General features: G+C 43.9%; 2 protein-coding genes across 5 annotated transcripts; one reads left to right on the top strand and one right to left on the bottom strand.

The window, feature by feature from the left end:
* Nucleotides 1–57,195: 57,195 nt before the first annotated feature.
* C6H1orf53 (chromosome 6 C1orf53 homolog) lies at nt 57,196–97,424 on the bottom strand. The gene is made up of 3 exons (XM_068242654.1): nt 97,099–97,424; nt 74,392–74,493; nt 57,196–57,434 (listed from the first exon to the last, which is right to left on the bottom strand). The coding sequence occupies exons 1-3, from the start codon at nt 97,360–97,362 to the stop codon at nt 57,363–57,365; spliced, it is 438 nt and encodes a 145-aa protein (XP_068098755.1). The 5' UTR covers nt 97,363–97,424; the 3' UTR covers nt 57,196–57,362.
* Nucleotides 97,425–176,741: 79,317 nt separating this feature from the next.
* On the top strand, nt 176,742–529,907 carry DENND1B (DENN domain containing 1B). 4 transcript variants are annotated; one of them, XM_068240067.1, is made up of 24 exons: nt 176,742–177,118; nt 237,308–237,372; nt 298,199–298,242; nt 346,509–346,558; nt 349,137–349,256; nt 356,056–356,125; nt 357,649–357,729; nt 360,759–360,818; nt 366,306–366,359; nt 370,247–370,357; nt 414,674–414,774; nt 435,327–435,372; nt 438,268–438,369; nt 478,478–478,603; nt 481,875–481,976; nt 483,309–483,384; nt 483,470–483,510; nt 486,534–486,602; nt 507,701–507,745; nt 510,361–510,468; nt 518,939–519,021; nt 522,385–522,610; nt 522,793–522,841; nt 528,249–528,357. In XM_068240067.1, the coding sequence occupies exons 1-24, from the start codon at nt 177,102–177,104 to the stop codon at nt 528,266–528,268; spliced, it is 1,866 nt and encodes a 621-aa protein (XP_068096168.1). In that variant the 5' UTR covers nt 176,742–177,101; the 3' UTR covers nt 528,269–528,357. The 4 variants fall into 4 exon arrangements, with proteins under 4 accessions (XP_068096168.1, XP_068096164.1, XP_068096165.1 ...); XM_068240063.1 differs by lacking the exon at nt 522,793–522,841 and having other exon boundaries at nt 528,249–529,907; XM_068240064.1 differs by lacking the exons at nt 360,759–360,818; nt 522,793–522,841 and having other exon boundaries at nt 528,249–529,907.
* Nucleotides 529,908–576,716: the final 46,809 nt, after the last annotated feature.

Here is a 576,716-nt window from a genome sequence, read left to right as displayed (position 1 = left end):
GCAGGGCAGGATTTAGGCCAAGGCCGCCTAGGCCATGGCCTAGGGCACCACAGGAGCAAGGGCACCAAAGCAGCAAGCTGAACTTACGCAGCATTTGCAAGCTTGCAAATGCTGCAATGCAGGGAGATCATGCGAGCACCTGACCACAGTTGCTCTCTGTGCACATTGGCATTGTGGCCGGCGGCTATGGACTTGGGCAGCATTGGAGACAGAGGGGAAGAGGAAGCTTCTGCACCAGAGACGAGTGGAGAAATTAGTGGCAGTGATGGCTGCTGCGGTGTGAAGGCGAGCTGGCTACCTATACTGAAAGGGGGGGGTGGGAAAAGGAGGGATTAAGGAGGTCATCTGGCTACTTATACTGGAAGGGAAGGGGGAGGGGTCATCTGGCTACCTATACTGGGGGGGGGGGGGAGGGGGGTCATCGGGCTACCTGTACTAAAGGGAAGCTATTAGAGGTCTTCTGGCTACATATACTGAAGGGGGGCGGCTGCTGACAGTGGCCTTGGGCAGTAAAGAGTACAAATCCGGCCCTGGTCACAGGGCAGGTGCTGCGGGTGCCCTGCATGCCAGTGAGGGTGGGCAGAGTAGTGTACACGCAGCAGGGGGAGGTGCAGAGTTGGACAGAGGTGCAAGTGCCATTGGTAGTATGGTGCTTGCTATACGACTTTCTATATGCAAGCCCCAAAGCATTTTTGAAATGCCCCGAAGTGCCCCTATTGGTGCTTTAACAGACCAATGGGAATTCAGTGTACATTTTGTGGTGCTTTACAAGGTCTGTGCTAGAAATAAAAAATACCCAGGCAAATGACCTGTGTAAATTTAGTACTGATTTAAAAACCCTCTTTTGGCTGTGAAACCTTTCCCACACACAGTGGTGTGCCCTCTGTGTTTTGGAAGCAGTTTTTATCAGTAAAGCGTTACCCACACTCTGAACAAGGAAAAGGCATCATTACCTGTGTGAGTACTCTGGTGTCTTAAAAGATGGATTTTTGGGGTAAAACCTTTCCCACACCCTGATCATGAATATGGATGCTCACATGTGTGAGTTCTCTGGTGTATAAAAAGTTGATTTTTCTTAATAAAAGATTTCACAGATTCTGTCACACAGTGCATGGACCACTCACCCATGTGAATTCACTGGTGCTTAACTATGTTCTTCTTATGAAATAAACTTTTCCCACACTCTGAACTTGTGTCTCACAAGGCTTTTTTTTCTTGAAAAACATTTCCTACATTCTGAGCATGAATAAGGCCCTTTGCTCATATGGGTCATCTAAGGCTTAACCTTTTGGAGACCGCCTCTATTAGATCCTATGCCGCACTTGTGACTGTTCTAGCCTGATGCGGCGTGGAGGAAGAGGATCCACTCACCTTCCTGCCGTTCCCCCGACGATCAATGCCCCCTCTGCTCTGGCCGGCATCTCTGCTCGCTCTGACGTCAGTGGCAGGTCCTGGCTTGACGACATCATCAAGCCGTGACCCGGAACTGAGGGGCAGTACGAGCAGGGATGCCGGCGAGAGCAGAGGGGGCTACTGTGGCTCATCGCTGGAGCCTGGGAGGTGAGTAAAGGCTTCTGGCGTAAGGGGGGTCATCTGGATAAAGGGGGGACATCTGGCCCACAATGCCACACTGGGGATCCGGCTGCCTGACCCCCCAAACGCGCCTCTCCCCTGCACAGAAATTTGCCTGGTCCTTAAGGGGGGTTAGGCAGCCGGTCCCAAATAGGTTATTAAGCACTCATTTTGAAAGGACACCTTTCCCACACTCTTAACAGGAAAAACGCCACTCACCAATGTGAATTTTGTGTTGCTTAACAAGGCATGTGTTGAAAATAAAGCCTTTCCTGCACTTTGAACAAAAGAGGCCAATGACCTTAGTGCATTTTCTAGTGTTCAAAAACCCACATTTGGCTGAGAAATCTTTTCCACAATCAGAGAATGCAATTGGATGCTCACCGGTGTGCACTCCGTGGGCCATATGCAATTCATTTTTTCTCCTTGGAGAGAATTTTTCATCTTCAATTTACATTAACTTTGCAATGTAAAAAGTACCAAGAAGTAGGTGAAAACGTACTAGCAAAATTAATTTGATTATTTGTTCTCTTGCTGGGGGTGTAAAAGACATTTTATTTACAAGTTATGAAAATATCACCTAGGAGAAAACTTGTGAATTGCATATGGACCCGTGTCTGTGAAGGCAGTCTTTATCAGTTAACCATTTCCCATACTATGAACAAGCAAAAGGCTAACCATCTGTGTGAGTGCTCAGGACCCATATGCAATTCACTTATTCTCTTGAGGTTTCTCCTAGGTGATATTTTTAAACCTGTCAATAAAATGTCTTTTAAACCATCAACAAGCAAAACAATATCAAAACTAATTTTGATAGTACTTTTTCACCTTCTTTTTGGTATTTTTTCCATTGCAAAGTGATAAGTTAATTTAAATTAAAGATGAAAAATGATCTCCTAGTAGAAAACTCAAGAGAAAACATTAATTGCATATGGCCCCATGGCCCATATGCAATTAGCTTTTTCTCCTGACTTTTTTCCTAGGTGATGTTTTCACTAGTTGTCGATAAAATGCCTTTTTAAAACTCAAGCAAGCAAGAAAATACTTTACGTAATACTTCATCACTACTTTTTGGTGCTTTTTCCATTCCAAAGTGCTGAAAATGTATTTAAGAGGACTAATTATCTCCTAGGGACCTAGGAGAAGAAGATTTTTCTCCTGAGTTTTCTCCTAGTAGCTAATGTTTCATCTTCTATTTAGAACAACTTTTCAGCACTGTGCAATTGAAAAACTACCAAAAAGTAGGTGAAAAGGTACTAACAAAACAATTTAAGTATTTTCTTGCTTGCAGGTAATTTAAAGGACATTTTATTGGAAGGTTCGGAAATACCACTTAGGAGAAAACTCAGGAGAAAAAGATAATTGCATATGGGCCCTGGGGTTTTCTCTTGAGTTTTTTCCTAGGAGATAATTTTTCAACTTCAATTTAAATTAACTTTTCCTCACTGTGTGATGGAAAAAGTACCAAAAAGTTGGTGAAAAAAGTACTATCAAAACAATTTTGAGCATTTTCTTGCTTGCTGGTGGCTTGAAAGCCATTTTATTAATAAGTTTAAAAATATCACCTAGGAGAAAACTAAGGAGAAAAAATGAATATGCAAATAACCTTTTTCCTGAGTTTTCTTCTAGGAGATAATTTTCATCTTCACCTACTTTTTCATTATAACAAAAAGTAGGTGAAAAGTACTGTCAAAATTATTCTGAGTATTTTCTTGCTTGCTGGTGGCTTTAAACCATTTCATTGATAAGATGTGAACATATCACCTAGGAGAAAACTCAGGAGAAAAAGTTAGTTGCATATGGGCCTTGGACCCATATGCAATTCACTTTTTCACCTGAGTTTTCTCCTAGAAGATATTTTTTCATCTTCTATTTAAAATAATTTTTTAGCAATTTGCAATGGAAAAAGTACCAAAAAGTAGGTGAAAATGTACCGTCAAAATATTTTCAGTATTTGTTTGCTTGCTGGTAGTTTAAAAGGCATTTTATTTACAAGTTGTGAAAAGATCTCCTAGGAGAAAACTCAGGTGATAAGGTGAATTGCATATGGCCCTTTGGTGATAATTTTTCATCTTCGATTTATACTAACTTTTTAGCACTTTGCAATGGAAAAAGTATCAAAAAGCGCTTGAAAAGGCACCATTAAAATTATTTTGAGAATTTGTTTGCTTGCTGGTGGTTTAAAAAGCATTTAATTGAATTGCATATGGGCCTTGGGGCCATATGCAATTCACTTTTTCTCCTGAGTTTTCTCCTAGGAGATCATTTTTCCTCTTCGATTTAAAATAACTTTTTAGCACTTTGTGATGGAAAAAGTACCAAAAATAAGGTCAAAAAGTACTGCCAAAATTATTTTGAGCATCTGTTTGCTTGCTGGCGGTGTTAAAGACATTTTATTTACAAGTTGTAAAAATTTGACAAAGGAGAAAACACAGGAGAAAAAGTTAATTGCGTATGGGCCTTGGCATCTTAAAAGATGAATTGTCTGATTGAAGCATTTCCCACACTCTGAGCAGGAATATGGACACTCTCCTGTGTGAGTTCTCTGTGTATTAAAAGCTGACTTTTCTCAATAAATGATTTCCCACATTCTGAAGAAACTTTTCATATACTCTGAACATAGAAATGGTCATTCCCCTGTGCAACGACTCTAGTGTCTTTACAGGGCTGTTTTGTCTTGAAAAATCCCCCATGAAAGGATTCCCATGAGCATCCCTAGTGTGGGGCCTGCTATACTAAATATAGCAAATGCCACTGCCAGGGAGGGATCGTATCTGCAGTGCTCTTTGTCTTCATTTGTGGTTATCGAGAGATGAAGGGATAGAGGTGTGTGGCATTCTCCGTCGTTTGAATGCATCAAGAGGATATTGGGGTGGGATATTTCTGAGGATACTGTCATGGCAATAACCAAAGGTACAAGTATTTATGGTTAATTCAGAATAATATGTGGTTGTTTTTATTTCACTTTTAACTCTTTGTGGAAATGGGAAAGGGGTACATTAGTACCCCTATACTCATTTCACTTCAGGAGGGGGTGGGCATCTGGGGGTCCCCTTTTTATAGGGGACCCCAGATGCCACTATGAACCCCTGCCAGGGCCAACACCCACAGGTGTTGGGGTAGTTACCCCCACTCTCCTACTGGGCATTAAAGGTGGGGGATGAACCCCATTGTCCATGGATTGAACAAGGGCTCTGGGGGAGGGGGAGGCTTTGCCGCCTCTCTCCCCCAGAGTTCCCCCATACTATGGACCATGCAGACGGGTATAGCTCAGACTGTGGAGCCCCATGTGGTCTTAGATCTGTTTTCTGGCTATACCAGTCTGCATGGGTGACAAGGGGTTAAAGAGGCTTAGGAGGGGAAAGCGTTCATCCTTTTTATACTTATTGGTGCAAACAATAGATAGATTTACCAGGGATCCTTATACAGCAATATTGCAGCTATACAGAGATTCCTGGCCAAAGAATTGCCAGCTCCACCAGATTACATACTGACCACCTGGAAACCCCAGCATGAAATTCACTGCTCATTCTTTTTTCACTACCAATAGCTAGATACATTATCTGTCATTTAACCACATTTCTACAAAAAACAAAACAAAACATTTTTCCTATCCTAGCTTTAAAATCGAAAGTCTTTTTGAAAGATTTTCTTCCCCCTTGTTTCCATTGCTCTCCTTAACAGAACTATTAAATTTGGAGATTCTAGCATGTATGGGGGCTTTGCTATCAACCGCTAAATAGAGTTGGGCCGAACGGTTCGCCTGCGAACGGTTCCAGGCGAACTTTGGGGGTTCGCGTTCGCCTGCATCAGGCGAACTTTTGCGGAAGTTAGATTCGCCCCATAATGCTCTATTGAGCAAAATTTTGACCCTCCATATCACTGTCAGCAGACATGTTTTTGTCAAACACACTGCTCTCAGTGCTAGAGAACCCGCCCACCCTCCCTTCAAGCTAGGTCCTTTATACCATTTGACTCAGTTGTCTGCCTACACTAATTAGTTATGGGACAGCTGCTACACACTCTGCTAGGGAGATTTTAATTGACCTCCCTCCTCCCCTTCTACCCAGTCCCTCCTCCCTCTTCTGCCAGGGAATTATACTATTTTAAAAACCAGTATACATCATACCATAGCTGGGAATCGAACCCAGATCTCACTGTGTGGTGGGCACGTCACCCTAAGCACTGTACCACTACAGTAGTAAGTGAAGCTAGCCTAAAATGTACCATTTATGCTCAATGCAATAGAACCATTAGGTTGCTTAAAGGAGAACTGTAGTGAGAGGTATATGGAGGCTGCCATATTGATTTCCTTTTAAGCTATACCAGTTGCCTGGCAGCCCTGCTGATCTATTTGGCTGCAGTAGTGTGAATCACACCAGAAACAAGCATGCAGCTAATCTTGTCAGATCTTACAAAAATGTCAAACACCAGATCTGCTGCGTGCTTGTTCAGGGTCTAGGGCCAAAAGTATTGGAGGCAGAGGATCTGCAGGATAGCCAGGTAACTGGTATTGCTTAAAAGGAAATCAATATGGTAGCCGCCATATACCTTTCACTACAGTTCTCCTTTAAAGGGAACCTTAAGGGCCCATTCACATTTGAGCGGGAATCGCACGATTCCCGCTCACGGCAAACCGCTAGCGGTTCTGCAAGAACCGCTACACAATGTAGCGAATGGCAGTGTTCTCACTGCCGCGGTTGCGGTTAGCGATAACCGCAACCGCGCTGCATGCAGCGGTTTGCCGGCGACGAGCGTTCCGCGATTTGCGATCGGGATTAGCGTGCAAAGCACGCTAATCGCGATCGCTCCAAAACCGCTGCAGTGTCCAGTGATTTTTCCGCGATAATCGCAGGAAAATCACTCCCGGTTCTGCGGTTCTAAGTGTGAATGGGCCCTAACTGAGAGTGATATGGCTGTTTCCTGTAAACAATACCAGTTTCCTGGCAACTGTGTCCAAAGAGAACCCCAGATAGCCGGGTAGATTCATATCTCTCTCTTTTCCTAACACTGCTACTGCCTATAGAGCATGCCCTAGTGGCTGCAGCTCTGGTGCTTTGAGTCCGCCAGGAGAAAAGTGTGATATAAATGTTATTTGTCTTGTCTACTTTTTCTCTTGTATTGAGCATAAATGGTAAATTTTAGGCCAGCTTCATATGGTACAGTGGTTAGTGTGCTTGTCCACCACACAGTGAGACCCAGGTTCAAATCCCAGCCAATGTGAGTTGGCTTTTATGCTACAAATCCTTAAAGGGAACCTAAACGGAGAAGGATATGGATTTTTTCTTTTAAAATAATACCAGTTGCCTGAATCGCCTGCTGATCCTGTGTCTCTAATACTTTTAGCCACAGCCCCTGAACAAGCATGCAGATCAGGTGCTCTGACTGAAGTCAGACTGGATTAGCTGCATGCTTGTTTCAGGGTGTGATTCAGCCACTATTGCAGTCACAAAGATCAGCTGGACTGCCAGGCAACTGGTATTGTTTACAGGAAACAGCCATATCACTCTCAGTTAAGGTTCCCTTTAAAGGAGAACTGTAGTGAAAGGTATATGGAGGCTACCATATTGATTTCCTTTTAAGCAATACCAGTTACCTGGCTATCCTGCAGATCCTCTGCCTCCAATACTTTTAGCCCTAGACCCTGAACAAGCATGCAGCAGATCTGGTGTTTGACATTTTTGTAAGATCTGACAAGATTAGCTGCATGCTTGTTTCTGGTGTGATTCACACTACTGCAGCCAAATAGATCAGCAGGGCTGCCAGGCAACTGGTATAGCTTAAAAGGAAATCAATATGGCAGCCTCCATATACCTCTCACTACAGTTCTCCTTTAAGCAACCTAATGGTTCTATTGCATTGAGCATAAATGGTACATTTTAGGCTAGCTTCACTTACTACTGTAGTGGTACAGTGCTTAGGGTGACGTGCCCACCACACAGTGAGATCTGGGTTCGATTCCCAGCTATGGTATGATGTATACTGGTTTTTAAAATAGTATAATTCCCTGGCAGAAGAGACCCTCCTCCCTCCGGTAGGAGGGAATAGGTAGAAGGGGAGGAGGGAGATTAAAATCTTCCTAGCAGAGTGTGCAGCAGCTGTCCCATAACTAATTAGTGTAGGCAGACAACTGAGTCAAATGGTATAAAGGACCTTGCTTGGAGGAGGGAGGGTGGACGGGTCCTCCAGCAGTGATGTGTATTTCACTCAATTAGGTGTGGCTCCAGGTATTAGACCCTTTGAAACATGTTTTCTATCATTTTTCCAGCTGATAGAATTTTTTAAAACTTTCAAAGTTCGCCTCCCCATTGAAGTCTATTGCGGTTCGCGAACTTTTTCGCGAACCGAACCTTTCGCGGAAGTTCGCGAACAGGGTTCGCGAACCTAAAATCGGAGGTTTGGTCCAACTCTACTGCTAAATTTGGCGGGATTGAAGTCAAAATGGTACGCCGCAAAAGAACAGTGCACTGCTCACAAACATTCAGAAAAAAAAATTTGCGAACGCTCTATGAATGTTTGTTTGTGATGTTTGTCCATCTCTAATCCCTCACTGTCTTTCCACTTTTTGCCTTAAAGAGACTCTGTAACAACAAAAACCTCCCCTGGGGGGTACTCACCTCGGGTGGGGGAAGCCTCCGGATCCTAATGAGGCTTCCCACGCCGTCCTCTGTCCCACGGGGGTCTCGCTGCAGCCCTCCGAACAGCCGGCGACAGAGCCGACTGTAGCTTCAATATTTACCTTTGCTGGCTCCAGCGGGGGCGCTGTGTCGGCTTTCGGCACGGAAATAGACCGAAATACCCGATCTCCGTCGGGTCCGCTCTACTGCGCAGGCGCCGGAAACTTGCGCCTGCGCAGTAGAGCAGACCCGACGGCGATCGGGTATTTCCGCCTACTTTGGAGCCAGGAAGGTAAATATTACGTCACCGCTGCACGGAGGGCTGCAGCGAGACCCCTGACGGATGGAGGACGGCGTGGGAAGCCTCATTAGGATCCGGAGGCTTCCCCCACCCGAGGTGAGTACCCCCCAGGGGAAGTTTTGTCGTTACAGTTCCTCTTTAAGCTGCTGTGCCCATCTGAAAGCTGCAGGCACAGCTCCACCTCAATCATGCTCTTGTAGCCAAGAGCATTCGGTGCTTGCGCAGTTCAAAAAAATTGCTGCATGCTCATTAGCCCACAACTGGCTAAGTCGGACAGATTTCAAAGGGGTACAGCCGCTGAAGGGGGAAGAGCAGAATGACGGCGAGTGACCAGGATGACTACAGGGGGCTGAAAGAAGCCCCAGGTAAGTTAAACTGGGGACTGTAGTATAAATTCAGGTTCCCTTTAAAGTGTACCACAGCAAAATGTCATTTTACTGAGTGAAAAAAAAAACATTTTTCCCTTTTTGAATTTTTAAAATCGTTTTTCTCAGAAACTACAAGGTCTTACATGTTCCCTAGGAGATACTTAATTTTGGCTTCAGGGATACTTATGTATATATATATATACATATACACTAACCTAAACAGGTATTTTTACTTAGTTAGCGCCCCCGTGTCCCCCGGTAGCCCAGGGATCAGTGAACGGGAACATGGTTGCCGATCACCGATCCGTGTCCCCCGCAGAAAAACCGGAGCGCTCTTACAAGAGGCTTCAGTTTTTCTGCCCGGAAAAATTTCCACATCCTCCTTGTACTTCCGTTTAGCGAGAAGCACAAGGTGGGGAAAAAAAATTCAAGGTGGCCATCTTGTGGCCAAATAGTAAAACTACATCTACATGTTTTTTACATAACAATTTACACATATAATAACATTATTATTATTATTTAGTATTTATATAGCGCCAACATATTACGCAGCGCTGTACAGTGTATATATATATATATATATATATATATATATATATATATATCTTGTCACTAACTGTCCCTCAAAGGAGCTCACAATCTAATCCCTACCATTGCCATGTCTATATTATGAAGTGTAAGTACTGTAGTCTATGGCCAATTTTAGAGGGAGCCAATTAACTTATCTGTATGTTTTTGGAATGTGGGAGGAAACCGGAGTGCCCGGAGGAAACCCACACAGACACAGAGAAAACATACAAACTCTTTGCAGATAGTGCCCTGGCTGGGATTCGAACCAGGGACCCAGCGCTGCAAGGCGAGAGAGCTAACCACTACACCACCGTGCTGCCCAAAAAAATTAAAAATTAACTGTTTATTTCCCACACCAAAATATTACCCAAATAAAATTTTTAAGGGAAAAAAAAAATCACAATTAACCTCCCTGGCGGTTTATTTATTTTGCCAGGGAGGCTGCGGGAGGGTTTTTTTTAAATTAAAAAAAAAATATTTCATGCAGCCAACTGAAAGTTGGCTGCATGAAAGCCCACTAGAGGGCGCTCCGGAAGCGTACTTTCGATCGCCTCCGGCAATCGAAAGTAACAAGATAGGCCGCAATGAGCGGCCTATCTTGTTTCGCTTTCCTCGTCGCCATGGCGACGAGCGGAGTGACGTCATGGACGTCAGTCGTCGTCCTGACGTCAGAGCCGCCCGATCCAGCCCCTAGCGCCGGCCGGAACTGTTTGGAGCGGCGGAGCGGCGGCGATCGGGCAGCACACGCGGCTGGCAAAGTGCCGGCTGCGTGTGCTGCTTTTTTCAGAGTGAAAATCGGCCCAGCAGGGCCTGAGCGGCGACCTCCGGCGGCATACCCCGAGCTCAGCTCGGGATTACCGCCAAGGAGGTTAAAAAAAAAAAAGACATAAATAGTTACCTAAGGGTCTGAACTTTTTAAATATGCATTTGAAGGGGGTATACTATGAACATTTTTTAACCACTTGAGGACCCACCCTTTACCCCCCCTTAAGGACCAGCGTTATTTTTTGTGATCTGTGCTGGGTGGGCTCTGCAGCCCCCAGCACAGATCAGGTTTCATGCAGAGCGATCAGATCGCCCCCTCTTTTTCCCCCCTATGGGGATGGTGTGCAGGGGGGGTCTGATCGCTCTGGTGGGCAGGCTAGTTGCGGGGGGGGGGGGCACCTCAAAGCCCCCCTCCGCCGCGAAATTCCCCCCTCCCTCTCCTACCTGCTCATCCCCGGTGATCGGGGCTGCACAGGACGCTATCCGTCCTGTGCAGCCAGTGACAGGACGTCCCCTGTCACATGGCGGCGATCGCCGATCTGCCTTACGGCGCTGCTGCGCAGCAGCGCCGTACAATGTAAACAAAGCGGATTATTTCCGCTTGTGTTTACATTTAGCCTGCGAGCCGCCATCGGCGGCCCGCAGGCTATTCACGGAGCCCCCCGCCGTGAATTGACAGGAAGCAGCCGCTCGCGCGAGCGGCTGCTTCCTGATTAATCAGCCTGCAGCTGGCGACGCAGTACTGCGTCGCTGGTCCTGCAGCTGCCACTTTGCCGACGCACAGTATAAGCGTGCGGTCGGCAAGTGGTTAAATTATAAGCTTGTAAATAGTGATGGCCGCAAAACTGAACGAATGCACCTTTATTTCCGAATAAAATATTGGTGCCATACATTGGGATAGGGACAAAATTGAAATGGTGTCATAAACGAGACAAACGGGCAAATAAAATACATAGGTTTTCATTATGGTAGCGTGGATTATTTTAAATCTATAATGGCCGAAAACTGAGAAATCATGATTTTTTTCCATTTTTTTCCATTTTTTTCTTATTAATCCTGTTAAAATGCATTTATAAAAAATAATTCTTAGCAAAATGTGCTACCCAACGAAAGCCTAATTATTGGCAGAAACAACAAGATATAGATCAATAAATTGTAATAAGTAGTGATAAAGTTATTAGCGAATGAATGGGAGGTGAAAATTGCTCTGATGCATAAGGTGAAAAATCCCCACGGGCTGAAATGGTTAAAAGGAAATAAAAATGGCAGTCTCCATATCCCTCTCACCTCGGGTTCCCTTTAAGAGATGGAACCAGGAACACCCCTTCCTATACTGACTGTATTATGTCTATAAGTACCTGACTAATATTAAGTGGATATATGAGGGTAAAAAGAGCAAGAAGGCATTTAAAAATGTGTAAAACCCTTGGTTCTCTCATTACCAACTTGTGACCAAATTGACCACATGTAGACCTTTATGTGTGGGATGGAGGGAGGTGGCATGGTAGGTACAGGAACACTGATAGATAACAAATAAAACCCCCCAGTAAATATGGCATTTGGCAGTTATGTTTTCTGGGAATGAGGAAAGTGCTGTTTTCCTCCTACCACCAGACGCAGCATTTTCACTCGCATTGATTTTGCTCCGTTTAATGGCTGGACCTTTGAGAAGAGATTATTTGCCTCTGAAGCTCCACTTCTAAAGGTACTGATGAGTCCTAATGACTGCAGACCAAATACAAGAACAGGCAGGACTGTTGTTATCCTACTGATCATAGAGGTCAATTAAATGGATACAATTAAACACCACTAAGGGGTTTCTGGATCCCTCTAGTGACTTATATTTAATGGCATATATACTTTTTTTATTTTATTTTAATGTTCTGCTGGATTTGGGGTGATGGAGAGATGTGACTACTACAGCCTTCCCATCCTTTCCATGCCTTTAATGCTTAAAAACATTCAAATGTACACACATAAACATATACACACATGTACAGTCTATATCTCACAACAGGAGTCCATGAACACTTTGGTTAAGTATTCCTGTGGTTTTGTTCATTGCCTGAGGGCTTCCTTCTTCAGGCATATATAGGTGCTGATTAGCACAAAATGGTGCTGCCCTTGTTATAGCAACAGCACTGCGCCACTGCATTCCTTTTAAGATAATCAAAATACATCACTAAGGGATCTGGATCCATTTATTAAAGTATATGAAAAGCTAATCTTTTTTATCTTTATTTTATTTGCAGATTTCAAATGCACCAAAACTGCCCAAAACCCAGAAAAACTACAGAAAATGGCACAGTACAGAGAGCGGTTGCTATGACGCGTTTCTTAACTGCCAAGTGTTCTCTCCTAGCTAATCACTCCCATTGACAAGTGAATATTTTAATGTGTTTATCAAAGAAATATGCTTATTGCTAGTGACTATGGCTGGGTGTGAACTGGGCTCTGGTATCACTATGACAGAAAATTCTGAACTAGGATGATACCATTGACTAGCTAGCTCAAAAGATTAAAAGAATAAGCATTGACTCTAAGATATTCAGAGTCCCATGCCTCCATTATTTTTTTAAAGAACGCCTCTCTGCCCTTAAGCATTTTAATTAATAGGATTATTCATGGACTAAGCTGCCTTAAATATTTAGCAAAATTGCAAAATGTTGTATATGTGTCTGGTCCCAAGGACCTTAGAAAAAGTAATGTGTAATTACAATGAGAACTTCCTCTGTACTTATTGGAGTATTTAATAGAATTCTGTTGCTACATGGTAATTTGAGGGGTAGGATTTTTTTTTAAGCTTCAGTAATCAGTATTCCTCTAGACATGACTGCAACAACACAAAACACTTTTTATAGGAGTACATATTGAATTTCCATCGTACCCTTTGCTTGGGTGCTGGGTGTAGCCGTTAGTTAAAATATCAATAAACTCCATTACTGATGTTTTACTATAAACTTACCCATTCCCTATTCTAATGCCAACCCCCTCTTTTAATGCTGAACCCTTCCCCTACCCCTCTCCCCACCCACCTAACTCTATCCACCAGCACCCAAATGACTGAAAGTACATTAGCTGACCAGCTAATAATAGTTAATTAGCTATACAGACTAAGAGGTGATCGGATACTAGTCGCTAATTGAGTACTGAATCTAACCCCTATTTTACACGATGTAAACTACTACTTATAGCTGATTGGCTGTCTACTATTGGGTGCGCCAAAATCACCAGCTGGGCACCCATTACCCGCTATTTGCATTGGCATCTATGAGAAGGCCTGCCACAATGGGTGCCCAATCCACCTGTTTTTATAGTACTCTTTGTATCCACAGACTGTTTGAGTAGGGTTGTGAGTTTACTCGACTGAATCATTGAAGACAGAGTGTAATCTGTAATAAATGCTTTCACTCGACTGTCTCTGGCATACACACCTTGCAGTTATAGTGGGGTTAGCCACCTTCACCTTTTTTCATAGCATAAGAAGTGTATCTACATTTATTCACTTATACTTTTTGCTGTGTAGGCCTTTCCAATATACTTGGGATGGAACCATCTGGCATGCTTATGGGCTTGATTTCATGCTCTTTCTTTTTTCTTGACCTTTGTCCATGCATTCTTGGTTGTCACTCTTGATTTCACACGGCCCTCTGGTGACACTTGTGCTTGTTTTCACTATATGTAAAAACAAAACAGAGGACACCAAGATCCCAATAGTGCAATATTGTCTGGTAAGCTCAATATATAATGTAATGTCAAAGGTTCTTATACTCACAAAGGTGGGTTACCATCAGGTAACCACTTGACAGGCAGGTGGGGAGTATTAGTACCTGACCCCACTCAGGTATAAAAGTCGCTCTCTGTAGATAGGAAAATGGGGAAAGAACCTCTCCACCAGGGGTGGACTTAATCGTGCTGTAATATGTACGAACAGAGGCGCCAAGCAGAGTAAAACAATGTTCTAAAAATGATAAAAAGAGGGAAGTCGAAGTGGACTTACCTCCCTCTGGTAGTGAACATATACTCACATGCAGAGTAAAAAATATACAATTTATTCACAGCTCCATAAAATCGCAACGCGTTTCGCGGTCAACAGTCCCGCTTCATCAGGCAGTACAGGAGCATATAAAACTGGTTCAGGTCCATAAAGCGTGTGAGCTGAACCAGTTCTATATATGCTCCTGTACTGCCTGATGAAGCGGGACTGTTGACCGCGAAACGCGTTGCGATTTTATGGAGCTGTGAATAAATTGTATATTTTTTACTCTGCATTTGAGTATATGTCCACTACCAGAGGGATGTAAGTCCACCTCGACTTCCCTCTTTTTATCATTTTTAGAACATTGTTTTACTCTGCTTGACGCCTCTGTTCGTACATATTACAGGCACATTGTTTTCACTATAGCCTCACTTTTCCTTCTATGGTCTTTCTACCAAGTTCAAAACATTTGCCCTGCAGGCATGCCTATTCTGTACAGGGATGGGTGGTTGGTACATACATTTAGCCTTCCTGGTTACATAAGAACTCACATTTTTGTAGCAGGTAGGTGGAGCATTGGTTTAACAATGGTTTAATAAGGGTTACCAATGTATATACAGACTTGCCGCATATGAATATGTCTCACCAGTCACATATCAACTAGAGGCATGACCAACAGAGTGGTGAAGAGTAGACCACAATTTAGGTTTCTAAGGCAATGGAGGCTGGAATGGTAGTGGATCCTAACGTATTTAGACTGCCCAACCCCAGACCCCACATGACCAAGTATTATAGATGCAAAACAGCTGTCATGAGCGGTCCACCTGTACCCTCACATCTATCTCTCTTACTCACCCACTGACATTACACTTAGCAGACAACCCTTGCAACCGCTTTGGACGGAATAAACCTGTGGATTATTCTTGAATGGCACATGTCTCCTATGTTCTTTCCTACTTTTAGAATGTAATCTATTCTGTATACGTTTTTGATTTGGTTTCTTGCTAGGAAACTGTGCGGTTTATTCACATGGCCATAAAAATTTTGATTGGCCAACGCAAGAGCTTTTTCTGTTTAAGTAAAACTAGACTTACATCAACTACAAAAAAAGAAAAAAAAACATCCAATCAGTAATCATCTTTTATGTGGGAAAAAAAAAACAAATAAAATGTGAAATATGATTGGCGACTACCCATGATCACAGTACTTGGGGCTGTTTTAAATGAACCAATTTGTTGCAGTTCTTCTCGCTCTGATGTATAGTTTTAGTAGAAGAAAGGAACAAGCAAGGAACATAAAGATATCCTTGGCCTGCACATTTTTTCAGATGTATAAATTACTGCCTTCTATCGAAAAAACTGCTTGTCTGCTTTTGGAAAACAACAGCATGTTTGGTTTGCAATCTCTAAATGACAGCAAGCTGAATCAGATTTGCTCAGTAGAATAATGTTACCTGTGAGACCAGCACTTATTTTACGACTCCATTTAAAAGAAAATGCAGAGTCTGGTCTTGGAGTGATATAAATGAATATATTAGCCAGCACATTATACTTACTGCACAATATATTCAAGATGCAGCGCAGAATATGACATCCAGTCTATTAATGGGCACCGTTTGTAGAATTTTATCTGGAATATTTACTGCACTGAAATAGCAAATGTTTTTTTTGCTGGTTTAAAGTGAATTATAAATTAAGTACAAACAAGAGTCTGTGTGAGAGACGGAGAAAAATGCGAACAGTTAGCAAAGTCGGGATAATTAGAGTGATTACATTGCAGATAATTCATGTGGAACATTATATGGATAACCTCTTCTGTCCATGTATAATGGATCATTGCAATTTGTATGTTCTAATTTCATTATTCAACAGTGAACATACACAGTGTTCATCTTTTTACAAGACTACACGCAGGGATTATATTAAGTATGTGTGTTGCTGTCTGCTTAAACATATAATTATGATCAATTTCAGATGCTGACTCTAGATGAGCGGAGCATGTAATACACCAGGAAAACCCAAACTATAACCAGTCCAAATAAAGCCAACTACAAGTAGGATAAAAATCATTGTGAGCTAAAGTTAGAAATACTAAACTGTGGTGCTGTTTAGCTTTGGGGTAGCCAACACATTTCTCATGAATATCAGTCAATTGAATTGAACCAAAAAGTGTTAATATGGATGAAAATTCAGTGGACTTGACAAGCTTTTGCATAATGCCGATTGATGAATTAGCAACTGAGGATGAGCAGGAGACTCGGATAACTATGTTGGTTCTATCCTACTGGATGCTTCAGAGCCCTTTCACACTGGGGCGGTGGTGCATTTTTACCGCACCCCACCGCAGGGCCTTTCATACCAATCTGGTACAGTGCGATGCAACAGAATTGATGTTTTCACCGTATCCCTGACTCTAGGGCAAACCTACGTTACGTGGCTATTCGCTGACATGCGCGGACCGGAAGTCATGTAAGTCTATGGCGCGTATTTTAAAACAACCACTGCAAGTTTTACACTTCGCTCATGCGAGGAAGCGTATTTTAGCAATGTTTCCCCACACATGATCGCTTTGGCAACAGGAAGTGAGAGCCACTTCCTGCTTGGCTGGCTGCCAGACAGGGATTGCCATGTACTAACGTGGTAATCCCCGGGCTGCACCGCACCGCTACTGCCAATCCGCAGTCCAAAACCGTCCTCAATCATTTGGTATTTACACTCAAGGCATGTAAAAAAGGGCTGACAAGTGGCCTTCAACCACAGATTAGTGTTGCTGAGAAGATACATAACTAGCTAAAGGTGGCCACACACAATACAATAAAATGATCCAATTTTACGGTAATTCAATAAAAACGATCGGATCTCCTGAAAAAATTTAAAGGTTTTCTTTTCATTCGACTGAAAAATCCGATCGGATTTCACATTTTCTTCGATTTTTATCGTTTCGGAAATCCAGATATTTTTCTTCAATCTTTCTAAAGATTGTATGGTGTGTGTTAGATTGCCAATGTATTAATATACACACCCTAGCAATTTTGTCAGAGTATCCAATCATTTTTATCATAATTGGGTAAAAAATTGAACATAGGTGTGTGGTACATTGGTCATATTTTTGAAATGTTACAATCAGTCAGAAAAATTGATTGCAATTCTTAAATTGAACAGATATTTAAAAAATTGTGTGGTGTGTGGCCACCTTAAGATGTTCTCGGGGAGTGGAAGAACACACTTCAACTGCTGTAGAAGGCTCATTATTGTACTTGCAGGATATCACAAAGCATATTACATCAAGCATTGAGCTGCACTGTTGTTATTCTGCACACTATAGCCCTAACTACAGTACTTTTAAGTGTTCATCGCCATTGCTTTGTGCTCTTAGTAGGGCTCATTGTAAAAAAAATATATATCTTATAATTTTAGTAACACAGTCCATCCAGGTATACAGGGGAAGGGGGTCTTTCAGTTGCTTAGTGACTTACTTTCAAGCTTGAGCTACCATTCAAAAAACAATACTTAAAATCACTTTAAATTACTCCTCTAAGGGCCCTTTTCCACCAGCGCTGGCTGAATCGCAAAGTCGCAAACCGCTAGCGATTTTACAATCGCTACGGTTTGCTTTTTAACATAGGAATCGCGGTAGGTCATTTCCACTACCGCGATTCGTTTTTTACCCGAACGCGAACGCGCGGCGGAGCGATATTTGCCGCAATAGCATAGCAAAATCGCGCCCACAAAACGTCGGGGAATCGCCGGTTTTGCGATTCAGCAATCGCTAGCGTTCAGCGTGAACGCTAGCGACTGCAGGTGGAAAAGGGCCCTTAGGGCCCGTTTCCACTTGTGCTGTGGGAATCGACGCGGAAAAAATTTGCATGCGGATGCGAATTTCGCATGCGATTTCGCACGGATGACTATGTATGCAAATTTAACCATGGCAGTGCCTGTGTGCTTTTCCATTGTTTCTATGCGAAATCGTATGCAAATTCGCATGAAAATTTGCATACCAAAACTGCATGCGAATTTCCTATTAAATACATTGTATGCGAATCGCATAGCGGTATGTGAATTCTGATGGCTCTGCCGTGCAGATTTTTTCTGCACAGAAAAAAACGCTCAGAAATCCTGACAAGTGGAAACAGTCCCATCCACTTGTATTGTCTATGCGAATCTGCAATCTGCATGCAGGAAATGCATGCAGATTCGCTCTAGTGGAAACGGGCCCTTAGTGATTACATACAGTGGGATGCAAAAGTTTGGGCAACCTTGTTAATCGTCATGATTTTCCTGTATAAATCGTTTGTTGCTAAGATAAAAAATGTCAGTTAAATATATCATATAGGAGACACACACAGTTAAATTTGAGAAGGGAAATTAAGTTTATTGGATTTACAGAAAGTGTGCAATAATTGTTTAACCCATTCAGGTTCTGTCGTTTTCACGTGAGAAATGTTCACCTCCCATTCATTAGCCTATAACTTTATCACTACTTATCACAATGCACTGATCTATATCTTGTTTTTTCCGCCACCAATTAGGCTTTCTTTGGGGGGTACATTTTGCTAAGAGCCACTTTACTGTAAATGCATTTTAACAGGAAGAATAAGAAAAAACGGAAAAAATTCATTATTTCTCAGTTTTCAGCCATTATAGTTTTAAGATAACACATGCCTCCATAATTAAAACTCACGTATTGTATTTGCCCATATGTCCCGGTTATTACACCGTTAAAATTATGTCCCTATCACAATGTATGGCGACAATATTTTATTTGGAAATAAAGGTGCATTTTTTCCGTTTTGCATCTATCACTATTTACAAGTTTAAAATAAAAAAAAATATAGAAATATTTCATCTTTATATTGATATTTAAAAAGTTTAGACCCTTAGGTAAATATTTACATGTTTTTTGTTTTTTTTATTGTAATGTTTTTTTTTTTAATAGTAAACATTTTATTTGGGTAGTTTTGGGAGGGTGGGAGGTAAACAATAGATTTATAATGTAAATGTGTGTTAATTTTAATTTTTATTTTTTTTTACAGGTGTAGTATTACTTTTTGCCCACAAGATGGCGGCCATGAGTTTGTTTACATTACATCACTCTAAGCATAACATACGCTTACAGTGACGCATCGGGAAGGGAACGGCCAGAAAAGGCGCAGCTTCCGAGAGAAGCTGTCGCTTTTTCAGCAGGGGAGAGGAATCAATGATTGGGCACCATAGCCCGATACATTGATTCCCTGGCTACCGAATCCGCAGCCGGGAGTGCGCGTGCACACGCACGATCGGCCGCGGTAGCGCGCATGGTTCCTGGACGTAAGAAACTACGTCCAGGAACCAAAATAGGTTAAACAAAATTAGGCATGTACATAAATTTGGGCACCACAAAAAAAGAAATGAAATCAATATTTATTAGATCCTCCTTTTGCAGAAATTACAGCCTCTAAATGTTTCCTGTAGGTTCCAATGAGAGTCTGGATTCTGGATGAAGGTATTTTGGACCATTCCTCTTTACAAAACATCTCTAGTTCATTCAGGTTTGATTGCTTCTGAGCATGGACAGCTCTCTTTAACTCACACCACAGATTTTCAATTATATTCAGGTCTGGGGACTGAGATGGCCATTCCAGAACATTGTACTTGTTCCTCTGCATGAATGTCTTAGTGGATTTTGAGCAGTATTTAGGGTCGTTGTCTTGTTGAAAGATCCAGCCCTGGCGCAGCTTCAGCTTTGCATAATTATGGAAATAAAGGTTATAAGGCCACCATAATTCATACCAATATACAAAATACATTTATTACAACATGATATAGAACAAGGCACAATCCCCTAAATAAGACCCTCAATTAGATAAAGAAACCCTCCCCACATTAAAAACCAAGGAACAATGCGGAGCATAAATCATGCATGAGTGGTATAGTGCTTGCAGGCTGAGTGGTAATCAGTCATGGATCCAATCCTATATGACTATATATACACACACTTTCGCCCGCGCATACATACACCTTCCAATCTGCCACAGTGTCTCAATTATCGGGGGCCCCCCTTCCTTTTTCTTCCCTTTTGCTTGTTTCTAAGGATAGAAAGATCCATGTATAGTTGACAAGTCCCAATTGAAACTATCAAAGGATTTTCCGGATTACTTGTCGCATCATAACATCACGCATAATGCATTTAGACAGATATGGATGGATCTCACCCGTGAAGAGGTCCCTTCAATGTATCGCCAGTCACCGCTTACTCCTCAAGAGTGTCACCACAGATTTGGGGCCATGCGCATGGTGGTCCCGGTGTCCCTTTGGGTTGCACAGCACGCCACGCCAACCACGGCAGGCGCGCTGGTACTGCGGATGAATGGCGGGTAGACTTAGTGCGGCCTCCGGAGATGACGTCTCTGAGCACGTAGCCACTCTGCCGGGTCGAGCTCCGCCCACCGACGCGTTTCACGCCCACATTGGGCGTTTCATCAGGGTGTGGCCTATACGGCCATTGCCTTCTCTTAAAAGCAGTCCCGTGGCTCCTCCTAGTGTGTAACCACAGCAACCAGCGATACTTTTCCTGCTGGCTTCCACGGAGGCTGCAATGGGTCATATATATGTATATGCAGAGCACAGTTCCAATCGTTCCATATGCAAATTTCAGGCAAGTCCCCACAATATTCCTTGTTGACATCACTCATCACTATATCAATTTTTGGAAAGACATTTCACATAGAGCAGGAAATCAATGATTCTTCCAAAAACAACCACAGAGTGTACAGACAACTCAATCCAATGTATATGAATGGCTCCACTGATCAATGTCACTCGGGATCTAATATACATTGCTGCATATTTGTTTAGGCAGATAATTCTCACAGGGAAATAAAGATAGTCCACGTCTTCTTGTGGCAATACATATAGCACATCTCATACACTGCGGTGCCACTCACACTACGTGCATTACCCCACAGTATGAATGAAATACAAACCACAGTGGGCCCATCATAGTTGCATAGGAGCTATCTATATCTGTTGTATCTCAGAAATGGGGAGAGGTCTAATTCAGCATTAAGACCGAGGGGGGCCACTGTGCCCAACTTAAAGATCCACATAGCCTCCTTGCAATAGAGGACCTCATCAAAGTCCCCTCTTCTCCCAGAAATTTTTAAACCATATAGCCCTTTCACTAGAGTCCCTTTAAGAGAATTATTATGATACTCCTTATAGTGTTCATATATAGTTCCTGTGGCTTTACCTCCTGTTATTTTGCCAAAATGCTCCAATACTCGCTCTTTTAGACTTCTTTTTGTTTTGCCCACATATGTCAATTTACATGGACATTGAATTGAGTATATTACTTTGGTGGTCTCACAATTAATAAAAGATCTAATTGTAAATTCATTTTCCCCATCACTACTATAAAAGACATTAGTACGTTCAACATAAGGACACAATTTGCATCTGGAGCATTTATACATTCCAACTGGCCTCCTACGGTCCAACCAGGTTGAGGGATTTCTCTGAATCTCACTATGTACTAAATAATCTCTCAGATTGGGTGCCCTTCTAGCAGTAACAAGAGGGCGCGGCCCTACAATCTTGGCAACCTCCTGGTCCACGGTCAAAATGGGCCAAAATTTGGTAAGTAGTTCCCTCAAATTATCCCAATGGGATCCAAAACCGGTTATGAGCCGTATATGTCCCTCCCCCTCCGCACTTCGCGGTACCCCCCTGGGGGCCAGTAATTCCTGCCTATCCCTACCCCAAGCCCTTTTGAGTGCCTTACGTAATGTCGAATGTGAGTATCCTCTGTCCCGAAAACGTTGGTACATCAGACGAGACTCGTTTCTAAAGTCCTCGTCTCGACCACAGTTCCTGCGCAATCGGAGGAACTGACCGTAAGGGATACTTCTTTTAAGGGACTCTGGATGATGGCTTGTGGCATGCAAAAGCGTGTTGCCCGCAGTGGGCTTGCGATAGGAGGTGGTCATAATCATTTCACCCTCCACTTTCAATTTGAGATCCAGGAAGGGGATTTCACCACCAAACGCGTATGTCAATTTAATATTTCTATTGTTCTGATTTAGTTTAGCCACGAACTCACCGAGTTGTGTGGCTGTTCCTGTCCATGCCACCAAGACATCATCCAGGTATCTGATCCAGAGGGCGACGTGTGCACCATATTCGGGGCTCGGAAAAACCTCCTCCCGTTCCCAGAGCCCCAAATGGAGACATGCATAGGCTGGTGCACACGACGCCCCCATGGACGTACCCCTCAATTGATGGTAGTATTGGCCCTCAAAAACAAAACAATTCCGGGTCAGGATCAACTCCATGGATTCAACAATAAAGGCATTATGGGCTGGTGCAGAGGGATACCGCTCACGGAGGAAGAGGGACATTGCCCGGAGCCCCTCCTCATGCGGGATCGAAGTGTACAAAGACTCAACATCGATCCCCACAAGGAGGGACCCCGGGGGCAGCACAAAACCGTCCAGGACTCCCAAAACATCCCGTGTATCCTGTACATATGATGGTAGCGCCTGTACCAACGAACTGATCTTTTTGTCAATGAACTGGCCCAGTCTTGAGACGATTGGTCGTCCCGGTGGGTCTGTCATTGATTTGTGTACCTTGGGAAGGACATATATAGTGGGAATATTATATGTAGTCACAACTAAATACTCCCATTCCTGTTTTGTCAAAATGCCCCCCGCTAATCCATCATCTAATATATCATTAACTCTGTCTTTTATCGATGGAAAAGGATTATCCCTGAGTTTGCGATAAGTATGAACATCACTCAATTGCCGCTTTATTTCTTGAATATATTTCTCCTCATCCATGAGGACAACGTTGCCCCCCTTGTCACTAGGTTTTATAATCAATTTGGGAGCCTGCTGCAGCTTCAGCTTTGTCACTGATTCCTGGACATTGGTCTCCAGAATCTGCTGATACTGAGTGGAAGCCATGAGTCTGTCAACTTTGGCAAGATTCCCAGTCCCTGCACTGGCCACAGAGCCCCACAGCATGATGGAACCACCACCATATTTTACTGTAGGTAGCAGGTGTTTTTCTTGAAATGCTGTATTTTTCCTCCATGCATAACCCCCATTGTTATGCCCAAATTACTCAATTTTAGTTTCAGCAGTCCACAGCACCTTATTCCAAAATGAAGCTGGCTTGTCCAAATGTGCTTTAACATACCTCAAGCGGCTCTGTTTGTGCTGTGGGTGGAGAAAAGGCTTCCTCTGCATACAGAATCTTCTTGTGTAAAGTGCGCCAAATGGTTGAACGATGCACAGTGACTCCATCTGCAGCTGTATGATGGTGTTGTAGGTCTTTGGTACTAGTGTGTGGGTTGACCCTGTTCTCACCATTCGTCACTTCTATTTATCCGAGATTTTTCTTGTTCTGCCACTTCGAGCCTGTTCTTGAACTGAGCCTGTGGTCTTCGATTTCCTCAATATGTTCCTAACTGTGGAAACAGACAGCTGAAATCTCTGAGACAGCTTTTTGTATCCTTCCCCTAAACCATGATGGTGAACAATCTTTATCTTCAGGTCATTTGAGAGTTGTTTTGAGAACCCCATGTTGCTACTCTACAGAGAAATTTAAAAGAGGAGGGAAACTTACAACTGACCCAGTGGCGGACACAGCCAGCAGCGGGCCCCTGTGCAAAATTCCAATTGCGGCCCCCCCCCCCCCGACATGCAGCTAAAAGTGGGTGTGGCCATAACTAAATTGGGTGTGGTAACACATTGCATCTATGTACCAATAAAGTCTATGGCAACCTTCCCTGAGGCCCAGAAATTTTTCGTAATGCATACATGTAACATTAATCACTTCACAACTGAAGGTTTTACCCCTTGAGCACCAGAGCAATTTTCACCTTTCAGCGCTCCTTGCATTCATTCGTCTATAACTTTATCATTACTTATCACAATGAAATGAACCATATCTTGTTTTTTTCGCCACCAATTAGGCTTTCTTTAGGTGGGACATTATGCCAAGAATTATTTTATTCTAAATGTGTTTTAATGGGAAAATAGGAAAAAAATGTGGGAAAAAAAATATTTTTCAGTTTTCGGCCATTATAGTTTTTAAATAATGCTTGCTACTGTAATTAAAACCCATGAAATTTATTTGCCCATTTGTCCCGGTTATAAAACCGTTTAAATTATGTCCCTATCACAATGTTTGGCGCCAATAATTTATTTAGAAAAAAAGGTGCATTTTTTTCAGTTTTGCGTCCATCCCTAATTACAAGCCCATAGTTTATAAAGTAAAGTTATACCCTCTTGACATACCGTATATACTCGCAAGCAAGCCGAATTTTTCACCCCCCAAAAGTGGCCCAAAAGTTGGGGGGTCGGCTTGCTTGCGAGTCATGGGTAGGTGGGTGGGTAGGTGGTGCCCCTCTCCGCTCCCCCCGCGGCCGCCGCTTCTATTACCTTAGGCGCCGCCGCTTCCTCTATCCCCGTCCTGCTCCGGTAACTAACTAATTCACAGCAGCGCGCCCCCCGCTGCTGTGATGACGGAGGAAACCATAGAGAGCGGTTCCCATAGTAACGGCATCGCCGCTACAGGAAGCCACTCTCTATGGTTTCCTCCGTCATCACAGCAGCGAGGGGCGCGCTGCTGTGAATTAGTTAGTTACCGGAGCAGGACGGGGATAGAGGAAGCGGCACCGCCTAAGGTAATAGCAGCGGCGGCCGCGGGGGGAGCGGGGAGGGGCACTAGCTACCTACCCACCCACCTACCCATACTGGGGCACTATGCTAGCTATACTGGGGCACTATACTAGGGCACTATACTAGCTATACTGAGCACTATACTAGCTAAACTGGGGCACTTCACTAGCTATACTGAGCACTATACTGAGCACTATACTAGCTACTAGCTATACTGGGGCACTATGCTAGCTATACTGGGGCACTATGCTAGCTATACTAAGCACTATACTAGCTAAACTGAGCACTATACTAGCTAAACTGGGGCACTTCACTAGCTATACTGAGCACTATACTGAGCACTATACTAGCTACTAGCTATACTGGGGCACTATGCTAGCTATACTGGGGCACTATGCTAGCTATACTGGGGCACTATGCTAGCTATACTGGGGCACTATACTAGCTATACTGGGGCACTATACTAGCTATACTGAGCACTATACTAGCTATACTGAGCACTATACTGAGCACTATACTAGCTATACTGAGCACTATACTAGCTAAACTGAGCACTATACTAGCTAAACCGGGGCACTTTACTAGCTATACTGAGCACTATACTAGCTAAACTGAGCACTATACTAGCTATACTGGGCACTATACTAGCGATACTGGGCACTATACTAGCTATACTGGGACACACTAGGGGAATAAGGCGGTGAGCATTTCCTACCCCCGGCTTATATGGGGGTCAATCATTTTTCCCTGTTTTTTCAGGTGAAAGTTGGGGAGTCGGCTTACATGCGGGTCGGCTTGCTTGCGAGTATATACAGTAAATATTTAAAAAGTTGAGTCCCTAAGGTAACTATTTATATTTATTTTTTTTATTGTAATTTTTTCTTTTCTTGTTTTTTTTTAATCACAAAAAAAAAAATTGGGGGAGTGTGGGAGGTAATGAGTTAATTTTTAGTGTAAAACTAATGTATTTGTACATGAAAAATGCTTTAGGCCACAGTAACCTTTTGTTTATGTGACCTGTAAGCGTCCGGAAGTACGCTTACAGGAAGCACAATGAGGCTGGGAAAATCACAATGATCGCACTGCTTCTCATAGAAGCAGCCAATCATTGCGGGGGCTTAGATCAACGAACGGGAACGTTTTTCCCCGTTCATTGATCTCCGGGAGAGCAGGCGGCGGCGTGCACGAGCGCATGTGGACGAACGAGCCGGAGCGCGGACAGCAGCGGGAGGTGCGGATATCTCCGTCCCTGGTGTTTACAGGGTGGAAAAAGGGACGGAGATATCCGCACCGCTGGGGGTAAAGTGGTTATACTGGTTACTAACAAAAGCAAAACTTAACCCCAACCCTGCTTTAAGACAGGGCATGACATGACAGGCTCTGTCTTTTATACTTGAAAACACACCTGAGGTGAGAGGGATATGGAGGCTAACATATTTATTGCCTTTTAAACAATGCACTTTGCCTGGCTGTCCTGCTGATTCTCTGCCTCTAATGGCTGATACACACGGGGTACCGCTGTAGCTTGTCGCTAACACACCGAGGACGTGTGCGCGACAGCTCGTCGCCAGGTCCCTCTGTGCAGCAGCCGTACACATGGCGCACATAGATGCGGTGGAAGCGGTCGCCGAAGGTTCCTCCCCCCCGCCGGAAGCTCCGTCCATTGCCTATGGGTTGCTGTCGCTAGTCCGCATACAAACGCAGTACACGTGTCGGACTAGCGACAGTTGCAGCAACAGCTGTCGCCCGGCAACAGCTCTGACTAGCGACGGTTCGTGGCGTTATACACACGGGGACCTGTTCCCGCAACACGCGTGTGCCACGTGGTTGCGGCGACAATTGTATACGGCGACATGTGTATGAGCCATAATACATTTAGCCATAGACCCTAAACAAGCATGCAAATCAGATGTTTCTGACTGCAGTGTGGAGCTGACTGGAACAAATTCAAATCAATCTAGGACTGACTAGCTAAAGATGGTGAAGTATGCAGTGCGCAACCTAGACCACCTGGCTGGAACCTAGTATAGAGGGTGAGTAAGCCAAAAAGGCAGGAGGTGCAGTGAGAAGACAGGACAGTGGATTGTAAACAGGGGTGCTATGCAAGTGCTAGATCCACTGTAGGGGTAGCTGACCTGCGGTGCGCATAGCAATGGCTTGTCCGTGCACTGGAAAGTGGGCGGGGTTATGAGCAGGGCCAAATGTTCATGAACTTAGCAGCAGTTACTAATTCACTGACAGTGGACATCAACAGGAAACTTTATATGAAGCCCCCTCTCCTAATAAAAAAGGATATCCTACTTACTATACATATAGCAGAGATTAGATTGTAAGATCCTCTGAGGTCAGTCAGTGGCATTACTATGTACTCTGTAAAGTGCTGCAGAAGATGTCAGTGCTATATAAATACATAATAATATGGTAGGACATTAGACTATGACTATGGTAGTGTTAGGACTGACTAGAACTTCTCTTCAGTCCCTGTTGACCTTCCCACGAAGGAAGAGGTGTTACCCAGTAGTGGAGTCTAGGTGACCACGGGTCTTCACCCACACACCCTTGAGGGGAGTGCAGGACCACACCCCCAGGAGGGGGATGTGGAACTTAGCTGCCTAGTGCCCTACCAGGTCACTACTGGGATTACCTCAGGGAGTGGTCGGGAGAACAGAGACACTAATTGTGGAGAAAGCGTGGTCAGACGAAAGCCAGAGGTCCAGGGTAAACAGAGTTCAGCGTAGGTCGGGGTCACAAGCCAAAGGTCAGGTCAGGTGGCAGACAACGGAGGTTCGGGGTCACAAGCCAGGGGTCAGGGCAGGCAGCAGACAGCGGTAATCCAGAAAACAGAGCCAAAGGTCAGGGCAGGCAGAGATCAGCAGTAGTCGGGGTCACAGGCCAAGGTCACAACAGGAGATCAGATCGGATAAATAGCAAGCCAGGGACAACGGTTCACCAACAGGCTAGCCAAGCTGTCAAAACGAGCAGCACTGCAGTTAGGGGCAGTGCTGCTTTTATAGTGTGCATTGGCTCCAAAATTATCACCCTGCGCATGCGCAGAGCGCGCGCAACACCTTGCGCATGCGCGCGCGCAGCACTATGCGCGCGGACGCATGCGTGCGGACACGTGCGCGCAGGGCCATACGCCAGGCTGGGTGAGGGACTACAAGGCCCAGAGAGCCCCCCCACGTGCGCACTAAAGAGCACATCCCGAGAGCCCCGCGGAAGACCAGGACAGTGAGTGTGACATTGCCCCTCCCAGGGGCAACCTCCGGGTGCCCCTAGAACCAGGTTTGCCAGGGAACCTCTGATGAAATTGCTTGATCAGTCTAGGAGCATGTACATTACGGGCAGGCTCCCATGAGTTTTCCTCCAGACCATACCCCTTCCATTTGATTAAATATTGAAGAGATCCTCTAATCCTTCTGCTGTCCAGTGTCTTCTCCACCTCAAACTCTTCCAAGCCATCAATCAGAACTGGTTGAGGTGGACCCGAGGAACGGCCAGGGAAGTTATTGGGAACCACCTTCTTCAAATTAGAAACATGGAACACAGGATGTACCCGACAGCCATTTTCTCCTAAATTTGCCTCGGGCGGCAAAAAGTCTAGGGCCGGCCCTGATGGTAGTGAATCCTTCCGAGGGTGGCAAGTCCACTACAAAGTCCATTGAAATATTTCTCCATGGTTGTGTTGGTACAGGGAGAGGTTTCAGAAGGCCCCAAGGTCGGCCCCGAACGGTCTTAGAACGGGCACAAGTCTCACATGAGGCCACAAACGATTTGCAATCCTTGAACAATTCGGGCCACCAGAAGTTCCTCTGCACCAGTTCTTGAGTCTTGTTAGCCCCAAAGTGACCAGCCAATTTATGGTCATGGCAGGCTTGAAGTATCGCCAAGCGAGTCTCAGAGGGAGCAAAGATTTTACCCTGGAAGAAGTAGAGTCCTTATTTGGCTGGCAAGTTGGGGGGGGCGTACTAAGACCTGCGGACGCTTGTTTAATAGTTTCCAGCAGGCTTGAGTGCAAGAGCAGGAAATGCCGTGAAGACAGGATATTCTCTGGGGATGAATCAGAGACGGACTCGGACTGGAACATACGGGACAATGCATCCGGTTTTACAGTATGTTCTTTGATCCTGGACGGTAAGTTAGATGAAAGGTAAATCGGGAAAAGAAGAGTGACCACCGAGCCTGACGTGGCCTTAACCTCTTAGCAGTTCTGAGATACTCGAGGTTTTTATGATACGTAAGTATCAGTATGGGATGTTCAGCACCCTCGAGTAGATAGTGCCACTCTTCGAGAGCCGCCTTAATAGCCAGGAGTTCCCGATCTGCCACATCATAGTTTCTTTCTGAAGAATTCAACTTTCGAGAGAAGAAAGCAACCGGGTGGAGGATAGCTTTAGGGCCAAAGCGCTGAGAGAGGATCGCTGCAATAGCAACTTCGGAAGCATCTACCTCCAGGACGAATGCTTTGGATGGGTCAGGATGCTTTAGAATGGGTGCTGAGGTGAAACAGGACTTCAACTTTTCAAAGGCTGATTGGGCTTCTGGAGTCCAGCAAAAAGACTGACGAGTGCTAGTCAATTGCGTGATGGGTGCCACAATCTGGGAAAAGTTTTTGATGAGCCTCCTGTAGAAATTGGCGAACCCAATAAAACGTTGTATGGCCTTTCGATCACTGGGTACTGGCCAGTCCAGGATAGCCGAGACTTTTTGGGGATCCATTTCCACCCCTCCCGGGGAGATCTTCAGACCCAAAAACTGTATATTCGTCTTATGGAATTCACACTTCTCCGGCTTAGCGTATAGTCCATGGGTACAGAGACGGGCCAGGACCTTTTTTACGTGACTCTGGTGTGCCTCTTGAGAAGAAGAGAAGAGAAGTATGTCGTCCAGATAGACCACCATAATGTTGTCGATGTAGTCTCTAAAAATGTTGTTGACAAAATGCTGGAATGTAGCCGGGGCATTACATAAGCCGAACGGCATCATTAAGTACTCAAAGTGTCCGAAACGGGAACGGAAAGCAGTCTTCCACTCGTCCCCATTGCAGATCCTTATCAGATTGTAGGCTCCTCTCAAGTCAAGCTTGGAGAAAATGCAGGCTAATCCAAGCCTCTGAAATAAGTCAGGCATAAGTGGGAGAGGATATAGTTTTTTAACGGTAATCTTATTAAGATCCCGATAATCTATGCAGGGACGGAGAGAACCGTCCTTCTTTTCAACAAAGAAGATCCCAGCTCTAGCAGGGGACGTAGAAGGCCGAATGAAGCCCTTCTTGAGATTCTCTTCTATATATTCCTTAAGAATCTGAGTTTCCGGTTCTGATAGAGGATAGGTCCTTCCAAAAGGAATGGGAGCTCCTGGCTGGAGGTCGATAGGACAGTCATACGGGCGATGAGGTGGAAGAACATCCGCTGTCAAAGACATCTAAGAAATCGTGATAGACCATGGGAATAATGTCTTTCTTGGGTGAGTCCATACAGAACAAGGATCCCACTCGGGGAAAGCAAGAGCGAAGACAATAGCTGGAGTTAAAAGATACTTCACGAGAGACCCAGTTGATGACAGGATTGTGAGTCCTCAACCATGGCATTCTCAGAATGACAGGGAACAGAGGAGAAGGCAGAAGGTCGAAACTCAAATACTCTTGATGCTCCCCTTGAATGGTGACAAGGAGTGGTAATGTTTCGGAGGTAATGGGACCGGAGCAAATGACGGATCCATCTGCCAACTGGATGGACAAAGGCTGGTTCTTGCGACGGACAGGAAGCAGTAATTGTTGTGCAAGTTGAAGATCCAAGAAGCAGGAACAGGCTCCCGAATCCACTATGGCCTCAATAGTTGTGATCCCTCCGTGTGGGCCCTGTAATGAGAGAGTAAGTGGAACATGAGAAGAAGCAAGTGGAGGAACAGGAAAACCACTTCCGCACACCACCAACTCAGGCCCACCAGACGGTCTGACTGGGCAATTGTTGCGGAAGTGTCCAGAGGCCCCACAGTACATGCACAAGTTGGACGATCTCCGGCGCTGCCTTTCTTCTTGAGAAATAGCTGGCCGGGCGAAGGCAATCTGCATGGGTTCCGGCTCGTCCAATGCCACGGGAGCGGGAGATACAGGAGCAGACAAGGTCTTTGGGGGAGGTAAACTCCAAGCTGGTCTGACCGATCCGGATCGTTCTGCTTGTCTCTCTCTCAGCCTTCTGTCGATCTGTATGGAAAGGCGGATGAGTTCTTTTAAGGTGGCTGGTACCCCAACCCTGGCCAGTTCATCCTTAAGGGCTTCAGAGAGACCCTGGCGAAATTGAAAACTCAGGGCGGAGTCATTCCAGGTGACGTCTGCCTCCCAGCGACGGAACTCCATCACGTAGTCCTCAACAGGCCTTGTTCCTTGTCGCAGGGATTGGAGCGCATTCTCAGCTGATGCCGCTCTCCTAGGATCGTCAAAGATCTCAGCCATGGTTTCAAAGAATGTGTCGAGGTTCTGTAAAACCGGGTGCCGTTGTTCCACCAGACGAAGAGCCCATGCCTGAGGTTCCCCCTGCAGGAGAGAGATAACTGCCCCCACCTTAATCTCTTCATTGACAAAGGTACGAGGCAATAGAGAAAAGTGAAGACGGCAGGCACTTTGGAACCACCGAAACTTGGACCGATCCCCCGAAAATCGTTCTGGCAAAGGTAACTTGGGCTCCGGTGGAAGGGAAGCAGCTCCCTCTACTAATACTGGAGCTGGCTCGTTATTGGCCGGAGGAGCCGCTACAGGAGCAGAGACTGCAGCAGGAGCAGGCATGGGAGGAGAAGCACGGAGTTGATCCCGAATCTCTTGATATCCTCTCTGAACTTCATTGATGGAAACTCGCAGCTGAGTAACCAGATCATAAAGAATTTCCACCGGGGAACGAGCTCCACTAGTGTCCATATTGGCTGCTCGTTACTGTTAGGACTGACTAGAACTTCTCTTCAGTCCCTGTTGACCTTCCCACGAAGGAAGAGGTGTTACCCAGTAGTGGAGTCTAGGTGACCACGGGTCTTCACCCACACACCCTTGAGGGGAGTGCAGGACCACACCCCCAGGAGGGGGATGTGGAACTTAGCTGCCTAGTGCCCTACCAGGTCACTACTGGGATTACCTTAGCGAGTGGTCGGGAGAACAGAGACACTAATTGTGGAGAAAGTGTGCTCAGACGAAAGCCAGAGGTCCAGGGTAAACAGAGTTCAGCGTAGGTCGGGGTCACAAGCCAAAGGTCAGGTCAGGCGGCAGACAACAGAGGTTCGGGGTCACAAGCCAGGGGTCAGGGCAGGCAGCAGACAGCGGTAATCCAGAAAACAGAGCCAAAGGTCAGGGCAGGCGGAGATCAGCAGTAGTCGGGGTCACAGGCCAAGGTCACAACAGGAGATCAGATCGGATAAATAGCAAGGCAGGGACAACAGTTCACCAACAGGCTAGCCAAGCTGTCAGAACGAGCAGCACTGCAGTTAGGGGCAGTGCTGCTTTTATAGTGTGCATTGGAGCCGAAATTAGCGCCCTGCGCATGCGCAGAGTGCGCGCGACACTTTGCGCATGCGCGCAGCGCCATACGCCAGGCTGGGAGAGGGACTACGAGAGAGAACCCCCGCGCGTGCGCACTAGAGAGCGCACCCGAGAGCCCTGCGGAAGACCAGGACGGTGAGTGTGACAGGTAGGATTAGATTGTGACCTCTTCTGAGGACAGTCAGTGACATGACTGTACTCAGTAAAGTGCTGCAGAAGATTTCAGTGCTATATAAATACATAATAATAATATGGTAGGACATTAGACTATGACTATGGAGGATTAGATTGTGAACTCATCTGAAGACAGTCAGTGACATGACTATGTACTCTGTAACGTGCTGCAGAAGATGTCAGTGCTTACCGATATTGTCCGACCATGGTGCTTGCTTGATCATTCCGGATCAATGGCCTCCGGTCTGTCTGTGCCTGGACACTTAAGGTGGGTGGGCTAAACAATTGCCAGGGAGGGTTGGTTGGTATGGGCTAAATAAATACCAGGGAGGGTAGGTCCGTGGGCTAAACAAATGCCAGGGAGTGTGGGTGGTTGGCAAATGCCAGGGAGGGTGGTCTAATAGGTAGGTAGCCTGGTGGAAGGAAGGGTGGGTGGGCTAATAGGTAGGTAGCCTGGTAGGTGGGCTAATAGGTAGGTAGCCTGGTGGGTGGGGAGGGTGGGTGGGCTAATAGGTAGGTAGCCTGGTGGGTGGGGAGGGTGCGTCGGCTAATAGGTAGGTAGCCTGGTGGGAGGGAGGGTGGGCTAATAGGTAGGTAGCCTGGTGGGAGGGAGGGTGGGATAATAGGTAGGTAGCCTGGTGGGCTAATAGGTAGGTAGCCTGGTGGGAGGGAGGGTGAGTGGTCTAATAGGTAGGTAGCCTGGTGGGAGGGTTGGTGGGCTAATAGGTAGGTAGCCTTGTTCTAATAGGTAGGTAGCCTGGTAGGAGGGAGGGTGGGTGGGCTAATAGGTAGGTAGCCTGGTGGGAGGGAGGGTGGGCTAATAGGTAGATAGCCTGGTGTGTGGGCTAATAGGTTGATAGCCTGGTTGGAGCGTGGGCGGACTAATAGGTAGCCTGGTGGGTAGGTAGGTAGCCTGGTGGGTGGGTGAGTAAGTAGGTAGGTAGCCGGGTGGGTGGGTAGGTAGCCAGGTGGGTGAGTAGGTAGGTGGGTCGGTGGGTGAGTGGGTAGGTAGGTAGCCTGGTGGGTAGGTAACCGGGTAGGTAGCTTGGTGGGTAGGTAGGTAGGTAGCCTGGTGGGTGGGTAGGTAGGTAGGTAGCCTGGTGGGTGGGTAGGTAGGTAGCCTGGTGGGTAGGTAGGTAGGTAGGTAGGTAGCCTGGTGGGTGGGTAGGTAGGTAGCCTGGTGGGTGGGTGCATGGGTAGATAGGTAGCCGGGTGGGTAGGTAGGTAGCCTTGTGGGTAGGTAAATAGCCTGGTGGGTAGGTAGGTAGCCCCTAGGTAGGTAGCCGGGTGGGTAGGTAGGTAGCATGGTGGGTGAGTGGGTAGGTAGCCAGGTGGGTGGATAGGTGGGTAGCTGGTGGGGTAATAGGTAGCTAGCCTGGTGGGGGGCCCAACTCCAATCCTCCCTCCCTCCCTCACCTCGGGGGGCCCACTCCTGGTATGCACGGCGGAAGAGCGGCAATCGGCAGATATAGGGAGGCTCAGGCGGTTCCAACAGGTGCTAGAGGTTCAGCCGCCTGGTCCCCACGTTGTCTCCTCTCCTCTGTATGCTGCTTGCTACTTTCTGGTTTAGTGCGAGCGGCATACAGAGGAGAGGAGACAGTGTCGACCATGTGGCTGAGCCTCCCTATATCTGCTGCTCTACCACCGCATGAGGGGGGCCCCGAGGTGAGGGCAGAGGATAGGAGTCGGGCCTCCAAGGAAAATAAAAAATAATTTAAAAAAAAAACAGCCTGGTGGGAGGGAGGGTAGGCTAATAGGTAGGTAGCCTGGTGGGAGGGAGAGTGGGTGGGCTAATAGGTAGGTAGCCTGGTGGGAGGGAGGGTGGGCTAATAGGTAGGTAGCCTGGTGGGCTAATAGGTAGGTAGCCTGGTGGGAGGGAGGGTGGGTGGTCTAATAGGTAGGTAGCCTGGTGGGAGGGTTGGTGGGCTAATAGGTAGGTAGCCTGGTTCTAATAGGTAGGTAGCCTGGTAGGAGGGAGGGTGGGTGGGCTAATAGGTAGGTAGCCTGGTGGGAGGGAGGGTGGGCTAATAGGTAGATAGCCTGGTGGGTGGGCTAATAGGTTGATAGCCTGGTGGGAGCGTTGGCGGACTAATAAGTAGCCTGGTGGGTAGGTAGGTAGCCTGGTGGGTGGGTGAGTAAGTAGGTAGGTAGCCGGGTGGGTGGGTAGGTAGCCAGGTGGGTGAGTAGGTAGGTGGGTCGGTGGGTGAGTGGGTAGGTAGGTAGCCTGGTGGGTAGGTAACCGGGTGGGTGGGTAGCTAGGAAGCTTGGTGGGTAGGTAGGTAGGTAGGTAGGTAGCCTGGTGGGTAGGTAGGTAGCTTGGTGGGTAGGTAGGTAGGTAGCCTGGTGGGTAGGTAGGTAGGTAGCCTGGTGGGTGGGTAGGTAGGTAGCCTGGTGGGTGGGTGAGTGGGTAGGTAGGTAGCCTGGTGGGTAGGTAGGTAGCCTGGTGGGTAGGTAGGTAGCCTGGTGGGTGGGTGCATGGGTAGATAGGTAGCCGGGTGGGTAGGTAGGTAGCCTTGTGGGTAGGTAAATAGCCTGGTGGGTAGGTAGGTAGCCCCTAGGTAGGTAGCCGGGTGGGTAGGTAGGTAGCATGGTGGGTGAGTGGGTAGGTAGCCAGGTGGGTGGATAGGTGGGTAGCTGGTGGGGTAATAGGTAGCTAGCCTGGTGGGGGTGGGGGGCCCAACTCCAATCCTCCCTCCCTCACCTCGGGGGGCCCACTCCCGGTATGCACGGCGGAAGAGCGGCAATCGGCAGATATAGGGAGGCTCAGGCGGTTCCAACAGGTGCTAGAGGTTCAGCCGCCTGGTCCCCACGTTGTCTCCTCTCCTCTGTATGCTGCTTGCTACTTTCTGGTTTAGTGCGAGCGGCATACAGAGGAGAGGAGACAGTGTCGACCATGTGGCTGAGCCTCCCTATATCTGCTGCTCTACCACCGCATGAGGGGGGCCCCGAGGTGAGGGCAGAGGATAGGAGTCGGGCCTCCAAGGAAAATAAAAAATAATTAAAAAAAAAAACCACAGCAATACTTAATGGGCCCCTGAAGCAACGGAACTTCAGGGGCCCTTGTGCGGTGGCACGGCCTGCATGGCACTTTTTGCACAGAGATCCCATCGAATCTGATAAGAGAGAGATCTATCAGCTGCCCATACACTACAGGCCGATTCCCCATCAATTTAATGCTGAAATCCATCCAGAATCAGCTTTGTGACGCTGCATCCGACCACCTCTCCGCCCTGATGCTTTCCTCCTAATGTTCCTTACATACAGTTTATAGAGCATTCCTTAAGCCAAATACATTATTTTTTTTTGTTTTAAAACTCTAATTCCCTATAAACTAAACAAGCCTCGCCCACAGCTCCTCAAAAACGCCAAGGCACTCAGACCCATGTAGCAAGGGCTTATGGGAGCTCAGTCTGGGCAGGAGGAGGAGGAGGAGGTTACTAGCCAGTGATTTCAGAGACAGAGGGGAGTGAATTTTTCACAGGGTGGAGATGCAGTTGCAGATTACCTGTGTAATGATGACAAACAGAACATGGCTACCCTCATTGTATCACAGGAATAAATCATCATAAACTATTGAAGATATTGCAGCTAGATATGCTGTGTAAACCATCTAAACTTTAGATAAGATATATAGACAAGTTACTTGTTATAGTTAGTTTTTCTATCTCGGATCCGCTTTAACATTAGGGGGACAGCGCCGGGGGTTTTGCCGCGTTCGTCGATCTTTCCAAAACAGCACACCATTACTGATGCGCACCCGATCGAGTAAGTCGGCCCAACATCTTGCAGTATGTGTGATCAACTATGCAACCAATTTCAGGACCGAAATTGGTCGCATTGTCTGTCGGGCATGCACTTGGCAGCATGGATTTTCATCAGCTTCGATTATAATTATCGAATCAGATGGTTGATCGGCTGCCAAGTTGCCTGACATATGGCCACCTTTACTCTGAATTTGGTGACAAGGAGAAGGAGGTGTAGGCACAGACAGGCTGGGTGAGAAGGAAGAGAACATTGCAGACCTGCAGTGTCTTGGGAAATTAAGTAGACTGCCCAAAAATAACAAGACCTCTCGTTTGGTAATTATTTAAAATCTTGGCTTCTGACAAAACCATGGTCATCTTCAATATTGATCAGCAGAATTTGAAATCGAGAACCTCTCCAATTCTATTATTTAAGGACTCCGTCTCCGAGGGCTTTCTTATGATTTCTATGAAAAAAAACAATGTTTTTTCCCATTGCCAATGTCTAAATATGGATTTTTTAGGAACACAAGAGCAGTGTATTTTTTTTTTTGGGGGGGGGGGGGGGGTTCTGATGTTATTTACACACAACAATGGCCACAATTCACTAAGATCATGCTAGTGATAATAAGGCAAGTTAAAACATCACCACACATCAATCTGGATTTTAAAAGTGTTCATTCACTAAAGAAGCTTGCCTTATTAACATGTAGTGATAAGTTTTCACAGCAAGGCCCATATGCAATTCACTTTTTCACCAGTTTTATCTCCTAGGAGATAATTTTCATCTTCTCTTTAAACTAACTTTTCAGCATTTTACAATTTAAAAAGTACCCAGAAGTTGGGGAAAAAGTACTATCAAATTTATTCTGAGTATTTTCTTGCATGCAGGTGGCTTAAAAGACATTTATGACACGTTGTGAAAATATCACCTAGGAGAAAACTCCAGAGAAAAAGTGAATTGAATATGGGCCCAAGAGTGTTATCTTATCACTTCCTCCAGTCCCCTTCAGACCACTGGCTCCTTCACCATCCTCCCAGTCCACCTCAATACTCTGCTAGCTGTATGGATAAATCTTCCAGTAGCTGCCTGTTGCCACATACTGCGCATGCTCGGCAGTGCAGTTTCTAGGATAAATTTCACCCAGGGCGAGTGTCAAAAAATACGCCCCCCCCAACATTCACGGTACTTTGCATGAGAGTCGCAGGGGATCTTAAAGATCCAATCCTTTGTGGTTATTATCACCACACATTGCGAAATGTCATTTGTGTAAATAACACACCTGTACTCACATCCCGAGACTGCGGAAACGCTTGTCGATCAAAAAAAAAATGGACAGTTGTAGAAAATGCCATAAAAAAACTCGTATTGGGTATAGGCCTTTACAATTTGTAACTGGCTATACCACCTTTTTTTGAAGGCAGCCAAATCAGAGGTAGATTTCAGAAATAAAGAAAACGCCTACTAAGCCAACACAGGAGATCACATAGCAGATTGTCTTAGGAATTAAGCTAAAGCAGCGTACACACGCCGGACTTTAGGCAACGACGGGTCCGTTGTTGCCTCCCGCTGGGTGGGCGTGCCAGCGACAGTCCGGCGTGTGTACGCTCTGTCGTCAGACTGATACGGCTGGTAGATCCGCCGGGCGGATCGCTCAGAAACAGCCGTATCAGTCTGACGACAGAGCGTACACACGCCGGACTGTCGCTGGCACGCCCACCCAGCGGGAGGCAACGACGGACCCGTCGTTGCCTAAAGTCCGGCGTGTGTACGGACCTTAACTCACTACCAGCTTTAAAGTCATGGATCACACACACAAGATTATATACAGTAGCAGATAATGCCTGGTACACACCATGCAATTTCCCATCAGATTGACTGTTGAATCAATAATTTCCAAAAGGTCCAATCTGATTTCTGATCATTTTTCTGATCGATTTTGTATAGAAGTGATTGGAAAATCGATCAGAAAAATGATCAGAAATCAGATTGCTGTTGCTGGAAATTACTGATTCAACTGCCAATCTAACGGGAAATTGTATGGTGTGTACCAGGTATTAGAGTACTACTCAGACCAGGGCGGAGAGACGTATCCCCCCCTCTTCCCACTGAGAGTGGCCACAACAGGAGAAAAAAGCAACCGAGGTCAATGAAGCTAGTGAGGGAGGGAGAAAGTCACTAGAGCTAGTGGGGGAGGGAGGTCACTTGGGCTAGTGGGGGGAGGGAGGGAGAAGGTCACTTGGGATAGTGGGGGATGCAGAAAGTAACTAGAGCTAGTGGGGGGGGGGGCAGAAGTTTACTGGAGCTAGTGAGGGGATGGAGAAGGTCACTGGGGCTAGTGAGGGAGGGAGGAGGTTGATGGGGCTAGTGGGAGGTGGCAGAAGGTCAGTGGGGCTACTGGGGGGGGGGGGGGGCAGAAGGTCACTGGGGCTAGTGGGAGGAGGAATAAGGTCACTGGAGCTAGTGGGGAAGGCAGTTGGTCACTGGGGCTAGTGGGGGAGGAGAGAGGAGGCCACTGGAGCTACATGGGGGGAGGTCACTGGGGCTACTGGGGGGGATAGAAGGTCACTGGGGCTAGTGAGGGAGGGAGGAGGTTGATGGGGCTAGTGGGAGGTGGCAGAAGGTCAGTGGGGCTACTGGGGGGGGGGGGGCAGAAGGTCACTGGGGCTAGTGGGAGGAGGAATAAGGTCACTGGAGCTAGTGGGGAAGGCAGTTGGTCACTGGGGCTAGTGGGGGAGGAGAGAGGAGGCCACTGGAGCTACATGGGGGGAGGTCACTGGGGCTACTGGGGGGGGATAGAAGGTCACTGGGGCTAGTGGGAGGAGGAAGAAGGTCACTGGGGCTAGTGGGGGAAGGCAAAGGGTCACTGGGGCTAGTGGTGAAGGAGAGAGGAGGTCACTGGAGCTCGGGGAGGGGGGGGGGGAGGAGCTCACTGGGTCAACTGGGGTAGGCAAAAGGCCACTGGAGCTAGTGGGGGTGGGAGGAGGTCACTGGGGCTACTGGAGTGGAGGGGGCAGTATTCCACTGGAAGAGGGAGGAGGTCACTGGAGCTAGTGGGGGGAGGGAAGAGGTCACTGGGGCTAGCAGGGGCAGGACAAAGGTCACTGGGGATACTGGGGGGAGGAAGAAGGTCACTGGAGCTAGCGGGGAGAGGGGAAAGGTCACTGAAGACAATGGGGGCAGGTAGATTCATACTTACTAAATTCTGGTTGCAGGTGTCCATTCTTCTGCAATCCGCAGTCCTAAGGGGGCAAGGTTTCCTCCAGGCAAGTCTTCCTCCTGCTGGACAAGCACTCCTTAGTGCACAGGAGACTGGGGGTGACCTCTCCCCTGTGCAGGGGGGCTGGGCTTCCTCTGAACAGGAGATGGGGCTTCCTCTAGGCACACTTCGCTCCGACCTAAATGAACTTCCACGGGCTGCAGATGGCCTTTCCTGCATGTGGATGGCAGGACTCACCTTAGCCATCCATCCTACCATCCGAGTCTCATGCGGGGGGCGGGGCTTCAGCGATTGGGGGCGGGGCTTATGGCGGCCGGGAAACCTCTCCCAAGTGTCTCAGATGCGGGCAGCTGCTTGTAGTCCTGATTGACTGTGACCCCAGCAGCACAGTCAAATCAGCCTCCGCTGCCTGTCAGTTCCTCCTGCCCCAGTCTCCACCACACGCAGGAACACAGCAGCCAACTCCTTGTGTGGCCTGATGGCTGCTACAGTGCCGCTGCAGGATGTCAGTGTAACCACGTGGTGGTTACTTCAGTCTGCAGCCAAGGCAACAGGACGCCCAGGAGGAGTCAGCCAAGAGAGAGAGGTGATCACAGCGCTGCTTTTCTTTCCTCTTCAGTGCGCGTCACCCTCTCTCTGTCAGTCCCGTCCTTCTGCCTGCGCCCCCTTCTCCTCAGTGCTGCACTGCGCCCCGTGCGGTGGCACTATCCGCACGCCTGTAGAAACGGGCATGATGCTCGGCCTGGGCGTGCATGGCCCATCGCATTCCCATAGACAGGAGTATTCTGCAAATGCTCGCAGCTGTGAGAACGAGATGGAGTTGTGCGTGCTGTGGTCCGTGTATGTGCAGTATGTGGCTGACTCAGGGGTGGACTGACAACTCATGGGGCCCCGGGCAATAGGAGATTATGGGGCCCCATACCAGTGTCGCCCACATTTCATTTTATTTTTTACAGAGCAAGATCTAATAATTTACTGCCGACAGATATTTTATACTGATAAAAAAACACCCCTGCGCAATGCATAGCGCGGCGCGCTGAAAAATGGGTGTGGTCACGCAACAGAATGTGTGCGTGGTCATGGGTAGGGCAAAACATACATGACCTTGGCAGTGGTGTAAAAGGTCTGTCGGGGAAGTTTGAGCTCTGCCTTAGTGTTTCCCTCCAAAATACATGTAATCTGACCGAATTTCACCAAAAATCTACGCCATTTGGCAGAGGTTCCTCCAAAATACAGATAATATGGCAGTCTTTCCCCCAAAATAGACGTAATCTGGCAGCAGCAGTTTCCCTAACATACACATAATTTGGCAGCGGTTGCCCAAAATTATGCATAATCTGGCAGCAGGTCACCCAAAATACATGTAATCTTGCAGCAGTGGTTCCCCCAAAATACAAAGAATCTGGAAGCAGCGGTTACCCCAACATACACAATCTGGCATCGGTTCCTCAAAAAATACACATAATCTGGCAGCTGTTCCCCAAAATACACTTAATCTAGCAGCAGCGGTTCCCCAAAAATAGTTAATCTGGCAGCAGGTACCCCAAAATAGGTGCCCCCAGTATAGGTAACAGGTCTACAGGTATCCTCAGTGGAAGTAACCAGGTGTATTGGTGTTCCCAGTACCGGTATCCAGGTCTACAGGTGTCCCCAGTACAGATAGCCAGGTCTATAGGTGTCTCCAGTATAGATAGCCAGGTCTATAGGTGTTCCCAGCATATGTAGCCAGGTCTATAGGTGTTCCCAGCATATGTAGCCAGGTCTATAGGTATTCCCAGTATATGTACCAATGTGAATAGGTGTCCCCAGTATATGCAGCCAGTTGTATAGGTATCCCCAGTATATGTAGCCAGGTCTATAGGTGTCCCCAGTATATGTAGCCAGGTGTATAGGTGTCCCCAGTATATGTAGCCAGGTCTATAGATGTCCCCAGTAAAGCCAGGTGTATAGGTATTCCCAGTATTGGTCTTAGGTGTCCCCAGTATGTAGCTAGGTCTATAGGTGTCCCCAAGGAGGGGAGGAGCTAAGTGAAAGGGGGCGGCATGTATAGCGGCGGAGAAGGGGGGTCATTCCCCCCCTTTCCCTCACCTTGGGGCCCCCCTTCCTGGCTCTTCCCTCCGGTAACTCGGCGGCTAACAGCGGGCGGAGACTTACCGCTGTTCTTCCAGCCGCAAGGGACGCTCTGCTCTGTGCGCGGCTAGTCTGGTCTACTGAAGAGCGTCCTTTGCAGTTGGAGGCAGGAACGGCGGTAAGTCTCCGCCCGCTGTTAGCCGCCGAGTTACCGGAGGGGAAAGCCAGGAAGGGGGGCCCCAAGGTGAGGGAAGGGGACGACCCCCCTTCTCCGCCGCTGTACATACCGCCCCCTTTAACTGCGCTCCTCCCCTCCTGCTCAGGGTGCTCTGGCGCCCCCCCCCACGGGCCCTCAGTCCATGCCCGAGTGCCCGAATGGTCAGTCCACCCCTGGGCTGACTATTGGCGACTGGAAGATTTATCCTGACAGTTAGAGGATCAAGGACTTTGAAGGAGCCAATGGTTTCAAAGGGGGCGGAGGAAGCCCCAGATATGTATAAATGCTTTTTTGTCTCGGGCATACTTTATAGTGAACCTGAGCCAAAGCTCAGGTTCAAAACAAGCCCTTACCCTTTAATGAGGGAAGCCTGAGGATCCTATTGAGGCTTCCCTCACTTGTCCAAAGCCCGCAGTTGCTGAGCGTGGCCCCTTTCCACATCAGGGGCGCACAAATATTTAATGTTTGTACATACCTTAAGAGATGGACCATACCAGTTTAGTTAAAAAGAAAATTAACTTAGACCAGGGATGTCCAACTCTAGTCCCCACACACTTTTAGCACAGTTCAAATGAATTGAGGGGACTGAATCAGGAAAGGTATGGTTCATCAAGAAGAACATATTTCTCCATTTCTCAGTCCATCCTAAACACTGGCATGGATATGGCCCTCCAGGACTGGAGTTGGACATCCTTGATTTAGATCTACAGTAAGTGTAACACTAATCGTATTCTCTTGCTCTTCCTAAAATAATTATTATTATGTGTATCTGGTGTATATTATTTCATGTAATTTCATATCGGTCAAGTACTTGGTAATAAGACTACAATCACTGGGGTTGATTCACTTAAGAAAATAGCGTGAATAACCTCCTGGTACTCGCGCTATTTCCACAGTGTGCTTTAAATGTAATGTACTGCATGCTAGGCGAGCTATTGGCCGCGTAGCACACGTAATTAAAGGAGTGCACGCTATGCTGCGGTTAGTGCAGCATGGTGAATGCTATTAACTTAAGCCTCCTTCCTGCTAATAAAGGAGCACTCCTCTCCTCCCGCCCTGAGCCCTTTTGAGTCCAATCACTATAAAGGATGTGATCCCCGCACTCTGATTGGCTCAATAGGCTGCCTGTCACTTGACAACAGGTGGTTACTTGCGCCATTTTCTATAGTGAATCAACCCCACTGTCTCTTACGTCATTATCCTTCTTTTTTTAGTCTCATGAAAATTCTCAATAAAACAGTTAGTAAAGAAAAAAAATAAGTTGTAGCTTTATTTTTATTACTGACCCCTGGCAGCATGGCATGGGCATGAATGGCTGTAACAGAAGTCATTTGAAACAGAACAAGCCATCTGCAGCTATGGGTTATTTTCTATACATGGTAGTGAAAAAAAGCTTATATGGAGCCATAACAGCAGCATACTAGTTAGTGAATAGCACAGCCAAATCCTCATTATCACAGGGTTTAGCAGTTTTTATTTTGCTTATCAAAAAAAAATAAGAGCATCTTCTCAAGGCTCTTTCACACTAGAAGCTGATCCGTGCATTTTAACGGATCACTCCTAGGATGCATGTAGAAAGTATATTTGACTTTCATTTTAACTTAAACATTAGACAAAAAGTTCCAGAGCATTACGTTGTAATGCATCTGGGAGCTTTGTAACGTCAAGCCGCAGCAGTTTCCCGTCGGGTGAATTAGAACTACCGCCACTAATCAACGTCGTACCACCACTTCCCGACATCACGGCGCAGGTCATAACGCATGTATGAAATCTGTTTGTGCACGTTATGTAATGTAAAAGAGGCCTCAGTACAAGCATCAATCAAAGGCATCACAAAGTCATGCATGCACACACCCATTTTAATTAGAGTAGACGCAGACTCAATGCATGCATTCAAGAATGTATCACTCTTAGCGGTGTAGTATTCATAGAACAATTTCCAGTCATACTCTAATTCATAAATTAATGCTTCAATTTCCCATTTCTCAAATGGAGGATCCCATTCACTCTTGACAGGAGCTGAAAAATTACCCTAAGCATAAGCTTGAACTGTCTGCATGGAGACAGCAGGAACAGTAATAGACTTGGTCTGGTGTACTTCTGCAGGGGAATTTATGCAAGGAATAGAAACTGACAGGGAATCAGCTTGACTGGCTGGATAATTACTAGGGAATTTCCTAGTCTTATGCTGGGGATACACGGTACGACCCGGCGGCTCGATTAGCCGCTGGATCGACTCCTGCCGCCATCCGGATCGATTCCCGCTCGTCCCCGCGGGCGCTTCCTTATCTTCCGCTCGACTCCCCGCTATTGTGCGCCCGCGGGGATCGAGCGGGCGGGGTGGAATCCGAGCCATCAGCGGCTCGATTAATAAGGGGGAAAACGTACCATGTATCCCCAGCATTAAGTATTTGCAGGATCTGCAGCAAATCCTGCACTTCAGAATCTACAACATCTCCCTGCTGCACAAAAAACTTAATTTGCTCAATACTCTGTAATATTTCATCATAAGAATATTCCAACAATTCTTTAAAACAAAAATCTTTATCCTCCCCATGACTTACAAAAGAATTTCATTATCTCCTAATGACAGAGTCTGACTAAGGATCTGATGCACAGTTTCTTTGGGCAACGACACTGTGGGTTGGAAAAGCTAATTGGAATAATCTGCATACTGATTGCTTTTAGATGCAGATGACTGACTAGCCACCAGGAGTTAATTGAGAGGATATGGTAATGGAGATATTCTTATCCAGTTATGGATCACAATAGCTAAAAATTCTTAAGTTTTTTCTCTCAGAGTAGTGTGGTCTAAGACATCAAGTGCCCATTCAAAAGGTGGCCTTTAAGCAAGATGTAAATCATCTCATCAGCCCAGGTAGAGACTGGTGTAGCTTGAAATTCTGGATTTGACAAAAATCTAACATTCATCATAAGAATATTCAGACAATTCTTTAAAACAAAAATCTTTATCCTCCCTGGATAGCAAAGAAAGGTCATTGGTAGTTTCATACTTCCATTTAACTCCCATGACTGACAAATGAATTTCAGTATCTCCTGGTGACAGAGTATGACTAGAGCTCTGATGCGCTGTTGCCATGGGCTATGACAACACAAACTGAAATGGCTTACTCAAAACATTAGACATTGCTGTTCTAGGTGACTACTGCACAGATGAGGCAATATTTTTTGTGAAGTTACCTGCATACAGATTGCTTTTGGATGCTGCTAAAGAGACATCTGTTTGACTAGCAATCAGCCGTTCATTGAGCGGGTATGGTAGCGGAGATATCACCAACCAGTTATGGATCACAAAAGCTAAAAATTCTAGAGGTTTTTCTCTCAAAGCAGTGTTATCCAAAACATCAAGCTTTTCAAATCTTTCAAAAAACAAGGAACCATAACTCCCTGTGTCAGAGGCCTCCTCCATGTGGTTTAGTGTTAGACCCATCATACTGTAATGCCTGGCAGATCTCGCTTTCCTTCAGCCACTATACCCCAATCTAATGCCGTAGCTCTGAGCTCGGCCCATGGTTTTTACCTATAGACAAGCCCCCGCTTGAACAGGACAGATGTCTCCTGACTTCGTTTGCCCCCAGGTCTTAACGTGTAAGGTATAGCGGCTGAGGCTGGGAAAACCAAAGTACCACCAGAGCAAGCAAGACTATGCAGCTGGGTGATATTAGGTAATAGAGCGGAATGCTCTTCTGGAGAAGATTACACAGATCACACCAGGAGCTATGAACAAGGGAGCAAGATTGCTCAGAGTGACCGCAGCTCTGAGCTTCCAATAACTGCCACAATAAACAAGACACAATGGTTGCTCAGTGCGACCGCAGCACTGAGCATCTGATGTCCACCACACTGAGTAACAAGGACAGACAACAGACAGACAGACGGATGGCTTGCCAATCTAATCGCTGCCCCAGCGATAGCAAACATCCACATTGGCACAGACAAGACAAACAAGTAGGAGCGTAACTAATAGCAACCGCTGCTATAGTCACGTCCACAGGAACAGGACCAGCAGGGACAGACAGAAGGATTGTTTGCCAATCTAATTGCTGCCCCAGCAATAGCAAACATTCACACAAGACAAACAGGAAGGAACGTAACTAATAGCAACCACAGCTATAGTTATGTCCACAGGAACAGAACTAGCAGGAATACAGGGAGTGCAGAATTATTAGGCAAGTTGTATTTTTGAGGAATAATTTTATTATTGAACAACAACCATGTTCTCAATGAACCCAAAAAACTCATTAATATCAAAGCTGAATATTTTTGGAAGTAGTTTTAGTTTGTTTTTAGTTTTAGCTATTTTAGGGGGATATCTGTGTGTGCACGTGACTATTACTGTGCATAATTATTAGGCAACTTAACAAAAAACAAATATATACCCATTTTAATTATTTATTTTTACCAGTGAAACCAATATAACATCTCAACATTCACAAATATACATTTCTGACATTCAAAAACAAAACAAATACAAATCAGTGACCAATATAGCCACCTTTCTTTGCAAGGACACTCAAAAGCCTGCCATCCATGGATTCTGTCAGTGTTTTAATCTGTTCACCATCAACATTGCGTGCAGCAGCAACCACAGCCTCCCAGACACTGTTCAGAGAGGTGTACTGTTTTCCCTCCTTGTAAATCTCACATTTTATGATGGACCACAGGTTCTCAATGGGGTTCAGATCTGGTGAACAAGGAGGCCATGTCATTAGTTTTTCTTCTTTTATACCCTTTCTTGCCAGCTACGCTGTGGGGTACTTGGACGCGTGTGATGGAGCATTGTCCTGCATGAAAATCATGTTTTTCTTGAAGGATGCAGACTTCTTCCTGTACCACTGCTTGAAGAAGGTGTCTTCCAGAAACTGGCAGTAGGACTGGGAGTTGAGCTTGACTCCATCCTCAACCCGAAAAGGCCCCACAAGCTCATCTTTGATGATACCAGCCCAAACCAGTACTCCACCTCCACCTTGCTGGCGTCTGAGTCGGACTGGAGCTCTCTGCCCTTTACCAATCCAGCCATGGGCCCATCAAGACTCACTCTCATTTCATCAGTCCATAAAACCTTAGAAAAATCAGTCTTGAGATATTTCTTGGCCCAGTCTTGACGTTTCAGTTTGTGTGTCTTGTTCAGTGGTGGTCGTCTTTCAGCCTTTCTTACCTTGGCCATGTCTCTGAGTATTGCACACCTTGTGCTTTTGGGCACTCCAGTGATGTTGCAGCTCTGAAATATGGCCAAACTGGTGGCAAGTGGCATCTTGGCAGCTGCGCGCTTGACTTTTCTCAGTTCATGGGCAGTTATTTTGCAGCTTGGTTTTTCCACACGCTTCGAGCGACCCTGTTGACTATTTTGAATGAAACGCTTGATTGTTCGATGATCACGCTTCAAAAGCTTTGCAATTTTGAGGGTGCTGCATCCCTCTGCAAGATATCTCACTATTTTTGACTTTTCTGAGCCTGTCAAGTCCTTCTTTTGACCCATTTTGCCAAAGGAAAGGAAGTTGCCTAATAGTTATGCACACCTGATATAGGGTGTTGATGTCATTAGACCACACCCCTTCTCATTACAGAGATGTACATCACCTAATATGCTTAATTGGTAGTAGGCTTTCGAGCCTATACAGCTTGGAGTAAGACAACATGCATAAAGAGGATGATGTGGTCAAAATACTCATTTGCCTAATAATTCTGCACTCCCTGTACTACCAATCACCAATGTGGTGAAGGCAGTCTACAAGCTATTAGGATAGGAAAGACTTCACTGTACCCCAGGGGGGCAGTGAACATCCAAGCAGGCAAGGCAAGGTAACACAAGGAACCCAGCAGTCAACGGAGGCAAAGCTGAAAGCTATGACGGGCAAGGTGTGAGAGGAGGAGCAGGCTTTTCTATGGACATCAGCCAATGAGAGCAAACATGCAAATTCCCACACAGCTGAATGGTAATCACTAAATCCTGTGTAATGCTAGGCATACACGGAGTTTGTGTTCCTTATCAATCGAGCCACTGATGGCTCGATTGATAATATCCGACAGGTCCGATGACCTGCCAGATAGATTCCCCGCTCGATCCCCGCTGGTGGACAATAGCGGGGAATCGAGCAGGTGATAAGCAGCGCCGGCGGGGACAAGCGGGGATCGATCAGCGTGCACGCGCGGACGAGGGGGGATGCGCCGGCATCGAGCCAGCGGCTCGATCCGGCGCATAATTGGCTAGGTGTATGCCTAGCATTAGGCTTATTGAAGGCTGCAAGCAGGACTGTAAATGGAAAGGACTCTCATTACAAATGCATGCCAAATTATGCAACAACATGCATGTAAGAAATTTAGAGCTGTCTGGCTGCAGTTCAACTGCAGCCATCCATAGGTGGATTCATGACAACATCCTGAGCTGCTCTGAACTGCAGAGTGATTGCAGATGGCAAAGACTTATTGCGAATGCAATCAAAACTAAGCAACCAAATGCAAGCAGAGAAAGCAAAACTGCTCCACTGCAACCGACAGGACATGCTACAGGAGGGATCCTTACACTATTCAAATCTATTCTATTAATTTGTACCTGCAAATTAACCATTTAGACTGAGTAAACATTGAAAAATGTCTCATAAAGCATTTTTTCCTGCAAGACGGTACAATTCTTACAAAAGTAACATATCCTATATGTGCTGGACAAAGCGTATGATGTGTTGAAATTGATGAGCATAGCAAAGCCTATATGTGCTGGACAAAGCATATGATGTGTTGAAATTGATGAGCATAGCAAAATATGGTCAGGAATGTCTAAAATTCATTTTAAATTATTAAATTTATTAAGTAAAGAAAACAGTATCTAAAACTACAGTTTCCCCACCTGCCATGCTGGATGTTACCTCAGACCACATACTACTCTTTCAGCATTACATTTAGGCAGTTGAACGATGTAATGACATCAGTGTGCTGTGGGTCAGCTTTTTGACGTTCTCATAGTTCTAGGTGTCAAATATAGCTGTCAAGGATGCCCTTCAATGTGCCAGATCCAGACTACGAAAGATAAGACATAAAAGCTCAATAAATCAATGCATAGCAAAATAAATGCACTTGACATATCCCATCATTTTTGTAGGGTCTCCCTTCTGTACTGAAACCACAAGCTGTTCTGAGGCAGGAAAATCTCCCTCATCTCAAGTTTTGTGACATCACACAGCTTTGTGTTTCCTCAATGCTGGAATAATAATAGAAAAAGTTTCAGAGTTCTCTGCAGCAATCACATGATAATGTGCCATGATGCCATTATTTGAAATCATATAATACAGAGCCATTTAGGTTCCATGTTAGTGGGTGAAATAACAGTCTCCGTAATGGTGGCGCAGTGGTTTTGTGCTCTCGCCTTGCAGCACTGAGTCCCCGGTTAGAATCCCAGCCAAGTCAACATCTGCAAGGAGTTTGTATGTTCTCCCCGTGTCTTTGTGGGTTTCCTCCAGGCACACTGATTTCCTCCCACATCCCAAACACATACAGATAAGTTAATTGGCTTACCCCTAAATTGGCCCTAGACTATGACACATGCACTACAGGATATAAACACATGACTCTGGTAGGGATTAGAGAAGGCTTTCTCAACCAGGGTTCCCTGGAACCCCAGGGTTCCTTGAGGACTCTGCAGGGGTTCCTTGGCATTTTACCCCATCGTGGGGGAAGTATAATAGAGCACACTTTAATAGGTGGTACTGTAACAAGAAGCACTAAATTGGGGGGTCAGGAGACAGTATAATGAGTGGCAGTGTAATAGGAGATAGTGAAATTAGCAGCCTAACCTATTTAAAGACCATGCCTGCTGAAAAATAAATGTAGGGGTTCCTCGAGACCAAAAAATTGTTTGCAGGGGTTCCTTGAGATCCAAAAGTTATTTACAGGGTTCCTCCAAGGTAAAAAGGTTGAGAAAGGCTGGATTAGAGTGTTAGCTCCTCTGAGGGACAGTTACGGACAAGACAATATACTCTGTATAGCGCTGCGTAATATGTTGGGGCTATATGAATACTTAAATAAAAAATGCTTGGGAGTTCCACTGATAAACATTTTCAGTAGTATAAGTAAACATATCCATAAATGGAAATCAGGCCATCATCACAATCACACCCACAACCTCTCACATTCAGGCTCAATCACTTATTGAGATAGGTACAGAGCACCCAGCAAGCTCATGGTGAACCAGAACTCCAAGGGGTGTGTAAGGGGCTACAATGGACCAAAAATCCCTCTTACTAAAATGCTATGGAAAACAAAAGTTTGCTTTGTTAAAACAGAGTTTTTGCGATAATTCAAGTTGGAGTGAGCTCCGAGATGTCTGTGCATCACTGCTGAACATATGCATATTAACTATTGTCGTCCCTGTGAGCTAGCCCCACCTCCAGATCCGCTGGAATGCAATGACGTGTCAGCTTGTTATTACAGAGTCTGTAATATTGACAAGCTGACACATCATTGCATTGCAGTGGATCTGGAGGTGTGGCTAGCTCACAGGGACAACAACAAATAATTTGCATACATTCAGCAGTGATGCACTGGGAGACATCTCGGAGCGCACTCCAACCTGAATTATCGCAAATACTCTCTGTTTTAAGAAAGCAAACTTCTTTTTGAGGAAGCTATTTTATCTGTTAAAATGTAATTACAAAGGCTGTATTAAGAATAATTCAAATGGGACAAAGTAGTACAAACTAATAGATTTCTGAAGCCTCCTTTTAAATGATTACCAAAATTCTCCAGCAACACATGCAAAACATAGTCACTCCAAATCCAGGTCAATGGGTGTCTGCCCTGGTAACAACTCAAACTCCCTACAAGCATGCAAAAGGCAATTCAGCCCAAGTCACTGTAAATGGAGGCTGCCAAAATTACAGTGGTTTGCAAAAGTATTCGGCCCCTTGAAGTTTTCCACATTTTGTCATATTACTGCCACAAACATGAATCAACTTTATTGGAATTCCATGTGAAAGACCAATAGAAAGTGGTGTACACGTGAGAAGTGGAACGAAAATCATAGATGATTCCAAACATTTTTTTACAAATAATTAACTGCAAAGTGGGGTGTGCGTAATTATTCAGCCCCCTTTGGTCTGAGTGCAGTCAGTTGGCAGTACAAATACAGCTGCTCTGTGACGGCCTCAGAGGTTGTCTGTAACGATTGGTGTCAGCAACACAGATATTTCTAATTATTGGTGATCTGCAGTATCACCAATAATACAGATGCTATACCTGAGTATGTGGTGATCTGCAGAATCACCAATAATACTACTATAGCTAGACACAGGACACCCAATGTAGTATAGTGTTTGGTGCAACAGTACTCGGAGGAATTATCTCCCGAGAAGCGGGAGATACAGACACTACTGCAGCCAAGGATTTCCTGAGAGGCAGGGAATCAGACTGTACTGCAGCCAGTGGACCTAGAGAGGTAGGGATCCACTGACTATGCTGCCTGATGGCCTCCAGAGGAGCTAGTGACCATAAGACTGAAATAGCAGCAAGTAACCACCTGAAGAGCAGGTGTCACAGGTGTACAGTAAGGCTGTTCACCCAAGAGCTAGGTGACAGCCAGTAAGGTCAGACAAACCAGGTCGGCAACACACGGACAGACAAAGTACAGAAGCGGAAGACTGATTCGGTATCCAGGTACAGGCAGTGTTGGCAACAGATAATCAGATGGGCAGAAGTACCGAATCAGAGGACAGGAGGGTAGTCAGGAAAGCCAAAGGTCATAACAGGTAACAAATAATGTGTCACAGTCCTAGACTTAGGTGTGAGGTCCTTGGTCTCAACACCCGGGAACTAGTCTAACACATAAACAGTAGCAAGCAATAGTACTTTAAGCTATCAATGGAATCTGACTCAGTGTGAATTCCCAGCTCCGGCTGGTTCTAACACACTGTGGGATCTGACTCAGGTCTGAGCGCTCACACGTAACTGTTCACAATAGCAGACAGCTTGCAAGTGACAGGCAAGCCCTATATATACAAACAGCGCTCCACAGCGTCGCCCCAGTCACCCAGCCAATCCAGAGCATAGCTGGAGTCAGCTGATCAGCCCGATCAGCTGACTCCCCTTCTAGCAGCATAAAGGTCCTGTCGCCTGGCACGCACGCGTGTAGCTCTCCATCTGTGTGAACTAGAAGGACCAGGTGAACCAGCGGCAGAAGCCTCCGGCTGGAACGCGGAGATGGCCGCCCTGCCGCTTGCCCATGCGGCGGCATCTCCGCTATTCATTACATTGTCTAAGAGAATATTGGGAGCAACAACACCATGAAGTCCAAAGAACACACCAGACAGGTCAGGGATAAAGTTATTGAGAAATGTAATGCAGGCTTAGGCTACAAAAAGATTTCTAAAGTCTTAAACATCCCACAGAGCACTGTTCAAGCGATCATTCAGAAATGGAAGGAGTATGGCACAACTGTAAACCTACCAAGACAAGGCCGTCCACCTGAACTCACAGGCGGAACAAGGAGAGCGCTGATCAGAAATGCAGTCAAGAGGCCCCTGGTCAGGGCCGGATTTCTACTTTTCAACACCCTAGGCCAGCTATCATCAGCCCCCCCCCCCACCCCCCCTCCATCCTTCCCAACACACACATCTAAATAAAGCCTGTAAATGCATTTGATTGTAGAGCACGGCAGGCTGTGTCCATTGTATTTACCTCCTACATTCCCAGAAATGTTAATTGTTCCCCCAAAAAAACACGTCTAACTATGACTGTGGTAGGGGATATTTTGAGCTTCTCTATGCCTACATAATCTGTAAAGAGCTGCAGAAGATATCAGTGCTTTTCAGATACATAACAATAATATGGTAGGACATTAAACTATGGTATGATCAGATTGTGAGCGCCATTGAGGACAGACAGTGACATGACTATGTACTCTGTACAGCGCTGCAGAAGATGTCAGTGCTATATAAATACATAATAATAATATGGCAGCACATTACACTATGACTATGGTAGGATTAGAATGTGAGCTTCCCTGAGGACAGTCAGTGACATGACTATGTTCTCTGTAAAGTGCTGCAGAAGATGTCAGCACTATTAAATACTGTACACTGGCAAAAGTATATAGCTACTGAGGAAGGACAAAGCATGAAAGAGAGGAAAGATAGAGAAAGCCACATAGTGGAGGATGACAGGGAAAGTGAGACAGGATAAATGGGCATGGAGATAGTAAGAGGGATGGTTGGAGAGCTAGTCTAGGAGAGAAGAGAGAGGGTGGGCAGTGCAATAATACATCTATTATGTCAGCCATAGTTATATTACAAGTAATGCCATCTGTCAAGCTCCATTTGCACACCATAATTATTATGCCTTTACAACATCACACATAGTGCAAAGAAACAATGCCTGCACCCTTCTCCCCCACAAACATTACCTTTCCCCATGTAAAGAGTGCAGAAATGCAAAGCAGACAGAAGACCCATACTGCAAAGCAGCAGCCTGTTACACATGCCTGACATTTCTGACGCTGCCTGCAGAGTCCGTGCTGCACTCAGAAGGAAAGACTGATGGACTACACGTGTCTTGCACAGTGTGAAAATGCTAATTGTTATCAGCACGGAGCTGCAGACACAATGGAGGCTCAATTTACATCCCAGCCACTATTCTCCCTTCCCCATGCACAGCTGGCAGCGCAGAGGCTCTTTTATATTTACCTCTCTATGCTTACTCTATTTTCTTCCTCCTCTTGCAGGTCAGCTCGGCTACTAGGATGCCGAGGGAAGGAGCGGAGAGCCGAGCAGACCTGCTGGAGGAAGAAGAAAATAGAGCGTGCACGGCGAGGTAAATATGAAAGAGCCTCTGAGCTGCCAGCAAGAAGCAGAAGTAAGAAGAGCCTCCAGGACCACCGACCTGTGCAGAAATCCAGGCCAGACATGACCTCCCCGCTCGCTCTGACTGTAATTACCTGAAATCTCCCCCTGCTCTGGAGACATGATCACTGTCTGAGTGTACTGATGGGGTCTTTCATCCCCCGCCTTCACAAAAAGTTGTCTGTCTGCACACCCGGCCGTCCAACCTGCCACCTGCTAGGCTACTACTAGCCTATCTGCCGCTAACAATCCAGGGTGGTTACAGACAGTCCAGGTCTCGCTTCCTGCAGCAGAGTGTGTGTACTGTGTGTACTGGGACACGCTGGGCAGGAGGAAGTGGAGGAGCGTGCAGGGGAAGCCTGCGGGCGGCATGAATAATGCGGCCAAGCACTTTGAAGTTGTTTACTCTTCGCTGCAAACACTTTTCTGCCCCTAAGCCGCCCTAAACAATGCTGCAATTCTGGCGCCCTAGGCCAGTGCCTAGTTTGCCTTGCCAGAAATCCGGCCCTGCCCCTGGTGACTCTGGACGAGCTGCAGAGATCTACAGCTCAGGTGGGGGAATCTGTTCATAGGACAACTATTAGTCGTGCACTGCACAAAGTTGGCCTTTATGGAAGAGTGGCAAGAAGAAAGCCATTGTTAACAGAAAGGCATAAGAAGTGCCGTTTGCAGTTTGCCACAAGCCATGTGGGGGACACAGCAAACATGTGGAAGAAGGTGCTCTGGTCAGATGAGACCAAAATGGAACTTTCTGGCCAAATGCAAAACACTATGTGTGGCGGAAAACTAACACTGCACATCACTCTGAACACACCAGCCCCACTGTCAAATATGGTGGTGGCAGCATCATGCTCGGGGGTGCTTCTCTTCAGCAGGGACAGGGAAGCTGGTCAGAGTTGATGGGAAGATGGATGGAGCCAAATACAGGGCAATCTTGGAATAAAACCTCTTGGAGTCTGCAAAAGACTTGAGACTGGGGTGGAGGTTCACCTTCCAGCAGGACAACGACCCTAAACATAAAGCCAGGGCAACAATGGAATGGTTTAAAACAAAACATATCCATGTGTTAGAATGGCCCAGTCAAAGTCCAGATCTAAATTCAATCGAGAATCTGTGGCAAGATCTGAAAACTGCTGTTCACAAATGCTGTCCATCTAATCTAACTGAGCTGGATCGGTTTTGCAAAGAAGAATGGGCAAGGATTTCAGTCTCTAGATGTGCAAAGCTGGTAGAGACATACCCTAAAAGACTGGCAGCTGTAATTGCAGCAATAGGGGGTTCTACAAAGTATTGACTCAGGGGGCTGAATAATTATGCACACCCCACTTTGCAGTTATTTTTTTTTTTAAATGTTTGGAATCATGTATGATTTTCGTTCCATTTCTCACGTGTACACCACTTTGAATTGGTCTTTCACGTGGAATTCCAATAAAATTGATTCATGTTTGTGGCAGTAATGTGACAAAATGTGGAAAACTTCAAGGGGGCCGAATACTTTTGCAAACCACTGTATTTCCTTTTCAGTAAAGCACATTGCCTGCCTGCCCTGCTAATCCTCTGCCTCTAATACTTGAAGCCATAGCATGCAGATCAGATGTCTGACTCATTTTTGACTAGATTTGCTGCATGCTTGTTTCAGGAGTGTGATTCAGACGCTGCTGATGCTTGAAATAATAATAATAATCCTAACATTTTCTCCTGTTGGATTTAAAGCACTTTGGAGCTGCAGCCAGGAAGGGGCGCGCTCAACAGGCCAGCTTGCAGTGTTAGGTAGTCTTGCTCAAGGACTCCTAACTTAATAGGTGCTGACTTACTGAACAGGAAGAGGCAAGATCATAACCCCGGTCTCCTGCAGAGCCCTTAACCAGTACACCAGGGGTCCCCAAACTTTTTTGGTCAAGGGCTGGGTCAACAAACGTCAGACTACTGGGGGGGGCAGAACATACATAAAATGATGTTGAAAAACATTACATTGAACCTAGGTATTGATTCTCCCTCATCTTGCCTGGAGGAGAACTCCCAGCAGCAGCCATTCAGTCATGTGGCTCCTGAAGAACGTCTTTGTGCCCCAGACAGCGAAGCATACCCAGGTGACAACCTGCCATCCAATTGGATAGCAGTGTCACCTGATGCAGAATTGGATTGGAAGCCAGTGAATGACTGCTCGCTGGCTTCTACAGTATGTGGGTGGGTCAGAGGAGTAGCTATAGTTGGGCAAGGGGGGGCACAGCACTGTAAGGGGGCTCAGCATGGCCACTGCGGCTCCACATGCATGAGAGGTGGCTCGTGGCTGCCCAAAGTGCCCCTGCTTCTCTCCCTGCCTCTGCAGAGGAGTGCAGAAGTGTCTATCTGAAGGGGGGCACACCTCACTATCTAAAGGGGGAAGGGGGCACATCTAGCTATCTATAGGGGGGGGGGGGGCACCTGGCTATCTAAAGGGGGGACATTTGGCTATTTAACTTCTTGCCGACCACTCCATACCAATTGGCACGAATGCGACGGCAGCCCCAGGACCACTCGGAGACTGTTAGACGGCAAAACCGCCATCTAATAGGGCTGTACAGCACTGCGATCTGCAGCAGCGCTGTACTGGGGACAACCGTGCCACACTCTGTGTGCACGGCAGTGATCGGCTGTCATAGGCTGAAGTCTATGAGAGCTGATCACGGGGATTGGCTGGCAGAGGGAGGGAGGGTGGGGGAAATATGTAAATTGTAAAAAAAGAGAGAAATTTTAATAAAAAACACACAAATACAAAGAAACAAACATTAGGGGGGTGATCTGACCCCACCAACAAAGAGCTCTGTTGGTGGTGAGAAAAGGGGGGATCAATTGTGTTCTGTGTTGTGAGGCCCTGCAGCTTGGCCTTAAAGCTGCAGTGGCCTATTTAACAAAAAATGGCCTGGTCTTTAGGGAGGGTTAACACTGCGGTCCTCAAGTGGTTAAAGGAGGGCACATCTGGCTATCTGAACAGAGGAAGGGGGCACATTTGGCTATATAAATGGGGGAGAGGGGCACATATCGCTATTTTTAAGGGGGAGGGGGTACATCTAAACAGCATTTGTACATTTGACTCCACCCATGACCACGTCCAAATTCTGATGTGTGGCCACGTACATTTTGTTTAGGTGTGTGTGTGTGCTTGGGGGGGGGGGGGGGGGGGGACACTGTCTTTGTCCCTGGGCGCTGAAAACCTCAGCTACGCCTCTGGAGTGGGTGGTGCCAGCACTGCTATTCTATATGCAGGCTGCCAATATTTAAAGGTACAGTGGGCCACATCTATTCCTGTTGTCACAGGGAAATGTAACCCCCACTGTGAACCTTGCCTTACTCGTACATTGTAAAATTTGCTTTGCCACTTACATTTTCATATGTTTTTTCACATTGGGATATGTATGCATGCTTTGCTTTAGTGAAAACAGAGGGAATAAATTAACCTAAACAATTAAAAAGGACATACAGTAATAGCTACAGAAGAATTCAAAAGTCAGGAAAAGAGGACAACCATGATGTTCTGAGCATAGCGGAAACATTGTACTAACAAAGTAATCACTAGCAACATTTGTTTTCTATTTGATGTTTATTACAATGAACATTGAATTCATTACTTAAGCATATTAACTAGAAAGACGGCATCATTAGCAGAAGTAAATACAATTGCTTTGCAATACCATCTTTTAAAATCCCATCCATTAATGAAAATAGAGCTAAGAGATTGAACTCAGCTGTCATGTGTAAAAAAAGGAATTAAATTGCTTCTTTTTAGATGAATCCTTAACATTTTCCTGGCCATATGGACACTGCAACAACAACAAAAAAAAAAGAATATTGAACATTATTATTTATCAATTTATGGAGTTAAATGACAGCACAGAGCAACCAACACTGCAGTGAAACAAAAATAAAGCTAATGTTATGATTATACATACTGATTTTAGAGAACAAAAGGAAGTCATGCCTATAGATAAATGTGAAATGACAATATGCTGCAAGATGGGTAAGTAATTAGTACTCTAATCTTTCAGTTGTAGTGTCCCCAGATTCAAATCCCACCTAAGCACTATCAGTAAGGAATCTATCATTGTAACCTCTCTCAGCTTGCATGGGCTTCCCCAACCACCTAATAATGATAGGTTAATTGACTAGCCCCAAAACTGTGTAAAATAAAAATAAATACAATAAATATGTCAGGCTTAAACTGATGAGTAATTGTGGAAGGGTGTACAATCAATCATTTTACAAAATTGCATTAGCAAAAAACAGTGTTTAAACCAGACAACTGAAAGAACTTACTCATCTCATTATAATAATTGTGTTAAATAGGAATGAAACACTATTTAAAACAGTGTTACTTTAAAGAAAATGTCCGCGCTCCTAAAAAAATTGCATCCACTTACCTGGGACTTCCTCCAGCCCCTGGCAGGCTATCTGTCCCTCACCGCAGCTCCGCTTCCAGCTGGTGGCCGGGGGTCCCCTCCGTTTGCGATGGCGACTTCGCCAGGTCAGGATCTTCTGCATCTGCGTGAAAGCCGCTTCACATCTTGCCCATGTGCTCTGGACTGTACTGCGCAGGTGAAGAACTACTGCGCCTGCGCAATACATTCCAGACCACATGGACATGACGAGAAGCGGCTCTCGTGCAGATGTAGAAGACCCCGACCTGGTGAAGTCGCCATCGTGAACAGAGAGGACCCTGGGCCACTGAAGCGGAGCTGTGGTGAGGGACATATCGGCTGCCAAGGGCTGGAGGAAACCCTGGGTAAGCAGATGTCATTTTTTTAGGGGAGCTTGGGCATTTCCTGTAAAGAACATATAGAATCTTCACAGGACTATAGCACTGCCTTAAAGAGTACCTGAAGTGAAAATGAGTCTACAGCAGGGCTTCCCAACCCTGTCCTCAAATGTCACCAACAGTGCATGTTTTGCAGAAAACCACAAAGATTAATGGGTAAGGTAACTAGTGTCTCAGCAGAGCTGATGCTGTGGATTTCCACATAACATGCACTGTTGGAGGTATTTGAGCACAGGGTTGGGAAACCCTGGGCTAGAGGCTTCCCGTATTCTCTGACAGACGAGGTCCACCTTAACCCACTTCACAAAAGTGCCCTTCTATATGTAGAAGAGAAATTGCATGAGGTCAAGTGACTGAGCTATAAGCCCCCAAAAAGGTTTTTATCTCTGCTTCGGCAAATCCAATGGTACAGTGGTAATGCCAATGCCTTTCAAACAACAGCTTGTGAGTTTGAGTCTACTTTACAGCAAGTAATTTAGTACTTAATTATTTAAATAGATTCTTCTCAAGAACACTACAGCAGCTGCAAGGCACACTTTCTGAGCCCTGTGTGCAGGACGACATTCATTGATAAAATGCCTTGTGCTGGGGAGAAAGAAGGAGGGTAGGAGTTAGACTAATTCAAGTGGGGAGGAAATTGCCTGCCAGGAAACAGCCTTCCCAATGGGAAAAGAGCTTTAGGGCTTATTCACAGTGGGACGTTGCGTTGTAATGCGATGTTAAAGTCACAATGCAGCATTACAACGCAATTCAAAAAAAAGGTGGTAACACACATTAACGGTGCATTACCGTCACAGACAGTAGGTACAGTAAAGCATACAGGCAATTAAAAGTATGCTTTTCTGTACCTGGTAACGTGCGAGTTTACAGGTAACGTGCTGCAGCAGTGCGTTACCATAATGCTACGTTACAATGTGACGCTAACGTTGCACTGTGAATGTTCTATAGGATTATCATTGCAGTGTGGTAAGCTGCGCTGCCCCACTATGAATGTAGCCTTAAAAGGGCATTTCTAGCTAACTTTGTGGCATTTCAGTAATACATACTGGTAGCGTTATTGGCCTCCCCAAGAATGGAGCTAAAGTGAGGTTAGGAATTGAAAAAACTCCCCCATCACCATATGATGGCATGATTGGCGGTACATACAGGTATGAGGCTGATACCAATCTGCCTAAAGGCATACTTCAACATTTCTTTCATTGAAAATATTTGACATCAAGCATGTCCACATCACTCTACTCCACTCTTACAAATGCACCTAATGTCTTCCAAAGGAAGGACGGAAGGGAAGTGGCTGGAAAAGCAAGGCACAGTGACAGAGATCAGATTTTCAAAGAATAAGATATGGAGAAAGCATTTGGATAGGCGAGTACCAGTCTCATACCATTACATATCTCCATAAGCCAATCATATGGCAATGGGTTCTTACAGTGAGCTCTTTTGTGAGACAATGAGCAATGAGAATTGTTCAATGTATTTGCCTCATGTCAAGTCGGTGGCTCCACTCAAGTGTGACTCCATTCAATGGATGTTAAAAGACTGGAGAGGGGACCAGCAGATGATCACTGTTTGCAGCAGATACAGAGACTGAAACAAGTAACATTGTGCAATAGTGCTTATTGAAAATAATTCTATGGAAACATGCATACAAGGAAACCACAATACAATGCAAGAAGTTTTGAATAAGAATGATACCATTTATTGGCTAACTTAAAAGAATAAGAGTAAGTTTTCAGCTATTCTGCCTTCATCAGACTCGAATCTTGTATACTGACAAGCACACAGCTATATACATGCAACATCATATACTTTTTTTTAAAAGTTTCCCCTTTTGATGTTGCATGTATATAGCTGTGTGCTTTAACAACTTGTCAGTATACAGGATTCGAGTCTGATGAAAGCAGAATAGCTGAAAGCTTACTCTTAATCTTTTAATCTTAAACCTTAACCCCCCTGGCGGTAATCCCGGTCTGAGCTCGGGCAAGGACTCAGGAGCTGAAAGTGGTAAGCCCGAGCTGAGCTTGGGCTGGCTGATACCACCGCTCCTATTGGCTGCCTGGGTCCCACCTGCGATCAGGCTTCTCTCCCTGGCTGCCGGGATCCCCTTTACCTCATTCTTGTCCGGGATCCTGGCGGCCAATCAGGATGGCAGAGCGGTGGTGTGCGGTGTTATGTCATTGGGGTGGCGCCAAATTTTAAAGTGGACCAGATCTCTCGCACAGGGCAGTGGAAATGCCCTGTAGTATGCAAAAGTTTTGCCTGTCTAATCCCCCATCTGGACGCGAACTCTGGCATAGGACAGAAGGAAAGATAGAGAAATGCACACTGTATTGTATGTAGAGAGTTTAGCCTGTCTGATCCCCCCATCTGGACCCGATCTCTGGCACAGGGCAGAAGGTAAACAGAGAGAAATGATGCCTGTATGTATTTTGTGAGTTTAGCCTGTCTAATTCCTCTTCATTTTTTCTCTATTCACAAGTTGTAATTTATCTCTCCCGTGTCACCTGACTGCCATGGCAGATAAGCTAATTTGAAAGCACAGGATGTTAACAATATAGCCATTTGGTTTCCAACTTTCCAACTACTTCTGAGCTAAGTTCTTCTGCTGATCTGCCTTGCTGTTACCGATTTTTGCCAGGATTTTGACTACTCTCTGTCGGCCACCTGCACCGAACTCTGCCTGGGTTTTGACTACTCTCTGCCTGCAGCTTGCATGACCTCTGCCTGGATTTTGACTACTCTTTGTCTGCCGTCTGTACCGACCTTTGCCTGGATTTTGACTACTTCTGCCTGCCGTCTGCACCAACCTCTGCCTGGATTTTGACTACTCTCTGCTGGCCACCTGCACCGACCTTTGCCTGGGTTTTGACTACTCTCTGCCTGCCACCTGCACCAACCTCTGCCTGGATTTTGACTACTCTCTGCCTGCACGACCCCTGCCTGGATTTTGACTTCTCTCTGCCTGCCGCTTAACTAAATATACACAAAGGAAAGATAAACAAATGTACACATATATAACCAAATGCAGTACATAATGGTGCAGGTAAGAAACAAGGTCAGAACAGAACACAAAGTTTGGCAACAGATCAGTAGTTACAGGGCACATCCCAGTGACTCAGGGCTAACAGTACAGTACTGGAACTGAATAATTCTTGCAGGGCTCTTTAACCTTTTCGGGACCACGTGCATTAGATTGTACGCCGCACTTGTGGTTGTTCTAGCCTGATGCGGCGTAGAATCTACGCCAGCCCGCAATTTCCGCTCCCGACGCGATCGTGCGCACCCGGAGGGGGAGATTAAGCTGTCATATGACAGCCGACATCTCCCCCGAGTGATCAGCAGCCATCGCGTATGGCTGCTGATCACGTGATCACTACGATCGCCGTCGGATCGCAGTGATCAGTTTGACAGCTGCGGCGGCAGGGGGGAAAAGAAGAGGATCCACTCACCCCCCTCCGCTCTGGCCGGCATCTCCGCTCCGTCTGACGTCAGCGCCGGGTCCCGGCTTGATGACGTCATCAAGCCGCGACCCGGAACTGATTGTCAGACAGAACGGAGATGCCGGCCGGAGAAGAGGGTCCCGTGCGGCTCATCGCTGGAGCCTGGAAGGTAAGTGAAGGCTGCTGGCAGAAGGGGGGGCCCAGGCCACCATGGGGGGACACAAATCCAGGCAGCCACAGACGGGATCCGGCCGCCTGACCCCCCCAAACGCGCACACCCCCTTCCCGCGCAAAATTCCTGGTCCTTAAGGGGGGGGTAGGTGGCCGGTCCCGAAAAGGTTAATAGAGAGACAAAACCAGCTGCATGATGAAGCTAGGTATAGAGCCAGCACAATACACCACCCACAGGAAGGCAAGAGTAATACAAGAACTGTCTCCAGGACAGCATGGAGCTATCTGCTGGTGAACAGGAGAAATCCAGGGCAGCCAGAATCAGGATAGAGCCAATTTCTTGTGGACAGCAAAAGTCCTGGGCAATAAAAGTCAATACTGCCACCAGCAGGCAGAAAGTGACAGTGGTTCCTAACAGGATGCACTTCCACTGCCAATGCTGAGCTCTAACAAGCCAGTGCACAAGAGCAGCTGGAAGGCAGTGAATGTACTGCCTGCAGCTGCCCATCTGAAACAGGCCTTATGGTCATGAGCAATAGCTGTTCTGGTCTGTATAGCAAAAACAACCTCTACATGTTAAAGGGGAACGTTTCTGCATATATGATAATGGATAAAATTGATTATATTTTTACAATATTACTTTCAAAAATATTTCCAAAATATTTCATTAGTGTTTGCCCAAGTCTATTTATTTCAGCAATTGAACTGAAAGGTCAAACTAATATATAAAATAGGAACAGGTGTTTTAAATTAGCTGATTAGAATCTGACACTTTGAGCCTAGAATATTGACCATTTTCTCCATATTCTAATGGTCTGAGATTTAGATTTTGGTATTTTCATAAGCTGTAAGCCACAATTATCAAAATTATAACAAATAACGGCTTGAAATATCTCGCTTTGCATGTAATGAGTTTATTTCATATATTAGGGGAGAGGGAGGAGATGAAGCCAGCACTGCAATTCAGGTAATTTATTCAGCAGATAAAAGCAAAAGCACTTACAGTCAGCAAGGTCGGATGTGGAGCGGAGAGGTGGGCGCCAGGTCTATATCCCCCTGCGGACGACCGTTTCGCGCCGCTGGCGCTTGTTCACCGCAACGGGGAGAGTTGGGGGCGGACCGCTTAGACGTGGGTTACATACCCACGTAGCGGCGGCACTTCCGCCTGCGTCAGCTTGTCACGCCCCCAGTTTCTAAGGCAACCAATGGCGCCCACCTCCTCCGTAAAGAGGACGGAGAGCGTCCATGTAACTAGGCAATGGAGGACCTGTGCGGCGGCGCCGCCCACCGCACCAATCAGAGCCCAGCTGAGCGCTACAATGTAAACAAAGCATGGATGCGTGTGAACATGGCGTCCATGTATACAAAGATATGCATACTATATTAGAAGCAAAATAGCGTAATAGCACGGGCTATAACAGGGCGGCTAGAGGCACCGGCGCACAGAGACCCCCACTCCGATACGATTGCACATAAAAACTAACTGAAGTTCATTCTATGGAGGAAGAGAGAGGAAGGGAGGAATGATGATGACGGGGAGGAAAAGGACAGAGATGTATAGGAGAGGAGAGGAGGGGCGAGGAGAAAACATGACATGGGGAAGAACCAAAAAGAGAGAGGGAGGACCTAGCACGTGAAGAGGACGGAGTGCATTACAAGACCCAAAGTGGTCCCCCAGATAAAGTAGAGCAATAAGTGAAATAAGGCTGCGCATGCATGTGCGGCTGAAAATAAAGACACAAGGCCGCACAGGCATGCGCAGCAGGGAGACAGTTGAAACACGTGGAAACAGAGAGCCCGAGGAGCCCAGAGAACCAGAATCCTAGATAGCCCAAAGGTGCTGGTATAGAACCTATTTGGTTCGTGTTTTTATGAAAAAGATGGAAAGGTGGGCAAGAACATAGGGCGCAGGGATCATCAGAACATTATCATAATTATTTTTCCAGGAAGCAGGCTAGCTCATTCTTGTCATTGAACCCAAGTGGTCCAAGGGCATTAGGAACGGGTCACGTGGTTCGGCCCGAATGCGCTCTGATTGGCCGAACGGTCACGTGGTTCGGGTATATAAATATCCGAACCACGTCATATCTCCGCCATTTCTCTGTGGGTTTAGCTTTGGGTAGGCAGGCAGGGTAGTTCGCGCTCCAGCCACGCTAGCCAGGGTCCCCGCAGTCATTGTGTGTCGCTGCTGGGAACAGTAGTACACCGCTCGCTCAGCCACACTATATATAGCATTGTTTACTGCCACTGTGTACCTCGCTCAGCCACGCTATATATAGCATTGTTTACTGCCACTGTGTGTACACGGCTCAGCCAGACTATATAGCATTGTGTGTACTGCCACTCTGTGTACACCGCTCAGCCAGACTATATAGCATTGTTTACTGCCACTCTGTGTACACCGCTCAGCCAGACTATATAGCATTGTGTGTACTGCCACTGTGTGTACACCGCTCAGCCAGACTATATAGCATTGTGTGTACTGCCACTCTGTGTACACCGCTCAGCCAGACTATATAGCATTGTGTGTACTGCCACTCTGTGTACACCGCTCAGCCAGACTATATAGCATTGTGTACACCGCTCAGACAGACTATATAGCATTGTTTACTGCCACTCTGTGTACACCGCTCAGCCAGACTATATAGCATTGTGTGTACTGCCACTCTGTGTACACCGCTCAGCCAGACTATATAGCATTGTGTGTACTGCCACTCTGTGTACACCGCTCAGCCAGACTATATAGCATTGTGTGTACTGCCACTCTGTGTTCACCGCTCAGCCAGACTATATAGCATTGTGTGTACTGCCACTCTGTGTACACCGCTCAGCCAGACTATATAGCATTGTTTACTGCCACTCTGTATACACCGCTCAGCCAGACTATATAGCATTGTGTACACCGCTCAGCCAGACTATATAGCATTGTTTACTGCCACTCTGTGTACACCGCTCAGCCAGACTATATAGCATTGTGTGTACTGCCACTCTGTGTACACCGCTCAGCCAGACTATATAGCATTGTGTGTACTGCCACTCTGTGTACACCGCTCAGCCAGACTATATAGCATTGTGTACACCGCTCAGCCAGACTATATAGCATTGTTTACTGCCACTCTGTGTACACCGCTCAGCCAGACTATATAGCATTGTGTGTACTGCCACTCTGTGTACACCGCTCAGCCAGACTATATAGCATTGTGTGTACTGCCACTCTGTGTACACCGCTCAGCCAGACTATATAGCATTGTGTGTACTTCCACTCTGTGTACACCGCTCAGCCAGACTATATAGCATTGTGTGTACTGCCACTCTGTGTACACTGCTCAGCCAGACTATATAGCATTGTTTACTGCCACTCTGTATACACCGCTCAGCCAGACTATATAGCATTGTGTACACCGCTCAGCCAGACTATATAGCATTGTTTACTGCCACTCTGTGTACACCGCTCAGCCAGACTATATAGCATTGTGTGTACTGCCACTCTGTGTACACCGCTCAGCCAGACTATATAGCATTGTTTACTGCCACTGTGTGTACACGGCTCAGCCAGACTATATAGCATTGTGTGTACTGCCACTCTGTGTACACCGCTCAGCCAGACTATATAGCATTGTGTGTACTGCCACTCTGTGTACACCGCTCAGCCAGACTATATAGCATTGTGTGTACTGCCACTCTGTGTACACCGCTCAGCCAGACTATATAGCATTGTTTACTGCCACTCTGTATACACTGCTCAGCCAGACTATATAGCATTGTGTACACCGCTCAGCCAGACTATATAGCATTGTTTACTGCCACTCTGTGTACACCGCTCAGCCAGACTATATAGCATTGTGTGTACTGCCACTCTGTGTACACCTCTCAGCCAGACTATATAGCATTGTGTGTACTGCCACTCTGTGTACACGGCTCAGCCAGACTATATAGCATTGTGTGTACTGCCACTCTGTGTACACCGCTCAGCCAGACTATATAGCATTGTGTACACCGCTCAGCCAGACTATATAGCATTGTTTACTGCCACTCTGTATACACCGCTCAGCCAGACTATATAGCATTGTGTACACCGCTCAGCCAGACTATATAGCATTGTTTACTGCCACTCTGTGTACACCGCTCAGCCAGACTATATAGCATTGTGTGTACTGCCACTCTGTGTACACCGCTCAGCCAGACTATATAGCATTGTTTACTGCCACTGTGTGTACACGGCTCAGCCAGACTATATAGCATTGTGTGTACTGCCACTCTGTGTACACCGCTCAGCCAGACTATATAGCATTGTGTGTACTGCCACTCTGTGTACACCGCTCAGCCAGACTATATAGCATTGTGTGTACTGCCACTCTGTGTACACCGCTCAGCCAGACTATATAGCATTGTTTACTGCCACTCTGTATACACTACTCAGCCAGACTATATAGCATTGTGTACACCGCTCAGCCAGACTATATAGCATTGTTTACTGCCACTGTGTGTACACGGCTCAGCCAGACTATATAGCATTGTGTGTACTGCCACTCTGTGTACACCGCTCAGCCAGACTATATAGCATTGTGTGTACTGCCACTCTGTGTACACCGCTCAGCCAGACTATATAGCATTGTGTGTACTGCCACTGTGTACACCGCTCAGCCAGACTATATAGCATTGTGTGTACACCGCTCAGCCAGACTATATAGCATTGTGTGTACTGCCACTCTGTGTACACGGCTCAGCCAGACTATATAGCATTGTTTACTGCCACTGTGTGTACACGGCTCAGCCACACTATATAGCATTGTGTTTACTGCCACTCTGTGTCTGCTGGGAACAGTAGTACACCGCTCACCCGCCACTGTATAGCATTGTGCTCTGTGTCGCTGCTGGCAATAGTGGTACACCGCTCACCCACCACTGTATAGCATTTCTGTACTGCCACTGTACTGCTGCCAGTCAGCGTGTACTTTAAGGATAAGTGAAATGAGGAAGAAATCCGGTGAAAGAGGGAGGGGCAAGGGAAGAGGTGTTTCCCCTGACGGTTCACGTACAGGCCACAGGGGAGCACCCAAGAAAACCCACTCAATACCCCCCATGTTGTCCAGGACAACAACCCTCACAGATCCAAAAGAACAGGACCATATAATTACTTGGATGACCTCTCAAGCGTCCAGCAGTGGGTTAAGCAGCACCAGCACATCACGCACGAGGTCCGAGTCCTCAGCCAGTTACAAGGAGCTAGTGGGCACAAAGCTGACACAACCGGCGGCGACACCACGCACACAACTGCCAGATAACCAGTCCGATGAATTACCTCAGGACACAATGGGGTATTCGCAGGAGCTATTCCCAGGCCAACAAACTTCCACCTTTGAAAGGTCAATGGAGGAACAGCCAGAAATGTTGTGCCCGGATTCACAACCATTAACTGTGGGAAATGCACCGGGCGCTGAAATACAACAAGGCGAGTCCGAGGACTTTGAAACCCAAATCCCAGAGCAAGTTGGGCAGGAGGGGTTGCAATTGCAGGAGGTCGGCCGAGAAGATCTGGAAGACGACGTTGGAGTGAGCTGCGCAGAGGTTGTTCTGGGGAGCTCTACTCCACGGCGGCGGCCCCCCACAATGACATATGACGAGTTTGAGGAGATGGAAGAGGAGGGTATGGACAATGTGGACAGAGACCCAGATTTTGTTTGTGAACGAGAACATCGCCGTCGTAGCAGCAGCACAGATGAGTCTGTTGAAGAACCCACTGCTGCACGAGTTCGCCTTGTGCCACAAGGTAGGCGGCGCGCAATTTCAGGCACCACAAGCGTGGAAGTTCAAGTGAGAGGCAAAAGAGGCGCAAACAGAAATCGCCAGCAAGGCAGGTGCTCCAAAGTCTGGGCTTTCTTTGAAGACTGCACTGAGGATGTTACCATGGCGATTTGCAAGGTGTGCAAGACCCGCCTGAGCAGGGGGAAAAGTATTAACAACCTCTCCACCACCAGCATGAGCCGCCACATGCTATCCAAACATCCCACTCTGTGGGCAAACTCGACAGGACAGGGTACCAGCAACACTGCCTCCCTTGGGTTCACCAGACTCACCACCAGACCCGCCTCAGCAGCAGCAGTAGCCCAGCCATTGCGTATTTCACAACATTCACAAACATCGGACGACGCTGACACTGTCACTTTCCGGAGTAGTGCTCTTGAGGTCTCCCAGTCTTCATCAAACACAACAACCAACAGCCCTTCAGTGTGCAGCCCTACGGTTCAGTTGTCTGTCTCGGAGATGTTTGAGCGCAAGAGGAAATTGCCAGCAAATGACCCCCGGGCCGTGGCAGTAACAGCCAGCATAGCCAAGCTTCTGGCCTGCGAAATGCTGCCATATCGAGTGGTGGAGACAAACAGCTTCAAGGGCATGATGTCAGTGGCCATCCCACGTTACGTGGTTCCCAGCCGCTACCACTTTGCGCGCTCTGCAGTGCCTGAGTTGCATGAGCACGTGGTCAGCAAAATAACCCGAAGCTTGAAGAATGCCGTTGCCTGCAAGGTTCACCTCACCACTGACACCTGGACGAGTGCGTTCGGCCAGGGTGAACCTTGTGGAGCCTGGCAGCGATTCCTCACCTGCTACGGCGCGGGTGTTGCCCACGCCGCAAACAGCTGCACCGTCGTCCCTCCCACTGGATAACAACAGCAGCACCTACCTCTCTGACTCCTTCTCCTCCAACGCATCTCAAAAATGTACCTCATCCGGAAACGCTAACCCAGCAGCAGTAGGATCGTGGAAGCAGTGCAGAACAGCTGTTGGCATGCGTCAGCAAGCGTTGCTGAAGCTGATCTGCCTTGGGGATAAGCAGCACACAGGGGAGGAAATTTGGAGGGGAATAAAGGAACAGACGGATTTGTGGCTGGCACCGCTGGACCTGAAACCGGGCATGGTTGTGTGTGATAATGGGAGTAATCTCATTCGCGCTTTAAGGTTGGCTAAGCTGACACACATCCCTTGCCTGGCGCACGTGATGAACCTAGTAGTTCAGCGGTTCCTGAGGACATACCCAGGCGTGGCCGATCTTCTGTTGAAGGTGTGACGAGTGGCCAAACATTGCAGAAATTCCAGTACTGCTTCGGGGGCACTCGCCAAGATGCAGGAGCGCTTCAATCTCCCCCACCATCGCTTGCTGTGTGATGTCCCTACGCGCTGGAATTCTACGCTGCACATGCTAGCCCGCTTTTGCGAGCAGAAGAGTGCAGTGGTCCAGTACATGACGGCGCAGTACCGAGGCGCATCCGGCCAGCTGCCAAGCTTCTGTGGATCCGATTGGGCCAACATGTTGGACCTCTGCCAAGTCCTCCAAAATTTTGAGCAATCCACGTTGCTTGTGAGCAGTGACAACTCTTCAGTCAGCATTACCATACCACTGCTGTGTTTACTGAAGAGGTCAATGTTGAAAATCAAGGAAACAGCTGTCATGATGCAACTGGGGGAATCTGAAGGAGAAAACGATCAGCGTGATGGTACCAACATCAGGCCATCCGCCTCAGGAAACGCTGGCCCCAGCAGCTATGACGAAGAAGAGGAGGAGGAACAGCTGGAGTTGGAGCAGGAATTTCCTGCCACCACTGACGAGGGCCAGAGCGGTGCACGTTGGACTTCCACAATTCAGCGCGAATGGTCAGCAGAAGCAGACCAGGAAGAAGGTGACGACTATGATGCATCACAACAACTATCACAACGCTCACAAGAGGATGATGAGGATTCTGGTAGGACTCTGGCACACATGGCTCAATTCATGCTAGACTGCATTGAACGCGACCCACGCATTGTGCGCATTCTGGACAACACCAATTACTGGGTTTATACCCTTCTGGATCCACGGTACAAACACAATGTTCCAAAACTGCTTGAAGAAAGAGTCAGACAGGTCAAAATGGAAGAATACCAGCAGGCCCTTGTGGAGACTTTAGAGAGGAGATTGACATCATCCCCCTCCTCTAGCCAGTTGTACGCCGACAGACTGACTTCCGCAAACCCAGGACGACCAGGAGGGCAGCAAACAACACAAGCCGCAGCTAGTGCCCAAAAGGGAATGGTATCGGCAGTGTCCATGGAGTGGAAAAATTTTCTGACACCCATGCAGCAGCAGCCCACAGAACAGCAAGCGTGCAGATCCACCTCCAACACCGATTGCCTGGAGAAGATGGTCAAGGACTACATGTCAGATGGCGTAGCTGTGTCTAACAATCCATCTGCACCCTTCAACTATTGGGTATCGAAGCTAGACACCTGGCACGAACTGGCAATGTACGCAATAGAGGTGCTGGCTTGCCCGGCAGCCAGCGTTATGTCGGAACGCTGTTTCAGTGCTGCCGGAGGCATCGTCACAGATCGGCGTATCCGCCTCTCCACAAAAAAAATGCAGACCGTCTGACTCAAATTAAAATGAATCAATCCTGGATTGGAAACGACTACGCAATACTCCAGGACCCCAACCAAGTAACATGACCAATGAACGTCTGGGATGGTTTAGCGTTTCCGGTCCCTGTTTATTGAACCTCTCATCTGTATTACATTTATGACTGCATGGCGGCAAAAAGCATTGCTGCTATATCCGCATGCTTTTTGTCCTCATGCAAGGCCTGGGTTGTTGTGTCTCAAAGCGTGGCCTTCTCCTCCTGCGCCTCCTCCTGTTCCATCACGTGTGCTGCTGCTGCTGCTGCTGGGTTAGCGTTACCGGTCCCTGTTTATGGAACCTCTTCTCTTTATTACATTTATGACTGCATGGCGGTAAAAAGCATGCTATCCGCACGCTTCTTGTCCTCATGCAAGGCCTGGGTTGTTGTGTCTCAAAAAGCGTGGCCTTCTCCTCCTGCGCCTCCTCCTGTTCCATCACGTGTGCTGCTGCTGCTGCTGCTGGGTTAGCGTTACCGGTCCCTGTTTATGGAACCTCTTCTCTTTATTACATTTATGACTGCATGGCGGTAAAAAGCATGTTACCTGTGCAAAGAAACATGACATTTTCCGCATTAAAAAGACAGTTTTTCCTTTGAAACTTTACAATCAATTTTCTCAAAAACTATAAGCTCTTTTTCAAATATTTTTTTCCCTCTTGTACCCACTCCCAAGGTGCACATACCCTGCTAATTTGGGGTATGTAGCATGTAAGGAAGCTTTACAAAGCACGAAAGTTCGGGTCCCCATTGACTTCCATTATGTTCGGAGTTCGGCGCGAACACCTGAACATCGCGGCGATGTTCGGCGAACGTTCTCGAACCCGAACATCTAGGTGTTCGCCCAACACTACTTGTAACTATACAGCCTGTGCACGCTTTTTAAAGGAATTACTTTGCTACAGTCCTATGCTGAGGGTCGAGTCCAGTCCCCTGCTGTTATTATCGAGTGTGCTGGAGCCTCATCTTTTCTACCATTTACTCATTTCATATATTAGTTTTACCTTTTAAGTTGAATTACTGTAATAAATGGACTTTTGCACGATATTCTAATTTTTCGAGTTTCACCTGTACATTTTTAAATGTATCACAGGTGGCGACATCTTCACTGTTGGTAGGTGCACTACTGCAAAATGTTTGTTTGCTTCAAACTGAATGGAAGCAACACCTGGTGTCCCAGAGTGCACTGGGAGAAGTTCTACATAGTAAACAGCCTAGGCTAAATATCACTTGGAAGGTGGGGTTACATACCAATATTGAGCAATATAAAGATATAGGGAGTGTTTCTGATGCTGAAACTAGGATAAATAAAATAAACGTGGGTAGACTAAATAGTTACCGTGTTAACCCGGAAAAATAAGACACTCTCTTATATTAATTTTTCCATAAAATATGTGCTCGGTCTTATTTTCGGGGAGGTCTTACATTTCTTCACACATTTTACCAGTACCCGCAGTACCTCCTGCCGGCCCCCTCCTCAAGAAAGACTGATCCCCGTACTCGGGAACTCCTCTGCCTGGCGGCATAATCCAAACCGCAGATTAGTGGTAAACTGTAATAAAGGCAGCTAGAGTATCAGTATAACAGCGCCGTATCACTTTAACAGCGCCTCCGTATACAGGAAGTGACATAGGAGCATAACAGGAAGTATAAGAAGGCCCTGTTACAGTGATACGGCGCTGTTATACTGATACTCTAGCTGCCTTTATTACAGTTCACTGCTAATCTGCGGTTTGGATTATGCCGCCGGGCAGAGGAGCTGCCAAGTACGGGGATCAGACTTTCTGGAGTAGGGGGCCGCCAGGAGGGAATGCGGTGGAGGGGGGAGGGGGGAGACTGCCACAGCCACTAGGTCTTATTTTAGGGTAGGGCTTATATTCCGAGCAAGCTCTAAATATATGCTAGGCCTTACTTTCAGGGGATGCCATACTTTCGGGGTAACGCGTAACTACATTCTTCTATATGTCACTGGAGTTCCTCTTTAAGTGTTTAAAACAAGTTGACACTGCCAGCATCCATATTTGTATTTGTATGGTTAATACAGACTATGCTCATATTTATTTCAGTACTGCCTAACTTAACATTTATAAACTTCTGAGCTATGAGGTGGTCCTCATTATTTTCCCTTTCCTTATTAGAAAGCAGATACCCTTCATTACACATAATCTGTCTCTTTCTTCCACTGGTTCTCTTAGCTTGCCAGAGAACATTTGTTCCATATTGCTAATTGCATATCAGATTTTCCTTCTCACAAACCTTCTATAAACCCACACACAACATTCAATGCACATATTCTGTCAGCCCTCCACCTCCCGCATAGCAACAGAGCGCGTTGTCATCTACACAGCTGATTTTGCGTCTGTATAGCAGCAGCCCAGTGATGTTGCCCGATCCCCAGCATTCAACATCTGTCATAGTTGTGTACACACATTTACATGTAAGGGCTCGTACAACTTGACAACGGATGTCGCCAATAAGGTATCAGCACCTGATCACCTTGGGCAACATCGCTGAGCCCTGCTTTACACACGTCAGCAGTGTAGCCGACGATGCACTGTGTAGGTATGCAGGGGGCGGCGGAGGGATGATGAGCGGTGGGCAGGGAAATGTCGCAAACAATGGGATCATCGGTGGGGGGGGTTGAGAAGATCCGTGCGGCATACGGGGTTGTCAGGTGCCGTACACACACCTGATTGTGTGCTAAGGCAGTCGTTATCAGCCGACTTAAATCAGGCTTGGGTACGAAGCTTAAAGTGTGTGCTGGTCCAACAAGAGATCAAAATCAGCAGAGGTTTTATTTTTACTAGTTTAGTTTTCTGTATGAATGTTTTTTCTATTTCTCCTAAGGTCAGACGAGCGCTATATGTATAGCTCATAGGTTGATATCCTTTTTGTGAAGGTTTTATTTATTTTTATTATTATTTACATTTTCTCTGTATTTTTACCAAAATGACAAATCAAGAGGGCTTCTTCAATAGCTACCAAACAAAAGAGAAGAGAAGCACAAAACCTATAAACTGGCAACACAGAGTAGGTTACAAAATGAATGTTGATGGAAAAGAGACTGTATGTATAAAAACAAATATTCAAGTAGCAGTTAAAAATACAGGCTTATGTTTCTGTAGGGCAGGCTCTAAAGGCTTGCGATAATGTGTTATCTCCCATGCACCTGCCTAGCAGCTTCCTTTCATCATCAAAAGCATTTCCTTACTGGCCGTAAAGTAACTATTTCCAGTTGGCCTCCATGTGCAGCTGCTAGTTAGAGGTGTATTCAACTGGGGTCATGTGGCTACCTAAACATCTTTGGCCAATGAGGAAAGGTTATAGCCGGTCAAAATCAGCTATCGGCAACATAACAGGGCAGGTACTAATCAGCTATCGGCCACATAACAGGGCAGGTACTATGGAGCTCTGTCAGTACAGAGTGAACAAAGTAAGAAGCAGCAGAGGTACAGAGCAGTATGCTTTACTGCGGATAACAGAACAATCCTGCTAGTTTATATACTGTATAAAGAGCAGCCATTTTAAAGACATTGGGGAGTAGTCTTTCTGCTAGGAAAGGGGAGGGATAGATAAAGAAAGAGTGTATATCCCCCTAGGTGGAGCTTATTACATTATATGCAGTGGTAACAGTGGCGGGAAGATAAATTTAAGGGTCGGTGTGTTTTATATTTGAATACATTGGTGCCAAAAGAGGTGTTAGTCTTGACTGATAGTGAATAAAGCCCCTGTTTGCACTGCAGAAGGTCTCATAAACCCCTACAGCAGCACATTCTGGTTTACTTGCCCAAAATTTCACATATAATCAAAATAATTTTGTTATGGGGCAAAAAGGAGCCATCACTAGCTATAGCCTACAGTACAAAATGAAACAATAATGAAATAAATCATTTTACAGCATTATGAAAGTGAAGCTAGAAGTACTTACATGCCTGCATGCACTCCCACAGCATTTGCCTCTTCTTAGGTGAGCTAGTCTGGTGAATACAAAGTATCCAGTGTGTGGGTCTGAGTAACCTTCTTGACCTGCCTTTGAAAAACAAATACATTATGACGTCTATTGCTTGCTTTTTGTTGTGGTTAGAAAGCTTACGAGAATAAATGGTCAGGCCCTCCAAGCATAGGTGGGTGCAATTACACCTGGACCATAAAAACAGAAATACAACACTTGAAAGGACGAAAATATGAGAACTGACATTTTTTTTCAGGGCACATCAGGACATGGAAAAATGAGGGGACTGGCACTTTGTAATCAACCTGTTGTTTGTAATGGCAGAGGGAGCAAACATGGCAACAAGACAGCAGACTGAATGCATAGATGTCTATGCAGTGGAGAGAGTCCAAAACTCTCCCCACTTCTATTGGAGGAGATATCGTACAGTATAAAGACTCTGTATGAAACCTTGGGGTGATCCTGGATGGGAAGCTAACACTCAGACAGCACGTATCAGCTGTCGCCAAGTCCTACTTCTTCCATCTGAGAAATATAGTGAGAATCAAGCACCTTATCCCAGCTGAAGACTTAATTGCCCTGGTTCATGCATTTGTATCCTCCCACCTAGACTACTGCAATGCCCTGTTCATCGGATCCCCAGATAAGGATCTGCGCCCCTCTCAACTAGTACAGAATGCAGCAGCCAGACTCCTAACCAATGACCCCCCCCCCCCCCCAGCTCACACATCTCCCCAGTACTGCAAACTCTTCACTGGTTGCCAGTAAAATGGAGAATCCATTTTAAGATCTGCCTGCTGACATCCAAGGTTCTAAACCACATGGGATCCAAATACATAGCGGACCTATTGGAACAATATGCCCCCCCCCCCCCACGCACCCTCCGCTCTCCCTGTAAGATGTATCTGGTTATTCCCAAGATACACTTAACATTTTCCTATGCAGCCCCTACTCTATGGAACTCACTTCCACAGTCAGTGCGAGAGGCTCCTTCTCTGGACAGCTTTAAGAAAAGTCTAAAAACCCACCTCAGAGCCTTTGAAACTGTATAACCACTTAAGTCTAGCTGGATGAGTATACCCGTCCAGTGTAGTTGTGGAGAGTGCACCACCAGTTTGTTACTAAATGAGGCACATGTGTTATCATTTTATCTGGGAGGAGTTGTAAAATACATTTTGGTGTGCTTTAAAGTTTGGACACACATCACATGAGGAATGGGTAGGGACAAACTCAATCCAACATAAAAAATTTTTTTCAACATTATAATCAAACTTGGGAAAGTATTAGTATAGCTACACAAGACATATGGGGTAACATGTTAACCGTGTTAAGTAGTACAATAGATGTTAGAGTGTTTTAGGTTGAAGGGCTATGTCTTGTGTATTCAATTTAGTAACAAACTGAATAAAAAGCAATAAAAATGTTGTATATTCTGTACCAAAACTAAACCTGGCCATACACTGGCCTGATTTGCCGCCGTTTCGACAGCAGATTCGATCACTGGGATCGGATCTGCTGCCAATCGTTCACGCTACACGCCGAATTTCGATCCATACACTGGCCTGATTTGCCGCCGTTTCGACAGCAGATGCGATCACTGGGATCGGATCTGCTGCCAATCGTTCACGCTACACGCCGAATTTCGATCCATTTCGTCCGATCCCGTCGATCGCTCCGTGCGGAAAATTACAGTCGATCGCCCGCGGGTAGGGAGCGCGTCGCTAGCGGCGTTCGAGTGCCCGACGACCGACGCAATAGAGCCCGCATACATTACCTGCTCCGCCGGCGCGACTACCCCTGGTCACCGCTGCTCCGTGTCCGCGCTGGTCTCCGGCATGCTTCAGTTTAGAGGGCGCTCTACTGTTTAAACTTCCTGCCGGGCAGGAAGAAGTAAAGCATGCTGGACCTGGAGACCAGAGTGGAGACCTGGGGACTGGAGTCGCGCCGGCGGAGCAGGTAATGTATGCGGGCATGCGGGAGGGGGGAGAGGCGGCAGCACCACCACCACCACAACAGATTGTGAACGGTTTCAGGCTGAAATCGGTTCACAATCTGTTTGCAGTAAAGGTAGCCATACGATCCCTCTCTGATCAGATTCGATCAGAGAGGGATCTATCTGTTGGTCGAATCTGATGGCAAATCGATCAGTGTATGGCTACCTTAAGACTTGTAAAATAAAAACAAAGTGAAAGAATATAAAAGAAAATACCTATATTGTTACCTTAGGAACTTGACTTTTCAAATATGTATGCCATGAGGGTATATTACTGTTATTTTTGCAAATAAGGCTTTGTAATAATCGATAGTGTACAATGAGAAAGCAAAAAACAGACACCTTTATTTCCAAATACAATATTGTCCCCATACATTGTACTAGGAACATAATCTAAATGTTGTAATAACTAGGATGGATAAGCAAATAAAATGTATGGGTTTAACTTATAGTTAGGGCTGTTTATTGTAAAGCTATAATGGATGTAAATGGAGGAATAGTGTATTTTTTCCATTTTTTCACCCTAATTACCGGTACTCACTAAAAGCCTAATTTGTCATGAAAAAAACAATATATAGATCATTTAGGTGTGATAAGTAGTAATAAAGTTATTGGCAAATAAATGGGAACAGCGCTGATATGTGAAAATTGCTCTTGTCCTGAAGTGGATAATGCAGGTCACAGCGCTTTGAGTCCCCAGGGAGAAAAGCGCTATAAAAATATTATTGTTATTAGTCCATTTGTAAACACATTGTACCAACATGAAAAACAGTCTCTTTTCAAAGCACATATTTATCACCCTTCAGCAAACATTGAAATGATAAGTAAGACCCTCTCTACGACTTTAGAAAAGAAGGTGGGGTGACTAGGTAATAAGACACAGAGGCCCATATGCAATTCACTTTTTCTCTTACGTTTTCTCCTAGGTGATAATTTTTCATCTTCTTTTAAAAAATACTTTCCAGCATTTCACAATTAAAAAAACACCAAAAGTATTAGAAAAACTATTGAATTGATTTTGTGTATTATCTTGCTTGCTTGTCCTGAGTTTTCAACCTAGGAGATAATTCTTTATCTTCTGTGTAAAATAACTTTTCAGCACTCTGCAATCAAAAAAGTATCAAAAAGTAGGTGAAAAAGTACTATCAAAATTGCGGCTTAAAAGGCATTTTATTAAAAAGGTGTGCAAATATCACCTACGAGAATTGAATAAGTATGCGCATGATTTTACTTAGCTGCTGTGCACAGTTCTAACAGCACAAGCAAGGAGTCTATTTGGCTAAAATTGAGAAAAGTAGATTAGCTATCGAAAATAAGCAATACTGTAAACATACTGTAGTAAGCAAGTCTGTTACTTCAAGATTCAGGCATGGGCAAACTCGGCCCTCCAGCTGTTACGGAACTACAAGTCCCACAATGCATTTGCCTTTAGGAGTCATGACTGTGCCTGTCGGACTCCTGCAATGCATTGTGGGACTTGTAGTTCCTTAACAGCTGGAGGGACACGTTTGCCCATGCCTGATGTAGATGGTGGTCACATTTTTAAGGGCAGAATTTCTGACATTTGACTGTAAAATAAGCATAAAATAAGTGATCGCGGCAATGGTAATTGTCCAGTGTCAGTAGTGCAGCACAAAGTATAGCACAAATCACCAAATTAAAATATAATCAATTCATTAGAATTCAAACAAATTTCTCTGCAAACAGAATTACACGGTGCACATGCTACAATAATTAGAACATGCATGGTCAACTTAAACTCGCAACTGTGTTGGAGAACCGACACTTGGTGGATGTTATAAGATTGTTTCTGACAAGAAACATGAAAAACGCAAACAAAAATTCAATTACCATTCATTTTCCAGCATCCACAGAAAATAGCTTATATAAGGTCTGGAATAGTAAACACTGGTAATGTATACTAATAGCAAAGTAACAGACCTAGTCTGGTAGAAAATCTCAGATTTGTGGTCATTCTCTTTTTTTCAAATTGCTTAAATTACATTGACAGCAGATTAATCAATCAATTATATAAAAGTTCAGGAATGATCTAGGATTTCTGTACCATCAAACTTTGTCTGAGACATATTTTACATAGGTTTCAAATAACAGCTCCATGACACTGTGGATTGGGCATGACATAAGTATTCTTTTTTTTCCTTTATAACGTATTAATCTATGTATCCATGTGAAGATGGATCGGTGATCAGCAACGGCGAACAATTGTTCCATGATCCGTCTCCACAATCACGGCAAAAATAACACGCACAATCATTTTAACGATAGTGTAATCAATAGCAGTAAGATTTACATGGAGGTCAATGGGAATTTGAATGATTACTCGTGCAATAATCTGGTATGATGGTTGCAATAACCGCACTTCGTTTCACAAATTTCTGTTTAACAATGTTACACGATATCACGAAAAACAATCGTTAGTCCTGAAGAGAAGTCGACCGTCATGAAAAGTCGCCCCAACAGTTATGGGTACAGACTTTTGGTTACAGATGTTTTAAAGTGGACCTGAACTCTTGCATAGAACAGAAGGAAAACATAGAGAAATGCACCTTGTATGTATTTAGAGAGTTTAGTCTGTCTATTTTTCCCTCATCCGTGACTAATCACAATTGTGATTTGATCTCTCAGCTGTGTCAGCTGGCTGCCTCGGCAGAGCAGCTAATTTGTAAACACAGGATTTTAACCCTATGATTGCCTCCACGAAAGCAGTGAGTAGACACACTGCAGATTTATTACAGCATTTGTATCAGCTGTAACAAAACGTTTTTTCTTAAATCGTAAAACCCTGAGGACAGTCTCCAATAAGGATATGACCACAAGCGGGGCGGTAGCAGCGTGCCGCAGCAAAAATAGATGGGTGTCACCACGCACTGGAACATGGGCGTGGTCATGATGGGTCATGGGCAGACTTAAAAAAAGCAGCAGATACTCCCACAAAATGCAATCACATTGGCAGCAGATAGCCCCACAAAATGGAATCAGATTGGCGTCAGATTTCCCCTCAAAATGCAATCAAACTGGCTGCAGATATTCCCACAAAATGCAATCAGATTGGTGTCAGATTTCCCCTCAAAATGCAATCAGACTGGCTGCAGATATCCCCACAAAATGCAATCAGATTGGCGTCAGATTTCCCCTCAAAATGCAATCAGACTGGCTGCAGATATCCCCACAAAATGCAATCAGATTGGCGTCAGATTACCCCTCAAAATGCAATCAGATTGGCAGCAGATATCCCCACAAAATACAATTAGATTAGCAGCAGGTATCCCCACAAAATGCAATCAGATTGGTGGCAGCCGGTAGATTTCCCAGTTTAGGTAGGCGTAGGCAGGTATATAGGTGTCCCCAGTATAGATATACGGTCTATAGGTGTCCCCTAGGGGCAAAAAATGGCTTTTCACACCGGCGCTAACACTTAGCGCCGGTTAGTGAATCAAGCCCCATGAGTATATCAAAAGTGTCAAACACAAATTCTTGTCAAAAATAAAATAACATTTATTAATGACAAACAGAAATAGCTTGCATTTTTAATCGATGCAGTAATAAATAATACAGCAATACAAATAAATAAACGCAGTAATATACAGAAAGTAAAGGCAGAAATAAATGGAGGCAGAAACACAAATATATTATATACCTTCAAAATACCTCCTTCGTGTGGTATACCTTGAAACAAGGTATTGCACAAAGTGCCACATCGCAGTCCGGGCAATAGGTACGGGTCTCCTTCCGGAGTTTCTTGCCGTCAGGGCCTTTTTTGGCGCAGCAGACCGCACACCTTCTGGTCGGTTGTTGTTTGTATGCGGTCACTGGCAGGTATTCAACAAAGTGGCGTCCAGTCAGTCTCCCTGGATTGACAATGTAGGGTGCTCTGCGCCCTACTCTACTGGACTCCGCTGGGGGGTGCCTCAAATAAATGGCTTCACATAACTACCATACAAAGTCATGGTGAACCACAAGGCTGTCACTGCGTTTATTGAACAGCACAAAAGCGTTCCAGAGGCATTGTTCTAGGAGGTGCCTGAAAATTATGATATAGTACTTTTTCTGCTGTTTGCGGACAGCCTGGTAGAATGTCATGGCCGCATCAGCCCTGTCCACACCTCCCATGGTCTGGTTGTAATCCAGTATAGCTTGGGGCTTGTCCACCTCCCTGCTACCTCTGGTGGTGGTGTGCACAGTAGAAGCATTGTGCACCGTACTGAGGACACAAACATCCCGCTTGTCCTTCCACCAGAGAGCCATCATTTTCCCCTTCTGCCAGGCAACAACCTCACCCTTCTTTAGCTTCCTGGCAGAAAAGGCTGGTGGCATTTGTTGGTTGGCCCTTACAATGCCGTAGGCATCTGTCTTGTGCTGGATCAGGTGGTCATACAGCTCAGGGGATGTGTAGAAGTTGTCTGTGGTCAGACAATACCCCTGATCCAGCAACGGCTCGATGAGTGTCAAGACAGATGCGGTAGCACACCTGTACTCGCTGTATTGTGGAGCAAACTTGGTGCCTTTGCCCGTGTACACCACAGAGTTCCAGATATACCCGGACTGGGCCTCGCACAACATAGCACTTTTGGTTGTGATGTACTGCGCCCAGCTGAGTTGTCCTTTGTAGGCCATGAGACTCTCGTCGACTGTGATGTCTCTTTCCGGTATGTAGGCATCCCGGAAATTGTCAACAATCGCCTGGTATATCTCCCAAATCTTCTCGCCTGGGAGCGGGATGGGTGGCCTCATCGAAGTCCTCATTGTTGGCAAAGTGGAGATACTTCATTATGAGGGAGAAGCGGTACTCCGGCATCACAGACCCGAAGAACGGAGTGGCAATCAGTCCGATGACTCACGGTCTCCTCTGTGTCATCATCACTGCTCTCCGACTCTGAGGACAGGTTACCAGGTGCATCGCTGTCGCCACGAACAGACTCCTAATCGTCACTTCCCTCCAAAACATCCAGTAGTGCCTCATTACACAGACGTCTCCGGGAGCCCGAGGCCATGACCCCAAGCTAGATACGGGGTCAAGCACAGACGAGAGGTCAGCGACAAAAAAAAAAATCTGCAGCAAATACAATCACACAGAGATTACAGCGCTTAAAAAGACTAGAACTGCAATATGTATGAAGCAAAGGCAGGAAATCGCTCAAAGCACAGACATCATAAGAGTTAGGTGACAAGCAGACTAGCAATTGGACACTGGGACTCTGAAAGAGGAAGAATCAGTAACCGATCTGTCTTTTTATACTGTGTACAGGTGTTTTGCTAACAACTTTGAATTATTGTAACAGGATTGGATTACATTGGCATTGTGTACCGAGTCATTTAGTGATGTAATTCCTGCGCCGGCCAGCGGGGGGGCGCATGGATTGCATCACAGGAAGGAGCTGGGGATCACCATCTTGCCTATGCGGCGATCAGTGCGCATGGAGCCCGGGAGGGAGAAGGAGACAGCCGGGGAGAGCCGACAGATGCAGCGGGAGCAGCGGACACGCCACCGATCGCGCTGGTGAGTCCCTGCTACTACATGACGAGCTCAGCTCGTCATTACCGCTAATAGCATCGGCGGTATGGATGAGCTCAGCTCGTCCATACCGCCAGGGTGGTTAAACTTTATGTATCAGCGGACGGGGACTTACCTCTTCCTCATTCCATGTGCCGGAGGAAGTTCTGTGTGCCGCTGCTCTGGTCTACACCAGACTAGCGGCAATGCAGAGCTCCCTCTGGCACCGGAAGAAAAAGTTAAATCCCCGCCCGCTACCAGCTGCTCAAAAATTTTAATTCTAGAGAGGGGAGCGAGGATGGGGGAGCCCCAAGGTGAGGGAAGGGGGGGGGGGAGACTTCCCCCTTCCCCGCTGCTGTGCCAACCACTCCCCCTTCACTGTGCTGCCTCCTCTCCTGCTGGGGGACACTTAAAGTCCTGGCTACCTTTTCTGAGGACATCTATACACCTGGCTACCTATTCTGGGGATATCTATACACCTGGCCACCTATTCTGGGGACATCTATACACCTGGCCACCTATTCTGGGGACATCTATACACCTGGCTACCTATTCTGGAAACGCCTATACACCTGGCTACCTATTTTGGGCACATCTATACACCTGGCTACCTATTCTGGGCACATCTATACACCTGGCTACCTATTCTGGGCAGATCGATACACCTGGCTACCTATTCTGGGCAGATCTATACACCTGGCTACCTATTCTGGGGACATCTATACACCTGGCCACCTATTTTGGGGACATCTATACACTTGGCTACCTATTCTAGGGACATCTATACACCTGGCGACCTATTCTGGGGACAGCTATACACATGGCTTACTTATGCTGGGGACACCTATAGACCTGGCTACCTATACTGGAGACAACTGTAGACCTGGCTACCTATTCTGGGAACACCTATAGACCTGGCTACCTATTCTGAAGACACCTATTGACCTGGCTACCTATTCTGGGGACAACTATACACATGGCTACTTATACGGGGGACACCTATAGACCTGGTTACCTATACTGGGGGGTACCTATTTTGGGGAAACTGCTGTCAGACTATCCGTATTTTTGGGGAACTGCTGCTGACAGATTAAGTATATTTTGGGGAACATCTGACAGATTATGTGCATGTTAGGGGAACGGCTGCTGCCAAATTACGTGTATTTTGGGGAACCGCTGCCAGATTGTCAGATTGTGTGTTTTGGGGGGGGGGGGGGGGGGGGGCTTCTGCCAGCTTACATGTATTTTGGGTGTTACGTGTTTTTTGGGTGATCCGCTGCCAGATTATGCGTATTTTGGGGAACTGCTTCCAGATTATGTGTATGTTGGGGGAACTGCTGCTGCCAGATTACGTCTATTTTGGGGGAACCACTGCCACCAGATTACGTCTATTTTGGGGGAACCACTGCCAAGTTATCTGTATTTTGGAGGAACTTCTGCCAGATTACGTGCATTTGTGGTGAAATGCTGTCAGATTACATCTATTTTTGGGGATACACTACGGCAGAGCTCAAACTTCCCTGAAAGACCTTTTACACCACTGCTAAGGTCATGTATATTTGGCCCCACCCATGACCACGCCCATGTTCTGCAGCATGACCATGACCATTTTTCAGCACACCTCAGGGTTTTTTGAGGTAAGTCCACTCACCTCTTTTCCCAGGACTAGACCCCTGCCCATATTCTATTACCTTTTCTCCTGAGCTTTCAACATGGTGATATTTTCAAACCATACCAATAAAAAGACCTTTCAGCATGGAAGAAAATATTTCAAATAAGTTTGATATTACTTTTTAAATTACATTTTTCAATTGCTAAATGCTGAAGTTATTTTTGTAGAGAAGACAAAAAAAAATATTTCCTGGGATAAAACTCCTAGGTGATATTTTCACACATTATCAAAATACAGTTTTTATATATATATATATATATATATATATATATATATATATATATATATATATAGATAGATAGATAGATAGATAGATAGATAGATAGATAGATAGATAGATAGATAGATAGATAGATAATTTGTAAAATGTTTTATCTAGATTTTCAGTAGGTATAAAATAATAACACTCAGGAAAACATAAAAGGCCTCTTTAACACTATACACTTAAAAACTGATGCATTTTAACTTTTCATAGCAGTGCATTGTGAAAAAGCATTCAGTTAAAGTGCGTAGTGTGTGAACTGAACCATAGAAAAACATGGACATTACTTTGAAAATCAGCTGTCCTTTCAGTTATAACTGAGAGCAACTGATATAGTGTAAAAGGGGCCTTAGGGCCCTGACAAACTGGAGAGACACACGTTTTGCGGGTTGTTTTTTAAGACACTTCCATTGACTTACAATAAAATCGCAGCAAAATTGCAGCAATTGCGAATTTTTGAAAAATCTCGATCGTGGCTATTTTACAGCGATTTTGATGTAAGTCAGTGGAACCGTTTTTTTTTTTTTAAATGGCCCACAAAATGCTCTCTGGTGTGTCAGGGCCCTGACAGATTCATACATCGGGTTTCACAGTTAGCTGGATTAGACATGCGATTATAAGTACAGATTCAGACCACAAGGCTTGCATTCAACACTGAAAAGTCAATGAAACTAACTAGTCCTAGATCATCAAGTACAATCCACCTATCTTGTTTTAATAAGAGTGTTGGGATCAGTCGTGTCCTCCTATCCCCACTTAATGAAATAATGCCAGCTTTTAATACATTGCCATTAAAGCCAGTAGCACAGATATGAGTCTCATATCCCAGGTCAGCACATGAGAATGTTTTATTTGCCAAGCACAATTGGGTTGTACCCAAACTTTTTTTTTTTTGCACAACCAGGGAACATACATAGGAACAGATTGTCAAAAACAACACAAACCAGGCTATAGCAACAGCAGCTTATCACTAAAAACAGATTGTCAATGACAGCATCCAGGGTACAACAGTAGCCGTAGCCTAAGGATGAAAAGGAGGAGGGGTGACGGGCATGGGGAGAGGTCAAGAGTTTGACAGCAGAACGGAAAAAGTGTTCCTATGCCTTGCGGTCCTGGTGGAGATGGCCCGAACCTCTGGCCTAATGGGAGCCAACTGAAGAAACAGTAGCCTGGGTGTTAGGGGTCATTAGCAATCCTTGTTTCTCTGGAGGGCAGTCTGGAGTTGCGAAGCAGGGCTGTGGAGTCGGAGTCGAGGAGTGGGAGCAATTTTGTGTACCTGGAGGCAGAGGTTTCATAAACTGAGGAGTCGGATTATTTTTGTACCGACTCCACAGCCCTGTTGTGAAGGAGATTTAGTGGGGGAAGGGGTTTCCCAATTATCCTCTCCGCTGATCTGATGACCGTCTGAAGTTTGTGTCTGTCACTGGCAGAGCAGCCAGCATACCAGACCAGGATGGATGAAGAGAGGGCAGATTCGATAGTGGCAGAGTAGAAGTTAGAAGAACTTTAGAAGTTCCTGAGACATACCAAACTTTTTTGTGTTTAAAGGAAGAAAAGTCTCTGCTGGGCTTCTTTTGAATAGAGACGGTGTTGGTCTTCCAGCTCAGGTTGGGCGACATGGTTGTGCCTGGGAGGCAGGCATTAATAATTCCTTAATAATTCCTTATTTTGTATATCGCTTTTCTCCTGTCGGACTCAAGGCGCTTGTGAGGCAGCCACTAGAGCGCACTCAGTAGGCAGTAGCAGTGTTAGGGAGTCTCGCCCAAAGAGCTCCTTACTGAATTACTGGCTTACTTAGCAGGAAGAGCCGAGATTTGAACCCTGGTCTCCTGTGTCAGAGGCAGAGCCCTTAACCAGTACACCATCCAGCCACCAAGAAGATACTCTTCAACTTGTGTGCCATCAATATAGATTGGATTTGGGTTGGGGTTTGTTTCCTGAAGTTGATGATCATCTCAACAGTTGTTTGTGAACCACGGTTTATTGTTTGGATAGACTTTGAAATACTTGGTTGGTATGCAGGCGTCTTCACAGATCCTGATGTAGGAGGTAACATTGTCCAGCCACCCATTTAAATTTAGCGCTATCAGGGCCTTCCAGTCTATGCAGTCAAAACAGGCTTGAAGTTGGAGTTTGGCCTCGCTTGACCACACTTTGGTGGACTTGGGAAAGCCTTGTACATTTCCTTCAGGACCGTGTAGCAATGGTTGAGGGTATTCAAGTTCCTAGTGGGGCAGGAGACGTACTGTTTGGATCAAGGCAGCTCTTGGCAGAAGTTTGCTCTGCTGAAATGATGAACAGGGAGTCTGGATGGGATGTCTGCCACTGCATTATGGGGTCACTGAGGGCAAGTTTAACCGCAGTGTCTGGTGGGGTGTGCACACCCACAAGGGCAAGTATTTCATCATACAGTTGATGAGTAGGAGTCGGTTTTGAGGGAGCACCTCTTGGCTAGTGTTGATGTGTGGAAGCAACATAAGGAGCTCACATAGAAACATACTGCCGCTTTTCTTTTTCTCAGAGACAGCTTGGTCAGGGTTCGCCTGGATGAGGCTGAATCCAGTGAGATGTGGGGCATTGTCTGAGATGTCACCATGCAGCCATGATTCTGTAAAGTAAAGGACTGGGGTATTTTGACAGATCTCTCTTTTGTTGCCAAACAGTCAGAGTTCGTCAAACTTGTTGGGAAGGGAGCTGAGGTTTGCCAGGAGGACAGAGGGAATGACTAACCACAGACCCTTTATCCTTAGCCTCACCAGGCCATCCACTTGTCTGCCCCTCCACCGCTGAACATGCCCAGTAGTGCACGACTTGGCTAACTCATGGACTTTACCAAACCACATAGCAGATCGAGGAAGGGGACTGGGAGGACAGCGAGTCACCTACAAGACTACAGGAGCTGGAAGAAGCCCCAGGTAAGTAAAATGATACTCTTTAAGACTTGGGTGTCCTTTAAAGAAAACCTGAGACTGACAAAATAAAAAAATATATATACTGTACATACCTGGCACTTTCTCCAGCCCCCTCCAGGCTGATCAATCCCTCGCCGTCCTCCTCCGCTTGGATTGTCTGCAATTCGCCCTGTTGTGCTCCCATCGCCGGGAGCATTCTTCGTCTGCGGTCCCACTACGAGCATATCGCACGACAGTTACGCGCATACGTGATGAAGATATTATCGCTCACTTGCGGTCAGCCATCCCTGCTTTAGGGAAACGTAGCTTCACAATGACATCCCTGACAGAGCCCTTCACCTCACAGGTTTCAGCCTCATCAAAGCAGACCATAACAGCACCCTCTCAGGAAAAAGGAAAGGGGGCGGCATCTGTTTCTACATCAGCTCCACTCGGTGCTCCAACACCTCTGTACTGGCCAAGAAAAGCACACCAGAACTTGAACTGCAGGCTGACATACTCACCCAAGGAGTTCTCCTCCTACGACCTTGTTGGCGTGTACATTCCACCTGATGCTGAGGTTAAGACTGCCCTGCGCGATCCCATCGATACCGTCATGCAGTGGGAGACGTCACTTCCGAACTCGCTGTTCATTATCATGGGGGACTTCAATAGGGCCAACCTCAGCCAAGAGCTGCCTCGCTTCCAACAGCATGTCACCTGCCCCACCAGGAATGCTAACACCCTCGACCACTGCTATACGAAGCTGAAGGTTGCATACAAAGCCATCCCGTGCACAGCACTAGGCTTATCTGACCACTGCCTCATCCACCTAATGCCCACTTACAGGAGGTGCCTGGAAACTTTGAAACCAGTCCTTTAAAGGACAAATAAGAGGAGGTTGATTTAAAAAAAATAAAAAAGGATCTACTCACCCGGGGCTTCCTCTAGCCCCTGGCAGTCCATATGTCCCTCGCCACAGCTACGCTTCCAGACGGTGGCCAGGGGTCCCCTCCGTTACAGATGCCAACCAGCATCTACTGTGCCTGTGTGAGCGCCACTTGCGATCACGCTCACGTGGTCTGGCGTGTTCTGCGCAGGCGCAGAATTACTGCACCTGCGCAGAACACTCCAGACCACATCAGGGCGATCACGAGCGAGGTTGGCATCAGCAATGGAGGACACCCCCCGGGCCACCGGCTGGGAGTGGAGCTGCAGCGAGGGCACAGGACAGTTGCCAGGGGCTAGAGGAAGCCCCAGGTAAGTAAATGTTTTTTTTCCCTCAGATCTTCTCTCCTCCAATGTGTGGTCAAGTGAGGCTAAGCTACAACTTCAGGCCTGCTTCGACAGTCTGGAAGCTCCAAACTTAGACAAGTGGGCGGACAATGTAACCGCGTACATCATCTTCTGTGAGGTCTAGGTGTATACTAATGACAACCTTCAAACTCTATCTGAACGACAAACCATGGTTAGCAAAAAGAAAAAAACCATGGCAATTGCGAGTCAAAGAAGCCGCGTACAAGTCCAGCAATCAGGAGACAAGACAAGACAAGACAAATAACATTTATATCGCGCTTTTCTCCTGGCGGACTCAAAGCGCCAGAGCTGCAGCCACTGGGACGCGCTCTATAGGCAGTAGCAGTGTTAGGGAAACTTGCCTAAGGTCTCCTACTGAATAGGTGGTGGCTTACTGAACAGGCAGAGCTGAGATTCGAACCCTGGTCTCCTGTGTCAGAGGCAGAGCCCTTAACCATTACACCATCCAGCCACTGAACAGAGAACGGAGAGCCACCAAGAAAGCTATGCGGAAAAGCTGAAACAGAACCTCTACTTGAACGACTCTCGAGCTGTTTCGAAAGGGCTGAATGCTGCCACCAACTATAAGCCTTACCCGATGCAACATACAGCACTGAGCTTGCCGAGAATCTCAGTGACTTCTACTGCAGATTCGAGAACCAGGCATCATCTGCAGGAACCCCACAGCCACCTGCCCCCTCCTATGCCTTACATGTCCTGAGCCCAAACTCACCCCCTCCAGCGGTGAAGGAGGCCGATGTTCTGCATTACCTGTTAAAGTGGACCTGAACTCTTGCACAGGACACAAGGAAAACAACAGAAATGCACCCCGTATGTATTTAAAGAGTTTAGCATGTGTAATTCCCCCTCATTTGTGTCTAATCTCAAGTTGTAATTTGATCTCCCCCCGTGTCACATGACTGCCTATGGCAGATAAGCCCATTTGAAAGTACAGGCTGTAAACAATATGTCTGCTTTCATGAATCAGGAAGTAGAAACTGTGCAGATTTATTTTAGGATTTGTATCAGCTGTAACAAATACATGTTTTTTGTTTAAAGGTTATTATGCTGTTGTGTATCTTTTAGAGTAGAGAGGAGTTCTGAGTTCTGGTCCATTTTAAGGCAAAAAGCTAGGAAAGCCTTAGGCCCGGACAGAGTGTTACCAGCCTGCCTGAAAACTTGTGCTCGGCAGCTTTCTCCCAAGTCCCTTCAGGCAGGCTTGCTTCAAGAGGTCCATCATCACCCCTGTCCCCAAAATGCAGGGAGTCTCCGACCTCAACAAATTCAGGCCTGTGGTGCTTCCCCTCCTCAAGCTTCCCACAGAAGCCCTGCTGGACCAGCATCAGTTTGAGTACAGAGCGATCAGGTCCACCAATGACGCCATTAACATCTGCTTGGAGCTTGTCAATGATCACCTGGACAGTCAGGCCTCTTACGCCAGGATCCTCCTACTGGACTTCAGCTAAGCGTTTAATACCGTCAGCCCCAAAATACTTCAGGAGAACCTTGCCACACTCAGTGTCCACCCTACCCTATGCCTGTGGATCACAGACTTCCTCACAAACAGATCCCAGGTTGTCAAGCTAGGTGCTATCTCCTCACAACCTAGGATCACCAACACAGGGGCCCCACAAGGGTGCGTCCTGTCGCCATTTCTGTTCTCCCTATATATGAACTGCAGATCCACAGCAGACTCTGTCAAAGTAATCAAATTCGCTGACAACACCACCACAGTCAGCCTCATCACCAAAAACGATGAGCAGACATACCACCGTCAGGTCAGTAGAATCTGCCACTGGTGTAGGGAGAACGGGCTGGTTCTAAACACCACAAAAAACTGTTCAGATGAATGTTGATTTTAAGAAGCATGCCTCCGCCCCACCTCCAATCCGTATTGATGGCAAAGAAGTTGAAAGAGTCCCCTGTGTCCGCCTTCTGGGTACAACCATCTCCAACGACCTGAGATGGAAGACCAACACTGCCTCCACAACACTGCCCAGCAGAGGCTATTCTTCCTTTGCCAACTGAAGAATTTCGGTATGGCCCAAAAAAAACTTCTGACAAGCGTCTACTCTGACACAATTGAATCTGTCCTCTGCTCTTCCATCCTGGTCTGGTTTGCCGGCTCCTCCTGCCTTCTGCCAGGGCTCTGCATTGGTTCACTGAGGGAAGCCTGGCATGTAGCCGCAGACATTGAGCGAATGCGGTTCTGCCCAGCATTGTAGCGGACATCAGGAGTGTGCAAGGTAGCGACAAATGATAAACATCTCACAGGAGCGAGGTAGCAATGCCATGGTGCTCAGCATCAGCTCCGGTCCTGTACAATGCAGAGCAGCAGCGGAGCGATATACATTACCTGCTCCTGGCTGCAAATCAGAACCCTCTTCCCTTTCTGTTAAAGAGGCACTTAAAGGAGTCATCAGGGGATATATCGTAAAATAAGTGGTACTTACCAGGGGCTTCCTCCAGCTCCAAGCTCCCAGGACGTCCCTCGCCGCAGCTCTGACCGCAGCCGTTCGCCGCAGGTCTGTCCCGGTCCCCAGCGATGACGTCAGAGCGACCTCCAGGTCGCTCTGTACTGCGCCTGCGCGAGCGGCGCTGTCAATCACCGCCACGTGGGCCGGAGCGGACTGCGCAGGGAGCATGGAGCTGGAGGAAGCCCCCGGTAACTACCACTTATTTTACGATATATCCCCTGATGACTCCTTTAAGTCGAAAAAAAAAATGAGTTTTACTCACCTGGGGCTTCCCTCAGCCCCCTGCAGCTGACCGGTGCCCTCGCCGTGTCCCTCCGATCCTCCTGTCCCTGCTGGCGGGTACTTCCAGTTTCGCCCTCACCGGCCGTCAGGCTGGGAACGCGAGTGATTCTTCGCGTTCCCAGCCACAATATCTCCCCCTATGCTGCTATTGCGGCCTTCCTTGCCGCAATAGCAGTATAGGGGGCGAGATTGTGGCTGGGAACTATTATCTGAGAAATAGAACATTTTATCATATTTTCTATTTTAATTACAGTTACAAATTCATTAGGAGTCGGAGTCGGTGCATTTTTTCCCGACTCCGACTCCAGGCACCCAAAATTGCCCGACTCCACGACTCCGACTCCACGACTCCGACTCCACAGCCCTGGATTCTTCGCGTTCCCAGCCACAATCTCGCCCCCTATACTGCTATTGCGGCCTTCCTTGCCGCAATAGCAGTATAGGGGGCGAGATTGTGGCTGGGAACGCAAAGAATCCAGGGCTGTGGAGTCGGAGTCGTGGAGTCGGAGTCGTGGAGTCGGGCAATTTTGGGTGCCTGGAGTCGGAGTCGGGAAAAAATGCACCGACTCCGACTCCTAATGAATTTGTAACTGTAATTAAAATAGAAAATATGATAAAATGTTCTATTTCTCAGATAATAGTCATTAAAAATAATGTATATATACAGTATATATACAGTAATAGCTGTGCTTAGTCCACAAAAATGAAATAAACCAATCAAAATTAGTTACTTGTGCTGCTTCAATAAAGCAGTCCCTGTATTTTTAAGGTCAGATATACATATCTGATTGTGACTGTATATATGATGTGTACACAGGAATCTCTTATATATACTAAATAACATCTATGCTGTAAGAATAAAGCCTGATGTGTAGCTGTGTCACTAATAGAGATGGTCAATGAGATGGAAATATTTCTGCACTGATGCTGATTTATGCAAATGTATGCACTCCCTTTGCTGATGAAATCAAATAATTTAATATGTTGTTAAAATTTGGTTTGGTGACTACAAATTAAAGGGTACCTGAGACAGATGAAAAGTAAAGTTTTATACATACCTGGGGCTTCCTCCAGCCCCCTTCAGGCTAATCAGTCCCTCGCTGTCCTCCACCACCCGGATCTTCTGCTATGAGTCCTGGTAATTCAACCAGTCAGCGCTGTCCGGCCGCATGCCGCTCCCACAGCCAGGAACATTCTGCACCTGTGCAATAGTGCTGCACAGGTGTAGTATGCTCCTGGCGGCGGAGTGTGTGCATGCGCACTACGCCCGACTGGCTCAAGTACCTGGACTCATAGCAGAAGATCCAGGTGGTGGAGGAGGACAACGAGGGACTGATTATCCTGAAGGCGGCTGGAGGAAGCCCCAGGTATGTATAAAACTTTAATTTCATCTGTCTCAGGTTTACTTTGTTACACAGTAGTACTATACTCTACATATGCACTCCCCACAGAGCTGCAGGGAATCCACTGAGAATGCTGTGCACCTTGAACACAGAGGTGTTGTCTGTCACCCATAAACCTTGTACAGATTGTGCATGAATAATGTGTGAGGGCTGGTGCACACCAAAACCCGCTAGCAGATCCGCAAAATGCTAGCAGATTTTTAAACGCTTTTTTTAATTTTTCTATGGCGTTTTGCGGATTGCTGCTGCGGTTTTCAGTATAGTAGATTTCATATATTGTTACAGTAAAGCTGTTACTGAACAGCTTCTGTAACAAAAACGCCTGCAAAACCGCTCTGAAGTGCCGTTTTTCAGAGCGGTTTGCGTTTTTCCTATACTTAACATTGAGGCAGAAACGCATCCGCAATCCAAAAAATGCCTCACCCAGGCATTTTTCGTTTCTGCAAAACGCCTGCCGCTCTGGTGTGCACCACCCCATTGAGATACATTGACCAAGCAGATCCGCAGCCGCAAGCGGATCTGAAAACGCCCAAAAAGCCGCTCGGTGTGCACCAGCCCTAATAGAGGAAGAATCTCCTCATTCCCCTGCAGAGTACCTGCACATCATTCTTACATGTACCAACACTTACATTGCCTAGGGCCTGATAGATGTTCTTTGTTCTGGTTTGTACCTTTTACAAGTACTCTTACCAAGGACTAGTTTTAGTCTAAAGGGAATAAATATAGTAGTCTACATATCCTTTTCACTTCAGTTGTCTTGTATAATTCCTAAGCGTTGGCAGTTAAGAGACGAATTTCATGTTACATACTTTTAATCAACTAAATTGTAATATGCAAATTAGAGGAGTCGGAGTCGGAGGAATCCTAAACTGAGGAGTCGGAGTCGGTGGATTTTTTTTGTAGGCTTAAAGAGACTCTGAAGCGAGAATAAATCTCGCTTCAGAGCTCATAGTTAGCAGGGGCACGTGTGCCCCTGCTAAACCGCCGCTATAGCACCGCTAAACAGGGGTCCCTTCACCCCCAAACCCCCCACTGCGACACTTGGTCGCAGACTTGGTCGCTCCTGGAGGCAGGGCTAACGGCTGCAGCCCTGCCTCCAGTCGCGTCTATCAGTGGCGCATCACCGCCTCTCCCCCGCCCCTCTCAGTGAAGGAAGACTGAAAGGGGCGGGGGAGAGGCGGAGATACGCGCTGTCAGACGCGCGTGGAGCAGGGCTGCGGCGGTTAGCCCTGCCCCAACCAGGAAGCGCTCCCCCGCTGAAACGAGGGGATTTGGGGGTGAAGGGACCCCCGTTAAGCCGCGGGATAGCGGCGGTCGTGCCCCTGCTATCTATGAGGTCTGAAGCGAGATTTATTCTCGCTTCAGACTCTCTTTAACCACCTTAGCGGTATGGACGAGCGCAGCTCGTCCATTACCGCCAGAGGGTGCCGCTCAGGCCCTGCTGGGCCGATTTTGATGAAATAAAAAGCAGCACACGCAGCCGGCACTTTGCCAGCCACGTGTGCTGCCTGATCGCCGCCGCTCTGCGGCGATCCGCCGCGAGCAGCGGCGAAAGAGGGTCCCCCCAGCCGCCCGAGCCCTGCGCAGTTCCGGCCAGCGCTAAGGGCTGGATCGGAGGCGGCTGACGTCCATGACGTCACTCCGCTCGTCGCCATGGCGACGAGGAAAGCCAAACAAGGAAGGCTGCTCATTACAGCCTTCCTTGTTACTTCTGCTTGCCGGAGGCGATCAGAAGAACGCCTCCGGAGCGCCCTCTAGTGGGCTTTCATGCAGCCAACTTTCAATTGGCTGCATGAAATAGTTTTTTTTTTTTAATTAAAAAAAAAAACCCTCCCGCAGCCGCCCTGGCGATCTCAATAGAACGCCAGGGTGGTTAAGGTTCACTTTAAGGTTGCAAGTGCTGTGCACCCAGCCTATTACTATGTGGCTTCAGTCCTATGTGACATGAACAGAAGCCACATGGTGATTGGCTGGCTGCATGGCATCTGTAAACTGACTAGGATCGCCATGAGGAGTAGGTAATGTAAAACGCTACACTGCTACTCTGCAGGACCACCTTCCCCCCAGATCCTGAGCCCCCTATGATAACCAGGGTTGCAGGGATTATTGTTTCACTCACGCGTATGGCCCATAGCAGGGGAGGACTGGCCAGGGGGGACGGGGGAGATTTCCCCCCAGGCTGCCTCTCATTTAGTGATTTAGGGCTGGCATTGTGCCTGGTGAATTCAGGTTTTTGTATAAGGCAATGTGAAACACTAGGCTGAATGAGGGAAATAAATGCCCAATTACAGAGCAATTGCAGGACGGGCAAGCTAGTAAGTATACACAGCATGATACAGAGCAGAAGCTTGCCTGCAGGGTCCGTGGGAAAAAAAAAATCTGTCTGATCTCTCACCATTGTTAACTGCATGTGCACAGCTACATAAGATATTGTCTAGGTTGAAAAGTTTTCGACAGTCCCTAGACTTCAGAAGGGCTGCTTGCAGACAGTCCCTAGACTTCAGAAGGGCTGCTTGCAGGACTTGTGTAAGTGATAGAAACCCTAACCGTTGTAACGCAAAATGTATTATGTGCCCCCCGGAGCCAGTGCATTTATACTTTACCTGTCACGCTGTCCCTCGAGTGTCCTTGCTGTATTTCCCACGTGACTACCGACATATAGCACGTGGGTAGAGTGACCAGACGTCCCGGATTGCCCGGGACACGTCCCGGATTCGGGGTCCGCTGTCCCAGGCTTAATGAGGTCCCGGGAAACGTCCCGCTTTCAGCAGCGGGACTTTCCGGCCTCGGGACTCTGGCCACTCTCTCCGCATGAACTGGCAGCGGCGTCTATAGACGCCGTGCCAGTTCATTGCCTGCAGCCCCGCTCCAGCCTCCTCTTCCGGTGTCTGTTTCCGACACCGGCAGGCGAGCAGGGCTACGGCAAGATGGCTGCCGAAGCCCTGTACTGGAGACCTATTTGTGTCTCCAGTACAGGGCTTCGGGCGCCATCTTGCCGTAGCCCTGTCAGCACGGGAGAGAAGAGCAGGAGGAACAAGACGTTTCCCGGGACGGAGCAGCGCGCCAGAGGCCGGACACTTCTGCCAGGTGAGTAAATCATTGCTTTCTTTTCCAGGTGAAATGTTTGCCCGCATTAGGTTTCTTTTCCAGGTGAAATGTTTGCCCGCATTGTTTCTTTTCTAGCAAAATGTTTGCCCGCATTGCGTTTCTTTTCTAGCGAAATGTTTGCCCGCATTGTTTCTTTTCTGGTGAAATGTTTGCCCGCATTGTTTCTTTTCTAGCGAAATGTTTGCCCGCATTGCGTTTCTTTTCTAGCTAAATGTTTGCCCGCATTGCGTTTCTTTTCTAGCGAAATGTTTGCCTACATTGTTTCTTTTCTAGCGAAATGTTTGCCCGCATTGTTTCTTTTCTGGTGAAATGTTTGCCCGCATTGTTTCTTTTCTAGCGAAATGTTTGCACGCATTGCGTTTCTTTTCTGGTGAAATGTTTGCCCGCATTGTTTCTTTTCTAGCGAAATGTTTGCCCGCATTGTTTCTTTTCTGGTGAAATGTTTGCCCGCATTGCGTTTCTTTTCTGGGGAAATGTTTGCCTGCATTGTTTCTTTTCTAGCGAAATGTTTGCCCGCATTGCGTTTCTTTTCTGGTGAAATGTTTGCCCGCATTGTTTCTTTTCTAGCGAAATGTTTGCCCGCATTGCGTTTCTTTTCTGGTGAAATGTTTGCCCGCATTGTTTCTTTTCTAGCGAAATGTTTGCCCGCAGTGCGTTTCTTTTCTAGCGAAATGTTTGCCCGCATTGCGTTTCTTTTCTGGTGAAATGTTTGCCCGCATTGTTTCTTTTCTAGCGAAATGTTTGCCCGCAGTGCGTTTCTTTTCTGGTGAAATGTTTGCCCGCATTGTTTCTTTTCTAGCGAAATGTTTGCCCGCAGTGCGTTTCTTTTCTAGTGAAATGTTTGCCCGCAGTGCGTTTCTTTTCTGGTGAAATGTTTGCCCGCATTGCGTTTATTTTGTACCGACATGTTGCCCGCAATGCGTTTATTTTGTACCGACATGTTGCCCGCATTGCGTTTATTTTGTACTGACATGTTGCCCGCATTGCGGTTATTTTGTGCTGACATGTTGCCTATTGCGTTTATTTTCTGGTGTCCGGGGTAACTGTTACTACATTTATTATTTAATGGTCATAGATGGCTATGTTTGCTGCTTTGTGGTTACGGTATACTATTAGCATCACACAGTTTCTGCACACCCATGATGCAAAGTCTCGTTTGTCCACATCATGGCGTAAACACTGCTTTCTTATGCCTCGCTGTTACATCATTACGTTAGCTCCGCCCATACAATGTCATGGCCACGCCCATTTTTTGGCGCAGCGCAACCCCCCCAGTCTTCGCCGCTGCGCGCTCAGTCCTCCCCACTGTTCGACGCGGCGCCCCACGCCCCCCTCCCTGTCCCAGGTTGGACCCACAAAAATATGGTCACTCTACACGTGGGGCACGTGTGTGATGTCATTTGGGCTGGGGCTGCCGTGAAAACGGGCCTCTAGTTTGTGTTTTCCCCCCAGGCCAAAAGGTCCCAGTCCTCCCCCCTGGCCCATAGGGAGCTGCAGTGAGTGGTGAAGGCAAGGTGGTCAAAAGCGAAGTCCATCAAGATCGTTTGTTCTCCCTGTGTTTGCAAGACATTTCTCTGTATATATATTATATGCCATTTACAGTAACAAAATATAATATACTACAGTAACAATATTGTGTGACTATGCATGAGTACAATAAGCACAGTATCAATAAGCAATCACAAAAACAGATGGCAAGCAGAGGTCGCCCAAGTGATTGGCAGGACAGTAGCAGCATTAGTAGTGGACCTTGCTGCTCCTCCCCCGCTGTCAGGCAAGGCTCTTACCATGCAGGCAGCCTCATGAGCATCCACTATCCGGAGCACGTCCGGATCCAGCGCGGCCTTATCCACTCGTCTGATCCCCGGGCTGTCCTGCGGCTTCTCCCCGCTTGTGTGCAGCTCAGAGGAAGCAGCGTCTCCCGGCATGTCTGCATTGCAGGAGCGCAAGTGTATACACGTGGAGGAGAGGACGGCCCGGTGTAATCGGGGTGGCACCCTTCCTAGTGTGACAGCGAGACCCCAGCAGCGGGAGCTCCGGGCCACGTGCATCGCTCAGCATTCCTCCTCCGGCCAGGAGGTCCCCGGCTCATCTCACCTGTTCCGTGCAGGCCATACTGAGAATCGGGGTTTCCCTGCTGTTTACACAGGAAATGATCTCTGTCTGTTTGTATATGGGTAGTCTCAGTGTGGCAGTTCACTATAAAACAAATTATGTACAAAATAATATATTGCATTACTTGATGTACTTTTTTTTTTCTAGTAAATCAAGTACAGTCTTAAGGGCTTGTTTCCACTTGTGCGGTGCGAATTCGTCGTGGAAAACGCGAATTTTACCGCAAATTTGTGTACTTTTTTTGCATATGCTAGTAAGTATGCAAATTTAACCATGTCAGTGCATGTGTGCTTTTACATTGATTTTATGTAAAAATGTACGTGAATTTGCAGTAAAATTTGCGTAGCGTAAACGTCTTGCGGTGTGCGAATTCTGATGGCTCTGCCGTGCAGATTTTTCCTGCACACAAAGCCGCACAGGATTTCTGACAAGTGGAAACAGGCCTATCCACTTGTATTTGTTATGCAAAGCTGCATGCAGAAAACTCATGCAGATTCGCAATAGTGGAAACGGGCCCTAACAAAAGTAGCAAGCACTGGGGAAACTACAATGCAATGGCTGACAAAATAGGAAAGGCAATTATCACAGATATTCATAGATTTTAACCCCTTCAGGAGGGATGGGCTCTGAGTAGTCATGAGTTCGTAACTACTTGGATTTGAAACGGTAATTATCCCAGGTGTGACCACGGGAAACTTAACTTACCCAGAGGTTCACGGGGTCCTTTGCGGTCCATCACATCATACATGGCCTATGGGATGCGTTCCACCACTTACTAGCGCAATTCCTCCTTCCGTCCAGAAGAAGTGCGGTAGTGAGTGGTGGAACGCATCCCATAGGCCACGTATGAGAGCAATTTAACGCATAGGATCCACGGACTTCTGGGTAAGTTAACCCCCTGTATTCGGTGGTTGTATTAATCACACTTCATTACAATTTTGAATCCGAGTAATTATGACCTTGTAATTACTTGGATGCCCATCCCTGCTCTTCAGTACCAGCAGTCACCAATATCACAATGGCGCCATACACTAGTCGCCTCAACCCACCTGCTCTGCCGTTTCTATGACAGCAAGACAGAGTCAGGATCCAATGAAATCGGCTACTGACAGGCTCAAGGAGGTCTGCTGTGATACTGACTGCAAGGCGAGTGAGTTGCAGCGGGGAGACAGCGGCGAGAGTGTGCAGTGGGGGAGAGAGGTGAAATCTATGTCCTGGCAGGAATAACAGCCTCCAAACAGGGTGTAGGTTTCAATCACTGCCTTCCCGAACGGGTTAACCACTTCATCTCTGTTTTTCTCCCCTAAAGTAAACCTGAAACGAAAGGCTGTTCTCCTGGATCCTGCGCAATTCAGTCCGGTAATCCCTCCAGTCAGTGCAGGCGCAGTTCGGCCACATGTGCTCCCACTCCCACTGCACAGGTGCAGAACTCTCCTGGCGACGGGACTTGCATAGCTGAGGTGCAAATGTGAAATATGTGCCAACTGACGGGATTACTGGACTGAATTGCAGAGGATCCAGGAAGCGGAGGAGGATGGCGAGGGACTGAGCCAGACTGTTAATTGGCATAGATATGAGAAGATGATGCAGAGCCCAGAAACCAAGGCCAGAAAGGTACTCCATGCTAAGTTTCCAGAGTGTAGCACCTATATTCCACTTGTATTGATATAGATGGTGCCGTACGGATGTACTGTTGTCTGTATCAGTTCTTTGGAAAACAAATTGACATATTATAGTGGTCAGCACTGGATTAAGATAAGTTGTAGCTCTTAAATGATCAACTAAGGTATAAATGCTGGTGTGATTTAGTTTGGTTTCTCAACTCAGTCAAGTACCCCAACAGTGCATGTTTTGTGGAAATCCACAGAGGTAGTTAATGAGCTCTGCTGAAACACTAATGACATGACATGTAAATATCTCAGGTTTTCTGCATAACATGCACTGTTGGGGGTACTTGAGGACTGAGTTGAGAAACCCTGTGATAGAGCATGCTCAAAGGAGTCATCAGGGAGAAATAAAAAAATCAGCCTTTCTCCAGCCCCTGGCAGCCGACTGTCCTACGCTGACCGATCTGCTCTCCGCCGCTGTCCTGGTCTCCCCGCACGCTGTTCAGGCCGACCTCGAGGTTGTCTTTACTGTGGCTGCATGAAGAACCGCTGTCAATCATGGCCACGTGGTCCGCGGTGCAATGCGCAGTAGTTCTGCACCTGCGCATTGTGCCGTGGGCCACGTGCAGAGGGTCCTTAAGTGGGGGGTGCTCAAATTTAAAAAAAGGGGCCTGGCAATGCCTTCCCCCGCAGGCCCCCTCATCGTTTCTGGCTAGGGGGGTATTGATTGTCATGCTGCTGAATGCAGATGATGGGTGCCATGTGGGTTCTGGGTGTAAGTACTGAGTGTCATGTGGGTTCTGGCTATGGTTGGGTATCGAGTGTCATGCGGGTGTTGATTGCAAGAACTTAGTGCCATGTAAGATCTGGGTGCATGTACTGGATGTCATGTGGGTGCTGGGTGCAGGTACCGGGTGTGACATGGGTGCGAATACTTGCCGCCATGCCTGTACTGGGTGCTGGCTATGGGTGGGCTTTGGGCATCACATGGGTTTTGAATGCAGGTACTTTGGGTGCGGTTACGGGTTAAGTGGATACTTGGTGCAGATAGTGGGTGCCATGTGGAAGCTGTGTGCAGGTGTGAGTACTGGGTGCAATTTTAGGCCCAGGTGCAGATACTTGGTGTCATGTGAGTGTGAGTACTGGGTGCCAGCTATGAGGGGAAGGGGTGGCTGATGGGAAAAGTAGAGGTCAGTGTGGGTGCTGCAGGAAGGGGCAGGGCCATGCAGAGGATCCTCAAGGGTGTGGTGCTCAAAATTGAAATCGATAAATCGTGCTAAATTGTGTATGTAATACCCCCTCTCCATAAAGCATAAGGCGGTCTTATCCCCCCCCCCCCCCACACACACACACACACACACCTTTATAGCAGTATCAGGCAGACTGTGTGTCTCCTTCCAACTCTTTTGGTGCTATCACCCTCAAATCAGCAGTGATAGGTGCCCACTGTCTCACCTTTCATTATTGGGACTTCTGTCCCTCTTGATCAGCTCCCAAGCCTCTTTTCAGGCAAAGAAGTGGTTACCAATATGCAGTGGTTGCTAAGCATTAGTAGATGCAAAACTGCAGTAAGTGCCAAGGTGCAGTGGGTGCCCAGATGCAGTGGATGGTAAGACGCAAAGGTTCACTTTGTGGTAAGTTGCAGTGGGTGCCGAGATGCCAACGTAAAGTCTGTGTCAAGCTGCTTTGGGTACCAAGGTCCAGTTTGTATTGGGTGTTTATTTGCAGTGGGTGCTATGCAGTATTGGGTGCTGAATGAGTAGCAGATGGTGATAAACAATAGTGGGAGCCATGTGAGTGCTAATTGGTACAGGGAGCCATGTGAGTGTTGGACATGAGTGAGTAGGGAGTGCCATGCGTGGTCTGGATGTGTGCCATGGGGGAGTACTGTGTCTCATATGGGTTCGGACCAAGGATGGGTACTGGGTGCTATTTGGGTGCTGGCCATTTACGGGTACTAGGTGCATATAATGACTTTGGAACTTGGTGACGTGTGAGTACTGTGCCATGTGGGTGTTGATTATGGGGGTATGTGGGTCTTAGGTGCAAATACTGAGTGCCAAGTGGGTACTGGGAGTGAGTACATGGTGACATATGGGTGATGGGTGCTGGCTAGTGGGATATTTGTTGTCATGTGGGTGCTAAAGGCAGATGCTGGGTGCCATGTGGGTTCTGGGTGCTGGTACAGGGTGTCATGTGGATTCTGGCTGTATGGGTGTGTATCAACCATCATGTAGGTGTTGATTGCAGGTACTCAGTCCCTTTTGAGTTCTGGGTGCAAGTACTGGATGTCATATGTGAGTGCTTGGTGTGGGTGCTGGGCACCAAGTGGAGGCTTAGTGCAACTGGAACTACTGCAGATGAAACATGTGGGTGTTGGGTGCAGGTACTGGGTATCACATAGGTGCAAATACTTGGTGCCATGCCTGCACTGGGTGCTAGCTCTGGGTGGGTGTTGTGTGTCACGTGGGTTCTGAGTGCAGGTACATCGGGTGCTAGTACTGGTTATGTGAGTGGGTGCCATGTGGAGGCTGTGTGCAGGTGTGAGTAGTGAGTGACATGTCAGAGCTGGGTGCAAGTACTGTGCCATGTAGGTGTGAGTACTGGGTGCTAGCTATAGGGTGAAGGGGTGCAGGTATTGGGTGTCATGTGGCTGTTTGATGCAAGTACTAAGTGCCATATTGAGGCCAGATGTGAGTATTGGGTGCAAGGTGTTTGGTGCAAGTACTGGGTGCTTGCTATAGTGGGGGTTACTGGTTGAGTGTAATGTGGGTGCTGAATATTGGTGAGATTGCTGTGGGTGCAGGGGGTGGGAGGTCACTGTGGGTACTGCTATGAATGGCATAGTTACTGCTAGGGGAGGTCGAGGTCAGTGTGGTTGATGGGGGAAGGATAGGTCACTGTGGGTGCTGGGGGGAGAAGTAACTGTGGGTGCTGTGGAAAGTAGAGGTCAGTATGGGTGCTGGAGGAAAGGGAGGTCACTGTGGGTCCTTTGGGGGAGATCACTGTGGGTCTCGGGAGGTAGAGGTCATTGTGGGTGCAGGGGGTGGGAGGTCACTATGGGTGCTGCTATGAATGGCATAGTTGCTGCTAAGGGAGGTAGAGGTCAGTGTGGGTGCTGGGGGAAGGGTAGGCCACTGTGGGTGCTGGGAGAAGTCAGTGTGGTTACTGGAGGAGGGAGTGGATGCTGGGTGTTGGGGGAAGCCACTGTGGGCGCTGGCAATGGGAGAGGTCACTGTAGGTGCTGCTTTTGGGATGGGAGGTCCCTGTGGGTGCTGCAGGGGACAGGAGGGTAGCCACTGGGGGAAGGAAAAATCACTGTGGGTGCTGGGGGAGGGATAGGTCAGTGTGGGTGCTGGGGTAGGCAGGATCACTGCTAGAGCTGGGGAGGGAGAGGTCACTGTGGGTGCTAGGTGGAGGGAGAGGTCACTGTGGGTGCTGGGGGAGGGAGAGGTCACTATGGGTCCTAGGTGGAGGGAGAGATCACTGTGGGTGCTAGGTGGAGGGAGAGGTCACTATGGGTCCCAGGTGGAGGAAGAGGTCACTGTGGGTGCTGGGGGAGGGAGAGGTCATTGTGGGTGCTGGGGTAGGCCGGATCACTGCTAGAGCTGGGGAGGGAGAGGTCACTGTGGGTGCTAGGTGGAGGGAGAGATCACTGTGGGTGCTAGGTGGAGGGAGAGGTCACTGTGGGTGCTGGGGAGGGAGAGGTCACTATGGGTCCCAGGTGGAGGGAGAGGTCACTGTGGGTGCTGGGTAAGAGAGAGGTCACTGTGGGTGCTGGGTAAGAGAGAGGTCACTGTGGGTGCTAGGTGGAGGGAGAGGTCACTGTGGGTGCTGGGGAGGGAGAGGTCACTGTGGGTACTGGGTATGGAGAGGTCAGTATGGGTCCTAGGTGGAGGGAGAGGTCACTGTGAGTGCTAGGGGAGGGAGTGGTCACTGGGTACTAGGTGGAGGGAGAGGTCACTATGGGTGCTGGGGGAGGGAGAGGTCAGTATAGGTCCTAGGTGGAGGGAGAGGTCAGTATGCCACACTAGGATTCCTGTCTGGGCCTCTTCACTTGAAAGTGTCCCAGGCGGGGGCGGAGCTTCCAGCGGGTGGGCGGGGCTTATCACGGTCGGGGTGGAGCTTATTTTGCGCGGCGAGAGGGGCCTTTTTTGAAGATTTTAAAAAGGGGGGTGCCTGGGCACCCAGAGCACCCCCCTGTGCACGTGCCTGGCCACGTGGCCATGATTGACAGCAGCGCTTGATGCAGCCGAGTTTTCTGACATCTGGAAGTGAACTCTTTGACCCGTAAAAAAAAATACATACAATGTATTTATTCTTAAAAGCACTTGGGAAATCACTATACAAATCACTATACAAAGCACTTTCTCTCCTCGTCCTCCAGGACGGCTCTCAACATGAGAGATAGCCAGTTCCTCCCCCTAGGAAACACGCCCAGTACAAGTTTTACTTAAGCCTCACTCACCCCAGAATCCCTCAGTATTGCTGTGTTTCCCACCCAGGAAACATCCAGTGCAGGTATTAGGCCTGTATTACCTGGGCAGGTGTTGCTGCTTAGAAGTGCCTCTCCCCTTCGCTCCCTGGATGCCTGCGGGTTGAGCTAGTGTCGGGCTGGAAGGAATGGACGGTGACTTTCCTGACTTCCGTGCTCGCTTGCGGATTCCTCCATCGGGGAAGACGCTGGCCGGGAGCACAGTGTCAGCTGACGCTGGAGGGGGCGGTGGCAGAGGTATCGCGCGAGCGTAACCGGAAGTACGCGTGTACTTCCGGGTCACAGGGCACAGCGCTGTTTAAGCGTGGCCGCGGCGGCGTGTTACACGCCAGTGCAGTCCAGCCACTCGAACAAACAGGGAGGACATGGAGCAGGCTGCAGGTTCCTCCGCTGATGGCCGCAAGAACTCTCCTGATCCAGCTAGCCAGGTATGCGGAATTCAGGCAGTTCTATTTCCACAGCGCTGCTGTGGCTGGGGCATTGCTGTTTTTCAGTGAACAGGTTATGCTGGGGGCACTGAACAAACATGGAGCCTCATGAATATTTGTCTTTGCTATTCTGAAGCGACAAACTTCAAATCTTGGGATATTTCTGTTTGTGCTTTATTGTAGACGCTGGCTGTCAAGCACAGAGAAAAATCTAAGAGATGCTCAAAGTGTGATGCCAAACTTTCAGCCTCATCTACTAAGTCTACTTGTCAGAAATGTATTGTAAAGGAGAAAGCTGACCCATCTGAAGTAATGTTAAACTTTATGGAGTCAATGAGGAAAGAGTTCTCCTCAACTCTCCAGGCTTTCCGCACTGTTATGTCATCCAGTGTTTTTCCAGTGGTTTCTCCTCAGCCGAGCCTGGTAGATCAAAGCCAGGGGGCCCCTAAGATACCCAGCAGGCTGGTACTTCCATGCCGGGGCAGGTTGAGGTCCAGGGTTATGCTGTTACTACCTCCGCAGATGATTCTGTTGAGGAGACTGAGGATAAACTGGATTCTGAGTCCGTTTCCAGAGCTAAATCAGCAAAGTATTTATTTAGTGCAAAGGAAACGTCAGAGCTTCTGAGGGCAGTGTACGAGGCTGAGGAAATTCTCGAACAAACCCCGGATTCCTCAGCTAGAGATGGAATCTATCAGGGGTTACAGTCTATAGAAGGGCGATCCTTCCCTGTTCACCCAGCAATTACTAAGGTTATTACGGATCAGAGGAATGATCCAGAAAAAAGATTATATATTCCCAAATCCTTCAAGCGTAGATTCCCTTTTAAGGAAGAGGACATATCCCAATGGGCCAAGTGTCCTAGATTGGACGCCGCACTTTCGCAGTATTCTAAGGATACAGATTTGTCTTTTGAAGACACAGGGTCGTTAAAGGACCCGATGGACAGGAAGGCTGAAACGATGCTTAAAAGAGCCTGGGAGGCCATTGCATTCGCTTTCAAACCAGCCATTGCTTCAGTCTGTATTGCCAGAAACTTAAACAGTTGGTTGGCAGGTTTAAGGGATCATCTTATTGCAGGGACCCCTCACGCAGAGATACTTGAATCATTTCCCGTCATTTCCCGGCCGGTCGCCTTCCTAGCGGATGCCGCAACAGAATTTATTAGAGCAACCGCTAGGATATCAGCCCTAATTAATACTACAAGGAGGGCGATATGGCTCAACACCTGGGAAGGGGATCTTAGCTCCAAGCAAAAATTATGTGCCATGAAGTTTGAGGGAGACCTCCTATTTGGCAAGGACCTAGAGGATATTCTGGAAAGATCCTCAGGCAAGGGAAAGAAATTCCCCGACAAAAGGAAGAAATTACAGCAAAAAAAGTCCTTTCGAGGTAAGAAACCCTTCTTTCATAAGGACCAACGTTTACAGCCACAGAAAAGGAAGTGGACCTACCCCTCTACAAGGGGAAAGTCCTCCTTTATCTTCAAAAAAGGCCCCGCTGGAGGGTCCAAACAGGACAAGTGACATGGTGCCTGTAGGGGGGAGACTCCTTCAGTTTATAGATTAATGGAGTCAAGTTACCCAAAATCAGTTCATCCTAGATCTGATTGCTACGGGGTACAAAATCAAGTTTACTTTAAACCCCCCAACAAACTTTGTCCTAACAGGCTGCCCAAAGGAAATAGAAAAATCCTCTGCACTCAAAGCATCAGTGCTGTCACTCCTCAACCAGGAAGTAATTTCCAGAGTCCCAAAGGAACAGTGGGGCCAGGGATTCTATTCAAGAGTCTTCATGATAAAAAAACCCTCGGGGAAATACCGAATGATTCTCAATTTAAAGTCGCTAAATTCATTCATTCAAGTATTAAAATTCAGGATGGAAACGGTGTCCTCAGTGCAGTCCCTGATTCCGAAAAATGCCTTCATGGTAACCCTCGACTTAAGAGATGCTTATCTCCATGTGCCAATACACCCCTCATACCAAAGTTTTCTAAGGTTTGCTGTCATTCTGGGAGACACGATATGTCATTTCCAGTACCGAGCTCTGCCATTTGGTATCTCCACAGCCCCGCGAATATTTACCAAAATTATGACAGAGGTCACTACGCATCTACATCTGTGCCAGATCAAAATTATTCCCTATCTCGACGACCTGCTTATTCTAGCAGAGTCGAGGGAAAAACTAACAGCAGATCTGAATCTGAGCATACAGGTCTTGTCAAAGCTGGGTTGGCTCCTCAATTTGGAAAAATCAATGTTAGTCCCGGCTCAAAGGGTGATGTATCTAGGGTTCTGGATAGATGCATCACGGGAAATGACTTTCCTTCCAGAGGAAAAACAGGAAGCCATAATACAGAGGGTACGTTCCTTCAGAGCGAAGGAGAGGGTTTCCCTCAGAGAAGCTATGTCACTTCTAGGATTGATGACATCTGTCATTCCAGCGGTAGTGTGGGCACAGAGTCACACCAGAATTCTACAAGAATGGGTGCTGAATTTCTTCAACCACGGCAGGACTCCTTTAGACAACAACTTCCTATTAACTCAGGAAGTAAAGGTCTCACTCGAGTGGTGGGAACACTTTTCCAGTCTCAATCAGGGCAAGTATTGGCACCCATCCCCTGTGATTCGGATATATACAGATGCCAGTCACAGGGGCTGGGGGGCTCATTGTGCCCATTCACACACACGGGGAGTGTGGAGTCAGCAAATGTGTGCAACATCTTCAAACTACAAGGAGCTCATGGCGGTAAAATTGGCACTAGATCATTTTTTCCCTCTTCTGAGACAAACTCATGTAGTAATACTATCAGACAACATAGTCACAGTCTCTTATATTCAAAAACAAGGGGGTACAAGGGTCAGGGCTCTGAGAACCTTAGCGCTAGAAATCATGGAGTGGGCAGAAGTAAACCTGCTATCAATAACCTCCATTCATATAAAGGGCTCGCGAAATTTTTTGGCAGACCAGCTAAGTCGGCCCCGGCTGGTGGAAGCGGAATGGTCCTTAACCTCCTTAGCGGTAACCCCGTGTGTGTGACACGGGGTAAGCTGCCGGAGGAGGGTGCCGCTCAGGCCCTGCTGGGCCGATTTAAATAATTTTTTTTTTGCTGGACGCAGCTAGCACTTTGCTAGCTGCGCCAGCACCCCGATCGCCGCCACCGCGCGCCCGATCGCCGCTATCCGGTGCGGCGCGCGGCCCCCTCCCCAGACCCCTGCGCTGCCTGGCCAATCAGTGCCAGGCAGCGCCAAGGGGTGGATCGGGTCTCCCAATGACGTCCCGACGTCGCTGACGTCGGTGACGTCATCCCGCCCCGTCGCCATGGCGACGGGGGAAGCCCTCCAGGAAATCCCGTTCTTTGAACGGGATTTCCTGATCGCCTATCGCCGGAGGCGATCGGCGGGGCTGGGGGGATGCCGCTGAGCAGCGGCTATCATGTAGCGAGCCCTGGGCTCGCTACATGATTTAAAAAAAAAAATCAAAAAAAACCCTGCTGCGCTGCCCCCTGGCGGTATTTTTCATACCGCCAAGGGGGTTAAACGAAGAGGTTTATCGGGGAATCTCCAGCATGTGGGGGTCCCCCAGTGTAGACCTGTTTGCGTCTCCCCTCAATGCAAAAACAAAGGTGTTATTTTCGCTCGATCCATCTGCCCCTCTGGAAAGACTGGATGCTCTGGCAGTACCATGGCCGGGGGAACTGTTATATGCATTCCCTCCTTTTCCTCTAATTGCTCGCACTCTATCGAGAGTGAGGACAGAGGCAGCCCGGGTGATCTTTATAGCTCCGTTTTGGCCTCGACAGATATGGTTTCCGGATCTTTGTCACTTGGCAACCAAAGGCCCGTGGTTTCTTCCTTGGAGGAGGGATTTACTGATACAGAAAGGAGAGTATCACCCAAGCCCGGGGAAATTTTCCCTGGCAGCTTGGTTCTTGAATGGAGATCCTTAAAAGATAGAGGATTTTCAGATCGAGTAATTCTGACTATTGTGAAGTGCAGAAAACTCAGCACAAGAAAGATTTACTGTAAATTTTGGAAAGTTTTTTGTTCGTGGAAGTTAAAAAAGGGTATCATAAGTAATGATGTCCCTGTTATTCTTGATTTTCTACAGGACGGAGTGGATCTGGGCTTAGCTCCTAGTACGCTGCGAGTACAGGTAACAGCCCTTTCTTTATTTTTGAATATTAAATTGGCCAAAGAACAGGCCATTATTGATTTTTTTAAAGGCAGTCGTTAGGTCTAGACCCTTGCCGACAAAGCTGGTTCCCCCGTGGGATTTAAATTTGGTTTTGAAGTCTTTGATTAAAGATCCTTTTGAGCCTTTGGATAAAGCTACCCTCAGAGCTCTGACGTTTAAAACTGCATTTCTTGTCTCAGTCACTTCAGCACGTAGGATTGGTGACTTACAGGCACTTTCCATAAAAGACCCATTTATGCAAATTTTCCCTGATAGAATAGTCTTCAGGACAGACCCAACCTATCTCCCTAAGGTTAGTTCTACCTTTCACAGATCCCAAGAGATTATTATCCCGTCTTTTTGTGATCCCCCTTCAAATAGCAAGGAAGAAGAATGGCACAGGCTTGATGTCAGGAGGACAGTGTTGGCCTATCTCGAAGCTACCTCTCCCTTTAGGAGATCAAATCATCTTTTCGTGTCCTTTTCAGGGGTAAAGAAAGGTTTAAAGGTATCCAAGGATACTATCGCTAGGTGGCTTAGAGAAGTTATTGTATCTGCTTACTCCAGTCAGGGACAATCACCCCCACAAAATATTAGGGCTCATTTAGTTAGGTCACTCTCAACTTCTTGGGCTGAAAGGTCTGGCGCATCACTTGAGCAGATCTGCAGAGCGGCCATCTGGAAGAACCACCATACGTTTGTCAAGCACTACAGAGTGGATCTCCTCTCTAGCCAAGATATGTCGTTTGGAAGGAAGGTGTTGCAGAACATTATCCCTCCCTAAGGTAAATTGGGGTCCTCGGTGGTCTCTCATGTTGGGAGCCGTCCTGGAGGACGAGGAGAGAACTACGGGTAGAACTTACCGGTAGAGGTATTTCTACGAGTCCTCCAGGACGGCTACCTTAGTTCCCTCCCTATTTGGGTAAGATATAATGTCTGCCTAAGTGGAGGATGGAATATAGATTAAGCTCAATCCCTGGATCTGGTCTACTCTGCTAATACTGAGGGATTCTGGGGTGAGTGAGGCTTAAGTAAAACTTGTACTGGGCGTGTTTCCTAGGGGTAGGAACTAGCTATCTCTCATGTTGGGAGCCGTCCTGGAGGACTCGTAGAAATACAGCTACCGGTAAGTTCTACCCGTAGTTTTCAAGCGTTTTGCGATTTCCCTATACCTTCCATTACAGGCAAATCGCCCTGAAAATGGTACAGGCAGCGCTTTGGTGAGCGAATCGGAATTGAACCACTCATATGTGAACACTTTTATAGGGAACTAGCTGATTGCCGGGCGTTGCCCGGGTATGTATTTGGCTGGTGTCAGCTCCACCCACTTTTTCTAACCCTAACACACAATTACTCAATGACCAAGTTTGTGAGTTTTGTGGTCTTTGGCATCAATAATTTGCATTGAAATGAAAAAATCTGATGGGCCGTTTGTGGCTCCACCCCCTTTTCTGAATTTGAACCCCAGTCACCCAATGACCAACTGTACTAGGTCTGAGGCCTGTGCCATTAACAGTGCAAGAATGGTAGCAATTAAATATTCCCTTGAAAAGCAATAGGTGAAGCTTTATTCACTTCTGTAGGCTCCACCCACTTCTCTGAATATTAATCCCATTCACTGAGTGACCAACTGTGCAAAGTTTAAGAACCCCGCCATTAACCGTGTAAGAATGGCTGCAGTTTACATTTTCCCAGTGAAATTTGTATTTGTCTTCACCCACTGATGACCCAGGGTTGCCCGGGTATGTATTTGACTGGTGTTGGTTCCGCCCACTTTTTCTAACCCTAACGCACAAACACTAGGTGAACAAGTTTGTGAGCTTTCGGGTCTTTAGCATCAATAATTTGTATATTCCCATAGAAATTAAACAAATCAGATTGGCTGTTTGTGGCTGCGCCCCTCTCCAGCATTTGAACCCCAGTCACTCAATAACTGTAGCAGGTTTGAGGCATCTGCTATTACTAGTGTAAAAATGGCAGCAATTTAAATATTCCCCTTGAAAATCAACAGGTGAATTTTGATTGGCTAGTTTAGGCTCCACCCACTCCCTGAATATTAATCTCAGTCACCCAGTGACCATCTGGGCAAAGTTTGGGAACCCTGCCATAAACAGTGTAAGAAGGATTGCAGTCTACATTTTCCCAGTGAAATTTGTTTTTGGCTCTGCCCACTTTTTGTAACCTGGACACAGTCACTCAATGACCAAGTTTGTCAGCTTTGGGGTCCTTGGCATCAATAATTTGTATTTTCCCAAGAAATGAAACTGTGGCTCTGTCCCCTTTTCTGAATTTGAACCTCAATGACTAACTGTACCAGGTTTGAGGCTTGTGCCATTAACAGTGCAAGAATGGCAGAAATTTTAATATTCCCCTTGAAAATTAACAGGCGATTTTAATTGGCATTTTTAGGCTCCACCCACTTTTCTGAATATTAATCCCAGTCACCCAGTAACCAGCTGTGCAAAGTTTGAGAACCCTGCCATTAACAGTGAAGAAGGGCTGCAGTTTACAATTTCCCTGAAAAATCTGACTCCACCCACTTTTTGTAACCTTGACACACAGTCACTACTCAATGACCAAGTTAGTGAGCTTTTGGGTTCCTGGCATCAAAATTGTGTGAATGGAAGCAGTTTATCCAGAAAAGCAAATCTGGTTGGCTGTTTGTAGCTCCGCCCCTTTAGTGAATTTGGACCCCAGTCACTTAATGACCGATTGTAGCAGGTTTGAGGCCTCTGCCATTAACAGTGTAAGAATGACAGCAGTTTCAATATTCCCCTCGAAAATCCATAGGTGAATTTTGATTGGCTCTTGTAGGCTCCACCTACTTTTCCGAATATAAATCGTAGTCCCCCAATGACAAACTGTGTCAAGTTTGAGAACCCTGCCATTAACAGTGTAAGAATAGCTGCAATTTATATTTTCCCATGTAAAAAGTTAGTTGTTTTTGGCTCTGCCCACTATTTCTAACCTTGACATACAGTCACTCAATGACCAAGTTTATGAGCTGTGGGGTCTTTGGCATCAATAAATTGCATTTTATCATTGAAATTAAACAAATCTGATTGGCTGTTTTTGCCCCGCTCCCTTTTCAGAATTTAAACCCCAGTCTCCCAGTGACTGACTGTACCAGATTTGAGGCCTCTGCCATTAAAGAGACTCTGTAACAAAAATTTTAGCATTATTTCTCCTATCCTACAAGTTCCTAAGGCTGCTCCATTGTGCCCTGGCTTACTGCAGCACTTTCTACTTGCACCGTCTCTGTAATAAATCAGCTTATCTTTCCCCCGTCGGACTTGTCGCCTGTGTCTGGAAGGCTGCCAACTCTTCAGTACTGTGAACAAGTTAACCCCTTCCACGCCCCTCCAGTGCTCCTGTGATGTTTTATACCTTGCAAACAACCTCCCTGCTCTCACTGTCAGCTTGTCTGCTATCTGTGAGGCTTATAAACACATGTACTGTAAAAAAGAGAAATCGAGAGCCCAATATGGTGTAGTATGTCAGAGATACGAAGGGAAATGAATAGGTGAGATGGTTATACTCACAAACATGGGTTACCGCTCAGGCAACCACTGTATAGGCAGGTGAGGAGATTAGACCTGTCCTCACTCAGGATTAAGAAATCGCTCTCTGTAGATCAGAAAAAATGGGGTAGGGTCACCCCTCCACCTGGGGTGGACTCAAGTATACTGGTAGGTGATCAGAGGCGCCAGCAGAATAAAATTAACATAAAATTGTTAAGAATTGCCGGGTGGGAAAGTGGTGGACTTCCCCTCAATAATTAGACACCAAGGTCTGTCATCGAATCAAACGAATACATTTATTCAATAGTGCCCCAAAATCTGCAACACGTTTCGTGGGAGCAGACCCACTTCTTCAGGCAATAAAACGGGGACAACAAACACAGCAATCAATGTGCAGTGAATTTAGCACCTCTGTGTTATAAACACAGACTGATAAACTGAACAAAGAATAGCTAGCTGAGGAGGAAGCTGCCTGACAGGAGTGCAGAGCAGACACAGCTTGTCATGCTTCATTGACACACAGCTCTTTCAAAACTTGCACATAACCTCTGGAGACTGAATTCAATGTGCAACTCACCGAATTCTCTGTGTACTCACTGTGTATTAACTGAATTCACTGCTCTGCTGATGTACTTCCTGTTTTGGTGGGCATCTTTTCTGTTTACAAAACAGTTTATAAAACTGTTTTTTTTACCCTCTTTATTAAGCTGAGAGCAGCGAAAATATTACAGAGGGGGCTAGGAGATGACCCCAAACAGGCAGGGATTTTTGTTTATACTTCATTTTGTGAATACAGATTCTCTTTAAGAGTGTATGAATGGCAGCAATGTAAATATTCCCCTGGAAAATCAAAAGGTGAATTTTAATTGACTGCTGTAGGCTCCACCCACTTTCCTGAATATTAGTCCCAGTCACCCAGTGGCCAACTGTGTCAAGTTTGAGAACCCTGCCAATAACAGAATGGCTGAAATCAATCTAAAAAATTTGATTGGCTGTTTGTGGCTTCACCCCCTTTAGTAAATTTGGACCCCAGTCACCCAATAACTGACTGTATCAGGTTTGAGGCCTCTGCCATTAACCGTGTAAGAATGGTAGCAATGTAAATATTCCCATTGAAAATCAATAGGTGAATTTTGATTGGCTGTTTTAGGCTCCACCCACATTTCTGAATATTAATCCCAGTCACCCAGTGGCCAATTGTGTCAAGTTTGGGAACCCTGCAACGTAAAAAGTTGTTGGCGCCGCACACTTTTTCTAACCTTGACATACAGTCACTCAGTTGTCAAGTTTATCAGCTTTGGGGTCCTTGGTATCAATACTTTGTATATTCCCATTGAAAAATAAACAAATCTGATTGGCTGTTTGTGGTTCCGCCCCTTTCTGAATTTGAACCCTAATCACCCAGTGACCAACGGTACCAGGTTTGAGGCATCTGCTATTAATAGTATAAGAATGGTAGCAGCTTCAATATTCCCTTTGAAAATCGAAAGGTGAATTTTTATTGGCTGTTGTAGGCTCCACCTACCTTCCAAAATTTTAATCTCATTTACCCAGTGACCAACTGTGCAAAGTTTGAGAACCCTGCCATTAACAGTGTAAGAATGGCTGCAGTTTATATTTTCCCAGTGAAATTTTTTTGGCTCCGCCCACTTTTTGTAACCCGGACACAGCGGCAGATTTTAGCGGCTATTCATCGGGAAGCGGCGGTTTACTGGACCAGCACCCTCCTGTCCTTAAAGGGGCAGAGGGTGCTGGTCCCGAAGTGGTTAAAAGGCGTTTTATTTTCAAATTGTGAAAATCTGCTCTAGGAGAAAACTCAGATGAAAAAGTGAATTGCATATGGCCCATTGATACTTACCTCACTTGAGCTATACATGGGACTTAAACACGCTTACAGTCCTGGATGGTTGACTGCTATCGGCAGCAGCATTGTGTTTTGATGAGTGCAGACAACTGTATTATGGTAAACATTTTTCAGTGGTTATCAAATTTGTACTTGTGTGATTTTACTATCACAGGTCTCCCTTACATAGTGTACAGTGTATACTTATTGAAATAAGAAGCACATCCATAGCATTTACTATATGAGTGAACAGGTATACTGCTATTATGTGGGCACATTCTGGCAGCGTGTTGCCTGATCTGAAGGGCCTGACATGCTGCCAGACTAGATCTGGCAGGGGCATTTCTTTCTCACTTCCAGTAAAAACTAGAACAAGCCCCAGACTACCTATCTTTATTACAAAGATTTTATGTTGGAGATGCAGCACCTAAAATACAGTAATTCAGCGGTCCTTACTCTGATGTGACACAAGTAAGATGCGATACAACATGATGCAGCGTTTACACATGTGGGGTTACCAATACTGCCATTCAGCTGCATTAATTGGCAGCCAGAAGGTGCTTGGTGGGCAGTAGAAGGGAGGCTGAACTGCCTGACAAGCACATAGTTCAGACTTACATGTGAAAAAGGCCTAAAGACCTGTACTCACCATGCCATTTTCCTGACGATTTTTCTGATGACTAGCGAGTACTTTGCGTTATGAGCGGTAATTTCTGTGATTTTGCTACTTGGGTACTGGCGCGCAATCAGTTTAGCGCCGATAACATCTGTCACAGTGGATCAAATTTTTCTGATCCTAATGACTCGATGCAAAGTACCATTCACGCCTGTTGTGTGCCGTTGTGTAATGTCACATGATGTCGCGAGCAGGAAGAGAAATTGCGAAACGCTCGTCGTCAAGGGGACGTGCTGAACCCCTCGGGTGGTGAGTATTCAGCATTAGTCGCAAACTTTTCTCTACAAAAAATATCTATAAGAATTCCGACCAAATTGCTGGATCACACAGAGTCTACATACAGTGCTGCTCATTATTATTCATACCCCTGGCAAAATTTGACTTAAAGTTACTTTTATTCAACCAGCAAGTAATTTTTTTAAGTGGAAATGGCATAGGTGTCTCCCAAAAGAAAAGACAATGCACACGAGGCATTATTGTGAAAAAAAAACAAAAAAAAAACCTCTTAGCTTTTATTTTCATTTGAGCAAAAAGTGTCCAGTCCAAAATTATTCATACCCTTCTAAATAATCAATAGAAAAACCTTTATTGGCAGCAATTACAGCAATCACACGCTTCCTATAATTGCAGACCAGCTTTTTGCATGTCTCCACAAGTATTTTTGCCCATTCATCTTTAGCATAAAGTTCCAAATCTTTTAGGGTTGAGGGTCTTCTTGCCATCACCCTGATCTTTAGCTCCCTCCACTGATTCTCAATTTGATTCAAGTCAGGACTCTGGCCGGGCCACTCCAAAATGTTAATGTTGTTGTCTGCTAAGCATTTCTTCACCACTTTTGCGCTCTGTATTTTTTGCTGAAATGTCCACTGGTGCTCAAGGCCAAGTTTCTCTGCAGACTGCCTGATGTTATTATCGTTGAGTATCCTACATGTATTTCTCTTTGTTAATTGTGCCGTTTACTGTGATTGGGTTACATGGTCCATTGGCTGAAAAACACCCCCAAAGCATAAGGTTCCCACCACCATGTTTCACAGTGCGGATGGTGTTCTTTCGGTTGAAAGCTTCTCCTTTTTTATGAAGGAAACATCATTGTGACCAAACAATTAAATTTTTGTTTCATCTGACCATAACACAGACAACCAGAAGTCTTCTTCTTTGTCCAGATGAGCATCTGCATAGGCAAAGTGAGCTTTTGTCTGCCTTATCTGGAGAAATAGCGTCCTCCTTGGTCTGCATCCGTGGAGCCCAGCAGTGTGCAGTGTCCATTGGATTGTCTGCCTTGAGACATTGGCTACAGCAGAGTCCAGATTCACCAGGATGGCCTTGGTGGTGATCCTTGGATTCTTTTTCACCTCTCTCACTATCCTCCTGGCCAGCACAGGTGTCACTTTTGGCTTCCGACCACATCCTCTGAGATTTTCCACAGTGCGGAACATCTTGTATTTTTAATAATACTTTGCACTGTAGCCACTGGAGCTTGAAAACATTTAGAAATGGCCTTGTAGCCCTTTCCTCACTTGTGAGCAGCCACAATGCGCAGCCACAGGTCCTCACTAAGCTCTTTTGTCTTAGCCATGACTGTCCACAAACCAACTGCAGAGAACTCCTATTTTTTACCAGTTGAGTTGTTTAAAACAGCTGTTCCCAATTATTCATGGTAATTTAGGATGCTGTAGAACAGCTTGGACTATTTGGAATGGTATAGCACTTTGGATTTTCCCACAGACTGTGACAGTTTGTGAAGGGTATGAATAATTTTGGACTGGACACTTTTTGCTCAAATGTAAATAAAAGTTTTCTAAGTGCTTTTGCAGAGCGATTTGTTTTTCACTTCCTGGCATCAGGAAGTGAACTCTTTGACCCGGAAAATAATAAATACAATGTATTTATTCTTAAAAGCGCTTGGGAAATCGCTATACAAAGCAGTTTTTCAAGCGCTTAAAAAAAACCTGAAAACGCCCTAGGTGTAAACAAGTCCTTACTCAAAATTTGCGAGGGGTATGAATAATTATGGGCAGCACTGTAACTCTCCAGCCTTAGTAAATCAAGGAATACTGGTTAGAGAAAGACAGCGTGACGTTTCCTCATACACTGATCATTCTGAATACACTTTCCTGCAATGATGGCTTAGGTCTACAAGAAGGAATGTGGTAAGCACTTTACTGTAGGACCCCTCTTCCAGTTACCCAGGCAGAAATGTTCCCTGGTGAATAGAATGGGAAAGCACAGAAAACATAATTCCTTTGGAGTTCAGTCCAATCCATTGTGAATGTGGAAAGATCAACTCCATTTACCTATAGCCCATAAACTTGGATTTGCTAAGGTTGGCCTGTGTAATACAGTGGGATGCGAAAGTTTGGGCAACCTTGTTAATTTTCATGATTTTCCTGTATAAAGCGTTGGTTGTTATGATAAAAAATGTCAGTTAAATATATCATATAGGAGACACACACAGTGATATTTGAGAAGTGAAATGAAGTTTATTGGATCCACAGAAAGTGTGCAATAATTGTTTAACCATTTCAGCCCGCAGGGATTTTTCACCTTATGCAACAGAGCAATTTTCACCTCCCATTCATTCGCTAATAACTTTATCACTGATTATCACAATGAATTGATCTATATCTTGTTTTTTCCGCCACCAACTAGGCTTTCTTTGGATGGTACATTTTGCTAAGAATTATTTTTTTCTAAATGCATTTTAACAGGAATATTAAGAAAAAAAATGGAAAACATTATTTCTCAGTTTTTGGCCATTTTAGCTTTAAAATAATTCATGCTACCATAATTAAAACCTATGTATATTATTTGACCATTTGTCTCGGTTATTACACCATTTACAATTTGTCCCTATCACAATGTATGGCACCAATACTTTATTTGAAAATAAAGGTGCATTTTTTCAGTTTTGCATCCATCACTATTTACAAGCTTATAATTTAAAAAATGTTCGTAACATACCCTCTTCACATGCATATTTAAAAAGTTCAGACCTTTAGGTAACTATTTGGTTTTTTTCAATTGTAATTTTTTTTTCCATTAAAAATTTTATTTGAATAATTTTTGGTGTGGGAAATAAAGTTAATTTTAAATATAATAATGTGTGTTTATTATATTGAAAAATGTATGTAGATGTAGTTTTACTATTTAGCCACAAGATGGCCACATTGAGATTTTTTTGTTTTTGGTCCTTCTCACTTCCTGGAAGGACGGGAAACTTTTTTTTTTTTTCAGAAAAGACCGTGGCCTCTGATAAGAGGCCGTCAGTTTTTCTATTGGGGACTTAGATCAATGAACGGTAACCACGTTCCCGTTCATTGATCTCCGGGCTACCGGGGGGCAGCATGGGGGTGCGCACTGGAGTGCACCGATCTATGCGTCCCTCAACTTTGATAAGATTCCAAGTCCCTGCACTGGCCACACAGCCCCACAGCATGATGGAACAACCACCATATTTTACTGTAGGTAGCAGGTGTTTTTCTTGAAATGCTGTGTTGTTTTTCCTCCATGCATAACACCCCATGTTATGCCCAAATAGCTCAATTTTAGTTTCATCAGTCCACAGCACCTTATTCCAAAATTGAAGCTGGCTTGTCCAAATGTGCTTTAGCATACCTTAAGCGGCTCTGTTTGTGCTGTGGGTGGAGAAAAGGCTTCCTCTGCATCACTCTCGCATACAGCATCTCCTTGTGTAAAGTGCACCGAATGGTTGAATGATGCACAGTGACTCCATCTGCAGCAAGATGATGTTGTAGGTCTTTGGTGCTGGTCTGTGGGTTGACTCTGACTGTTCTTACCATTCATCGCTTCGGTTTATCCGAGCTTTTTCTTGGTCTGCCACTTCAAGCCTTAACTTGAACTGAGCCTGTGGTCTTCCATTTCCTCAGTATGTTTCTAACTGTGAAAACAGACAGCTGAAATCTCTGAGACCACACTCTGTATCCTTCCCCTAAACCATGATGGTGAACAATCTTTATCTTCAGGTCATTTGTGAGTTGTTTTGCGACCCCCATGTTGCTACTCTTCAGAGAAACTTAAAAGAGGAGGGAAACTTGCAATTGACCCCCTTAAATACTCATTCTCATAATTGGTTTCACCTGTGTATGTAGGTCAGGAGTCACCGAGCTTACCAAGCCAATTTGAGTTCCAATAATTGGTTCTAAAGGTTTTTGAATCCATAAAATTAAAATAATTTTATTAAAACAATTATTGTGCACTTTCTGTAAATCCAATAAACTTCATTTTACTTCTCAAATATCACTATGTGTGTGTCATATGTGATACATTTAACTGACATTTTTTATCATAACAACCAACGTTTTATACGGGAAAATCATGAAGATTTACAAGGTTGCCCAAACTTTCGCATCCCACTGTATGTTGCATAAAAGTAGCAAGCTGGACTTGGATTGTTTTAAAAAAAAAATGATCAGAAATGTGCAGCGCTTATAGTTTAAATACAGTACTTTTATACTCTAGCCGGCTGTTTTAGATTTATATCAAAAAATTCCAACTTCTGGTATGTGTATGCTACTGTAATTTCACAGCTGCTGCTTCCCCTTCTGGGAATCCTTACTATGATCTGATCAAGGATTGCTTGATGAAACAAGCTTTTTACTTTCCTACTTTACTAAATCAATGTTGTACTAATGTAATGCATATAAAATACAAATAATAGGGAACAAGAGTCATGCAGGCCGACCTACACTAAGCGCACCTAATTATAGAGAGGAAGTCGCTGGACAGTTGCACAGTAAAGAGAAAGTTCCCCATTCAAAGTTCCGCAGTTTATATGTCATGTTTCATTTTGTGCTTATCAGTAGGTAAGGAAGTACAAAGGCTACAAGCAAGACTGCAAAATACTAATTGTACTAAATGTCAAAACCTTGGAACAAGCAAATGGCTAACCCAGTAAAACCTGAGACAGCTGACTCAAGTCCCTGATCTGCTGCATGCCTGTTCAGGGTCTATGGCTAAAAGTATTAGAGACACGGAGTCAGGAGGACTGCCAGGCAACTGGTATTGTTTAAAAGGAAATAAATGTGACAGCCTCCATATACCTCTCTCACCTCGGGTCTCCTTTAAGAAAGTTGTGCTATAATTTACAGCATTTTAGTGGAGGATTATTTGTATTCTTTTGGCCACCTTACCATTTGTGTTTGTAATGGAATATAGTTTTTTTTGTTTTTTTTTAAAGCGGTGTTGTATTTTATAGTATTAGTTGAGGACTTGTATTCTTTGGGCCACCTTACCATATGCTAACTGGTTATTATGTCATGAGGCACAAAAGAAATTCTTGTTCAAGGACAGCATACGCTGACATATGGGATCATTGTACAGCTGGAAATCTTCAGCTGCCTATTTACCACCCACATGATTTTTTGTCTTTTTTTAGTAACTATTTGCACTCCAGTATATGGGTCAGTTTTTACAGTAAACACCTTACACTTTTTGGCAAATGCCAGTCTGTGTGACAGTGTTACAATAAAGAGACATATGGGCTCTGTTTAGAAAGAGATCAAAAAACAAAATGAGAAAGGAAGTTGAAGTTGTCATAGCAACCAATCCACAGCCAGTCAGAGTTTATTTGTCTAATGAAAATATGAATTCTGCTACTATGGGTACATTTATTTCCTTTTTTTATTCACTTCTTTGAAAATGTAGCCTTCATTTGCATTTTTAGTTTTCACGTCTTTATAAATACACAACATTTATTGCAGGGGTGCTAGGAGGCCAAACTAGCAAAATTAAACACAATTTTTGCTGATTGCCGTACACTATGCCTGTGACATTTTGCCAAAATATTTCCCTGGGAAATAACCCATATACTGTGTGCAGTTAGCACAGTGGCAGTTGCTAATCAGTGGCTGTTACTGCTGCTGGCACAGTGGCAGCTGCTAATCAGTGCTTGTTACTACTGCTGTCCCCTGCAAGCGGTACCGCAGCTATGAACTGCGGGCCACATGAATTATGTGTGAATTATTAGGATGGTTTTTGATGGTGAAACAAATTAAAACATATAAAAGTTAGTGCTGAGAAAGCTGACAATTAACTTGCATTGTCAGATTGTTCTTTTTCATCTGTGCCCCTCAGAAATGATGTTATATTTGTGCAGGAGGAAGCTGGTATGTGTTATGTGGGAAGTAAAACTTGCTGAGACAAAGCCCACAAGGAAAAATAAGAATGCTTCAGATTCCTCTGTGTCTTTTGCCGTGAAACACTAATTCTGAAGAGCTTATATGAAGAGAAGAGACAACATTAAAACTGCAAATTATAGTATAAGCAACAAGCCTTTCGCACACTAAAACTAAAGGATGTTGTTCACTTTTATTTTCACAACATACAAAGAAGAGGACAGCAAAAGGCAGTACACCCAAACCTAAAGAAAACGTGGAGGGAAAAAAAATGAGGGCCTGCTAAAATTTTTACTTTTATAAACGCCGGGTGCTCATCTGTCCTGCTGTAGTTTTGGCTTCAGTAATATCTGAAGGACACACCTGCAGCTAATGGTATTGTAACGATAGGTGTAGCAACACAGACGTCTGATTATGTGTGATCTGCAGAATCACCAATAATACAGACGCTATACCTGATTATGTGGTGATCTGCAGTATCACCAATAATACAAGTATAGCTGGCAGAATACAAAGTATGTGCTTGGTGCAACAGTAACAGAATAGTTTAGCTAGACCTCACCAGAGGAGCGGGTAAGCACTATTGGTACACAGTAACTGAATAGTTTGACAAAACCTCACCAGAGGAGCTGGTGGGTACTATTCGAACAGCACCCTTACCAGTGACAAGGGCTCACTGGTGAGTAGAAAGGTCAGACAGGCTAGGATCAGTAACAGGTGGGCAGGTACAGTACAGAATCGGCAGGCAAGAGAGTAGTAAGATATCAGGCAGGGTTCAGCAACAGAGTCAGATGGGCAGAAGTACAGAAACGATAAGCAAGAGCAGAGTCAGAGGGTAGCCAGAGTCATACACAGAATATCAAAATACAATAATCCTAGTCTTGTGTGAAATCCCTGGTTTCCTCCCAGATCAAAGCACACCGGATACTATCTAAGGTCTGAGCGCTAACACGTGAGTATTCGCAACAGCAGACAAGTTGCGAGTGAACCCTGAAGGCTTTTGAAGCAGAGGAGACCCCACAGCCGCGCCCACCACAATCAGCCAATCCGGAGCGCCGTGAGTCTCCTCTGACGTCAGCCGACCGGCCGGTCAGCTAACGCGCCTCCTCCCAGCATAAAGGTCCCATCTCCGCCCGCGCGATACGGCAACCCTATGTGCAATAGACAAACCCGTCCTCGGCGTACAAGACGCCAGAGGCACGGGCGAAGTCGCTGAGCAGAAAGGCAAGGCGGCTGCGGAGACACCCTGCGTGCCCGCAGCCGCCATTTCTGCGGATGTTACAGGTATTATTTATTTTATTTATTTATTGTATCTATAAAGCGCCAACATATTACGCAGCGCTGATTGGTATTAGGGCTCGTTCCCACTCAAGGGTGATTTGGAGCACTTGTACGCATGCATGGCTAGAGGGATTCAGATGCATATGGGTTAGTAGTAAAGAAAGCGTTAGAGTGAACCTGACCTGAAGCTCAGGGCAAAAAAGGAAATAGTTAATTAAGAAGAGGGAAGCCTCTGGAACCTATAGAGGTTTTCGGATTTCTACTTGCTCCTGCCACCGCACGATGGGACCCTCTTCAACATCAGTACTGCACTCCTCTTCTGGAAGGAGTTTGGCCGTGCTGCATCCACGTGAACACAGCTGCACCTGCACAGTAGCACGGAGCTGTTAGTGCATAAGCGGCTACGGCTTACTGCACAAATGCTGCTGAACTAGCAGAGAAGCAGTACAGCTGCACTTGTGCTTGGAGAGGAGTGCTTTCCCAATTACATTTCCAACAAGCCTTTCTTGGAAATCCGAGGGGGGGGGGGTTGGGTCTGTGAGTGGCAACGGGGACTGGCGGACGCTATGGGAAGCCTCCTATAGGATCCAAAGGCTTCCCTCTTCTTAGGTAAGTATGCGCTTTTGTATGTGAGGTCCACCCCGGGTACACTTTAAGGACAACATGGTGGGTAAATAAGTGGCTAGCACTCATCTTGCAGCGTTAGAGATCCAGGATCCATGGCTTGCCAGATCACTGCATGTATGTTCTCCCCATGTTTGGATGCATTTCCTTCATGTATTTTGGTTTCCTCCCACATCCTAAAAACACAGTAATAAGTTCAAACTAGCCTTGGGCCTCTTTCACAGCATGCAGTTTAGTTGCCCATCTAAAAGAGGCCTTGGAGTATGGTAGGAAGTAGCAAGTACCTTTGAAGGTAAGATAGGTCTCTTTTCAGAGGGATGGTGGAACTGCGCACTTGTCAATCACCTCCTCCAACCTCCTATGTGAAGGAGGACTTGGTGACATAAACGTGTATCTATTCTGCAAATCAATGTGGAGTAAGCATTATATAAATATATGCACATGAAAATAATAATAATGCCAGTGGACCTGCAAGCCAAGCAAGTATTGAAAGTAAGCAATTGCACCTTCTATATTCCTCACACCTCAGGTTCCTTTAACATCACTAAGATGTCACAAGGCCAGTTGACCACAGTACTAAAACGCCCCGATATTACTCTATAAATCAGCATCTGCTGATTTTATAGCTGCTCACTCACATTAAACTTTGAGGGTCAAGAATAAATGTCTCTTTGGGTATATCAAACACGCAGGATTTTTATTGCCAGTCTCTGTTTCCCTATGAAGTAATTTAGTTGTGGTGTTAAAAAATGGACTGATCTTTAACCAACAAACTGTCTCTAGTCCAACTTACACGAATATGACTTTAACAACATGCCTGTACCATTACAAAATCAAAACAATCTTTTTTGGATTATGTAAACATTTTTTAGAAGGTTGCTGTGTTCTTACAGGCTTCTGATATTGCAGTGCTTTTACACCTTTATTAATCGGAGAAACTCATTTTTCCAATTTAGAGTCCTTCGTAAAGATGGCTTTCACGGTGCTGCAATCTGTCATTGACAACAGTCATTTAAAAAATTAGAATAACCAAATACATAAACATAAGTGCATAGTAGTTAAATTGCATGTATGTTTAAATATAAGAATAATTAAATCGGAAATATGTTTTAAAATAATTATTTTTATAATTCATCCATTTGCATATTTTTTTTTTTACTATTTTAATCATAATAGAGGGTAGCTGTGACCGGTGTTGTATATTTATAATCCATGGTGATATTACGCATCTCTACAATTTAGTAATGTATCCTGAGATAGTGAATTCTGCAACCTCGAGCCCTCTGCTTGCTGCTAAAGAACAACTAAAGCCTATTTGATGAACAAAGCACTAAATTAATTCTAGATACTTCAATTGTCAAAAAGGATTTAGGCTTTTAAATTTTTGCACATGCATATTCACAGATGCTAGCAAATTGTAATTATTAAATATATGTAACTGATTGCATAATATGACATTACAATAAAGCTGGATGGGCTTCCTGATGCATAAACAAAAAGGTTTTAATTCCAGATTTATTCATCAGGTTATAACAGGGACTATGGTAATCATTTATGTTATTAGAGCATTAGCTGTATTTTATGTATATACTGGGCACTCTATGTATATCATGGGCATTCTATGGGGGAAAAAAACAGATTCTAAGAGCAGAAAGATATTTTTAAATTGTTGTTTTTAAAGAGGAACTCCAGTGAAAATAATGTAATAAAAAAGTGCTTCATTTTTACAATAATTATGTATAAATGATTTAGTTAGTGTTTGTCCATTGTAAAACATTTTAAATTCCTGATTTATATTCTGACATCACGTGGGGACATTTTTACTACTGGCAAGTGATGTAGCTGCTGCTTGCTGTTTTGGCAGTTGGAAACAGCTGTAAACAGCTATTTCCCACAATGCAACAGGGTTCATGTAATGCTGGAGGGGCATACTGTCTGACCACCCAGCACAATAAAGCTAAGAGCAGGATAATGGAAGAGGCTACACAGGCTGCCCAGAGCAACTGCAGCTCTGGGTTTCCAATAATACGCAATGGCAGCGCAGTGCGATGTTGCGCTACTTTTGCGATAGCATACATTAAGGCGAATACAAGACAGACTGGAGTGAGGTAGCCAACAGCAACCACAGCAATGGCTACCTCGCAAGGACAGGACTGGAATGAAGCAGCCAATCGCGACCGCAGCAATGGCTTACTTCACAAGGACAGGACTGGGAGGATTCGCAGCTCCTGCGCAGGAGATTGTCGCAACCCACAAGGCAGAGTACAAGAGCACAGATAAATCACACAAGAGTATCACAAGAATTATAATTACAGCTATCAATGTGATACAGTAATCCGCGAACGCAATATGGAAAACAACAAACACGCTAGTATGCGTATTTATTGGCAATGAATCAATATATGACGCAAGACTAGCAAAAATAACAAACGCTGACTAGAATATGTATATATTGGCAATGAACCGATATATAACATAAATCAGGAAGACTAGCTAGATCTGAAGCAATGCAGCAACTAAGCTAGGCAATACAATACTACAACTCTATACTAGAAGGAGTACGTATATATGTCCCTGTGGGAAATATATAACGTAACTCCACAAGAACTAAACTAGAAAGTAACAGTACAAGGAATTATATTTCACAGTGTTCAGAGACCCAGTATCAGCCTAGACTGACAAACTATGATGGGCGGGGCCAGGGGCGTAACTAGGCCCCACCGGGCCCCCCTGCAGATTTTCTGAGGGCCCCCCCCCCCCCCGGGGCCCGCTCGCGGCCGTTTTGTGGGTGCTGGAGGGGTGGCAGCATGAGGGGAAAGCCTTGCCCACAGTCGGCAGGGAGAGGGGTAGTTCCCCCCTCTCCCTCACCTCAGGGCTCTCCCCTCTGCGCTCCCCTCCAGCTCGTAAGTGTCTGTGGGGCTGTGGTGGGCAGCGAGCGGCAGGCAGATACATACCTGCTTCCGTGCGTTCCATCGGAGACTTCTCCCTCTAGCGGCTGACGTCACTGGAAGTGGAAGTGACGTCAGCCGCTAGAGGGAGAAGTCTCCGATGGAACGCACGGAAGCAGGTATGTATCTGCCCGCCGCTCGCTGCCCACCACAGCCCCACAGACACTTACGAGCTGGAGGGGAGCACAGAGGGGAGAGCCCCGAGGTGAGAGAGAGGGGGGAACTACCCCTCTCCCCGCCGACTGTGGGCAAGGCTTTCCCCTCATGCTGCCACCCCTCCAGCACCCACAAAACAGCCCCGAACGGGCCCCAGGGGGGGGGGCCGGGCCCCCCCGCGGGCGCAGGGGCTGCAGGGCCTATTCCTACGCCCCTGGGCGGGGCACGCCTGCAGGAAGCAAACCTTTATACTGAAGTCATCCAATGAAAACAGAGATGCAAATCTCCACACAGGTGAATGGTAATCAGTCACAAGCAGGCTGGCTTGACCACCATTCCCTAGCTGACAGACTATCACAAGCAATGCTATGCTAGCAAATGCATGTGAAGGAATCAGAACTACTTGGCTGCAGCAACTCTGCAGCCAGCAGTACATGCTGCAGAAGCGATCATGACAGTTCACAGACAGGAAACTGCCAAGAGTACGTACTCAGAATTTCTTTGTGGGAGGGGTTTCACCACAGTATCAGCTATACAGCGCCCCCTGATGGTCTGTTTGTGAAAAGGAATAGATTTTTCGTGTAAAAGGGGGTATCCGCTACTGATTGGGATAAAGTTCAATTCTTGGTCGGAGTTTCTCTAAGTTTAGTAACCACAAATGTGTTTTTAAATATTAGAATAAATAGTTATGATGAACCACACGTCTTCAAAGAGTCATCATTAATGTCCACATATATCAAGGGAAATTCTTGATGAAAAATAAATCAATGTGAAAATAAGATTAAACAAAAGACCCACTTTATTAACCTTTGCTTGAAACCCCTTTATGATTTAGGGCTGTATAGCTCATATAAAAGATTAAAAGAAAAGGTACTTAGTTATTTCTGTATGAACAGTGAAAAATTAATTAAATTAATTAATTAAAGCAAAATACTGTAGATTTTGGAGGGTATTTAGTTTAAAAGAAAAATATTTTGCAGTTCAATAAATCAGTAGTTGGTAAGTCTATTGATGGACTAGAATTATTAATTTTATTTACACATTTTTCCTAATGTTTTGAGAAATAAGTCCAACTAATAGGTTAATGCCTCTTTTCCATGAACATCTAAAGACGGTGAATTCACTGCCTGTCAGTTGCTCATATCCACTGGCCATGCATGTGCTTGTACTCAGCACAGGTTGTAGACAGGTTTCCCCCAACAACCTCCCCCTCCCCCCGTGAAGTTGCTTCTAAACATGGCAGTAACCGTGTACAAATACAACGAGATACGTTTTTTTCGCTGGGTTACGCCGCCGCATGTGTTTGAATTGCACGTGTAAGCTGCTCAACAAACGAGCAGTTCAGCTATCTGTGGAAAAGAGGCCTTAACATGAAACTCCATTATTGCTGAGAGACAAACTCTTCAGTTCCATTCTACATATTGTAGAGATTAAAGGACCACTATCGCAAAAAAATGTTAAATTTAAAATACATGTAAACACATACACATACAAATGTAAAATACATGTAAACACATACACATACAAATGTAAAATACATGTAAACACATACACATACAAATGTAAAATACATGTAAACACATACACATACAAATGTAAAATACATGTAAACACATACACATACAAATGTAAAATACATGTAAACACATACACATACAAATGTAAAATACATGTAAACACATACACATACAAATGTAAAATACATGTAAACACATACAAATAAGAAGTACCGGTATGTTTCTTCCAGAGTAAAATTGAAACTTCTTCCAGAGCAACAAATTACTTTCCCCATATGTTGCTATTTCTTACTATAGGTAATAAAAGTCTGATAGAACAGACAGGCTCTGGACTAGTCCATCTTTACATGGGGGATTTTCAGTATTTTGTTTATTCTTTACAAATCACTCGTGTCTATAAAACATGCTGGACAGCCTTCCCACTGAGCAACTGCCTTTCACTAAGTGCTTTTGCAATTAAAGAAAAGCCTAAGGTTCGCCATGAGGAGATAGACAAGTCCAAAACCTGACAGATCTGTCAGATTTTTACTACCTACATTTTACTCTAGAAGAAATGTACTTATTATTTGTATGTGTTTGTGTATTTTACAATTTTTCATGATAGTTGTCTTTTAATGGATACACTTGCTTCAGCTTGCATACAGTACTTGGAAGCAAGCCAAATGTGCATGTATATCAGTTATTTACCATGATTCCTAACAGAAGGGGTTGATTAATCAAAGCTAATAGCGCCAGCAACCTCCAGTTGCTCACACTAATCAATCAATAGAACTTAATTTAACTTCCCTGCATGCTATGCACGCTAGTGGCAGTGTAGCGTGCATTACTAAACAGAGACCACTGCTTACAGAAGCCACGCGGTAGTGATGTATTGCTACAGCGATACTTCACTAGTGTGGCCACTATTATTTGAATTAACATAGTTACTATGTAATTAACAAAGTGCTAGCTGCGTGTAGGGAAAAAAAATTTGTAAAAATCGGCGCAGCGGGGCCTGAGAAATCCTACGCAGGTTACCCCGAGCTGAGCTCGGGATAACCGGCAAGGAGGTTAACTATGAACACTACGCTGCCACTAGCACACGTAGCTTGCAGGGAAGTTAAATTAAGTTGCACTGCTTGATTCGTGAGAGCAACAGAAGGTTGCTCGCGCTATTAGCTTTAATGAAACAACCCCAGAGACTCTGATGTGGAAATATCCAGATTTTCTGCCAACCAATACACACCAGTATTCCCAAAAGTGGTTAGAAAAAGTCAGTGCGTCTTATGGTCTGAATGCTACAATTTGGTCCGGTGTCAGGTGTCCCGTCCCCACATCACAATACCTGCTGCAGCCACTCGCTAAGTCTCACATCCTTCTTGCATCCTCGCTGCTGTTTGACTTGGCAGTACATAATGCACATGCATCCACACACCGTGATCCTGATGCATGTGACTAGAGGGAGATGCTCGTTGCAATTTCTGTCTCTCCTCTGTGTCTCTCCATGGCTGTGTTGTTGGTGCCCTATGGGAGCGGGATGCAGCTTCAGCAGCCAGAGTGGCCTGCTATTTCCGTTTTCCTCTGCAGTCCTTCCCATACAGCCCTGGAATTCTGTTTGGCAGTGCTCCATCTGCCGGGACCAGAGATAAGAAAGGCTATTTTGCACTGTGGGAGAGGGACGCACTTCCTGTTGTGGCTACTGTATATCCTGCTCCCAGGCCACTGCTACTCTACTATTACTCACTTCTAGACTGGTGGGGAGGTTTGGCAGCTGTAGCCAGCAAGAGTGACCTGCTGTACCTGTTCTCCTTGGCAGTCCTTCCTGTACAGCCCTGGGGTTCCGTGTCTCAGTGCGCCATCTATCAGGACCAGAGATAAGAATGGCTGCTTAATTTGTGCAGTTTTGCAGATCTCTGTACGAGCACATGCCCAGTGCAAGGTTTCTTCAAACTTCAGCCTCGGAGAAAACTCCTCAAGCCTCCATAGACTGGAATGATGATGATGGATTTGTATAAACTGTAGTTAAAAGTAGTAGTGGGGATTAGTGTAGGTGGGGGATACTTTGGTTGGGGGACAGTGAGGTTTAGTGTAGCTGGAGGCAGTGGGGATTAGTGTAGGCGTCACTTCAGCTGGGCAGTGTAGTTTAGAAAGCTTGGGAGGAAAAGCTTCACAAAATGCTCCTGCGCCATGGATGCACCAGGTTTACTATATATAATATATTTATTTTTTCCCCTGGTTTTTGCCCTCTAAACCTGGGTGAGTCTTATGGTCTGGAGCATCTTATGATCCAAAAAATATGTTAATTACTCAAGCAGCCAGGTGATAAGCTCCTAGACAGTCCATACTCCACAAAAAGAAAACAGATTCCAGACTTGCAAAGAAGTGCAATTTTAGCTTCATTTGTTTTGGAAATTATTATCATTATTCCATGTTTGAATCAATTTTCAATGAAAGTGAAGGAAATCCATTTCTGGGTAGGTAGAAATTGCATGCAACTTTTATACAACTCAGTCTTTGCTGGTTCTGGTCAATTTTGTTGATTTTTCTGGTTATTACTGTATTTTTTGGACTATAAGACTCACTTTTTCTTCCCCAAAAGTGGGGAAAAAGTCGCTGTGTCTTATAGTCCAAATGCAGAGAGTTATTGACTTGTGAACGCCTGCCAATACAAACCTCCAACCCACCGCAATGTCGGGGACTCCCTGTACTGTGCCAATGCAGAGGAGGACACGGGGACAAATGGAGGACATGGGACACAAAGGGGCATAGAGGAGGACACAAAGGGGCATAGAGGAGGACACAAGGAAGATAGAGGCGGACACAAGGGGGACGCAGGAGGACACAAGAGGGACAGAAGGACACAGAGAGACACAAGAGGTACAGTACAAGGGGGCATGAGGTACAAAGGGGACATAATCCACAAGAAGCCCCTTCACCATGAATGCACCAGGTTTAGTATATATTTTTTTCCCTGGTTTTTGTCCTCTAAACCTAGGTGCATCTTATGGTCAGGAGTGTCTTTTATAGTCAGAAAGATACAGTAATCATAATTTACATTGCTTGCTGCTTTTCGTTGAACCCTATTGCTTCTGACTATGCCTGTGTTTAAAAGACAAGTTGCCCTATGTCTGCTATCATCTGTCAACAGAGGATTTAACTTGATGACTATCTACAACATAGAATGCCCAATCCTTTAGGTTGCGATCTCACAGGGAGGGACTCTCTCCCTTTTATCTCTTGAAAAATGCTGTAAGTTTTCTGTTTAAAAAAGTTTATTGGGAATTTTAACATTTAACAAGTACAACAGTTTGCAGTATCCTGTGCATCATAGAAATGAGACACTAAAACATACAGGATATGCAGGGAAAATATACCTCATTGTATTCGCCAAAAGCCTCTAGTCTACAATCAAGAACAATCACAGTCAGGGTATTGGGTCTAGTTCAAGGTCTCAATGTGCCCAGTATGGTACACCCATTAGGGGAAGAAGACATAGAAGAAGGAAAGAAGAGAGAGAAAAAGGAAGCAATAGATAAGGGAAAAAGGGAAAGAAAGAAAAAGTCAATGAAGTGCCACCAGGGGTCGCCCTTCTGACAACCTGCCCTCCCTTCCGCTCACACATCAGGGATGGTTCTAGACTTTCTGCTACCTGAAGCAAACTTTGGAAGATATAATCCCCCCCCCGAAACAGTGAGATATATATATATATATATATATATATATATATATATGTGTGTGTACAGTACATTATATATACATATCCCATCATATATATCTCATCATATTTACCTCCCATGTAAACCCCATCACCAGTGAGATATACTTTATAAATGATAGATAACTGGTGCCGATGGTCTCGCAGACAGGACCAAGGCACCGTCATTGGGCCAATCACTGCAGTTGATCAGTAGCAGTGGCCTATCTGATGTCACTGCTACTGATCAAATGCAGTGATTGGCCCAATTAAGGTACCATAGCATGCCTTGATAAAAGGCATATATTGACATCTCACCTACTTATGATGTCATAGGGAAAAGCTGCAGATGCCACTGGTTGAATGAGGACGGGGATTCATGGATGAGGAGGGTAGTGTGTGTGCCAGGAAGGCAGGCAGGTGAGCTGAGAGGTGGAAGGCTCTAAGTGGCCCAAACTGTTTGTACAAACGCTGCCCCCCTAGATTTTTATGGCTGTGATCTGGGCGCAGGGTGAGCCGAATGACGGCTCACCCTGCTGTCATTCACATCCCCGGCAGCGTTAAATGTTCCCCCTCTGAGTTGTAGCAACTTGGAGGGTGGTCTAATTCAGGGTCTGGTGATCGCCATATCCCCAAATTACCCTTGCACTAATGCTATGGTGGCTCCTAGCTCAGTGCTGACCGCCAAAATGGCCTGCTTTGAGATGTGCCTCTCCCCCATAAATAACCATATGTGCCCCCTACCCCTCCCCCCCCCCCCCCAATATAGTCAGATGTGCCCCTCTCACTCACCCTATAGAAGTAGCAGTAGGGTATTGTACCGTGTTAGCCATCAGTAAAAGCAAGAAGTTTTAAATCAGGATGATACCATTTATTGGCTAACTACAAATGAATAAGAATAAACAAGCTTTCGGCCTTGCAGCCTTCGTCAGGTTTACATCCTGTTAGTTTGCAAGCTGGTGGTACAGACAGCTTATATACATGCAACATCAAAAGGGTAAACAGATATTTTACATCAACAAATTCAGACGCAGAATCTCTGACAGGATCCTGAATAAAAGAAAGACACTGGCCCAGAACTTAACACCACAGGAGCAACAGGCCATCAGATCCCTTAAGGAGAATAAGGACATTATTATTAAACCAGCGGATAAAGGTGGTGCCATAGTCATAATGAACACCAGTGACTACATCCAGGAGGCACAAAGACAATTATCCAACACCGCTCACTATGCCAAATTACAGGGGGACCCCACAAAAGGCTACAGGATGGCACTTAATAGGATGGTTAACAGATTGCCTGCAAACATCAGACTACATGTAAGGACTGTCAAGAACCGGCCCGCGGCACGCCTGCGTATACGGTTCCCGACTGCGGGTTTGACCAGATTAAGCGGGGAACAGCCTTATTTAAGCTACAAACAAGGCTGGAACCCCTCAAACACTTCCCACTGCCACCACTAGCGTTGCTAGACACGTTCACTCAGCTATCGAGTGCTCAATACGCAATCTGCGTTTTCGTATTTGGGTCAGCTTTGCGCTTAGGCCAAATACGGGAACGCCACGCACCCACACACACACACAGTTGCAATCTTACACTGTCGTGAAGCAAAGACCCACTAACAGTCGTTCCGAACGATACTGTTAGCCGCTCTGCTGTCGCTACTCGCACTGGCGTTGTTCGTACGTTGGGTCAGCTGCGCGCTTAGGCCAACGTATGACAAACGCCCCCACACACAATGCAATCACAATTTCATACGGTAGTGTTGCTCAAGCGTACAATTAGGCATGAACTTATACACGGTTACACTTCAGTCTCTTCTAGGCTATGAGTGTTAGTTTAGTACGGCAGAAGTCAAACTTATTAAATAATAATTTAATATTCTAGAAAAACATAGAACAGTGCAGAACTTAATATATACAAAAAGATTACAAAAAACAAAGTAAAAATAGTTACAAGATAAAAGTTACAAAGATAACAGGTTACAAAGATACAACACCAAGCAATTTGCTTACCAAAAATACAGGAATCCAGATAGAAGAACCTTGGACTTTGGTGGACGGACACAATTCTGGTTAGACCAGGAGTTCACTAGCTTGGGCCAGGAGACCGGCTGCCACTACCGTCAGAAGAGAACTGATTTGAGGTAGATGTCCCCTGGTTTTTATAATGAAATATTCGCCTCGAGGCTGTAAGCCTGTGTGGACGGGGGGAAGCTAGATTTAATTACATCCTCAGTCATAATTGGATCTCCAGAGATCTAACATCCACCTGCGAAAAATGTACAATAGCCCACATACATGAAAAGATTTCCCTAGTCCACGTTACAGGTGACAACCCCATTGTTGACAGTACTTCCTAGCTGATCAAAGATAAGGAGGTTGCACCTCCACCAATAATTCAATTTCCACAAGTAGAAAATGGTATCAAAAGGACTTCACCCCTTTCCTCAAGACTCTTAGCAGGCTTTCCTTGTATAATGGGACAATAGCTGACACCAGACTCAAAAGCCATGCCGACCAGCCTATTCTTCCTCAATTGGCCGCTAATTAGCAGTACACACAGTTTCCCCTGCTGGACAATGGGGCAGAGGTAATGGACATCTACATACCGAATTACATTAGACTTTAGTTTACTCTGGCCAGGTGACCAATTACACCCAAGCCCAATACACATCTGAGGTTTTACCCAGTAGACAGAAAAATGAAAATATTATCCTTACATCATAAGCACCCCAATATATTCCTGACAAGGACCCTTATCCCTGAAGAGCCTAGAACAGCCTGCTTTTACATGCTTCCCAAGATCCACAAAGAGGGAAACCCAGGCAGGGCCATAATCTCAGGGAGCGGAACTCTTACAGAGAACATCTCAGGGTGGCTGGAAAACATCTTGAAACCTCTTGTCTGTAAAAGACCCAGGTACTTACAGGATACCACCCACCTCCTGAACAAACTGACAGCCATCGGCCCAGTACCTGAGGGAACCATACTGGCCACGATGGACGTGGAGTCCCTGTACACGAACATTCCCCATGATGATGGTATTGCGTCCTGCCGTAAATATCTTCAGGGTCAGGGCATACCTGTAAAGACTATTACTGGACTGATCAAATTCATTCTCACTCATAATTATTTCACTTTTGGACAGGACCTCTATTTACAGCAGATGGGCGTGGCAATGGGTTCGTGATTCGCTCCACAGTATGCAAATCTATTCATGGCCAAAATCGAAGAGGAATACCTCAATGCATGTGGCATAAAACCCTTGGCCTACTTCCGCTTCATTGATGATATTTTAATCATCTGGTCCGCAAATGAGGATGATCTTCTCCAGTTCCACAGGAACTTCAATGCCTTCCATCCTACAATCAAATTGAAACTTACCTACTCTCACACAGAGATTAACTTTCTGGACACCACCATATACATCAGGGGTAACAACATACAAACCTCTGTGTATCGCAAACCTACAGACCGTCCCACATACCTAAGATATGACAGTTTTCATCCCAAGCACATTAAGAACTCTATAATTTACAGCCAAGCTATAAGGTACAACCGGATTTGTTCTGACAGGATGGACAGAGACAAGCACCTGGATCACCTTAAGAACACTTTCATTAAACAAGGTTACAGTCCTCCCATGGCTGAGGCCCAAATCAGGAAAGCCAGCAACATCCCCAGGACTGAACTCCTGAAATATAAGCAAAACCAGAAAGAGGAACGTGTCCCTTTGGTTGTCACCTACAACCCACACCTGGAAATCTTAAGGAGGATTGCTAAGGAACTTCATCCCATTTTACACAAGGATCACAGACTGAGAACGATATTCCCTAAACCTCCACTCTTGTCATATCGGCAACCACACAATCTAAAACAGATGATTGTCAGGAGCTCTTTGAATAGGCCTCAACAAAACGGAACATCACCCTGCCGACAAAAAATATGTGGGACCTGCAGACACATTTACTCCACTGACAGGGTAACGATACCAGGTTCACAACAGGAGTACAGAGTACAAGGTAAATTTTCCTGTGGGTCCACCAATCTGGTATATCTGATCATGTGTGCTAAATGCCCCAATGTTATGTACGTGGGAGAAACTGGACAAACACTGCACAAACGTATGAATGGACACAGGCACACTATTAATGATACCAAATCTGGACTCCCAGTTGCTACACACTTTCGGTCCAACGGACACAGCATGGATGATCTTCGTGTCACTGCCCTGAAGGGCGGCTTCAAAATGTCAAATGACCGATTAATAGCAGAAACAAAATTTATAAATTGGTTCAAAGCTGTGCAGAAGGGTTTGAATAAGGACAACAACTTTCTATATTGGTATGAGATTGATGATATATGAACTGTCTCAGCCACTCTAGCTGAACTTGTGAACTAAAAATTTACGATACCTCTGGGTCAATCCTAATACCAGGTCTGTGAGCAATGGAGTAAACAAAGATCCTTATCTTACCCCATTTAGATGGTCTGTTTGTATTAAGGCATCTTAATGACGTATTTATGCTTGAAAAAAATATCTGTTTTCCCTTTTGATGTTGCATGTATATAAGCTGTCTGTACCACCTGCTTGCAAACTAACAGGATGTAAACCTGACGAAGGCTGCAAGGCCGAAAGCTTGTTTATTCTTATTCATTTGTAGTTAGCCAATAAATGGTATCATCCTGATTTAAAACTTCTTGCTCACCCTATAGATAGTCAGATGTGCCCCCTTCCCTTCATAGATAGTCAGATGTGCCCCCCCCCCCCTTACAGGTAGTCAAATGTGGCCCCCTTTCCCCCATAGATAGTCACATGTGCCCCCTCCTCTGTATAGATAGTCACATGTGCCCAATTCCTCCTCTCCTGTATAGGTAGCCAGATGTGCCCAATTCCCCTCCCTCCACCCCCCCCACCCCCGTATAGACAGATGTGCCCAGTCCAGTAAAGCCGATTGATTGATTGTTTATCCCTTCCTCCCTCTGCAGAGTGGCAAGGGGAGAGTTGATGAGAAGAAACCAATTGCCTTCCAACATTCCAGTGTGACATCTCTCCACAGCAGCGCTGCGCATCCAGCTTCCTCTCCTTGGTAACAGCAGCGTCTCATCATGTGACACGCACGTACTGGTGTGTCACATGTTGCTGCTATTATCAAGGAGAGGCTGCTGGGGGCGCTGCTGTGGAGAAATGTCATACTGGAACATTGGGAGGTGGTAAGTTCCTACTCAGCTTGCCACTCTGCAGAGGGAGGGAGAGAAGAGGGGGTACATTGGGCAGCCAATGAGCCGCCTTTCACCCAGGGGCCGTCTGTAAGCACAAGCTTACAGTGCTTCTGGTAAATCCAGCCCTGACCTGGAAACACTTAGATGGGGGTGTGCCTGGCATTATCTGACGGTGGCATGCAGGACCCACCATAATCTGTGACATATGGCCCTTATTGGGCAACCTCAAGAAAGAGTTAAACAGGGAAGTAAATATAATTAAAAGGTTGTCTTGCAGAGCCTCTTTATTTAAATTACATATTTATAATGTGTTATTACTGGTCTACAAATCACTCAAACATGCATTCATGGTATCCAAAGAATGAAATATGTAAAATGCCAAATGTCTTTGTTCATCCTACATCAATCTAATGAACATCTGAAATGTGAAAGTTTTCCTGTCAAAAGCCTGTGTTTTAAAAGCTACCATCATTGATCGTGAAGAAAAAATGAACTTTTGACCGCGGTGTATGGCTGCTCTATTAGATCTTCATAGCTCACACTCTGACATCACTGTAAATATGCTGTTTTGTGTTAGATGAGCAAAAACTTTGTTTTCAAAAGAAACATTTGGAATTATGTCTGTGAGTGTGAAAAGGGGGACCGTACAGAGATCCTCCCTGTAGTTTTCAATGAAAAGGAGATTAGACAACATGTGGTAATACATACATGGATGAGCTCTGGATGAAATATCAAGCATCACCATGAGCTTTGGAGAATAGAGGAGGGTAAGATGCAGTGAGGATCGCTCTTTTCTTGTTCTCCTCCTGCTGCACCATTCTCTGGCTGCTCTTACAGACAGGATTAACCTATCAATACTCTGCCCTCAGCACGCTGCAAGGGACAGTCCCCAGAAGGTACAGAATATCTTAAATAGCCAAAAGCAGATGTCACACTCAATACATTTCCCATCCAGAAATAATAATATTTGGCTCCTTTAACGACAAATAACAAATGGGCCAAAAATAGTGTGAGTACCATCGCTCACTCTGGCCACTAAATGTTTTGCTAAATACCGTCATGCTAAATACAACCTATACAAGTATTGTCAACATATACTGTAATGTAAGACACTGTGTTTAAAATATCTAACAACAAAATGTGCATTGTGCTATGTGGACCTGGGACAACATTTACACATAGTACACATATTATTCATAGACATGGCTGAGGTTTCATCTATCTAGTTTTGGCCTCCTTTTGTTAACTATAATTTTGCTATGTCCAAAACTGGAGCTTTAGTACATATAAAAGCCTACCACATTATATCTTATTAATTTTTCACACTACTGACAACATTGAAATACCTGATTTTATTACTGTCATTATTACACATTTTTTTAAATGGTGAACTTGGTGTGCAGATAAACACACACACACACACACACACACACACACACACACACACACACACACACACACACACACACACACACACACACACACACACACACACACACACACACACACACACACACACACACACACACACACACACACACACACACACACACACACACACACACACACACACACACACACACACACACACACACACGAAATGTATGCTCACATTTAAGCATCAATTTTTATTTATTTGCATGTAACAGAACATAGCTTTACATAAATTATGTACCATATATATAAAAAAGTTTCGTAAAAAATGTTGTTTTTTTAAAGGACATCCGAGGTGAAAATAAACTGAGGAGTAAAACAATTGTTTCTATCCTCCTTCTCCTAAAAATTACTTTTTTACATATCCAACAGTTTTATTCTAGTTTTTTAGTTTTTACTGTTCCATTGTCTCTGCTCAATGACACCTTCATTGAAGTATGTCAGGGCTCAAATCTATGAATTATTGACCCTTTTTTAATCTATTTCCTGCTCCAGGTAGCCATTTACTAACAGGAAAGTATTTTATGGCTGTAATTACTTATCAGTGAGGGCTCTTTCACACTACAGGCAGCGGTGAAAGGCTAAAACGCTGCGTTTTGGCTGCAGGCGTTTTCAAGGCGTTTTCAAGGCGTTTTAACGCCTATACATTACAATGAATTGTAATGAGAAACGCCGCGGTAGGCCCAGAAAAAGCGCCTGGGAGCGTTGAAACGCAACGCTCCAAAACGCAGCGTTTAGTGTGAATGGTAAAATGAAAGTCTATGGACTTTCTTTTACCTAGGAAAACGACAACTTCGGCCGTGGCGTTAAAACGCCGAAAAAGCCCTCTGGTGTGAAAGGGCCCTGAGGGTTATGCTATAGTCTGACTCAGTCCGAACCTAGTCCTGACCCGGATAGAAACTGTCACTTGCATACCTGATGTTTAACTCTTTCAGGCAGAGAAAGAAAAAAAAGGAACACAGCTTAGTTACTGGCAACAGGGGGGATTGGTTATAGTTTAAAAACAGTGTTCTTTCTTAAATAGAGCCGCCGCGCTTTCTCCCACCGACGATTGTTAGATTTATTAACCACTTGAGGACCCACCCTTTACCCCCCCTTAAGGACCAGCGCTGTTTTAGCTGATCTGTGCTGGGTGGGCTGTGCAGCCCCCAGCACAGATCAGGGTGCAGGCAGAGCGACCAGATCGCCCCCTTTTTTTCCCCACTAGGGGGATGATGTGCTGGGGGGGTCTGATCGCTCCTGCCTGCCTGGGTGTTGCGGGGGGGGGGCACCTCAAAACCCCCCTCCGCGGCGAAATTCCCCCCCCCTCCCTCTCCTCCCTCCCTTCCCCGGAGATCCGAGGCTGCACAGGAATGGATCTGTCCTGTGCAGCCTCTAACAGGCTCCTGCCTGTCATGTGACAGCGATCCCCGGCCGCTGATTGGCTGGGGATCGCTGATCTGGTACAACGCTGCTACTGTTAGCAGCGTTGTACGAATGTAAACAAAGCGGATTATTTCCACTTGTGTTTACATTTAGCTTGCGAGCCGCGATCGGCGGCCCGCAGGCTATTCACGGAGCCCCCCGCCGTGATTTGACAGGAAGCAGCCGCTCGCGAGAGCGGCTGCTTCCTGATTAATTAGCCTGCAGCCGGCGACGCAGAACTGCATCGCTTGTCCTGCAGCTGCCACTTTGCCGACGCGCGGTATGAGTGCGCGGTCGGCAAGTGGTTAATCTCGCCTCTAGGCCACCATGATTGCAGGCATCCATTGATGCCTGCGTCACTTCCCTAGTTACAATGTAGCAACACATTACTTCTTATTGCGTACGTATTGTACGCGAATAGGAAGTACTCAGTGGGGACACCTTGTGGCCAAATAGTAAAATGACACCTACTGACTTTGGGGAATAAACTTATTTTTAATATGTATGTCAAGAGGGCATATTATTATTAAATTATGGGATACAAATTAGTGATGGATGTAAAACTCAAAAAAAATGCACCTTTATTTCCAAATAAAATATTGTCACCATACATTATACTAGGGATATAATTTTAATGTTGCAATAACTAGGACAAATGGCCAAATAAAATGAGTGGATTTTAATTACGGTAGCATGTATTATTTTAAAAATATAATGGCTGAAAACTGAGAAATAATGCATTTTTTCAGTTTTTTCTTATTATTCCCATTATAATGCATTTAGAATAAAATAATCCTTAGCATAATGTACCACCCAAAGAAAGCTTAATTGGTGGCAGAAAAAAACAAGGTATAGATCATTCTGTTGTGATAAGTAGTGATAAAGTTATTGGGGAATGAAAGGGAGGAGTGCTGAAATGTAAAAATTCCTCTTGTCTATAAGGTGAAAAATACCCGCAGGCTGAAATGGTTAAATAATAAAGTAATATATTTGCAGTGTCAATTTATGGCTCTTTATTTCCTCCTCAGTAATCTGCCTGCTTGTTCAATCTTCAGCTTCCAGTCAGTCTTAGAGGTGGTTCACACTATGGGCTCGATTCACAAAGCCGTGATAAATGCGGGCACGTACGTGGAGAGAGAAAGACATTGCTCGTTCAGCTGAAGCTTTACTTCGATACTGACTCACAAACATACTAGAATGGTTTAAGGCCTAGTTCACACTACAAAATGCAATCGGTAAGCACTTAGTGATTGCAATTGCGATTTTGCAAAAGTGATTTTTAAAGGAATGTGCATTAAGAAAAATCACTCTAAAAATGGTACAGGGAGCATGTTTTTGATTTTGGTAAAATCAAAACACTGCAGTGAGAATGTCTCCATAGGGGGGCACTGCTTAACCACTTTACCCCCGCGCGTACGCATTTCTCCGCCCCTTTTTCCATCCTTTAACAACCAGGGACGGAGAAATACGTACTTTCCGCGTTCCCGACGCTGTCCGCGCTCCCGCTCGTAAACACGCCGCCCGCCGCTAGTAAACACGCCGCCGCCCGCTCGCCCAGAGATCAATGAACGGGAAAATCCATTCCCGTTCATTGATCTAAGCCCCGCAATGATCCGCTGCTCTCCTATGGGCAGCGCGATCATTGTGAGAAAAAACTCACGTGTCCAGCCTCCTTATACTTCCTCCAAGCTTCCGGAAGGAAGCTTGGAGGTCGCATTAAAACAAAAAGTTACTGTGGCCATCTTGTGGCCAAATAGTAAACTACACCCTACACATTTTTCACATACAAATAAATGACTTTTACACATAAAATTAACTCATTACCTCCCACACTCCCCATTTTTATTTTTTTTTTGTAATTAAAAAAAAATTAAAAAATTTACAATTAAAAAAAATACATAAATAGTTACCTTAGGGACTGAACTTTTTAAATATTTATGTCAAGAGGGTATAACACTGTTACTTTATAAACTATGGGCTTGTAATTAGGGATGGACGCAAAAATGAAAAAAATGCACCTTTATTTCCAAATAAAATATTGGCGCCAAACATTGTGATAGGGACATAATTTAAATGGTTTTATAACCGGGACAAAAGGGCAAATACATTTCATGGGTTTTAATTACAGTAGCATGCATTATTCAAAAACTATAATGGCCGAAAACTGAAAAATAATTATTTTTTTTCCCCACATTTTTCCTATTTTCCCATTAAAACACATTTAGAAAAAAATAATTCTTGGCATAATGTCCCACCTAAAGAAAGCCTAATTGGTGGCGGAAAAAACAAGATATAGTTCATTTCATTGCGATAAGTAATGATAAAGTTATAGACGAATGAATGGAAGGAGCGCTGAAAGGTGAAAATTGCTCTGGTGCTCAGGGGGTAAAACCCCTCAGTGGTGAAGTGGTTAAGCAGTGCCCCCCTATGGAGACATTCTCACTGCAGTGTTTTGATTTTACCAAAATCAAAAACATGCTCCCTGTACCATTTTTAGAGTGATTTTTCGTAATGCACATTCCTTTAAAAATCACTTTTGCAAAATCGCAATTGCAATCACTAAGTGCTTACCGATTGCATTTTGTAGTGTGAACTAGGCCTTAAACCATTCTAGTATGTTTGTGAGTCAGTATCGAAGTAAAGCTTCAGCTGAACGAGCAATGTCTTTCTCTCTCCACGTACGTGCCCGCATCACAAAAGAGGGAGTGTTTCGGACTGTGTGTGTGCAGGCTACTAAAGGTTGCTACAGGTGACCTTGTGGAGTAGGTAATTTTTTTTTTGCAATACTGCAATTTTTTTTTACAAAACTTTTTAGAAATACTGAAAATTAAGTAATATTGTTTGTAAGCAAATAGAAACGCTAGATAGAAGGAAGCCTCTGTATGATTCAGTGGCTTCTCTGATACGCATCCGCCCCATTGGGGCTAGCTTAGAACCTATTCTTCTTCGTGGCCACACTCCTGTCCATGTACAAGTGTGGCTGAACTGTGCAGGTGCTTGTGGGGTAGAACGGAGCAGCTAGTGCATAGTGAAATAAGCTGTGCATTAGTGGCTGTGTGCTACTGAGCAGGCGTGGGTTGTACTTGCTCCTGCACAGTGTAGCTACAGGGGCGTTGCTAGCCTCAAAGATCAGTGGCACAGGCCCTGGATCTATTCTGGGGTGCCTGGATGTCCTCCAGGCAGAGTCAGGCAGGGAGCAGCAGTACTCACCTCACCCGCTTGCTCTCCAGATTCTGCAGACATCTTCCAGGCTTTTTCCCTTAGTGTCTGAATGACAGACACTAGAGCGCCTAGCGTCTTATTCTCGGATGCTAGGGGGAGAATCGCCAGCTACAGAGGATGTCTCCCGTTTGAAAAACGGATGGAGGAGAGGAGAAGTTCCTCCTGCTGTGCTACTTGCTGAGGGAATCGGGGAGGAACAGTGAGGACATGCACAACAATGCATGCTCCTTAAGGAGGTTCCAGGCACCACAGCTTCCAGCATGTCACCACAACACGCAGCATGCGCCATAGAGGTACCACAGTGCCCAGCATGGCACCGCACAGCACCCAGTAGGTCCCATATGTGACATTGCCTATTTATGTGATAGGCTGCATTTTATTTTTTCTGGGCAGGCCTACTTAGACCACTGTTAAGTTCATGTAAATTTGGCCCCACCCATGACCGCACCCACTTTCTGGTGCATGGCCACACCCATTTTTCATCTAGAGTGCCCAAAAGTGCCCCGGATCTCTTAGGATCCTAGCAATGCCCCAGTGCATGAACATATTTAACAAGCCCTTGTCAAATATGTTTGGAGGGTGCCAGCACTGTATTGGTGCGGTTAAGGAGGATTGGGCAAGCCTCTGTATTATCCATAGACTTCTCTCTACTGAGGTAAGTATCTAACTTTAATCTTTCTTTCTCACAGGTATGCATATAAAAGATTAAGGCAATCATACTATACACAAGCAGACTTGCGCATTTCAAACCAGTCTCTCAAAGTTATGATTAGCCTGTCGTAGTAGCCTTCTGCAAATTTAAGCTTTCAATGACCTTCATATTTTGTGAACCTGCAGGCCTCATGTGTTGGGTTTTCTGAGTTTGTACTTGGTGAGGTGTACAACCAGTGAGAATTTAATTTGCAAATTAACTGGGCATGTGGTTTCTATTTCTTCATCACACGCAATCCAGGTTGCTGAGTTCAAAGCACAACTCAGCCATTGCTAATCTGATTATTTAAATGTATATTTTAAACTTCACCACTCAGCTACAGTATATTCACGTCCTTGTACAGCCCCTGTAATAGCTTAACAATGTGAATATTAGTCTGTAGCTGTTAATGACCACAGCACACTTGCTGGCAGGTGCCTGTTCTCATTATCCCCCGGACTACACTAACTAGAGAATCCCATCCCCTATCTCTGTATGGAGGGGGGCACATAAGCCCACACCGCTACCTTTTAGGGTTAGGGGAATAAAGGCATACTTGAGTGTCTATCTATGGGGGGCAGTCAATAAAGGGGCCCATCTGGCTATCTATGAGGGGGCAATATAGGGGAACATCTGCCATCTATACTGGGGGGATGGGCTAATAAAGGGGCACATCTGGCTATCTATGAGGGGGGCAATATAGGGGCACACCTGCCATCTATACTGGGGGAATAGGCTAATAAAGGGGCACATCTGGCTATCTATGTAGGGGGCTTATAAAGGGGGATATCTGGCTAAATATACTGGGGAAGGGTGCTAATAAAGAGGCACACCTGGCTACCAATAGGCGGTGGGGTAATAAAGGGGCTAATGAGGGGAGGTCTAAAGCTGGGACACATCTGGTTATCATATCAATATGGTGGTGTAGGGGAGGGGAAGGTGCTAATACTACATGAAAAGTGGTGACATGAACATAAAAGTTTTATGATGAACAGGAGAAATAGCCAAATAACATTTGGGGTTTTTATCTACAGTAGCACTACTTATATTTAGATGTCCTGCCTCCGGAGCCATCTGCTCCCTCCCTTGCTTCAGACATACGGTATCCAATTCTACCACCTCTGTCGGTGAATGAGGATGGTGTCCTGCGACACCTGTTGAAAATAAATGCTCGGAAAGCTCCAGGCTCAGACGGTGTGTCACTAGCCTGCCTGAAATTGTGTGCATGACAGTTCACTCCTGTTCTCTCCTCCATCTTCACCAAATCGCTCCAGATAGGCAAAGTCCCAGCATGCTTCAAAAAGTCATCCATCATTCTTGTCCCCAAAAAACAAGGCGTCTCCGACCTCAATAATTTCAGGCCTGTAGCTCTCACTTCTGTCATCATGAAAACTTTTTAAAGCGCGGTCTTGCCCCTCCTGAAAACTTCCACAGAGTCGCTGCAGGACCCGTTCCAGTTTGCGTACAGAGCAAACAGGTCCACTGACGACGCCATAAACATATGCCTGGAGCTCATCAATGCCCACCTGGACAATTCGGACTCATACGCCAGAATCCTCCTACTTGACTTTAGCCCGGCGTTTAACACCAACAGTCCCCAAATACTCCAGAAAAACCTTGACACGCTCGAGGTCCACCCCTCCCTGCACCAGTGAATTACGTACTTCCTCAGTAACAGATCCCAGGTCGTTAAACTTGACGATATCCTCTCCCAACCAAGGACCACCAACACAGGGGCCCCTCAAGGTTGTGTACTGTCGCCGTATCTATTCTCCCTATACATGAACGACTGCAGATCCACGGCAGACTCGGTTAAAGTGATCAAATTCGCTGACGACACCACCATTGTCGGCCTCATCACCAAGAATGATTAGCGTGAGTACCGCTACAAGGTTGACAACATTTGCCACTGGTGCAGGGAGGACGGCCTGGTCCTCAACACCGCAAAAACGGTGGAGGTGGTTGTTGACTTCAGGAAGCGCGCCCCCGCCCCTCCACCTCCAATCTACATCAACGGCTCGGAAGTTGAGATTGTCCCCAGTGCACCATCTCCAAGGACTTGACTTGGAAAACCAACACCACCTCTACCCAGAGGAAAGCCCAGCAAAGGCTATTCTTCCTCCGCCAACTGAAAAAGTTTGGTATGTCCCAAAAACTACTGACAAGCTTCTACTCTGCCACAATTGAATCTGTTCTCAGACAGACACAAACTACAGAGGGTTATCAAATCTGCAGAGAGGATAATTAGAAAACCACTCCCCCCTTTGGAACTCCTCTACAATTCCAGACTGCGTTCCAGAGCATTGAGAATCACCAACGATCCCTCTCACACAGGCTTCCCCTTTTTCAGTCGTCTCCGTTCTGGCCGGAGGTTTCGATCCATTGCCACAGGACAAGGCACAGGAACAGCTTCTTCCCCTCTTCTGTCAACTCTCTGAATTCTCTTCACACACTCCCTACACCCCGCTGATCATTCTTCCCTTACAAGCGAGTTGGCATAGAACTTGATTGCACTGGATTGCACCAATGCACCTTACGCAATCTCTAGAAAATTTTAAGTAAAAATTGCAAAACTGTAACTGTTCATGGTGGAATTCCTGCAGGGTAAGGTTGTAAAGTTGTACTTTTTGCAGCTGCTAGATGTTCAGGATGAAAGTGTATTGTACTATTTCGTATTTGTATCTGTATTTGTAAGGTAATTGTATTTACATTGTTATATGCTGTTTTTCAACCCTGTATGCCAAGCCCAATTCCGGGCACGACTCAGTTGTGCTTGGCAAAGTAAATGATTCTGATTCTGTAATGGACAAAAAAAGGCAAGTTAATTTTTTTTTTACATTTTTGTCTTATTTCTCCAACTAAAATGCATAGAAAACAAGGGGGCTGCTTCACTATAACAAATAGCGAGCTTTTCCTCCCGTAATGCTTGCTATCTCCTTTTGCTCCTCTTACTGCACGCTTAGCTTACCTTATCAGTGTTTATGTGCTTTATCAGAATTAACGTGCCTTATCAGAGTAGCATAGCGAGCGCTACAAACTTATGTCTGCAAATTGGCAATGACGAAAGGTCCACTCGTCCTGCCCTGTGCCCCTGCGTTTCCAATCACTTTAACCACTTGAAGACCGCAGGATCAACCTCCCCCCCCCCCCTCCCCTCCAAAGACCAGGCCGTTTTTCCCTAAATTGGCACTGCAGCTTTAAGGGTTCGCTGCAGGGCCACACAACTCAGCAAACAAGTGATTCCCCCCCCCCCACACACACTTTTCTCCCCACCAACAGAGCTTTCTGTTGGTGGGGTCTGATCACTCCCTTGTTTATTTATTTTTTTACAAATATTTTTATTATTTATTTTTAAATAAATGAACTTTGTTTTTTTTAAATCCTTTCCCCGTCAGCCTATCAGCATGATCGGCAGTGATAGGATTCTGCCTATCACAGCGGATCGCTTTCCTGCCACTGGAGAGGACAGCCAAGTAACACAGCTGTCCCCTGTACAGCGCTGCCTTAGATTGCAGCGCTGTACCGAGTAAATAGACGGCGGTTTAGCAGTCTAACAGTCTCCTAGCGGCAATCGCCGCTGGGAGACTGATGGCGGAGCGGAGTCCCGTCATCCATGCGGAGATGCACGTGCATTAGCGTGCACAATCTCCTGCAAATCTTCGCCCCAGGAATTGATGCCAATTGGCGTTAAAATGGTCCTGGGGCTGCTGCTGCGCTCATGTCCATTGGCGTGAGGCAGTCATTTAGAGGTTAAAGGACATTATCCCCACACTTTGATTGGCCCTATAGGCTGCCTGTCAAGTGACTGGCAGCCTATATGGCCAATCAAAGTGTAGGGATAATGTCCTTTAAAGTGATTGGACCCGCAGGGGCACAGGGCAGGAAAAAAAAGATATAAACTAAACCTGGTGCGTCCATATTTCAGGAGCGTCTTGACCTCCCCCAAATGGTGTCCTCCTGTGTCCTGCTGTCTGCCCCCATGTGTCCTGCTGTCTGCCCCCATGTGTCCTGCTGTCTGCCCCCATGTGTCCTGCTGTCTGCCCCCATGTGCCTGCTGTCTGCCCCCATGTGCCTGCTGTCTGCCCCCATGTGCCTGCTGTCTGCCCCCATGTACCTGCTGTCTGCCCCCATGTGCCTGCTGTCTGCCCCCATGTGCCTGCTGTCTGCCCCATGTGCCTGCTGTCTGCCCCCATGTGCCTGCTGTCTGCCCCCAGGTTTCTGTCCCCCATGTGTCTGTCTGCCCTCCGTGTTTCTGCCCCCATCTTCCTGCTGTCTGCCTCCATGTGCCTGCCCCCATGTGCCTGCTGTCTGCCCCCATGTGCCTGCTGTCTGCCCCCAGGTTTCTGTCCCCCATGTGTCTTTCTGCCCCCCCGTGTTTCTGCCCACGTGTGTCATCGCCGAATTCCCCGTGTGTCATCGCCGGGTCCCCCCTGCTTGCCCCCCTCCTCGTGTCCCCCCGTGTGTTCTCGCCGGGTCCCCCTCTAATTGAGAACCGGCAGCTGCTTACCTCCTCCTTGCCCGCGGCGATTGAAGACATCCGGCTTCTGTGGGCGGCTTCCTCTAGTGCCGCCTTGTAATGACGCGTCATTGATGACGCGTCATTACAAGCCGGCACTAGAGGAAGCCGCCCACAGAAGTCGGATGTCTTCAATCGCCGCGGGCAAGATGGAGGAAGTAAGCAGCTGCCGCTTCTCAATTAGGGGGGCCCGAGCACACACAGGGGGGAAACGAGGAGGGGGGCAAGCAAGGAGGGGGAGGAGATGGCCACAGCAGAACGCACAGGAAGGGAATCCCCGACGGCGGGTCGCGGTTCGTATCGGCGGGCGTTCGTAAGTCGGGGATTCCCTGCCTTTGCCGTATAAGACGCAGGGACTTTTTCTCCCCATTTTTTGGGGAGAAAAAGTGCGTCTTATACGGCGAAAAGTACGGTATATATATATATCTAGGCATATGGGGTACCATTTTCACCGTGACAGATGGTAGAATAGATTGTGTGTTTTTAATTGCTTCTGGACCGACATTGTTGGAATCTATGTCCTGCTGCTGGCTGTGTGGCTCCTATTATTTTACACCGCACACTCACGTTGTTCTCGCTCTTTGTGCCGCTGTTCCGCTGCTGCACCCACTCACTCTGCTGTCTCCAGCATCTCGGTCAGGGGCCAATTTAATTGGCTCCTGACCCTGTAATTACTGTGAGCCAATCACAGTAACCACAGGGCACAATAGGGAAAGGATGGCTCTGGTCCGTAAGGGGCCAAAGCCGCCCGGTCCTGAAAAGGTTAAGCTGAAGCTGCTGCCATCTAAATATTAGACACATACTGAATATAGACCTGAAAAAAATTGTCATTTTCAAAATTATGGTTAAATATGGTAAAATGTCAGCCAAACCTGAAAAGAAAAGGCTCTGGGTCCTAATGAGCCTTCCGTTCCTCTCATGGTCCCTGTGTTCCAGCGCTGGATCCCCAGTTAAGATCTCCCACCGCAGGAGGCTTCAGAAGTCTTTAGGGAACCCGAGTGCTCCCAAAACCAGGCGGTTCCATACTGTGCATGCGCGAGCACATGAGACAGCATGCCCGTGCATGCGCAGTACAGAGTGGCCCATCTTCGGCAGCACTCGGTTTGGACAGCAGTCTCCGACCGCTCGATTGGGGGATCCAGCCCTGGAAAACAGGGACTGTGAGGAGAACGGGAAGGCTCTTAAGGACCAAGAGCCTTCCCTCTTCTAAGGTGAGTATGTGTTTTTTGGTTTTTTTTTAAATATTTTTAGACTCCCTTTAAGTGTTAAAATAAAGGGATAAATAGATTAATACAATCTAAAGTCTTTTTTCTTTTTACAGTGTCACTGTTTATTTTCAAACTGTAATTGGTGAAAACAGAGAAATGGTTATGGTAGTTAAGGGGAAAACAGGCCTGGATGGAAAGTGGTTAATAGGTATTTCGAAAGTAACACTTCATTTTCATGTTGGAGAACCATCTAGGACAGGGATGTCCAACTCCAGTTCTCCAAGGCCATATCCATGCCAGTGGATGTCCACCTCCAGTCCTCAAGGACCAAGGTCCTCACACATTTTTGGCACAGTTGGCAAATTAATTCATGGGACTAAATCTAGAAAGGTGTGGCTCATCAAGCAGAAGGTATTTCTCTATTTCTCTGTCCAGAATCAGAATAATTTATTGCACCAAGTACAAAGGAGGAGTTGTACCAGGAATTGGTTTTGGCTTAACCTCCCATCCTTCCAGAACCTGTATGAGCCCAAACCAATTCCGGTTACAAACCAAATTTGTACTTGGCACAATAAATGATTCTGATTCTGGACAGAGAAATGGAGAAATATGTTCTGCTTGATGAACCACACCTTTCTAGATTTAGCCCATCAATTCATTTGAGCTGTGCCAAAAATGTGTGCGGATTTTGGCCCTTGAGGAGTGGAGTTAGACATCCATGTTCTAGGAGGTTTGGCATGTACCTGTTATCGTTTTTGCCAAATTTATCTTATTTCTGGTGTTGAATAAGCATTATAATCTTTTGTTTCTGTTCCTAAATGGAAGCTTTCAACTTAAATTTTTTTCTCATAATATATTAAAAAGAATATACAAAAAAACCTTGGAGGAGAAATACGGAGCACGTATACCCCAGGAAATATAAATACAAACTCGTTGGATTAATAAAATATCATAATTTTTATTAAATATATCAAAAAATAAAAAGAAGAAATATTCTCCTAAAAAACAGGCGGTGGTTGATCAGGCCACCCCGCACTCACACATCATACTCCATCCACATAGCGAACCCCAGCTCCCCCCCCCCCAAAAAAAAGGACATCACAGTCATAGACCTATCAAAAAAAGGCAGGTTATACTGGCCAGAAGGATCCAGATGGTTCAGTCTTTAGTACAAAATGACAGTTCCTTTGAGGGTGTCACTAAAGCGGTGAAGGGCAGCAAGAAAACTTAAATATATCAATTAGAGCAGCAGCAAAGTAACAACTTCAGCAAAGCTCAGCTTTGGTACATAACAGGACACAGCAGCAGGCAAAGTCAGCTTATCAAGCATAGCTGAATACAACAGTTAGTCCAAGCACTTAAGCGTCAGCGTAGCAGATGAAATGCTGACATTGTTAATATCATGTAGATGCATATGCCTCCAGATGGATTTGGAGTGGTTATGTGACAGGAAGCCGACACTGTATGCAATAGAGCAAGCAAAGCAGCAAAAGTTTGTGCAGAGTCTGTGCTATACAGTACCGAGTCCACGGTGTCCAGCCTCCAGGTATAGGGCCACTGCATCCATGAAATGTGTATTCCAAAGTATGTTCCATACAAATGCGGAGTAGTATCAATGGAGTGCTGTCCAGTGACTCACAGATTGTAACAGGGGAGATGGAGGGCTGAACGGGTCAGCTAATGCAGAGAGAGCGGGCGGGAGCATCAGGGCAGCATCCATCCACACGCCAAGCATGCCACGACATGTTTCACCGGACACTTCCGGTTTCCTCAGGTGGGCGTGGTGCAAGCATACATCACAGCATAAGCCCTCCATGGCCTATGAAAGAATGCCCAACCAATCAGAGCACGCAGTGCCCAGCCACACGCACCAAGTTCACCCTCACCACGGAGGGCGGGGGAGAAGCCAAAGCGTCATCCCCCAAAGGGAGGGGGGGGAGGGCGGGCACGGCAACACCACAACAGGAAGTCAGAGTCTCCAGGCTAGAAACACACGCGCGCTGACGTCACCGGAGGCGGCGCCCGACCTGCCCACATCCCCCACAGCTAGCCGACAGCCGAGAGAGGGTGAAAACACCCCATCTACGAGAAGAGGCAAGGAGGAGGGGGGAAGGAGGGAGAGGGGAGGGCGCAGCCGACAGGGATCGCCAGCACGATTGCAAAGAAAAACAATAATAGTTATACAGCAAAAAATCCATATATTCAATTCTATCAAAATGGAGGCCCCGCTTAAATGAGCACATTGCTACAAAGTAAAGTCAGACATCGTAACTAGGGGATATAGTAACTAATCCCCCACATATAAAACCCAGAGGGGTAAATGCCTTAAATGCAGGGCCGGGCCGAGGCATAGGCTGGAGAGGCTCCAGCCTCAGGGCGCAGTGTAGGAGGGGGCGCAGAATTCATTCAGCTGTCATTCCTAATTGTGTTTGAAGCAGAAAGAAATAAGAAAAGGGGATACATGGCAGTGACTGCAAGCCAGATAACTAGATATTAAGGTGTTGGGGAGGTTGTGGGCCCTGTGGCGCCTCTTATGCTTCATACACACTTGAGATAAAAGTCTTTGGAAAATGCAAGATCACAGACCAATCTTACCCCCTTCCATGTAGTATGAGAGCCTACTCTACACAGTCTATTCTATGGAGCTGAACTCCTCATCAGATAAAATCTTTGCAAGATGCTGCAGACAAGGATGCCCGTACACACTCAAAAGATCATTATCTGCAAAAGATCTGTTCCTGCAAAAAATCCATTCCTGCAATATACATTCATAGTCTATGAGATCTACAGATCCTCATACACACCTGGTTTAACAGACAATCATCTGCAGATCATTTGCAGATCAGATCCACCAGGATGGATTTTCAGATCTGCAGATGATTGCCAGATATGCAGATGAAGTCTGTTAAACCAGGTGTGTATGAGGATCTGCAGATCTCATAGACTATGAATGCATTTTGCAGGAATGGATTTTTTGCAGGAACAGATCTTTTGCAGATAATGATCTTTTGAGTGTGTACGGGCATCATTGTGTGCAGCATCTTGCAAAGATTTTATCTGATGGGGAGTGCAGCTCCATAGAATAGACTGTGTAGGTATGGCTCTCATACTACATGGAAGGGGGTAAAATTGGTCTGTGATCTTTCATTTTCCAAAGACTTTTATCTCAAGTGTGTATGAAGCATTAGTCTAATAGCAATCAGTGTGTGATGGCTCGGGTGGGAGGGATGGAGGGGCGCACTTTGGTGTCTCAGCCTTGGGTGCTGGAGGACCTTGTCCCGGCTCTGCTTAAATGGCTTATCAAAGAGATAGAAATACTTGTTATATTTAGCGGGAATTCTAGAGGTGGAATGCTGCATCTGGTCCGCCCCAAATGTGCCGCCAAGCGGAGGAGCGACAACCACAAATTGTGACCAGCACAGCGTAGAGCCTCAGCTCGCCTATAAAGGTAAGAAAGGACCATAGCTGATGGATTCATTCAGACCCGGCGGGTCTGTTGCTCGTAAGTCAAAAATCCATCTCTGTTCTTTTTGTAATAAGAGGTGGTCGAAATTGCCGCCTCTAATAGTTTTATGAATGCGGTCCAGCCCGACGAACCGCAGTTTGTCATAGCTGCAGCCCTGTTGCACTCTAAAGTGTCTCACTACCGGAGTGGGGAGACCAGAGACACTTTTCGTTACAATACTATTAATGTGTTGAGACATGCGTGTTCGCAATTCATTTTTCGTTTTGCCCACGTAGAAAGCTCCACAGGGGCATGTCAAAAGATACACCACCAAAATTGTGGCACAATTAACATAGTGATTGAGTTCCCAGGGCTCCCCACCCGGCAGCGAGACAGTTCTCCCCACCTTGATATAACGGCACATAGTGCAACCTCCACACTTGTAGGTACCAGTGACCTTACAGTGTATACGGGAATTCGCCTGTCCCTGAAAATGACTTCTAACCAGACGGTCACGGATTGAGGGTGCACGGCGATACGCTATCTGTAGTGAAGGTGGCACTATTTGATTCAATTTTGGATCATTTGTAAGGATGTGCCAATGACGTCTGAGGATCCCCTCAATGCGACTACTTTGTGCACAAAATTGTGTGCAGAATCTCAGAACTGGCGAACTATTAAAAAGAATAGATAATAGAATACATACAAGGTGTTAGTTTGTACAGTCTCCTTCACCATTAAAAGGCACTCTAGGAACCTCTAAAGGTGCCCATACACTCGTCAGATTGGCAGCAGATAGATAAGAAATGCATCTGATGATCTATCTGATGCGTTTTTAGAACATTTTTTACCAGGATAGAATTCCAATAGATTTCAGTTTGAAATCTATTGAAATTCGATCTGATGGCATTTTTTTGCCATCAGATTTCCATTAAGGCCAATGCAAACTGATAAGCAATCTCATCAGATCGACCTAAATTTTCCACCCTGCAAGTTCGATGGAAATCCATCGAAATCGATCGAAATCAGCCGTCGATCGGTCGATTGGCCAACCGATTTGCAATCGATTGATCGATCGATCGATCGGGATCGTTCGGTCGGCCAGAAAATCGGCTGAGTGTATGGGCTGCTTAACAGGAAGAGAGGTCTGGCAGATTCAAAGCCACAACAGAAGACAAGTTTCAGAGAGTCAACAGCTTGCGTGATAGGCAGCTCACAGGACCACACCTTCAAGCACAGCTTAATTGTTATAGTAATTGTTATAGTAGACAAGTCTCAGTTTGACAGGTCGAGTTGCATCAATGAATAAGAAAAAAAAAACTTTTTTAACTTCTAACTGTATCATGTTCGCAGATATTAATTACCAGCAGGCAGGGCCAGAATTAGCCCTAGGAACACTTCTCAAAAGCCTGGAAACACCAGTGTGCTGCACCCCCAAGGGAGCATAGAGAACTAGATGGGTAGACTTGATAGGTTGTCCCATCTAGTCTGCCCATCCTGTTATCTGTGCTCCAGAGACAGAGAAGTCAGCGTGGCTCAATTATGGTGAGGGTTGGCATAATGGGCAAGAGAAGAGAGGTTAGGTGACAACCTGGCCAGCCAGAATATGGAAATAGCCAGCACACTTGTGGTTGTTTTGGTGTGCAAGCCCACCTTAGTGTGGGGATTTGGGGTTTGGAGGGGTTTAGGACATCAGAGATTCTGCCTCCATAAGCTCCCAAGATGTAAATCCGGCCCTGCAAGCAGGTCAGAGACCATCTATGCAGATTGTGTTCACTGGCTTATTCCTGTCTGTATTTGATCACATGGTTATGATAGATCATCTACTGTATGGTGACACCAGTTATGGGACAGTCTCTGGTGTCTCATCAGTCTTACATTATGGCACACACAATATGGGTTGTAATACAAAAACAGAATGTCTCATAAAAGAGTACATAGCCCCCTTCTCTGTTCATCCCTACCCTGATTGGGGCACGACAAACCAGAGGGGAACGATTAACAAACAGTAGGAGAACATTACTCACTGAGTTAACAATATTCATTTCATGTTGGACCTGGTTAGACTGTCTCCAGGATATCAAGTGGGAAATGGGAATTGAGAAAGGAGGCAGGATCATGCTTAAACTCTTTGAGTAGGAGACAGTAAACTGAAATTATAAAGCGGACAGTGGTGCCTCAAATTCAAGCTGAATCTGGGAGCGCCTTACCGTCATTAATTTTTGAGAGCGTGTTTAAATATACCCATCAGCTTTTCATTAACCATGAAGTAGTTTATCCTAGTTTTAACTTCAGCTATGGTTACTGTGGTTTTCTGCCAATTTTTAGTTATGGTAATTTTAGCAATGAATGCACATTTGCGAATGCATCCCTATAGGCTACTACCATTTCTTATTAAAAGGCCATGCTGGGCATTTTGGGAATCAATTCACTGATGACGAGTGCATACAATCGTTCTCAAACACATGAGTTCATGAACGAGAAAATCCCAACATGAACTCCATCCCTATTGGTGAAAGACCTGATTTATCTTGGAATTGGCCAATAAAAAGTATCATTTAACTCTACATTTAACTCTACGAGCTGGAGGGGTAGTGGGCAGGACGGGGGTATTGGGCCTAGCGGTGGGGAGGGGGGTCGGACCCCCCCTCCCTTGCCTGGGTCCCCCGATCTGAGCTGGAGGGGTAGCGGGCAGGACGGGGGTATTGGGCCTAGCGGTGGGGAGGGGGGTCGGACCCCCCCTCCCTCGCCTGGGTCCCCCGATCTGCGCTCCCCTCCAGCTTTAAATAGCGAGTAAGCAGCCGTCCAGCCGACAGTAAGAGGCACGGGCGGGGGATCACTCACCTCTTCCTCGTTCCAGCGTGCGCTCCACTGACGTCACTTCTGGCAACGCCGCCCACTGTATTGTACGTGGCCGGCGTTGCAGGAAGTGACGTCAGTGGAGCGCACGTTGGAACGAGGAAGAGGTGAGTGATCCCCCGCCCGTGCCTCTTACTGTCGGCTGGACGGCTGCTTACTCGCTATTTAAAGCTGGAGGGGAGCGCAGATCGGGGGACCGAGGCGAGGGAGGGGGGGTCCGACCCCCCTCCCCACCGCTAGGCCCAATACCCCCGTCCTGCCTACTACCCCTCCAGCTCGCGGGCCCCCCAAGGGGGGGGGGGGGGGCGACAATTTTTTCAAAATTTGCCTCAGGCGGCAAAAAGTCCAGGGCCGGCCCTGCTTGCCACCACCCATGTACTAGGCCTTTGTGTGCTACCTGCCCACTATGGGGATAAGATTTTCAGTAGTTTTGCTTTGCAACACATTTACAGCTTGATTTTTACATTTCAAATCCACTTTCAGCATGGTAGGTGAAGCCATGCAAATTATTTTGCCCTTCAATGCTTTGCATAGCTCCTCCCACCATCCTGAAGTAATACATTATGTATTTTTAGCATGCAGCGCAAGGACCACAAGTTCAATTTTTGGCCAGGACAGTATTTGCATGGAGATTTTATATTCTTCCTGTGTTTTTATGGGTTTCTTCTAGACACTCCAGTCACATCCCAAAAAACTACTGGTAGCTTTAAAGGCTTCCCTTAACTTGGGCCTAGACTACTGTATGGACATTAAACTGAGGGCCTGATTTGCAAAGTTCTTGGCTTTGTGCTGCTGCTCAGATGCAGTGGACCCCCTTGTGACGCCGGGCGACGCCCAGTCGTCCGAGGATTCGCGGCCGATTGTCCGATCGCAACCGTGATCGGAAAACTGACATTCTTTATTTTTAAAATAGAAGTTTTTCCTTCCTGCCTTCCCCCCCCTTTTGCCATGAGGGCTGAATGGGCCTGCGTTAGCATATGGCTAAAGCAACCTGGTTTAGCAAGAAATCCTGTTAAGGCTCCCGGAAAAGCTCTGGTGACACTAATGTGCTAATTGGGCAGAGCTGAAATACCAACAGAGTCTATTCAACAGGGGAAGCTAGCACAGCATGAGGTCTATTGACACCTACATTCCTCCCAGTCTTGACGGCACCGACTAGACTGAGTATGGAATGCATGGTGTTGATAACTTTGTCACATTTTGCAAATACCATCCATGGGAGGAATATGAAAATTACATAATTTTGTTTCCCTAATTCTGTAGAATATGGTGATACTAGACATAGCCAGGTAACCCGAGCAGGGGCTGAGATATGAATAATGGGGTCCCCGTGCGCCCCAAATATTGCAAGTTTGATGTCCTATGAACGTGTATTCTCAGCCCAATCTGAATATGAAATCGGTTTGCATGTGCGACAAAACCCCGGCGGGGTATGAAATTGGACATATTTTGTGGATGGTTGGAAGTTCCTCCCCTGAGAACTCACTGCCTGACACGCCCCTGGGCTGAGCTTGAGACTCCGCCCAGAAATGTCAGTGCTCAAAACTGATTGCATGAGGACCCCCAGCCAATTCCCCCACTTTCCATCATACCGAAAAGACTGCCACTGCTTGGGGAAATAGCAGTGGCCATCTTGCAGGCGGAGCAACGGCCATGTGGTTCGGCCATATTGCGAACTAACTGCAACAAAGGAACTTTGTCTTTTCCCGAACGGACTTTCCACAGAATCATAAGTATTCGTTCTTTTTATCCCTTTTTCTTTTATGTACTGTGTTATCACTGTCTCTCATCGTTTAATTGTTCACGATTGTCTGTATATATTAATTATTTATATTGTAACAAATAAAGGCTTTTTAAAAGGTCTTTACCTCTCAGTAAAACCTTCTATTCAGTATACACAGACGAGACCTAAACTTCCGAAGGGACGCTACTGTTTTGATAGATAGATAGGAATTGCACAGTTTTAACCGGTTGTTTGTTTCACAGGTCTATAGCCAGTTAGCAGTTTTCTCTGGGCTGATAGAAAACAGAGATGGTGGCAAATCTACCCCTGGGTTGGAGTAAAAGTGTATTTTCGTAACCTCACAGGCTCCCTACTGCGTCGTGACGCTCAAACTCCGCCAATTCTACGCAGATTGCGTCCATAGCTCTCAATCTGTGTGCTAGAATCGGATCGGACGGTTTTGCGTGTTCACGGCCAGTGGGGCTCTTGTGACAGTGGTCGGCAGCGTTTGGGATCTGTGTGTGCTGATAGTATCTCAGGTAGGGCTATCGAATTAGCCCTATCGAGAAACGAACTAATTCGTTGGTAGTGACTGAGTGCAATATATTTTTCATATATACAGAGAGACTGTGTAACCAGTACCCCTCCCCTAAGTTTTCTTTTATTTGGCATGGAAATGTCCGGGAATTACAAGGTCATGGTCCTATCCGACCTGCAGAGTCTGTGCGAGGCGAGAGGCATGGACATCCGCGGCAAGAAACAGCAGGACCTGATAACGGACTTGTACCGATGGGATAGCCAGAATCTGCGGACGCTGGAGGTGTCCACTGTGGAGGACACCGGCTCATCTAACGCAAGTCGAGGGGAACCAGAGACTGAAGATCCTGTGCGTACCGAGGTTGAGCAACCCGCGGGCAATGCGGCAACAGATACGCAGGAGGCTGTCAGTGTGATCCCCGACCCCAGAACCCCTGAAAGTACTCGCCTGGAACCGGCCAGTACTGGACTGTCCAGTTATGTTGATCCAGTAATGCAGCAGGCATTGCAAAAGCTGATGGAAACTGATGTGGACAAGTACCTGCAGTACATGGCGGAGCAAAAGCGAGAGGAACGCCAATCTGCAGAGGCGCGGGAGAGACGACAGCATGAGCTGAACATGGCGAAAGTGCAGCAAGCCAGCCGGAGTTCAACGCCCAGCCTCCCTGCTGAAGGGACTGCCGCTCCAGTAAGTGCAAAATTTAAATTTGCTATTATCGAAAAGGACACTGACATTGACTTGTTTTTGAGGTCTTTTGAAAAGGCCTGCCGTCAGTATCGTCTGTCCCAAGACCAGTGGGCCAGACATCTGACACCCTTGCTGCGCTACAAAGCGCTTGATGCTTTCTCAGACCTGCCTGTGGAAAAGGACAATGATTATACCGCTATAAAGGAGGCTATAATCACTAAGTACCAGCTGACGCCAGAAGCCTACCGGAAAAGGTTCAGGTCCTGGCAGAAAAAATCTACTGATTCTTATCAAGATGTGGTCAGCAGTCTGCTCACCACACTCCGCCAGTGGACGCTAGGCCTCACTAAAGGGTCTTACAATGTCCTGGAGGACTTAATCGTCCTGGAGCAGTTTCTGAACATTTGCCCGGCTGATGTACGCCAGTTTGTGCTGGAGCGCCGACCGGCGTCAGCGACGGTCGCTGCAGACCTCGCTGAGACCTTTGCAACGACCAGGGTGCCGGAGACCCGCAGGACTGCCCCATCTAGCTGGAGAGGAGGTCAGTCCCACAATTTTGCAGACTCTCCTACCTCTGTGAGCCGTGCGCCCCAGAGGCCCTCCAGCGCAGCTGCTGCGTCCAGGCCTGCAGTAACAGAGGGCATCACCTGTCACTTTTGCCGCAAGCCCGGACCCATGAAGTTTAACTGCCCGGAGCGGAGGCAGACAGCGCCAGCTCCTGCACCACCTACACCTCGCCCACGGCAACTGCCGCCAGCCAGCGCACCCCAGCCGGGAGCACCCAACAACGTCATGTTCGCAGGTGGGAGAGGGATCCACTCCGCTACGAGCAACCACCAGCTGGTTACAGTGAACGACCAGCTTGTTACCGGTTTCCGCGACACTGGAGCGGATGTCACCCTGGTGCGTGCGCACCTGGTCCCGACGGAAAATATCCTCCCTGACAAATACCTTACCCTCACTGGAGTGGGGGGCACTCTTTCTCGCATTCCCCAGGCTCGGGTGTCCATCGATTGGGGGGTGGGGGTTCAAGAGAAGGTTGTTGGGGTCCTGGACCAACTGCCGGTCCCAGTTTTGTTGGGGACCGACCTGGGCAAGCTTGTGTCCTATTATGAACCTGCCCCAAGCCCCTCAGACTGCCAGGAGGGAGACGGACTCTCCGCCCACACTAAGGTACTTTGCACCAAGGGGCAAGAACAGGGGGGAGGTGGGTTGAATGTGCCCAGTCCAGGGGTACCGAGTCCAATAGTACCTGTGTCACAGGTACCTGTGTTTGATATACCGATTGTTTGTGATGAAAATGTTGTTGTACCTGTCACTGTAATTCATGCATGCAGCCAGGATGTGAGTAATGCCAGTATGTGCCAGTCTGAAGGTGTACCTGTACTGGCAGTAACACGCAGCCGCGCTGCTCAGAACCTGGGCTCAGAGCAGGTGGAAGAGGTTCCGGCCTCCTCCCCCTCCTCTGACCACAGGGATGGTAGCCTTCAGCCACTAACTGCATATGCCACGGGCCAGCTGGCTGAGAGCGAGAGTGCTGCATTTGTGCAAGCACTCCAGACTGACCCTAGCCTCGAGGCACTCAGAAGACAGGCTTCGGAGCCCCTCACGAATGAAGATACCTTCAAGGTATATTGGGAAGGTGGTAAGCTGTACAGCGAGCCTGTACAGCCCACCGAAGGTGAAACAAGTGTGGGTACCAAATTGCTTGTGGTACCCAGTGCCTTCCGGGGGCATGTGCTGAAGTCCGCACATGACATTCCCCTGGCAGGGCACTTGGGAATCCACAAGACACTTGACCGTATCCAGGGTCATTTCTACTGGCCCAGGATGCGGATCGATGTGACCAACTATTGCCGCTCATGTACTGTTTGCCAAAAGGTAAAACGGGCTGGGAACCCCCGCAAGGCTCCCTTGTGTCCACTGCCAATCATAGGTGAGCCCTTTCACAGAGTGGCAGTCGACATAATTGGACCATTGCCCACTCCCAGCAGCAGTGGCAAAAGGTACATCCTGACGGTGGTGGATTACGCCACCCGCTATCCTGAGGCCATGGCGCTTTCCTCCCTGAGGGCGGACAAGGTAGCAGACGCGCTACTTAACATTTTCTCCCGAGTCGGGTTCCCTGCGGAGATGCTCTCCGATCAGGGATCCCAGTTTATGTCCGAACTCATGGAGGCCCTGTGCAAAAAGATACACATGACGCACATTGTCTCCAGTCCCTACCACCCGCAGACCAATGGACTGTGTGAACGGTTCAACGGGACGCTGAAGCAAATGCTGACCACGTTTGTTGAGTCGCAAGGTGGGGACTGGGAACGATACCTGCCTCATCTGTTGTTTGCGTACAGGGAGGTGCCGCAGGAGTCAACCGGGTTTTCCCCGTTTGAACTCCTGTATGGGAGGAATGTCCGAGGACCCTTACAATTGATGCGGGAGACATGGGAGGGCAAGGGCGACCCCACTGATGTCTCCGTGGTCGATTACGTCCTCAAGTTCAGGGACAAAATGGAGTCCCTGTCCGCAGTAGTGACCAACAACCTGGCCCAGGCTCAGGCCAAACAAAAAGCATGGTACGACCGCACTGCTGGAGAGCGGTCATTTGATGTGGGTGACAAGGTATATGCCCTTCTTCCCGTGAGGCAGAACAAGCTGCAAGCAGCCTGGGAGGGGCCTTTTACTGTAGTGCAGCGGTTAAACCCTCTGACGTATCTAGTGAACATGGGGGGCAGGAAGCAGAAGAGCTTTCATGTAAACATGCTGAAGGCCCACCATGACAGGACCCAGTATGCGCTGCCAGTGTGCAGCCGGTTAGAGCAGGGAGAGGCAGACCCCCTGTTAGACCTGCTGGCTGACGTACGAGATGTGGACGGCGACCTAAACGTCAATCCACAGCTCGCCTCAGCCCAGCAAGAGCAGTTACAGAAGGTGCTGGGCCAGTACCAGCACACCTTCTCCGGTATCCCGGGGCGGACCAGTATGGCGGTGCATGGGGTAGATACAGGTACCCATCCCCCCATCAGGCAATCCGCTTACCGTGTCTCTCCCGAGGTACAGGCGGACATGCAGAAGGAGGTGAGGGAGATGCTGGAGTTAGGGGTGGTTCAAAAGTCCAGTAGTGCCTGGGCAGCCCCTGTTGTCCTGGTCCCCAAGAAGGACCAGACAACTCGGTTCTGCGTAGACTACCGGAAACTGAACGCCATCACCACTACAGACGCCTACCCCATGCCTCGCATTGATGAGCTGCTAGATACACTGGCATCAGCCAGGTACCTATCAATCATGGATCTGAGCCGGGGGTATTGGCAGATACCACTTGCACCTGACGCGAGGCAAAAGTCGGCCTTCATCACCCCTTTCGGCCTCTTCGAGTTCACGATGATGCCCTTTGGGATGAAGAACGCCCCCGCCACGTTTCAGCGGGCCGTGAACGACCTGCTAGAGGGAATGCAAGGGTTCGCTGTAGCGTATCTGGATGACATTGCGGTGTTCAGCCCCACCTGGGAAGAACACCTCAAACACCTGTCCCAGGTACTAGAGAGGCTGGCCATGGCCAATCTGACGGTTAAACCGAGTAAGTGTCAGATTGGCATGACCGAGGTGCAGTACTTAGGTCACCGGGTGGGGGGTAACACCCTGAAACCTGACACGGGAAAGGTGGACGCCATCCTGGCATGGCCTCGACCTATCACGAAAAAGCAGGTCCAGGCGTTCCTGGGGACCGCCGGCTACTATAGGAAATTTGTTCCCGCCTATAGTACACTGGCGAAGCCCCTGACCGATGCCACTAGCAAGAAGCACCCCAAGGTTGTTAGCTGGACCCCCGCTTGCGAGAATGCCTTCCAGGCCTTGAAGCAGGCCCTCGCAAGCGCCCCTGTGCTTCAGGCCCCAGACTTCAGTCGTCGGTTTGTGGTGCAAACCGATGCCTCTGACTACGGTCTCGGCGCAGTCCTCAGCCAGGTGGATGGAAAGGGGGATGAACACCCTATCCTCTACCTGAGCCGGAAGCTCCTGCCCCGAGAGGTAGCCTACTCCACAACTGAAAAGGAGTGCCTGGCGATCGTGTGGGCCCTACAGAAACTGCAGTCGTATCTGTACGGCCGCTCCTTCACGATCGTCACTGATCACAATCCCCTGAGTTGGCTAAACCGTACTGCTGGAACCAACGGCAAGCTCCTACGGTGGAGCCTGTCATTGCAGCAGTACGACTTTACGATCCAACACAAAGCAGGCAGCCGACACCAAAACGCTGATGGGCTGTCGCGGTGTCAGGGGGAACCCGACCCAACAGCGCCAATAGCTGCTACGGAAGGCATCCTGTTGACACCTCCCTGAGCAGAGCTCGGGAAGGGGGAGGTGTGACGCCGGGCGACGCCCAGTCGTCCGAGGATTCGCGGCCGATTGTCCGATCGCAACCGTGATCGGAAAACTGACATTCTTTATTTTTAAAATAGAAGTTTTTCCTTCCTGCCTTCCCCCCCCTTTTGCCATGAGGGCTGAATGGGCCTGCGTTAGCATATGGCTAAAGCAACCTGGTTTAGCAAGAAATCCTGTTAAGGCTCCCGGAAAAGCTCTGGTGACACTAATGTGCTAATTGGGCAGAGCTGAAATACCAACAGAGTCTATTCAACAGGGGAAGCTAGCACAGCATGAGGTCTATTGACACCTACATTCCTCCCAGTCTTGACGGCACCGACTAGACTGAGTATGGAATGCATGGTGTTGATAACTTTGTCACATTTTGCAAATACCATCCATGGGAGGAATATGAAAATTACATAATTTTGTTTCCCTAATTCTGTAGAATATGGTGATACTAGACATAGCCAGGTAACCCGAGCAGGGGCTGAGATATGAATAATGGGGTCCCCGTGCGCCCCAAATATTGCAAGTTTGATGTCCTATGAACGTGTATTCTCAGCCCAATCTGAATATGAAATCGGTTTGCATGTGCGACAAAACCCCGGCGGGGTATGAAATTGGACATATTTTGTGGATGGTTGGAAGTTCCTCCCCTGAGAACTCACTGCCTGACACGCCCCTGGGCTGAGCTTGAGACTCCGCCCAGAAATGTCAGTGCTCAAAACTGATTGCATGAGGACCCCCAGCCAATTCCCCCACTTTCCATCATACCGAAAAGACTGCCACTGCTTGGGGAAATAGCAGTGGCCATCTTGCAGGCGGAGCAACGGCCATGTGGTTCGGCCATATTGCGAACTAACTGCAACAAAGGAACTTTGTCTTTTCCCGAACGGACTTTCCACAGAATCATAAGTATTCGTTCTTTTTATCCCTTTTTCTTTTATGTACTGTGTTATCACTGTCTCTCATCGTTTAATTGTTCACGATTGTCTGTATATATTAATTATTTATATTGTAACAAATAAAGGCTTTTTAAAAGGTCTTTACCTCTCAGTAAAACCTTCTATTCAGTATACACAGACGAGACCTAAACTTCCGAAGGGACGCTACTGTTTTGATAGATAGATAGGAATTGCACAGTTTTAACCGGTTGTTTGTTTCACAGGTCTATAGCCAGTTAGCAGTTTTCTCTGGGCTGATAGAAAACAGAGATGGTGGCAAATCTACCCCTGGGTTGGAGTAAAAGTGTATTTTCGTAACCTCACAGGCTCCCTACTGCGTCGTGACGCTCAAACTCCGCCAATTCTACGCAGATTGCGTCCATAGCTCTCAATCTGTGTGCTAGAATCGGATCGGACGGTTTTGCGTGTTCACGGCCAGTGGGGCTCTTGTGACACCCCTCCCTACACCAATACAGCTGCCATGATATGCAGAATCTTCAAACTTCTGGACACTGGAAGCCATGCTCAGCTGCACTAAAAGAATAGGGAAACAGTGTACATCTACACACATTTCCATACTCCCTGCCAGGCTTTACATGATGGACATGTTGCTTGTATTACTTATTAAAAAAAATAAGCAGCAGTCATGGATGTCAATGCCTGGCGATCTCAGTTTTTGAAACTTTGTGAACATACATGCATACGCAGTGTTTAAAAAAATAAAAAGGTGTAGTCCTTCAAAACTTACTAGAGTCTTATTTGCTTCTGGGTGGCCAGGATGGCAGAGCCCACAAACATGTCTTCTGACCAATTCTAGCCCACATGGCTTTTAACCCTCAATCCGTGACCGTCTGGTTAGAAGTCATTTTCAGGGACAGGCGAATTCCCGTATACACTGTAAGGTCACTGGTACCTACAAGTGTGGAGGTTGCACTATGTGCCGTTATATCAAGGTGGGGAGAACTGTCTCGCTGCCGGGTGGGGAGCCCTGGGAACTCAATCACTATGTTAATTGTGCCACAATTTTGGTGGTGTATCTTTTGACATGCCCCTGTGGAGCTTTCTACGTGGGCAAAACGAAAAATGAATTGCGAACACGCATGTCTCAACACATTAATAGTATTGTAACGAAAAGTGTCTCTGGTCTCCCCACTCCGGTAGTGAGACACTTTAGAGTGCAACAGGGCTGCAGCTATGACAAACTGCGGTTCGTCGGGCTGGACCGCATTCATAAAACTATTAGAGGCGGCAATTTCGACCACCTCTTATTACAAAAAGAACAGAGATGGATTTTTGACTTACGAGCAACAGACCCGCCGGGTCTGAATGAATCCATCAGCTATGGTCCTTTCTTACCTTTATAGGCGAGCTGAGGCTCTACGCTGTGCTGGTCACAATTTGTGGTTGTCGCTCCTCCGCTTGGCGGCACATTTGGGGCGGACCAGATGCAGCATTCCACCTCTAGAATTCCCGCTAAATATAACAAGTATTTCTATCTCTTTGATAAGCCATTTAAGCAGAGCCGGGACAAGGTCCTCCAGCACCCAAGGCTGAGACACCAAAGTGCGCCCCTCCATCCCTCCCACCCGAGCCATCACACACTGATTGCTATTAGACTAATGCTTCATACACACTTGAGATAAAAGTCTTTGGAAAATGAAAGATCACAGACCAATTTTACCCCCTTCCATGTAGTATGAGAGCCATACCTACACAGTTTATTCTATGGAGAAAACACTGACTAAATCATTTATACATAATTATTGTAAAAATGAAGCACTTTTTTATTACATTATTTTCAATGCAGTTCCTCTTTAAGCCCTGACTGTAAATTCAAACATGTTGATGTCAGGATTCCTGTTCAGTATTAAGCTTTGGAGGTAAAGCTGCCCATATATTTAGTGACTTGGTGGCTGATCGACTATCCAATTCGATAATTATTATCGGCGATCGATATTGGGATGAGCGACGGAACCCCTGGTGCGGTCCCCCCAAATGTCAAATGTGCCTTCACTCTTTACTGTCCGCTGGCTCCGGGCTCCTACGTTACTCCGGAAACCATGTGGGGCATGTGTATGGACAGAGGACGGAGCCAGCGGCGGACAGGTAAAGTATAGTGCACGGGGGGAGGGATGGGGCACATTTGACATTGGGGGGCAATGGGTAAAGGATTTCCCACCCTCCTTTGCAAGGTACCAAATTCAAATAACAGACAAAACAGTCCATGCAGTGATATGTACAACATTATAGTGCAACTATAGAAAACTGCTTCCTTCACTGCATATTTTTATATACTGTATAGAAGAAGCCATGTTGCCATTGCCAGAACAATACATTTACAGGATATCACATAGTAAGTTATCAAACTGCCAAGGCAAGCTACATGCACAGCCAGTATTGTTTGGTAAATTTAGATACTGTAGTATTTTTTCCCTATCACAGACCTATACTATCTTGAAAAGTCAGGTCCTCTGGCTATGGTAAGGATATTGGCTTGTGAGCTTCTTAGTGAGATGAATTATTCAGTGCACTCTGTAAAGTGGGGTGCAGTGCTCTATACGTACATACCATAATAATAATAGATCACTCTGAAGAGAAAGGTGCACTCCAAACGAGAGAAATGCATTAAAACACAATAGTATTGTTTTTTTTATCTACGTTCTTTGTGTAAGTGAAGCGTCTCAAGTCCTGAGTGAAAATGTGGGTGGTTTACTTACACTTTTGTGTACACAGTATTGTGGTCAACCCTTCCCTTCACAGTCTATTAGTAACTATGCAGAGCTGACTTTGTGCAGTGTAGTATATTGTTCTATATAGCTTTATATAAACTCCACTAGGACAACTAGTGCTGAGTAAATAGGCTTCAAGAAGGTCATACGCTATCATAAGTTAGTTGCATACATTGCCAAACAAAACGAGAAGTGTTTCAGATTTGAATATGTCTATGATTTTGCATTACATTCTGTGTAGGGACATATCTGTCTGTAGTAAGGTGTCTCAAATGATAAAGAAACATCATGTTTGCAGAGGTTGCAGATACCTTTGAGACAGTACAAGACTGCAGTTAAACAATCCACCAACCAATGGCTAATTATACAGGAAGTGCTAGTCTAAATATAAGTGATGAGAATAAATAAAGCAGAGAAACACCAAATGGGTGTGGCCAAAATACATGTTTCACAGTAGCTACAGTTGAGGAGGCTTTTATCTAGAAGTCAAAAATGTAAGAATACTGCACTGATGAAATTCAAGGCTGACAAAACTGGTCTATGAGTGCTAGCAGTGGTTTGGAAATGAGGAACATTGACAATTAATCAGAGATGTGGAATATTACGTGCCTGATACACCCGTTGACATAACTGCATTAAAGGGAACCTTAACTAAAAACAAACAAACATGAGTTTCACTTAAAAACAAAAACATGGAACGCTCCATAGTGCATTATCATAAAAACTATTTATTTCGCAATTAAAAGTTATACTCACAAAGTATGTGAAATAAGTTCGCTTATCAGCCAAAGTTCCTGGGGAGTTAAGCGGAAGGGCTTGCCGCTGATAAGCGAACTTATTTCACATACCTTGTGAGTATAACTTTTAATTGTGACATAAATAGTTTTTATGATAATGCACTATGGAGCGCTCCATGTTTTTGTTTTAAAGTCGCACACACCCTAGAGAGCGGACCCGAGCTGTGCATTAGGAATACAAAGATAGCCAAGATTGGTGGAACTGTCTGAAACCAGGATTCGAGCGCAGGTTTTTTTTTGGATGAGTTTCACTTACCTGGGGTATCTACCAGCCCCCTGCAGCCATCCTTTTCCCTCGCAGTCACTCACTGCTCCTCCAGTCCCTCGCCGCCAGCTAGTTTCGTTTTTGCTGACTCGGAGTTGATAGGTAGCCACGCGTACCTTTGCACGCCTTCCCGCTGGTGCAGGAAGCTATCGCGGACATTAACAAGTACATTTTTACGCGTTAATGTCCGCGTTGGCTACCTGCACCAGCAGGAACGCGTGCAAAGGTATGCATGGCGGCCCGCCGACTCTAAGTCGGCAAAAATGAAACTAGCTGCCAGAAGGGGACCAGAGGAGCCATGAGTGACTGTGAGGGCACAGGATGGCTGCAGGGGGCTGGTAGATGCCCCCGGGTAAGTGAAATTCATTTTTTTTTCTAGAGTTAAGGTTCCCTTTAATATTTGTTTAATACTTATTTAAACTTAAAGCAGATGTTACAGGATGGAAATGTATACTTTAGGCTATGTCATCATGTTTATTTAGCTACTGAAATCTATAAGCCATAATGCATTACCTTTTCAGACTGAAAGTCTCAACAAGCCTGCAAACATCATAATGTTGTCTCAATAAATCCAAAAACTGTTTAGAAATATACTGTGAAGTCTACATAATGTTTTCTGGGATTGCTTCTGCATACATGTGAAAAACAGCCACAGTGGTAATATAGGTGCCGGGTGTAGCCGCTAGTAGAATATCGTTACAATTAATGATAGTCCACTATTGGGCAATGGTAATATATTAGTAGAATAACGGTATTTTTTACTGATATTTTACTGTTGGTAAACCTAACCCTACTCTTACTTGAGCCCCCCTTCTATAGATACCTAAACCTAACCACCCCCCCCCACTGTAATATCCACCCATATGGGTGCCACCTTTGCAGCTAAAAACCCCTTACGCCACCTAGTAACGAAAATTACTGGGCACCCCCGGCGCCCAAATTACCCCCTTGCCTAAAGCTGCAAATAGCATTGCAGTCTTTGTGGAACCCATTTTACTAACGCACCACCAGAGCCTAAATGACCTGTTTCATCTCCTCGCTGGGTATTGTATGGTGTAAAACCATACAACACCTTAAGGCTAGGAACCCACTAGGGTGTTTTTGGCAGCATTTTGGGATCACCGACATTTGCCGGCGTTTCCCCAAAAAGCTTAGTCAATGTAAGTGGGGGGACCCATTAGTGCGATTGCAAAGTATAGAAGCGCTGCAAAAATCGCTTATCAAAGTGATTATGCAGTGATTTGGGTGGCCGAGCAATTGCACTTTTAATAAAACTTTACATACTCACCCAGTGTCCAGATTTCCTGCTTCCATCCATAGCCCCACACCCTAAAGGAAGAGGTCTCAGGTGGTTCTCTGATTGGTCCTAGAGAAGCACCAATTACCTCTTCCTTTAGGGACTACAGATGGAAAAAGGACGCCTGGTAAGTATAATAAAGTTTAAAAAAAAAAAAAAGAATCACAAATTGGAAGCACTGTACAGTGCTTCCAATTGTCTGGAAATCTCAATTGCAAACATCCTAGGAATCGCTGCACACAGTGATGCAGAGATTTTAAAGTGCTCGCAGTGATTTCTTGTGGTAATGATAAAAAATCCCGCACAAATGGGAGCAGGGAGTTCCAAAGCCAAAATCCAAAGGTAATGATAAAAAATCCCGCTGCACCAGATGGTAGGGCAAAGTGAAAAAAAATCTTTATTTCGTTAATCCATATCAAATGTTACAGGTAAAAGCTCACGCGTATCGGAGCAAGAGATGGCTCCTTAATTGGATTAAGGAGCCATCTCTTGCTCCGATACGCGTGAGCTTTTACCTGTAACATTTGATATGGATTAACGAAATAAAGATTTTTTTCACTTTGCCCTACCATCTGGTGCAGCGGGATTTTTTATCATTACCTTTGGATTTTGGCTTTGGAACTCCCTGCTCCCATTTGGGCAATTGTGTGAGTGTAGCGGTCTCCCCCATCTTTGTACTGATTTCTTGTGGGTTCCAGGCCTCAGATGCCCATACATCTAGTGATGTAAGGACAGACCAACCAAGAGACAGCTCTCTCTCTGATCGAAGACAGATCTGTTGGCTGCCCAAATGCAGCAGGCTGATTCCTGATCAATTTTCAAATGAAATCTCTCAGGAATCGGCCTTGTGATGCCTCATCCGCAAATATTAATGTTAGTGTGTTACTGTTGACAGCTATATGGATGTGTTTTTAAAATAACTTATAAAAGCTTTAGTGGGTAGGAAATTCACAAACAACACTGGATGTGTCAAAGTGACTAAATAGTGCTCTATTCCATTTTAAACCTTATTGCATTGTGTGGTCAGCAGGTCCTTGCTTCGCAAATAAAGAAGTGGTTTTAGTATCTGAATGACTCTGAAGTCTGGGTATTATTCCTAAAATTGGTAAGTAGGTAAATGCACAGCCAGGACCTTATATACCACAGCCTGATGCAGGAGCTAATTTCATGATTTGCATATATGTTAAAGGGACTCCGAGCAGTGCAGAAACTATGGAAAGATGCATATCATTTTAAAGCTCTCTTTCTCCTCTTTCCAATGATATATAAACCGCCGCCCTACGCCTTTTAGTTTTCGCTATTTTCGGGATTGAAATTGCAGCGGCCGCGATTTCAATCGCGAAAATAGAGAAAACTAAAAGGCGTAGGGCGACGATTTAGGTGTCGCCAGAAAGAGGAGAAAGAAAGCTTTAAAATGATATCCATCTTTCCATAGTTACTTGTATTACACAGGACGACACTTTCTTCAGTGTCAGCAGCTCCATTCAGCAGAATGGAGCTGCTGACTTTAGGAAAAAGTCGCCCTGTGTAATACAAGTAACTATGGAAAGATGAATATCATTTTAAAGCTCTCTTTCTCCTCTTTTTGGCTACACCTAAATCGTCGCCCTACGCCTTTTAGTTTTCTCTATTTTCGCGATTGAAATCGCGGCCGCGGCAATTTCAATCGCGGGAATAGCGAAAACTAAAAGGCGTAGGGCGGCGGTTTATATATCATTGGAAAGAGGAGAAAGAGAGCTTTAAAATGATATGCATCTTTTCATAGTTACATTGTATTACACAGGGCGACTTTTTCCTAAAGTCAGCAGCTCCATTCTGCTGAATGGAGCTGCTGACACTGAAGAAAGTGTCGTCCTGTGTAATACAAGTAACTATGGAAAGATGGATATCATTTTAAAGCTTTCTTTCTCCTCTTTCTGGCGACACCTAAATCGTCGCCCTACGCCTTTTAGTTTTCTCTATTTTCGCGATTGAAATCGCTGCCGCTGCAATTTCAATCCCGAAAATAGCGAAAACTAAAAGGCGTAGGGCGGCGGTTTATATATCATTGGAAAGAGGAGAAAGAGAGCTTTAAAATGATATGCATCTTTCCATAGTTTCTGCACTGCTCGGAGTCCCTTTAAAGCCACACCTTGAAGAACTAAACACACAAACTACAGTTGAAGGAACAGCAGAGACATACAGGATGGCCAAAATACTCTATGAAGGACTGTACTGTTTAGTATTACATAGGAATAGATAAAGAACTTTTCTCACTGTCATCCACATAGGTTTTCCATCTTCCACAAATCAGTGCAATAATACTGCTTTCTCTAACCAGCCAAACTTCAGTATATATATATCAGTGTTTGAAAGCAGGCAGGTGTCTTAAGGAGACAATAGATGGTCAAAGACAAATGCAGGCTAACAAATAATAGGAAATAGTCATGGACACTTGATACAGAATGTGCCTAGGGTTAGACGTTAGTACAGCATTCACAGTAGGATGCAGTCAAAATGCAAATGCTTTTCTATTCTGCCTGAATGGTATCTCTATTGCTAACACCCAGGCAAGGAGGTCATTTCCCGCTACAGGTGAATTCCCTGACTATTGTAATATCAGGTATGACACAACTTTTAAAGAATAACTTTGGTCAAAAACAAGTTTCTAGACTTTACTTCTCTTGCCATTTTCTTTGATTTTCACAACTTATAATGTCTTTGTACTTTTTTCAAAGTACAGCCAACTTTAACAAAACTTAATATGTATCATAAAAGCATTACTTACTTGTGCCTACCTGAAGCTAATAACCTCATCTTGAAGTGGTCACTCTGGGTATTTAAACCCCAGACAATGCACTAGTACTTGGACTGCCTGCACTATGCGTTAGTGAAGTTACTCAGGTGCATTTTTACCCCAACAGAGGTGAAGTGGCCTCAGCTCAGACAGCAAAGGCAAGTTATAATATTCCTTTAGATGTTAAAATTATTTTAAAAGATACAGAGTTTTTCCAACTGCTAAAGTACATAATATAATGTAAAAGTACAAAACCTTGATTTTTTAAGTCCCAGCTTGCTGGAGGTGAATCTGTGCAGAAATGTGTGTTATTCAAAGATTGAAAATAAGATTTGGACTGGCGATTAGGAATACCTAGGATAACTAGGAATGGTCATAACATATTTTAGTCTAAGGACTTCTTCACACAGTATGGCGAATAGTGCTTTTCAGCAATGACGGCTCACCCTGCTGCACAAATTCGGGGGGGGGGGGGGGGGGGGTGTTGGTGTTTAAATACTATTCCCCCGCCGAGACGTCACAACTTGGAGGGAGAGGTAATCTAGCGTCCGGCAATCACCAGATCCTCAAATGACCCTGTGCATAGGGCGCGGACTATAGCATTACTGCTATAGCCGCGCCAAGCTCCGGTGCTGCGTGGCTCGAGGCAGGCGCCAAATGGCCCTGCTTCGGAAAAAAATTATGCATTCAACGGATCAGTTGTTCTGCAGTGCATTGTGAAATAGATTTAAGTTAAAATGTGTAGATGTAAACTGACCCATAGGAAAACATGGATATTTTTTATTCACCTGAGCTGCACATCAGGAAGCCAAGGTTACTTATCTCCTGGCTACCCTGCTATGACCTCAGAAAAGCAAAGAGGAGTTGCTTCCATCCTTGTTCTGATCAGCCTCCACACCACTGCAGATAGCCGACATGCTTGCCTCTACTGGATCAAGCTGACACAATGCTGGCCCACACATCCAGATCACGCATGGTCCCTGACTGATAGTCAGGCAAATGCCTGATGCCAAATCACCAGCTATAACATCTAGATGAGCTCTCTCCATATATGGCCATTGTGCCTATTAATGATTTGGTACTGTGAGTGCTTCATTTTCTTTGTGTCTTTGCAGCAACAAGGATAAGTACATTACATACAGTAGAATCTCAGTATAATAAACTCTGATATAGTAAACTTCTGGCTATAGAAAGCTCAGTCCCCAGGTCCTTAGCATGCACCTGTATGAATATACAGTGTATAACCAGAATTGATATAGTCATCTAATATAGTAAACTAGGTACTTGACCGGGTCCCTTTAAGTTTATTATAAGGGGATTTTACTGTATTCTTTATATTTTGAAGTCTACAGCGTGAATCAATCTAGATAGGTTGATGCTGCCTTTGAGTGTGGAGGCAAAGAAAGGTATATGGTGGCCAACAAATCTATCTCCAATCGGATTCAATCAGGCTGAGATCTGTCTACTGGTTGGTCGGCTGCCAAAATCACTATCTTTGGGTACCTTTATGCCTGACACACACAGTGCAATTTCTCGCCAGATTGACAGTCGAATTGATCATTTCTGACAGATCGATTTTGTATAGAAATTATTGAAAAATCGATCAGAAAAATGATCAGATTGGACCTGTCGGAAATAATCAATTCAACTGCCAATCTGATGAGAAATCGCATCATGTGTACCATGCATTAAAGTCATTTTTATGAATAGGAGAACTTGTTTATTTTCACTTAAAAGTTTCACTTCAAGATTGTGTTTGTACAGTCACTACCATATATCAGTTGGGAGGCTGATAACATCTACAAACACTGAGTAGTGATATAGCTTGAAACTGCTAGAAAGTGGTATATATCTGGTACCCTCTAAGGGCTCTTTCACACTAGAGGCCTTTTTCAGTGTTTTACCGCCACAGCCATAGTTGGCGTTTTCCATGGTAAAATGAAAGTCCACAGACTTTCATTTTACCTTTCACACTTAACGCCAAGTTTTTGAGCGTTGCGTTTCAACGCTCCCAGTCGCTTTTTCAGGGCCTACCGCGCATTTCTCATTTAATTGATAATCATGTATTGGCGTTAAAACGCTGACAGCCAAAGGCAGCGTTTTGGCCTTTTCTACTGCTGCCTCTAGTGTGAAAGAGCCCTAAGGGCCTTTTTCCACTAGCTGCGATCCGATTAAAAAAGTGTATCGCAGCCTTTTTTCTAATTGCTAGAGCACCGCGATTACAAGTAAATCGCGGTGCTCATTTTCTACTACGGCGCTTCGATCGCAATTAGTTTTTCATCGAAACGCGATCGCCATCCAGCGCGATTCTCGACGTGATTGTGTTACATTTCCGACGGCAGTACAGCGGAACGCGGATAGTGGAAAAAGGAGCTTGCGATCGCGCTTGGTAGTGGAAAAGGAATAGCAGGAGCACAGCAGGAATTGGGTACAGAATTCCTCATTGGGATGGTTCACAGATGAATGTCATGGTTCACAGTTGGATTACAGCCCACTGTATACAGCACTCCATTACATTCAGTGCATTGTATGTTGCACCCCATAACACTCAGCACACTATAAACAGCACCCCTATGTTAACCATTGTACCACACACTGCACCCCATTGTACACTCAGCAGACAATACACTGCACCCCATACACTCAGCACACTATACATTATACCCCTATACACTCAGCACACTATACATTGTACCCCTATACACTCAGCACACTATACACTGCACCCCCATACACTCAACACACTATACACTGCACCCCCATACACTCGGCACACTATACATTATACCCCTGTACACTCAGCACACTATGTATTGTACCCCTATACACACAGCACACTATACATTGTACCCCTATACACTGCACCCCCATACACTCAGCACACTATATATTGTACCCCTATACACTCAGCACACTATACACTGCACCCCTATACACTCAGCACACTATACATTATACCCCTGTACACTCAGTACACTATACACTGCACCCCTATACACTCAGCACACTATATATTGTACCCCTAACCACTCAGCACACTATACACTGCACCCCCATACACTCAGCACACTATATATTGTACCCCTATCCACTCAGCACACTATACACTGCACCCCTGTACACACAGCACACTATAAATTGTACCCCTACACACAGCACACTATACACTGCACCCCCATACACTCAGCACACTATATATTGTACCCCTATACACTCAGCACACTATACACTGCACCCCTATACACTCAGCACACTATATATTGTACGCCTATACACTCAGCACACTATACATTGTACCCCTATACACTCAGCACACTATACATTGTAACCCTATACACTCAGCACACTACACACTGCACCTCCATACACTCAGCACACTAGGGGCTTGATTCACAAAGCGGTGATAACCCAGTTATCACGCCTAAAAGACTTTAGGCGTGATAACCTTTGCACTAGCAAAGTTATCACCGCTTTGTGCTCTAACTCGCGCGAAGCTACCGCGCGTACTTGCGCGCGCAAAGTCCCATAGGGCTTAATGGGCACTTCGCGCGAAGCACGGTGCGCTGCGCGCGCAAAACTTTGCGCGCGGGAGTTCGCGCGAATTCCTTCAGATCACGCCTAAACTAAGTTTAGGCGTGATAAAGGGCTTTTCACAGGCGTGCAAAGTGTTTGCACCGCTTTGTGAATCAGGCCCTATATATTGTACGCCTATACACTCAGCACACTATACACTGCACTCCTATACACTGCACCCCCATACTCTCAGCACACTATACACTGCACCCCTATACACTCAGCATACTATACACTGCACCCCCATACTCAGCAAACTATACACTGCACCCCCATACACTCAGCACACTATACACTGCACCCCTATACACTCAGCACACTATACACTGCACCCCCATACACTCAGCACACTATACACTGCACCCCCATACACTCAGCACACTATACACTGCACCCCCATACACTCAGCACACAATACACTGCACCCCCATACACTCAGCACACTATACATTGTACCGCTATAGGCTCAGCACACTATACACTGCACCCCTATACACTCAGCACACTATACATTGTACCCCTATACACTCAGCACACTATACACTGCACCCCCATACACTCAGCACACTATACATTGTATCGCTATAGACTCAGCACACTATACATTGTACTGCTATAGACTCAGCACGCTATACACTGCACCCCTATACACTCAGCACACTAAACACTGCACCCTTATACAGGGCTGTGGAGTCGGAGTCGGAGTCGTGGAGTCGGAGTCGTGGAGTCGGGCAATTTTGGGTGCCTGGAGTCGGAGTCGGGAAAAAATGCACCGACTCCGACTCCTAATGAATTTGTAGCTGTAATTAAAATAGAAAATATGATAAAATGTTCTATTTCTCAGATAATAGTCAATAAAAATAATGTATATATACAGAATATATACAGTAATAGCTGTGCTTAGTCCACAAAAATGAACTAAACTAATCAAAATTAGTTACTTGTGCTGCTTCAATAAAGCAGTCCCCGTATTTTTAAGGTCAGATATACATATCTGATTGTGACTGTATATATGATGTGTACACAGGAATCTCTTATATATACTAAATAACATCTATGCTGTAAGAATAAAGCCTGATGTGTAGCTGTGTCACTAATAGAGATGGTCAACGAGATGGAAATAATTCTGCATTGATGCGGATTTATGCAAATGTATGCACTCCCTTTGCTGATGAAATCAAATAATTTGATATGTTGTTAAAATTTGGTTTGGTGACTACAAATTAAAGGGTAACTGATGAAAAGTAAAGTTTTATACATACCTGGGGCTTCCTCCAGCCCCCTTCAGGCTAATCAATCCCTCGCTGTCCTCCACCACCCGGATCTTCTGCTATGAGTCCTGGTAATTCAGCCAGCCAGCGCTGTCCGGCCGCATGCCGCTCCCACAGCCAGGAACATTCTGCACCTGCGCAATAGTGCTGCACAGGTGTAGTATGCTCCTGGTGGCGGAGTGTTTGCATGCGCACTACGCCCGACTGGCTCAAGTACCTGGACTCATAGCAGAAGATCCAGGTGGTGGAGGAGGACTGATTATCCTGAAGGCGGCTGGAGGAAGCCCCAGGTATGTATAAAACTTTAATTTCATCTGTCTCAGGTTTACTTTGTTACACAGTAGTACTATACTCTACATATGCACTCCCCACAGAGCTGCAGGGAATCCACTGAGAATGCTGTGCACATTCAACACAGAGTTGTTGTCTGTTTACAATCTCCTCATTCCCCTGCAGAGTACCTGCACATCTTTCTTACATGTACCCACACTTACATTGCCTAGGGCCTGATAGATGTTCTTTGTTCCGGTTTGTACCTTTTACAAGTACTCTTACCAAGGACTAGTTTTAGTCTAAAGGGAATAAATATAGTAGTCTACATATCCTTCTCACTTCAGTTGTCTTGTAAAATTCCTAAGCGTTGGCAGTTAAGAGCCGAATTTCATGTTACATACTTTTAATCAACAAAATTGTAATATGCAAATTAGAGGAGTCGGAGTCGAGGAGTCGGAGGAATCCTAAACTCAGGAGTCGGAGTCGGTGGATTTTTGGACCGACTCCACAGCCCTGCCCTTATACACCCTGCACACAATACACTGCAACCCATACATTCAGCACACTATACACTGCACCCCTATACACTCAGCACACTATACATTGTACCCTTATACACTCAGCACACATTACACTGCAACCATTTACCCATACACTCAGCACACTGCACCCCATAATACTTAGTATAAAGTACACAGCACACTATACATTGCACCCCTATACACTCTGTATACTGTCTGCACTCTATGACACTCTGCCACCCATTATACTCAGCACAATGTACACAGCTTCCCCATGCAACTCAGCACACAATACACAGCACCCTAATACACTCAGCAGCACACCGTTCTGCTGACAGCACAGCTCTAGCAGCGGACGCCAAGCTGCTACAAGCTGAGTCTGTCAGTCCCCAGGCTGTGTTCTCTGCTATCTGTCCTGTGTGAGCCCGCCCTCCTCCTCCTCCTCCGTCTGATATCACTTCCGTCCCTAAACCAATGCTGGATAGACTGTACGAGCTTCTGCTGTGCTGAGCAGGGACAGCTGTTCACATAGCACACCGGAATGTCACACTGACGTCTCTGCCGTGACCGGGACGGTGCTGTGTACAGAGACAGCCGGTGACACAGGGAACACCTGAGGGAGGGACTTTCACACAGTTAGTAGTACTGTATACAGAGCCACCTATATGAGTTCTCAGTGCTGCTGTCAGGATGGACAAGGCACAGGAACTAAAACTGGCCCTCGTCCAGAGGTGTGACACCCCCAAGTCTGGTACAGTGTCATCCACAATCTACATGACTCTGTGATAGACATGTGACACTTCCACCCAGCTGTCAGTGGGACTGAGATGAGCTGAGTATGGACACCAGGACCAGGTGAGAGCAACATTGTACAGCTGTCTGAGGTTATTTATAACTTTATACATCTATCTTGGTTTCATTATTACAATTTTGAGAACTACTTTTGACATCTTTATAAAATGTCATGTATCTGGAGAATTGATATTTTCTGTGGTACAGATATATATATATATATATATATAAGATAACCTCCCCTAGTGATGTTTCCTAAAATGTATAGTTCTGAAAATTATGAACTCCTGTAGACTGAGGGGAGCTGTTGTCACTTTACAGAAGAACTGAGTCTGTTTGACTGAAGCTTTTCTGTGATAAAATGATGTGCTTTTTTATGATGCTTGCCCCTCCTTTCAGGGGCTGGCACCCTGCAGGATTGGCAATGCAAAGGGTGCATTGGTGTGGGATGTATAACGTTGTGGAACATTAATTAGGTGGAGGACTGTTGGATTGGACAGACTGGTGGGGGCAGGGAAGGATGATGGGGTGGTCATATTGGAAAGAGGAAAGGCAGATTACAATGGGTTGAAAGGCAGAGATGTGGACCTGATCTTGTTTCCATCATGCAATTCCAATTGACGGGTCGAACTGGTAATTTTAGACAGGTCCGATCAAATAACCAATGGTTTTTCTGATCGATTTTCCAATAATTTCTGTACAATTTGTAACATTGTTCGGAAACCTGATCAGGCCTCTCAGAAATGATTGATTCAACCTGTCGGTCTGACCGGATATTGCATGGTGTGTACTAGGCATTAAAGGACACCAGAAACGAAAATAAATCTATCTTCCTTATCCTAAAAATGACTTTTTAAGATACTCCACAGTTTTATTTTATGTTTAAATCTACTTTTTAAGTTTTAACTGTTTATTGTTTTTGCTCAATGACACATTCATTAAAGTATGCAAGAGCTGACATCTATGAACTATTGAACCTTTTTATCTCCTTCCTGCTCTCAGAAGCCATTTTCTGCTAGGAAAGTGTTTTATAGTTGGAATTTCTTATCAGTGAGGGTCACCCTGTAGTCACTTCCTGTCTGAGTCAGGATTGAGTCAGCCACTTACATACCTAAAATGTAACTCTTTTAGGCAGAGAAAGAAAAAAAGGAACACAGCATAGTTATTAGTGTGCTAGGCACTGTACATACACGTGTCTATCTCATCAAGTCACACATCACTTCAGGTATCCTTTAAGCACGCCTGAACTGAGAGTGACATGGAGGGTGACATGTCTTTTAAACAATACAGACTGCCTGGCTGCCTTCTGTTGTGGCTGGATAGTGTAATGGTCCAGGGCTCCGCCTCTGACACAGGAAACCTGGGTTTAAATCTCGTCTCTTCCTGTTTAGCACCTATTCCATAGAAGACCTTGGGCAAGTCTTCCTAACACTGCTACTGCCTATAGATTGTGCTCTAGTGGCTGCAGCTCTGGCGCTTTGAGTTCGCCAGGAGAAAAGTGTAACATAAATGTTATTTGTCTTGTCTTGCTCAGCCTCTAATACTCTTAGCTAAAGAACCTGAACAAGCATCCAGATCAGCCGTATGCTTGTTTCAGATGCATGGTTCAGACACTACTGCAGCCAAAAAGATCACCAGCACAGCCAGGCTACTGGTATTGTTTAATGTGTACCAATAGGGAAAAATGTGCCTTAATGGGTGCTAACCTTAAAGGGGAACTGAAGAGAGAGGTATATGGAGGCTGCCATGTTTATTACCTTTTAAGCAATACCAGTTGCCTGGCAGCCCTGCTGATCCTCTGCCTCTAATACTATTAGCCATAGCCCCTGAACAAGCATGCAGCAGATCAGGTGTTTCAGACTTTAACCACTTCCGGATTCCGGGTGGTTCGGCTGATCTGTGCTGTGGGGGCTCTTCAGCCCGCAGCACAGATCAGAAATCAGGCAGGGCGATCAGACTTCCCCCCCCTTTTTTCCCCACTAGGGGGATGTCCTGCTGGGGGGGTCTGATCGCCGCCGCGCTGCTGTGCCTAGCGGGGGGGGGCTCCTCAAAGCCCCCCTCCGCAGCACTAGTCCTCCCTCTGCCTCCTTCCCTCCCTCTCCCGTCCCCTGTGTGCGGCGCAGGACGGAAAGCCGTCCTGCGCCGGATAGGATAGGCTTTAGCCTATCAGATGCCGGCGATCCCCGGCCAATCAGAGGCCAGGGATCGCCGATCTCCTCTACGGCGCTGCTGTATATATGTAAACACCGGGGAAGATCTTCCCCGCGTGTTTACATTTACCATGCGAGCCGCGATCGGCGGCTCGCAGGGTGTTCACGGAGACACCCTCCGTGAACTGACATGGAACAGCCGGTCATACGAGCGGCCGTTTCCATGCAATCCACTTCAGGATTCAGGGGCGTAGTTAAGCGTACGCAGAATCCTGAAGTGGTTAAAGTCAGATCAGACAAGACTAGCTGCATGCTTGTTTCTGGTGTTATTCAAATACTACTGCAGAGAAATAGACCAGCAGGGCTGCCAGGCAACTGGTATTGATTAAAAGGAAATAAATATGGCAGCCTCCGTATACCTCTTACTTCAGTTCCCCTTTAATAGAGGGAACCCTAATCGAGGGAACCCCCTAGATCAGGGGTCTCAAACTCGCGGCCCGCGGGCCATTTGCGGCCCTCGATACAATATTTTGTGGCCCTCGCTGGCAAAAGCTTCCTTATAGTTCGCTTCAGTGCTCCCAAGTAATCCGCCGCATCCCCGCCGCTAAACGAGGGCTGCAGAGCCCCCAAATTGCCCAGGGGGCAATACGCCGGCATTTCCTGGAAGGGGCAGAGCTTTCAGCTTCAGCTCTGACCCTCCTGACGTCAATCGCTGCACGGATCGCTGCCTCTCCCCGCCCCTCTCTGTGAAGGAAAAGTGAGAGGGGCGGGCAGAGGCGGCGATGCGCCGCGATTGTGAAATTCCTTATGCGGCCCAGCCTCATCCTGACTTTGCCTCCTGCGGCCCCCAGGTAAATTGAGTTTGAGACCCCTGCCCTAGATAATCCAGAGGCTTCCCCCGTCCTCCTCCAGCGGCCTGTTCCAGCACTGTCCCCTCCACAAAACTGTTGACAAGCCCTTGTGGACAGCTTCTGTAAGCACAGTAGCACAGACCTGATCCGTGCTACTGTGCACACGTGAGTCATATTCACACTAAGGCCCTGTTTATACTGTCAGCGTTTACAGAACGCATAGAAATTCAAAGAAACGCAAGTTGAAAAACGCATGCGTTTCTCTTGCGTTCAAATGCCTTTTTATATTGCGTTTTACACACACACGTCACACACAGGAAACAGAAAAGATTTACTGGAAACGCAGAGGGAAACGCATCTATAGACTTTCATTGCGTCAGTTTCTGTGCGTGACGCACAGAACTGCGTGCAGCAATGCGGATGAGAAACGTATGCGTCTCATACGCATACATGTGAATGAGGCTATTAGAAAACATTAATAGCCGTTTCTATGCGCAAAGTCTGCCCGTATGCGTTCTGTAAAAACGGCTAGGAACGCACATAGTCTGAACGGGGCCTAACACGGACCCGATCAGGCTGGGATTTTTGTGCCAAAGGCCAATCTTGTCCGTGATACTGTGCAGGCATAGTGTGGACGCACTTCAGAGGATCCAGAGGTTTCCCGTTGAGGTAATAATTACCCTGAGGTAATTATCTACATTTTTCATTTTCTTACCTCACAAGTGTACTTTGAAAAGAAAATAAATATGGTAGCCATGATATCCCTCTCAGTTCAGGTGTACTTTAAGTTGGCCATACAGCATACAGTCTTGATAATACGCTTCTTGTCAATCTTACCACTTCCATTTAGCTTGAGTGTTATATTTAAAATCTGTTTGAAGTAATATCAGTATTTTGTTTACTTTTCATACTACATACTACATAGAAATGGTAGTATTTTCCAATACAGACATGGGGAGAAGATACAAACTCTGTGCAGATAATGCCCTGGATGGGATTCTAACCACGGATCTCGCTGCAAGGCGAGAGTGCCATCCACTACGCCATCATGCCACCCAGCATGGAATATTGTATAGCCAGTTTAGACAGTTTCATTCACTAAAGTCTAATGGATTGCATGCGCATGTGGCTGAGCACAGAGCACCAGCATGGCAGGGATACACCATCTTCAAGTAAGATTGTTTTTTTTTTTTTTTTCACGCCCAAAATGTAAAAAGCCTGCTAAGGGCTATGAGAGAACCAACAACCAGCATGGAAGCCTGAAGTGAATCCAGGCATTGCAGATTCCTGCTCTGTAATAACAAACCACATTACAGAGCTTCATTTTTTGAAGAAAAGAAAAGTAAAATCCTGTGTGTCCTTTTTATACCACCATATTTATTCAAGAGGAACTTTACCCAAAACGGAAAAAAATAACTACAAAAAAAATACATTGCAAAGTGAGACATTAACCACTTAAGGACCAGACACTTTTTTCCCATTCAGACCACTGCAGCTTTAACGGTTTATTGCTCGGTCATACAACCTACCACCTAAATGAATTTTACCTCCTTTTCTTCTCACTAATACAGCTTTCTTTTGGTGCTATTTGATTGCTGCTGTGATTTTTAGTTTTTATTATATTCATCAAAAAGGACATGAATTTTGTCAAAAAAATATTTTTTTAACTTTCTGTGCTGACATTTTATCAAATAAAGTAAAATTTCTATATACATTTTTGCTACATGTCTTTGATTAAAAAAAAACCAATAAGTGTATATTTATTGGTTTGGGTAAAAGTTAGAGCGTTTACAAACTAAAGTGAATTCTCTCATTTTGAAGCATCTCTGACTTTTCTGAGCACCTGTCATGTTTCACGAGGTGCTAAAATTCCAGCATAGTATAAATACCCCCCAAATGACCCCATTTTGGAAAGAAGACATCCCAAAGTATTCACTGAGAGGCATGGTGAGTTCATAGAAGATTTTATTTTTTGTCACAAGTTAGCGGAAAATTACACTTTGTGACAAAAATAAATAAAAAAAAGTTTCCATTTCTGCTAACTTGTGACAAAAAAAATGAACTCTTCCACGGACTCACATTGCCCCTTTCTGAATACTTTGGGGTGTCTACTTTCCAAAATGGGGTCATTTGTGGGGTGTGTTTACTGTCCTGGTATTTTGGGGGGTGCTAAATTGTAAGCACCCCTATAAAGCCTAAAGGTGCTCATTGAACTTTGGGCCCCTTAGCGCACCTAGGCTGCAAAAAAGTGTCACATGTGGTATCGCCGTACTCAGGAGCAATTATATAATGTGTTTTGGGGTGTAGTTTTACACATACCCATGCAGGGTGGGAGAAATATCTCTGTAAATGAGATTTTTTTTAATTTTTTTTTTACACACAATTGTCCATTTACAGAGATATTTCTCCCACTCAGCATGGGTATGTGTAAAAATACAACCCAAAACACATTATACTACTTCTCCTGAGTACAACGATACCACACGTGTGACACTTTTTTGCAGCCTAGGTGCGCTAAGCGGCCCAAAGTCCTATGAGTACCTTTAGGATATTACAGGTCATTTTGAGGCATTTGGTTTCTAGACTACTCCTCACGGTTTAGGGCCCCTAAAATGCCAGGGCAGTATAGGAACCCCACAAGTGACCCCATTTTAGAAAGAAGACACCCCAAGGTATTCCATTAGGAGTATGGTGAGTTCATAGAAGATTTTATTTTTTGTCACAAGTTAGCGGAAATTGATTTTTATTGTTTTTATTCTATGAACTCACCATACACCTAACGGAATACCTTGGGGTGTCGTCTTTCTAAAATGGGGTCACTTGTGGGGTTCCTATACTGCCTTCGCATTTTCTGAGGGTGTGGGCGGGTATTTGGGTAACCGCAAGGGGCAGATTAGGGTCTGATCTGATGGGTAGCATTGACAGGTGTTGACAGGGGGTGATTGATGGGTGATCAGAGGGGAGAACAGATGTCAATAATGCACTGGGGAGGTGATCAGGGGGGTCTGAGGGCGATCTGAGGGTGAGGGCGGGTGATTGGGTGCCCGCAAGGGGCAGATTAGGGTCTGATCTGATGGGTAGCAGTGACAGGTAGTGACGGGGTGATTGATAGGTGATCAGGGTGTGATTAGAGGGGAGAACAGATGCAAGCAATGCACTGGCGAGGTGATCAGGGGGGTCTAAGGGCGAACTGAGGGTGTGGGCGGGTGAATGGGTGCCCGCAAGGGGCAGATTAGGGTCTGATCTGATGAGTATGATGGTGGTACGACAGGTGGTGACGGGGTGATTGACAGGTGATTGACAGATGATCAGTGGGTGATTACAGGGGAGAATAGATGTATACAGTACATGGGGGGGGGTCTGGGGAGCTTCTGAGGGTGTGGGGGGTAATCAGGAGCCCCCAGGGGGCAGTTTAGGACCCAATCTAAAACATAGCGTTGACAGTTAGTGACAGGGAGTGATTGGGTGCAAACAGTGGTCTGAGGGGGTGATCAGGGGGGGTCTGAGGGGTGCTGTGGACGATCAGGGGGCAGGGGGAGCAGGATCAGTGTTTGTGTGTGCTTACTAGGGGGGCTGCCTCCTGCCCTGGTGGTCCCTCGATCACTGCGACCACCAGGGCAGGAGGCAGCCTGGATAATACGCTTTGTACACATTAAAAAGCGTATTATACGCTTTGAACGCGGCAGATCGGGGGTTAACAACCCGCCGGCGGGTTGACGTCGCAGGTGGGTGGAGCTTAATGCCGGCAGATGCGCGCACATCTATGGGCGTGATCCCCGGCTATTCAGTCCCCCAGGTACTGACGCCTATCGGCGTTATGCGGTCCTGGGGGTGCCACTTTGCCGCCGCCCATAGGTAGTGGGCGGTCGGCAAATGGTTAAAAGTAGAAGGGATATAAAGAGAAAATTGTATACAAGCGCTCACAGAACGCGAAAGTAATAACTTAATAATCTGAGCACGACTAGAAACACCAGTCCAAACGGTGGAGCGCTCCCTGGCTATTAGTGACTAGCTTAAAAAAGATTTAACAAGAGATGGGTAAGCGCTCAGAAACAGTCTGTGCACGAGAATTCACAGGAGGTACAGTCCACAGTAATTGGGGCGATCACAGCCCACCCCCCAACATAGAGAGACTCACCAGATCATATGGCCAGATTGGGCCCAACTGCGCTTTAGGGGTATCAGCCCCTGAGGAGTTGCCATAGCAACGAAACGCGTAGGGCGGAGCTACGGAGCGGTGTTACGTCTGACGTCACTGGACGCAGTGACTGGTCGGCGTTGCACTTTGTGTTAGCGGCGGCACGTCTATCACTATCAGCCGGGGATGCGAACCGTGAGCTGGCTTGTATTTGCCTACATAGCTGCTTAGTCTCTCCCAGCTTGACGTGGCCAGGTTACTGCTGTCATGTGGTTTGAGCTGCATACCTGCAACAAGTATGGTTCTAGTGAAGAAGGCCTCAAGAGATCAGCTGATCTGCCATATATAATACTTGTAGGTCAGTGACTCAGACACTTAATTTACTAAGGCATCTGTTGTGATTTATGAGGATCTTCAGTGGAGATGTCATAACTGGTTCTGGGAAACTGGACTGGAATTTTAAAACTGTCTGCTGCTAGGTAATAACATTTTGCAACCATTGTCTAGCTTATGTAAGATCATAGTGGATGCTTCTGTTTCTGAAGGGTTAGTAAATTAGCACATGTGTGATTATGCAGGTGCCCACCAAACTTTTTTTTTTTTTTGATCCTGTTCTGTCCTGGAAGTAGTAAAATAGCTGGCAGTTTTTAATCAATACAATTTAGATGAGGTTGTTCATTTGTGGTATTCCTACTAGAAATCCTTGAGGATTATGAGAATACCTTAGTAAAGGAGAACCAGAAAGTATTAGATGCAGAGTGCAGCATGACAGCCAGGCAAGTGGCGTTTGTAAAAGGGCATAAAGATGGCAGACTACATATCCCTCTTACTACTTATTGCTCTGCACCATGTGGTAACAGGGATGAAGGTAGGTGTGTTAGGGCTGGTGCACACCAAGCGTTTTTGGTAGCTTTTTCAAAACCGCTGCTGCCTGTGAAAACGCTTGGCTAATTGTATCTCAATGGGATGGTGCACACCAGCGGTTTGAGGTTTTTAGCAAACCGCAAATGTGGCTCCTGCAGAGTTTTTGCGGTTTGCAGATGCGTTTTTGCCTCAATGTAAAGTATAGGAAAAGCTCAAACCGCTCTGAAAAACGCTAGATCAGAGCGTTTTTTCCAGGCGTGACCTCGGAGTTTGTAGGTTCTCTCTGTGTCTGTGAGTTACCTCCAGGTGCTCTGGTTTCCTTCCATTTCCTAAACACATACAGATACGTGAATTGGCTTCCCCCTAAAAATTGGCCGTAGGCTACAATACATACACTATACAATACATACATAGACTCATGACTATGATAGGGATTAGATTGTGAGTCCCTCTGAGATAGAGTTAAGTGACATGACCATATACTTTGTACAGCGCTGCGGTAGATGTTGGCGCATCATTCCCACTACATCACTGCTGTACAGTATAGCCCTGTACTCACCTCCCGACGGGTATTGCGACGTCCCCTTGACGATGGCGCATATTCCTGCCAGTTAGTATGCACGACATCATGCGATGCTACACGTTGGAAGCGAACGAGACTTCAAGCGATCGCAGTAGTTTGCGCGGGAGTCGTCGGGGTTCTTAGCAATCCGATCTGCCGTGATGGCCGTTATTGCGTCGTGACATTCATGTGGTCGTGTGCCTGTACATCGCAATATTGCGGAAACGACCACTCAGCACTCAAACAGTCGTCAGTCGTTGGGAAAATCGCGACGTGGATACCAAGCTTATAGGCTTCACAGCTTCCTGCATACCTAATTTGTCTATAAATGACAGACTCCTGTAGGAGATAATAATGTAAGTGGGAGATAAAAAACAGTAGGAAAGCATAAATCAGAAGTGTGGGAGAGTTCTATCAATAACCCTTGGAATCCAGGCCACCATCCTTTCAGTAGTATGACTCCAGCAAGGACGTCTTGTTAGTTGAATATGACAAGCACGTAAGCACTGGGTGGAGGTTTTTAAGAGCGAAGCTGTAACCCTTTTTGGACTGAAATGTTCTCCTTCAGCTCTGTCTAATTTATATAGCCATGCACACACTTGAGAGTTTACTTGAGTGAAATAATTGTTCCTGATCTATTTGAACATTGATAGTGCAAAGACATGCTTGGACATCCCTGCAATCTGCATGGCCAGAATGTTGGGAATTTCAAAGGAAATTCTCACAGCATGTTTCCGCTTCTGTTTCTCCCACGCCCCTCTCCATAGAACAGGATATCCTGCTCAGCTAGGAACTGACGTGCATGTCTCTACAGTGATCATTCCAAAACTGCCACCTAAAATGCTCTTTACAGATCATTTTGAGCTTCAAAAATCTGTGCTAGGCTTGAGAATGCTGGTCTTGCTGCTAGTGAAGCTTGATAGAGGGTTTAAAATCCGTTGTTGGATATTGTTTTATTACAAACGGATACATTGTTAAGGTGGACATTTATTAATGTGCTTGATTCCCGGCAGATTAAAATCTATACAATTGATTCTGTTGATTTTGAAATGAGATTAGACATAAGAACTATGGATGAGACAGGACAGAACATTTCCGTCCATGTACAGCAGGGCAGGAACAGTGATCAATCAATGTGTCATAGCCTTTATTGCATACTGAAATGTAATGAAATCTGAGAGTGTATGGCCACATTTACCCAGGTTGGATTTTGAAGGCCATGAGGCTTGGCCAGTCCTTTTGTAAACTGTTCTCATTGTAAATAGTTCTCACTGTTTGCATAGACTGTTGTTTCTGTATTGATGGCAAGTTTGCACACAGTAAACTGCTGATGTTACTGCTGTTTGCCTTTTGTATTCCTGGTTTGTACCGTGTACACTACAGAATAATACACTGAGCAGATCTTATTCTTCAAGCCTGCAGTCATGATACACCTTGTTGCTTTGATAATGTGGAGTCTAATGCTGGGAATACACGGTTCGTTTTTGCCTTCGTTTAAACCTTCGATTCGTTCGGTAAACGAATCGAGTGTTGAAAACGTATGTGAAAATAGTCATAATCTCATTATAGTTTCGATTAATAGACCCCAAAAACGAACGACTAGTGATCGAACATGTTTGATATTATCTCTCTTTATCCATCTAATCGAGCCATTGGTAGGCTTGATGGCTGTTCAGATCGATTATATGTTCGTTTATGCTAGTCCGTCCCTGTAAAAAGGGATTTTCGTTTAGTTTCTTTGCAGCCTTCGATCATTGGAAAAACGAAACCATCAGAATCGAAAAAAAAAACGAAACCGTGGGTGGTGATATTAACCGTATGACCGATTATTTCGGGATCGAAAAGGACAAAAGGCACAATCGAAACGAAGGTTTAAACGAAGGCAAAAACGAACCGTGTATTCCCAGCATAAGCAAGGTGAAAGAATCAGATATCACAAATGACAAAAAGGTCAGAAGATTACAGAGCCAAGAACAATGGAGGAAATACAACCGATCTGCCAGGGCAGATAATTTATGGTGAAAGCAGAAACACACCTGAGGATATAAATAGGACATGAACATAGGAAATGATCCTCTTTTGGAAAAAAAAATTCTGTGACTAATTTAGGAAACCCAGTGGTTAGTCTCCCTGTGGACTTGACTTAAAGGACACCATTTTGTTCAGTGTGTGTAGCTGGGGAAAATTCAACAATCTCATCCTATATCTACATCTTAAAAGTTACCTGAACGGATATGTGATATGCTGAGATAAACCTGTGTCTGTATAGTCCCATCCCTAGATAGATCTTAGCTGTGTTGTGTTTTCTTTTTGCTCTCCCCATAAGAGATAAGAATCCAGGGCTGTAAATAATACTTTCTGTGCATTTAGACTTGAGTCAACTATAGTGTAAAGGTGTCCTTACATCTAGCGATGTATGGGCAGATTGACTAACGGTGGCCATACATAAGGCGATTTGGCAGCCGTTTGACCTTCCGATTTGATTATTATAATCAGAAGCGGATGAAAATCGGTGCCACCAAGTGCATGCCTGATGGACACTGCGACCAATTTAGGGCAGAAAGTGGTCGCATTAATCGATTGGACATGATGCAAGATGTAGGGCCTACTTGCTCGATCGGGTGCGTGGCGGTAATGGCGAGTAATAGAGGGACGAGCGGCAAACACCAGGAAGCCCTGCCACTCTCCCTCCTAATGTTTAATGACCCCCTCCACCTCCCGGTGCCCAGTGTAAGCTATACATTACCTGTCTACAGCATCCATTTGCACCGGGCTCCCTCCTCTATCAACACACACATGCCACGTGGTTACTTAGTAACGTGGGCGTGTGTGTGACGTCTGACGTCACACATGCGCCCTTACTAGGCAATTACGTGGGGCGCGTGTGTATGGACAACTGAGGGAGTCAGGAGCAAGTGGAGGCCGCAGACAGGTGATGTATAGTTTGCACTGGGCACCAGTGGGTGACATTAAAAGACCACTATCATGAAAAATATAAAATTTAAAATACATGTAAGCTACTACAAATAAAAAGTACATTTCTCCAAGAGAAAAATGAGCCATAAATTACTTTTCTCCTATGTTGCTGTCACTTACAGTAGGTAGTAGAAATCTGACAGAAGTGACAGGTTTTGGGCTAGTCCATCTCTTCATGGGGGATTCTCAGCATGGCCTTATTCTTTATAAAGACACTCCCTGAAAAGGATCTATACAAAGATGCTGGCCAGCCTCCCTGCTCGCTTCATATTTTTGTTGGCGGTTGGACAGAGCAACTGCCATTCACTAAGGGCTCGTTCACACTAGGGGCATTTTCAGCTTTTTTTCAAGTGCAGGTGATTCTTAAAATCGCCCACAAAATGCTTGTGCAATGAATCTCTATGAGAAGGTTCATATCAGCTCTGTGCGTGCAACAAAGCGGTGCCTGGACCATTTCTGGGGCCATTTTGCCTTAATGTAAGGTATAGGAAAAACGCAAACTCTCACAAATCGCTTTGTGCAGCAATTGTGTTTGCGTTTTTAAAAATAAATACATTGTATTTATTATTTTCCAGGTGAAAGAGTTCACTTCCTGACTTGCATCAGCGAGTGAATTAAAAAAACGCCCACCCAAGCGCCGGGAATAAAAAAAAAAAATCCCAACGCTAATGCGAGTGGAACACAATATGAACGAGGCCTAAGTGCTTTTGAAAATAAAGAAAATACTGAGAATCCCCCACAAGGAGATGGACCATGCCAAAACCTGCCGGTTGTGTCAAATTTCTACTACCTACTGTAAATGCCAGCAACATAGGAGAAAAATAATTTATGCAAATTTTACTCTGGAAGAAATATACTTCCTATTTGAATGTGTTTATATGTATTTTAAATGTTATGATTTTTGTGATAGTGGTCCTTTAAACATTAGGGAGGACAGCGCTGGGTCGGCAAGGTGGGATGCGGCGCACAAGGTCAATTCCTGATCAATTTCAGCATGAAATTGATCTGTAATCGGCCTGCAATGTATGGGCAGCCGACAGATCTCTCTCTATACAAATTTGATTAGAGAGAGATTTGTCTCTTGGTCGACTCTGCCCATCATCGCTAGATGTATGGTCACCTTAAACAGATCTCTCTCTCTCTGATGAAATCTGATCAGAGAGGCATCTGTTCTCTGCCCATACACCGCAGGCTGATTCCTGAATAATTTCAGCTTGAGAATCAGCCTCGTGGTCAAATTGTCAATCGGCATGCTAGTTGTGGCTCTGATTTTTTAACCTATTCGATAAGATTATAGAACTGGATGGTTGATTGGGCTGTAATATCGCTAGATCTATAGTCAGCTTAACTCTCATTGATCAGTAATAACAAGCCATTAAACTCTTGGATAGGTGCAGGGAATACATACAAATGGTCAATAGTACAAAATGAAATCTGTAATTGTAGTCTTTCACTTGGGACAATAGAAAGTTCAAATTTATATTTTTAGCTTTTAAGGTGGGATTGCCACCATAAAAATCAAGTTTCAACAGCAACTGATCTGAGTGTATTAAGTGATAAACACAGAACACAGACAAACACAGAACATTTACATTGTTTTGAGTCTCCTGGCGGACTCAAAGCGCCAGAGCTGCAGCCACTGGGACACGCTCTATAGGCAGTAGCAGTGTTAGGGAGTCTTGCCCAAGGTCTCCTACTGAATAGGTGTTGGCTTACTGAACAGGAGGAGCCGAGATTCGAACCCTGGTCTCCTGTGTCAGAGGCAGAGCCCTTAACCAGTACAATATCCAGCCACGATAAAGATGCTAATCCTGCATTCAAAACTTTCAAATCTTTTTCTGCTGTTATGGTTTGAAGTTTTCACATACCTTAGGAGCACTGGCCCTTTCATTGCCATTGCCAAACAGTTGCATGCTGGGGGGTCTTTTCATCTATAATATATTTCTCCTCTTCCCTTTATTTCCCCCTCCTTCTAATGACATAAGACGGCGAACTTCCTAGTATAGACCTCAGTGGGAGTGTCTGAAAACTCTGGGAGGAGGGCGGGTAACAAATACACAATTAGCAAGAGGAGAAAAAAAGAGTGAGGGAGAAAATTATGTCAGGAGGTCAAAGGTAACCAAGATGGAAACTGTCTATAATAGGATTCTCTGCTTTTCCTAGATCAATAGATCTGTTATGTAAGTAGAACTAGTATTTATCTATTTATATAAGTGTTTTTTATTTCTAGGATAGCATGGGTATCACTTGTTCTTTAAGCACAAAATAAGACTGTGGGATTCTAGGAAGTACTGTCTCTTATCAACTCCAAAGTTACTCACAGCCCACATTTTTATTCTCAAAATGATTGTTCGGTTTCATTATTGGTGAAAAGCTTGCATTAATTTCTACAGATGCTTCTGGGCCAACAATTGCTGATAGTACAAACCTACATAGAAAACTCCAGTGATGCTTGCCAAGTCCAACTGTTTATAGCTGGGCTGGACAACAATGTAATGTATGTATTAGCATCCCTAAGCTCCTTATCCAGCTGTGCTTCAAGAAAAAGCAGTTGGGTGGGTTGGATTTATTCTGCCAACCAAGAGTTTGACAAATGAGTTGGATTACGCTTGCCTAACTGCTCCCCCTTCTGCAGTGCACATACATATAGCTCAGTCATAAACAAACATTGGCTGCTGTGCTGGAGGGTTGTTGGATCTTGCCTGCTTGTCCAACCACACTTTTATTTGCTTAGACCTTGTACCAACACTAGTGAAGCTGTATTGAGGAGGGGGGGGGGGGGGGGTAACTAACATTACCAGGATAGCTATATGGGCAGAAGAGGAAGGCTATATAATACAGCAGGTATATCTGGCTATCTATCCTGTGTATGTGGGGGGAGGGGGGGAGTGCCTAATATTGGGGCACATTTGGTTAATTGCACTGGTGAGAAGGCTGTAGAACATTGGAGACATATCTGACTATCTATACTGGTGAGGAGGCTGTATAATACTGGGAGCACTTCTGTCCGAGTCCGGTGTGCTTGTTCAGGGTCTATGGCTAAAAGTATTAGTGGTAGAGGATCAGCAGGACAGCCAGGCAACCGGTATTACTTATAAGGAAATACATATGGCAGCCTCCATATCCCTCTTCCTTTAGGTTCCCTTTAACAGCAATACATTTAATGGTAAAGCATTATCAATATAGGTCAGAAACAACCCTGCCCATGAGAAAGTGAAAACAGGACTAAGAAATTCAACAGACCACAGATAATAAAACAGATAGTAGGCCTGTCCTTATTACAGCAGAGTCCCAGTTATCCAGAACTCAACCAACCAGAACAAATCTCCGGCAGTACTCACAGTGGTGAAAGCCAACTTTTTAGGCTTTTTGTGGGCTTTGCTGTGCTTAAAGGCTGGATTCCATGGCCCTCACGGGATTAATATACTATCTATTACTGTATTTTAACATTGAATACAGAGTCCATGGTATGTATACAGAGTCAGGGATTGTACTGCAATAACTAGGCCTATTTTTAACATTCAGTCTCGAGCAACCAGAAAGCACACTTATCCGGCATCAGCCAACCCTGTGCATGCATTTAGTTAATTAAAGGGAACCTAAACTGAGACGGATATGGATTTTTCCTTTTAAAATAATACCAGTTGCCTGACTCTCCTGCTGATCCTGTGTATCTAATACTTTTAGCCACAGCCCTTCAACAAGCATGCAGATCAGGTGCTCTGACTGAAGTCAGACTGGATTAGCAGCATGCTTGTTTCAGGTGTGTGGTTCAGCCACTACTGCAGCCAAAGAGATCAGCAGGACTACCAGGCAACTCTTATTGTTTAAAAGGAAACATCCATATCCCTCTCAGTTTAGGTTCCCTTTAAAGAGACTCTGTAACAACAAAAACCTCCCCTGGGGGGTACTCAACTCGGGTGGGGGAAGCCTCCGGATCCTAATGAGGCTTCCCACGCCGTCCTCTGTCCCACGGGGGTCTCGCCGCAGCCCTCCGAACAGCCGGCGACTGTGCCGACTGTCAGTTCAATATTTACCTTTGCTGGCTCCAGCGGGGGCGCTGTGGCGACTTTCGGCATGGAAATAGACGGAAATACCCGATCTCCGTCGGGTCCGCTCTACTGCGCAGGCGCCGGAAACTTGCGCCTGCGCAGTAGAGCAGACCCGACGGCGATCGGGTATTTCCGCCTACTTCGGCGCCGAGAGCCATCAGAGCGCCTGCGCAGGAGCCAGGAAGGTAAATATTGCGTCACGGCTGTACGGAGGGCTACAGCGAGACCCCCGAGGGACGCAGGACGGCGTGGGAAGCCTCATTAGGATCCTGAGGCTTCCCCCACCCGAGGTGAGTACCCCCCAGGGGCCGTTTTGTCGTTACAGTTCCTCCTTAAGCTGATTTTAACACAGATTTTGGTTTAATAAAACAAGAGAAGGACATTTCCCCTTTTAAAGTGTAACTGAGGTTATATGTGACATGTTGAGATAAACGTGTACTGTATGTACAGTACAAACATATCAATAACCAGGCAGTTTTCTTTTTTTCTTTTGCTGCCTGAAGGGGTTAATTTCTAGACATGGAAGTGACAGCTTCTGTCTTGTGGGGAATATAGTAAACATCACTGATAAGTAAATTGCAGCTACAAAAGTTTTCCTGGCAGAATACAACTTCTGAGGGCAGAAAAAGGTCAATAGTTCATGTATTTTAACTCCGGGACACTTAACAGACTGCCACTGATTAGAGACAGTAAAACATTCAACCTACTGTGCAAATATTTAAATATAAAAGAAAACCATAGGATACTTAAGGTCATTTTTAGGAATAAGAGCTGTAAACAGCTGTTATCTCCCACAATGCATCAAGGCTCCCACAGTGTGATGTCAGAACCATGCTCCTGACATCACACTGTGGGAGGGGTTTCACCACAATATTAGCCATACAGAGCCTCCTGATGATCCGTTTGAGAAAAGGAATAGCTTTCTCAGGGGAAAGGGGGAATCGGCTACTGATTGGGATGAAGTTCAATTCTTGGTTATGGTTTCTCTTTAAGTGTTATTTGTGCAGAGTTTTGGTTTAATTTCTTTTGTATTCCCCAAATAAAAATTGAATATATATTTAGTAATTAAGCATAACTGTTTGTACTACAAGATCTTTATGGCCTCAATGGAATTTATTATGTAAAATTAAGAGTAATGTAAGATAAGGGAAATATTAGCGTAATACCATGTACATTCTGTACATTTGTGGTATATGCCTGTAATCTAAAGGGATTTGTAGTACCCCTTCATGAATTTAAGAATGGTACAAATGCTGCAGGAACTTGAACCTGACAAGCCTGTGGTCTGGGTTCTCTAAGTACTTCCAGATTATGCAGGCACAGAGGGCTTGTGTCTGTCAGTTCATTCTGTGTGATTTAACTCAGTCGTTACAACCAAGTGATTCTCAAACATTTGTTTGTCAGTAAAAGAAAGTTTTGTACTCCATATTACTGCCTGTGAAAATTGTTCATCAATGTACCGTAAATTATTTTCCACTGAAATACGGAGGAGACTTATTAGACATCAGGTTGTAAAAATGTGATTTCGCCATATCTAATTATAACCCTGGCATGGACCAGGGTTGTTATAAATAGACCGCTGATTCAGCGAAACCACTCAGAACTTTTCACTGGAGAGCACTCATACTGCCATATTATTCCTCAAGCTGGACGCAGACAGCTACATACACTGTTGAAATCTGTATAGGTGAACTATTGTAACTCTTTAAAGTGGATCCGAGATGAACTTTTACTCATTGCATAATTATGTCCCTTTCCTAAAGTTTATAGGGCATTCCTCAAGCCAAATACTTTTTTGTTTTAATAGTTTAATTCCCTATAAACTAAAACATCCACGCCCACAGCCCTCAGAGTGCCAAGGCACTTTCAGACAATAGCAAGGGCTTACAGGAGTTCAGTCTGGGCAGGAGGAGGGGGAGGTGTTATTAGCCATTGATTTCAAAGGCAGAGGGGAGGAGGGAGGAGGAGAGGGGACTGAATTTACACACAAGAAATCTGATACCATCTCCAGCTCTAATGGCCCGTACTCACGGGCTGCAGAAGTTGCCTGTCGCCAGCACACGTGAGCGTGTGGGCGACAGGCCGGCGACAGCTTCTCGCCAGGTCCCTCCGCGTACACACGCGGAAGAGGGACCAGCGGCGAGGCGGAAGCTGTCGCCGACGTTCCTCCTCCCCCCGCCGGAAGCTCCATATGATACAATGGAGGTTGCTGTCGCTAGTCCGCGTACTCACGCGGACTAGCGACAGTTGCGGGGGAGGGGCGGCGGCGACTGTCGCCATGCGATTGAAACTTTCAATCGCATGGCGACATAAGCGGCGGGCGACAGTTCGGGGTGCGCGCGCGTGCGGCGGCCCATACTCACGGGCGACCTGTCGCCGCAACACGCGCGCGCCGCGTGCTGTGGCGACAAAAGTCCCTCGTGAGTATGGGCCATAAGCCTGTGACAATATGACAAAAAGAACATGGCTGCCCCCATTGTATCACAGGAATAAATAATCATACACTTTTTAAACTTTTGCAGCTAGATATGCTGTGTAAACTATCTAAACTTTAGATAAGATATATAGACAAGTTACTTGTTATAGTTAGTGTTTCATCTCGGATCCGCTTTAAGGACAACTGTAGCGAGAGGTATATAGAGGCTTCCATATTTATTCCCCCTTAAAGAGAATCTGTACTCTAAAATTCTTACAATAAAAAGCATACCATTCTATTCATTATGTTCTCCCGGGCCCCTCTTTGCTGTTTTTGCCACTCCCTGCTGCAATCCTGGCTTGTAATTGGCAGTTTTAGGCAGTGGTGGAAAACTGCTTGGCTAATGTATGTTAATGGAATGGTGCACACGGGCGGGTCTTTTTTCCCCCCAAAGGCAAACAGGGGTCCTGCAGCATTTTTTAGATTTCTGAGGCATTTCTGCCTCAATGTAAAGTATAGGAAAGTGGAAAACTGCTCTGAAAAATGCTAGATCAGAGCGATTTTCCAGGCATTTTTGTTACAGAAACTGTTCAGTTACAGCTTTATCATAACAAAATATAAAATCTGCTGCACAAAAAACGCTAGGTATGTTTAGAAAACCTCTGTAAACATGCCTAGAATCACTATGGAAATCTGCTTCAAAAACCTCTAGCGTTTGCGGATCTACTAGCGGTTTTTGGTGTGCACTGGCACTTATATTGCTCTTTATTCATAGAGGGCCTAATCCAATTAACCTTTTCTCCTAAGTTTTCTCCTAGAAGATAATTTTCCATCTTCTGTTTAAAATAACTTTTCAGCACTCTGCAATTGAAAAAGTACCAAAACGATGGTGAAAAAGGGAATTGGATCGGGCTCTAGAATGTGTATCCTGGGGATTTTTGTTTTGTCCATAAGAGGTACCGGTATTTGAAAATTGTCACAATCAATCCATTATAGAATTGAGATTAAAAATGGTAAATTCTATTTAAACAAAACAATTTTTCCACAATAAATAAACAAAACAAGTTTTAGTTAATTAAAAGGAAATGTTTGAAAAACCTTTATGCACTAATGTGTGCACTCCTAACCTCTGTATATGGGGTATTTCAAGGGGTATTTCCGATCATGTTATCCAATAGTGGGTACTTTCAAAATGCTGTCTTTAATATCAGAGTACATACTATGATAACATTGGGAAACCCCATTGTGGACCATGAGTTCTCAAACTTGTCTTTAGGCCTCACCAGTGGTGCATGTTCTGTGCATCTAGATCAAATAAGTTCAGTCAGTGATTGTCCTAAGCTTTGGAGAGTACTAGACTTTCTGATGGGCACATCCTCCTGGCTAATTGCACACTGAAGAGCAGCAGTACCCCGATGAGGTCATCACATCTTTTTCCCTGTACCTAAACTTTTATGATAACATATGGAATCATATGCGGTTCATCTGATATCTAGCAGCAAGTGTCCGTTTTTAAAAGTACATTTGTTTTCTTTTTCCCTCTAGTTTGCTTAGCAGCAGGCAGGCAATTAGCTAGGGGGGGGGAGGGGGGGAATTACCTGTAACAGGAAGTAATAAATTAAACAGGAAGTGTAGGCCGAAGCCCTAATCTTGGTGGAGGGCTGATTCACTTCACTGCTGGGAATTGTGAGTACTGATTATAATATATAATACATTGCTGTTGTTTGTAAATTGTGTTTTGCTGCTGTGATATCTGGTGGCTTGTGAATTGCGGTTCATCTGATATCTAGCAGCAAGTGTCAGTTTTTAAAAGTACATTTTTTTTCTTTTTCCCTCTAGTTTGCTTAGCAGCAGGCAGGCAATTAGCTAGAGGGAGGGATTAACTGTAACAGGAGGTATTTGGACAGCTTCAGGACTCAGTACCTGAGCTTGCTCAGTCTGTGGCTTGCTCACTAAGTGGCTTCGACACAAGTGGCATAGGTGTTAAAAACAGGCGTTAGAACATAGGCACAAAGAGAGAGGCGAGAGGAAGCAGATAAGGACTAAAAAAAAAAAAAGAAAAAAAACCCTTTTCAACCAATATTGCGTTTTTTTTGCCTTGGATGCAGAATGAGCTAGGCACGTTGTGGTGTAGTCTTTCTGTTTTGAGGACTCCTCCCCAGCTTCACTCACTCTCTCGTTCATCTTTTACCACCACAGTTTACTTTAAATAATTTTTCCCCACACAATAGTCATCATGTTGGACTATGCAGTACAGTGTACATCCTGCAACATGTATGCATGCCTTGATCAGCGGATTGAGGGTGTTTACTGTTGCCCTGGGTGTGTGCATGTTGCTCAGTTAGAGGCGGAAGTCGCAGAGCTAAATAAGCATCTCGCAACACTGAGACGCATACACAACGTTGAGAAGAGCTTGGAGCTCACGATCCAGACGCTGGATGGAACCGTTGAAGATGAGGTGGGTGGAGTACAGTCGGAGCAAGAAGCAGAGGTAGCCGCTAGTTGGGTCACAGTTAGAAGGGGTAGGGGTAATAGTGGCAGGGAGGCTAGTCCCGAGTTGTCCCTCCCTAATAAGTATGCTTGTTTGCGTAATATTGGGGAGGATGATTCTGGAGTAGCAATGCTGCAGCAGGATGTGCCCCTTAGCAACAAAGGGGCAGACTGCTGCAACGAGAAAGGGAATAGGAGTGCAGCTAAGGCTAGACAGGTACTGGTGGTAGGGGATTCAATTATTAGGCACACAGATAGGGTAATCTGTTGAAGAAACCGTGAATGCCGTACAGTCTGTTGTCTCCCGGGTGCTCGGGTTCGGAATGTAGTGGAAAGAATTGACAGATTATTGGGTGGGGCTGGGGAAAACCCGGCTGTCATGGTACACATTGGCACCAATGACAAAGTTAGTGGGAGATGGAAGGTCCTCAAAAATGATTTTCAGGTACTTGGAGATAAGCTTAAAGCAAGGACCTCCAAGGTGGTGTTCTCTGAAATACTGCCAGTGCCACATGCTACATCTGAGAGACAGAGGGAGCTTAGGGAGTTAAATAAGTGGCTGAGAAATTGGTGTAGGAAGGAGGGGTTTGGGTTCCTGGAGAACTGGGCAGACTTTGCAGTCGGCTACAGGTTCTACAGCAGGGATGGGCTGCACCTTAATGTGGAGGGTGCAGCTGCATTGGGGGAGAAGATGGCTAAACGGTTGGAGGAGATTTTAAACTAGGATCTGGGGGGAGGCGGGAGGATAAAGTCTCAATACGTAGACAAGATGAGGTACAAAGACAGTGGGAGTCTAACATTATGGGGGGTGGAGAAGGGGGGTGGGGACAGTGTAAAGATTAAGAAAGTGTAGGCCGAAGCCCTAATCTTGGTGGAGGGCTGATTCACTTCACTGCTGGGAATTGTGAGTACTGATTATAATATATAATACCTTGCTGTTGTTTGTAAATTGTGTTTTGCTGCTGTGATATCTGGTGGCTTGTGAATTGCGGTTCATCTGATATCTAGCAGCAAGTGTCAGTTTTTAAAAGTACATTTTTTTTTCTTTTTCCCTCTAGTTTGCTTAGCAGCAGGCAGGCAATTAGCTAGAGGGAGGGATTAACTGTAACAGGAGGTATTTGGACAGCTTCAGGACTCAGTACCTGAGCTTGCTCAGTCTGTGGCTTGCTCACTAAGTGGCTTCGACACAAGTGGCATAGGTGTTAAAAACAGGCGTTAGAACACAGGCACAAAGAGAGAGGCGAGAGGAAGCAGATAAGGACTAAAAAAAAAAAGAAAAAAAACCCTTTTCAACCAATATTGCATTTTTTTTGCATTGGATGCAGAATGAGCTAGGCACGTTGTGGTGTAGTCTTTATGTTTTGAGGACTCCTCCCCAGCTTCACTCACTCTCTCGTTCATCTTTTACCACCACAGTTTACTTTAAATAACTTTTCCCCACACAATAGTCATCATGTTGGACTATGCAGTACAGTGTACATCATGCAACATGTATGCATGCCTTGATCAGCGGATTGAGGGTGTTTACTGTTGCCCTGGGTGTGTGCATGTTGCTCAGTTAGAGGCGGAAGTCGCAGAGCTAAATAAGCATCTCGCAACACTGAGACGCATACACAACGTTGAGAAGAGCTTGGAGCTCACGATCCAGACGCTGGATGGAACCGTTGAAGATGAGGTGGGTGGAGTACAGTCGGAGCAAGAAGCAGAGGTAGCCGCTAGTTGGGTCACAGTTAGAAGGGGTAGGGGTAATAGTGGCAGGGAGGCTAGTCCCGAGTTGTCCCTCCCTAATAAGTATACTTGTTTGCGTAATATTGGGGAGGATGATTCTGGAGTAGCAATGCTGCAGCAGGATGTGCCCCTTAGCAACCAAGGGGCAGACTGCTGCAACGAGAAAGGGAATAGGAGTGCAGCTAAGGCTAGACAGGTACTGGTGGTAGGGGATTCAATTATTAGGCACACAGATAGGGTAATCTGTTGAAGAAACCGTGAATGCCGTACAGTCTGTTGTCTCCCGGGTGCTCGGGTTCGGAATGTAGTGGAAAGAATTGACAGATTATTGGGTGGGGCTGGGGAAAACCCGGCTGTCATGGTACACATTGGCACCAATGACAAAGTTAGTGGGAGATGGAAGGTCCTCAAAAATGATTTTCAGGTACTTGGAGATAAGCTTAAAGCAAGGACCTCCAAGGTGGTGTTCTCTGAAATACTGCCAGTGCCACATGCTACATCTGAGAGACAGAGGGAGCTTAGGGAGTTAAATAAGTGGCTGAGAAATTGGTGTAGGAAGGAGGGGTTTGGGTTCCTGGAGAACTGGGCAGACTTTGCAGTCGGCTACAGGTTCTACAGCAGGGATGGGCTGCACCTTAATGTGGAGGGTGCAGCTGCATTGGGGGAGAAGATGGCTAAACAGTTGAAGGAGATTTTTAACTAGGATCTGGGGGGAGGCGGGAGGATAAAGTCTCAATACGTAGACAAGATGAGGTAAAAAGACAGTGGGAGTCTAACATTATGGGGGGTGGAGAAGGGGGGGTGGGGACAGTGTAAAGATTAAGGAGGTTGGTAATACTTCAAGTAGCCCATTTCATGTAAACAAAACTGGTAAATGTGGTGGTAAAAATATAAAGTGCATGGTAACCAATGCTCTGAGCCTTGCAAATAAAATAGACGAACTAGAGTTCATTTTGAATGACAAAGGCTATGACATTGTGGGAATAACCGAGACCTGGATGGATGAAAGCCATGACTGGATAGCCAATTTAGAGGGATACAATGTGTTTAGAAAGGATAGAACAGGGAAAAAAGGTGGAGGGGTTTGTCTCTTTGTTAAGAATTCTTTTACAGCTGTCCTCAACAATGAGATGGAGGAAGATTGCGAAGATGTGGAGTCCGTTTGGGTAAATATTCATGGTGGAAATAAAGGTTGTCAATTGCTTATTGGGGTATGCTACAGGCCACCTCATATTAATGAAGCTGCAGAACTGCGATTACTACAGCAGATTGAAAAAGCTGCATGTAAAAATGAGGTCATAGTTATGGGCGACTTCAACTTTGCAGACATTGACTGGGGTATTGAGGCTACCCATACTGGTAAAAGGAGCAGATTTCTTGCAGCACTACAGGACAATTACTTGACCCAAATGGTAACGGAACCAACTAGGGGGAATGCGTTACTGGATCTGATCATTTCTAATAGACCAGATAATGTATCAAATGTGCAGGTTCAAGAACATTTGGGAAATAGTGATTACAGCACGATAACGTTTGATCTGGTGACTGATTGGCCACGGGGCAGCGGGACCACTAAAACTATGAATTTTAGAAAAGCAAAGTTCAATCAACTTAGGCAGGCACTAAGTTTGGTGAACTGGGATAATGTACTACAAGGGGAGGACACTGAAGGGAAATGGCAAGCTTTTAAACTTATTCTCAATCAATATTGTAGTATGTATATCCCATATGGAAACAAAATGTCTAGGAATAAATAAAGGCCTCAATGGGTGAATAGAAAGGTTAGAGATAATATGAAGAGGAAAAAGAATGCCTATGTAACGGTTGGGTGTCGCAACTCAGATGTCTGATTATTTGGTGATCTGCAGAATCACTAATAATGCAGACGCTATACCTGATTATGTGTGATCTGCAGAATCACCAATAATACCAGTATAGCAATACAAAGAGCTGAGTGTGTAGTGTTTGGTGCAACCGTAACTGTAATAGTTTTATGAGACCTCACCAGAGGGGCTGGTGAGGTACTATCGGTACACTGACCGTGTAATAGGGTTCAAGCTCCAGCAAGCTGGAGATACAATACTGAAGAGACCGAATCTCCCGAGGAGCGGGTGATTCAGAGTGTACTGCAGCCGCAGCCGAGTGATCACCCGAGGAGCGGGTGACTCAGACTGTACTGCAGCCTAGGAGCAGGAGATACAAACAGTACTGCACTAATGATCGCCTGAGAACTAGGTGATTCAGACTCTACTGCAGCCTAGGAGCAGAAAACGCAAACAGTACTGCACTAAAGAATAACTTCACCAGAGGAGCTGGTGAAGCTAACACCTCACCAGTGGCGAGGGCCCACTGGTGAGTAGAATGGTCTGACAGGCAAGGTTCGGGAACAGAGAGGTAAGTATCGGTACAGAATCGTGAGGCAGGAGAGGAGTCAGTAATCAGGCAGAGGTTCAGCAACAGAGAGGTAAGTATCGGTACAGAATCGTGAGGCAGGAGAGGAGTCGGTAATCAGGCAGAGGTTCAGCAACTTTAAGGCAGAAAGGCGGAAGTACAGAATCAGAAAGCGAGATCAGAGTCAGAGTTTAGCCAAGAGTCATACACAGGAAATCAGTACAATATAAACAATATCCTAGTCTGGGTGTGAAGTCCTTGATTTCAACACCTGGGATCTAGTCTAAGGTCTGAGCGCTAACACACGAGGTATTCACGACAACAGACAACCTCTGAATGAAGCCCGGAGGCTTAAGAAGCAGAGGAGACCCCACTGGCACGCCCCTCAGAATCAGCCAATCCTGGGCGCTGTGGGACTCCTCTGACGTCAGCCGACCAGCAGGTCAGCTGACGGGCTTCCTCTCCGCATAAAGGTCCCGTCTGTGCGCGCGCGACGGCGACCTCTTGAGTAAATGAACGGTCCGTCCTCGGCGTCCTAGACGCCGGGAGGACGGATGGAGGCAGCTGCGGCAGCGGTGCTGTTCGCCGCAGCTGCCTCATCTGTTACAGCCTATAAGGTCCTAAAACAGGAGGGGACCTGCAATTATAAGGAGTACATCAAAGGTCAGCGCAGGTTTAGAAAGTCATTGTATGTAGGGAATGGTAAATTCTTCACCACAATATATCAAATGCTCAGAGGTAGGTATCCGCCAAACATCAAAACTAGAAAAGGCTTACCAGCTCCCAACAACCCACATTATAAGGTTGTGAAATGGCTCATGTCACAGATAACGTCCAGGGAACATCAGACGTCGTGAAGATCCAGTGGACATCCGTGTGGAGGTAAAGTTTCAGGAATTTATATAGGAAAACAAAAACGGCAATATCTAAGCATAACCCGTTTATTTAGATAAAATTTCTTTAAAAGGCAGTAGACATAAAAACGATAACTCACATACGGGGCCCATAAACAGGAAACCCCAGAAGATTAGCGCGCATGTAATGGTCAATCGAAGATCAATAGACAATGGTGCCGCCTGTTACCTTCCCGACCGGTTTCGCAGTCTTGCGTCATCAGGGGAGAAAAGGCGAACAGGCGGCAGGCACCAAATTTATAGCTTTTAGTCTGGGAAAAGAAGGTGGGGTGAAAGAAAACTTCCTCAGAAGGGCATCACTAATCAAAGTAGGAAAGAGTCACCCAAATGTGTAAATAAAGTGAAAAACAGAACAATATGTAAATAGCATATTAATAGCAAATAATGGTGTAAAAAAATATAATGATATCAACAGTAAAAACAAGATTACAAACAAAAAACACCTAGACTTTTGAAAATCAATAGGCAGCTTGATTACTCTAGTCTGCACAGGAAGCAGAGCAAGGGAGGGGAAAAAAAAAAAAAAAAAAAAAGGAATATTGGAACATACACTTCCTCTCTACACACAATAAGGAAGTGTCTATTGGGACATACAGGCACCCCTGCATATCAGCAGAAGAGGCATAGAGAACACACAAAAAAAGATTCATTTCCACACAGTGGTAAAATAGTGCAATGGTCAAGGGCTCAGACTACGACACAGGAGACCCGGGTTCAACTCCCGGCTCCTCCAGCCCAAAAAAACACACCCATCAAGCAAGGGACTCTTGAAGACAAGGGGAGAGTCACATGGGGCACAAAAAGAGCCCCCAATTTTAAGGGGGGGGGGAATAAAAAAATATAAAGTAAAAGCGCAAAAAGCGCTATGTGCTAACTAATATTGATTTATATAAAAAAAAAAATAAAAAAAATTTGACATTCTAAACCTCATAAACAAAGTGTGTATGAGGTATAGATGTGACTAGAGCTACGCACATCACAAAGAGTGAAAATTGCAAATACAATGAAATGCGACATAAACATCGCAAAGGGAAAACATGTGTTTCTATCTGGATAGCTCTAGGGAGCAAGCTAGTGACAACAAGGCAAGTAGGATGAAGTAAAGAGTACATGTGATAATGAGAATGGTGTAAAATAACCCACATATTAAATAGCCAGGGTGACTCGGGAGATTAAAATTATGTATATAATAAATTTAGCATAAAAATCTGTACGTAGCGATGATTCGACCAGTACATGAGCACCATTACAGATAATAACAATAGATACATAGAATAAAAAATTAAAAAATAAAAATAAAAAGTTGTTAAGAATCATTAATAAAACAATTAACGTCTAATTCAATATTCAACCCTGCAGGGCATGATGTGCGAAGTTTAAAAATCCATTCCGTTTCAAGTCTGGAGACCTCCCTCTCTAGGTTTTGACCTCTCCAATTAATCCGAATACCGTCAATGACGCAGTATTTCAAAAGTGCAGGATTTCTGTCGTGTTGTGCTGCAAAGTGTTTGGAGACGGAATGTCCCTGAAAACCTTTACCAATCAGATATATATGTTCCCCTAATCTTTCTTTAAAAGGTCTGGTAGTTCTACCAACATATTTTAACCCGCAAGGGCATTCCAGTAAATAAACTACAAAGGTGCTATCGCAAGTAAAAAGACGCTTGATCTGAAATGTAGGGGAATAGGGGTCCCCACCTAAAAAGGAGGAAATTTTTCTTGGCATATCTTTGCATGCTTTACATCCCTTACATTTCCCACACCTGTAAAAACCTTTTAATGGCACTATACCAGAGGCTGTCCTAGAAGGTGGGTCAATATAGCTATGTACAAGTCGGTCCCGCAGGTTTGGAGCTCTCCGAAAGATGACCCCAGGATTGTCCGCAAGCATAGGACCAATCACTGGGTTACCTCTCAGGAGATGCCAATGCCTGGAGAGAAGCTTTTTAATTTCTTTATGCTGTATATTGTACTGAGTGAGAAAGTGAAACCCTCCACTCCTGGTAGGATCTGATGGTCGAACTTTACGCAAGAAAGACCGGTCAGTTTGACCAATCTGGTCTCTGACGGTCTCCAATGCATTCTTCTTATACCCTTTGGCCTCAAATCTAGAAATCAACAAATCACTCTGAATAACATAATCAGATGATGAAGAACAGTTTCTATGTATTCTAGTAAACTGGCCTCTAGGTACCCCCTTCAACCATGGAGCATAGTGACAGCTGGTGGTGGGAATAAAGCTGTTCCTATCCGTATCTTTAAAGAAAGTTTTTGTAATAAACTTATTGGAATCAAATTGAATATGTAAATCAAGAAAATGTATCTCATGTGAACTACAGACACAGTTAAAAACCAGGTGATCAGTATTATTATTAATATGGTTGATCACGAGATCTGAAATTAAGTTGTTGGATAAGGGCCTGAAATTTGCTCCTCCAAAACCACTTAACAAGTTTGAGCTCTTCATTGATGCTCATAAATTTATACGGAGACTTAATGTAAAAAAAAATTTTTTGAGTAAAACTGCTCCAACTACCAGTACTGTTGATATTAGCTTGGAGAGGAACCTTCTTAACAGTGGCCTTCGAAATGCCTCAACGTTTAACCCCCTCATCTCTAATAATCATTCTATAGAGGCTTTTAAAAAATCATTGCTGAAGGATATTTATGCCCTGAAGGTAAAGAAACCTAGAGGTAATGTGGAAACACAGAATGCTATGACTGCACTGCTGGAAGAGAAAGATTTGGTTATTAAACCCGCGGATAAGGGGGGCGGGATTGTATTACTGAATAGGGTGAATTATAAAGCTGAGATGGAAAGACTACTAAGTGACCAAACCACCTACCTCCCCCTTCGTGGGGATCCCGGAAGTCGTTTTCACGACGAACTTGCTGAGTTGGTCCTGAGAGGGGAGTCAGATGGATTTCTGAACAAATTAGAGGCAGAGCATCTCGTTCCCTCTTATGTCAGAACTCCAGTGATTTATTATCTTCCTAAACTGCATAAGGACCCACTACACCCCCCGGGTAGACCCATTGTAAGCGGGATAAATTCCATTACCTCACGATTGGGGGAATTTGTAGATCACTTTCTACAACCATTGGTTCCTAATATTTCATCCTATTTGAGAGACTCTGGACATTTAATAGAGCTGCTTGGGTCCATATCCTGTGAGGGTCCCTGCATTCTTATGGCTGCTGATATCTCCTCTTTATATACTGTTATTGAACAGGAGGCTGGAGCCCAGGCAGTTCGATTGTGTCTAGTAAAAAACCAGCAACTTAACCTTGCACAAATTGATTTTATCATTGAATGTTTAAATTTTGCTATGTCCCGGAACTATTTTTGGTTTGATGGCCGATACTTTTTACAAAAGGTGGGTGTGGCTATGGGTGCTAAATTTGCACCCAGCCTTGCGAACCTATTTTTGGCCATCTGGGAGGAGTCTTTTATTGATAAAACACTATTCCCACAACTTTTATTATATAAGAGATATATTGATGACGTGGTGGTTATTTGGAACGGAGATCAAGATTCATTACAGTTGTTTATCAACCATATTAATAATAATACTGATCACCTGGTTTTTAACTGTGTCTGTAGTTCACATGAGATACATTTTCTTGATTTACATATTCAACTTGATTCCAATAAGTTTATTACAAAACTTTCTTTAAAGATACGGATAGGAACAGCTTTATTCCCACCACCAGCTGTCACTATGCTCCATGGTTGAAGGGGGTACCTAGAGGCCAGTTTACTAGAATACATAGAAACTGTTCTTCACCATCTGATTATGTTATTCAGAGTGATTTGTTGATTTCTAGATTTGAGGCCAAAGGGTATAAGAAGAATGCATTGGAGACCGTCAGAGACCAGATTGGTCAAACTGACCGGTCTTTCTTGTGTAAAGTTCGACCATCAGATCCTACCAGGAGTGGAGGGTTTCACTTTCTCACTCAGTACAATATACAGCATAAAGAAATTAAAAAGCTTCTCTCCAGGCATTGGCATCTCCTGAGAGGTGACCCAGTGATTGGTCCTATGCTTGCGGACAATCCTGGGGTCATCTTTCGGAGAGCTCCAAACCTGCGGGACCGACTTGTACATAGCTATATTGACCCACCTTCTAGGACAGCCTCTGGTATAGTGCCATTAAAAGGTTTTTACAGGTGTGGGAAATGTAAGGGATGTAAAGCATGCAAAGATATGCCAAGAAAAATGTCCTCCTTTTTAGGTGGGGACCCCTATTCCCCTACATTTCAGATCAAGCATCTTTTTACTTGCGATAGCACCTTTGTAGTTTATTTACTGGAATGCCCTTGCGGGTTAAAATATGTTGGTAGAACTACCAGACCTTTTAAAGAAAGATTAGGGGAACATATATATCTGATTGGTAAAGGTTTTCAGGGACATTCCGTCTCCAAACACTTTGCAGCACAACACGACAGAAATCCTGCACTTTTGAAATACTGCGTCATTGACGGTATTCGGATTAATTGGAGAGGTCAAAACGTAGAGAGGGAGGTCTCCAGACTTAAAACGGAATGGATTTTTAAACTTCGCACATCATGCCCTGCAGGGTTGAATATTGAATTAGACGTTAATTGTTTTATTAATGATTCTTAACAACTTTTTATTTTTATTTTTTAATTTTTTATTCTATGTATCTATTGTTATTATCTGTAATGGTGCTCATGTACTGGTCGAATCATCGCTACGTACAGATTTTTATGCTAAATTTATTATATACATAATTTTAATCTCCCGAGTCACCCTGGCTATTTAATATGTGGGTTATTTTACACCATTCTCATTATCACATGTACTCTTTACTTCATCCTACTTGCCTTGTTGTCACTAGCTTGCTCCCTAGAGCTATCCAGATAGAAACACATGTTTTCCCTTTGCGATGTTTATGTCGCATTTCATTGTATTTGCAATTTTCACTCTTTGTGATGTGCGTAGCTCTAGTCACATCTATACCTCATACACACTTTGTTTATGAGGTTTAGAATGTCAAAATTTTTTTTTTTTTTAATATAAATCAATATTAGTTAGCACATAGCGCTTTTTGCGCTTTTACTTTATATTTTTTTATTCCCCCCCCCCTTAAAATTGGGGGCTCTTTTTGTGCCCCATGTGACTCTCCCCTTGTCTTCAAGAGTCCCTTGCTTGATGGGTGTGTTTTTTTGGGCTGGAGGAGCCGGGAGTTGAACCCGGGTCTCCTGTGTCGTAGTCTGAGCCCTTGACCATTGCACTATTTTACCACTGTGTGGAAATGAATCTTTTTTTGTGTGTTCTCTATGCCTCTTCTGCTGATATGCAGGGGTGCCTGTATGTCCCAATAGACACTTCCTTATTGTGTGTAGAGAGGAAGTGTATGTTCCAATATTCCTTTTTTTTTTTTTTTTTTTTTTCCCCTCCCTTGCTCTGCTTCCTGTGCAGACTAGAGTAATCAAGCTGCCTATTGATTTTCAAAAGTCTAGGTGTTTTTTGTTTGTAATCTTGTTTTTACTATTGATATCATTATATTTTTTTACACCATTATTTGCTATTAATATGCTATTTACATATTGTTCTGTTTTTCACTTTATTTACACATTTGGGTGACTCTTTCCTACTTTGATTAGTGATGCCCTTCTGAGGAAGTTTTCTTTCACCCCACCTTCTTTTCCCAGACTAAAAGCTATAAATTTGGTGCCTGCCGCCTGTTCGCCTTTTCTCCCCTGATGACGCAAGACTGCGAAACCGGTCGGGAAGGTAACAGGCGGCACCATTGTCTATTGATCTTCGATTGACCATTACATGCGCGCTAATCTTCTGGGGTTCCCTGTTTATGGGCCCCGTATGTGAGTTATCGTTTTTATGTCTACTGCCTTTTAAAGAAATTTTATCTAAATAAACGGGTTACGCTTAGATATTGCCGTTTTTGTTTTCCTATATAAATTCCTGAAACTTTACCTCCACACGGATGTCCACTGGATCTTCACGACGTCTGATGTTCCCTGGACGTTATCTGTGACATGAGCCATTTCACAACCTTATAATGTGGGTTGTTGGGAGCTGGTAAGCCTTTTCTAGTTTTGATGTTTGGCGGATACCTACCTCTGAGCATTTGATATATTGTGGTGAAGAATTTACCATTCCCTACATACAATGACTTTCTAAACCTGCGCTGACCTTTGATGTATGCCTGACTTCTGAACTTTTGGACATTGTTCTTCTCAGCGGCGGTTCCATTGTCCCTTGGCGCCGATATATTTGCTACTAATTATAAGGAGTGCAATAAAAATTGTAAAAAAGAAATTAGGCTGGCAAAGATCGAAGCTGAAAATCAAAACGCTAGAGATATCAAATCTAACCCCAAAAAGTTTTTCAAGTACATCAACTCTAAAAAAAGAAAGGTTGACTGTATAGGACTCCTAAAGGATAAGGGGGGGAACTCAATGGTGGATGACCAAGGTAAGGCAGAGTTATTAAATGCTTTCTTTGCTTCTGTCTTCACAAAGGAAACAGCACTGTTGCAAATTACAGATGCAGAAGAGTCTCAATCTTCCAACTGTAATGTTAAATACTTAACGCAGGAAGAAGTGAAGGCAAGACTAAATAAATTAAAAATAGACAAGGCACCTGGCCCGGATGGCATGCATCCTTGGGTCCTAAGGGAATTAAGTTCAGTTATAGATAAACCCCTTTATCTTATCTTTTGTGACTCTCTTTCAACTGGCAGAGTCCCAGTGGATTGGCGTACAGCCCATGTTTTCCCATTATTTAAGAAGGGCAAAAAAATCAGATCCAGGAAATTATAGCAGGGCTGTGGAGTCGGAGTCGTGGAGTCGGGCAATTTTGGGTGCCTGGAGTCGGAGTCGGAAAAAATGCACCGACTCCGACTCCGACTCCTAATGAATTTGTAACTGTAATTAAAATAGAAAATATGATAAAATGTTCTATTTCTCAGATAATAGTCATTAAAAATAATGTATATATACAGTATATATACAGTAATAGCTGTGCTTAGTCCACAAAAATGAAATAAACCAATCAAAATTAGTTACTTGTGCTGCTTCAATAAAGCAGTCCCCGTATTTTTACGGTCAGATATACATATCTGATTGTGACTGTATATATGATGTGTACACAGGAATCTCATATATACTAAATAACATCTGTGCTGTAAGAATAAAGCCTGATGTGTAGCTGTGTCACTAATAGAAATGGTCAATGAGATGGAAATAATTCTGCATTGATGCTGATTTATGCAAATGTATGCACTCCCTTTGCTGATGAAATCAAATAATTTGATATGTTGTTAAAATTTGGTTTAGTGACTGCAAATTAAAGGGTACCTGAGACGGATGAAAAGTAAAGTTTTATACATACCTGGGGCTTCCTCCAGCCCCCTTCAGGCTAATCAGTCCCTCGCTGTCCTCCACCACCGGGATCTTCTGCTAAGAGTCCTGGTAATTCAGCCAGTCAGCGCTGTCCGGCCGCATGCCGCTCCCACAGTCAGGAACATTCTGCACCTGCGCAATAGTGCTGCACAGGTGTAGTATGCTCCTGGCGGCGGAGTGTGTGCATGCGCACTACGCCCGACTGGCTCAAGTACCTGGACTCATAGCAGAAGATCCAGGTGGTGTAGGAGGACAACGAGGGATGGATTATCCTGAAGGCGGCTGGAGGAAGCCCCAGGTATGTATAAAACTTTAATTTCATCAGTCTCAGGTTTACTTTGTTACACAGTAGTACTATACTCTACATATGCACTCCCCACAGAGCTGCAGGGAATCCACTGAGAATGCTGTGCACATTGAACACAGAGGTGTTGTCTGTTTACAATCTCCTCATTCCCCTGCAGAGTACCTGCACATCACTCTTACATTGCCTAGGGCCTGATAGATGTTCTTTGTTCTGGTTTGTACCTTTTACAAGTACTCTTACCAAGGACTAGTTTTAGTCTAAAGGGAATAAATATAGTAATCTACATATCCTTCTCACTTCAGTTGTCTTGTAAAATTCCTAAGCGTTGGCAGTTAAGAGACAAATTTCATGTTACATACTTTTAATCAACAAAATTGTAATATGCAAATTAGAGGAGTCGGAGTCAGAGTCGGTGGAATCCTAAACTGAGGAGTCGGAGTCGGTGGATTTTTGGACCGACTCCACAGCCCTGAATTATAGACCTGTAAGCTTAACCTCCCTGGCGGTAAGCCCGAGCTGAGCTCGGGCTATGCCGCACAGGGAGATATCTCAGCCCCTGGTGGGGCGATTTTCACAATGTAAAGTGCTGTGCGCGCAGCTAGCACATTGCTAGCTGCGCGCACAGCTTGATCGCCGCCGCTCTGCGGCGATCGCCCGCACGCAGCGGAAGAAGAGGGTCCCCCCCCGCCAGAGCCCTGCGCTGCCCGGACCAATGAGTTCTGGGCAGCGCTGTGGGCTGGATCGAGTGCGCCTGACGTCAGGACGTCGGCTGACGTCCATAACGTCATGCCGATCGTCGCCATGGCGACAGGAGAAGCCAAACAGGGGAACGCGTTATATATGGGTTCCCCTGTTTGCTATTGTTGCCGGCGGCGATCGGACTAGAGGGCCACATGCGCCCTCTAGTGGTCTTTCATGTAGCTACCACTTTGGTAGCTTTACATGAAACAAAAAAAAAATTAAAAAAAAAAGTTTTTTTCACCATTTGAAAAAAAAAAATTAACCGCCAGGGAGGTTAACATCAGTTGTATGCAAACAATTTGAGGGGTTACTAAGAGATACTATACATGACTTCATAGTAGAAAAAAATCTTATTTCTCAGCATCAACATGGGTTTACTAAAGACAGTTTGACTAACATGCTCAGCTTTTATGAGGTAGTGAACGCTAATGTGGATATTGGCAATGCTGTAGATGGGATATACTTGGACTTTGCAAAGGCCTTCGACACTGTTCCACACAGAAGTCTGGTGCAAAAGTTGAGGATGCAAGGACTGGGAAAAAGTCTGTGTGCATGGATAGGGAACTGGCTAATGGACAGAAAACAAAGAGTTGTGGTCAATGGATCATACTCAAAATGGGAAACTGTTAGCAGCAGGGTCCCACAGGGGTCTGTACTGGGTCCAGTGCTCTTCAATTTATTTATTAATGACCTAGTAGATGCAGTAGTGAGCAATGTTGCTATTTTTGCAGATGATACAAAATTGTGCAGAATCATCAACTCTCAGGAAGATAGTGTCATATTGCAACAGGATCGGGATAGGATGGCTATATGGGCACATACATGGCAGATTAAATTCAATGTTGAAAAATGTAAAGTCATGCATTTTGGTCATACCAATGGTCTAGCACCATACAAAATAAATGGGATACAGTTGGGGACATCAAACTTGGAGAAGGACTTAGGAGTACTCATCGACAACAAGTTAAATAATCATACTCAATGCCAAGCCGCTGCAGCTAAAGCTAACAAAATTTTGGGATACATTAAAAGGACAATAAAAACTTGAGATGCTAGCATAATATTGCCCCTGTTTAATTCTCTAGTAAGGCCACATCTGGAATATGAAATTCAGTTCTGGGCACCACATTACAAAAAAGATATTGCAGTTTTAGAGCAGGTGCAGAGACGAGCAACAAAATTGATACGTGGGATGGAAGGTCTCACTTACCAAGAAAGGTTAGATAAACTGGGTTTATTTAGTCTAGAGAAAAGAGAGAGGGGATCTAATTAACATGTATAAATACATCAGAGGGCAATATAATAGCTTGGCGGATGAGGTTTTTTGTCCCTAGGCCTTCTCAAAGGACTAGAGGACATGATCTGCGCATGGAGGAAAAACGTTTTAGCCATTTATTTAGGAAAGGGTTCTTTATAGTAAGAGTGATTAAGATGTGGAATGCATTGCCACAGGAAGTCGCAATCTCTATACTTGCATTTAAAGGGGGCTTAGATGCTTTCCTTGCGTTGAAAGACATCCATGGCTACAATTACTAGGTAATGCCTAATGGTGTTGATCCAGGGATTTTATCTGATTTTATCTGATTGCCATCTGGAGTCGGGAAGGAATTTTTTCCCTTTTGGGGCTAATTGGTCCATACCTTGTAAGGGTTTTTTCTTTCCTTCCTCTGGATCAACAGGGAAATGTGAGGGAGCAGGCTGGAGTTGTATTTTGTTCTCTGGTTGAGCTCAATGGACGTATGTCTTTTTTCAACCAATAACTATGTAACTATGGAATATAGCTGAGCCTGACTGGCACTAAACTGGCCTTCCATCACCATGGATTGTTGCTACATACAGATTACAGGAGACTGATGAAGACTGATTTATATGTTTAAAGTGTATGTGAAGTGTTATTAAAGAGACTCTGAAGCGAGAATAAATCTCACTTCAGAGCTTACATTCAGCAGGGGCATGTGTGCCCCTGCTAAAACGCCGCTATCCCGCGGCTGAACGGGGGTCCCTTACCCCCCAAATCCCCCCTTGCAAAATCTACGACCAACTTGGTTGTAGATTTTGCTGTTGCTGGAGGCAGGGCTAACGGCTGCAGCCCTGCCTCACAGCGCGTCTATCAGCGGCGCATCGCCGCCTCTCCCCCTCCCCTCTCAGTGAAGGAAGACTGAGAGGGGCGGGGGAGAGGCGGAGATACGCGCTGACAGACGCGCGTGGGGCAGGGCGGCGGCCATTAGCCCTGCCTCAATGCGGAAGAGATCCCCCGCTGCACGGAGGGGATTTGGGTGGTAAGGGACCCCCGTTAAGCCGCGGGATATCTGCGTTTTAGCAGGGGCACACATGCCCCTGCTGAATATAAGAGCTGAAGCGAGTTTTATTCTCGCTTCAGACTCTTTTTAAATATATTAAAAAAAAAACCTCCATGTAGCATTACTACTAGGTTTTCAAGACACATTTATTAAATAAGTAGTACAGGTAGTCCCGGGTTAACTAATGAGACAGGGGCTGTAGGTTCTTTATTAGCCTGAATACAATCAGGAAGTACACTTAAAGGAAACTTGAAGTTAGAGAAATATGGACTCTGCCATCTTCATTTGTCTTATAAATGCCTGTTTCTGGCTGTTATGTTGAGCTTTAGGCTTTAGATGTTTTTTGAGTCACACACCTGGAACAAGCTTGTAGTAGTGACTTGTAATAAGAGAGTCCATTAGCACAGAAGTCAGGCAACTGCCATTGTTTTTTTTAAAAGGGCACTATGGCGAAAAATTGTAAAATGTAAAATATGTGCAAACATATACAAATAAGAAGTACATTTTTTTCCAGAGTAAAATGAGCCATAAATTACTTTTCTCCTATGTTGCTTTCACTTACAGTAGGTAGTAGAAATCTGACAGAAGTGACAGGTTTTGGACTAGTTCCTCTCTTCATGGGGGATTCTCAGGAATTTATTTATTTTTAAAAGCACTTGCTGAATGGCAGTAGCTCTGTCCAACTGCCAAAAAAACTGTGTAGCGAGCAGGGAAGCTGGCCAGCATCATTGTTTAAATCCTTTTTAAGGGAAAATATTTATAAAGAATAAAATCCTTGTTGAGAAACCCCTATGAAGAGATGGGCTAGCCCAAAACCTGTCACTTCTGTGCAATTTCTACTACCTACTGTAAGTGACAGCAGCATAGGAGAAAAGTAATTTATGGCTCATTTTACTCTGGAAAAACATACTTCTTATTTGTTTATGTTTGCACATATTTTACATTTTAAAAATTTTCGCCATAGTGCCCCTTTAACCACTTGAGGACCTAGGGCTTTCTACCCCTTAAGGACCGGCCACTTTTTTTCCATTCAGACCACTGCAGCTTTCACGGTTTATTGCTCGCTCATACAACCTACCACCTAAATGAATTTTGGCTCCTTTTCTTGTCACTAATAAAGCTTTCTTTTGGTGCGATTTGATTGCTCCTGCGATTTTTACTTTTTATTATATTCAGCAAAAAAGACATGAATTTTGGCAAAAAAATGATTTTTTTAACTTTCTGTGCTGACAGTTTTCAAATAAAGTAAAATTTCTGTATACATGCAGCGCGAAAAATGTGGACAAACATGTTTTTGATAAAAAAAAACCCATTCAGCGTATATTTATTGGTTTGGGTAAAAGTTATAGCGTTTACAAACTATGGTGCCAAAAGTGAATTTTCCCATTTTCAAGCATCTATGACTTTTCTGACCCCCTGTCATGTTTCATGAGGGGCTAGAATTCCAGGATAGTATAAATACCCCCCAAATGACCCCATTTTGGAAAGAAGACATCCCAAAGTATTCACTGAGAGGCATAGTGAGTTCATAGAAGATATTATTTTTTGTCACAAGTAAGCGGAAAATGACACTTTGTGACAAAAAAAAAAAAAAAAGTTTCCATTTCTTCTAACTTGCGACAAAAAAAAATGAAATCTGCCACGGACTCACCATGCCCCTCTCTGAATACCTTGAAGGGTCTACTTTCCAAAATGGGGTCATTTGTGGGGTGTGTTTACTGTCCTGACATTTTGGGGGGTGCTAAATTGTAAGCACCCCTGTAAAGCCTAAAGGTGCTCATTGGACTTTGGGCCCCTTAGCGCAGTTAGGCTGCAAAAAAGTGCCACACATGTGGTATTGCCGTACTCAGGAGAAGTAGTATAATGTGTTTTGGGGTGTATTTTTACACATACCCATGCTGGGTGGGAGAAATATCTCTGTAAATGACAATGTTTTGATTTTTTTTACACACAATTGTCCATTTACAGAGTTATTTCTCCCACCCAGCATGGGTATGTGTAAAAATACACCCCAAAACACATTATACTACTTCTCCCGAGTACGGCGGTACCACATGTGTGGCACTTTTTTGCACCCCAAGTACGCTAAGGGGCCCAAAGTCCAATGAGTACCTTTAGGATTTCACAGGTCATTTTGCGGAATTTGATTTCCAGACTACTCCTCACGGTTTAGGGCCCCTAAAATGCCAGGGCAGTATAGGAACCCCACAAATGACCCCATTTTAGAAAGAAGACACCCCAAGGTATTCCGTTAGGAGTATGGTGAGTTCATAGAAGATTTTATTTTTTGTCACAAGTTAGTGGAAAATGACACTTTGTGAAAAAAACATTAAAAATCTATTTTCCGCTAACTTTCGACAAAAAATAAAATCTTCTATGAACTCACCATACTCCTAACGGAATACCTTGGGGTGTCTTCTTTCTAAAATGGGGTCATTTGTGGGGTTCCTATACTGCCCTGGCATTTTAGGGGCCCTAAGCCGTGAGGAGGAGTCTGGAAATCAAATTCCGCAAAATGACCTGTGAAATCCTAAAGGTGCTCATTGGACTTTGGGCCCTTTAGCGCAGTTAGGGTGCAAAAAAGTGCCACACATGTGGTATCGCCGTACTCGGGAGAAGTAGTACAATGTGTTTTGGGGTGTATTTTTACACATACCCATGCTGGGTGGGAGAAATACCTCTGTAAATGACAATCTTTTGATTTTTTTACACACAATTGTCCATTTACAGAGATATTTCTCCCACCCAGCATGGGTATGTGTAAAAATTCACCCCAAAACACATTGTACTACTTCTCCCGAGTACGGCGATACCACATGTGTGGCACTTTTTTGCACCCTAACTGCGCTAAAGGGCCCAAAGTCCAATGAGCACCTTTAGGCTTTCACAGGTCATTTTGCGGAATTTGATTTCCAGACTACTCCTCACGGTTTAGGGCCCCTAAAATGCCAGGGCAGTATAGGAACCCCACAAATGACCCCATTTTAGAAAGAAGACACCCCAAGGTATTCCGTTAGGAGTATGGTGAGATCATAGAAGATTTTATTTTTTGTCACATGTTAGTGGAAAATGACACTTTGTGAAAAAAACATTAAAAATCTATTTTCCGCTAACTTTCGACAAAAAATAAAATCTTCTATGAACTCACCATATTCCTAACGGAATACCTTGGGGTGTCTTCTTTCTAAAATGGGGTCATTTGTGGGGTTCCTATACTGCCCTGGCATTTTAGGGGCCCTAAGCCGTGAGGAGGAGTCTGGAAATCAAATTCCGCAAAATGACCTGTGAAATCCTAAAGGTGCTCATTGGACTTTGGGCCCTTTAGCGCAGTTAGGGTGCAAAAAAGTGCCACACATGTGGTATCGCCGTACTCGGGAGAAGTAGTACAATGTGTTTTGGGGTGTATTTTTACACATACCCATGCTGGGTGGGAGAAATACCTCTGTAAATGACAATCTTTTGATTTTTTTACACACAATTGTCCATTTATAGAGATATTTCTCCCACCCAGCATGGGTATGTGTAAAAATTCACCCCAAAACACATTGTACTACTTCTCCCGAGTACGGCGATACCACATGTGTGGCACTTTTTTGCACCCTAACTGCGCTAAAGGGCCCAAAGTCCAATGAGCACCTTTAGGCTTTCACAGGTCATTTTGCGGAATTTGATTTCCAGACTACTCCTCACGGTTTAGGGCCCCTAAAATGCCAGGGCAGTATAGGAACCCCACAAATGACCCCATTTTAGAAAGAAGACACCCCAAGGTATTCCGTTAGGAGTATGGTGAGTTCATAGAAGATTTTATTTTTTGTCACAAGTTAGTGGAAAATGACACTTTGTGAAAAAAACATTAAAAATCTATTTTCCGCTAACTTTCGACAAAAAATAAAATCTTCTATGAACTCACCATACTCCTAACGGAATACCTTGGGGTGTCTTCTTTCTAAAATGGGGTCATTTGTGGGGTTCCTATACTGCCCTGGCATTTTAGGGGCCCTAAGCCGTGAGGAGGAGTCTGGAAATCAAATTCCGCAAAATGACCTGTGAAATCCTAAAGGTGCTCATTGGACTTTGGGCCCTTTAGCGCAGTTAGGGTGCAAAAAAGTGCCACACATGTGGTATCGCCGTACTCGGGAGAAGTAGTACAATGTGTTTTGGGGTGTATTTTTACACATACCCATGCTGGGTGGGAGAAATAACTCTGTAAATGGACAATTGTGCGTAAAAAAATCAAAAGATTGTCATTTACAGAGGTATTTCTCCCACCCAGCATGGGTATGTGTAAAAATACACCCCAAAACACATTGTACTACTTCTCCCGAGTACGGCAATACCACGTGTGGCACTTTTTTGCACCCTAACTGCTCTAAGGGGCCCAGAGTCCAATGAGTACCTTTAGGCTTTACAGGGGTGCTCACAATTTAGCACCCCGCCCACTTGCCAGGACAGTTAACAAACCCCACAAATGACCCCATTTTGGAAAGAATACACAACAAGGTATTCCATGAGGGTAATGGTGAGGTCATTGAAAATTTTATTTTTTGTCACAAGTTAACGGAAAATGACACTTTGTTAAAAAAAAATAAAAAAAAAAATTATGCTAACTTGTGACAAAAATTAAAATCTTTTATGAACTCACTGTGCACCTCACATAATACTTTAGGGTGTCCTCTTTCCAAAATGGGGTCATTTGTGGAGTCTGTCCTGGCATTTTAGGGTCTCTGCAATCATTACATGTATGGCCAGTATTAGGAGTTTCTGCTATACTCCTTATATTGGGTATACAAGTAATGCACTCTGGGCTGAAAGGAAAAATGAACGGCAAACATACCTTGCTCCCCATCAATGGCAGATCTTCCTCCACATCAATGGCAGTGATAACCTCAGGAGAGAGACACCCCGTGCCACCCTGCACTCAGGGTGAGCCACCAACTTATGTGACTGGGCCTCAGAACTTTAGTATACAGCATTATGCCTGTAGGATACAGCAATATGCCTGCCAATAGAGATGACTCTGTGTGGCATTAAAGCATCATCATCGGCCCAAATCACATATAAACCGGGGGTGTCCACACTCAAGGGAAATTCAAACATGCCGTCTTATATCGCCAATCCAGGACAGATCAGCAATATCAAGCATGGAAACCGATCCTTCTTCCCACTTTTATGCTTACCCGTTTGGTCTTCAAGCTTACCTCTCCTCTCCCTGCGACAATGTGCAAAAGACCACTGAGTGTGTGCCTACTCCTGTGTCTGGAGTTCCCTAGGTTCTAATAGTGTACCTGCTCGTGGTACCTCTCAAAACACGGCCCTACGCATAGGCCAGGCTGGTCAGGACAGCGGGGACAATAAAAACTGGTGTCATTCCTTCTTCCAGTCCTGCTGCAGACACGACAACGTTTTCTTCGGATGCGTTGACCTGGGGCACACGGAATCTGATAGGCGTAATGCCTACCATGCAGTCGGCTAGTTGCATCTGGGGGGGGGGCCTGGCACCTCCTGGATACAGGATGTCCAGAATGATCTGTTCCTGAAATTGGAGGAAAGATCCAGTTCTCCCAGCCTTACTGTAGAGAACAAAGCTGTTGTAAACTGCCAATTGAATCAGATAAAAAGACACTTTCTTATACCAGCGTCTTGTTTTCCGGGTAACTAAATAGGGCGCTAACCTCTGGTCATTGAAGTCCACCCCTCCCATGTTGACATTATATTCGTGGACGACAAGGGGCTTTTCAATGACCTTAGTTGCCCGTTGAATTTGGACAGTCGTGTCTGTGTGAATGGTGGACAGAAAGTAAACGTCCCTCTTGTCCTTCCATTTCACCGCGAGCAGGTCTTCAGTACGCAAGGCGGCCCTCTGCCCCCGTTGAAGTCTGGTGGTAACGAGCCGTTGGGGGAAGCCCTGGCGACTAGGCCGCGCAGTGCCACAGCATCGGATTCCTTCTAACTTTAAGTGCTGAAAGAGGGCCACACTTGTGTAATAATTGTCCACAAAAAGATGGTACCCCTTCCGGAACAAGGGTGACACCAAGTCCCACACAACCTTTCCACTGCTCCCCAGGTAGTCAGGGCATCCGACCGGCTCCAATTTTGAGTCTTTTCCCTCATAGACCCTAAAACGACATGTATAGCCTGTGGCCCTTTCACAGAGCTTATACAGTTTCACCCCATACCGGGCGCGCTTGCTTGGGATGTACTGTTTGATGCCAAGGCGCCCGGTAAAGCGTAAGAGGGACTCGTCTACGCAGATGTTCTGTTCAGGGATATAAGCATCTGCAAATGTTGAGGACAGGTGGTCTATGAGGGGCCGAATTTTGTGGAGCCGGTCATAAGCAGGGTCTCCCCTTTCAAGACAGGTTTCGTCGTCGTTGAAGTGCAGGAAGCGCAGGATGGACTCAAATCGTGTCCTGGACATGGCAGCAGGGTACAAGGGAACATGATGTACTGGGTTCGTAGACCAATACGACCGCAATACATTTTGTTTCATTAGTCCCAAGTGAAGGATAAGGGCCAAAAAGATTTTAATGTCGGAAACTTGGACTGGTTTCCACCCGAAAGGCTGGGCATACATGCTCTCCGGGTGCTCGGTGATGAATTGTGTGGCTTTACGATTGGTCTCAACCACAATTAAGTCCAGGAGAACCTGGGTGATGAACAGCTGCAAAAAGTCTAGGGCCGTTCCTAGATGAGCTGTCGCCACCTGGACTCCAGACTGGGCGGTGAAAGGGGGCACTACGGGTGCGGCGGAATCAGGGGATTGCCAATCTGGTTGTGCCAGCACCTCTGGGAGTCTATGGGTACTACGGGCCCGTCTTCTTCTTGGTGGCTGCGACGGGGGTACTACTGCACTTGCCACCGTACCAGTTTCCACTTCCATGCTGACGCTCACCACTTCGTCAGGGTCTACGGAAGCACTGGCACTAAGTCCAGGAGATGCTGCGCTGCTGGTGCCTGCCTCACCAAGAAAACTATCAACAGCGCTAGCACCACCCTGCTGCCCTTGAGGCGGATCCTGCGCCACCTGCGGTCTAACGACTTGGGGTCTGGTACGCCTGGCTGTAGCCGGGACCATAGCCTCGTCATCAGTATCGGTCAGGGAACCACTGCTTTCTACAGGTTCAAAATTGGACCCGGAAGATTCGACGGATGATTCTTCCCAAAAGAACTCATCCGACTGGTCCATATACCTGTATACCTCGTCATCGGAAAGCCCCCTTCTTGCCATTTTGGATTGCTAAATTTATGGGGTTTTCCTCCGAGACTACCCAGAAAAAAGAGCACCTACCTAGCAAAAAGGGAGTATTTGAGAGGTATTGGGGTTGGTGGGAAGTGGGGTCTCAGAGGCAATCAAACAATCACGGGACAATCAAATCCAATTACAGCACAATCGACTCCAATCACAGCACAAGCAGATCTGATGCACGCGGAAGGTGATGGGGGGAGGGTGGGATTGGGTGTGGCGGGAAGTGGGGTCTCAGGCAATCAAACAATCACGGGGCAATCGAAGCCGATCACGGGACAATCAAATACAATTACAGCACAATCGACTCCAATCACAGCCCAATCAAATCTGATGCACTCGGAAGGTGATGGGGGGAGGGTGGGATTGGGTGTGGCGGGAAGTGGGGTCTCAGGCAATCAAACAATCACGGGGCAATCGAAGCCGATCACGGGACAATCAAATACAATTACAGCACAATCGACTCCAATCACAGCACAAGCAAATCTGATGCACTCGGAAGGTGGTGGTTGGAGGTGGTGGGGGGAGGGTGGGGTTGGGTGTGGTGGGGGGGGGGGGGGGAGGGTGGGGTTGGGTGTGGTGGGAAGTGGGGTCTCAGGCAATCAAACAATCACGGGACAATCGAAGCAGATCACGGGACAATCAAATACAATCGCAGCCCAATCAAATACAAGCGCAGCACAATCGAATACAAGCGCAGCACAGTCAAAAACAATGCACTTGGACGGTGATTAGGGGGGGGGTCTGAGGGCGATTTGAGGGAGTGGGGGGTTGATCAGGAGCCTGCACGGGGCAAACTGAGTCCTGATCTGATGAGAGGCAGACACAGGGGGTTACTGATCGCAGATCAGTTAGTGATTGCTGGGGAGGACAGATGTAAACAAAGAGCAGGGGATGTAATCAGAAGGGGGGTATGAGGGCAATCGAGGGCCTGGGCAGGTGATCGGTTACCCCCGCGGGGCAGTTAGGGTCTGCTCTGATGGGTGGGGGTGCCAAGGGGTGATGGACAGGTGATAGACAGGTGATCAGAGGGGGATCAGAGGGGGATCAGAGGGTAAGGTAGCTGTATACAGATGTATACAGTATACAGGGGGGTAGTCTGGGATGGAGTCTGGGGGTGATCTAAAGGTAGGGGGGGGGGATCAGGGGTGACTAGGAGGCAGTTAGGGACCTAACGCAGGGGATAGCGTTTAAAGTTAGTGATAGGTGGGGGGGTTGGGGTTTTTAAAGGGGTGCAAGGGTGCTGGCAGGGGTCTGCTGGGGTGATCAGGGGGGGTATGAGGCCTGGGGTGGGAGATCAGGGGGGCTGTAGGCAAAAAAAAACGTGTGTGCTGTAATACTCACAAAGTGCTTCCTCCTCGCTAGTGGTCTCTGCAACAATGAGACCACGAGGCGAGGAGGAAGCACGTATAAGGCACTTTGTTTACTTAACAAAGTGCCTTATACATTCTGATTGGCCATTGTTACGGATTCCTCCGCTCGCTGGCTCTGCTAAGTGGCCGGCGAGCAGAGGCAAAATGCCAGGCTTCCGACTCCCGGCGGAGGATCGCGTCACGGATGACGCGATCGCTCCGCCCACGCCCATACAAGGACCGCCGCATTTTGTCTATACGGCGGTCCTTGCGGCGTCAGCTTCCCGGCCGCCATTTGTCTATACGGCGGTCGGGAAGTAGTTAAAGAATGAAGATGGCAGCCTCTGAATTCCTCTCACTTCAGGTTCCCTTTAAATGTAGAGCCTTTCTGGTACTGCAGCATTTCTCCTAGCATTCTGACTGAGTATTATGTTTTTTCTCCATTGGAGGAAATTACATCACTGGGCGCAAGAGGAGAGTTGCCATTATTTCAAGCAGTGGATGTGGGAGACATGCTATCCTGAACAGCTTCCGCACAAGCAATACAAGTATTGTATTGCACTGAGTTTTGTTCTCTTGTTCTTCTGATTTCTAGATAATCCTTTGTAAGCATTGTATGTCAGATTAAGTTATCCTATTTGAATGAAGCAATGGGTTAGCATGGCTGGAAACCAATTCAGCCGTCATACGTGGCTGAGCTGGTATTTCATACTCACTGCGATATAGCTGCATAATATTTTAGCAGGCGACAAGACAGGTGCTTAGCAAGGAAATGAGCAGCGCTACTTAAAAACAGACTAGTGCCTACCTGCAAAAGAGTGCAAGCCCCACCTGTGGGGTCGAATACACACCGAGCATACACATGACCTGTCTACCACTAGAGGAGGATGTTGGTTTCCATTAACAGCTTGCATGCAACCTATTAAGTACTCGTCCCTCCCACTGCGAAGAAGTCAATCCTCCATGGGAGGGGCCTAACACTAACTAAATCCTAACCTATGTATATGCAAAGTCTGGGTGCGGCTAATCAAATAAAATCGAAAATTGAAAATTGCGCAAAAGGTGGATCAGCGCAACACCAGGCCGCCTCCGAATGGCCTCCATCAGAGATGCGCTGAGCCCCCCCAGGAACCACAAACGCACCTTGAACCCAAACAGAAGCTCTGCATATACACCAAAAGCATGGCTGTTAAGTGGGAGCAGCTGACCAAAAACGAATTACATTAGTACATAGCAAGGAAATGAGCAGCGCTACTTAAAAACAGACTAGTGCCTACCTGCAAAAGAGTGCAAGCCCCACCTGTGTGGTCGAATACACACCGAGCATACACATGACCTGTCTACCACTAGAGGAGAATGTTGGTTTTCATTAACAGCTTGCATGCAACCTATTAAGTACTCGTCCCTCCCACTGCGACAAGACAGGTGCTATCACTGCCTCAAACATATTCCACATTTTACACCTTGGGAGCCCTAACTGCTTTAAAGTGGATCCGAGATAAACTTTTACTCTTTGCATAATTGTGTTCCTTTCATATAGTTTATACGGCATTCCTCAAGCCAAATACTTTTTTTTGTTTTGTTTTAATACTCTAATTCCCTATACTAACTAAACAAGCCTCGCCCACAGCTTTTCCAGAGAGCCTTGGTACTCTCCATACTCTCCTTAGTAGCAAGGGCTTATGGGAGCTCAGTCTGGACAAGAGGAGGAGGAAGTTACTAGCCAGAGCTTTCAGAGGCAGAGGAGAGAAGGGGGTAGGAGAGGGGAGTGGGAGATATAGATCAGCTTGCCTGTGTGTAATGCGACAAACAGAACATGGCTGCCATCATTGTATCACAGGAATAAATAATAATAAACAGTTGAAGCTGTTTGCAGTTAGATTTGCTGAGTAAACTTTAGCTAAAATATATAGACACGTTATTGTTATAGTCTTTCATCTCAGATCTGCTTTAAGGCAAGTGATCAGCTTCTGCAATTAATATGACTTGCCCAGTGAATCGAAGTACAAAAGAACATTCTAGCAATATTAAAGCAGACCTATTATTTACATTCCAGTTTTGCATCTATTTCTTTCATGTCACAGTATTTACAAAAAGCAAAATGTTTCATTAGTAAAAAGCTACTATAGGAAGGTACACTATAAGCCTTATTTTGTAAGCCAAGACCTTGCACATTGCTGCTGCATAGCAAGCCAAGACCCTTCACATTGCGGCTGCATATTAACCAAGACCTTGCACATTGCTGCATCATAGTAACCCAAGACCTTGCACATTGCGGCTGCATAGCAAGCCAAGACCTTGCACATTGCAGCTGCGTAGTAAGCCAAGACCTTGCACATTGCGGCTGCATAGTAAGCCAAGACCTTGCACATTGCGGCTGCATAGTAAGCCAAGACCTTACACATTGTGGTTGCAGGATAAGCCAAGACCTTGCACATTGCGGTTGCATAGTAAGCCAAGACCTTGCACATTGCGGCTGCATGATAAGCCGAGACCTTGCACATTGCGGCTGCATAGTAAGCCAAGACCTTGCACATTGCGGCTGCATGATAAGCCAAGACCTTGCACATTGCGGCTGCATAGCAAGCCAACACCTTGCACATTGCAGCTGCGTAGTAAGCCAAGACCTTGCACATTGCGGCTGCATAGTAAGCCAAGACCTTGCACATTGTGGCTGCATAGTAAGCCAAGACCTTACACATTGTGGTTGCAGGATAAGCCAAGACCTTGCACATTGCGGTTGCATAGTAAGCCAAGACCTTGCACATTGCGGCTGCATGATAAGCCAAGACCTTGCACATTGCGGCTGCATAGTAAGCCAAGACCTTGCACATTGCGGCTGCATAGTAAGCCAAGACCTTGCACATTGCGGCTGCATAGTAAGCCAAGACCTTGCACATTGCGGCTGCATAGTAAGCCAAGACCTTGCACATTGCGGCTGCATAGTAAGCCAAGACCTTGCACATTGCGGCTGCATAGCAAGCCAAGTCCTTGCACATTGCGGCTGCATAGCAAGCCAATACCTTGCACATTGCGGCTGCATAGTAAGCCAAGACCTTGCACATTGCGGCTGCATGATAAGCCAAGACCTTGCACATTGCGGCTGCATAGCAAGCCAAGACCTTGCACATTGCGGCTGCATAGCAAGCCAAGACCTTGCACATTGCGGCTGCATAGCAAGCCAAGACCTTGCACATTGCGGCTGCATAGCAAGCCAATACCTTGCACATTGCGGCTGCATAGCAAGCCAATACCTTGCACATTGCGGCTGCATAGCAAGCCAATACCTTGCACATTGCGGCTGCATAGCAAGCCAATACCTTGCACATTGCGGCTGCATAGTAAGCCAAGACCTTGCACATTGCGGCTGCATAGTAAGCCAAGACCTTGCACATTGCGGCTGCATAGTAAGCCAAGACCTTGCACATTGCGGCTGCATAGTAAGCCAAGACCTTGCACAGTACTGCTGCTGCAGTTGAGGTGTTTTGTGCACAGTTTGATTGAAATGAATAGGGAAATGGCGTACATCAAGTTACGACCCACCTGCACATTTATCAAATAACTGTGTGGTGACTATGAAGTATAATGGCTGCAAGCACATTTTTCACAGCACTGTGTAAAAGGTGTTTTGTTTTTCATTTGTCTCTGTGTGTGTATCCTATATAATAAAACCCCTGTGTCTGTGCGCTGTCCCTGTGTAGCATTGTCCGTGCTGAATTGTTGTGCGCACTGCGCAGCACGGACAACGCTACACAGGGATAGCCTGGGACCAGGGAGCTGAGCGGGTGGCCGGGCGTGCAGAGTGTCAGCGGGCGGCCGCACGTGCCAGCGGTGCGGCCGGGCGTGCGTTCGGGTCAGCGGTGCGGCCAGGCGTGTGGCGGTTCAGCGGTGCAGCCGGGCGTGGGGCGGTTCAGCGGTGCAGCCGGGCGTGGGGCGGGTCAGCGATGCGGCGGGTCAGCGGTGCAGGGGAGGTGGGAGTGGAGGAGAGAAGAGGGGAGGTGGGAGGGAAGTAGAGGGGATGGGGATTGACACAGACCTAGAGCCCGTTTTTAAACGGACTTAGGTCACCTAGTACGTATATAAAGTACAATTACATAAAGATTCATTGGACTGAGCTTTGTATAGGAATAACACTTGTTAGAAAGAAAAAATGTCCTTCAGAAGTTATTTGCTACAGTAATATTCGACTATCTCTTGCTAGCTTACTGACTTACCTATTTCCCTGAATCAGTATAGAAGCAGGTTATTTACAGTACAGTTTGAAGGGCAAAAGTGTCATCTTTGAACACAAATGCCAGCCTAAGAAGTGCAGCTTACCTAAAACTCCTTGCTTCCCCCGAAACCCCTTACACTCACCTGTATTGATGAGGAATTCCTGTGATAGCATCACCTTGTCGCTTACACCTGTGAGAGGGAACTGTATGCACATAGCCAGGTTCCAAACCAGTAAGGGGAGGAGCTTGGTGGACTGCAAGATATGGGATGGGGTTCTCATGTGACCTAAGCATTAAAGGATACCCGAAGTGACATGTGACATGATGAGATAGACATGGGTATGTACAGTGCCAAGCACACTAATAACTATGCTGTGTTCCTTTTTTTCTTTCTCTGCCTGAAAGAGTTATCAGGTATGTAAGGGGCTGACTCAGTCCTGACAGGAAGTGACTACAGTGTGACCCTCGCTGATAAGAAATTCCAACTATAAAACTCTTTCCTAGCAGAAAATGGCTTCTGACAGCAGCAAAGAGATAAAAAGGGTCAATAGTTCATAGATTTTAGCTCTGGCATACTTCAATGAACGTGTCATTGAGCAAAAATAATAAAACAGTTGAAACTTAAAAAGTAGATTTAAACATAAAATAAAACTGTGGAATATCTTAAAAAGTCATTTTTAGGAGAAGGAAGACAGATACGATCGTTTATTTCATTCGTTTATTTTCGCTTCTGGTGTCCTTTGAGGACCGTTAGTCAATGAGCTTAAAGGCCACTATCGTGAAAATCGTAAAATTTAAAGTACATGTAAACATATAAAAATAAGAAGTACATTTTTCCTGGAGTAAAATAAGACATAAATTACTTTTCTCCAGTGTTGCTATCATTTACAGTAGGTAATAGAACTCTGACAGAGCCGACAGGTTTCAGACCAGCTCATCTCCTCATGGGGGAGTCTCAGGGTTTTCTTTATTTTCAATAGTACTTAATGGCAGTTTCTCCATCCAGCTGCCAAAAAAAGGGTAAGGTGAGCAGGAAGGCTGGCCAGCATCTGTGTATACATTTCAGGGAATGTCTTTATAAGGAATAAAGGCCATGCTGAGAATCCCCCATGAAGAGATGGGCTAGTCCAAAACCTGTCGGTAATGTCAGATTTCTACTACCTACTGAAAGTGACAGAAACATAGGAGAAAGGTAATTTATCGCTCAATTTACTCTGCAAGAAATGTACTTTGTATGTGTTTACATTTATTTTAAATTTTACCCTTTTTCACGATAGTAGTCCTTTAAGGGGGAAAGTCAAATGTTCTGCTGTAAGGAAGATGGGCGTTTCACTTTAAATCCCATTTCCAGGATTTTATTTTTACTTTTATTATACAACTCTCTCCCCTCCCAGATAACCAAACTGTGCCATCCCCAACCTCTTAATCCCCTTTATATACTCTGCTACATGCAAGCCCCTTTAATTCACATAGATAATGACTTCACCATGTCATGTGTGGCTGTATTCGTTATATCTTTTTATATATTTCGTTATTGTGTCTGTTGTTCAGTTAGATTGCTCTTTGTGTTCAAGAGAGCATGGTCTTTCTTTTAGACAATACATTCAACTTGATTACTCTTTAGACTTTTAAATATATGTGGATATGCTATATAAAAGAAAAAAATATGGTAACATTTGTACATATCTGCTCACATCTTGAAGGGAAACAGGCTATTTGTGGCTTGCATACAGCTCACTTATGTGTCTACTTTGCACTAAGGCACATGTGGTTTTAGCACATATATAGAATATTTTTCCTAACAGTTTCACTTCCTGAAAAAAGCAAACGTTTACTATATTGGGCAAAGTTAACTAAAACAAATAAAAAATCATATGTTGTTGTTTTTTTGTTTTTACACAAATTAAAGTAAATCTCATTGTCCATGAATTAAACCCTGGTGTTGCCTGCAAATGCCAAAATAAACTGCGGCTCTTATGTGGTGGAAGCATATTGGCTTTTCCCTGTAATGCTGGATCCAGCATCTTTCTGTTGGTGATATGTCCAGTGCCAGTGACTGACAGAGAATCCTGAAGGCCTCAATCCCTCAGTTGACAGTTCAGGGCTGAGTCCCTTACAGATACATTGTTAGCTTAGAGGCTGGAGACACATCTGTTTTGGGAGGGGGGAAGAGAATTGACAGGAAGTACTGTATGGAGCAGCTTCCGCTGGGCGGGGAGAGTAGGAGAATAGTGTGCTCTTGGGTCTGTCAGACATCGCAAAAGTTCCTGCATGTCAGATCTTTAGGCAGGTCTTCCATTCACATGCTAGATGTTTGCCTAAAGGCTTTTCAGCATATTTACTGTATAAAGGATAGATAAGGTCAAAAGATTGCCATTTTCAAGGTGTCCGGCACACTTATAAAAAGGAGAACACACCAGTTCTCCAATAAAATTGGAATGCATGATGTATACCACTTTAATAGTGCTGCTGAACACTATAGGAAATGGAGAGCAGAGCAAATTTTTGAACACCTTTCAGACAATGTGCATAAAGAACTAACGGTCCCCTACTTTTCCATTATTTAGTGCAAGTCTGTGTTCGGTTGTATTCACCACTTTTCAAATGATAGAACGTTTTATTTTTCTTCATTGAAAGTCAGTGGGGCTTTTTTTTGCCCTTAAACAGGTAAGTACTTCTTCTCACTTTAGAAGCTGTGTTCACTACTGAAAAATACTTGTTATTTATTATTATTATTATTATTATTATTATCTCCTTCTAAAATTAGGTTTTGGAAAGTGGAGAACAAAAATTGATCAAAATCTCACACAGCCACTCTTTCTAAATAGTCCCCAAATACTTACTCCAGCTAGTGAGCTGAATACATGTGCTGTTCTATTGAACACTCTGGAGTAGGAACATTGCTACTGTAACTGTCACAAGTGTTTCATTTCCTCCTCATGACTCCTTTCATAACAGTGTAAAAGTGCAGGTCTTGTCAGTGAAGTAGAAGTGTGCTGTGTGACCACAATTCAGTCTGTACATGGCCGGGGGCCCTTTCCTGGCCTGCAGGTAGTGTGCAGACTGTCATCACTTTCTGCTACCTTGTCATTTGACCACTTTATTATTGCCTGTCAGCAGGGAGTTCATATATAGAATGTATAAGTAACATTTATGTGATCCAGCAAGGCATTCAACCCTTAGAATGAAATAATTGAGGCGTATTCAATATTGTAACACTCTGAAGGGCCTATTTAAATAGCTTCATTAAAAATGGACAATGTCGCATCACATTCTGATACTTAAATTGTCAGGTAATGTAATTACAAAGATGTGATGAGGCACATTGCTAGTATTACTACTCATCACCTGAAAGGAAGCCAATGTTATTCGTGTCTGTGGAGCTGCAGAGGACCTTGTGGTCAACATTGAACACAAGCCTTTTCCATTTAGGCACCTGAGACTTGGACAGTCACCAGCAACCAATGGAAGCAAGTCTTTTCTGTAACGCTGCAGGATATTCTAATTGTTTGGCCAGGTCTCGATGCCGATACATTGTATTGCCATTCTTTGACCATGACAAAGACCTATATAAGAAGTCAATAGCATTGTCAAATGCAGGGAGGTATGTATGTGCTAATCCTGAAAACTTCAGCTCTTGTAATATGCATATCAGATGGGATATGTGACGGTCGTGCAGAATATCAAAAGCAAATCACTAGTGCTGCATCACGTCTCTTTGCAAGGCAAACTTGTGAAAAATTCTATTTAAGTGTATGGGTCCACAGTGCAGCTTGTGATTGCAAGCTCCTCCCACTCAGGGGCTGACCCTCAACACCACACAACAATTTTATTGCAATCTAGAGGTGTGCTTTATAATCCATAAGGGCCCTCTTTACTAAGGCATCTACACAGATCTCCAAGCATCTCCAGTAAGGACATCCGGGCCCGTTCTCACTTGGGCAATTAGCGGGTCATTCCCACTAATCGACGAAGCGCTATCTCAATATTAACCTATGGCAGTGATCTCACTGCTGCGATTGCCACCGATCGTGGGTTTTTCGCGATTAGAGGCAATCACAAAACTTGTTCCCTGCAGCATTTTGCCGCGATTCAGGAGTGATTGCGATAGCAATTATAAAAGTGCTGATCGTGATCGCTCTGAATCACGAGAGTATACAGTGATTTTACCGCACTGATCGCAGTAAAATCACCCGTACAAAATGGTACCGCTAAGCGCTTCCGTTTTAGGCTTTTAAATGTGAATGGGCTTTTAAGTGGGAAGTGCGCTTTTGTACTTTTAAGTGTGAAGTGATTTAGAAAATTTGACCTAGATGTTTTAAAAAATTGTCTTCTATTATATGTTAAATCATTATAGGCCAGGCCGAGGTCATCCTGAAACATAGTGTTCTTTAGTTAGCAGCTGCGTGGGGGCGAGCCTGGTAGCCACTGCGAGCGGACAGAGTGAGAGCTCCATACTGTGTCCCGGCTGTAGACGGCTCTACAACATACCGATGCGTGCAAATAGCTCCTGATCCAGGCACCAGACGTCCTTCGCAAAGCTTACGGATTCTGAGGCCCACATCCTGGGGCCTTTCAGCAAGGAAGCTAAGGCCTCAGGCTTCAAAGATCACTTGTTCTGGGATCAGACCTTCTTCTCCAGTAAAACCCGCTGCACAAACCAAGGAAGATTCTGTTACTAAAAGTGATCTGATTGCGCTGTTCAGAGACATTGAGATGCTCATAAGCTCTGCAAATGTCAGTTATTTCTGAAATTAAAATTGAGATTACAGCATTGGGTGAGAGGGATACCACTGTAGAGGAGGGGCTGGATGAGCTCAAGGCCTACTGTCATCAGGCTGAAGCAGACATAGCCGATATTACATCTGAACTAGCCTCGGTGAAAGACAAGCAAGAAGATAATAATAATAGAAACAGGAGGAACAATATATGTATTAGGGATGTGCCGGAATTGGTGACCAACATACAGTACTTTGGACACATACTTTTCCTCTCCCTTTCTCCTGACCTCCCTGGAGAGGAGTACAGAATAAATAGGATCCACAGGGTGCAATGCCTAAAACCCACAGAGGAGGACCACCCTAAAGATGTTATTTTTTGCTGCCACTATTACTCTACACTATCTTGGTCAAAACTTGCAATCAGCTGTACATCGATTTTCTGGACTTTTCGCTTAAGACCTGTCATGACATTTTGCCGCTAGCTCTGACTAAGCGCTGTCCGATGAAACCTTTACTTTTGGTACTTTATTATGGGAATATCCTACCCATCCTCTATTTTTCTTCATTGCTGTCTCATGTTTGCAACGTTGTTTTTATGAAAGTCTACCCTGTCATTTTGAGTATTCCCCAAATTTCCCAACTAATATATGAAATAGACTCGTTACATGCAAAGTGAGATATTTCATGACTTTATTATAATTTTGATGATTATGGCTTACAGCTTATGAACCCCAAAATCAACATCGCAGAAAATTAGAATATTGTGAAAAGGTTCTAGGCTCAATGTGTCAGACTCTAATCAGCTAATTAATCCAAAACACCTGCAAAGGGTTCCTGTGCATTTAAATAGTCTCTCAGGCTGGTTCAATATGAATCACAATCATGGGAAAGACTGCTGACTTTACAGTTGTGCAGAAAACCATAATTGACACCCCCACAAAAAAGGGAAAGCCTTAAATGGTAATGGCAATAGAGTGGGATGTAAACAAAGTGCTGTATCAAAGCACAAAAATAAAAAGTTATGTGGAAGGGAAAGGGTGGTTTAGATCATTCCTGACTGACAGAACACAGAGAGTATCCCTAGGTCCTACAATGTCCAAACCTGCACCTCTACAATTCGGAGTGCCACAAGGATCAATCCTATCCCCTTGGTTGTTTGCAATCAATATGTTGCCACTCGGTACACTTATCCTACGTCATGGCCTGACGTACCACTGGTACGCCGATGACACACAGCTATACCTGTCCTTCAAACCTGGTGGAACAGACCCTACCCCCCAAAAAAAATCTTGCTTAGCTGAGCTACAGGCATGGATGAATGATAACTGGTTGAAACTGAATGCTGACAAAACTGAGGTCCTGTTTGTCCAAAGCCAGCACTCACCATCAAAACAGCTCTATCCTAAAGCAACACCAATCAGGATTAGGAATTCAGACATAAACAGCTCCAACATTGTGGGGAATTGAGTTTCAGAAACCAAATTTCATCTGTAGTTACATCTTCCTACTTTCATCTGAAGAACATTGCAAAGATTAAACATCTGATTCCCCCAGAGGATCTTCCAACCCTAGTCCACGCCTTCATCACATCACGGCTGGACTACTGCAATGCCCTTTATGCTAGCCTCCCCAAAAAGGACCTGCGATTAGTGCAGAATGCGGCTGCCAGATTGCTAACAAACCAGCCTCGCCACTGTCACATTACACCGATCCTTCGCTCACTGCACTGGCTACCAGTAGAATGGAGAATACTCTTCAAGATTGGACTGCTGACATTCAAATCCCTGCACAATCTGGGCCCTGGATACATGAAGGACCTGCTGAAGCTGCACCACACCTCTCACAACCTCAGATCAGCAAGTTCTATAAACTTGGTCACTCCCAGAGTGCACCTCAAAAAATCTGGGGATAGAGCCTTCTGTCATGCTGCCCCTACTCTTTGGAACGCCCTGCAACACCCAGTAAAGACAGCACCATCCCTGGAGCTATTCAAATCCAGACTGAAAAGCCACCTGTTTAGCCTGGCATTTCCAGACTTATAAAATTCTTCCTCTGTACCACGATGGTCGGAGCCATGCTTATGCGCTTTGAGTCCCATGGGAGAAAAGCGCTTTACAAATGTTATTTGTTGTTGTTGTAAGAAAAAGGTGCCCAAGCAGCATGGATGAATGCAGCTTGGAGGTGATTGTCAGGAAATGGCCATTCAAAAGTATTGTGGACTTTAACAAGGAGTGGACTGAGGCTGGTGTTATTGCTTCAAGAACCACCACACACAGACGGATCCTGGACAAGTCTTTCACATGTTGTATTCCTCTTGTAAAGCCGCTCCTGAACAACAAACAACATCAGAAGAAGCATCTTACATGGGCTAATTAAAAAAATAACTGGTCTATTGCTCAGTGATCCAAAGTCCTTTTTTCTGATGAGAGCAAATTTTGCATCTCATTTGGAAACCAAGAACCCAGAGTTTGGAGACAAGCTTTTTGGAGATGCTTTTCCAACAGGACTTGGCACCTGCCTTTACTGCCAAAAGAATCAAAACCTGATTCAATGACCATGGGATTACTGTGCTTAATTGGCCAGCAAACTTGACTGACCTGAACCCCATAAAGAATCTGTGGGGCATTGGTAAGAAAAGTGAGAGACCTGAGACTGAACGATCCAGAAGAGCTGAAGGCATCCTGGTCTTCCATAACACCTCAACAGTGCCACAGACTGATGGCAATTATGCCATGCTGCATTGAGGCAGTGATTGATGCAAAAGGGGCCAAAACCAATTATATTTTTCAAAGGGATGACATTTTTTCAATTTTAAATCTTTGTTTTATTGATTTCATGTAATATTTTTAATTTTCTGAGATTCTGATTTTGGGGGTTTCGTTACCTGGCTAGATCCAAAGTACAAGGTGGAATGGGTACAACATCCCTTATTACTACAAAGCTGCTAGACTGGCACAAAATATGGCACGAGGCAACACCACCTCTTCTCCCCCAGATGGGTCTCCCTTGAAGTTCAGATACTACGTCCCCTTAACATTGCCAGATAATAACTTTGCTATAACCATTTATACAGTATGCAGTGAAGTCCTGGCTAATATGGAGAAAGAAAGCTAAGTGTTACGCTGTTCTCGAACCACTGTACCACAATGATGAGATCCCTTTTACAAACCTGAATACGAAGTGCGACAGATGGAAGCGAGCAGGTATCAGCAAGGCTAACTTCCTTATCCAAGAGGGTAAGATACTGTCATGGGACACCTTAAAATCCAAATTCAGCTTGCCGAACTCTGATATCTTCTGTTACCTTCAGCTCAAAAGCTTTATTTCTTCCATAATGAAAACCTGTCCCACTTTGGATCTATCTCCAATTAAACGAAGTACAGATAGACCAGATTTAATATCCCGCTTGTATACTCTATTATGGTATGATACCCTTCTGCTTCTCGCCCCTACCATGGAAAAATGGACCGATTCCTTGGCGTTAGAATCCACTGACAAGTGGTCTAAGATTTTTGATAATATGTCCTGGGCCTCATCTAATATCATAATAAAGGAAAAAGCCTACTAGATCTTATATCCAGGGCTGTGGAGTCAGTACAAAAATCTTCTGACTCCGACTCCTCAGTTTATGAAACCACTACTCCGACTCCGGGTACCTAAAATGGCTCAGACTCTGACTCCTCGACTCAGACTCCTTAGTCTAATACTTAACAGGGCAGTGGATTTTGTACAAAAATCATCCGACTCCGACTCTGACTCCTCAGTCTATGAAATCATGACTCCGACTCCGGGTGCCCAAATTGCTCCGACTCCTCGACTCCGACTCCACCTCTGACTCCACAGCCTTGATTATATCACTGGTATTTTACCCCACAAAAGCTCGCTGGGACTCCACAATGCTTCCATTGCACCTCTGTTAACACCAACATGTTACACTGCTGGTGGAACTACCCACCTATTGCAAAATCTTAGGATGACTGTTTCCAGCAAATCTCCCTTATCTTACGGTTCATGGTATCTAAAGATATAGGAGTGGCTTTGTTTAACAAAGATAGCACTGGTCTACATAAACACCACAATAGGTTTGTCTTCTAGATTTTTGCCGGTAATAGATGTCTAATAGCAAAACAGTGAGGGACCTCTGCCTCCATCCTCTTGGCTCCTTCATCTGATGGATCTATCAAATGGAGCACATTACCCATTCTTTGAAATCCACCATGCATGTGTTGAATCAGAATAATTTATTTTGCCAAGTACAAAGCAGGGGGTTTGAACCCGGAATAGGTTTTGGCTCATATTAGCGGGGTTCCCACTGGGCCAGTCATCCTCAGTGTAGTCCACTATGTATTTGTTACATCCTTGGCAGTATATCGTAATGTAATACCAACAGTTTGTGATCTAGATGTGTGTATGCCACCCTTTTGTTTTTTCCCTTGTTGAATTGTACAAATGAACGTTGTTATAGTACTATGTCGAGGCTTTAATTACAATAAAAATTATAGTTAAAAAGAAAAACAAAAATTAACAGTTGTGTGATTGAAGTGTTATGCAGACTGTCACAGTTTTGTTTTTAACAAGCTCTAGCTGTCCTGGATTTATTTAAAGAGATACTATAATTACACTCAGAAGAATGTAATACTGAATTCAAGAGACCCATTTCTATGTTAATTATCGCGGGTTCAGCATCAGAAACTCTTCCTTTATCTTTATATTGCTGTATATTGGTATGAAACCCTGCTCTCCCAGTGATGCTTAGCCTAGGCTATGATGTCACCCAGCCTTCTGCTCCAGAGGACTCTGGGAGACCAGGTGTTATTCCTGCTAACTTCACAACAAATAAACCTTCCACAATGATGCACCTTGCCAGCAGTAAAGATGCTGTCATCTGTGATAAATGTAAAGAATGTAAATCGGGGTGAGGAAAGATTTTACAGTGGTCAAACACTGACTAGATTATTAAGTAATGTTAAAAAAAACAACAAAAAACCCAAACCATTTTATTAAATTATAATCAGTAATGTTCCCCTTTAAAGTGGACCTGAACTCGTGCACATGATGGAAGGAAATCATAGAGAAATGCACCCTGTATGTATTCAGAGAGTTTAGCTTGTCTAATTCCCCCCTCATCTGTGACAAAGTACAAGTTGCAATTTGATTCCTCAGCGGTGTCAGCTGACAGCCACGGAAGTGTTAATTGGTAAATACAGGAGGTTAAAAATATGTCTGCTTCCATGAAAGTAGGAAGTAAAACACTGCAGATTTATTGCGGGATTTGTATTAGCTGTAATAAAGAAATGTTTTTCTTTAAAGGTTATTATGCTGTTTCTTATCTTTTGGAGCAGAGAGGAAGTTCTGAGTTTAGGTCCGCTTTAAGAATTGAAAAAAAAGACTCTTGCTTGCGATTTTATATGTCTGAGGTGAAGGTTGTATATGCGGATACCTTAATAGCAGTCCATCTTTAATGTGGCTACTCTGTTTACTGGATCACCATTGCTATCCCCACTAGAGATGCGTGGAGATCTCCGGAGATGTTTTAGTAAATCAGACGCAAAGGCCCCTAGTTACTAGTAACTTTTGCTACTAGGTGTTATTTTCACACCTTATCAATCAAATGCCTCTTAAAGGATACCACAACTGACATGTGGCATAATGAGATAGACATGGGCATGTACAGTGCCTAGCACACAAATAACTATGCTGTGTTCCTTTTTTTCTTTCTCTGCCTGAAAGAGGTAAATATCAGGTATGTAAGTGGCTGACTCAGTCCTGACTCAGACAGGAAGTGACTACAGTGTGACCCTCACTGATAAGAATGTCCCCCTTTTTTATCTCTTTCTTGCTCTCAGAAGCCATTTTCTTCTAGGAAAGTGTTTTATAGTTGGAATTTCTTATCAGTGAAGGTCACACTGTAGTCACTTCCTGTCTGAGTCAGGACTGAGTCAGCCACTTACATACCTGATATTTACCTCTTTCAGGCAGAGAAAGAAAAAAAGGAACACAGCATAGTTATTTGTGTGCTAGGCACTGTACATACCCATGTCTATCTCATTATGCCACATGTCAGTTGTGGTATCCTTTAAGCCACCAGCAAGCAAGAAAATACAGAGGATGATTTTCACAGTAGTTTTTCACCTACTTTTAGGTACTTTCACTTGCAAAGTGCTGAGAAGCTATTTTAAAGATGCAATGAAAAACTTATCTCCTAGAAGAAATGTTAATTGAGTGAGGGTCAAAGTGTTACTTACTGAGTTTCAAAGTAACCGGTTCCATGTTGTTTTGAAACTCAAGGGTTTCATTTGTAAGATCAGAAAAAAATGATCTTGTGCTCCGATGTAAATATAACGGATTTCTAATTTATTTATTTTTGTGATTTTTGGTATTTCATTCAGTTGAATTTTGCAATTTTTTTTGTGGCTGTAAAAATGATTTCTCTGTTCCCATTTGCAGGGATAAGCCTGAGAGAACCTTTGACTTGGTGCTGAAAGTGGAGAGCCCAACCTCTGAAAATGAAGGTACTTCACTTTTGCCTTATTTCCTCTGACAGAATTGTGCATTATATGCTCTATTACCAAAATAAAATGTTCTGACACTCTTCTTCTAGGTCTCAAATTGCAGTTAAAGCTCTTGTGCACCCTCCCATATCTTCCATTGTTAGTAAAGGTGAATGAGGTTTAGGACATTACGTCTACATAATCTTCATATTTTATGCATTCGTTCCAGCAATATTCTTTTTGGAAAAGTCAGTTATGTGACTCCAAGACTCTAGAAAGCACGGAGCTGGCAAAAGAGTGGGTGTTCCCAGCCACTGAGCTGCTCTGTCTCTCAGACTCCTTCTTGTGCTGCTAAGAGATTGACTTTCTGTGGTCAGGACTGCAGTTCAGTGGACATCATGAAACTGTATTGTATCTGTAGTGCTGAGCACAAAGACTCAATCTCTTATTGGGTATTATTGGGTATTAAGGACAAGCAGCATGAACTCGGATCACCTATTATAGGAAGCTCTAATAGGCGATCCGAGTTCATGCTGCTTGTCTTTGAGACACTGTGATATTGACTTGAGGAAGCGTGTAAGACCTGTGAAACGCATTGTCTTTTTAGTGTCCAATAAATGTTGTCTTGAATTTCCATTCCTTTTCTGAGGTAAGACTGTTCATTTGAAAAGGTTTTTTTAGACTTTTCAAAGGTTTGGGCCGCCTCCTCCCACCAATCCCCCCCTCCCCCCCAAACTAGCAGCACAGGACAGAGGTGGGCAGGGTTGGCTCTGCGCATATAGGGAGAGACTTGGCTGTTGCGTCCCCCCAGCTCCTCCCTTTCTACCTCATGTTGTGGAAAGTCACTAGAGAATGTTAATCTTTACGTGAGAAGATAGCGCACATTAAGATTACAGTGCAATTTATACATGAAAAACCATAATTCATCTGGCACAGGAAACCGCCTATAGCGTGGATCAGGGTGGAGGCCCTAAAGCTGCGCAGCCGCACTCGCATCTGTGCGGACTGCGTAGCCGCAGCCAGCTCAGGCGGCCATTTTGCTAGAGGCAGGAGAGCCCGGCCCAGGCTGTGGGGTCGGGAGCGGCCCGGGGGGGGGGCGATTTAACTGCGGGGACCCGGTGGATGGCATCCTCCGTGCATTCAAATTTCAGGCAGGTACTTACCGTAACTTTTTTGTTTTATTTGGGCTCGTAAGTCCTTTAACCAACCAACCCTATCACTGCCACATAACACCAGTCCTGCACTCCCTTCACTGGCTACCTATAAAATGGAGAATCCTATTAAAAATCGGCCTACTGACATTTAAATCACTGAATAATCTGGGCCCTGGATACATGAAAGAAATGTTACAGCTGTGTAGTAATCCCTGCAATCTCACATCCACAGGTTCAAATCATCTAGTCATACCCATTATACTTATTACAACACTCTACTGCTTCTAGCAATAAAAGTAGTGCCGGATGAATTATCTCTTTTCATGTTGGAATGTGTGCACTTGCTAACTAGATCCATAGCCCACTTTGTAAGCTGAGTGTGGATTTGACTTCCTGAACGATTGACTCCCACTGATACACTATTAACAAGGAGATTTAACCCTACAAGTTTGCTGCAGTGCCAGCTTTGCTTTTTTCTATATTGTAGCGCTATTTACGCAATTTGCATAGCGACTTGCGCAAATTTCATAAAGCACTACATACATGTTGAGATTAATGTTCTTTAGTGAATCAGCTCTGTTATGTGTTTATTCCAAAAGGTACAGACAGGCAATGCAGCAGCTAATGTAAAAAAAAAATAGAGAAACCACGCTCTGGGTCCATAAAGATGTAACAGGCTCTCAGTTTGTTTTTTTTGCGTGTGAAAATTTGTATTAAATGTGGATGAGTCTAGTAAAGTGAGAGCCCTTTAAAAAAAACATAGAACTATGACCTTTCCATTTTTTTCTCCTTTTTTTAATGAAGGCAACCTGCAGGATGTTGTTGCTTCAACAAGTTAAGACATGAAAAAACGAATTTCCTTCTTCATAATAAGTTTAAGAAGTTGACTAAGGGCACCAAATACTAAGTCTATCTCTAAGCACTTACTTCCTTATTTCTTTATCAGGGTTAGTTTTTGTCGGTTTAAAAGCCGTTTGAATACTTTGGGCTCGATTCACAAAGCGGTGCTAACCCAGTTAGAGACTTTAGGCGTGATAACCATTGCACCACGCTGGTGAAAAGCCAGTTTAGGCGTGATAAGTTTAGGCGTGATAAGTTTAGGCATGATAAGTTTAGGCATGCTAAGTTTAGATAAGTTTAGATCGCACGCAAAGTCCCGCACGCAAATCAGCGCCATTAAACTCTATGCGAAGTGCACCAGACTTTGCTAGCGCAAAACTTTTGATCAGCTTTGCAGTGCTTAAACTTATCATGCCTAAACTTATCACACCTAAACTTATCATGCCTAAACTTATCACTCCTAAACTTACCACACCTAAACTTATCATGCCTAAACTGAGTTTAGGCATGATAAAGGGCTTTTCACCAGCGTGCTAACTGTTAGCACCGCTTTGTGAATCAGGCCCTTTGTGTTAAATCCATTCATTCATCTGCTGGAAATCAATTCCCCAAAATGTCAGATTGATTTTTTTTTTATAATCAATTTTGACGAAATATCGATCAAAAGTATGGATCGAACAGGATGGAAAATTTAAAGCAATTGGGAGTGGGGCAAGAGCATTGGCAGATTGAAGGCCTATATCTTTGCATTGCATCAAACAGTGCAACTGTGCAGTTCGAGCGATTTTCAATAGATTCCCTGCTGCAATTTATTGGAAGTTAATGTGCAGTGTAGGTAAGAATCAGTTTCTTTCTGAATCGGTTCTTTTCAGAAAGGAATTAATCGTTTTTAAACATTGTATGGAAATCCATTAGTGTATGGCCAGCTTAACTTTGTTTAAAGTAATTTGAAATGAGGCTCCAATCTGTATTCCATTATATTTTTTATTTTTAAACCATTATTAATCTACAGGTATTACAAAACAATATATGCTTTGAGAGAAATTAATAGGTTAAAACGTAACTTTTATTATGTTTACTAAAAAAATGAAATAGCCTGTACTGCCTATCCAATCGTCTACATAGGAGGACAAAATAAAAGGGGGGCAACAATGCTAACACCCATTATTGGGTTGGTAGACCTGCAGTATTGGGGTGTTTTCCACTCCTTAGCCTCACTAATCAGAATGCATAATATTTACACACAAACACCCTCCACCAATCTCGACATGTTTCACCCTCATAAAATTCTGAGGTCTTCCTCAGGGGACATATACAAAGTCTTTTGCTCTGAATCAGCATAGTTTTGTAATCTACAGGTATGTCAACCCCACCATGTGCAGTATAATGATGGTAAACAAGCTGTAGTCTGTATAGATATCTTCTTAAATAATGTGCTATGAAGCTGACTACCGACACCCTGCTGAAAATATCTGCAATCACTGAATATATGTGCACAGGCTGCTCCTGATCCATTCTAGCTGTATTGCTAATATTTTACTTTGCATTTGTATAGTGCTGACATCTTCCACAGCACTTTAGAGACTACATAGTCATATCCATTAGCTGTCCCTCAGTGGAGCTCACAGTCTAATCTTATGATAGTCTAAGATCATTTTTTAATGGGAAAATAATGTGTGAGGAAACCCATGCAAACACAGGGAGAGCAAACATACTCCACCCAGATTGTGTATTAGTTCAGAACCTGGAACTCTTGAACTGAAATGCAGAAGTGCTATTTACTATGTCATAGTTTTCTCCAGTGTAAACATCAGCAGAGAGCCGCTTGTATTTTAGAATGAAAACTAAATTAAACAAATAAATTGCATTATTGATGAGATAAATTATGATCAACTCTCTGCACTCAAACACAACAAGTTGGAAGTGCAGTAATGATAAAAATAACTTGAATGCAAGTTGTATTTGGTTGCACTAAATGGAGGGTATTCACTTCCAAAAGAGTTTGCATGCAAAAGCACCCTTTGATGCTCCTCTATCATCGTATGGTACGCAGGCGCTACCGCAAGCGACAGGCAAAAACTACAAAGGTTGATCAATGCTGCAGAAAGAATCATTGGGTCACCCCTGCCACCACTGGACCTCCTCCACGCAACCAGGCTAAGAACCAGGGCAAACAGGATCGTGCAAGACCATCACCACCCCGGCAGTCGCTTCTTCATCCGCATGCGCTCAGGCCGCCGTTACAGAACTATTCCCACCAAAACCTCCAGGCACAGGAACTCTTTTTTTTTTTTTTTTTCTTTTTCCCCAAGCAGTGCTCCTTAGTACCCGACAATAACAGGGAAGCAATTGGATCGTGCCTCTCTCTTTCTGTTCCAGGCTTGCAAGGCCGTGCGCAGCAGAGCTCCGGGCACAATCCTCTTATTTCCTTGCAGCTACCGGCTGTACTGTAGTATCTTCTGTAGGCTCCCAATGTGTGACACACACTTGGTGTGATTTGCCTTCTTAAAACAGAAAGTACTTGCGATAACTCCGCTTTAAGTGAATATCTGTAGTTACACACAATGCACCGCTACTTAATATGCAAATTATATCTTTATGCCCCTGAAGCCAGGGTTACACCCAGAATCGCTGGTGTATAGCATGCCTATAGCTTTAGATTTTACAGAGCCACATCAACCCCCCATGTAGATAGCCTGTTTCCGACTTTAGTTACTGCTTGGGTACTCTGTTGCACTGGTCAAAACCTTATCCCATAGAGCCATATCAATCCCTGCCATGTACAGAGGAGGACCAGAAGTCCGAAACAGGCTGTCTACATGTGGGGTTGGTGTGGCTCTGTAAAATTTAAACTTATACGCGTGTTATGCACCGCCGGTTCTCGATGCAAGCCTGGTTTCGGGGGCATAAATAGATAATTTGCTTATTCAGTAGCAGTGCATTGTGGATAGCTACAGATGTTTCCTTAACCTCCTGAGTGTTACGCCGCTCAGGAGGTTTTGTTAGTTTTTGCCCGCATAATGAAATAATTTGCTCACATGGCTGTACACCTATAGTTACGCTAAGCTAGCTAGTAAAGGCGTCCGGCACCCCCTGATCCTCGCCGCTCCCCCGTTTTATACATTACCCAGCCTGGATCCAGCGATCGGCGCAGCTTCCACGGACAGCTCCAGTCTTCACTATGGGGAAGATTGCACATGATGTCATGACGCTGCCGACGTCATGAAATCATGCGCAAACCCAATCCTCCCCATAGAGAGACCGGAGCTGTGCAGGGAGGCTGTGCGATCGCTGGATCCAGGCTGGGTAATGTATAATCGGAGGGAGGGGATCTGGGGGTGCCAAACACCTTTACTAGCTAGCCTAGTGCTAGCTAAAGGTTTTACAGCAATGTGAGCAAATTATTTTATTATGAGGGACTCCTGGGACCGGAGAGCGGTATGCCCGACACAGTGTCCGGCATACCGCTAAGGAGGTTAAAGCTGAATTATCGCAAGTACCTTCTGTTTTAAGAAGGCAAATCACACCTGGAAAAAAGGCACGGGGATTGCCTTTTGGTAGAATAACGTTAAAATTAGTGGTACTCTGTACAACTGTTTTCCAATAGTAAAATATCTATCCTATTTACCGATCTTTTACTATGTCTAAACCTAAACCTACTCTCACACAGAACCCTCCCCCTACCGAGGCCTAACCCTAAGACCCTCCCTGGTGCTGCGTAACCCTAAGACCCCCCCGGGGGTGCCTAACCCTAATGGCCCATACTCACGGACTACAATTGTCGCCGCAACACGCGGCGCGCGCGTGTTGCGGCGACAGGTCGCCCGTGAGTATGCGCCGTTGCACGGGCGCGCACCCCGAACTGTCGCTCGTCGCTGATGTCGCCAGGCGATTGAACAGCAACCTCCATTTAGGAATACAGAGCTTCCGGCGGGGGGAGGAGGAACGTCGACGACAGCTTCCGTCGCGCTGCTGGTCCCTCTTCCGCGTGTGTGCGCGGAGGGACCTGGCGAGGAGCTGTCGCCGGCCTGTCACCCACACGCTCACGTGTGCTGGCGACAGGCCCAAAAAGTTGCCCGTGAGTATGGGCCATAAGACCCCCCTGGTTGTGCCTAAATCTAACCTCCCCTGGTGCTGGTAGCACCTAACTCTAAACCACCCCCTAAACTGTAAGCCCCCTTCGCCAGTGCCCTCAATTCTATGCCTCTGGGCACCAAAAATCGAGTGCCTCCAGGCACTGAAATTTTACCAATTTTTGCTTCCAGAGGAGTCCGATATCGGCCACCGCCGTGCCCCCAAATTTCCATTGCTTGCCGCAAAATAAGGCTTTTGTAATAGGTGCCTATGGTGTCACTGTTTTTTTCCGAAAGGACTCCTTTACCCTTTTTTCCTACTTCGGCTCTGGTCTTTTTTTTTCTGCTGTGCGCTGCTTTGCAAACCTGGTATAGAGGACTCTGTGATGTGGGAAGTGTCACTCTGAAGCCCAAACTACTTGGACTCTCAAGCAACTGGAAATGCATTAGGCAATCCCTGCCTGTTCCTGGATAGTGGTGGCTCTACTGTAGTTACTTCATGGCTCAGCCATTCATTGACCAATAAAACGTATGTAACTGAATGTGGTGGTGGGCAGTTCCTGGGGGTGATTGCAAGATTCCAAACGAGTGCATGTAACATCTCTAACTTCCAACCTAACACCACAAACACGCATGTGGAAGCAGTGGATTGGAGTTATACAGTGAAGTGAAACTGTGCTCACTTCAGACATCCAGCTTGTGTAGAGAAGTTCCTATTTTTACCTTTTTAGCAGCCAAATAAAGTAAAACTATTTGGCTGCAGGGCAGAATTTTTCTGCCACTAGGGAAGTGTACCTTCCCCAGTCTGGCAGAGTATGCCGAGAGGGAGGCAGACAACTTTTAATAGTTTCATGTCTGGACGGCTGGATTGGCTTCTTCTATCCTCCACTGCAGCAGCAATGTAATCCCAACATTTCTTCTGGGTCCGGATCACATGATATGATGTGATTGGGATCCAGGGGACTGTGTCAGTGTTACCGCGCCACCCGGTAGTAATGGAAGAGTCTCTTCCATCACCCCTCTTCCACCTGGTGACACTCTACTGCTGACACGATCCCCTGGATCCCGATCACATGTTATATCGTGATTGGCTACACTAGGCCAACATTTGCCAGTAGAGGTTTGAATTACAGAGCAGTTTTCAAACGAAATATCTCGTTTGAAACTTCTAAAAGGTTCAAATTCTCTTGGACTGGATTAAATGCTTACAGTGAACACGGCTGCAGCTTCACTTCATTTCTGTTCACTGCGCTTCTGAGCTGTAATACTTTCATTATTATCATCATGATCCTCAACACTAAACCATCTCAGACTCCCAGTGGAGAGCTGCATGTTTTCTGTGTGATGCGTTTACAGCTAAATCCAGAATAATACACAGCTGCCCTGTGCTGTATGATTTCCTGCTAGTGTCATTAACACCAGAGCCTTGGCAAGGCTTCAAAAGAAAAAAATAACAGCTTAAACACAAACACAGGAACTCATCTGCAGTCATTGGGATCCGCTTAAAATTTTACACTAGGAGCGGCACCGCTGACTAATGAAAAACCTAGCTTGTATTCCTTTAATGTGCAATATACTCTAGGATGGTATAGTTCTGAAGGCATAGATGGCTTTCAGACGTTGCTGTGTCTTCTGCATGATTGTTTTGGCTCAGCGTGTGCTGCACCATATCTCTTAACTATAAAAGTAAAAGCACTCTTAAGGGAAAACTATCAACTAAATTATTTTCACTGTACAGCCTTGGCTAAAGATAAACCATGTTGCTGTTTGGATTCAGGTCATAGTAAAATTTGTCTCAAATATCGGTCATCCAGTTTGATTATTACTACGCTGCATAATTACAATATCAGTGAAAAGTGGGCTATAGTATAATACCCTGGGACATCAGTCAGCAGCTTGGGATGAGCACAGGAGTGAGAGAACCTCTGGCAACATCTCAGTTGTGGTTGGCATCCTGCTGGATGCCCTTGATGACTTGGTATTTAGCCAGCCCTAGGGTATTAAAGAGAAGCCAGATCAGCTCAGCAGCCAGTTCAGTCTTCTGTGCTTAGCTAGTCAGGTCATTACTGCTGCTGAGAAAATACTTATCTAACTAGGATGTTTTGGGGGTGAAAGGTGAAAGAACAGATTTATATTGCTCAGTGTGGGTATTCTGTACAGTATTTGAAGAATGGTATAGCTTTCTGCAGGCAAGGTTAGTTACTATATAGTAAGTTACTGTAAACCATCAGCGATGCTTTTTTTGTGTCTCTGGGACTTGTAGTACTGTACAAAAGATTCATAAGCAAAGCTTATGTACTACCTCTCTACTTTAACTGTATGATCACGAAGATAAACAAGTGCCTCACCTGTCTAGTTCCCGTGACGATCGCAGCACATGTCCGTCCTCCTCAGAAGCCATTCCATACTGAATCATGTGCGGTCTGACTTGATGATATCATCAAGCCAGGACCTTGGTACATACGTCAGCACAGGGCTGGCTGCCGTGATGCCTTTTCGTCACTGGATATACTCTGTCGCTGAGTAATACTCACCCAGCATTGCTTCCTGCTGCCAATCTCTGCATGCGGGGAGGGTGGGGGGACCACTAGACTACTAGGGAATATTTCAGGAAAGGGGGAGGGGGGGCACTAGATCACTTGAGGTTGTCTAAAGTGAAGGGGGCTGCTAGATGACCAGGGAAATTGGATCCTCTAGTCCTTAAGGGGGGATAACATGCCAGTCCCGAAAGGGTTAACTGCATTGGGTCATTTTCTTGTTTAAGTTAAATACAATTTGTGATACCATTTTATTTTATTTTTTAAATAAACGCATGCACAGCCCTAGCTGCGAGACTTCTTGATCATGCTCCCATTGCTGGAAGCATACTGCGATATGGCCACAGGAGCAAAGAACACTATTGAAAACTGTAGCAAATTGTAGTAAGCATGTTCACTAAATGTGATCATTGGAACCTGTAATGTAAAGATAAGCAAGAATGGTTTCGTCCCAGAGTGTGCATGGGGCGCAGGCTGTGTATGCGGGGGATAACTCGCCTAAGCCACGCCTCTCTTTCATTGCACTCCATGCCACATTCCATCTTCTTACACTTCCGCCTTTTAAACTGGAACTTTCACTCTGAGTGCAGAAGTGTAAGAAGATGGAAAGCAGCATGGAGCACATCAGAAGGAAGGCGGCGGCTTAGGTGAGTTAACCCATGCACATCGCGCACTCACCGCCCACTTGTTTAATCGTTCTCACTCATCCTTAGTGTAACGTGAAACCCAAAACTGTATCCTATGCTCTAGATGTGACTTCACTAGTTAATTTTACAGAGGAAATAAACGTATTCACATCTTATATTGTTTTTTTTGCTCTGCTTTACACATTTTATTTTTTTATTTGCTTAAATTATTGGAAGCATACAAAAGTACTTCACATTTGTTTACTTTAAGTCATAAATTCCATGCAGTCATAAAGGGGTTGGTTCTGTTGTTCCTCTTGTTCATATTACTGATGATTATTTTTAGTGATGTTTTTTTTACAATGATTTAAAAAAAAATGCACACATAAAGTAATTAGCTCTTTGGTCACCTTGTTTTTGCAACATTTTTAACAATTAAGAACATTATGCCTTATGCAGGCAGAATAATGCTGGGAATACACCATACAATTTTCTAGATTCTTAGATTTTTCTGTTAAATTTTCTGTTAGAATGCATAATTAGATTATTTACTGTAGAGAATGGTCATTATCTCCGGTGCATTGTCTTCTGTTTATCTGCTGAGTAGAACAATGCCTAATTGCTCGGCAGATAGATGGTAAGATAGATACATTTCCAACATGTTGAACTTTATCTATCTGGCAGGTAAATCTAACAGAAAATTGTATGGTGGGCATACATGGGTCGACCTGGCGGCTCGATTAACCGCCGGATCTACTCCCGCCGTGTCCCCGCGCATCCCCGCGGGCGGCCGGATCGATTCCCGCTCATCCCCGCGAGCGCTCCTTATCTTCCGCTCGATTCCCCGCTATTGTCTGCCCGCGGGGATCGAATGGGGAATCTATCCGGCGGGTCATCGTACCTGTCTGATATTATCAATCGAGCCATCAGCGGCTCGATTGATAAAGGAAAAACGACTCATGTATGCCCAGCATTAGCCTGGGCCAGCTTAAGGGTCTAAATGACTTGGACAAAGGCTACATTGTAATGGGTATGTGACTGGTTGAGAGAATCTTCAAAAAGGCAGATCTTGTACGGTGTTTTAGTATGCAGTGTTTAGTAACTACCAAAAGAGAACCAAGAAAGGATAGCCTGTGAGCTAGCGGCATGTTAGCAGCTTCTGGGAGCCAGCACAGGCTCTCTACATGCAGATGGCATCTATGATGGTCCCACGGCCTCACGTGGGTGGACTTCCTCCATTGTTGCTTAGCAACCTGGGTGTGTTAGACACTTGGCGTGCGCTCTCTGGTGCCATCATTAAACCAAGAAGTGATTGACTATTCCTCAGAGTCAGTCACTAGTGGAAAGTGACACATTTCCATTGGCTGAGTGGCTCTTTCTTATTGGCAGTTGTCAGTATTTAAACCAGGATGTCAGATCAGATAGTTGGCTGTAATAGAGCTAGCTGCTGGCTGTACCTCTGTATCTCCTGCCTGTTATCTTGCCTGTTACCTGACTATTCTCCTGATTGCTGCCTGGCCTGACCCTTTGCTAGTTTTGACCATTTTGTCTCATTCCTTGTACCTAATATTGTCTATTGTGTATGACTTTGGCTTGCCATGGGATATCTGTGTATGTACATTATTGTCTGTTTCACAGCTTAGGGAATTCTGGTGGTACTCAAGCCTTCCCGGTCTGACGTCAGACACAATTTGTCTCCCATTCAAGCGGAGGCTTCAGTTTAGGTGAAGAGCGTGGTGTCAGATTGGAGCATAGGGACTAAAGGAAGAAGAAAGATCTGCCAGTCCTTACATGCACATGGGAAATGAAGGCAAGCCTATGTGGCCCTATGCCACAGAAGATCTGTGGCACATATTGCCACAAAAATTAGCTTGATGCTTCGTTTCAGACCAGTTAGAGCATCCATGCTGACCCTTGGCCGCCAAAATTGCATGCTGTGACCACGAGTGTTGAAATACAATGTATTAGATCATGTAAATGGCCAAATACGTGTGTGGACTGGATTGTTTCAAACGTTTCTGCTATTAGCTGGAAAATGTTTACAGCCATTACCTGGATTATAAACCATAGAGAAGATGTCTGGTATGTTAGTAAATTAGTGCTTGTACTAAACAACATTGTACCAATTTGAAAATGTTATTGCAGAAGAATAGGGTATGAGAATGTGTTTCACGGGCTTTACCCGCTTCCTCAGGTCAATAACCCCTTGAAGGTACTGGTATTAGTTCACCAGAAGCCTCATGGCACTTTTTTCTTGGGTGTTATTGACCTGAAGAAGCTGGTAAAGCCCATGAAATGTGTTGTCATACTCTATTCTTGTGCAATACAATTTTTATAAATTTGTATTGCCTATTGTTCTTCAGGAGAGGTAAGCTAATTATTGCCTCTCTTTTTTTACACTGATTTTACTTGTTATAGCGTATATTTTTGGGTGCCTCCACCTTCAGTGTAGCCTTATATTTAAAATACCATTATCGTGAAAAATGAAAAATATATGTAAACATATACCATTGAGACATATGTTTCTTCCAGAGTAAAATGAGCCATAAATTACTTTTCTTATACGTTGCTGTCACTTATAGTAGGTAGTTCAAATCTGACAGAACAGACAGGTTTTGAACTAGTCCACTTTTTCATGGGGGATTTTCAGCAAGGCTTTTAGTCTGAAATGGATTTATACAATGATGCTGGCCAGCTTCCCTGCTCACTGCACACTTTTAATAGTTGGACAGAACAACTTCCATTCACGGAGTGCTTTTGAAACATAAAACCCTCAGAATCTCCCATGAGGAGATGGGCTTGTCCAAAACCTGTTGGTTCTGTCAGATTTCTACTCCCTACTGTAAGTGACAGAAAATTAATTTATGGCTCATTTTACACTGGAAGAAACCTTTTCTTCTTTGAATGTGCATTTTAGATTTTATGATTTTTGCGATAGTTGTACTTTAAGTCCTTTTTGCCATCATCATCATCATCATCATTCATGGCAAGAGGACATAAATATACTGTATTGCTGTCATCATCTGGTTAATTTAACTATTATACAGTTTGCCTTCTCAATATTACATCATAAATGATTCTGAACAAATAGACTTTTGGTGTGTAAACATCCAGCAAGTTTAGTTTCCAGTAAGAATAATATTTACTTTCTTCCAGAAGGACTGTCACACTTCAGTCCCAGACATCACATAGAAAGGTTGCTAATTCACAACTACCCTTAAAGAGAGCCCAAGGCGGGCACATGTCATTTAAAAAAAACTCTGCTAATTGATCCGGGGGGCTGGGCGAATCAGGTAGCCGCCGCTCTCCGCTGCTCCAAGGGCATCAAGGGCCGGCTATGACTGACTTTCACTTTTGTGACCTCTGGGGTCACGACGCAGGAAGGAGAGAGAGATTCTCTCTCAGCGTACATGGAGGCAGGGGAGTGGCAGGGGGTGCAGCCAGGGAGAGAGAGCTGCCCAATGGCAGCTGGGGAGAGCCTGCAGGAATGCCCTTAGTGGGCGTTTTGAGCAGGGATTCCCTCTCCTCCCATTACACTCTGAAATACCAACAGTTATTGTTACCAATTTCAGGGGGTTATAGCATGACAATGGGGGGGCAGAGAGCCGTGTGGAGGGGACACAGAGGCATGTTATGAGGCAGGCAACATTTCGCTTGATAGTTTCTCCAGCCTCTGTAGTTTCTCTGGGGTGCTTTGTAGTAAATGTATACTATATATTTAAAGAACCAAAGTTTGCCTTCTGAAAACAGAAGGTATTTGCGATTATTCAGATGTCTCCCATGATGCACCACTGCTGAATATCCTAATCATCCCATATTTTTAAAAGCTGATAGTCTATTTGTACCTAGTATAGTGTTTTTTTTGCTTTCTTCCATCCTAATGACAGATAAGGTAGACTATTAGCTCATTTTTGGTATTATTTTTGAAAGGGTGACAGAAGCTCTGAAGATGTGCATAGATGGTAGTAACAGTTGTTACTGTTCTTTAACAGATTTCCCATTTGTCACCCATATCACATATAGTTATCATTCTACTTACAAGTGCTATCTATCACATGTCACCTGCATCTCTCACCACCCCAAAGAAGGTATAAAATGTTCATTTGTTACAAGCAGCAATTTTATAAGCTTGTTTTAAATCCGCATCATCATAGTGGCTATTATAGAACAACTAGACAGAAAGCCCATTACAATAAGCTAGCGCTAGAACCCGTGGCAGCTCCGTCTCCTCACCCTTAGGGCAGCAGCATCCCCCCTCCACACACATTCTGATCTCCATCCACTGCTCTCCTGGGTTCTGGACTGCCTCCCTCTGCCTGGGGCAGCCAATCAGGTCCTGCAGCAGCCCTGGAGCTGTAAGGAGAAGCCGTACTGTGCAGAACAAATGAATTGACACAGATGCAGCAACTCAGGGATTTTATTATATAAGATAGAGTATCATACTTATGTCATTTTGTGTAGCATTTGGTTGCAACTGTGAATTCCCTTCCTGGGTAACAGATTGTGGATGCATTTTATTCTGTATGGCAAGTACTATGCATTATGTAAAAGTGATTCTGAGTGGAATCCCAAGATGGCTGCTGTGCGCTTCAGCTGCTCCACATCTTGTCTCAGACTTGTGCATCTTTAAATACATTCGGGAAGAAACACAATTTAGAGGCAACGCCAGACACTACGCTCTATATCTCTGGCAACAATTGCAGCTCGATGGAATGTATGGATGGCGTTGGACAGCTGGAAAATGAGCTAGATTGGATTCGTTCCTGAAGTCCCTTATTGCTGTATAAACCCAGCCAAGCCAAATTCTCATAGCCTTTCCTACTCCTTCCTGCTTCACTCTGAACCCTGAACTTTCATCTGCATCCTCCCGGACCGCAAGACTATTCCTTTCCATGCATATTTTATAATTCTCTTACAAAACAGAAAAAAAATAGCGTTTAAAAGTCATTGATCTCCACATTTGCCCCTGTACTTCTGAACTACATCACATACATCACTATTTAACCGCTGTTCTAATGTGAGAATATGTTTTCAGAACAGCACTTTGCTCTGCAGCTCCTAAAATGCCTCTTCAGTTATTATGCTAATATCCTTTGATATAGACCAGAAGGGGCCTACAATAAATAAGACACCCCCCCCCCCTCCTTCCCGTGGTGCCTAACCATAAAACTTCCCTTCCTGATGCCTAAAGCCCCATCTACACGATACGATTCTTTATACGATTCGATTACGATTCTATTTATGATACGATTAAATCCAACATGTCCGATAGGGATTCGATTAGATTCACGTCAATTTGCCATTGTTTTGCAATGGCAAATCGAATCGAATCCCGATCGGACGTGTTGGATTCAATCGTATCGTAAATAGAATCGTAATTGAATCGTATAAAAAATCGTATCATGTAGATGGGGCTTTACCCTAAAAAAAACCTTCCTCTGCCACAAATAATGTATTAAACAAAAAGATACATTTCTAAGACAATAAATGTCAAAACAATAATTTATGAAATGAGAATTCTTAAAACAAATTTCAAAACACTTCTCAAAATGAAAAATTTTGGTTGGATGGTCTTGGCATCTGCTATTTATCGGGTGCCCAAACTTCTGCTTTTGGTGCCTAATAGCCGATATTTTGCATTAGTGCCTATGGGGTGCCCAAATAGTCTGTCAGCTGCAGGCGCCCAAGTTTTTCTTCTTACCTATTGTCCTCCATCCGCATAGATTATAAAGTGAGTCAGAACAACAGACACTTGTTTATTAGATAATCATAAGATTTTAACGGTCTAGGTACTTACTTTCCTATGGGCCCTTTCACACATGTCTGTTAGGGAAACTGGACATAGCTTTCTATTGCCAGTTATCAAATGAATGGCATGCATCTGCTTCAGAGTGGTATTGGACTTTGAAATGGACCCATGAGTGTTTTCTACACATTACTTATTCAATTTAAGCAAAATGTTAACTTTTTTTTACATAAAAGCTTCATCATTACATTACCTATCTGATGTGAAGGAAAAACTGCCTAAATTGCAGACAATTTTCAATAAATATCTAGGCTGGCCCGCGACTTGGTCCTTTAGGTTTGACACTCCTGATATGGGAAACGTCCAGTGTTGTCACTTAAAGTCCCAAAAGAGAGATGGGTGCAATATCCATGAATACAGGCCCCAGTTAGAGACTTTAAAAACAGCTTTGAAGCTCCTGAGAAGCTCCATTAACGTAATTGTTAAATGGCGCAAAGAAAGTTTGATACTCGCCTATAGAGAGGGAAGGCTCTGGATCCCATAGAGCGTCTCTCCATCCCATAGTTCCAGCACTGGGCCCCGGTGAAGTTCTTTGACTAGCTTGAATGAATACCTCTTTGACCCTCCTCAGGCAACCTTCCGTATCCGTAGCACGTCCCTGATTACTTTCAAACACAAGCAGATCTGTAGAATGCATGTGCGAGTCCAGGCCCATGCATATGCAGTACCAATGCGTCCATCTTCGGAAGTACTTGAGGAGGCAAGTGCTTACTAAGAATGCCAAGGAGTCTCGAAGGTGCATGACTTTACCAGGGCAGTAAGGCAGTATTCTGTAATGCCAGTTCAATAAACAACAAAACAGCAGTCATATATGACTTAATAAGGTCTTATCTGTTTACTATACCCCAAAACAAAATGTTGGTAATTGATAAGTTTTTTGCAGTAGTAGCCCTGGACAATTAATTTGTTTCGACCCGATAAATAATCAAGAATTGTAATTGGTTTATCTGGATAACTACTCTCCTCTTCCTAGATTTTTTTGCACTTGTCCCTGTAAATCAGCCTCACTAATTTATTCATTGTAGAGGATAACCAAAACAGACAGAAAATGTTACTTTTCAAAGCAAATCAACAATGGCGGCACTCCATATTACTCTCACCTTTAAATATATGCTGATTTAATGTAAATCTGACTGTAGCCCATCCAGTTATGTCCTGTATTATGTAAACAGATGATGATAATGTTGGTCCAGTGTGTTGCCAGTCCTTGTAGTTGTGGTTCAGTTAGTATAGAAGCATATTCACAATGTTATATTTTGTTTGTTACAATGTGAATTATTTTTGTACTGTAACATTGTGACACTTGTCAGAAAGTTTTGTTTGTAAATGAGTGGGAGAATGCGGCAGGCTACAGCCCGTTAATCTTTCAGGCTTTATTCTGACCCATCCTTGACTCTCTGCAGGGTGTCAGTGCTAATCCCCATTCACATGGCTCTTTGTAAAACTTGGTAATTCCTCACTCCGTGACTTCCTGCTACTTAGGGCTTCCAGATATATGTGCATTTCACTTCTGTTTTGTTACCACTGAAAATATTGTTCTCTACAACAAAATGAGTAATAAGAGGTCCTGTCAGGAAGAGACAACATACCTTCCTCTTACAGGAATCCCACAAGCATCACTATCAGTTTTCATTGTACTGTGCTGCCGTACGATTTACTGGTCTTTACTACTGTGTTTCACTGTGTGCATACTCTAAACCAGCCAGTAAGCCATAGCCAGGAGTCCACAGTCCCATGACTCACGACTGTTTAAAGTTTTTATCCAGTCAGTAGAACAATGGGCACTCTTAACATATGCCCTAGTATAGAGATGATCAGGCACACTGCAGTGTCTTCTCTGCATTTCCACTCCAGTGGCTGAGAGGATTCCCTTGACCCCCTGAACAGGGTGACTGAGGAGACGCCGCCAGTCCAGGCCTCCCCAATGCAGAGGCATTGTGAGAGCGGGCTACTTTGCTATGCTCAGACAAGCATCACAAAAGCCTCTCCTTTGTTTAGTACAACAAAGGCACAACAAGTGTGACATAAAGGCTGAGTCTAACCACTGAGAGGCCAGACTGTGTGGGGCAGCATACCGCTGCAATCTCAGGCAGGACAGCAGAGGCTCTGCTTCTATTTGTAGCTAGCTCAGAACCTGCTAAAAGTTATGTACCATTGAGTAATAAAAAAACAACAACTTAATATTACTGTATATTATTTTTAAAAGTTAGATTTGTTGATTTTATATGTTAAAGTACTTCTGTATAACTTACAGATTGTTAGCTTTTGCTGTCATTTTCACAATACAGACCCTGATAAATGCTTTTAATAAAGTATGTGAGTAATAATTCTACTTTGAAGTAATATTTTTAGACAGTTGTTGGTGGACTAAACCACTGATAGTATTATTATTATTTTTAGTATTCATATATAGCAACAACATCTTCTGCAGCACTGTACAGAGTACACTAACGGTCCCACAGAGGGGCGCACAATCTAATCCCTACCATAGTCATATGTGGATGTATGTATCATAGTCTTGGGCCAGTTTAGAGGGAAGCCTGTATGTTTTGGGGATGTGGGAGGAAACCAGAGTGCCCAAAGAAAAACCACGAAGACAAACTCCGTGCAGATAGTGCCCTGGCTGGAATTCCAACCAGGAACCCAGCGCTGCAACATAAGAGTGCTAACCACTATGCCACTTGCTGTCTACTTACATTTCTTATTGAAGTCATATTGAAGCTGTAATGTTTTGCAGCTTAATTCCTCCTAGTGTCTCAGTTTGTGGACTTAAACTAAATAAGTTAACTAAAAATGGTACATGGTTTGTTACTTGGTATGAGAGAAATAATACTTTAACAACAGATAAAGGCAAACGAAAAGCTAAACTTAACACAGACAACTGGGCAAGGTCTATGGGTTTAGCACCACTCTGCATATCATAATTGCCAAAGCTGTTATTTTCTGTTGTGTTTATAGGGTTTGCAACCTCCTCCCCTCCCCAGCACCTAGCTATCAGTTTGGAGATCTGCATTTCCTGCCATGTATTTGGCTGGTCAGATCTCCCCTCAGAGGCACACTAGGCATAGTGTGTGGGGACGTTCTGACCAGTCAAAGTGAGTGGGGCCTTGGGCAGATCTCTGGAATGTCAACCATATGCCAGTGAGGTGAGGAGGCTGCAAACTCACTACTCTAACAGGAAAAACATGGAAGTTAAGGTAGCCATACACTGGTCGATTTGCCATTAGATCGACCAGCTGTCAGATCCCTATCTGATCGAATCTGATCAGAGAGGGATCGTATGGCTGCCTTTACTACAAACAGATTGTGAATCGATTTCAGCCTGAAACCGATCACAATCTCTGGAGCCGCCGCTGCCGCCTGTCCCCCCTCCCGCGCATACATTACCTGACGCTGGCTCCCGGGCATCTTCTCCGCATCCTCTCCGCGCTGCACCCGCTCCATCCCGGCGCTTCCTGTGTCACTCCGTGACCAGGAAGTTCAAATAGAGCGCCCTCTATTTGAACTTCCTGGTGACTGCAGTGACAGGAAGCGACGGGATGGAGCGGGTGCAGCGCGGAGAAGATGCGGAGAAGATGCCTGGGAGCCAGCGTCAGGTAATGTATACCTGATCGGATCGGCCGCCGCTAGCGACGCGCTCCCTACCCGTGGGCGATCGCCGGTAATTTCCCGCACGGCGCGATTGACGGACCGATCCGATTTCGGGAGGAAATCAGATCGGCGGGTGCGTTTAGCGCGAACGATTGGCAGCAGATTCGATCCCAGGATCGAATCTGCTGTCGAAACGGCCGCGAATCGGGCCAGTGTATGGCCACCTTTAGTGTTCAACCCAATAAAACTAGATCTGCTGTTTATTTAACCTCCAGTTAGGTAAGGATGTATTGTTTGTTACAAATAAGTTCATAAAGAGTGACACTTTTTTTTAGTCCAAAATCACCAACAAACCAACAGTTCTGGGTTCAAATGAGAGTGCATTAGGATGGGGTCCACAGTCTAGGTACAACATTTGTACCTATGCATAGAAGACAGCATTGTTCCATATGCATAATAACAATATAAGTTGTGTGCATACCTATAAATCAAATTAAACAAATGGTCATGAATCAAGTCAGTGTGTTTCAAACACCTGCTAGCCACTATTCCTGTTATTGTCACATTTTACAGTAGCACAAGTCAGCGGGGCTTTTTATTGTCGCTCTAGGGGAATTTTGGTACAGCAGTCCCCCACTTATAAAAGGTTGATTGCCAGAAAATAAAATATATTCTCACTTTTAGAAACGTGGAGATATAAGTACGTGGACTATAACTTTGAACGTGGAGAACAAAAAATTAGACGTTTATATTCTGATGGCCACTTTTTTCTGCTAAATATGCCCTTGACAGCTACATTGGAAAAACACAATAATACCATATTTTCTTGAAATTAAATGAACTATTTTATCACCAATTAAGAAATTAAATAGATCAACTTATGTTTGGACCACCGTGTTTCTTGAATGCGATGAAGCTTAAAATGCCCATCTTTCTACTCACTTCCTAGCTGAGTGGTGCTGGGTGTTATAAATCACCTTTTCCTCCGACACCAGCAAACTCATCAGCGAGAGTTGCACACACGACTCATCACAGCAAGCAGGAGATAGACTTTCTCAGTCGTCTTTAAAGTTTGATGGAGTTTATTAAGTACACAGATATACCGATACAGTTCATCATATCCTAGCCAAGCAAATCCTCATGTTGCGTTACAGCTGCGTGATTACCTTCCTGTTGAAGATAATCAGGTCCTCCTTATGTAGATAGTACGTTACATCTAGACTAACTATGTACAGCATACATTATATCAGATTACATAAAGAGAGGAAATTATTAGGTGTTCTAGTCAGCAGATAGAGAGCATGAAAGTAGGAATCAGAGTGAGCTCCGTCAGCCCATCAGGCCCTTTAATACTGACTAGGAAAGAGTTAAATGTGACCTCATCTTAGCCATCCCCCAGACCCGGCTATTGGCTTCGACCCCTCGTGGTGTCATAATAGACACCTACTCGATTAATATTCAATGCCACTTTTCACTTAGTTACAAAAATGTGATATTTGTAAATATGGCCTATGTTGATTGTTCTCGTAGTCCATATGTCTGGGGCAGTGTGGGCCTGTGGCCTTCCTTTAGGAACATGTTCTCAGTATCTGCTTGTTATTCATCTGCTTCAAGCAGACACTGAGATGCTTCTGCCTGCACCACAAGAAACTCTATTTTAAAGGTATATTCTGCGAACAAGCCTTTTGCCTAAACTCAGTCCAAATAACTGAGGCCTACTTAAATTATAACACTGGGTAGTAAATTTGCAGAGTGTAGTCCGTTTCAGCTGCATTTACCCTTTACCTGGGTGTCCATATGTCTCCATCTGTGTCTCTGTCTTCACATCCATGGTAAGTTCTCATCAGTCACAAATAAGCCGAGATGAACTCGAAGTGATGTAAGTGGAAGGCGTGGAAGAGATGGAGTGCAGCCTGCAATGTTGGGCAACTGTCTGTCCAAATGCTTCACTGCAGTACTCTGATAAGAGCAGTAGTAGAGGACTATAATTGTAGAGGGATCTGGCGATGCTTATATTGTGGGGGAGAGGTATGACACTAGTTGTTGGGGAACATGGTGGTAGTTATTTCATGCGCAGAATTATTATATTGTGTGCGTGTATGTATATATATATATATATATATATATATATATATATATATATATATATATATATGTGTGTGTATTCATATACAGTATATGGGCCTTAATAGAGATTTAACTTACTGATATTTTGGCGGTATGCCGGTAGTTTATATTTGAGTGTTCTCAGTTTATTTGCACAGAATCAGAAGAAAGAAGGCTTCATTGTTCTCTATATGGTCGTTTTATTGTAGACATGGATATGGGGCTGAGTGTTATTCTCTATGGCTGCCCCTACATCTGCCATAGAGCAGCCATATTGAGATTAAAGTGACTGGGTATGTATATTTACAAGAGGTGCGTTACAAAGCCAGAGGGAGGCATTTACAAGTAGATTTTTTTGTAGGAGTTTGGAAAGCAAGAGGATAATTTTAGATGGCTGTAGAAGTATACTTCTTCTAAGTGAAAAAAAAGTTAGATACTTCAGAAGAGGGAAGCTGAGGTTTCCCAGTAGTCTTGGTGTTGGAATTCAACATAGCCTGTTCGAAACATCCGAATACTCCTGACTACCGCTGTTCACTGAACAAGCGGACAGGGTCAGGAGAAGTTCACTGCCTTGCAAGTTATGCCTCGTTTCATGTAACTCTGATTTTACCTCCTTACAATCTGGAAGAAGGAAGTATCAGAGTCGCATCACTTGCCATGCAGTGACGTCCTCCTGACCCTCTCCGCTTCTTGGGTGCTGAACAGCAGCAGTTGGGAGCATTCAGGTGTTTCAGATTGGCTACTTCCCAGATCTATTACATCCCACTGTTTCAGCACAGGGTCCCTTTAAACCTATTCAACTCAACATGTCAAATGGGTTTCTTGTGGCCGATCACCCCCCGTGGACAAATACTCATGCATGGTGAAAAAAGCGGGACCCTGTGCTGGAAAAGAGGCTGCGATGAGGATCCAGGGAGTCTATGAACCATCTAAAAGCTTCCAACTACTGAGGTAAGTATCTCATTTTTACCCCTACTATCTCCCCTACCTTCTTTCCCATTAGAGGATTGCTTTTAGCTTCTAATATAAAGTTTGTTTGTGAGAAAAACTGATGCAAATGATGCAAAGTGAATTCACATTATTCATTAGACTGTGACTTTCACATTTAAATTTGCTTCACCATATAACAGAAACTGTAATCGCTCATACGATTTAGGGATAAGCCTGACTGTTTAATTTCATGACAGTCATGTATTATTTCCTGGTTATTTGAAAATGTCCCTGTAGCATCCAGATGCTATTTTTACATTTTCTCTAGGAATGTGCTTACCCTGGGTGAGCGAAGCCTCATCCTCTCATCCTTGCTCTCGAAATTAACCATACTGCCTCTGTCTAGTGCATTGACTGCTCAGGAACATTGTTTTGTAGTCATTCCTGAGATATTAGTAGTATAGTGGCTCAGGTTATTTCTAGAATCCTCACACAGGTGAAATGTGTTAGGTCCCTGATGATTTTTATGCCTCCAAACGTGTTTAGTGGCCAAGCTTCTAGTGGTGTGATAAAATGTGGTAATACTTCCACTGTGTTTGTGACAACACTTAATTCTCACTTCCAGTTAACTATGACATTAATACTGGTCTGTCTGTCAGGCTAACACTCATGGGGCCTTACTTCATACAGGTCCGTTGCAGTTTTCCCATGCGTACTTCAGTGTCATGCCTGTCAAGTGTATTTAAGGGTGGGTCACATACATGTAATAAAGGCATTGTAAGGTTCTTTCTTGCCAAAGGAAAACATTGATGTTCCGCTATTTGGAAGACCCTGACATGATATTACGTATTTGTACATGTAAGACATAGAAGCATTGTAATATGTTGCTGTGATCCCAGAGCAAGTGCTGCCATAGTTCTGGGACAACATTTCCTTAGAGAACTGTACCAAGGATGTACAGTGGTCTCCAAGGCCAGATATTGACTGCAGAAAGCTCACACTGATCTTATGCGATGTAACAGGAATGTAGATGAAATACGGTACATGTTTAATCTAAACGTAATATTTATAGTCGCTTGCTGGCTACTTAAGGCTCTGCACCGGAATCACAAATAGAAAATCATTCTATACATTGGTTATAGCAAAGCAAATGGGTATGTTTGTTTATCCTTTTTAAACTATGCTGCTTTTCTGGCTGTTATGATGTTCCTCTGACTTTAATACTTTTGAGTAACTTGGCAAGATCAAATATTACAATCATGTACTCTGTGTTACCAGTAAGTCTTCAGTGCATGGTTGTGCCGTGTGAGACTGAGACCACTGAAGCTAACAAGTCACCATGACAGCCAGGTACTGGCATTTTGTGACATTTAAGAGGAACTCCAGTGAAAATAATGTAATAAAAAAAGTGCTTCATTTTTACAATAATTTTGTGTAAATGATGTAGTCAGTGGTTGCCCATTGTATAAACTTTCCTCTCCTTAATTTACATTCTGACATTTATCACACAGAGACAATTTTACTGCTGGCAGGTGATGTCAGTGGAAGGAGATGCTGCTTGCTTTTTTTGCAGTTGGAAACAGCTGAAAACAGCTGTTCTTTTCCACAATACACCAACGTTCCCACAGTGTGAGGTCAGAACCATGGTCCTGACCTCACACCGTGGGAGGGGTTTCACCACAATATTAGCCATACAGAGCCCCCTGATGATCCATTTGTGAAAAGTAAAAGATTTCTCATGAGAAAGGGGGTATCCGCTACTGCTTGGAATGAAGTTCAATGCTTCATTACGGTTTCTCTTTAATGTGTGTGTATCTGTGCATGTGATTTCTCACTCTGCGTCAGTGGGAAGTCTCTCTCTTTTACACTCTCTGCATCAGCATAGCCTCTCCCTCTCTCTGTAGCTGTGTAGTTTGTCTCTTCACTCTGCATCAGCATAGGCTCTCTTTTTTTCTATGTCAGTATAAGCTCTCTCTGTATCAGGGTAGTCTCTCTCACTCTCACACTGTGTCAGCATATCCTCTCTAACTAACTTATTTGGTGTGGGGGAAGAGTAAGGGAGTACAGGACTGAGGATAAATAAGTGTAGTGGAGCATGATCTCAAGTATCTCTGTTCGCATTCTTCTTTTATGTATGTGTGCATACTGTTATAATATACAACAACTCTACAGTCACTTACTTTGCTTTCATATAACATGCTCGTGGTTACTCTGGTTTATTACAGCCTACCTTCAGTCACTGTGGATAAATTGAAGATGCTTTAATCTACTGTAATGTTACACGCCTATGGTCACTGTGGTTTAACAAGTCTATTATCAATGTTTTTTAAAGGTAGTGGACCTTGACTTGGCCCTGTGTACACTCAGAATGCATGCTCTGTTCGCGCAAGCATCAAGTCACAGTGTCTGTTCCTGTGAATGTGATGACATCATGTACACTGAACTGTAGAAAGACATCTAGACTAGACGGATGAGGAAAGACATCCATCAGCTTAACACTTGGTTCACACACTTCAGACTACAGTGCTAGTTAGAGCATTATCACAGGTTCCTATACAAAAACCTAATTTGGCTTGCAAGTTATTCTTGAAGTTCAGGTTGAATTTGTATAAGAGAGCAGGGCAGTGAAATGCTAACAATCATGGCTTTCATGCAGATTTCATGAAAATTGTGTACAGATTGGAAATGGGCCAAATCGCATGCTCCTCCTGTTGATTTTGGTTAGCCCAGTTCCAAATGGAATGCAATTTGTATTCATTTGTATATTGACCATTTTTATTGGATATCTACAGTCAGCCCTTTTTCTAGGGGTGGGCAAGGCGGGTGTTAGTCCAGGGCACAGTGCAGGAGGGGGCACAGTACAGAAGGGGGTGCGGCAGGCACAATGTGACAGAGCCGCGAGGAAGGTGGCCGATTCCTCTCTTCCTCAACTCAGACCCCGTTCTGTGTTTCCCCCTCTATTGCAGAGCTTCAGTAGGGCGCAGGTTACATCGACAACTCACCTCTTCTGAGTCCTGGTCTCCATCCAATAGAGCTCCATGTGCTGCCAGTCTTCTCAGGCTCCAGTACCGCTCACTCTACTTCTGCTAATCAGGACGTAGAGTGAGTAGCACTGGAGACAGAGAAGACTATTTCATGGAGACTGGAGCTCAGAAAAGGTGAATTTTTGTGTAACCTGCTCCCGCAGCTGCACTGAAGCTCTGCAATAGAGGGGGGAGCACAGAAGAGAAACCCAAGATAAGGGAGAGAGGAATCGGCCCTCTCCCCGGCATCCTCTCTCCTTGATAAAGCGAGGTGACTCTCGCGGAACTAGTGGGATCTTGTCCTCTGAGGGGATTCCTTGTTCCCTGCTGTGCTGCTGAGATTGACTTCACCATTTCTGGGCTAAGTATCTCCTACTTTTTGCACTACTCCACTTTATGCTCTTTTTCCTATGGGCTGCTCCTTTGCCTTAATTTTTTACTACGCATCTTATCACTAGTATTACTATATACTTGGATGGCAATTGTGCACTTTAATTCATAATCTTATATATGTGATATTTGTTTGTGTGGGGTTTTTTTTTCTTTTTTATTGCACAGGTGGTTATTGGTCTTGTATCACATTAGGTTGTATACTGAACCCGGGTTCTCCCTCTGTTGGGCTCAGTATTGAGCCCACTGTGGGGTTTTATATCTGACAGCAGCATTGTGTCATTATACAATATATTGCATTTAGAGTGATTGTTTCATATGCAGCAGGGATCATGTTGGAATATTTGCTTGGTTTTTAAATGGTTTTATTCTTAATTGAATCATCAGTACTGTGATTATTAATATACCCAATGTTGAATAAAGATTTTTGTTATACTTTTTCAAATTTTGCTGTGGGAGGTGCTATTGTTTAAGGGCTTTCTTCCTCTACCATATAATTGCTCTTGATTTGAGCCCTAGAACACACAGTTATCTGGTTGAGGTGTTGCAGACACTCCCTAGAAACTCTCCCCGTGGCTCTGTCACATTGTGCCCGCTGTCACCCCTCTTGTATTGTACCTGGCTATCTATACTGGGAGTTCATATACCTAGGTACTTACACTGTGGGCACCTATACCTGGCTACTTACACCCTCTCACCTTGTGAACAGTTTAGCCTAGAAACTGCATTGCATACAGTAGATATAGCCGATTGCGGATGGCTGTGAAGAGAGACAGTTGTTACATACCTGTGGTAGTGGAGACCAATGAGCTGAGGGCAGCAACCCTTGCAATTTGTCACCCGGTATCCCTGGAGTGGGAACAGGAGCACCTGGTGTACAAAGGGCAGGAGCGTTTGCAGAACCGATGGTGTGACTGGACAGGAACCACGGTACTCCCTCAAGCTGAGTCTGGTACCCCAGGGACTCAGCCACCAGTTGAGATGAGTAGTTACTTCAGCAACAGAGTAGTCCTTGATACAGGCAGAGGTCGGCAACAGTTCTGGTTCGTGGACAGGCAATAGTCGGGCAACAGAGCGGGTTCTCGTACAAGCAGAGGTCGGCAACAGATCAGGCAGGCATACAAAGCAAAGGTCGGCAACAGATCTGGAAGTCAGACGGGCCAGGGTCGGGATCCAGAACATCAATCAGACAGGCAGACACTAGGTCACGTCACAGGAAACACACACACTAGCTGCGATACAACAGCACTGAAGGGTAGCGCTCTCCAGACTGAAATAGGCCGTTTGGCACGTAGTGCATCACATGCACACGCAAGCACGCACACACAACTACGTGACCCTGTACGTGCGCATGTGCACAGTGCTCACACTAGCGCACGGCGGCGCCAGCGCTTCCGCCGTAACACATAACGCGCGCGCGCACGCACCTCGCCAGATCCCCAAGTATAGGGACTGAACAGGATGCCCCAGGACGCCTTCCGACACCAGTACGTGCCAGCCGCCTTCTCTGGACAGGTAACTGACCGTGGCAACAATATTATAAGTTACTGTTTTGTGGCAAAAGTCCTATCAGTGATGCTGGATGTATTTGACTATTTGTTATGAGGTGATTTCCATGGAGGGAACTTTGTAAACCTGCTAACCGGTTTCTGCTAGCAGGACTAGCCAGATAAAGTGTAAAGGTCTACTTCCAAGTGTGTGTGTGTGTGTGTGTGTGTGTCACATGTGTACAGGCAGCCCATGTTCTTTTTTTTAAACCACTGAAACTACACTTTTTAGCATGCACAAATATTGTCTTATCTGTACTGCAGATCCACAGGATAAGGAAATGATTCATAGGAGAAAAATGTGCTTCTATCAAAAAAACAAAACATACTTCCTGTTTGTAAAAGAGTTAAAAAAGATGTTAGGAAGTTGCATTTCAGACAGCTAGCTATCAGGTATACAACATGTTACATTATGAGAGCCCATCCATACCTGTGCTTTTAAAAATGAATGCATTGTCATTGTGAATTTTGAAACCATTATTCTAGCATGTGCTGTTTAGGTGCTCCTACTACATGAAGCTAAAGCACAAAGGTGTAAGGAAACCTCTATGTGTGGCCGACATCCACTCACTTCCTCATGCTCATTTGAATCTGAGTGTTTACAAACGCCTTCCTCTCCTTTTAGGGGGAAAAATTGTACTTGACACAGCTACGTGTGTGTGTGTGTGTGTGTGTGTGTGTGTGTGTGTGTGTGTGTGTGTGTGTGTGTGTGTGTTTCAATCATTGCCATCTCAAAATGACGGAATGCTACTGTTCCACTGACAGTGAATGGAAGCATTGATTGTACAGATTTAAACACAAGCAGATCTGAAGCAGTTAATTTGGTTGCACAGCCTAATTATTAAATTAACGCCGCAGTAGATCCCTATTTAATTTGAGCCTATGGCTGTGTTAACTGAATAAATTGGGCATCCGGTACAGCTATTATGTAAGTGAACTCTGGCTAGCAGCGCATCAGAAGTTAAAATGAGCGCTGGGTTTCACTACCATATAGCCGAGCTCCCCTTATTGGCGTCGCAGTTTGGCTATTATATAGCTGAATTATGGTGACTGGCAGAGGAGGCAGTGGGAGTGAATAACGGACGATGGGGTTTGGCCATGGTCCATGGTCCTGACAGTCTGCTTTCTGTGAATCTCATTGCATTGTGGGAAATAACTGCTTTTTCCAATGGCCAAGTAAGCAAGATCTCCCTCTGTGCATAGAACTCTCAAAAACAAACATTCCGTACAGACCGCCTGGCAGGACTAAAGATGTTTCACCAGTGATGAATTTCAGAATGTAAATCAGGAAGAGGAAAGATTTTACAATGGACAAACACTGACTAAATAACCTGTAAGTGAACATTGTAAAAAAAAAGGCAATTTTATTCATTGTTATTTTAACAACAGTTCCTCTTTAGTGCTAGGCCTAGAAACCAAACATTCCGTACAGACCGCCTGGCAGGACTAAAGATGTTTCACCAGTGATGAATTTCAGAATGTAAATCAGGAAGAGGAAAGATTTTACAATGGGCAAACACTGACTAAATAACCTGTAAGTGAGCATTGTAAAAAAAAAGGCAATTTTATTCATTGTTATTTTAACAACAGTTCCTCTTTAGTGCTAGGCCTAGATGAAGGGGTAGTTTTAGCCAGAGGTAGGAGTAGGTTAATGTTAGGTGGGGGTGCTAGTGTTAGGTGTAAGTGAGGGGATTTGTGTGAGGTATAGGTGACCTCATACAGCTGATAGTAGAACAAAAACAGGCACCGAATTAACTGTAATTAGATGTGAGCAGCTTACAGAGCAAGTGAAACACTGCATTAAAAAAATGTAAGCTTATTTGACATTTTTAAACAAAACCGCTATTTTACTAGAATATTGACTTCTGTAAGCCCAGACACAATATGAACTTATGTGCTCCATCTTGCAGACTCATTTTGTGTTGTTAAAGGGCATCTAAACTCAGAACTTCCTCTCTGCTCTAAGATACGCAACAGCATAATAACCTTTAAAGGAACATTTCTTTTTTACAGCTGATACAAATCCTGCAATAAATCTGCAGTCTGTCTATGTCCTGCTTTCATGGAAGCAAACAAATTAACATCCTATGTTTACAAATTAGCTGTTCTGCCATGGCAGAGGAGATTCCTGAGCTGACAAAGCTGAGAGATCAAATTAGGGTGGTGATTAGTCACATATGAGGGTGAATTAGACAGGCTAAACCCTCTAAATACATACAGGGTGCATTTCTTTGTTTTCCTTGTTTTGCGCAAGAGTTCAGGTTCACTTTAAGAAAACCTGGTCCATAAGCAACATGGCGTTATTGTGTAGTATGCAGTTTTGTGAGTAGCGTCTATAAATTCTTTTACAGCAATATCATCTATTACAAGTTTGAAGGTTGGTGTAACACACATGATATGATTAATGCTGGTTAGTTACCTTAAAAATAGCAGAAATGTTTCAAAATGAATGGATTTGTGCAAGCATTTTATGGTAAAGAAAAATGGAAGCGAGATGTACACATGCGGAACTTTATAAGTATGGCTGCATTGTAACCACAGACATGGTTATCAGTCTGACAAGTTAAATGCCTGTTCAGACTCCTTTGTCACATTGTAACCACTTGAAGTGTCATGTTCAAGAACACAGCATCTATAAAGCAGATTAGCAATGGCTCCCTTGTGTATTGTTTGAGCTTTCTGAATCAGCGGGATGGGCTCTCTGGGATGCTGGATACACACACCACTCACTCATTCAGACCCCAGGCCGTCACTTCATCAGCCTTCTCTTCACACCTCTCTTTCACTGCTTTCTGGCTATCTAATTCACTTCTGCATTTCTTACTTACAGGCAATATAGGGAGTTTTAGTTTTATTTTCTATTTGCTATATTTATTTTCATTTTTTTAACTCTCTTCATTTATTTAAAGTCTGGTAAAGATACAGGTACCTGCGAATGTTTCATTTTTACCTTCAGCGCTCAGCCCATGGAGTTAGCAACAATCCACTAGTTTTGTGCATCATTTTAGAACACCTGCTGCTTTTAGACTGATTTATTTCTTACAGCACACATGATTAGCACGTCTCCCCTATGGACCAGTGTCAAATGAACAGAGATTACTTAAAGGGGACCTCTGCTGTAAATTCAAAATAGAAAAAGAGCTAGAATGATACTTACTATGACTGTGCTTCCCCCCCTTCCCACACACACATATATACACACACACACCAGTATGGGCGTTTGCTTTGATGGCACTACGGCAATTATAAAAGGTGGGTTTCAGCATTATCACTGAAATATTTACAATGGGGATTGTGTTGGTCTTGCTACAGTATTGCTAAGGACTCAGACAGGTGAAAGTTAACTTGGCTATAAGTTACATCCTTACACTTTATACCAGTGGCGTACCTAGGGCATTTGGCACCCGGTGCTGGGAATTAAATGACACCCCCCCCCCCCCCCCCCCAAAAAAAAAGAAAAGGAGGAGAGGCAGAGAGAGAGGAGAGGCAGAGAGACAGTGGAGACAGTGGAGAGAGAGGAGAGGCAGGAGAGGCAGGGGAGAGAGAGGAGAGAGAGGAGAGGCAGGGGAGAGAGAGGAGAGACAGGGGAGAGAGAGGAGAGGCAGGGGGGAGAGAGGAGAGGCAGGGGGGAGAGAGGAGAGGCAGGGGGGAGAGAGGAGAGGCAGGGGAGGCAGGGGAGAGAGAGGAGAGGCAGGAGAGACAGGGGAGAGGCAGGAGAGACAGGGGAGAGGCAGGAGAGACAGGGGAGAGGGGAGAGGCAGGAGAGAGAGAGGAGAGGCAGGAGAGAGAGAGAGGAGAGGCAGGAGAGAGAGAGAGGAGAGGCAGGAGAGAGAGAGGAGAGGCAGGAGAGAGAGAGAGGAGAGGCAGGAGAGAGAGGAGAGGCAGGAGAGACAGGGGAGAGAGAGGAGAGACAGGGGAGAGAGAGAGGAGAGACAGGGGAGAGAGAGAGAGGAGAGACAGGGGAGAGAGAGAGAGAGAGAGAGACAGGGGAGAGAGAGAGGAGAGACAGGGGAGAGAGAGAGGAGAGACAGGGGAGAGAGAGGAGAGGCAGGGGAGAGAGAGGAGAGACAGGGGAGAGAGAGGAGAGGCAGGAGAGACGGGGGGGGGGGAGAGGAGAAGCAGGAGAGACAGGGGAGAGAGAGAAGAGGCAGGAGAGACAGGGGAGAGAGAGGAGAGGCAGGAGAGACAGGGGAGAGAGGAGAGGCAGGAGAGACAGGGAGAGAGAGGAGAGGCAAGAGAGACAGGGGAGAGAGAGGAGAGACAGGGGAGAGAGAGGAGAGGCAGGAGAGACAGGGGAGAGAGAGGAGAGGCAGGGGAGAGAGAGGAGAGGCAGGAGGGACAGGGGAGAGAGAGGAGAGGCAGGAGGGACAGGGGAGAGAGAGGAGAGACAGGAGAGACAGGGGAGAGAGAGGAGAGGCAGGAGAGACAGGGGAGAGAGAGGAGAGGCAGGAGAGACAGGGGAGAGAGAGGAGAGACAGGAGAGACAGGGGAGAGGCAGGAGAGACAGGGGAGAGAGAGGAGAGGCAGGGGAGAGAGAGGAGAGGCAGGGGAGAGAGAGGAGAGACAGGGGAGAGAGAGGAGAGACAGGGGAGAGAGAGGAGAGGCAGGGGAGAGAGAGGAGAGGCAGGGGAGAGAGAGGAGAGGCAGGAGAGACAGGGGAGAGGCAGGAGAGACAGGGGAGAGGGGAGAGGCAGGAGAGAGTGGGGAGAGGCAGGAGAGAGAGAGGAGAGGCAGGAGAGAGAGAGGAGAGGCAGGAGAGAGAGAGGAGAGGCAGGAGAGAGAGAGAGAGGAGAGGCAGGAGAGAGAGGAGAGGCAGGAGAGAGAGGAGAGGCAGGAGAGACAGGGGAGAGAGAGAGGAGAGACAGGGGAGAGAGAGGAGAGGCAGGAGAAACAGGGGAGAGAGAGGAGAGGCAGAGAGACAGGGTGGAAAGAGGAAGAAAGACAGGGGAGGGAGAGTAGAGTAACAAAGACAGAGGAAAGAAGAGAGGCAGAAAGACCTTGGCCGACTGGAGGTTAGAGCATGGCAGCCATCAGCTGCTGCCCAGTCCTCAGGACATACCAAATGGTCCTTTGCCTGCGGCTTAGTGTGGGGCCAGGGGATTGTTGGTGGCCTGCACCTTAATGTGGAGCCAGGGATACAGCATTGGTCTGCAGCTTTGTGGGGGGCAAAGTGGCCACATGTGGAGCATCACTGACCTGCCAGCAGTGGAGCATCAGCAGCCTACTCTGGTCTGAAGACGATGGTGCAGAGTGCATCTGAAGAAGGCTGTAAGCCATGAGGGAGAGTCCAGGTTCCCACATTCTGTTCTGGGCTGCTGAAGAGCGTGTGATGGTGTCCCCAGGCAGCAGCAGTGGAGTGGTGGTAGCAGAGACTGAGATTCCTCTGAAGCAGCTGGGGGCGGCATCACGTCTTTAGGCTGCGCGGTGTCCCAGGCACCGGCAGAGGATTGATGAGCAACAAGAGCAGGGTCTCGGCAATGGATTCCTCTCGGGCAGATGCGGCAGACAGATCTTAGGCAGCAGGGGTGAAGAGTCCCCACGCAGCAGTGGTGAGATGCAGAGCGGCTGGGGCCGGCGCCACGTGGGTCATTAGCTGAATTGACAGGCATGTGGTGGACACTGGACCTCAGCGCAAATGCCGAAATGAAACAGGAACTGACGTTGCGACATCACATGACGTGATGGAGGTAGTATTCAATTATTATTTAATCAATGCATGGAGGAGGAGCCGAGGTGGAGCAGAGGCTGCGGTAGGCAGCTCAGGCACCAGCAGCATGCTTAATTAATTATCGGACTTCCATTCCAGCGTCTGCTCAGGCATTATTACAATGTACTGGTCTGACCTTTTTGACACCCCCCACTTTGCCGTCACCCGGTGCGCCACGCCCCCCTGCGCCCAATTGACGGTACGCCACTGCTTTATACCAGAAAAGTTAAATGCATCCTCTTAAAGCCCATATACTTTTCCTATCTACCTTTGTGCCAAAGTATTGTCATCTATTTAATACATCTTGCCTCCTCTCCCTTTCACAGTACAGTAAATGCTGTATTACACATTATGTGTTGGTCTAATTAGACACAGCTGTACATGTGCGGAAAAAAAGGATTCCGCTGTTTACAATCATTGCAGGTAACACCCAGAACGTTTCTTTCTTGATTCCGGTGATACCTTTAATGACTAACTGTACATTGTTTATTGCAAACTTTCGAAACGTTAATGTTCTTCTTCAGACATTATACAGAACTGTACCATAAGCTTATTGTACAGTTCTGACACAGTTCTGTATAATGCCTGAAGAAGAAAATTCATATTTTGAAAGCTTGCCATGTTGAGTATAGTCATCAAAGGTATTACCAGAATCAACTTTTGTTGGTTTGATTTCTGCATTTCTGCTCCTCCACTAACACCGTACCACACTTCACTTGCCTCTATTTTAGTGTAATTGTGCTGTCAAAAGCCTATTGAAGGGCTAGACTCTTCCTGCTTGTCGCACAAAATAATAACAATATTATATTATTACATTAATATATGTGTCTGTGCCACATAGCCACTCTCACCTAAAATATACAGGGCAGTACTTAAAGCGGACCCAAACCAAACATTTTTTTAATTCAAAATATTTAGTTGCACCACTCTGACACATACAGAGATAAATAAACACTCCTTCAAGCCTATGAGCATTTCAGTGCATGCTTTTCACCCTTCTCTTTTCATAACTAGGTTTATACAGGTGGCAGCCATTAGCAATTCCTCCTTTGCTGGGCACCACCTACTCCACTAGTTTGCTAGATTTTGTACCGGCAATTTGAAAGGAAGGGAGGGATTCCTACAATAAATGTAAAATATTTTATATTTGTCATCATGCAGCTGAAAAAGGCAGCTATTTATTATAATAAGTTAGAAAATAGATTTTATTTCTGAAATCTTTAATTTGGGTCCGCTTTAAAGTGGTATAAAACTCAACATTACCTCTTTGTTCTAAAAGATTATTTACAGCATAAAATCTGCATTCAGATAAAACAGCATTCAAACAGTTAAACACAGCACTTTTTTCTTCAGTGGAAAGCTCCTGAAAGCTTCTGGTCACATTAGAAGAGGTGATAACACTATGTTTTGTTTACATTCTTCTGTTGCTACAATTGGTATACAGCCAGCAGCCTGATGAAATGGAACTGCACTGAGCTGAGAAGCAGAGAGAGCTCTGAAATGATCAGTAGATAGATTTTAATATGTAAATACAGCAGCTATGAATATAATGCAATGGCAGCTTTCAGAGCAGATAAACTGTACTTTGGGAACTTATAATTTGTAAACGGGCAATATTACTTTTGCACAAAAGCAAGTATGGTAACTGAAATGGATAATGAAAACTAGGAAAATACATTTTTATTGAATGTTGTGTCAGAGTTGTATCCCACTTTAAAGGAAACCTGAAGCGAGTAAATTATTTAAAATAAACATATGATGTAAAAAATACACAGAAAAGAGCAGAACCCATCTGCATGCCAAAGCACTCCATGAGCCATAGATATATATGAAAATAGAAAAACTTTCATTAAATATACAACAATCAATTTTAAAACTCATTAAACTCAATATGCAGAGATAGTGCCTGATTCACAAAGCGGTGCTAACAGTTAGCACGCTAGTGAAAAGCCCTTTATCACGCCTAAACTCAGTTTAGGCATGATAAGTTTAGGTGTGATAAGTTTAGGTGTGATAAGTTTAGGCATGATAAGTTTAGGTGTGATAAGTTTTTAGGCGTGATAAGTTTAAGCACCAACTGGGTTAACACCGCAGTGCACAGCTGATCAAAAGTTTTGCGCTAGCAAAGTCTTGTGCACTTTGCATAGAGTTTAATTGCGTTGCTTTGCGTGCGGGGCTTTGTGCGCGATCTAAACTTATCTAAACTTATCATGCCTAAACTTATCATGCCTAAACTTATCATGCCTAAACTGAGTTTAGGAATGATAAAATGGTTATCACGCCTAAAGTCTTTAACTGGGTTATCACCGCTTTGTGAATCGAGCCCATAGTATGATAAAGAGAAGTGGTCTGTTTTGGCCTGTCCAGCAATAAGTCACCTATAGCCTATGTTAGCACACGGGGTCCCTCAGCATAGAATATGCTGTGTATATGTGTAACAATGAGCAGAAAGCATCCTCATGAAGGGTGTGGGTTAGCATAGCTCCATAAAGATTCTGAAGGTAGATAAAACACTTATATAGCAGAATGTTACTGGATGTATCACTGAACAAAAGTTGCTTACATGATCCACTGTATAATTGACTCTGGTGTAGACCAGGAAGTCCTGCTGCCGATGAAAACCAAGAATCAAAACACTTCAAAGTCAGATGTCCAATCGCAACATCCACAGGATCCAACAAAGATAATTGCAGTCAGAGGCGGCCTTAGAGTATGCGGGGCCTGGGGCGAGTGTCACATGCGGGGCCTAGAGCCATAAGTGTAGGCCATATACCGTATCGCCAGGTTCATGGGCTTGTCCGCCTTTAAAGCAGTACAATAGTGCCCAGTATAGTGCCCAGTATATAGCTAGTATAGTGCCCAGTATATAGCTAGTATAGTGCCCAGTATATAGCTAGTACAGTGCCTAGTATATAGCTAGAATAGTGCCCAGTGTATAGCTAGTACAGTGCACAGTATATAGCTAGTACAGTGCCCAGTATACAGCTAGTATAGTGCCCAGAATATAGCTAGTATAGTGCCCAGGATATAGCCAGTATAGTGCCCAGGATATAGCTAGCATAGTGCCCAGGATATAGCTAGCATAGTGCCCAGTATATAGCTAGCATAATGCCCAGTATATAGCTAGCATAGCGCCCAGTATATAGCTAGCATAGTGCCCAGTATATAGCTAGTACAGTGCCCAGTATATAGCTAGTACAGTGCCCAGTATATAACTAGTATAGTGCCCAGGATATAGCTAGTAAAGTGCCCAGGATATAGCTAGTACAATGCCCAGTATATAGCTAGCATAGTGCCCAGTATATAGCTAGCATAGTGCCCAGTACATACCTAGCATAGTGCCCAGTATATAGCTAGTATAGTGCCCAGTATATAGCTAGTATAGTGCCCAGGATATAGCTAGTACAGTGCCCAGGATATAGCTAGTACAGTGCCCAGGATATAGCTAGTACAGTGCCCAGGATATAGCTAGTACAGTGCCCAGTATATAGCTAGTATAGTGCCCAGTATATAGCTAGAATAGTGCCCAGTATATAGCTAGTACAGTGCCCAGTATATAGCTAGTACAGTGCCCAGTATATAGCTAGTATAGTGCCCAGTATATAGCTAGCATAGTGCCCAGTACATAGCTAGCATAGTGCCCAGTATATAGCTAGTACAGTGCCCAGTATATAGCTAGTATAGTGCCCAGGATATAGCTAGTACAGTGCCCAGTATATAGCTAGAATAGTGCCCAGTATATAGCTAGTACAGTGCCCATTATATAGCTAGTACAGTGCCCAGTACATAGCTAGCATAGTGCCCAGTATATAGCTAGTACAGTGCCCAGTACATAGCTAGTATAGTGCCCAGTACATAACTAGCATAGTGCCCAGTATATAGCTAGTACAGTGCCCAGTATATTGCTAGCATAGTGCCCAGTACATAGCTAGCATAGTGCCCAGTATATAGCTAGTACAGTGCCCAGTATATAGCTAGTATAGTGCCCAGGATATAGCTAGTACAGTGCCCAGTATATAGCTAGAATAGTGCCCAGTATATAGCTAGTACAGTGCCCAGTATATAGCTAGTACAGTGCCCAGTACATAGCTAGCATAGTGCCCAGTATATAGCTAGTACAGTGCCCAGTATATAGCTAGCATAGTGCCCAGTATATAGCTAGTATAGTGCCCAGGATATAGCTAGTACAGTGCCCAGTATATAGCTAGAATAGTGCCCAGTATATAGCTAGTACAGTGCTCAGTATATAGCTAGTATAGTGCCCAGTATATAGCTAGCATAGTGCCCAGTATATAGCTAGTATAGTGCCCAGTATATAGCTAGTACAGTGCCCAGTATATAGCTAGTATAGTGCCCAGTATATAGCTAGCATAGTGCCCAGTATATAGCTAGCATAGTGCCCAGTATATAGCTAGCATAGTGCCCAGTATATAGCTAGCATAGTGCCCAGTACATAGCTAACATAGTGCCCAGTACATAGCTAGTATAGTGCCCAGTACATAGCTAAAATATAATTATGCAGCTCCTCAAATAATCCTACCTACCGGTATCTGTTCTGCCTGCCCTGGCCTCTGAAATATGTCCGCCGGCTGTTGCAAACAATGGCTGAGTCTGTCAGTCCGGTTCGGCTCTTCTGGTCGGGCTGCCGTGGGGAGCGCTCTCTGCACATGCATATGACGTCAATCGTGACGTCACTCGCAGAGCACACCCAGCAGCCGGGCAGAGAAGGAACTGAACACGCAGCGCGCCGTCCGGATGCCGATGCGCTCCACATCGGCGTCCCGGCCGCAGCAGAGAATATTAAATTAGTGGCGGTGCGCGGGGCCTCTTAAAGCGCGGGGCCTGGGGCGAGCGCCCCAGTTGCCCCCCCCCAAAGGCCAGCTCTGATTGCAGTCAATATAATATATAGCCAAAGATGCTGTACTGTAGAAGCATGCTGTATTTCAAGAATATTTGGCAAAGTATGTATAGCTACGACTCCTGGAGATACATGATCGCAGGTATAAGGAGTCCATGGATTAGGAGTCCATGCGCCCATTATGCAGTCCACAGATTAATGGCAATGGAAAACCACTTTGAATAGAGGGATTGTAGGCTGGGTGGCTGTGAGCTGTAAGGCTTGAATAGTCGACCTATTTTGCCGGTAATCCAGCTCCTCAGGACCTCAGACCAAGTCTCTGCTTGGTCTGAGGTCCTGAGGAGACGGATTACCGGCGAAACCGGTCGGCTATTCAAGCCTTACAACTCACAGCTACCCAGCATATTCCGATGGGGCAGTCAACATTGAGTGTGGTGCAGCATACCGTGCGTTAACTGGGTAATGTGTGCGTTTTGCAGTAGTAGTGAGGCATACTTTCATTGTACTGTATGTCTCACTATGTGGTGGTAATGCACAGTGTGTCCTTTCAGCTATTTGACGTTGCATTGGCATCACGACACAACTGACTCACACTGATTTAGTCAGTGTTTGCCCATTGTAAAATCTTTTAAATCCCTGATTTACATTCTGACATTTATTACATGGTGACATTTTTACTGTTGGCAGGTGATGTAGCTGCTGCATGCTTTTTTGGCAGTTGAAAACAGCTGTAAACAGCTATTTCCCACAATACAACATGGTTCACAGACAGGAAACTGCTAGGAGTACCACGGTCCTCAGAGTTTCTTGTGGGAAGGGTTTCACCACAATATCAGCCATACAGCGCCCCCTGATGGCCTGTTTGTGAAAAGGAATAGATTTCGCGTGTAAAAGGGGGTATCAGCTACTGATTGGGATAAAGTTCAATTCTTGGTCGGAGTTTCTCTTTAAGGACCCATACTGACAGGTTGACTCTTGCTGGCGAAACAATTGTTCAGCTGACATTGTGCAGTGAGACAGTGAAGTCCATGCATGTTAGACTCGACTGAGCTTCATGTACTTTGTTATGGTGATGGAAGGGGAAGAAGCGGGCGAAGCACAAAGCAATATTCACAATCTCGCCCTGACCTGGCTTTCATCCTACCTCTCCAACCGCTGCTTCACGACCTCCTTCAATGAGTCCTCGTCCACCCCCAACCACCTCTCAGGGGAAGTCCCCCAAGGCTCGGTCCTTGACCCCCTACTGTTCTCCCTATACACATCCTCCATTGGCAAGGTTATCTCCTCCATGGCTTTTAACTATCATCTGTATGCAGATGACACCCAAATCTACCTCCACACCCCTGACATATCCACCACTACCATGGACAAGTTCTCCTCTTGCCTATCAGCCATCTCCTCCTGGATGTCCGCTAGGTTCCTGAAACTAAATCTAGACAAAACGGAATTTATGATCTTCCCACCCCGGTCATCCCTGAACCTCTCAGATGTGCATGTTACTGTTAACCACACTACCATTTGCCCTACCTCTCAAGCCCGTTGTCTGGGTGTCACCCTGGACTCCGCACTCTCCTTCACTCCTCACATCCAAAACCTCACAAAGTCCTGCAACTTCCACCTTCGTAACATCTGTAAGATTTGCCCTTTCCTGACCTCTGCCGCCACCACCAAACTCCTCATCCATGCCCTCATAATTTCCCGCCTCGACTACTGCAATGCCCCTCTGTCTGGTCTCCCTATGACCCGAATTGCCCCGCTGCAGTCCATCATGAATGCGGCAGCCAGAATTATCCACTCCTCCCATTGCTCCACCAGGGCGGCTCCCCTCCGTTAATCCCTCCACTGGCTTCCTACCCAGTCCAGAATCAGATTCAAGATATTGTGTCTGACCTAAAATATCTGTCCACAAAACCTGTCCATCCTACATTTCTGATCTTACTCAGAGATACACACCTAGCCGCTCACTCGTCTCCTCCAATGAACTTCGCCTGACCGTCCCCTACGTCACCCAGTCCCATGCATGCCTCCAGAACTTCTCAAGAGCCACTCCAACACTATGGAACTCCCTACCGCCACCCATTAGGGCAGCCCCCTCCTTCAACATCTTCAAGAAGTCCCTCAAAACTCACCTTTTCACTCTGGCTACCACCCCTCACAATTGCTCTAAACCTACAGCTGAACTCTGGTCCCCTACCTTTCATGTCCCTACCTCTCCCTCTAGATTGTAAGCCTTTGGGCAGGGTCCTCCTCCTTCTGTGTCCTACCTGATCATGCACCTCCAATACTGTAAACCAATGCTATGCATTTGAGTGAACCTAACTTGCCTTATCTCCATGCTCCCATCCAGTGACTGACTTAGCATTACCTGGTACTCATACTGTGCTGCGTGATCTGGTCTTTCTTGTATTCCTGTATTGTCATATTGCTGTATGTCACCCCTAAATATTGTCTGTAACCTAAATTAATGTCCAGCCCTGCGTAATATGTTGGCGCTTTATAAATACAATAAATAAATTAATTAAAAAAGCAATAGCCTGACAATATCCACTTCACTGTAGCCGATATGTTGTTGCTCATCTTGTTGCTAGTGTTTTGACAGGTACATTTGATGGAGGATGTTTGTACAGAAATGAGACTGACAGTTAAAACAATTGTTAATGATTGGTTTGCCCATCAAAAGTTTAATGTTTGTTCACCGTTTAAAAATGTCAGTTGCCCACCTGTAAAACTGATCTTTTGCCTCTGTTAGTATGAGTCTTAACACTTTCAGCAAGTATACATCTACAGAGGAAAGCTGTGTACACGGGCTACAGTTTCATTTATAAACTTGATGAACATAGAAGTACAAGAAGGAATCTCCTTGTCCTCATTATTTGACATGTTCATGCATGTGTTTTGACACACACATTTTAGCTCACAGCGTGCGTGTTAGTGCCCTCTAAGCCACATGTTGACAACCGTAGTACAAAACAGAGGAAAATGCATGCGTCCTTCATAACAATGCACCCCAATTGTTCGATAAAGCATTCCACAGCAGTGCACACCACTTGTGTGACTAATAATATGAAAATCTATGAACTTTCATGTGCTCATACAGATTACACACCATGGCCCATATGCAATTCTCTTTTTCTCTCAAGTTTTCTCCCTTGGAGATAAATGTTCATCTTCTGTTTAAGATAGCTTTTCAGCAATCTGCAATTGATAATGTACAGAAAAGTAGGTGAAAAAGTACTATTGAAATTATTTTGAGTATTTTCTTGTTTGCAGGTGACTTTAAGTGGAGCTGTCAGCCATACTATCTCAGAAAAAACACATATATAAGTAGATCAATACTTGCACTACTTACATATGTATTGCACTGTCCACATTTAGATTTTAGTGATTTTTTTTATAGTAGAAAAAGAGAAAATCCTTCTTAGGATTTTCCATTTTGTCTGTGTCTATCTTGAAGCCAATCCTGACATCATTTCCTCACTTGTTCTGCCTGTGTATCATTGCCAGCCCCCCTCCCTGTCTTCAAACACTCCCACCCAAGTCTGCAGTAGAAAGTGCATTGAGAAATATTGACCAATCAGGGAGGAACAGAGGTGTAGGAGGGGAAAACAGGAGGGAAAGAGGCTTCAGCCAATCAGGCTGCATTAGTTAAGTCTGAGGAGAAAGTAAAGAAGAAAAAAAGAAAACCCAGCATGCCCTGCAACTCCCTTTGTGCGGCAGATGTACCAAATAGGAGCCAGGGAAACTGGGGAATGATGTTTTCTGGAGTAGAAAAATAAGAGTGATTTTTAACTTTTGGATTGCCTGGTTAGCATCCTTATTGCTTGTTTACCAGATAAAAATAAAAAAAATGATTTTTGATTTTATGCCCGACAGTTACTCTTTTTAAAAGGCATTTTATTTATAAGGTGGGAAAATATCACCAAGTAGAAAACTCAGGAGGAAAAGTGAATTGCATATGGGCCCTTGGCCCATATGCAATTCACTTTTTCACCTGGGTTTTCTCCTAGGAGATCATTTTTTATCTTCGATTTAAAATAACTTTTCATCACTTTTCAACTAAAAAAAGTACCAAAAAGTAGGTGAAAAGATACTATCAAAATTATTTTGAGTATTTTCCTGCTTTCTGGTGGCTTAAAAGGCATTTTATTGACAAGTTTAAAAATATCACCTAGGAGAAAACTCAGGTGAAAAAGTGAATTGCATATGGGCCCTTGTGTGGTGTGTCATAGCTTACAGCACTGCACTTTGGTCCCAATCTAATTCACTTGTTCTCCTAAGTTTTCCCCTAGGAGAGAATTTTTGCAATGTACAATTACAGTAACTTTTGCAATGTACAATTAAAAAAACTACCAAAAAGTAGGTTCAAAGTACTGCCCAAATTATTCTGAGTATTTTCTTGATAAAATGTATTTTATTTATAATGTGAAAATATCACTTAGGAGAAAATTTAGGAGAAAAAATGAATTGGATCGTGCCCATAGTGTGGCCAAGGATTTAGTTAATGTAACTTTCAGTTAATCAGTAAGTAACTAAACAAAGATTAAAAAAAAATATGAAAAAGATCATGTGGCGGTTTCTAATTCAGAAGAAGTAAAATCAATGTCTAAGGGCCCATTTCCACTAGGAGCGGTGCGATGCGGCTACATAGCCACATCGCACCGCGGGTGTCCTGAAACACATGCACGGCAATGGAACAGTTTCCAATGCGTGCATGTTGTGCGGAGCGGTGCGGAGCGATCCGAGAATCTGCAGTATGCTGCAGATTCTCGCATGGCCGCATCCGCCCGCAGCCGCGTCCCATCACCTCCAATACACTTCCGCATCGGGAGATGCGGAAGCGATGCAGCCGGCGGCGGAAGTGATGCGATGCGGCTAGATAGCCGCATTCGCATCACTTAGTAGTGGAAACGGGCCCTAATTATACGGTATAGGATGCAGTTTGTCAAAAAAGATTTGGAAACTGTGAAAAATTGCTCCTGGATTATTATAAGACATCCAATGCTTCCATTCTTAATATAAGTTTTGTAAAGTCAGGTTTAGCTTATAAGCTACTCTTATTATTAGAACAAATGAATCTTGTCTTGCATTTCAGAGAAGCCTTTATTTACCACAATGCAATGAGGTCCACAGACAACACACATCATGGTAGGGGTTTTACCACAATATCAGCCATACAGATGTTCCCTATGACCTATTTATGAAAAGGCAAAAACATTATTGGGATTGGGAAAGGGGGGGGGGGGGGGGGGGATTCATGGGAAAGGGGGTATGAGCTACTGATTGGGATGAAATGTAATCCTGAGTTACATTTCTTAACTTCCTTACTTGTTTTGGGTCAGTATGTCAAATAACATTACATACAAAGTATTAGTACAACAGCTAAGCAAGTGGCATTTTAAAAACAGGATCATCTATTTAAAGCAAACCAGAAAACAAATTCTGCTGAGAAAAATATATTTCTGAGAAGAGTGCCTTCAGTTATTCCTTCCAAATTCCTTTAGCTTCATCCTCTTTTTAAAGCAAATCTTATAGCAATTTATGCTAGGAGATAAAAAAAATTCTCTCTTGCCTGCTTGCTTAGTCACTGATTCCTACAGAAGAAACACAAAAACCTCTCTGCTGTCTTTGCTCAGTTATTTACTGTAATTAGTGTTCACAAATATCTGTGGCATTACAAAGCAACTGATCAACTTCTAGCAAAGTGAAACACAATCTCTTAATCCTTTCAATACCTTTGTTAAAAAAATTCAAATTATTACCGTACTAGTTGACCTAAGCCTGTTTAAAAACGGGCTCTAGGTCTTTTCACGCCGCCACCGCCGCCGCCAGTCAGTGCGCATGCGCGCACTTGTCTGCCCTGCTCCCTGCCCTCGTCCTCCTGTCCCAACGTATGTCCGCCCTGCACATGCACATGGTCTGCACTATGTCGGACGTTGACGTAAACCTTTATTCAGGGCATATCCAAATAAGAACACCAGCCCTCTTGGGTTGTAGCTGCCCAAGGCCTGGGCTTTTGTGGCATTCCCAGAAATCTGGCCCTGTACAGGACCCCTGTGGAACTGCCTTCACAGCCTTCTGGCTGCAGCCTTTCCATTATCCTGCAGAGTCTGCAACTTTACTAGGCAAATCACTGGGAACAAGAGGCAGCGGTAAGTGGCAGCAGCGAAGGCACTTCAGGACTTGGCTTGCCAAATGTAGTCATGTTAAGTTCTGGCCTTCCAAAGTCTGAAAAAAGTCACTATTTTGTGTATTGGCCACCTCAGCCGGGCATTTCCTGTATTGGCTGGCCAGAACTTGGGTTCTGGCCGTTACACAAATATGAAAATCTGGAGCAGTTCCATCAAACACTGGGATGTTGCCATAGCTGTGCACTAGCATAATTCAGGGAGTGAAGGAAAGCATAGCATGCTACAGACTGATCTAAAAATACAGTATTAATAATATCCTTCAAATATTATTTCTGTATCCGTCATGTAGGCAAAATCGCTTTATTTTTTAAAAGTCAGGTTACACTTTAACAGAGCACTTTGGCAGCTACTTATACAGATGTGACTAGCTAGCTAATAAATAAAACCGCTACAAATATAAGCAGATAAATTCCTCCTGCTAAGTACCGCAGTGAGTGCCCTGTAACTAATATACAGCTTGTAAGGGAGACTATTATAGTTCCCTATAGACAGGTATTAAGCCTGATGACAGATTCTCTTTAATGGATAAACAAACACAGTCTTGGGTAGCAGCCAGCAAATACACTAATGTACTGGAAATCACAGAAGAAGGGCCAGCAGTAGCTCCTGTACCATTGCCCCAGGTCCAGTGCTTGCTATTCTCATCTTTCATCTGCTACAATAGGAGATGCTGCTCATGTGCACATGTGAGAATTCCTTTGGATTTTGATTGCCACAATTGTTGGTTGCAGGTTTTTCTGTTTTTCCTTAGTTGGAAATCTTTACGTATCAAGCAATAGTGTCTTTCTTTAACCAGGACAATAGGCAGCCGGTAATTAAAGGCTACTTCTTATGGTGTGTACACACTTGAAAGATAAATGAAAGATGTCAGAAGACCAATTTTACCCCCTTCCATGTAGTATGAGAGCCTTACTTTACACAGTCTATTCTATTGAGCTGAACTCCACATCAGATTAAAATCTTTGCAAGATGCTGCACACAAAGATGCTGTACACATTCAAAAGATCAGTATCTGCAAAAGATCTGTTCCTATAAAAGATCTGTTCCTGCAAAATGCATTCATAGTCTATGGTATCTGCAGATCCTCATACACACCTTGTTTAACAAACATTCATCTGCAGATCAGATCCACCAGAATGGATTTTCAGAACTGCAGATGATTGTCAGATATGCAGATGAATGTCTGTTAAACAAGGTGTGTATGAGGATCTGCAGATATAGACTATGAATGCATTTTGCAGGAACAGATCTTTTGCAGATACTGATCTTTTGAATGTGTGCAGCATCTTGCAAAGATTTTTATCTAGTAACCACAAATAAGAAACCTTAATCTCTTCATGTGCTTGTACAAAATACTTTATTCGCTGCATACAAAAATACTCAGCAGGGGTGGTTCTGAACCCTCCTATTAAAAACCTATAAAACCACCTCTGGTCTATAAAATGACAATTGCGGTACTCATATTATTTATACCCCCACTGTCGCCGTGACGGTAACTGCCCAATATCGATCGCCCAGCACAGCCTATGCAGATCAATAAGGTCCACCGATCACAGTCTGACAATTGTGGGCCCACCACCGACGCACACCATGAGGCCTCCTCTCACACTCTCCTGAATGGCCATCTACCCTGCATCCTGCCGCCCCGCTGGTATCTGCAGTTCCCCAGCTCCCATGTGTCCGTGGGCCCGTGCTATCCCAATAATGTCCCAGCTTTCCACAATGTGTGTAATTCCAGAAGCTCTTCACCAGTATTACTTCATGCTGGATATTTCAACTTTAACTTGCGCAGTTTGGAAGTTCAGGTCCACCGCCACCGGCAAAGCGGCAACCAGGTATGCAGCCTGTGGAGTGTGTGATTGTAAGGGGAATTTGTGCTCTCACTTACGCTACTGCCACCAGGATTCTCTGCTCGTCTTCGCGGGGGAGCATCGCTCAGGGTACATTCAATTGCCCGACGTCTCCGTCACCCCGCCGCTTGAAGCTGGTGCACCGCGTAAGGAATCCCCAGAAGATCCAAGGTGTGCGGCGGAGGTTCCGTTTCGTGAGTACTCACACTGTCCAGACCAGGGCCCGCCCGCTGACGCGTTTCGCCCCGCCCACGGGGCTTTCTCAAAGCGTGATGGATCAAACAGTCAGGTAGGCTCTTCCCTTTATTCAGCATACGGCTCCACCTTCAAATTAACCCCCTCGCAGCTGGCTTACTGCGTCAATACGATACAGCACTTTCCATAAGTCACTTATTATCATCGCCACACTTATCTTAACCACTTTTACCACAGGCAGTCCGTTCATCTGCAGATATCTGCTGCTCACAGCGCTGCTGCAATTCCTAATCCAAAAAATAGACCATATTGATGTCTGTATTCAGTCCTTGGGGGATCTTTGTTCCCAAACGATAGATCCAGCTGGTTTCAATTTTATAAAGTTCTTTTTCAATATCACCCCCTCTCCTAGGCACTTTCTGTTTTATAATCCCTTTGAAACGCAGACCCGAAGGGTCCTTATTGTGATATTTTTCAAAATGGAGACCTAGGGGGCTATCTTTTTCCGCCTTCTCTATATTTTTTACATGTTCACCTATCCTTGCTCCCAATCTTCTTTTCGTCTTGCCAATGTATAACAGATTACATGGGCACGTAATGCAATAAACTATTCTCTCAGAGTTACAATTGATGTTATCTCTAATTTCATAAGTCTTTGTCCCTTTGGCATTAGTGAAGGTTTTTGTTCTATCAACCAAGTTACATACACTGCAATTCCCACAGCTAAACATCCCTACTTTTTGAGGAAATCGTCCCAACCATGTCTCCTTCTGTGAACTGTTAAATTCAGATCTCACTAATATGTTCTTTAAATTTTGTGCCCTCTTTGCTGTCATATAGGGCCTCTCGCCAACTACCCTGGCTATCCTCTGATCTAATAGCAAAACATTCCAATGCTTTTGTAGCACATTTTGTAGACTGTACCAATGAGACCCATACATTGTCACAAATCTGACTGGATCCTTATCCTTCCCAACCTTTCTGATCTTTTTCTTGGGGGACCGTCCACTGCGGATCTCTTCTCTCCCTTTCTCACCTGCCCGCTGAAACTCCTGCTCGACCAATTCACCTGGGTACCCCCTCTGCATCAATCGGATCCCCAGATCTCGACCCTCTTTTTCAAAGTCACTATCAAGTGTACAGTTCCTCCTATGTCGATAAAACTGGCCTCTAGGTACTGCTCTTTTTTGGGTATTTAAATGATGACTCTCAAAGTGCAGGAGTGTGTTTCCTGCCGTGGGTTTTCTATACGTCGTTGTAACAAATCGCTCACCCTCCCTACGAATCCTCAAATCCAAAAACGTTAATTCATTATTGTCCACCTCAAATGTGAATTTTAAATTTCTCTCGTTCACCTCCAACTCTGACATAAATTGGCACAACTGTTCTCTTGTTCCCCGCCAGACCAGGAGCACGTCGTCTATGAACCTCAGCCATAGGCGCACATGGCGCTGGAAGAGGACCATAGGGTACACGTCCTGCCGCTCCCACAGTCCCAGATGGAGACAGGCATAGGCCGGGGCGCAGGACGCCCCCATCGACGTGCCCCTGGTCTGGCGGTAGAACCGACCGTCAAATACAAAACAATTATATTTCAGTACACATTCCAGGGCTTCAATCAAAAACTCGTTGTGTAGCGGGGAATCTGGGTAATGTTCTCTCAGGAAGAATGCCGTAGCTGCCATCCCCACTTCGTGGGGTATGGACGTGTACAGGCCCTCCACATCCACACTCACAATCAAGTCCTCCACACCGGTTGGGAAGCCCTCCAGTACCCCCAACACATCACTTGTATCTCTGACAAACGAGGGCAGAACCTCCACCATCGGTTTTAATTTTCCATCGAGATATTTGCCCAATCTTTCCAGAGGGCCGTCAATACCCGATACTATCGGGCGGCCCGGAGGGTGTTCCCTATCCTTGTGTATCTTAGGAATGATGTAGAAAATGGGGGCCCTGAAAGTGGTCACATTACAAAATTCGGCCTCATTCCTGGTGAGAACCCCCAGTTCTTTTCCCCTATCCACCAACGAATTGACTTTGGTCTTAATTGCCAAGAATGGGTTCTCCCTTAATCTCAGGTAAGTTTCATTATCTCCTAGGAGTCTCACTCAAACATTCTCCCTTGTATTGCTCAGTGGATAGAATCACCACATTTCCTCCTTTGTCACTACTACGAATGATAATATCATCACGTTCCTTCAAAAATTTCAGGGCCTGTCTTTCACCAGGGGTAAGATTATCTTTAGAGGACTTTTTTGGGTTCCATTCTATTTTTTCAAGATCTCTTTGGACTAAATCCCTAAAGGCTTTTAATTTATGATTTAATTGGGGCATAAATCTAGATTTCTTATGAACCATTAAAGGAGCTGGGTTCAGGTGCTGTAGGCCATCAGTGATGTCCTCCTCAACTCTTCCTTCATCCAGTAGCATTTCCAAATCTCTCAAAGAATTCCTTTCTTCTACTGACATTTGTCCTACCACACCTGTGGCTTCTACCTCAGTAATCATATTTTCCCTATCACCTTCCGTATTCTCAAACAAAAGTTTAAGAGCTACTCTTCTCAGAAAGAATGTGAGGTCCTTAAATACCTCGAACTCGTCACCCCCTGAATATGGGGCAAATGAGAGGCCTCTTCCCAATAGACTAAAACAATTCTCATCCAAAGCAAGGTTAGTCAGGTTGATTACATTATTTGACATTTCATCCTTTATTTCTGCCCCTGACTGGTTGAACCCTCTTCTCCACCTTCTTTTGACTGTCCTTTTGTACCTTTAGATTGCTTTTCCTTGTCATCCCCAACTCCTTCTCCTCTACTTCTTCTGTGTCCCCGTCTCCTTTTTCGTCCTCTTCCTGATCTAAAAAAACCACCCCACTTTTTCCCCCTCTTTCTTCCTCTTCACCTTTCTTTCCCCTGTTCCACTGTCTACTCCTAGATCTACTTCTTGGTCTCCCCCTCTGACAATCAAAAAATTCACCTTCATTCCATGATTTTACATCTTCCTGGAATTTCTGTAATTTTTCTTTTTTAATTTTGGTCTGCTGTCTCTCAACTTCCCCTTTAAGTTGTTTATTTAACTTCTCAAATTTAGGATGTTTGTGGAAGGTGTCCAGTTCATCCTTACTCAATTCTATTTCTTCCCCCAGCTCCTCTAATTGGATCTGCTCCTCCTCAATGATCAAATTCATTGTAATGATCCCTCTCTTTATACATTCTTCCTTCCATACTTTAATGAAGCGCTCTGTGTGCAGATGATCTGCTGGGACTATCCGTTCCCGTAGGCCCCATGGGACAACTCTCTCTTTTACATAGAACTTTAGTGTGGAAATATCCCACTTCCTTCTTAGTGATTTTAACAATAACTTTTTCTTGCAAAGATTTTTATCTGTTGGGGAGTTCAGCTCAATAGAATAGACTGTGTAGAGTATGGCTCTCATACTACATAGACGGTGGTAAAATTGGTCTGATATCTTTCATTTATCTTTCAAGTGTGTATGTAGCATAACACTCATAGTATAAGGATGATCCCTGTCCGATCGCAATCTGATCAGAGAGGAGTTGATTCCTACCACACACTGCACGTTGATTTTCAATTGATTTGAGCAGGAAATCTATTGAAAATCAGTCGAACCAAAGCATTGCACTGGCCGCTGCAGTGCAATGCCATGGCCTGCTGATCGACAGCCTCTCCTGGACACGTTGGAGCATAGATTTCCAGCAGATTCAACCAGAATGACCCGCTGGGTTGAAAATGTTTAGAATTACTTGGCAGGGATGGTACAGTATAGAAAAATTCAGGAGGCCTCTGGACTATCCAGAAGTTTTCCTGTAACAAGATAAGGTCTACTTTTTTTTCTTCCTTTTTTTTTAGTTAGAGTAGTAGCAGCAGCATGTTGGCCCTACAGTGTATAACAAGACGGTTGCCCGGCAAGGGTTGCTTGAATGTGCTTCCTCTCCTGGTTGGTGTGGCTAACCTGCTCTACTGTACATAGAGTTGCAACATGTCATAAGAAGTGGAAGATGCTGGCACTGCTACAAAACACTATCTTTATTCAAAACTTGTAGAACAAGGAAAGGGGTGGGACAGCAGCCATGCACAAGAGAAAGGTGTGCCCAAGCAGATAGCGTTCCACACCACTGGAGCTGTCACATGTAGATTCCAAGTAGGGCAGGCACCACCAATTGTAATTATAACTTCTTTTATTGGTCACATGTAGTTAAAAGCAGTAAACACAACAACAGACCGCTATTTAGAGCGTCTCAAATTGTGAGATTTCTGAATCTTTTTTAGATAAGGTTCAATACTTGAGGGGGCGGATACTTTTGAGTCTGACTGCAGTTCCCCATCAGGTCCTCTTATGAGGTGGCACTTTCTGATAGATTAGTGTGGCATGCTGTGATATGATTGGTTTACTGCAACTATAAATGAGTGTGTGAGGAGAACAACTTTGTATTGCAGTCCTGACAACTTGAAAAAGAGCGAGGGACGCTCGAAAAATAAGTTATCATTACAATTGGTGGTGCCTGCCCTACTTGGAATACACTTATTTAAAACTTGCTGTTACATGGTAAGTGCAAAAATGCATTGTCCATAAACTGGATTGAGGCCTCTTTCACAGTCGGACACTGCGGTTTGATGCAACGTTAGTCACAACTCAGAATACAACGCAACGCCCCAAAAAAGTCGCAGTGCAACTTAATGCCCCGTTATCATCGCATACAGTAGAGCATACAGGCAATGAAAAGTATGCTTCCAAGTCATTACTGAGCATGCGCAAACAGTTCAACGCAGCTAATAACGTGTATAACGCACAGCATGCAGCACTATCTAATAACGTTACACACAAAATCAATGTGTGCACTGTCGCACAGACTTAGTATTGCTGTGCGTTAAGTCTGCGTTGAAACATGTTCTAACGTGTGACTTTAAAGTAAACCTTAAGCCAGAAGAAAAAAATTAGTTTTACTCCTCTGGGGCTTCTACCAGCCCCCTGCAACAGTCTTGTGCCCTCGCAGCCACTCACTAATCCTCTGGTCCCCCACTGCCAGCTAGTATCGTTTTTGCCGACAGGCCCGTCGGGACTGGCCACGCGTAGCTTTTTCCGCATTCCCGACTGTAATTAACGCGTTGCAGCATATCTATGCGTGTGTAATGCGGCAACGCGTATTTTTGTACGCGTTGCAGCCCGCAATAGCGCTAATTACAGTCGGGAATGTGGAAAAAGCTACGCGTGGCCAGTCCTGAAGGGCCTGTTGGCAAAAACGAAACTAGCTGGCAGCTGGGGTCCAAAGGATTAATGAATGGCTGCGAGGGCACAGGTTAGTAAAACGCATTTTTTTTCTGGCATAAGTGTCCCTTTAACGTCGCACTGTGAATGGGGCCAGAAGGTTAAACATACTGGTGGATGGAGAGGTGGCACAAATGGTGGCAGTGAATGCTGGATAAAAATGCTTGACGGCCGTGACGGATTAGCTCTGTGCTTCAAATCCAGTTTGAATATTAAACCCCTCGCTGTAGCCCCACCCACTCTTTTGACTGTCTGGCAGCCGAACTCTCAGCTGAGAAAAAAATAAACATACTGCTTGTCTACCGACCCCCTGATGGTGGCTCAGCTTTTCTCAAGGAAATAGCAGAACTTGTATCTTGCATAACACTGAAACACCCTAGGTGGATAATTCTGGGAGACTTTAACACATGGTTCGATACACACTCCTCCCAATTAGGATCTGAGCTACTTCTCTCCATGAATGAACTGGGCTTCTCTCAAGCCGTCAACCTCCCTACCCACAAAAAAGGACACACTTTGGACCTCATTTTCCATTCAGAACTCCTAATATCAAATGTGGAAATTGATCCAGTAGTTTGGTCAGACCACCACACTGTCCACTTCTCCTTTACAGCACCGGCTACAAAACACCAAGTGAAAGAACTAATAAAATATCGTTCCTTGATAGGTTTGACACCCTAACACCTTCAGAACAGCCTCAATCTAGGCGGACTGACAGATCACAACTCAGGCCTTGAATCCATGGTCCTTAAATATAACCACGATGTCTCAACCACTTTTGACGCCGTAGCTCCCTTAAAGATTAAACGTTCCGCACCATTACATCACGCTCGCTGGTTTGACAACTCTATAAAGGAACTAAAGAAACAGGGACGCAGACTGGAACGAAGGTGGCGCAAACACCAGTCCCCTGATGACAAACTTTCCCTAATTGCTCACCTGAAAAAATATCAAACGACGATTAACAAAAATAAGTTCTTATTCCTGTCTCACGAAATTGCAAATGCAGCCAACAGACCTGCCCAACTCTTCCGCACGGTTGACAGTCTCTGCAATCCATCTTGCAGGAAATCCAGCATCAGACCTTCACAGGAACTGTGCGAGAAATTTGCCCACTTCTTCTCAGACAAAGTCTCCTCCATACGATCTGCCATTCAATTCACAGCCCCAGAAACCCATGCAGAGCCTTATAACAGGTGCGATAATAGCCTACCACCATGGTCTGATTTTAAGGTAATCACTGAAAAAGACATCTTGGATATCCTCTCAAACCTTCGCCAGACTACCTGCGATCTGGACCCTGGCCCCACTAAGTTCATGTTGAAATGCCCTGAACTATTTACATCGGCATTCCACAAAATAGTCAACGGTTCCTTACAAGAAGGGTGGTTTCCCTCTACTCTGAAAGAAGCAATCGTCAAGCCACTGTAACGATCGGTGTAACACAGAGAGGATCTGATTACCGGTGATCTGCAGTATCACTGGGAATACAGATATATACCAGATTATTGATGATCTGCAGTATCACCGATAATCAGATATATAAGCTAACCTCTGGACACCTGAGTAGAGAAGGAGTGTTTGGTGCAACTGTAATACTTAGAGGACTAGGCCTCAGAGCAGTAAAGAGTACTGCATAAATTCCTTCCAAAGACCTGGACTCTCCCGGGGGGAGGAGTCAGGCTGAGAGTACGAAGGACAAAACCGAGAGTGACACTCAGGAGGGAGTGTCACTACCAGGACTGGGAACCGCCTCTAACAGGAAGGTCGGTTCTCGAGGTCGGACAAACCAGGTCGTAACCACACAGACAGATACAGTACAGATTCAGAAGGCAGATGCGGGGTCTAGTAAACAAGCAGGGTTCGGCAACAAGGTATCAGAAATATGGAGGTACAGAATCAGGAGGCAGATGCGGAGTCTTAGGGCGAGCCGGGGTTCGGCAACAGAGTATCAGAATAGCAAGGTACAGGATCAGAGTTCAGAAGAATAGTCAGGCAAGCAAAAGGTCATAACAGATAATCACAATCAAACTAGTACTTTAGACTATCAACAGAATCTAGCTAAGTGTAGGATAACAGCTCCAGCTGGTCCCGCACACTTTAGGATCTGACTCAGGTCTGAGTGCTACCACGTAGTGATCGCAACGCCAGACAACCAGCAACTGAACAGCCAGCAGTATATATACTAAAACACTCTCCAGCCCCTCCTTAAGTGCTGGACCAATGAAACGAAGCAGGGTAGTCAGTTGACCGGCTTGGTCAGCTGACCCTTTTCTGACTGCCATATAAGTTCTGCCTCTCTGCGCGTCATTCTGAACCTTGGTGGACTATCAGTCCCAGCCACACCAGTACTGTCTTGCAATGTGCTCGCTGACCTGTGCGCGGGGTTGGTCGCACCGCCATCAGCACTGGCGGCGGCCTCCCCGCGCTGGGTCAGACTGTTCGCAATAGGCCCATGCACGCTAACCGCCGCGTCAGACGGTTTTTCCGCGTTCCGCCATGCGCGGAAAGAGCCGCCTCCCGCTGACTTATAGCGGCGGCTCTTCCGCGTTTCTTCACAGTACCCCCCCCCTCGAGGAGTGGACTCCGGACAGCTCCTTCCAGGCTTTTCCGGATGTAAAGTGTGGAACTCCCTCTTCAAATCATCAGCATGCATGCAACCCTCAGGTACCCACATTCTTTCCTCAATACCATACCCCTTCCAGTGCACTAGATATTGTACTGCGTTCTGCACTATACGTGAGTCCAACATTTTCTCTACTTCATACTCAGGTTGACTATCCACCATCACAGGAGGAGGAGGAGTGGGACCCACATGAACCGCTGGTTTGAGCAGGGACACGTGAAAGGACCTTACCCCACGCATGCTGGCGGGAAGATCAACGGTATAAGTAACGTTGTTGATCTTTTTAGCTACCGGGAATGGACCCACAAACCTGGGACCAAGCTTGTCTGAGGGTTGTCTCAGGGTCAAGTGACGTGTGGACACCCAAACTAAGTCTCCTGGTTGAAACCTCCACTCTAAAGAACGTCTCTTGTCAGCTTGACCCTTTTGACTCTGAAATGCCCTTTCCAAATTACTTCTCACCGTCCACCAAATGTCTTTAAATGACCTCTGCCAGGCCTCCAGAGTTGGAAACGGAGTGGAGCCTACTGGCAAAGGGGAGAATTTGGGCGATCTCCCTGTTACTACCTGGAACGGAGAAAAACCAGAAGAAGAACTCTTCAAATTATTCTGTGCAAATTCTGCGAAGGGCAGAAATTTTACCCAGTCATTCTGCGCCTCCGCAACGTAACATCTCAAGAACTGCTCCAATGACTGATTGACCCGTTCAGTCTGCCCATTGGTCTGTGGGTGGTAGCCCGACGAGAATGACAGCTTCATGCCCATTTGGTGGCAAAATGCCCTCCAGAATCTAGAGACGAATTGGACTCCCCGATCTGACAATATGTTTTCCGGAATGCCATGCAGCCGGAAAACGTGGATGATGAACAAGTCGGCCAATTGCTGGGCCGAGGGGAGTCCTTTCAAGGGCACGAAATGGGCCATCTTGCTGAAGCGGTCAACTACCACCCAAATGACCAACATGCCTTCAGACCTGGGAAGCTCACCCACAAAATCCATGGACAAGTGGGTCCACGGTTCACTCGGGGCGGGCAAAGGCTGCAAGGTACCGACAGGTGCCAGCTGGGAGGGTTTGCTTTTTGCACATATTGCACACTCCCTAACAAACTCCTTGCAATCTGCTGATAAGGAAGGCCACCAGGCACACCTGGCCACAAGATCTTGTGTTCTGGATGCTCCAGGATGTCCAGCATTCTTATGCGCATGGAACACCTCTAAGATCTGGAGACGGAAAGGCAGAGGAATGAACATAATGCCTTCAGGCTTCCCTTCCGGGATGTCCTGCTGAAAGAGACTTAAAGTCTCCCTCCAGTCTTCCCAAGTCTCAGTTGCAGCCAGCACCAATTTCTGTGGAACAATAGCCTCTGGGACGGAGGGCTGTGCTGTCTCTGGCTCAAAGCACCTGGACAAAGCATCCGCCTTAACATTCTTGCTACCTGGAGTATAAGTAATAATAAATCTGAATCGAGAGAAAAATAATGAACCTTCTATAGTAGTTCGCAAAGCCTAAAAACCGCTGAAGAGACTTCAACCCAACCGGCTGAGGCCATTCCAGAACCACGGAAACTTTGGCAGGGTCCATAGACAGGCCTGAGGTGTAGATAATGTATCCCAGAAAGGTGACGGATGTTACTTCGAAGATACATTTCTCCAGTTTAGCGTAAAGTGAGTTCCGCCTCAGTTTGTCCAACACAAATCGTACATGGGCCCTATGCTCAGAGAGGTTGTTGGAGAAAATAATTATATCATCTAGGTATACTAGAACGAATCTCCCCAACACCTCCCTGAAGACCTCATTGATGAGCTCCTGAAAAACGGCTGGGGCATTACATAACCCGAAGGGCATCACCAGGTATTCGTAATGCCCGTCGGGCGTATTAAAGGCCGTTTTCCACTCATCGCCCTTTCTTATTCGTATCAGGTTGTACGTGCCCCGTAAGTCTAACTTCGAAAAAATCTTAGCATTGGGGACCTGTGTGAATAAGTCGTCTATCAGGGGCAGCGGACAGCGATTCTTCACCGTAATCTTATTCAGGCCCCTGTAATCAATGCAGGGCCGCAGGCCTCCGTCTTTTTTCTTAACAAAAAAGAAACCTGCCCCAGCAGGCGACTGGGACGGGCGAATGAAACCCTTGGCCAAATTTTCACGGATGTAATCTTGCATGGCCAATTTTTCGGGCCCAGATAAATTGTACAAATGGCCCTGGGGGGCATACAACCTGAACGGAGATCGATGGGACAGTCGAAAGGGCAATGTGGGGGTAATTTGTCTTCTGCCTTGGGACAGAATACGTCAGAATATTCCAAATACTGCTCAGGAACCCCCTCCACCTGAATCCTGGGCCAAAGTCACCTTCCCTAAACATTGCTGAAAACAATGATCTGACCAGGAAATTAATTGACCAGTGGCCCAATCAATGTGCGGAGAATGAAGGTGTAGCCATGGCATGCCAAGTATAATAGTGGACGTAGTCATGTGTAATACAAAAAACTGTAATTTTTCCCAATGCAAAACCCCCACAGTGATTCCTACCTCTGGTGTCTGGGACAGCGGATGATTCCTCTGCAGAGGAGAATCATCCACTGCCGTGACCTGAATGGGTGGTTCCACCGCTGTGAGCGGAATACCCAATCTCTTAGCGAACTCAAAATCCATAAAATTAGCCGCGGAGCCTGAATCAATAAAGGCTTCCGTGGCCTCGGTCTTATCTTCCCATGTAACTGTACAGGGAAAAAGCAACCGTTTTTTTTCTAGGGGTACGAGTCGGGCGCCTAGGGTGTTATCCCCTACAACTCCTAGGCGGTAGCGTTTCCCGGCGTATTGGGACAGTTTCGTACTCTATGCTCCCCATCAGCGCAATACAGACACAGTTGTTCAGTCATTCTCCGTCTTCGTTCCACCTGGGTCAGTTTTGACCGACCAATCTGCATCGGCTCGGGTGGAGGCAAGACCGGAGAAAATGAGACAGGAGGAGATGGAGTCACTAAGGGTGCAGCGGGAGGTGTAGCGTAAGATGTCAACCTGACATGATGACTGCCCCTGGTCTGTTTCTGATGGCGTAGCCTGCGGTCGATACGAATGGCCGATGAAATGGCCTCATCGACTGTTTTGGGCTCGGGCTGACTCAACATCAGATCGGAGACCTCATCAGATAAGCCTGACAAAAAACAGTCTAGCAAGGCATAGGTGTCCCACCTGGCTGTAACTGACCACCTTCTAAATTCAGCCGCATAATCTTCGACCGGACCTTTGCCTTGCCGCAAAAGCTTGAGCTTCCGCTCAGAGGTCGAGGCAAGGTCTGGGTCGTCGTTAATTATTGCCATGGCTTTAAAAAATTCCTCTACGGAGGTAAGGGCTGTGTCGTCGGTGGGCAAACTGTATGCCCATGTCTGAGAATCGCCTGATAATAAGGTTTTAATAAACGTGACCCTCTGGGTCTCAGTTCCTGAAGACTGAGGTCTCAACTCAAAATAGGACAACACTCTACTCCTAAAATTTCGGAAGTCAGATCTGTGGCCAGAAAACCTTTCAGGTACCGGCATACATATGTCAGAGCTAGAAGGGGATCGCACATGATCCACTGATGTCTGGAGGGTTTGTACAGACCCTGATAGGGCATCAATAAGAGTTCTGTGGGTGCCCAGTACTTGATTGATGTTTTCCACTGAAGCGGCAAGTACGCCCAGACGATCAGTGTTTGCGTCCATCTTGTATTTGGGTCTGGCGTTCTGTAACGATCGGTGTAACACAGAGAGGATCTGATTACCAGTGATCTGCAGTATCACTGGGAATACAGATATATACCAGATAATGGATGATCTGCAGTATCACCGATAATCAGATATATAAGCTAACCTCTGGACACCTGAGTAGAGAAGGAATGTTTGGTGCAACTGTAATACTTAGAGGACTAGGCCTCAGAGCAGTAAAGAGTACTGCACAAATTCCTTCCAAAGACCTGGACTCTCCCGGGGGGAGGAGTCAGGCTGAGAGTAGGAAGGACAAAACCGAGAGTGACACTCAGGAGGGAGTGTCACTACCAGGACTGGGAACCGCCTCTAACAGTAAGGTCGGTTCTCGAGGTCGGACAAACCAGGTCGTAACCACACAGACAGATACAGTACAGATTCAGAAGGCAGATGCGGGGTCTAGTAAACAAGCAGGGTTCGGCTACAGGGTATCAGAAATATCGAGTTACAGAATCAGGAGGCAGATGCGGAGTCTTAGGGCGAGCCGGGGTTCGGCAACAGAGTATCAGAATAGCAAGGTACAGGATCAGAGTTCAGAAGAATAGTCAGGCAAGCAAAAGGTCATAACAGATAATCACAATCAAACTAGTACTTTAGACTATCAACAGAATCTAGCTAAGTGTAGGATAACAGCTCCAGCTGGTCCCGCACACTTTAGGATCTGACTCAGGTCTGAGTGCTACCACGTAGTGATCGCAACGCCAGACAACCAGCAACTGAACAGCCAGCAGTATATATACTAAAACACTCTCCAGCCCCTCCTTAAGTGCTGGACCAATGAAACGAAGCAGGTTTGTCAGTTGACCGGCTTGGTCAGCTGACCCTTTTCTGACTGCCATATAAGTTCTGCCTCTCTGCGCGCACGCGCGTCATTCTGAACCTTGGTGGACTATCAGTCCCAGCCACACCAGTACTGTCTTGCAATGTGCTCGCTGACCTGTGCGCGGGGTTGGTCGCACCACCATTAGCACTGGCGGCGGCCTCCCCGCGCTGGGTCAGACTGTTCGCAATAGGCCCATGCACACTAACCGCCGCGTCAGACGCGGTGGTTTTTCCGCGTTCCGCCATGCCATGCGCGGAAAGAGCCGCCTCCCGCTGACTTATAGCGGCGGCTCTTCCGCGTTTCTTCACAGTCACTACTCAAGAAACCATCCTTAGACCCAGATGCTCTAAACAGCTGCAGACCTGTCTCTAACCTCCCCTTTCTGGGAAAAGTTATTGAAAAGGCTGTCTACCTCCAACTTGAAGCCAGGCTCTCCAGAAACACCATCCTTGACCCTCTTCAATCTGGCTTCAGGAAATATCATAGCTGTGAAACAGCCCTCACCCAGATTTGCAATGATCTGCTAATTGCAAGAGACAAGGGTCAATGTTCTATCCTGATTTTGCTCGACCTCTCACCGGCTTTTGACACAGTCGATCATGAAATCTTGCTCAACAGGCTACAAGAGTACTGTGGCATAGATGGCATTGTTCTCCAGTGGTTCAACTCCTTCCTGGCTGGCAGAACACAAAGGGTAGCCTTAGGGCCCTTCCTCTCCAACCCTGTACCACTAAAATACGATGTACCTCAGGGCGCAATATTATCCCCTTTACTTTTCACCATATACATGCTGCCACTTGGAGAAATCATACAAAAACATGGCCTGACATATCATTGATATGCTGATGACACCCAGCTATATTTGTCATTCAAACCTGGCATCACAGACCCTACTCCACAAATAAACTCATGCTTAGCTGAACTTCAGGAGTGGATGAATATTAATTGGCTAAAACTTAATGCTGACAAAACTGAGGTTCTTGTTATCAAGGGCCAGGGCTCAACAGCAAAGCAGCCCCAGTCTCAACCAACACCGCTAAGGATAGGGAGCTCAGACCTGAAAAACTCAGACTGTGTGCGCAGCCTGGGAGTACTGACTGATGGGAAATTAAACTTCAGGAATCAAATCTCAGCTGTTGTAAAACATTCCTTCTTTCATCTAAGGAATATTGCAAAGATTAAACACCTAATTCCTTCAGAGGATCTTCCAATCCTAGTCCATGCCTTTGTCACATCAAGGTTAGACTACTGCAACGCCCTCTACACAGGCCTGCATAAGAAAGACTTACGCCGCCTGCAATTAGTACAGAATGCCGCCGCAAGGCTGTTAACGAGCCAACCCCGCCATTGCCACATAACACCAACCCTGTGCTCACTCCACTGGCTACCGATAAAATGGAGAATTCTGTTTAAGATTGGCTTACTGACATTCAAATCCTTGCACAATCTGGGCCCTGGATACCTGAAGGACTTGTTGCAACTGCATCACACCCCCCACAATCTTAGATCAAAAGGACGTAACACCATGGTCACCCCAGAGTCCATCTCAAAACCTTTGGAGACAGAGCCTTTTGTCATGCTGCCCCTACACTTTGGAACTCCCTGCCACACCCAATCAGGACAGCTCCATCCCTGGCATTCATGAACATCTGACTATCTCCTCTGTAACACAACCCAGCCTGCAACCCTGTATTAATCTGAGACACAACTATGCGCTTTGAGTCCTATGGGAGAAAAGCGCTTTACAAATGTTATTGTATTATTGTATTGTATTGTTTTACGTACTGCTGCGCTTCAGAAGTGCAGCAGTGCGCGAAGTGGCAGTCAGGCATTTGTACCCAGCACCCACCATCACCATTTGTGCTGCCTCTCTTTCCACTAGTATGTTTAGCTTTTATCCAGTTTATGGACAGAGAAATGTTTTTTTTTCCTCACAACAACATATCTTGTACATTGTCTGATTATCTTTTGGTAGACACCTATGTCATTTCCCAGCAAAAAATGTACTTGCTGGTTGAATTAAAGGATACGGCCAGGCAACAATAAATAAATAAATAAATTTAAAAAAAAAAGATCCACTTGCCTGGGGCTTCCTCCAGCCCCTGGCAGCCGTCCTGTGTCTCCAGTAGCTCCCGGGCTCTTCCGCTGGCGAAGCCAACCTCGCCAGGCCGGGTTCCGGGTCAGCTTTTTCTGCGTTCCACTGAGCAGGTCATGTGGTCTCACCGTCATCATCAGGAAGGTACTGCACAGTAGTTCTGTGCCTGCGCAGTACCATCCTAATGATTTTGGCGAGGCCACGTGACCCGCACGGTGGAACGCAGAAGAACCCGACCCGGAGGCGAGGGCACAGGACAGCTGCCAGGGGCTGGAGGAAGCCTCAGGTAAGTGGATCTTTTTTTTTTTTTTGCCAGGACGTATCCTTTAAGTCAAAATTTGCCAGGGGTATGCACTGTAACTTTAGATCAAGATTTGTGGCCTTTATAGTTCATGAATAAGGGCCCCAGTGTCTTTAGTGAAGCCTGCCGTAGGTGTGTACCTTTATGCAGCGACAAGCCACATTCCCTGGAGCACTGGAGATTTCATGAAAGGACACAGGGCCTACATTTTGTAAGACTCTTACTGAAAATTTCAGCTATCTAAAACCATCTGTAATTACAGTTGACCTTTGACTGTGACTCAACCTGCTTGCATTGTACTGTTTTCCTATGAATTTCCCAGGATGAATGTAGCTATAAAATATACAATCCAGACACAGCGATTCATTGTTTTCCTGATGTACAGTTCAGAATAAACTGTTTTGCATCCAGAGAAATGTGTGCTGCATTGTTGTGATGAATTTTGATTGCCTTTGGTGGAGATATTGTCAATATTAATGCCTCCAGTGGTTACATTGTGTCCTCACGCCTCTGATTAATGCTCTGTGTCAATTATTTACAGACCCTGCCTTACTCTGGAAGTTCCCGGAGGATTTCTCTGACCAGGTCAGTAACATCACACGGAGGCTTGATTTTGTTAACACTGAAGCCCCAGTGAGCACTGCAGGATGTAATGATGTGTACAGACCTCAGCTACTTGGAAAATCTCTGGCCAGTCTGGAAGAATTCTACATTTCTTCCATGTAGAACACAAGTGGTTTTATGTCTGTCAGTGGCTAGCTTCGCTTGACCGCTTGTGAGTACACATTGCATATGTTTGCTAAGTTTGAATTGTGTATGAAATTGTGTTCCCTGTAGGCTATATTGTAAGATCAATTATATCCAAGTTTCATTCCACCTACCAGTTGATCAGTGTTTTAATAAGAACCCTGTCTGAATCTCTTCCTTCAGTCGCAGACAATGATAGATTGTACTCATTCATTCCCATCTCCACTGAGCAATGAGGCTGCCGCTGCTAAAAGTTCTGCATTGAAGTTTTGTTCACATAGTCAGAAGCGGGCAAGTATAGGCAGTTGGGCAACAATATCTCTGGCAGGGGTTCCTTCTCCCTTAAACATTGCAGAGTAGCACCAGAAGCAGTATGATACTTACCTGTTACCATTTTTAGTTTATTTTTTCATAGAAGAAATGAATGTGTGATACACCCAGCACTTGCCCATAATTAACTGTACACTTATCACATGTTTTCTTTCTTTCTCCTCGCTAATAAATCACTTCTAAAACAAAAAGGCGCTCAACATCTGGATTTATTGTTTTCATTTTTTATGCTGGTTTAGTAAAATTCATTGTATTAATAAAGTGATAAATCTCCTGTGTGTCGGGAGGTCCTCTAGAACAATCCCTGCCTGGCTGACGTGATGACTCATACTTCTGGCCAATAATTAGAGACCATTCTAAAACATTTCAAAGCTCTAGTTATCCGCATATCGAACAGTCACCATAATTGGCATCTCCCAATGGTTGCATTGTGCAGCATTTGCTGACTTCCTGTATGAATCTTAATTAATATGCACATTTTCGTGGGAGAGCAGAAATATTTTTTTTACAGATCTTTATATTCACATCTCAATACTCACATGATGTTTTAAATATGTGACCCAGATGGACCAATCAAAAGTCGACAGTATGCTGTGCCACACAACAGTACATTGTACGCGGGTTTTTAAAGCCACCCAATATTCATGAAGACAAATTCTGAAAGGTGCTCAGTTGGAGGCCTTAGTCTGTGTGTGGGTCTCCTTAATTAGCTAATGCCAAGTAAATCACTCTCCTTAAAGCGCCCTTGGATTGGCAAAAGAACAATTGAAGTAAGCCTATGGAGGGCTAGATTACCTCATCCTGAGAAGTAAGTCTTACTTACTTGCTGCTGGTTGTCTTCTGGGCCCCTCCCAATCCCTGTCCTTTTCTGTCCCCAAGTTCCCCCAAATGGTGACGAGTGATTCCGAAGTTTACGTGCGTAGTGAAAGAAATCCCTCGTGGTCGATCACTATCTTTTGTTGTGCAAGCGCATTTCTCAATCGATTCAGGCTTCTCAGGATGAGGAAATCTAGCCCTCATTGAATCATGGCCTTGATTCAATTTCTTTTTCCCAGATTCAGGGGTACAATAAGCATCATTAACCCAGACTTTGTATACTTCCCACACCTCGATTGGCCACTGATAAAGGCTCCATTTGTCATAAGGATCCATACAAAAACAAAAAAAAGTGATATCAACCATACGTCTTTTAGATTGTATTGTAAGAGAGCTTGTCTCACCTAAATGAGTCTAAAGGTACATAGCAACAAATAAGGGAGCTCAGAGCTACTCTTACCAAATATATAAACTTTAATCAGAACCAGTTTAACAATATTGAGAGTTAGGCACCAGATACAGATCCATACGGATCCTTGCTATCTGATGCATACCTGGCTATATTGTTCAACTGGAATATATGGGCCTGAAAAATGAACTGTGTCAGTACCATGTTCTATTTATTGGAGTGCACGCCTTAAAGGGTCATACTGATTGGCCACATATAGAGGTTGTAAGGATATAGTATTATTTTAGGTGTTCTTGCAGTATTTGCAAGTTCTAATTAAAGTTTACTGTATATTTGATAAGAGTAGCTCTGATCTACCTTATTGTTGCTGTGTCGTAAGGATTCAGTCGGTGTCTTCCCCGGCGAAGTTTGAATAGCAGAATGATGCAGTCTATGCAGCAGCAGACCAGCCACAAAGAGACTGAAACTCGACTGGCTGAACAAAACTTGTTATGTGATCAAATTAAGTCAGATTATTTAGCTGTAGAAGCTTCATTTCACGCAAACAGCATTTCAGTATTCTAATTACTAAGCTATTGGCATTTTTTTTAATTTGTTCTTGGAGATGAACGTTAAAACATTATAGTTTTATTACAGTAAGTAGGTAAACCTACTGATGTTTACTCAAGGCTGAAATTGCACATTCATTTATATATAGGAATAAATACTGGGTATAATATTTCATCCTTCACTTTGCCATCTGAAAGATGGATCTTCCTTGGCTACTTATGGGGCCTGCTGTTTAGCAGTGGTCAAAGTTCCAGGTCTGCACTCCATCTATTTCTCCCGCTTTGTCAGCTGTGACTCGTGTGACATCTGCAGTGCAGAAAGACAATCTTTACCATGTAATCTCAGGTTAACAGCTATGTCTATGCTGCTTTTTAAGGGGATAATCTATTTTGAATTCTGAAATGTTGGGAAATATTTCCATCATAATTATTCTGCATGCCTTGAATTGTTGTAATATTTGAATGTTTTATGTTCCTGTTAAACCTCAGAATATTTTTGTTCTTCATTTTTATTGTGACTTCCTTCTTTTTTGAAGACTTAAATGCCATACTGTATTTTTTATTTATTTTACCTGATGATTGTATAGCCATCCATTCCTGTTCCTCTTTTATTGTAATTCTATATTTAAGTAGTATAAAGCAAGGCTTTTCAACCTGTGGTACGCGTACCACCGGTGGTACTTTGCTGTTGGTCAGGTGGTACACACCAGGTTTGCCTGCCACTTTATTGCCCGCATGCCACTTGTCCTGGTCCTGTCCTGCCTCCACAAAGTTTGGCTCCTCCTCCCTCGCTCCTTGCTGTGCTTCAGACCTCAAATCAGTGGGGAAGAGACAGTCAGGCAAATAGTGCACAGTAATGGCGCAGATACAGAAAGGGACATCACTGCTCACTTCCTGTACTTGAAGTATACGCGCCGTCACCATGCACCGTTTGCCTGACTCTCACTTCTCTGCGGCTGGCTTACCGATGATCTGAGGTGTGAACTATTCCACAGGGCAGCACAGCAAGGAGAGAGCAAGGGGGGAGCCGAACTTTGTGGTGAGTCACTGCCTAGCTCTCAGCTCTCTGATGGTGGGACTAGGCTAACTATAATTATGCAGGGGGGGGGGGGGGGGCGGTGGGGGGGCGAGCACTGTAATAACAGTGCAGGAGATTTGGGCGCAGCCGGCGCCATCATAGGCCGGAATAGGAATTACGGCTATAGCGGCGCACACTGAGTAACTTCGGCGCCATCAGAAGACAGTGCTGAAGTTGCTTTTAAAACACTGCAATTCGGCTTCCAGCAATAGCCGTATACCAGCCCTGCTGATCTATGTCTCTGTAGAAGTGTCTGAATCACACCAGAAACAAGCATGCAGCTAACCTTGTCAGATCTGACAATAATGTCAGAAGCACCTGATCTGCATGTGTTTGTTCAGGAGCTGTGGCTAAAAGTATTAGAGTCAGAGAATCAGCATGATAGCCAGGTAACTGGCATTGCTTAAAAGGAAATAAATATGGCAGCCTCAATATGCCTCTCACTTAATTTCTCCTTCAACTGCTCACTTTTTTCACTGTAGTGGTCCTTTAAACAGTTGAAATTTGACAGTTGGAAAATGACAGTTTAAATAAGACAGTTTAAATAAGACAGTTTAAATAAGACAGTTGAAAAATGACAGTTAAAAAATGGCAGTTGGAAAAGGACAGTTGGAAAATGGCAGTTAAAATTTTACAGTTGGAAAATGGCAGTTGAAAAATGACAGTTGGAAAATGGCAGTTAAAAGTTGAACTGTCATTTTCCAACTGTCATTTTCCAACTGTTTTCAACTGTCATTTTCCAACTGTCAAATTTAACTGCCATTTTCCAACTGTCAAATTTTAACTGCCATTTTCCAACTGTCAACTTTTAACTGTCATTTTTCAACTGTCAAATTTTAACTGCCGTTTTCCAACTGTCATTTTCCAACTGTCATTTTCCAACTGTCATTTTTCAACTGTCAAATTTTAACTGCCATTTTCCAACTGCCATTTTCCAACTGTCAAATTTTAACTGCCATTTTCCAACTGTCATTTTCCAACTGTCACTTTCCAACTGTCATTTTCCAACTGTCAAATTTTAACTGCCATTTTCCAACTGTCATTTTCCAACTGCCAAATTTTAACTGTCATTTTCCAACTGTCAAATTTTAACTGCCATTTTCCAACTGTCACTTTCCAACTGTCATTTTTTAACTGCCATTTTCTAACTGCCATTTTCCAACTGCCATTTTACAACTGCCATTTTCCAACTGTCATTTTCCAACTGTTATTTTTCAGCTGTCAGATTTTCCAACTGTCATTTTCCAACTGTCAAATTTTAACTGCCATTTTCCAACTGCCATTTTCCAACTGCCACTTTCCAACTGCCATTTTCCAACTGTCATTTTCCAACTGTCATTTTCCAACTGTCAAATTTTAACTGCCATTTTCCAACTGTCATTTTCCAACTGCCAAATTTTAACTGTTGTTTTTCAACTGTCATTTTTAAACTGCCATTTCTCAACTGTCATTTTCCAACAGCCAAATTTTAACTGGTTTTCGACTGCCATTATTTTCCAACTGTCATTTTTCAACTTCCATTTTTCAACTATCCTTTTCCAATTGTTTCCTTCTTCCTTTCCTATTTTATTTATTTCGCCTTGAGATCCTCAATGTTGAATGTTGATTTGCCACCTCATTTTGTGTTTTGGGGGCTAGATTTGCATCATGATTTGCACAATTTAAAACTGGCAATCTCTAACAGTGACAGGTGTCAGACATGGTGGCTGGTTAAGGGCTCTGCCTCTGACGTGGGAGTCCTGGGTTCAAATCTTGGCTCTTCCTATTCAGTAAGCCAGCACCTATTCTGTAAGGAGTTCTTTGGGCAAGACTCCTTAACACTGCTACTGCCTACTGAGTGCGCTCTAGTGGCTGCCTCACAAGCGCTTTGAGTCCGACAGGAGAGAAGCGCTATACAAAGAAAGGAATTATTATATGGATAACTGTGAAGAGGGAATGGAAGAAAAAGCCTATGTTGGTGTTTTATCTTCCTATCTTGCTCCCAGTCTAATGACCCATTTATTGGCTTCAACTTTCATAGTGGTTCTCTTTCCAGGCTAGCAGCACTTTTAGCCACCTTTGAAACTTGTCCACACTTTCTCTACCTTAGTGCTTGGTACTTGTGTTCTTCCACGATGGTGACCCTCTTTTTCTTGGGCTACTTCAAATGTATTTATTTATTGTGCGTTATGGTGATTTATTGTTGCGGAGTTGTTTTTCAGATTAACTTGCACTGTTTTTTCTTGATAAAGAGGTACTTTGTTGCTTTGGAATTTTGGATTATCTTATTTACAGAATGAATTACAGATCTTTCTGTACCAATTTTTTGGAGTGCCAACCATTTACTTCTCTTTACAAAAATGTATGGCGCGTGTTTTGCTCTGCATGGCAGTATTAATTGAAATGAGACAGCACTGTGTTGGTATAGAAATACATGCAGCAGCTCATTGTCAGAACACACTGCTGCACAGCACATGAGAGTCTGAGATGTTACTAAAATAAGCTCAGCAATGTAGCAGTATATCCTGACCTTCACGGTTGTTATCAAATTACCATTTTAAAGGACCATTACCGTGAAAAAGTAAGCAGTTAAAATCTTTCAGAGCCAACATGTTTTGGACTAGTCGAGTTCCTCATTGGGGATAGACATGGGCTGAACGGTTCCAGGCAAACTTTGGTGGTTCGCGTTCGCCTGGACCAGGCGAACTTTTGCGGAAGTTCGATTCGCCCCATAATGCGCTATGAGGGTCAACTTTGACCCTCTGCATCACAGTCAGCAGGCACATTGTAGCCATTCAGGCTAAACTAAGCCCTGGAGCCCCCCCTTATATAAGGCAGACTCCGGGGGCCATTAGCCTCACTCGTGTGCCTGCTAGCCTGCTAGAGACAGACTAGGGACAGCTGCTGCAGACTTGTTCTTCTAGGGACAGATTAGTTAGGTTCTTGGCTGCTTAGCTTGCTCCTGGCTGATTATTATTGGTTTTATAGCACCCCTCAACAGCTCTTTTCAGAGCTGATCCTGTACTTTTTTTTTTCTGTGTGTCAAACTGACACTTTTGTTGCATGCACAGCCTTGCTAATTCATAGTGTGTGTGCCACTGCCAGTAGCCCAGCACATTCAGTGACTACCTGTGTGTGTGACAGGGAGCTGCACATTGTACTACCCAGTACTGCATATACCCAGTACCTGTTGTGTTTACTTAACCCACCTCATCACTGCATATACCTAGCTTTGTGTTGAGTGAACCCAGCTCACTACATCTATCTACCTGTTGTGTTGAGTGAACCCACCTCACTGCATCTAAGTACCTTTACTGTTCAGTGAATCCACCTCACTGCATCTAACTACCTGTTGTGTTGAGTGAACCCACCTCACTGCATCTAACTACCTGTTGTGTTGAGTGAACCCACCTCACTGCATCTAACTACCTGTTGTGTTGAGTGAACCCACCTCACTGCATCTAACTACCTGTTGTGTTGAGTGAACCCACCTCACTGCATCTAAGTACCTTTACTGTTCAGTGAACCCACCTCACTGCATCTAAGTACCTTTACTGTTCAGAGAACCCACCTCACTGCATCTAAGTACCTTTACTGTTCAGTGAACCCACCTCACTGCATCTAACTACCTGTTGTGTTGAGTGAACCCACCTCACTGCAGCTAACTACCTATACTGTTCAGTGAACCCAGCTCACTGCATCTAACTACCTTTACCGTTCAGTGAACCAACCTCACTGCATATAACTACTTGTTGTGTTGAGTGAACCCAGCTCACTGCATATACTTAGCATCCCCCCGAGATGGACAAAATGGACAAACCAGGTATAGGAAGAGATAGAGACAGACCCAGACAGACTGCCATGCAGAGCAAAACACGCACCGGCAGGTCTGTGCGAGGTGGTGTTGCTGTGATTTCGTGCTGACCTGTCCCAAAATACAGTGCTCAGAAGAAGGCACGTGCCATCACTTCCCAAGATCAGGACGTGCTTGACTATTTAACACAGAACACCTCATCTCCCGCAGCCACCAGCGCTACACAAGCATCACATCCGCTGCATTTGACACTTCGCAGGAGTTATTTGGTGGTGGTGGTGAAATCACTGATTCCCAGCCACTACTGCAACAACAAGAAGAAGGCGCAGGTACACCACCTCATACGTCTGAGTTAGGTGGCGATAGTATGGACGTAACGTGTGAGGAGAGGGATGATGAACCACCTGAAGTTGGTGCAGTTGAGGAGGTGTCTGAGGAAAGCGAAGCTGGGCAGGAGGAGGATTATGATGACGATTATACGGATGCCACGTATGTTCCCAGTAGAGGAGATGACCAGGGGGACAGTTCAGAGGGGGAGTCAGAGAGGAGTAGTAGGAGACGTCTCCATGATAGAAGCAGAGGGAGCTCGTCCTCAGAAACAGCTGGGGGCAGTGTCCAGCGCCATGTATCGCCAGCTATGGACAGCCAGCCAACATGCCCTTCAACGTCAGCTGCTGATGCCACCGTAGCGCCATCACCCCAGGGGGGGGCTCAGCGGTTTGGAAATTTTTTAACATGTGTTTCTCAGATCAGAGCAAAGCCATATGTTCTCTCTGCCAGCAAAAATTGAGCCGTGGAAAGGCCAACTCTCATGTAGGGACAAGTGCCTTACGAAGGCACTTGGAGAGAAGGCACAAACAGCTATGGCAAGAACACCTGAGGGAAAGCAGCACCCAAAAGACAAGCCACCCTCCTTCTCCTCTTCCTCCTTCAGGTGCATCATCTTCATCCGCTTTCTCCCTTGCACCTTTACAGCCACCCTCCTCCACACCGCCTCTTCCCTTGAGCGGTTCCTTCTCCTCTGCCCACAGCAGTACCCAGCTGTCTGTAAAGGAAGTATTTGAGCGTAAGAAGCAAATGTCTGACAGTCACCCTCTTGCCCGACGTCTGACAGCTGGCGTGGCAGAACAATTAGCTCTCCAGCTATTACCATACAAGCTGGTGGAGTCAGAGGCTTTCCGTAAATTTGTGGCCATTGGGACACCGCAGTGGAAGATACCAGGCCGCACTTATTTTTCACGAAAGGCCATACCCAAACTGCACCGTGCAGTCGAGAGGCAAGTTGTGTCATCTATTGCGAAGAGCATTGGGTCAAGGGTCCACCTGACCACGGATGCCTGGTCTGCCATGCACCGGCAGGGCCGCTACATTACGTACACAGCCCATTGGGTCAACCTGGTGACCGATGGCAGCAAGCAGGGAGTACGTGGCTGCGCAGCGGGCCGACTTGTCACACCTCCACGGCTTGCAGGCAGGCCTCCAGCCACCTCCTCTCCGCCTGCTACCACCTCTTCGCTGTCATCATCCTCCTCCTCCTCGGCTGGTGCCGTGATCTCTCCAGCTACACAGCCCCCGCACCCCAGGGCCTATGCTGCATGCCCGGTACGACGGTGTCAAGCAGTGTTAGACATGTCTTGCCTGAAAGCGGAGAGTCACACTGGAGCAGCTCTCCTGGCTGCTCTTAACAAACAGGTTGAGCAATGGCTGACCCCGCACAAGCTTGAGATCGGCAACGTGGTGTGTGACAACGGCAGCAATCTCATTTCCGCGTTGAATTTGGGAAAGCTGACATACGTACCCTGCATGGCACATGTGCTGAATCTGGTCGTGCAAAGATTTGTGTCCAAGTACCCAGGCTTAGAGGACGTCCTGAAGCAGGCCAGGAAGTTGTGTGGGCATTTCAGGCACTCTTACAAGGCCATGGCACGCTTTGCGGACATTCAGCGTAGAAACAACTTGCCCATGAGACGCCTGATTTGCGATAGCCCGACTCGCTGGAATTCCACCCTGCTGATGTTCTCTTGCCTGCTAGACCAGGAGAAAGCCGTCACCCAGTACCTGTATCATTACAGTACAAGGACACAATCTGGGAGGATGGGGATGTTGTGGCCCAACAATTGGACACTGATACGAAATGCATGCAGGGTCATGGAGCCCTTTGAGGAGGTGACCAAACTGGTGAGTAGCGCTGAGGGCACCATCAGCGACTTGATCCCCTACGCCTACTTCCTGGAGCGTGCCGTGCGTAGAGTGGTGGATACAGCTGTTGAGGAGCATGAACGAGAACAGTTACGGCAGCAGGAGTAGTGGGAGCGATTTACATCCGAACCCGATGTTCCCACAACACCTGCGGCAGCACAGAGGGGGGAGAAGGAGGAGGAAGAAGAGTCGTGTGGGGAAGGAGAGGAGTCAGACTCTGATGATGATGATGAGGAAGGTGTTTCTGTGGAGGAGGAAGAGGCGGCGGAAGAAGAAGAACAACCGCGGCAGCCGTCACAGGGGGCTTCTGCTGCTCCACGTTCCCGTGGTATTGTTCGTGGCTGGGGGGAGGAAGAGGAGTTGCGTCCCGTCACTGAGGAAGAGCAAGAGGAGATGGAGAGTATGTCTGCATCCAGCTTTGTGCAGATGGCCCCTTTCATGTTGTCCAGCCTGTTGAGGGACCCCCGTATCAAAAAACTCAAGGCGAATGACCTGTACTGGGTGGCTTGCTACTAGACCCTCGGTACAGGAACAAAGTGGCTGACCTGTTACCAACTCAACAGAAGGCGGAAAGGATGCAGCACTTGCAGAACAAGCTGTCAATGATGCTTTACAATGCGTTTAAGGGTGATGTGGCTGCACAACGCAATCAAGGTACCACTGGCAGTAGCCCTCCTCCTCCCAAGTCCATGCAGGCAAGGACAGGACGCTCCAGCGATCTCAGGGTGATGTAGGGCATGCGGACATTCTTTAGTCCAACTCCTCGCTATAGTCCTTCCGGATCCACCCTCCACCAACGCCTGGACCGACAGGTAGCCGACTACCTGGCCTTGAGTGTGGATATAGACACTGCGAAAAGCAGCGATGAACCCTTGGACTACTGGTTGCGCAGGCTTGACCTGTAGCCAGAGCTGTCCCAATTTGCTATCCAACTTCTCTCTTGCCCTGCCGCAAGCGTCCTGTCAGTAAGGACCTTCAGTGCAGCTGACCTTTATCAAAATGAATGAGGAATGGATCACGGAGGGCTACTGCATGACCGAAGACTAAGTCAGTCCTCACACACAGCATCTCTGCCTGCAGGCCACTTGTCTTCTCCGCCACCACCAACAGGGTCCAGGACTCTAGGCGGATTCCTGAATTTTTAAGACCGCTGCTAGCAGCGCCCGCTACACTAATTTTTCTGGTGCGTGTACATGCCTGCCGAATTTTTCTGGCTGCACTGCGGGCGGCTGCAACAAAAAAACAAAAGGCATGTACATGTGCCCATCCCCCTTCGTGATCATTACCTTGCCGCGGTGAAGGGGCTTGCGTATCACAATGAAGCAATGACCGCCGGCTATTTGAGTGTCTCGGGTGGGGGTGGCACACAAAAGATAATAAGGTCGTTGCTTCATTGTGGTCAGACCAAATTTGATCAGCTGGACAGTCACTGTTGTTCTATCATTGAGCTACCACAGCCCGGCGACCATATGGGCTTGAAAACCGCCACGGCCTACACTCTCGCCACGGTGCGCACCAGTCCAGCACGGCAGTCACTACGCAAACAGCTGTTCGCGGTGCGTTACACAGTGAGTTTGGTGTGTCAGTGTGAAGCAGAACTCTACACTCCCTGATTGATGTATACACATGCAAGATGTTTGAAAGCACTTTAGACTTGCAATTTAGCATTCAATGTGATTTCTGCCCTTAAAACGCTGCTTTGCGTCACATCCAGATTTTTCCCAGGGACTTTGGGCATGTATCCTACTCCGCCATGCCCCCCTCCAGGTGTTAGACCCCTTGGAACATCTTTTCCATCACTTTTGTGGCCAGCATAATTTTTTCTATTTTTCAAAGTTCGCATCCCCATTGAAGTCTATTGCGGTTCGCGAACTTTTCCGCAAACAGAACCTTCCGCGAAGGTTCGCGAACGGGGTTCGCGAACCGAAAATTGGAGGTTCGGCCCATCTCTAATTGGGGATACAAAGGGTTTTCTTTGTTTTTTAATATAATTTCCTAAATGGCAGTTGCCAAGTCTAACTGCCAAAATAGGACCAGCCAGCATCCCTACTCGCACACTATTTTGGCATTCAGACTTAACAATGGCTGTTCAGCAAATGCTTTTGAAAACAAAGGGAAACCCTGAGACTCCATCGTGAGGAGATGGACTAGTCCAAAACCTGTTGGTTCTGTCAGTTTTTGAAGCGGACCTAAACTGAGAGCTTCCTCTCTGCTCTAAGGAGAGAAGCAACAGCATCATAGCTTTAAAAAAAAAACATTTCTTTGTTACAACTTACAGAAATCTTACAAAAACCCTGCAGTGTTTACTTTCTGGTGTCCTAGGAACACAAAAGGGTTAACCTCCTGTGTTATATATTAGACCAATCTATGGCATAGAGTGGCACACCTGACAGCCCTCATTTACACTTGCTGTTTACTTGTTGATAAGGCCTAATTAGACGGGCTAATCTCTCTAGACCAGGGCTTTGCACCTGTGGTACGCTTGCCACCGGTGGTACTTTGCTGTTGGCCAGGTGGTACACACCAGATTTGCATGCCACTTTTGTCCACCTGCCACTTGTCCTGGTTCTGTCCTGCCTCCACAAAGTTTGGCTCCCCCTCCCTCGCTCCTTGCTGTGCTTCTCTGCGGCATACTTCAGACCTCAGATCAGTGTGGAGGAGACAGCCAGGCCAACGGTGCACAGTGATGGCGCACATACAGAAAGTGACATCACTGCTCATGTCAAGTATACATGCCATCACTGTGCACCGCTTGCCTGGCTGTCTCTTCACTGCGGCTGGCTTACCAATGATCTGAGGTGTGAACTATCCCACAGGGCAGCACAGCAAGGAGTGAGCAAGGGGGGATCCGAACTTTGTGGTGAGTCACTGCCTAGCTTTCAGGTGGTGGGGCCAGGCTACCTATAATTAAGCGCGGGGGGGGGGGGGGGTGCAACTTGTATGGCTACCTATATTGGCAATCTACCTCTAGATTGCCAATACTGACAATATGTAGGCTAGCAATCTAGTAGTTTTTTTCTCCACCAATGCCTCCTACTTTTCCCCTCACAAAAGCCCTTTTTTCCTAAAGTGTACCTTGTAAGAAAAAAGTGCCCCTGGGGTACTTACCTCGGGGAAGGGGAGGCCTTTGTATCCTAAAGAGGTTTCCCCCTTCCTCCTCAGTAGATGGGATCCAGTGCTGGGAGCCCCATAGTTCTCTTCGTCGGTGTGCGCATGCACAGTAGCTGCTCTCCGTTCAGACTCCAGCAGAGACAGCCAAGCCCGATTGCATCCAATCTACTGTGCAGGCACACTGGTGGTACTTGAAAGTTTTCAGGCGATAAAAGTGGTACAATTAGTGGAAAGGTTAAAAAGCCCTGGTATAAAGAATACTTTTTGTACAACCTGAGCTCCATTGCACAGAAGAAATAAATTGTCTGTGAGTTTTCCTTCTTCCTAAAATGTTTTGTACAGCCAGTTATGTGATTCGGATAACACCGCAATAGTCCCTTTCATTATATTGAGTGCCTCCAGTGCCCACATTTCCACTTATAGCCGCTGATCATGCTTTTTAAGTGGTCACCTATGCAGCGCCCAAACTTTCACAGTGACGTCTTATCTGCGAATCTGTCCGGCATTGTGGTGGGGTGTCAGTTAGCGTTAGGCATTTTGTGGCAGGAATTGTGGCCTGTGGGACATTTATAGTTAAGCATCGATTGGGGGGGGGGGTGTAGGAACAGAGGTTAGGGTTTGTCATTTTCTGCAGGGGAGCTGTTAGGGTTAGGCACCAGTAGAAGGATAGCTTGTGTGAGAGTAGGATAGCATCAGGCATCTATTTCGGCAAATTTTGTGGTAGGGGGATCAGTTTAGACATTGGTAAAGGGAGGGCTTGTGTGAGAACAGTGTTAGGTGTTAGTAAAATATCAGTAATTTTTACTGATATTTTACTATCAATATGAAATAGTGGAATATCGGTCATTTTACTGATATTCAACTAGTTGCTTTCTCCCTTGCTCAGATTACAGTTGTTCACTTTTTGCATGCATGTGCTTTTAAAAGAAAAATAAATCTGGCTAGAGTTTAGCTTTGTTGCAGATTTTATAGTGGACCTAAACTCAGAACTTCTTCTTTGCTTTAAAATATTAGCCAGAGCGTGACAACCTATAGGGGGGGGGGGGGGGATACCTTCATTACAATTTGTGGAAAGCCTAGAAAAAACTGGATTGTTTTCAAATGATGAACTGTGCAGGGAGCACTGAAAGGGTTAACCTTCAGAGGCAGAGCAGAGCCAGAGCCAGTGCTGTGAGATACATCTGCTGATAAGCTAATTACACTGTAATGTAGCTAAACAAAAACACAGAGCACACTGCAATTGATTTCTACAGCACTTATATGTGTAATGAGAGCTTTTCATTGTGTACTGTGCAAGAATTCAGGTCCGCTTTAAGAATTTTTATATAAAGCTAGTGCAGGTTTTTGTGGGGTTTTTTTAAGTATACCAATTACCTTTGTATTGAATACAGTTGTCATGTGATCACCAGCCAGCACTTGCTCCTACACACTAGTAATATTTGCCATGCCTCTGCAGTGTAGGAGGTGCATATCTTAATAGAGACACTTCACATGTCACATACTATATTGGTGATGGAAGGAGGAAGAGCAGTGTCACATACCTGCAATGTTAAATATAAAAACTGTACTTAGATACTGAGCCTACTCTAACTTCTCTATCAGCGCTGCGTAATATGTTGGCACTTTATAAATACAATAAATAAATAAATGTGGGGATGGTTTGGATTTTTTTTTGATTGTACAGAAATCTGGCATATCAGTTTTACAGAAGATGAAAATGACTACCTATGCTTTTTCTTTATTTGTTGTAAGAATTCATCTTGTAAAGGCAATATGTTTTACCTAGTTAACTGTATATTATCAATTATATCAATTACAATTACATAAGCTTTATTTTTATGGAAGGGTTCAAAGAGTAAATCGGGGATTATGAGGAAGAAATAATTTTTTTCTTTTTGTGGAAGGATATTTTTTGGACGTCTCACTAGCATATGGCAGCAGCCAAGCACCCCCGCCCCAATCAGTCTCTTTTGGCTGCCAAAGGCCTTTTGTCTGTGGGCCATTGTTACCGGGACTTATTGACAGTTGTAGAACGCAGCTCAAGACACGAGGGACATCTCCCACTCCGGGGAGAAGCACAAGCATGGATTATGGAAATATGAATTGATCTTTAGAAGAAGGGCCCTCCTCTGTTCTGCAGGACATACAATAAAGGGGGGTGAAGGGTTGGGACACAATGTGAGCACTGAGAATGGGCTTGAAGCTCGCCCTTCCCAGCTGTTGGTTAAAAAAAAAAAAATACATGGTTTGTACATCAGAGACCTGTGAAAATGCAGCGGATAATGAAGCTACTTGTTAGACATATTTTGAAATAATGTATGCAGCAGCATTTAATCCCCTTATATTCAAGCAAAGGTTTTAATAATGCAGAGGATGTTGCCAGCAGGTCTCAAGATAAAGTCTGACAATTTGACTTGTGGGAAAAAGAGCTAATGTATGTGGGATTCACTCATCTGCTTGCATATCGAGGAACTGATACAATATTTCAGCAAAAGTTATTGTTTATTAATGAGTAATGTAAAATAGATACACTGAAATATGTTGTTCTTCCTGGCCTTATTTATTGATGGCTGCCACCCATTGTTTAGCACTGTGTCAGAGCTCTCTTTTCATTTATTTATGTTAATCAATTGTCCACTATGATTCTATTATTCTGATTTATATATTAGCACTATTGTTTTTACAGTTTGTTTAATCCTTTGATGTTTGTTCTGTATTCTTAATTCCTTGCACTATTTTCTAACATTATTATTATCCTGTATAATAATTGCCCTGTCCTGCATCCTCCTGTGTCCGTGTATCGTGCAATTGCACGGGTCACGTGGATGGACTTCGGTCAGCACAGGAGGATGAGTGCAGGGGAGGTGGGCGTGTGCGCACTCGTCCATCATTTGTGCGCGCGCCGCAGGTGGTCGTGCACGCATGCGGGAGCATGTTGCGGGGGAGGGGGGCCTGATGCCTAGCACATGTTTGTTAATGGGCAGGCCTTTAAAGAGACACTGAAGCAGAAAAAAAATTATGATATAATGAATTGGTTGTGCAATACGGATAATTACTAGAATTTTAATAGCAAAGAAAAATATTCTAATATTTTTATTTTCAGTTATATAGTGTTTATTATAACATTGCATCATTCTCTAATATTTGCAGTTTAGACACTTCTCACATACCTCCCAACATTTTAATTAATGAAAATGGGACACTTAGGCCACACCCCTAACCACCCCCCAACACCCCCTAGTCACGCCCACCATTGTTAAAAAACATTTTTTTAAAATAAATATTTTTATTTTATAATATTAATAATAATATTACTCCCAAAAGGGGGGGGGGGAGCGTGAGGGTGCCCGTGGGTGGGGAGGAGGGGAGAAAAAAAACTGATTGAGGCACCAGCCCCGGGGATGCAGTATGCTATGCGGGATGGGTGGCCGCTATTTCGACCTCCCTCCCTCCTAATGTGCCCCCAGTGCCCCCCCCCCCCCCCCAGCCTGCACGCAGAGTTAAATGCGCAGCGGAGCGGGCTGTAAATCTTTCCATTTCCTCCCCGTGCGTACCGGGATCTCATCTGGTCTTCTCGCTTCCTGTGACATCACAGGAAGCCGGAAGCCAAGAAGAACCAGATCCCGGTACGCACGGAGAGGCAATGGTAAGATTTACAGCCCGCTCCGCTGCGCATTTAACTCTGCGTGCAGGCAGGGGGGGGCACATTAGAAGGGAGGGAGAAATAGCGGCCACCCATCCCGCATAGCATATGGCATCCCCGGGGTTGGTACCTTGATCAGGTTTTTTTTCTCCTCTCTCTGCCCAGCAGAAGGGGGGCAGCGCGGGATGGCAGGAGGGGCCCCCCAAATTGTGATAGTCCCGACGAAAACGGGACAGTTGGGGAGTATGTACTCGGCATTCTAAATGGGTTCAAAAGTTCACAAGCCTACTCTGGAAAAGCTTCCCTGCAGAGGGAAAAAAAAGATACATTGTCTTTTAAAGCTCATTATCTCAAGTGTCTGGCAGAGTTCTCTGCGACTTTGAAAGTCGTGGAGCTCAATGGCTAATTTGCATAGATAACTGGAGTTTCTTAGCTCTTCCTTTACTGGAAACAATGTTAGACTTGTGTCTCTGCTGCTAATGTTTTTTTTCTTAGCTGTACTACACATGCAAATCATTAGATCATAATTTTTTTTTCGCTTCAGTATCTCTTTAAATTAGTATGTAATAATGCTCATGTCGCTGCGTCCTCCTCTGTCCCTTTGTCAGTTCGTAGTGCCTGCCGCGCATGTGCAGCACGTGGATGGACTTCGCATAGTGGAGTGGGGACGGGCAAGAGCAGGTGTGTGGAGTTGGGACTATGTGCGTGTTGCAAGGGGGGAGAGGCCAGAGTGCCCGTTTTTTGTTTTTTTTTAACAGGCAAGCCTTTCTACTAGTTATTTTATATAACGCTTGATTGTAGTTATTGCTGCTAAGGGTGGCCCAACCAGTTATTAGGTTCAGGGGGAAATTTCTTTTTCACACAGGGCCATGTAGATTTGGAGTTTTTTTTTTTCTCACTAAATAATAAAAACCATCATTTAAAACTGCATTTTGTGTTCAATTATGTTATCTTTGACTAATAGTTAACGGTTTTTGATGAGCAGAAACATTTAAGTGTGACAAACATGCAAAAGAATAAGAAATCAGGAAGGGGGCAAATAGTTTTTCACATCACTGTAAATATGAGATTAATTTCTTTGTTACTAATATTTTATCTGCCATTGGTACTACACATAGAATTCATTATCTCATAAGTTCACTTTAAAGCTAGTATCATAATACATATAACCAAGATTGCAAAAAATGATATATAATGGGTTCATAAGGCAGTATACTTCAGCAGCAGCCATTATCTCTCTACAGTGTTTAGGAATGTTATCAGCATTTGGACAGATAGATAATTATTTTAGTTTAACCCTGTAGAGGCAGTGCACATCAGAGTAGCAGCTGCACATCATGCAATGTTTTGAGGTGCTGGATCAAATCATCAAAGCAAATAATCCAAAGGATCTGCACACTACAGTAGAAATCCATGTTTTTTATTCACATATTACACCAGATAGCCATTCAATTCACCAGCGACCTTTTTGGGGCCACGCCGGGTCTCCTTTGTCAAGGCATATACAGTAGGTCCCCTTTGTCAAGGCATATAACCGAATGGTACCATTCGGTTATATGCCTTGACAAAGGGGACTTGCCGTGGCCCCGAAACGTTCTTTGGTGAATTGAATAGATATCTGGTGTATTATTTGAATAAACAACAAGGATTTCTACCAGGGTGTGCAGATCCTTTGGATAATTTGCTGTAGAGGCGGTGGGGTATTTTGAAACAGATTAAGGCTTTGTTTCCATGAGGGTCGGATACAGCCTGAGGGCCCTTTTTCACTAGCAAGTACGATCGCAAGCGCAAATCACCTGCGCTTGCGATCACGCAGGCTCTTTTTTCCACTGTCAGCATTCTGCTGTACCGCCGTCGGGAGTTTAAAGCAATTGTGACGAGAATCGCGCAGTACCGCGATCGCGTTTCAGCAAAAACGAATCGAAAAAGATTGATGGAAAAAGAGCACTGCGATTTACATGTTATCGCGGTGCTCTAGCGATTAGAAAACCGGCTGCGATGCACTTTTTAAATCGGATCGCAGCCAGTGGAAAAGGGCCCTGAATCTGCAGCATTTCCTCGCAGGCAAGTTGGGCAGGGAAACACTTATTCCTGCTATGGCTTGCCATCTGAATCACACTGTTGACTATTCTGGCCGGCATGCTGGAGTTTCCCGTAGCACGCACTCAAATCCCCATAGCCATGCATAGCATGGCTAAGTGATTCTACCTGCGGCTTCACAGCAGCACAGTGGCCGCAGCTGAATCCGAAACAGCAACGGCATCTAATGGAAATAAGCCCTTTTTCTAGCAGAGACAAGCACAGTCTACTCTACAGCTTGCTTTCTTCTAGTATAAGCACATTGTAACAGCTTATTCTGTATACACTGGGCTTAACATGACTGTAACTTAAAAGGGTATTAAATAAAATATGCATCTATATTGCATTATTGATCAGGGCTTTATTTTAAATTATTTTAAAGGGTATCTATGCCCCATGAGAAACAGTAGAGGCCATATCTGAGCATCCTTAGGTAGGGATCACACTTGCCCCATTCATGTACATTTTCTTGTCTTTTTCTACAGAATTTGTATGCATATGTTGTGATTTTTCTATGCAGTTATGCACACATTTTCATTTTGCAATTTCCTCTGAATACCAATGAAGTTAATTTACATGAAAATACATTTCATTGCCTGAACAATTGCTGGTACAATTGCGTGCATGACAATCTTTTCTGCATTCCCACTGGAAAATTCAGAAAACACAAAACCAATATGAGTGCTCAAGTAACGTGGTGCTATTGAAATTTTGCTACATTCGCTTTTTTGGGGAATCGCAAATTGCACACCATTTCTAACAAGTGTGACCCCTGCCTACTGCCTACTGTTTTTCTCAGTAACCACTCTCCGCTCACATACCTTTGGGAGGCCCCTGTGGCCACTTTCACTTTCTCTGCATTTCTGGATTGGTTGTGTGCACAGTTGCCATTGTCATGCATAGCATGTGCTGAAGCTACTAGGATGTGCCCTGAGCATTAATGGGTGGGGTGGGAGAAGTGTCTAGCTGGGGTTGAGGGAAGGCAGGTATGTGGCCATACACTTATCTAATTTTCCCATCTGTTCCTGGCAGATTTAATCAAACTGATTGAACCTGCTCAAAATCGATGCCCCAACATGCTGGATTGATAATTTGATTGTTTTTGGCCAAAAAATTGATTGCACCAGATCCAATATATCGAGCAGTGGTGCGTTGGGAGCGGTGGCAGATCAACAGCTCATAGTGTAGCACTACATTGTACAGTTCAATGCTATGGGCTGAAATCTATGAAACATCTATGCCTAGTATGTGGAAGGATTCTGAGAAGGATTGATCTTTTGGCCACACTTGGTGCCCATCTGTAAATGCTTAGTTGCTAACAAAGGTCCCCCAGGAGCCTACCAACAGAGCTAGTGCCCCCACCCCCCTTCTTGCTGTTTTGGGCTATATACGTCTATTCACTCAAGCAAAATGTGGATGGAGTGGTAGCCTGTCCACACCTCCCTTCCATATCTGTTTGGTAAGGGAGTTGGCAAGCTGGGCTAAACCTCCTAATCCTATATATGCACTGCTACCCCAATGGATACAACTGCAGTGTGTAAATTGGGACTAATAATGTGTAGAACTTTTTATCTAAAATCCTTGATCTACTTGAACAAACGGCCATTTAAGCAGTTTTCAAAATAATATGTACAATTGCTCTTTTATCCCAGTGACTTAAAAAAAAACATTGGGTGCTTACACAAAAGCCCCAATACTTTTTTCTTGTAGCTTTAAAGCGGACCTGAACTCCTAACGTCATCTCTGCTCTAAAAGATACACAGCGGCATAACAACCTTTAAACAAAGAAACATCTCTTTGTTACAGCTGATAGAAATTCTAAAATATAGCTGAACTGTTTCCACTTCCTGCTTTCATGGAAGCAGACATATTGCTAGCATCCTGTGCTTTTAAATGAGCTTATCTGCCATAGGCAGTCATGTGACACAGGGGAAAGATCAAATTACAATTTGTGATTAAACACAGAAGAGGAGGAATTAGACAGGCTCTCTAAATACATACAGGGTGCATTTCTCTATGTTTTCTGTTTGTCATGTGCAAGAGTTCAGGTCCACTTTAAACTGGTAGCCATGTGACCATCCAAAACCAAGGTGAACAGCCTTAGAGGAACACATTTGCAAACACAGAAATACTGCAGTGTGCATCCCTCCTAACCCCCAGTTTTCCACTAGTGATAAGCAAAACAGATCCCAAGCCCTAATTTTATCCTAGTAGATCATTTTTCATCTTCTGGTTAAAATAACTTTTCAGCTCTCTGCAATTGAAAAAGTACCAAAAAGTAGGTGAAGAACAACAACTGCCAAGTATTGTCTTGCTTGCTGGTACATTAAAAGGCATTTTATTTATAATGTGAAAATATCACCTAAAAAAAACTTCGGAGAAAAAGTGAATTGGATCAGGCCACACAGTGTGCTAATATGCAAATGTCCATTTAAGGTATTTTGATTTAGCCAATTTAGCCTTTAGCTTTAAGTGATCAGCATCTAGCTAAATGTTCTCTTCCTGGATTGTCCTTCACAAATTAATTATATACACAAATGCTTAAAGGGAATCTGAAGTGAAAATAAACTTGATATGAAGATTAGTATATGTAGTACAGCTAAGAAATAGAACATTAGTAGCACAGATATGAGTCTCCTATTGTTTCCAGTACAGAAAGAGTTAAGAAACTTTATTTGTTATCTATGTAAAAGAGCTTCTCTGAGCTCCACGACCCAACTTAGGTTGGCTACAGTTCCGTTTTCTGAATCACTTATCTTAAAGAGAACCAGAGACGAAGCACCCTCATGTATTTTATTACATTTATCAGTGGGAACTGGGAACATGACAGTAAACACCTACCCTGCTTTTAGTTTTATTCTTCTCAGTCTAATCTATCTGTTATCAACTGTGATAAGAATCCACCGACTATTCAGTCGAGGTTTGACCTGGAATCATTATAGCTGAGTCACTCTTCTGTGGAGTCTTTTCAAGCCCAAGCCTGCCACCTCCTGGCTCAGATTTCATACTCAGAGCTGTTGACATGGGAGGGGCTGCTGCTGCCGAGAAAAAAGCTCTGAAACAGTGTATCTGTGTGCAGTGTGCAGCCTGTCATTAACTACTGTATGCAGTTTCATTTCTATGAGAGACACTTCCTACAGGCAGCCACACAGCATACCAGAATAATAGTTGAAAGCACACAGATGAAAGCCTGAAGCAGCAGCCCTGCTTGTCTATAGTCTCATAGAGGATAGACCGCACATCCAGAACAACTTATAACACGGAAGCAGAACAGGTATGAGCCGGCGGCCATATTGGATATTTCCTGGAGCAATAATGGATAAAAAAACACTCAAAAAGGCACACCAGAGTGGCGAAATTATCAGGTAGAGCATTTATTCTTTACAAGCTATTAACTGATATGTTTATTTTGTGTGAATCGTTCATCTCTGGTTCCCTTTAACCACTTGCCGACTGCCCACAGCCCATGGGCAGCGGCAAAGTGGTGTGCAGAACGACCGCAATACGCCCATCGGCGGCGGCTCGTTCTGCACTAGATAGCCGGGGGTCACGCGCTGTATGCAAGCGCATCCGCTGCCAATAGGCTCCACCCACCCGTGACGTCAACCCGCCGGCCAAATAGCAGCGCCGGCGGCTTGTTAACCCCCGATCTGCAGCATAGAAAGCGTATAATACGCTTTTTAATGTATACAAAGTGTATTATACAGGCTGCCTCCTGCCCTGGTGGTCTCAGTGATCAAGGGACCCTCAGGGCAGGAGGCAGCCCCCCTAGTATACACACCAACACACTGATCTGCCCCCTGCCCTCTGATCGCCCTGTAATCACCGACTGATCACCCATCAATCACCCTGTCACCACCTGTCACTGCTACCCATCAGATCAGACCCTAAACTGCCCCCTGCGGGCACCCAAACACCCACCCACACACACCCTCAGACCCCGCCTGTACACCTCTCCAGTGCATTATTTACATCTGTTCTCCCCTCTAATCACCCACTGATCACCCATCAATCACCCCCTGTCACTGCTACCCATCATACCCATCAGGTCAGACCCTCATCTGCCCCTTTACGGGCACCCATTCACCAGCCCACACGCTTGGATCGCCCTCAGACACAATTGTGGCTGAGACCAACCGGTATGCCACACAATACGCAACCGCCAATCCAAGAAGTTACCATGCCCAGCCTTTTCGTTGGAAACCACTCCAAGTTTTTGAACGTAACATTTTTTGGGGCCTTCTCCTTAACATGGGTCTATTCAAAAAGAATGTATTGCGGTCTAATTGGTCTACGCACCCAATACATCACATGCCCATGTTCTCTGCTGCCATATCCAGGTCACGATTTTAGAACATCCTGCGCTTCCTGCACTTCAGTGCCAATACAATCTGTCATCTAAGAGGCCACCCTGCTTATGACCGGTTCCACAAAATTCGGCCCCTCATAGACCACCTGTCATCAAACTTTGCAGATACTTATACCCCTGAACAGGCATTTTGAGGCATTTGGTTTCTAGACTACTCCTCACACTTTAGGGCCCCTAAAATGCCAGGGCAGTATAGGAACCCCACAAGTGACCCCATTTTAGAAAGAAGACAGCCCAAGGTATTCCGTTAGTAGTATGGTGAATTAATAGAAGATTTTATTTTTTTGTCACTGAGGCTGGGGAGTGATCGGCTGTCATAGGCTGAAGCCTATGACAGCTGATCACCCTGATTGGCTGGCGGGGGGAGGGAGGGAGCAGGGGAGGACAAATTAATTATTAATAATAAATAAAATAAATATTTATAAAAAAAAATAAACAACTGTGGAGCGACCAGACCCCACCAACAGAGAGCTCTGTTGGTGGGGGGGAAAGGAGGGGGGGAATCACTCGTGTGCTGTGTTGTGCGGCCCTGCAGCTTGGCCTTAAAGCTGCAGTTGCCAATTTAGCAATAATTAGCCTGGTCTTTAGCACTGCAGTCCCCAAGTGGTTAACCTGTGGTTAACCTGTCACTGTTTCTTGTTTACCGAACTGACATGTGACATGATGAGATAGACATGTGTTTGTACAGTGCCTAGCACACAAATAACTATGCTGTGTTTCTTTTTTTCTTTCTCTGTCTGAAAGAGTGAAATATTAGGTATGCAATTGGCTGACTCAGACAGGAAGTGACTACAGTGTGACCCTCACTGATAAGAAATTCCCATTTTTTACCTCTTTCTTGCTCTCAGAATCCATTTTTTGCTAGGAAAGTGTTTTGTAGTTGGAATTTATTATCAGTGAGGGTCACACTGTAGTCACTTCCTGTCTGAGTCAGAAATGAGTCAGCCACTTGCATACCTGATATTTAACTTTTTCAGGCAGAGAAAGAAAAAAAGCAACACAGCATAGTTATTTCTGTGCTAGACACTGTACATACACATGTCTATCTCATCATGTCACATGTCAGTTCGGGTATCCTTTAAAGAGGAACTTCAGCCTAAACAAACATAGTGTCATTAAGTTACATTAGTTATGTTAATTAAAATACATAAGTAATATAATCTTTTACCCACCCTGTTTTAAAAGGGGCAGAGCTTAGCTTCTGTGCAGTTCTGATGCTGTGAAACTGTTAAAGAAACACCAGACCTTTTCAGTGCTGCTGAGTTAGGGATGGGACGAATCCACAATTTCTTCGAATCCGAATCCGGATCCGAATCTAAAAAGGTTCTCGAATATCTCGAACCTTTCGAATCCCGAATCTAACGAATCCTGCACATAAGAATTGTGCGATCCATGGAATAGTTGCCCGCACTATAGGTAGCTAGGTAAAGGTGTCTTCAGTATAGCTAGCAAGGTATAGGGGCCTTCACTATAGGTTGCAAGGTATAGTGGCCTTCAGTATAGGCAGCCGGGTATAGTGGCCTTCAGTATAGGCAGCAGGGTATAGTGGCCTTCATTATAGGCAGCCGGGTATAGTGGCCTTCAGTATAGGCAGCAGGGTATAGGGGCCTTCACTATAGGTTGCAAGGTATAGTGGCCTTCAGTATAGGTAGCAGAGTATAGTGGCCTTCAGTATAGGCAGCAGGGTATAGGGGCCTTCAGTATAGGCAGCAGGGTATAGGGGCCTTCAGTATAGGTAGCAGAGTATAGGGGGCTTCAGTATAGGCAGCAGGGTATAGGGGCCTTCAGTATAGGCAGCAGGGTATAGGGGCCTTTAGTATAGGTAGCAGAGTATAGGGGGCTTCAGTATAGGCAGCAGGGTATAGGGGCCTTCAGTATAGGCAGCAGGGTATAGGGGCCTTTAGTATAGGTAGCAGAGTATAGGGGCCTTCAGTATAGGTAGCAGGGTATAGGGGCCTTCAGTATAGGTAGCAGGGTATAGGGGCCTTCAGTATAGGTAGCAGGCTATGGGGGTGCTTCAGTATAGGTAACAGGCTATGGGGGGCTTCAGTATAGGTAGCAGGCTATGGGGGTGCTTCAGTATAGGTAACAGGCTATGGGGGGCTTCAGTATAGGTAGCAGGCTATGGGGGGGCTTCAGTATAGGTAGCAGGCTATGGGGGGCTTCAGTATAGGTAGCAGGCTATGGGGGGCTTCAGTATAGGTAGCAGGCTATGGGGGGCTTCAGTATAGGTAGCAGGCTATGGGGGGCTTCAGCATAGTTAGTAGGCTATGGGGGGCTTTAGTATAGGTAGCAGGCTATGGGGGGCTTCAGTATAGTCAGCAGGCTATGGGGGCTTCAGTATAGGGCTTCAGTATAGGTAGCAGGCTATGGGGGCTTCAGTATAGGTAGCAGGCTATGGGGGCTTCAGTATAGGTAGCAGGCTATGGGGGGCTTCAGTATAGGTAGCAGGCTATGGGGGGCTTCAGTATGGGGGGCTTCAGCATAGTTAGCAGGCTATGGGGGGCTTTAGTATAGGTAGCAGGCTATGGGGGGCTTCAGTATAGATAGCAGGCTATGGGGGGCTTCAGTATAGGTAGCAGGCTATGGGGGGCTTTAGTATAGGTAGCAGGCTATGGTGGGCTTTAGTATAGGTAGCAGGCTATGGGGGGCTTTAGTATAGGTAGCAGGCTATGGGGGGCTTCAGCATAGTTAGCAGGCTATGGGGGGCTTTAGTATAGGTAGCAGGCTATGGGGAGCTTTAGTATAGGTAGCAGGCTATGGGGGGCTTCAGTATGGGGGGCTTCAGTATAGGTAGCAGGCTATGGGGGCTTTAGTATAGGTAGCAGGTTATGGGGGGCTTCAGTATAGATAGCAGGCTATGGGGGGCTTCAGTATAGATAGCAGGCTATGGGGGGCTTCAGTATGGGGGGCTTCAGTATAGGTAGCAGGCTATGGGGGCTTTAGTATAGGTAGCAGGTTATGGGGGGCTTCAGTATAGATAGCAGGCTATGGGGGGCTTCAGTATAGATAGCAGGCTATGGGGGGCTTCTGTATAGGTAGCAGGCTATGGGGGCTTTAGTATAGGTAGCAGGTTATGGGGGGCTTCAGTATAGATAGCAGGCTATGGTCGGCTTCGTATCAGGGCTTCAGTATAGATAGCAGGCTATGGGGGCTTCTAACGGGTGGAACATATCCTCCTCCCTCCCCCCGCAGCCTCCTCCACTTGTCCCCCTGCATACATAAGGAGAAGCAGCCTCTCACCTCCAGCATCAGCGTGGAGCCCGGAGCGGCAGCCTTCTCCCTTCACTTCCTGGTTCCCCCTAGTGGCCACCTGACCGGCTCTTACTGATGACGCGTAGTAAGAGCCGGTCACTAGGGGGAATGAGAAAGTCTGTAGGAGGTCTGACACTCCGGGCTCCACGCTGGAGGTGAGAGGCTGCTTCCTCTTATTTATGCGGCGGGCGAGCGGAGGCGGCTGCGGGGAGCGGGAGGAGGACAATTGCGAGCGGGGGAAGCGGCGGATGCGCGGTGATGCAGCGTCGGGATTCGGCGGATTCGGCGAACGGAAAATGGCGTCGGGATTCGAGTCCACGAATCTCGAATATTTCCTAATATTCGAGGGATTCGCCGGATTCGTCGTCCCATCCCTATGCTGAGTAGATTTTTAGTCTGGAGGTTCACTTTAAGGTTTTCCTGCCAGGAATTTCAAAGGGTCATTAGCTCTGCTCTTTTTTCATAATTTAAATTACAGAGTGTAGTGTGTAAACCGCAAATATTAGAGACTGATGCAATGTTATAAAAAAAAGCTATATACCTGAAAATAAAAATATGAGACGTTTATTTGCTACTTATGTTCTATTAACTATCTGTACTACACACACAATTCATTATATTGTAAGTTTTTTTTTTTTTTTGCTTATCTGTCACTTTAACCACTTCGGTCTATCTGGATGGATATATCCGTCCAGACAGCCTGCCCTGCTGCCGCTGCTCCGCCTCCTTCTGTTAGCCCCGAGATCAATGAATGGGAAATGGGAATATAGTTCCCATTCATTGATCTAAGTCCCCAGCAGAAAAAAACGATGGCTTCTTATCAGAGGTCACAGTCTTTCTGATAAAAAAAAAAAAAAAGTTTCCCGTCCAACTTATGCTACCTGTAAGCGAGAGCGTTCGCTTCCAGGACTAAAAAAAAAATTGTTTGACTGTGGCCGTCTTGTGGCCAAATAGTAAAAGTACATCCACATACATTTTTTTATTAAATAAACACATATTATTACATTTATATTTAACGGTTTACCTCCCACAACAAAAATTACCCAAATAAAATTTGTAATTAATAAAAAAAAAAAAAAATTGCAAGAAAAAACCCCAAAATAAAACATAGTTACCTGAGGGTCTGAACTTTTTTAATATGCATGTCAAGAGAGTATATTACTATAATTTTTTTAATTATAAGCTTGTTAATAGTTATGAACGCAAATTGAAAAATGCACCTTTATTTCCAAATAAAATATCGGCGCCATACATTGTGATAGGGACATCATTTAAATGGTGTAATAACCGGGACAAATGGGCAAATAAAATACATGGGTTTTAATTACAGTAGCATGTATTAATTTCAAAGTATAATGGCCAAAACCTGAGAAATAATTATTTTTTTTCCATTTCTTTCTTATTCTTCTTGTTAAAATGGATTCAGAATGAAATAATAATTAGCAAAATGTACCACCCAAAGAAAGCCTAAATGGTGGCGGAAAAAACAAGATATAGATCATTTCAGTGTGATAAGTAGTGATAAAGTTATTGGCAAATGAATGGGAGGTAAAAGTTGCTCAGATGCATAAGGTGAAACCACACTGTAGACTGAAGTGGTTAAGACCTATTTGGTAAAAAAAAAATAGGTAGGTAAAATTCGGTAATTTAGAGTATGTTTCCAAAGATTTTCACATGTGTGGTAATAGTTTGGTTATTTACCAGAAAACTTGTCTTTAATTCACCAAGACCTGTTCGGTAAAAAGTAGAAGTGTAACCAGCTGTGGAGTCAGTCTCGTCAGCAAGCTATGTTCTACTACTGTAATTTTCTACCACTTTTGATCAGAGTTGTGAGGATTCTTCTATTTCAAGTGATCTGCCTAAAACATGAGCTGTTCTTTTGCAAGTTACTGCGTCTGGCTTACAAGAGTAAACGGCATCCTCGGCATACCTTAATGCTAGGTACACACCATACAATTTTCTGTTAGATTCTTCTGTTAGATTTACCTACAACATGGAAAAAAGCTATCTGGCAGGTAAATCTAAGAGAAAATCTAACAGAAAATTGTATGGTGTGTACCTAGCATTAGATCTGCATGCCTCTAGTCCCACTGATTCTCTGCTTCAGGCTTTCCCTGCTCACATCTAAAGGGCTACAGTGGTGGTTTTGGCACTGGACGCCGCTATATGGGTAATGCAGGGTTCCAGTGATCGCAAGAGCCTGAGTTGCTTCTCCCTCAGAGTTGTTACGACTCTGAGGGTGAAAAGCCTCACCTCAACTCACTGGCCACGTACCTGCACTTACCCCTACAGAAGAAAACTCTATGATTGTGCCTAACATATGTTACCAATACGTATTACTAATGCGTGTTACCGTAGCAATGCTCATGGTGCTGGCTAACTATTTGTTTAGAGCTGCTGATGTGACATATAGGCTTTTTTTTGCTACTGTACTATGTAGTACAGTTAAAGGTGGCCATACTCGTATTCAATTTGTGGTTGATCAGATAACTCTCTTCCAGATAGCAGTCATTGGCCTCAATTCACTAAGATCATGCTGGAGATAATAAGGCAAGAGAAAACTTACCACCACACAGTGAGTTAACTCTTCATTCCTTAAGTTACCTTCTCAGTAGTTATTTTCACACGCAGTTAATTAACAGCTTGTCTTTAACCTATTTGCGTTCCGCCGTTTTCACTTGAGAAATGTTCACCTCCCATTCATTAGCCTATAACTTTATCACTACTTATCACAATGAACTGATTTAGATCTTGTTTTTTCCGCCACCAATTAGACTTTCTTTTAGGGGTACATTTTGCTAAGAGCCACTTTACTGTAAATGCATTTTAACAGGAAGTAAGAAGAATTAAAAAAAATGGAAAAAATTCATTATTTCTCCGTTTTCAGCCATTATAGTTTTAAAATAATACATGCTTACATAATTAAAACTCACGTATTGTATTTGCCCATATGTCCCGGTTATTACACCGTTAAAATTATGTCCCTATCACAATGTATGGCGACAATATTTTATTTGGAAATAAAGGTGCATTTTTTCCGTTTTGCATCTATCACTATTTACAAGTTTAAAATAAAAAAAAATAGAAATATTTCATCTTTACATTGATATTTAAAAAATTTAGACCCTTAGGTAAATATTTACATGTTTTTTTTTATATTAAATATTTTATTTGGGTAGTTTTGGGAGGGTGGGATGTAAACAATAGGTTTATAATGTAAATGTGTGTTGATTTTTATTTTATTTTTTTACTTTTAGTTGTAGTATTACTTTTTGGCCACAAGATGGCGGCCATGAGTTTGTTTACATGACGTCACTCTAAGCGTAACATACGCTTAGAGAGACGCATGGGGGAGGTAACAGCCAGAAAAGGCGCAGCTTCCGAGAGAAGCTGTCGCTTTTTCAGCAGGGGAGAGGAATCGGTGATCGGGCACCATAGCCCTATTCACTGATTGCCTGGCTAACAAACCGCGGGCCGGGAGCGCGCGTGCATGCGCGCGATCGGCCGCGGGACCGCGCGGTAGCGCGCATGGTTCCTGGACGTAGTGTCTACGTCCAGGAACTAAAATAGGTTAACTTTAGAATTCTGGAGTTATTTTAAGGATTGAAGAGTTAACTTAAAGACAGAAGAGTTAACTTTAGGTTTGCCTGAGGTAAAATGTTTACTGAATGCTACATGCCTCATCACCATGGTTGATAGAAACGTTATTAAAGACAGGAGATAAGCTTAGTGAATTGAGGCCATTTTACTTGTTCTACCACTCTGCACCATTAGATATTGTAAAAGATACTAGCTGATGACCCGGCGTTGCCCAGGTATGTATTTGGCTGGTGTTGGCTCTGCCCAATTTTCCTAACCCTAACACACAATTACTCAATGACCTACTTTGTGAGCTTTGCGGTCTTTGGCATCAATAATTTGCGTTGAAATGAAACAAAATTTGTTTCTGGCTCTACCCCCTTATCTGAATTTGAACCCCAGTCACCCAATGACCAACTGTACCAGGTTTGAGGCTTGTGCCATTAGCAGTGCAAGAATGGCAGCAATTAAATATTGCCCTTGAAAATCAATAGGTGAATTTTGATTGGCTTTTGTAAGCTCCACCCACTTTTCTGAATATTAATCTCAGTCACTTAGTGACCACCTCTGCAAAGTTTGAGAACCCTACCATTAAAAGTGTAATAATGGCTGCAGTTTACATTTTCCCAGTGAAATTTGTATTTTTCTTCGCCCACTTTTTGGTTATGGGGATTCTATATGCGAACACTGCCATTCCAGCGCAGCAGTGAGTAATTTCAGCGCCGTCTGAAGACTGAGCTGAAGTTACTTATAAAACACTATAATTGCTGGAGGCCGAATTATTTCTTTCCCTACCATCCATGGCAACCTGGAGGGGGAATAGTATTTAAAATCAATGGGAATTTGTGCAGGAGCAGGATCAGCCATACCGGCTGTATCCTGCGCCCAAGTCTTCTGCGCCGATTCCTCTCGTACGCTCCTATATGTTATTCCAGGTAATGTACTATGTGTGTCCCAAATTTCATACAAATTTCATTCGTTCAGCCATTGTTGCGTGATTGAGTAACAAACATCCAAACCTTTGCATTTATAATATTAGTGAGATACGCAAAAACCTTTTCTTATATCGATCTCCTTGCTGTAGCTTTTTAATGCACAATGTAGTCTAAAGCCATGCAAAACTCTGATAACACACAGCTGTCCCATTCCCCTTTTTTCCTCAACACACACTCCCAGTGTATCCTGACAGGATTAATCCAGGATGAACCAGCATTTCCAGTCTATTATTCAATGTTTTGAAAAAAAAAAATACTGTATTATTGTATAGCCACCTTAAAACTAGATATAAGGCATCAGATCTGGAGACTGTCTCCTGTATTGTTAAAGGCTTATTAACTTTGGAAGTGCAACACCTGCTCATTTAAAAGGCAGACATGTTAAAATGGGTACGAGATCCACCAAATAGTAGAATATCCCTGGCCCCAGTGGCCAAATTACCCTTTAGGCGCTGTCATAGTCGCTAATTGAATTAGGCACCATGCCTAAATTATCTTCTTCTCAGCAACACTACCTTTTGCAGTCAAACCTGCAAGTGACACTCCCCAAATAGATGTAATGTACAGCATACACATACCTCCCAACTCTTTGAGATTAGGAAGAGGGACACTTCAGCCACACCCCAGGCACACCCCTAATCCCACCCCTGGCACACCCCTTTCTATCCTGGTTCAGTCTCCTTCATATTAACATTTGAAAATAGGAAATATATCAATTTTAAAGGATGGGAATAAAGTTTAGAGTCTAATAAACACATTTTTAAGTTGATAAAAAACCTATATTTACATGGATCTGTACATCAGTCCGTAAAGAGGGACAATGAGGAAGAAAGAGGGGCAGAGGGAACAGGGTCCCCAAAGAGGAACTGTCCCTTCAAAAGACAGTTTGTAGCTATAGTATACATATAATATTTCATATACTGTATATAGAATTGAAAAAAATTGTGTCCTTTAGTAATGCACACAATAAATAAAATATATAAAATAAATCTATAAAATATATAAAACATATGAGGAAACATTATGTATTCCCTTTAAGCTGTCAATACAAGTGCATGTACAGTAAAGGCTGCCTGACACTTCTTAGCCCCAATTCAATTTACTTTTCTCTTGAGTTTTCTCATAGGAGATGTTTTCACTCCTTATTAATAAAACCTCTGCAACCACCAGCAAATGAAAAAGTACTCAACAGGCTGTCCCAAATGTTCTGGAGTTTGATATTATTCTTGTAGCTCCACCCAGCTCCCCCCCCCCCCATACACACACACACACACACACACACACACACACACACACACACACACAAATATTCATGTTTGGCTAGGTAGACCACAAGAACAATTGTAAAATATTCTTTCGCATGTTCAGGGCCCGTTTCCACTATCGCGAATCCGCATGCAGGCAACGCATGCGGATTCGCACAGTCAGTACAAGTGGATGGGACTGTTTCCACTTGTGCGTTTCCCCGCACGTTTTTCTGTGCAGAAAAAATCTGCAGGGTAGGGGCCTCAGAATTCGCCTGCGTGTGGAATGCAGGCGAATCGCACGCAATGTATTTAATAGGGAAATCGCATGCGTTTTCCCCATGCGTTTTTTGCCGCGATTTCGCATAGGTACCCATGTTAATTCACACAGGCAGTGACATGGTTAAAATCGCATACAGCCTTACCTATGCGAAATCGCATGCGAAATCGCGGCAAAAAACGCATGCAGAATCGCACCCGCATGCGATTTGCCTGCGGTGATTCGCCGGCGATTTCGTAACGCTATAGTGGAAACGGGCCCAGAGTCTGAAGTATGGTGTTAAGGGAGCTTAAAGTGCTTAAAGGGGACCTGAACTCTTGCACAGATCAGAAGAAAGACAGAGACATGCACCCTGTATGTATTTTGAGAGTTTAGCCTGTCTAATTCCTCTTCATCTGTGACTAATCACAAATTGTAATTTGATCTCTCAGCGGTGTCAGCTGACTGCCACAGCAGAGCAGCTAATTTGTAAACACAGGATGTTAGCCCTATTTCTGCTTCTTTGAAAGCAGGAAGTGACACACTGCAGATTTATCAGTAAGAGATGCCAAATGAAAATACTTGACTGTCTGCTATCTGCTCTGACCTTCTGCCTAATATCTGATTACATTCATCCAGCTGCCTGTTACAATGTCCAGCATATCCCAGGTATAATTCTGTTTTACAGTTTGGCATTTTACTTTGGTTGCCAGCTGTCACTAGCCAGGCAAGTACAAGGCATGCATCTTGGGAGACATCTCACAGTTTACTCAAGCCCTCAAGGATGCTTTGAGGAAGAGCAGAAAGTGTCTGTAGATTGTGCACCTTGACTTTTTCCATAAACCTTGCCCTCTATGGTGACACAGGGAATCCGTACATCTGTGACAGTAGCCCAGTATTTTGGTCAGATCTTAAAAAAATACAAAAATTACAAATTGAAAATGATAACTACAAGATGCCACAACAGCAGCACATGCAAGACAGCAGTCCATCAGTGATTACCACAAGCTGCCAGTCAATTAGATGTATATCATAGAGTCCTCCGTAAGCTAAATAGAGCAGTGCTTGACCAAAAAGAATCACAATATCATGCTTACAATATCCTGCTTAGTGTCCAGCAAAATGTAATGAACAGCGTATCACATTAAGCTTATCCAGGTCAAAGAGTATGAATCGTACTCTTTGACCTGGATGAGCTTAATGCGATACACTGTTCATTCAATGTGGGCAGTTGGGGATCTACCCAGAAGTCTTTTGTAATCTACGGATAGATCAAGAGCTACCTAATATTCACCCTTGCCTAGGCAAGTAGTAGTAGTAGTAGTAGTGAGTAGTGGAGAATCGATACAAAATCTCTAGGGCACTAGCATCTTGCTCATTATACTGATGCTTTTCAATTCCACCTTAGCATTGTGCCCTCCCCTTACTGAAAGTGAGCTTATAAAATCCTGCACATACCTTGCTGGTACAAAAGGCCAAAGGTCATTAACTCCCATGATACAAAGCAAGGTTAGATGAGAGAAAAGGGCCACGACCCTTTCTTTCCAGGGTGGAACTAACAGCAGGATATGGGCTGAAACGATGCAGGTGAATGGAAAGAAAACACCTGTCAAAGGGTTGTAACATCAGGCAATAATGTAACCATTATTATTTGTTTAATGTTTGCCACATGTACGTTTTAAGAAAAAACAGGAGTTATTGCAATTAATATTTGCCCCATGTTTAGGCAACAGGTCTGATATTGAAAACCCAGCTATCCAGCTATTGTTGACTTACTTCTTCAAGAAAGGATATTCTTTCATACTACACTATACCGACTCTCCTTCAATATGTATTATACATCCTTCTCCTACTGTTTCTCATCCTTAACCATATTAAGCTATAAAGAGTAGGGCTCTCTCTTCTAAGCCCTGATTCATTTACAACCATAGACAGTACTTTAGCCTTGTAAATTATTGATTGCTGGGTTATCTGCCACTCCCCAGCGGACTACCACCACACTTCCTAGGACACATATTGCAAAGGAACCTGAAATGATTGCAAACATTTGTTTTGAGCACCCAAATTTACAAGTGTTTATGAAGAATACTTTAAAGAGGATTATAGATTCCTGGTGAAAAACACATGGCTGAGAAGTACAGTGCTCTGAAGTGTATTGAATGCTCTCCTGTGGCAATTGTACAGCAGGAACCTCTCCATTAATACAGGGTACGTATAGCTACGTCTTGGAGCCTACATGTCTCTAGAACGGACGTACTGTAGCAGAGGCACAAATGTAGAGGTCATGTGACTTGAGCTTTTCTGTACTGCATTGCCCCAAGTCTGCTTTAGCTGTGCCATCTTTCTTGAGTGGAGGTGAGGCTGAGATGACACTCATTCTCCAGTCAGAATGCCAAAGGTGGGCATATCTTGGCACCCATGCAACCCCCTCCATTTTATGGTTAGTTGAGGAGAATAGTAGGAACAGCATGGAAGTGTCTTTCGAGGAGTTCCTTCCCATCAGTGAGAAACAGCAGTGCAGCAGCCACCTGAGAACTGCTGACATTTTTTTTTCTTTTTAAACAAAGCAGATTGCTTGATTATGCTGAGACTCTGTTGCTAATGATTAGCCATAGACTCCGTACAGGGATGTCGATCAGGTGTTTCTGACTGAAATCTGACTAGATTAGCTGCATGGTAGATTAGCTGCATGCTAGTTTCAGCGGTGTGATTCAGACACTACTGCAGCCAAAGAGGTCTGTTATTGTTTAAAGGAAAATAAAAATGGAGGCCACCATATGCCTTCAGTTCAGGTGTACTTTATAGTGGGTTTATATTCCCAAAACTTCAATTTCAGTAACTACTCTTAGTTACATAAAAGAACATATGAAAGCATTTCAACAGTATTCCCTGTGTGTAAAATAGTTTTATTTGTCCTGCAGAAAGCAGTAGAAGCTTGCTTATTATCTCATATTATTAGCAAAGGAGAATCTCCCTGTGCTTGTTCTTCACTCTGCCCCTCCTTCTTTTCTGCCGAAGTGACTCAGCAATTACCAGGGTGATGTGTCTGTTCAGGCAGAGGGAGTGGGGCGGAGTGAAGACACAAGCATAGGGAGATTCTTGCTTTGCTGATGACCAGAGATAAGCAAGCTTCTACTGCTCTCTGCATTGAAAATATACAATTTTACACACAGAATACTTGGAAATGTTTTCAATAGTTATTTTATGTGTAACTAAGAGTAGCTAAGCAAATTTTAGTTTTGAGAGTTTAATACCACTTTAAGATATTTACAAGCTTAGTTTTTTCTTTAGAAACTTCCAGCTATATTGCTACTGAAATGTGAGAGGGAGGAATCCATTGTAGTGATAAATGCGTTCCTGGACAAGGGCTTCAAAGTTCCAAAAGTAAATTATTATTATTATTATTATAGGATTTTTAGAATGTATTTGAAACAAAAGATTGAATTTCAGCACTATTTACTTTGCTATTAGATGGTATATTTAGAAATATATGTGGAGTTTGCCTTTCAAACAGTATTATTGTGTTTTTCCCCCAGGTATTTTTTTTTATGTTTTGTTTTGTTTTTTTGTTTTTTTCCTGTACAGTCCTTTATAATCTTTCTCCAGCCTTGATTAATTTTTAATACAAATTTTCTAATTTTTCCACCTTCCATAAAAGCTTTAATAATTATTTGTTAGTTTGCAACCTTCTCAGATGCACAAGACAGTTTTCTATTGATTGCCAGATCCTCAGCTTGCACTGTCAAGGGACAGGCTGTGGGCTGTTGCTTAGTCTATGACATAAGTTAGCTGAACAAGCCCCCCCATACATGTCTGCACTGTTTATAAAACGCTCCACAGACCTGCTGGCTAAATGAATTTTAAAGACTTCCAAGATTTTAAAGTGGTTTTTCCCCAGAGAGTAGACCAGGCAGTCCGCCAACACAAAACACTTCTTGCGTGTGAGACACTCCATGTATCTCAAAGCACATGTATTTGTGAATGTGCTGCACATTTTCTTGTGTCTGTTTTGCATTTGAACAATTAGTGTATTTTTTCTGTCAGTGTACATGCTGCACTAGGATTTTGAAATAACCTGTATGTGTGTGTGTGTGTCATTTACTAACATTTACATTGCAGGTGATTGTGCCTTGCTACAGCTTGTATAGTAAATAAAACTGCCAAATGATTTTTTTTTTTGACTTATGGAATTATGAACTGCACTCAGAGAAGAACAAATGTAAAGGGCCTATTTACTGTAAAACCTAAAATGAGACGGATTCATAATGCAATACTCTTTTATATTACTTGTTTTAAAATACTGTCAATGTGTACATTACAAAAAATGACTTGGGCTTGGTTTACACTGACCCTCTGCCCTGCGTTGTGATGGGACCAACAGCAGACTCAAAATGCATGGGTCAAATATGGCAATGATTTTCTATGGGCCAGTTCGCCTGTGTCAAACGTGTCTATAGCCAAAAGTAATGTCATATGTGAGAAAATCATAATACTTTCCCATCAGTCAGCTAGTAGGCATCGTCATTGGCATGCAAATAATTTAGCGTTGATGCACGATTATGTAAATTTAGTGTGCAGATTTGTGCAGCTTGAAAATGGACCAATCAAATTTTACCGCGTCAAAATTTGATTGGTTCATTTCCAAGCTGCATGAATTTCCATGCAAAATATGCATAATTTTGCATAAACTCAAAATCATTTGCATCTCATTGACCATCCCTATCAGCTAGTACTGGAAACAGCCATCTTGCATAATATAGTACTTGCAAGTTCAAACTGCAACTTCTAACTACACAGTTTTATATCAGTGTAGCTTGCACACATAAACTCTGTGTTACAAGTGAACAAGTGAAAGATTTATTCTAGTTTCAAAAGACCATCTTGGCAGGCTGAAGAGTTCAGTGCAAGCGGCTCAATGAAGTACAACTCTTTGTCTGATTTGACTCACGTGTGAATATAAAAGTAATCTCATCTCTCACATACAATTATGATAATGTAAAGATTTATCTGGCATTTATTTAAGAAAGAGTTTTTTTTTTTACAGTTAAGGCCCATACCCACTATGTGATTTTCCCAACAATGGATAACTGGAGATTTTTTTGCGTGACGAGCGATCGTCTCTGCAATTTTGAGACGTGGGTACAAACGCATGATTACGCCAATGGTGTTTAGTTAAGTGCATCGATAACAACAGATCTTTAATATCCCCAACGACTCCGCGCAAAGTACTGCGATCACTTGACTTCCTGTTCATGCCAGTCGTCTGACATCACGTGTACCCGCCAGCCGGAATAGGGATCGGGAATTGCTTGTTGTCAGGGGGACATCGTTGGATCCACCTTCTTCCATTGAGTGGTGAGTGTTTAGCTTAAGATTGAATAACATTTTGTCATGATCGCTGCTGCAGCAGGTATTGCTGGAAGTAGTAGTACTGCAGCTCAGGCAGTTCTGATCTCTTTCCATGCAAGCTGCATAGCTTTGTCTGCCTTTCCCTGCTGTCAGCTTGTGACTGATTATCATTCACCTGTGTGGGAATCTGCATGTCTGCTCCCATTGGATGACCTCAGTATAAAGATCTGCTTCCTGCAGGACTCCTCAGGTTTTCATAGCATCAGTTTAAGCCTGCCTTGCTGTCGCTTCAGCCCCAGATCGTGTTTCTTGTTCTAAAGATACTTTGCTGGATTTGCATCATATATTGGTTCATTGCCCATATATATGCATACCAGCACGTTTATTATTTTCCTTGTATTCGTGTTACGTTGATACATCAGTGACGCTGACATATACGTACATGAACTGTTTATATCCTGTGTTCAGTTAGTCAGTTCCAGCACGTTTTGGTGGTTGCGCGTATCGTGATCACCCGTGCTGAGCTAGTTATCCTGTTCCTGGTCCTGTTTGTGGATTGCGTTCATCTCTGCGAAGAGATAGCGAATCCTTCTGAGTCCTGTCCTGTTTCCGTTTGTGGATTGCGTTCATCTCTGCGAAGAGATAGCGAATCCTTCTGAGTCCTGTTCCCTGTATTGCTCCAGTTCTAGTCAGTGTTCCTGCTTATGTCATATATCGGTTCATTGCCGATATATACATATGTTAGTCAGACGTTACAAATAGTTTCATTGATAGCTGTAATTGTAATACGCTAGGAAAACATACTTATTGTATATTTGTCTGTGTTACGTTCATCTATCTTGATCCTGCTATTTTCTGACTATCCTGTCCTGTCTTTGTGAGGCACGCCATCGCTGCAAACGCATTGGCTGCCTCATTCCAGTCTGTCTTGTTTTGGACGCTTGCTGTCACTAAGTAGCGGCTAGCTAGCAAGCGTTCATTCTGTCTACCTGTCCTGATCTCCTCAGTTCTGGTTTATGCGCTCAGTGCTACTTTGCGCTGAGACGTTATAGCGAAAGTATTGTTTGTGGCTGTCGGATCTGCACTGGCTCTGTGCGCCACAATCTCCTATTGGAGTCAGTCCTCCCCTCCACTATACTAGGGATAGCCTGTTTCCTTGTGCTAATGTGTGTACCTCCTTCACGTCAGCTCATGCGTTGCATGCTGACTGTGGAGAATACACCACCAAGCCTTACATTATGAAAACCCCATTACCAATCCCCATTGTGGGGGGGATTCCCAGAAAGTATGACACTGTTAATTATGGTTCCTGTTCCTTTAAGAAATTTGAAGTACTTAACTCTGAAACAGAAAATGAGTTTTTCTCTGAAAGTGCCAGGTTCCTGGCCAATCCCGATCTCCAAGCGACTCCTGTTTCAACCTGGGCACTCCAACTAAGTTATATTTTGTTTAAAGGGGAATTATTTCAGTGGGCATTTGATGTTCTCAATCATTCCGATTTGAAAGAGAGACCGCTGGAATTTCTAGCGTTTGTGATCCATAACTGGTTGCGCATAGTTCCATTGCCTTTTCCTCTAAATGAACTCCTGGCAGCAGGCCAATCAGCTTCCCCTTCAATTGTTTGCAAAAATGATCAGCAAGCAGAGAGTGTTCCTGATAATTTTCCTGCAGCTTTGAATAAATCACCAAAGGCAGCAGGGTCTAAGGCAAAACGCAAACGTTCTAAGAAACGTGTCCGATCTGCAGAGTCGTTATCCTTAGCGACTGAGACCTATAATGAGATTCTGCCATTAACAGATAATGAAATGCAATTGTCTTTCAGGGGAGTTAAATGGACTTATGAAACTACTAATGAACTTTCCTCCCTGGCTAGGGAAAATAAAGATTTTTGTTTAAAATAATTATCTGAGTATGATTATGAGGAGATATTACAGAGTATTGAACAAATCAACTTATTTGTGAACCAAGGGAAGTTTGCATACACTACAGTTCAACACTTGCTACAGGTATTGGAGATTCTTAAGAATAAGGAATCTGCCAATCACCTGCTAATTAACCCTATACATGGGCCTGCCACAATCATATCTGCAAACTGTGATCAGCCTAAATGTTTCGCTGTTAAGTATGCATGGGATCCTCCATTCGAGAGGGGAGAGATGGAAGCCCTGGTCTGTGAATGGAAGAATGATTCAAGTTCATTTTGTCAATTTTACAGTGCAAAAAGTGAAATGGTATTGAATGCATGCATTAAGTCAGCCTATAACCTAATAGAGACTGGTGTGTGTAGGTATGACAGTGTGGCTCCTTTGATTGATGTGTGGGAACTGATTTTGGATGATTTTTATGTGACTCCGAATTCGCAAATTTGGCGTTCTGACCCGCCTGCTTCAGCACCTTTCGCTGATTCAGCAGGTGATTCGGAGCTCTTTTGGTGTGAAATTGAAGTTCCTGCAATTCCACCCTGTACCATGGATAACTCAGTGTTATTTCCCAGTAAAACAGAAGCCACTGATACTTTCTTAACCTTGCCCTGCACAAATTTCTCAGCAGAGAATCCAGAGGTCCTGCTGACTTCCGAGTCCAGTCTAGCCAGTACTCATGAGTCTTTGTTCAGTGAAACAGACACCAGAAAAATCTTGCCTGCCTCTGCAAACACTTCTGCAGAAATTACCTGTGTTAATAAAGTTCAACTCCTGTCTGATCCAGCAGATGCCAATAGATGCACTACATCAGTTTCCGAGTCCCAGCAATCCTGTCTAGAAACCTCAGAACCCCAACAGCTGAATTTTCCAATTTTACAAATGAATGGTGATTCAGATGCGCAAACATTGTGTCTTGATCTTCCTGTTTCTACACCTCGCTCTAGTTTCGTGAATAGCTCAGAGCATCTGCTATGTGAACCTGAAATCGCAGAATTATTACCTTGTTCAGAAAATGTTCCAGTAAATTTGCCCTGTATCGTGAATAGCTCAGAGCATCTGCTATGTGAACCTGAAATCGCAGAGTTATTGCCTTGTTCAGAAAATGTTCCAGTAAATTTGCCCTGTACCATGAATTGTGCAGTAGATCTCTCCTATGAAGCTCAGGTCACAGAATCCTTATGCTGTCCAGCAGGTGCTTCCATGGTTTTGCCCTGCAATATGGACTGTTCAGTGATCCTGTCCAGTGAAGCTGGAGTCGCAGAGTCCTATGCTTCACCCAGTACTTTGGATACTTCAAACCCTCTAGCAGAAGACTCTGAGGCACTGCTTGCCTCAGTGGGTGTTGCAGCAATATTCACTTGTTTAGCAGCTGTCTTAGAATTAAAGTCCACTCTAAATAAACTTGATGAATCTTTGTCTGATGAAGCAGAAGTCATTGAAATATTGTCCTCGTCAGCAAGTGTCTTAGATACCTTGCCCTGTACACAGTCTGATTTAACCAATGATGTTGAGTCCCTCTCCAGTGTTGTAACAGCCGAGGAACTCCAGCCCTGTCCTCTGAATGTTTCAGAAGTCTTGCCCTGTAACATGAATAATTCTGATTCTCTGGTCAAAATAACAGAAGTCTCAGAATTTCAGTCTGATTTAGTAAGCGTTCCTGAAACCCTGCCTTGTATTTTGGAAAATTCTGATTCTCTGGCCGGTGTGGCAGAGATTCAGGAGTTCCCTTCCTGTCCAGGGAATTCCTCAGATTTGCCCAGTTCAGTGGGGGATGCTGTAATATTGACTTGTTTTGCAGCTACTTTGAAGCCCCAATCCTAGGTACTAGATGAGTCTCTGTCCAGTCCAGAGGAAGTTGTGGAATTCCTATCTAGCTCAGGTCATACATCAGAAGACTTGTCCTGTCTTGTTTATGCCCCTGAACCTGATTTGTTAACAACCTTGCTAGAATCAGCGACATCCAAGTCTGTTCCTGCATTCTTTAGTGAGAGTCCAGTGCTTGTGAAGTCTAGTCATGATGAATTTTTGTCCAGTCCTGGTTTCGGTCCTATCTTGGCTGACCCTGAGGTTTACAGTTCCTTGACATGCCCAGAAGTTTCTCTTGTACCAGTGTGCCCAGATGTGCTTTGTGTGCCAGAATGCCCAAGTGTGTCTAAGGTGTTAGCGTACTCAGATGCTTCCTTAGGGGAGACATGTTCTGATGTTGCCAGTCTGCCTGCATGCCCAGAGATGGTTCTGGTCCCTGAAAGCCCTGATCTTGATGTTTGTCCTTGTAACCCTGACTCGGGAATTGCCATAGGTTCCATGGGGATTCTTGATAGTTCTCCATGTGAGCCTAAAGGGCGTTCTGACCTTTTGGGATCTCTTTGGAGCTTTAAAGTGTTCTGGGAGATCTCTGAGGAAGCTTGTCCTGGTACCTTGGACTGGTTCAACAGTGGGTTTTGTGTTGGTAAAGACAGTTCCGGTGGGCATTGCAAAGGCTTTGGCATTTTTGGACGGTCGCTGGAAGGCAGTGGGTATCGCTCAGAGAGCTTCGGGGGGCTTCCTTCTGGAAATCATGGTTCTGATGGGTGTCACACTGAGACTTGTAGTACTGATGGGCATGGTTCTGTAGGTTCTGGTTCTGATGGGTCCAGACTTGTGATGACTGATTCTGGAATTTGGTCTTGCCGGGCTGTCCCGGTCATCATGAATTATCAGTTAGGTTGTCTCCTTGGGAAGGTCAGTTTTGAGAGGCGTCTGGTATCCGCCTTTAAGGGCGGGGGTACTGTCATGATCGCTGCTGCAGCAGGTATTGCTGGAAGTAGTAGTGCTGCAGCTCAGGCAGTTCTGATCTCTTTCCATGCAAGCTGCATAGCTTTGTCTGCCTTTCCCTGCTGTCAGCTTGTGACTGATTATCATTCACCTGTGTGGGAATCTGCATGTCTGCTCCCATTGGATGACCTCAGTATAAAGATCTGCTTCCTGCAGGACTCCTCAGGTTTTCATAGCTTCAGTTTAAGCCTGCCTTGCTGTCGCTTCAGCCCCAGATCGTGTTTCTTGTTCTAAAGATACTTTGCTGGTTTTGCATCATATATTGGCTCATTGCCCATATATATGCATACCAGCACGTTTATTATTTTCCTTGTATTCGTGTTACGTTGATACATCAGTGACGCTGACATATACGTACACGAACTGTTTATATCCTGTGTTCAGTTAGTCAGTTCCAGCACGTTTTGGTGGTTGCGCGTATCGTGATCACCCGTGCTGAGCTAGTTATCCTGTTCCTGGTCCTGTTTGTGGATTGCGTTCATCTCTGCGAAGAGATAGCGAATCCTTCTGAGTCCTGTTCCCTGTATTGCTCCAGTTCTAGTCAGTGTTCCTGCTTATGTCATATATCAGTTCATTGCTGATATATACATATGTTAGTCATACGTTACAAATAGTTTCATTGATAGCTGTAATTGTAATACGCTAGGAAAACATACTTATTGTATATTTGTCTGTGTTACGTTCATCTATCTTGATCCTGCTATTTCCTGACTATCCTGTCCTGTCTTTGTGAAGCATGCCATCGCTGCAAACGCATTGGCTGCCTCATTCCAGTCTGTCTTGTTTTGGACGCTTGCTGTCACTAAGTAGCGGCTAGCTAGCAAGCGTTCATTCTGTCTACCTGTCCTGATCTCCTCAGTTCTGGTTTATGCGCTCAGCGCTACTTTACGCTGAGACGTTATAGCGAAAGTATTGTTTGTGGCTGTCGGATCTGCACTGGCTCTGTGCGCCACAATCTCCTATTGGAGTCAGTCCTCCCCTCCACTATACTAGGGATAGCCTGTTTCCTTGTGCTAGTGTGTGTACCTCCTTCACGTCAGCTCATGCGTTGCATGCTGACTGTGGAGAATACACCACCAAGCCTTACACATTTTAAATGTATTACCACAGGCAGTATTTATGGCACATTCTGTACCTGCACTTAAAGGAGGCTTGGATGCTTGCATTACATAGAACATCCATATAATTACTAGGTTATTCCCGGCAGTATTGATCCAGGGATTTTATCTGACTGGTTAATGGAGTTGGGAAGATTTTTTTTTCCGTTTTAGAGCTCATTGGTCCAAGACTTTTAAGGGTTTCTCATCTTCCTCCAGATCAACTGAGATATGCTAGGGTGCAGGCTAATATTGTACCAGATTTACTAGTTGAACTCAATGGATGGATGTCTTTTTTTCACATACATGTAAAAGGGGAACCGGGAAACTTGCATTCAAAATGATGCCACAAAACAGTCCACCCTGCTGTGGCAAATTTCTCTGGCGACGTTAATTACTGTTGCCCCTCCAAGACGCCTTACAGTGGCGGTAAGATACAACATGGCTTCCAGCTATTGCTGGTGGCCAAATTGTGCTGTTTTATTGTAATTTAAGCTCCGTCTTTCACTAGTAATAGACTCCGTCTATAACTTACTGAGCGGCGCTATAGCTGTAATTCACATTATGGCCTATGGCAGCCCCCTTTTTACCCGACTCGCTTTTTTCATCCCAACTAACAACGTAGAACTGTTGCATCTACAGCCTCTCGCCCTTCTTCCACCAGAGAAGACCTAGCCTCTAGCTGTGCTGGCAGTGATGACGAAGACAAGATTGATTGCAGGTCCAACCATGATCCCTGCCAAAACCATGCCTCCTTAGTGACCAGTAATCTACTCACTTGGCCTAGGTCACCTGGGAGGTACAAGTGTGGTGAATAAGAATTATGGTTTTTCCCCTTAACTATAATGAGATGGAAAGATAATGGGAGATAAATCATGAGCTATAAGACAAGAAGAGATATCATCAGTGAGTTCAGACAGAGATGATTTTTTTTTAAATTAACCCATGTGACCACACATACACGTTCTTAACCATTTTATGCATATTTCAAGCTATGAAGTGCCAATGTTTTAGTTTGTATTATGGACCATAATGCTAAAATATCTTGTCGCCTGTCAAAATTCACATCAGTACGGTAGGGGATCTTTTCCTTTCATCCACGATCTCTCGATACCCATATGTTTTTATTAAACAGGGATCTCAGCAGGAGTGTGGGAATCCTAGCATCTTTTCAGAGACCTGAGTATAAACAAATCTCCCTGTGCTTGCTATTTGTGGGCTTCAGTGACTTCTGTGAAGTACTCCTAAGATTCTTCCAGCCCACCCATACCGGCCTAGTCCTACCAGCTGGAATGCCTCAGACCAAGTTTTCACCTTCAGCCTGTTTATTTAAGACTCGGACATATTTCTCTGGATTGTGACTGTCTCTATATATCAGTCTGTGTCAGCTCACTGGAAAATCATCTGTGAATGTGATGTAGCATCATAAGCTAAGGCACGTTTTCCAAGCAAGGTCTTCATAACAGCAAAAAGGAAGACTTGTCCAGTTCAAATTTTCTTTTTCTTTTTTTTTATATTTGGCAACCACAGCCATCCTATGAATCATGAATCCCCACACGTTTTTCTCCCTCTGTAGTTGCAAAGTTACGTAACTGACTGAAAAGAGACACATGTATCAAGTTAAAGCATTAGCTAACTATTGCAGATTTGAAAAGCAAAGCAGACTTGAGGGCAACTCTGATTTTCCCCTCAGTGGTAAAAACATTTGTATCCCTGTCTTGAGTCCACAAGGGTCCTCAGTTTAGTTCCCTGGATGAATACACTGTCCTTTCGTAATTAATACTGTGGATATTGCTTGTAACAAGGCCTGAAAAAGCTGCTGCTTTACAAATTGTGTTAAATGGGTGCTCCATCAAGTATTAATGGATTTAGCATAAGAGTGCAATAACATGCAAGTGACAGATTCTGTCTTGCTGGCACTTTGTAGGGAATATACAGTAGTATATGTGTGGGAGGGGTTTCTTGTGGGAGGGGTTTAACCACAATATCAGTCATACAGCGCCCCCTGATGGTCTGTTTGTGAAAAGGAATAGATTTCTCATGTAAAAGGGGGTATCAGCTACTGATTGGGATAAAGTTCAATTTTTGGTTGGAGTTTCTTTTTAACTTAGGATGCTGAAGCAGTTACAGGGAACTGTAACTGCTATAAGCCCTAGCACATCATTTTCACCCCAAAATAATATAAGACAGTGCCTTATATTCGGGGAAACACCATACTGCAGCTGAATTTAGATATGATTTACGTTATCTTCAGTGCGATATGTGTTTATATGGCTCTGTAACTGAAAACCAAGCACTAGCAGGGTTACATTTAAAAAGCCGTGTACTTCGTGGTTAAAAGACACCTGAAGTGAGAGGTACAGTATATGGAGGCTGCCATATGTCTTTCCTTTTAAACAATGCAAATTGCCTGGCTGTCCTACCAATCCTCTGCCACCAATACTTTTAGCCGTAGAAGCTGAACAAGCTTGCAAATCAGGTGTTTTACTGAAGTTTGACTGTAACCAAATGGATCAGCCGGGCTGTCAGGGAACTAGTATTGTTTAAAGGGCAATAAATATAGCAGCTGCCATATCCCTCTAACTTTAGGTGTCCTTTAAAGCCCTTGGCGTGGCTATACATGAAAATAGCCATTGGGTGGCTTTTTTTGTATAAAACATACTTTATACATGGATACATTGAGTTATCATGATGAAACCGGTTTGTGTACACATAAATTCTTGATCATCTGATAAATAAGATCTTTATTTTAATTACATTACTATCCCCTCTGTGTATGGATAACATGGACACTTTGAATGGCAGAAGGAGAACTGTGCTGAAAATAATATAATTAATGAAAGTGCTTATTTATTTTTTTTTTTAATATTTTTTTTTATAAATTATTTAGTCAGTGTTTGCTCATTGTAAAATCTTTCCTCACCCTTTCCTCTTCCTAATTTACATTTTGAAATGTATCACCAGGGGGTAAGCTCGCAAGGGCAGGGTCCTCCTCATAATGTTTACTGTTTTTGTCGCAATATTTGTGCTGCTTGAGACTCTGCTGTACATTTTTTGGTTGTACCCATGTTCCCCTTGTCATCTTATTGTGCTTTGTAAAGCGCTGCGGAATATGTTGGCGCTATATAAATAAAAAATAATAATAATAAAATGTTTGCACACTCGGTGTTCTGAAGCAAGTAGAACAATTCCTTGGTTCCCCAGAATGCTTTGGGACGAGAATTCTGCGCAGTTACACAGCCTAGGCTGTGACATCACTAGAATGGCAGGGCTACATACCATTATACAGCAGTAGGTAGAAGTGTTTCTGATGCTGAAACCAGAATAATAAATGTAAAAGTGGGTATTCTGAATAAATTATTCTATTCGTCGTTGTGGTAGCTCTTTAATTATTGTTGTATTTGTTATTTTGTATTGAAAATCAATTTCACAAACATCTTTTGTAAATTATTTTTGATGTCTTTCGTGATTACCATTTGTAGCCAGGGAAAAGATTGGCAGTGCTCAATCAGGCTGCAGCCTGTGCTGCCAATCTTTTCCCTGTTTAGAAAATGTGGAGACCATTTATGACTAGCAGCCTCAGGTTCATACTATGTTTTATCGGAGTCTAGATTGAACAATCTGTGCACAGGCTGTCCTTGAAGCTTCGTCCTCCTTTGCTGCATCTGTTTTGAATGCAAGTTGTGTAATCTGCCTGTGTTTTGGGCTCAGCACAGCTATGCAGCTGGTCAACTCGAGTGCAGCCTGTATTTGGAAGCGCTGCCAATATCTCCTGTTGTACCATTTGTAGCCAGCAGGTGATGTGCTGAGTAAAGAGTCTTACTCCTGACCTCAGTTCACAGCCATGCTATGAGATAATATTACCAGGTTATGCAGGGTAATTGACATATTTGGTTTAATGTTCAGAATTCTGTCCACTGATCATGCTGCTGATGGTCTGTCACCAGGTATGGAGCTATTATTGTGCCATATTTTTCAAAGCTCTATGTAGAGGGATTTTTTTTGAAAATTCTCTAATGAGCAGCAAAATTTTAATCACCTGGACCATATCAGAACATTGCAGAGCCGTTGAAAGGTTAGTAAGTGTTTTAGCAACTGAAGCTGTGTGCAAGCAAAATGTATGCTATTCTGGATTTATTAAACTTTGCTGCTATAGGTATGCACATGCATTGCAATAGCACAAACGTTTGCACTTGAACCTTTCACTGATGCACTCTAATGTTCTGATATGCCATTATCCCACTGATAGTACGTTTTTTACTAAGAATCCTGTCCTGATTTGCTGGAGTATTTACATTTTTCACTGTTCTCCAAATTAAGTCTGTCCCAGATAGAATCAAAGCCCAGAGGGGTATAGCTACACCTCTGGCTGTCACACCAACAGATGATGTATTTGTCTGTGAGACCTGTTTTTTCAGATTTTACTTAAAGAGGAACTGTCATGAAAATCTTAAAATTTAACACACATACCATTAAGAAGTATGTTTCTTTCTGAGTAAAATGAGCCATAAATTACTTCTCTCTTATGTTGCTGGGATTTACAGTAAGTAGTAGAAATCTGACATTACCGACATGTTTTGGGCTAGTCCTTCTCTCCATAGGGGATTCTCAGCATGGCCTTTATTCTTTATAAAGACACTCCCTAAAAAAGATTTACTTACACTTTTTTGGCAGTTGGATGGAGCAACTGCCATTCACTAAGTGCATTTTGAAAATAAAGAAAGCCCTGTAAACCCCCCATGAGGAGATGGGCTAGTCCAAAACTTGTTGGTTCTGTCAGATTTCTACTACCTATTGTAAGTGACAGCAACATAGGAGAAAAGTAATTTACTGTATGTCTCATTTTACTCTGGAAGAAACCTACTTCTTAATTGTATAAGTTTACATATATTTTACATTTTAAGATTTTCACGACAGAGGTCCTTTAAAGGCCAACTGATGTATGTTCAAGCTATAAATTATTTGAGACCTATCTGAATGTGTTGAAGTGTTGTTTTTGACTTTCCAGAACGCAGTTTCAGGTGAAACGGTTAAATGTCCAGTGGTGGTTTACTTCCTATCAGAATCTGTTCTAGTCTTCTTGGGCAAGAGACAGTTGCCACCGGACCCTGAGGATTGGCATCTTTGAATGGCTGCATTTATATACTGTATTTAACTCAATCTGTTTTCTGTATGTGTTTACCGGTTTCAGTAAAATGTTCTTTTATCCCTGCAGGAGATTTTGTGCATGGTGCCAAAGTTCTGCTTTCCCTTTGCTATTGACAGGTAAGTTCATAAGCTTGTAACCAGTACTGCTGATTGTTTAATTGCTTCATATGTACAATCTGGGGTCTAGATAAAATAATATAGTTTTGATTTATGTTAAAGGACCACTATTGCGAAAAAAGTAGGCAGTTAAAATCTGACAGAACCAAAAGCTTTTGGGCCAGTCCATCTCTTCATGGGGGATTCTCAGGGTTTTCTTTGTTTTCAACAGCATTTCCTGATTAGCAGTTGCAAAGTTTAACTTACAAAATTGTGTGTGAGTGAGTAAGGAGGCTGGCTGGTATCTTACTATTTTGGCAGTTAAGGAGGAACTCCAGTGAAAATTACGTAATGAACAAAAGTGCTTAATTTTTACAATAATTATGTATAAATTATTTAGTCAGTGATTGCCCATTGTAAAATCTTTCCTCTCCCTGATTTAAATTCTGACATTTATCACATGGTGACATTTTTACTGCTGGCAGGTGATGTCAGTGGAAGTAGCTGCTGTTTGCTTTTTTGGCAGTTGGAAACAGCGGTTATTTCCCACAATGCAACAAAGCTCCCACAGTGTGATGTCAGCACCATGCTCCTGACATCACACTGTGGGAGAGGGTTCAACACAATATCAGCCATACAGAGCCCCGTGATGATCCATTTGAGAAAAGGAAAATATTTCTCATGGGAAAGTGGGTATCAGCTACTGATTAGGATGAAGTTCAACTCTTGGTCATGGTTTTTCTTTAAACTGCTGTTCAGGAAATGCTGTTGAAAACCCTGAGAATCCCCTATGAGGAGATGGACTGGCCTGTCCTATCTATCATATTTTAACTGCCTACTTTATCCTCCATAGTGGTCCTTTAAGGGTAGATTTGAAGAATGTAATGTGAATATGCAACAATCACCCTATAGCTAGTTGAAGTAATTAAAATTGTCAGTAGTACTATAAAAAAAAAAGTTTGGGAACCCCCCCCCCCCCCCCACACACACACAAAACTTCTAAGCAGGAAGCAGCGGGGTACAATTCTTTACCTGCTTCTGGTGTTGGGACAGATCCTTCTCACTCCTCTTCAGTGTAAGAGCACAGTAAAGCATATCACCATGTGACTCCCGATGAGATGGGAGCCACATGATGATAAAATGTATGGCCCTTGTACAGAGAAGCAGCGGAGCACCATTATTTACCTGCCAGAAGTGCAGGAGCGGACCCGACTAGTCCCGGGGGACCCGACTAGTCCCCGGGTGATTTCCGGTTCCCAAATTTCCGCGGCACTGGTTTTAAATGGACACATCAGAAGAGCTTGCTGTGGCTCAGCACAACACACCGACTCCCAGGAGATAATGAAAATGAACCTATTAAGCCTTTAAAAAAAAAATGTTTTAAAGCTCTAGTTCTCCTTCTTAGATTTTTCAGTGTTATTACAGGGGAATAGAAGTGTATGCCATTGCTCACACTCTGTGACTTTACTTACACTTTATGCAGTTACTCACTATTTACTTACTATTTTCATATTTGATGCAGCCATACCAGAGATTCTTCTGGGAAAGTCAGTGATGGGATAAATATTCCATTCACAAAAGCTTGTAGTTGCAAGGAAAGTGAGTGTTCCCTATCTAGGCAGCAGCCCTGTACACAGAACTCCTCCCCTTTGCTGCTTGCAGATTAACTCTTTCTGCAAGCCTTGAAGCTACAGAAATTTCTTATTAATGAGACTAAGGCCGTGTTCACACTCAGCAACGCAAAACGCTATTGCAATCCGCTAGCAATTTTGCGGTGCAGTGTTCTATGATTTTTCAGTGATTGCGAATCGCTGGGAAAATGCAACATGTAGCACATTTTCAATAGTTGGAAATCACAAATGCCCTGCAATCACTGCAGTGTGAGGAAGCAAAATGTGCCCAAGTGTGACTCGGCCTAAAGATGTAGCTGCAGTGCTGGCAAAGAGCAGTTAATCTCTTACAAGCAGAGGGAGGAGTATAGGTGGGTCAGGCGATTTCTGCTGATCGAGAATGACTGGCTATACCTCTTTGGCCCTGAATGCCTCAAGTGTGGGACAGTGGGATATGCTAAGGTGTCTGGTCAGCGTTCTCTCCAATAAAATTGCACTGTCTAAATAGGGAATTAGGTTATAAGAGGCAGCCAGGTATGTTTATAGCAAAAAGTGCAGATGTGTAGTGCACAAAATGTACATTCCTAACATGAATGTACCATATGCATTACAGAAGATGGAAGGATTTGCAAAGAAGGAGTTTGTTATTAGGACTTCTAATAGTGTGGCTAATACAGGCATGGGCAAACTTGGCCCTCCAGCTGTTAAGGAACTACAAATCTCCAATACATTGGAGCAGAGGAAAGTTTGACTGTGGTTCAGTGCAATATTGTGCTTTTTACAGAATTGTGTAAATTCTAAAGTATATAAGAAAAAAACATTGCATATTTCAGCGTATATTTCGGTTCTGACACAGTTGATTCAATACTGTAAATTCAATGCCTAGAATGGTGCCCAGCTGCCAGGAGTTTTCAGAATGCAAGCTTGTGGATGTGATTCATGTTTTTACTACAAATGATCAACGTATAATTGTGTTCATACTGTTCCAGGGGGTCTCAGACACAGATAGGGCAGCACTTTACTTTTGTTCTGACTGATATCGATGGAAAACAAAGGTTTGGTTTCTGCCGCTTGACCTCAGGGGGTAAAGTCTGCTTATGTATATTAAGGTAAGTCTATTCATTTTTATGAGTTGATCATTTTGTTCTACATAATTTGCATAGAAAAACATATTGGGGAAGAATGTGATACATTTGATTATTTGTTTTATACGTGTCTCATTTAGCTTACGTAAAAATGAAACGTGATCACACAATCATGACTAGCCAGTTTGACACTTAAGGTGCCTACTAATGGTACAATTTCCAAAACAATGAACCGTTCAATTTGATTGTTGTGATTGATTGAAAACAATCGTCTAGGCATACCAATGGAGGGGAAAGTGATAACCAATCCGGTCAGACCAAAAGAATCGTTCATCGGCTAACACCATTAACATTCTCTGATCTGTAGTGGGTAGTGGGTGTGAAGACACCTTCTAAAAAGAGACACAGGAGACAAAAACGGGAGCCCAATGGTGTAGTATGTAGAAACAGGTTGGTAGAAGTATAAGAAAAATGTCTACTCACAAAGGTGGGTTGCAGAAGGGCAACCGGCCACAGGAAGCAGGTGGAGACAATTAACCCAACTCCACTCGGGGTGGTCACTGGGGACCTGGTGTGGTCGCACTCCTTAGGAAAAGAAAAGGGGACAGATATCCACCACGGTGTTTAACCGCGTGTGTTCTGTCACCACCTCTCACACAGGGAATGTGTAGGGCTTGAGATGCACTATATTGTTGAAAGAGGCGCCCAGGTTGTAGATAAAAGCGTTTAAAAGCAGTTTAAAACCGGAAAAAGGTTTGAGGTTGCTTACCTTAATGATGACAAATCTTTGCATAAACAAAAGATTTTATTGGTAGCACAAGTGGCAACGCGTTTCGCGGGTCTAAGCCCGCTTCCTCAGGCATATAGCAGTGCCAAGCCAAATAGGATAGTGAGCTAAGGGAGACTTTACTCATGACTAGCCAATCTGATAATTACTAATCAATCTCTTGTTTACATAATTTCTTAAGCCCCATACAGACGCTCAACAGCGGTCTTTTATGCAGCACAATTGTTAAACAATTGTTGTTGTGAAACAAGTTGAAACAGCAAAAAAAAAAATATTTTGCTATTGTTCAAAAAGATAAGACTGATAAGAAGTCAATCCAACAGTCAAAAGATGAACCTTTTTCTGTGCTAAAACATTAACAGCTACTTATATTTTTAATTCTTAACCATTTTAGCCCGCGGGTATTTTTCACCTTATGCATCAGAGCAATTTTCACCTCCCATTCCTTCGCCAATAACTTTATCACTAATTATCACAATGAATTGATCTATATCTTTCTTTTTTCACCAATTAGGCTTTCTTTGGGTAGTACATTTTGCTAAGAATATTTTTTTTCTAAATGCATTTTAACAGGAAAATTAAGAAAAAAATTTAAAAAACATTATTTCTCAGTTTTCGGTCATTATAGCTTTAAAATAATACATGCTACCATAATTAAAACATATGTATTTTAATTGCCCATTTGTCCCTGTTATTACACCATTTAAATTATGTCCCTACCACAATGTATGGTGCTAATATTTTATTTGGAAATAAAGGTGCATTTTTCAGTTTTGCATCCATCACTATTTACAAGCTTATAATTTAAAGAATATTAGTAATACACCCTCTTCACATGCATATTAGAAAAGTTCAGACCCTTAGGTAACGATGTATGTTTTTGTTTTTTTTTATTGTAATTTTGGTGTGAGAGGTAAACAGTTAATTTTAAATGTAATAATATATGTTTATTTAATAAAAAAATGTATGTAAGGCCTGGAACACACCAGAGGAGTTTTTCTGAGCGTTTTGAGTTTTTAAATCTGCTGCTAATGTTATCCTATGTGTCTGTGCACACTGGAGCAATGAGGTTTTGTAAAAAAACCCATAGCATTACATTGGGAAGAGCTTTTGAAACCTCTAAAAGCTCTTCCCAATGTAATGCTATGGGGTTTTTTACAAAACCTCATTGCTCCAGTGTGCACAGACACATAGGATAACATTAGCAGCAGATTTAAAAACTCAAAACGCTCAGAAAAACTCCTTTGGTGTGCACCAGGCCTGAATGTAGTTTTACTATTTGGCCACAGGATGGCCACAGTCAAAAAACATTTTTTTAGTCCTGGAAGCGAACGCTTCCAGGAAGCATAGGAAGCCATCAGTTTTTCTACCGGAGACTTAGATAACAATAACAATAACAATAATATTTATATAGCGCTTTTCTCCCTGGGGACTCAAAGCACTGTGACCCTGCATTATGCAGTCTCAAAGGCTAGGGAAAAGAGGTGAGTTTTTAGCCTTTTTTTAAAGCTGTCCAGAGAAGGAGCCTCTCGTACTGATTGTGGAAGTGAGTTCCATAGAGTAGGGGCTAAATAGGAAAAGGCCTGAGCACCAAATGTTAAGTGTATCCTGGGAATAACCAGCTTCATCTTGTTGGCAGAGCGGAGGGTGCGTGGAGGGGCATAAAGTTCCAATAGATCTGCTATGTATTTGGGTCCCATGTGGTGTAGAGCCTTGAATGTCAGCAGGCAGATCTTAAAATTGATTCTCCATTTTACTGGCAACCAGTGAAGAGTTTGCAGTACTGGGGTGATGTGTGAGCTGCGGGGGGCATTGGCTAGGAGTCTGGCTGCAGCATTCTGTACTAGCTGTAAGGGGCGCAGAACCTTATCTGTAGATCCGATTAACAGGGCGTTGCAGTAGTCTAGGCGGGAGGATACAAATGCGTGAACCAGGGCAGGTAGGTCTTCAGCTGGGATAAGGTGTTTGATTTTCGCTATATTTCTTAGATGGAAGAAGGAAGACATTTGACGACAGCTGATACCTGCTGTCTGAGTTTTAGATTTCCATCCAGGATCACCCCAAGGTTTCGCACAGAGTCTTTATACTGTACAGTATCTCCCCCAATTGCTAGTTTGAGGTGGTGAGCGTTTTGAACTTTATCCATCATGTGTGGACCACCTACCACCAACACCTCTGTTTTGTCAGAGTTCAGCCTCAGCCAGCTGGTGTTCATCCAATTTTGTAAATCCACTAGACACGCATTTATGGATGCTGATGGGTCTTGGGTGCCAGGCTTGAAGGACAGATACAGTTGTGTGTCATCTGCATAACAATGGTATCCTATGAATGGGAACTATGTTGACAATCACGTCCAGGCGGCAGGAATGGTTAAAGAACATCCTAGGTGACATGATGAGATAGACGTGTATGTACAGTGCCAAGCGCACAAATAACTATGCTGTATTCCTTTTTTTTTTTTTGGTATTCTTTTTTTTTCTTTCTCTGCCTGAAAGAGTTAAAAATCAGATATGCAAGTGACAGTTTCTGTCTGTCGGACTATAGCGTACCCCTCACTGATAAGGTATTACAGCCATAAAACACTTTCCTGGCAGTAAATATCTTCTGAGAGCAGGAAAGAGAGAAGGAGGATCAATAGTTCATAGATTTTAGCTCAGGCATACATCCAATGTCTTTGAAACGAGGGCATGAAACAGTAACGACTTAAAAAGTAGATTTAAATATAACATAAAACTATGGGATACCTAAAAAAAAGTAATTTTAGAAGGAGGAGGACAGATACATTTGTTTATCTCATTTGTTTATTTTCACTTTGGATGTCCTTTACGATAAATTTGTTAGTGGAGTGTTCTCTGATTTCATGTGCCAGCAGCATAGATGGTAATAGCCTTTTCCTCTTGTTATTCTGTAATGTCTGGAAAGAGAGGAAAAGCAGCTTCTGTGCTCCTTAGATGCGAACCTGCAAAGTGCAAGTCTCCTAACTCAGAACAATGATTGCTCACCTGCCTCTTCCTACACAAGCCATTTCCTCTCCAGCATTTAACCTATGACTTTCAATTAAAAAAAAAATGTCCCTAGCAGTGGTACCCAAGTGGCACAAGAGCCTGGAGGGAGACTGGGCTGCTAATAGCTACCAGCCTTGAGAATCTTTTCTTGGGGAAACTGTTTGAATCACCTTTTAATGAGCCATGAAATACAGAGAAGCTTGTTGATTGCGACAGGCCTTGATAGAGCCTTGTATTTCATACTAGTCTTAAAACTAAGCAAACCGCTTACTTTATATATTATGTGCAGACAGAACTGCTTTAGTCGTGGCATGGTAATTTTTTTTCCCCCAGTTTTTTTATTTGACCAGTTTTGTAGCAATTCTTAAGCTAAACTTACACCATTGTCATGTGACACAGGGCGTGCAAAGCTAGACATTCATAAAGGCACAATATCATGTAAAGGCAATTCTCATTTTACACCTTCTTAAATTACTTGAATTTTCAATAACACAATAAGCCATATTGGCCATTTTCATTGAAGTACATTTTTTTAGGCCCCTTTTACACTTACCTCGTGTCGCGGTACTTTCCCCTGCCGCAGCTCGTTGAAGTCTAAGAGGCCTGACACACTGCCTGCACTGCAACACAATGCGACGGTAGTTTGCCAGGCACCGCAGAAGTAACGCAAAAGCTGCAGTGCATTACCCTGCGACTCCCGGAAGTGCACAGGAAGCTGCGTGTTCATTTTTTTATCTTTGGTTGCACAGTGGCTATAACGACTTTTCAAGTGCAGTGCAGTGTGGTAGTTCCAAATCTCACCACAAAAATTGTACAAAAAAATGATATTGTCATCCCAGGCCGCCTCGATCCTCTGCTAGGGTCTGGTAATTCACGCTTTAGTCACGCCTACAGGGCATGCACACCCCAGCTACGCACATGCCCCCCACCGTGCTCCCGCCTCCGGCAGGGCGAGGGAGATGTACACGCGGCTGGACTGCGCATGCATTCACTTAAAGAGACTCTGAAGCGAGAATAAATCTCGCTTCAGAGCTCATACTTAGCAGGGGCATGTGTGCCCCTGCTAAAACTCTGCTATCCCACGGCTTAACGGGGGTCCCTTCACCCCCAAACCCACCCCCGCAATAGTTGGTCGCAAGTTGGTCATGAAATTTCTTCTTCCTGGAGGCAGGGCTAACGGCTGCAGCCCTGCCTCTAGTCGCGTCTATCAGACGCGCATCACCGCCTCTCCCCCGCCCCTCTCAGTAAAGGAAGACTGAGAGGGGCGGGGGAGGGGCGGAGATACGCGTCTGACAGACGGGCGTGGGGCAGGGCTGCGGCAGTTAGCCCTGCCCCAACCAGGAAGCACTCTCCCGCTGCACCGAGGGGATTTTGGGGATCAGGGACCCCCGTTAAGCCGCGGGATAGCGGCGTTTTAGCAGGGGCACGCATGCCCCTGCTAACTATGAGGTCTGAAGCGAGATTTATTCTCGCTTCAGACTCTCTTTAAGCCAACTGAAGAATTTACAAAGCAGGCTAACAGAGGATTGAGGTGGCCTGGGAGGACAGCGAGGGAGCCAATAGCCTTTTTTTCCCCCTCAATTTCCATTAATTCATTTGTTTAATTTCCTTAACTAGATTTTCTTTATTTACTTTGAGGACTTTATATAAGATGATGTTTTAATTCACATTTATACAAAAATATATATGAAAGGAGAGACAGGTATGAGAACAGGCAGTGTATAGCAGTTTCTGGATATGGGACTACATAGTTATGGAAAATCTGCCATCCCAGCATTCAAGTGGATCTTCCTTTGACACTTATTATCTACCTAAAGTTTGATGCAGACCACATACACCATTTCATCCCTGATGGCAGTGGCTACTTTTAGCATAATGCAGCCTTCCACACTATAAATTGTTAAGGAATGGTCTCCGGAACATTTCCAAGACTTGATGTGTTGATTTGGCCTTCAAATTCCTCATACCTTAGTCCAATTAAGCACATGTGGGATGTACTCAGTCTTTTGGAACTTAAATAATCTGTTGAGTATATTGGAGCAAAATATCATAGGACCCATGTGTCACATGCCCCCTACTGGCCAGACCGCTTAGTGCCTCCTACTTGCCCACAGACCATACATTCTCGTGGATGCAACTGACGTGCCAGAGTAGCTGGAGTTGGGCAAACAGACAGGCTAGGAGGGAACGCGTGAAACATCAACAATTTTCTATGCACTATTTTACAGTAAAAGGCTGCCACCACCTCTTTTATTCGGAAAAAGAGGAACCCGCTATCTAATCGGAGTTAAGAAAGGGTTAACACAATCTATTTTTACTGAAACAATACAATACTCAGGGTAGCATCTCTCCAGAAAGGCAAGGTTTGTTCTGAGGTACTTTGTGAGGTACATTGTGAAGTCCATTACATAAAATCCAAATGAAAATCTTTTTAATTCCAGTTTGCAGTGTGACAAAACAAGACAAACATGAAGGGAGATGAATACTTTTGCAATTGTGAACAGTCTGTAAATATTTACATCAATCATATGGTGACTTTTATACTATCAGTTGGCACATAACTTCTTACTGTTCACCAAGAGTAAGAATGTTTCCTGCATGCTGACAACTGTTCATGTGTAATGTAGAGCTCATCATCCATTCTGTGTACTTTGTAATGACCCCCAAACACTGCGGCTTTGCCGAGAGGGAGCCAGCCTGACACGACATTGAAATGCATGACCTCTCTGGCACAGAGCTGTGCATCTCACTATCCCTCTGTAGCAGGGACATAAATCTGCCGCCCTGAGGAGGGAGATGCCCACATCAGGGACAGGCGATTTTTCATTAGGCGGTGGAAGGCAATATTCATGCAGTAATATGATAAATGGCTCTGCACTGCAGTGAACAGTACAATGTCTTCCCCAGCAGATAAATCAACTGTTCTTAGCACTGCCACTGTTTCTAGGTTCCTGTGCAGATAAGTGTATAATGTACATATGAAAATGCATATGTTCATGTTTATTTTTCTGTTTGCTTTTAATATCTACAGTTATCTGCCATGGTTTGAAGTCTACTACAAACTGTTAAATACACTGGCTGACTATTTAGTGAAGGAACAGGTAATGAATTTCATTCTAGTCCTCATCCATTGTAAGAATTTTTATGAGAATCCCTTCCATGTGATGTTATACGTCTACATGCCTCTATTGTTTTCTGGAAATGTAAAGTCAAGTCACTGTAGTTTGGTGAAAAGTTACAAAACACTAACAGAAGCTTTTCAGAATCCCTAAAACTAGCCTTAACCCCTTGCAGTAATTCTGTTACAGACCTTAAAGCTCAAATCCAAATCTATACAGTATACAATAGAATTAATATTTTTAAATGCCTCTTTCCCGTAAGAATCAAAGCACATATGTCTCAGATCAATACATAGTTGCAGGGTGCACTGTGTTACAGAGGAACTAGTCAAGTGTTCATAAATGCTAGACTAAACAGGTGGCTTTTCAGTTTGGACTTAAATGCTTCCAGGGATGGAGTTGTCCTAATTGGGTGTGGCAGGGAATTCCAAAGTATTGAGGCATGACAGAAGGCTCTGGCTCTATGCAGCTGAAAACTCTTTTCAAGGGTACCTGAAAATTTACAAGGTGGCCATACCTGGGGCTTCTCCAGTGTCACCATAAACTGTGTAGTCAAGCTTATCCAGCCTTCCTTCCATTTTGGAACTATGTCCCTGATTCAAAGCTCCAACTGGATCCAGTCAGAATGGGAGTCTGCTGTGTCCACCCTATTCAGTCCCACTCCAGTATGGCTGTGCACAGCTACCGTGCAGAGGCTGCTACACACAGCCACATAGGAGTGTGCATGAAGGAGGTGCACAGAGTATGTACAGTACCTTTCACCAGTGAACAAGTGGCAAGGCTCCACCACAGAGGTGAAATTGGCAAATCTAAGGGGGCCACACCATTTATGATCACTCTAAAAAAGCCTAAGTTATGTCCAGCTCGTGCATTTTTATTCAGATCAGGTATAAGTGTAAGAATTTGGTCATGTAATCTAAAGCAACTCAATTAAAAGCGTTAACAGCAAGTCCTATGGAAAGGGCTTCTGCAGGTTGAGCAAGACATAGAAAATTGAGAAGATTGCAACCTCAAGCTCTGAAAGTCTAACTATCTTATATAGAGACAGAAGTGGGGAATGAGAGGAAATGACGACTTTTCGTCATTACACATTAGTGTAATCTTATATCAGATTTGGGAGTAATCACTTTACTAATACATAGTATAAACACCTTACTTGTAGAATATAAAAACAAAACAACAACAAAAACAAGAAAAAATTGCTGTTAGGAGCTGTCAAAATGTCCAAAAACTGTGGGGTATTGTCAGCAATCAATCAGCATTAGCTCAGATAAGTTACACTGATTAAATGCTATATCATTGTATCGTTAAGTAGGGATTTGGATACCCAATATTCAGGTCAGTGGTATTTTTGTAAATCTGACTAATGAATATTGCAAAAACTTTATAACTAGGAAACCACTGTCAGCTTTAGTTTAGTTCCAATAGCTTCACTAGTGCTATTGTATAGTCTTTATCTATCATAAATTGATGGCTTATAGTTACTCTGTATTTTCTCCATTCAGGAAAATGACTTGAATGATATATTAAAGACTTTGTACAATCACCCAGTTCCCAAAGCCCACTCTCTGGTTAGTCTGAACCTGGTAAGTATGGCTCATTAAGGCAGCAAAGATTGTAGTTATCGTAGATTTGTATTGTGAGGTTTAAACAAGATGTGCACTGTATCTGATTTCTAGACACAGTAATATTGTTTAGCATTCTTCATTTTTTAAAGGGAACCTAAACTGAGAAAGATATGTATTTTACCTTTTAAAATAATACCAATTGCTTGACACTCCTGCTGATCCTGTGTCTCTTATACTTTTAGCCACAGCCCCTCAACAAACATGCAGATCAGGTGCTCTGACTGAAGTCAGACTGGATTAGCTGCATGCTTGTTTCCGGTGTGTGATTCAGCCACCACTGCAGCAACAGAGGTCAGCAGGACTGCCAGGCAACTGGTATTGCTTAAAAGGAAACATCCATATCCCTCTCAGTTTAGGTTCCCTTTATGTGATGCTACTATAGTCTTTGCTTCTCATATCACTGTTGGTCCTATCTTGGAGGAGGAACACTGACAAGTCATTCTGCTTGCTGATTAATAAAAGTATTCAAATGACACAGATCTGCAGAAGTTGTGTTATAACTGACTTTCTACTGGGATTCTCAAGACAAAAAGGAATAAGGATGGGTAGGGGAGTAACAATTATCACAGAAAGTAGGAGATGAGGGTGTGACTAGTTATTCATTGTTAGAAATCACATTACTGGTAGATTATGCATTTACAAATATCTTTGGAATAAGAAAGGTGTAATATGTGGTAAGCATACCTTATGCAGTGCACTTTATTTTGGTGAGGAAGGAGCGGGTTTGCATTAAATGTTGCTGCTATGAATATGACTCTACATTAACATACCTACCCAGCAGCACAAATCATTCTGTATTCAGAGTGATTACAGTGCATTTAAAAATTGATTTGACTATGTCTGGACATGGAATGGGCAATTCAACCATTGGGTCAGCAGCACACAAGAGTCTTTTATAAAGGTACGGTGCAAGCAACTAGTGAAAGTCCCCTTCTCAACAGACATTACAAGCAAAAAAGAGGATGGAGTTGCAGCACACAGCTCTTTTATTTAGAGCATGCAAATGAATAATACAGCAGCAATTTTGGCCAATGACTGCCCTTAGTCAAGCTTAAGGTGCCAATTATCGGTACAATTTTTAGTGAAGGATCGTATTTTCGATTAAATTCTTTTAGATCGTATTTCATCAAAACAGAGAAGCTGATGGGCCCAATTGATCCTGAATGTTTGTATTATCGATCATTTCCTAAAAAAGTGGTCAAGTGGTGTGATGTATTTTTCAATAGATAATCACAACTGGTTTATATATGATTACAAATTGGATGATTTAGTTGTGTGGATCGATCTTTTCTTACAATCTGAATGATTCTATGGAAAGTATGATTGTTGACTAAGAATCATACCGTTAATGGGCACCTTAACAAGCAAATGGCAAAACCAGATAATATATGCATATATAAATTACAGAAGAATACATTTACTCAACTGAACCAAAACATTCACTTTTAAAGAGGCAGAAAAATAAATAGCATTGTCACATCATCCTGCAGTAATCCTTGCATGTAAGAATAAATGTCAATCAAAGTCAAGATTTAATCGATTGGGAGTCCAGTTATCCAGTATATCAATTCAATAGACCTATTCTTTTCTTTAAAGTCTGTATGGGATGCCCACTTCTTTGTGATCTTGACACATGGTCCATTACCAAGAAGAACCTGAGGTCACTGCAACATTGACCTCAGTGCATTGTTGGGGAATGGTATTGCTAACTGCCCTGATGTCACAGAAGACTTGTTCTGGGCTATCCCATCCCTGACCTTCTCTATGAGTGTAAAGATGTCCACAGGGGCTGTAAACAGCAAAAGTGATTTGGCTTGTCAAAAACGTATGTTATAAGTGCAAATAGAACATACACAGATGTAGGATATTGTAAGTGGTGCTCAGTCTGAAAGAAATGTTAGGGTTTTTGCATCACCTAATCTGTTTAAGGTAAGGTTTGATATTTAACAAGGAAATGTTAACATTTATGTGCAAGGTTATGTTTATTCAAATTGGGGTAGCTATAATTAAGGGGTTAAGGTTAGTATAAGCTTTAGAAGGATGGCTATGCTTGGGCACAGATCTGAAAATTATGTTAGTGTAAGGCATAGTAGGGGGCTGGGTTAGTTTAGGGACAATGAGGGAAACCTGGAGTTTCAGTTCAGAAGGCCAAAGTCATTTCCAGCATTGACACCCAAATTAGTGCTATGCCAAAACTGTTTCTGCAAGAAACTGATATGCCAATATGCTGCTGTGGAAGGTCTGCTGCTGATTAGCTTTGTAAGATGGTGGAGTATAGACACAGCTCTATGAGAAGGTTGCAGGCTGTAGCCATAGGGTTCTGTGGTACAGGAGGGGGCTGATGAAGAAGCTTCTGACTAGGAACTTCACTGAAACAAAAACTTAACTAAGGAGAGGAAAGTCTCTGGATCATATTGAGCCTTCCCTCGCTGTCCTCCAGTCCTTGATCACTCACTGGGACCCCCTTTCACATGGGAGCCATGCTTCTCTTCTATCACCAGCACCGCCATGCTGCAAACACACCTGCTCAGTAGCACGGAGCAGTATGGACGCGCTCATGACATAAGAGGAGCATGGCCCTGATGTGAGTGCTAAGAAGCCCTTGTTGGCAATATTCTGGGGGTCCGCGCTCGGTGACATGGAACGGGAGGACAATGAGGAAAGCCTCAATAGGATCCAGAGACTTCCCTCTCTATACAGTAAATAATTATCTTTATGTGTAGCTAAGTTTCAGCTTGAGTACACTAAGTTGGTAAAGAGATTTTGTACACTGCTTGCTGTTGGATTTCTCAGTTGTCAATGTAACAGCCACAAGTGAGCTGACAAGTGAAAGTCATGGTGATAAAGTACATAATTGATTAATGTGTTAGTACTGTTATCTTTTACTAAGTACCAAGCCATCACTTTCTTCTGTTGCACATACTCATAGCATCAGAAAGTAGTTCTAGCAACAAGTATTGTAGCATCTTTTGTTTCTTGTTTACAAGAATCCACTACAATTTGTTACAAGTGAGCGGGTTATAAAAAATGCTTCCTCTCCAGAGCGGGTAAGTCACAGGAACAGGGGTGAGTTTTTAGTTCTCTGGAATTTCTCTTAAGTAAAAAAGTGATCATCATCACATTTCTCTTCGACTATCACTCTGCTGATTCTGCTAAGCAAAACATAATCTAGAGGTCAATTAATCAACTGTCACTGTGATAATCTACTAATTTTAGAAACTTCCACTGATCTTGATGAAGTAGAGTTGATTTCTCGGTTTCTGATCTTCAAACTTTTCAACCCTCTCACTGATAATGTTGAGATGAAAAGTGTGTGTTCTTTCATACTGTTTGAAAAATATTCCTCCCATCAGGATAGCCTCAGATTATTCTTCTTCTGTGTAGCTCCAAAGGTTAAACCAAGTGCATTGATTTGTTTTGGTCACGTTCTAGAAATAGATATATTGTAGTTCTTTCAGCTTGTTTTGCCAGAGGCATCAGTGAGCCATGTTGCTTGGGAAATGTATTCATGTGGTAACAAAAGGGCTCCATAGTGCCTAAGTGTTTAGCACTCTTGCCTTGCAGTTCTGTAGTCATGAGTCTCATTCCCACCAGGGGCATTATCTGCATAAGGTTTGTGTGCTTTCCTCAAGCTTGCGTGGTCTCTCCAATTGCATTAGTGTCATCCCACAACCCCTAAGCATCCAGCCAGGTGAAGTTCATTTTGACCTCCCTGGCTTTGCTGTGCTCACCTAGGAATAGGATTATGACCTTATTTTAGGGAATATTATGGTCCTATATAACTAGACAAAATAATAAAAATCAAATTGTATGACAATTTTGCTGTCCAGCAGGATAGACTGGGGACAGGGAACCATCACAAAAGTGAATAAAATGGTAGATGCTCAGACCAAGCAGCACATGGCTTATAAATGGCTATAGGGAAAGCCTCTTGGCAAATTAAAAAAATGTTTACTTTCACCTCATGCGATTTTCCTTGGGCTTCAATTCACTAAGGGCCTGTTTCCACTAGTGCGTAAACCGGGCCGAATCCACAGAGTTTCCCCGCAGCCAAATCGCTCGGGGAAACTCTGCCATAGGAAATAATGGCGCCGCCGGCGGAAACGCTTGCCCTAGCGATTCGGCCGGCATTGCCCACAGTTTTCGCACGGGAGGCAGCTAATCCCATAGCCGTGCATGGCACGGCTTCTGGGATTCGTCTGCGTTCCTGCAGACCCGGAAGTGCCGCACTCCCAGCCGCGCGCGGTGGCTAGTGGAAATGGGCCCTAAGTATTACCACATGCTATTTATCAAGGCAGTTACCACATGGAAAACGGAAATTACAGACTAGTAAAGTAAATTACAGACTTGTGAGGTACATAAATACCTCAGCAAGGAGAACGCCAGCGCATACCACTAAGGCTGCATCTGAAATGACCACCAGCTCAGTGTGTAGCACCTATATAGACTTTCTACACACTTCGCATTCAATTCAGATGCAAATCATATGCAAATCTGCTACTACTTATCATGCAAACAGGAAACTCAGGAGGAGGGGCTGGGAGCAGCTAACCTGACATGTTACATAGTTACAAAGTTAAGGAAAGGTGGGGGGGGAAGGCTGCGCATCCCTAAACACATGTTGCAATTGAATGGTTAATCGCACAGGCATACACTGCCTCTGCCAGACTGAAAAATGCATGCCCTGCATCCATAAATACCTCACTAATATCAATTCACAGATAATTTCACATGTGGTAAAACAGGTGAGATGTTCGGACTTTTATCTCCATCCTGGAGCTGTCTGTAACAAACAGTGATTTGGAAAGTTCTAGTAGAGAAAAAGGTGAAAACTAATTAAACTATTCAGGAAAATAATAAAGTTGATAATAAAAACATATTTCACAATATTAATATGTAATAATTCAAAATGATTAATAAGATAATGATTTTTAGCCAATAGAAAATGTTATGTAAATTTTATGCACCTTAGACTTGTACTTTATTTGCCAGTATAATAAAAAAAATGCTATTTGTATCTCACCTTTCATCCATTTTCCATGCACTGCATCAATCCATCAAATAACAAATGAAATACCACATGATTCCTTAAAGGAAACCTGAATTGAAAGAGATATAAAGGCTGCCATATTTCTTTCCTTTTCAGCAATACCAGTTGCCTGGCTATCCTGCTGATCCTCTGCCTCTAATACTTTTAGCCATAGACCCTGAACAAGCATGCAACGTTCAGGTGTTTCTGATATTTTTGTCAAATCCGACAAGATTAGCTGCATGCTTGTTTCTTGCATGATTCAGATACTACTGCAACCAAAAAGACCAGCAGAACTGCAAGGCAAATAAATATGGCAGCCTCCATATCCCTTTTAGTTCAGGTGTCTTTTAAAATACCAAATGACATATAACGAGGTAAACAACTTAGTGAATTGTCATGTAGTTTTTTAGTAAATCACTGAACTATTACTTCATGTGTTCAAATCTTACTGAAATTTTGAAGAAAAATAAATAAATAAAGTCTTAAACACAAAATGCACTATTTCATAGACCTATTATTATTATTATTATTATTATTATTTTGCCAAACATGTCTTAGTGAATTGAAGCCTTTGAGTAAGCCATTTTCCATATTTCACAAAGCTCAAAGTAACATAAAAATGAATGTGCCCAGTAAGGTAGAAGCATGTACAAATATGAGTGATAATGAGATACACCAGTTGTGTGTTTTTGTGGTTTGTGTTTTAAAGGGGTTCTTTCGCGAAAAAAGTAGGCAGTTAAAAAATGTGACAGATGACAGGTTTTGGGCCAGTCCATCTTTTTAAGGGGGATTCTCAGGGCTTGTTTGCTTGTTTTCAACAGCATTTCCTGAACAACAGTTTAACTGCCAAAATAGCAAGATACCAGCCGGCCTCCCTAACCACTTGCACACTATTATGTCAGTTAAATTTTGCAACAGTTGTTCAGGAAATGCTGTTGAAAACAAAGAAAGCCCTGAGAATCCCCCTTAAAAAGATGGACTGGCCCAAAACCTCTCATCTGTCACATTTTTTAACTGCCTACTTTTTTCGCGAAAGAACTCCTTTAAATCTCTGACATCTGAATTTGGTCACAGGAAATGGAAGTGTGTTATTGCCTGCTTTAGTCTAAGTGAGAATGACAGTTGGTCCCCTTAATTGTGTTGGATCTATTTGTTTTTTTTTTCTTTATAATTTTTTTTTTGTACTTGCATAACAAGTTGAGGAAAAAAATCAAACACATTGGCCACAATTCACTAATCTCCTCTCCTGTCTTTAATAACATGTCTGAGCTGTTTTTACTTTTATCACCATGGTGATCAAGCATGTAGTATTCTTTAAACAATTTACCTCAGGCAAACCTAAAGTTAAGGATTCTGTGTTTAAGTTAAGGATAGATTTCTAAAGTTAAGGTTTCAATCCTTAAAATAACGACAGAATTCTAACGTTAAAGACAGGCTGTTAATTCACAGAGAGGAATGCAAGTGTGTGAGAAGTTATCACTTGGCCTGAGCTGTCGTTAAATGGAATGTTATTACAGATTGCAATGTGAAGTAAAGCATTCTGAGCTGTCTGCTTTATTTTTTACTAGTTTATGTAGAAGAGGACTCTGTATAAAGAGAAATATACACAGCAGGCATGCAGAGAGAGAGAGGGAGGGAGAGAGAGACACACCAAGCATACACACACACAAACAAACACACACATACACACAAACACACAGGTCCAGCCACACATACCCAGCCACAGCCTTCTTGCTTCTACCCAGGCTGTTTACACAGGCTGGCTGTGATCGTCCTCGCAGAGGAGGCAGCAGGAGTGGTGGAGCTACATATTTCCTCCATGTGCTCCTCCCCTCCCTATCTACTGCATGGGAAAATAACTTCCTTAGTGAATCAACACTTAAAATACTGATCGAGGTGTGGGGATAAGTTTTCACTTGCCTTAATATCACTAGCCTGATCTTAGGGAATTGAGGCCATTCACTGCTTACAAATATAAATATTATATATAAAAAGCATTAACTATCAGATTGTTGTAGGTCTTCAAGTAACCCAGTATAATTTCTTTTGGAGGGAAATGAATTCTTCAGAGCCTGTGTGTTGAAAGTAATTTTTTATTGTTGTCCTAGCAGCCACTTATTTCTTCACGATCAAACCAAAAGTGTAAAAATAACAATAGGAAGCTTGTCAAACTTTTCAGGATTACCAATAGTCATTCTCATAGATCATATAGCATGATACAGTAACAATACACATTTCCTCTTCTTGCAACCAAATTCAAATTTCAAAAACATTGAACACTAAAAGCGTACAGACCACAAAGACTTATTATTTCTCATTATATCTGTACTTGCTTTTAGCTTTCTAGGAAAAATATCTTTAATCAATTTGTGAATAGAGCTTTGTATACATGCAAGCATTCAGATGACCATGAAAACTGGAGAGAGCTCAGAACACTTCAGGCTAAATTTAACCAAGTTTTGGTGAAATCCTTCTAAGGAGACTTTGAAGCATACATGCCAAAACAGCGTCTGCAAATTAGGGCACAGGGCAAAGCTAACAAATTGCTCACCCTGCTCCTGGAAAAGTCCCTGCAGCGTTAATTACTATCCCCCTTCTGGCCACTATGGACTCTGGGCAAATAAGTAATTCGGCTGTCAGCTATTGCCAAATTACCCTGTTTTATAGTAATTTGGGCTCCGACTTTTGACTGTGCCCAAATTACTGTCTGAGCTCTGCTATATACATAATTCAAATTACGGCTCATGGCGGCGCATGGTGCACCCAAATTTCCGTGCACCATTTTGAGATGTCTCGGATTTTGAACACATTATAATTATGGTTTTTGTTAGTATTTTATTACTTTCCTATAGTATTTTATACATTTCCTATATTTGTATTTGATATTGAGATCTTTGGCTGTGTGATGTATGGTGCCTATAGTGTTGTGTATGATGGGGTGTACTGCCTGCTGATGTGTACTGATGTGGCATTTTTTGATCAATTTTGCTACGAGAATCACATCTATTTGCAATAGGGACATAAGATGCTATAATGCTTATGTAGCAGTGCAGCCCATTGGCCTGTGTACAGCGGGTTTAATCTGATTCTTGCACAAATGTTCCCCAGCAGCACTGTGGGCCGTTTAAACTCATAGTATTTTATTCACTATATTTAGAAAAATTCTTCTCACAATAAAGATTGCTTTTTCAAATATTTTATTTATCATAATAGATATATTCTAGGACAAATAGTTTGTATTCAGTATATGAGATATTGGTGTGAAAGACACACAATAAAAGTCTGTCTTTTGTCTTAACATTAACTTGGTGTTTCTTCTTGACTTTCAATCTGCGAAATGAAGGTGTCCATTACTTTCTATCATTCTCTGTTGCAATCATGTTCTGTTACATATACCCTAAAATTCAATCATCTTTTTATCCCCTCTACCCTAGCACCAAGCCCCCAATTAAGATCCTTATTAAATCCAGATTAACCTGTGTTGTATTTCTCCTCCTCTTAGCACTCGTTCTTCATTACTCCTGACGTAACCGGACTGCCAACAATCCCTGAAAGTGTATGTATCTAATTGGGTTTTAACCACTTGTCTGTTTTCCTTGAACGAGTCTGTTTACTTGTTAACTTAATCACTTTGTACGTTCTGTTTTATATTATAGAATCCTTCATGAATCAGAGAAATACCCAGTAACGAGAACGCAATTACTGGGAACAGTGGTGTGCACCATTTTAGTCCAGCCAGTGTCACAGTCTAGTTCAATTTGCACCAGAAAATAAATGAGCCACTGTTTCCAGTTGTAGAAAAATAATCTTTGTTATTTTGCTTACAGCATAACTAACCTGTAACATCTGTTTGATAGGTTGTTTTTTTCCTTTTAAAGTAACTTCCCCCCCCCCCCCCAACACATCAACCAACATGTGTGGATTGAATTGTTTAATGCCACAATGAAGGCTGCTTTATACTGTTTAATATAACCATTAGTTCTTTAGCAGGTTCCATCATCAAACTCCCAGATATCTTTGCGCCTGTATGAAATTGATAATAATGATGATTGACATCAAGCAGTGTGTTAATTGACATTGTGATTGGAAGAGGGAGCAGAAGTTAGAGAAAGCAGTAGACTTAACAATGAATGCATGATTTTCTACCTTGTAGATCTATTCAAAAATAATGCAGAGTAGCTTTTGATATTGATTAGACATCAATTGAAACATTACCTACATCTGGAAATACTGCTTTTGGGTAATTGGTTGATCGATACTTCCCAGTCACTATTTTCATCTGGAAGTACTGATCACAGATTGGGTAAGGCCCGGTTCACATCTGCGTTTGCCAACGGAACCGGCCGTACGGTTCCGTGGTCTGTTCCTCTGAACGGACAAAAAAATGCTGCAGGACCTAATTTTCCAGACTGTTTTGCTCAATGAAATGGAAATGGAAGGTTTTGCAGCTACATAGTAACAAATAGAAAACTGACAGTTTACAGCACACTGGCTGTAAAAACGGACAGTTTTTCCTGATCCTGATAGCCGGATCAGTACGACCGGCTCCGGAAAAAAAACGCTAATTTGAACCAGGCCTAAGGCCAATGTTGGCCTATGTGTGGTCAGCTTGAGTGGAGTTATGGATGATCTTTTTTCAATTTTTATTAAATACTCCAGTTGTCTGTATGTCTTTCTGATCTTTTGGGTTATGCAGCTATTGAAATCCAAACACCTGATTTATGTAGTCACTTAGGCACTCAGAAGAGGTTATAGTGTTAATGTATTTGTTCTTAAGCAAACCTGTACATGTAGTGCTGATTTTGTATTTGTGTTAACTACATGCTTAATGCTGCCATTGTTTATATTATGAAATGTACGCCTGTACTAAGAGTTTCAGATGTTTCAACAAGAGACTCAATATGACTCTGGAGAAGGAGTGGAGATAGATTTAAAGCTCATTATTCAAGCAGAGATCAACACAGACTGCAGCTTGTTTATTATCAGTAAAAGCACCATTTGGCAACTTATACTGTACTTAATGGGGTTGGTATGCAATGCATATCCATTGCAATACTAATTGTTTCCCTGCCCCTTCCCCCCCGCCTGCCATCCTAACTACAGTGTAGCGTACAATAGAGCATTTTGATATTTACCGTATCTGAGTGCTGGATCAAGTCTCCTCTTCCTCCACGGAGTTGCACTGTATGCAGGAATCCTCCTTCGGATCTTGATCACATCACATCATATGATCCTCACCAGGAGGAGGATGTCAGCATACAGTGCTGCTCCATGGTAGTTGTAGAGATACGATGCTGGGCCTGAAGTCGCTAAATATCAGAATGCCCCCTGCGCTACCTGCATTCAGGATGGCAGGCTGGAAAGGCAGCACGAGCAAAGCCACTGTGGCAGCGCTGGTCTGAGTTATCTGTCATGAGATCAATGGGGCGGGGCTGCCATAAGGATAATTATTTTATACACAATCTCGAGAAAAAGAAAGAAGTATGCACTCTAGTTCTCATTTCTATGGTTTTTGCATATCAGGCGTAGGTCCTTTGTAGGTCTTAAAATTAGGTAAGTGCAACCTCAGATGAAGAACAATACATGCCATATTACACTGTCATTATTTATTTATTAAATAAATGCCATATTACACTGTCATTATTTATTTATCAAAGTCTAAGACAAAATGCAGAAGCAGCGTGGTGAAAATGAAATACAGTACATCCTTACCACATCCATATCTATATATGGACTTGATTATGGTATGTGATCATCAGCAAGTGTGACCACCATTATAAAAGTAGAAATTTTGCCTGTTTGCTAACCTGGAATGCACAGGTGTATAGCATAATGCCAAGAAGGAAAGACATCGGCAATACAAACTAGATGGTTCTCAGTCAATCCGGCAGCTCAGAGCCACCTCTGCTGAGAATCTATTGTATGTACATCCTCCCCCACCCCCCATCTCCCTTGATGTATTGGTAAGAGATCAGACTGACGGATCATCTCAGCTGAACGCATTGTTCTCCTATTCGCCCACCCGTTCTGTGCTGTTCCACAATGCACTACTCTGCCAACTCTCCTCCCTTCTCCTGTAGGCTGGTGACATGTCTGTACAGAACTCAGCTCTGAACTGTCCTCACAAGAAATCAAGTCTAGATCCCTGCGGGCGATAGTTCTGTTACATGTGTATGATGCTTAGGAGAGTCAATTGTTGCTGTCCATTAATGTGGGAATGGTTGTAAGACCATTTCCAAACAATTTGAAATCCATCATTCTACAGTGAGAAATATTCTTTACTTTTCTTTCTTGTAATCTCCTGACATTTAAAACCTTAGACCTGAAACTAGATTTACTTTCTTCTCATGATTGTAAGTATAAGCATCATACTTTACCGTACTTAGATCAGTAAAACCAGCAGAGAGAGGTATCGTGCACTTGCACTTTAATATGTTACTTAGTATGGCTGATTTTCCTTTCTTGATTCAACCTATTCATTTAAAATGAGCCAAACATGAAAATGTCATGAACTGTCCTATGGTTTCCGCATAGAATTGCAAACAATTTAGGAGCTGTACATATTTTTATACAAAACATTAGTTGCACTGGCACATTTCCTGCCTCAGTGTAGTGCCATACAGAATGATGAATGCAGTAGCTCCCTGGCACTGCCCTTTCTGTGTAATGAAATTTGTCTTGGATGGACAGATTTTGTCTTAATGGAAGCTCTATGAAACCATTGGCTCTGTGTCAACCTGCAGTATTACATGCAGTAGTCATAAGTAGCAGAATAGATATTCTCAGTATGTGGAAAAATAATCACCCTCTGGAATGACCTGTACATCATAACTTCTAGAACTTGTATAATTCACATCTGCAAAAAGAATAAAGCAGAGGAGTGCAAGATCTCTATCATCCACCAGCTTTGTCATAGCGGAGTGGAAGAGGATTCCAGTAGCAACCTCTGATGCTCTTAGGTAATGCTAGAAAATAATGGTGGGCACATCAAATATTGACATTTAATTTCTAGGCATTATGCGTATCATCTCTTCTTCCTTCTATATACTTTATGACACTTAAAAAAGCATGTTTGCACCATAATGCGACAATGAAAAATGATAATATGATTGTCATTACAGTACTGTGCTCAATTACTAGGGCAAACAGTTTAACCACAATGAATCATGCCGAAAAATCTTGTGCTGAGGTAAAACAAGCTGTAACATAGCACAGTGGGCGTGTTTACATCTCTCACAGGAATCTTATAAGCAAACTGTATATGTACTGCTGCAGGGGTACATTGCAGGTTTTGAGTCAGTGTTTGTCATGGCTACTTATTGTGTCTACTGACAGATGAATATTTTACTGCCCCAAGTTCTTTATAATGTAATGTTTAATTGTATGCCTGTTCATCATTTAACTTCTCTGTGATTAAAACTTGAATACCATTTCTTTATACAGAGGAATCTGACTGAATATTTTGTAGCAGTTGATGTAAATAATATGCTCCAGATCTATGCCAGTATGCTGCATGAACGGAGAATCATTTTCACCTCAAGAAAACTAAGTACGGTAAGGAGATTTGTGTGATAGATCCTACAATTTTAAGAGTGATGCCTGAGATTAATGAAACAAGTAATAGTCTGCGAACGTACAGCACACTGATGCTTTGCATACTGTTATGTAGAGCACCGCAGAAGTGTTGCCCATAAAGCCAATTAAATTTCAGCTGTCCTCTTACTCATGAAGGTGTGAAAATTACACGTAGGACTTGCTTGTTAGAGGACTCCAATGAACATTTTTTTTTTAGTTTGTTAACAATGAGCCACCCAATGCGTTATCACCATAGATACCTACAGAGAATCATTTCATCTGACTGTTGTCTCACTTAAAACTGAGCATTTCCGTGGCTGTATAGTTATCCCTGTTACCCTCTTAAACTGTAGGACAACATTTCATTTGCCCATGGAAAATCCCCCCCACCCTCAAAAATAAACAGCAAAGTACACTATTGGCTGAAATAATGGTGTTGTTTAGGACTACAAACCAGAAAGAAGTCCAAGTGTTCAAACCAAATTTGTGGAAGACATAGAAGAAAGTAGTATGTGCAATTTTCAGAGATCCATTACAACAGTGACAACAACTTAACAGGTGGTATCTTCCCTAACATTAACTCCAAGTGTTGCTTGTGCTCATAGTACTATGTTAAACCGTGATATCCAGAAGCCATTCTGTATAAAAAATTGTACCACACAATAGTACAGCTACCTTGGCTGTTCTGCTGACATCTAGTGGCAATTACACATGAGATATTTTGAATACACTTTAATTTACATAATGTAACACTTTTTTACACTTTGTACATAATTTTGCTTTGCTATGCTAAATTTAGAAATGCATATTATTGTGCAATGTACAAGAAGATTAGTGTGTAAACTGCATTTTCTGGCAGTAATACTTATGTGCTGTGCAACACAGTGTTCTGAGATTGCACTGCTGCACATCAGAATCAGAATATTTTATTTCGCCAAGCACGTCTGGGCCGTGCCCGGAATTGGATTTGGCAAATACAGGCCTAGTGTGAAAAAGAACAAGACACACGATACAAATACATAGTAAGTAGCAGGACAATATAAAGGATACAGTTACATCAATTGGATACATTTGAACACGTATACATGTAGTGTGCAGCCGTGCAGTACCAGTAGAGAGACCTAAGAGTTCAGATAGTTTACGGCTGAGGGGAAGAAACTGTTCCTGTGCCTAGTGGTCCTGGTGTAGATGGATCGGAATCTCCGGCCTAAGGGAAGTCTACTGAAGAAGCGAAAGCCTGGGTGGAATGGATCATTAGCGATTTTACGAGCTCTGGAGTGTAGTCTAGAGTTGAAGATTTGGTCTAGAGAGGGGAGTGGTTTCCCAATGATTCTCTCCGCTGATCTGATGACCCTCTGCAGTTTGTGTCTGTCGCTGGCGGAGGAGCCAGCATACCAGACCAGGATGGAGGAGCAGAGGACAGATTCAATTGTGGCAGTGTAAAAGCTCGTCAGAAGCTCGCAGGCCATACCGAACTTCTTAAGTTGGCGTAGGAAAAATAGTCTCTGCTGGGCTTTTTTCTTGGTGGAGGTTGTGTTGGTTTTCCAAGTCAGGTCCTTAGAGATTGTCATGCCGAGTAGCCGTGAGCAGGGAACATTCTCAACTACCATGCCATCAATGCAGCGCTGTCCAGTTCAGTGTTATTGAATGGTGAGCAACACAGATGCATAATAACCTGTGTTGCAAAGTAACTTTAACGTGTGTTCAAGTTCTAAGGAGGTTAATATTCATAAAATATATGAATATTAAAAAATATGTCATAAAATAGAAATGTGGGAATACACCATTATGATTTTGTGGCAGATAGATGGCTTGATAGACAATTTTCAACAGGTCTGATCTGATTTCAATTGTTTTCCTGATTTTCTCATAGAAGGGAATGGAAATCAATCAGAAAAATGGTCGGGAACTTGATCGGCCAGTAAATTTGCCGAAAACATTCATTGTGTTTCCAGCATAAAAGGTTGTATATAGGTTTTAGCCACTTCGGGTTCACTTGCCAGGCAATATGAGAAATTGCCAGGCTACTGCATGAAATGTGAAAAGTGGCGTTTGCAATGAGAGAATATACAGGACAGCCAATGGCGGCTCTGTCTACCACCCTGCTGTGTGCGTATGTAGTATCTCTGGCTTTCATTGCATCCTGTGTTCCTGAAGCGAATACCGGCAACACAGGCTGCAATAAAAACCCACTGAGAAATGATAACACACACCAGGGAGGGTGAGAGTACAGGCACACTGTATATTTCCTGCCTGCATGCAGAGATAAGACGCATGGGGTAGTAATCGGAGCTAGGGAATACAGAACTCCTTTAGGAGTGATTGACACTTTTGTTGAATTCGACTAGTTCTTTACATTGGCCGCATCAGCATGGCCAATTGGCATCCTGGCAAGTCAGAACCTGAAATGGCAACACTTAGTGTTATGGCCGTGACATATATATATATATATATATATATATATATATATATGTATGTGTGCGTGTGTGTGTGTGTGTGTACGCGTACAAAGGGACAAACTGCTTGCTTTGCAGGTGGCAACGGCCCTTATTTTCCAGAATGCAATGAGGTTCACAGAAAGAAAACTGTCAGGGCCATGGCAATTATATCACACTGTGGGAGGGGTCTCACCGCAGTGTCAGCCATAGAGACGAAGCAGGTGATCTGGGCACATGTACAGAGGTGCATAGTGGCAGATGACGGTATGACTATCGCTGAAATGTTATAGTTAGCGCCCCCGCAGGGGTAATTAGAGTGTACCAGCGATCGCCTTACCCCAAATTACTTCTCTCAAGTTGTGATGACTCAGAGGGGAAATAGTATTTAATGCCCCCCAGAGATCCAGCGGCAGCAGGGTGAGCTGCAATTCGGCTCACCCTGCACCCAACTGACTGGGCGGCGTACTAATTATAAGTACACCATAGAGACCCGTGGAAAAGGGGATATCGGCTACTGACTGGGATGAAGTTCAATCCTAGGTTAAAGTACCTCTTAAATCTGTGCTGTCACATTTTCTTTAAGGTACTCACACACTGTTCATGAAATTATCAATTTTACCATTTTACCAAATGTTTGATCCTTTTTGTGAAAAAAAATATAGAATGTTTTGGAATAATATGCCACGTATCTTCTGTAAATTTTAAATTAGGTCGTACTCATTTCCATGTGAAAGGTCTGTTACTATTATTAAATGATTGTGTCTTAAAGAGAGTCTGAAGCCTTAAAAACAATCTTCTTTTTACTTGACATTTAGCACTATAATTAACCCCCCCAAATCCCCGGAGCAAAATTCGGGGCTCCTTTTTGGTAGACACAGTGCTTTGTGCAGTAGCTCTGTCTCTACTAGCGTCAATCTGCGCGGATCTCTGCCTCTCCCCTCTGCAGGTCTCTGCCTCAGTCTTCACTGAGAGGGGCGGGGAGAGGCGGAGATCCGCGGAGATTGATGCGACTGGAGGCAGAGCTACAGCGCAAAGCTCTGCCTCCACCTGGAAAGTCTTGGAATTTTGCCCCGGGATTTGGGGGGTTTAACTACATTGTTCTGCCAGGAATGCGGCGTTTTAGCCATGCTTATACTGTTTAACAGAAATGGCAAGTAAAAAGAGGAATTTTTTAAGGCTTCAGGCTCTCTTTAAAGTGGAACTCTAGCAAAAAAAACCCAAAACAAAACAAAAAAACCTCTGACATAGACTCCACTCAGTCACTGGAAATGTCTCATCTTTCCCAGAGTCCTAACGCGGGGAAGAGTTGAGACCCAGCAGCCATAAGCTACACTGGAGTGGTGCTGGCAGTCAGCAGAGGCCTGTGTGAGCACTGCTATTTGGCTTAATTTCTCCGATTAGTATGACAGACAAAGGCTTGGTGCACACCAGAGGAGTTTTTCTGAGCGTTTTGAGTTTTTAAATCTGCTGCTAATGTTATCTTATGTGTCTGTGCACACTGAAGCAATAGTGTTTTGTAAAAAACCCCATAGCATTACATTGGGAAGACCTTTTGAAACCTCTAAAAGCTCTTCCCAATGTAATGCTATGTTTTTTTTTACAAAACCTCATTGCTCCAGTGTGCAGACACATAGGATAACATTAGCAGCAGATTTAAAAACTCAAAACGCTCAGAAAAACTCCTCTGGTGTGCACCAGGCCTAGGAGAGTGGTATAAAAGTCTAGTCTATATGAGTGGGCATAAAACTCTCACCAGTTATTCTCCCAGACTTCTTCTTTAACACCAAAGATCTCTCTAGCCTTGCTTGAAGTTTATTCCTATAAAGGGACAGACCTGTGCATCTGTTCCTCCAGGGAAGGGCTCTCCTGTGCATTTTGCGTTGCTCCATTTAATTAGATCAATATATGTTTTGCCAGCAACAGGTTAAAGGTATGGTTCAACGCTTTCTTTGGGTTGCTTTCTCAGATGCAAGGTTTATTGATCTGGTTTTGAAATGGGCGGCTGTGCTTCACTTACTTCGATCTGAAGACTGACAGTAATCTGATTTTAGCCTTAAACGTTTGACATTTTTGCCAGGTTCTGTTTAGAAACAAGCACCAGTAATTAGGTAGAGCAAAGTTTTTTTAACCACTCTTGTTCCTTGGGTTTTTGTGCGTGAAAGAAAACAGTGACCTGGGCTTTGTGTGCAATATTTACATATCCTCCTTTAAGTGATCAGAAAGCACAATTTTCCACCCAGCCACAAGTTGTAGTGCAATTGTGCCATCTTGCTGTTTATAGATTATTTCCAACCATTTTATTGCATCATATTACATACTGCAGCTCTCATATTGTTCCTTTATGATTGCTTCTACTGCAGAAATAACAGAATGTTCCTGGTCATTTGCAGATCATTAAAAAGATATTTAGAAAAAATGATTACCGCTTTTTTATGGGCTCGTCATTTGCTTGGGTCACTAGTTAGTGGTTATTTACCAAAATAATAACAGTAAAAAGTAAGAATAATGTTTTATGAATTGTTAGATAGCGTTTGCTACTTTAATGGTAACAAATGCCCTAGACTACAATGGAGAAAAGTTGTGTTTGAGGCAAACACTTCAGTTTTCAACAGATCGCCACTTTAAAGTGAACCTGAAGCGAAAATAAACTAACGAATCATATGTGTAGTACTGATAATAAATAGAACATTAGTAGCAAAGAAAAGAGTCTCATACTTTTATTTTTATTTGTATAGCTTTACTTATAACACTGCATTAGACTGTCACAGTTGAAGTGTAGAGCCCCCACTCTGTAAAGTTTTAAAACAAGCAGAAGTAATAACACTTTGAACTTTCATGCAGTAAAACCTTATCTCAAGCTGTCTCTTACTGTTTCTTGGCTGTTTAAGCTCCTCAGAAAATGGGACTGACTTCAATTAAATTAGTCAACAAGCTCAGAGAAGCTCTTTTGAATAATAACTCCAGTATTTTAACTCTTCCTGTACTGGAAAACAGAAAGGGACTTTGCATAATTTCTTAGTAGGGCTAGTATCATATGTGTACATGTTTATCTTATCAATTCATATATCACTTCAGGTTTACTTTAAAAATAGCAGTATGTGCTAGCAATGCATCGTGTCACATGATGCTGTCGTCGCAATGGAGATCACTGCTGAAAAGTGTGAATAAGTGCGTTACAACCCAATCTCTCCCTGCGCACGCTTTCTCCGGAGGGAGGAAGGGAGACGGATATTATTGCTTCGGCCTGATATAAAAGAAAAGTTTGCCCACCCCTAAGCCATTACCTAAAATGTGATTTATAGATAGGGAGAAATGTTTCCTCCACTTCTTAGAAATGGGCTTCAGTTTGTTTGTTTGTTTTTTCTTTTTACTGGAATAGAGACTGTTGTCTTGAGGAGTGAGTTTCACTTTTGGGCTGGTTCACACGGAGACTTATGGGGCAGTAAACAACAACTGCGGCTTGTTTAAGTGCTGCCCATTCAAATGAATGGACAGTTCTTGGTGCTGTCGTTTGTACAAAGGCCACATTTTTATCCTGTTTTCCTTTTTTCTGTTTTTTCCTGCATGCAGCGTCTAGGATTGGGGAACGCAGTGCTTCCGTGTCCCCCTGCAGAGGTTAAAAATGTGATGTCTGGAGTGAACAATGGGAAGCACTGTCAAATGCTTACCTGCACGCTTGCAGAAAAAGCATTTACATAAGACACCGGGCAACTGCAGGCTGCTGGTTTAGATACCCGTCTGAACCAACCCTAATGCAAAATGATTTCTGAAAGAAAAAAAAGGAGGTGGACATAGAGTTTAAAGTATTGGCTGCTGATGTCACCTTGCTTATTCAATTTCCCCTGTCATTGTCATCCCCCTGACTGTTCTTTTTAAATTGTGACATGCCAGAACGATAACCCTGGCTGGAAAATTGAATTATCCAGAATGCCAGAGCTTTGCCTCTCCTTTCCTCTTTGTGCCGTTGGCCGACTCATCTATCCTCCCTTCCCTATAGAAACAGTAAGTGTCATTCTGCTATAGTAGACCAAGGCATCTGTACATTACTCATCCTACGGTCCCTCAAGAGATCAAGTGCAGAACCTTGTGGCCCACAACCAGTGCACGCATTTACATACTTTTATGCAGATCACATTGTTGCTGGAAAACCCTGCACTGAAATCACTGCACTAGGTTTTTCTGGTAAAACTGGCCAGGCCAGCATGTTTGTACTGCAGTGTCACCATTTACTAGTATCTAATATGATTTTGAGCATATGCAAGCCATTCCTTGCTAGCAATGAGCTGATGGTGCTATATCCATTACAGCGCTTTAAACGACATCCGAGGCGAAAAATAAATGTTGAGATAAACAATTGTATATATCCTCCTTCTCCTAAAAATGACTTTTTTTTTTAGTTATTTCACAGTTTTATTTCATATTTAAATCTTAAATTTTTAAGTTTTTACTGTTTCATGGCCTCTTCTCAATAACACATTAATTGAAGTATGGCAGAGCTAAAATCTATGAACTATTGCCCTTTTTATATCTTTTCTGCTCTTGGAAGCCATTTTCTGCCAGGAGAGTATTTTATGGCTGTAATTCCTTATTACACTATAGTCCGACCCGGTCCCAACCCGGACAGAAACTGTCACTTGCATACCTGATTTTTTTTACTCTTTCCAGAGAAAGTAAAAAAGGAACACAGCATAGTTATGTGTGTGCTTGGCACTGTACATACACATGTCTATCTCATCATGTGACATGTGACTTCAGGTGTCCTTTAACCTATTTTGGTTCCTGGACGTAGAAACTACGTCCAGGAACAATGCGCGCTACCGCGCGCTCACGCGGCCGATCGCGCGCGCGCACGTGCACTCCCGGCCGCGGATTCGGTAGCCAGGGAATCAATGTATCGGGCTATGGTGCCCGATCACTGATTCCTCTCCCCTGCTGAAAAAGCGACAGCTTCTCTCGGAAGCTGCGCCTTTTCTGGCCGTTCCCTCTCCGATGCGCCACTCTAAGCGTGTGTTACGCTTAGAGTGACGTCATGTAAACAAACTCATGGCCGCCATCTTGTGGCCAAAAAGTAATACTACAACTGAAAATAAAAATAAATTAAAATGAACACACATTTACATTATAAATCTATTGTTTACCCCCCACCCTCCCAAAACTACCCAAATAAAATGTTTACTATAAAAAAAAACAAAAACATTACAATAAAAAAACAAAAAACATGTAAATATTTACCTAAGGGTCTAAACTTTTTAAATATCAATGTAAAGATGAAATATTTCTATATTTTTTTTATTTTAAACTTGTTAATAGTGATAGATGCAAAATGGAAAAAAATGCACCTTTATTTCCAAATAAAATATTGTCGCCATACATTGTGATAGGGACATAATTTTAACGGTGTAATAACCGGGACATATGGGCAAATACAATACGTGAGTTTTAATTATGGAGGCATGTATTATTTTAAAACTATAATGGCTGAAAACTGAGAAATAATGAATTTTTCCATTTTTTTCTTATTGTTCCTGTTAAAATGCGTTTACAGTAAAGTGGCTCTTAGCAAAATGTACCCCCCAAAGAAAGCCTAATTGGTGGCGGAAAAAACAAGATATAGATCAGTTCATTGTGATAAGTAGTGATAAAGTTATAGGCTAATGAATGGGAGGTGAACATTTCTCACGTGAAAACCACGGAACCTGAATGGGTTAAGCTGTTGGGTTTTATAGTAAACATTCACGAGTTTGGTTCACTCTAATGACAGCAGTTACTATTGTATTGTGTATTTGTATAGTTCTGACATCTTCCACAGCGCTTTCCCGAGCACATAGTTGGGTCCGCTAGCAAGGAAGTTATTATTTATATAAGTGGAAAAGGGCTGATGACAAATTCTTATGCTTCTGGTATTCACCAGCTTCATCTCTAAATGTAGTTTTTTCATTAGAAATGATCATCTGAATACAGAGCTAAAGTGAACTGTATATATAAAGAAAAGATCAAAATGTGTTTAGGGAGCATTTTCACCAAGAACCCATCAGCGATGTTGGATGTGCTGTATTCTTGTAGGATATCACTGCGAACAAACCATTTATTGGAGTGGGATTTGTAGCCTTTCTGAAGGTCATCAGTTTTTAGTTTAAGACATATTTCAAGACATTCTATGCCTGTACCTCTCTTTTCAAAAGGCTTTTTTTATTTTTAAATCCATTCAGTGCTCCTCACCCAACTTCCTAATATCTTATTAATTTTGCAGTCCACCTGCTCACTTTCAGTGGTAAAAATGGTAGCAGAAAAGGGCTGACTTAAATAAATCAGGTTTTAAATACATTAAGTAAATTTAATTATTTTTTCTTTTTTCTCCTGATCAAGAGTCCTTAGTGCGCTTTCATTTCATTGGTTCCATGAAACTCTTGAACAATATAATGAGTTTTCTGATTATTCACACATGCAGAAGGCACATAAAACCCAGTGAAGGGCTTCTCACAATGGTGTCTGCCATCACCTGGATTCACATAGATGTTTCTTTGTGAATTCAAGAGGTTTCTCTTTTAGAGTATTCTCTGTAAGCCCCCTGCGCACAGTTCTAGGCTACTGTACCTCCATCTCCTATGCATTAACACACAATGCTTTTGTCTGCTGATGAATTGCTCTTTCTGTTCATTATGCCATGGTGGGGAAATGGCTAAAGCTAAGTACAGAGAGTAGATGGTAGTCTGACGTGCAAAGCAAAAGAACAACCAACCTCATGGAGAGCCACCATGTGAATTTGTATGCTTGACTTGGCTAAGCATGCCTATTGGTTCCTGTGCAGAAGAGTAAGTAGAGAGGAGCTGGAGGCGTCCTGCCCCAAGAGAAAAAAATGGTGCTATGGCGAATATACAAATACATTTCTCTATGATTAACTGTTTCCCTAAGGGCCCAGGCCCACTAATGCAGTTGTATGCGCTTTCAGTTACACGTGAATATTACAGATGCTTAAAAGCGGACACAACTGCGTTAGTGGGCTCAGGCCCTTGGTAGGGTCCTCTCTGGTAAGGCAAGGCAAGGCTGTATAGGCATCTAGTCCTTGTAGCCAGATGCCTAAGATCTATTTAAGTATAAACTGCATGTTTGTGTTAGGCTTGGTGGTGTATTCTCCACAGTCAGCATACAACACATAAGCTGACGTGAAGGAGGTACACACACCAGCACAAGGAATCAGGATATCCCCAGTTTAGTGGAGGAGAGGACTGACTCCAATAGGAGATTGTGGCGCACAGAGCCGGTGCAGATCCGGACAGCCACAAACAATACTTTCGTAATAACGTCTCAGCGCAAAGTAGCTAGTAGTAGGAGATCAGGACAGGTAGACAGAATGAACGCTTGCTTAACCCGCCACTACTTAGTGACAGCAAACGTCCACAACAAGACAGACTGGAATGAGGCAACCAATGCGTTGCAGCGATTGCGTGCCTCACAAGACAGGACAGGATAGTCAGGAAATAGGAGGATCAAATATACAATAAGTATGTTTTCCTAGCGTATTACAATTACAGCTATCAATGAAACTATTTGTAACGTCTGACTAACATATGTATATATCGGCAATGAACCGATATATGACATAAGCAGGAACACTGACTAGGACTGGAGCAATACAGGGAACAGGACTCAGAAGGATTCACTATCTCTTCGCAGAGATGAACGCAATCCACAAACAGAACAAGGAGCAGGATAACTAACTCAGCACGGGTGATCACGATACGCGCAAACTACCAAAATGTGCTGGAAAGCTGACTAACTGAACACAGGATATAAACAGTTCGTGTACGTATACATCAGCGACACTGATGTATCAACGTAACACGAATACAAGGAAAATAACAAAACGTGCAAGTATGCGTATATATTGGCGATGAACCAATATATGACATAGGACAAGCAAAGTAACAACTTCTAGAAACAAGAGCAGAACTAGGAGGACTCGCTGACCCCTTCGCAGGAGTCAGCGCAGTCCACACGGACTAGGAACGAGGTGGGAGCCGCACAGAGTAACAGACAGAATCTGAGACTATGGTAGCCCATGGAGCATTGCAGGAAGCAGTTCTTTATACTGAGGTCATCCAATGGGAGCAGACATGCAGATTCCCACACAAGTGAATGGTAATTAATCACAGGCTGACAGCAGGAAAAGGCAGACAATGATATGCAGCCTGCAGGAAAGGGATTGCCACTCCATTGCAGCAGACAATGTTTGTTTTCACAAAAGCATATTAAACTGTCATTAACTTCAGAGCGACTGCAGATGGAATCAGCAACTAGTTTAAGTGCAAACCAAACTATGCAAGCAAATGCATGTAATGACATCAGAACTGCTTGGGTTGCAATACCACTGCAGCCAGCAGTAAACGCTGCAGAAGCGATCGTGACAATTTGACTGCATCTGAAGGTGTATACTATATGTTAAAAATATTGGTATATGTTCATGTACCAGTGCATAACTTGAGAAAGGGTTGGATACCTGGACATCATAGCAGGAAATCGACGAAAGACCCAACAAGAACACAGGACAATAACTGTTTTATCCTGTTAATTATCAGTAATTTTCAAAAAGGATGGGATTAACAGATCATCCATTTACATGTGGACACAGAAGCATGTAGATAATATGTAATAGGCACATACTACACTGGTGTTTATTCTTATGGAGAAACTCAGGTATATGTTAAGATGGACTACAACAAAGCTGCAGCCTTCATCTTGTCTTGACTTATATAGCTAACCATAATCCTCTCACGATATAAATCAAGGCAATCATTTTTGCCTGAGAAAACTGCTTGAGTTAAGTATACACCAAGGCTAGATAATGACCCTTCCAATTTACAGTTGTAATGCCATGTCTCCCAGCATGTCCCCCCTGCAGAGCACACATACAGAGCATCGGGGGGGGGGGGGGGGGTGTAGGTATAATTGGTTTACTCTGCTACAGCCATCAGGACTTCTCTTCACCCACCTACTGTCTGCTCTACTTCTACCTAACTGAAAATGGCTCTCCATATTCCCTTACCCATGCACACAAAAATGAGTCTTCAATTTAGAACACATGACCTACCCCTCCCCCCCCCCCCCCCCCCCACCTAGATACTTCACTACTGCAGTATATTATCACTGGGCTAAGACAATTTACAGATCATCTGGGTGGAGGGTGTTTGCGGGTTCAAGTACTCTATATGTTAGGTCACAGGGGAAAAAATTGTTAAACCCTGGTTGGTCACTAGAACAGGAAGCGAGGTAGACAAATAAAAACATAACTGTTTCCCACTTTGATAAAAGCAAGTTTTCTTTCCTCTCTCTGTCCTCTTGAACAGAGCTGCCTTCTCTTTCTTTTATCATCAGGGCAAGAAACAGTAATAATTCTCAGCAAGGACACAGACCATACCGGTAGTTAAAACCAGAAAGCATGTCTAACATTTTTCAAATCCATCCAAAGATAAAATAAAAGGTTTTTGCTTTCGTTTTGTTTTGTTTTCTTAAATAGTGTTTTAAAAATAACTTAGTCAAACTTAGTCAAAAGTGATCTTGCTTGATTTTTTTATTCTCATGCCAAGTTTGGATGGGTTTTAGTAGTCACAAATTCATATTACAGCATAAAAAGTAGAGAAAAAGACATTTTCTGTCTTCTCAGATATATCACATAGCACAGCAGGCATTCACCTTGGTGCCACATTTAGGAATATCTTCACAGTATTTGCCTCCTCTATGATAAAACGAGGAAGAGAAGGAAGTCTTTTCAAGACAAATATTTTTGCTGGCGTCTTCCTGGTGCACAGAACATCCCATTTTTCTCTCCCGATGCATTCCATCAGAAGGAGTGGGTTCCATTTATCTGGAGGGAGGGAGCCGATATGCTTCACCTTCACAGGCTGGCAGACTCAGAGGGCAGCATGTTATCAAAGCAAGAAAGGCTAATTATTAGAGAAAAGTAATGAGAAAGAAATGAAAACAAGACCTCACCCAGCCATCCTCCTACAATTCACTGTAAAACTATTCCTATATCGCTCTATACTAGCTGCCATAAATCTGGGTTTTAATGGATTTCAAAAAAAGAATCAAAAGTTCCAAGGTTAACACTTTTACTTGCAGGCAGGCTGTGTTTTGCTGAATGCTAAAGCGCAACTCTAGGAAACTAGATTGTTTTGGCTAGCGTGAAAAGGAGTTATGACCGTTGAGAATTTTTATTGCTGTGGTTTTTTTTTTTATAGGACAACTGAAGTGAGAAGTATATGGAGGCTGCCATATTTATTTCCTTGTAAATGATACTAGTTGCCTGGCAGCCCTGCTGATCTATTTGGCTGCAGTAGTGTCTGAATCACACCAGAAACAAGCATGCAGCTAATCTTGACAGATCTGACAATAGTGTAAGTGGTGGCCACTAAAGATCCAATGTGAAAAATAATTTGTGCGATCAGAATCTTCAGATTAAAAGAAAAATCGTTCACTACACCATCAACAAACCAATCTTTGCTTCCTATCTATCACAACCAACAAGAACATCCAAATTTTGATTTGACGAAAATCCAATCTGACGACTATTTTTATAATCGTTTGTAATCGATTGTGCCCATCGATGGAGATTATTTACAACCAATCCGAACAGAATTTCTGATCGCTCTAATGACTTTTCACTAGAAATTGGACAGTTAGTGGCCACCTTTAGAAACACCTGATCTGCATATGCTTGTTCAGGGTCTCTGGCTAAAAGTATTAGAGGCAGAGGATCAACGGAATAGCCAGGCAACTGGAATTGCTTAAAAGGAAATAAATATGGCAGCCTCCATATACCTCTCTTTAAAGAGACACTGAAGCGGAAAAAAAATATGATATAATGAATTGGTTGTGTACTATGAATAATTACTAGAAGATTAGCAGCAAAGAAAATATTCTCATACTTTTATTTTCAGGTATATAGTGTTTTTTCTAACATTGCATCATTCTCTAATATGTGCAGATTACACAACACTCAGCATTCAAAATGATTCTTTCAGAGCAGTCTGTTAAGTAATGACCTCTCCTCTAGCAGAGAAAAAGAAAACTGTTCACTTACGGTTGAGATAATAAAAGTCAGATAGTCGGAGAGCTTAATGGCTTGTTTGCATAGAGATAACAACTGGAGTTTCTCAACTCTTCCTGTAGTGGAAACAATTAGACTGATGTATCTGATCTTAATGTTTTATTTCTTAGCTGTACTACACATACAAATCATAATATCATAATTTTTTTTCGCTTCAGTGTCTCTTTAAAGAGACTCCGTAACAAAAATTGCATCCTGTTTTTTATCATCCTACAAGTTCCAAAAGCTATTCTAATGTTTTCTAGCTCACTGCAGCACTTTCTGCTATCACTATCTCTGTAATAAATCAATGTATCTTTCCCCTGTCAGACTTGTCGGCCTGTGTCTGGAAGGCTGCCAAGTTCTTCAGTGTTGTAGTTCTGCTATGAACTCACCCTTCTAGGCCCCTCTCTGCACACTGCCTGTGTATTATTTAGATTAGAGCAGCTTCTCTCTTCTCTCTTATCTTTTACAAGCTGGATAAATCGTCCTCTGAGCTGGCTGGGCTTTCACATACTGAGTAATTACAGACAAAGGCAAAGCTGTTTGCAGGAAGAAAAGAGCAGCCTGAAACTTCAGTGCATGAGAGCAGAAGGGGGAAAGAAACACACAAATGATCTCTTGAGATTCAAAAGGAAGGGTGTATACAGCCTGCTTGTGCATGGATGTATTTTCTATGTGTGGACATACTGTACAACAACCTACTTCCTGTTTTGGTGGCCATTTTCTTTGTTTATAAACAAACTTTTAAAAACTGTTTTTAACCACTTTTAATGCGGCGAGGAGCGGCGAAATTGTGACAGAGGGTAATAGGAGATGTCCCCTAACGCACTGGTATGTTTACTTTTGTGCGATTTTAACAATACAGATTCTCTTTAAGGTTGTCCTTTAGAGGGAACTAAGCACCCTTTCTTTCTCTGGAATTTCTCCTGGCTTATAAAAGCTACATGAACTTCCATGTTTCCCCTCCCCTTTTCGCCTTCCTTATTTACTGAAGTAAGAGAAGCTATCTTCACACTTTCCCTCTAGATAAGCTCTTTGAATAAATTGGCCTAATTATTTCCCCCCACCCCCGTTGATGAAAAGGTATTGTGTACTTCATGCTAATGCGTCAATAAAACAATTCGCTGTCTGAAGTCCTTAGCTGTCTGAAATCTCTGTGGATGGGACAGATGGGCAGGCCTGCTGAAAGTTGGCTAATAAAGCCTGTGCTAAACTTTAGATGTAAAAATAAAGGGTAAATGGAAGGGTTTTTTTTAATAATGAGACATATTGTTGGAATGCATCTTGCATGTGCTACTGAGATGCCCTGGGTGCTAAAAATGGTGCTCGGTTCACTGTCTTGACAGGATAGGGCAAAATATTTCCACGAAAGACTAATAGAGCAATAAATTAAACTTTTTTTTATTTTTTTAACAGAATGGGAAAGAGTTATTACCTTTATCAGATGAACAAACAGCTGTAAAATTGTAAGAAAATTTCCAACCTATTTTCACACTATCGAAAACTAAAATAAGCTATTTTTTCCCCTTCGACTTTGCCTTTAACATGCATATGATACTTATTGTGTTATGTTTTTAGCTTGCATGACAGCATCATGACCATCATTTTTATATTGTCAAACTTTGGCAAAACGGAGTGTTTGACTCAAATACGGCTTTTCTTCATTGCAGTCTTTTGAAATCACAATTAAATATGTGGAGATGAAAAATGGTGAACAGACTGATTGCCTACAGGGGCGTAGCAATAGGGGTTGCGAGGTTACGACCGCACCAGGGCCCTTGGGCCAGAGGGGCCCGGTAGGGTTCTCCCTCAACTACAGTATTTACTCTCTATTGGTCCTGTGCTCATAATAATCACTTCTATAGATACTTTGAATAGTAGAAATCATTAACAAGCTGTTCCCCATCCCCTTCTTGCACCTCTGACACTGTCGTTGCAATTGGCAGGTTTTGGTGCGATGTATCAATTGTTATTTATAGAGTGCTTGGGGGGCCACATTGTAAAACTTGCATCGGGGCCCAGAGCTCCATAGCTACGGCACTGATTGCCTCTTTGTAAATACAGCAATATGCACTAATATGTGGCTATTGACCTATACAAGTGGCAAATGTGAGAACGTGGCAATCCCTTATGAAGATGATGATCATCTGTCTTTAGGAAACATGCTGATCTGAGGATCTCCAGAAGTGCAGTTATCTCTGCAGAAATAAAGCCCTTTCCTGGTGATCACCATCTTAATAAATAGGACCCATAGTAATATGTTAATTGGCCTTTCATTAGAATTGACCAATGTAGTAGTAGCTTGTGAGCCCCTTGGAGAGACAGGGAGTGATGTGCATCATTCAATATGCTCTGTCAAGTGCTGCATAATATATTTGTGCTATGCAAATATAAGGAATACATGAATAAGGAATCCCACTGTTCTCTCAGAATTGTTTGTTTCTTTTTATTACAGTTTCCAGCATAAGGTCTAAAAGCAAATTTTGAGAGCAAAACTCCTTGAAGATTTCACACGCTATAAAAGATAAACAATATAAAATATAAAGATAAACGTGGACATATCTGTACCATGTTTCAAGCACACCTGAAGTAAGGGGCATATGGACATATTTATTTCATTTTGAGCAATACCAATTACTTGGCTGTCCTGCTGAGCTTTCTGGCATCAGTTGTGTCTGAATCACACACCTGAAACAAGCATGCAGCTAATCCAGTCAGACTTCAGTCAGAAACACATGATCTGCATGCTTGTTCAGGGTCAATAGCTAAAGGTATTAAAAGGAACCTTAACTGAATGGGGGGTAAAGAGTTTCACTTACCTGGGGCTATTACCAGCCCCCTGCAGCAGTCCTGTGCCCTCGGCGCCGCTCTGGAATCCTCTGGTCCCCTGCTGTCACTTAGTTTCGTTTTTGACGACTCACCAGTCGCCGGCCGCCATGCGTATTATTGGACGCATTCACCAATGCAATTAGCGTTATTGCGGACAAAAATACGCGTTGCCGCATTCCGCACGCGTAGATATGCGGCAACGCGTTGTGGTCCGCAATAGCGCTAATTGCATTGGTGAATGCATCCAATAATACGCATGGGGGCCGGGGCCAGGACTGCTGCAGAGGGCTGGTAATAGCCCCAGGTAAGTGAAACTCTTTACCCCCCGTTCAGTTAAGGTTCCCTTTAAGGCCTGTACTCGCTACGTGTTTTTACCAACAGTTTTTTAAAGTGACGAGCGATTGTTTCCCTGTTTTTGCGAGATGGGTATAGATGCATGATCACATGAATGCTGTTTAGCGATGAGTGGCGATAATGACTGGATTGGATCTTTAAGATCCCTGATTATACTCCCCACAAAATACTGCGTTCGTTTGACTTCTTGTTCGTCGTGTGATGGTGCATGTACTTGCTGGCGGAAGATGGATCGTGGAACGCTCGTCGTCAAAGGGACGCCGCTGGATCCATCTTCCTTCGTCAGGTGGTGAGTATTTTGTTTTAGAGACAGAGTACCATATGCAATTCACTTTTTCACCTGAGTTTTCTCCAAGGAGATCGTTTTTCATTTTTGATTTAAAATAACTTTCCAGCACTTTTCAACTAAAAAGTATAAAAAAGTAGGTGAAAAGGTACCATCAAAATTATTTTGAGTATTTCCTTGCTTTCTGGTAGTTTAAAAGGCATTTTATTGACAAGTTTAAAAATATCACCTAGGAGAAAACTCAGGTGGAAAAATGTAATTGCATATGGGCCCAAGAATCAGCAGGACAGCCAGGCAATTTGTATTGCTTAAAGAAAACCTGAACTGAAAATAAAAGTCAAAATAAACATACACAAGTCATACTTACCTCCTGTGTAGTCTACTACTCAATCTATTTTTCCTCTCCTGCCTCCTGTTTGTCCACTGTAATCAAGGGAATTCTCTGCCCTCCATTTTGAAAATGGCTATTATCACATAACAGCTTCCTGGTCAGCACACTGTTAAACTGTAACATCGCCCACTTGAGCCATAGGGAAACATGGACATTATCGGCCACATCAGTTTTCCTCTCAGCTATAACTGACAGCAACTGATACATAACTGACACAAGTCATACTTACCTCCATTTTGAAAATGGCTATTATCACATAACAGCTTCCTGGTCAGCACACTGTTAAACTGTAACATCGCCCACTTGAGCCATAGGGAAACATGGACATTATCGGCCACATCAGTTTTCCTCTCAGCTATAACTGACAGCAACTGATACATAACTGACACAAGTCATACTTACCTCCATTTTGAAAATGGCTATTATCACATAACAGCTTCCTGGTCAGCACACTGTTAAACTGTAACATCGCCCACTTGAGCCATAGGGAAACATGGACATTATCGGCCACATCAGTTTTCCTCTCAGCTATAACTGACAGCAACTGATACATAACTGACAGCAACTGATATATTTCAGTTCTGATAAAATGTTGTCAGAACTGGAAGTGATCACTGTAAGAAGAAAATGGTGAGCTTCTGAGAGGAACTGATGGCAAGGTAACTATGTAATGTTCATTTGAAGTTACCTCATGTGTTTATTTTAAATAATTTTACTCAGTACAGGTTCTCTTTAAGGCTTCTTTTCCACCAGGACGTTGTGTTTTAGGGGACGTTATGGTCGCATAACATGCCCCTAACGCAACGCCTGGCGGTGTTGGAGCAGGACGCTACCAAGAGCTGCGTTAAAAGCAGCTATTGGTGCGCCTGCTCTGTCGGATGCGCTGCGGAGACCACGTGAGCGGAGCTCTCCGCATCACATGGTCCCGCCAGCCAATCAGCGGCCGCTCCTGGAAGTAAACACTGCAAGTGCAGTGAATATAAAGTAGCCATGTGCCTGGCTACGTAGCGCCTCCTCTCCGCCCACAAAATAAAAAAGAAACACCCATACTGAGCATGTGCAAACAGTCTAACTTCAGGTGTCCTTTAAAGAACACTAGGTAGGTTAAGCCGCTAGAACGCACAGCATGCTGCACTTCAAACGAACGTGTAGCGTTACTGTGTAACGCAACGTGGGCACTGTGAACAGCCCATTGATTTTTCATTGCTGTGCGGTGGGGTGCGTTACAGGCTGCACTAACGTGCGCCTGTAACGTCTCACTGTGAAAGCAGCCTTAAAGGAAATATGTCAGCCACCAAATCCCTCTAACTTCAGGTGTCCTTTAAAGAACACTAGGTAGGTTGAATTTTTTTTAAATCATAAAGATATCCATCAAGATGTTAACAAAGGAGGTGGGAATGATATTAGGTCTATATAGTAAAATGGCAACAGTCCTGCATGCCCTTTAGAAATGGGGTGGTACACTGAGTGGGGTTCTTAAAGGAGTCATCAGGCAAATAATCGTAAAGCCGATATTCTTACCTGTGGCTTTCTCCAGCCCCTTGCAGCTGTCTGTCACATACTGACAGCTCCGTTTGCAGCCACCGGCCCAAGGTCCCCGCACGGTGCAGAGGACGACCTTAAGCGACCTTAAGGTCGTCCTTACTGCGCCTGCGTGAAGTGCTGCTGTCAGTCAAGCCCACAGAGTTCACGGCGTACTGCGCAGGCGCAGAACTACTGCGCCTGCGCAGTATGCCGCAAACAACGTGGGCTTGATTGACAGCGGTGCTTCACGTGTGTTCATTTATGTATAAATGCTGAAAAAAATAATTTCAGCTTCACCGGGCACCTTTTTGTCCTCCGCGCCCTTTTTGCATAGATGCCCTGGTATCATTACTACTACATATTTAGTAATGTATTTGTTATGTTTCAATGAGACTTACAATTTAATATGCATGGCTTTACAAAGCCCTTACAGCTGTTTACTTTTGTCCTTGCCATCAAAGTTGCTTGTGCACAATTTAGTTGAAATCCTGCTATTGTACTAATATATATTTTTCGAAGAAATTCTTTACTGTAAAAAGCATCCAGCTTCGTAGGTTTTTTTGTACAGGTTCTGTGTTTGGCCTTTGTGCCCAGTCCACAGGGTAATATGAAGAATTGGATCACAAATTCCCCACTTTACTCTCCTCTGCTTCTGACAGTGGAAATATATGAGAAAATAAACCTCTCACATGAGTTTTCACATGGAGGAGAAGGGAGCACAAACCCAGTACTTAGCACAGTCAAAATCTGTTGGACTGCTTCAGTACAAAACAGCATCCCAGGAAAGAATCTGTAGAGAAATAGTAAACCAGCATGTACAAAATTGGGGGATTCCCCTTTAAGGACAAGTCTCACTTGATCGTGGTTGGGTAGGAGGGTTTTCACCTGCCCAGTAGTAGTGCTTTTGTGTCTGTGGCCTGGGACACTGGCATTGGCAGGGAGCAGGCTGGGCAGCATATGTAGAAAGGACACCGCAGTAATTCCGGTGGTGGAATAGCCGCTAGTAGAACATTGGTAAAATTACTGATATTCTATTGGGCAACTGGTAATACGATAGTATAATACTGTAAAGGTAATTTTTACAGATAGTTTACTAGCGCTAAACCTAATCCTATTTGCGCATGAAGCCCCCCTATCTTGATGTCTAACCCTTACCAACCCCAACACCTCCCACCATTATCTATGTTACCTCTGCCAATATTCACTCTACCTAAGAACTATAACACTCCTAGGCGCCATTATCACATTGCAGTCTATGAGGTGCCAAATGACTTGCTTCAATTACATTATTTTAGTATGCAAAGAGAGGACATAGTCTATGGCTTGCACCTAAAATATATAGAAACAAAATCATTAGCCAATATATTCAGATAAGCCTGTTAAGTAATACTGCTTTATTAAAATAATAATAATCGGTACAAATTACAAACTGACATAGGTAACAAATACTAACTATGACACAGGAGGACAGGAACATGCTCAGTCAAAATGACAATTTTGATTATTCTATTATTCTGGGATAATTGTTCATTTTTCTTGATTGAACAAAATATTATTTTTTCGACTTCTATTCGATTCAATAATTTTGGTTGAATAAACGGGAAAATCAAACGTTTTCATTGTTCCATGTACGGGCACCATAAGAGATGAGTAATAAAGCATACAATAGCTAGGGATCTTAGATAATGTCTTATGATTTTTTTAAAACTTATTTTGTACACTATTTTTATTACTAAACATTTTATTTGTCATTTGTAATTCAATTTACAGCAACATCACTTAGTAGTTTATGAACTAGTAAAATATTTTAATTATCAGATAAAATATAAATCTTAATACTCCTTTCTGCCAATGAGCATTCACAATAGCTAAAATGATTTTTTCAATTATTAGGAGTAATATATGTTGCATTGCAGTCTTTATTTAAAAAGGACCTGCTCACTAAAGTAAATGCAGGTATAGTAAAGGGAAAGAAAACAATAATTCGGTTGTATAGTAACAGCAGGTCTGGTTCTTGTAGCATCTCACAGACTTTGACACACAAACACCCTGGGCAGAGACACAACACAAGAATGAATCATGGTTGTACAACAAGGCATCAGCTTCCCTCTTCCTGTCTTGGAGCCATCAATGAGCCAGATCCTTGTTTTGTAGCCACTTTGGTGCCTCTCTGGCTCATTCAAGCGTAGTCACTCCTGTCATATGCTTGTATGATTGCTTCCCCTCAGCATGCCTCCCATAACCAGCCAAACGAGGCTTTACATGGCTGGTCCGCGCCTGACACAAGACTCGCTCTAGTGCAGCTGGTGATATGTTAACTAGAGTGTGTCTGATAATGCAGACGACTACATGCTGCTGGCATGCTCCTTCTTCAGACTGGGAAGGAGTTAACTCTGTATTTTATCTAATGTCAGCTGAGCATTGCTTCATATCAGCTTGGTGTCAAAATATGCATCTATTCAGAGCAATTAGTAAAAAGTATGATTTTTGCGTTAATCTCTGAGCAAAGTTCAGGTTACTCTGTGCAAACAGCCATACAGACAAGACACAGCGGGGGATGGAGATCAGTGCATTTCATGCTAAGCATGGGGTAAATGTGGACAAAAGAGGAAACAATACACTTTTCATGGTTTTACTCATAGTTGCAGTCATACACCTTCAGAAGCCACCCAAAATGTAAGACTTGCTTAAATTGATCCTGAAGTAAACCTTAACAATACGGAGGTTGCTCAGGACAACTCTAATGCTGTGCTCCTGCTTGAGCCTGCTATATTAGGCTCTTTTGAGGCAATGACCAACATGCCGTTTCAAGGATATACATTTTATAGACAGGCTACCGCTGGAATAAAGATGATGGTTGAAAGCATGAGGGGAGGCTAGAAGGTGAAATAATACTCTCCAGTCCTCCTCCCACTAACTCCCCACAATTAAATTGTTTCCTGACTATCCCAGATCAAAGCTCTCAAACATATACCTCCTAATGGATCTTTGCTCAGATTTTATGACTTGAAGTAGGCCTTTAATCTCGCAAATGTTGTGTTCTTTAAGTATCTACAACTCCTCCATGCTATGTCCTCTTAATTTCTTGAGGGTAGGGTAATTTCGGGGGGCCTACATAATGTACAAAATAGGGAGTAAATACTGTGCAGTACCTACAGACATATACATGTAATTAAGGTGACGGGAAATGTGGGTACAGTGTAAAGCCAAAAAACTGTTCACTCTGCTCCTCCTGTTGATGGTTCCAGACTTGGACAGCAAAGACAGGGAAAAACTGGGGAAAATAATATCTGAAGATGAAATAAAGATAGTGGTTGAGATCCTTAGGAAAGGCAAAAGCCCAAGCCCAGACAGGTTTACACAGAAATGTATCAACCTTTTATGGGAGAACCTATTTTGCTATTTTGTAAATTGACAAATGACCAAAATAAAGCTCCTACCTATTCACAAGTACAGCAGCTATTACACTTATACCGAAAAAAAGGTGAAGATGCCACACTGTGTGGTAGTGATCATCCTATCTCACTGATCAATCTCGAGTTTAAAATGTATGCTAAAATTATAACAAATCGTTTAACCGAAGTCATGAGTACATTATTAACAAATCATCAAAATTAGAAAGGGTAGGCAAATAGGCAACTGTTAAACTGCTGTTCAGGAAGATGGCGCCTTGATTGGTATCCACGGCCCCTTAATTCTGGCCTTTTATTTGTTTTTTTTCCCTTTTCCCTACCAATTCACCTTGTTTTCCCCCTTCAAGGTGTGCAGTGTGGTCTGCTGTAGCCTGGGATGCTGGTGCGGGTTGTGGGGAGTTCTTTCTACCTTCCTGCTGCCTTGGTCCGTTTTCTGTGCAGGTACAGGTCATGTGGAGTCCACCACTGCTTCCCAGGAGATCAGGGCTCCATTGAGGTCGGAAGACACTGTGCCTTTTTGGACACCTTTGACCTCACTGGATTCCAGATCCATCCATCAGCTGCTCCGCCACAGCAGGGACACCTTTTATTCAGCTCCTCCATGATGCCAGCCACTAATGCGGGAGTAAGGGCCGCCGCAGCCGGATGCTTCTGCGACAGCCAGATCCTTTTTACCGACTTGCCAAATGCTGCTCAGGAGTCGGGACCCACCACATAAATGAACACTACTGCGCCTTTTGAACTGGAACACCTTGGCCTGCACTGCCAGATGTCAGCAATCGGGATCCTCAGCAGCGTCAGTCATCTCCGCCGGTTTCTTTCATGAAGAATTGGGCCATCACTGCTGAACCTTCATCTCCCTGTACCATCTCCTGCTCTTTCAATGTGTCCTTAGTGATTACAGATAACAGATTGGGCAGCCTCGGCTCTCGACTTTCAAATATTCCCCCCCCCCCCTTACACTCTCACCATCCGCCCCCCCCCCCCTTCCTTTCCAGAACCTGTGTGAGCCAAAACCAATTCCCGGTACAAACCCCACTCCCTCCCCTCCTTACTTTTGTACTTGGCCAAATAAATGACTCTGATCTAATGTTGGTCAATAGCTAGAAGCTATAGTAGTATCGATGCTGAAAAAGCATTTGCAGACTTACAAGATGTTTTATCTTTGCAACACTAGAAACATTTAGCGTAGGAAGAACCTTTATTGATAGAATTAAGAATTTATATGTATGAATCCGTATGCACTGATCCAAATGAAGGGAGCTTTGTTGTAATAATTCCTGGTAATGAAAGGGGTAAGACGAAGGTGCCCATTATCCCTGCTACTGTTTAACCTAGCAATGGATACCTTGCTGCAGAGAATACAGGCAGAAGAAAATATTTGGAGGCCTAAAAATAGGAACAGAGGAACTAAAACTACTAGCATATGCCAGTGATGTGGTGCTGACTTGACAGAGCCGGTGGCCTCCTTGGAAGAAACACTCAAGATCTTAAAGGAATTTGCAGCATGTTCCAACCATAAAATGAATATAGGAAAATCACAGATTTTGAACATTGGTAAATAAAAGCTAGTGTGTCAATGTGCCATTCGAAATTGCTAAAATTTTACCAAAATTACTCTACTCATTTCAGAATATTCCTATTGAGATTCCTAACGCATGGTTCCTAGCCATTCATAGAGTGTTTGAGGCCCATTGCACACTGCGTTGCCCCGCTTTACTCTTGCCAACGCTTCCCCGCATCAAGCCATGCAAGTCTGTGGAGACACATGCACACGCACGCAAAGCAACGTGGTACATTGCAAGGATGTAGAGCATTACTGCATGATCAGTGCCTACCGCATGGATTATGTATGCAGTAATGCAAGTCAATGGGCAACACAGTCAGTTTGCATGATGGGAGTGCAATGTGATGCGGTGTGCATGCAAGGAATGGGAATCCCAGTGACTTACTTCCAGCCCAGCCGAGGGGCGGCACTATACATATGATCCTGTTGCCTCACTGTGACAGGGTCATATGAAGGCTGATTTTAATAGTAGGTGTGCAACCAGCCTCAGGGTCTCATATGGCATAACAGGCCGGCGAGAGAGAAAAAAATCTGGGGGAATGACTGCACCTGACATACAAAGATACTACGAAGCAGTACATTTAAAAAGAGTACTTTATAAATGCAATAAATAAATAATAATAATAATAATACTAGAATGGAACCAAACTGATAGTTAAAATGGATAATATTGGAACAAACATGTACAGATCTGACGCAGATTCTAAAAAAAGACACGATAACACTGACAGAGATTACAAAATCAGTTGAAGACCTCTATCACACTACATGTGATTTCGATTTTTTTTTCATACAATACGATTTTTGATTCAGATTTTAATAAAGTACTGCATGCTGTTATGTTTTTTTAATCGGAATCAAAAATCGGATCATATAAAAAATTGTAATCGCATGTAGTGTGCAAGAGGCTGAGCACCCGTTCACTAGAGCTTCTCTAACAGTGCTTCAAAATGTTTTGAAATGAGAAAAATAGGTATTTTACCATTAAGAACTTTAAATAGCTTTAAATAATTCAGCTTAGCATAAGACCTAAACTGTTTTATTTTGACAACCTAGAAACAAATATTAGAATTGCCAAACTACTTAAAAAAAGAAAATAGTGGGGATATCATTGCAAAGACAGAATACAATGAAAAGACGGACTTACGGGGCGGAGCTGAGCATGGCCGCGTGAGGACATGAAGAAGAAGAGCTCCAGACCACGTGTAGCTTAATAGTAGCCTGTACCTCCGCTAAACCGCTCCTTTTCTACCCTGCGTGGCATGGCAAGTCACTCTCATGGCAGAGCATCCCGCAGCAAGACCCCTAGATGAGCAAGAGAGTTGCTGGACAACTATTTCACCCCCAGAACCAACCGGAGCAAGACATCAAAGATGGCCGACACCCCGGCCTCAGGCACCTCTCCTGAAAGTTCCCCTGGCACCTCGGGGAAGGCACGTTCTATGGTAGAACTTTTGGCTTATCTGAGGGACATGCCGACGAAAGCCGACATGCAAAAGCAGAGAGAGCAGATTGTCAGCTCCACGAGGGAAAAGACAGGGACTTAGAAAAGAAACTGCAGAACTACAAAAACTTATCGTGGAAAGGAAAACACCAGAAAAACCACTAAAATGGTTATATAACAGGGAAACAACACCTAGGGACCCTTTATCACGATGTAAGAAATATAAATCAATGAAGCAGGTTGGGGAAATATCTTTAAGCAGTGCTGGATCCCACGAAACACCAAACTCCAACTTGTAAACTATTAGCTTTTATTGAGATGGTACTTAACTCCCAGTACGCTTATCCAATGGAACCACAATAAGAGTACTATCTACAAAAAATATATGACGGGGTTTTAAATGAACAAAAAGTCTTTTATTCTTCAGTTTTCCAATTTCTTCAAGATTGCGGACAAGTACATACACGACCCAATACAGAACTCCACATCATAAAAAAGGACTGCCTGACACGTGTTTCACGGCCAAAGACCGCTTCCTCAGAGGCATACAGTGTACACACATATCTGTTAAAAAATACACATAAATATTGTACAATCAATTACACACCATCCATGGTCATATGTGTGTGTCAGGATACAGGCATAAAAAATCGTAAATGTATCTTACCAACTGTCGGTTCAAAGACAATATCACAACGCAATCTGAAATAGTATGGACATATGAGACCTAAATTATTGTATACAGGCTAGAAGTGCTCAGCCCATACACCGAACGTGATCCCATCCACACGGGCCCCAAGGTAGATAGACCTCAAGCTTCCAATGTGATGCCAGTATGGCTAATGTCTAATATAGTAGACCCAAATAGGGGCAGTGCAGTGTCACATATATACATATAGTCCACTGTGATGTATAGATAACAAAGGTGAAATTGGCTGGTAAAGTGTATATCAGCTCCATATAGACATGGTCCCCACACAGGCGTTTATGGGGGCCACCCACATGACATCATCTGCTACACATTATAAACCAGCGCTAATAAAGATGTGACAGTCCAGTACAAAATAGAGTAGTGCATACACACAGTGACCCTCATATCACAAATATACAGATAATACAGACAAGTAGTGCCCACATTGTTCCCTCAGATAGATGCCACATGCCCCCATGCAATAGTACACCTTAAAATGCTATATATGTGTAATCAGGGTACCTGTAAAATCAATGGATCTGCACTCAGCGGCGAAATCCTGGACGCTAAGGCTAATCCCAGAGAAGAAAGTAACACCCAGTGTGTAACCACGTTACCTTAACCTCCTGAGCGATAATCCCGAGCTGAGCTCGGGGTATATCGCGCAGGAGGATTTCTCAGGCCCTGGTGGGCCGATTTGCATAATTTTTTTTTTTGTTACACGCAGCTAGCACTTTGCTAGCTGCGTGTAACTTCCGATCGCCGCCGCTCGCCGCCGATCCGCTGCCGCTCGCTGTGCCGTGCAGCCCCCCCCCCCCCGACCCGACCCCTTGCGCAGCCTGGCCAATCAGTGCCAGGCAGCGCTGAGGGGTGGATCGGGACTCCCTCTGACGTCACGACGTCCATGACGTCGGTGACGTCATCCCGCCCCGTCGCCACGGTGACCGGGGAAGCCCAGCAGGAAATCCCGTTCTGAACGGGATTTCCTGCTTACTCTGATCGCCGAAGGCGATCGGAGTGGGTGGGGGGATGCCGCTGCGCTGCGGCTATCATGTAGCGAGCCCTGGGCTCGCTACATGATTTAAAAATTAAAAAATTTAAAAAAATAGTGCTGCGCCACCTCCGGGGCGATATAATTGTATCGCCCAGAGTGTTAAGAAGATCCCAGTGTCCAATCACAGAAAGCGTGAGGGCAAGTGGGCGGGGTATGTGTCCCTGGCTGTAGGGAGCTCGCCGCAGTGGCCCGCACGCCTAGCTAAATGGAGCGCAAACCGGAAACAGTCTGCCGCGCAACGAAAGTAGAGTCATACAGCTGAGCGCAGGCACGCATGCGCATCCGCATATACGCTAACAGCGCACAATACAGACATGCGCATGGCGAGAAACATGATCTCTCCATGCTGGGAGTGGACCCAAGCGTGCTAGAATACTATAGCTATAGAGAGGGGCCAGAACATCGCCATCTACTGCCCACTAGCTGAAAGGCACCCAAATAGGTCCCAAAGGCATACAAAAAAGGGGGCTGCTGTGTACATATAAAAAGCTCCAGTGGCCAGGCTGGACAAAGTCCAGAACCTGGGCAAATGAGTACTCAAGCCAGAAAAAATAGTAAGTTGAACACCGAATAATCTAAAGACATTAAATAGATAAATGGTGCCTGTCCCCGCAACACACATATACCGTACAATGCTAAAGGTCAAGTTTTGCTCCACAATGTATATATGGCACAACATCAATCCAACTCTATATTCCCAACCATTTATGTATATATCTCTCTGTACCAGGAATTTTATAAGAACATTTTATATGATACAAAATCATTAAGACCAGGATGTTCTCCGGCCACAAGCTTCCAAATCCACCTCGCTTCTACTTGATAGAGTTTTTTATCTGTGTCTCCTCCTCTAATGTTAGGATGAACCCTATCTAAAACTGCAAATTTGATATATTTTTTATTTCCTCCATGGGCTTCTATGAGGTGCTTGGCAATGGCCGATTTCTCACCCTTCTTGCCAGCATCATGCAGATGTTCATACATCCTTTCTCTGAACTCTCTTTTTGTCTTTCCAACATAAAATGCGTTACATTTGCATACAGCTATATATATTACTGCTGTAGTGCCACAGTTGGCATAGTGTTTCAATTTAATAGTCCTATCTCTGCCTTTTAGTTCTACCTGCTGGCCTCTATAAATATATTGACAATATGGGCACCCTCCACACCCATACGTACCTCTAACTTTACATGTATCTCCACGTGAGCTCCCCTGATAGTGACTGTTGGTAATCTGAGCACCTATTGTTTGAGACCTTCTAAATACTAATCGTGGACGTTTAGGAACTGCCTTACCTAAGATCTTGTCCTGCCTCAGTACTGGCCAGAATTTATTGAGGGCCTGTCTGATAATTGGATGTTCACCGCAATAAGTAGTAACCATAGATAGGGAAAAATCCCCATTATTCGCTCCATTTTTCTGTCTCTTTCTTTCCTTATTGCCGTATAGAAGTGCTCTTCTGTCCTTGGCCAAAGCCCTATTGTAGGCTTTCTTCAGACTTTTTTTAGAATATCCTCTCAAAAGGAGTCTATTCTGAAGTAATTTGGCCTCCACCTGGAAACTGGCTATGTCAGTACAGTTCCTTCTTATTCTCAAATACTGAGAGTACGGGATGCTTTTGATAGTATTAATAGGATGTGCACTATCAGCCCTTCGACCTCCAGATGGGGGAAAATGTATATATTGATAAATCTGATGAAATGCAAATTATTAACTCAACAGATCAAGAATTTTCAATAATGCAGATGAACATCCTCAAAAGATGTCTACATTTTTGTCCGACCAATAAGATTGATTTTTTTGCAGTTATGGTAGACTTACAGCTGTTTTTACGTAAAATATATCTAAAAGCCACTTTAGAGAAAGATAAAGTGTCAGAATATCCTGCAGGGTGGGACGAGATTGATATTCAAGCCTGTATCGACTTGGAAGAACTTCTCGCTGAAAATCTATCTAACAGTGGGGAGATTAAGATTGATTATTCTAAGTTAAAAATTAGATCTCAGTATTTTCCCAATATGCAAAATTGTTCCAGCATTAACATGTTCATAAAAATAGTTAGGTAGGATATCATCCGCAACACCAAAAAAACGATTAGTAAGTCTAATCTACATCCATCAGAAAGGAAAGCCCTAGAAGAAATTAAAAACATGAAACATCTTACAATAAAACCATCTGACAAAGGTGGTAACTTAGTGATTATGACTAATGATCACTACGAAAAGATATGCTACAAGCTATTACGTAACAGGAACAACTACCAGAAAATTAGTGGTGATCGGATTGTACAGCATAAGAGGGAACTTGATGATATCCTAACAAAGGCAAAATGGGAGGGTACAATTAATGAAAAGATATTCAAATTTTTAACTGTGGAACATCCATGCACGCCCACCTTTTACTGTACACCTAAGGTACATAAATGCGCGCATGACCCCCCTGGGCGCCCCATTGTAGCTGGCCATGGGTCTCTTACTGAAAATGTGAGCAAATTCATTGACATACACCTCATACCCCATGTTATGAGCTTACCATCCTATATTAGAGACAGCTCCCATTTACTTACTGTCTTAGATGAGATCTATGTCCCAGAAAATAGTCTATTGGTATCGTTAGACGTGGAGGCACTGTATAGTAGCATACCACATGATAAGGGCATATTAATGGTTCAACGTTTTCTGAACAAAATGGGGACAGAACATAGGCAGCTCAATTCGCTCATTGTGGAGCTGCTGCAGCTTCTGCTGATGCATAATGTCTTTGTTTTTTGGGGTACCCATTACCTCCAGGTGCAGGGGGCGGCGATGGGGACGACTTGTGCCCCGTCGTATGCTAACCTGTACCTGGGGGGATGGGAGGAAGACATTTTTTCTGAGGATGGATACGAACTTGTGCACTTGATCTCTACATGGCATAGATTTATAGACGACATATTTATGATATGGGAGGGGTCAGAACAAGAACTCCATGATTTTGTCAAGTGGCTCAACATTAATGAATGGAACTTAAAGTTCACTTATACCTACAGCCACACAGAACTAGAATTTTTGGACCTCAAGATTTTAAAACAAGAGAATGGTACATTATCCACAACCCTATATCGTAAACCTACAGCCACTAATTCTATTCTTAGGGCTGATAGTGCACATCCTATTAATACTATCAAAAGCATCCCCTACTCTCAGTATTTGAGAATAAGAAGGAACTGTACTGACATAGCCAGTTTCCAGGTGGAGGCCAAATTACTTCAGAATAGATTCATTTTGAGAGGATATTCTAAAAAAAGTCTGAAGAAAGCCTACAATAGGGCTTTGGCCAAGGACAGAAGAGCACTTCTATACGGCAATAAGGAAAGAAAGAGACAGAAAAATGGAGCGAATAATGGGGATTTTTCCCTATCTATGGTTACTACTTATTGCGGTGAACATCCAATTATCAGACAGGCCCTCAATAAATTCTGGCCAGTACTGAGACAGGACAAGATCTTAGGTAAGGCAGTTCCTAAACGTCCACGATTAGTATTTAGAAGGTCTCAAACAATAGGTGCTCAGATTACCAACAGTCACTATCAGGGGAGCTCACGTGGAGATACATGTAAAGTTAGAGGTACGTATGGGTGTGGAGGGTGCCCATATTGTCAATATATTTATAGAGGCCAGCAGGTAGAACTAAAAGGCAGAGATATGACTATTAAATTGGAACACTATGCCAACTGTGGCACTACAGCAGTAATATATATAGCTGTATGCAAATGTAACGCATTTTATGTTGGAAAGACAAAAAGAGAGTTCAGAGAAAGGATGTATGAACATCTGCATGATGCTGGCAAGAAGGGTGAGAAATCGGCCATTGCCAAGCACCTCATAGAAGCCCATGGAGGAAATAAAAAATATATCAAATTTGCAGTTTTTGATAGGGTTCATCCTAACATTAGAGGAGGAGACATAGATAAAAAACTCTATCAAATAGAAGCGAGGTGGATTTGGAAGCTTGTGGCCGGAGAACATCCTGGTCTTAATGATTTTGTATCATATAAAATGTTCTTATAAAATTCCTGGTACAGAGAGATATATACATAAATGGTTGGGAATATAGAGTTGGATTGATGTTGTGCCATATATACATTGTGGAGCAAAACTTGACCTTTAGCATTGTACGGTATATGTGTGTTGCGGGGACAGGCACCATTTATCTATTTAATTTCTTTAGATTATGCGGTGTTTGACTTACTATTTTTTCTGGCTTGAGTACTCATTTGCCCAGGTTCTGGACTTTGTCCAGCCTGGCCACTGGAGCTATTTATATGTACACAGCAGCCCCCTTTTTTGTATGCCTTTGGGACCTATTTGGGTGCCTTTCAGCTAGTGGGCAGTAGATGGCGATGTTCTGGCCCCTCTCTATAGCTATAGTATTCTAGCACGCTTGGGTCCACTCCCAGCATGGAGAGATCATGTTTCTCGCCATGCACATGTCTGTATTGTGCGCTGTTAGCGTATATGCGGATGCGCATGCGTGCCTGCGCTCAGCTGTATGACTCTACTTCCGTTGCGCGGCAGACTGTTTCCGGTTTGCGCTCCATTTAGCTAGGCGTGCGGGCCACTGCGGCGAACTCCCTACAGCCAGGGACACATACCCCGCCCACTTGCCCTCACGCTTTCTGTGATTGGACACTGGGATCTTCTTAAGGTAACGTGGTTACACACTGGGTGGTACTTTCTTCTCTGGGATTAGCCTTAGCGTCCAGGATTTTGCCGCTGAGTGCAGATCCATTGATTTTACAGGTACCCTGATTACACATATATAGCATTTTAAGGTGTACTATTGCACGGGGGCATGTGGCATCTATCTGAGGGAACTATGTGGGCACTACTTGTCTGTATTATCTGTATATTTGTGATATGAGGGTCACTGTGTGTATGCACTACTCTATTTTGTACTGGCCTGTCACATCTTTATTAGCGCTGGTTTATAATGTGTAGTAGATGATGTCATGTGGGTGGCCCCCATAAACGCCTGTGTGGGGACCATGTCTATATGGAGCTGATATACACTTTACCAGCCAATTTCACCTTTGTTATCTATACATCACAGTGGACTATATGTATATATGTGACACTGCACTGCCCCTATTTGGGTCTACTATATTAGACATTAGCCATACTGGCATCACATTGGAAGCTTGGGGTCTATCTACCTTGGGGCCCGTGTGGATGGGATCACGTTCGGTGTATGGGCTGAGCACTTCTAGCCTGTATATAATAATTTAGGTCTCAAATGTCCATACTATTTCAGATTGCGTTGTGATATTGTCTTTGAACCGACAGTTGGTAAGATACATTTATGATTTTTTATGCCTGTATCCTGACACACACATATGACCATGGATTGTATGTAATTGATTGTACAATATTTATGTGTATTTTTTAACAGGTATGTGTGTACACTGTATGCCTCTGAGGAAGCGGTCTTTGGCCGTGAAACACGTGTCAGGCAGTCCTTTTTTATGATGTGGAGTTCTGTATTGGGTCGTGTATGTACTTGTCCGCAATCTTGAAGAAATTGGAAAACTGAAGAATAAAAGACTTTTTGTTCATTTAAAACCCTGTCATATATTTTTTGTAGATTGAATCTGATATTATATTAGGGGTGGAACTATACTACTATATTTTAAGTGATCTTGTATTACAATAAGAGTACTGCTGGAGATGTGACAGTGAACCTGGGAATTTTTTTCACATTATATGGTCCTGTGTCAAATTACAATTTTTCTGGGGTCATATTGCGTGGTTCCTTTAAAACTTTATCAGTTGGGAGGATACAATTGTTCCCAAGATAATTGTCTTGGGTCAGGACCTGGGTAACATCAGGAAACAGAATAATATAGCATTCATACTGACCTTAACTGCAAAAAATGACTACTGGGTTGAAGTAGTGGCTAATGATGGCATATTTCCAGCATCCAAAGACCTACCGGTAGTAAGAATCAGAAATGAATGGGAACAAACCCTATGATAGTGATATGATAAAGAAAAATAGAACTAAAATTGTGGTAGAAATTGGCATCACATATGTGAATGGGTGGTATGTGTGACTGAGTTAATATAAATGTGGAAGTTTTTTGTGATTTTAGTTTCTTGTCTATCCTTCTTTGCTTCAATCTTCTCTGATTAAATACTCAGACTAAGCAATACATCCCTTTACTATAAAGTAACTTAATTAAAAGCAATATGAAACGAAAGACAATGATGCAATTTAATTCCCATGGCCAAAGGAGCATGCTGATGAAGCAACTTTAAACAGACGTGGGGCAAATGAATAAAAGCTGTTGTATGCAAAAAAAAGTGTCCCGTAACGATGTTCAAATCATATGTACCTGTTATGATACACCCATGTGTGATTTGAGACATTTTAATTTAGATTAAATGTATGTGTGTCCTTTTTTTGTTCCTCACCAGAAATTGCTTTTTTGGAGAATTACATTTTATAGAAGATGTTGAGTTTTTTCTTCCGTTTTAATTGTTCAAATTGAGATTAAATATCCATATGTCCAAGATTGTTACAAAAACACAAAGAAGATGCCCTATTTTTTTCAAATGACTGTAGGTTATCGCGGACGTGTAACCCTATACTGGTAAGTGCGTGAAAGTGTCAGAGGTTTATGGGACTAGTAAACATGATAATGTTATTATGCCACTTATGTACAAAGATAACATAGTTTTATCATCTCATTGCTGCACACTTGGCGGCAATAACTTCCCTGTACAGATAGGTGCGTGATGTTTGCTGTCTCTGTTTTATCAAACAAAGAACATGTGCTGTAGCATCAGAGTCTGAACATCTCTCAGCTTTCAGCACCTTATGCCTGTGTAATCTTGCTGTTCACATGTGTTTTTAAGATGTTGCTGCTGCTGCTCTGGGACTGGCTGCCTCCACTCCTGATAGTCACCAAGCTGCAGTCAGCTCAGATATTGCTTTACTTGCTATCTGCAAAGATTAAAGAAACAATAAAGGCTCTGTATAATGGATGTGTTGCCAGTTGTTTTATTTTCTGCTGATGCAGTAGGTTCCATTTGTTGCCACTGTATTTTTTATCATGCTGAAAACATAGGGAACTGCCACCAAAGCAGTATTCATGCCTGATGCTAAGATGAATACAATGCATACTCTAACCAGATGGATGTGGCTTGAGAATCTGGCAAGTAGACAAATTAATATGACCTTCATTGTCACTGTTTGAGTAGCCTTTTAAAATTACTCCAAGTGAAGAAGTACATCCATAGTTAAAGTGTCTTCATATTCTACATAGTCCTACTGACTTGTATCAACTCTAGACTTTAGACAGGTCATGTTTTTAGGATCTTCTTTGTCTTGATGTGGCCGTTTAATCCTCCCCTGCTTCTGTAATTGCCAAAGCTGTTCCCACTGAGAGACTTCAGAATCACTTTCTTTGAATTGTAAATCCAAACAGTACAGTAAACAAAAAGAAAGTAAAGTATAGTACCATTATAGTGAGTAGACCTCAACAATTTAGCTTATCTTACCGGTACGTGTGAAGTTACATAACTGTGGACTAGGGCGTCCTTAAAGAGAGCTGGTGCACTGCAAGGAACAGCTAATGTACAAGGTGAGGAACACCAGGGGAACCCTACAGGAGCTGCTGTCCTCTTATTCCATTGAGGTCATGGTTTTGGGGTTATGTGTTTTTTCAAATTTTGGTTGTCTCTCCCTTTTTAAGGTTGCAATACATATTGCTGCAATAATGTAGCATAATTAAAGAGGAACCGTTGCAAAAATCTTACAATTTAAAACACATACAAATAAGAAGTTAATTTCTTCCAGAGTAAAACGAGCCATGAATTACTTTTTACCTACGACATCATGTGCAAACCCGATCCTCCCCATAGAGAAGACCGGAGCTGTGCCGGGAGGCTGCGTGATTGCTGGATCCAGGGGTGGTAATGTATAAACAGGGGGGATCCAGGGGTGCCGGACACTTTTACTAGCTAGCAAACTGTAGAGATCCAAGCGGCTGGGCACATCCAGGATGTGCCCAGCCGCTTGGATCTCTACAGTTTGCTGATGTGCTGTTACTACATTGGGCTTTGAGCACTCCGGAGTGACCCAGTCTGAAAGTCCTGTGCACCTCTTCTCTACCTTTGTATTAACTTTTACTAGCTAGCCTAGTGCTAGCTAGAGGATTTACACCCATTTGGCACATTTATTTATGGGGGGCTCCTGGGGCCACAAAGCGATATGCCCAACACAGTGTTGGGCATATCGCTAAGGAGGTTAAGGCCTTGTTCACATTGCGTTCCGTTCGTGTGTCCGTCGGAGTTGGGCTGTTTTTGAGGTGTCTTTTTTTTTCCAATTCCCGATGCTTGGGTGGGCGATTTGTTTTTGTGCTTAGCGGTTTTCTAAGCGTTTTTCCAAGCGGTTTTGTAATTCACTCCGTGACGCAAGTCAGGAAGTGAACTCTTTGACCTGGAGAATAATAAATACAATGTATTTATTCTTAAAAACACGAACACAATCGCTACACAAAGCGATTTTGTGAGCGTTTTGCACTTCTCCTATACTTTCTATCACCTCAAAACTGGTCTACGCACCGCTTTACTGAATGGACAGTGCACGACCCGCGCTGATATGAACCTTCTCATAGACATTCATTGCACAAGCGTTTGGTGGGCGATTTTAAACGCCCGCGTGTAAAAGAAAACCCGAAAACGCCTACAATGTGAACGAGCCCTCAGTGCTTTTAAAAATAAAGAAAACTCTGAGAATCCCCCCATAAGAAGATAGGCTAGTCCGAAATCTGTCGGTAATGTCAGATTTCTACTACTTACTGTAAGTGACAGCAGCATAGGAGAAAAGTAATCTGTGGCTCATTTTACTCTGGAAGAAACGTACTTCTTATTTGTATATGTTTACATGTATTTAAAATTTTAAGGTTTTTGCGACAGAGGTCCTTTAACCATTTACCGCCATCCTAACGTATTAAAACGTCATGCTTACCGCTATTAACAGCAACATGACGTTTTAATACGTCGCGCATTCCCGCCGCTGCTACCGCCGTGTGTCCGCCGCTACCGCCGCCATTACCGTCGGGATCCCGTGCTGGGCGATTGGGGAAGAGGACTGAACAGTCCTCTACCCAATCGCAGTGCCTGGAGTGAATGGACGTGACCGCGAACAGCGGCTACGTCCATTCACATAAACAGGAAATGTAACAGTTTAATAAAGTGTGTAAAAAAAAAAAAAAAAAAAGTGAACACGTCCTATGAGTGTTCACCAGCGCCATCTTGTGGCCAAAAAGTATATTACACTTACAAAATACATACATTTTCAAGTATATACACATCATTAATAAAATTACACTTCCAACCCTCCCCCCCAAAAAAAACACTTGTAAAAAAAAAAAATCAGCTTAAAAAAAATAAATAAATAGTTACCTTAGGGACTCAGCTTTTTTTATTCTATATTTTATGGGGGAAAATTAATTTTAATTTATTACATAGGGGCTTGTAATTATGGCCAGAACAAACAGAAAAATAACCACTTATATTTCAAAATAATATACTGTCGCCATACATTGTGGTAGGGACATAATCTAAACGGTTTAATTATCGGGACCACTGGGCAAATAAAACGTGTTTGTTTTATCCACAGGAGAATGTTTAATTTTAAAACTATAAAGGCTGAACACTGAGAAATAATGATTTTTTTTCTTTTTTTTTCTGTTTTTCTCATTAAAATGCATTTAGAATAAAAAAATTCTTAGCAAAATGTACTATCCACAGAAAGCCTAATTGGTGGCGAAAAAAACGAGGTATAGATCATTTTCTTGTGATAAGTAGTAATAAAGTTATTAGGGAATAAAAGGGAGGAGCGCTGACAACTGAAAATTGCTCTGGTCCGTTAGGATAAAAACCCTTGGGGGTGAACTGGTTAAGCATACTTATGCAACCTAACTGTTATCTAGCTCTACTATCATACTTTATAGTTTATTGATGCTTAAACCCAAATTGAGCTGTAGTATAGACTAAACAAATATTATAGATGCATGTCACAAATTAGACACCATCTGTATGTAAAATTAGATTTGAAACACTTCCATTGCCTCAAAATGTCTGTGGGCCCGTTTCCACTTGTGCGAATCTGCATGCGTTTCCTGCATGCAGATTCGCATAGAAAATACAAGTGAATGGGACTGTTTCCACTTGTCAGGCTTTCTGAGCGTTTTTCTGTGCAGCAAAAATTTGCACGGCAGAGCCCGCAGAAATTCGCACACCGCCATGCGATGCGCATACAATGTATTTAATAGGAAATTTGCATGCGTTTTCGTACGCAAATTTTACCGCGAATTCGCAGGCATTTTTGCATAAAATCAATGTAAAAGCACACAGGCACTGACGTGGTTAAATTCGCATGCTCATTAACATATGCAAAAACGCCTGCGAATTTGCGGTAAAATTCGCATCTGTGTGTGAATTCGTTTCTGCGGTTTCCGCGACTAATTTGCACCGCACAAGTAGAAACGGGCCCTGTATGTTAGAGGACCTGTAATTGGACTGTTTTTGACTGAATAAATGACCAAGACAGGAGGTAAGCATTGGTGTATTTGCACACATTTCTCTTCTGGGATTTGGAAGGTTTTTTTTGGTTTTTCACAATTGTAGGATCAACACTGCTGTTGTTGTCAGGGTACTACCTATTACAATGTTGCACATTTGGCCTTGTAAAAGTGTGTTTGTAAATTTGGTCAGTTGTATATATGGAGGAGCACCAAAAGCAGCAGAAATTGCAATCGCTTTGTCATCTACTGTTATGGCCAAAAGTTTTGGTAGTGGCGCAAATGTTGTGTTTTGCAAAATTTGCTGTCTCTGTTTTTGTGCTCTAAATTAACGTGTTTTTTTTTATTATTGTGCACAGTGATGACAAGCATATTCACTGCAAAGAGCTTTGCTAGTCTAAAAAAGTTAATTGTACACCAAAAATACACTTTCTTGGTATTTTGTCCCTGGCACAAAATGATCATCACACTTAATTTCAATATAGTCATATCACCAACAAAGTTAAAGGTGTGAACCAGTACAGCTGAAATCACTCTATCATTGAATTACGAGGGCAGACTGGTTGCTATAAATGAGTGGATGTACTTTAAATCATCTTCTTCTTGTGGTAGCAATGGTTACGTCCAAAGAAATGTGCATAACTTTACTCAGTTTGCATCAAAATTGCCTCTCATGCAAGGAAATCACTGCAATGAATGCTTTTCTGGAAAGAACCATTTACTGAATCATTAAAAATTTCAAGTTGAGAGGGCTACAGGATTCAGCAAGCACCATAACCATCTCCTCCAGTGGAGTCAGATACAGAATCATGTTTCCACCAATGCAGAGCTTGCTTAATATTGGCAGCAGGTGGATGTGTTTGTTCATATGCATGCACAGAGAGACAAGACCTTTGGATAATGGCCTTGTGTCAAGAAAAGTAGCAAAGAAGCCACTTCTTTCTGAAAAAAAAACAACCCTCAAGGACAGACTGAAATTCTGCTTTAAGTACAAGTTCTGGACAACATAAGACTGGTGCAAAGTTATATACTCCGATGAATTCTCCTACTGAATGTTTAGGACATTTGGAAAATCGATTGTCCAGAGAAGAAAATCCTATCATGATTCCTGTGTCATGATAGCAGTAAAGCATTCTGAGACTGTCCATCTCTATGGTTCTTTTTCATCCAAAAGAGTGGGCTCATTCACAATTGTGCCAAAGAACACTGTCACGAGTGGTATCAAAATATCTTTCATGAGCAATTTCTCCCAGCAATCTAGGTGCAGTTTGGTGAAGAATCTGTGTTTTCCAGCATGATGGAGGGAAATGTCGCAAGGCAATAGTCATAGCTAAGTGCCGTGGCCAAGAAACTCCCCGGATTCTAATCCCATTGGGAACCCATGCTTAGTTCTAAGAAATAGGATGGGCACTCAGAAGCCCTCAAATTGTGATCACCTCCTAGAACTGATCGGCAAGAATGGATCACTAACAATCGGCATTTAGCACAGGAACTGATAACCACCATGCCAGAACGCTATGAGCTTTGAATTACATTGAAAACGGTGATTCGAATTTTAGTAGCTGTAACAGCGGAAACCATGTCTGTGACGTAGCTCTAATAGGGATACAGACAGCTAAAGCCTGACAGAGGTTGTACGCCAGTGATTCCTGATTTGTGTGCTGCAACATGCAGGTTTGGGGGGGTTGTCACCGCTCTGCCTCCCCTTATGTTTTACTTCTCTGCCTCCCCAGCTTCTCTTCTTACTCCCATTGTACTTACAATAGGTCTACAAAAATGGTCACTAGAGTCCACATTTGCAGACATTTTTCAGAGTACTGAGTATACACTGAAAAATGTGTCTGTGAATGTGGACTCCGGTGGCCATTTTTTGTAGTCTTTCAGCAACCACTTTAGCACTTTGGAAAATGGCAGCAGAAGTACTAGTCCAGGAGAAGGAGGAGGAAAAAGCTAAGTGGGAGGCCAACCATAGACTGCATGGTAAGCAAGGTGAGTAAAAAAAAGTCCACACCCTATATATAGAAAAGGTGTGTCTTCCTTTGTTGGACATTTTTCTGACTTGCAGAAAGAAGCACCTCTCTGCACATATTTAGGCAGCATCCACCAGTGTGCAAGCAGCAGCCACCTATCAGCAGCAGCCCCGTGCCAGCAGCAGCCATCAGTCAGAAGCTGCCACTGTACCAGCAGTAGCAACAGCCACTCATTTCCAGTGGACCCCTATGCCAACAGCAGTAACAGCCACTCACTAGCAGCCACCACTATGCCAGCAGCAATAACAGACACTTATAAGCAGCTGCCCCTTTGCCACTAGCATCAACAGCCACTCACTATTAGCTGCCACTATGTCAGCAGCAGTAACTGCCACTCACTAACAGCCACCACTGTACTAACAATAGTTTGTCACAGAGATCTGAACGTTTGGCGTGATGTGTCATAGCTCGAGAAAGGTTGTGAACTGCTGTTCTAAGCCATCCATGCCCTGGTTTTACAGTAAATAGTGTATACCTGACATGGGAAGATCACTGTCCAGTGCAGGTGATTTGAAAATAAGTTAGCAACAGTGTTATGTATTTTGGCTTCGTAAGAAGTGATTCTAGAAAGTAGTTTTGAGTCAGTGGTTTTGAATCCAAACTAGTGTCAGGTGGGGTCTCACCTTCTGCCTTGCCGGGTATATTTTTGTACATTCTGATGTGGTGAACCTATGTGTTGTTTATTTATTGTATTTATAAAGCGCCAGCATATTACGCAGCGCTGACTTTACACCCAAACTGTAGCAGAACACATCTGGCCATCTGATGGAGGTTGTGCTCACATGCAGCCATCTTATCTATCTACTGTTCTTCAGATACAGTCCAATCAATTTATTAAAACAGAAAGAAAGGATTCTATTTAAACTACAACACATGAATGTAAATATGAGTTAACTCTATTGTTGCAGGTGCAGTAGTATATTTAAGATGGCTAATGCTGGTTTGTCTAACGAGTGACTGATGTTGCATTGTCACCACAAGACAGCTGTCTGGGCAGTGGTGACAGCATGTGACAGAAAATAGTCTTATCCCGAGAGAGCGTTCTGCAGGATCGGTTTGCCTCCCGTTATCACAACCCTTTCCAGATGCTCCCCACTGCCTCCTGGTTCTCCCTCGTTTGACAATCAGCCCTAACGAGCTCTCAGGGGAGCTCTCAGGCCTCACCACCAGCCACATTTAGTGGGGTTAAATGAACTTGGGTAGCCTGGGATCGGCATCCCATAACAGACCCAATTATCCATGTTCTGTAACCACCAGAAGCCGTATAGCACTTCAGATGAATCAAAGTATCTGCTGACATTATCTGTACAGTGTGGCTTCAGCGTTTCATAGGTAACAATATTTTCAGCTGTGCTGCTTGCATCCTTAAATACATATAAATGTGAAAAATATCTGGCAATTAATTTCTCTGTAGTGTTCATATAATCCTATTGTTTTTTTTTTAGTTTACTTGCGCATTTCAGCCTATTCATCATAATATATTTTTACTTCCTGCTGTTACCTATTTAGTCTCAAAGGGGTAATTCAGACCGATCACTAGGAACAAATCATTGTCTTTAGTGGTTGTCAGGTGTAGCTGTAAATTAACACAGACTGAAAAAATGATGCTGTGTAAATGCTTTGTTATATCTGTATCCATGACTGTGATTAAGGCTACGCTCACAGTGGGGCATTGCGCTGCACATCTTGCAAAAGCAGGATCGCAATGCAACAAAGGGGAAAAGTTGCATTGTACATTTTACATGCGGTATGATGCATACAATGAAGCATAGAGTACCTACGTTAACGTGGCCCAGCCACGTTATACCATGATGCACCTGTTAATGTGTCTCAGCCACGTGGCACCTGTTAACATGTCCCACTGTTATGCCGATTTACACTGCTCTGATAATGTATTAATTAGTGCTAGTCATTTTTATACATGTTTAGGCTTAAGTAAAAAGGTTTGGTTTAGTTTTAGTAAACAGTATTGTCAATGAAGGGATTAAGGCTAGGCGTACGTTTTGTTGAGAGCTTCTACGTTGGGTTGATGTCTTACTTCGTGAAGCATAAAGGTTGGTGCTAGGTATTGGCGGTGGGGGGGGGGGGGGGGGGGTTATGAAAAAGTCAAGGGTGAATGATCATGTTAGCCTTGCTTTCAGAGTAATTTGCGTTACACCACTAGAGACTCCAGGCAGAAACCAGCCCTGTCTGCATAAGATAAGAAAGCACTAAAGTAACTTTTAGATTTGAGGGATCGGCAGTAATCTGTTGTCTGTGGGTGCTTCTTACAACTACTTCATCACCAGCGTGTGAATGAGCGATTGCTTCTCCTGAACATTAGTGACTCTTGCAGTATGGGTGCCCACTTACTCCTCTTGCACCTCCCCTCACTTTGGGCATGAAAGTTCAGATGACTGAATCCAATGTGCTGATGAAGCTGAAAAAACTTTTGTCACATCTTTCAGACTGAGCCTGTATGACTGCCTGTCCTCCTCAAATGTCTATAGGGTTTGTTCACAGTAACGGCAATGATATACATTATAGCACATGCCTCTCCTATAGCCAAAGGGTCATTTATTTCCTAGTTGGAAAACTGTCAGGCATAAGTGGTTAATTTAACCGCTGTTCCATGTAGTACTACTGAATGTAATGAATCCACTGCTAGTCCACACCTTGCCCAGTCCACAACTATCTGCTGTAGCGCCCCATCACACTTTTCATACATAAACACTCTGAAATCTAAGGAACGTTTATTGGTCAGGATTGTGGGGTTGTGGTAGATGTCTGGGAAATTCAATCAAAGTGATCTGCCAGAAAATCAATCCCCTGTGTATCCATTTTATTTATACCCAGCTGCTGCTGATGTTATCCAATGACGTGGCTGCTAAATGTGTGAAAGCAACTGCAGAATAAACGCCAATACTTAGTATAACATAACAGCTCTTCTGTTGTTGTAGAAGCAGGTTAATTCTTCTTTAATATACATCTATCTATGGAGCTTCAAGTTGTTGCTGGTGTGACATAGGTAGCAATATTAATGCTGTACAGCATGGTGACAGGCCCAGGACTGTGTATCTGCTAAGGGCCACCTGTCACACTTCACAAAACTTCAGCATGAAAATCAATGCTAAAGTATAATGTACTGGATAGTGTCACACTTAAAGAAAACAGGAAGGGAAAACAATTACGGTACCTTAAATGGGTGCTTACCTCAGTAGAAGGAGGCCTCTAGATAATCTAGAGACTTTACCGTCCTACTCACCTACTCCGATCCAACGCTGAGAACCCCAAAACTCTTCATCAAGGGCCTTGTTGAAGAATGTGCATAAACGTGGTCCTGTGCCATGAATAAGCACTGCACAGGATGCTCCATGCCTGCGCAACCGTCGGTGCTGCTGGGGCTCAGCGGAAGAAGCTGAGCAAAGGCGGCTCTGTGCTACTGCACAGGCGCCAGGTATCCTTCATAGTGCTAGTTCGTGGACAGGAGCGAGGCCACAAACTTCCAGAGGGTCCAGGTATCCAGCGGTGGTCTGGAGGGCAAATTGGGAAGCCTCTGTAGGAGGTAAGTATCCTTTTTTATTCTTTAAAACTTACAGGTTTTCTTTAATATGGTTTGATTTTTAAAGCCAGATTCCAGAAGAAAAAAACTTTTTAATTTTGTATAGCGAGGTAAGGGGTAGAGCCTCTTTTCACTTTTTATTACTATTCTTTGTCCTCATGAGATTTTTCATTATTCCTGTCCTTAGAGGACATTCTGGAAATCTCTCTAACAGTGACAGAGACAGCAAGAAATAAAAACGTACTGCAGAATGAATGTCCAATAAGGTCCTAGGGACAAGAATTGAGGGAAGAGTTCTCCTAAGGCATACATGTCACATACATGTCACACTCCGGCCCGCGGGCCAAATCTGACCCCCAGAGCCATTAAGTGGTTTCCCCACTTTGCATTATATTTGGCCCACTCTAGACCACCAGGGAAGCTATATTGGAGGTGAAACCCTAGAACACCATGGAAACCATATGGGGGGGGGGGGGGGGGTAGAGGAAAAGCACTAGACACCAGGGAACTATATAGGGAAGGGAGAAAAGGCACTAGACATCAGGGAACTGTATAGGAGAGGGAGGTGACCACAAGACATTGAGGTTGGCCCACGACTTGGTCCCAGTGTACAATTTCGGCACACTTTATATTTGAGTTTGACTTACCTGTTCTAAGGGGACACAGACAGCAATAAAAAGTTTCTAACCTGTTTTTTTTTTTAACCCTGAAACTACTTCTGACACTACTTATAACTAATATTTTTGCTGCGTTTTTGTGCTAGTCCTCTAAAGGGCTGTTATAGATTGTGAGCTCTGCTGCCTGACCTGCAAGCCCATGCATTTTCAGATTAGTAACCTTGGGTGTACTGACTGCAATAAGCAAAATAAAGTTCATTGCATATAATTTATTGCATTATGCTGTACTCTTTTTGTGTGGTAAGACCTAATGCACATTATTCTGTTTACTGCAGTTTAGTGAATATACCCCCTTACCTCTGTAGTCATACCTCTATGTGTCAGTAATTCCCGTTACCTTGTTATGTGTATGATATTGTATATAGATGTAATGTATGCCTTTTTGTCTATTTTTCAGTTAACAGCCTGTGTTCACGCCTCTGCTTCTCTGCTGTACCCCATGTACTGGCAGCACATTTACATCCCAGTTCTTCCTCCACATCTACTAGACTATTGCTGGTGAGTTGTTGTTTTTTAAGGCAGTCTGTAATATTTTAAAAAAGCATAAAAATGCAGATTATTTTTAATACTTGCAGCCGTTGACTACAGTGATGTCTTAGCTGTCAGATTTCATGTTTTAAGATAAAGTCAAACTATTTTGTAGATGATACAACATTAATATTAACGATTATTTGTATACATGATATACTAGCCATGAGAGGACAGAACACTTAGGCCCGGTGCACACCAAAAACCGCTAGCAGATCCGCAAAATGCTAGCAGATTTTGAAACGCTTTTTCTTATTTTTCTATGGCGTTTTGCTAGCGTTTTGCGGATTGCTGCAGCAGATTTCAGTATAGTAGATTTCATATATTGTTACAGTAAAGCTGTTACTGAACAGCTTCTGTAACAAAAACGCCTGTAAAACCGCTCTGAAGTGCCGTTTTTCAGAGCGGTTTGCGTTTTTCCTATACTTAACATTGAGGCAGAAACGCACCCGCAATCCAAAAAATGCCTCACCCCGGCATTTTTTGTTTCTGCAAAACGCCTCCTGCTCTGGTGTGCACCACCCCATTGAGATACATTGACCAAGCGGATCCGCAGCCGCAAGCGGCTGCAGAAACGCTGAAAAAGCCGCTCGGTGTGCACCAGCCCTTTAAGGGAGATGTTTTATTTGGAGTTCTAGTGAGTGCTCTCTTTTGCTGAATATTGGTTACAACTTTGGATGTTTGAGCACCAATTTGGTTCAAGATATTGGACGTTTCCTGACAATTGTATGGTGAGCACGATGCTGACTATACCTCTTTTGCTGCTTTTACACTGTAGCAGTGTTTTTGCTAAACCGTCACACCGCAACTGCCTCCACAAGTACATCCCGAAAGACCACTGTGGTGCGACCAAATCAGTGAGACACACTTTCCATTGCAGGGCTATCACTACTTCTGCAAAGGCATGCAGCTGTTTTGGGTGACACAGCACAACAAACCACATTCAGTGTGAAAGGGGCCTGAATCAATATAAAGTTGATTAGTGAATATAAACTGTATAGATGCAAAGTGGTGGACAAAATACCCTTTTGCATGGGCCAAATGCATTTGGAACTGCATTTCCTTACTTTCTGTCTCCTCTTACTGCAGCTGGTAGGTGGGTCAATCAGGTGTGACCACATTATTCCCAACATAAAAAGAACAATTCAGGCCAGCCTACATTTTCCAGGATTACAGCACAAAATGTGTCTGAAGGTGTTGGCAAGAGAATATGACAGGGACAGGAACAAAGCTTACAACATCTACAAGGAGTTTGTATGTTCTCCCCATGTCTGTGTGGGTTTCCTCCAGGCACTCCGGTTTCCTCCAACATCCCAAAAACGTACAGAAGTTAATTGGCATCCCCCTAAATTGGCCCTAGATTATGATACATGCACTACACGATACATACATAGACATATGACTGTAGTAGGGATTAGATTGTGAGCCCCTCTGAGGGACAGTTAGTGACAAGACAATATACTCTGTACAGCGCTCCATAATATGTCGGCGCTATATAAATACTAAAATAAACAAACATGGAAATATTTGACATGTTTGTGTCTTTAGCTGCGAAGTTTTCCACTCGCCCCATTCATATTCAGTTTTATGCATAAAAGATGGGTGGAAGTTTGTGTCAATTACTCTGCTGACATAGGCAGCTGTAAACGTATAGTTCAGAGGAAGTACAACGAGCCGGTATCTGTAGCTACAGGCAAGCACAGCTATAAAGCAGATTTTTAATCTGAAAATGCAGAGCCAAAAGTAATACTTACAATTTACTTTCGGCAGTGAGAGGGGAAAAGACAGGCACTAAATGCGGGCAGAGAGGTCCTGGGTTTCACCGGGTTATGTACTCCATGTTGCAGCGTGCTACTCAGAGATAAACAGTGATCATGTGAAGTAAAGAAAGTCGAGGCACTGCTGCAGTAAAAAAGAGAGGTACCTTTAATCCACGGTGTTCGGACACAGCGGGGTATACAGTGGGGGTGAGGGGATGCCTGACAGCTGTTTCGCTAAGAAAGCTTCTTCAGAGGCAAAATATAAGGAACAATTAGACCCAAGTGATGTCCAGCATTAAGTAGCCTCACTTACCACCTCTCGGTAGTTCGCAACGCCCCCAGGATCGCGGACACGGCGTCCCGGCATATAGGCTCCGCCCCCGGAAGTGACGTACACTCTGCTTCAACCTATCGGGAAGCGGCAAGTCTCCCTGCTTCCTGTGTGTCGTCATGAGCCGGGTTATGCGTCACAGCCTGCCCGTTCGCCGGCCAAATCCCAGGTTCTGGTTGCTATAGTGATCATCAGCCATAGCTGTAAACATACAAGGGGACACAACCGTCAGAGTATTCAAACAAAGAAGACACACATTACAAATAGGACCATTATTAGCCACAGAGCTGCTACGAAAATAAAGATCAATAAATATATAAGGATAGAGTATTAATATTAGTACTTAGAAAGAAAGCAATGAAGCTCATTCCTTTCATTAAGCCCAATAGGGCCACAAGCTCCAGTTTCAGATATTAATCTGGCTTCATTCTGGAGCAGAACCTGCTCATGATTGCCTCCCCTATGTGGAATGGGAACCTGCTTTAAACCCATAAACTGCAGTGAGGTGGTATTCCCATTATGGCATTCCCGCATGTGTTTAATAAATCTGCCAGCACCTACGCCTGTCAAAACAGAGTTGACGTGCTCCTGGAATCTGGTACATATCATGCGGGTAGTCTGACCTATATAGAATCTGTTGCATGAGCAGACTATCGCATACACCGTATTTTTAGATCGGCAATGCAAAAATTGATCAAACTTAATAAATTTAGTGCCAAGATATGCGCTTTTACCTGTTTTGAACTGTGCACAATGGTTGCAATTTCCGCATCTGAAATTACCAACCGGAGTGTATTTTTGCAACCAGTTCTGCTCATGCACCGATCTACACTCACTATTGGTGATTACATCACCAATTGTCCGTGCCCTCCTGAAGGAGACCAGCGGTTTATGGCCGGTCACGTCGGATGGACCCACATTCATCTGAAACTCACACCAATGCTTTTGAACTATTGCCTTAATTCTGTCTGACATCGGAGAATAGTCAAATACACAGGTAAATGGTTGTTTAGCAGATCTTGGACTTCTTGTGGCCCTTTTCCTATTAGTCAACAACTCCTCCCGATCGCGGGCATCTGCCCTGCGAAATGCCTGATTTAAATCGTTCATGTCATACCCCCTAATGGACAGTCTGATGGCTAATTCTCTACTCTGATGGATGAAATCATCCCTTGTAAAGTTGTTCCTTTTCAGCCGAACAAACTGTCCATAGGGGATAGATTGGATCGTATGTGGAGGGTGGAAACTGGACCGGAGGAGCACGGAATTAGTAGCAGTATCTTTGCGATATCCCCTACTACGTATAAACCTGTTCTCAACATACAGCTCTAAATCCAGGAAATGCAAAGTTGGATTAGCCAGCACCCCTGTGAACTGCATGTTGAGATCGTTACAGTTCATATAGATGAGGAAATCCTCAAACTCACGTACCGTGCCCCTCCAGGTCAGAACCACATCATCCACATAGCGATACCAATGGCCAATTTTCTCCCCAAAGGGGTTTGAAGTCCCAAGGATGTATTTTTTCTCCCAAAACCAAAGAAAAAGATTGGAAAACGTCGGGGCTACCGGCGTTCCCATGGCTACTCCGGATCTTTGATGGTACCATCTGTCATTGAATAAAAAGACATTATGTGACAACACAAAGCTTAAACATTGCATCAGGTAGTCTACCCAGAGATCTTCCTCCCCACATTCAAGCAGGAGTTCTCCAATCACTTGAACCCCCTGGGATTGGGGAATGCGGGTGTAGAGATTAACCACATCTATGGAGGCCAGGATCTCTTTCTCCCCAAGTTCCACACCCCCAACCTTCCCCAGGGCGTCCAAGGTGTCAGCCAGGTGGGTGCGTACCACCCTCAAAAAAGGTCTTAATTTAAAATCCAAAAATTTGGACAGAGGCTCAGTCAATGAGCCCCTGGCTGACACAATCGGGCGTCCCGGAGGACAAAGCGGGTCCTTGTGGACCTTGGGGAGAAAATACCAAACAGGCTTCCTAGGGTACTCTGGTAGCAAACCCTCCCCCATTCGTTTGGTAATGAGTCCCTTTTCCACTCCCTGTCTCAAAAGGCTTTGCAGGATAGTCCTGTGTTGTGGTATGGGATTGGTTCTCAATTTGGCATAAAAACCATCCGATCCTTCCAATTGTCTAAGAGCTTCCTTGACATAAAACTCCCTAGACATCACAACAAGGTTTCCCCCCTTGTCAGCCTTTTTCAGGACTATCTGCTGGTTATCTCTAAGCCATTCTAAGGCAGCTCTCTCTTCCTTGGTTATATTCGGATCGGTCTCTGGATATATAAGAGCCTGAATGTCCTGAAGGACCCTTCGGTTGAGAATGTCCACTGGTGATCCGGGTGCTGACCTAAACTCCTTGGTAGATTTACAAGGGCGAAACTCCTCATTAGGCAAGGCCATTACATCCACCTGCATTTCAGTTTCTGGGTTGCTCTCAGTCCATAATTGTTCTAAATCACGTAGAACTTCCTGATCTCGACTATTATTCAGATTGTGGGCAAAGAAGCCAAGGTTGCTAATGGTCGTATGGCTATTCAAACGAATCTCTTCAGTTGGCATTTCATTCTTCCCCTCCTGCCATAGTGCGATGTTCAACCTACGTATGGTTTTATACCAATCTACCTCAAAGTTGAATTTGTTGAAACTACAAGTGAGGGAATAGTTGAGGCCTTTCTTAAGAAGCGATTCACTACCCGTTGGTAGTTGTACCCCAGATAAGTTGATAATTTGGAGGTTTTTGTTAGTCTCAGCCTTTTGGAGATGCTCTATCTCCTCTTGCGTTTTCCCCTCCCATAGGTCCCCCTCCCCCATGTAACTCTTTTGTTCGGGGTTCTGGTGGAACCTGGTCCTTCCTCCTCGTCCTCTTCTGATGGCTCTTCTAAAGGGACCTCGACACATCTTTTCTTTGGAGGGGTTTTCAAGGCAGATTTTGGTTTAGCCTTTGGTTGGGGTTTAGCTTGTTGTTTAGGTTTGCCTCGGCCCTCCTCTGGGCTTGAGTCGCTTCCTGAATCTGTAGTCCAGTAACCTTTGTTATCAAGTGATGGTTTTCTCCTTTTAAACCTGGATCTTCTGTTAGGTTGTCCCCAATCAAATACTTTACCCTCCTTGAAGTCCTGACGATCTCGTCTAAACTTGCCAAGTTTCCTCTGTTTGATATCGTCTTGTATCGGTACCAACCGATTTTCTATTTTTTCCTCAACTTTGGTTATATGGTCAGCAGAAGTAAGTTTCAAGAGCTCTTGTTTGCATAGGGTGATTTCAGCCACCGTACTGTTGTACTCTCGTTCAGTTCTCTTAAGGACAATGGACTGCAGTCTTAAGGCATGCTGTAAATGCTCCTCATCCCATTCCTTCATAAATTCGGCATCATTCCTATACTCGCTTGCCTCCCTATAATTTCGAAAGCCTCTGGATGCTATCGCCTTAGATTCGTAGCGTTTAAGAGTGGCTACAGTCCAAAAAAGTTTAACTTCTTTGTCAGACAGGCGGTTGAGATCTTGCTCAATGACCTTCACCCCCACTGTTTTGCTGGAAGTGGAGCTGGACCCGCTCGCTGTGTCAGTGAAAAATGTCTCCCAATCTGACCTACCAGCTTGGAGGCGTTTCAATTCAGCAACAGTGTCCACAGACGTGCCTGGAGCCTCAACAAACGGTTCCTCTGCCTCTTGCATCTGTGCACTGAGACAACAATGTAGATACGGCAGTGAGAGGGGAAAAGACAGGCACTAAATGCGGGCAGAGAGGTCCTGGGTTTCACCGGGTTATGTACTCCATGTTGCAGCGTGCTACTCAGAGATAAACAGTGATCATGTGAAGTAAAGAAAGTCGAGGCACTGCTGCAGTAAAAAAGAGAGGTACCTTTAATCCACGGTGTTCGGACACAGCGGGGTATACAGTGGGGGTGAGGGGATGCCTGACAGCTGTTTCGCTAAGAAAGCTTCTTCAGAGGCAAAATATAAGGAACAATTAGACCCAAGTGATGTCCAGCATTAAGTAGCCTCACTTACCACCTCTCGGTAGTTCGCAACGCCCCCAGGATCGCGGACACGGCGTCCCGGCATATAGGCTCCGCCCCCGGAAGTGACGTACACTCTGCTTCAACCTATCGGGAAGCGGCAAGTCTCCCTGCTTCCTGTGTGTCGTCATGAGCCGGGTTATGCGTCACAGCCTGCCCGTTCGCCGGCCAAATCCCAGGTTCTGGTTGCTATAGTGATCATCAGCCATAGCTGTAAACATACAAGGGGACACAACCGTCAGAGTATTCAAACAAAGAAGACACACATTACAAATAGGACCATTATTAGCCACAGAGCTGCTACGAAAATAAAGATCAATAAATATATAAGGATAGAGTATTAATATTAGTACTTAGAAAGAAAGCAATGAAGCTCATTCCTTTCATTAAGCCCAATAGGGCCACAAGCTCCAGTTTCAGATATTAATCTGGCTTCATTCTGGAGCAGAACCTGCTCATGATTGCCTCCCCTATGTGGAATGGGAACCTGCTTTAAACCCATAAACTGCAGTGAGGTGGTATTCCCATTATGGCATTCCCGCATGTGTTTAATAAATCTGCCAGCACCTACGCCTGTCAAAACAGAGTTGACGTGCTCCTGGAATCTGGTACATATCATGCGGGTAGTCTGACCTATATAGAATCTGTTGCATGAGCAGACTATCGCATACACCGTATTTTTAGATCGGCAATGCAAAAATTGATCAAACTTAATAAATTAAGTGCCAAGATATGCGCTTTTACCTGTTTTGAACTGTGCACAATGGTTGCAATTTCCGCATCTGAAATTACCAACCGGAGTGTATTTTTGCAACCAGTTCTGCTCATGCACCGATCTACACTCACTATTGGTGATTACATCACCAATTGTCCGTGCCCTCCTGAAGGAGGGCCGAGGCAAACCTAAACAACAAGCTAAACCCCAACCAAAGGCTAAACCAAAATCTGCCTTGAAAACCCCTCCAAAGAAAAGATGTGTCGAGGTCCCTTTAGAAGAGCCATCAGAAGAGGACGAGGAGGAAGGACCAGGTTCCACCAGAACCCCGAACAAAAGAGTTACATGGGGGAGGGGGACCTATGGGAGGGGAAAACGCAAGAGGAGATAGAGCATCTCCAAAAGGCTGAGACTAACAAAAACCTCCAAATTATCAACTTATCTGGGGTACAACTACCAACGGGTAGTGAATCGCTTCTTAAGAAAGGCCTCAACTATTCCCTCACTTGTAGTTTCAACAAATTCAACTTTGAGGTAGATTGGTATAAAACCATACGTAGGTTGAACATCGCACTATGGCAGGAGGGGAAGAATGAAATGCCAACTGAAGAGATTCGTTTGAATAGCCATACGACCATTAGCAACCTTGGCTTCTTTGCCCACAATCTGAATAATAGTCGAGATCAGGAAGTTCTACGTGATTTAGAACAATTATGGACTGAGAGCAACCCAGAAACTGAAATGCAGGTGGATGTAATGGCCTTGCCTAATGAGGAGTTTCGCCCTTGTAAATCTACCAAGGAGTTTAGGTCAGCACCCGGATCACCAGTGGACATTCTCAACCGAAGGGTCCTTCAGGACATTCAGGCTCTTATATATCCAGAGACCGATCCGAATATAACCAAGGAAGAGAGAGCTGCCTTAGAATGGCTTAGAGATAACCAGCAGATAGTCCTGAAAAAGGCTGACAAGGGGGGAAACCTTGTTGTGATGTCTAGGGAGTTTTATGTCAAGGAAGCTCTTAGACAATTGGAAGGATCGGATGGTTTTTATGCCAAATTGAGAACCAATCCCATACCACAACACAGGACTATCCTGCAAAGCCTTTTGAGACAGGGAGTGGAAAAGGGACTCATTACCAAACGAATGGGGGAGGGTTTGCTACCAGAGTACCCTAGGAAGCCTGTTTGGTATTTTCTCCCCAAGGTCCACAAGGACCCGCTTTGTCCTCCGGGACGCCCGATTGTGTCAGCCAGGGGCTCATTGACTGAGCCTCTGTCCAAATTTTTGGATTTTAAATTAAGACCTTTTTTGAGGGTGGTACGCACCCACCTGGCTGACACCTTGGACGCCCTGGGGAAGGTTGGGGGTGTGGAACTTGGGGAGAAAGAGATCCTGGCCTCCATAGATGTGGTTAATCTCTACACCCGCATTCCCCAATCCCAGGGGGTTCAAGTGATTGGAGAACTCCTGCTTGAATGTGGGGAGGAAGATCTCTGGGTAGACTACCTGATGCAATGTTTAAGCTTTGTGTTGTCACATAATGTCTTTTTATTCAATGACAGATGGTACCATCAAAGATCCGGAGTAGCCATGGGAACGCCGGTAGCCCCGACGTTTTCCAATCTTTTTCTTTGGTTTTGGGAGAAAAAATACATCCTTGGGACTTCAAACCCCTTTGGGGAGAAAATTGGCCATTGGTATCGCTATGTGGATGATGTGGTTCTGACCTGGAGGGGCACGGTACGTGAGTTTGAGGATTTCCTCATCTATATTAACTGTAACGATCTCAACATGCAGTTCACAGGGGTGCTGGCTAATCCAACTTTGCATTTCCTGGATTTAGAGCTGTATGTTGAGAACAGGTTTATACGTAGTAGGGGATATCGCAAAGATACTGCTACTAATTCCGTGCTCCTCCGGTCCAGTTTCCACCCTCCACATACGATCCAATCTATCCCCTATGGACAGTTTGTTCGGCTGAAAAGGAACAACTTTACAAGGGATGATTTCATCCATCAGAGTAGAGAATTAGCCATCAGACTGTCCATTAGGGGGTATGACATGAACGATTTAAATCAGGCATTTCGCAGGGCAGATGCCCGCGATCGGGAGGAGTTGTTGACTAATAGGAAAAGGGCCACAAGAAGTCCAAGATCTGCTAAACAACCATTTACCTGTGTATTTGACTATTCTCCGATGTCAGACAGAATTAAGGCAATAGTTCAAAAGCATTGGTGTGAGTTTCAGATGAATGTGGGTCCATCCGACGTGACCGGCCATAAACCGCTGGTCTCCTTCAGGAGGGCACGGACAATTGGTGATGTAATCACCAATAGTGAGTGTAGATCGGTGCATGAGCAGAACTGGTTGCAAAAATACACTCCGGTTGGTAATTTCAGATGCGGAAATTGCAACCATTGTGCACAGTTCAAAACAGGTAAAAGCGCATATCTTGGCACTAAATTTATTAAGTTTGATCAATTTTTGCATTGCCGATCTAAAAATACGGTGTATGCGATAGTCTGCTCATGCAACAGATTCTATATAGGTCAGACTACCCGCATGATATGTACCAGATTCCAGGAGCACGTCAACTCTGTTTTGACAGGCGTAGGTGCTGGCAGATTTATTAAACACATGCGGGAATGCCATAATGGGAATACCACCTCACTGCAGTTTATGGGTTTAAAGCAGGTTCCCATTCCACATAGGGGAGGCAATCATGAGCAGGTTCTGCTCCAGAATGAAGCCAGATTAATATCTGAAACTGGAGCTTGTGGCCCTATTGGGCTTAATGAAAGGAATGAGCTTCATTGCTTTCTTTCTAAGTACTAATATTAATACTCTATCCTTATATATTTATTGATCTTTATTTTCGTAGCAGCTCTGTGGCTAATAATGGTCCTATTTGTAATGTGTGTCTTCTTTGTTTGAATACTCTGACGGTTGTGTCCCCTTGTATGTTTACAGCTATGGCTGATGATCACTATAGCAACCAGAACCTGGGATTTGGCCGGCGAACGGGCAGGCTGTGACGCATAACCCGGCTCATGACGACACACAGGAAGCAGGGAGACTTGCCGCTTCCCGATAGGTTGAAGCAGAGTGTACGTCACTTCCGGGGGCGGAGCCTATATGCCGGGACGCCGTGTCCGCGATCCTGGGGGCGTTGCGAACTACCGAGAGGTGGTAAGTGAGGCTACTTAATGCTGGACATCACTTGGGTCTAATTGTTCCTTATATTTTGCCTCTGAAGAAGCTTTCTTAGCGAAACAGCTGTCAGGCATCCCCTCACCCCCACTGTATACCCCGCTGTGTCCGAACACCGTGGATTAAAGGTACCTCTCTTTTTTACTGCAGCAGTGCCTCGACTTTCTTTACTTCACATTACAATTTACTTTAAATAGCAGGTGGTTTGAAAATTTAACAACCTCAGTTCTGGGTATAGTTGTGCTTGAAGACGATATTTTTATTTTGGAATGCTTTGACATTAATGTGAACCTCTGAAACTCCTGGGGACAGAAACTTAAGCATAGCAGTAGCAAGTACGGTAACTAATGTTTTCCCACTGAACAAAAAGTTTTAATTTGTTGTTTTCTGTTTCTGTTGGAGACATTGTCAGGATAGGAATGGAGGCATTCTCCTCAAATCCGGATAGCAATAAAAAGAAAAAAAGCTGTCCTAATACCATTCCTTGTTATCTAAAACACGAAATGCATTTTTACTGGAATTGGGCTTTAAAAACATACAACAGAACCATGAGAGCTGGGAGTTGAGTTGGGTAGATTAGTGTCAGGCGGTGCACAAAGAGCGTGGGTGTATGACACATTATTATTATATAGCACGGGCATTTTCCACAGCTCTTTGCTTAGTACTTGTCACTAGTAGTCCTTCAGAGATGCTCACAATCCAGTCCCTACCATAGTCATGGTCTAAATTCTTGTGCACAAGCTAGATAGCTTTCGGAGGAGGCAGCCAGTTGGTGCCGTCTCTACCGATGATCTAGTGTATTAATGGTAGCCCCTCCCAATGCGTTGACGAGAGATTTACATTGTCTCGGTTGAGCATATACCTCTGCTTTACTCTTAGAGATCTTAACAATGATCCTTTGCTCTGTTCACTTTGATTCCACTGACATTAGTTGCAGTGTCAGCCAGCCAGCCATTTCCCCAAATGTGTCATTCAGGAAGTGTAGTTTTGTAAAGGTTCTCTGGTCACCATCATGCCAAGTACTGTCATTTCACCTGGTTCACTTTGCAAATAGCTATATGAAAATTTTAGCATGAAGGTGATATTTTCTTGTTTTCATATCTTATATGTTTATTTCAAAAGTTCCAAGATTCAGTTTATGCATATCATTTGTCCAAATGACCTACAAGGATTAGCACCCCTTTGTCGCCTGTGAGAAACAGCACTTGCTGGCCTTCATAAAGACAAATGCTGCACAGACAACATGCTGACAAGTGCATTTTTGTTTCTTATTGTAGATCAGTTGCACAGACATCATTTTGAAATGTAATGTTGCCATTTCAGTCTGTAGCCTATTATGAATTTACAAAACTGGCAAATGCAAGTGTGAATGGGCCCTCATATATCTTACTACTTCTGTGATTGGCAGAAAGCTACAGCATGCTTATTTATCAGTTTCTGCTTTTAGCAAGGTGAGCAAACTCAATTAATGTTTGTCCTTCATCCTTAAAATGTGGAGTTAAACTGAATAGATTAACTTTTTTAACCAAAACCAATGCCTTTAGTTCTGGTTTAGAAAGTACTTGTCCTTTTAAAGCAGAACTGTAGTCTGACATAGCATACAGTTAAAAACCTTTTTCAGAACTCCTATTGACCATATAGTTATCCTGCTTGCCTTTGACCCAAAAGTATTGTGATCTATTTAAAAATCACAATTCCCTTCCCTGGTCAAAGCAGGTGGTACTAGAAGCTGCCATCTTGCATAATATCGTAATATCCAGTTTGAACTATAATCTCATAAATGCTGTTTTTCTTGAATTACAATTTTGCATTTATTTACCTTACACATAGAATCTATCTGCTATAAATTAACATTTTACTTCCTGCAGTAAGGGATAAAACAATAACCTATGGCAGCCTAGAGAGCGCACTGTAGCACACTGATAAGACTTCTTTCAAGTAATGAAACTAAACCTCTTAACCCTTTCAGGCACTTTTTAACAAAAACGTATTTCTTAGAATTTCTAGTAGTGATGCTAACCTATTGGAGCAGAGCATACATCTTTAAGATCAGCTGACAAATCATAAGCAAAAAAAACATAAATTAAGAGTCCATTTTGTGAAAAAATTAACCAATAATAAGTAGCGATACAAATTTATACTTTTGAGCTCTTAGTTAAAGTCATATGCTATTCCCTAAAGACAAAGGTTATCTTTAAAATGATTAGTGTCCTGCTTGGATTTTTACAGTATGGGTGGTCTCTGACATACGGGCTGTCTGTCTTTCTCTAATAGCCACAAAAATTAATTTGTTGCTGCTGCATCTTTACTAATTATTTTTACACAGAGATGAATTGTTTAAAAGAAAGCTGCTGATTTGCTCACAACTGTCTTATATCTCCTCAGTGTTGCTTAATTTGGACAAATCAGCAGCCCGGGGAGTTTGAACCAGCTACTTTTCCGTGACTTATTAGACCATAATTTGATTTGAGACATTCCAGTGACAGAAATTAGAGTTCTGGAGCTGTAGAATGAAGACACAAAACACTCTGTGTTTAGGAGATGGGGGGGGGGGTTAGGTTTAATCCTCTTTCCCTACGCTGCATTTCAAATCTTCTGTTTTAGAAGATGCAGATGACACCCAGCAGTGGCCATTACTGTCCATTGTAAATGCAATAGTTGTGATGTTTGCAAAGAAAAAAAGATTTGGCATTTAGGTGCAGTTTCTGCCGAGCCTGAATGGAAAAGACCTGTAGTGCTTTATTTCTGAGCCAGCACTAAAAAGTATATTGAATCAATTTGTTGCACAATGACTGCTAAAAATATTTTTATCTGTTTGGGCAACAAGATCAGTCAATGGTTAGGTCTGTTGCCTTGCAGCTCTAGGGTTAACGGGACAGAATTCAGTCAAGGGTGTTCTGTGGTGCGAGGTTTGTCCAGTGTTGGGGCTAATGGGCTGGTAGCTTACATAAGATTTGTTTATCATCATCTTGTTGGGAGCCTTCTTCACAGAAACATAAGGGCTGTGTAGCTCAGCGCTTGCATGGGTCTGAGAGGATATTTGTGCTCTGAGTGGAGTTTTAAGTAAATGGAAAGTGCCAATAATTGTCAAGGTTGTGTGTTGTGAGAAAGCTCTAGATGATTGATTATACTCATATGGGTTTCCGCTAAGTAACGTTAAGGTGTACAGAGCCAAAGCTTGGGTACAAAATCACATACATACCCTCTCCTTAGAGAAGTATATGTTTCTGAACTCGAGCTTCGGCTCTGACTCTCTTTAATAGTCCACAACATATAGGAGTATTGTTGAAGAATATTGTTCATTTAGGATGAGGAAAGAGGTTCAGGAGAGGAAATGTAGATATCATTATATAGTAGGTACAATTAAGAAAACTTTACAATGGTGCCATTAAAGATAGTAACTTGCAATGCTAAAGCTGCAAAAATCTAGTGTCTGTATAAGGTACCTTAACATACAATGCAGTTTGTAGGTAAGAAAATATTGCAGTTGTACTGCAAATGGACAGTAAATCACATTGCTACTACTAAGTTACATTACACACACTTAAACTACAATGAGCACTGAATTTCATGTTTTTTTATATGTTCTGCACGTTGTTAGTGCAGAAAATATGTTAAAGAAAACACATTGTAACTTCACTGCCTTTATTTGTGCACCATCTTTGGCAATTTGTCATATATACTCATATATACCCTTTAGAATGTAAGCCTTTAGCAGGGTCTTCCCTAGTGTATTCTGCATGACCGTGTGCCGCCATCATTGTGCTCCTTTCCTATGACTTGAACTACTGGACTTACCTCACATGATCTTGTATTTTGTGCATGGTCTGTCTTGTATAGCTTTGTCCTATGTTGCATAACCTTGTTACGTTTGTCATCCTTTGAATCACAAACTGATTTGAGTGTAAAACAAGCCACCTACTTTTACCTGAGAAATTACAAACTAAAAGCTTTTATTCCCAAGTCTTACTGCCACTGTCATTTAACCTTGTTGTGGGTTTGACTGCTTTCCATCATCATTATTGCGCCTGGAACACTTCTGTTGTTACAAGCAACCTACATGTCTCACACATTTTCACAGCATCTCTATCTGGCTGAAGTTAGTAGAACTACACAATTAGTATGTAATAGATGGAGAGATGTATTTAAGAGTTTGTTTTGGTTTATGAGTATTTTACATACAGTGTCTTCATTGTTCTTGTGGTCTACTTCAAGTTGCTAATAGGAGCTTGGGGCAGCTGCATTCCTCTGACTGCATTCTGGACACAGTACAACAGACAGCATCTCTGGGCACTTCCCCAGGCCTTTTCAGGACAGGACAGTTTACATTTTAACTTGTGGGTAAAATAAATCTAAAAGCTTGTTTCTCCACTTTTACTAGACCTTCCTCAGTTTAATTACGGACTGTTTAAATTACTGCTGTGGTTGTCAGAGACGCCACTTAAGTGAATCAGTTTAGTAAAAGTGACCACTAATGGTATATAAATGTACACTAAACATTAATGCTTTTAAATTTATATACATACATTTAAGTGCTTCTGTTGCATAATGAGCATCTCCAGCCAGCCTACATGTTTACGGTAATACATAGTTTTCATGTACTGCTGTATATACTCGAGTAAAAGTCTAGCAATTTAGGTCTGATTATCTTCATAAAAGTATAGGGGTCGACTTGTACACGGGCAACACTGAGAACACTGAGTTATGTGTGTACTAATAGTGACATTCCCATTTGCAGCAATTTACCCTGTGGTAAGTGATACTTTGAGGAAAGGAAATACCAAGAGAGCACAGGCCTGAAAGTCCTGGCCACAACAATTAAAAAGGAAAGGGGCAGGGGAAAAATACTGGGCTGCATAAAATGGAGTGAATAGTTGCAGCACCTGGGGGTCTGGAGGAGGTATTGGCTGCACTTAATGGACAGGAGGGGTTAATGGCTGCGCCCCAAGTGCAGCTATTAACTTTGTTGGGTAGACTTATACTTGAGTCAATACAAATTCCAGCTTAAGAGGGTTGTATATTGGAGTCTGCAGTAGGTAGTGTCCCATATACACTGGGCAGTGTATATATAGAAGACTCCTGTATATACAGGGGAGCGTCCTGTAGTGGTGTTGTACAGTGTGTAGGCTGAAGATGAAAATGGTGGTGGTGCCGCTCTTTGGAAGCCACTGGATAGTGGTGTAAGTATCTGTATAGACAAGGGGTGGGGGGAATGGGAGGAGAGAGAGGAGAGCGCACTCAGAAGGGTAGCAGTTGTCCCTGGCAAGCCTGCCCTGGAATGATCTCACCTTTAGGACTGACTGACTAGCCCATATGGGTCTGTCAGCAGTCTAGCGTTGTCCCTCTCTATGCCGGGGATGCAGGCAGCAGTGGTGCTTTCAAACAGGATCGGTCACATCAGCTGATCTCCATAGATGGCCGCTTACTGGGTCTTGCTGGATGTAGTGCCTGGAGGCTATGTGTGCAAGTTTGTTAGCTGCACTCTGAACTCCCGCTATGTATGGGGATAGAGTGTGCCGATGGAGGTTCCTGGAAGGTGCAGTGCGTGCAGAAAGGATACACGGCAAACTCCGTTTTTGGTTGAAAAAATAATAAAATGTTTATTACGCAACGTGTTTCTGCAGAGAAGCCTTCTCCTTTTTTTCAGGCAAAAAACATTTGTACAAGTGTTCAGTACATTTGAATACAATAAGACAGACTGTGATTGGTTAACAAAGGTAACAAGCTGGCCAATGCATGTGGGTATGCAAGTACAAATCCCAAAATCCTTTGCAGTCTTGGAGGGAAAAAAGTCCAAGTTTAACTATGATAAAATCAAGTTAAATAATAAAACTACTGAAGTAAAAAGGTATTGATAAATAATGGGTGGGAATTGTTTTGTGTATATATATATGTATATATATATATATATATATATATATATATATAATATATGAAAAAATGTGATAAAATGTAAGAAATTAATTAAAAACGCCATAACTGGCTTCATTGCAGTCTATAAAGGATGTAAAAATATATTGATCAGATTGTTAAGGTGCAATAAGCATACAGGTTCTCGAGGTGGCCGCAAGGCACCCAAACAAAAAACCACAAAAGGGTAAAAACAACCACTGGGACTATTATGGATACTCTGTGGTTGGATTAATGAAAGTAACATTAATGGTAATTATGAACGCATAATGGGAAAAAAAAAATAAAACACTGTGTTTTGAATAGCCCTCATCAACATCAAAGTCTGGCAGATCAACCAGTGCCTGACCTGTAAATCAGACTATGTAATTTATTTGCTAGAATGCCCTTGCAATTTACAAAATATAGGCCGCACCAAACAAAAATTGCATAAACGTATTAATAAGCATAGGGAAAACATCAGAAAGGGCTATTCAAAACACAGTGTCTCTAAACACTTCGATGACTTTCATAATAGAGACCCCTCTTTAATGAAGATCACCATCTTAGAACAAATTTTTGATGGAAACAAATTTAACCGTTTTAGGAATCTTTGTAATAGAGAGACCTTTTGGATTTTACAGTTAGAAACTTTAACACCAGATGGTCTGAATGTTGCAATTGAAAATATGGTGAACTAGAATCTGTATTATAGTTTTATAATTTTCTGGTTGAATACAGTGAAATAACCTGCCTTTCTGTATATATGATTATATTGCAATTTTTATTTTATTTGTATTTATTTTTTTCCAATTATGCGCTCATAATTACCATTAATGTTACTTTCATTAATCCAACCACAGAGTATCCATAATAGTCCCAGTGGTTGTTTTTACCCTTTGTGTTTTTTTGTTTGGGTGCCTTGCTGCCACCTAGAGAACCTGTGTGCTTATTGCACCTTAACAATCTGATCAATATATTTTTATATCCTTTATAGACTTCAATGAAGCCAGTTATGGCGTTTTTAATTAATTTCTTACATTTTATCACTTTTTTTATATATATATTATATATATATATATATATATATATATATATATATATATATATATATATATATATATATATATATTTATCAATACCTTTTAACTTCAGTAGTTTTATTATGTAACTTGATTTTATCATAGTTAAACTTGGACTTTTTTCCCTCCAAGACTGCAAAGGATTTTGGGATTTGTATTTGCATACCCACATGCATTGGCCAGCTTGTTACCTTTGTTAACCAATCACAGTCTGTCTTATCGTATTTAAATGTACTGAACACTTGTACAAATGTTTTTTGCCTAAAGAAAGGAGAAAGCTTCTCTCCAGAAACGTGTTGCGTAATAAACATTTTATTATTTTTTCAACCAAACACGGACTTTGCCATGTATCCTTTCTGCACGCACTGCACCTTCCAGGAACCTCCAGCAGCACACTCTATCCCCACACATAGTGGGAGTTCAGAGTGCAGCTAACAAACTTGCACACATAGCCTCCAGGCACTACATCCAGCAAGACCCAGTGAGCGGCCATCTATGGAGATCAGCTGATGTGACCGATCCTGTTTGAAAGCACCACTGCTGCCTGCATCCCCGGCATAGAGAGGGACAACGCTAGACTGCTGACAGCCTAGTATGGGCTAGTCAGTCAGTCCTAAAGGTGAGATCATTCCACGGCAGGCTTGCCAGGGACAACTGCTACCCTTCTGAGTGCGCTCTCCTCTCTCTCCTCCCATTCCTCCCACCCCTTGTCTATACAGGTATATTGGAGTCGACTTATACACAAGGTCTACTTGTATTCGAGTATACATGGTATATTTGATTGTGTTAGTCCCTGAATCCAGCACTTTAAAGTCTATGAAAGTGCAATACTGTGTTGCATCCTAGCAAATACTGTCCAATCCCTAGCTACTGTAGCGCATAGTCTTAAAAATGTCCTGCTTAAAATTGTCATGTAATTTTCCTGTGCTTAAATTTCTGATATTTAACATATTGCTTTGTAATTATGTCATGTTATAAACTATTTGAACCGTTTGTCTCATTCGGTATTGATAATACCTATTGGGCTAATGCCTAGGACTTTAGAGGCTACTGGGGAGGGAGTGGGAGAGGGTTACTTTTGTTGTTTGTATTGTATCTTTATCTGTTAAAAAACAATAAAAATAGTTTTCCACAAAAATGTCCTGCTTTTAGAGTTCACTCAAAGCCAGTGGGGTTGTCTTACTAAGTATGGGGAACATACAGTAGATATATAAAAATATACACACCCCTGTTAAAATGCCAGGTTTTTGTGATGTAAAAAAATGAGACTACAATAAATCATTTAAAAACTTTATGACTTAATCTGTCAGACTGTGAGAGCATCTCTTGTGCATCTTCAAGTAGCCAGACAGATATTTTTTGTTGGATTTAGGGCTTGGGTCTGGCTGAATCATTCCAATATTTTAATTTTCTTTTGGTAAAGCCATTCTTTTGTTGATTTGGTTGTGTGCTTGAGGTAATTATCCTGTTAAAAGGTGAAATTCCTCTTCATCTTTCTAGCAGATGCCTGAAGGTTTTCAATCAAAAATGACTGGAATTTGGAACTGTTTATAATTCTCTCCACCTTGAATAAAGCCTTAGTTCCAGCTGAAGAAAAGCAACCTTAAAGCATGATATTCCATCACCATACTTTACCCTGGGTATAGTGTCTTTTGGTGATGCAAAGTGTTGTTTTAGCGACATAAATTATGATATACAACATAATGCTTTTTTTTTTCCTTTTTGCAAATTTTAGTCAGCCCTGGATGTTTTTCATTTTAAGAAAAGGCTCCAATCTTGCAACCCTACTCTAAAGTCCAGACATATGGAGAATATGGGAGATTGTTGTCACATGTAGTACTCAACCTCTACTTGCCAGAATTTCCTGCAACGCCCTCAATGTTGTTGTAGGGCTTTTGGCAGCCTCCCTCACCACTTTTCACCTTGTCTTTTCATCAATTTTGGGGGGACATCGAGTTCTTGACAACTTCAATGTGGTCCCATATTATCTACCCTTTTTTGATGACTGTCTTCACTTGTTTTCTTGGTGCTATGGATATTTTTGTACCCTTCTGACTCTTAGCTTTTAACAATGATCTCCCTTTGATGCTTTGTACATTTTCTGTGAATCGTGACTTTTGCTGTAACTGAGTGTCTTTAATTGATTGCAGATGTGTACCCAAGAAGAGTGACAGTTAAGCAACCAGCTTAGTGGTTATTTTTTAAACCTATTTTCCCCATAATTGATTTGTTTGTTTGTAATTGCATTGTGCAGTATATATTATTATTATTATTATTTAGTATTTATATAGCGCTGACATATTACGCAGCGCTGTACAGTGTATATTGTCTTGTCGCTAATTGTTCCTCAAAGGAGCTCACAATCTAATCCCTACCATTGCCATATGTCTATATTATGTAGTGTAAGTACTGTAGTCTAGGGCCAAATTTTTTTTTTAGGAGGAGCCAATTAACTTATCCGTATGTTTTTGGAATGTGGGAGGAAACCGGAGTGCCCGGAGGAAACCCACGTATATACGGAAAGAACATACAAACTCTTTGCAGATAGTGCCCTGGCTAGGATTCAAACCAGGGACCCAGTGCTGCAAGGCGAAAGAGCTAATCACTACGCCACCGTGCTATATAGGTCACATTAAACAGGAGAAAGGTTTTGAAATTGTTTTATTGTGGTAAACTTTACATAAAAAAAAACCTGTCATTTTAACAGGGATGTGTACATCATTTACAGTATATCAACTGTATGAGATCGAACAATCATGAACTGTATTTTTTTTTAAATGTCTACTATGAGATGGTAAGTTTGTAACCCCTGACTGGTTATATCGGAAAATACAGAGGGTGGTAAAAGTCTAGAAAATTAGCAGCTGTGTGACTTAGTATAAAGCTCCCACACTGAGAATGCTTGTTTAACAAATGCAGGTTGTCCTGGGTTTACTAAGATAATGTCTATCTGTAGTTGTTGCATGTGTCTATATTACCATAAACACTAGTTCACTGACCTTTTGGCATTCCAGTCTACATTCTGATATAACCCAGGCGGTGGTAGTGAATTTTGCCAACTAATGGCAAACACTTGAAATGTAATCCAGTCCAAGACAAGACACAACATTTATATTGCACTTTTCTCCCGGCAGACTCTAAGCACCAGAGCTGCAGTCACGGATACCAGGGTCATTGGGAAGCCTTGCCCAAAGACATCTTATTGTTTTTTTATGTACTCACTTGAGCCAGGATTCGAACCCTTGTCCAAGGGCTCAAATTCCACATCGAAGGCCTTACCAGTACACTGTCCAGCTGACCATGACCAGTCCAAATATGCTTGATAATGAGTCATGCTCTCTAAAGTTCTCAAAGCTTAGCAAATCAGCTATGATGTTTGTTTCCTTGTGTATAATGATCAATCAATACCAAGAACCCATAATCAAGAAAAAAAAGTTGTACAATGGTATTTAATTTACTAAATTTTTTCTTGATAACTAACCTCTGAATTTCTTAACAGTGCCCCTATGCCTTATTTAATTGGAGTTCATTTCAGCCTTCTGGAGGTAGGACCTTTTTTATACATTCATTTTTTTTAAATGCACTAAATGTGTTTGTTGTTTATTCCTTTTTCGCAGGAAGACACCTATACTTTCTTTGTGGTTTTGGGTCACCCCGAGCTGCTTGGTTACTCTGTTTATTTAAAATTATACAACGTTTTATTTTATTTTCCTACCAGGTCTTTTTCTTTCTCAAATATTTACATAGATACACATTTATGTAAATATTTGAGCATTTATTTTTTCAAATACACAGTTACATCCATACCTATTTTGCCATTTTGTGTTTACATGTAATTGAATAATTTCAAATACTTTCCATTTTAAGACAAAATTGAATTAATTTTTTTAGTAGAAGGACTTTTTGGCTCCTTGTGGCTCTCTTTAAAATCATTGGGGTCGTGGTTCCCGTGACTTAACTTGGTCAGCTGTGACATCCATACCGAGCGGACTAGGGGGAATAGGGGTAAACAGCAACTGAAGCAGTAATAGAAATAGAGTTTTTAATGAGTGTGTGTGTCTCAGCTGACAAATTATTTTATTACCTCTCTGTGCACTGAATCCCTCTGTAGCCAAAGTGGAGTGCTAAATATCTGTATTTCTCAGTATTCATCTCTTCTGTAATCTATGCTAAAACCTGTTGCTCAGCTATGAGAAGGCAGCAAAACAATTAGCTGATAAAAAACAAAGCCAGATTAACTCCTAGCTTCACTAAATGAGTGTGAAGGGAAAAAAAAGCTAATTTCCTGTTCTGTACATAAAGAAATGAATGTCTTCTTTTTACCTCGCCACAAGTAGAGTGTAGTGAGCTTATAAAAGAGGGTAAGTAGAGTGAAGTAAGCTTATAAAAGAGGGTAGTTCACCTCCCTGCCTGGAATGCTGCTCTCTGGCTGAAAAACATACAGTCATGTATAATGAAATCATACTTTTCTTATAACACTATCATAAAAGTAAACATACATTCTCTATAGTGGTCCTTTTAATGTCCAAGTTCCAATTGGAGATATCTGTATTCACTTCCTGTATCAATCACCAGCTCTAACAGATCAGGAAGCTGAAATCACTTTAAATCACTTTAAAAACAATTTTTAGTCATGTGGAGGATGGTTCGAAAGTCTCCAATGCAATTATTACGGTCTTTGGAACTGTTTGGAAAACATTTCCCTCACTTCCTATCCTGTTGAGTAGGTCACTAGAACAAGAACTCAGGATGAATCTCTCTTACCATGGCCCAGTCACTAACAAAAACATTACAGTAGGTCTAACTACACCTACCGGTACTTCATCTAGAACAAAATTTATTCTGGCAGAGAAACACTTCAAAGGGCACATGGGTATACATGTATCTATCTACAAACATATATATTATCTATTTTTTATATATTACTCAGAGGTCTGCTACGCTAAACTTTAAAGGGACTCCGAGCTCTGAAAAAAAAGGAAAGTTGTACTCACCAGGGGCTTTTTCCAGCCCAGTGCTGGTCGGGAGGTCCCACGCCGGCGTCCTGGCTCCTCTCCTTCTCCCCGCCTGGGAATGGCTGGCAGGCCGCAGCCCGGGCGACACTCTCCCGAGTGTCGGGCTGCTTCTTCCGCATATGACGCGGATTACGTCACACGCCGGCCGTCTCGCGTCATCACGGCGGCCGGCGTGAAAGTACTGCGCTTGCGCGAACAAAGCGCGCATGCGCAGTACTTTCACGCCGGCCGCCGTGATGACGCGAGGCGGCCGGCGTGTGACGTAATCCGCGTCATATGCGGAAGAAGCAGCCCGACACTCGGGAGAGTGTCGCCCGGGCTGCGGCCTGCCAGCCATTCCGGAGCGGGGAGAAGGAGAGGAGCCAGGACGCCGGCGTGGGACCTCCCGACCAGCACTGGGCTGGAAAAAGCCCCTGGTGAGTACAACTTTCCTTTTTTTTCAGAGCTCGGAGTCCCTTTAACTTTAGTTTTATGGGGAAAGGTTGTAACCCATTTTTCTCCCTTTTAAAGCGGACCTGAACTCAGAACGTCCTCTCTGCTCCAAAAGTTGCACAACAGCATAATAACCTTCAAACAAAAAACATTTCTTTGTTACAGCTGAAATAAATCTGCACTGTTTCTACTTCCTGATTAATAGAAGCAGACATGTTTTTAACACCCTGTGCTTTCAAATGAGCTTATCTGCCATCTCTGCCATTTGTAGTCATGTTACACAGGGCAGAGATCAAATTACAACTTGTGATTAGACACAAATGAGGGGGAATTAGACAGGCTAAACTCTTTAAATACATACAGGGTGCACATCCACTTTAATTGTTTCCACTGTGGATTTTTCCCCTCGCTGATTTTTCCGGTAGGTGTCACTAACAGGAATTGGGTAAGAATCAAAATCAACCCTGCAAGGGCAATTTCAAGAATTAAATCATATTTTTGTAGATTGGATAAGGCTTATCTCACAGTTAGGTTTTAACGCTTATTTTCACTTTTCTTGATGACGCCTAGTAATAGCATTAGGGCTTGTTTCCACTAGGGGTGATAGGCTACAATTTCTTGCATGTGAATACAGAAACTGAATCACAGCCCATTGAAATCATTGGCTTCTTCCATTTTGCATGCAGGTGAAACCTGCTGCAGTATTTACACTAATCACTTCCGAATCCCCATAGCCGGCATCTTGAAGACATATGTTGGTGCAAGTGGAAACGTAGCCTTAGAATTTTGGATGTCTTCAGTAAGGGGAACGAGAGTAAATCTCACAAGTTGAAACATAGTTAAAACTCTAACCCCTATCTATCTATCTATCTATCTATCTGTCTGTCTATCTATCTATCTATTATCTATTATCTATCTATCTATTCTTTGAAATCTACAGCACATTTTTTCAGTCCTATCTTGCACCTAGCTCAACAAGACTCTTTTGTTTAGAGGGTGAGAAGTCGTTCTCTGGATGATGTTGTTTTACTCAATGTGGACACCAACTCGTTGGAGACTCCTTTCAATGATCTTTCAGCACTCCCCAGTGATGTGGTAAGAATTCATTTAGTGATTTTCCTCCAAAAACTTGGCATAAATCAAATATATGGCAATATTTAAAATTAACAAAAATGTAGCAGTTTTACCACACAGTATTTAGCAACATTCCATATAACTCAGTGGTTTGCATATTCTGTTCACAAAAATCATACAATCTGACAGCCCGTGTAATATCATGCAACTTTTTCATCCAATTAAATTTTCCGCACATAGAAAATAAAAGACAGAATGTTGCTTTTCTCTGGACATTGTGCATGTGTCTCCTAATGAATTACATTGTGTGGCAAAGGAAAATATGCATCTCTATTCACATGATGTCCAGGTAGCCACATATGCAAAATGTGAATATATAGTGAACACAGGTCCACGCTGTGTTAAATGGACAGGATCTAGATATCTGGCAGCCTGCACAGCATAATGCAGGTAGTTCCTGACTTAAAGGAAAACTATCGATTAACATGTTTTTTTCTGTTGAGATAGGAATAGTTTGGGAAGTGCTCCTAAGTACTGAAGTATACATTTCACTGCTTACCTATTTGTTTACTGTTCTCAAATTCCTTTCACACTTCACTGACGGGACAAGCTGAGCTGGGTGACGAGCAAATGTATCATGGAGGGGGGGGGGGGGGAATTCCTCTTCCTACATCTGTTAACCCTGTGTGTGAGAAAGCTCTCTCTGGCTTAACTGCAGCTGCTTGCATCTCTCTGAATGAGCTGTCTGCAGGAGATCAGAGGAAATGTATCTTGCTGGTAAATGTGTGTGAAACCATCAGGCTTTTCATATAATTCTCTATTCTCAAATGCAAAGAATAGCAATATTGCACATATTGAAGCACAGACACCACCCCTTCACCAGTGAATTGTTCCAATACAGCTACAACCAGGGGCGGACTGACCATTAGGGCACTTGGACACGGACCGAGGGCCCGTGGTCAGGGGGGGGGGGGGCGCCACTCGCCAGAGAACCCTGAGCAGGAGGGGAGACAGCCAGTGAAGGAGGGCGATGGGCATAGCAGCGGAAAAGGGGGGAAGTTCCCCCCTCCCTTCTCTCACCTTGGGGCCCCCCTTCCTGGCTCTCCCCTCCGTAATCTGCAAAGTGTCGCACAGCTGGAAGCGGCTGACATCGGGCGGAGACTTACCGCTGTTCAGCCACCGGAGGGAGCGCTGATCTGTGTGCCGCTAGTGTGGGCTTGAGAAGCCCAGACTAGCGGCACACAGATCAGCGCTCCCTCCGGTGGCTGAACAGCGGTAGGTCTCCGCCCACTGTCAGCCGCTTTCAGCTGTGCGACACTTTGCAGATTACGGAGGGGAGAGCCAGGAAGGGGGGCCCCAAGGTGAGAGTTCTCCGCTGCTATGCCCATCGCCCTCCTTCACTGGCTGTCTCCCCTCCTGGAGACACCTACAAGCCTGGCTGCATATACTGGGGGCACTTACAGACCTGGCTATACTGAGGAGACCTATACACCTGGCTGCATATACTGGGGAGACCTATACACCTGGCTGCATATACTGGGGGCACCTATACACCTGGCTACATATACTGGGGAGACCTATACATCTGGCTGCATATACTGGGGGCACCTATACACCTGGCTGCATATACTGGGGGCACCTATACACCTGGCTGCATATACTGGGGGCACCTATACACCTGGCTGCATATACTGGGGGCACCTATACACCTGGCTGCATATACTGGGGGCACCTATACACCTGGCTACATATACTGGGGAGACCTATACACCTGGCTGCATATACTGGGGAGACCTATACACCTGGCTGCATATACTGGGGAGACCTATACACCTGGCTGCATATACTGGGGGCACCTATACACCTGGCTGCATATACTGGGGAGACCTATACACCTGGCTGCATATACTGGGGGCACCTATACACGTGGCTGCATATACTGGGGAGACCTATACACCTGGCTACATATACTGGGGAGACCTATACACCTGGCTGCATGTACTGGGTGCACCTATACACCTGGCTGCATATACTGGGGGCACCTATACACCTGGCTGCATATACTGGGGAGACCTATACACCTGGCTGCATATACTGGGGGCACTTATACACCTGACTACATATACTGGGGGCACTTATAGACCTAGCTACATATACTGGGGGCACCTATAGACCTGGCTGTATATACTGGGGGCACCTATAGACCTGGCTATCTGTACTGGGGACACCTATAGGCCTGGCTACCTATTCTGTAGACACCTGTAGACCTGGCTACCTATACTGGGTACACCTATAGACCTGGCTATCTTAACTGGGGACATCTATAGACCTGGCTATCTTAAATGGGGACATCTATAGACCTGGTTATCTATTCTGGGGACACCTGTAGATTAGGATACTTATACTGGGGACACCTGTAGACCTGGATACCTGCACTGGAAAAACCTATAGACCTGGATACTTCCACTGGGGATAGCTTTTGACCTGGTTATCTATACTGGGGGCACCTATTTTGGGGGAACTGCTGCCAGATTAACTATTTTGGGGGAACTGCTGCTGCCAGATTAAGTGTATTTTGAGAAACAGCTGCCAGATTATGTGTATTTTTGGGGAACAGCTGCCAGATTGTGTATAATGGGGGAACTGCTGCTTCCAGATTCTGTGTATTTTGGGGGAACCACTGCTGCTACATGTATTTTTGGTGATCCGCTGCCAGATTACGCATATTTTAGGGAGCCGCTGCCAAATTATGTGTATTTGGGGGAACCACTGCTGTCAGATAACGTCTATTTTGGTGGAACGACTGCCATATTATCTGTATTTTGGAGGAACCTCTGCCAAATTGCATGGATTTTTGGTGAAATGCTGTCAGATTACATGTACTTTGGAGGGAAACACTATGGCAGAGTTCACATTCTGTTGCGTGACCACACCCATTTTTTGGCACGCCGCAGGGGGTTTTGTCAGTGTACAATATCACAATTGTCAGTAAATTATTATATCTTAGTCTGTAAAAATATAACGTGAAAGGTGGGAAACACTGGTATGGGGGCCCCATAATCTCCTATTGCCCGGGGGCCCCATGAGTTGTCAGTCCGCCCCTGGCTACAACCTATACACAACGCATTACAGCTTTTGCCTCTGATATTTCACACGGAAAGTAGGAAAATGTTTACAAAGCTACTTAGACATTATTAGTACATTGTCATTTTAGAAGACTTAGTTTGATAATGTTCCTTTAATTAACTGATAGCCAGTAGTTTTCACTGGGTTACTTTTTTTCTCTACCCAGATTAGCAGAGATTTGCATGTTAGAAGAATGTTTGTACTGCACTAGCTGGCACTGTGTGGGTGCAGTTGAGGTGGCATTGCTGGAGGATTGCAAACTTTAATTTTTAGCTTGACTACAATGCCCAGGACTGGCAGTTCCAGGGCAAAGTGAACAAAGCCAGGATGTCAGTGCTAGATATGTACACCAGTGTCTAAGTCTGCCACTTGACACTCAGTAAAAAAAGAAAAAAAGACAATACTGTATTTTACTATATTTAATTACATTATCATTTTTAAGGATTTGCAAAAAGGACCCCTTTAAGCATTCCAAGCCCCTCGCATTTTTCTTTGTGAACGTGGTGTATACATTTTCAAGATTCTTTCTCTAGTGTATAGGCAATACAAGGTTTAGTGTTACAGCTTCTACCATTTTAATAACATCTTGTTCAAAGCAAGTATTCAGTTTATATTTATAGACACATTCAAGGTCTCTTTCCTACTCCCAGGAAAAAGAAATATTTAAAAACTTTTTTTTTTTCATCAGACAACTTTTCTGGTCCAAGATGCTAATGGTGCTGTTAGCTTGTTTTTCTGAGCTTGGCAGCCCAGAATCCCCTTGTAAGTCTCCCTGCTCAGCCTAACAACAGAAAATGGGACAAATCTGGATTTCACCCTAGACCTCTTAGCAAAGTACTTCTGGAGTATTTTTATACATTAAAACATACATTTTATTGAGAAGATGAAATCCATTCCTTCCAAGTGATTTTACAAAATGCACTGCAGCAAGCTTTTTCCTGTGTGTCACACATTGTGCACTGCTGAATACAGGGATGTCAAACTCAATAATGTAAGGGACCAAAATCTAAAACATAGTCTAATTTGGTGGCCAAATTGTATATAAAGATTTAACATTTATTGTCTCAAACTAAGTGGCGTAACTATAGTGTCCATGGGGTGCCCACTCCTCCCTTTCTGCAGGTAGTGCAGTGGAGAAGTTTGATATTCACCTACTCCAGTAAGGGCCGGTTCACACGGACGGCAGGCGGCGTTGGGGTGGCCAGGAAGTCGCGTCGTCCTGCGACGTCCCGTTCGGTGGCGGCGGTACAGAGATCGTCGCGATCGGCGTTTCTCGTCCCCGCAGGGGGACATATAGCCGCGCCGGCTAGCCGTCCCTGGACGTTGCATGCGGCTTCTAGGGACGGCCGAAACGATGCGTTAAATCGGGATCAGAACGCCGCGTTTATGCAATCGACGGTAATCGACGGTAACCGCGCAATGCTAAACGCTCCTATTCACTTGAATGGGAGAGTTTAGCCGATGGGTCCCGAACGCTTGACGGTAGACGCCGCCAAGCGTCCGTGTGAACCGGCCCTAATGCTCCCGGACTCCTTTGATCTTACTGCCAGCCTGTGCTCTATGCTGTATACCTCTGGCTCTGAGCGCATGTCACATAATCGAAGCTGGGAAGAATAGGAGAGACAAGACGCTTCGCTGGAGATGGTAAATTTTAAAGTGCTCTGCTGCACTTCTCAGCAATGTGGGGAGAGGGTGTCGGAAGGTAGGTGGTATAAAGGGTGCTTTACCATCCACATGGGGGAATTTGATCCCAGGAGGAGGCCCCATGCTCATTTCACTGGGGCGTGCCATTGGTTGTTGCTGCACTCCAGCTGAAACTGACAATGTTTCAGCCAGAAACTCTGTCACCAGTGTGCTCCTCTGGATGGGTATGCAGTGTGCTGTTGTTCTTTTACTCCTTACAATGATGCACATTTGACGCTCTGGAGGGCCGCATAAAATGGCAAGGAGGGCCGCATTCAGCCCGCAGGCCTTGTTTTGGAAACCTGTGGTTTATTGCTTCAGCTAGTGAGCCGACTCAACCAGTGTGTCTACAAAGCATTCAGACCCAGTCTAGTTACGGAAAGATCACTTTTGAAGACCTCCCTTTAATTTTCTCTAAGCAAGTAAGCAAGATGACTTTGTACTCTGTTAAGAATGTCAGTGCTACATGAATGCATTATAATAAAAATGAACAGTTGGACATGTAGAGAAACGCGTGCTGGCTGCTAGAAGTCCTATAGGTAGAGATATTAATACTAAGGAGTACTGTATACTGTATGCCAAGCTGTATATTGTAGAAAGAATGCAAAATGTATTGGGTAATGGGTGCACCTGGAGAACCAGCTACAGACTGTATTGAAAAAAAACAAGGTGGCACCTGACATAGGTTATTATTTGCTGGTGTAATTTGTCTATGTTAGTATCCTCTTCCTCTAACACAGCTCTGGCCTGCCGCACCTTTTTCCAGTTCTTGGCCAGACACTAGACCCTAGTCCATGCTGGAAGCCACCTAACCCTGTAGTTGTCTGTTTTACATATAACATGAGAGTAACGTTAAATTACAAAGTGTCTTGTGTATCAAAGGTATGTGTTAATTATTTTTTCAGGAGAATCTTGATTTCCCTGAAATATGGATGCTCTTATAGTCCCATGGCCTTAAGGGATTTACTGTAAACTTGCTAAATGAACTAGGGAACAGATTGTGTGTGTTTGTGTTATTTTTATTCATTAGAGACTATTTATTTTACTTTTTAAGTGTGTTTTGATTAGGTAAACATAAGTTATTAAACAAAAAAGTAATATTTAGCATTTTCAGACAGCAGATAGCAAGAGCTTTTGTGAAGCATACAGAACTATTGCTGCTCGGAGATCATATTCCTCTGTAGGGATATACCACTCCTTGAAAAAATAAAAGGGATCCCTGCCTTGACACAAAAAGTGAGCAGATTCAGATGGCATCTTTAACACAGAATTTTTTTTGCAGTTATAGTTATCTGTGGATGATGGCAAGGCCTAAGATCCAGCAATCTGATGGTGGGATCCATACAGTAATCTATAGCATCATACACAAACCATGAGGATGTCCACACAGTAGCCTAGTGGAAACCACTCTCGCCTCGCTGCACTAGGGTCCCTGGTTCAGATCTGTGCCAGGACTCAGTCTGCATGGAGTTTTCATGTTCTACTTGTGTTCATGTGGATTTGTTCTGGGTAGTCCAGTTTCCTCCCACCCTCTTAAAGGATACCCAAAGTGACATGTGACATGATGAGATAGACATTTGTATGTACAGTGCCTGGCACACAAATAACTATGCTGTGTTCCTTTCTCTCTGCCTGAAAGAGTTAAACATCATGTATGTAAGTGGCAGCTCCTGTCTGAGTTAGGAATGGGTCAGACTAGAGTGTGACCCTTACTGATAAGAAATTACAACTATAAAACACTTTCCTAGCAGAAAATGGCTTTGGAGAGCAGGAAATAGATAAAAAGGGTCAATAGTTGATAGATTTTAGCTCTGGCATACTTAAGTGAATGTGTCTATCACGCTGATACGTGAATAGGGCTAGTGTAACAAGTGCAAGTCACAGTTCTAGTGAGAAGAGGGTAATCAGAGACATCACAGCTGACACCAAATCAGACACGCTTCCTCAGCCTATAAAGACAGCTCTGAGCTGCGCGCGTCCTGCCAGAAACAACACGATGACCCACATCTACAGGGGAGCCCGGGATGCCATCATGCTGATTCAAATCTACCTCTTTGCGATTGATCAAAGAGGAAGCTTCCTTCAGCTTCTCTACACTATCAGAACAGCCTCCAGAGACCATACCAGATAAGTGTGTTACATTACCCCCCTCCCCCCCCCCTCCCTCGAGGGGTGGACTCCGGACACTCCCCACCTGGCTTACCATGATGTTGACAATGGAATTCCTGAATTAATTCATCGGCAAGAATTTGCCGTGCAGAGACCCAACTCCTCTCCTCTGGACCGTAACCCTTCCAATCCACTAAGTATTGTAAGGAATTAAGGATCTTCCAAGAGTCGAGAAGTCTCTCCACTTCATACTCAGGCTCTCCATCCACCTCGACAGGAGGTGGAGGAACTGAAGTCAAAATTATGTTAGCAGCAGGTTTCAAGAGAGAGACATGAAAGAATCAACTCCTTTGATGGACTGAGGTAAGGTCACCCGATATACTACATCATTAATTTTTTTCCTGAATAGGATAAGGTTCAATAAACGTGGGTCCCAACTTAGCTGAAGACTGATGCAAAGGGATATTACGATGGGATACCCAAACAAGGTCTCCAGGAGAGAACTTGCACTCGGGTGAACGTCGGGTGTCAGCATAGAATTTTTGACGAGATACTGCATTCCGTAAATTCTGTTGCACTTGAGGCCAGATGCGTTGAACATGAGAACTCCATTCCTCCAGAGCTGGAAAAGAAGAGGATGAGGATGGGAAACAAGTAAATTTCGGATTCTGGCCAGACACAACCCAAAAAGGAGACATTTTCATAGAAGAACTAGGAAGATTGTTGAAAGCAAATTCAGCGAAAGGCAAAAAGTCAAGCCATGATTCCTGACAATCTAACACAAAACAACGGAGGTATTGTTCTAAGGATTGATTAGTTCTTTCAGTTTGCCCATTAGTTTCTGGATGGTAAACAGAAAAATAAGACAAGGAAATTCCCAACATGGCACTGAAAGCACGCCAGAAGCAAGAGACAAACTGGACTCCTCGGTCGGACACAATATTTTCTGGAATCCCATGTAACCGGAACACGTGAACCACAAATAATTTGGCCAATTCCTTAGCAAAGGGTAACCCAGTGAGAGGTAAAAAATGAGCCATCTCACTGAAGCGATCTATGATAACCCAAATTACCACCAGAGGAAGGTAAATCCACCACAAAATTTATCGACAAATGGGACCAAGGTCTGGATGGAATGGGTAGAGGCATGAGGTCGCCTCGAGGAGCAATCCAAGAGGACTTATTTTGGGCACAAGTGGCACAGGCAGCCACAAAAGCCTTACAGTCCTTTTTGAGTGAAGGCCACCATACATGGCGAGACACACATTTAATCTTATATCTTATAACCTTCTATCTTAGTCTCACCAGGATGGCCTGCCAATTTAGACTCATGAAACAGCTGAAGTATCTGAAGACGCAGGTGTAAGGGAACATAGTCCACATCAGGTGGTTTTCCAGGAGGACTCTCTTGCTGAAAAGACTGCAAATAACCATACAAATCAGGAAATTCTGTGGTATGAACCGCAGCAAGAACTCGATTTGAAGGCAACATTTTCTCAGGAGTAGTAAGTAGAGCGATTTCAGTTTCAAAGCTTCTGGACATAGTCCTGCCTTGACATTCTTGGAACCCGGTTTATACGTAATTATTTAGTTAAATCGAGAAAAGATTTAACGTGCCTGTCTGGGATTAAGCCTTTTAGCCCCTTCTATATACTCTAGATTTTTGTGATCAGTGTAAACTGTAACAGGATGAACTGCCCCCTCCAACCAATGCCTCCACTCCTTGAAAGTCATCTTTACAGCCAAAAGTTCTCGGTTGCCTATATCATAGTTGCATTTGGCTGATGAAATTTTTTTAGAAAAAAACGCACAGGGATGCATACGTTCGGGATGACCAGAAAATTGAGAGATAACTGCTCCCACTCCGACCTCGAAGGCATCAACCTCAACAAAGAATGTCAAAGTAACATCTGGATGAGTGAGGATAGGAGCAGCACAAAAAGTGGACTTCAGCTCAGAAAAAGCCTTACAAGCCTGTGGGGGCCAATTGACCGGGTCTGCATCTTTTTTTGTTAGATCAGTTATGGGAGCGACCAACGTAGAGAAATTCCTGATGAATTTACGATAGTAGTTGGCGAACCCTAGGAACTGCTGAATAGCCTTGAGTCCCTTTAGGCCAGGCATGGGCAAACTTGGCCCCCCAGCTGTTAAGGAACTACAAGTCCCACAATGCATTGCAGGAGTCTGACAGCCACAGTCATGACTCATCAAGGCAAATGCATTGTGGGATTTGAAGTTCCATAACAGCTGGAGGGCCAAGTTTGCCCATGCCTGCTTTAGGCTGTGGCCAATCTAAGACTGCTGAGAGTTTTTGCTGATCCATAGAAAGTCCTGTGTCAGAAATTATGTATCCAAGAAAAGGTACCTGAGTTACCTCAGAAAGACATTTTTCCAACTTAGCGAACAAAGAATTTTCCCTCAATTTCTGTAACACAAACCTTACATGATCCCGATGTTCTAACAGTGTGCTAGAATAGATAAGAATATCATCTAAGTAAATCAATACAAATCTACCCAACACATCTCTGAAAAGATCATTCACATAGTCCTGGAAGACAGCAGGGGCATTACAAAGACCAAAAGGCAAGGTACTAATAATGCCCATCTTGGGTGTTAAAAGCTGTTTCCATTCATCCCCCTGGCGTATTCTTATCAGGTTGTAAAGCAGAGACTGAGCAAAATGACCCTGTCCCCCACAATACATATAGAGCCCTTCCTGTCTTCTCCTAAGCTTCTCCGTGGGAGAGAGCTTAGAGTGCCCCAGCTGCATAGGCTCTTCAGCAGTTATGGAAGAGGCCCTGCTCTGTCTAGCGGAATTACTTAAAGAGAAATATGTTTTCCCCTGTCGACGGTATCTAATCCGTCTTTCTACCCATATAGCTAAGGAAATAGCATCCTGCAGGGTTTTGGGTTCCGGATGGCTAGCTAGCATATCATTCACAGAATCAGACAAACCAAAAAGAAATTGATCCAAGAGTGCTGCCCCACCCCATTTAACAGAAATGGACCACTTCCTGAACTCTGCAGCGTACTCCTCCGCAGTATGTCGACCCTGACGGAGGTCTCTTAGCTTGCGGGTAGCAGTGGCTGTTATGGCATGGTTCGGCATAAACTGTGGCCACGGCTTTAAAGAAATCCTCTACCGAAGTGAGAGCTTCATGATCTGGGTTTAAGCCATAGGCCCAAGTTTGAGAGTCACCCTGGAGTAAGGTTTTAATCAGGGTGATCTTCTGTGATTCAGTTCCAGAAGATCTAGCCCTAACTTAGAAATATGATAAACAACGGTTCTGGAAATGACTAAAATCAGACCGTAAACCTGAACATTTCTCGGGTAAAGAAATTTTAGGTTCTAGGACAGGTAAATTTGGTGTACTGGGAAGAGGCTGCTGTTTGTTAGCACTAGCGGAAACATTCAATTGAGCAAGTGAGTTTGACAACTGAGTCAACTGAGTCTGCTGCGTGGAAACCTGCTCAGTAAGGTGATTAACAGCTCCTGCTAGCGCCAGGATCTGGTTGCGCAGCACATCCGTTCTTGTATGGGCCTTGATAATATGCTGATACGTGAATAGGGCTAGCGTAACAAGTGCAAGTCACAGTTCTAGTGAGAAAAAGGTAATCAGAAAATACTATCATGTAATGCCAATGGTTTAAACCTTCCGGAAAAAAGATCCAAATTTTTAGATCTATTACGTAAGGAACATGCCTCCATTGCTCTATTCCAGGAGACACACTTCCGCAAAGATAAAATTCCCAGGTTCTCTGACAGGCACTGCCCACTTTCGTTTCATGCCCCTTCCCCCCTGGACAAGACTAAAGGGGTCTCAATCTTAATACATCGTTCTATCCCATTCAAGCTTATCTCTCAGCTGCAGGACCCAGAGGGACGGTTTATTTTCCTACATGGCAAAATAGGAGATAAGGAGATCACGCTGGCATCAATATACGGCCCAAACTCGGGCCAGGCCCACTTTATGAAAAAGATGATTGACGCCTTACTCCCCTTCTACAAAGGGATGCTGATTGTGGGTGGAGACCTGAATCTCCCCCTAAATCCCCTACTAGATACGTCCTCAGGCACTTCTTCTGTTAGATACAGAGACATTAAAAAAGTGAGAGACCAACTGGACAGACTATCCTTGGTAGATATCTGGAGACTGATGCATCCCTTGGAAAAAGACTACTCCTTCTACTCGCCTCCACATAACAGATACTCCAGACTGGATTACATCTTCCTACAGCAGAGGGATGCAGGATCAGCTCTCCAGGCAAATATTGGGGTGCAGACTATAGCAGACCATGCTCCAATCTCTACCACAATCAATCCCCCAATATCTCTTCCAAATTCGTTTGTCTGGAGACTGAACCCCTTCCTTCTAGCTGATAAAAGTAACCTAGGAAAACTAAAACACCTTCTACAAGACTACTTTACACTAAATAAAACAGAGGGCCAATCAGACCTACTCATTTGGGAGGCACACAAACCATTCATACGAGGTCACCTAATCCAGATGGGAGCAAAAGCCAAAAGAGATAGACAGGCTACAATAGACTTACTACATTCACAAATCAGAGCATTGGAATCACAACATAAGATCTCTCTGGTTGGGGAGAGGCTGGAGGAACTTAAGGCCCTACGAGTAAGATTGGCGAAACTCCTATCATATGGAGTCAAACGCAAATTTATGCTGTCCAAAGGCACCTTCTATGAACACGCTAACAAAAGCGGCTCGTTACTTGCTAAAGCACTCAGAGAGAAATATGCCAAAACACATATTTGCTCTATACTAAGCCCCACACAGGAGAAAAAGACACTGATCCCAGATATTGCTGAGGAGTTCCGCAGATATTACAGCAACATATACAACCTCCCGACCCCACCCCTGCCTAGAGATGACCCCCGCAATAGAACCCAAGCGATAGATCAGTTCTTATCAGAGTATGGGCTGAAACCTCTCGTGGAAGAGGAAAAGACACCACTAAATGATGCAATGTCTGAGGAAGAGTTCCATATAGCTGTAGGCTCTCTACGTCCCAACAAAAGCCCGGGGCCCGATGGTTACTCCGCTCAATACTATAAGGTCAACGCAGACATCCTGTGCTCCCACTTCCTAGATGCCTTTAATACAATCACAGCTTCTTCAACCCCTTCCAAGCAATTACTAGAGGCACACATTGCCATAATTCACAAACCAGGAAAAGACCCACTCCAATGTGCTAGCTATCGTCCCATCTCTCTCCTCAATGTAGACATCAAAATCCTTGCCAAGATCCTGGCTAACAGGATCTTACCCATCCTTGAATCCAGAATCCACACGGATCAAGTAGGCTTCATGCCCGGAAGAGAGGTGAGAGATGGGACGATGAGAGCTATAGGTATACACTCATGGATGACTCGGCGGTCGGTGGAGGGTTTTTTCTCTCCACCGACGCCGAGAAGGCCTTCGATAGGATAGCATGGGATTTCCTATCTGCCTCATTGAAACACATGGATGTTGGGAACCAGATGCTAAACTGGATTGGACTCCACCTTCAAGCCTGCTTTGACTGTACGGACTGGGAGACCCTGGCGGCCCCAGACCTGGCCGAGTGGGCGGATAACGTCACCTCATACATCAGTTTCTGTGAGGCCTCCTGCGTCCCAACCAAATCCTTCAAGGTCTACCCGAATAACAAACCGTGGTTCTCCAACAAGCTACGGCTATTGCGGAAACGCAAGGAGGTGGCACACAAGGCGGGAAACCAGGAGGATTTCAGGATGGCGAGGAACGCGCTGAAACAAGAGCTGAGAGCCGCAAAAAAGGAGTTCGCTGAGAGGATGAAGCAGAACCTGCGCTCAAACGACTCAAGAGCCGTATGGCAGGGGCTTAAGGCTGCCACCAACTACAAGCCTCCCCCGCAACATGCAACACCCAGCTCTGAGTTAGCTGAAGTACTAAGCAGATTCTACTACAGGTTTGAGAATCAGGCTGAGCCTGGGGGACACCTACCACCTCCCACTCTCCCTCCAGCCCCCGTGATCAGCGACCCAAGTGAGGACCCACCCACCCTGGAGGTGGGTGAGGCAGACGTTCGGCACCTCCTGTCCACGCTAAATGCCAGGAAAGCCCCAGGCCCCGACGGCGTGTCCCCAGCCTGCCTCAAAACCCGTTCGTGGCAACTTGCCCCATCCTCTCTGCCATCTTCAACAAGTCACTAGCAGAGGGCAGAGTCCCTGCGTGCTTCAAGAGGTCCACCATCATTCCTGTTCCTAAGAAACAAGGCATCTCCGACCTCAACAACTTCAGGCCTGTGGCCCTGACATCTGTCATCATGAAGTCCCTAGAGAGAGTAGTCTTATCCACCCTCAAGCTATCCACCATGCCCCTACTAGACCCTCTCCAGTTCGCCTACAGGGCAAATAGGTCCACTGACGATGCTCTTAACATTTGTCTGGAATTCATCTACAACCATCTTGACAGACAAGATGCGTACGCCAGAGTACTGCTACTAGACTTCAGCTCAGCGTTCAACACTATATGCCCACGCACCCTCCTGAATGTTCTGGCAACGCTTGGGGTCCACCCCACCCTACGCCTATGGATCGCGGACTTTCTCTCTAACAGATCCCAAGTTGTCAGGCTGGGGGACATCTACTCGCGAGAAATGATAACCAACACAGGGACACCCCAGGGCTGCGTCCTGTCCCCGCTGCTGTTCTCCCTCTACACAAATAATTGTAGATCCACGGTTGACTCTGTCAAAGTCATAAAATTTGCCGATGACACCACCATCGTCGGCCTCGTCACCAAGGACAACATCCAGGATTACCAGCAGCAGGTGGAGAGATTATGCCACTGGTGCAAGGAGAACAGTCTGGTGCTCAACGCGGCCAAAACCGTCGAGCTAATAATGGACTTTAGAAAGTCTGCTCCCACCCCACCTCCTATCTACATCGATGGCACCGAGGTGGCCAGAGTGCCATGCGCTCGCCTTCTGGGCACTACCATCTCCAGCGATCTTAGTTGGAGGGCCAACATTACATCAACCCAGCGGAAAGCCCAGCAGAGACTCTTCTTCCTCCGCCAACTGCAGAAGTTTGGCATGGCACAGGAGATCCTAACTTGTTTCTACTCTGCCACCATTGAATCAATCATCTGCTCCGCCATCTTGGTCTGGTATGCGGGAGCCACTGCCAGCGACAGGCACAAACTACAGAGGACCATCAGGTCGGCAGAGAGAATCATTGGGAGACCTCTGCCTCCACTTGACCTTCTGTACAATACAAGACTGTGTGCCAGGGCACTGAGGATCGCAAGTGACCCCTCACACCCGGGCTACTGCTTTTTCACCCCACTTCCATTGGGCCGGAGACTCCGGGCTATCCCCATCAAGACCACCAGACACAAGAACTCTTTCTTCCCTATGGCCGTTAGCCTCCTAAACTCCCTTAATATTCTCCCACCCTCCATCAGTGCCCTACCACCTGCATAGCAACGAACTGGAAAATATCCGGCAACTTTGGTAGACGTCAGCAGCGTTTCCTTGAAAGGCGCATACCGATGTGAATGCATATTTGATTTGATGTTGATTGTTTATCTGTGTATGTAAATATTGTCTTGCTTATTCTGACGCTTTGTCCTGCCTTTCTGTCTATGTACCGCTCAGTATTGTGCCAAACCCAGTTCCGGGCATGACCCAGTCATGCTTGGCGAAATAAAACGATTCTGATTCTGATTCTGATTCTGGATACTTCTGCTCTATTCCAACCCCTCTGCAAAAGTGAAGGTTAATGGATTTCTCTCCAATTCCTTCACACTGGCTAATGGCACACGACAAGGATGCCCACTATCACCCTTGATGTTCATAACTGTTCTAGAACCATTTTTGAACTGGATAAGGTCAGATAGCAACATTCAGGGCGTAAGCACGGGAGACACTGAGCACAGGGTGTCTGCGTTTGCGGATGACCTGTTATTTTTTCTTACCTCCCCTCAAATCTCATTACCTAACTTAATGGGGAAAATGAAACATTTTGATATACTGTCCAACTACAAAATAAACCTATCTAAATCATGGGCGCTTAATATCTCCCTACCTCCCACAATTTTGGAACAAACTCAAGCCACATTTACTTTCCAATGGGCAAAATCCTCTATAAGGTATTTGGGAATCCAGATCCCTACCCACCTATCTAGGCTGTTTGACCTAAATTTCTCCCCAATCTTTAAAACAATCATCTCAGATATTCAAAAATGGCACAACCTCCCCAGACTTTCATGGTTTGGACGTATTGCTTCCATTAAAATGAATGTGCTCCCGCAAGTGCTTTATATTAGCCAGGCCATCCCAATCTATATCCCGGCCAGTGGATTTGCTCCCCTGCAATCAGCCATAAATGGCTTTATTTGGGGAAAACGCCCGGCCAGAATAAAGCACTCGCTGTTAGCTCTTGATAAAATGGAAGGAGGACTGGGATACCCATTAATGCACAAATATCATCAGGCCGCTATACTTAGTAGATTGTTTGAATGGAACACACCAGACTCTAATAAAAAATGGGTCCAGGTAGAACAAGCGTTCTCTACGTTCCCAATCTACAATTGGACCTGGCTTAAATATTCAACATGCAACAAAGTAGTGAAAGCAAACCCCTTGATTGAGGCAACACTTCGAACCCTGCGCCTGTTTACTGATAAAAACAAGTTCACAACTATCCCTGGTCCTCTAACCCCGATTATAGGGAACCCAGATTTTCCACCAGGCACAGATCCCTCATTCCTTAAGCACCTAAAATCTAGAGACATTAGAATAAAAGACGTTTACAAAAGGGATGGCCCCCTGACTCAAGAAGATGTGGATGCCCTGTTGGAGTCTGGGAAGACCCCTCTCTAGGCTTACCTGCAGCTGAGAAGTTATATTGACTCTGTCTCCAGAACATGCAATCCTAGGAGAAAACTCACAGACTTTGAGACTAAGGTCTTCGCTCAGACCTCCCATAGACACACAGTCTCTTGGATGTATGAGGCCCTAATATATCTAAACACACCGGAGACCCCACCCTATCAAAATAAATGGGATGACATGTTGGGTAAAAGCTTGTCAGAGGACCAATGGGATCGCATCTTAACTAATTCCCACAAAGGGTCCATGAGTGTGAGCATCCAGGAACTAAAGTACAAAATTCTGTCCTCTTGGTATAACACTCCTAGAAAACTCCACCGTGCTGGCCTACTAGACAGTGACAAATGCTGGAGGTGTGGAAACATTGGGGGTGACCTGCTACACATTTTCTGGGCATGTCCCAAAATCCAGCAATACTGGAAGGAGGTCCATTTTTGGGCGGAAAGAATCTCCTCCATCTCGGTACCACACACACCCGAAACCTACCTTCTTCATGATGTCCCCATTTCTTTCAAGTCCTACAAGCGAAGTGTCCTCATACACTTAATAAATGCTGCCAAAGCAATCATTCCATGCTTATGGAAAACCCCCGCTCTCCCAACGATCAAGCTATGGTGGAACTTTATTGCTGAGATGGAGGAGATTGTTCTCACAGCTCAGGACAGGTCTGATCGATATGTTAAAACTTGGGCCCTATGGTATGATTTCAAAGACTCCCCAGAGTATAAGAGTGTGTTCCCGGCACCCTGAAACCTCATTGGGTTTTTGCCCTTATCCGTGAGAAATAAGTCGAATTAACGCATGCCTGTATGAAAATTAGCCATAACCAATTTAGAATTGCACTATCTTTATTTTTTAATTTGCTGGTAATACCAAACAGTAAACATGCATTGCTATACCCTATGGATAATGTAAACTACATTTCCCTAGCCCATACTACTGTTTGTACTCTTGTTATAATGTATGCTTATTTCCTGTATGGTTTTGTTCTTAAGCTCAAATAAAAGCTTTGAAAGTGAAAAAAAAAGGTAATCAGAGACAGGCCGAGGTCGTTCACGTGAGCAGATGTCTGAGGTACAAAAGGGCTAGGCAAAATTGTAGTCAAATAACAGGCAGAGTCATACACATAAGTCAGATGTCAGTCGTATTGGAAGGATCAAACAGAATCAAAGTCAGGGGCAGGCCGAGTCGTACACAGAGATCAGATGGCAGTAGAACAGAAGGGTTAGGCAGATTCGTAGTCAAGAGGCAGGCAAAGGTCGGTACACAATACAATATACAATACTACAATAATACAATACTGACTGACTAGAGTACATATATATTGCGCTGATGCGCAATATATGAAATGTATCTCTCAAACTCTCACGAGCTAAGGGCCAAGAACCTGCAAACTGATTAGTATCAAGGCCAACGAGCAAGTGAATACTTTGGCCTTAAGTACCCAAGAGGCAGAGCAAAGGCCCAGCCCCCAGAATTGACAGCACCTCCTGAAAAAAGGTGTCAGCTGATGACATCACAGTGGACACCCCATCAGACACGCCTCCTCAGCCTATAAAGGCAGCTCTGAGCTGCGCGCGTCCTGACAGAAACAACACGCCGACCCACATCTATAGGGGAGCCATTATGCTGATTCACGTCTACAGGGGAGCCGGGGATGTGATTGACCAAAGAGGAAGAGGAAGCTTCCTCCAGCTTCTCCACACTATCAGAACAGCCTCCAGAGACCATACCAGATAAGTTTGATACAGTGTCATTGAGCAAAAACAATAAAACAGTAAAAACTTAAAAAAGTAGATTTGAATATGAAATAAAACTGTGGAATATCTTAAAAAGCCATTTTTAGGAGAAGAAGGATAGATACAATTGTTTATTTCATTAGTTTATTTTCACCTCAGGTGTCCTTTAAGGCATACAGATAGGTTAAAGGAGTAGTGTAGGGGGGTCGAGGGGAAAATGATTTGAACTTACCCGGGGCTTCTAATGGTCCCCCGCAGACATCCTGTGCCCGCGCAGCCACTCACCGATGCTCCGGCCCCGCCTCCGGTTCACTTCTGGAATTTCAGACTTTAAAGTCTGAAAACCACTGCGCCTGCGCGGCCGCGCCCTCGATGCCACTGACGTCACCAGGAGTGTATTGTGCAGGCCCAGTATGCCTGCACAGTACGCTCCTTGTGACATCAGCGGGAGCGAGAACACGGCAATGCAGTTGCAGTGGTTTTCAGACTTTAAAGTCTGAAATTCCAGAAGTGAACCAGAGGCGGGGCCGGAGCATCCGTGAGTGGCTGCGCGGGCACAGGATGTCTGCGGGGGACCATTAGAAGCCCCTGGTAAGTTCAACTCATTTTCCCCCGACCCCCCTACAGTATTCCTTTAACTAATTCTCCCCAAAAATTATTTTGGACTACAATAGGAACATAAGACAACGACTGATATGGTAGGAATTAGATTGTGAGCTCCTCTGAGTGTGAGTTAGTGATATGACTTTGCACTATGAAAAGCAATGTTGAGCATGTCAGCGCTATATAAATAGATAATAATTTTAATGAATCCCTTATTTTTTTAACACAATAAACTACTATAAAATTCTGATTTATCTGAAGGAAAAAACTTCAGCAGGCTTCATTAGGCAGTTTCGTTTATGTTCATTCTATTCTAATCAAATGTGTTCCAGCCAGGTTCCCTTCCTCCTCTCTTCCTCCTATAATTAGTATCTGCCTCCTTGTAGGTAAGGATGCTAATTAGTAGTCCCATTCCCTCCCCACCTGTGAAACTGCCCTTTCCAATTACATGTACAACCACTCTAGAAATTTTAATTGAATACTGCAGGCAGTCGGTGACAGGAGTGTCACAAATTGTTTCAGCACCTTCATAAGATTTACTGCTGTCCTAAGTCTCAGACATTCTTCCAGCAGACACAACAGTTGTCGATTAACTCTGGAATCTTTAAGTACTACATAACAATATATCATGATAAATTATTGTAAAACTAAAATAAACTTACTCTTGGTATATCAAAAGTGGCTTAAAATGTTACGGCTTACAATCTCCAGAACACCTATAAATGTCATAGTCGTTGTACTCTCTCCAGGTTGTTTGAAGTGTGCTCAGCTGTAGGGAAGTTTGAGGTTCTGCTGAAGATCAGTTGCTACACTTATTGCTGTAAATACATATATATGAAGTGTTGAAATGTACTTCAGTACTTTACAGTGTATAGCGAACCATTCAATAAGAAAATGTAGTAACTGTTCAGCCAGTTCCTAACTAGCAGCCAAAAAAAGCACATAGGGCTCATTTACCAAAGACAACATAAAAAGAATTCACTAGCTCACTTGGTAGTTAACCAGTCAGAGGACCCATCACATTTTACTTGAACTACAATTAAAGTACACCTGTCACAAAACGGAGCATAACATGAAAATACATCATCAGAGGTTTTTTGTAGTAAAACCGCATATCAATACGTCAAAATGACCAGTAGTTCTGGAGATTTGGTATGCTGAAATAGTATTCATATGTATTTCACAATATAGGACCCACACTATCTGATAATGAGTGTAAGGTTCACCAATGAAAGGGAACCATAAGAATTGGTACAGGAATGTGCAAATAAACTAAGACAATTCTGTGAATGATAGAAGATGGACATGAAGAAGTGGGGAAAAAAAGTATAGGAAGCGCAGTGGCATAGTGGATAGCACTCTAGTCTTGCGAGAGTCCCCAGTTTGAATCGCAGCCAGGGAACTGTCTGCACTGATTTTGTATGTTCTTCCCATGGTTGGCATGGTTTCCTTCAGGCACTCCAGTTTCCTCCCACATCCTATAAACATACTAACAATAACAACAATAACAATAATATTTCTATAGCGCTTTTCTCCCTGGGGACTCAAAGCGCTGTGACCCTGCATTATGCAGTCTCAAAGGCTAGGGAAAAGAGGTGAGTTTTTAGCCTTTTTTTAAAGCTGTCCAGAGAAGGAGCCTCTCGTACTGATTGTGGAAGTGAGTTCCATAGAGTAGGGGCTGCATAGGAAAAGGCCCGAGCACCAAATGTTAAGTGTATCCTGGGAATAACCAGCTTCATCTTGTTGGCAGAGTGGAAGGTGCGTGGAGGGGCATAAAGTTCCAATAGATCCGCTATGTATTTGGGTCCCATGTGGTGTAGAGCCTTGAATGTCAGCAGGCAGATCTTAAAATTGATTCTCCATTTTACTGGCAACCAGTGAAGAGTTTGCAGTACTGGGGTGATGTGTGAGCTGCGGGGGGCATTGGCTAGGAGTCTGGCTGCAGCATTCTGTACTAGCTGTAAGGGGCGCAGAACCTTATCTGTAGATCCGATTAACAGGGCGTTGCAGTAGTCTAGGCGGGAGGATACAAATGCGTGAACCAGGGCAGGTAGGTCTTCAGCTGGGATAAGGTGTTTTATTTTCGCTATATTTCTTAGATGGAAGAAAGAAGACTTGATGACAGCTGATATCTGCTGTTTGAGTTTTAGATTTCCATCCAGGATCACCCCAAGGTTTCGCACAGAGTCTTTATACTGTACAGTATCTCCCCCAATTGCTAGTTTGAGGTGGTGAGCGTTTTGAACTTTATCCATCATATGTGGACCACCTACCACCAACACCTCTGTTTTGTCAGAGTTCAGCCTCAGCCAGCTGGTGTTCATCCAATTTTGTAAATCCACTAGACACGCATTTATGGATGCTGATGGGTCTTGGGTGCCAGGCTTGAAGGACAGATACAGTTGTGTGTCATCTGCATAACAATGGTATCCTAAACCATAGTTCTGGATTATTTTGCCCAGTGGGAGCATGTAGACTGCAAAGAGTAATGGTGATAGTACAGAACCCTGTGGAACTCCATAGGCAAGTGGCACTGGATTAGAGTAGTGTGTGCCCAGACATACTTGCTGTGTCCTGCCAGATGGGAAGGTCTGAAACCAGCTAAGAACAGTACCCCTTAGGCCACAGTAATTCTTCAGTCGCTGTATTAGTATTTCATGGTCCACAGTATCAAATGCTGCTGACAAGTCAAGAAGAATCTAGTACATTAATTGGCTCCAACCCCCGAAGAAAATGAAATTGTCCCTAGACTGTGATGAACATATGACTTTGGTAGGAATTAGATTGTGAACTCCCATAAACGAAAGTTAGTAATTTGACTATATATCCCTGTCAGAGATATACAAGTACTAAATCATAATAATAATGTCTATAGCTTCACCAGACCTGAATATTGTAAATATTCAATTTTATTTATGAATATGTATTGTCATTAAAACAGATTAACAACACGGAACTGTTGACGCAGTGGAAATGTAAATCAGTTCCCTGTTCCCACCCCTCCTTTCCCTCTCATTTTCCTGTTTTCTTACCTAAAAGAACATTTTGGCCTCAAACTTCTCATAAGCCTTTCTATTGGTCCTTGACTGGTGGCTTTTCTTTTTCTAACCAATACAGATCCACTGTTGAAACCTTATTGATTGCACTTTCTTTTTACTGGATCTCAGCATCCTAAATCCCTAAGTATAATAGACATGTCGTTTTTACAGAACATAGACAATGATTACATTTTTTACATAATTTCTTTCTATTGTCCACAATTTTCTTTAACCCACTAGTAGCTTCAAATTATCTTGTTTGAGAAAAGTGCACTGCTTTTGATCTCAGTTGGCAGAACTCGTGCTGTAAATTATTGGAATGCTTTGACGTCTCTCTGCTAGCAAAAACATATAAAAACTGGAAGCAGAAGTATTCTGTTATTGTCTCACACTGTCGCCTAGTGACAAGTGGCCAAAAATACATATTACAGCAGTACTTATTATTAGCAAGGAAATGTAACAAATAAGAAATTCAAAAAGTGCTAAAATAAATTGGCCTGGAGTACTTGCAAGCCTCTAAAAAAATGAGGCTGCTAAAGGGTTAAATGTAGAGTTCCCACTTGCACATAACTGGAAATCCATGAAATGTGACAAGGACCTGTCAATACATTTCCTAGCTGGTTAGCTAAGGAGAGCTTCACTGAACCCTTGTTCTGTTGAACAGTACAGACGTGTGCACATAGGTCACTGCCCTAGGAAAAGCAACAAGAACTGCAAGATGGAAGTCTGATTACTAGGCTACTGTTCTCTCCACATTCAATTATACTTAATTTGTATTTTAATTTGTATTAGCTTAAAGCTTGATACATTTTCATACTTTACCGTATGCATATCATACTTTATTTCATTTCTTGCATGCATACTTGCATACATAATGTCATTTGGTAATTAAACATGGCATAACATGTGTTCATGAGTTCTACAGTCTGGAGTCATGCACACATGGTGCGTTACTACCAAAACTTCAAACGTGTAAAATTTATTTCCAAACTGCTCGTCTGATCTTAATTGTTAGAGAGGTGTCAGTCAGTGCCGCTGACCCCCCTAAATATGTCACTGCCATTACCCAGCTCTGCTTTTAGGAAAGGCTTCAGGCTCAGAGATATTGGAAGCATGTGATACTGATTGAGTCTAGATAGTGCTGATCCATGCGGAGGTTAGAGGTCACACTTGTCCCCCATTAGAAGTCCCTTCTCCACAGGGATGCCCCTGCTGCGTCCCATGCTACAGTCTTCCTAATGGCTGCCTTCCAGAATTCGCACATAATATTTTAGATTTATGGGCTGTTACAGACGCTGCCAGCCGGTAGCATTTCCGCTCCCGCTAAAGTATTTCAGATTGCAAATATAAATCAGGCCGTTCAGGGGAAAAATAGAGAGAAAATCAAAATAATAATAATAGCAAAATAAAAGAAAAAAGCTTTCTTTCTTGAATGTGGCAGTGGAATGTGCGCACTTGTGCTTCTAAAACTTCCTTCTTGTTGCAGTTGTAGTTTTAGTTCACTTGGTACCATATGTCATGTTCTATATTTAGAAAAGGCAGTTGTTTTTGATTGATACCGGTATTTACTGCATAATTCTGTTCTGAGCCCTCATGTAACAGAATAGATATAAGTGATACAAAGATTTATAGTACCATTTTTTATTATTTAAATAAAATTGTGTGTCACATCATTTATTTGGTTCTTCGAAGACCTCAATATAGCCATAACTTAGTAATAACAAGTAACAGCAATGCAAGAAAAACAGATTGTATGTCACCAGAGAACCCTCATAAAGAGAACTGAATTGGTTTGGGTAGCCACACGATTTCTATTTTCAATGTTTCTGTTGAAGATCACAAGAAAGGGGTTAAAAAAGTATGGTGATTTTTTTCCCCCCTCTCTACTTTTGTTTCATACATGTATTAGGTTTAGAATTGAAACATGTACATTTAAAAAAATGTTTAATCAGCTAATAAGAAATAGAATATATTATCATTTGATATTTTTTGTACAAGTATGGATGTATTGTTGGTTACAGTTCACATTATAGTAATGAGATCTCTCTATGATATTAATCGTATATTGCTATACATTTTGTTAAATACAGTATATTGGTCACTCCATCATTTATGTTGTCTGCCATTTTTGTATTATTGTATCAAGTTTATTTTGTATAATGTACCAAATGTCTGTATTGTTATGTAGCCATGTTTATTTTTTACCCTGTATAGTACCATGGGGGTGTATGATGCAATATAAATCATTTGAAATGATAATAATCCTAGTGAGGACCTTTCTGAAATCCCACAATCTTATTTCGGGTTTAAGGGTAAAAACTAGGTCTGCAGATTTGACTAACTGGGTTCCATTGCTGTTCTTTACATTTGTTGGGTTTCTAAACTTGAACAAACATTTTACCTTACTCCTTCCATACTGTCATAATTGCTTTTGCAATTGCACAGATGTTTTTTTACTTCTCAGTCCTATTAGAGAGAGATTGGGCCTTATTCATTTGCACACATCTCAAGCACTAAACAGGCCATTTATAGAACTTGTTTGCTTACATTCAAACGCCAAATCCAATTGCAGATGTATAGAGAACAAAAAATGTATACATCTAAAATTGTTCACTTACAAGAAGTAGCTCACTTGTTTTGTGAATCAATGCACTTATCTCATGATTCAGCTGATCAGGAGAAGTCCATCTCAAGGTCAAAAATGAGCAAAAACCCATTCACCTTTTACTCCTCCGATCCAAACAGTTATTCAGTGAGCTGGGTATGGTTGACGTAAATGTAAAGTTGAGGGTAAACATTTGGAGCATGAGGATGGAGTTATTTGTTACCCAAAAGGGTTAGGGACCCTTGGTGGGGATTGAGGGGAAAACTATACAGTACTAATACAGACAGCTGTACTAACTGACCACAGTTCAGCCTGCTTGAGGCCCCATTCACACTGGACGCGTTGCCATTCGGATTTCGGCAACGCGTGCAGGAGGCCGACACGCACAACATCAGAAAGTGCATAGACTGCACTGTCTGATGTTCACACTGCATGCGTTCCGGACCAGTGCGGTCCAGGAACGCATGCACCACGCATTTTTTAACAAAACGTACGGCTGACCCATTCACTTTTAGCGAATGGGATCAGCCACGTAATGCAAAGAAACTCAGATGTCGTTTGTTCCTACGCATTGCGTTCCGAACTCACGGCCATCCACGTTTCATGATGTGAACGTGGCCTAAGGCTCACACTAAAATGGTCATGGACATTCCCACTGTGCTGTTCTGAGGGAAGTGTGCAGAGTGTCATCAGTGTTGGCTGTCTCCATGTTTGTCTGCCCTGAAAAACTCCTATAACTATAAAACTCGGTTTTCCTTTTAGATATAAGCAGAATCATTTAGCAGAAAACCAGAGCGCAGGAATGTGAGACTGTGTGAAGAGAGTCATCTAGCTTCAAACATGTGCTTCTTACCTATACAGCCTTCCATCATACAGTGGACTCAAGCTTCAAACACATAGTTATAAAGAAATGTATGTTTATCTTACATGTATAGTTTCTGGGGCCCTTACCTTTCATTGATGATTTAGGACTTACACTAAGCCAATCTCCTCATTCTCCTTCCTTTATTCCTGTTGAGATCAATGTGCACTCTTACAACCTTAAAATATTGCTGTAGACAGAAATGCCAGTCTTGTATACACTAAATGCTTTAGACGAGGAAAAATACATTCAGCATACTAAAGGAACTACAAGCAGTGGCGTAGCTAGGGTGTTTGACACCCGGTGCGGATAATTTACCGACACCCCCCCCTATCCCCCCCAAAAAAACAGCGCGCAGCGGCAAAAAAATGGGTGTGGACATGACATCACATGGGTGGGAGTAACTGTAATGTAATTGTAACAGTAAGGCAGTGGGCTAATATAGGTAGCCAAAATAGTTGCCCCCAGCATAGGTTAGATAGGTAGGTGCCCCCAGTATAGGTTAGTTAGGTAGGTGCCCCCAGTATAGGTTAGATTAAGTAGGTGCCCCCCAGTATAGGTTAGATTAAGTAGGTGCCCCCCAGTATAGGTTAGATTAGGTAGTTGCCCCCGAGTATAGGTTAGATTAGGTAGGTGCCCCCCAGTATAGGCTAGATAGGTAGCTGCCCCCCAGTATAGGTTAACGATAGGTAGCTGCTGCCCAGAATAGGTTAGATTAGGTAGGTGCCCCCCTGTATCGGTTATATAGGTAGCTGCCCCCCAGTATAGGTTAGATTAGGTAGGTGCCCCCAGTATAGGTTAGATAGGTAGCTGCCCCCCTGTATAGGTTAGATAGGTAGCTGCCCCCCAGTATAGGTTAGATAGATATTACAGCGCACCCCAGGGGCGTTGCTCGGATCCTGGGAGATCCGGGGCACCAAGGGAGGGTGAACATGCGCGTGCCGCAGCACAAAATGGGCTTGGCCATTCAATGGGAAAGAGGGCGTGGTAATGGATGTGGTCAAATGTACATGAACGTAGCAGTGGTTTAACTTAAATATAATAAATAGGCAGCATTTCATCCAAGAAAGAAGAGTTCCCTCACCTGGCTTCTGTCTTGTTCTCGGCTGGCTGGCCTCAGTGCTGTGCTGGGTTTGCGGTTATGCTGTGCTGGCGGTGATGCTATGCATGCTGGGCTGCCTGGCCTGGCTGGAGGTGATGCTGGGCTTCCTGGCTGGTGGTGATGCTGTGCTAGCCTGGCTGGTGGTGATGCTGTGCTAGCCTGGCTGGTGGTGATGCTGTGCATGCTGGGCGGCCTGGCTGGCGGTGATGCTGTGCTAGCCTGACTGGCGGTGATGCTGTGCTGGCCTGGCCTGTGGTGATGCTGTGCTGGCCTGGTTGGTGGTGATGCTGTGCTGGCCTGGCTGGAGGTGATGCTGAGGCCCGGCTGGAGGTGATGCTGAGGCCCGGCTGGAGGTGATGCTGAGGCCCAGCTGGTGGTTATGCTGTGCTGGCCTGCCTAGTGGTTATGCTGTGCTGGCCTGCCTAGTGGTTATGCTGTGCTGGCCGGCTGTGATGTTGGGTTCAGGGCTGGCTGGGTTGCTGCAGGGATTCGGGTGTGCCCACCGGCAGGAGGGCCGGATTTGTACTTTTTACCACCCAAGACCCACTATCACTAGCCGCCCCATGACAACACAGCAGGGTTAGGATAGTTATCGGACATGAGAAAGGAGGGAGGTTAGGGATACTGATAGGTCAGGGTTCATAAGCGCTTATCTGTGTGTGTCAGCAATCTGACATGTCCGATTTATGATTCGTTTCAATTTGAATCAAATTGAATCAAATAATGAATCGGACATGTCAGATTGAATCAAATCATATCAATGAATCGAATCAAATTGAATCGAATCTGACAAAGAATCATATGGTGTACTCATCATCATATGGTGGGACTGATTCTCCCTGCAGCTTATGACTCTTTTCACAAAATGAGTCTCTGCAAGGGGTCTGGTTGCCTAGCAACAATGTAAATACATATTCAGCAGCTCAGCGGAACTCAGCTATTAGGGTTATAACCGCGATTCCTGCTAGAAGTGGGTTATACCACTGAAAACTATGTAGGCAGCAGTTATGGCTGTAAAAAGAAAGTAAAAATAACAAACACCCCTAACAAATGGATTAGCCTCCCAGCCGTCATCCGTCACTATTTACAATACATGTTATATTGATGAAACCATTCATTTTTTAAAAAAAACGTTTTACACTATTTTACAAGGATGTTTAATAGTTTATGCATAAACCACTTTTTATTTTTTTCCTCATTCGTGAAAGAACCCCTTTAAATACAAAATGGAGGTTGTCTGTATATGTGGCAACCTTATGAATGTTTTGGTTCTGTCTCACCTTCCAGAGAAGGGGCCCTAGTGTGAAGGTGAAAATTAGGGGGGTCAAAGGACCCCGCTGCCTTGTTCCATCTTGCATGCATAAGGCATCAGATAAGATTAAATTGATTTTTAACTGGTACATGCTATGCAATTTCCCATCAGATAGACAGGTTGAATCGATTATTTTCGACAGGTTTCACCTGATTTCCGATCGTGTTTCTGATGGTTTACCAAACACTTTTCTATACAAAATCGATCAGTAAAACGATCATAAATCAGATCAGATCTGTCAGGAATAATCAAATCGACCCGTATATCTGGAAATTGCATGGTGTGTACCAGGCATTACTGTTACTGTGCAGGCAGCACAAAAGGGCTAAAATTCCTTCATTGTTGCTGACAAACCAATGTGATGCAAAGAACCCTCAGTAAAGTCCCAATCTACCCTATCAAATGTCTTTTGTGCCAATGGATATAAGAAGAGTAGGACAACATTGAATCCTTGCCTATTTAATAAGATTTTTATTATTATTAATATGTGGCAACAAATTCGGTGGCACTGTACAGAGTAAGAAAACAGCATGGGGTACATAATAATAGAGACAATGGTATACATTGACAACAGCAGATAGGAGGATCCTTCAAGGATGTCAATGGGTTTATCTAGAACAGGTCTGAAGCATCACTGATCACTGAGGCTCAGTACTGCACCATTTGCGGCAGCAGCCAGTGCTGCTGTGGTACTAAGATTGTATAAAGTGCAGCCTTACTGGCAGATAGGGAAATTATGGTCCTCTACAGCCATTTCAGTCTCCCTGAAGTGCAACCTTTATTGAAAACTCTGTGACATTCTTGTTAATGCTGGGAATACACGGTTCGTTTTTAAGATGATAAGATGGTTCGATAGATAATTTCCGACATGTCTGATCTCGCTTTCGATTCTTTGGCCGCTCATTTTCTGATAGAAGTGAATGGAAAAAGATAAAAACGAAATGAAGATGAAAATCGAGAGCTGAATCGAGCGGCAAAAACGATCGAGAGCAGTGAGTGATACAGGCATTTCTTGAAGGGTCAGATTTAAAACTGGATACAGTGTGTTCCTATTGAAAATCTCATGGTAGTGGCTTACTACTAAGTTGACCCTATTATTATTGTATTTATAAAGCACCAACATATTATGCAGCGCTGGACCATAAATACATACAATGATACAAAGGATGACAGGTATAACAAGGTAATACAACATAGGACAAAGCTATAAAAGGCAAATGGTACAAAATACATGATCTTGCCTGTTTTTGGGCTATTTAAGTAAGGCCAGAATACAAGTACGTGGCAGTCATAGGAAAGGAGCCACACAATCCTGTAGAATACACTGGGGAAGGGAGGACCCTGCCAAAGGCATACTATCTAAGGGATTCCTTCAGCCAACTAGTACTTATCCAGTGAGCTGGAAATATGTGAATAATAAGAGTAAGGGTGTAATTTTCACAGATATATCTCACAAATCTGCTATCAGTGGGCTGTACAACAGTGCCTGTATGCATTATCCTGGAGTACAACTTTACAAGAATAAGTATAGTGACAAGAACATGGAGACTGCCATATGTATTTCCTATCAAACAAGAACAGTGGCCTGGCAGCCCTGCTGATCTATTTGGCTGCGGTAGTGTCTGATCAACAACATAAACAAGCAAGAAACTACCGGTAATCTTGTCAGATCTGACAATAATGTCCGAAAACTCCTGATCTGCTGCATGCTGAAATAATTAGAGGCAGAGGATCACCAGGATAGTCAGGCAACTTGTATTGATTAAAAGGAAATGAATATGGCAGCCTCCATATCCCTCTTGCGTCAGTAATAATAACAGCAAATGTAATTTCCAGTACTAAATCCTATTCTTGACCAGAGCAAATATACAGCTATCAATGGTTTAGGAACGTTTTCTGTCAGTTGGTACAGCGCCAATTTACCATGGATGTGGCTCTGAAACCGATTACATTTTCAATTGTTGCAGGAATAGTTATTTTTTTCTTTCTTGCGTTAGAAAATTTTTCTAAAATTCAATTTTCGTTAAATACAGTATATTCTGGAGTATGGCCTGGTGCACACCAAAACCCGCTAGCAGATCCGCAAAATGCTAGCAGATTTTGAAACGCTTTTCCTTATTTTTCTGTAGCGTTTCACCTAGCATTTTGCGGTTTTGGGAAGCGTTTTTGGTGTAGTAGATTTCATATTTTGTTACAGTAAAGCTGTTACTGAACAGCCTCTGTAACAAAAACGCCTGCAAAACTGCTCTGAACTGACTTTTTCAGAGCGGTTTGCGTTTTTCCTATACTTTACATTGGAGGCAGAAACCCCTCCGCAATCCAAAAAAATGCCTCACCCCGGGAGTATGCGTTTCAGCAAAACGCCTCCCGCTCTGGTGTGACCCACCCCATTGAAATACATTAACCAAGCGTATCCACAGCCGCAAGCGGCTGCAAAAACGCCTGAATACCCGCTCAGTGTGCTCCAGCCCTACAAGACTATTTTTTAACCGTGAAAATCTTCTGAAAAGTCGGGGGTCGTCTTATATGCCTGGTGTCTTTGATGCCGGGTGATACAGGATGCTGATACGTGATGCGCATATGCGACATGCTGATGATTGATTACCGGGTGCTGGAGATTCGGTGGTTGCCGCATATGCTGGGGGAGGGGAGCTCATCGCTCATGCTGCAAGGTCTGGGATGCCAAGTGTATGGAAGAAAGAGATTACGCTGTGCCCATAAAACATGCCTCTTCCACCCGTCTGGCCCGCCCTATTCTGTTACCGCCTCTCAGATCTCGCTGCTGAGGACTGTAGGGAAGCGGCGCAGGCGAGCATGTGTGAGATCTGAGAGGCAGAGAAGAAGGTAAATAGGATACAAGGGCGGGCCAGAAGGGTGAAAGAGGCGTTTTTTATGGGCACAGCGCAATCTATTGTTGCTCTGATAAACCGGTAGGGCCCTTTTCCACTAGCAATCGCAAACCACAAACGCCAGCGATTGCAATTTTTCATTTATTTTGTTATGCGATTGCGATTTTTCATTTGCATTGCATTATCCCTCTTAATATCGCTCCAGAATGCGATTGCGATTTACAAATCGAATCACTATAGTGGAAAATACTTCTCATGATTTCTATGATAAAGTAGCAATCCTAGCGATTTAAAAATCACTAGCGATTTGCGATTTTGCGATTCAGCTGTGCAGTGGAAAAAGGCCCTTAGAGCTGACCAACTGCTTATGGAGAGTTGACCAATCCAACCAGTCAATCACCTGTATACTGTTATATACTTGGTACCACATACAGTACAGCACCAGTATCTATTCATCCATAGCACCAGTATATGATGTTTTTTTAATTTTTATTTGGTGTGCGTTGGAAGAGGGGTAGTCTTATACGGTGAGTATATCCCAAACTCTATATTTTAACTGGAAAAGTTGGGAGGTCGTCTTATACACCCAGTCGTCTTATACGCTGGAATATACGGTATTGAGGTATATATACACAGAGAGGGAGCGCGGGAGAGAGAGCACAGAATAACACTATATGTAAGACAGGAAGACAAGTTGTGGTTCTTTAACGCTTTTGGACTAGGCTGAGTAAAGAGAGCATTAGTCGGTTAGTCTGCTGGCTTACAGAGGTTTGCTTGAATAAGAACCTCTCTAGTTTATTGTGTTACATGTTATGTAGGGAGGGAATAATACAAGGTAATGATGTCATTAAACAGAGCATGTATGTATGAGCGGCTTGGTACATTCTACATGATAAAACCACCCTTTCAAGCTCAGTGATAATTACGCCCAGTGGGGCATTGGCTCTTCTTTGATGTTCTCACATGGGAGGACTGAATCGTGCAGAATGTCACCCACGCCGGTGCCCTCATCACCCACAGCGATGTCCTTTTCTTTAATTCCACTTGCTAAAGCTTCTCTCTGCCCTTGTTAGCAGCCTACTAGGATTACAGACTAATTAATCTGACTCTTCTATTATGATCATTAAGTGAGGCTGCTCAGAATGGTTTGGAAGGTTAACTCCTTTCTGTATGAAACAACTGGAATATGTTTGTAAAGGTAAAAGAACTGTTTTGTTGCATAATCCTTTTAGAAGAACAGAAGACTAATATTCTACAGTTGGCAGAAAAATCCCTTCATTGCCAGCAAGAAAAAAACCTGACCTCCAGTCTAATAAAAAAAAAAATCACTTATGAGTGAAAAATTACTAATTATATTTAATATACAGTGGTGTGAAAAACTATTTGCCCCCTTCCTGATTTCTTATTCTTTTGCATGTTTGTCACACTTAAATGTTTCTGCTCATCAAAAACCGTTAACTATTAGTCAAAGATAACATAATTGAACATAAAATACAGTTTTAAATGATGGTTTTTATTATTTAGTGAGAAAAAAACTCCAAATCTACATGGCCCTGTGTGAAAAAGTAATTGCCCCCCTTGTTACCGCCCATTTTTCCTTTGGCACAAGCGGACCTCACCTCGAGTCTAAGTTCACCCCCCATGGCTGTGAGCGAATCCGTTGTCACGCGTCACCTGTCAACTATAAACTCCAGGAAAGCCTCTGGTCCGGACAGAGTGTCCCCGGCCTGCCTGAAGTCATGTTCTAGGCAACTTGCCCCCTATTCTCGCCACCATTTACAACAAGTCACTTCAGATGGGCAAGGTTCCTGCCTGTCTTAAGAGATCCACCATCATTCCGGTTCCCAAAGAAGCAAGGTGTCACTGACCTCAATAACTTCAGGCCTGTGGCACTAACATCCATTATCATGAAGACCCTTGAAAGGGTTGTCCTGTCCTTTCTAAAGTCCTCCACCACGCCCCTTCTAGACCCATTCCAATTTGCTTACAGGGAAAATAGGTCCACCGATGATGCCATCAATATCTGCCTGGAGCTCATCAGCAACCACTTGGATAGGCCAGACTCGTATGCCAGAATCCTCCTCCTGGACTTTAGTTCAGCATTTAACACCATCTGTCCACGCACACTTCAGGAGGGTCAAGCTGCACTTGGTGTCCATCCCAGCCTACGCCATTGCATCACGGACTTCCTATCCCACAGGTCACAATCGGTCAAGCTGGGTGACATTTCCTCCCAACCACGGTCCACGAATATGGGGGCTCCACAAGGCTGCGTCCTGTCTCCAATGCTGTTGTCCCTCTACACCAACAGCTGCAGATCCACAGCGGACTCTGTCAAGGTTATCAAATTTGCAGATGACACCACTATCGTTGGCCTTATCACCAATAACGGCGAGAGTGCCTATAGTCAGCAGGTAGACAGAATCTGCCACCCGTGCAGGGAGAACAGGCTGGTCCTTAACGCAGCAAAAACTGTGGAGATGATTATCGATTTCAGGAAGCACGCCCCCTCACCACCACCAATTCACATTGATGGCACTGAAGTGGTGATAGTTCCCTGCGTTCGCCTCCTGGGCACCACCATCTCAAACAACCTGAGATGGAAGGCTAACACCAGCTCCACCGTGGCAAATGCCCAGAAAAGGCTCTTCTTTCTCCGACAGCTGAAAAAGTTTGGCATGCCCCATCAGGTCCTCACAAGATTCTACTCTGCCACCACAGAATCTATCCTCTGCTCTTCCATCCTGGTCTGGTACTCTGGTTCCTCCATCAGTGACAGACAAAAACTCCAGAGGGTCATTAGATCAGCAGAGAGAATCATCGGGAAACCCCTCCTCCACAATTCGAGACTACGCACTAGGGCGCTAAAGATAGCCATGGACCCCTCTCATCCTGGTCACTGCTACTTTAGTCACCTGCGTTCAGGGCGTAGATTCCGGGTGATCCCCACAAGGACCACAAGGCACAGGAACTCTTTTTTCCCTTCTGCAGTCAATCTCCTGAACTCCACCCACATCTTACCTACACCCCATCCTTCTTAGGCTCACAGATGTGGTCCTGTCACAGTCACAGTCATTGTGTACCTGGAACTTATAAGACCCAGCCCTCATAGCCTGTCACCACCATTTGTATATTGTATCTAGTATCTTTTTAAATGCTTTATCATGCATGTCTCTTGTTTAGTGCACTATTCTTCATGTCCTTGTAGATGTTGAGCTCTGTTGCCAAACCCAATTCCAGGCATGATTCTGTCATGCTTGGCGAAATAATTTATTCTGATTCTGTTAAAAAATAACTTAACTGTGGTTTATCACACCTGAGTTCAATTTCTGTAGTCACCCCCAGGCCTGATTACTGCCACACCTGTTTCAATCAAGAAATCACTTAAATAGGAGCTATCTGACACAGAGAAGTAGACCAAAAGCACCTCAAAAGCTAGACATCATGCCAAGATCCAAAGAAATTCAGGAACAAATGAGAACAAAAGTAATTGAGATCTATCAGGCTGGTAAAGGTTATAAAGCCATTTCTAAAGCTTTGGGACTCCAGCGAACCACAGTGAGAGCCATTATCCACAAATGGCAAAAACATGGAACAGTGATGAACCTTCCCAGGAGTGGCCGGCTGACCAAAATTACCCCAAGAGCGCAGAGAAAACTCATCCGAGAGGCCACAAAAGACCCCAGGACAACATCTAAAGAACTGCAGGACTCACTTGCCTCAATTAAGGTCAGTGTTCACGACTCCAAAATAGAGACTGGGCAAAAACGGCCTGCATGGCAGATATCCAAGGCGCAAACCACTTTTAAGCAAAAAGAACATTAAGGCTCGTCTAAATTTTGCTAAAAAAAAATCTCAATGATTGCCAAGAGTTTTGGGAAAATACCTTGTGGACCGACGAGACAAAAGTTGAACTTTTTGGAAGGTGCGTGTCCCGTTACATCTGGCGTAGAAGTAACACAGCATTTCAGCAAAAGAACATCATACCAACAGTAAAATATGGTGGTGGTAGTGTAATGGTCTGGGGTTGTTTTGCTGCTTCAGGACCTGGAAGGCTTGCTGTGATATATGGAACCATGAATTCTACTGTCTACCAAAAAATCCTGAAGGAGAATTTCCGGCCATCTGTTCGTCAACTCAAGCTGAAGCGATCTTGGGTGCTGCAGCAGAACAATGACCCAAAACACACCAGCAAATCCTCTGAATGGCTGAAGAAAAACAAAATGAAGACTTTGGAGTGGCCTAGTCAAAGTCCTGACCTGAATCCTATTGAGATGTTGTGGCATGACCTTAAAAAGGCGGTTCATGCTAGAAAACCCTCAAATAAAGCTGAATTACAACAATTCTGCAAAGATGAGTGGGCCAAAATTCCTCCAGAGCGCTGTAAAAGACTTGTTGCAAGTTATCGCAAACGCTTGATTGCAGTTATTGCTGCTAAGGGTGGCGCAACCAGTTATTAGGTTCAGGGGGCAATTTCTTTTTCACACAGGGCCATGTAGGTTTTGAGTTTTTTTTCTCACTAAATAATAAAAGCCATCATTTAAAACTGCATTTTGTGTTCAATTATGTTATCTTTGACTAATAGTTAACGGTTTTTGATGAGCAGAAACATTTAAGTGTGACAAACATGCAGAAGAATAAAAAATCAGGAAAGGGGCAAATAGTTTTTCAAATTACTGTATAAGGCAGGGCTGTCTCGGTTGAGAATCTAGTGTGTATACAGCTGCTTCATAACATTGTTTAGTGGCCCCCCACAATGGATCTCTACAGAAAGAATAAGTGCATTGTGATAGATTTGCTCCTGCTGCTTGTCTTTCCTCCCCTCCCCATTGAGCAGTGCATGCTGCTTGGCTATAGCTGAAAAATAACATTGCAGAGTGTCGCTCGCTCGTTTGCTGCTTGTCTCTCGTCCCCTCTCCATTGAGCAGTACAAATTGCTTGGCTATGGCTGAGCAGCAAGTATGTACAGCATTGTTAAAGGCAACATAGGCATATAGTGTGTAAGCTTAAAGCTAACCATAAATGTGTCCATTGCAGTCAGTTTATGCGTGATCACTTCCTGATCAAAAATGATCAATTTCGTATTAATCAGAGCTGTGGAGTCGGTACAAAAATCCACCCACTCCGAATCCTCCGTTTAGGATTCCACTGACTCTGACTCCGACCGCTCTAATTTGCATATTACAATCTTGTTGATTGAAAGTATGTAACATGAAATTCATCTCTTAACTGCCAATGCTTAGGTATTTTAAAAGACAACTGAAGTGAGAAGGATATGGAAACTGCCATATTTATTCCCTTTAGTCATAGACTAAAACTAGTCCTTGGTAAGAGTATTTGTAGAAGGTACAGACAGGAACAAAGAACATCTATCAGTCCCTAGGCGAGTACATTTAAGAATGATGTGCAGTTACTCTGCAAGGGATTAGGGGATTCTTCTTCTATTACACATTCTTCATGCACAATCTGAACATGGATCAGGCCCTAGGCAATGTAACTGCGGGTACATGTAAGAGTGATGTGCAGGTACTCTGCAGGAGAATTAGGTGATTCTTCCTCTATTGCACATTCTGCATGTACAATCTGAACTAGGTTTATGGGTGATAGACAACACCTCTGTGTTCAATGTGCACAACATTCTCATTGGATTCCCTGCAGCTCTGTGGGGAGTGCATATGTATAGTACTACTGTTTAACTTAAAGTAAACCTGAGACAGATGAAATTAAAGTTTTATACATACCTAGGGTTTCCTCCAGCCCCCTTCAGGCTAATCAGTCCCTCGCTGTCCTCCCCCACCACCTGGATTTTCCGCTATGGGTCCAGGTACTTGAGCCAGTCGGGCGTAGTGCGCATGCACACACTCCGCCGCTGGGAGCGTACTACACCTGCGCAGCAGTATTGCGCAGACGCAGAATGTTCCTGGCTGTGGAAGTGGCACGTGGCCGGACTGCACTGACTGGCTGAGTTACCAGGAGTCCTAGATCCAGTAGAGGATCCAGGTGGTGGAGGAGGACAGCGAGGGACTGATTAGCCTGAAGGGGTCTGGAAGAAGCTCCAGGTATGTATAAAACTTTTCTTTTCATCCTTCTCAGGTACCCTTTAAATCGTAGACACCAAACCAAATTTTAACAACATATCAAATTATTTGATTTCATGAGCAAAGAGAGTGCCTACATTTGCATAAATCAGCATCAACGCAGAATTATTTGCATGTCATTGACCATCTCTATTAGTGACACGGCTACACATCAGGCTTTATTCTTACAGCATAGATGTTATTTAGTATATATAAAAGATTCCAGTGTACACATCATATATACAGTCACAAAACAGATATGTACAGTATATCTCTGACTTTAAAAATACGGGGACTGCTTTATTGAAGCAGCACAAGTAACTATTTTTTGATTGGTTTATTTCATTTTTGTGGACTAAGCACAGCTATTACTGTATATGTAAATTATTTATGATGACTGTAATCTGAAAAATAAAATATTTTATCATATTTTCTATTTTAATTACAGTTTAAATTCATTTAGACTAGGAGTCGGTGCATTTTTTCCCTACTCCGACTCCAAGTACCCAAAATTGCTCCAACTCTATGACTTCGACTCCACAGCCCTGGTATTAATTGAGACCTCCTGAAAAACAGTTATACTAATAGTGTTCTGCGAGTAGCCTCTAAACAGATTTGTTCAAACTGATGGGAAAATCAATTGGCTGCCCTTAAAGGAACAATATCAATACCCAAGTGTTCTAAAATGACAATGTACAAATAATGTCTAAGTAGCTGTGTAAACATTTTCCTAATTTTCATGTTAAATATCAGAGGCAAAAGCTTTAATTCATTGGGCCTGATTCACAAAGTGGTGCAAAGTGTTTGCACGCCTGTGAAAAGCCCTTTATCACGCCTAAACTCAGTTTAGGCGTGATAAAATGAAACTCGCGTGAAATTCCCGCGCGCAATCGTGCGGCGCACGGTGCAGTGCGCGCGATGCGCCCATTAAACCCTATGGGCGCTGCGCACGGAGTTGCGCTATTGCGCGCGGGACTTTGTGCGCGATAAAGAGCACAAAACGGTGCTAACTCAGCAGTGCAAAGGTTATCACGCCTAAAGTCTTTTAGGCGTGATAACTGAGTTATCACCGCTTTGTGAATCAGGCCCATTGTGTGTAGGATTTAGCTCTATTGGGACGAATCATTTGCAAAGGGGTGTCTGCTTCAATGCACAGCCAGTGTTGTTTTTTGCATATCAGACTACAGAGTATTTTTCCCTGAAAGCAAAAAAAAAGTATGAAAAGCTGTTGAGTCACTGATGATTATAAATGTTTAAAACAAGTTACATTTCCTCTACTCTCCCGCAGACAGCTCAGAAACAGGCAGCTTCTGAGAACTTTCTCACACGCACAGTTACACACAGAGTTAACAGTGAGGGAATTACACTGTGAAGGAATTACCCCTCCCCTCATGGCTCACTCTCCAATCAGAATTCAGCAGACTGCTGTCAGTTCAGAGTGAAAGGAATTTGTTACTGTAAACAAGAGATAAGCAAATGAAATGTATACATCATTATTTACCAGCACTTCAGGAACACTCTCAAACTCAGATTAAAAAACGCATGTTAATGAATAGTGTCCCTTTAATTGAGATCTGTGTTGCAAACCGCAGTGTGGTGCCCTCTTCCATAGCCAAATCTGCTAGAGCCAGAATGAAGATGAAGAAGATGAGATTGCAGTGGTCATATGCATGAATCAAACGCAATGTTTCTCAAACCTGTCCTAAAGATTCACCAACATAGCATGTTTTGCAGCAGGGGTGTACCAACAACACTTGGAAATGGTCCACTAGCAAAACTATCATAAAGCCCAAAGCCCCCTCATAATCCCAGCCCCTCTCCACACACACTCGGCAAGTCGCACACTTTTTTTGCTACCTCAACCTTGCAGAGTAAACAGAGCAGTGTAATATTAACATATTTACAGCAGCAGGTTAATATTTACAGCAGCAGGTTGTATAGTTGGATCTCCCTTTCTTCCCTGCAGCCACTCGCTCTATGCTGCATACCTCTGAGTGCATGTCATGTGAGAGTTGGGTGTGCAGCATAGAGTAAGTGGTTGCCAAGAAGAAGAGGAGACCCGATGCAACGCAGCGCTGGAGAAGGTACATATTACACCTCCGCTGTGCTTACTCTGCAGAAGAGGGAGGCAGAGTGGGCTCCCTTAGCCCTGGCCCCTTCCCCCTTTCCTTGCTGTCACATGGGCTATTGTTACGCCACTGTTTGTAATTGTGGTACTTGGTTGAGATTGTTTGTTAGTTTGTGGTATAGTAATGCGGATTTTAACCACCTGTGTGGAAATCCACAAAAACATGTACCTTTTGAGGCACTCTGGTTTAGATCACATAAAATTCACACGTTATGCCCAAAGCAAAACTGGCTTTAGAGCAATACAATAAAGGTTTTTTTTCACTTTTTATTGCCTTTGTGGTCTTACAGATCTTCCCATCCAGCACACAGTATAGACTTGCCTCCCTATGATGGGCTGTAACAACATGTCTGTTAACACAGACAATACAGTATATTCACCTGACGATGTGCCTGTGCGAAGCTGCCATAATTACATACCTCCCATCTTTTTGAGATATGAAAGAGGGACACTTTGAAGTTAGCCATAAATCTAGCGATGATGGGCAGATTCTACCAAGAGACGAATCTCTATCTTATTTAATCCGATTGTAGAGAGCTCTGTCACCTGCCCATGCACCGCAGGCTGATTCCGGAACAATTTCAGCATGAAATCTCTTGGAAATCGGCCGAGCCAACCGCATCCTCCGCCTCACCGCTGTGTGTGTATGAATGTGTGTTTGTGTGTAATGGATAAATGTGCTGTAATATGCGTTTATACATTACCTGTCCTGTGTCGCGGTGGCCGTCCGTCTTCTGCCTCTTCAATTATCTGCATACATGCTGCCTGTGTGGCCCGTGTGACGTCTCGGGCTGGCATGCTATGCTCCCGCAGCATGTATGCAGGTAATTGAAGAGAGGCTGAAAGACGGACGGACACCAAGACACAGAACAGGTAATTTATAAATGCGCATAACAGCACATTTACACATTACATACACACACACATTGCAGGAACAGCACCGGGGAGTTCGCCGTTACCACGAACAGCCAACCGCTACATCTTGCAGCATGTCCATTCGACTTATGCGACCAAATTGGTCGCAATGTCGGTCAGGCATGCAGTTGACGGTACCCATTTTCATCCAATTCTGATTATAATAATCAAATCGGATGGTCAATTGGCTGCCAAGTCGCCTGAGGTATGGCTACCTTAAGTCAGACCGCTGCTACACCTCTAATCACGCCCTTTCTTTAATTATGTCAGACAAACAGACAAAATGCTACTACTCCCAGGGTTCCTCATGTAATGTCATATGCCACCTAGGTTCTAAACAGGAAGTTTAAACTAAGAAGTGGTGTTTATATTAGAGAATATGTGACCTGTTACTCCACCACTGACTGGTGTGAAGTGTACTTTTAATGATCACTGCACTGTATTGAGACACAAATAGATACATCGTTGATAACCTTACCTGTTTAGCAACATAAACAGATGTCTGCTTTGTTCTTTTTGGAGCCTAAAAGATGTGGATAAGTCAGAGTTCTGTCCATTAATGGTTACAGTGAGAGGGCACAGAAAATAAGAGATTTATGTGGAAGGCCCAGAGAGAGGAAAGTAAGAGATTGTTTTCTCACCTTGGGGTGCCCCCTCCTCCCTTTCCATTTGCAGTTCAGCAGGTGTAATATACATTTTTTACAAAGAGCTTTGAGATTTGGGCTGACCCGATGGGGATGATGCCCACACCACTGGATACTTTTCACCCCTCGCCAGGTCAATTTCATAGGTGCTAATTCACTTTGTGTACCGCTCCCTTCCTTGTGTAGTTTTCCTCTTCCCTTTGGCTACTATTCCTCATATCTACTTTTCCTTCTGAAATATCTGACATTCACCCTCTTGTAAATCTGTTGTATTTTTCTTCACTTCCCATGATGGATTTATTTTTGTTGTAGCTGCAAGAGATTTCTAATAAGTATAAAAAATAAACAATTATATAGAATTCTTTACCTGATTCTGCAACCTTTCAGCTTCCTTTTCAATCCTAATTTCCTGTCCTTTTTTCTGTATACTTACTGGTATATCTTCTGCATATTACAGGTCTCAACACTGAAAAGCAAGCTGAAGAAACAGTCTACTTCTACAGGGGATGGAGTTTCTCGAGCATTTCTCAGGGCCCAGGCAGCTCTCTTTGGCTCCTACAGAGAAGCTCTGAGATACAAACCCGTAAGCTGCCTTTCTGCTAGTTTCACCATGTTTCTAGTGTTTACTGCATACTGAGAATATTTTTAGCCGTGCTTGGAGCCTGCATGATATTCCTTTGATTCTATTTATCTGAGTGTGCTCTATGCATTATGGTTAACTGGCCATAAATTGTTAAAGTGAACCCGAGGTAAAAATAAACTGATGAGATAAACCATTGTATTTATTCTCCTACTCCTAAAAATTACTTTTTTTCAGATATTCCATGGTTTTATTTTATATATAAATATTTACAAAATAGGTTGAATGTTTTGTTGTGTCTGCTCAGTGGCAGCCTATTAAGTGTCCCAGAGTTACAATATATGAACTATTGACCTTTTTTTTGTCTCCCTCTGCCCCTGCTTTCAGAAGTTGTATTCTGCCAGGAAAACTTTTGTGGCTATAATTTGCTTATCAGTGATCTATTTCCTACAAGGTACCAACAAGACAGAAGCTGGGACTACCATGCCTAAAAATGAACTCAGGCAGCAAAATAAAACAGCCTGCTTATTACTATGTTGTGCACTGTACATTCAATTGTTTATCTTATCATTTCACATGTCACCTCGAGTACACTTTAAGACCAAAAAGCTAATCCATATGAAAATTATTCTAATAACTCTTAAAACTGCATTTTAAAATAACCACACATGCAGAAATTGAGAATTTAAAATGTTTAAGTGTCCACTTAAAGTGAACCTGCATGAGTGATATGGAGGCTGACATATTTATTTCCTTTTTAACAATGCACATTACCTGGCTGTCCTACTGATCCTCTGCCTCTGGTTTCCGACCAGATTAGCTACATACTTATATTATGCTAGGTACACACCATACAATTTTGTGGCACATTTACCTGCCAGACCGATTATTTCCAACATGTCCAATCTGAATATCGAACAATTTTTCGATCTTCTTTTTAAATAGTTTTTCCCAATCGTTTTTCAACCGATTTTTCATTCAACGGTATGAAAATCGATAAAAAAAAATTGAAAAAATGATTTAAAAAATCAGAAACTAAAAAAATCAATTGAAATTCAAATCGGACATGTTGGAAATAATCGATCTGGCTGGTAAATCTGCCAGAAAATTGTATGGTGTGTACCTAGCAGTTAGGTGTGTGTTTCAGACACTAACTGGGATTATTTAAAAGTAAATAAATACGGCAGCCTCCATCTGCCTCACAACTCAGGTTCCCGTTAAACACATGTGTGCCGTGTTTACCAGTGACACCCCAGTCTTGTGAAATCAGTACTTGGGTGCTGTTTGTAGGGCTGTTTCTTATGCATTTTTATGTGAGTTCTGCTGTAATTATGTAGAGATAAAAATAAACATGTTCCAAGCTAAATGACTACAAGTCACATAAGTATCCCTTACACTGACTGATATTACAATGTGGGATCTCATTCAGTTAAACATATTAAACTGGTCAATGGTTTCTTTCTCCAGTTATATTATTAGATAGAAATATAATTTAGAACTTCACTATACATTATATTGTATCACTTTTATTTTAAACTGACTCTGAAGTCACAAAAACTATTATATGTTTAGATCTTCATTACCTGATCTACGATACACATGGGTTCTGCATACCTTTCCTATAATGTCCTGGAAGACTGCTAAAACCCAACAGGGCCCTGTCTGGTACCAATAAGTGGCCATAGATTAATACGTGCAAATTTGCACACACACAATCCAGTTGTAGAATGTCCAATTCATTAATTTTATAGTTTATCAATCTATAGGAAGATTGTGCTCATCAGATAAATTGGTGAGAAGTGAAGGGGGCAGGTAGCATGGAGTGTCAGAGGATTGATAGCTGCATAACTTTGTACTGTATGGCGCTGTATAAAACTAAAAGGGATATAGCCAGGTTTTAGCGGTAGAGAGTTGTGGCGGAGCAGTGCTTTTCAGCGCAGGTTGATTTGGGCGCAGCCGGCGCCACCATAGACTGTAATTAGAATTACAGTTATTGCGCGCTCAGTGAGTAACGTCAGCGCCGTCAGTAGACGGAGCCGAAGTTGCTTTTAAAAAACAATAATTTGGCCTCCAGCAATAGCTGGAAGCTGAATTATTACATTCTCCACTATCCATGGCGGCCCGGAGGTGAAATAGTAATTAACACGGTCCGGACTTGTGCAGAAGCAAGACCAGCCATATACCGGCTGTGTCCTGCACCCAAGTCTACCGGCGCAGATTTCAAATGTATGCAGTTGGGGAGTTCACAACCACATGACTTTGTAGTGGCACAGTGTTAGTGTGGGCAGTGTTTTGGTAATTCTTCAATCAAAATTTTGCTAAAATCTAATTGAGGTCAAGTGGGAGGCTAGTTGTTAAATCAATCACTACAATTTGAGCAATTTACAATTAGTTGCTTACTAGATCAGCCCCAGGTAAAGCCTTTGCTTCACTTCCTCTTATGGTTTTTTTTTTTGAGTAAGAAAAATGAACGATTATCCTGTTTCTTTCAATAAAAATCCGATCTGACATGTTGGAAGAATCTTTATATTCAACCTAATGAAATAAATGACAAAATTATCTAATTGAAAAAAAATGAAAAAATGTACCATGTATGGGCACCATTAGGTTTACTTGAAGATTATGTTAACCACAACTGGGGGATTCTTGGCCATGGCAGTCATTGATAAAGGGGAATATGCTATAACTATATTGAGAAACACTGATCTACACCACCCTGTGGTATCTGCATTAATATAGAGGCCAGTGTTTCACAAGGATGGGAAGCATGCCTAAATGTCTCATTTTGAATATGGAATGAGGCCGGAACCACAATATAAGCGCTTTTGTGAGCACTTGCGTTTGATTAGCGCTTTCTGAGCGCTTATTAAAAAATCGCTCCTATTCACTTTTATTAAAATCGCGGTAATAGTTGAAAAAAATCGCCACGATTGCCGCGATAGAGTATGCCAAAAATGTATGGCGATTGTTACACAATTTTAATAAAAGTGAATAGTAGCAACTTTATATCAAGTGCTCAGCAAGCGCTAATCAAATGCAAGCGCTCACAAAAACGCTTATAATGTGGATCCGGCCTCAGCGAGTCTTGTGTTCATCTTTATAAAGGATGCAGCTTTACTGTAACTTTTCCTTTAACTTCCAACTTAATGTTTTTGATATCAATGCTGTTCTTAGAGGTTTGCATTTTTGTTCTTACATAAGTTCATGAACACGTTGCAATTTATTTTCTGTGACCCTTGTTTATATTTGATCCCTCTGTCTTTGATCTGTTTAGGGAGAACCGGTTACTTTTTCAGAAGATAGTTTTGTTGCTCACCGCTCCAGTACGATGAAACAATTCTTAGAAATGGCTGTCAACCTGCAGCTCTTCAAGCAGGTACATGTTCAATCATAAGTTACAGTTACAATTCTGGCTTGTGTTTACTTTTCATGCAGGTTGTATGCAGCTTAAAGCTGAACCAATCAAATACACTTCCTGTCAAATTTAATTGGTCCAGTTTTTAAATTGCAAATAATTAGCATACATTCTGCATACAAGAGCCTGCCCATCATTAGGTGACATCAAGAACAACTTGGGATGTTCGCTGTTGCCTCTAGAATCAAGGTATTTAAAGGACAATTCAAGTGAAAAGAATATAGAGACTGCCATATTTATTTCCGTTTAAACAATACCTGTTGCCTGCAAGCTTTGCTGATCTGTTTTGCTGCAGTAGTGTCTAAATAAAACCAGAAACTAGCATGCAGCCAATACTGTCAGATATGACAATAATAACAGAAACACCTGATCTGCTGCAGGCGTGTTCAGGGCCTATTCTTAAAGTATTAAAGATAAAGGATCATCAGGGTTGCCAGACAAACTGGTATTTCTTAAAAGGAAGTACATTTTGCAGCCTCCATATCCCTCTCGCTTTAGTTGCCCTTTAAAGTAAACCTGTAGGGAAAAAACATGCCCCTGGTGGGTACTTACCTCGGGAGGTGGAAGCCTCTGGATCCTAATGAGGCTTTCCCTATTCTCCTCAGCCAGCTCGCTCCAGCTCTGGCTCCCCCACAGCGACACCAATAATATTTACCTTCACCAGTGCACAAAGGTGCATTAGTAGCTTCCTTCTTGGGCTCCATTGGAAATGGCTGAGCGGGATTGGGTCCACTCTACTGCGCAGACGCAAACTGCCTTTGCCTGCTCAGTAGAGCATACCCAATCAGGCTTGGCCCTGCGGAGGTAAGTACCCCCATGGGCACTTTTTCCCCATCAGGTACACTTTACGAGGATTTTTTGTGACTGTGGGGAGGAGTATGAGTAATAAAGGAAAGCAGACAGGGGAGTGAATAATGTATGAAAGTTAATTCACTGTAGTTGTCAGTGGTTTATGGGCAATTGATTCGGTCAGAATCACCCTGACAAGATATCAGTATATTGCGTAAGAAGAAGAAAAACCTCTGCAGCCTCACTAACCATGAACACTTTTTGTTTATGAATGTATCAATTTTTTCTTTTCAAATACTCATTCTATTCAAGTATCCATACTAATCAGAGAGCTATATTAGAAGTACAGTGCCAACAGTATACTGTATGGAATAAAACAGACATGTTCATGTTCTAAGGAATGAAGTACTGTTTTATACATTTCAATATGAAAGATTGTATAGTTATGAAATGTCTCCCATCAGCACATTGTAATTCCCTATTCTTTTTTCACATTATAATTAGTTTATTGATGGACGGCTGGAAAAACTGAACTCAGGCCACAGCTTCTCTGATATGTTTGAGGAGGAAATCTTATCAGGTAAAGTTATATTTGTCAGGGTGCCAACTGTTAGCTTACTTCAGGTGTTCTGTGATTTTCATTTTTCTTATAATGTTTATTACAGAAAACTCTGGATCCTACCATCAATTGATGCACACCATGAAGGTAAATCAGTAAAGGTTTTTGGAGATATTTCAGATAAAGATAATTTCAGTGTACTACATTCACCCTGCGCTTTCTAGGTTTAATGTGTGGTCCTATTGCCTACTAATAAATTGGTTACTTTTCTAATATCAAACGGGATATCAATCTCTAACCCTAAATACTTATGCTTGTCTCATCCTAGATAGAGATGGATAGAACCTCCGATTTTAGGTTCACGGACTTCCGCAAAAGTTCGGATTCGGCCGAACTTCGTGAACCGCAATAGACTTCAATGGGGAGGCGAACTTTAAAAACTACAAACATTTATGCTGGCCACAAAAGTGATGGAAAAGATGTTTCAAGGGGTCTAACATCTGGAGTTTTGCATGGCGGAGTGGGATACACACCAAAAATCCCAGGGAAAAATTTGGATTTGACGCACAGCAGCGTTTTAAGGCCAGAGATCACATTGCAATACTAAATTGGAGGCCTAAAGTGCTTTAAAACATCTGCATGTGTATACATCAATCAGGTAGTGTCATTAGTGTACTGCTTTACACTGACACACCAAACTCACTGTGTAACGCACCGCAAACAGCTGTTTGTGTAGTGATGGCCTTGCTGGACTGTTGCGCACCATGGTGAGAGTGCAGGCCATGTCCAGTTGATCGAATTTGGCCTGTCCACAATGAAGCAACAACCTTATTATCTTGGGGCAGGTGTACCCCCCCCCCCCCCCCCCGACACACTCATATAGCCGGCGGTCATTGCTTCAGTTTGATACGCAAGCCCCTTCACCGTGGCAAGGTAACAATCACGAAGGGGAATTGACACATGTACATGCCTTTTGTTTTGTTGTTGCAGCCCCAGTGCATCCAGAAAAATTAGGCAGGCATGTACACGCACCAAAAAATTATTATTCTTTTTGTTCAGGAATCCACCTGGAGTCCTGGACCCTGTTGGTGGTGGCGGAGAAGGCAGTCAGACGGCCTGCAGGCAGAGATGCTGTGTGGGGACTGACTTAGTCTTGGGGCAGGCAATCACACGGCGTGCAGGCAGAGATGCTGTGTGTGTGGGGACTGACTTAGTCTTCGGGCAGGCAGTAGCCCTCCGGGATCCATGCCTCATTCATTTTAATAAAGGTGAGGTACTGAACACTTTTTTTGAACTAGGCGACTTCTCTTCTCAGTGACAATGCCTCCAGCTGCGCTTAAGGTCCTTTCTATGATGCTTGAGGCAGGGTAAGGCAGAAGTTGGTTTGCAAATTGTGACAGCTCTGGCCACAGGTCAAGCCTACGCACCCAGTAGTCCAGGGGTTCATCGCTGCCCAGACTGTCGATGTTTTTTTTCACTAGCATTGTTAGAGAAAGGGTACGGCCGGTGAATCAGGGTTCGATCCTGGTCCGGAGTGGGAGCCTGAAAAAAGGCTACCACCACACATCCAAGGAAGGCAGCAGGCACGGCACGCAAGTCCCGACTCTGGAAGGTAGTAACGAAAAATAACAATACAAGACTCTTTCGAGGCCCTGTTGTAATGGATAGCGGAGATACGGCCGCAACAGCAAGCGGCATGGTGGCTATCTCCACGTCGCAGCCGGCGGTCTCCGCCGCGCGGTTACATGCTGGTGCTTTGCCTGGTCCTTTTATTGCTCATATACTAAGGGCTACGCGCGCGCGCCAGGCGACCTGACCTTTATGCAACTAGAAGGGGAGTCAGCTGATCGGGCGATCAGCTGACTCTAGCTATGCTCCGGATTGGCTGAGTGACTGGGGCGGCGCTGTGGAGCGCTTGCAGTATATATAGGACAGGTCATTCACTTGTTCCGCGTCTGCTGTTGCAAATGCTACGTGTTAGCACTCAGACCTAGTCAGATCCCAAAGTGTGCTAGAACCAGCAGGAGCTGGGGATCCACACTTAGCCAGATTCTGTTGATAGCTTAAAGTACTAATTGAATTGTATTATTTGTTATGACCTTCTGCTAGCTTGACTACTCTTCTGTTTACTGATCTTGTACCTTTGTCTATCTGATATAGTTGCCGACTCTGCCTGAAACACTACTCTGATCTAGCTTTCTGTCTCTGTACCGTATCTGTCCGCTCGTTGCCAAATCTGCTTGTCTGACTCTCCTGTCCTCACCAGTGAGCCTAGTCACTGGTGAGGGATCCTCTGCTAGCATCACCTGCTTCACAGGTGAATGCTAGCTGCAGTACTATCTGAATCACCTGCTCCTCAGGTGGTCAGTAGCTGCAGTACAGTCTGAATCACCTGCTCCTCAGGTTGTCACTTGCTGCAGTACAGTCTTTATCACCTGCCCCTCAGGTGAATAGTCACTACAGTACTACCCTCTCTACCTGCCCCTCAGGTGATAGTGGCTACACTACAGTCTGAATCACCCGCTCCTCAGGCATGAGACTTTACTCAAACGTGTAAAAACATAGTTTATACCGTTTCCTCAAAATAAAACCTGCCCTGATTATAAGCCCTAGCATGATTTGTTTTAGGATTTTTAGGATACAAACTATAAGCCCTACATAAAAAGTCAATAAAAATAGTGTCTAGGCAGCTATGGTATGTATACGTGTAAAACATTAGAATTCAGCGGGGCAAGATAGACTCTCCACCAAGGAGAATTAATTATTAATAATATTAAATAATCACAAGATTTCCCAGGTGGATTCAGAGTGGATTGAGGGTTATGATGATGTTCCAAAATAGGATGACATGACTGCTGTATTTGAAACAAAATGTTGATTTTTTTTTTTGTTCTAGAATAACATGTAGATTGTTGTTAATAGAATTGTTTGTAGAATAATAACACATCCTCTGAAAATAAGCCCTAATACATCATTTGAAGAAATAATGAATATAACACCCGGTCTTATTTTGGGAAAATTAAAGTAGTAGTATCTGTGGCTGGGAACAAGGCAAAATCTGGCATTTTCTTACTTTAAGTTTAAACTACCAGTATATGCTCTACTTTGTGGATTGTGTTATCTGGTATAGATGCTTACTTGTGTGCCTACTTACCGTATTTTACTTGCAGAAAGGTGGAGCACTAATTAACACAGCCGTCACCAAAGCCAGTCCAGCTGTGAAGAATGCCTATATGTATGTAAGTATTTCAGAGGAACTATGAATTATTCAGTACATTGTGCTTTTGTTGGATTTGCTTTTGATGCAGTAAAGTAGTGTCTCTTCATCATTAGGTTATATATATATGGTTGAATGAGTTACAGAGTTGAATTTAGTCATGTAATGTAGTTTGATTTTAGACTTTTCCTTTAAAGTGTACCAGAGCTGTAAAACAAGATTTCATACTCACCCACAGCTTCCTCCTGCAGCATAAACCCATCTGAATCCCACACTGTCCTCCCGTGGTCTGCCGATCAGCCCCGGTAATAGGCTCTGTTGGGTCCAGTCTGGGTCTTCTGCGCATGCGTGGACCTCCCATGTATGTGCAGTAGACCCGGACTGATGGGTTTATGCTGCAGGAGAAAGCTGCGGCTGAGTATCAAATCTTCTTGTTTTTACAGCTCTGGTTTACTTTAAATTTAAAAAAATAAAATTCTAATCTTGCCAGATTAATAATACGTAGTGTGGTTTTAAAAAAAAACTTAGCCCTGTTTTTGTATTTCCATTATTATTACATATTTTCACTTTAAAATACTTCTCTTCAAAAGCCATGTCTAGGAAAAAAAAATTTTCACTAAACTTCCTGTTGCCACACCTTATAGAAAGATGTACAGTGCTCCTTAATCCTCCCAATCGCCATACTCCAATGGAGGCCCTGATATCACTAGGCTGCTGCTTCCTGCCTCACTCAGGTTTCCAACTATATAGATGCTGTCTCCTTTCCCCATGCCACACCCACCCAACCAGACCAACTTAAGTGGGATGTTAAAGGGAACCTCAAGTGAGAGAAATATGGAGACTGCCATGTGTACTTCTTTTTAACCACTTAAGTCTACCTGGACGGATATATCCGTCCAGATAGACTGTGCTGCTCCTGCAGCCTGAGGCGCGCTCCCGTCACCTGCCGTTAGCCTGCCGATCAATGAATGGGAATATACTTCCCATTCATCGATCTATGTCCCCTGCAGAGGCTGCGGTCTTTCTGCAAAAAAAAAAAAAAGTTTTCCGTCCTCTTGCTTCTTCCTGGAAGCGAGATTGTTTGCTTCAAGGACTTTTTTGACTGTGGCCATCTTGTGGCCAAATAGTAAACTACACCCACATACATTTCTTATTAAATAATTACATTATATTACATTTAAAATTAGCTGTTTACCTCCCACACCAAAAATTACCCAAATACATGTTTTAATTAAAAAAATTACAATCAAAAACAACATAAATGGTTACCTAAGGGTCTGAACTTTTTAAGTATGCATGTCAAGAGAGTATATTATTATATTTATTTTTTTTATTATAAGCTTGTAAATAGTGATAGATGCAAATTGAAAAAATGCACCTTTATTTCTAAATAAAATATCGGCGCCATAAATTGTGATAGGGACATCATTTAAATGGTGTAATAACCGAGACAAATGGGCAAATAAAATACATACGTTTTAATTACGGTAGCATGTATTAATTTCAAACTATAATAGCCAAAATCTGAGAAATAATGATTTTTTTCCATTTCTTTCTTAATCTTCCTGTTAAAATGGATTTAGAAAAAAATAATTCTTAGCAAAATGTACCACCCAAAAAAAGCCTAATTAGTGGCGGAAAAACAAGCTATAGATAAATTAATTGTGATAAGTAGTTACAAAGTTATTGGCGAATGAATGGGAGGTGAAAGTTGCTCGGATGCATAAGGTGAACAACGCTGTAAGCTGAAGTGGTTAAAGGGAATCTGAAGTGAAAATAAACTTTTTTTTTTTTTTCTATTTTTTAAACTCAGCACTAGAGTTGGGCCGAACGGTTCGCCGGCGAACGGGGTTCGTGCGAACTTCGGTGGTTCGCGTGCGGGTGTCGCAGGCGAACGTTTGCGGAAGTTCGCTTCGCCTGGTTCGCTTGGTTCGCTCTATAAAGCAAAATTTTTACCCTCCATTTCACTGTCAGCAGACATGTTATTGTCAAACACACTGCTTTCAATGCTATAGAACCCGCCCACCCTCCCTTCAAGCTAGGTCCTTTATACCATTTGACTCAGTTGTCTGCCTACACTAATTAGTTATGGGACAGCTGCTACACACTCTGCTAGGGAGATTTTAATTGGTCTCCCTCCTCCCTCCTCCCACCTCCCTCCTCCCACCTCCCTCCTCCCACCTCCCTCCTCCCTCCTCCCACCTCCCACCACCCTCCAACCCTCCAACCCTTCAACCCTTCAACCTATTCCCTCCTCCCTCCTACCGGAGGGAGGAGGGTCTCTTCTGGCAGGGAATTATACTATTTTAAAAGCCAGTATACATCATACCATAGCTGGGAATCGAACCCAGATCTCACTGTGCAGTGGACACGTCACCCTAAGCACTGTACCACTACAGTAGTAAGTGAAGCTAGCCTAAAATGTACCATTAATGCTCAATGCAATAGAACCATTAGGTTGCTTAAAGGAGAACTGTAGTGAGAGGTATATGGAGGCTGCCATATTGATTTCCTTTTAAGCTATACCAGTTGCCTGGCAGCCCTGCTGATCTATTTGGCTGCAGTAATAATAATCCAAACATTTGTATAGCGCTTTTCTCCTGTCAGACTCAAAGCGCTCAAGAGCTGCAGCCACAGGGACACGCTCAAGAGGCCACCCTGCAGTGTTAGGGAGTCTTGCTTTGAACTCCTTACTGAATAGGTACTTGACCTAGCCAGGATTCGAACCCTGGTCTCCCATGTCAAAGGCAGAACCCTTAACCAGTACACTATCCAGCCACTGTGTGAATCCCACCACAAACAAGCATGCAGCTAATCTTGTCAGATCTTACAAAAATGTCAAACACCAGATCTGCTGCATGCTTGTTCAGGGTCTAGGGCTAAAAGTATTGGAGGCAGAGGATCTGCAGGATAGCCAGGTAACTGGTATTGCTTAAAAGGAAATCAATATGGTAGCCTCCATATACCTTTCACTACAGTTCTCCTTTAAAGGGAACCTTAACTGAGAGTGATATGGCTGTTTCCTGTAAACAATACCAGTTGCCTGGCAGTCCAGCTGATCTTTGTGACTGCAATAGTGGCTGAATCACTTATTGATATTTTTAATGATCCAAGTAAAGACAAGATCAAAATCTGATTCTTCCTCCTCTAGCCGCGGCCATATCTTATTTTCTGCATCAGTGGTGGCCTCTATTTTCCATTCCAGAATTCTTGTCAGATGTACACTTTTATGATAGTTATATAAATTTGGAGCGGCAAGTCCGCCCTGGTCTTTTCTTTTCATAACTAGTTTATAATTTATTCTGTGCTTAGCGTTGTTTAGGATAAATTTCTGGAATATCTTGTGCCAGTTCTGGAACCATATATTAGGGATGGCTATTGGTAAGCTCTGCAACAAAAAAATAAGTTTAGGGAGGATCAACATTTTAATAATGTTGATCCTACCAATTAGGTTGAAACACGGACGGTCCCAGGATCTCAGCTTTTTTTTAAATTCACCTACTATTTTTAAAAAGTTATTTTTGAAGAGAGAATCAAGATTGCTGGTAAGGTTGATACCTAAGTATTTAATTGCATGATTATTACACTTAAACTCACTGCTCTGTTTTATCTCCTCCATGAGTTCTACCGAACAGCCTATGTTTAGGATCTCTGTTTTTTCTTTATTCAAAAGAAAAAAAAATTAAGTTTATCTCGACATTTTATAGTTGAATTAAGTGGGTCCGTCAGAGTTAGGAGTAAATCGTCGGCATAGGCCAAGATCTTCATTTCGCCTTGCCTAGTTTTTATACCTCTAATTTCATCATCTTGTTGAATAGCTTGAATAATTGTTTCAATACCAAGATTAAATAGAATGGGGGACAAGGGACATCCTTGCCTAACCCCGTTTGAGATAGTAAAAGTGTGATCAAGCTGATTATTTACCTTGACGCTTGCACTTTGGTTTTTATAAAGTTTCTTCAAGTTCCCAATAAATATTGGGCCTAGTCCAAATTCTGCCAGCACTGCAAAGATAAAGCTTCTTGATATACGGTCAAATGCTTTTTCAGCGTCCACTGCAATCATCACTGCAACCTCCCCTCTGTTTCTACACCTGTGAATCAGATCAATTGCAGTATATATATTATCCTTAGTTTGTTTATTTTTAATAAAACCTGATTGTTGACTCCCCAAAAGATGACTAATTATTTTATTTAATCTATTTGCTAATATTTTGGCGTAAATTTTTACGTCACAATTTATGAGGGATATAGGTCGAAATTGAGCACAACTTGGGTTCGGTTTATCCCCTTTTGGAATTAAAGTTATGGTTGCTCGGTTTGATTCATTAGAGAAAATTATGGAGTTTTCGTCATCATTCACAAGCTTACAAAAGAGGGGTGCTAAGATGTTCGTAAATGATTGATAGAACGCGGCATTAAAACCGTCAGGGCCTGGGCATTTTTTTTTGGGTAGCTCCCTTACAGCGCTGAAGAATTCGGCCAGGGATATCAGGGATTCTAGTTCTGCTTTATCATTCAAGCTTACCTTTGGGAGGTTTATTTTGTCTAGGAAGTTTTTGGGATTTAGCAGGCTTGATTCGTCCATATTATATAGTTCCTTGTAGAAATTAGAAAATTCACTTGAGATCTGTTTAGTATCATGGATTATTTTACCTTTTTTTCAGTTATATGGTGAATAAATTTAGATCTTCCTTTATCTTTCAGGAGGTTGGCTAAAACTTTCCCAGATTTGTTTTTCTCCAATGTATATCGTTTTTTTAATTTTTTATGTTCTGATGAACATTTGTTATTCAAGAGACCATTAAGTTCTGTTCTAATTTCAGTCACAATTGATAAAGTTGTTATAGTTGAGTTTTTTTTATGTTCACTTTCTGCTTGTTGTAGGGATTTTAGTAAGTTATTAATTTTATTATTCCTTTCTTTGTTCACTTTACTTTTAATGCTAATTAGAATTCCTCTAATAACGCATTTTAAGGTGTCCCACAGGATACCACATGAATTGACAGAGTTTTCATTCAGATCTATAAAATCTTTAATTGGACTTGCAATTTGTTGCCTATAATCAATGTTGTCCAACAGTGAAACATCTAGTTTCCATTGTTTACCTTCAGTGGATCTTTTCCCTAGTAAAATAGATATTATCACCGGAGCGTGGTCGGAGAAGGTAATTTGTCCTATTTTTACATCTGTCACTGACAATATAGTATCCTGCCGGACTAAAAAATAATCGATTCTTGAATAATTATGATGAACATGTGAGAAGTATGTGTAATCTCTTTCATTAAGGTTTTTAATTCTCCAAATATCGACCAATCTAATGTTATTAATTGCTTTTTGAACTTCTGATATTTCATTTTTAGACAGATATGACCTGCCCTTAGAGGTATCTTGTTCAGGATTTAAAGGTAGATTAAAATCACCTCCCAAAATTATCATCCCTTTAGCTTTAATTTTAACTTTATTAATAAAATTGATCACAGCGGCAGATTGGCCTCTGTTCGGGGCATATATATTAGCAAGTGTTACAGGGTCTCCATTTACCCTCCCCAATACAATAAGTTCCCTGGCATCATCATCCTTGTATATTCTATCCACAGAAAAATCGAGACCAGTTCTTATAATAATTGAAACACCACATGTTTTCTTAAGACGGTTAGGATTATTGATCCACTCCTTATATATTTTATCAAAGATTGTTGGGGCCTTCCCTAATTGAAAGTGTGTCTCTTGAATAAAAGCAATATCAATTTTATTTTTTAACAACATATCAGTAATTCTTCCTCTCTTACAGCCTGAATTGGCTCCTTTTACATTCATAGAAAGGATTTTTAATTCACACATCTTTATTTATTTTTTTAAAAGCAATAGGCAAAAGAAATGATTCGCGGCTAGGGGAGAATAGGGCAAGAGGGCGCGTGAGAGGAGATGTAGGCTGGGGGAGGGGCTCCAGGGCAAGAAACATACGACCAACCCGCCACACTCCCATTTCAATCATACCTAAAATAAACATTGCACACAATCAAACAACAAACTCTCTTTTTTTTTTTTTTTTTTTGACCTAGTCCGCTCTGTCAACCTTGTTGACTTTTTTGTGTCGGACTCTTCTAAACCTGTCAATCAACAAAAGTAACAGGAGTAGAGCCCCTGCTGCCCAATCTGACGCATACTCTCCCCCCCCCTCCATCAGTAATCATACTAGAGAATCAGGAACAAACTATCCCTACACATCTGCCATAAATCAGGCCTCAGTGTCTTCCCAGCCTGGGATATGTATTGTGGGTAGTTTTAAAGCCTTTTGGATATTTATCAGTGGTTCTCCATCTGTCAAGTTATATGTTTTTCCATCTATAGTTGCTCTTAAAGAGAAGGGAAAACCCCAGCTATATTGCCCTCCTTTTTTTTTAATCGCCTCCAGTAACGGTTTTAATTGTCTTCTTCGATCGATAGTTCGTTTTGAAAGGTCAGGAAAAAGTTCAATTTTCCAACCCCTAAACTCGATATTGCCCAGGGATCGCGCCTTACTTAGAATTCCTTCCTTTTCATGAAAGAAGTAAATCCTACACAGGATATCGGTACTTTTCCCCTCTTTTTGTGATCTTACTCTACCAATCCTGTGGATTCTGTCAATCACAATTTTATTTTCAGAATCCTTATACAGCAAATCTTTAAAAAGTTCTTGTGCCAGTGATGGTAGTTCTTTGGCCGGAATGTTGGAGGGGACACCCCTAATTTTTATATTATTTCTTCGACTTCGGTTTTCAAGGTCATCTATTTTTAGTGTAATTTCTTTTATCATCTTATTATGTGTTGCTAAATCGTTTGATTGCTTATTAGTGGTTTTAACCACTTCCTCCACATTTTTTTCCAGCCTATCAACTTTGTCCATGAGCTGATGTAAGGCCCGGTTCACACTTGCGGTGGCCCTCCGGAATCGCCGTGCCGGAGCCGCACCGCTTGCAGAACGGACGCACGGCATAGCAATGAAAGCCTATGCGTCCGTTCACATGCGTCCGTTCTGCCGAACCGGAGCCGGACCGGATCCGGGCCGGATCCGGACTCCGGCCTCCGTTCCAACATGCGCTATTTTTTCATCCGGCTCCTCCGGCAGCCGTATCCGGGGCGGAGCCGGACTGCACCATCCGGCCAATACACACCAATGGGAACCGGAGAGCGCACAACACACTGGCTGAGAAATCCGGATGTTCTACCCCACTTCCTATGGGGATTGTTGCGGCGATATTGGATGGGGACACATGGGCAAGCATTTTGGAGTGGAGCAGCACAGCTGGATCCGGATCCGGAGATGTTGGCAGCATGTCGGAGGTGGAGGTGAGTGCTAAACAGCAGAGGGCCTGATTCCACAGGTCCCCCTTCTGCTGACCTCCCAGACCCCAACATTTTTTTTGTTTTTAACGTAACTTTTGCCAAACGGATCCGGATCGCATCCTGATGGACACCTGATGCAACCTGACCGGATCCGGATCGGATCCGGATCAGAACCGTACGGTTCCGATCCGGATCCGGTCCGGATCCGGTCAGGTCATCCGGTCCGTTTGGCAAACAACCGCTAATGTGAACCGGGCCTAACTCTTCTTTAATAATTTTGAATTCATTACTCACTGCTTCTTTAATAGTAGCTTGCACTGTTTCGACCATAGTTACTTTTATTTTTGCAGAGAATTCTTCCATTAAGTCCCTTATGTTTAAATCGGATGTAGGTCCCTTTGGGCAACTGTTCTCACAAATTTCTTGGTTAGCCTCATTCTCCGTTGCCAGTGTGGTTAAATGTTGTAATTCTTGGGGAGTGGCTTGTTGTACCTCTTTAATATTTTTTCCCCCCCGCCCTTGAGTTTCTTTAACTGATTTTTGGACCACGTCACAGAATTCTGAAATTTTTTTGATGTGTTTATTAATATCTTGTGGTGTTACCGATCCGTGGGGGGAAAACATACCCTCTGCTTTTCTATTTGGTGTTAAGGGTTTACTTAAAGGGTCTTCCCCTTGACCTGCTCCCCCTGTACCAAAGCCAAAGTTATGTAGGCCCTTTTCAGGTTGGTTTCCCTTATTTTTCCTTGTACCTGTAGCCATTGTTGGAGTTCAATCTTACAATCTTAACTAACACTATACAGCAGACAGTACACAGTAGACACACAATACAGAGCCTTTTTGTTAAGAAGGGTTGTACTTAACTCTCCTTGCTGGGTCTTCTGCTGTGGTAGAGATGTATAATATGTATGTAATGATCGCTGCTGCAGCAGCTATTGCTGGAAGTAGTGCTGCAGCTCAGGCAGTTCTGATCTATTTCCATGCAAACTGCATAGCTTTGTCTGTCTTTCCCTGCTGTCAGCTTGTGACTGATTATCATTCACCTGTGTGGGAATCTGCATGTCTGCTCCCATTGGATGACCTCAGTATAAAGATCTGCTTCCTGCAGGGTTTCCTTGGGTTTTCATAGCTTCAGCTTAAGCCAGTCTTGCTGTCGCTTTAGCCCCCGATCGTGTTTCTTGTTATAAAGATACTTTGCTGGTCTTTGCATCATATATTGGTTCATTGCCAATATATATGCATACCAGCACGTTTATTATTTTCCTTGTATTTGTGTTACGTTAATACATCAGTGTCGCTGATGTATACGTACACGAACTGTTTATATCCTGTGTGCAGTTAGTCAGCTTCCAGCACGTTTTGGTAGGTTGCGCGTACCGTGACCACCCGTGCTGAGGTAGTTACCCTGCTTCTGGTTCTGTTTGTGGATTGCGTTCATCTCTGCGAAGAGATAACGAATCCTTCTGAATCCTGTCCTGTTACCGTTTGTGGATTGCGTTCATCTCTGCGAAGAGATAACGAATCCTTCTGAATCCTGTTCTGTTACTGTTTGTGGATTGCGTTCATCTCTGCGAAGAGATAACGAATCCTTCTGAATCCTGTTCTGTTACCGTTTGTGGATTGCGTTCATCTCTGCGAAGAGATAGCGAATCCTTCTGAGTCCTGTTCCCTGTGTTACTCCATTCCTAGTCAGCGTTCCTGCTTATGTCATATATCGGTTCATTGCCGATATATACATATGTTAGTCAGACGTTACAAATAGTTTCATTGATAGCTGTAATTGTAATACGCTAGGAAATCATACTTATTGTATATTTATCTGTGTTACGTTCATCTATCTCAATCCTGCTATTTTCTGACTATCCTGTCCTGTCTTTGTGAGGCACGCCATCGCCGCAACGCATTGGCTGCCTCATTCCAGTCTGTCTGGTTTTGGACGCTTGCTGTCGCTAAGTAGCCGCTAGCTAGCAAGCGTTCATTCTGTCTACCTGTCCTGATCTCCTCAGTTCTGATTTGTGCGCTCAGCGCTACTTTGCGCTGAGACGTTATATCGAAAGCATTGTTTGTGGCTGTCAGATCTGCACCAGCTCTGTGCGCCACAATCTCCTATTGGAGTCAGTCCTCCCCTCCACTATACTAGGGATAGCCTGTTTCCTGGTGCTAGTGTGTGTACCTCCTCCACGCCAGCTCATGCGTTGCATGCTGACTGTGGAGAATACACCACCAAGCCTCACATTATGAAAACCCCATTACCAATCCCCATTGTGGGGGGGATTCCCAGAAAGTATGACACTGTTAATTATGGTTCCTGTTCCTTTAAGAAATTTGAAGAACTTAGCTCTGAAACAGAAAATGAGTTTTTCTCTGAATGTGCCAGGTTCCTGACCAATCCTGATCTCCAAGCGACTCCTGTTTCAACCTGGGCACTCCAACTAAGTTATATTTTGTTTAAAGGGGAATTATTCCAGTGGGCATTTGATGTTCTCAATCATTCCGATTTGAAAGATAGACCGCTGGAATTTCTAGCGTTTGTGATCCATAACTGGTTGCGCATAGATCCATTGCCTTTTCCTCTTAATGAACTCCTGGCAGCAGGCCAATCAGCTGCTCCTTCAATTGCTTGCAAGAATGAGCAGCAAGCAGAAAGTGTTACTGATAATTTTCCTGCAGCTTTGAATAAATCTCAGAATTTCAGTCCGGTCTGATGTGTGTTCCTGAAACCCAGCCCTGTATCCTGAAAGATTCTGGTTCTCTGGCCGCTGTGGCAGAGGTTCCAGAGTCCCCTTCCTGTCCAGGGAATTCCTCAGTTTTGCCTAGTCCAGTGGGGGCTGCTGCAATGCTGACTTGTTCTGCAGCGCCTCATGAGCTCCAATCCAGTGTATTAGATGAGTCTCTGTCCAGTCCAGAGGTAGTTGTGGAGTCCCTATCTGGTTCAGTGCATACATCAGAAGATTTGTCCTGTCTTGTTAGTGCCCCTGAATCTGATTTGTTACTGACTTTGCTGGAATCAGCGACATCTAAGTCTGATCCTGCATTCTCGTGTAAAAATCCAGTAGTTGCGAAGTCTAGTCATGATGATTTTTTTTTGGCCAGTCCTGGTTTTGGTCCTGTCTTGGCTGACCCTGAGGCTCACAGTTCCTTGACATGCCCAGAGGTTTCTCTTGTGCCAGTGTGCCCAGATGTTCTTTGTGTGCCAGAATGCCCAAGTGTGTTTAAGGTGTTAGCGTGCTCTGATGCTTCCTTAGTGGGAACATGTTCTGATGTTGCCAGTCTGCCTGCATGCCCAGAGATGGTTCTGGTCCCTGAAAGCCCTGATATTGATGTTTGTCCTTGTGGCCCTGACTCGGGAATTGCCCTAGGTTCCATAGGGGTTCTTGATAGTTCTCCATGTGAGCCTAAAGGGCATTCTGACCTATGGGGATCTCTTTGGAGCTTCAAGGTGTTCTGGGAGGTCTCTGAGAAAACTTGTCCTGGTGCCTTGGACTGATTCAACAGTGGGTTTTGTGTTGGTAAAGACAGTACCGGTGGGCATTGCAAAGGCTTTGGCGTTTCTGAACGGTTCTTGGAAGGCGGTGGGTATCGCTCAGGGAGTTTCGGAGGGCTTTCTTCTGGAAATCATGGTTCTGATGGGTGTCACACTGGGGCTTGTAGTACTGATGGGCATGGTTCTGTAGGTTCTGGTTCTGATGGGTCCAGTCTTGTGGGGACTGATTCTGGAATTTGGTCTTGCCGGGCTGTCCCGGTCATCATGAATTATCAGTCAGACTGTTTTGTTGGAAATTTCAGTTTTGAAAAGCGTCTGGAATCCGCTTTTAAAGGCGGGGGTACTGTAATGATCGCTGCTGCAGCAGCTATTGCTGGAAGTAGTGCTGCAGCTCAGGCAGTTCTGATCTATTTCCATGCAAACTGCATAGCTTTGTCTGTCTTTCCCTGCTGTCAGCTTGTGACTGATTATCATTCACCTGTGTGGGAATCTGCATGTCTGCTCCCATTGGATGACCTCAGTATAAAGATCTGCTTCCTGCAGGGTTTCCTTGGGTTTTCATAGCTTCAGCTTAAGCCAGTCTTGCTGTCGCTTTAGCCCCCGATCGTGTTTCTTGTTATAAAGATACTTTGCTGGTCTTTGCATCATATATTGGTTCATTGCCAATATATATGCATACCAGCACGTTTATTATTTTCCTTGTATTTGTGTTACGTTAATACATCAGTGTCGCTGATGTATACGTACACGAACTGTTTATATCCTGTGTGCAGTTAGTCAGCTTCCAGCACGTTTTGGTAGGTTGCGCGTACCGTGACCACCCGTGCTGAGGTAGTTACCCTGCTTCTGGTTCTGTTTGTGGATTGCGTTCATCTCTGCGAAGAGATAACGAATCCTTCTGAATCCTGTCCTGTTACCGTTTGTGGATTGCGTTCATCTCTGCGAAGAGATAACGAATCCTTCTGAATCCTGTTCTGTTACTGTTTGTGGATTGCGTTCATCTCTGCGAAGAGATAACGAATCCTTCTGAATCCTGTTCTGTTACCGTTTGTGGATTGCGTTCATCTCTGCGAAGAGATAGCGAATCCTTCTGAGTCCTGTTCCCTGTGTTACTCCATTCCTAGTCAGCGTTCCTGCTTATGTCATATATCGGTTCATTGCCGATATATACATATGTTAGTCAGACGTTACAAATAGTTTCATTGATAGCTGTAATTGTAATACGCTAGGAAATCATACTTATTGTATATTTATCTGTGTTACGTTCATCTATCTCAATCCTGCTATTTTCTGACTATCCTGTCCTGTCTTTGTGAGGCACGCCATCGCCGCAACGCATTGGCTGCCTCATTCCAGTCTGTCTGGTTTTGGACGCTTGCTGTCGCTAAGTAGCCGCTAGCTAGCAAGCGTTCATTCTGTCTACCTGTCCTGATCTCCTCAGTTCTGATTTGTGCGCTCAGCGCTACTTTGCGCTGAGACGTTATATCGAAAGCATTGTTTGTGGCTGTCAGATCTGCACCAGCTCTGTGCGCCACAATCTCCTATTGGAGTCAGTCCTCCCCTCCACTATACTAGGGATAGCCTGTTTCCTGGTGCTAGTGTGTGTACCTCCTCCACGCCAGCTCATGCGTTGCATGCTGACTGTGGAGAATACACCACCAAGCCTCACAATGTACTTTAAATAGATGAAACAGATACTGTCAAGAGTTAGATACTCCGAGTACTCAGAGTATCATCAGGTCCAGAGTATTTTCAGGCCAAAGCCTAAAAAGATCAGGGTATCTGTAATGTCTTGATTAGTAGCGACTAGTGGCCAAAGTGTGGTATATAGTTGATATAGCTGCGATGAGGGGACAGCACCACCAATCAACAAATTGTAATTGTCAGATAAGTAGCAGCAACAGATTGCAATTGTCAGACAGCAGCCGACCACGGCACTGAGTACACGATAATAGATCAATAGTCATTCTGCAATCAAATAGCAGTTAGCAGTTGACCAATGGGTGCCGCTGTAATCGCCGCAGCAGCAGCACAGCACAACACAGCACACCACACCGTACAGCAGCACAACAGCATAGTCAGCACAATCCAGTAATATTGGTAGTATTTGGTAGTATTTGTAAATAGTAAATAGTAGATCGTAAATAGTATTAATATGGTATTAATGTAGCCATTGTTAACAGCAATATAGAGAAAGCCCAGTTAGACCAGTTAGTAGTTGCATTGCGTAGTAGTTGCGTTGCGTAGTATACAGCTTGACAGGGCACCGGGCACAGGTAACCTAGGAAAAGCTTTCAAGAAAGGAGAACATATAGAAATCATCATAGGACATCCAGGGGCATTCAGGGGTACAGCTGCTCAGCTGCTCCGAGGCTACAGAGGCAGGCCAAAGTAACAGGCTAAAGAGGGCCAGCCAAGCCACAGCCGCAGACAACACCAGCCGCAGGCAACACCATGCACCAGAGTGCCCGACGGGCCGTCTCAGGCACAGGGATACATCCTCTGTACTGCAACTGTACCTGACCCGCTGCATGCACGGACAGCGGGCAGTTATAGATGAACCTCCACGCTGGGAAGCAGGAGCAGGAACTCAGCAGGAAGAGCAGACAGGATCCAGGATCCGGGTGTCAGCAGTCAGAGGTCTGCAGCGGTCTGCAGCGACGCCAGAGAAGGCGACCGAGAAGGTAGGAAGACAGGTGGAGGAACGGGCCGGAGGCTAGATACCGCTGGATCCGCCGATACCGCTGGAACAGCCAAGCAGCCGAGCAGCAGAGCCGGGCCGGGCAGGGCCAAGCAAACTAGTCCGATCCGCGGCAGCCAAGTAACTATAAGTATAAGTGAAAATAAACTTATGATATAATGATTTGTATGTGTAGTACATCTAAGAAATAAAACATTAGCGGCAGAGATATGAGTCTCATATTGTTTCCAGTATAGGAAGAGTTAAGAAACTCCAGTTGTTATCTATGCAAAAGAGCTTCACTGAACTCTCTGACTTTGAAAGTCGCAGAAAGCTCTGTCTTCTGAAGCTTATTATCTTAACTGTCTGTCACTGTGTTTTGTTTTTTCTGCAGAGGAAAGTTCAAAAGGTCATTCGCCTGCTCTGTGAAATCATTTAGAATGCTGAGTGTAGTGTGTAAACTGCAAATATTATAGAATGAGGCAATGTTATTTAAAAAAAAAACTATATAACTGAACATAAAAATATGAGACTAATTTCTTTGCTACTAATGTTCTAGTTATTATCCGTATTACACATACAATTCATTAGATCATATGTTTTAAGCTTCATTGTCACTTTTAACGACAATAGTTGCCTGGCAGCCATGATCTTTCTAGCTGCAGTAGTGTCTGAAATCACACACCTGAAACAAGCATGTGGTTAATCCAGTCAGTCTTCAGTCAGATACATCTAATCTCCCTGCTTTTTCCAGGGCTATGGCTAAAAGTACTATAGGCAGAGGGTCAGCTACACAGCCAGGAAATTTGCATAGAACATAGAACATTTTAACCACTTGAGGACCCACCCTTTACCCCCCCTTAAGGACCAGCGCTGTATTGAGTGATCTGTGCTGGGTGGGCTCTGCAGCCCCCAGCACAGATCATGTAGCAGGCAGAAAGATCAGATCACCCCCCTTTTTTCCCCACTAGGGGGATATGTGCTGGGGGGGTCCGATCTCTCCTGCCTGCATGTTGCTGGCGGGGGGGGGGGCACCTCAAAGCCCCCCTCCGCGGCGAAATTCCCCCCTCCCTCTCCTACCTGCTCCCCCCCCCCGGAGATCAGGGCTGCACAGGACGCTATCCGTCCTGTGCAGCCAGTGACAGGACGTCCCCTGTCACATGGCGGCGATCCCCGGCCGCTGATTGGCCGGGGATCGCTGATCTGCCTTATGGCGCTGCTGCGCAGCAGCGCCGTACAATGTAAACAAAGCGGATTATTTCCGCTTGTGTTTACATTTAGCCTGCGAGCCGCCATCGGCGGCCCGCAGGCTATTCACGGAGCCCCCCGCCGTGAATTGACAGGAAGCAGCTGCTCGCGCGAGCGGCTGCTTCCTGATTAATCAGCCTGCAGCTGGCGACGCAATACTGCGTCGCTGGTCCTGCAGCTGCCACTTTGCCGACGCGCGGTATGAGTGCGCGGTCGGCAAGTGGTTAAATACACTACAGAGCATGACAATCTCTACTTCTTCCATGCAATTATGGATCTGCTAGTCTGCCTAGCTCCATTTTCTTCCCCGTTTTATCCACCAGTACTTGAGTGTGGCTGATTTGAAATTTCTGGGTGGGGTCCAAGTCTATACAGTCCCTTGCTGTCCTCTTGATCCCTTCCAGGATCCCTCCGTCACTTTCGGAAGGCCGCCGACCGAGGCCCGGGTTATGAGCTCCTGCATGGGCGTAATCACATAGCTGTGAAAGGTGGGTGATTGCACAAGAGCTCACGACCTGGGCCAGGGTCAGCGGCCTTCTGAAAGTGACAGAGGTATCCTGAAGGGGATCGGGAGGACAGCTAGGGACCACACAGACTTCTAGGTACTAGAAGTGGTGTGTGTGTGTGTGTGTGTGTGTGTGTGTGTGTGTGTGTGTGTGTGTGTGTGTGTGTGTGTGTGTGTGTGTGTGTGTGTGTGTGTACCCCGGTGTTCTCACTGAACTCTCTGACTTTGAAAGTCGCAGAAAGCTCTGTCTTCTGAAGCTTATTATCTTAACTGTCTGTCACTGTGTTTTGTTTTTTCTGCAGAGGAAAGTTCAAAAGGTCATTCGCCTGCTCTGTGAAATCATTTAGAATGCTGAGTGTAGTGTGTAAACTGCAAATATTATAGAATGAGGCAATGTTATTTAAAAAAAAAACTATATAACTGAACATAAAAATATGAGACTAATTTCTTTGCTACTAATGTTCTAGTTATTATCCGTATTACACATACAATTCATTAGATCATATGTTTTAAGCTTCATTGTCACTTTTAACGACAATAGTTGCCTGGCAGCCATGATCTTTCTAGCTGCAGTAGTGTCTGAAATCACACACCTGAAACAAGCATGTGGTTAATCCAGTCAGTCTTCAGTCAGATACATCTAATCTCCCTGCTTTTTCCAGGGCTATGGCTAAAAGTACTATAGGCAGAGGGTCAGCTACACAGCCAGGAAATTTGCATAGAACATAGAACATTTTAACCACTTGAGGACCCACCCTTTACCCCCCCTTAAGGACCAGCGCTGTATTGAGTGATCTGTGCTGGGTGGGCTCTGCAGCCCCCAGCACAGATCATGTAGCAGGCAGAAAGATCAGATCACCCCCCTTTTTTCCCCACTAGGGGGATATGTGCTGGGGGGGTCCGATCTCTCCTGCCTGCATGTTGCTGGCGGGGGGGGGGGCACCTCAAAGCCCCCCTCCGCGGCGAAATTCCCCCCTCCCTCTCCTACCTGCTCCCCCCCCCCGGAGATCAGGGCTGCACAGGACGCTATCCGTCCTGTGCAGCCAGTGACAGGACGTCCCCTGTCACATGGCGGCGATCCCCGGCCGCTGATTGGCCGGGGATCGCTGATCTGCCTTATGGCGCTGCTGCGCAGCAGCGCCGTACAATGTAAACAAAGCGGATTATTTCCGCTTGTGTTTACATTTAGCCTGCGAGCCGCCATCGGCGGCCCGCAGGCTATTCACGGAGCCCCCCGCCGTGAATTGACAGGAAGCAGCTGCTCGCGCGAGCGGCTGCTTCCTGATTAATCAGCCTGCAGCTGGCGACGCAATACTGCGTCGCTGGTCCTGCAGCTGCCACTTTGCCGACGCGCGGTATGAGTGCGCGGTCGGCAAGTGGTTAAATACACTACAGAGCATGACAATCTCTACTTCTTCCATGCAATTATGGATCTGCTAGTCTGCCTAGCTCCATTTTCTTCCCCGTTTTATCCACCAGTACTTGAGTGTGGCTGATTTGAAATTTCTGGGTGGGGTCCAAGTCTATACAGTCCCTTGCTGTCCTCTTGATCCCTTCCAGGATCCCTCCGTCACTTTCGGAAGGCCGCCGACCGAGGCCCGGGTTATGAGCTCCTGCATGGGCGTAATCACATAGCTGTGAAAGGTGGGTGATTGCACAAGAGCTCACGACCTGGGCCAGGGTCAGCGGCCTTCTGAAAGTGACAGAGGTATCCTGAAGGGGATCGGGAGGACAGCTAGGGACCACACAGACTTCTAGGTACTAGAAGTGGTGTGTGTGTGTGTGTGTGTGTGTGTGTGTGTGTGTGTGTGTGTGTGTGTGTGTGTGTGTGTGTGTGTGTGTGTGTGTGTGTGTGTGTGTGTGTGTGTGTGTGTGTGTGTGTGTGTGTGTGTGTGTGTGTGTGTGTGTGTGTGTGTGTGTGTGTGTGTACCCCGGTGTTCTCACTGAACTCTCTGACTTTGAAAGTCGCAGAAAGCTCTGTCTTCTGAAGCTTATTATCTTAACTGTCTGTCACTGTGTTTTGTTTTTTCTGCAGAGGAAAGTTCAAAAGGTCATTCGCCTGCTCTGTGAAATCATTTAGAATGCTGAGTGTAGTGTGTAAACTGCAAATATTATAGAATGAGGCAATGTTATTTAAAAAAAAAACTATATAACTGAACATAAAAATATGAGACTAATTTCTTTGCTACTAATGTTCTAGTTATTATCCGTATTACACATACAATTCATTAGATCATATGTTTTAAGCTTCATTGTCACTTTTAACGACAATAGTTGCCTGGCAGCCATGATCTTTCTAGCTGCAGTAGTGTCTGAAATCACACACCTGAAACAAGCATGTGGTTAATCCAGTCAGTCTTCAGTCAGATACATCTAATCTCCCTGCTTTTTCCAGGGCTATGGCTAAAAGTACTATAGGCAGAGGGTCAGCTACACAGCCAGGAAATTTGCATAGAACATAGAACATTTTAACCACTTGAGGACCCACCCTTTACCCCCCCTTAAGGACCAGCGCTGTATTGAGTGATCTGTGCTGGGTGGGCTCTGCAGCCCCCAGCACAGATCATGTAGCAGGCAGAAAGATCAGATCACCCCCCTTTTTTCCCCACTAGGGGGATATGTGCTGGGGGGGTCCGATCTCTCCTGCCTGCATGTTGCTGGCGGGGGGGGGGGCACCTCAAAGCCCCCCTCCGCGGCGAAATTCCCCCCTCCCTCTCCTACCTGCTCCCCCCCCCCCGGAGATCAGGGCTGCACAGGACGCTATCCGTCCTGTGCAGCCAGTGACAGGACGTCCCCTGTCACATGGCGGCGATCCCCGGCCGCTGATTGGCCGGGGATCGCTGATCTGCCTTATGGCGCTGCTGCGCAGCAGCGCCGTACAATGTAAACAAAGCGGATTATTTCCGCTTGTGTTTACATTTAGCCTGCGAGCCGCCATCGGCGGCCCGCAGGCTATTCACGGAGCCCCCCGCCGTGAATTGACAGGAAGCAGCTGCTCGCGCGAGCGGCTGCTTCCTGATTAATCAGCCTGCAGCTGGCGACGCAATACTGCGTCGCTGGTCCTGCAGCTGCCACTTTGCCGACGCGCGGTATGAGTGCGCGGTCGGCAAGTGGTTAAATACACTACAGAGCATGACAATCTCTACTTCTTCCATGCAATTATGGATCTGCTAGTCTGCCTAGCTCCATTTTCTTCCCCGTTTTATCCACCAGTACTTGAGTGTGGCTGATTTGAAATTTCTGGGTGGGGTCCAAGTCTATACAGTCCCTTGCTGTCCTCTTGATCCCTTCCAGGATCCCTCCGTCACTTTCGGAAGGCCGCCGACCGAGGCCCGGGTTATGAGCTCCTGCATGGGCGTAATCACATAGCTGTGAAAGGTGGGTGATTGCACAAGAGCTCACGACCTGGGCCAGGGTCAGCGGCCTTCTGAAAGTGACAGAGGTATCCTGAAGGGGATCGGGAGGACAGCTAGGGACCACACAGACTTCTAGGTACTAGAAGTGGTGTGTGTGTGTGTGTGTGTGTGTGTGTGTGTGTGTGTGTGTGTGTGTGTGTGTGTGTGTGTGTGTGTGTGTGTGTGTGTGTGTGTGTGTGTGTGTGTGTGTGTGTGTGTGTGTGTGTGTGTGTGTGTGTGTGTGTGTGTGTGTGTGTGTGTGTGTGTGTGTGTGTGTGTGTGTGTGTGTGTGTGTGTGTGTGTGTGTGTGTGTGTGTGTGTACCCCGGTGTTCTCACTGAACTCTCTGACTTTGAAAGTCGCAGAAAGCTCTGTCTTCTGAAGCTTATTATCTTAACTGTCTGTCACTGTGTTTTGTTTTTTCTGCAGAGGAAAGTTCAAAAGGTCATTCGCCTGCTCTGTGAAATCATTTAGAATGCTGAGTGTAGTGTGTAAACTGCAAATATTATAGAATGAGGCAATGTTATTTAAAAAAAAAACTATATAACTGAACATAAAAATATGAGACTAATTTCTTTGCTACTAATGTTCTAGTTATTATCCGTATTACACATACAATTCATTAGATCATATGTTTTAAGCTTCATTGTCACTTTTAACGACAATAGTTGCCTGGCAGCCATGATCTTTCTAGCTGCAGTAGTGTCTGAAATCACACACCTGAAACAAGCATGTGGTTAATCCAGTCAGTCTTCAGTCAGATACATCTAATCTCCCTGCTTTTTCCAGGGCTATGGCTAAAAGTACTATAGGCAGAGGGTCAGCTACACAGCCAGGAAATTTGCATAGAACATAGAACATTTTAACCACTTGAGGACCCACCCTTTACCCCCCCTTAAGGACCAGCGCTGTATTGAGTGATCTGTGCTGGGTGGGCTCTGCAGCCCCCAGCACAGATCATGTAGCAGGCAGAAAGATCAGATCACCCCCCTTTTTTCCCCACTAGGGGGATATGTGCTGGGGGGGTCCGATCTCTCCTGCCTGCATGTTGCTGGCGGGGGGGGGGGCACCTCAAAGCCCCCCTCCGCGGCGAAATTCCCCCCTCCCTCTCCTACCTGCTCCCCCCCCCCGGAGATCAGGGCTGCACAGGACGCTATCCGTCCTGTGCAGCCAGTGACAGGACGTCCCCTGTCACATGGCGGCGATCCCCGGCCGCTGATTGGCCGGGGATCGCTGATCTGCCTTATGGCGCTGCTGCGCAGCAGCGCCGTACAATGTAAACAAGGCGGATTATTTCCGCTTGTGTTTACATTTAGCCTGCGAGCCGCCATCGGCGGCCCGCAGGCTATTCACGGAGCCCCCCGCCGTGAATTGACAGGAAGCAGCTGCTCGCGCGAGCGGCTGCTTCCTGATTAATCAGCCTGCAGCTGGCGACGCAATACTGCGTCGCTGGTCCTGCAGCTGCCACTTTGCCGACGCGCGGTATGAGTGCGCGGTCGGCAAGTGGTTAAATACACTACAGAGCATGACAATCTCTACTTCTTCCATGCAATTATGGATCTGCTAGTCTGCCTAGCTCCATTTTCTTCCCCGTTTTATCCACCAGTACTTGAGTGTGGCTGATTTGAAATTTCTGGGTGGGGTCCAAGTCTATACAGTCCCTTGCTGTCCTCTTGATCCCTTCCAGGATCCCTCCGTCACTTTCGGAAGGCCGCCGACCGAGGCCCGGGTTATGAGCTCCTGCATGGGCGTAATCACATAGCTGTGAAAGGTGGGTGATTGCACAAGAGCTCACGACCTGGGCCAGGGTCAGCGGCCTTCTGAAAGTGACAGAGGTATCCTGAAGGGGATCGGGAGGACAGCTAGGGACCACACAGACTTCTAGGTACTAGAAGTGGTGTGTGTGTGTGTGTGTGTGTGTGTGTGTGTGTGTGTGTGTGTGTGTGTGTGTGTGTGTGTGTGTGTGTGTGTGTGTGTGTGTGTGTGTGTGTGTGTGTGTGTGTGTGTGTGTGTGTGTGTGTGTGTGTGTGTGTGTGTGTGTGTGTGTGTGTGTGTGTGTGTGTGTGTGTGTGTGTGTGTGTGTGTGTGTGTGTGTGTGTGTGTGTGTGTGTGTGTGTGTGTGTGTACCCCGGTGTTCTTATATTTCCACACACAATATCAGTATAGCAGTCTAAAGAAGATGTTGTATTTAAAGCTTACTGCTTTAATCCTTTAAATTAACCTATAGATGCTACCATCCTTATTCTGAATTTTCTGCTTTAACTGATGGCTCACATGGTACAATACTCTACTTGTAGCAACAGGGGAAGGGTCTGTATAAGTGAGACCAGACAGAACCATTACTTTGTAGATTTATTTTCGCTGAGAATAAAACATCAATAACAGCCCTCAGTCAGAATACACTAACAGTTATCACATTCTGCTTTTGTTACATTTATTTGTGCTCATTATTATATTTCACTGCATGCTTATCATCACCAGGCCAAGCAAGGTATCAAAGAGGTGAAGAGCAAGCTGAAAAATAAGGTAAGCCTTTCTATTATACCTATGAATCATTGTACATGATTATTTTACATTGGTATATTCATGTCACCTGCGTGAACTAAATGGTGCCAATGATAGGAATATTCTGTAAAAGAAATGCAAGTGTTTTGTTCTGTGCAATACAAAAGGCATTGTTGATAAACAAAAGCTATCGAACACTTTATATGGTGTCCGTCATTTGAACATTGTCTTCAGAAGGAAACACATGCAGTTCAGTGCATTCTGGTGGGTTATGGAAATAAAAAAAAATATAAAAACCATCAAACATTGCATCCAGAAACTCCATAGATCCAGACGGAATAATATACAAAACCATTAATCCACATTAACGCTATTTTATGTACTAGATGAGGAGTTAACCACAGAGATTTAAAGGAATTACTTGTGTGTCTCCCACAGTGTGGCTGGATAAAAAACACTTTTTTTTGGTTATGTTGGGAAGTTGGGATTTGTGGACATTCTGCTTTATAGCCAAGGCCGGTTCTAGACTTTTTGCTGCCTGAAGCAATACATTGTGAACACGACCTCCAGCGCCCATCTTGTCTAAAACCTGTCAGATCTGTCATCTTTTATTGCTTACTGTAAGTGACAGCAACATAGGGAAAAGGTCATTTATGGTACATTTTACTCTTGAAGAAAAGTACATCTTAGATGTATGTGTACAGTTGTACTTTAAATTTTACATTTTTTTTTTTTGAGATAGTGGTCATTTAATAAATGAGAGTAAAAAGAGGAGAATGGAAATAGTTTATTAGATGTTTTCTAGATCAAGTAAACTATCAATAGCTCTCTGGTATCAAACATTTGCTTGCAATACCAACTTTCATTACTGGACTTTAGAACATATTTCAGCTGAAATCTAACATCGATCAGAAGGCTATTAGTGCTAGCGTTGTACTGACCAGGGCAAGTACAAAGATGTCGGCACGTCATTCGCTCATGTGCTCCTACTACACACCACCCAGCAAAGAACAGCTTTTCCCAATCAGTTTTCCCTCTGTAAAACTATTTAAAATCAGTTGAGGGGTAACTGCTTTTTAATAGATTTTCATTTGTTTGATTGTTTTTTTATTTTTATATTTTTATTAAATCTGTTAAAAAATCATAAAGTGAATGACCAGCTCAACTGAGAAAATGGAACAAGAAATTATATGAGTGGCTAGAGTTGATAATTACCTTGCACCAGATATGAAATATACATGGTACAGCTGAAAATACACCTACACAGAGTCATGGCTTGCAGAATTGATTGATGACAGAAGTACTGCGGCACTGTTTGTTCAGGAGGACAATGTGCATGGTCATCAGTGCAATGGTACAGACACAGTGTTTTGATTTTGCTACCTTGACCTGATCTTTTCTTACTCATAACCGTATTAATAGGCTAGTCCTTACCTTCTTCTCCCTTTTCCTGTGCCAACTCTAGCTTTGATTGTTTCCTGACAAACAGATATCCTATACCTGTCTGTGACTTTAAAGAGAACCCGAGGTGGGCAGATGGGACACAGAGGCATGTTCACTGCCTCATAACATACCTCTGTGTCCCCACACCGCTGCTCTCTGCCCAACCGCCATGCTATAGCTCCCCGAGATTGGCAACATTGTCGCCATCTCGGAGGTAAACACAGGGAGAGGGATTCCCTGTTCAAAACGTTCTTACAGGAATTGCAGAGCTGCCATTGGGCAGCTCTCTCTCCCTGGCTGTACCCCCACCTCCCTGCAGCCTGGATGGGAGAATGAATCTCTCATCCCAGCATTGTGACCTATAGGTCACGAAAGTGAAAGTGGGCCAGTGTGGCTCACAGGAGCGGCATGGAGAGGCGTTTTTTGCGGCTACCTGATCTGCTCAACCCCACGGATCAGGTAGCCTACTTTTTGTTTTTTATTTTCTAAGCCCACCTCAGGCTCTCTTTAAATTCAGATGTATGACATCCCACACTTCTGCACATGCACAAGCTTGCAAAATCCCTGCACTGGGAGGTGCAGAACAGTACATGACATAACATGCTTATGCATTTGACCTTGCTCAACGCCCTAACCAATTGGTATTGGATTAATGAGAGAGATATGGAGGCTGCCATATTTTTTTCCTTTTAAACACTTACAATTGCCTGGATGTCCTGCTTATACACTGCCTCTAATTCTTTAAGCCACTAACCTAGAAAAATCAGAAGTTTGACCACACTAATGTTATGCTTGTTTCAGGTGTGTGATTAAGACCACTGAATCCAGAAAGATCATTAGAACAGCCAGGCGGTATGTTTGATTTTTTAAAAGGAAGCAAATATGTCAGCCTCCATACATATCCCACTTTCTATAGAGTAACTTTGAGGCTGGCCATGAGGGAAAACAGGCAGAACACACAGTGCATTGCAGCTTGCTGCATATGGACCTGTGTAGCCACTGACCAGTCAAAATGTTTTTATGCTTTGTCTGAGAAGTGTTATATAGTGTATACCCAGAAAGAAGTATCCCTTCAAAAGTACACTGCTGTTCCATATGATTTCTGTATTTCATACTGTACTGTGGCTTGTTAATCTTATTACTAACTGCATGTGACCTGCATGCTGCATGCATGCTTGATGATTCTATTACAGGAAACGGAAGAGGAAATTATGGGAGATACTATGGAGTCTATGAACTCCAATACCTTCCCATTACTCATCTCACAACGGCCTATTTCTGAGAGGAAGAAACTCTCCCAGGTGAGATTAACGGCTGTTGTCTTTACTTAGTAAGGTGGAGAACTGTGTTTGAATGGATAATGTGCAGGTGTGGATGGCCCAGATTATAATGCAGAATTAAAGTTTGGGTTCTCATATTATGCATCATGTATTTTTTCTTTATTGGATTAAACTCCCTTTACAGGAAAAATGTATCATTGTATTCCTATAATCTTCTCTTCCCTCGTTATCAACTCCTAGAGGTATGTCACAACATATCAGAGATGTCCAGTCTCCCATGTTGACTTTTAGGAGTGGGCATGACTCTTGCACCACCTACCCCCTATGTTCTCTGCTGAAGGAGGCCATGGCCATTATACCCACTAACTGCCCCCTACTCCCAAGTCACAATGAACAGCACTTGGGTGAGTGGCAAGGCTGGAGACTGCAATGTGTTGTATCCTTGGATGCATGGCAGGGAGTTTTGGAAGAAGAATGCGTTCTTCGGTTCTATGGCTGTCCAGCCTGATGCTGAGGTAACATTACACCAAAAGTCAAAGATGAACACCCTCAGTGGTGAATATTGAGGGAGGCAGTTGGAGCTTACACAGGTTGTATACAAGAGGAAGGAGAAGTCAATAAAATGACCCCCTGAAAGTAACAGGTCAGTCTTCTAAATCCAGCTTACAAAAACTCTGCTGTCAGGCAGGCAATGTCTCCATATTCCTATCACCTCAAACAAACAGACAAACAAACACAGAACACTTATATCGCGCTTTTCTCCTGGCAGACTCAAAGCGCCAGGGCTGCAGCCACTAGGACGCGCTCTATAGGCAGTAGCAGTGTTAGGGAAACTTGCCTAAGGTCTCCTACTGAATAGGTGCTGGCTTACTGAACAGGCAGAGCCGAGAATCGAACCCTGGTGTCCTGTGCCAGAGGCAGAGCCCTTAACCATTACACCATTCAGCCACTCACTGAGAAGGAATATGGAGGAAGGAAGTTTTGCTCACTTACAGTCTCCCTTCTCACCAGAAATCATCATGTTCTTTTTTTTTTTATTCTGTTAGGGTCCAGGGACTCTTATCTCTTCCTATTGAAAACCTGGTCTGTCTATACTAATGGTCTGGGGCCATTTTTTCTAAGTACATTAGATGCAACTATAGGTTGACCACCAGCTTTTCAGAGAGGCAAACATTAGATCTAAAACAATCTTCTTCTGGCGCTACAGCCCTGAATGGCCTTTGGCCTCTTCCACAATTTGCCTTCATCCTTCTCTCTCTCTCTCTCACACACTCTTTTTCACCATTCCCTTCTCTCCATCTTGGCTAGGTCTGCTATTATGTCCTGCATCCATCTTGCACCTGGCCTTCCTCTTCTTCTTTAGTGTAGCCTTTTAGGCGTATTTCCTTCCTCCATCCTCTCCACATGCCCCAACCTCCCAATGCACTGTGCTTTTATATGCCTGATAATATTTTTTGTATTATCTTTAAGTATTTTTTTCTTAGTATCTTCCTTTCGAATATTTTTGAACCGTACACGTCATTTTTGTTAGAATCCATGTTTCTACTCCATATGACACCACTGGTCGCACTAATGTCTTGTAAATTTTGATTTTGTTATTTTTGTCATCAGTTTGTTTTTGAATAGATTCTTGTTGTCATAGTAAGCTCTATTGCCTGCTTGTACCTGTTCTCTAACAGACTCACTCATTCTATTTTCTATGTTCTTTAGTATTACTAAGTAGGTAGAATTGGAGACCCCTTCAAATGTTCTTTCACATACTACCAGATTTTGTGGACTTTATTTACATCGAGAATTAGGCATTCTCATATACTTGGTTTTTTGCTCATTGACTATTGACCACTTCACCTCTAAGGGTTTTTCCCTTTGTATTTATTTATTTAAGTATTTATATTGTACCAACATATTACGCAGCGCTGTACAGAGTATATTGTCTTGTCAGTAACTGTCCCTCAGAGGGGCTCACAATCTAGTCCCTACCATAGTCATAGCCTTTAAACACCAGAGTAATTTCCACTTTTCTGCACTGTGTCCATTCATTTGGCAATAACTTTAACACTGCTTCTCACACTATAATGATCTACACGCTGGTTTTTTTTTCACTACAAATTAGGCCTTCTTTGGGTGGTAATTTTTGCTAAGAATTATTTTATTTTAAATGCATTTTTAAGTGAATAAGAAGAAATAAATCATTATATCTCAGTTTACAGCTAATATAGTTTTAAAATAAAACATGCTACTGTAATTAAAACCCACACATTTTATTTATCCATTTGGCACTATTTAAATTATGTTCCTAGTACAATGTACGATGACATTATTTTATTTGGAAATAAAGTTGTATTTTTTTCCATTATGTGATTTGGGTACTCTTAACAATAATGTAAGCCCTTATTTGAAAAAATAGCAGTAATACACCCTCATAGCATACATATTTTAAATCCTTAACATAACAATTTATGTATTGTCTTTTAAATTCCACCACTTTACTTTTTTTATCAATTGTGTTATATGGTGGCAGGGAGGGAGCATAATGAATTAAAGGATTTGTTATAGGGATATTAAATGTACATTTACATTTTTTAAATTGTAATATTGTTTTCGTCCACACATTTTCCGGTCTGGTTGGAACACAGCTCAAGCTGCATTCCAGCCAACAGGAAATAACAGTGACTGTCATTTACAATGGAATGATTCATGTTGCTTGTTGCAACAGCAATCATTTTAATTTTAAAACTTTCAAACTTGTATTGATTTTAGGAACAAATGTTCCTATACACCAATCTTTGCACTACCATGGGGGCTGTGTGCGCGTGCATGCATGCAACAGCAGCTAACAGACAGGGACAAGGATCTACGCCCCTGGGAGTTTGAGATTTTCAAAGAAGTAAATACTCAACTCAGGGGAGGGTAACTGGTTAAGCCCAACTCTTGTGCTAGTTGTTCCACTGTTTCATATATTTTCTTTAAAGAGACACTGAAGCGAAAAAAAAAATATGATATAGTGAATTGGTTGTGTACTATGAATAATTACTAGAAGATTAGCAGCAAAGAAAATATTCTCATACTTTTATTTTCAGGTATATAGTGTTTTTTCTAACATTGCATCATTCTATAATATGTGCAGATTACACAACACTCAGCATTCAAAATGAGTCTTTCAGAGCAGTCTGTGAAGTAATGACATCTCCTCTGGCAGAGGAAAAGTAAATAGTCCAGGAACAGTTGCGATAATAAAAGTCAGATAACAGCCCTCTCCACGACTAACTTAGTCGGAGAGCTTAATGGCTTGTTTGCATAGAGATAACAACTGGAGTTTCTCAACTCTTCCTGTACTGGAAACAATTAGACTGATGTATCTGATCTTAATGTTTTATTTCTTAGCTGTACTACACATACAAATCATAATATCATAATTTTTTTTTCGCTTCAGTGTCTCTTTAATGCTGTTTCATTTTTTGTCAGGATCACTATATCATCTGCATAAGCACAAATTTGACTGGACTTATTAAATATCATTCCATTCTGGTCTATTTTCTTAATGACATTATTTAGGGCACAATCAAAGAGCACTGCAGAAAGTCTATCTCCTTGCTTGAATCCATTTGTGAATTTAAACTCTCTTCCCATTTCATTACCTATTTTTTATTCTGGCCTTCATGCCATCTGAGGTCATTTGAATAAGGTTTTTTCCTATATTTTTTAGGTATTTCAATCTTTCAAGTACCGGTATATCATATATTTTTTTTCCTATTTACCCTGTCAGATGCCTGCCTAGAGTCCACATGTGTAGTTCCTGGTCATGCTCATAGAACGTCTCTATTATCTGTCTTGTTGTGAATATTTGGTCAGTTGTCCTTTTATTTGGTCTGAAACTGCACTGATACTCTCCTAAAATCTCTTCTGCATAATTAGTTTCAGATTTATTACTCCAGACCACATTATAAACCACAAGAGTGTTATTCCTCTGTAGTTCTCACGTATGAGTGGATCGCCTTTTTATATATTGGGCATATACCGGTAATGACTACAGTCCAGTCTTTTTGCATTTGTTCACTTTCCCATAGTCTTAGGGTGAGATTAAACATGGCGCCAGTCAATTAATTCCCTTCAGCTATAATTAATTCAGCTACAACATTATCTTCTCATAGAGTTTTGTTGTTTTTTATTTTTCTTATAATGCTGTCTATATCTTGTCTGTTTGGTTTTCTACTAGCTCTATGTGCTTTTCTGCTGTTTCCCCTGGTCTTGTTCTTACATCTTCTTCATTTCTTTCTGCAAGGAGTTCTTCAAAATGTTCAGTCCCTCTATTTAATATATCTTGCTCTTCTCCCAATGCTCTTCCTAGTTTGTCTTTACATCCCTTTAATCTTGGTATCCTTTTCTTATTCTCTCTAAAGCCTTGTAAAAGTTCCTTGTTTCTTTTTGATTGCTTTGTTTCTCTATTTCTTGTATTTTACTTTTGAGGATTTCTTTCTTCTTTCTTTTACGTATTTTGTTTGCGATTCTCCTGGGTTCTTGGTACTTGGGCCATAGTTTTTTTTTTAGTTTCTCTCTGCAACATTATTTCCCTTTGCCTTATTCTTTCTTTCTATTGCTTGTTCTACAGTCATCATCAAACCATCAGTTCCTTGTCCTTCTCACCTCTCTTACTCCTATTATTTCCTCTGTAGATTCCTTAATTCTTCCTCTGTCCTCTTCCACTCCTCTATATCTTCTTGTATTTCTGCAGCTTGGAGTTTAGTTTGTATTCCTTTGCTATATTACATTCTTCTTTTGTTTTGTTTTTAGCTGCTCTATATCCCAGTTCTTTCTCTTTGTGCCTTCTGTTCTGGGCACTCTGGACATTTTTTCCCTTACCTCTATCTTAACCAGGTAGTGATCTGTGTCACAATTGAGTCCTCTGCAGCTCCTAATATCTATAGTAGACTATTCACTCTGGGTATTTACCAGTACATGATCTATCTGGTTTAAAGCTCCAGTCCCTGGCATTTTCCAAGTTTATAGTTGTATTCTTTTGTGAGTGAAATGTACTCTGAAAAATGAACCTGAGATGGCGGGTGGGGGGTATACATACCTAGGGCTTCCTCCAGCTCCCTCCAGGCCAATCACTCCATCACTCCCTTGTCCTCCTTTGCTTCCTGGATCTTTTGAAATATGCCCTGGAAAATCCTCCAGACGGCACAGGCGCAGTCCAGCCGCGCACGCTTCCCCGCCACGCTCCTGTGGTCGGTAGCATTCTGCGCCTGCCCAGTAGTACTGCCAGTATGTCTCTGAACACCTCAGAATTCATTTAGCTGCTTCTGTCCTGTGTCACATCGTCAATAAACACTAGTTTCCCAGTGCCACGGGCAGCCAGCAGAGCATAATACACACAAAAATCATCATCACAATATTGGGTACCTTTTCCACAGACTCAAGTGCGATCCCTCCCTCAGAGCTTCCCTTAACTCTGCCATACTCTGTTCTTGAACATTTTTACTTGGCTGAGGATTAGGCGGAGCTTCAAAATATGAACCGTTAACTTGTTATATTTCCTATGTATCTAGTTAAATGCCTAACACAATAATAAAGAAATATACTTAAAATAAAACAGTATACTTTACGATGTAGGCTCTGGGGCATTCGCTTAGCAAGTCACAAACATGAGACAAGGGAGCGGTATAGAAGTGTTCCATCACTCACTGGCTGAATAATTCATCTGAATACATGATTTATGGTAAAGCAGGGATAGGTGTAGAGCAGGGGTCAGGAACCTTTTTGGTTGAGAGAGCCATAAACGGCACATATTTTAAAATGTAATTATGTGAGAGCCATACAGAATGTTTCAAACTGGGACAGTAGGGCTCATGTCCCTGTTGCCATGGTGATGTGTATACAGTTGATCCGCCAGGCAGCGGAAGTGTCAGACACGTCTTCAGCTTCTCTTGGGTTTCAATACCATCAGCAATTTCCCCGAGAGCCAGACAGGAGAAATACCGTCTAACAGCTTGTACAATTATCTAGCTGACTTGGGGGTTGATTCACTTTGTAGGATGAGATCCCCGCACTTTGGCCCAATAGGCTGCCTGTCAAGTGACAGACAGCCTATTGGCCAAATCAAAGTGTGGGGATCTCTTTCTACAAAGTCAGTGGACCTGACAGGGTCCAGAGTGGGACAATTGGAGCAGCCATTAGTTTTGGGGTAGCGCAAGTAAGTTAGTAGTGCATTCTACAGCAGTAGCGTGCCTACTAAATTTTACTTGTGCTGCCACACTAAGCTGCGTTGCTTGAGCAGTGTAGCTTAGTGAATCAACCCCTACTGATTTGTATGTGACCCAGATGTAGCTATCAAAAGAGCCACATCAGGCTCCCGAGGCATAGGTTCCCTACCCCTGGTGTAGAGTATACATTTGCATTTTTTGATGTGGGATCTTGCCAAGTATTGATATGTGGCATCTGATACTGTACTTTCGACTTTGCAATGCTTTCATTGCTTGGCTGTTAAATGGATGCCTACTTACAACTAACCCAAACCTCCCCGCAACATAAATCCCTACCTGACAACTGGTTCTAAATTTAAGATAAAGTTCTTCCTGATTCCCTACCCCTCCCCTATGTTTAATCCCCTTTTTCATGTTGTAACCTCCTAACTGTTGCTAACTTATACTTACCTTCCTCAGTCTTCACCCCTATCGCCGAATACATCACAGTAAGGTGTATGATCAGGGAGCCAACTTTAGGCTGTTATAAAGAGGAATGCCAGTTATTAGTTACACTATTTACACTTAGCATCAGTGCCCAGATCATACACCTGCCACCAACTGGTAGGTTCCCAAAACAAATGGTGAACAAATAAACTGATTTAGTGTAGCAGTTCACATGAACTTTTAATAACATGTAAACATCAGCATATCCCAGGTTTTAATCTCAGCAAATTTCCTTTAACATGTCACTTTGCTTTACATTTTGCAAACCGAAGTAACAGAATATAAGAAAAGAGAACTGGACCCTGTGAATCAGATAAATAAAATCGTGTCCGTTTGTTAGAAGACCCAGTGAGCCACCAAAAACAATTCCTATCATTTTTTAACAGCCCCTCCAGAACCATTCCCATCCTGATTGTGCAGTGCAGGTTCCAAGTTGTTTTCTATCAGCCTGACACAGTTCCCCATAATCTTCTCTCCTCTCCTCTGCGCTTCTCTAATTAGCAATGGTGACTTCCTCGTTAGCCTGGCAGGGCTTGTGAAAATGTCAACATTCCGCTCAAAAAATTTGCCAATTAGATGTGGAAAAAAATCCTAGTATCAGTTCTGTTGCTCTGCAACAGCCACAGGGGGATGTACAATATGGAAAGTAACCCCTTCCTTCCCATACCATAATACATGTCCAGCAGGAGAACCACATCATGCCATGCTTTGTGTTTTATTATTTAGGTGGCGATATTGTTCTTTGATATGTTTAATACTAACAAAACTCTTGCCATAGGCTGAAAAGAGATCATTAATTCAAAACTGAGAGATGTATACAATTATTTTTATACAATTATGTTTGCCGCAAAAAAACATCATAACCCTAAACCGTGGCACAAAGTACTGTTAGATTTGCATGAAACAACTCACTATGTGATATGTTTAGAATACATTTTTAGATTTCTGATTGGTCAAGCAATAATTCTTACATTAAGATTATTGATAAAAAATTTGTGTGGGTCCAACTGATTGGATTGTTTAAGTAGATGGTTTCACTATAGTGTGCTTGTTGCATTTAATTTATCTGGCAGTTCATATCAGAAAGGAAACCTGTGTATGAAAGGCTTTATATGAGGATATTACTTTACTTTTGAAATTATGACAGTGTTCTTTAACAAAATTGATGACACTACAAGACTGCTAGAGGTCAAAATATCTATTTTAATGAAATGATAGGTTTTACAGATCGCTGTCCTTTTCCTTAACCTCATTGCAGGCCATGCCAGTGTTGAGAGGGTTAAGCCATGACCCTTTGCTGAAACTCCTTCCTGACTAGGATTTAATAATCCCTAATGCCGCAGTTTTTAATCCAGCCATTGTGATTAAAATGAAATATGTCACTGCTCACATAGTGATTGGTTTTGTTGATGTTATTGCTATGCTCTGACAATGCTGGATTTAGAATATGTGATAGCAGATTACAATTATGCCATGTTTGAGGCAGCTTTTCAAGCAGTGTGTCTGTAGAGGGGATACATGAAAAAAAAAACGAAAAACAATTTATTGTTAAATAGGATAGTTCTACTGCCCCCTCGTGGCAAAAGACTAAAATGTATACATTTCAAATTACTTCGCAATTAATCTGATTTCTTTTCATTGAGCAATCTTTTGACATAATTTTGTCATAATCCGTCTATATTGCTTCATCTTTGAGGGATATCTGTGGTTAATATTTGGTGTATTGCAGTTCTTGGTAATTATGATCTCTTGCACATAGCAAAATATATAAATATAATTTATTTATAATATTCTTTCTATAGACACGAATGAGCAGGCCAGTACTCCACACGGGGAACCACAACTCTGGAATGGAGGATTCAGATGTAGCAGACAGTGCTAGCAAGTGAGTACCTGTATGAGCAAGGTGTTACCCTGCATTCATTGCTTTACAAATTCTTTTTGTCCAAACTCCTGGCTAATATCACCGCAATCTGTTGGTAAATATTATAAGGGGTAAGTAAGCAGTAATTAGTTCTAGACTGGAAACAGAACAGGATAACTCACCAATGCACACAGTATTACAGATTTCAATTTCATTGTAATGGTCTCATAAAGTGTAAAGACAAGAATTTATTATTATTATTATTATTATTATTATGAGCTGGTGGCGAGTGCAGGAGGCAGGAGTTTGCATCTCTCTGTAAGGTTGTGCATGCCATCCCGTATTGTGCAATAGGACCAATCAGATTGGACCAATAGAATTGCATGATTGGACCAATCAAACTGCATGGTTGGACCAATCACATTGCATGATTGGACCAATCAGATGGGAACAATCACATTGCACGATTGGCCAATCTGTTCCGATTATGCAATTTGATTGGTTTATTCTGATTGTACCATAGTCACCCTGTGATCAACTGTGCCAAAGAGGAGGACCCATTAACAGTCTAAGAACAGCTGCAGTCAAGGGGTGAAACCCCCAAAGAGTGACCAAATGTTTCAGGTTGGGCCTATGACAATGTGACCCAAGTTTGGTAGTTTCAGAGCTGGCGATAGTCTCAGATTTTCCTATGAAAATCTATGAGAAAAAGTGGGGATATTGGAGGCCATTCCAGCGGCTCGGAGGGTGGGATTGCTTAACAAAGTACAAGCAACCTACACCACTATAGGCTGAAATTAGCAAAGTTTGGATGGCGTGGCCAATCACAGCAGGGCGGGGCAGGAGGGTGGAAGGACATATAGACGGACACTGCAGCTGGCTTGGAAATTATTATTAATAGATTATGTATTTATACAGCGCCAACATCTTCCACAGTGCTGTTACATAGTGTATATATTCATGTCACTAACTGTCCCTAATCCCTACCATAGCCCTTGTCTTATGTTCCTATTGCAGTCTTAGGGCAATTTTAAGGGGGAGGCAATTAGCCTACTATATGTTTTCTGGTTGTGGGAGGAAACCAGAGTACCTGAAGGAAACACGCAAACTCAGGGTGAACATACAAACTCCATGCAGATAGTGTCCTAGTCCGAATTTGATCCCAGCGCTGCAAGGAGAAAGTGCTATGCACTATGCCACCATGTTGCCATAATAACTAATCAATACTGGCTAATTTCACCACATTCTGTTGGTAAATATTTTAAGCTGTAAGCATTAGTTCTATTCTGGAAACAGCACAGGATAACTAAATACAGCCGTTATTCCAGAGTTTACATTTCATTTAGTACAGGGGTAGGTAACCTATGGCTCAGGAGCCAGATGTGGCTCTTTTGATGGCTACATCTAGCTCACAGTTAGGGGTTGATTCACTAAGCTACACTGCTCAAGCAGCGCCGCTTAGTGTAACAGCGCAATTAACACTTTCAAAGTAGGCATGCTGCTGTAGCATGCACTACTTACGTGCTCCCCCCAAAACTAACGGCCACTCCAATTGTCCCACCCTGGACCTATCAGGTCCAGTGACTTTGTAGGACGAGATCCCCGCACTTTGATTGGCCCAATAGGCTGTCTGTCACTTGACAAGCAGCTTATTGGGCCAAAGTGCTGGGATCTCATCCTACAAAGTGAATTAACCCCTAAGTCAGCTAGCTAATTGTACAAGCTGTTAGTCGGTATTTCTCTTGTCTGCTAATGTCGCTGAAACCCAAGAGAAGCTGAAGACATATCTGACATTTCCACTTCCTGGAGGATCAACTGTATACACCTCACCATGGCAACAGGGACAGCCCTCTGCTGCGCATTCGCACAGTCCCAGTTTGAAACATTTTGTATGGCTCTCACGGAAATACATTTTAAAATATGTCGCGTTTATGGCTCTCTCAGCTAAAAAGGCTCCTGACCCCTGCTGTAGTGGTTTCACCACAGCTACAATACTATATGGTATACTAATACTATATTAATTTGGTCATTTCAGATAGACCAGACACCATGGCCCTTTTTCTCCTGAGTTTTCTCCTAGTTGATATTTTCACATCTTGTCAATAAAATGCTTTTTAAGCCACCGGGAAGCAAGAAAAGACTGAGAATAATTTTGTCAGTACTTTTCCTCCTACTTTTGATATTTTTCAATTGCAAAGTGCTGAAGTGTTATTTTAAACAGAAGATTAAAAATTATCTACCAGGAGAAAATTTAGGTGAAAAAGTGAATTGCATATGGGCCCTTATGTTAAAGTTTGAGAACACTTGGGAAACAGTGCTGCGAAACGTTTGACCTGTGACTTAACAGAGATGTAAGCAGGGAGGGGGGACAACTGTGGAGACCTAGAGAAGGCAGAGGGACCTCACGGCCTACCACCAGATAAATGCAGCTTTCCATTTTATTCCTCTGCTCTGGGTCCCTGTAATTCTCCTGTAAAGGGCTTTTCATCTAACATTCTGGGGGAAAAACTTGTGATTAACCAAGAGAAAGGCAGGTCAACAAGACATTATATTACTGAAACTAGAGGCTCTCTTGTTCTACTTCTACAGGAGATACTTTTCAACTCCTCCAGTACCATTTTTTTTTCCTCTGGACTTGAATGAGAATAGTTCACTCAGAGATGTCTCGGAAAAGAAATCTGCAGTGGCAACACATGGAGAAGAAGCACTTAAACTATTACCCTAGAAGTGTGTGTGTGATTACCTAGGCTCATATTGTTATTAATATATATATAATTGCTGTTTTATTTTGCTTGCAGTGGTTTACACCCCCCCCCCCTTCTTCCCTCTTATCTCCCTTTCAGATGGGTAACTTCTGTGTCCCACATGTCTGTTTAGTCCTTCAACCTTTTACACCTTTTTCCTGTCCATTACTATTAAAGGATACACAAGGTGGCATGTGATATGATGAGATAGACGTGTATGAACAGTGCCAAGAACACAAATAACTATGCTGTGTTCTTTTTTTTTTTATTTCTCTGCCAGAAAGAGTTAAAACTCAGGTATGCAAGGGACAGTTCCTGTCCGGGTCGAAACCAGGTCGGCCTATAGTGTAACCTTCATTGATAAGGAATTACAGCCATTAAACACTTTAATAGCAGAAAATGTTTTGTTTATTTTCACCTCGTGTTTCCATTAATTATCGTCATTTATCGTGTCCCTGAAATCTGGGAACTGTTTTGAACATCAAACCCAGTCCACGTTTTCGCAGAGCACCTCTTACCGGTATATCAGATGTCTGTAGCATACTTTTCTTAACTTCAGTTATGAGGTCTTTATAAATCCTGTCACTCAGCAAAATAGCTGGGTCCTCCATTTGTCACTCATTGTATGTGTTTTGCTCAGATTGTCATCGGAGGACAGTGAAGAAGCGTCTGGCTATTTGTATGACAGTGATGCCTCGTATGATGATGCGAGTCTGTCCTCACGTCCAGGGGGAGAGATGGACCTTTTGGGAGAGATTCTGGACTCTCTGAGCACGCACAGCTCTGATACTGGTGGGGGCCGGCTCACAGCTGCCAAAAGTCTGGACTTTTTTCGCTCTGTTGAGGATTTGGACTACAAGGTTACGGTATGTTGATAAACCTATGAACATTGCTAAAGGCTTTTGAAGAGATTACATTTACAAAACAGATCACAAGCATGCGTTGTGTTAAGTTAGATATTTCCAGAGTTATTCGTTGCCTCCCTGTCTGATTATCACTGTTGCATTGATGTTTCTCTCTGCATTCAATGTATGGATTGTGATGTCAGCCAGCCCAGTCAGAATCAATGAGTAAGGAGGAAAAAATCTATACCAAAGGTAGGCAACCTGTAGCTTTTTCCACGTTGAGTTCCCACGTATTCCCAGCATGCCTTGCTATAGTCATTAGTGCATATGATTTTGTGCATGTTTTTCTGTTATGTTAACTCTACAAAGCTTATCAATATCCTTTTGTTTGGATTTTGACTTGACAATACCAAGATGAACATTAATGTATAAAAAGTTTTCTGTCTCTAAAATGGAACCTAAAACTTGTTTCTGGGACTTTCGATGCACATATTCCCCCTACAACCATAAAAAAAGAGCTACAACCGGAAGATAAATGCAAAATGCCTAATGGGGTAATGAGCGTTTGTGGGCTCGTCTACTGAAAGTGGGACTTGCACAGAAAGAATCTAAACTTTTGCAAAGTAAACATTGTTTCTAAAACTGATATGCAAAGTAATTGCTATTTATGTGCAGAGCTCACATACCCACAGGAATAGATTCCGGTAACACAGGGAGCATGTTATATTGCCAGAACTGAAAATGAAAACACAAAAGCAAAGATTCTCATAACATAAATCTGTGTATTCTGATTTTGTCCCCATGGAATGAAGTTGAGACTCTCCTTTTCGCTATACCAGGATGCCGTCAGTTACAGCTTTTCTGCTAATCTTTTCTGGAGTGCACAGTGCTCTCTGCTAGTAACCAATCCTTGCTCTCTGCTAGTAACCAATCCTTTGCTGTGTTGCACCAAGGATATTAACGTTTACATTAAAAAGGTCTCCTGATCAGAGCAGGATCATCCACCAGGCAACCTAGATAGGTGCCTGGGGCCCAGTGGGTGTCAAGCTGCCCACCGGCCACTGTCTCTGTTCTCTCTCCACTTCCGTTTACCAAAAGAGCCACAAGGGGGAGCCAAATCTACTACCTTGCCTAGGGCCCCATTATATTTTAATCCATCTCTGCTCCTAATGCAGCCATTCATTGGTCAGATAATGTCACCGTTTATATGCATGGGAACTCTAGACAGACATGACTGAGCATTTGCAGCTAGAATGCACAAGAAGCCTATTCATAAAGCAGCACTAAACATGGAAACGTCTGTAAACTGTCAATTTGCATTTTAAGTCATAGAATTCTACTAATAAAAATGTGATGATACACAACACTAGTGCCACATCACATCTCTTCACACAAATAGCTTCTGTGCTTATAAGGTAAACGAGACCAGAAAAAAGAGTATGAGACCAGAGGAGCTGGCAATAGCCTATGAACACAACCCTTCCCAATAAGGTGGAGGGAGATTATTCAGCTGTCTCACTCACTGGTCAGCTAGGTCAGATGATGATACCTATATCATGTGATCCAGTACAACCAATAGGGAACTGGCAGGCAAAATAGGCTGATATCTTGTGATTCACTGTGAACAGTACTGCATGCCGTTAATAATCAGTGAACACAAGCCTTCCCAATAAGGTGGAGGGAGACTATTCTGCTTTCGCACTGGTCAGCCAGGTCATATGATGATGCCAGCGTCATGGGATCCACTCCAGCCAATAGGGAACAAGTGGGCAAAAACCTGATATTTTGTGATTTATTGTGAACAGTACTGTGTGCTGTCACTAAACCCCTAAATGAATAAACTATATGCTGAAAATGTATGCTCCCAGTACCCATGGGAGCTGATGGGTTGGAGCAGCCAACAGAGGACATTCAGCAGGAGGGGAAATAATAGGGCCCCTAGGGAAGATTTATGATAGGTTTACATTATAAGTGCACTTATCCTTAAAAGTAAAACTACTGTTGTTGTCAATAAACAATCTTCTCCAAGTCAGATTTCAGCATTGGGAGGATTTTAGCAAACATTTTTCGATTTTGTACCTTGTTTTCATGGGGATATCCGAACACAAGCTGATGCAAACCGTTTATAGAAAGTAATGCTAAATGGAAATGCCAGCCTCCTAAGATTTTTTGATAATAAAGAACATGTGAATTAGGGATATTATGAATAGCCAAATGGTACAGTTAAAAGTGTACTTTAGCCATGTTTACATCGAAGTGACATTTAAACTTCCTAGCAGTTAAAGGAAATCCTAGTTGGCTGCATGTTGAAATGGAAAGACAATCTATGATGGGAAATTGAAAACTGGATTCTAGGTTGTTTTGCTTATTATTTTTTTTCTGAAGTATCACATTGGTCTCAATTCACTGAGATCATGCTTGAGATAATAAGGCAAGAGAAAACGTACCACCACACAGTAAGAGAGTTATCTTATCTCTTCATTCCTTAAGTTACCTCCTCTGTAGTTATTTTCACACACAGTTAATAAACAGCCTGTCTTTAACTCTGGAGTTATTTTAAGGATTGAAGAGTTAACTTAAAGAAAAAAAAAAAAAAAAGAAAAGACAGAAGAGTTAACTTTAGGTTTGCCTGAGGTAAAATGTTTCCTGAATACTACATGCCTTATCACCATGGTGATCACTCTAGAAACGTTATTAAAGACAGGAGATAAGCTTAGTGAATTGAGGCCATTGTTACAAGTATTTAGAGCCCTTAGTCAATACTAATTAAAGCATCTTTGGCAGAAGTTAAAGTAGATCCGAGATAAACTTTTACTCATTGCATAATTGTGTTCCTTTCATATCGTTTTTAGGGCATTCCTCAAGCCAAATACTTTTTTTGTTTTGTTTAATACTCTAATTCCCTATAAACTAAACAAGCCGTGCCCACAGCTTTTCAGAGAGCCTTGGCACTCAGTCCCAGGTAGCAAGGGCTTATGGGAGCTCAGTCTTGGCAGGAGGAGGAGGAGGTTACTAGCCAGAGATTTCAGAGGCAGAGGGGAGGAGGAGGGGGGAGTGAAATTTTCCACAGGCTAAGGGCTGGAGATGCTATCAGCTTTCCTCAGTGCAGTGTGACAAACAGAATATGACTGCCCTCATTGTATCACAGCAAGAAATAAGCATAAACTTTTGAAGCTGTTTGCAGCTAGATTTGCTGTGAAAACTTTAGATAGGATATATAGACAAAGACAAGACAAATAACATTTATATCGCGCTTTTCTCCTGGCGGACTCAAAGCACCAGAGCTGCAGCCACTAGGTCGCACACTATAGGCAGTAGCAGTGTTAGGGAGACTTGCCTAAGGTCTCCTACTGAATATGTGCTGGCTTACTGAACAGCCAGAGCCGAGATTCGAACCCTGGTCTCCTGTGTCAGAGGCAGAGCCCTTAACCATTAAACCTTCCAGCCACAAGTTACTTGTTATAGTTACTTTTTCATCTTAGATCCGCTTTAAAGCTTGTGTTTTTCTTGATGTGAAAAGATTGACACAAGTGGTTTTGGTATTTTTCTGATATTCTTTTCTGCAGATCATCTTAAGTTATGCCAGGCTGTATAGAGAAGGTTAGGGGACAGCTGTTCTGCTCTCTTTAAAGGTCTCTGGTTGATTTTAAAATCAGACTGTGGTTTGGCCAATAAAGTAAAATCACAGAGTTGTCCTTAAAGGGCCACTGTTGCGACTTATTGTACAATTTAAAATACATTATACATTCCCACAAGAGGTACTTTTGTTCTAGAGAAAAATGTACTATAAATTACTATTTTTTCTATTTTGCTTTCACTTGCAGAAGCTAATACAAACCTAACAAATTTGACAAGTTTTGGACAAGTTCATCTCCTCATGGGAGGTTCTCTGCCAAAATAGTGTCCAAGCAAGAAGGGATGCTGGCCAACATCTTTGTATAGATCCTTTAAAGGGAGTGCTTTTGAAAAAGAATAAAGGAATAACTGAGAAACCCCCTTTACCGGCTCAGGACCGCGGAATCTACACTGCACTTGCGGCTGTCCAACTCTGTAGTATATTAAAGATACTTAAAAAATACCAGAACCGGGTAAATGTCTCCCCTCTCATATGGGAATTCACATTCCCACAAGAAAGACTACAGTAATATCCCAGCATTAAATAAAACAATTTAATGTCATTGAGTTTTAGTGAATCAGTACTAAAGTGCTAGCAGCTAAGAAAAAACAAGTATCGCCCAATCCTGGATTCCAAAAGGTTGAGGGGGTTCCAGGTCATGGCAAGCATTACAAGGCTCTACAGGAATCATGACTGTTCTGTCACTTCCTCAGGAGGTTTATGTGCTGTACTGAGTTGTGCACACCATCTCTACATACTAGCACTATTGACCACATTGAATGGGTTAGAAGTCGGGAAGGAAAGTGTGTGCTAGATTGAAAGCCAAGCAGCCTGCAAATGATGTAATCATATAGTGGGATTTTCACCTCTCTATCCAGAATTTGAGTAGTGAGCAATCACAGTGGGACACTGTGCAAGTTAAATAGTACATTACATTTAAAGCGGATCCGAGATGAAAAACTAACTGTAACAAGTAACTTGTCTATATATCTTATCTAAAGTTTAGATAGTTTACACAGCAAATATAGCTGTAAACAGCTTTACTAGAAAATGATTATTTCTATTGTTATTGTTTGTTCACATATTGTTTGTAAACATTACACAGAGGCAGGCTTATCTGTATCTTGATCACTAAGCCTGTGAAAAAAACCTAATCCCCCCTCCTCCCTCCTCCCCTCTGCCTCTGAAATCAATGGCTAGTAACACCACCTCCTCCTCCTGCCCAGACTGAGCTCCCATGAGCCCTTGCTACTGCCAAGGCTCTCTGAAAACGTGTGGGCATGGTTTATTTAGTTTATAGGGAATTAGAGTATTAAAACAAAAACAAAAAAGTATTTGGCTTGAGGAATGCCCTATAAACAATAGGAAAGAAACACAATTATGCAATGAGTAAAAGTTCACCTCGGATCCACTTTAAGAACAGAACTGTGTTGGTCAAACCAAAACTCTACACTAGGTATATTACAACCTTAAATCACCCAGGTTCCACCTAAATACAAATGTCTTAAATACATTGCAAACTTATACAAACAAACTAGATATGTTATCTATACTTATACAGTACACCCTAGGGTCATTTCTTCTTTGCTCTATACATCCAGGTCCTCTATAGAATTTCAGCCATAATAAATATAGCATTCACTTATTTTTGTATTGACTGGCTTTTATAGCTCCAATTCTTCTTAATATTCTTCTAAGTAAAGTGTAGTGCGTTGTCTTTCCACCTTCAGAGGTCACCTGTAGCTTGGGAATGAAAGGAGAAGCAAAAATATCAAAATACTTTTCGAGAAAGGTCAAAAGATATTTAGTCATTGGGGTCTTTACAGGTTATTATCACATTATTGGGGAGGCCAGTTTCTCAATATAGATGCTTCAAAACTGTTATGGGCGAGATTTGCAACCAGATACATTCTTTAGAGTGGCCAAAACTAATCTTGTCCGTGACAACAAAGATTTTTAAGACATTGCTGTTTAGGAGACATAAACACCTCATTGCCTTCTGCTTACATCATTGTTCAAACTTTGTCTTTGTATTTCCACTAGAAAAAAACATGTGCACCTAGTGAGAACAACCTGAGCTCCCTCCGTGTGGACTCTGCTGAAAACTGGAATAGGGGACAGGATGACAGTATCCTTTATAGAAAACATCTCTCACCATCAACTCGCAAGCAAAGCAGAGATGAGGCGTCCTTCAAAGACTGTGACCGCCGCAGGTCTGAATTCCCCACAATCGTTCTTACTGGTGTACCTGATCCTGAAACATCTTTACGTCCTACTTCTCTTTTCTGTCATCGGGAGACAGGAACAGAACACGATTCTAGTACCCCTTATGATGAGCTTTCACAGAAGAGTCCACCAAACTCACAAGTGCCATGGGAAAAGGAGACACAGCTACATGATATACAATGCAAAAAGATCCCACCGTGTGATCCTGTTGGCTCATGTCTGTGATTTCTGCTTGTTTGCAACAACAGATTCAGGCATTCCAAAGCTAACAGAACAAAGACAAGGGAAAAAAGACTATTCAAATCTGTTTTAACTACTGAGTCACTAAGTGTCCTGCATTTTCATGCATTTCTACTCTACATATCGAGTAGGAATCTACATTCTGCTATGGTTGCTTCATACCATGCTGCATGACCCAGTAGCTATCAAGGAGATTTTATTTATTATTTTCTGCATATTTTATAGTATCTAAGAACATTTTACAGCAATGCAGCTAAACTTGGTCATCAGGCAGTGGATGCAGATAGTTGGTGTATATGCATTTCTGATCTAAAAATGTAGGTGTTTTAATGATCATCTGCTGTAATTCTTCATAAGAAGTATAAAGACTAAGGGCCCTTTTCCACTAGCAGTCGCTAGCGTTCACGCTGAACGCTAGCGATTGCTGAATAGCAGAATCGCGGCAAATATCGCTCCGCCGCGCGTTCGCGTTCCAGTAAAAAATGAATCGCGGTAGTGGAAATGACCTACCGCGATTCCTATGTTAAAAAGCAAACCGTAGCGATTGTAAAATCGCTAGCGGTTTGCGACTTTCCGATTCAGCCAGCGCAAACGCGCTAGTGGAAAAGGGCCCTAAAGGTAGATTTGGTGGGTATTGAGGAGCTTGTCTACTTTATGATAGCCACCTAAAAATCAACAACTGGACCATCCTTGCTACCGTTGGGTATACAGTGAGTCACACCAGTCACATGTAATGTTCACAGATATTTTATATCAGAATGGTAAACACACTTACCTTTTCAAAATAATCTAACAATCTAGCTGGACATGTTATATCCCGGACGAAGGGGGCAGGAGACCGCAGACCTTGCTGCTACATAGAGTGATTTTTAAGAAGAGTTAAAGTAAATGTTAAGCCGGATTAAAAAAAAAAAGATACCTATGAAGAGGGAAGGCTCTGGGTCCTATACAGCCTCCCTGCTCCTCCCCTGGTCCCCACGTTCCAACGCTGTCACCCATTAAGCAGTATCTGACCAGTCAGTCGAATACTGCTCCTCCGCCACTATGAGAGGCTTTAGAAGTCTTATGCAGCCTGCATACTCCCGAAGATGGGCGGCTCTGTACTGCACGAGCATGCACTCTCATGCGTTTATGCATGCACAGTGCAAAGCAGCCCGTCTTTGGGAGCACTCGGGCTCCTGAAAACATCCAAAGCCTCCTGTGGTGGTGGTTTAACCGGGGTGACATTGCTGGAACACGAGGACCATGAGAGGAGTGGGAAGGCTTTATAGGACCCAGAGCCTTCCCTCTTCATAGGTGAATAATAGTTTTATTTTATTTTTTTTCGGGCTTAACATTAGCTTTAAAGCCCAGCTAAACCTGAAATTGAATGAGCCAAATACTGAAAGCATTGGTGTATTTTATGGAACTGGAACTAAAAAAAACAAACATTTGTGGTTTATTCGTGCTTGTTGCATACATGCTTATGACGCAGGGTCACACTTGTCTTTCAGTTTCCTGCGCGCATTTTTTTCATGCACACTTTGGCCTCAATTCACTAAGCTTTATCAAACACTTTATCAAACGTTTGATAATTTACCTCAAGGGTAAAATCTAATTTTGAATTCACTAAGGTGTTATAGATTCATTTAATGTTTTATCGATTAAACATTCAATAAACCTATAACACATTAGTGAATTCAAAAATAGATTTTACTCAAGAGGTAAATTATCAAACGTTTGATAAAGTGTTTGATAAAGCTTAGTGAATTGAAGCCAATGTGTGTTTATATGCAGAAAAACACACAGTTTTTATCACATAAGCTATTGTAATTGATAACTAACAGAATGTTCAGAATTACCCTGCAAGATGTCATTTTTTTTTTCTGCAAGTGTAAAACTTATTCAAGTGTTAAAGTATGAACTAGCCCATTGATAAATATGAGTTTTCAGTTTAAATCAGATTTTCTGTGCAGAAAATGTGCACAAAAATATACACATATGACCCTGCCTTAAAGGAGTTATCAGGCAAAAAAAAAAAAAATGAGTTTGTTACCTGGGGCTTCTACCAGCCCCATGCAGCCATCCTGTGCCCTCGTAGTCACTCACTGCTGCTCCAGTCCCCCACCGCCAGCTAGTTTTTTGGTTTTTTTGCCGACCTCGGGTTAGCGGGCCACATTGCGTACATGTTTACGCATTCCGCTGGTGCTGAAACAGCTACACATACATTTTACGCCTTACCGGTTTAATGCGTATATTTTTACGCCTTGAACCACTAACACATAAAAATGTATGTGTTAATGTTCCTGCACCAGCGGGAATGCATAAAAATGTACGCAATGCGGCCCGCCGACCCCGAGGTCGGAAAAAACAAAACTAGCTGGCGGCGGGGGACTGGAGCAGCAGTGAGTGACTACGAGGGCACAGGATGGCTGCATGGGGCTGGTAGAAGCCCCAGGTAAGTGAAGCTCATTTTTTATTTTTTTTGCCTGATAATTCCTTTAAGCCTGTGTTGTAGCTTTTAGGGACAGAATTAACTTAAGTAAGCATTAAGCCTGAGTGTTATACATTACCTGCTTCTGGCGGTCGGAAGGTCCTCCTCATTCCTCTTCAATGTACAAGCGCCATATAGCCAATCACCATGCGGCTACAGAAGCCACATAGTGATTGGCTGTACGATGCTTGTACACTGAGCAAGGAGGACATTCCCATCACCATGCAGGTAATGTAGAACTCTCCACTGCCGCTCTGTATTGATTAGAGCAGCTCTTTCCTGGCTCCCCATGATAGGGCCCAGCCCATTTCTTAAATGCTTTTGTGGCACTTCTCACTTGTATAACACTGCTGAGGTCAGAAGATGGCCATTTAGGGGACGGGGACAGATTACGATCCCAGAATCCCTTACTTTTGTTATCTCATGTAGGGTCCACTAGGTCTGAGCAGCACACGTTTTTTTGAAACCGACACCATGCAATGGTAAGTAAGACTGGAAGAATACAGACTAATCTGGGAGGATGAAGTAGGGGTTTAAAAATATTTAAAGTGAACCTGAGGTGAGGTAACTCGCTTCAGGTTAGACACCTACCTAAGAAGAGGAAAGGCTCTGGATACTATAGAGCCTTCCCTTTTCTTCCATGCTGTCCGTTGTTCCTGCGCCATGCCCAGTTAAACATTCTTGACCTGTTAGGTCCAATAACGCTTTGGTAGTCTTTGGAATGCCTTCAGAAGTACCTGTATTCCCAAATACTTCCAAAGATGTGCACATCTGTAGTGTATTTGTGCGAGCCTGGACTCCTGCGTGCTCATTGCGGATGTGCTAGTCTTTGGAAGTGCTTTGGGAGATGAGTACTTCCAAAGGCTTCCTAAAGACTACCAAAGAGTTAGCACAACAAGGAAATTAAACCATTTTTAGTAAGAAGTATCCTTCTTCTTAGGTATGTATCACCTGAAGTGAGTTTCCTCACTTCAGCTTTGTTTTAAAAACTGGCTTAGAGTGCCTTTTTCTGGTTGTAATTTACCTTACAGAGTCTTTATTACAGCAGCAATAGCCTAAAACACAACTGATAATAGAGTGTGGGTTTGGATTTTTCAACAGCCAAACTAAATAACTAATTTTACAATGATTCTGCTTGCAGCTATGTTACCTGTTAAATATTGCTTATACTGTATAGTTATTTTGGTATACCACTGGATGAACTTGGAAGCATCAATCATCATCATAACACATAGACCAGCTTTGGGGGAAATGTGTGAATGTTACACCATGGTATTCGTAAAACATCAATCTGTTCATTAAGACTATGCAGCTTCTCACAAGTAGTTCTAGCATCTTCCACATATTGTAGCATTTATACGGTACAATGAACACTTGAAATACTACGTTTGTTTTGTTTGAATTAATCATTTCTTAGCTACAACTGGTACAGAATCTTTATGGCTTATTTGTTAACATTATGTGATTATATGTGTTATTGTATGGATGTAAATATTTAACAAAAAGGACTACATAAAATAGTTATTTGTAGCCTATATTTTGTAACACTTGCAATGCCAGTGCACTGTGATATAATGAAGATGTGGAAATGCAGAAAGAGTTTGGGAGATCTGAGTGCATAAGTATATTTATGTGGATTTCACTCTGCTGTGGAGTGATGGAATGTCTTCGCACTATTATCATCCAGCAACTCAGTGATACTCAGAAGAGTAACATAGTGCAGAAATGCTGAACTTTTCTGTTCTTTTTGCTTTTATTTTATTTGGAAATTTTAATAAGGGAAATCATTTGCTCCATTTTTTCGTCTGTTGTCTCATTCGAAGCAGTGAAATGTTTTACTTGTATATGCTTTTTATACTGTATTTGCTATTTCCTGCCTCTCAACATTTCAAATGTTAAATCTTAACTAATTTTCTTTACTCTGAACCCTCTTTGACCTTAAAGGACACCTTACCAAAGCAAGGCTACCTAAGGGAAATGCTGAGTTATGTTCATACTGGATCCACATACTTCTGCACATTGTCTGTTCCTCTCTTCATTCTTCCCAGTCCGTGTAATCACACCTTGAGAGATTTGACTTTTCGATAAAGTCAAATGTTTAAATAGGAAGAGGCAGGCTTGCCACAATGTTCCCTCCTATCGCCCTCCTATTTACTCCTCTTAAAGTAAGTGACTGAGGCAGGTGAAACGAGTGAAAGGTGGAAACATCACAGCAATCTTGCTTCGTCCTATCTGAAAATGTGACTACAGCCAAAAGTCTAATTTTTCAAGGAGTGATTAAGGGGATCCAAGATAACAAGTAGTGGCTTGATGGTTTAATGGTTAAGGGCTCTGCCTCTGACACAGGAGACCAGGGTTCGAATCTCGGCTCTGCGTTAGGCAAGTCTCCCTAACACTGCTACTGCCTATAGAGCGTGCCCTAGTGGCTGCAGCTCTGGCACTTTGAGTCCGCGAGGAGAAAAGCGCGATATAAATGTTATTTGTCTTGTCTTGTCTAGAGAAACAGACAACGCACAGGTATGTGGATCCAGCAGAAGCTTTGTCTTGTTTCAGGTGTACTCTAAAGCACAGCTGTTACAAGTTTACCTAGATAATGTTAGTTGCCTTGGTTACAATGTAAAAATACTGACAGGGGCTCTGTTTTCTCAAAATGAAGTCAAAGAAACCAGGGCTGGATTTCTGGGAAGGGCTACAAAGATCAGGGCCTTGGCAGGAAAGAGCAGAGGGGCAACAGGAGAGATGAGGTCACATGTCAAAGTAAATCATGTCTCCTGATCATCAGCCGCCCTGATTGGCTCTGCACACACTGTTTGCAGCTGACTTCCAGAGTTCCCTGCATCTCCCTCACTCCCAGGAAATGCAGTGGGAAAACAGTCAGCATTTTCTGTCTCATGATGACCCTGTCCTCTCTATGAGCAGGACATACAAGCTGCAGTGATTAGTGTCTGGTTATAGAGAGCAGAACTCATGATCGATGAGTTTTTCTACACTGCACAGCACACATCCCCTCTTCATGGTTAGGGGATATCATTTCCACTGTTTCACTTTCCCCTCATCTCCAGCTATCAAGACAGTTTATTGATGGTCAACTGTTGTTAATGACTTGAACCCTGCATTTGTCCTTCTCACCCCCTGCACTCATCTTTCTCTCTTTTGCTCCAGTTTAACCCCTCCTTGTCTCATTTTAAGATGTATGCCTGTAAAAATTGCCACTATGTTTAAAGGGCACTTGAGCTGGAACTATAACTATGCCAGTGACTGAAGTATAGAATCCTTCTACATGCCTGTTCTCAGTTTCGGATAGTTTTTTCTCTGCTGCCCCTCTTGTGGCCAGTCATACAGAGGCCAAAGAGACTAAGAAGCAGTGAATGCTCCATGCACGGTATGCCCATGGCTAATGTGCACATCAAGATAGGAGTGCAGTATTACAGAGAGCATGAGTGGGCAAAGCATGCACTGTTTGTTTGTTTTTTGAAAGGGGGAGGGACAGAGCAGCACAACAAAGCAAACCAGTGATTACTAACCAGGTTGTTGAACAGAATGCTGTAGATGGGGGGGGGTGTATTGGTGACAGTAGGCCTTGTATGCTTGAAAGTACAAATCCGGCCCTTAACCACTTAAAGAGGAGCTGTCAGCCATACTATGCCAGGATAAACACACACACATATAAGTAGATAAATACTAGCTCTACTTACATGACAGATGTATTGCACTGTCCACGATTTCATTTCAGTGAATTTTATAAAACAAAAATACGGAAATGCAGAGAATTCTGTTCCCTGGCAGGGGCCATCTTTAGTCCCTCCAGCGAAGCCAATGCTGAGGTCATTTCCTCCCTTACCCCCCTTCCCTCCTACCTACAGCAATTGCCAGCGCTATATTACTGACACCCCTGCATCCATGAGAACCCCCCAGCCCTGCTACTATATCAGTAGTGATTCCCCCTGTATTTACCCTCAGCCCTGCAGCGTCCATCTCATCTCCCAGCATAACAGCACTTAGCAGGGAAGAATATATGCAGCTCCAGCACCAGAGGAGAATCTGTGTGCGCTGCGTGTGTTCTTCCCCGCTAGGCTCTGTGGTGCTGCGGGCGGGGATGTTGCGGGGTGGAGGGATAATGCAGGGGGAGTCCCTTTGTAAATGGTGGCGGGGCCAGGGTCCCCATGGATGCGGAGATGCCCGCTGCCCCCCAAATAAAGTTACGGAGATACCGACAGAGTGCAGGGAGGGGGCGGACAGTGCAGACGCGAGGCGGCCAATGAGAGAGGGACAGGCTTGAGTGACACAGGCTGCAGCCAATCAGGCTGAACTAGCTGTGTCTGGGCAGAAAAGCAAAGGAGAACTCCCTCCCGCCCCAGCCTGCACTGCATCTTCGGTTATGCGGCCTCTTGCTGCGGCTTTTAGAGATGGGGACATGAGGATTTATCTACAATAAAAAAAGTAAGATTTGTTTTTAAGTTAGGCATTGCCTTTTTAGTATCCATTTTATCTATATTACCGATAGAAATAGGGAATAGATTTTTGTTTTTAAGCCTAACAGTTACTCTTTAAGGACCAAGGGATTTTCCTATGATCGGTGCTGCGTGGGTTCTCCAGCCCACAGCACCGATCAGGATTGAGCCAGGGCGACCAGACTTCCCCCCCCCCCTTTTTCCCCACTAGGGGGATGTCCTGCTGGGGGGGTCTGATCACCGCTGGCTATTTCTGCTTAGAGGGGGGGGCTCCTCAAAGCCCCCCTCCGCATTGATTTCCGCCCTCTCTGCCCTTACCTGCCTCTCCCGCAGGCTATGGGCTGCGCAGGACGGATATCCGTCCTGCACCATCTAGGATAGGCTTCAGATCTGCTTCACGGCTCTGCGCAGCAGCAGCGCCGTATGATGTAAACAGCAGGGATTTCTTCCCCGCGTGTGTACATTTCGAGTGCGAGATGCGATTGGCGGCTCGCAGTCTGTTCACGGAGACACCCTCCGTGAACTGACATGGAAAGGCTCGTACGAGGGGCGGTTTCCATGTAATACCACTTACGACCTGCCGACGCCTATCGGCGTTAGGCGGTCGTTAAGTGGTTAAAGAGACAGAATACTTTCAAACAGGCTTCAGATTCTGTTAGGATATTTACATTGCGCTCTAAAGCAGCTGATTACAGGATGCTTTAAGGTCAAAGTGGTCGTTTTTGAAGGCTAATATCTTACATAGCATTGTCTCTAACTACATTAACTACATGACAATGGTAGTTTAAAAGTCCCATCAGATCCCATCCTTTCAGGATTAATGTTTTGTGAAAATTATCTCTTTTACCAAATGATTTATATCTGCTTAAAACTCTGTTGCTGGGGATGGGATTTTCCACAAGACTGTTAAGTTTTTTGTGTCAGCGGTAATGCCTGCTGAAGTAAATGGAGTTTTGTTACACATTTCCTCCATCATGCGCTATTTGCTTCAGTGCATATCTTTTGTGTCATTGCCACTGAGTTCTGAGATAGAATATCAGTCTGCAATGTTTGTGACCTTGCTTGTTGAATGTCAGAGCTTGCAAGTGAACCACTGACTAAGCAATGTAAGGTGCAATATATCATGTCTGCGGGTACCTTTATTTATTGAAAATCATATTTGCTTGTGCAACTTCTGTTCTTTTCTGGGCTACTGAAATTTGCGTTGTCAAAGTAAAGTAGACAGGAGGAAGGTTTGGGATTGGTATGGTATCACGTAAAATGTCTACTGTATGCTGAGCAGCATTCTCATTCTGTAAGCAGACTTTATACTGATATGTGAAATGCAATGAAACAGCAATGTTGATCAGTTTTCACATAAAAAAATAACTGTGTTTATAGACTACAGACTGTTAAAAAAACAAAAAATCTTTTTTTTGAATCTAGATGTCAGGAAAATGGATGCCTTCAGTTATTACATATTGGCATTCAAACATATCAGCTTTCTGGCTAAAAGGTACATTTAAGATTATCATAAACATGTAACCTTTGCTAGCTAGGTGGCACAATAACTAGAAAGAAAAGCTACAAGCAATTGCTACCTATTTGGTAGCTTTATAAAACTGGTGTAAGGGAAAGAGCTAATCTTACCTAGTTAGTCAACTTTTGACTTGCATCCTTTGAGTAATAGAAATGACAATTGAAAGATTACTGATCGTTCTAGGCAGCACTGTCACCTTTTTCCTTTATTGTTTATAAATCATCCCTAGAGGATTTTGAGCCTATAACTTGGTACTTATTTATGCCAACACTGGAGACATTGTCACGGAGAGGGTGGAAAGGAGGATTAGGCCTGAAGTCAATGTGTTGCAACACCTTACAGGGGAATCATGCAGGTGCAATTTTAAACTGTTTAGCCATTTGGAACTGCTAGCCCTTGGCAGGGTTTAAAAAGGCTCTCTCAGTGTCCCACCAGTGCCTATGTGAACAATAGAAGTAGCAGAAGAGAAAACACAGGGGGTCCGGGAGCCCAATTTGGTGCAATACGTTAGTAGGTAGGGGGATAATTTGTAGGTACTGCAGATCTTATACTCACAAGAGTGGGTTGCTGGGTGAGGCAACCACTCTTTCTCGCTTGTGGGGAAATACCGTCCCCATTCAGCCTTTTTTCTTGGTCGCTGCTCCAAAAAGTAGATCTGTCAGATGCTTTCTAACATTAATCTTCCCCTAAAGAAAGGGGTGCTGACTAGTTTTTTTGGGAACAGTAGGAGGCGCCTGGTAAAAAGGTAACAGTATAACTTATTCTGTATGGTAGATGCAGCATTAGATGGTAAAATGGTGTGGTCCTACCTTCTAGATGTCCCCTTACGGGAAGTATACAAATCGACGTATATACGGGCGCCCGGATATCCAGCACCATTGGAATATAGGCACTTCTATTGACCTGAGGAAGAGGCTCTAGCCGTGAAACGCATTGTCTTGTGCTCCAATAAAAACTGATTTTCTAAGTATATACTTCGATTTGTATACTTCCCATAAGGGGACATCTAGAAGGTAGGACCACACCATTTTACCATCTAATGTTGTATCTACCATATAGAGTAAGTTATACTGTTACCTTTTTACCGGGCGCCTCCTACCGTTCCCAAAAAAACTATGTGAACAAGGCCTTTCTGTTGCCAATAAATCTTTTACTATATGTTAGACTTTGCTGTTTTGTTTTGCTGAGACACAGAAGATCTATTTTTTTTATAGAGCTCTTAATTTCCTATATAATCTGTTCACTGAATTCTGATTCTATCATCTGGCCAGCTTCTTATAATGACATATTGTAGACTTTGTACAATCATGTCTAGTATGGGCTGGTTCACTCCATGGCCCATTTCTCCTGCGTTTTCTCCTAGGTGATATTTTCAACTTGTCTGTAAAATGCCTTTTAAAATGCCAAGCAAGCTAGTACTTTTTCACCTACTTTTTGATACTTTTTCAATAGCAAGGGGCTGAAAAATTGTTTTAAATAACATGAAAAATTATCTCCTAGGAGAAAGCTCAGGAGAAAAAGTTAATTGCATATGGGCCCAAGAGCGCTTTTGAGCACCCACACTTGGCTTTTGTAACCCCATGGGGGGTGTTCCTACAAGAAGGGTAGCATTTTTTTGGAGTGTTTTAACTTGAATTAATGTGCAAAAAATGCACATTCATTCAAAAGAGTCTCTGAATAATTTCAATTGCATTTTGGGGTGCGAATCAGGACTAAGGAGCGCTTGTGGTCTATGTGCCAGCAGTATTTAGGCCAGCTTGGGGGAAAAAATGCTGCTAATTCCTGACAAGAGCCGTAACCAGGATGTAGAATACTTGTGGATTTTTGGCTGATGTTGGATCATGCTTCCCATGAATGGTAGAAGATAGCATCACTTTAACTTAGGGTCCAGACAAATGAATGGAGTCCTCTCCTGGACACCTACTTTCATAGAACTGTTTACTGTTGCCAACAGATACAAAAGCCACAAGGTTGTTGTCAGATAATGTTTACTATTACACAGAACAATCATAATTTTTCATTGTTTCTATATAAAACACTTTCAACATCATCAACCATTTTAAAAATCACAAACCACCTTAACCACTTCGCATCCAGACCTTGTTTTCCCCTTCTGGACCAGAGCAGTTTTGACATTGTAGCTATGTCCCTATTTAAACGGCCATAACTTTATCCCTACTCACGACACCTAAATAATCTGGATATCGTTTTTTTCAGGATAAAACTAGACTTTTACAAGGGAATATTTGGTCCCGAGATTTTTTTTTCTGCGCATTTTAGCGGGAAAAAAGAGGGAAAACCGTTAAAATTGTATTATGTCTCAGGTTTTCTTCAATTCTAGCAAAAAATAAAAAGTGCTACAGTAGGTAAAAGACATGCCATCAGTATTATGTCCCCCAAGAATAGATAGCCAGATGTGTGCCCAGCATCAGACCCCCCAGTATAGCCAGATGTGCCCCCCAATATCAGCCTCCATTATAGCCAGATGTGTCCTCGCATTTGCTTATATATATATATATATATATATATATATATATATATATATATATATATATACAGTGGAGGAAATAATTATTTGACCCCTCACTGATTTTGTAAGTTTGTTTGACAAAGAAATGAAAAGTCTCAGAACAGTATAATTTCAATGGTAGGTTAATTTTAACAGTGGCAGATAGCACATCAAAAGGAAAATCGAAAAAAATCACCTTAAATAAAAGATAGCAACTGATTTGCATTTCATTGAGTGAAATAAGTTTTGGAACCCTCTAACAATAAAAGACTTAATACTTAGTGGAAAAACCCTTGTTTGCAAGCACAGAGGTCAAACGTTTCTTATAATTGATGACCAAGTTTGCACACATTTTAGGAGGAATGTTGGTCCACTCCTCTTTGCAGATCATCTCTAAATCCCTAAGGTTTCGAGGCTGTCTCTGTGCGACTCTGAGCTTGAGCTCCCTCCATAGGTTTTCTATTGGATTAAGGTCCGGAGACTGACTAGGCCACTCCATGACCTTAATGAGCTTCTTCTTGAGCCACTCCTTTGTTGCCTTTGCTGTATGTTTTGGGTCATTGTCGTGCTGGAACACCCATCCACGACCCATTTTCAGTTTCCTGGCAGAGGGAAGGAGGTTGTCGTTCAGGATTTCACGATACATGGCTCCGTCCATTTTCCCGTTAATGCGATTAAGTTGTCCTGTGCCCTTAGCAGAAAAACACCCCCAAAGCAAAATGTTTCCACCCCCATGCTTGACGGTGGGGACGGTGTTTTGGGGGTCATAGGCAGCATTTTTCTTCCTCCAAACACAGCGAGTTGAGTTAATGCCAAAGAGCTCTATTTTGGTCTCATCAGACCACAGCACCTTCTCCCAGTCACTCACAGAATCATTCAGGTGTTCATTGGCAAACTTCAGACGGGCCTGCACATGTACCTTCTTGAGCAGGGGGACCTTGCGAGCCCTGCAGGATTTTAATCCACGGCGGTGTAATGTGTTTCCAATGGTTTTCTTGGTGACTGTGGTCCCTGCTAATTTGAGGTCATTCACTAACTCCTCCCCTGTAGTTCTAGGATGCTTTTTCACCTTTCTCAGAACCATTGACACCCCACGAGGTGAGATCTTGCGTGGAGCCCCAGAGCGAGGTCGATTGATGGTCATTTTGTGCTCCTTCCATTTTCGAACAATCGCACCAACAGTTGTCACCTTCTCTCCCAGCTTCTTGCTAATGGTTTTGTAGCCTATTCCAGCCTTGTGCAGGTCTACAATTTTGTCTCTGACATCCTTGGACAGCTCTTTGGTCTTTCCCATGTTGGGGAGTTTGCAGTCTGCTTGATTAATTGATTCTGTGGACAGGTGTCTTTTATACAGGTGACTAGTTAAGACAGGTGTCCTTAATGAGGGTGACTAATTGAGTAGAAGTGTCTAACCACTCTGTGGGAGCCAGAACTCTTAATGGTTGGTAGGAGTTCAAAAACTTATTTCACTCAATGAAATGCAAATCAGTTGCTATCTTTTATTTAGGGTTATTTTTTCGATTTTCCTTTTGATGTGCTATCTGCCACTGTTAAAATAAACCTACCATTGAAATGATACTGTTCTGAGACTTTTCATTTCTTTGTCATTGGACAAACTTACAAAATCAGTGAGGGGTCAAATAATTATTTCCTCCAATGTATATATATGATGCGTACCCCAATAAAGCACCCCTCCTTATAGCCAGATGTGTGCCTAGTATCAGACCCCCCCCCCCCCACTATAGCCAGATGTGCACCCCAATATCAGCCTCCATTATAGCCAGATGTGTCCCCGCATTTGCTACCCTATATATATATATATATATATATATATATATATATATATATATATATACACACACACACACAGATGCGTACCCCAAAAAAGCACCCCTCATTATAGCCAGCTGTGTCCCCAGGATCAGTGTTCCCCATTATAGCCAGATGTTCCCCCAGTATTAAGTTATGTCCTTCAGGACCATCAGATGTGCTCTCCATTATGAAATTCCCCGCTAATCATTTCAAACTCCCCCCCTTCAGACTTAGAACCACCCACCCTCTGTTATAAATAGCCAGATGTGCCCCCCCCTTAACACTTACCCCCCCCCCCCCCCGATCGTTCAAAAAAGTGCCCCTGCGAGGAGAATATCTCACCTTACCTGGTACCTGCGATCATCCTGCAGCTCCAGCCTCCATTCACCGCGATGCGCGCAGCCCTGTGATACCCAAAACCCGGGTCCCAGCTTGATGTCATCAAGCCGGGACCCGGATATTTAGCGTCACAGGGCTGAATGAAGATCGGTGAATGGAGGCTGGAGCTGCAGCATGATCGCAGGAACCAGTTCAGGTGAGATATTCTCCTTGCAGGGGCATTTTTTTTAACGATCCAACCACGGAGAGGGGGAGATGAAGGATCACTGCTGTTTGCTACAGCGGTGATCATTCATCCGCGCGGGGGGGGGGGGGTCACTAATTGGCTACAAGGGAACATGTTAGTAATGCAGCTGTCAGTGGCGCGGGGTGCGCTCTGAAGCGCACCCGATCGTGCACAGCAGGGCTGCAAGCCAGTCAGTATATCTACGTCATGGTGGCTTGGAGGGTGCCACAGATGACATAGCTATACTGTTGCAGTGGACAAAGTGGTTAAACAGGCTTTTTCTTGGGTCTGGGGGTTACAGCACTGAGTGGTTTGCATTTTGCAATGTAGTATTCAATAAGCTCAAATATGTAACAATTGTGATTTATATTTTTGTAAAAATATAAATCTCATGGACAACAAAAGAATATGTCCTAATAATGGAGACAACAAAAAGAACTCTCATATATTGGGCCAAACAGAGTGACGCATTATATTTTAAAATGTATAAATGATGCAAAAAGAAAAAGAATTGTTGCGTATCTATCCCAAACACAATTAGTGGTCTGCCTTAAATGTGATTTTCATGGCCAGATGCAAATAATAATTAAAATGTAGAAACCAAAATACACATGCACTGTAATTCCCTCTAAACAATATATTTTGCACAATAACTCCATGTTGCTCATAACTCCATTAATAATCGTCCTGTACACCTTCATACTATATAAATAATGTATCCATTACAGCCTCTACAAAATAAACAATGTTGGCACAAAATGTATTCATATGTTTCTAAGTCAAGACCATGAACTAGGCTGAAGATGAGCATTGAGATTCTTTCTCATTGGATACTTCACAGATCTCAGTTGTTACAAAGTGAGTAGATGCGGTGGAGTAGTCAGTATGTAAATATTGTGACAATATTTATGAATTTGAAAGATATGAATAAATTATAGATATTATTTTAACAGAGGAAGAATGTATTTTTGTATTGATGACCATAATTACCACTATGTCAGTAACAGAGTTGAGTAAGTTTGCAATGTAATTGCTCTTGGAAAGCAAAATTATAAAAATAAACAAGAGAGTGAAAGTGTTTTTGAATCCGGTTTTAGAAACTGAAATTGTAATTTTTGATTTCTTCGCCCTCAACCTATGCAGTGTTCTCCCTAGGAATTTATTCCAGCCAGCTAAGCTGAAGGCATAGCTGGGTGGTCAAAAAGTAGCCATGACCAGTAGTCGGCAATGTCACATCTGATATATTTTGTATGCCAGCGTCTAAGTTCCACCATTTGTGTAACCTAGTGCTTTGCCACAGTTTTGTAGCGCCTAACAGCAAAACATGTTGTGATGCCCTAATGCTCATTATCACTCTCCTTGTTAAAAATGCCAGCTATAAAGAGCAATAATGTCCTACATAGCAGCCATTAAGTATTTGGTTAGTTTGGTACAGTAAAACAACCAGCCAACTGGATGCTTAGAAATGTGAGATGAACATCTTCAGAAAATGATACAGGAATAGGGGACACTATAATGTCACTTTCCAAGTAAAATTACATTGCAAAATTGCTCATATTTAGTAATTACCCTGTTATGAAAAGCCAGAAGATCATAAAGAGAAATACAAGATAGCCTATTGGACAATCATATGTTAAGTGTTCAATTCAAGACTCCTTGTGCCACAAAAATAGCTCTGATCCCCCAAGGCACAGATTCACCAAAACCTCTAATAGTGTCCTGTGGTGCCCGACACCAATGTATAAGCAGCAGGTCCTCAAAGTTCTAAATATTTTTTGACAATAATGTTTATTAGGTGAGAGTGTTGCAACCATATGTTGGCAGACTGCAACATTATAAAAATAGATGGCGTTCATGATAGAACTGTCCTGATTATTTCTCAAAAAAGATAGAGTATGAGGTTTAATTAAGATTATTGTTGAAATACAATGTAATAGATTCCACGGCATAGCCAGTTATAATAAAGTCATCTGCATTATTCCATATTTATAACAAAGGAAACATAATTTTGTGTCTGAATACCAGCCTCAGAACGTTTAACATTTTTTTTATCTGCCATATTATTTTAAATTGTGTTCAGACACATCTTTGACCCCCACAATCCTGCCATGTTAAAGCAACTTTTTTTTTTTGGTTGAACCTAATGTGGAACTCCACGTATAATAATCTATAGGGAGAAAACCATATACCTCAAGAGCATATATATATATATATATATATATATATATATATATATATATATATATATATATATATATATATATATACATTGGGTTGCAAAAGTTTTCAGCCCCCTTGAAGTTTTCCACATTTTGTCACATTACTGCCACAAACATGCATCAATTTTATTGGAATTCCACATGAAAGACCAACACAAAGTGGTGTACACATGAGAAGTGGAACGAAAATCATACATGATTCCAAACATTTTTTTACAAATAAATAACTGCAAAGTGGTGTGTGCATAATTATTCGGCCCCCTTTGATCTGAGTGCAGTCAGTTGCCTATAGACATGGTGGCAGCATCATGCTCGGGGGGTGCATCTCTTCAGCAGGGACAGGGAAGCTGGTTAGAATTGATGGGAAGATGGATGGAGCCAAATACAGGGCAAATTTGGAAGAAAACCTCTTGGAGACTGCAAAAGACTTGAGACTGGGGCAGAGGTTCACCTTCCAGCAGGACAATGACCCTAAACCTAAAGCCAGGGCAACAATGAAATGGTTTAAAACAAAACATATCTATGTGTTAGAATGGCTCAGTCAAAGTCCAGATCTAAATCCAATCAAGAATCTGTAGCAAGATCTGAAAACTGCTGTTCACAAACTCTGTCCATCTAATCTGACTGAGCTGGAGCTGTTTTGCAAAGAAGAATGGGCAAGGATTTCAGTCTCTAGATGTGTAAAGCTGGTAGAGACATACCCTAAAAGACTGGCAGCTGTAATTGCAGCAAAAGGTGGTTCTACAAAGTATTGACTCAGGGGGCCGAATAATTACGCACACCCCACTTTGCAGTTATTTATTTGTAAAAAATGTTTGGAATGATGTATGATTTTCGATCCACTTCTCACGTGTACACCACTTTGTATTGGTCTTTCACGTGGAGTTCCAATAAAATTGATGCATGTTTGTGGCAGTAATGTGACAAAATGTGGAAAACTTCAAGGGGGCAGAATACTTTTGCAAGCCACTGTATATATATATATATATATATATATATATATATATATATATATATATACTGCAGCACACAACAGGAAAACAGTGAAAGGGGCCCTTGGTCACGCTTTAACGCGCTCACCAAGTGTGCTAAAATGTCCCCAATCTGATGAGTCCTACTGTAACCTTGCAAAAATGCTAGTTTTTATTAGCTTATTAGTGGGAACTATTCCAAGAGCTCAAGAGTCAACTAAATGGGAGAAAAGGAAATTAAAAACACCTCACCGTCCTACTAGCTACTGACTGAGCTCTCTAAACATGTGCAATCCGCTCATTTATATACTTGAATGTGCAAAGGTGAGCATGGTTAAGCACGCTCACAGGGGGAAATTATGCTGCGTGCATGCTGTGCATAGAATTGCATAGAATTTGGTTTGTGCTGTTCACTCCCTGATATTTGTTTATCATTTTTCAGACAGTAGGACGGTGAGGTGTTTTTAATTTCCTTTTCTCCCATTTAGTTGACTCTTGGGCTTTTGGAATATTTATATATTTCTTATGGAGACTAGGTATCTCCAATGCTGTGTGCATGCTTTGCATAGAATTGCATATAATTTGGTTTGTGCTGTTCACCCCCTGATATTTGTATATATATATGTGTGTGTGTGTGTGTGTGTGTATATATATATATATATATATATATGTATACTGTCTGTTTTAGCTGGTAGCACAGGAGAAACTAAATTAGGCGTAGCTGCCCATGGGCTATTAACAGGCACTTGCCATTATAATATACCTTTAGAAGTGAACAGCTCAAGTTGCATGAATAACTCACTCAATGCAGATTGAGAATTAAAAAAAGAAAGTTCAAAACCGTTTCATCCACTAAGGGCTCGTTCTACTGTTGCGGTGCAGAATCGCCTGGATTCCACCGCGGACGAAATCGCATGCGGATGGGTTTCCGCATGCGGGTTTCCCCGCGATTTCGCATGGCTAAGAAGCAGGCGAATTTAACCATGTCCACTGCCTGTGTAAATTTCCATAACATTACATGCGAAATCACACGCGAAATCGCGGGGAAAACCGCATGACAAAGCCGCATGCGATTTCCCTATTAAAAGCATTACGGGCGATTCGCCTGCATTCCAGCCGCACGCAAAATCTGACGGCTCTGCCGTGCAGATTTCCCCCGCACACCAAAACGCACCCGCACGACGCACAAGTGGAAACAATCCCATCCACTTGTATTGCCTATGCGAATCCGCATGCGGTGCCCGCATGAGGATTCGCTATAGTGGAAACGAGCCCTAAAAAGTAGCTTGTTCCTGTGGCTGCAAGAAAAGCCAATTCAGCTGGTTACAGATTGAACTACGAAGGTATTTCAATAACGTTACTTTCCCTAAAAGTTTGTGCGTCAGTGTCCTATGCTGAATTTCTTGACTGAAAGTAGAGTTACACATTAAATACATTTCTGCTGAAAATAGTAGCAACTTCTATTATCATGCACTTTATTTAAAGGCATCTTAAAAATAAATAAAATGCTTTTCTTTCCCATTAATTACAAGCACAGAAAAGTAAAATACTTTGTTACTTAACGTCAACATTTTGGTGATGCAAGGAATTAAAGGGAGCTTCTGTGAACCTTACTTTACTGGAAAAGAGCTAAAATTTCAGGCTTACCCATTTTAGTTTTAATTGGACTGAAGAAAGGTTAAACCTTTATTCGGGGATTTCATTAAATTCATGTACCTGCTGGGAAATTCTCAGACTTCCAGTCCTAGCAAGAGAAATGAGGACTTCTCCCCAATGGGAGGGTAAATTTGACAGTTGGCACCAGAACACATGCTTCCAAAAGTAATGGATGTATCCCCAACTTTACAAATCTCTTTCTGGTACCACCTATCCTCGCGACAGAAGGTGAGGAGTAAACACTTTCCAGATATTCCAGCTATTCCGCGGACATTTAAAAACTAGTTACATTTACATCTTCACCTTAACCCATTCAGGTTCCGTCGTTTTCACTTGAGAAATGTTCACCTCCCATTCATTAGCCTATAACTTTATCACTACTTATCACAATGAACTGATCTATATCTTGTTTTTTCCGCCACCAATTAGGCTTTCTTTGAGGGGTACATTTTGCTAAGAGCCACTTTACTGTAAATGCATTTTAACAGGAAGAATAAGAAAATAACTGAAAAAATCATTATTTCTCAGTTTTCAGCCATTATAGTTTTAAAATAATACATGCCTCCATAATTAAAACTCACGTATTGTATTTGCCCATATGTCCCGGTTATTACACCGTTAAAATTATGTCCCTATCACAATGTATGGCGACAATATTTTATTTGGAAATAAAGGTGCATTTTTTCCGTTTTGCATCTATCACTATTTACAAGTTTAAAATAAAAAAAATATAGAAATATTTCATCTTTACATTGATATTTAAAAAGTTTAGACCCTTAGGTAAATATTTACATTTTTTTTATTGTAATTTTTTTTTTTTTTTTTTTTTTTTATATTAAACATTTTATTTGGGTATTTTTGGGAGGGTGGGATGTAAAGTATAGTTTTATAATGTAATTGTGTGTTATGTTTAATTTTTTTTAAATTTTAGTTGTAGTTTTACTTTTTGGCCACAAGATGGCGGCAATGAGTTTGTTTACATGACGTCACTCTAAGCGTAACACACGCTTAGAGTGACTCATCGGGGAGGGAACGGCCAGAAAAAGCACAGCTTCCGAGAGAAGCTGTCGCTTTTTCAGCGGGGGAGAGGAATCAGTGATCGGGCACCATAGCCCGATACATTGATTCCTTGGCTACCGAATCCGTGGCCGGGAGTGCGCGTGCACGCGTGCGATCGGCCGCAGGAGCGCGCGGTAGCGCGCATGGTTCCTGGATGTAGTTTCTACGTCCAGGAACCAAAATAGGTTAAAGATCTCTATTACGTTTTGTTATGTCCAAAAGAAACACAATAGAGGCAGTGGGGGAAATAAAGGAAAGAATATAACCTAATGAATGAAATATATAACTAGCAGACCCAAGCCCATTTAAAAACGGGTTCTGTTTCTCGCCGCTGCACGTTACTACACTTGCGCACGCACCTACCGCGCGCACACCGGCCGCCTGCTCACACGCCCGCCCGGCTCCCTGGCCCCATTCTCTTGTCTCTGTGAGGCTGAGTCCATGCTGCGCACATGCACAGTAGCAAAAAGCACGGCCCAAGCTACACAGGGACAGCGTGACGCAGAGGTTTTATTATACAGGATTAAATTAACAAATATGGTGTAATTATAGCCTTGTTGTGTCTGCTCTAGACAGGAAGAAAAGGGATCCAGTGCTTATTTTATTTTAACTTATTTCTCAGTGAAAATTGTCACTTTAACTGCACATAACCTTGAAAGGTACTGTTTATAAAAACTGCACTGTAATAAAGACTAAGAATACTGTAAATTCTCCAAGATGGTATGGAAAGTGCGCTCACTGTGTTATTTCAATAAATTCTGTTACAACATCTTTGTGCATTTCCTTGCTCCAGTGCATTACACAGATGCTGCATTATTGCAGAAAACGTGAATTTGATGGAATAATGCTATTTACTGATACTTTTGTTTAGTGTTTTGAGCAGTTGTCCAGAACAGACACCCCTCTTCCACCACTGAGTGGCGCTGTAATGCTGACACTGTCCACTGGATCGCGATCACACGTCATATCATGTGATCGGATCCCAGTAGAAATGTCGAGATTACATCGGCACTGTGGTGGAGGAGAGAAGAAGCCAATCCAGCCTTCCGAACAGGTAACTATGACAGCTCCCTACCACTGACTCTGCTTAGCCAGCTAAGCTGGGGACGGCACACTTCCTTGGTGGCATGTAAAATACAGCCGTATAAAGTTTTTTTACTTTTATGTGGCTGCTAAAAGGTAAAAAAAAATCTCAGGAATTTTCACACAAAAAAGCAAACTACATCCTACAGTATTTCACAGATACTCAGAGCTTTAAAGGACTACTTTGGGGGGGAAAGAGTTGAACTTACCTGGGGCCCCGCAGATGTCCTGTGCCCGCGCAGCCATTCACCGATGCTCCTGTCCCTGCCTCCGGTTCACCTCTGGAATTTTCGACTTTAAAGTTAGAAAACCACTGTGCCTGCGCAGCTGCGCCCTCGCTCCCGCTGCTGTCACCAGGAGTGTATTGCGCAGTACACTCCTGGTGACATCAACAGGAGCGAGGACACAGCCGCGCAGGCGCAGTGGTTTTCCGACTTTAAAGTCAGAAATTCCAGAAGTGAATCGGAGGCGGGGACGGGAGCATGGTGAGTGGATGCGCGAGCACAGGACGTGTGCGGGGAACCATCAGACGCCCTGGGTACGTTCTTCTTCCCCCTAACCCCCTACCGTAGTCCTTTAAGGCCTGCAGAAACCAGTTATGAGAGTTTGAGAGGCATTTCACTGCCTATTTCACTTTTGGACAGGACCTCTATTTACAGCAGATGGGCGTGGCAATGGGTTCACAATTTGCACCACGGTATGCAAATCTCTTCATAGCCAAAATCGAAGAGGAATACTTTGTTGCATAAACCCATGGCCTACTTCCGCTTCATTGAAGATACTTTAATCATCTGGTCCGCAAGTGAGGATGATCTTCTCCAGTTCCACAGGAACTTCAATGTCTTCCATCCTACAATCAAATTGAAACTTTCCTACAATCAAATTGAAACTTACCTACTCTCACACAGAGATTAACTTTCTGGACACCACCATATACATCAGGGGTAACAACCTACAAACTTCTGTGTATCGCAAACCTACAGACCGTCCCACATACCTAAGATATGACAGTTTTCATCCCAAGCACATTAAGAACTCTATAATTTACAGCCAAGCTATAAGGTACAACTGGATTTGTTCTGACAGGATGGACAGAGACAAGCACCTGGATCACCTTAAGAACACTTTCATTAAACAAGGTTACAGTCCTCCTATGACTGAGGCCCAAATCAGGAAAGCCAACATCATTCCCAGGACTGAACTCCTGAAACATAAGCAAAACCAGAAAGAGGAACGTGTCCCTTTGGTTGTCACCTACAACCCACACTTGGAAATCTTAAGGAGAATTGCTAAGGAACTTCATCCCATTTTACACAAGGATAACAGACTGAGAAATATATTCCCTAAACCTCCCCTCTTGTCATATCGGCAACCACACAATCTAAAACAGAGGATTGTCAGGAGTTCTTTGAATAGGCCACAACAGTTGCAAAAAAGTTTCTGTACCGTGTTAACCAAACAAATTATACAGGTAAAAAAAAGTTTTGTAAAAAATAATACCTTTTAATGGATAACTGATAGAGTTAAATGATGCAAGCTTTCTGGGATCTAGGCCACAACAAAACGGAACATCACCCTGCTGACAAAAAAGGTGTGGGACTTGCAGACACATTTACTCCACTGAAGTTAATGATACCAGGTTCACAACAGGAGTACAGAGTACAAGGCACATTTTCCTGTGGATCCACCAATCTGGTATATCTGATCATGTGTGCTAAATGCCCCAATGTTATGTATGTGGGAGAAACTGGACAAACTCTGCGCAAACTTATGAACGGACACAGGCACACTATTAACGATACCAAATCTGAACTACCAGTTGCTACACACTTTCATTCCAATGGACACAGCGTGTATGATCTTCGTGTCACTGCCCTGAAGGGTGGCTTCAAAACGTCAAATGATTAATTAATAGCATAAACAACATTTATAAATTGGTTTAAAGCAGCTGACTTGAATAAGGACAAAAACTTTTTATATTGGTATGAGACTGATGCTATTTAATGCTAAAACTCTCACAGCCTGTAGCTAAACTTGTGAACTCAGAATTTACGATGCCTCTGTGACAATCCAACTCCCAGGTCTGTGAGCATGGTGTATGTAAACAAGGATTCTTATCTCAGCTAACAACCTCCCACCCCAATTAGATGTTCTGTTTCACTTAAGGCATCTTAATGACATGTATGTATGCTTGAAAAAAATCTATGTAACCCCTTTTGATGTTGCATGTATAAAGCTGTCTGTACCATCAGCCTGCAAGCAAACAGGATTTAAAGAAAACCTGTACTGAGAAAAACGGCCCCTGAGGGGGACTCACCTCGGGAGGGGGAAGCCTCCGGATCCTATCGAGGCTTCCCCGTCCTCCTGCGTCTCATGGGGGTCCCATTGTGCCCCTCTGAACGTCGGCGATGTAAATATTTACCTTCCCGGCTCCAGCGCAGGTGCAGTAGAGGCACTGCGCTCCGAAGTAGGCGGAAATACCCAATCTCAGTCGGGTCCGTTCTACTGCGCAGGCGCAAGTCTCCGGCACCTGCGCAGTAGAATGGACTTGACTGAGATCGGGTATTTCCGTCTACTTTGGAGCCGAAACAGTGCCGCCGCTGGAGCCTGGAAAGGTAAATATTGAACAGGCTGACGGATTTGTCGGGCCAGCTTTGAAGGGCTGCAGCGAGACCCCCTTGGGACAGAGGAGGATGGGGGAAGCCTCATTAGGATCCTGAGGCGTCCCCCTCCCGAGGTGAGTACCCCCCAGGGGAAGTTTTCCTAGTTACAGTGTCTATTTAAGCCTGGTGAAGGCTGCCGAAAGCCGAAAGCTTGCTTATTCTTATTCCTTTTAGTTAGCCAATAAATGGTATCATCCTGATTTAAAACTTTTTGCTTTTACTGATGGCTAACACGGTACAATACCCTACTGCTGTTAAAAAGAGGTCTAAGTCTGCCTGCTCACACCCACCTAACCTGTAACCCTGCCATGAAGGTGATTGCTCTGCTCTCTCTACACCTCCACCTCAGGCAGGTGGTTTGCTGAGGAGAAAAGGAGGAGCTATGAATTGGTGCAGAAGATATTTTAGAAATATTTTTAATGCATAGAAGAAAAATGTTCTATAAAATTTGCCAGTAGATCTGTGCCTGAACGTGGGCTTCAAAGTAATGCAGAAGCATTGCGGGAAGTCTCTGAGCCTGCTATTTTATCGGGCAGCTCCCTGCAACCAAATTTCCTCTCATTACCGCAAATCACAGCTCTGCAGTAGGGGGAGGAGGTTATGGTTTAGGCCCCATTGGGAGGAATGGTTAAGGGTTAGGCAACACCAATTTGAATAGCAGGAGAACTCAGCGCCTGCTATCTTATCGTGTGCCTCCCTACAGCCAAATTTCCTCTCATCGCGTCTCTGCAGGGGGGGAAGTTAAGGTTTAAGCGGAGTATGTTTAAGGGTTAGGCAACACTAGAGGTTATTTAGGGTTGGGTGGCAAAAGCCACCATTTGCGGCAACGAGTACAAAGCTGGGGGCCAATAATATAGCGGGTGCCGAGTCTTCCCGCTATGCAAATTGCAGCTTTGCATAGTGGGTGTGGTGGGGGGTAGGTTAAGACACCATGGGAGGGTTAGGTGACACCAGAAGGGGTAGGCAAATGGTAGAGGGATTGTTCTGGTTAGGCGTCGGTAGAGGGGGGGGGGGGAGTTCTGTGTGAGAGTAGGGTTAGGTTTAGTTATAGTAAAATATCAGGAAAGATTACAGATATTTTACTATCGGAATTAAAAAATCGGAATAGTAAAATATTACTAATTTTAATAATATTCTACTTGTGGAAATTCCCTGTGCCGTTTTTTCCTGGCACCCTTTTTTTTTCATGTCAGCGTTCGTGGAATTTGATATCACAGCTTATTATAGCATCCACCAGAAATTGATTGAAATGCCTTGACTAGACACACGTCTGAGCTACTTCTGTTACAATTTTTACAGAACAAAGGTAATCAGGGGACAATACAGTGGGATGCGAAAGTTTGGGCAACCTTGTTAATTGTCATGATTTTACTGTATAAATCGTTGGTTGTTTCGATAAAAAAAATGTCAGTTATGCTTGGAGGAAAAAGAACAGAGCATTCCAAGAAAAACGCCTGCTACCTACAGTAAAATGTGGTGGTGGTTCCATCATGCTGTGGGGCTGTGTGGCCAGTCCAGGGACTGGGAATCTTGTCAAAGTTGAGGGACGCATGGATTCCACTCAGTATCAGCAGATTCTGGATACCAATGTCCAGGAATCAGTGACAAAGCTGAAGCTACGTCGGGGCTGGATCTTTCAACAAGACAACAACCCTAAACACTGCCCAAAATCCACTAAGGCATTCATGCAGAGGGACAAGTACCACGTTCTGGAATGGCCTCTCGGTCCCCAGACCTGAATATAATTGAAAATCTGTGGTGTGAGTTAAAGAGAGCTGTCCATGCTTGGAAGCCATCAAACCTGAATGAACTACAGATGTTTTGTAAAGAGGAATGGTCCAAAATACCTTCAACCAGAATCCAGACTCTCATTGGAACCTACAGGAAGAGTTTAGAGGCTGTAATTTCTGCAAAAGGAGGAGATACTAAATATTTTTTTCATTTCTTTTTTTGTGGTGCCCAAATGTATGCACCTGCCTAATTTTGTTTAAACAATTATTGCTCACTTTCTGTAAATCCAATAAACTTAATTTCACTGCTCAAATATCACTGTGTGGGTCTCCTATATGATATATTTAACTGACATTTTTTATTAGAACAACTAACGATTTATACAGGAAAATCGTGACAATTAACTAGAGATGTAGCGAATGGTTCCAGGCGAACTTTGGTGGTTCGCGTTCGCCTGCACCAGGCGAACTTTTGCGGACGTTCAGTTCACCCCATAATGCACTATGAGGGTCAACTTTGACCCTCTTCATCACAGTCAGCAGGCACATTGTAGCCATTCAGGCTACACTAAGCCCTGGAGCCCCCCTCCCCTTATATAAGGCAGGCTCCGGCGGCCATTAGCCTCACTCGTGTGCCTGCTAGAGACAGACTAGGGACAGCTGCTGCAGACTTGTTCTTCTAGGGACAGATTAGTTAGGTTCTTGGCTGCTTAGCTTGCTCCTGGCTGATTATTATTGCTTTTATAGCACCCCTCAACAGCTCTTTTCAGAGCTAATCCTGTACTTTTTTTTTTTTTTTCTGTGTGTCAAACTGACACTTTTGTTGCATGAACAGCCTTGCTAATTCATAGTGTGTGTGCTACTGCCAGCAGCCCAGCACATTTAGTGACTACCTGTGCGTGTGACAGGGAGCAGCACATTGTACTACCCAGTACTGCATATACCCAGTACCTGTTGTGTTTACTTAGCCCACCTCATCACTGCATATACCTAGCTTTGTGTTGAGTGAACCCAGCTTACTGCATCTAACTACCTGTTGTGTTGAGTGAACCCACCTCACTGCATCTAAGTACCTTTACTGTTCAGTGAACCCACCTCACTGCATCTAACTACCTGTTGTGTTGAGTGAACCCACCTCACTGCATCTAAGTACCTTTACTGTTCAGTGAACCCAACTCACTGCATCTAACTACCTGTTGTGTTGAGTGAACCCACCTCACTGCATCTAAGTACCTTTACTGTTCAGTGAACCCAGCTCACTGCATATAACTACCTGTTGTGTTGAGTGAACCCACCTCACTGCATCTAAGTACCTTTACTGTTCAGTGAACCCAGCTCACTGCATCTAATTACCTGTTGTGTTGAGTGAACCCACCTCACTGCATCTAAGTACCTTTACTGTTGAGTGAACCCACCTCACTGCATCTAACTACCTGTTGTGTTCAGTGAACCCAGCTCACTGCATCTAGCTCCCTTTACTGTTCAGTGAACCCAGCTCACTGCATCTAACTACCTGTTGTGTTCAGTGAACCCAGCTCACTGCATCTAAGTCCCTTTACTGTTCAGTGAACCCACCTCACTGCATCTAACTACCTTTACTGTTCAGTGATCCCACCTCACTGCATATAACTACCTGTTGTGTTGAGTGAACCTAGTTCACATCATATACCTAGCATCCCCCCGAGATGGACAAAATGGACAAACCAGGTAGAGGTAGAGGTAGAGGCAGACCCAGAGGAAGGCCACCAGGCACCGGCAGGTCTGTGCGAGGTGGTGTTGCTGTGATTTCGTGCGAACCTGACTCAAAATACAGTGCTCAGAAGAAGGCACATGCCATCACTTCCCAAAGTTGTGAGGACGTGGTTGAGTATTTAACACAGAACACCTCATCTCCCGCAGCCACCAGCGCTACAACAAGCACCACATCCGCTACATTTGACACTTCGCAGGAGTTATTTGGTGGTGGTGAAATCACGGATTCACAGCCACTACTGCAACAACAACAAGAAGGCGCAGGTACACCACCTGATATGTCTGAGTTAGGTGTCGATAGTATGGACATAACGTGTGAGGAGGGGGATGATGAACGATCTGAAGTTGGTGCAGTTGAGGAGGTGTCTGAGGAAAGCGAAGCTGGGCAGGAGGATTATGATAACGATTATACGGATGCCACGTATGTTCCCAGTAGAGGAGATGACCAGGGGGGCAGTTCAGAGGGGGAGTCAGAGAGGAGTAAGAGGAGACAACTCCATGATAGAAGCACAGGGAGCTCATCCTCAGAAACAGCTGGGGGCAGTGTCCGGCGCCATGTATCGCCAGCTATGGACAGCCAGCCAACATGCCCTTCAACGTCAGCTGCTGATGCCACCGTAGCGCCATCACCCCAGGGGGGCTCAGCGGTTTGGAAATTTTTTAACGTGTGTCTCAGATCGGAGCAAAGCCATCTGTTGTCTCTGCCAGCAAAAATTGAGCCGTGGAAAGGCCAACTCTCACGTAGGGACAAGTGCCTTACGAAGGCACCTGGAGAGAAAGCACAAACAGCTATGGCAAGAACACCTGGGGAAAAGCAGCACCCAAAAGACAAGCCACCCTCCTTCTCCTCTTCCTCCTTCAGGTGCATCGTCTTCATCCGCTTTCTCCCTTGCACCTTCACAGCCACCCTCCTCCACACCGCCTCTTCCCTTGAGCAGTTCCTTCTCCTCTGCCCACAGCAGTACCCAGCTGTCCGTGAAGGAAGTATTTGAGCGTAAGAAGCAAATGTCTGCCAGTCACCCTCTTGCCCGGCGTCTGACAGCTGGCGTGGCGGAACTATTCGCTCGCCAGCTATTACCATGCAAGCTGGTGGAGTCGGAGGCTTTCTGTAAGTTTGTGGCCATTGGTACACCGCAGTGGAAGATACCAGGCCGCAATTATTTTTCACAAAAGGCCATACCCAAACTGTACCGTGCAGTTGAGAGGCAAGTGGTGTCATCTATTGCGAAGAGCGTTGGGTCAAGGGTCCACCTGACTACGGATGCCTGGTCTGCCAAGCACGGGCAGGGCCGCTACATTGCGTACACAGCCCATTGGGTCAACCTGGTGACCGATGGCCGCAAGCAGGGAGTACGTGGCTGCGCAGCGGACCGACTTGTCACATCTCCACGGCTTGCAGGCAGGCCTCCAGCCACCTCCTCTCCGCCTGCTACCACCTCTTCGCCTGTCGTCATCCTCCTCCTCCTCCTCCTTGGCTGGTGCCGCAATCTCCTCTACAGCTACACAGCCCCCGCACCCCAGGGCCTATGCTGCATGCCAGGTATGACGGTGTCACGCAGTGTTAGACATGTCTTGCCTGAAAGCGGAGAGTCACACTGGAGCAGCTGTCCTGGCTGCTCTTAACAAACAGGTGGAGCAATGGCTGACCCCGCACAAGCTTGAGATCGGCAACGTGCTGTGTGACAACGGCAGCAATCTAATTTCTGCGTTGAATTTGGGAAAGCTGACACACGTACCCTGCATGGCACATGTGCTGAATCTGGTCGTGCAAAGATTTGTGTCCAAGTACCCAGGCTTAGAGGACGTCCTGAAGCAGGCCAGGAAGTTGTGTGGGCATTTCAGGCGCTCTTACACGGCCATGGCACTCTTTGCGGACATTCAGCGTAGAAACAACTTGCCGGTGAGACGCCTGATTTGCGATAGCCCGACTCGCTGGAATTCCACCCTGCTGATGTTCTCTCGCCTGCTAGACCAGGAGAAAGCCGTCACCCAGTACCTGTATCATTACAGTACAAGGACACAATCTGGGAGGATGGGGATGTTGTGGCCCAACAACTGGACGCTGATGCGAAATGCATGCAGGGTCATGGAGCCCTTTGAGGAGGTGACCAAACTGGTGAGTCGCGCTGAGGGCACCATCAGCGACTTGATCCCCTACGCCTACTTCCTGGAGCGTGCCGTGCGTAGAGTGGTGGATACAGCTGTGGAGGAGCGTGAACGAGTACAGTTACAGCAGCAGGAGTCGTGGGAGCGATTTACATCTGAACCCGATGTTTCCACTACACCTGCGGCAACACAGAGGGGGGAGGAGGAGGAGGAAGAAGAGGAGTCGTGTGGGGAAGGAGAGGAATCAGACTCTGATGATGGTGATGAGGAAGGTGTTTCTGTGGAGGAGGAAGAGGCGGCGGAAGAAGAACAACCGCGGCAGCCGTCACAGGGGGCTTCTGCTGCTCCACGTTCCTATGGTATTGTTCGTGGCTGGGGGGAGGAAGAGGAGTTGGGTCCCGTCACTGAGGAAGAGCAAGAGGAGATGGAGAGTACATCTGCATCCAGCTTTGTGCAGATGGCCTCTTTCAACTTAAGGCGAATGACTTGTACTGGGTGGCCACGCTACTAGACCCTCGGTACAGGCACAAAGTGGCGGACCTGTTACCAACTCAACACAAGGCGGAAAGGATGCAGCACTTGCAGAACAAGATGTCGATGATGCTTTACAATGCGTTTAAGGGTGATGTGGCTGCACAACGCAATCAAGGTACCACTGGCAGTAACCCTCCTCCTCCCAAGTCCACGCAGGCAAGGACAGGATGCTCCAGCGATCTCAGGGTGCTGTCGGACATGCGGACATTCTTTAGTCCAACTCCTCACCATAGTCCTTCGGGATCCACCCTCCACCAACGCCTGGACCGGCAGGTAGCCGACTACCTGGCCTTGAGTGTGGATGTAGACACTGCAAGCAGCGACGATGAACCCTTGGACTACTGGTTGCGCAGGCTTGACCTGTGGCCAGAGCTGTCCCAATTTGCCATACAACTTCTCTCTTGCCCTGCCGCAAGCGTCCTGTCAGAAAGGACCTTCAGTGCAGCTGTAGGCAAAGTCACTGAGAAGAGAAGTCGCCTAAGTCACGACAGTGTTCAGTACTTGACCTTTATCAAAATGAATGAGGAATGGATCACGGAGGGCTACTGCACAACCGAAGACTAAGTCAGTCTCCACACACAGCATCTCTGCCTGCAGGCCGCTTGTCTTCTCCGCCACCACCAACAGGGTCCAAGACTCTAGGTGAATTCCTGAATTTCACAAATTTTTCTGGTGCGTGTACATGCCTGCCTAATTTTTCTGGCTGCACTGCGGGTGGCTGCAACGAGAAAACAAAAGGCATGTACATCTGCCTATCCCCCTTCATGATCATTACCTTGCCGCGGTGAAGGGGCTTGCATATCACAATGAAGCAATGACCGCCGGCTATTTGAGTGTCTCGGGTGGGGGTGGGACACAAAAGATAATAAGGTCGTTGCTTCATTGTGGTCAGACCAAATTTGATCAGCTGGACAGTCACTGTTGTTCTATCATTCAGCTACCACAGCCCGGCCACCATATGGGCTTGAAAAACACCACAGCCTACACTCTCGCCACGGTGCGCACCAGTCCAGCATGGCCATCACTACACAAACAGCAGTTTTCGGTGCGTTACACAGTGAGTTTGGTGTGTCAGTGTGAAGCAGTACTCTAATTACACTCCCTGATTGATGCATACACATGCAAGATGTTTTAAAGCACTTTAGGCCTGCAATTTAGCATTCAATGTGATTTCTGCCCTTAAAACGCTGCTTTGCGTCACATCCAGACTTTTCCCCGGGACTTTGGGTATGTATCCCACTCCGCCATGCCTCCCTCCAGGTGTTAGACCCCTTGAAACATCTTTTCCATCACTTTTCTGGCCAGCATCATTTTTCTATTTTTCAAAGTTCACATCCCCATTGAAGTCTATTGCGATTCGCAAACTTTTCCGCGAACCGAACCTTCCGCGAAGGTTCGCGAACCGAAAATTGGAGGTTCGCGACATCTCTACAATTAACAAGGTTGCCCAAACTTTCGCATTCCCACTGTATATGCTACTTTATCAGCCCAATCTGTTTACCTGATCTAGTATGTTCCACTGCACCCCAAATGTTCATTATAGAATAGTTTATTCCTCGACTGAAGCACCCCTTAACTTTTATATGTGCTCATCCCCGTTCCTAGCTGGCTAGAATAAATTGTTAACCATTGAATGGTTTTCAGTAGGAATTTGAACAACATTTTTACCATCAAGAAATTTGTCATAACATCATTAAAGCACACTTAACTATGCTTCTTGACTTCTGGTGGCTTAAAGGGATCCTAAACCGAGAGGGAGATGTATGTTTCCTTTTAAACAATACAAGTTGCCAGGCTGTCCTGCTGATCTCTTTAGTTGCAGCAGTGGCTGAATCACACACCTGAAACAAGCATGCAGCTAATCCAGTCTGACTTCAGTCAGAGCACCTGATCTGCATGCTTGGTGAGGGGCTGTGGCTAAAAGTATTAGAGGCAGCGGATCAGCAAGACTGCCAGGAAACTAGTATTATTTTGAAAGGAAAAATCCATATCCTTCTCAGTTTAGGTTCCCTTTAAAGGACTTACGCCCAAGATTTTAGAAAAAAAATTAAAGTTAGCTACCTGCGTCAGCTTGTCAGGCACGGAGGACGCCGTCCGCGCCCTCCGTGCCGTTCCGCAGGGTCCCCGCCGCTCAGTAGCCCCCCCGAACGGTACCGCGCGGCCCGGGTCGGGATCTCCAGCCTGTACAAAGATGGCGGCAGGAGCTGGCCGCGGCTGCACAGTCCGCATTGCCGCGAGTGCGGCTGCGCAGCTCTAAGGCCAACCCCCCCGATCCACGCTACTGTTACGTGGATCGGGGAATTGGCCTCAGAGCTGCGCAGCCGCACTCGCGGCTATGCGGATTACCCAGCCGCGGCCAGCTCCGGCCGCCATCTTTGTACAGGCTGGAGAGCCCGACCCGGGCGGCACGGTCGGGGACCGTTCGGGGGGCTACTGAGCGGCGGGGACCCGGCGGAACGGCACGGAGGGCGCGGACGGCGTCTTCCGTGCCTGACAAGCTGACGCAGGTAGCTAACTTTTTTTATTTTTTTTCTAAAATCTTGGCCTCGTAAGTCCTTTAAGCTCTCTGTGAATTCACCAAATTATCATGTTCTTCACAAATATGGGTTATATCTCTTGCATCATTCACAGTCAGCTGATACAAAGTAGTGCCTGAAGGACCCTTATAAGTTTTCAATATTTCTGTGTAAAGAAACCCAGAAATGTGATCTGTTTTTAATGCCAGTTTTTAAACCATAAAATGAGAATTTAGTTTAATAAATGGATCCAAAACATATTTATTAACAATACTACAGATTGCCCAGCAAGCTCATGGTGAATCAGAACTCCTAGGATGAAAATACAGCAGAAAACAATTCAAGGTTACATATTTGTGGGATAAAAGTATATGAATCTCTGATACTATCAGTTCATTTGCAGGGAAAATTAACTATTAGAAGGAAGCGTTTCAATCACTATGATAATTGGGTGGTAACATAGGAAGCCCTGTCTTATTTAACCACTTCATATCTAGGATTTGTTATCCAAGGTGTATATACAAATGACTGAAAGCAAAGGGTCACTTTTGCCATACACAAAGTCATAAAGCTTGGGACTCATTTGTTTAACTAGGCTCTTATTATCTAGTCTTACTACTTGTAGAAAAAAAGTCATGTTTTAGGTCAAATTTATGCAGAAAGTTTAAAACTAAAAAGGAAGAGAAACATTCACACACCATTGCGCATATGTGCAGTTTTACTCCCAATAGCGTAACTATAATTCATGGTGCTCCCCAGCTAAACTTTGATAGGCCCCCCTAAATGTTCAAACCCCTTTTAATTGCTTCCCCTTGGTGCCCTTCACAGCCTCAGGGACCGTCTCACAAGGGTCATAAAACAGGTGTGGTCATCATGATCAGGGGCGTCTCTAGCCATTTTGTCACTCCAGGCGAGAAAACCTGTGGCACCCGGCACTCCAGGCCACCGTTTGTCCTTGCCTGGTGGCTGGGACACCTCTGATCATGATCTTCACACCCATGACAAGTGTAGCCACAAAAACACCTGATTTTAAGTAAATGCCCCTGTAACGGAGGAAGGTAAAGTCAATAGTTGGGGCCCCCCACAGCTCTGGGCCCCTCTGCGATCACATGGGCTGCTCCCCTCTAGTTACGCCCCTGGTTTCTCACCATGCGTAGAGATGACACTTCTTCGAATCTCGGCTCTCCCTGTTCAGTAAGCCAGCACCTATTCAGTAGGAGACCTTAGGCAAGTCTCCCTAACATTGCTACTGCCTATAGAGCGCGTCCTAGTGGCTGCAGCTCTGGCGCTTTGAGTCCACCAGGAGAAAAGCGCGATATAAATGTTATTTGTCTTGTCTTGTCTTGTGACTTCTTGGGGTAACCGATCTTCCATACTGGATTTTTCTCAGCCAATTAATATTGTATTCCCCATAGAGATGGCTCGAACGTCCGATTTTCGGTTCACGAACCTCGAACTCGAACTTCCGAAAAGGTTTTCGAACCTGCAAACTTTTCGAACCGCAATATATTTCAATAGGCAGGTGAACTTGAAAAACTACAAACACTGTTTCTGGCCACAAAAGTGATGGAAAAGATGTTTCAAGGGGTCTAACACCTGGAGGGGGGCATGGAGAAGTGGGATAGATGCCAAAAGTCCCGGCGAAAATTACGGATTTGGCACACAGCAGGGTTATAATCCCTAAAAGGCAGAAATCACATTGCATTGCTAAATTGGAGGCCTAAAGAGCTTGAAAACCTCTTGAGTGTGTATACACGTATCATCAGTTAGTGTACTGCTTCACACTGACAGACCAAACTCACTGTGTAAGGCACAGCAAACAGCTGTTTGTGTAGTGATGGCTGTGCTGGACTGGTGTGCACGATGGCGAGAGTGCAGGCGATGGCGGTTTTCAAGCCCATATGGTTGGGCTGAGGTAGCTCAATGACAGAACAACAGTGACTGTCCAGCTGATCGAATTTGGTCTGTCCACAATGAAGCAATGACCTTATTATCTTGGGTGTGCCCCGCCAAACACACTCATATAGGTCATTGCTTCACCGTGATACGCAAGCCCCTTCACCGCTGCAAGGTAATGATCACGAAGGGGAATTGACACATGTACATGCCTTTTGTTTTGTTGTTGCAGCCGCAGTGCAGCCAGAAAAATTAGGCATGTACACACACCAGAAAATTATTATGTTTGGTAGCAGCCGCTGCTAGCAGCAGCGGCCATAAAAATTTAGGAATACACCTGGAGTCCTGGACCCTGTTGGTGGTGGCAGAGAAGGCAGTCAAGTGGCCTGCAGGCAGAGATGCTGTGTGGAGACTGGGAACGACGTAGTCTTGGGGCAGGCAGTCACACAGCATGCAGGCAGAGATGCTGTGTGTGGGGACTGACTTAGTCTTCGGGTAGGCAGTAGCCCTCCGGATCCATGCCTCATTCATTTTGATAAAGGTGAGGTACTGAACACTTTTTTTTTTTACCTCACAGCTGTTGGTATAATACAATATGCAGTAACACAGGTGCAGTGAAAAGGTATGCAGTGACTGCTGCTATAATACAATTGTGCAGTCACAGGTGCAGGGAAAAGGTATGCAACGACTGCTGCTATAATATAATTGTGCAATCACACAGGTGCAGGGAAAAGGTATGCACTGATTGCTGCTATAATACAATTGTGCAGTCACACAGGTGCAGGGAAAAGGTATGCACTGACTGCTGCTATAATACAAAGTGCAGTCACACAGAGGCAGTGAAAGGTATGCACTAAATGGGCTGGGCCTTGCACTGTACCTCAATTAGCAAGGGCCAGCTGCGACAGACAAGGCTGTATATGCAGTGTCAGTGGCACACACAAAAAAAAAAAAACACCAGAAGAACATTAGCTCTCAAAAGAGCTGTTTTGGGGTGCTTTTCATCAACAAATATCAGCAAGGAGCAAGCTAACAGACCTCCTAACTATCGCTTTCCATATCTCTCCAATGTCTCTCCCTTCTCTCACTAATACTGCAGCACACAGAGTGAGAACATAGCCGACGCTGCTGCCTTTTATAAGGGTGGGGGGGGGGGGCTCCAGGAGGGAGTGCAGCCTGATTGGCTGCCATGTGTCTGCTGACTGTGATGTAGAGGGTCAAAGTTTAGCCCAATGATGTAGTATCGTGGTGGGTCAGACTCGCTAAGTGTTCGCGGTACACCACAAACTCGAACCAGCTAAGTTCGCGCGAACAAGTTATCCGGCGAACCGTACGGGCCATCTCTATTCCCCAAAACTGGAGGGTCCCCTCTTTTTTTTCCCTCAGGCCTCATCCACAGTAGGACGTTGTGGAGCTGCGTTACAAACTCTTATAACGCAGCTTACCGCACTGCAATGCTAATCCTATGGGAGGTTCACAGTGCGACGCTAGTGTCGCATTATAACGTGTAGTGTTATGGTAACGCACTGCTTGCATACTTTTCATTGCCTGTATGCTTTACTGTACCTACTGTATGCGACGGTAACGCAGCATTAATGTGCATTACCACCTTTTTTTTTGCATTGCGTTGTAATGCTGTGTTGGGACTTTAAAGTCGCATTACAACACCACGTCCCACTGTGAATGAGGCCTTAGTATTTAAATAGGAACTTTATCCTAGGAACTTCGTCCCAATCAGTAGCCAATACCCCCTTTCCCATAAGAAATCTTTTCCTTTTCTCTAATAGATCATCAGGAACATCTGTGTGGCTGGCATTGAGGCAAAATCCTTCCTACAGTGTGAGGTCATTGCCATGGCCATGACAGTGACCCTCATTGTACTGAGGAAGATAACAGTTGTTGCAGGAAATAATCATGTGCTCCCCCTTATCCACAATAATCACACTTGATGCAATATGGAAGTACAGATCCCCTTGCGGGTACAGACTCACCAGATCATGAGGTCTCAAGTGACCAAGTCTCGTTTCCGGGGGTGTTGGCCCCCCCGTCGCCTCTCTGGCTACTGGGTCTCCTCCAATGACTACTGGCTCTGCTGGGCTCTCCTTCCCAATCGTGTGAAATGTGGAAAAAACACAAACAAGAGGACCCGCCTCTATTCGTGCATTATCATCTTTTATTCCAATAAAAAGATTTTTAAAACAAGCTTTGAGGCAAAAAAAAGTTCATAAGGCAGCCGGATGGGTTACAAGGGTGCAGGCTAGGAGGAATTAGCTCCCGGGTGGCCGCCTCCCACCGTCCAAATCAACCCTCCACGCCGCTGCTAGTTTGTTAAAACGCAGCGCCGGGTGTCACGCCAGTGACACCACTCAGCTGCATTTGCTGGCGTACGCGTCACACGTTACACATGTACGCGTTGACGTCACTCAAGCCACGCCCTACGCGTTTCGCTGATAACAGCTCATCAGGGGCTAATCGTAGTGACGTCCACGCTGCCTCTATATTTCCTAAACACCTTCCAGCCACCATCCAGGAAGTAACTCCCCCCTCACATATCACATTCACTAAATTGCCATAGCGACATGAAACTCCTATACGATATACACCAATACAGCGCTGCAGATTTGTCTTTGTGCCAACTATGTTCTCATAACCAAATCAAGCAGCAGGGAGTATAACATCAGTTTCAGGGATAGCCTTTGACCATACAATGCTATTATTCCCAACCCTTTCGCTATGCCATATCAATAAAATAGTGAAATTAATAATGATTAATTAATATAAATTGATAAGAAATCACAAATATATTAAAATTAAGGATAAAAAACTCTCCATAGTATCTCTTAAATGTATAGTGTCATAATATGCAGCAACCACTGTACTGCACTAAAATAGCACCCTAGGTGCCCACCATCATATGGGATACAATATCAGTCACATTAAACACTTCCACTGCTTATCAACATCAGTATTGATATCTATTAAAAAGCTCATGAGTTGTTTAAAAAACAATTCATGTCAATATCAATATTGGTGCCTTAAGGCTCCAATGTCCCCAGTTCATATATCCATTTTGTCTCAAATCGTGACAGCTCACGAATTTTATTACACCCCCTCCAGGAAGGTTTCAATTTTTCAATATCGTACATTTTTAACTGACTCAATTTACATCTGTGATTATTCACAAAATGTCTGGGCACACTATGATTGGTGTGCCCCTTCTCAATTTTATATTTGTGTTCACCCAAGCGTGCCTTCAATTCCCTCCCCGTGCGTCCTACATATTGCTTTCCGCATTCACAGTTTAGGCAATAAACTACATACTTGGTACTACAGGTAATGAACCCCTTTACCTTAAATGTTTGTCCATTGGAAAATGAACTAATAGTAGTAGCTCTGGCTGTTAAACCCGCCTGACATGGCCCACATGTTTTACATGGATAGAAGCCATCCTGCTGCCATGGATTTCTCTGAATTGCAGGTGGGTTCACACAGCTCGGGGCAAGCAGCGATTTAAGATTATTAGCCCTCCTGTACACAAACTTGGGCCTATCTGGTACCAACGAACCTATTTTGGCATCAGCCTTAAGCATGTGCCAATTCCTACCAACAATTTTTTCCACCTCTCTGTATTGTTGATTAAACCCAGTGATAAATTGAAAATCTATACCTGTATTCTCTCTTACTTTCTTCCGTAACGTGTGCTCTCTGGGTACATCTGCCACTCTTTTCCTCTCATTCAGCACATAATCCTGGTCATACCCACGGTCTAAGAACCTCTTTTCTAAGACCTCAGACTGCTCCCAATAGTCCTGTTGTCTAGTGCAATTTCTTTTAATTCTAAGGAATTGGCTCCCCGGGACGGATTTAACCCAATTAGGGTGATGGCAACTATCCGTCCCAATGTAGCCATTCCTATCGGTCTCTTTAAAATAGGTGCGTGTCCACAATCGGCCATCACCTTTATTGATCTCCAGATCAAGAAAGTGCACCTTGGACTGACTACATTCCATACTTAGCTCAATCTTAAGGTCATTATTATTCAAAACCTCTATATATGTTTTAAGATGCTCCTCCGTAGAGTCCCATATAATCACCAGGTCATCTATGTATCTGGCCCATTTTTTAACTGCAATGGAGGCGGGGCTCTCAAGAACCCGCTCCTCCCAGACCGCCATAAACAAATTGGCGAAACTGGGTGCGAACCCCGCCCCCATCGCACATCCTTTGATCTGCACGTAATATTTTGCCTGGTACCAGAAATAGTTGCTCCTCAGTGCAAACTCCAATAATCTGATTACAAAGTCAATTTGATCTTCATGCATCCCTGCTCTTTCTAGATAATTACGTGACGCCTCCACCCCCGCTCTGTGTGGGATATTTGAGTACAAGGATGAAACGTCAGCTGTAGCTAACAGCATATGTGGCTCAATGGTTACCCCCTCAAGGACCTCCAGGGCATGCCTCGTGTCCCTCAGTAGGTGTGGTATCATCGCCACTGCCGGTTGCAGCATGTCATCCAAGTATTGTCCTAATCTATGGGTGACCGACCCAATCCCACTAATGATCGGCTGCCCTGGAGGATGCACTGGATCTTTGTGGACTTTGGGCACTTGATAGATAATGGGTATCCTGGGTACAGATGGGAGTAAGAAGTCGTATTCCTGATCATTAAGCAATCCTTCCCTCAAACTTCCCTTCAATATTTCCCGTGGTTTTTCAAGTAACCTTTTGGTAGGGTCATTGAGCAGGGGCTTGTATGTGGCATCGTCACTGACCAGCCTGAGCAACTCTCGATTGTATTGCTCATCGGTCATGACGAAACACACCCCCCCCCCCACCCCTTGTCAGCAGGTCTCACCACTAACTTATTTTCATCTAAGAAAGTTTTCACCTTTTTAGGGATTCCATCCCCTTTCCTTGTATTTAGTTCTTCCAGTTCTTTGCACACCACCTTTTTGAGCGCCTGTACGGTGCTGCCCCCCGAACCGCCTACAGGGTTGAACACCGAATTGTTCCTCAGGTTGGTGTGCCTGAACCGGTCAGCCTGTTGTCCTTCCCTGTTCACAACTGGCTTATCCCAAATATATTTTTTGATGTTTAACATCCTGACAAATCTATTAATGTCAATGTACGTCTCAAATTTGTTCAGTGATTTTTTAGGGGCATATTTAAGCCCCTTATTCAATAAGCTTTTTTCCTGCTTCCCCAATTCTATCCCACTAATATTGAAAATACCATCCTGCATTATTCCCTCCTCCTTTTGTCGTCTGCCCCCTCTGCATCCCCTTCTGCCCTTCTTTTTGTTTGGCCTCGAGGGGAACCGTAAAGACCTAAATCCTCTTCCTCCTCCCATCTCCTCATTCTGGGTTTCATGCAAAAGGGGCCTGATCATATGGTTCTTCCAGGGGATGAAATCTATTTCCAGTAGGTACCCCATATTTGGGACTTTTTGGGACCTGTTGAGGATAAGCTGATCTAAAAGGCCTTCCATGGGCATGCTCTCTATTAATTGGGGTTTGGTTGGGTGCAGGCCTATTCTGTCCCCTCCAATGATTTCTTTGGGGATAATAATATTCCGGGGCCCCCCTGCCCCTCCCCACTGGGTGCTGGCTTGGTCCCTGGTTCCCCCTTTTTGGGATAGCTCCAGTGCCCAACCCCTGCCCCTGGGGTACAGGGACAGTATTCCCCTGGATCCAGTATTCCCCTGGATGTACAAGATAACAGTTGTTGCCAACTGCCAATCAAGCAGTATCTTTCTGTGTGTGTGTGTGTATATATATATATATATATATATATATATATATATATATATATATATATACCTTATATATGTCTTTATAACAAACTAGTGACCTTAGCCCGTTTATAAACGGGCTAGGTCTGTCACCACGAGCACAGACACGGCCGCCCGCCCCTTCTGGCCCCGTCCTCCCTCAGCTCTCCTCAGTCTCTGTGTCCCTCCCTGCACATACACAGTAGCGCAAAACACAGGACACACACACAGGAAGTGAGGGATGGGACGCAGAGACAAAGGGGTTTATTATAGAGGATGTTTAGCCTATTACACTGTGAGTAGGTGTGTTTATAGATAAAGGTAGTTTGTACTGTCCATTTTTTTCTAATGTCTGCCAGAAGTAAAGGTGATGACCTGCAGGCTCACACAGCGAGTATCAATAATTTATCGATCTGGATTCTTTATTTATAGAAAAGGTTACAGTCAAACAAAAAGACACTACATTGTATCAATAATGCATATTATACCATAACAGATCGGCAGCTATCCAGTGCTGTTAGCATAGAATAAGAAAAACACAAAATGGTATTATATGTAGATTCTTATAACAAAATTGCATATAAAGTCCAAACATATTATAATCAGATATTCACTAATGCGTGAGTCTTACACATGGCTGCCCCCTTGTGCTCTTGTTACAGTCCCAAGTCCTGCCCCAAAGGAGTACAAAGTCAAATACTCAAGAAACTCCAGGGCCCAAATGGAACATCCACCCAGGGTCCCCACTCAGCACTCTCTAGGTAGGGACCCCAGTCCCTGCCTAGAGAGTGCTGAGTGGGGACCCTGGGTGAATGTTCCCTCTGGATAATTTGAAACATTATACAACTGGGAATGCAAAGGGAGACAACCACCACCATTAACCCCCATACAAGAAAGAACAGAGAGGGAAAGAAAATAAATAAGGAAGGGAGAAGAAAATGGAATGTGGCTTGACAACAGTGCATGGGGAGAGAAGCTTTAGCGAAACTATTGCACTGGGACGTCATAGGACACGCCTGAAACTACTGAGAGAGATGCCTAACCATTGTCACAGGAGGGCAACTCTACTCAGAAAATCCAGGGTCCATTAACTATTTATAGTCCACCGATTAAGTGAACTCAAACCAGGCAGATCAAGTGGGACTAAAGTGTTTATTTCTGATATGGATGGACTGTGTCAGATGGCTGTTGGATAAATTTAATCATGTACCCTGTTTGCTATTTTTTAAATTCACACATTGCAATGTCTTAGGGCCTGTTTCCACTACACGCAGATTCTGCATGCAGAAAACTGACTCCAATGAATGTCTATGGGCCTGTTTCCACTGAACGCAATTCTTCTGATGCAGATTTCCCATAGGCATTCATTGGAGTCAGTTTTCTGCATACAGAAACTGCGTGTAGTGGAAACAGGCCCTTAATCTTTCGGTAAAGTTCCCCTTTTAGGAAGGGCAATGCATGTGCAGCTGTTGAGTGTATGTTTGGACAGTAATTGATCGTTAGATAGATGGTAGTTTGATCACGTTTACTACCTCAAATTTGTCTTTAGATTACTATGCATTAGTATTAAAAGAAATAATATTGTACTGAATTTCTCTGTATATGTATGCACATTCACAGTATTTCAGTGCATATCACACAAAACCCTAAGATGGAAAGAAATGGTAAATATTGTTTAGCTATATATTTTCATATTTCCTCCTGCTAAAATCTTGCCCTTAATCCTACATAATTTCGTTCCATTTTTTACGTCATTGCTTGTGTTTGTTTGGATAATCAATGTTGCTGTTTACCGCCAATAATCCTGAATGCTGAGATCATTCAATAAAGGGTTTCATTTTCTATGCCTAGGTGTCAACATCTGAGACTCCACTTCCTGTTTTTTCCCCAGGATCAAGTTATTATAAAGTCATAAAAGTGTAAGATGTTTGCAGTCTTTCCCTGAAATGTGAAGTTATTAACGAACACACAGAAATGCAGCCATTCATAATTGATATAGAAATATGATGTTATGCTTAGAAAAGTGTAAGGGTGTATTAAAATGCTAAGGTCTCACTCATTAATGGCGCATTAATGGCCTAGTCTTAACTAGACTTCTTAAACAGATGTGGTTGTGATTGCAGTGTCCCCATAATCAGAGTGATGACGAGGCATTAAATAGCCAAGATTATTTACAAGCATGAGGGGAATCGGAGACTAATTTGATGTGGCAGGTCTTAGCAAATATGAAATGAAGCCATGCCAGGAGTTGTAAAGTCAGTGCTACAGAAAGCCTTGTTATACTTGGGAAGATCTGGTGGCGATTTCACGTCAGTCAGAGAAGGGAAGAAAATCTCAACAGCAAGACATTAAAATCCCAGCGGCTGATATGGAGCAAACAACAAACCGTTCCGTGTGTGTACTGAGGCCTGTGACATACTTCTCTGCTATTCTGCCATGCTATCATATTGGTAGAATAATTTAAAGATGTATACCATCTATTATTTATGGACAAACTAGAGGGTGTACTTGTAATTAAAGCTCAATACTCAGGGGGGAACACATAACCATATTTGACAGCCAACTGATATGTCCTCTGTTAATATGTATGACGTTCAAAATTTTCCATGAGTTTGAGTGCTTAGTACAAGCAGACAGGGTCGTATTTGTGGCAGTGGGCTGCAGAGAATTTATAGTCAAGCAAAAAAATGTCTTTACTGCGCATGCACTGGAAAATTCCATTTTCCAATGACCTGTTCCCTTATTCTTAGGAGAACATTGTTTTCTGTTCCCTGGCTATTGTTTACCTTTAGGAAATATGAAAACACTTGATGTTTACCCCACAAGGCCTGAATGTCTGCACATCGAGCTTGATATCTATTCTATGGCCTCGCCTCGTGGAGTCAGAGCACAATGTTCTACTGAACATGGTTCTTCCAGAAATGCCTCTATTTCTTTCCAAGAGAAATTCTCCTTAAAGAGAGACACTCTGCAGAGCAAGTCCTTTTACTAAACCAGTTATGTAAAGTGACTGAAGCCTCCGAATTCAAGCATATCATACTTACATTGTAACAGCCCCCCTGAAAATACTTAATCTGCAGATACCCGGAACTCACCGGATTGTATTTGTTTTCAAGATCTCCTTGACCATGGTGAAATATCACCTCTAGTTTAGTGTTCTGTTCGTTTAACCTTTGTAACAAAGTGTGGTCTTGTGTCAAGACTTGTACCCATTTGTCCCATGGCGTGTTATCTCTTAGGATTGGCACTTCCTGTGCAGCTTTGAACTTAATAAAAGGAATAACATAGTCAAACCTTGACGACTGGATCCATATGGGATCTCCGCTCCCACAGTAGGTTCCCCTGGTGAGATCAAACTTGTCGGAACAATTATGAAAATGTACTATTAATGTGTCAGTAGACATCATGTTTAAAAAAACAAAACTTTTCCTTCAGCCACCGGAGATATTGGTTTGGCTTTAGGACGGATCTTTTGAATGACAGCTGTGCATTCTGTGCTATTGAGCCAGCATGCTTCATCACTAAATCTCACTTGCCCTGGCAAACACATGTACTTATCTAAGAATTGCCAGCATGACGACCAGTCTACTTGTTTCACCTCTCTGTCCAGCACCAAAAAATGTTGACCTCTCAGGTCATGGTGTTAGACATGTGTGCATGAAACAGGTGTCCCCAGTCTACTACTGGAAAAACTACCTGGATTTTTCCATTGGTAGGAACTAAGGAAATAGCGGTGCATAAAGAATTATCGCACCCTTTTCACCTGTTTACCCAGACATCTCGGTGCATCCATGCAAAATATCCTTCCCCAGGAAAATGGATAAATCTCTCCTTGTCAAGTCTCAGTTGTAAAGGAGTTTTACCTTCTGATAAGGCTTGAGCCATTATCTTAAAATCCGCTGTTAACTCGGTCTGCATAGACAGGCATGCTGTTTCCCATGCAGTACCCCTAGCATGTGCAATCATCTTCTGAAGAATTATTTGAATTTGCCTTTGAGTGTACCCCTAAACTTTATAGGTGTTGTGCGGTAACTGTTCCAAAACCAAGTTCAGATGATGTTGGGTACCCACATTCTGTTGTCCCAATGTGCCTAACTGTTGAATGACCTCTGTCATACCTTCTATGTCTACACTGTTTGCTACCCCCATTCCAGCGCCCATGCCTCCCAAGACTGTATCTACTAAATCCCGGGACCTTCTTCTGGCTACAATATTCCCTGTGGAATGTGCCCATGACACAAATGCCTGTACCAGGGTGGCAGTGACAGTGCTGCAGTTAGGGCAGGTATTAGATATTACCCACTCTTTTAAATTAATCTGCCAAGTGATCAATTTAAGCTGGGCCTCCATGATAACTGGACTGGAGTCGCCCTCAGTTGATTTAGCTGAAAAGGGCCACTTTTTACAACTTGATGTGTCCCACATGACAGTAGGTTGGGTTCCTGGGTAGTCACTGGCAGGGTAGTCACCTGAGCTTTAGGAGTCGTGGGAACCCCCACTTTTACCATCAAGATTTCCCTTCTCATTACGCAACATCTATTTGGACCTTTAAACTCTAGGGACTGTGGGATGCAAAAACCGTATGTCCATGGTCCTTCATCCTCCCAGACTAAGGGCGCTATTTTTAAACTCTCTCTTTTTAGTCCCATCACCCTTCCATCATAGAGAGTCCCCGGGGAGCTACCTGATGTATCCCAGGATTCTACCTCTCTACTCCAAAAAGTCCCCTGATCCATTAAACTCACGTCCCATACTAACCCTTGTGGCCCTCCCCAGAAGTATACGGTTGGTACTCTTAATTCTGGGAAATTGATTAGCATCTCAATGACAAAATATGTTCCTAACTGTCCTAAATGGACCTTTGCCCCCCTTATGTCCTGAAGCAAAATGCGTACTTTAGGTCGGGAAGAATGTACTCTCTGCAAACTTTCAATTAAGAGTACTGTCTCACTTACCCATCTAGAATGAGGATAAGTGGCTGAATATGGATTGTGTGGTATTGTCTCATATGGTGAACCGTGTAGTGAGGATGGCATTACCTGTATTGGCTCTCCCTTCCTCGGGATCGCTCTCCCCACCCTCTTTGTTCCCTGAAAATGTGGCTGAATCTCTATTCCTACGACTTGTTCCAAGAACCAAAACCCTTCTGCTTTCCAGCCTTTGTGTACATATACTGTAGTTGTTTCAGGGACGCCCTCTGTTGGCCACTCCAGACTGGAATATTGTTCCTCGCTCCCCTCCTGTAGGAGAAAGGATGTTTACTTGTACTGCCCGTTCCTCTACAGTCTAGAAGAACCCAACTCCGGAGCACCAAGACAAGGTAAACCTGAACAACACACTCCACCTTTTGCATGTACACATTGTAATGCAATGTACCTTTTAAGAAGACTTTGGATCGGTGCATCTGCTCTGGGAGTGTGACATTCAAAAGTAAATTTAAGCTTCCATTAATGCCGCACTTCCAGCACACCTGACCCTCCATACCTATTACCAACATTGTGCCATGAAATTTGTTTCCATCTGGCACCAGTGATACTTTTCTCCTTCCCTGCTCGGTCCATTCGGACCAATCAGTGGGAAGATCAAAAGGATCAGTACCTTTTTCTCCAAACATGAATCTGCTTGGGCCCTGTGTTCTCTTTAACCCCTCATGGTCCATGAGAATGTCCTCTCCTTGGTCTCCTAGGACACAATGGCAACCTAGGATCAACATCAGCATGGTACTTTTCATTATGAGAGCACCTCCTTGGGAAAGAAAAACATTACCAATTTGCATAATGCTTTGCTCAGTTTTTTTTTAGTCTCTTTCTGATCTCGGAAATCTCGCTGTTCTCCAGACCAGGATTGGCCTCTGGAAACTTTTGCTTATCTGACTGACATGTCTGTCTCTGCTGCCAGCACCTCAGCTTTCTCGATTTCATATTGCCAAAACTCCTGAAACCGAAATACAAACAAATCAATTCTTATTAATGATTTGGGTTTCACCTTGCAGGCTTTTACTTTGTATACCTTAGATTGATCAGTATATACCATAACTGATCTTGTTTCTTTCTAGTTCTCTTGAACTTTGTTTACTCTTTTTGGTCGAATGGAGCTACACTCCTCTCCACTACCTTATGTACAATGTCCTAAGTACTTACCTTTTTTTAAATTATACTCCCACGGACTTCACCTTTGGAAGATCTTACCCTCATCCCCCCTGTATATACTCGGCCGCAGTATGTACTGACTACGGATGCCACACTCTTGTTGCTGCTACCTGCAGATTAATCTGCAACTGAGCTTGCAATGCTCTTACCCATTTTTGTTTACTTATCTAGAACTTCATTGATCACAACCAGCTCTGCTAGAAGTCCTGTTTTGTTTTAACCTCTGACCAATGTTTGCCAATGCTACTACCTCTGTACTTGGCCAAAAAATGTCTACCTCCCTGTAGGAAGGTGTGTTTTTTCACTTTAACTAAACAGGGTTCAGGGTTCCGCATGCCAGCTTCATATGACTGCATGAGAATCTCTCAATGCCCACTGCACTGGGTAGGTAGTCCTATGGCAAACATTCTACTGATACACTGTCACTCTGTAAATGGCAATTCCTTGCATATTTTTAATTTCCCCTTGAACTGCTTTCAGTTCTGTTCTTTGTGCTAAACTTGGTAGGAGCTGGAAAAGATATATTTGACCAATCAGTGGACGAGACAAAACACTCAAACTACCCAGCATTGACCTCTTTGTTAATTTCTGGCCCTGTCCACAACAAAAAAAACGGGAAAAAAAAACAGTTTACCGCTCTGCAAATGGACACCTGGATTAGTCAACTCATTTTCTTCCACCCCATGTACACCCTTATGTTCTGTTACAACTTACTCTATTGGGAACTCATGCTGCACTGCTGTTTAAGGTGCATCACTTAACCCCTTGCCGACCGCACGCTTATACCGTGCGTTGGCAAAGTGGCAGCTGCAGGACCAGCGACCAGCTTCCTGTCAAATCACGGCGGGGGGCTCCGTGAATAGCCTGCGGGCCGCCGATGGCGGCTCGCAGGCTAAATGTAAACACAAGCGGAAATAATCCGCTTTGTTTACATTTGTACGGCGCTGCTGCGCAGCAGCACCGTAAGGCAGATCGGCGATCCCCGGCCAATCAGCGGCCGGGGATCGCCGCCATGTGACAGGGGACGTCCTGTCACTGGCTGCACAGGACGGATAGCGTCCTGTGCAGCCTCGATCACCGGGGGGGGGGGGGAACAGGTAGGAGAGGGAGGGGGGAATTTCGCCGCGGAGGGGGGCTTTGAGGTGCCCCCCCCCCCGCCAGCCACACGCAGGCAGAAGAGATCAGACCCCCACTGCACATCATCCCCATAGGGGGGAAAAAAGGGGGCAATCTGATCTCTCTGCCTGCACCCTGATCTGTGCTGGGGGCTGTAGAGCCCACCCGGCACAGATCACTAAAAACCACGCTGGTCCTTAAGGGGGGGTAAAGGGTGGGTCATCAAGTGGTTAAAGGAATAATCCCTTATGTAACCATCTCCAGATACCCCCTGATTCGCTCTTGCAGATCATTCTCAGGGAAATATCTGACATCTATGTGTCTCAATGTACCTTGCTTGAAGACACTTCCTATGACCTCAGTAACTATGATTGTCTCATAGTCACTGCTTGTTTCACATATTCTGGCATTCTTTATTCCCCGTGATCAGACTCTGGGAAAATAATATGGAATCAGATACTCAGTAGAGTGTCTTTGTAAATGGCCCCACCTCTATGAATCTCTAGATCAGCTCCTTGCAATGTGTACCGTTTGCACCACTCTGATCTCGATCCCTGCCCCCTTGAGCCCCTCCCTCACTGACATGACACTAGTTTGTCAGCTTTTATGGGCATTGAGGGTGTGCCTTTTTTGTGGGCTCTTACAGCACAACCCCCCCCCCCCCCACACACACACACACACACACCCACCTACATGAGCTTCACACGTCACAAATTTTGTGTCACCATCTTGGAAACTGGAACATGCCAGACAGACCTACCACGTGTCTGCTATTCGTCTTCACACATTTCAGAACACTTACACATACAGTTACTCTGTTCTCAGACACACTGTTTGTGAGACACAATCTCTACCATGCAGGACATCTCACAATCCAATCCCACGCAAGGTTCAGACACACAAACCCTGCATCTGCAAACATCGCTCAGTTACTAGCCGGACATTCTCCTATGCACTGCATCTATGCGTAACACACCAGAAACACGTCTCCACATATTTCAAATTCTTCACACAAACTAAATCTCATCCATCCCTCCTTCTCTCTCCAAAGGAAGGAGTCGCCCCCCTCCCCCCTGTAGAATGGCACAGGGGGCGTGCTGCTGCACTCATGTTCGCACAGCGAACCAAAACCAAAAACCAAACAACCACCTACAATATGAAACCGAGATCGCCGTCCTGTGCCGCCCATGGGAAGGAGGGGAGGGAGGGAAAGAGAGGGAGGGCGGAAATCGCTGCGGAGGGGGGCTTTGAGGAGCCCCCCCGCTACACGCAGATAGCCGGTGGCGATCAGACCCCCCAGCAGGACATTCCCCTAGTGGGTAAAAAAGGGGGGAAGTCTGGTCGCCCTGGCTGGAGAGCCCACGCAGCACAGATCAGCAGAAAATAGCTCGGTCCTTAAGTGGTAAACAGCAGATCACATCGTGAATTCACTCAGTTCCCATTCGCCAACAAAAACAACACTCAAAATATTGGCTCTTAAAAAAAACATTGGA

This window comes from Hyperolius riggenbachi, chromosome 6, assembly GCF_040937935.1.
Source record: "Hyperolius riggenbachi isolate aHypRig1 chromosome 6, aHypRig1.pri, whole genome shotgun sequence".
In the NCBI taxonomy this organism is placed as follows: domain Eukaryota; kingdom Metazoa; phylum Chordata; class Amphibia; order Anura; family Hyperoliidae; genus Hyperolius; species Hyperolius riggenbachi.
Note: the sequence above shows the minus strand (reverse complement) of the source record. Positions and strands in the feature narration are given on the sequence as shown.

Bases quoted from the DNA above. Each gene is read 5' to 3' on its own strand.
- C6H1orf53 (XM_068242654.1), bottom strand. From the start codon at position 97,362: ATGCACGTGGCCCGGAGCTCCCGCTGCTGGGGTCTCGCTGTCACACTA. The intron at 74,494-97,098 runs GTAAGAGCCTTG...TGTTTTTCAAAG, and splicing joins CTCATGAGGCTGCCTGCATG to GCAGGTCAAGAAGGTTACTC. The intron at 57,435-74,391 runs GTAAGTACTTCT...TTGTTGTTGCAG, and splicing joins GTGGGAGTGCATGCAGGCAT to TGTCCATATGGCCAGGAAAA.
- DENND1B (XM_068240063.1), top strand. The intron at 357,730-360,758 runs GTAAGTATGGCT...CTTGTTTACAAG, and splicing joins CTCTGGTTAGTCTGAACCTG to AATCCACTACAATTTGTTAC. The intron at 360,819-366,305 runs GTAAGTCACAGG...TCCTCCTCTTAG, and splicing joins ATGCTTCCTCTCCAGAGCGG to CACTCGTTCTTCATTACTCC.